Genomic DNA, 576,716 nt, shown 5'->3' on the forward strand with positions numbered 1-576,716 from the left:
GACTTTTTCTCCAATGTCCCAGGGCTTGCTCTCTAGGCAATACTTTTCTGTGTGGATGGGCACTTCCTCCCCTCTCTCCTCTGCCCATTTACAGACTTGCCTTGCCCTTGACAGCTCTTTAGCTCTTGGGGGAGGGGGACCATAAGAGGCTGTTGACATGGCCAAAAGAGGGATTTCACATTTCATCTAGGGACTTTATGTTCAAAGAAAGGGAAAGAGAAATAGAACACGACTCCCTGCTCCCCGTCCAAGCAAGGACAAATCAAGCAGGTATGAAATTACAACCATCAGACTCTCTCTGCCTCCAAGAGTCAGGTTTGCAAATGCAAGAGAGCAGACAGCATTTTTCTTGAGGAAGCTTTCTCTGGCCTCCCCCAGAACATTACCCTTTCCCTTCTCTGACCTCTGTGCATACATCTGCATTGTCACTTATTTCCAGGCTTGTCTGTCTTTAAGTGACAAAACACTTGGAGTGTGCGTCCTGGAACACACCTGCCTGGGTCCAAATCCCAGGTTTGCCACTTACTGACTCTGTGGCCCTGGGTAGTTCCCTCACTGGCACAGTGAGAATAGTGGAATCTACCTCACAGGTTTGTTGGAAAACATCCCGACATCATGATGCCTTCAAAACCCTCAATAAAATTTAGCTGCTATGATGACAGTGGTTTATAAGATAGGCTTTGTGATCTGACCTGCCTGGGTTCAAGTTCTTGAGTTGTGTTATGGTGTTCTGTAGATAACCTGTCTTCACCTCAGCCTTCCCGCTGTAACCACAGTCTTTTTCTCAGAGGGATTGTTGCGTGGCTGATACAGGGAACATGCCTTGCCCGTAACCCTCAGGGAAGACTCCTCACTGGAATGGGGGTTTTCAGGGCAGGGGCTTGTGCTGAGTCCTCATTCCAAGCTCTTAGCTTGGGGCTGGCCCATAGTAGGAGCTGTTGAGTCTGTGGACTCTAGCTTTCTTGATTAACTATCTCCGTGCCCTCTCCCAACACACACACCCACACAGACACCCACACACACTATATACACCATACAGGCTCACAAATATATACAACGTACATATACCATATACACAAATACCACACTCATATGTGAACCCCATGTATACCTTATACACAAACTACAATACACACACACACACACACACACACACACACACACACACATTTCCCCTCTCCCAAAACTGCTCTACTGAGCAGAAGGGAGCTCTGTCATTTTCAAGGATATGATTCAGCTTCTAGGGCCTGTTGCTACAAGCATGAGGTCCTTCATCAGCTGTGCCACCTCCCTGGAAAGGCATGCAGAGTGAGTTCCAAATTTGCATTTTGGCCTGAGGAAAAGGGTGTGGAGGTATTTTTCTCCCCTCTGGATTGTTAAATAACACATTTCACCCAGGCCAAGAGACCATTTCTCCAAACAGAGGTATAGGTGAGGCTGGTTATTCTTTCTGAAATTCCACACAGTTCTAATGAATGCCACATGTGTCACGGTTAACAGGCTTCTCCCTGAGTTGTCAGCACCACAGAAGATGATAGACCTTCATGCCACATTTCAAAGAGGCACAGAACACCAGGGCTGGAAGGCATCCTGGAGAGTATCTTTCTTATCCAGTGGTTCTCAGACTTTACTGGGTTTTAAGATCCTTTGGAGCTCATGCTGTTCATATGTATTACCGAGCTTCAACCCTCAGGGTTTATGATTCGGTAGGTCTAATGGTTAGAGAAGGGTCTGGAAGTTAAAATAAATAAACTAAGTGATTCTGATACAGATGGGTACACAGATGATACTCTGAGAAAGATTGGAATCTCTTTCCACAGATGGAGAAAACTTGGTCCCGGTCATCAAACAAATCACCCAAGCAGTTAGTGGCAAGTCTGGGAATGGACCTCAGGTCTATTTGCATCTAGTGCTTTTCAGTATTTGACTTGAGTCCTTTGGTTCTGTATTTATATCTTCAAGCACTTTAAGATAAGTCTGTGTGGAGAAAAGCATTGACTTTGTCTCAGAGGGAAACAAGGCTCCTCTGTGGCCTTAGTCTTATTCTCTCTAGGAGACCCGCTTTTCCCAGGGGAGTCCCTTTCCTGGCTATCAAGTCCACTGGTAAATTACATAACTCTTAACCAAGCTTGTCCAGACTCCCACTGCAGAGCATCACAAGGAGGGGGAAGTTAAGTCTTAGTTAAATTTGCCTGGCTTCTTCTGTTCAGAAGCCAAACTTACTCTCCAGAGAAATACTCTCCAAATCTTCAGAGACTTCTTGACTGTTTATGTCAGTTGTCAAAAAGTTAAATCCCACAGACCAACTCTGGCCCACCATCTGGTTTTGTAAATAAAGTTTTATAGGAAAACAGCTATGGACATTTGTTTACATATCATCTCTGGCTGCTTTTGTTCAGAATGGCAGAGTTGCAACAGAGACCAAATGGACTAAAAAACCTCACGTATTTTCCATCTGACTTTTTACAGAAAGACTTTATTGATTTTTGGTTACATTGTTACTTGGGGCACTCCCGGGGGCCATGAGATGCATAATGCCAATTAAACCTGAACATGCAAAACAACCTCCAGTAAGTGCAATGATATATTCTATAACATCCCTCTCCTCCTCATAGTGTTGCTTGTACTCATGATGAAATCACAGCAACCTAGACTATCTTGCTGAACAGTCCTGGTCATTTTGGAAGGTAATTCAATAGATGAATGAAATTTTTGTTAGGTGATGTGATTTTTTAAAATTTTTTTATATAAAAAAACTTTTTTTTTTCACTTCATATAATGTACTGAAGAGTCTGTCATATCAAAGTGTATCCTAGGTTAGGTTTGATAAGACATGATGTTGACTTTTATTTTTTATTAAGTGCTAGGCATCTCTTCCTTGCTTATCTTTTTCATTCTCATCCACCATTCAGTGAGTAGGTTTGCTTCATGTTTGCATGGATATGTCATTACCTTCTTTGATCCAGCATCTTTGTGAAAGCAGGTCCAGAAGGGCTGGATCCAGAGCAAAGGGATGCTCCTAGAAGCAGATTCTTTTTCCTTCCAATTTTTGTTGTTGCCTAGTGATAATTTGGAAGTGTCGAGAGAGATTCCAGAGACCTGAGAATTTGACACAAAATGTTTTGTGAGCCATTTTTGAGAAATGATCCTAGAGTTATATTTTTCATTGCACCTCTCAATTTCACATATGCTTGTGTATTCACACACCCTTTGGCCATTCAGATGATTTCTACTGTAAGGAGAGACTTATGTATAAACCCCTCATCAAAGAATTTTTATTGGGAGACAAGAACAAAGTAAAATAAAATACCATTATCATGATAGGAGTTCCTATAAGAGAGAGAATTTCAAACCTGCTTTTACAGAAAAGCTGGACTCATACTTAAGCCGGTAGGGATTGAAGTTAGAACACCTGACTTGAAATAATAATAATATCTATTTTATAGGATGTCTGTGTGGATTAAATAAGAACATTTATTTATAGTGTATGCATGGCAGTTGGTGCTCCATGAAGACTAATTGTTGTTATTATTATTATTGATGATGATGATGATGATGATGATCTTATCCCCAGCAGGGATTAAATTGGGTAGGGCATTAAAGCCATACTCTTACTCAGTACACATGGCAGAAGGAGAGTTTGGAAAGTAATGTTGGTTGCAGATGATGGGCCCTACTTAATGACATCTCCTTACTGATATTCTTTATCCTGTAACTTGAAATCCTTCTCCTCTGACTTTGGAATAAGAGTGACCTCCACTTTGGTTATTAGTATACCATTAAACTGCCACAGGTAGAGGCTTGGAAAGTCCTTGAGTGTCTCCTCTCTTCTTGCATGATTGAGTTTGCTTGAATATAGAATCCTACCAATTCCATGGAGCTGAGCCTAGATCAGCCTGCTGGAGGATGAAACATCAGGCAGGACTAAGTTGCCACAACTAAATTCACTTTGGACCAGCCCACCCCCAAGCATGACACAGAAGCTCAGTCAAGATGAGCAAAGTTGCCTACCTACCTCTCAGCTGACTACAAATGCATGAATAAGACCATCAAGGTCAGCCCAGATTAGCAAAACTTCCCAGATAACCTCTAAGTTCATAAGAAGTAATACATGGCTATCCTTTAAAGCTACTAAATTATGGACTTGCTTGTTACACAGCAATAAGTAACTGGTAGAGAATGTAGAATGTCCATTCAGTACTAGCAGATGATTAGTTCATGAAACCTTCTGGGGTCATCAGATTTTTTTCTTCCCTATACAAATGGAGGTGTTCTAGAAGCCCCAGAATGAAAGTCATGCAAATTAGCACATGTTTCCTTTGTCAAAATACCAACCCAATCCATAGGGATGGCTAATTAATAAATAATGTGATTGTTAATATGTTAGAATTGAGGATATATTCTGAAGTATTTATCACTGCTTACAGAAAAGAAGTCTCCTGGAAAGAGACACACCTAATTCAGGCTAAAAATAGCACAGCTGAATTTCTGGGAAAGAAGACAAGAGTTTGGAGGAAAAAAATATTCAGCCAGGAAAAAAAAAAAAGTGGTTTTCTTTATCTGTAGACATCTTGGGCTTCCTGAATGCCTGTGTCAGCTTGTTAGTGATAAGGAAGGCTGCATGAGGTACTATTATGGTTTAATGTAAAGCAAGAGACAGATTGATTTCTAAAGGGAGAGCAGAAAAGCAGAAAGAGAAACCATGGGTGAGGGGGATGGAATCACCCAGCTTTGATGCTGTGCTTTATAGGTGATTCAGTGCTTGCTTGCTGATAGGGTTGAAGAGCTCTGCACCCCAGCCAAATTTAAGCATTGGAAAATCAAAGCAATGAGGAATTGCTTCAAGGGTTCTTCACCTTCAGGCCTATAGCAGAATTGTGAGGTGCAGATTGTTCAAGTCGGTGAGCATCATGTGACAAAGAATCAGAGTTCGTTACCGAGAGCGTGCAAGTATATGCCATTCTTACAGTTACTCATACAATTCTGTTATTCATTATGAGCCCATAAGTGTGGTATAAAATTTTCATTCATACCTCCACTCATTGAAGATATTTATTAGGATAGATAATGTGCTATACCCTGGAAGTACAAAAATGAAAAAGAACATGGTCTATGTCTTATACAAATTCATAGGCTATGGGGAAAAGACAGGAAAAAAAAAAAGTGGCAATGACCATATTGAAAACCATCATGAAATGGATGCAAAGTACTGCTTTTTCCTCCATCAAGTTCTGAGTCTTTTGAGAGACACAGAGAGAAGCACATGGATAAGCAACATGTCATCTCTGATAGTGATACAGACTGGATTGAAGGAGATGATAGCAGATCCATCACCCAGAGGTCTCACTAATAATGTTTGAGGCCAGAATTAAACTTGGATTGATATGCACTCAGTTTTATGCCTACCTTCCTTCATTTTGTCTTTTCTTATCTGTATAATGGGAAGAGAAATTGCTGCTAGTTGATGATTGAGAGAATCTGGATATTCAAGGGTAAAAATAATGTTACTTTTAGATATGTCTTAATTGATTTTACTCTAGTAACTCTACCTCCCCACATCGTGTTTGCTAGTATAGCACAGGGAATGGGCAGGAAGAGTTGGGTTCTCTTAGAAAGGAAGAGGATCCTATGTAGGGAAGTATTCCCTCTCTTTGAGCCCAGAGGACTGAAAGGAAGTCAGAGATGAGAGAGGAAGACAGCCAGGTATAAAACTCTGCCTTCTACTCTGGAGGTGGAAGGAGATGTGCTGGGTAGATCTCAGGGACTATGTAGGGCAGAAGGCCCTGGTCCATGCCTCTGATGAGGACTCAAAGAGGTCACCAAAATGCAGAGCCACCACAAGCCAATAACTTGGATGTGGTTTGAAAGAATAGTCTGGGGGCACCTGGATGGCTCAGTTGGTTAAGCATCTGACTCTTGATTTCAGCTCAGGTCGTGATCTCATGGGTTGTGAGATTGAACCCACAACCCACATTGAGCTCCATGCTGAGTGAGGAGACTTCTTGAGGATTCTCTCCCTCTGTCCCTCCCTGCACTTGTGCTCCCTCTCCCTTTATCTCTCTCTCTCAAATAAATAAATAAATCTTATTTAAAAAGAGAGAGAGAGAGAGAGATATCTGGCATAAACAGGGTTTTATCAATTGCCTGAGATTCACTGGGTTCCAGGATAGCAGAAAGAATACTAATTTTAGAGGCATTGGGTCTGTAATGAGGCCAACAGAGGATACCCTTGAACAGAAGCCAAGGGATGGGGTCCTGGGCTAGGGCTGGAGGGAGGGAGTGTTTTAGACTCAAGATTCTGTAGTGTCATTGGGAACAGACACTGTAATGGGGCACAAGGAATGAAGGCATCTGACTCAACTGAGCTGAGAAAACTCTACAGAAGCTTTCACTGAATTATTCATGGATATTAGTTATTGTCAACATCCCTCATACCCAAGAATGAAGCAAAACCAAGGAAACCTGATAAAACACTGCCCACCACACACTCAAATATCAAACTGGGCATTACCTTCCACACAGTTCCATGGGGTCATGTCAGTCATTCTCCCATATAACCAGGAATGAGCAGGGGTGGAGGTGGAGACCAGGGAAAAGGATGATTATTTCAAGGAGATGGCCTTAAATACAACTGAATAATTTAACAACTGATTAGATTCATTTTCTAATTTGCATGGACCGCATTTAAAGATATTTGGCAAAATGGAAAAAAAAATAAAAATATTTGGCAAATTGGGGTTCATGTGAAGAAGAGTCAAGTAACAGTTTAGAAATAAGAGAGACACACAATCTTTGTTCATTGAAGTTTATTTCCATTATAGAACTTCAGTCTCTCTGGTGGTCCGTAATTCCTCTCTTATTTGCCTACGTCTCTACAATCTTGTGAGTAGGATGGTAAGTCCCGTTAAAAGTGAGTACATTGCATATTATTTGCTATGTAACTTGATGTCTGGTGAATAGTAGGTATTTGACAAATGTTATAAAAAATGAATATTTCCTTCTACTATTTAGTATATCCAAATTGTAATCGAGGTCCTAGCAAAGGTGTGAAAAGGTTGACATTTGGTTCGGGTTCATTTCACTCCTGTTCCATCCCTATCTCTCAGAATCTGTTCTTAACCTTTCTTCAACCAACTTTAAATTAGAAGAAATGATCAGAATCTAATTTAGACAAACAAGTGGCAGATAACAATGCATTATGTCCTGTCTCCTATAGACATTGGTCTATTAACTGATTCTAGTCCTTGGTCTTGGGATGGGCCAGTTTTCACCATGGGGGTGGGACTTAGTGGGACAGATGGAAGAGAGATGTTAGGTTGGGAGACTCTTCAAATTACCATCAATGACACTTGGTTGTTCCACTTAAGTGAATGTCCCTTCTTAAATAGTAAGCTTTGCCCATAAAACTAACTGGTAATACAGAGATTTTCATGGTACACAGACAACACTCTGCTTTAATCCCCAAAAGGGGAAAGAAAATCTAGTCTTGGAGTTTTAAATTTCCACCCCAAATGAGCTTTCTAGTATTTTTCTTTTCTTTTCTTTTCTTTTTTTTAAGTCCAATTTCTTAACTTCCTCCTTGTGAATGAAATATCACACAGGCATGGGTTTCTGAAGGTTATCTATAGCTTTGGCTAAAATGGCTATAATTGGAGAAATGAAATAGTGCTAACTGCAAAGCCTGAATAACATTATAACATTATGCAAAATGAAGGCACTTTAGAAGAATAAAGGAAAGATGACAATGCAAATCAGAGCCAGTGAAGGTCAGACGTTTTGCATAAAGTGCCTCACAATGTAATTCATGTGAACTTCGCCCGGGGAGAGAAAAGTGACTTATTAAAGCACAATGCTTTTTCAAAGAGCATTACCGTGAGGCTCTGGATCTGCTTACAAGTCCCACAGGCGGCCATGAGGATTGGGTGAGGAGCTGGGTATAGGCATAGCCAAGCTGAAATTATAGAACCTTTGTTCGGAAATAAAATATCTCAACCCTGTGATTGCACTCAAGCTGGCTTTCTTAACCCTCTGATGGCTGAACTAATGGGTGGTTACTTTGGAAACAGGACCAGAAAGGTATTTACAGTTATTTACAGGGTAACGTGTTTATTATCATCTTTTATTATCAGAACCATGTGAAGCAGGAGGTTTTAGTTTATTCTCTTTTCAATTCAGGCTACTGAGGCTCAGAAAGTTGAAGGCATTTTCTTGTAGGACTTGTAAATATTGGAGCGGACACATAAACTCTGTTAGACTCTGAGGTCTAAGGTGAATCCTTGTGTCATACAGCCTAGAAATACCTATTGTCTGTGCCTATGAGAAGATGGGTCCTTGCACTTGGAGTGAGGTCTTACACATGGTAGCAGGATTCTTCAGCTTGACTTGATAGCATCTTTAGTCCTCTCACATCTAATGCCTGTCTTTGTTTCTCCTTCCATACTAGGTTCCCTTGCTCTAGGACAGAGGTCCAGACTAATTCTGGACTTTAACTTCCCATCCTCTTTTCTGGCTCAGTAGAGAGGGTAGTACTTACACAGAGTGCCACTGAGAGGCTCCAGTGTGACACAGAACAGGAAGTGCTGTATAGAGCTAAAACCATAGACCAAGAGTCAGGCTTCCTGGATGGGTCCTCCAGTTCCACTATTTACTAACTATGTGACCTGGGGCAATTTTTCTTATCTCTAAAAATGGGGTAATATAAATATCTAGCTCAAAAAGTAGTATAAGGAAGAAAACCAACCAGCTATTTAAAGTTATTATAATGACTTGCATTGTAGTAGAGGTTCTACAGATGTCAACTCATATTTTACAAAAACTCTTAATACCCCACCAGCCCACTCAAGCCTAGGATAAATTTTCCACCATGACCCTACCTTTCTCTCAAAAAGTTTATATATGTGGTCAGTCTCACACAGACTAGCCTGATCATTAGAATCACCCAAAGTGCTGGGTAAATGTGCAGAGTCCCAGTGTCTTCTTAGACCAGCAATCTGAGCTGCACAGGAAAAATTAAGGACATTTTCAAAAATACACTTGTCAGGCCCTACCTAGGACCCACTCCAGAGCATCTAAACATCCAGGCTGGTGAGCTGTAGCAGGGTTTTAGCAAACATCCTCATCAGGCAGGGGTACCAAAGGCAAGTCCTCATAAACCAGGACCATTAGCCAGTAGAAAGTGGAACTCTTTTTGTATAATTTACACAGATCAATAATTCATAGTATACTACAGGAGAGGGCACTGGCTTTGGCAACACTATAAGTGCTGGAAGAATTCGATAGAAGGGGAAAAAGAAGGCACATATGTTACAGGGGAAAGAGAGAAACTCTTGGGCTCTAGATAGTCTTGAGCTCAAATCAGTGACTCTAATGAAGTTACTCTAGGGTGCCTGGTTGGCTCAGTCAGTGAAGCGTCTGCCTTCAGCCCAGGTCATGATCCCAGGCTCCTGGGATCCAGTCCTGCATCAGGCTCCCTGCCTAGTGGGGGGTCTTCTTCTGCATCTCCCTCTCTCTCTGCCCCTCCCTCTGCTCATGCTCTCTCTCTCATGCTTTCTCTCAAATAAATAAATAAAATCCTTTTAAAAAAGTAACTAAGATAGTTACTCTATTATGTGGTATGTTAACTATTTGTTAAGGTCGTTGTGAGAATTATCTATGGTATTAATGGCTGGCTTCTAGTAAACATTCAGTCAATGGTAGCTATCATCTCTGTGGGTTAACATCTTCAGAAATAGCTTTCTGGAGACCATTCAGAAGACTTAAGTCAAGCTGTAGAGAAAGAGAAGTTTTTATATTATAAAATATATATTTATAAGAGACCAATATTCTCTTATTTGCAAACCCAAATTTTCCTAACTAATACATATGGCTATTGCTTTCTTTTCCTTCTCTAAAAAAATGTGGCCTTCTTCATCCTCCTCATTTAATTATACTCACGGATCTCAGAGAAGAAAGACCCAGAAGAAGCCCTTTGTTTGTTATAGAGATGGGTAAGACAAGAAGACCTTGGTCCACCAGCGCATTTCTTCCAGGAAATATTTCTCAAAGGTTCCTATTAATAACATGCACTTCTTCTGAAGCTTTTAGGAAATGTCACCTAGAGTCCAGCCAAGTGGAAATGACAATTACCTGGTTGAGACTAATGATTCATCCAATTTCTGGAAACTGCACCAATGCCCCCCAGAAGAGAGCCAGTCTATTGTTTCAGTACAATGTGAAGCATTTCCAACAGTTTGTTCAGTGTCTCCGACCAGACTGTAATAGTCAAATTCCTGAAACCCAAATAAGCTTGGGCATTCTGAGGGGATTGGGGGTTAAGGATTGGGGCAGAAGATTCCTTTGCCACTTTAGATACGTGGGGATTGCTGCACATGGCTATTAGTGAAAATCTTACTTTTATCAAGTTTCAGGGACTATAAGGGTATGAATCATACCGAAATTTTATAGTCTCTTGAAACCACTGTGTGTGGTGTCATGCACTTCCCATTGTTGCTGCTCTAATATCAGAGGGCATTTTCTTGGATCCAGGGTCAGCAAGAGCAGTGCATGCTAATAGATGGAAGATGTGGGTATCCACCCAGCATGGTCTACAGGGCCCATAAAAATTGCTGGCCTAGAAGTTTTCTCCCATCCTGATGTTGCAGTACTAGAAATTTCTGCATTTCGTGGCTTTTCATTCTCTCTTAAAAACTTATGTTGCTAAGAGAGGATGACACATGACAGCTTAATAAGTAAGGTATAGGTCAAATTAATGTGACCTCTCCCAACTAGAGGACGCAGACAAACAAGGCAGGAAGTTCTAGCCATGTTGTTTCTTTACTTGTTTCATACACTTGCTCTGTATTTTTTTGCCCCTATCCCCTTGATCACATGTTCTGGATCTGCCTATATGATATTGACCATCAGTATTTAGCTCAAGAGGTGGCCCAAAAGTCCTTTCCTCCGGGAAGCTTCCAGCTTACTTGCTTAGAATAATGCTTCTCTCGCCACCTTCGTGCTCTATGACTCATGCAGTGCTCCCTTTGCTCCTACCTCATTCTTTTTTCACCATCCCTGCCCTTGTGGAGTTTAGAAAGGGAAATAGAGGTTAATCCATGTATCACACTATTCAATATAAAATTACCACTCTGTAAAGCATTATAATGAAGAGGTGCTTGGCTACAAGAGAATATTCTAAGGGAATTTGCTGGTCAGGTCAATGAGGGCTTCCCTGTAGAAGGAAGGAAGAAGGAATCAATCCCTTCTGATTGAGCTGTGATCAGAAGGGAGAAAAGGGCTGATCTAGGCATCTGCAGTTGACTCTGGGCACTCATGGGATTGTAGATTGTTAGAAGGATTACATGAGGCAATGGATGTCCTACGGGGGTTTCGAGCACTTGGTACGTGCTCAGTGAATGGTGCCCATTATGATTACTGGTACTGTGGATTTATTATTATGACTGTAAAGTGCTATCATATTCTCTAGTATGGCCTTTTAGCCTTTGGCAAAGTAGGTTAAAGTCACCTAGATATAAGGTCTGTCTATGACCTAATTATTTTGGGGGATCAGTTTTTATGCCGTGGTATGTAGGATGGAAAAACAAAAACAAAAACAAAAAGCAACTGTACTGATAAACTGCATGCCTGATGTTGGTATCATTTCTTTACCCTCCCTCCTAAGTCATGAATTTTTGGTTTCTGGTCACTATTATAAGTTGAAAAGTAGAAATCTTATTACAATGTTTATCAAAATTTTAAATGTGCATTATCATTTGACCCTGCAGTTTTCCTTCTAGAATCCAGTCTATGGAAATACATGTGTGCCTCAAAATATAAGTCCAAGATAGTTCATTGCAGAATTATTTATGACAAAAAATACTAGAAATAATGTAAATGTACAACAGTTAGAAAGTGGTTCTATACATCCATGTGCTATCAATGAAAGATAGTGTTTAAAAAAATGAGGCATATCTTTATGGACTGACATATCAAGAAGTCCAAGGCATAGCTGGAAGTGAAAATGAAATAAATCACATCTGGTGTGATTTCTTTCGTGAAAAACAAAGGTAAAAGCAAAAACGGTTTGTGATTCACAGAGATAATGAATACTATGATGGTCAAGAGTGCCTGTCCTGAAGTCAGAAGACATGGGTTGAAATCCCACTGCTACTGCTTTCTAACTGGGTGAGTTTGGGTGAGTTATTTAACCACCTTTGCATCAGCTTTTCCATTTGTAAAGTGGGGGTAAAGATAGTATATATCTTACAAATGGCTAACAGACGCATGAAAAAATATTCATTATCATTAACCATCAGGGAGATTCAAATCAAAACCACACTGAGATACAACTTACACCACTTAGAATGGCCAAAATTAACAAGACAAGAAACAAAAAGTGTTGGAGAGGATGTGGAGAAAGGGGAACTCTCTTACACTGTTGGTGGGAATGCAAGTTGGTGCAAACCAGTGTGGAGATTCCTCAAGAAATTAAAAACAGAGCTTCCTTATGACCCTGCAATTGCACTACTGGGTATTTACCACAACGATACAGATGTAGTGAAAAGAAGGGCCATCTGTACCCTAATGTTCATAGGAGCAATGGCGACAGTTGCCAAACTGTGGAAAGAACCAAGATGCTCTTCAACAGATGAATGGTTAAAGAAGATATGGTCCATATATATTATTTCTCCATCAGAAAGCATGAATACCCAACTTTTGTATTAATAGGGATGGTACTGGAAGAGATTATGCTAAGTGAAATAAGTCAAGCAGAGAGAGTCAATTATCATATGGTTTCACTTACTTGTGGAGCATAAGAAAAAACACAGAGGACTTGGGTGAAGGAAAGGAGAAGGTAGTTGGGGGAAGTCGGAGGGGGAGATGAACCATGAGAGACTGTGGACTCTGAGAAACAAACTGAGGGCTTTGGAGGGGAGAGGGGTGGGGGGTTGGGTAAGCCTGGTGGTAGGTATTAAGGAGGGCATGTATTGCATGGGGCACTGGGTGTCGTGCATAAACAATGAATCTTGGAACACTGAAAAGAAATAAAAAAACTAGTTTATACCTTAGAGGAATATTTTGAGGAGTAAATAATTTAATATGTACAAAGTGCTTAGAATATTGAATACTCCAAGGGCTTATATGTGATTACTATTACTATTATTAAACCTATATGTAAACACACAGAAAAAGGACCATAGAGAAATTGCAGATCTTTCAATAGTAAAAACAGGTAACACTATACATTTACCCTAAGTTCCTGCTTCATTTAACCAAGGATATGCAATGTAAGGGAGGCAAGCATGACCCCATGGAGCTCACGTTGTCATGACTTTCATGTCACTCTGGAGCCTTGGATCCTCATTGGATCCAAAGCCGAAGGTCACACATTTCTTCCAGGCAGGACTCCACTGTGTTGAGAAAGCAGTGTAGAGAATGCTCACTGTTGGTGAAAGACATACCTTACCAACCTGGGCATTTTGATGTAAGGAAGAGTTTGCAAACCTCAGGCTGTCCTGGATGACATGACCTGAACTCAGTTTTAGGGATGCCACGTGTTCCTACTGGGGAGAAAGCACAATGAGCACCTGGGTGTCTTTCCAAAAATAATGTACCTGCACCTCCATTTCCAAAATTCATGTACCTGCGCCTCTATTCTAACGAATCAGAAAGCATTTCCTCTTGTTCTGCACCTGTCCTCTCCCCTGTCCATGGCTGCACTTTTGTCATTTTTGTCCTAGATGATTTTGCCATTGAGTTTGCCCCAAGAACACAAGTCCATTTTCCTACTTACTTCCACTAAACTGCTGATGATGGGGCGATGACAGGGAGAAGGCAATCCACAGAGAGGGGCTTTCACTTGTTCGTCCTTATATTTCTTGACGGTCGGATGTTTTTGCAATGAGAAAATATCATGTATGAGTTACCTCTGTGTGCTTTTTACATAAAAGAAAGAAGTTCTTGCCTTCTTCCTCATAGCATTTATCTATGTGTTTGATAGTTGGGAGTGGGGAGTCAAACAGTATAACCAGAGGTCAATTTCCATAGCTCTTTTTCTAATTCTAAGGGAATAACTTTATTTAGTTTTTTTTTTTTAATTTTAGCATTCAAATGTTTACATACAGAAAAGTAAAGATTTCATTATAATGGATGATTATACCTTGATTTAACACTTCCTGATATTTTGCTGCATTTAGTTTATCCCTTTTTTCTTAACATTTGATTAGTGTTTTAAAGAAGTTTATATTTTAAAACAAATTACAGACATCATGGCATTTTATTTCCAAATATTTCAGAATGCAACTGCAAAAAAAGAAATTAGGCTATCATCTTACATAATAAGAATACAATTATTATCATACACCTAAAATTAACAGTAATTTCCTAGTGGCATATAATGCCCAGCCCAAATTCTAAATGTCTTCAATTATCTTTCATAGCTGATTTGTTCAGACCACACACTGCATTAGTACACTGGGGACTCTTTTGTGGCTTTCTGAAAGGCATCTGAAGGACATCAGAATTAGGAGGAAACATGGCAAGGGGCTTTGCTTTCCTTGGGTGATGAATTTGCCTGGCAGAGGCCAAGGCACGCAGCATTCTTGCTTAATGACCAAGAACCAGAACAGGAACAGGCCTGTGATTGCCTATCGATGTGAGTTTGGAATTGAGTGACCAGTATGGAAATCGCATGCAAATCTAAGCAAACCATACAGACTTCCCACAAAGGGGTTCGTGAGAATTACTACACTCATGAGGGAAGAGAATATGTTCTAAACTTTGTTGACTTGAGGCTTTGCTGGTTTATAGCAGTTTTAATTCCATTTTCCCTCTCCAGAGAAGGGTAAGTTCCCTGAGTTGTCACCTATCCACAGCATTCTGCATAAACACTGAGACTTGAATGATTTGTGTTGTGTTATTGGCACTAGGTATACTGCCTTTGATTGCTCCAGGGGCTCCAAGGATGTTCAAGTCCTAATTCTGCCAATAATCCCAAGTGACCTTTACTTCAGCTTTAAAAATCACTCATGTTCGCTGGGAAATGGGGGGGGGGCTTGACTAATGCTCTTGAAGTCGATTTCCAGTTCTGAAGTTCCAGGTAACCCTAAATTCTTCCTTTTTGACCGCCAATTTCTCTCTCAGTCATACATATTCCTTTCCTGTGTATTGCTAGGAAAAAGAAAATCTTGTTAATTGTATTAGCTGCCCTCTTATAATTTGATTGTGCATTTCATTTTTTGTTAGTTTATTTGTAAGGGAGAATATCAAGGGGGCATTTGGAGGTCTTCTTCAAAATTGGAGATTTGCTTTCTCTGCAGGATCTTAAACAAATGAATATTTTAAAAAACACAGTCTTAGGAGGGCTCTGTAACAGAACTTGCTACTCTGTGTTGGTAAAAGCATCAGAAAAACCAAAGACCCTCCAAGAGAGAGGATGTACAAGGGAACCCGGCTGCTAGGGATCACGTCTGAATTCCCTGCACAGCTTCCAGGTTCCAACAGTGCGAAGGGAAGGGAACAGTGAGAAGGGAATCGAGAAAACATTTCTCGAACACCTACCACGTCTCAGGCACCACACATGCACATCTTACCCAAACAGTTCACCACGGGATCCGAAGTATGTATCAACCTTATTTCCTATAAGTAAGGACATTTTCCACTTTCCAGATGAGAAAATGGAAGTTTAGAATGTTCTTTCAAATCATCTTCTCAAGGTGGAGCAGGAAGAAGTCAGGAGCTCCATGGCCAGACTCCCTGCCAAAGCCCTCAGTCTTTCTCCTTCTCCTTGCCAGTTCACCTTTCCTTCCTTTTTCATCTCTTAAGATGCCTAGCTGTAGACGTTGGCCAAGACTGAGCACTGGGAATGCCTATATGGCAGAGTAGTGCTCAAGAGACTGATTTGCAAGAGTATCTGTGGGTTTGCTTGTTTGTTCTGAGCTGCAATCTTCCTTGGGAATCAAGCCCTGTGTCATCTACTCTTAAAGTAACCAGTCTCTGAATTCAGTCCAGGTCATCTGCCCTATTTTTGCCCCGCTGGATGATTTTTCCCTCTTTTACCTGGGTTCCCCTCCCTTCCTTTTCCTCATCCTTATCATCTCCTGAGAGATCCGTCTCTGACTCTTCAGCCTAGGTTAAATCTCCCGGGAACACTCCCCGAGTTCTCTGGCCATTTGCTTTTTCAGCATGTATTTATATATATTTAGTTGCTATTTGTGGTGAAGCAGATTAACACAGAGCTTAAGTAAATGGGCTTTAGAACTGACCTGTCTGGGTCTATAACCTAGGATCGCCTATTTACTAGCTGTATATATGTTGGCCAGGCTTCCTAACCACAGTGTGCCTCGGTGTCCTCATCTATAGAATGGGCTAAGAATAGCACCCAGTATTCACTGCATAGCAGCGCTGGTTAAATCAGTTGCTCTATTTGAAGTTCTCAGAACAGTGCCTTGCACAGAGCAAGCACTCAGTCATTATGAGCTATATCCTTTTCTGTCTTACTTCCTCAATGGACAGTGGTTCTGTTGGGGGCAGATCCTATATCTGTCTCATTTGCTGTTGTATTCAGTATCTCCCCACATTGTGGATACTCATGAAATATTCATTGCCCGCTCCAGTTACTACCTTTCCTCATCACACACCTCGGCATCCTACGGAATGCTTGCCGTGGACTGGAAACTTCCCCGTAGATAATCTCTCATGCCTCTCGTCCATTAGTTACTATTGGCATAACAGTTCTACTGACAAGGAAAGTAAGGTTCAGGGAGTAAACTGCTCTGCCTTGGGAAACACAGCTATTGAATAATTGAGGTAGTATTGAAACACAGCTGTGGGGAGCCTCGGCCCTGTGCTCTTGCTCTTTTTTTGTCTCTGGGCTGCCTCTTTTTGCCATGGAGTGAACAATGAACCTTATGTAAACGCTATGTAAATAGGAGGTCTCGTTTCATGTAACCAAAGCCAAAGCCAAGTAAGCAGAAGTTGACCAAAGTGTCACAGTCACCTGATATTTTAATCATAACAATAAAAAGATATCTCCTTTTTTCCTAGATACCAAAATGAATGTTGATTCCCAAGTAGAGATGGAAAATCATTTAAGACCTCTCCCACAGAGGTCATAGCTTTCTGTAGAAAGAACTAAAGATCCACTTGCTAATGCTGATTTATAAGTAACCATGATGGTCATCTTGGGCCACTCTGAACTATAATAACTCCCAGTGTGGGATGGCTCAGCTAGAGGACCGGTGAACTGTGATGTTTGTCCTGAATTAAGGGCAATTTATGTGCTTCTCAAACTTTAACCTGGGGGCCTTATCACAAGGCTGGATTCTAATTGAGTGGGTCTGAGGAGGGGCCTGAGATTCTGCATTTGTAACAGGTTTCTAGCTGATGTCGATGTTGCTGGATCACAGATGATCCTTTGGAAAGTAGTGGTTTATGGGATTTCCCTGAGCTGCATTCTAGCCAAACACAGTGTTTCCAGTAAAGAATGGTCTTTGCAGAGGGGCATCTGGATGGCCCAGTCGATTAAGCATCTGCCTTCGGCTCAGGTCATGATTTCAGTGAAGGTCCTAGAATCTAGCTCCATGTAGGGCTTTCCTGCTCAGCAGGAAGTCTGCTTCTCCTTCTCCCTCTGCCCCTCCTCCCTGCTCATGTGCTCTCTCTCAAACAAATAAATAAAACCTTTAAAAAATAATTTTTGCAGGAACAGAAAGAGCAGGAGCCTTCTGGGGGAGCTAAGTGCATTCAAGTCCAGTTCTGCCACTTAATGGGAATGGGGTCATGGGCCAGATTCTTCTCTTGAGATGTGGGTGTCCTCGTGCATAAGTGAGTGTGGTGCATATTGGGAAGAAGCAGCGGTTCGATGTAAATTACCTGTAAGGTTCTGGCAGTTATAAGACTGCATGACTACCTGACTCCTTCTCATGCCTAAACTGAGGTTGAATTATTTTTTTTTTAAGAAGGGAGTTGCGGGGGGTACCTGGGTGGCTCAGTTAGGTCCAGCGTCCAACTCTTGATTTTTGGCTCAGGTCATGATCTCAGGGTGGTGAGATCAAGTCTGGTGTTGGGCTCGGCTCTCAGTGTGGAGTCAGCTTGTTTCTTTCCCTCTCGTTCTCCCCCGGCTCCCTTTCTCTCTCTCTCCTTCTCTCCCAAATAAATAAATGCAGTAAATAAAAGAAGGTGGTGGGGAAGGGCTCAGAATCTGGTGAGAGAGATCAGCAGTAGCCATGGGAGCTAGTAAGTATCCCCAGAGCCTGCTGTTCATGATACAACTCCATAGCCCTTTTCTGCTTCTCTGTGCTCTGCGTCCATCCCACCAGATGGCCAAGGACATTTTGTCACCATAATACACAGGCTTTGGTCCTAAAATTTCCTGGTCATGAAGACATCCTTCATGACCCTGACTTTTAGCTAGAGCAGAATAGACATGGAATTTTATAGCAGGAGTGAAGCCTGGATGCCACAGAGCCAAAAGACCTTATTTCAGAGAGGGGAAGAGACTTCTCTAAGAACACCCAGTCGATTGGAAAGTAGTTTGAGCTCAGAGCTCCTGTGGGCTCACTGCCAGCCCCATATTTTCTCTGCAGTATAAATGAATGCAGTGTGCAGGTTTTAGTAATATGCCTGGATGTCCTTAGGCAGCTGTCATAAAATAGCATTCCCATATGAGGTACACCACCTGTGTTTCCAAGTTGTTCCTGACATTCTTATTTTAATTTACTTAGCCCATCCTGTTTAAAAATAAGATTCCTAATACCTTTCTCTGGTATTCAGCAGTAGGTATTGTTGGCAGTAATTGAAAACACTGCACTGGAAAGTGGTCTTTCTCCTCCAATCATACATGGTGAGAATTATGCCTATTTCCTGGGGCCTGATGCTACCATTTTGCCCCAAGTACGCTGCACACTGATAAGTGCTTTCTGTTTGAGGGCCAGGAGAGATCAAGTAAAGTCAGAAAAGAAGACAAGAAACACAGGGGAGAAGACTGTGAAGTTGTTCTTGGAAAACTGAAATATGCCCTCACCACCTTCCATGTTTCCTGTCTCCCACGCCTTCTGTGGAATATGCCTTCTCTACTGTGTTCAGGTCTTTTAAAATGTGGCTCTCAACAGAAATGAAGGAAGGGATAAAGGAAGGAAGAAAAGCTTATCATCTCTCTGTTGGTTAATGTAAAACTTTGAGAACGCTCTGTATCATAGAGTATGATTGGTGTTCATTTCCTCCCAGGAAGTGATGTATTAAGAATACTATGAAGAGAGATGTACTTTCACAGGTAGACTCCACATCTCACATGTGGAATCATCACACTGACCACTGTCATTGTCTTCAGGCACATGATTCATCAACATATATTCAGAGATGATTTGGTATCAGGCACCATGGAGGTCGACGTATGAGCTACAGATACACATCATACATGGAACCATGGTTCCCATCATGGTGAATTGTCAGGTCCCTTCCTATGAGAAAGCTGCCAGAACTATAAAATGGCAGGTGTATCCTTGCCCTTGTCTTAAAATAGCCAACCATTTCTGCCTCCCATCCCTCCCACTGTTCTCAGTGCCAAGTCTTGAACATTATACTCCTTGTTCCCTGCATCCTGTCCCACACTGCTGTTCATCTTCCTACCTCCTTACTTTATAATTTTTTCTTCTGTTGGTTTCATCCTGTCATTCTGTCTTAGTCCTCAGGACCACTGTTCCAGCTCTGCTCATTTTCCTCTTCCTGGACTCACCAGGTCATATTCCCTCTCTGGCTATACTATTCCAGGTCATCTGGATAGGCTCTATAGTGAACATTGTCCCAAGAGCTCCAACATTATATAACTTCAAGGGTCTGTGCATTAGTTTACCTGTTTCTTCTGGGACAAATTACCACAGTCAGTAGCTTAAAACACAAGTCAAGTATCTTATAGTTTACAGATCAGAAGTCCAGACAAGATCAGGCATGTTTAGGGTGGTATGGCCATAGAGAGGAGATAAGAAGTCCAAAATGGACCTTACTGAGTTAAAATCCTGCTATCAACAGGATTATATTCCTTTTGTAGGCTTTAGGGGAGATCCTGTTTTTGTATTTTCTAGATTCTAGAGGCTGCCTAGAATCCTGGGCTCATGGCTCCTTCCTCCACCTTTTAAGCTGAACATGTCCAGTGGGTCTTTTTGATGCTATCCTACTGGTTCTGATCCTTCTTCCTTTTCTCCATTTAAGGACCTTACGATTACATAGGGCCACCCAGATATTACGGCATATTGTCCTAGTCATAAAATCAGCTGGTTTTAGCAAACTTTATTTCATCTGCAAAATTAATTTCCCCTTGCCAAATAATATTCCATATTCATGGGATTCAATTCATTCCCTGGACCTGGGAGAAGACTTTACTGAGGGATGGGCAAGAAATAGCTTGGGGTGGCTTTGGTCAGAGAAGATAAAAGAGGCCTTAGAAATATTCTCGCCACTGTCCCTTCATGCCTTGCTGTCACTTACTTCACAATTTTTCCAAGACTCACCCTATCTTGCTAAAAAAACACATTAATCACTCAAGACTACAACACAAATCCAATATGTAGTTATTGCCGTCAAAAAAATAAAGCAAACATGCATTAAATATTTAAATTACAACCTAAGGAACATCTATTATTCAATGCAAGTTATCAATGCAATAAATAATACTCATAAATAGTTTTAGATGTTTTAAAGACAACACTGTCAAGCAATGAACTGAGTACTTTCAATGCAGACTATCTTTTAATTTCTAAAATAGCTTGGGTATTATTGATACATTTTTCAGTAAGTCAATAGAGACTCAAAGAGGGTTGGTATATTGCAAAATGTCACATAGCTAGTATATGGAGAGGTGGGATTTGAAGCTGGGTTGGATTCCATGGCCCAGATAGGACCACTAGGCAACACTGCCACCTTAGGAGTTCAGAGGACAGACCCATCAGGGGAGGAGTGTAGTAGCTAAGAAATGCTTCTTGAAGGTGGTGATATGTGAACACACATTTAAAAGGTTGCTCAATGAGAATCCCCTTAAAATTCCTTTAAGACTATAGGGGAAATCAGAACTTATTTACACTCCAATTACCAAAACAGGTTCACCCCCAGGGCTTGCCTGTGCTATTAAGACAGTGTGCATTCACGACCCATGCTCCGTTTACTTCAACTTCCAATTCCCATCTTGGGGAGACAATTAAAAAAGTAATACTTGTTTTCTTTAGGCCTTAGATTAGCTCTTCCCTGTAGCCCCAGAGGGGACATTTCTCAGCACAGCCAGATGAGGGAGCTTGGGTGTGGCGAAAGGATGATTGGGAAACTGAGTGTGGGGGTGCTCCCAATGTGCTCTAGGGGCCATTTTAGGGAGCACAAGCCAACAGATGGAAATTACTCGTATCCCTTTAGAGACTGCAGACCGCACAAGTCATTCATTCATGAATGCATGCATCATCAAGCAAGTCATGACTCCTAAAAATCTAAGAATCCATAGGAGACAATACATAAAAATTATCCTTTATCAACAATTATCCTCTATCAACAATACAGACTCAGACATAGCAAATAAGTATTAAGTACAAAGTGTCAAGAGTCTGTCATCTATACATAACACAAGCATGTATGTGCCTGCCGTACTATATTCTAATGTGTTTGTGTACATTTTCTAACTTCTACGAGGGCGAGATCTCTTCAGATACAAGACTGTTAGAGCCACTTTTGCTTCTTCAGAGAGCAGCACATGCATTTCTACCCATAGGAAAGCCTAATGATGATAGTGTTGAGGCAGATGTAATGAATTATAATTTACCAAGGAAACTCTGAGGAGTTGGCCAAGCATAGTTGTTTTGTTTTGCACCAAGTCACTAATTCTGAGTCAGGAAAAGACATGTTTTTGCTCCTTAGATTGTTTTTTGGAAAGAACCTAGAACTCAGGGGTAGATTGGTTTTCAGACATCACAACTGTGCATGTGAAGCATGTGAACAACCTAAAACTTAAGACCCTCAGAGGCAGAGAGATCTAGTTCAGAAATTTGCTTCTGCCCCTTGTCCTTTCTGGGATATCATGGTTCATATGCTCAAATATATCCATGATGATGATAATTAACTTCATGTTCGTTGAATCTATAGAATGGCCAGACACTAGTTTAAGAGGATACATGTAGGAGATCATTTCCTTCTCACACCAACTCTCCAAGGTAGGAAATGATATTATTCTCATTTGTTAAGTGGACAACATGAGGCACAGAGAGGTTAAGTAATTTTCTCAGAGTAACCTAGCTAGGTATTGACAGGTTAGGACTCAATCAGATACACTAGCTACAGAGCCCATGCTTTATTATTATTAAAATTCCTGTGATATTTGTGACTTCTCCAGGGGGAAGTTACATGAGGAATTATGGTTTCAATAGAACTTGGTTTCTCAAACCTGAGTTTGGAACCAAAGGTGGCTCTCTCCCACTCTCTAAAATTATGAGCATTATTAAAGTAGAATACACATCATCTGCTTTAGAAGATTTTTTATTTTTTGTTTTTTAAAACCCATTGAGCAAGTGGCTGGTATTCCTGGGGACTGGACTCCCTGACTATACCTCTCTAAGCTTCTGTAAGTGGAGAAGTCTCCCTCTGCATGGTGTGAGATTGTTTGTGCTACAGTGGTTGGGACCAAGAGGAACAGTTGTTTGTTCAAAGGAGAACGAGAAGGTTTAGGCAATGGTTATACCCAGGTGGTCAGTCTACAGAAGATAAGACTCAGGGCCCATGGAGGTGGTCCTGAACCATGTGACAGATGGCGGTTTCAGCGAAGAACATCAAGCATCATGGTCAAGACCGTGAGGCATAATGTGCTATGGAGGTAGGGTGACCTGTGTCTCACACCTGACTTCATACTTCTGAACTACCTGTATCAGAGAAAATACTTGCAAAGCTTCACTTTCTTTGTTTGCACAATGAAAACAGTAATACAAATCCAAAATGCCTCATTTGTGTTTCTGAAATGCAAAAATATCTGAAAACAGGAAATATTTTCATAAGCCCATGGCAACTCACTTGACAGCTAAACTTGACCTGAACTGGCAGGAGCTTCTTATGGCTGTCTTTCTAATGTGTTTGACTAAAGCACAATATCCTGGGCCCTGCTGATGGTCAGATTAAATACAGCATATATACTCTATTACCATTCTAAAAATAATTAAGAGAGCGATGAATATAAAAATGCATCTTGCCCCAAAAGTTGTGGATAGAGGGTAGTGTGGGCGTACCAGCCACCTCATCAGGTTTCCATGTGGATAAAGAGGAAAAGGTTTATCAGTTACTAACATACCCCAAACCACCAAATGGTCTGTTTCCTAAATAGTCATTGCATTCTATGTATTAGGTACTTCAGTGAAGCAATTCTGTTGTTCTGTGCCATCAGTTTTAATCTCCTTATAAGAACGTCATAATGTAGTGTTTAACGTGCTTCAGTATTTTAGGGCACCTGGGTGGCTCAGTTGGTTAAGCATCCAAGTCTTGGTTTTGGCTCAGGTCATGATGTCGGGGTCCTGGGATGGAGCCTCATGTCAGCCTCCCTGCTGTAGAGCCTGCCTGTCCCTCTCCCTCTGTCCCTCCCCCAACTCCTGAGCAAGGGCTTTCTCTCTCTCAAATCAATAAATAAATAAAATCCTTAAAGGGCTTCTGTATCGCCTCCAGGATTTTTTTCAGGATGCCTTCCAAATGTTTTTGTTTTTTGTTTTCCTCGCTTTTGTGATTTTCAGGAGGTTTCAGCTGCTAGGTTTTTTTAGTTGGTGAAGCGAACTTGTATTCCTTACTCCAAAGACCCCTGAATGGTTTGCTGACTGAAGGACGAGCCCAACTCCAAGGTGTACAAAGCAACAAGGAATCATGTCACTACCTGCCAAGCCCTGTCCTGAACCGCCTTCAGCTGTTAAGGGGAACTCCAGGTTCAGAGATAAAATGCAAAAAATAGGCATCTTAGACTTTAAGAGGTGCAACGTTGCCTTACAAAGAGTGGAATTGATTCATTTCTTTAATTAATTATTTTTTTATTGTGTTATGTTAGTCACCATAAAATACATCATTAGTTTCTGATGCAGTGTTCCAAGATTCATTGTTTATGTCAACACCCTGTGCTCCATGCAATCCGTGCCCTCCTTAATACCCCTACTAGGCTCACTTATTCCCCCACTCCCTTCACCTCTAAAACCCTCAGACTGTGTCGTGGAGTCCACAGTCTGTCATGGTGGAATTAGATGGAGTTCAGGAAGGCCACTTTCAGAATGCCGTGAGAAAAACAACCAAACTTCCTTACAGATGGATTCCCTGAAAGACGGAACGGGCTACCTATGGTTTTATGAACCTCCGGCTCTCTGGCAGTGGGAAGGCGAGCCTGGACACACAGCTGTCAGGAGTACTGGGGCAGGGTTTCACATTCCTCAAAGTGGTTTGCATGCCGTGACCTCTGAGAATCCCCTGAGATTCTGTGAGCCTCAAGGAAGACAGAGAAAGCAGCAATGCAAGGCTCGGTGGAGAAGCCCAGGAGCTCCCCAGACCTCCTGGTTCTGCTTGGCTCCTGCATTGTTGTCCTGAGTGGCCAGATTGGAAGGCTGAGCTAAGTGCTCAGCAGTGATACATTTGGCTCTGCTTCTGTCCAAAGAGCAAAGTGGAGAAAAAAAAGAGTATGGAGTTCTGGAACCTCTTTCAAGTGTGATGAAGAAAATCATTTACATTTCACATGAAATTGTGGACCCACTTGACATTTGCAGAAACCATGAGGAAGCTTCTCTGTCTTTAAATTATCCACTGCTAATGCACAGTGACAATCTTTGGGGGAGGGGCTAAGCACAGCATGGCCCCTTTCCGTGTCCAAGCTGTGAATCAATAAGAGACACAAGGGAGTTGATGGACAGAGAACAGAATGCCAGTTTTCTTACTGACAAAGATGATGATAGAGATTCAGGCAATATTGGGCTTTCTAAAGTTGTTTCCTAGAATTAGGCTGGCTTTCCCATCGGCCACTGATGTGCTAGAAAAGTTGAGTTCTCTTTGGTATAGGAGAACATGGTTATTCTTCATGGTAGAGCGCACAACTTCCCTCAGCCAGCAGTTATGGAATGTCAAAGGGGAGAGAAAGATGAGCTCTGGACACCCCATGTTTTGTCCAGGACTTTCCAATTCAGTTGTTAGGGGGTCGCCATGGAGAGTAATAGGCAGGGGGGCAATTTTTTTTTCAGGGAGACCTGTGGAATGGGGAACGCGTATTCCCCATCTAATGAGCCTTTCCTTGTTTGAAGCCTTTTTTGAGAGAAAAGAATGTATATCCTTTACAGTTTTGGCAGCATTCCACACTCCTGCCTGGAATTTCATAGTTGCAAGTGTTCACATTAAAAAAAAAAAAAAAAAATGTAGCTAACCCTGACCTGATGTTTGGGACAAAAGAAGTGAAGTATTCTCTCAAAAGGAGAGCTCCATATAGTCCAATGCTGATGGGACGAGAAGCATCCCTCCAACCGTTTTCTTAGATGCCTCTGTGCAGAGCGAACCAGCTGCGTGAACTTGGCCAAGTCATGTCACCTCTGTGGGTCTCTTTTCCCTCAGGGGTTAACCCCGTGGGGAGTTGCATGGCTGCCTTAATCCTTTCCATCCCTCTCCCTCTCTCAAGCTCTGGTCTCCTATTTCCAATAACAATAATTACCGCAGAAAATATCATCTTGCCTTAGATTGTGATCTTCATGACTTCATCTGTGTGAACAAACATCAAGAAACAGCTGAAGCATAACACAGGATCTACGGCGATGTCAAGGGCCCTTCCTGAAAACTTCCAGTGGAGATAAACTTTCAAACAAGCAGCATTTGTGAGTCAGGAGGGAGGCGGGAGAAGGTGGCAGAGTATGAAGCAGGGTCTTTATTCAGGGTGTAAGCTCCCATTTCCTGGGACAGTGAGAACTTTGTCTTTTGGGAAAGGCTGTATGAAGTGTTTGCCTGTGTTGTCACTTGAGGACAGAGAAGAAGAATGACATGTGTGTGAGCTGCTTCCTTCCTAAATCCTTCAATCCAATCTCTTCAACCCAAGCTGGCAGGCTCTGTGGCTTCTCGCTGGGCTGCTGTGCTGGGCCAGGCCGGTGTGCAGGCGTGTGCACACACGCACCCTAGTGTGTCTACACACAGGGTTAGTCACGCAGTTTCCTACCACTGAGCTGAGCAAGGATGGGGTCCCCTGAAGGAAGGGTCAGTGTGTGACTTAACCCTCACAATGTACACTTCTCCTGAGTCACATTCTTGAGTCACCTGGGGGGACTGAATTGCTCCTGCCTTAAAGCTACCTGGACACTGCACACCTGTCTCCATTAGACTATTTTTCCTAGTGGGGCACTTATTTTGTCTCCTGTTGGCCCATCCCCACTAGACCGTGAGTTCTTTGAATGCAAGGACTGTAACAAAATCAGAGTTTGTTCCCTAGTTGCAAGCCTTACCATATAAGCAGCAGTCAGTGAGTGCTTTTTTAAATGAACTTAGGGTGAAGGAACATAGGAAGCACCATTGGGGCTTTTGCTTCTCTTACAGCCACCCCCCTTTTACTAAGAACAACCACTGCTCACTAGTCGGGGCGGGCCCCCGGCAGCATGTTTCTACTACCTGGGACTCCTCGCCAGGGCAACAGTAGAAGAGACCTTGGCCAGTCAGATTCCCTCCGGCAGGCTGAGAGGTAGGAGCGGCAGTTCTCAGGGTAGGAACCAAGCTGTAAGGCAGCTTGCTTCTGCCAGGTATCCAAAGACACAATGTAAGCTCTGCAAAAGATACAGAAATGAAGCCTGTTTTCATGAACAAAAGTAATGCTTGTTTACTGTACAAATTCAAGCAACGTATATGATTAGGATGTAGAAGTTCATCTTTAAGAATGGCTAAGAATTGGGGCTCCTGGGTGGCTCAGTCTTTTAAGCATCTGCCTCTTGATCTCAGTTTAGGTCATGATCTCAGGGTCGTGGGATTGAGTCCTATGTCTGGCACCGTGCTCAGCATGGAGTCTGCTTGAGATTCTCTCTCTCCCTCTGCCCCTCCCCCATGCAAGTGCTCTCTCTCAGAAAAAAAAAAAAAAAAAGGCTAAGAATATTTTGCCAAAGAAAAATAGTAAGGGGTGGCTGGTGCTACCAGATAAAAACAGTATTATTGGTAAACCAGTAGGAACTATCTATCTAGAGGCACTTATTCTAGGATTAAATGTACCATTTCAGCTCCATGCAGAAAAAAATACATATATTTATTTAACGGTGCAGGGACAGTTGATTTTGCATTTGGACGACAATGAAGTTAGCCTATCTTCAAAGGAGCATAAAAATAAATTCACATAATTATAAACATAAAAATAAAATAACAAAATCATTGTTAGAAACTAATATTGAAGACTATCTTCATTCTTTGAGGTGGAAGAGGCCAAGGAAACCCAGAGAGAGTTTATAAAGAAAAAAACAAAACAGAACAAAACTAGTAGCTTTGGTTATGTTTTAAACTAATATTACTAATTTCAAAAAAAAAAAAAAAAAAACTGTTAAGAGACTCCGTAAAGAAAGAAGGTAAATAACTGACTATAAGAAAGTATTTGCAACTCATATAAAACACAAAAGAATATCTCCAGGATACAAAGACCTTTTACAAACTAAGAATTAGAACACAAACGATCTAACAGAACAATAGATAAGAACACATTTTAAGACCTTTTATGGAGGTAAAATAGTTTTTTTGTTGTTGTTGTTGTGTAAAGCAATAACTAAACAAAAGCGTAACTTTTTCTGTGCCCCCAGATTACAGTTTACGATGTTCTGTTCTGCGGGGGATCAGCTCTTCTTAAATCTAAGTGGTGTGATTTTTAATACTGATTCACCTAACTCATTTTACGAGAAGGTGCGGAACGACCGCTTACATTCATTTTTTTTTTTTTTAAGATTTTTATTTATTTATTTGAGAGACAGAGTGAGAGAGAGAGAGAGAGAGCACGAGAGGGGAGAAGGTCAGAGGGAGAAGCGATGGAGCTGGGAGCCTGATGCGGGACTCGATCCTGGGACTCCAGAATCAAAATCAGATTGATTGACTCAATACAGTCAGGGAGGACATTCCTCAGGAGTCACAGAATGCTGGTTGCCATGACTCTCTGTCGATAACACGGCTACTACACCTGGCACTTGTGTTAATACACGGGAAGTCCCAGGAGCCCAGGAAAGGGCGCAGTTAAGCAGAACTTAAGTCAAAATTTCCCTTTGCCTTTTCCTCTTCTCTTTTACTCGGCTGCTTGAAAGCAGGAGCTGCGTCAGATGCATTTTTGTATCCCAGTATTTGTCACAGTGTAAGAAAGAAGGAAGGAAAGAAGGAAGAGACAGGAGGAAGAATGGAGGAAAGGAAAGTAGGGGAGGGAGGAAGGAAAGAAAGGCAGGAAAGGAACCCAAATCCTATCAAATTTGGCAGATTCCATCCCCGGTGCAGTTCCTCCTCCAGCCACATGATGGCGGCATGAGCCTTGCGACGCTCCGGGCGCTCCAGAGTCTGGCACATTAATTCCCCATATGTTAAAGCCCGGGGCGCCTGGGTGTGTTTGTGTTTGTGCCTTCCGAGTCAAAGCTACACCCAGCATCAGCACTCTCAGCTGAGCTGTAGTGAAGGTCGACAGGAAAATCATCAAGGATTTCACGGGTTTTCTTTCGAGAAAAATCCCAGAAGGAGTTTGAGAGGCAAAAGGACTTTGTAGTCGTTTTCAAATGGGGAGAATCTCCTTAAACACACAGCATCTGCTCGACTGGGTTTGCAATCTGTGTGCAGGCACTGCAGTTAATGAGCCACCGGCTTGCTGCTCCCAGGGCCAGGCTGGAGCCGTCAGCGGGTGGAATGATGGGAACGGCAATCGCCAGTTCTGCACCAACATGCCCCAGGATGGAAAGTGTGATTTGTGACACAGCATCTAGGGAATAATAATAAAAACGTAATTGCTCCGGGCGGTTTGCTCTTTCAGTTGCAAAGATGCTTCGCATCCTATGAGAAGAATTGGGGTTCTTAGCTTCTGTTTCCCTGGGACAACCAGAGGCACACCCAGCAACTGTCCTTCTGCCCCCAGTTACTGAGCTGTTTCTTTGAACCCTGGAGAAAGGTTGTCCCCAAACCAGGAAGAACCTGCTTCAGCTCCCATTTGAGGCAGCCTCCTGCCTGTTCAAGCAGGGCCACCCGTCCTGGATGTGGCTTTGAAGCCTGTTCGCCCCAGCCTCTGCTACTGGGACTGTGCTATGATGTTTGCCTGTTTCTTGCCTTTTGAATAAAAATAAATAAAAAAAGTCCTCATATGTGTCTTTGTAGTTTACACACATTTGTCATTTTGTCTGCATTACAGCCCAGAAACGAGGCAGAGGTCACTGACATGATCTTACAGTAAAGGACCCCAAGAATCTGGAAGATGACAATGATGTGTGTCCAGAATCCCCATCTCCCCAGCTCAATGATGACGAGCAAGGACTCTGAGGTGGGTAGCCCAGGTCTGAGAGCCTGTTTGGATCCTTTAGGTCACCTGATGTCTCTGAGGTCCGGCTTTCTCCACTGTAAGTTGAATAGAAAGATGCCAGCCTCCTGGGGCTTGGCGAGACCTGAATGAGGTCACGCATATCCACGTGCATACAGTACTGACTCCTACCGTACCTAGCTGAGGCTTGCATCATCTGTGGATGGCACTAAGCGGGCAAGCTGTATATCAGGCCCCTTTTTATACCGCTTCCCCTCCTTCCAGCCCCATATTCTGTGCACACAGTTCCATGCAGTTTCTATGGCTTTTATGGGGGGGGGTAGTCCTTTGGCTTGGAGTTTCTCTGACTCACTGTAGATCTTGCTCAGCTTTAAAGGGCTATAGGAGAGGTTCACACTTGAGGGAGCACTCCTGACCAAAGGGAGGATGGAACCGTTGGAGAAATCATCCATTTTTCATCCCTTCTGGCCAAGTCGATGGCTCAGAGATGTAGTTCAAGTGGGGGAGAGACTAAGCCATAATCACTTCCAGTGCTGACCAAACTGATAGCGTATTTTTGCATTCATGTTCTGGTTTCACTCACTGGTGCTTCCCTCATGTTCCCTGGGGTCCCCTCCCAGATAAACTACCTCACTGCAAACTCTGACTCAGGCTCTTCATTTGGGAACCCAAGCTAGGACGAGATGGGATAGAAGCCAGACCTCTGATCTCTCACTCCAACATCAGGATGCCTTCGATTAACACACGCATGCACACAGACACAGGTGCACACACATGTACACACGGACACTTGCTCCATTTCCATAGCAAGCAGGGGGAGCAAGGGGTACATTTGATGAGCTCTGGAGTGTTATCAGAGCATCTCATAGGTTATCAGGGCCCCCCCCACCAAAGGGCAGAAAGTGTTCCTGTGTGTTAATGAGCAGTAGTGTCCAACCCCAGATAGACTGACGATAGCAATCACCTTCCACCCGAGGCTGGCATTAGGTGGAGTCAGAAACTGTCTCCAAGCTGTGATTTAAAGGCACCATTAGGCTCTGCGATGCAAATATATTAGGTGGGTGGGGTGACATGTTCACCTCCGGCTCTCTGCCACACCAGGGTAAGCTGCAGCTTGCAGGAGAATGGCGGTTTTAGGTGAGGGCTACTGGCCCGCAACCACCTAAACTACCACTTATGGGTGGCCAGTTCTGAGTCAGCACCGTGCTAACATTTCCATGCACATCAGTGTTTTCTTAAATTCACCTGGAGTGACTTAAAGGGCCAGTGGGAGCCTATACTCTCCCTTCCGTCTTCGTTGGTCTGAAGGTGGGGCTTGGGCATCCAGAAATTTCAGCCCCCGAGGCAGCGGGGGAAGCAGTGAGTGTCGCAGAGCAGGTGGGACATATGGCCGGTTAGAAGCGGAATAACCAGGCACACACAAGCCTACCTGGCTCTGAAATGTACTTGCCAAATGTCTCTTCTACAAACCTTGACAGGAGGCTATGCCTGTTCTTCCAGGGGAGAATACCAGAGGGCCGAGAGCAGAACTAGAAAATCTGGTGCCGTTCATGCTGCCTCTTTAAAAACTCCTGATTTTTTTTTTTTAATAAAAAGATAAGATTTTGCATAATTTTCTATAAATTGATGCTCCAAGGAGACAGGCTGTTGTACCCTGCCCAGGTCATTCGCACTGTAACCATTGCAGGGAGATCGGATACTCTGGTTTGAACAACTCAGTCCGGATCTGTTTCCCAGCCCCCTACATGGAAAAGAGAAAACTGTCCGATAAGGGGATGGACACAGATGGGGAGAAGGAAGAATGGGGAGGAAGAGGGAGTAAAGCCTGAGACTCCTTCAAGGTCACCTCTGTTACTATTTCCCGTCATAGTGGGAAAGAAGAGTTCTTAGTTTTGAGGATGGAGTCATTAAAGAGCTCACAGAATGTCCCTTACCTTCCGTTTCCGAGGCCAACAAACATTTTCTGGAAAGGGTCTGACAGTAAATATTTTAGGCTTGTGGCCCATCTGGTCTCTGTCACAACTACTCAGCTCTGGTTGTAACATAAAAGCAGCCTTAGACACTGACAGAAGTGAATGGGCGTGGCTGACATCCAATAAAACATCATTTACAAAAACAGGCGGGTGGACGGATTTAGCCTGTAGGCAGTAGCCGACCTCTGCTCTATTTGCTTACTTACAAACACAAGCGAGACAATTAGCTTAACCCCTCCTATCCTCACTGGACTTATCTGTGAAATCTCAAAGTAAGGGCTGGGCTGGATGCTTCGAACAGCCACCTGCGCCTGCCCACACATGTGCGCATGCGCGCACCATGCCAGCCTTCGAAACCTGGATTGGCTTCCTGGGTGAAACCAGGAGGCTTAGGGCAGTTGGGTCTAATGCTGCCCATGTAATCAGTGTAAGGCCACAATTTGCTCCCAGGCCTTCTGGTAACTGAAACTGATGCTCTTCCAGGCTATGGCAATATTTCTAAGCGATTCTTTGCAAATACTGCTAGCCCAGAGATCTATGAAACTATGATTTAATTTACTTTCTCTAGGTGGCTCTTTGCCCAACATGCCTACAGTCCAGGAACGTACCAAACACGCCATTTTTTTTTTTTTAAAACAATGTACCTAAGGTTGAAATCTATTCAACTGAGCAAGTTGACTGGGCATCCTGTAAGCAAATGTCAGGAGACCCATTTCTAGGAGACTAGCCTCCCACCTCAAGAATATATTTGGAAATGCATCTGAAGAACCTCCTTATTCTGATCGTGCAGCTGTCTCTATTCTCACAGGGTCACATAAGCTCTCAGAGAGTCCAATCCCAATGACACCAGCATGCTGAAGTCAGTAAATGCACTCTCTGTGTGTCATTGCTCTAAATGGTCTCTCTGGAAATATCCAAGAGGCCGGAAATCACTGTGGTCCAGATGCCTGCTCATGCCATCACTCATTTTCCCCTCTATTTAAAATGTCACCCTAGCACATTTTTATGTGTCCAATGATCCTAGGTGCCCAAATGAAGAATAAAAAGAGCGGTCTTTGCATTTGCCCTCTAGGAGCTATGGTGCCAGGACTTATGTTAGATACTTAACTCTGTTACATATATGATGCCACTAAATTCTTCCAGCAGCCTTGTGATGTAGACATAATTGTCTTCATTGTGGACAAGACGTGTGCCGGAGCGGCCCCTCTTCCCCTTGGAAAACTGCGGGAGTTGGCTCAAATCTTCCCCCTTGCAGATGAGGAGAACGTTCAGCCCCCTCAAGATCACTGTGAAGTTATCAATGAGTGCAGCTTTCATGCTTACTCTATGATGACTGAAAAATATTTGCAAGTGAATGAAAAGAAAAGGGACAAGCCTCAGGTCATCTCCATGATGACCATAAACCAGTAGTCCTTAACTCTCTGGGATCATAGATTTGTTTTTAAATAGAGGGTTAAAATTTGGCATCTTTTTCCTTTAATAATGTGCAATTATCCATAGTTTGCACATTTCAGCGGCTCCATGAACAAAAACAAGTATCTGCTAAATGTAGGTTACTACGGTCGATGCTGGGCCATTGCTGATGAACCGTGGTCACTGGGAGCAGATGCTCTTAGAAACGTCTCTCTGCACCTCTCTGTGTCCCATCACCCTATGATTGCAGTGACACTGGACCCACTCCCCGCTGCAGCTCCTGTATTTCTCTGCCTGAGAGCTTTCTTTTACAGATAAATTTGCCATTCTCATGGCACCTGGAGCATTAGGAGATGAATGTTCTGGAAGAACAGCTCTCTAACAAAGATTGACAGGTGTATAAGTATCCCAGCTCCCCTCCCCTTCAGTGGGATCAACCCGAGGCACATGCTCTGCATTGTATCCTGGTTTGCTCGGTGGGACTAAGCTCGGTTGCCCACACTGATGGGTGTCTTCTCTTTCCCTGTGCTTCCACCAGTGCCTCCTTCCTTGTCAAATAAATCAGCTGCACTGGTATCCTTGTTTCAGGGGCTGTTTCTGGGAACTCTAACGAAGGCAGCCCATAACAGTTTTAAGTAAAATGATTTATCCCTTATGCTATATAAGGTGGGTTTTAATGGGTATTTGTTTTACAGATGGGGAAATCTGACACATGAACAGGCTTAATAACGAGCTCAAAGGTCTACAAAAGATTGATCTAAGCTCATCCTGGACCCAGGTCTCTTTATGCAGAGATTTGCCCTCTTTTTTTATGTATTTAGACAATAAAACTGCTGTATGCTAGGCATTAAGTAAGACATTGGGGATACAGAGGATCGTCAGATAAGGTCTCTTATGTGGAGTTCACATTTTAAGAAGTGGAGAGAGACGGGAAGCCCACATAATAATGAAATAATTATAAAAGTTTGGTGAGGAATATCAAGGAAATACATAGCATGGCATAATATTAAAAAAAGAGGTAGAAATTGGAGGAAAGGCCAACTTTCGAAAGAACTCAAGAGAAATCCTCACACTCCTAGGTTCTCCCTTAGTTCATTGTACTTCTGCTCTTACCTCCAGCAAATGCCAAATGCATGTAGGTATCAGCAAGAAAAAGGGCATAGTCTTTACTCTAAGGGGTTTACAGTCAGGTAGAAAAGACAGGGGATAAACAAGAAGCAAATGAGGAAAGATACCACTTAGTGATCACCACTTGTTGAAGACACAAGTGATAAGGGGGCACGCGTTGGCTTTTTTCAATAGGGATTCCCTTAAAGAATTAAGTCCAACTGCCCTAAGGCGTACTTTGGATGGAAGTAACTCACTTCTCTTCTAGGACTCAAGAATGGTACTGGTAATATGTAGTTCTTGAGAAAGTCTGGGGGACAAAGTGAAAATCAGTTGCTGGATTCTATGGTTCTGATGAGGAACCCCAGTTGAGAAAGTTATCATTTAAGCAGAGCTCTGGATATCAAGGAGAAGCAAGCTATTGAGGATCAGAGCTTGCAGGGTGTAGAAGGGCCACTGCCAAGCCTGAGAAGGCTGGAGAGACTAGAGCAGGTTGGATGAGATGGGAGGGTGAGGGAAGTGGGATTAGTGAGGTGGGAGAGGACCATAATGTGGGCAGTCTTGTGCATCAAAGAGCATATACTGTATTCAAAGGATGGGGAATAATTCATAGAAAGACAATAATCAAAGAAGGAAAACCAGATAAGATGTTATTGCAGTATCTGGCCAAGAGGGGGTAATGGCTTTAACCAAGATGGTGGTGGAGTCAACAGGACTTGCTAATGAATTAGATATTGGGAAAGGGATGAAAAATCATAGGGAATGTCTGGCTTTACGAATGGTTGATGAAAGATGGGCCATTTACTAGGATGGGGAAGATTAAGAAGGAACAGGTATCCAGGAATAAATTCAAGAATTCTATTTTGCCTATGTTACAATTGAGGTGCTTATTTAAATCCAAGTAGAAGTGTTAAGTTGATTACTGAGTATGTGCATCCTGAGTGTATAGAGAAAGATTTCAGAATCTTTGCCAGGTAGGACGTGGTCACCTAGAAATACACCTGTGGTCCTGTAGTACTTATTGCCTGGGTTGGAATTTTAGCTCTCTCAAGGTGATCCTGTGCTGGATGGTAAATCTGATCGGTGCCCGCTGTGGGGAGAGGATAGATGGAGAAGTTAAGGAAACTTAGGCAAGTTCCGGGATACTTCAATATTTGTAGGTTGAAGAAAGAGAAAGAGCCAACACAAGTGAGCACGAGAGAGTAATCACTGGAGTAGGAGGACCACCAGGAAATTGTGGTATCAGAAAGACAAAGGAAAATGCGTTTTATAGGAAGTAAGATGGTCAGCCATGTTAAATGTTGCTAGAAGGTAAAGCAAGCTATGGCCATCCAGAAGACTTCCTTGCTGGAAGTCATGATTCTAACAGATGAGATAGCCTCTCTCTAGGACACAAAACCACCTGCTCCTGGAGAGATCTAGTCTTTGGCATCACAAATGATTTAAGGACAATTGGCAGTGTGCTTGGAAAGACCACAGGATATTTTATCTAGCATGCTCAGAACAACTGAGACAAATTGAAATTTCTTGGGATGAAAGAACAATGTCTTGCCTATGACATTGTCTGTTATGAAGTTCAGCAAACATGGGAATTCATTTCAGAAAATTGGGATCCTCCAAGGGCTCTGGCTTACTTGTGACTGTTCTACTACTATTATTATTAATGTCTACTACCTACTGTTTGTATCACCTCATCTCTTCCAACTCCAAGCCAGTGCTATTTTCTAGCAGATCGTGCTGTTTCAGCAAAGCTCCCTGGCTGGTTACATAAAAAGCAATGTGGGAAAGAGTTAATTGGCAAACAGAGTGACTACATTTGCAACCCAAGAAGGCCTGCTGTGACTTGTTATCTGCTGAGCTAAGCAGCTCGCTGTACAAGTGATATTTGAGGCTCATTGCTGTTAATGCCAATGGGGGCACTTAACACCTCTCTGGAAATGATCTCAAGATTAATATCTTGCCATTTATTTCTTGTTATTTTTTCCCTCCTTGGAATGGAAGCCTTTTTCATCCTTTGCCTTCAGGAGCCAGAGCTGAGAGAAGGTCAGATGTGGCATGAACCTGGGGGGGGGGAGGGGATGACAACTTGACGGCTCCTTCCAGACTTCTCCTTGTGCAGCGTTGAGTCACGGAGTTGTAGCATTACTCAGCAAAATGGAGAGAGCATGGGTTTAAGAGAGCACCTGTTTTAAAATATTTAATAACTTAAAGATCTACTTACCTCAGTATTATTTTTTTCATATATTAAAGTAAAAGAAAAAAAAACATAATGAAATGTGTATTACAGGTTTATTATGACCAATCTTCTCAAATCTGGCTTCTGACTTCTCCACTTACTGAACTGGTGTCGCGCTGCTACCGTTTCAGTCATATATTCATTACAAGTGACCCACCTCCTTCCCTGAAACACACTCTTCTTTTCCGGTCTGTGATCTCACACATTCCTGTTTTTGTCCTTGTTTTCATACTACCCCTCCGGCTGCACCTGCTCAGTCTTCTGTGCTGGTTTCTCCTCCTCACTCTGATGTCAGAACTTGAAGATAGGTTTTCTTCTCTCTTCCCTTTATAATCTCTCTCTGGATAATAGCCATTATCATCTCATTAAACACCACGTATATGTTGACGACTCTGATCTCTCCAGATTAGGCACATCTTGTGAGATATAGTCTCGTTCGTCCACCTGCCTATGTGACAGCTCCGCTGAGATGCCTCCCGAACACCTTACACTCAACATGCCTGTGAATCTTGAGCTCCTTAAGAATCCATTGTATCCCCAACCTACCCCATCTCAGTAACTAGCACCATAACAACCCTGTGACTCCAGATAGAAGCCCAAGGAACAAAGTTAATGCCTCGCCCCTACTTTCCTTATAAAATACATATGCATCTCGTGGGAATTCTATATCCAACTATATTTTGAATTCTTCCACTCACCTTTATCTCCACTATTACCTGGGGGACGTATTTGCCATTTTTCCTTCCAGATCCATTCTCCATCCTTCTTTATTCCTCAACAGACTGGTCTGCATAAGCTACGTCAGTAAGATCCCTTGCTCTTGGGCTTCTGGCTGGATCCAGTTCATGGGCAGTAATAGCAGAAAATTGGAGGAAAAGAGTGAGTGAAGTTGGGGTATGTGTTCCATGGACTCCCTCCTTTCAGGATGGCCACAGGCTTGCAGGGATCTTTAGCACAAAGTCTCATTTCCAGTCAGGAGGCAACCCTCTGTCTCCATGAACTGGTTACCCTTCTCTCCATTCATGCCTTTGTGTCTTCTGGTATAGTAGTGGCACTCCTCTGTTCCTTGTCCCTGGGGAACTACAATGCCCACTACTGGCTTCCCTATACCTTATTTCCACCTTTATCCTGTATCGAGCTCCCAAACAATCCTTGTCTGAAAGAGCTTTCTGTTTCCTGGTGAAGCCTGAACGATAAGTCATTAAAGAACATAAAAGAAAACAAAAAACATACTCCTCATTGGTCTCCTACACTCATTGAAACCAGATCCATATAGTGTCTCTGCAACAGTATTGAGCATTTGTTTTAAAACCTATCATTTCACTCCTCTGCTGAAAAGCATTCAGGAGCTTCCTATTGTGTTTGCAATAAGCTCCTTATTACGGGATTAAATCCTTTTGTGAAACGGCCTCTGCCTACTTTTCCAAGCATGTCTTGCACTTTTCTATGACTTCTTTTCTCCTTTCAGGACGTGCAGATATATATTTTTTAAGTTATTTATTTAAGAGAGAGAGAGAGGATGAGCAGGAGGGAGAGGAAAAGAGAATCTGAGAATCTGAAGCAGATTCCACAATGAGCACAGAGCCTGATCCAGGGCTCAATCCCATAATCCTGAGATCATGACCTGATCTCAAACTAAGAGTCAGATGCTTAACTGACTGAGCTACCCAGGCACCCCATCCCTGCAGATATTATTAAGTCTCTAAAACACGAGAAGCTCTTCTCTGCCTCATGGATCTTACATGTGTGTTTGTTTCTGCCTGAAATGTTCTCTTCATGGAGAACACGAGTATTTGCCTCCTCATTGTTGAGTTCTAGCTTGGATGTTAGATCCTCAGAAATAGTCTTCCTGTCACTCACTGTAAGTGGTCCCTTCCTCATTAATCTCTGCTGTAGCTTTCTGTAGCTTTTCTTTCATGGCACTGAATTCACTCATAATTATTTATTATTTACATATTTAATGAATGAATCCCTGCTGGAGACATGAATTCGATGCCATGGCTCTTATTTTTTATCCCATTATGCACGTTGCTTGATATATACTAGGAATTCAACAAATACTCATTGAATTAAGGAATTAAGCAGCCAGAAGTACCTGACTCATAGCATGTGCTGCAATTATTGGGAAATACCGTTTACCAAGGATTTTCTGATACTTGATATTAGTTAATAATATTAGTAACATCGTCAAGTTTACACTTTCTTCATATGTCTGGTTATCATGGGTTGACCTCAACACATAATCCTTGGGATATGTAAGGTGACTGAACCAATTGATGTATATCATTAGGGATGTATATCAAAGGGGTGATAACTGTTCTAAACTCTAAAGGGACTATTTTCTAGACAGAATAAAGAGAATGAAGCAGGTTTACTCTTCTGGAAGTTTGGAAAATGGAAATTTATTGAGACTGGGATCAACTTGTCCTAATAAGTACTTTTTCTTTTCTTTTTCCTTTTTTCTTTTTCTTTTCTTTTCTTTCTTTTTTTTTTTTTTTTATGATTTGTTATTCGTGAAGTAAATTCCAAACAAAATGAACTAGAGACACACTTGGGTGAATTTACCATGATCTGAGCCTTCTCCACCTAGTGGTGTTTATCTGAATTACAGGCACAGTGGGGGGAAGAAATCAACCAGCCCGCAGGACCCCACTATTTCAACAAAGACAAATGATACACATAAATAAATCGAAATAGAGAAAATGGCTAATAGCATCACAAACAATTTTGACCCCTTTGGATGTTGAGAAAGTGGCAAATGCCTGCTATAGGCCTTAGATTAAAATAAGCACTTTCCCTCACAGAGGCATACATTTTCAATGCAGAAGGAAATCTCCGGTGGTGGTTGTCTACTGTGGATCCCTGGCTCACGGGGGCACTGATGAAGCATCAGTCCCACCATTTATAAATGAAGTAGCTTGAGGACTGTGGAAATTATGCCTTGCCCACCAGAACATCCGTTTTGCACCCTGTGCTGCAGGTTTAACAAGAGGAACAGGTCCGAGCAGGAGTCCTTTAAATTCCTGTTCTTAGTTTGGCTTCATAACCACTTTGTGAATTTGGTATTTTGATTAAAGTAAGACTCAGAGAGAGGAAGACATCGGCTTTCCTGGGGAAATAGGGCCTTTCTTTCCTTTACTTATGTGTGAGATAATGACAAAATAAGGGTTCAGATTTAGGGTATATTGACTCTAGGTCTTATCCCCTTTTCTGCTTTGCAATGCAAAACCAGTGGAAATGGCACAGGGTCTCTTTCCTTTCTGTTTTTGTTTTTATGCACCAATTTTCTTTTAACACCTGTCACCAAAGTGTGACACGTTTTGTTTTGTTTTGATTACTTCTTTTTAAAACATTTTTATTTGTAACTGAGGCATAGTCAACATACAATATTGTGTTAGTTTCAGGCACACAGCGTAGTGATTTGGCAGTTCTGTACATTACAAAATGCTCGTTTCCTCCCAGAGGCCAAAGGGTGGCGCCTTCCTCTGATGGTTGTCAGGGGCGGTCATGTGTTAGCACCTGCTTCAGTGTGGATCCACCTACAGGATCATGAAAGAGAATTTAGCCCAAAGGGCCTCGCTCCATAAAGGCACCGAGAAAAGAGACGCAGAGTGGAATGGGGCTTTCCCCCACCATCTTTATAATTACGTTTTATAGGCGATGTGATAGCAATGTATAATTACCGACAAATAATCATAGCTCTTGTTCCCAGAAAGCTGGCTACGAGGTTTGCATAAATAGGACCTATCTTTCAGTGCTGTGTGGTATGGAGGAGGGAGGGCAGGTCAGGGAGGGCATGGACTTGGGTTTAAAACACAGCTTCATCCCCTGCTAGCTTCACATCTTTGATCGTTACTTCTTCATCTCTCAAAGAAAGATAATAACATTGACCTCAATGTGCTTTGGAAGTTTAATTGATAGACCTGTACAGACAGTGCATAGCATAGTCCTTGAAATCAAATAGACACTTCAGAAACACTGGTTTCCTTGCCCTTCATCTGATCGTGAGTAGACCAGACCTCTCCGGAACACCTGCCGGTGGCGATGCAAATTAATCCCATTTTCACCTGAGTGCAGGTGTGCCTGTAGGAAATTGCTAAATGCTGTGATGCTGTCAGCTTGTCCAGGGAACCGCTGGTCAAGGAAGTGACATTTCAGCGGCGGTTTAAAGGAGGAGCTAGAAAGAACTAGGAGAAAAGAAAAGTGAAAAGTAATTTGGAGCAAATGTCTTGATACAGCTGTGGGACAGAACGGAGATCAGGTGTGAGGAGCCTAGAACCAGAGGGAGCCTGGGGCAGCAGAAGCCAAAAAGGCCAACAGAGACCAAGAACAGTCAGCAACTTGGAGGCCAGGCCTCCAAGGGGTTGTGGATTTTATTTCAAGAAGGAATAGAGGTCATTGCAGGTTTTAAACAGGAGAATGGCATGGTTTTCTGAGAGCTTGCTAGGTGCTGGGTATTATAATCCTCACAATTTTATGCACCGAGTACAATGGGGTAGAGTGAGGGCTAGGGAGATGAACTCATTCGCTTAAGAAAGCACATGGCCAGAGCCTGATTTACCTGAGGCTAACCTGCTCCTGAGCTTTCACCTTCATGGAGGTCCTGTAGTTCAGGTTACACCGCACACCCCATGTGGTAAATCTCTCTCATCTTCCCTCTGGCATGGTTCCATCCAGCCGGATTGCCTGTAATGCCATCCACAGCCCAGTGACTTCCCCACTGATGAATCCAGGGCACTCCACTTTGCTGGCAATGACCAGCCACTGGTCCACTTGGCATCTCCACCTGCACTTGTGAGAAAACGTGTACTCCCGACTCCCCTGCAAAGTTCCTCATCCTACAGTCCCTCAGGATCCAGTAACCGGAAGTTCCTTCTGCCCCCTGTCCAGGTTACAGAGCCGACTGTCACCTCCCGCTCCTGTCTCTCATATCCCTAATCCAATCTGTCGGCAACTTGCTCCTGCTCTACTGTCAGAACACATTCTCCTTCCTGATCTGAATACAGACCACCCCCATGTCCCACCTCACTATTATAAGAGTCTCCTCAGGATTCACCTGGTTTCCAGAGTGATCATCGTGAGTCACGAAGTCACAATTTGTTACTCATTTATTTAGAAACCCCCGGTGATTTTCTCTCTTACTGAGGGAAGGCCAAAGACCTCACCAGGACCCTCAAGACTACCTGTTTTGTTTTCTTGTTATTGCTCCTTTGTTTACCCTTTGTCTGTGGCTGCTGTCACGCCGCAAAAGCAGAACTGAATGCCTGCGACAGAGCCCTACGGCCCCCAGATCTAAAATATTTGCTGTTGGCCTTTTGCAGAAAGGGTTTCCTAGCCACACTCTGCGTAATTGGCACACTGTCCTCCAGATGTGCACACACACGTGAGCACATGCACAAGTCCACACACTTTTCTCACCTCATGTTCCAATACTTCCGCGCCCTTCCTACTCTCTTCTAGCTACTCCGGCTTTTGTGCAATTTCAGGAAATTTCTAAGCATTTCCCCCACCGCAAGGAGTTCTGCTTGCTGCTTGCCTTCCCCAGACCACCCTTCACTCATCTCAAATGCAAAACTCCCCACCTGCCCTGCAGGTCTCTGATTACAAATGTCTACCCAGGTCTTCTCAGATAAAAGAGCACTGTCCCCTCCCCCCCCCCCTTTTCTTCTTCCCTTGCTTCCTCATCTTTCCTCGTCTCCATTACCTCCCCTGGCAGTGTGGTTTTCTTTCTGTATTCTCTATCCCTCTACTAAAATATCAGCACTCTGAAAGGGGACACTTGAACTTCTTCACTGTTTTCATCATCTGTGACCTGAAAGGAGCCAGGCACATGACTGATGCTCAGTTATCCCTTTTGAATGGATCTGACAGTAGGCGGAGTAGAGTAGTAATCATAGCCTACGTTCTAGAATGTTCCTTGCATATCCACTGTGGGCTGGGCTGTTGCTGAGCACTTTCACATACACTGATTTCATGTTTACCCTCTCCACAATCTTGGTGAGAAGGGGCCCTTCTCTCTTGGGCTTTCCATAAAAAGATAAGGATATCCCTGAAACAACGCGCTATGGGAACTGTTGTGCACACTGGCAGGAAGGGGCTGTGTCTCCGGTGTGCTCACAAGTGACCATTCCTGAGGTCTGAGCCACTTTTTCCTCCAGGTGGCAGCTGGGAAAAGCGGTGTCTCTTTAAAATAACTCCCATCATTGAGATACTAACAATAAATCAGAGTTAGATGATTTTTCCTAAAAGGATTAAATCCAGGATCCTTCCCCAGAAATTTAGTTCCCGCCACAATGGGCATCCTGTTTACTGTGTTCTCGATAAGAGAGTCCTTACTGGACAATGTCAGAGTGGAGTTAAAGGCCAAAGAACATGTGGGTGTCGTGCTCGGAATTTTCCTGTGTGTTGAATACCATGTACGTGTGCTGTAAAAATATGCATACCACCACATTTACCATTCTGACCACTTGGGAGTATACACTTTAGCGGCATTAGTTCTTTCATAATGTGTAATCATCACCATTGTCCGTTTCTGGAACTTGTCCATCTTCCCAAGCTGAAACTCTGCCCCCAGTAAACCCTTGCTCCCCACTCCCCACTGCCCCCAGTCCCTGCAACCACTCTTCCACTTTCTGCCTCCAAATTTGACTCCTGGAGGAGCCTAATGTAAGTGGAATCATACAGTATATGTCCTTCGGTGGCTGGCTTATTTTCACTGTGTGTGACGCCTTCGAAGTTCATTCATGCTGTAACACATGACATTTCCTTCCTTTTCAAAAACGGAAAAATATTCTATTGTACATACGTAGCACCTCGTTTATCTGTTCCTACATTGACGGATGCTGGGTTGCTCCACGTTTCGGCTACTGTGAGTAAGGCTGCTTTGAAAATGGGTGTGCAAATATCTGTTTGGTCCCTGCTTTCAGATCTTTGGGGTAAATGTCCAGAAGTGGAATCCCAGAATTATATGTTAAGTCTATGTTTATTTATTTATTTTATTATTTTTTTGAGGAACTGCTATGATGCTTTATTAAATTTAAATTTTTCATTTTACTTAAATTTGTTTTATTTAAATGTAAGACTTTAATGACACTGTTAAGGAACTCCTGAATGTCTAGATTAACATTTTAAAATCTGGATCGAAAGACTGGTTTTGAGAAATGTTACGAAATAACAAAAAGGGCTGGTCTTCCAGCTGGGTCTCGTGTCACAACTTAGTCAGAGACACTGCAGACTGCCCTAAAGACCACTTCATAGGAAGGCACAGGTATTCTGTATTGTTTTTCCTGTGTTTTTGTCCTCTGAATGAGTCAGCTGAGGAAGCTGAGAGGCTGAGGGAGAACTGACAAGCTTTCTGTATTTTTTCCTTCCCGGTTCCCCTGACTCCACCGACTCTGTATCATCAGTGCCAAGCCAGTGAGCCAAGCACTCAGGCTCTTTCCTTACAACCCATCTGTGACCTCATGGACCTCCGGATGGGCATTAACTGACCTTGCCAGACCCAACTAGAGAGCTAGAATCATACAATAACGTCCACTCAGCACAGAGATTGACATTATTAGGCGTAGGAAGAACGCCAGCCCTTTGTGGTCAGAACGTCACCCTGGAAATAGGAATTAGAGGTGGGGCTGGGTCCTCCTCTATGCTCTGTTCCCAACTCAGTTAGCCTCCTCTTGGCCATCCTGATACCCTCACTCTTGGAGAGAATGAGTCCTCCTCTCACTTCTTTTTTTTTTTAATTGATAGGTCTCCCAAAGCAAATAACATATTACACAGAATGTAAAGAAATAGCACAAATGAGAATAAAGGTGCTCAAAGAAAACCGTTTTTCTACTCACAGTGCTTCAGACTCCAAAGGTGTGGGATCTTTCCTCATACCAACAACCAGTTCTCCACCAGTGCACACCAGTTGGGCCCCGTACCATTTAGTGCAGTCTGAAGCCATCCCCCTGGGGTTGACACTGACCCCGCTGTCAAGGTCATGGGCTCAATCCCACAGGGCTGCCCCCACTTCAGATGCCAGGCACAGTCTAGATTGTCATCTGTATGCTTGACCACCTGGGTATAACCGGGGGTTCCCACAGCCCCTTCCTCTGGTTGGTTACTTTGCTAAAATAGCCCGAAGGACTCAGAGAGGGTCCTTCACTTTCACTTGCGTGGACTGCTTTATTACAAGGGTCTGAAGGAACAGCCAGCTGAAGAGGTTCATGGGGCAAGGTCTGGAAGGGTCCTGAGAGCAGGGTTTCTGTCCCAGTGGTGTGTGGGTATGTCTCCCTCCTGGCACCCAGATACATTCATCAACCCTGCAGCTCTCTGTGGCCTCAGGGTTTTTATGGAGGCTTCCCCACTTGACATGATCCATCCTTAACTCGTTCTCTAACTCCCTCCCCTCCTCAGAGGTTGGAACCAAAGTGGCACTGAAAGTTCCAAACTTTTTTTCAAGGCTTGGTCTTTCTTGTGACAAGCCCCTATCCTATAACCATGCAGAAGCTCACCAAGAGTCATCTCATTAGAACAAAAAAGGCTTTTGTAGCCCAGGAACCTCCAAGGGATATAGGACCTCTTGTCTAAGACTCTCCCATCACCTGCATCACTCAGGATATTACACAGGTTATAGGATGTCTATGTTAGGAATGAGTGCAGAGACCAAATATATATATATATATATATATATTTATTAGGTCACAGGTGCTTTGTCTAAAAAAAGGATAGAGAGGAAGAAACTCATCTACTTAGTGCCACTCATCTATTTCACCTGCCTTCTCTCTCTCTCTCGAGACTTTTGAAGGTTCATTGTGGCACCCTAGTGCTCAGTGGAACCCACTTTGGAAACCACTGAAGTCAGTGACTCCGTATTGTTAACCAACTGTAATATGCAATGAATGGGGCTCTCCCAATATGGCGGCTCCTGTACCTGTGAACAGGATTTCTAAATGCATTTCACAAAAATACAGCTGTTCATCAGAAATCTAGAGGTAGATAATATATCAACAATGATTCCTGCCATCTGTTGGTGGTGAGCAATATGGATGAAATTTTATTCTGACTTCCTGCTAACTGTGTGTGACTGCCACAGTACCATGTGGTTGGTAAGCACGGGAGCCACAGTTCAAACCTAGGAAATGTGGCTCCCCTACTTTTCAAAAGTTGCACATTACAGCCTTTTTTAAAAAAAAAGTCAGAATAAGTAAGTGGAGAAGCTTCTGTGTACAGCAAACATTGAGAGCCAAGAGCTGTATCTGTTGTGCTGCCCACCTCCATTGTTCCAATACCACTGTGAGAGGGGTCTGTCCCTGGCTGAAGTCACCAACCCACTTCTTTGCAGGACCCAAGGCCCCTGGACGTAGTCCTGGGCCCTCAAAGACATCAGCAGAGCTCTTTAGCAAGTTCTAGCAATTAAAGTGATTCAGTTAAATGTTCAGAGCTACAAAACAATTCCTTTGGTCCAAGATTGGGTCTTTGGGATTGAATTTTCAATCAATTTCCACATCTCTTTTGCTCCTTCTTTTTGCCTTGTAAGGGGGGACTGTTCTTTTTAATTATGCAGATGCTTCCTCTTAGGTCTTATTTTCTTCCTCAGGGCTCCCTGCAGAGAATTTGCTACAGCTGATTGATAAGAAGATATTGATTCCAAGGGCAGAGTTCAGGAATATTCTTATAAATGGATCATGTTGTTAATAAAGGGTCACTGCAGAAGGGGCTTTGGGGTGCGGAAGTTGCTGAAATCAGAGCTCTCAGCGATGGTAGCAAGAGAGAGAAAATGGCCCCATGACCCATGCTGAAGAAGGGAAATTAAGAGAAGGAAAGCATGGGATCAAAATGACCATTTGTCAAATACCTCTGGCCTCTGAGCTCTGCTAATACTAACCTCGTGACCTTGGACAGGCTTTTCAACATCTCACACCCAAGCTTCTTCAGCTGTAAAGTGGTATCAGGTATAAGATATAAGGTATAAGGTATAACATCTTCACAGGATGTTGTCAGGATGAAACAAAACAATATATGTCAAGTGCTTGCCTGCCACAACATAGACACTAGGAATGTCTGTTGTTATAGCCATTATCCTGTTATTATCTGTGCTTTTCCTAACTTTCCCCAGTGATAGGTTATCAGCTGGAATTTTGGGCTTCAAAATCATAAAACAAAATTGACATAATTCTCACTTGTCAGGTGAGGAGATTTTGGCTTCTGTTTATGATTTTTATATGAAAATCAGACAAAAATAATGACTGTTGGGCAATAGAATGTGTAGAAAGGAAGGAAGGAAGGAAGAAAAAAAGGAAGGAAGGAAGGAAAGAAAGAAGCAAGCTGAGGGGCGGGACATGTAAATTTTGCAACTGTCCTCAGTTTAATGTTTGGCATTCTGTCCTCATCACTGACTGGGTAGGGCTTCACAGCCAACTGGCAATTTGCTGTATGAGAAAATGAAGATTTATAAAAAGCCAAATTGGACAAATGGTGAATAATTGATTTAGCTGACCTGACAATTCCCACTTGTACGTAACACAGAATGTTTTATTCTGGTTGTAATTTAGTTTTCTGGGCACCCTCCCTCCTTTGAGCAGTTCACAATAGAGGCCTAGCTGCCTTCTGACTCTGCCATACAGCAAAAAAATTTTAGATGATGATCTCTGTCCTCATGGCATCCTAGCATAATCTATAATAAGTATGGTTCATAATAGATACTCTTTGAAGAACGTGAGGATCTTTTATTTAGTTCTCTGATGTAGAATACAGTTTGGTTCCTACTTAATAAAACTTGAATATATTTGGCTGGATAAAAGAATTACTATGTTTACCCATCTTAAAATACAGTCTTTGGGAATAAAGTAAACCAAAATAGATAAAAGAAACATAAAACCAACAATATTGTATCATTGTCTAAAATCGCCTTGCTCGCATCTGGGTACAGTACATGCCATCTTAGAACACATTAACAAAGGGAGTGTTTATTTCCAATCTTGGCCTCCCAAGGGGATGCATATTCCTTGGGCATTCCCACATCAATGATTATGTGAGTTACAGATAGCTTAATGAACAAAATACAGAAGCATATGAGGATATTTAGAAGATCTCTCATAGCCCATGCTAAAATCATGCATCACTAGGATTGAAAGTGTATCTGAGAGATCATTTTGGTTAACCTCTTCATTATAGATTCTGTTTCATTCAATAAACATATAGTGAGCTCCTAGAAGGTGACATGAATTAGGCTCAGGTTATTAATAGGGGAATATGTTTTAGGGGGGAAACTAAAGAAATAAAAAAAGGGGGGTGCCATCAAGGCATTTATATGCTAGTGGAAAGGCTGTCTGGCTGTGTAGAAGGGCTGAGGCCAACACCGTGAGGTCAGTGTGAATAAGGTACTCTAGGAGCAGTTTGGGAGGAGAAAGCTACTTTGTGTTATCAGCCTGGCCAGCAGAAAACCATCCTTAAATATAAGCTCATTTTCATTTTACTCATTCATCAAAAATCTGTTGACCATCTTATCTCCACCAAAATCCTGTGCTGAGCATTTGGAGATGCTGAATACAATAAACATGATGCCTTCATGGACCCAAAGTCAAACAAAGATGGTTAGAAATTGAACAGGAAATCGCAGTGTCATGAGTTTTCTCCAATGTTGGCATGTTCCCCTGATTCTGATAAACCTGTGTTTCTTGGAATGCCTGTGGGAAGTGATAACCTGGCATGGTGACAGATTGCCCTGTTTTTAACCCCTCATTCTCACGTTGGAGAGGTGAGGTACGTGAATGAGATAGTGGTTAGCTTATCTTTATTAAAAAAAATAGATCTCCAATAAACATGAGTTGTCCTATTTTTTCTAGCCAAAACACTAATGAACTGAAAAACTCATCATGCGTTCTTGCTCATTTCTGAACTGTGAGTCAGGAATTTTCAGTGGGAGTGTTAGTTCTGCCAGGGATCAGATGTGCTTCTGTATCTGCAAGATCTGATTCCGTTATATTGAGCCTCATTTTCTTTTGACGGGACATGAGGAAGTCATGCTCGCTACACACCAGATCTGTGTGTTCTGACGGTTAGTGTAGAATGCTGTTTACTGACCACAGGAAGTCACTCACGACACTAGAAGGGTCTTTGGATATATGGTACAGTTAAGCTGAAATGCTTTGCGAAGATAATGGATGCTTCGGACACAGGCTTAGTGGTATTTTCTGTAAGTGCCACATGACTGCTCTTCTTTTCAAATTTATGATACAGCAGCTCCCCCAGATTGGGAACATAGAATTCATATTATAAATATGAACCACCAACAATTAAAAAGTGCATGTTTTCAATGCATTATATCCTGGAGTTTTTGTTTTTGTCTTTTTTTTTTTTTTAGATTATTTATTTGTTTATTTGACAGAGATCACAATCAGGCAGAGAGGCAGGCAGAGAGAGAGAGAGGAGGAAGCAGGCTCCCCTCTGAGCAGAGAGCCCAACGTGGGGCTCGTTCCCAGGACCCTGAGATCATGACCTGAGCCGAAGGCAGAGGCTTTAACCCACTGCGCCACCCAGGCACCCCTCCTGAAGTTATTTTTAAAAAACAATGAGAAACTGATTATGGCAATGTGCAGAGGCTCTGTGCATGAGTTTGCCATCTGTGGCTGTGACACTGGGGGATTTATTTGGCCTCTCTGCATTTCTGATTTTTTCTCCTAAAAATAGGGCTCCCGTTGAGCTACTTAACATAGAAAAGGTATGTGGATTACACATCTGAGTGTCTGCCACATGGTAAGTTCTCAGTGACTGTTAGTGTGGATTCCCCAGCTAAGAGTGGTGTCTCTGCTCTCGAGTGCCTTCACGACTGGACAGATTTCCACTCACGTGGGTGGAAAGTGGCGAAGCTGATATTTGAATTCTGTTAGGCATCAGAGACTGTACTCAAATTACTCTACTGTCTCACTGATCAGAATCAATGACTTTTATATATTAGGACTCTGATAATATAAACCTATTGGGGGGGGTGCCTGGGTGGCTCAGTGGGTTAAAGCCTCTGCCTTTGGCTCAGGTCATGATCCCAGGGTCCTGTATTAGAGCCCCGCATCAGGCTCTCTGCTCAGCAGGGAGCTTGCTTCGCTCTCTCTCTCTCTGCCTATTTCTCTGCCTGCTTGTGATCTCTGTCAAATAAATAAATAAAATCTTCAATATATATAGATATAGATGTAGATATAGCCCTATGGGATTCTCCTTCCTGCCAAACTTTTCACACCTATCTGTTGACTGTTCTGTTTACCCCATGAAAACTGGTATTTGTTGTTAATACAATTCTTCCCTCTTTGTCCTAGGACCAGAACTGTAATCCAATTAAGTTTTAGTTCTGATGAAACATTAGCACTCGGAGTTTGAGATATATTATTAGAGAGGATTATTTTTTGAATTTTTATCTTTTACATATTCAGTAGTATATGTGTGGCAGAGGTTTCTGATTTCTTTTTTTTCTTTTTTCTTTTTATTTTTACTTTATTTTTAATTAAATTAATTTATTTATTTTCAGAAAAACAGTATTCATTATTTTTTCACCACACCCAGTGCTCCATGCAATCCGTGCCCTCTATAATACCCACCACCTGGTACCCCAACCTCCCACCCCCCCCGCCACTTCAAACCCCTCAGATTGTTTTTCAGAGTCCATAGGCTCTCATGATTCACCTCCCCTTCCAATTTACCCCAACCCCCTTCTCCTCTCTAACACTCCTTGTCTTCCATGATATTTGTTATGCTCCACTTGAGGTTTCTGATTTCTTGCTTGTGTCATGGCTAGCCAGCTTTTTGATCTAGGGGAGCAAGATATTTGAAGCACACGATGGTGAAACATACTAATGATAGCAGCTGTTATTTTTAGCACACACTATGTGCCATGTACATTATATACTTTATTTCTAGTTTCATAATAATCTTGAAAGCTAGATATCATTTGATTGATTTAGAAATGGAGGCTCAGAGGACTTATATAACCTGCCCATCATAAAAAGCTTTAGAACCCAGATTGCAACCAAAATTAGCCCATCACCAAGCTCAGCAAATCACACTTCTACTTTGCCTCCCCAGAGTGGAAGGAAATGATGTTTACAGGAGGAATAGGAAGAGAAAGCCTGTTCTAACTGACCAAAAATGTGTGTATATGTGTGTGTGTGTACATGTGTAAAGTGATATTTTTTGTGTGTGAATCAAGATCTTGCACATACAAACAGGACAGAGGATCACAGGGGAAGCGATGGAAAATTGAATGGGAAGTCATCAGAGAGGGAGACAAAGTGTGAGAGACTCTTAACTTTAGGAAATAAGCTGAGGGTTGCTGGAGAGGAGATGGATGGAGGGAGTAGGGTAATTAGATGATGGGCATTAAGGAGGGCACATGAGGTGATGAGTACTGGGTGTTACATGCAACTGATAGATTATTGAACTCTGCATCTGAAACTAATGATGTACTATACATTGGCTAATTGAATTTAAATAAAAAAAGAAAAAAGATAATGCACACATTCTGAAGACCTTGCTACTTAAATGAACCTAGTAATTATACTTTTTGCAAAATAAAAAAAAAAAATCTTTGCATGGGAAATAACCATTTCATAACAATAGGTATGGGAAATCTTCATTTTGCTCTAACAGATTTGCTTAAATGAGCTAGGTATCCATGTTGTGCTTTTTCTCCTGACAACCATGACTGATTCTGATTTCACCCCCCATCAGGGGCAAATAAATACTGTTGCAGTATTTATTAATTTATTAATATTTATTATTAATTCATTATTATTAATTTTAATGCAACAGGTATAGCTGTTACACAAAGTAATGATAGCTTAGGTTCATGTAGAAGTTCAACATTCTTACCGGATCAACTTCACTATTACCCAGAGAAATAATCAACTTCCCATTGTCCTCATTGAATGACAGTGGTCATAGTTGAGAAAAGTAGGGTACAGAGTAGTTAAGAGCTTGCCAGATATAAAACGGTCAGGAAAAGCAGAAATTAGGACTTACACCTGATCTGTGGGTGCCCCAAATAATGTTCTTTCTTTTTTTTTTTAATATTTTTTTAAAATTTATTTGAGAGAGAGAGAGAGAGAGAGAGAACATGAACATGGGGTAGGAGCAGAGGGAGAGGGAGAAGCAGACCCCTCACTGAGCTGGAAGCCTGATGCGGGGCTCCATCCCAGGTGTCTGAGATCATGACCTAAGCCGAGGGAAGATACTTAACTGACTGAGCCATCCAGGTGCCCCAGAAGAATGTTATTTCATCAGTCTCACACTGTTATGCTAGAGTAGCCAGAAGAGAGGCATCCAGGAGTTTGGGGCAGCAATGACCAACAGAAGCAATCATTTAAATGGCAATAATTACCACAGGTTGGTGTTTCATTGATGTTATTAATTTTTAACTGAGTACTCACTTTGGTTACTTAAACACAAAATTTAAATTGCCAGTCATATCCCTAATTATCTATAATCAGATTTTTGCTGCGAACCTATTTATTTTACAAATAGTTTTGTTAAAAAATATTCCAGAAAGTGGGACACCTGGGTGGCTCAGTCATTAAACATCTGCCTTTGGCTCAGGTCATGATCCCAGGGTCCATATTGGGATCGAGCCCCATATTGGGCTCCCTGCTCAGCAGGGACCCTGCTTCTCCTTCTCCAGCTTCCCCATGCTTGTGTTCCCTCTCTCACTATCTCTCTCTGTCATAAATAAATAAATAAAATCTTTTAAAAAAATTCCAGAAAGTTTAGAAGTAAATATAACTTATGTAGAATTAATTGAGCATATAGTACATGCAATGCAGTTTCCATTCTAGAAGGATAAAGGTAAGGCTATGAAGTATTACACTAGAATAGTGGATGTTGTATAGTGGATGTTGTATGAGTATAGATGACTTACTCTAGAGGGTGGTGATAAATACAGCTTTGATATATGTGTCACATGAGAAAACTAAAACAATTCAGAAACAATTTCCTTTATTCAAAGGAAAACTATCCATGGATTGGGGAAGTACAGTGCCTTGCAAACAGTAGAGCACTATTCCCAAGGCATTTCAGGTAAGAATGAGCTTTATAATGTTAGGAGGGGCAACATGGACATGGGACATGGTTGGCTAAGGTATGAGGAATTTTGTTATAAATCTAGTAGCTCCTGTTTTCCAGGGTAAAGTAAGGAGCTAAAGCTGAGTTGGAGGGTTGTGATTGGTATCCATTTTCCTTGACAGGTGTTTCCCTTAAGTACAGACTAACTTATGTTTAAATTTGCAGCATGGGCAGCTTCTATTTTGTGGGTCTCGATATAAGAATTAACATTATCACAGGTGAGGATATTTAAGTTGGGTCTTGAAGGATTTTAAAAGTTCACCATAGGGGCACCTGGGTAGCTCAGGCCTCTGCCTTTGGCTCAGGTCATGATCCCAGGGTCCAGGGATCGAGCCCCACATCGGGCTCTTTGCTCAGCAGGGAGCCTGCTTCCTCCTCTCTCTCTGCCTGCCTCTCTGCCTACATGCGATCTCTGTCTGTCAAATAAATAAATAAATAAGAATTACTTATAAAGAAGTTCACCAGAAATATGCAGGGAGAATAGAATAGAATCCAGACTGAGGTAAGTATCATATGAACTATTAGTAAGCCATGAAAAGGCAGTTTTAAAAACAGCAAATGGAGAACAATTTAATGTGTCTGAAGATAGAATAGGAAATGTCTGTAGATAAAATTGAACAAAAAATGTGCGACTTGTGATGAGTCTAGTTTACCCTGGTGAAGAGTGTCGACTGTATCCTGTAAGCTGGGGGAAGTCATTGACTGTTTTCGAGAAGGGGAGTGACACGAGCAGATGTATGAGAACTATTTCATGGGCAGGGACGTGGGGAATACACACGTGGCACGGGAAGAGAGGAGACAGGCTCAGAGGCTGATGCCACAGGACTGGCAGGAGGTGGCGGTCCCGTAGGGCAGTGTCAATGGGGAAGGTGATGATGCCCCGAAAGGAGGAGGAACCAAAGTCTGTGGGAATGTTTCCCAGTAGCTTGTGAGGACCAGATCTTGAACTTCTACCCTACACTCTTCGTGCCTTCCTCAGAGGAAGAGCTGTGATAAGAATGTTTAGGCTTTCTTATTTGATTTAATTTATCTTCAAAATTTTTCAAAAGAAACTTGTCTTTGCTACAACAAATTAAGCAGTTTAAAACAGCTCATAATATTCCTTTAGCCCATTCCTTGTCCTTATAGGAAACCATTTTTTAAAAAGGATTTTATGTATTTGAGAGGAAGACAGAGAGAGCACAGGTAGGGGCGAGGGGCAGAGGGAGAGGGAGAAACAGCTCCCCGCTGAGCAGGGAGCCCCATAGGGCTCAATCCCAGGACTCTGGGATCATGAATGGATCTGAAGGCAGATGCTTAACCTACCCAACCACCCAGGTAACCGTCTAGGAAAGTAGTTTTAACGGCATGATGGGTATCTTTGCTTTCATTTTCTTTCTTTCTTTCTTTCAAGATTTTATTTATTTGAGAGAGAATGAGAAAGCAAAAGCAGTGGGGAGGGACAAAGTGAAAGCGAGAGATAGGCTCCCCACTGAGCAGGGAGCCAGAGGCTGGACTCAATCCCAGGACCCTGGGCTTATGACCTGAGCTGAAGGCAGATGCTTAAGGACTGAGCGACCCAGGTGCCCATCTTCGCCTTCATTTCAATATTAATGTAAAACATATAGACCTATGCTTTTTGTCCTTTTTATTGAAAGCATCAGATTCATTCATACATATTTCTTCGACTTGCTTAAACTCTCTACAAATGTCTCACTTTTACAATTCATCATGGACATCCCTTGAGGGTAATAGATCGCAATTTAACTCATTTTTTTTTTAAGTGGCTGGATAATATTCCTTGCTTGGATTTGCCACAATGTGCAGCCGTTTCCTTATTTAGACACATGCAGCTTGTGTCTTTTTTTGTCACTAGAACTTATTAAACAATTCTATTTGCACATCTTTTTGTTAATGTGTAAACAATAGCTGCAGAAATTAAAAAAATATCATTCTGTACCTGTTCACAACTAGAAAAGGACCTTACAAGTATCAACCAACAGGTGATTTACAAATGAGACATCGGAGGCACTGAAAAGTGCGGGAAAGAGCTCAGAGTCATATAAGCAGTTTGGCGGTGTCTCTGAAGCCAGAATCCAGTCCCCTGGCAGCAGCCTAGCCCCCTTTCCATAGGGCAGGTGCTTGTAGAGAATGAAGAAGTCGGCCCCCAAATGGTGGGGGACTTGTCATCGGAACATGGAATCCACATGGAGAAGGGATTTTCCTGGCCTAATTTTAATCATAGGACAGCCCTTCTTCTAACCAAAGCCTCCTGTGCCACAGGCCAAGGGCAGGGGTGAGAGAGAGCTCTGAACTCACCTCAGCCTGTCCCCGGAGGCAACCAAAGAATTCACCCTTCCTTCTGCTCTAAGGAAGTGTCCTTCCAGCAAAAGTGTGTGATTTCCTGGTTGGTGGACAGAGGGCAGCTGCTCTTGCCTTCCTGGAGCGGACCCCTTTGACCTCTGAAATGTCCTTGGAGGCCCTGTCTCACTTACCCCTTATGGGCACAGCCTCTAGGCTCCTGGGAATAGGCAGGAGAGAAAAACGCTTTGGTGTTCCTACCATGAAATGCTAACCAGAAGACAATCAGTGACCTCTTTCTCTAATGCTTTTCAGGCCTGTCCAATCTTCAGAATCACCCAGAGCTGATAATAGTGTATAGGTTACTGATCCCAAACACACAAATATACATGTACGTATATTTTTCCTTTGGAATTGCTGTGTGTATATATACACACACACCCCTATGTAGATAGATAGATAGATAGAAATATAGATAAAGATATGTATCTATATATATATGACAATTCCAGAGAAGAAAATATTTATTATGCATTATTTAAAGTCCATTATTTACATATCATATATGTATTCTATAGTAGTTTTTCTTCGGAGTCCCCAGGTATTGCGACGATTAGCACACTTTTGACCTGTGGCCCATGTCCAACATTGTTATTTTCTCAGTGAGAAAGTTGCGGTCTAGAAATGTTCTACAACTTGCCAGAAACCATTCAGCATGTCTGTGGCGGAGCCGGGACCACTCCCTGTCTCCTAGGTCAAAATTCTTTCACCAGATTTATAAATACAGATTCCTTTTAAAACCAAGAGAGATTTATCTTTGTCAACGTGCCACTGTGAGAGGATGTGGGGAGGGGGGAACAGACACCAGACAAGTATTCAGGTTTTCATGGTGTTGAACAGAAGCAGCGTTTCTGAATTGAGTGACGGGGGTGCAGGAAGGTGGGCGCCCAGAGTCCCGGTGATACGTGGGGGCCGCAGGTCTTGGCCAGCTTGTCCTATTACAAAGACTGGCGAATGGACAAAGCCGGTCTAATTCATCTCCCAAGCATGTGAAAGACATTTAGAGACTGAATGATTTTCAGTCCCCCTAGGTTTGGGAATTAAAGGTAAATACGGTACGGAAAATGCTCAGGCCTGGCTTTAAAGACTTGTGTGAAATGCTTCCCAAGGGGGGAAATGCAGGTCACTAAAAGGTTGCTTCTCACTAATGCCCTTGATTGGCTGTTGGTGCGCAACTCCCTCTGAAGTGACAATCAGTCCAAGTGACCACTGCCCTCTTGCTGCAATTATCAATGGTCCGGCAATTTCCCTCAATTTTTAATCAATTTGGTTTGTGAATAGCCCTTTTCTTTGTTTGAGACAAAAGAGGCAAGTGTTCAGTCAGGATGCCTGGCTTCTCCCGGGCAGCTCCTGTTTTCTTTAGGAAGCTTGTGGAGACCCCGTCCACTTTTAGGCGCGGCAGAAGACTGGCATCTCCTTTCAGTAGAGCAAGAGCCATTCCAGCACAGCTCAGTGTGACATGGTCTTGAGAGCCCTGGGTGCAGTAGAATGGGGGTGGGAGGAGATGGGCTGGGGGTGGGGAGAAGGGTAGCATGAACGTAGACTTACCGGTTGGGTCTGTTGGCATGCCGGTTAAAATGCAGGGCTTAGTTAAATTCGGATTGCAGATAAATGACAGATTCCGGTGGAGCATATTTGCACTGAGTGATTGTATGAAGTCCTCTCTTAACTGGGTGTCCTCTGTTGTCTGTCTACATCTGACAATGCTAGCAGGGAGAGAGAAAGAGAGGAAGGGAATGAGATGCGAGTCCATGAAGTCAAGAGTGTGAAGGGCAAGACGAGCGACAATGACCATCTGTCAAAGCACTTTCACTCATTCATGTATTTGTGTATTCAAAGATTCATTGATTGAGAAAAGATGTACTGAGTCTGCTATGCAGCCAGCGTTGTGATGGGGATATTAAGATAAATGAAGCAGATTAGTGTGACTGAAGATGTACAAGTCCAGGTCATGGTATACTATGATAAATACCACAAAACTTGGTACCACTGTGGTATCTGGTGTTTTTCCGTCCATCACATTGGAGAGGTCTGGCCAACAATGGCTGAGTTCCCAGCCCAATAAAGCTTGGGGATATACCAATCTTCCCCGATCAGGAATCTTTCCCTTTTCATTTTCTTCTCACCACATTCAAGTTGTTGCTCCAGGGAGTAGCCGCGTGGGTGAAGCATGAATAGCAAACACCTATATGTTTTATTTCTGAGACAAATGGTTTATCTGGAGAAGCTTAAACTGGGTATCTAAGTATAGAAATTGGGCCACAGCCATTAATATAGTTCACAGCTGTGTAAGAAAAAAAATTATATAAAGGAGGATGTGATATGTCTACTTCAAGTTCTTTCTAGATGAGAGGCCCTAAGGCATCTTATTAAAATTTATTTTTAAACTTGGTCCAGACTGTTTGCCTGCTATTCTATTTTCTGTGAAGGGTTGTAATGCCTTTTGTATGTGTTCCCTGCTGTCTGTGGTGTACACACACACACACACACCCTACATCATATGCACAAATACACTCTTTTAAAATCAGAGTTGGAATTATCAAAAAGTTAAAACCAATCTAATGAAGAATCAGTAAAAATTGGGGTTTAAAAGCATTTGCGCAGCACCTAGTAGCTGCTGATGGGAATGCGGAGATACACAAGAGACAGTTTACTGACCTTGTAAAGGGAATTCATAGAATGTTAATAGAAATGAGTTGTTCACCAAGGAGTCCTTGCTTCAAACGCTGGCCACGCCACAGCATCCTTTGTTGGAGTCTCCCCCGCACCCCCAAAGTGCAACCCATTCATGTCGGAAGTTTCACTAGTGCAGGGTATGAACCCAGCACCCTGGACAAGGTTGATTTGCTTGGAGTGGACACCCGACTCAAGGACTGTCAGTTGCCAGCATACTGTGGGTGGCATGGAAAGGCTGGACGATGATGGGCTTAATAGTGACCGCCTTCACAGTCAGATTTTCTCTCTCAGAGATGAGCAGACAGCAGAGGAGGAAAAAAGGGGTGTGTGGTAACATCCAGGTGAGGGGAGTCCGGGCTCAGAGGCTCCACAAGCAGCCCCATTCCAAGGGAGGCACAAGTGACCGCTGGCCGGTGTGCAGGTGCCCACGTGTGCACATTGTGCGTGTGAGAAGGATGCTTGTTGGGACCTAGCGAACCTTCCTGTTCTTGGAGGTGTTTCCATCTCTCTGAGGCCAAGATGTCTGACTATCGCTGTTCTTTCCAGAAGCAAGATTGTGGAATGCTCCTGTTCCCAGGAGACCTGGAGGAGCATCTCTGTATTTGTATGGCCATGAGTTTTATTACAGTACCCTGTTACCTGAAGTAATCCAAAGGAGGCATGTGCTCTTTCTAAGCAAAGGATTAACTCACAAACCCAGACTCAGCAACGGAACTATATGACAAGGCGGCATGGAAGGTATGCTTAACATAGAGGGAAAAGAAGCTGCAAACAGTGAAGAGGAGCTGGTTTCTGCTTGGGGAATTAGACACAGCATCTGAAATTGGCTCTAAAGGAGGGGCCAAGGGTTTTCTAACCTAGCCTGGGTACCTTCTAAGGAATTAAATAGAACCATGTGGTTGTATTAAAGCATTCCTCTGCCTACTGAGTTGAAATCAGTTGTCCATATGGCAACCCATCAACACACACACACACACACACACACACACACACATTTGACATTTACTGGTCTCACTATCTACATGATGAAGCACTTTCATGTCTTTCCATTCATTCCTTCTTACAGAGAAAAATTATGAAGGAAAGAAAAACCTAAGAAAACAAGCAACCAGTCATTAAGCTTATACCTTGCCTCCTACCAGATGCCTGTGTTACCTCTCAGGAAACTCACAAGAATTGGCTGATACAGTGCTCCTTTTTTAAAGGTAAGTTAACTGAATCAGAATGGGTAAGTGATTTGCTCTAATATCACGCAAATAGTGAGGATACAGGTTTCTTTCTAATTAAAATAATGTAAAAATAAAAACAAAAGCTTCAGGGTTGTCAGGTGGGACCTGTTCACAAATCTCTCCTTATACCCTGCACCAAAGTCCTCTGGTCACTTCTTCTCTTTATGTGGCTCAGGGTCTACCATGGCCACATTCAACCCAGTGTCAGACTTCTCTCTAGTGACCTAGGGTTTAAGGTATTTTTGACTCCCCTGACCTCATTTTAAAACTTACCTGCCCTTTGCCTCTTTCCTTAAGATTCTTGCTAAAAAATTGGTTGTGAAGTAAGCAAATCAAACACTGAGGTATTAAGGGATGATAATGGTCTAAATACAATTCCCTATTAAGACCGTAATTGCATTTTATCCTGGAGAAAGTCCTTGAGACCTCAGCATATCCTTAAGTGTGGAATCCACTTTATTAGCTCAGAGGATTTTTTTTTTTTAATAGGTCAGGCAGACCACTAGTTAAAACCCACAAAATGGTCCTGCTTACGAGTTCAGAAAATGCGACTCGTCTTCAGCTCTACTTCATAAATCCTGGAACCCCCAAATTTCAGACCCCCAAAGTATAATCAATTGATCAAGTTTTGTAACTCCCATCCCATGTTGAAGCTTCAAGGGCAACACCATTTTAAAAAAGATGGAAATTAATATTTGTGGATTTAAATTGAAGTGAAGCTACACTTGGATCCACTGCCGTCATAGGCTGCCTGACCAGTGTTTATTTTCTGAAGAACTATGGCTTTTTTGCAGCTGTTCCTGAGTGCTGTGTGTGCTGGCCTGGATCAGCTTGCAGGAACCGATTATTGAATTTTCAGAAATTTTGCAAGCTGGTTGACTTCACACTAAAAGCTTGTAATTGGCCATGATAAGAATATATTCACCATGGAAATTGGCGGGCATTATAAATCCAGGGTTGATGGATCGATTCATCTTTATTTATTTATTTATTTATTTATTTACTACGGAACCAGTTTTTAAATTGTTAATCATGTACCAACAGACCACCATCCCTCCTCCTTCCTTCCGTCTCTTCCCATTTTTCCTTCTCTCTTTCCCTACCTTCCTTCCGTTATTCCTTCCTCTCTCTCCCTGTCCTTGTTTTTTTTTTTTTCTTTTATTTTCTCTGTCTTCTAATATTTCTCATAGTACTAGGTGTTTTGACAGGCCCTTTACAAAAAAAAATCTAATTTCATCATCAAAACAATTTTATACTATTTTAACTCAATTAAAAACAATAAACAGAGGCTCAAAGAAATTTTGTAATGCCCAGAGGACACTACCGGTGAATAGAAGTGCAATCAAAACACAAATCTGTCTTGTTGGAAAGCTCCTATTCATTCCTGAAACCTACCCTAGCACACACACAAAACCAAAACAAGCAAACAGAAGGCTGGGTCATCAGTTTCTAAACAAGTGCTTTTTTTCCTGATCTTGAAAGATCTGTTACTGGATGACAGACTTGTTCTAATAGCTCCACTGGACTTTTGCCCCTAAAGTAGTGTATCAAATAAAGTTAATTATGAGAACTTGGGGTGGCAACCTGCCCCGAGTTTATCTGAGGGTAAAAGATTCAACTAGAAGGTTTCACCACCCATTGGAGAAGTCAAGATATCTTAGTAGGGCCGTCCACAAGAAAGTTTCCCTGTCCTTGTAGAGAAAACGAAGAATAGAGGTTACTAGATACTACCCCCATTTCCCTACGAACTCCTGTACAATTTTGAACTGGAGATACAATTTAGAAATGTCCAAGCTCTTCCCCACCCCTTTAATCCTGTATCTCTAGGGGTTACTTATTTCCCTCTCTGGGCATGGGTTTTACTAAAGGAAAAGCTCCATAACTCAGGTCTTGCAACATCAAATTCTGGTGAGTCCAGGATGGATGATTCAGAAACATCTGGATTTAATTTCCTTGTTAACAGACATGGGATTAGAAATTAAGGGAAAAGTTTTTGGCAAATGGCATTTGGGGGAGATTGTCAAGACCCAAACTAAACGCAAAGCCTTAAATAGAAACCGATGAATTCATTTGCTCATTCATTCAATACACATTTATTCAGCAGGCGCCTCTTGTGTGGCTGGCAATGTTTGATGCACTGGAAAACAGTAGTGAGCTGGGCAGGGCAAGACAGAAAATTGATTTGTAAATCTGGAAACAAACAGGATGCTTTCAGATGGACTTAAATGATGTGAAGAAAATAAAAAGGTCTTTAATAGTGTCCCTTCCCAAGTACGTTATGAATAGTTCCTTAATTTCTCCAGCAATGTTTTCTAGTTTTCAGTATTTCTGTCTTGTACATTTTTTGTCAGATATATACCTAAATATTTCCTATTTTTGATAGTATTTTCTTTTTAAAAAAATTAATTTTATTTTTTTCAGTGTTCTAAGGTTCATTGTTTATGCACCACACCCAGGGCTCCTTGTAATACGTGCCCTCCATAATACCCACCACCAGGGTCTCCCTACCCCCACCCACCTCTGCTCCAAAACCCTCAGTTTGTTTCTTCGAGTCCATAGTCTCTCCTGGTTTGTCTGACCCTCCAATTTCCCTCAGTTCATTTTTCCTCTCCTTCACCTAATGTCCTCCATGATAGTATTTTCAATGGCATTTCTTTGTAATTTCAATTTTAGATTGTTGTGGCATATAGAAATAAGATTTTTCATGTTGATCTTGAATCCTGGAACTTTGCTAATTAACTTATTAGTTATACTAGCATTTTGGCAGAGGGAGTAGATTCTATAGAATTTTTGATGTGCATAATCATGTCTTCTATGAGTAAAAACAGACTCATTTTTTTCCCTTTCCAATATAGATGTTTATTCCTTTTTGTGCCCAGTGTTGAATAGGAAAAGTGGAAGCAGATCTCACTGCCTTGGTCATGATTTTAGGGGGAAAGCATTCTGTTTTTCCTCATTAAGTATGATATTAACTCTAAGTTTTTTGGTGTATGTTCTTTATCAAATTGATAAACTTTCTTTCTCTTTCTAGCTTTAGGAAGTTTTTATTGGGAATAGATATTACATTTTGTCAAGTGTATTTTTCCGTATATATTTTGATGATCATATGGTTTTTCTTTTGCAGTTAGTTAACATCATCAGTTATGTTGATTAATTTTTATACACTAACTTTGAACTTTTAGGATGAATTCTGTCTGATCTTTATGTATGGCTGGACTGAACTTGATCTAATCTTATTGAGACTTTTTGCTTTTACCCTCTTGAGCAGTATTGGCCCTTAGTTTTCTATTATTATAATATTTTGGGGTCTGGTTTGGGAATCAAAGTGATGCTGGTCTTGTACAATAAGTTGGGAAGAGTAACTTCCTCTTCAATTGTCTTTGAAAGTTTGTGTGGTTGTTGTTTGCTTGTTGGTTTGTTTGTAGAATTCTCTAGTGAAGCTGACTGTGACTAGAGTTTTCTTTGTGGGAAATTTTTTAAACACAAGTTAAGTTCCTTTAATAGACATAGGGCTATCTAGGCTAACTATTTCTTCTTTTATTTAATTATTTTTATTAACATGTAATGTATTATTTTCCCCAGGTGTACAGGTCTGTGAATCGTCAGACTTACATATACTTCACAGCACTCACCATAGCTCATACCATTCCCAGTGCCCACAAACCAACCTACTCCATAGCTATTTCTTCTTGAGTGAGTTCCAGTATTTTCATGTTTCCAGGAACCTGTGCATATCTAAGTTGTCAAATTTATTGGCATATGAAGTTGTTTGTAATATTTTCTCATTATCTTTTTCACATATAAAGATATATAGTTATGTTGTATCTTTTATTCTTGACATGGGGTAATTTATATATATATATATCTTTACTCTTTCATTCATGTTAGCTTAGTGATCCATTAATTTTATGGTCCTTCTCAAAGAAGTGGCTTTTGGATTCATTAATTTTCTCTATTCTTTACCTATTTTCTTTTTTCTCTTCTTTAATTAATATATAACATATTATTTGCCCCAGAGGTACAGGTCTATGAATCATCAGGCTTACACATTTCACAGCACTCACCATAGCACACACCCTCCCCAGTGTCCATAACCCAACCACCCTCTCCCTACCCGCCTCCCCCCAGCAACGCTCAGTTTGTTTCCTGAGATTAAAAGTCTTATGGTTTTTCTCCCTCCTGATCCCATCTTGTTTCATTTTTTCCCCTCCTTATCCCCTATGACCCCTGGCCCTGCCTCTCAAATTCCTCATATCAGAGAGATCATATGATAACTGTCTTTCTCTGATTGACTTATTTCGCTTAGCATGATATTCTTTATCTATTTTCTATTTGACTGATTTAAGATGTGATTATTTTGTTTCTACTGCTTATTTTGTTGCATTTATTCTCTCCTTTTTCCAGTTTCTTAAGCTCAAGTTACTGATTTGAAACTTATTTTGTTTTCTAATATAGGCTTTTATTTCTGTAAATTTTCCTCTAAATACTGCCTTAGCAACATCTCATGTATTGAGGTGTATGTATGTGTGTGTGTGTATAATATATGTATATATATTATATATATATTATATATATGTATATGTATTATGTATATATATAAGTTTTTTAGTTCAAAAGGCTTTCTAATTTTTTTTTGAGCTTTCTTACTGACTCATATCTATGTAGAAATTTGTTTTTTAGTTCCCACATACATGAGAATTTTCTAAAAATCTTTTTAATGGTTGTTTTTTAACTTTTATTTTACTGTGGTTTAAGAACAGACTCTGTATGACATAAGCTTTTAAAGTTGTTGAAATTTATATGAAGACCAAAAATGTGGTCTATTCTTTGTTATTAGATAATAAAATGAAAAGTGACTAACTAAATATAAACTTAATTTAATTTCACCTACTTCCATGTTTGTTTTCTTAAAATTTTCCTCCTATGATGAGTGTCACAAAATATAGTATTAAACATGTATTGCTGCAAAATAAATTCAATGGTTTGAAATAGTTGTCACATATCAAAAAATCTAGTTAAAAACTTTCAAACATTATATACATTAGATAATGTTTGCTGAATTACACTATACTTTTAATAGTTATCTGTCTTTTTCTTATTCTTATTACTCTCTTAATGTCTATTAGAAACTAAGAAGGTTTACTTGGTTGATCCATAAGAGGGCACAATACATTAAATTGGTATATCAGCTTCAAGGTGACAGCCAAACTGTCTCGAACTCCCTACCTCAAATTACTTATAAAAAATCATATTTAGAATTGCTTCAGATTTTACACACTCAGGGATGAGTTTCAATGCAAATGAGATACATTAACAAGTGAAAAATAGTGGTGGGGGATTTACCATTCTAAGAAGAATCCTTTAACAGAGGGAAGGCTCTCCCATATCTCACATAGACTTTCTAGAAGTGATACTGACCCAATGATTTATTGGATACATTTCTTTTTTAAAAATTTAATTTAATTTTTTCATTGTTCCAAGATTCAGTGTTTATGCACCACACCCAGGGCTCCATGTAATTCATGCTCTCCTTAATACCCACCACCAGGCTCACCCAACACCCCACTCCTCTCCCCTCCAAAACCCTCAGTTTGTTTCTCAGAGTTCACAGTCTCTCATGGTTTGTGTCCCCCTCCAATTTCCCCCAACTTATGTCTTTTCTCCAACACCCAATGTCCTCCTTGTTATTCCTTATGCTCCACAAGTAAGTAAAACAATATTATAATTGACTATCTCTGCTTGACTTATTTCACTCAGCATAATCTCGTCCAGTCCCATCCATGTTGATACAAGTTGGGTATTCATCCTTTCTGATGGAGGCATAATACTCCATTATATATATATGGACCATATCTTCTTTATCCATTCATCTGCTGAAGAGCATCTTGGATATTTCCATAGTTTGGCAATTGTGGCCATTGCTGCTATGAACGCTGGGGTGCAGATGGCCCTTCTTTTCACTACATCTGTATCTTTGGGGTAAATACCCAGTAGTGTGATTGCAGAGTCACAGGTAGCTCTATTTTTAATTTCTTAAGGTATCTCCACACTGTTTTCCAAAGTAGCTGCACCAACTTGCATTCTCACCAATAGTGTAAGACGGTTCCCCTTTCTCCACATCCTCTCCAACACTTGTTGTTTACTGTTTTGTCAATTTTGGCCATTCTAACTGGTATGATGTGGTATCTCAATATGGTTTTGATTTGAATCTCCCTGATGGCTAATGATGATGAGTATTTTATCATGTGTCTCTTAGCCATTTGTATGTCTTCTCTGGAGAAATGTCTCTTCATGTCTTCTGCCCATTTTTGATGTGATTATCTGTTTTGTGTGTGTTGAGTTTAATTCCTTCAAAACTTTTTCTTGTGGTTGAGTTTCCATTTCAAAGCATTGTGATGTGAGAATATGCAGGGAATAATCTCAATCTTTTGGTATCAGTTGAGCCCTGATTTGTCACCAAATATGTGAGCTATTCTGGAGAAAGTTCCATGTGTGCTTGAGAAGAATGATTATTCTGTTGTTTTAGGGTGAAATGTTCTGTATATATCTATGAGGTCCATCTTGTCTAACGTGTCATTCAAAGCTGTTGTTTATTGATTTTCTGTTTGGATGATATGTCTATTATTGAGTGGCATATTAAGATCCCCTACTATTAATGTTTTCATATCAATATGACTCTTTATTTTGATTAACAGGTGGTTTAGGTAGTTGGATGGTCCCATATTGGAGGAATAAATAATTACAATTGTTAGATCTTCTTGATGGATAGACCCTTTAAGAATTATGTAGTGTCCTTCTTTATCTCTGACTATAGTCTTTAGTTTAAAATCTGATTTATCAGGGTGCCTGGGTGGCTCAGTGGGTTAAGCCTCTGTCTTCAGCTCAGGTCATGATCTCAGGATCTTGGGATTGAGCCCTGCATTGGGCTTGCTGCTCAGCAGGGATCCTTCTTCCTCCTCCCCCTTTGTCTGCCTCTCTACCTCTGTCTGTCTCTCTACCTTACTTGTGACTTTTCTCTCTGTCAAATAAATAAATAAAATCTTGAAAAAAATCTAATTTATCTGATATGAGAATGACTACCCCCCCCCCCTTTTTTGAGGCCTGTTGGCATGAAAAATACTTTTCCATCTCTTGACTTTCATTCTGGATGTATCCTTAGGTTCCAAATGTGTCTCTTGTAGACAGCATAGGGATGGGTCCTGTCATTTTATCCAATATGCAACCCTGTGCTGTTTTATGGGAGCACTTAGGCTGTTCATGTTGAGAGTGATAATTGAAAAATATGTTTTTATTGATATCATATTACCTGTGAAGTCCTTGTTTCTATAGATTGTCTCTGTAAATTTCGGTTCTATGTCACTCTTGGGTTCTTTCTTCTTTTATAGAACCCACCTTAATATTTCTTGTAGTGCCAGCTTGGAGGTCACATACTCTTTTAAACCTTGCTAGTCTTGGAAGCTCTTTATCTCTCCATCCATTTTGAATGTCAACCTTACTTGATAAAGTATTCTTGGCTGCATGTTCTTCTCATTTACTGCCCTGAATATGTTTTGCCAGCCCTTTCTGGCTTGCCAGGTTTCTGTGGACAGGTCTGAACCTTATTCTGATGGACATTCCTCTGACATAAGGGATCTCTTCCCCCTATCTGCCCCCAGAAGCTCTTGTCTAAAATTATGATTCATGAGTTTCACAATCAAGTGTCTTGAGGTCTTTCTAGATTCGTTGATCTTGGTGGGTATTCTTTCTGCCTCTAAGACATGAACGCTTGTTCCATTCCTCAGATTGGGAAAATTTTCATCCAGAATTTGTTCAACTATATCTTCTAGTCTTCTCTCTTTCTCCACCCCCTCAGGGATCCCAATAATTCTGACGTTGGCATGTTTCATGGTATCATTTATTTCCCTAATTCTGTTTTCATGGTCTAAGCTGTTTGTCCCATGCCTCCTCCTGATACTTTTTCTTTATCAGTTTGTCCTCTAGATCACTAATTCTATCTTCTGTTGTAGTTACCCTAGGTGTTATCATATTTAGATTAGATTGGATCTCATTGATAGCATTTTTAACTTCTGCCAGGTTGGCTCTCACTTCTGCCCTTAGAGATTTTTATGTTGTCACTAATGGTTTCCTCCAACCTAGCCATTGCCTAGGGTTCAATTTCTTATAAATACAAGGGATATTTAAACTCTAAGGATTTTTCCAAGATCTCACTTGAGATAACTGGTGTTATGGAACAAAATCCTACATTATAAATGTGTATAAATGTACAGTTGTACTAATGGCTTCTGGCTGTGTAGAATAGTTACTAGGCTTTTCAAGCTTGAAATCTATATAGTAGAATAAGCACCATAGATAATTTTTCTAGGAAGCATAGAACATAAAAGGAAATCCATTTTTATTTGTCAGGTTTCATGTAAAGCACTTTTCAGGTGTTATGTCTTTAATCCTCACTGTAATAATTTTGTGAAGTAAATATTTTTTCCCTCATTTTCAGGTGTGACAACTGAAGCACAAAATGTGTAAGTAGCTTGCCTAATTCCACACAGCTAGAAAATGGCACATCTAGAAAAGCTAGTTAAGAGTTACTGTATGTATCAGTCACTGTGTTCAAATATTAAAATATATTATTGTTTCCTCCTCACATCAACCCTTTGAGGTTGATTACAGCATTTTACAGATGAGGTTAATGAAAGTATGCAGAGCTCAGGCATATTACCCAACTTCACACAACTAGCAATGAGCAGTATTAGGATTCAAATCCAGGTTCATTTGGGTCTAAAGTTATTCTGACGTTCAGGATAATTAATTGTGCCAAGGAAGGGAAAGAGTCTCCCAGAGAAGTCTCATGAGAGAGCTCATATGAGGCTTAATCATGAGAGAAGCATAGGCATTATTCCCAGATTTGAAGACAGCTATTTGCAGGGGGAGAGAGTAAAGGCTGAGAAGGCTTACTGGAAAGTGGAATAAGAATGTTGGTTTCCAAGCTGGGCAGTTAGGTTTGAAGTTTCAATTCTCAGAAAAACTGGAGAGGCAACTAGTCCCTGGGGATTCAAACAAGAAGGTTAAATTATTGGATGGACATTTTGATCCAAGGAAACATTGAAGAAGCTGCCACACAGTGTCCTCCCAGATGGCCAAACAATTTCTCCAATGTGCCATCAGGTGAAGACATAGCTAAGTGTTTTCAGACCCTTTCTGTCAGAGTAAAGGGAGGTCCTACTGTTGGTTGGTCTGCATGACAGTTATGTTTCCAAACTGTGGCCTCAAATTGATGTGGCTTCTAAGCCTACATTAACCACTTGATGGCTAGATTGCCTTGGACAAATTCTTAAGCTCCCTGAGTCTAGTTTTCTTATCTGGACAATGAAAATAAATGAACACTTATTGCAGATTAGCCATAGGAGTTGGGGTCAAATAGGAAGTGGGGCAAGATATAACCTTGAGACTAGATGCTATTTTGTGACCTGTCCAATTCTAGGTATTTCTTTTATTTATTTATTTATTTTTCAGTGTCCCAAGATTCATTGTTTATGCACCACACCCAGTGCTCCATGCAATATGTTTCTTCCTTAATACCCACCGCTAGGCTTATCAAACCCCCACACTCCTCCCCTCCAAAACTCTCAGTTTGTTTCTCAGAGTCCACAGTCTCTCATGGTTTATTCCCCCTCTGATTTCCCCCAACTCACTTCTCTTCTGCAGCTCCCAGTGTCCTCCATGTTATTCCTTATGCTCCACAAGTAAGTGAAACCATGTGATAATTGACTCTCTCTGCTTGACTTATTTCACTCAGGATAATCTCCTCCAGTTTCTGATACTAAATCTGAAAAGCTAGAGTCAAAGATATTGTTATCAGAATATTGTCTAGCACCTCTCAAAAAAACTTACTATCCCAGCAGCTGTGTCTAAGATAGATGCTTTGTTTGTTTGCTCTCAGAAAGGAAAAAAGAAAAAAAAAAAAGAAAAGAAATCTAAACTTACTGAATACTTACTATCAGGATCAGGATATATGCTTTTACCTTAATATTAATTATAATTTTTAATCTTGCAAAACCACATTTTGCAAATATTTTGCATATCCTCTTGCATATGAGGGAAATAATACATAACATCTAAAAATAAAAAAAAAATGTAAACCTGACAAATTGAGCATTCAAGAAATGAACCTGGATCTGTCAAACTCTGAAATGTGTCCTCATCACCCTGGGCTGCCTTCTAAGCACAAAGATTTGTTCTGAAAATAGACTGACTTCCTGCCATTGCGCCTGCTCAAACAGACCCTTTCTCTTAACTTGGAAAGGTCCAAAGAGGACTGGTCTTCCAGGGAAGCTGGGCATTGTTCCTTAGCAATCTGTCCACTATTTTCTAACCTGCTATGTCCTGTCACTCCAACTTCCTTCCTCTTGATGATAACTGGGCAGAGTGAGCTGAAGACCTAATGTACACATCACTTGCCTTTTTGTCCCATTGATACAATGATCTTTGATAAAGGAGATTTATGGCATTCCTATACTTCCGAGGAAGCACACTCCAGATGTAGAGTGAGGTTTAGTTACTCCCTTTTAAAAAACAAAGCAAAACAAAACAAAAATAAATAAAACAAGGGCAGCCGAAGAGCTTCATCCACACCCTCTAGGGCAGACACTTAATGTCCTTCACGCTCCAGTGTAAGTGACTTCCCTTTTCCTTCCTTCTTATCGCTTTCCTTTAAAGTGTGCCTGGAAACATTGCAAAGGGGAAAGTATAAACAATGTCGGGGGTGGTGTTATATTTAAAGGAAATTTAGGCTTTGCATCCTGTCCTCCTCCTAAAAGAAATAAATAAATAAACTTGAAAGAAAGTCCTGTACATTTTATAGACTTGCCTGGTTGTGCTGGCTTATTTAAATTAGATAATCAGCATAGCCTTCAAATAATCTTGGAATGGGCTTTCTGATTTTCATGTTTGAAATGGAAGACACCAAATTCCAGCTTTCTGGACATATCCCTTGAACAACTTTTTTTTTTTTTTTTAATTTCAGTAATTTTCTCTGTAACTCTCCCCCAAAATGTAACATGCTAGGGTTGAGTTAGAATGACGTTCAGAGATGGAAGAAAAAGTAGTAGAAATAAAGTGAAAACCTATGAGTCAAATCTTCTTATACATGTTTTGTTTGACTTTAACAATATTTTATTTTATTTTTTATTATGTTATGTTAGTCATCATACAGTACACCATTAGTTTTGGGGGGTATTTTTAATTATTTTTTGTATTATAAAATAATTTTTTATTATTTTTTGTATTTTTTTAAATTATTAACATTTTATGTATTATTTGCCCCAGGGGTACAGGCCTGTGAATCATCAGGCTTACACATTTCACAACACTCACCATAGCACATACCCTCCCCAATGTCCATAACCCAACCACCCTACCCCTACCCTCCAACCCCCAACAACCCTCAGTTTTTTTAATGAGATTAAGAGTCTCTTATGGTTTTTCTCCCTCCTAATCCCACCTTGTTTCATTTTTTTCTTCCCTATCCACCATGACCCCCGCCCTGCCTCTCAAATGCTTCAAATCAAAGAGATCATATGATAATTGTCTTTCTCTGGTTTACTTATTTCGCTTAATATTAGAGGCAGCAGCAGGCTTCCTGCAGAGCAGGGAGCCTGATGTGGGACTCGATCTCAGGGTTCTGGGATCATGACCTAAGCTGAAGGCAGACACTTAATGACGGAGCCACCCTGGTGCCCCTTCTTATTGTTTTATTTATTGTTACTATTATTATTTTTTGGATCTTAATGTATGATGGTCTTTATTTACAAGTTTATTGACAAAAAAGAAGAGGGAAACATTTAAAACAGTTTAACACAGGGCATTACAGCTGATTCTGTCAGGTTAAATAATATTGCTTAGCATTAGTTCGATCCACATCATTACAAATGGCAAGATTTCATTTTTTGATGGCTGCATAGTATTCCATTGTGTGTGTGTGTGTGTGTGTGTGTGTGTGTGAGAGAGAGAGATCTTTATCCATTCATTTATTGATGGACATCTGGGTTCCTTCCATAGTTTGGCTATTGTGGACATAAACATTTGGGTGTACGTGCCCCTTCAAGAGATCACTACATTTGTATCTTTGGGGTAACTACCCAGTAGTGCAATTGGTGGGTCATAGGGTAGCTCTATTTTCAACTTTTTGAGGAACCTTCATACCATTTTCTAGAGTGACTGCACCAGCTTGCATTCCCATTGACAGTGTAGGTCCCCTTTCTCTGCATCCTTGCCAACATCTGTTGTTTCCTGACTTTTTAATTTTAGCCATTCTGACTGGTGTGAGGTGGTATCTCAATGTGGCTTTGATTTGTATTTCCCTGATGCTGAGTGATGTTGAGCACTTTTTCATGTGTCTGTTGGCCATCTGGATGTCTTCTTTATTGAAATGTCTATTCATGTCTTCTTCCCATTTCTTGATTGGATTATTTGTTCTTTGGGTGTTGAGTTTGATAAATTCTTATAGATTTTGGATACTAGCCCTTTTGTCATTTGCAAATATCTTCTTCCATTCTCTCAGTTGTCTTTGGTTTTGTTAACTGTTTCCTTTGCTGTGGAAAAGATTTTGATCTTGATGAAGTCCCAATAGTTCACTTTTGCCCCTGCGTCCCTTGCCTTTGGCAATATTTCTAGAAAGATGTTGCTGCGGCTGAGGTTAAAATGGTTGCTGCCTATGTTCCCCTCAAGGGTTTTGATGGATTCCTGTCTCACATTGAGGTCTTTCATCCATTTTGAGTCTATTTTTGTGTGTGGTGTAAAGAAGTGGTCCAGTTTCATTCTTCTGAATGTGGCTGTCCAATTTTCCCAACACCATTTGTGGAAGAGATTGTGTTTATCCCATTGGACATTCTTTCCTATTTTGACAACAGAGTTGAGGGTCCATTTCTGGGCTCTCTATCCTGTTCCATTGATCTATGTGTCTGTTTTTGTGCCAGTATCATACTGTCCTGATGCTGACAGCTTTGTAATAGAGCTTGAAGTATGCAATTGTGATGCTACCAACTTTGGTTTTCTTTTTCAACATTGCTCTGGGCCTTTTCTCATTCCATATAAATTTTAGGATTTTTTGTTCCATTTATTTGGGAAAAAAAGGATGGTCTTTTGATATGAATTGCATTAAATGTGTAGATTGCTTTAGGTAGTATAGACATCTTCACAATATTTGTTCTTCTGATCAATGAGCATGGAACATTTTTCCATTTCTTTGTGTCTTCCTCAATTTCTTTCCTGAGTACTTTACAGTTTTCTGAGTACAGATTCTTTGCCTCTTTGGTTAGGTTTATTCCTAGGTATCTTATGGTTTTGGGCTCAATTGTAAATGGGGTTGACTCCTTAGTTTCTCTTTCTTCTGTCTTACTGTTGTTGTATAGAAATGCAACTGATTTATGAGCATTGATTTTTATATCCTGACACTTTAATGAATTCCTGTATGAGTTCTAGCAGTTTTGGAGTGGAGTCTTTTGGGTTTTCCACATAAAGTAACATATCATCCACAAAGAGTGAGAGTATGACTTCTTCTGTGCTAATTCCGATGCCTTTTATTTCTTTTTGTTGTCTGATTGCTGCTAGGAATTCTAGCAATATGTTGACTAGCAGTGGTGATAGTGGACATCCCTGCCATGTTCCTGACCTTAGGGGAAAACTCTAAGTTTTCCCCATTGAGAATGATATTCACTGTGGGTTTTTCATAGGTAGCTTTGATGATATTGAGGTATGTATCCTCTATTCCCACACTGTGAAGAGTTTTGATCAAGGGAGAATGCTGTACTTTCTCAAATGCTTTTTCAGCATCTATTGAGAGTATCATATGGTGATACAAGAGTTCTTTCTTTTATTAATGTATTGTATCACATTGATTGATTTTGCGGATGTTGAACCAACCTTGCAGCCCAGGAATAAATCCCACTTGGTCGTGGTTAATAATCCTTTTAATGCATTGTTAGATCCTATTGGCTAACATTTGGATGAGAATTTTCACATCTGTGTTCATCAAGGATATTGGTCTATAATTCTTTTTGATGGGGTCTTTGTCTGGCATGGGGATCAAGGTATGCTGGCCTCATAAAAGGAATTTGGAAGTTTTCCTTCCATTTCTATTTTTTTGGAGCAGTTTTAGGAAAAAGGGTATTAATTCTTCTTTAAATGTTTGGTAGAATTCCCCTGGGAAGCCATCCAGCCCTGGGCTCTTATTTTTGGGGGAGATTTTTGAATACTGCTTCAGTGTCCTTACTGATTATGGGTCTGTTCAGGTTTTCTATTTCTTTTTGGTTCAATTTTGTTAGAGACATTTTATATGTCTCTAGGAATGCATCCATTTCCCCCAGAATGTCAAATTTGCTGGTGTATAGTTGCTCATAATATGTTCTTATAATTCTTTGTATTTTTTTGGTGCTGGTTGTGATCTCTTCTCTTTCATTCATGATTTTATTAATTTGGGTCCTTTCTCTTTTCTTTTTGAACTATCCACTTCTATGAATATCTTATCGATCCAAGTTTTTCCATCGGTTCTATTGTGTTTTCAGTTATAATCAAATCTAACTCCTGTCTAACTTCCATCTTCTTGCATTGGCTATATCACAAAACACACAATGCTAAACTAAAGTAATGATAGCTTTCCTGTGTCACTGTATGTGCTCTTGATAAATTTATTATGTCAAGTCTGGCCAGGCATTTATCAATCTTATTAATTTTTTGAACAAACCAGCTCCTAGTTTCATTGATTTGTTCTACTGTTCTTTGGTTTCTATTTCATTGATTTCTGGTCTGATCTTTATTATTTCTCCTCTCCTGCTGGATTTAGGCTTTCTTTGCTGTTCTTTCTCCAGCTACTTAGGTGTAAGGTTGGGTTGTGTACTCGAGACCTTTCTTGTTTCTTGAAAGAGGCTTTTATTGCTATATTCTTTCCTTTCAAGACTGCCTTTGCTGTGTCCCAAATATTTTAAACAGTTGTGCTTTCATTTTCATGATTTGTTTCATTTGTTTTCATGATTTCTTTTTAATTCTTCTTTAATTTCCTGACTGACCTATTCATTCTTTAGTAAGATGCTCTTTAGGCTCTATGTATTTGAGCTCTTTCCAACTTTCCTCTTGTGGTTGAGTTCTAGTTTCAAATGATTCTAGTTTCAAAGCACTGTGGCCTGAAAATATTCAGGGAATGATCACAGTCTTTTGGTACTGGTTGAGAAATCAATTTGTGACCCAGGATGTGATCTATTCTGGAGAATTTTCCACGTATACTAGAGACGAATTCTGTTGTTTTGGGATGGAATGTTCTAAATATATCTATGATGTCTGTCTGGTCCAGTGTGTTATTTAAAGTCTTTATTCCTTGTTGATCTTTTGCTTAGATGGGATCCATTTCAGTGAGGGTTGTTAAAGTCCCCTACTATTATTCTATTATTGTTGATGTGTTTCTTTGAGTTTGTTATTAATGGTTATGTAATTGGCTGCTCCCATGATAGGGGCATAGATATTAAAAATTGTTAGATCTTCTTGTTGGACAGACCCTTTAAGTATGATATAGTGTCCTTCCTCATCTCTTAATATAGTCTTTGGCTTAAAATCTAATTTAGCTGATGTAAGGATTGCCACCCCAGCTTTTCCATTACCATGGAAATTTTTTTCTACCCCCTCTTTAAATTTGGAGGTGTCTTTGGGTCTAAAATGAGTTTCTTGCAGACAGCATATCAATGGGTCTCTTTTGATTGTTGTTTGTTTTCTTTTTTTATCCATTCTGATACCCTGTGTCTTTTGATTAGAGCATTTAGCCCATTTACATTCAGGATAACTATTGAAAGACGTGAATTTAGTGTCATTGCATTGCCTATAATACAATTGAAGATAATCATCATTCTGAACTCTAGACCTGACATCTTACTAATGTCTGTATTGATTAGATCCCTAGCTATCAGTACTGCCTCTTTTTATTTATTTATTTATTTTGGTGAGTTTTTTTGCCTTGTCATTTTATCCAGAGAGGAATAGATGAATGAGGGAACAAAATACTAAAAGGGTAGCAATAACCCCAGAAAAATATACACTAACAAAATCAGAAGAGACCTGAAACTGTGGGGAGAAGAAAGTAGGAAAAAAAAAAAAAATATATATATATATATATATATAATCAGACTGGTGAATAGAACAGAGCCACACTATTGATTTTGGATGTATTCTGGTCTCTTAGAAGAAACTAACTCCCAAAATTTTAAAGAAAGAAAAAAAAATATATATACACACAAAAAAAATAAGGATAAACTTGATGAAGCGATGGGGTATGACTGTAAAGATGAAAATTTAAAAATATTCTAAAAAAGGAATTGATAAGATAAGAAGTTGGTTGAAAAAAAATAAGATGAAAGGATGTGATCAGGCTGGAGTTTAGAACAAAGCCATGAGCTAGGTTTAGGGTACATTTTGATCTATTAGAAGAAATTGTATCCCAAAATTTATAGAAAAAATAGCCCTGTATGTATACAAAAAATAAGATTAAATACAATGAAGGGATACAATATAACTATAACAATGAAAATATAAAAAGATTCTTAAAAAGGTATTGACACCATAAAGTAGCTCAAAAATGTTAAATTAGGAAAGAGGAACAATAAAAAAAAATAGAATGAGAAAAAAATAAATAAAAAAAATTAACTTTGAAAAGATTAAAAGACCATGGGAGAAAAGCTGTAAATTCTGTGTTGCTTTCCACTAGCTCTGGAGTACCACAGTTCTCACTGATGGTGAACTTGGTCTTGTCTGGATGTTCTTTCCATTCTTCTGGTGGAGGGGCCTGTTGCAGTTATTCTCAAATGTCTATGTCTGAGGCAGAATTGTACCACCCTTGCCAGGGGACAGGCTAATTAATCTGTGCAGTTTTCATCCTGGGAGCTTTTGTTCCCTGAACACTTTCCTGTACAGCTTTGGAGGACAGGAATGAAGATGGCAGCCTCCCAATCTCCATCTCGAGAAGCTGAGAGCTCAGGCCCTACTCCTCAATGAGCCTTCAGAAAAAATCATCAATCCCTCTCATCTCCCTGGTCTTCGGCTGCACTCTGAGCTCTCCAGGGCTGTGACTAAGCATTTCTATCTCTGGAGAATGTACCCATTTGGAGTCTTCAAACTCAGCAGATTCCTGCAGCACACTCCCATGCCAGTCATGCCAGAGGAGGAAGGAGGGTTCTCCCCAGATCTGCTGCTTGTTGGGTCCTGCCTGAAGAATAGTGGCCTGTTGGTGCCTGAGATCATGGTTTAAGGTACCCCGAGCTGAGAGTGCACTCCTCGGCTCCATCTCTGTAGCTGGCTTCCTCACTCTGATACCTGGGAACTCTGCCACCCTTAGACACCCCTGGTCTTTTTGTGACCCTGAGGATCCTGAGACCACACTGTCCCTGCAAGGGCTTCACCACTTAGCCTCTGGAGTGATGTCTTCCAGTAAGGTAGACTTCTAAAAGTTCCAATTTTGTGCTCCACTGTGTTATTGCTTGCTAGGAGCCAGCCCCTCCCACAGTGGTCTGTCTTCTCATTGTTTCATATTCACTTCTCTGCACATCCTACCTTCCAGAAAGTGGTCGATTTTCTGTACCTAGAATTGCTGCTCTTCTTATTTTCTATCTCTTTTTGAGTTTGGTGGTGTGCTGTACTCCTGGGGCATGATGATATTTCAGTCTCCTACTCCTCTGCCATCTTACTTCTTCCCATCATTAGTTTTTGATGTAGTGATCCATGATCATTCATTGTCTGTGTATAACACCTAGTGCTCCATGCAGTACATGCCCTCCTTAATACCCATCACCAGGCTAACACATCCCCTCACCTCCCTCCCCTTTAAAACCCTCAGTTTGTTTCCCAGAGCCCATAGTACACATGATTCAGCTTCTGCTCTGCTTTCCCTATCCCCTTCATTTTTCCCTTCCTTCTCCTAATGTCTTCCATGTTATTCTTTATGTTCTACAAATAAGTGAAACCATATGATAATTGTCTTTCTCTGCTTCACTTATTTCACTTAGTATAATCTCCTCCAGTTACATCCATGTTGATGCAAAAGTTGGATATTCATCCTTTCTGATGGCTGAGTAATATTCCATTGTATATATGGACCACGTCTTCTTTATGCATTTGTCTGTTGAAAGACATCTTGGCTCCTTCCACAGTTTGGCTATTGTGGACATTGCTGATATGAACATTGGGGTGCATGTGGCCCTTCTTTTCACTACATTTGTATCTTTGGGGTAAATACCCAATAATGCAATGCTGGGTCATAGGGTATCTCTATTTTTAAATTTAATGATATTTTAAAATATGTGAACTAAAATTTCATTAGTTACAAGTTTTATGTTTAAAACATCTAACTTTTGGGTTATTTGGAAAAATGAGAAGTAGAGCAACACAGAACTGGCAATCCCACCAGTAACAATTAGTTGAAATTTGGTAGCCACTTGCCCCTGGAGGACAGGTGTGTCTCTCTTGTTATCTGGTCTCATTCCTCCCTCTGTGTCCCCAGAATTGAGGCTAAGGGTCAGTTGTCCTTTATGCCATTATATTGCCTTTGAATTGCTGCTGGTATTCTTGAGAAAATAATTATTTTTTTCTACCTATGTATGTATCAAAAGTGGAATCAAAGAGTTGAACCAAGCTATTTGATAATTTCTTTATACCATTAGTTTATGTTACTTGCCTTGACCATTGGCATTTAACTTGGTTACCCTTGGTCTAGGCCAGTGCTTTAACTAGGAGACCAGGAAAGGAGACCAGGAGGCTGGGAGATATATGGGGACTTTACCAAGGTGAGGCACTGAATTAAGTAATACAAGGGGAACAGTTCACATCTTTGGCTTTAATCTTATGTGGTGATACTTGGAAGAGATGTTTTTGAGTCTTTGGTGACTTTTCTGAATCAACTGGCATTTCATGAATGGGGACCAGAAATGGGAGGGATACTGTGATATACAGTTATAGTCAAGAAGTGTCCTGAGTCCCATTTGAGTTTTGAATCTCTTGCCAGCCATCTATTAGTTGAAAACCCCATTTAATCTCTTCCAGTCCCGTCCATGTTGCTACAAAAGTTGGGTATTCATCTTTTCTGATGGAGGCATAATACCTCATAGTGTATATGGACCACATCTTCCCTATCCATTCGCCCATTGAAGGGGATCTTGGTTCTTTCCACAGTTTTGCAACCATGGTCATTCTTGCTATAAACATTGGGGTACAGATGGCCCTTCTTTTCACTACATCTGTATCTTTGGGGTAAATGTCCAGTAGTGCAATTGCAGGGTCATAGGGAAGCTCTATTTTTAATTTCTTGAGGAATCTCCACACTGTTTTCCAAAGTGGCTGCACCAACTTGCATTCCCACCAACAATGTAAGAGGATTCCCCTTTCTCTACATCCCCTCCAACACATGTTGTTTCCTGTCTTGCTAATTTTGGCCATTCTAACTGGTATAAGGTGGTATCTCAATGTGGTTTTAATTTGAATCTCCTTGATGGCTAGTGATGATGAACATTTTTTCAAGCGTCTGATAGCCATTTTTATGTCTTCATTAGAGAAGTGTCTGTTCATATCTTCTGCCCATTTTTAAAAATATGATTGTCTGTTTTGTGTGTGTTGAGTTTGAGGAGTTCTTTGTAGATCCTGGATATCAACCTTTTGTCTGTACTGTCATTTGCAAATATCTTCTCCCCTTCCGTGTGTTGCCTCTTTGTTTTGTTGACTATTTCCTTTGCTGTGCAGAAGCTTTTGATCTTGATGAAGTCTCAAAAGTTCATTTTCTCTTTTGTTTCCTTTGCCTTTGGAGACATATCTTGAAAGAAGTTGCTGTGGCTGATACCGAAGAGGTTACTGCCTATGTTCTCCTCTAGGATTCTGATGCATTCCTGTCTCACGTAGAGGTCTTTTATCCATTTTGAGTTTCTCTTTGTGTATGGTGTAAGAGAATGGTCGAGTTTCATTCTTCTACATATAGCTGTCTAGTTTTCCCAGCACCATTTATTGAAGAGACTGTCCTTTTCACTGTATTTTTTTTCCTGTTTTGTCAAAGATTATTTGCCCATAGGGTTGAGGGTCCATATCTGGGCTCCCTGCTCTGTCCCACTGGTCTATGTGTCTGTTTTTATGCCAGTACCATGCTGTCTTGGTGATCACAGCTTTGTAGTAAAGCTTGAAATCAGGTAACGTGATGCCCCCAGTTTTATTTTTGTTTTTCAGCATTTCGTTAGCAATTCGGGGTCTCTTCTGATCCCATACAAATTTTAGGATTATTTGCTCCAGCTCTTTGAAAAATACTGTTGGAATTTTGATTGGAATGGCATTAAAGTATAGATTGCTCTAGGCAGTATAGACATTTTGACAATGTTTATTCTTCCAATCCAAGAGCATGGAATGGTCTTCCATCTTTTTGTGTCTTCTTCAATTTCTTTCATGAGTATTCTGTAGTTCCTCAAATACAGATCCTTTATCTCTTTGGTTAGGTTTATTCCCAGGCATCTTATGGTTCTTGGTGCTATAGTAAATGGAATAGAAGAGATTATGCTGAGTGAAATAAGTCAAGCAGAGAGAGTCAATTATCATATGGTTTGACTTATTTGTGGAGCATAACAAATAACATGGAGGACAAGGGGAGATGGAGAGGAGAAGGGAGTTGAGGGAAATTGGAAGGGGAGGTGAAACATGAGAGACTATGGATTCTGCAAAAACAATGAATACTGTTATGCTGAAAAGAAATAAAAAATTAAAAAAATATAATTACTTGACTATACAACCTATTTTCATTTTACATATACACACACATACAAGTTTATTTTTAAATGTAGGATTTTAATATAAGCAGAAGTTTCCAGAATTGCAATTTCAGTGTAAATCAAGAGAGGCTATCTACTGGTTAAGACAACAGACCCTGGAACTAGACCATGAGGGTTTGAACAACTCTACTACTTGTCAGCTGTAGTAACCTCAAGAAATTAAACTAACCTCTCTGGGACTCATTTTTTGTATATACAAACCGGGGATACTAGTAGTTACTATGTTATTTGGATATCCTAAAGCTAGGTAAACCAATATATATAGAGGATTTGGAACAGTTTTTGGCATGTATTAATTGCTATAGACACATTATTACTGTTATTTTGTTCAGAATTTAGAGTTACTCACTGTTTCAGAAAATAGAGCTTGCCAATAAAACTTTCTCTAGTATACTGCTTGTGTAGGGTTATATTTTTGGTGACTTAACATTTATGAGTGAGTCTCTCATTACTTTGTAATGCCTTCTAAGGTTTTTCTATGGGATGATACATGTTCTTTCATTTTAAAATACTTTCCTGTTTTCCAATTTATAGTAGTTTTATAATATTATGTTGTACTTTAAAAATCATGTGTGAGACTATTATTCTATCTGTGAAATTTATTTCTGATAGCAAAGAAGCATTGCAAAAAACTTGCTCTGGGAAAAAGATATGAGTTTGATTACATTGAATATCATTGGTCAGGTGCTTTCTACTCATGGCCTGATGTCTAGGACTTTAAAGGGACCATTTTGATCAGTTCGCTGCCTGACTTTACAACATTTTGAGAAGACCAGCTTTAAGCACAAACAAAATAGGCATTGTATTATTATCTTTGAGTGACTGAATCACAGCTTTCTGTAAGGGTGTTGCCTATTATTGACCACTTCCAAGAGGGGAAGAAGCATGTCCTGGAGAAAACGAAAACTTAAGAAACATGTTTTAAGTATAGGAAGTAATCAATTTGTTAAATGCAACTGAAAGGTCAAGAAAAAAAGATAATTGTGAATTGACCATTGGATTTGGCAAAAGAGCATGTCAGCTCTTTCTTCCAGGTTTTAAAAACTCATCATTTTCACATGTACTAGAGTGAGACTTTAAACAGTCTATACAGAGCACTCAGGTTTCAATCTGAGAACTTGTGTCCTTCTATTTTGAATTTTTTTCTCTTATTATTTTATTATATTTTTCCTTCTATTTCATTTTCTCAAATCATTCTTTCTGGAATTTTTTCATTTGGATGTTGAGCTTCCTGGATTTCATTTCTTCTCTCTTTGTTTCTTTGTTTCTTTCTTTTAAATTTTGTTTTCTCTTCCATTACCCATCTTGGTGTGTTTGGTTCTACTTCTGGGAGATTGGCTCAACTTAGCTTTTTAAAGAGAAAAAAGGCAAGGTCAGCTAGCCAACATGGAGAAGAATGTAAGGGATCCATTTATATCATATACAAACTTTAAAACAATCTCTTCCAACCTTTATCTCAGATCTGGTGTGTTTTATAAGAGGTTGTGCATATATTTTGGCACTCTCTAGCAGGATTTCAAAAACTTTGAAGGAAGAAAACAATGCCTTGAGGGGAAGGAAAAGTGCCGGAGAGATCTACTTTTCTGTAGCCACAAGTTGAAGAAAACTTCAATCAATACTGTGCTAAATCTCAGAGGTTCCTGTTGCTCTTCCAGGAATTTGGAAGGCTGCAGGGCATGGTTCATTTCCCTGTGGGATACTCTTCTGCTGAAAAGAAACAGCCATGAAATGGTGTATCCTCAAATCATTAAGGCTTAGGAGTTGTCAGTACACCTCTTCCCTGTACATTCAGCTCTTCGACTCACGCTTTGTTTGTTTTTGTTTTTGTTTTTGTTTGGTTTGGTTTGGTTTGGTTTTGCTTTTACCTCATATAAAGACTTGTGATTCTGCAATGTTATTGTCTCTTGAAGTGTTGAAATGTTATGATGTGTGTCCATAATTTCACATAGCATCTTCCACCCTGTCCTAAGTATGCTGAGATATTTAAGAACACAAATCATGATCTCTGTCACTTTTACAAACTAGATAAACAAATGGGCAATGGAAAAAGCAAGACATAACAGACAAAATTGTACTCTAAATATAAGATGGCAACCTTGTTTTTTTGTGTATGCTAATGCAGTGGAATCTTGAGAGGCTACTTTGAGTATCATGAATTTATATTAAATTCATGTTGAATCATGTCTAGGTTTGACATGTTGTGCCACATTTGATTAGAGACATCAGCCTTCACAAAATGGAGGCATAGATTTTTTTTTCCTTCTGAGTTCTATCATTCTCTCAGTGCTTTAAGAATTTATAAAGAGAGACAGAGAAAGAGAAAGAGAGAGAAAGGAAGAAGAAGGGATAGGAGAAGGGAGAGACCAGTGATGAGTAGAAGCTGGATGTGTCAAAGAACATTTCTTAAGCTAGGTGTAAGATTTTGCTGTGAAGAGGTATTCCTGAATGACATCCCAGGGAAGGAGAACAGGAAGAAGGAGCAGATATATAACTGTTTAATGCCAAGATTTCATTAACATAACCATTAGTATCTAGGAATTCTGACCCCTGGCCCTAGCTCCATCAGTCATTAGCTGTGAGTCCTAACAGAAGTCATTCCTTCATTCTCAGTCCTTATTGGGACTTGTGTTCTTACACTTTTTGACCTAGAATTGTCATTCATAAAATGAGGAGAAGGTGACATGATGCATTGTGTGTTTCCCAAAAAGCATTCCATGAAATTTTATGTTCATGTGATATCAATGGATGTTTTCTGAAAAATGATTCTGTGATCAAGATAACTTAGGAAATACTGGCCAAACAAAACTAAACTGAATAATTTAGGACATTTTAGAGTCTTTAATATGTCAATAGCATAAACTTTATATTATATGCAAAAATATTCAATTTATTTGATCACAGAAACTTTATATAGAAAATCATGAGGAGCAGGTATTGATGAGTTATTGATCTTAATAATAATTTTCCTAACTCCTGGCTGCAGACAAGACACTGTGAAAAGATTCAAAAGGAGTAGGTAATATACAGATGGAGCATGTATGGTCTGTCATGCAAATTGGCTTTGAATCCCATGGCATAATTGTGTGACCTTGGAAAAGCTGACTTTTTAAAGTCTCAGTTTCCACATTATAGAACAGGGGCAGTGACTTCTGCTTTGTGATTATTGTTAGAATATATTCTAACAATATATTGTTAATAAATATTTAATCTTTTATTCTTTCCTTCCATATAATTTTGTACTTTAGTGAGGGGTAAATGACAGTAGGGCTGATTGCAAATGAGGCATGGGATGGGTCAACATTATGTTTTTGAATGGTTTGTGTAAAGGAATCAGAGGAGAGAACTCTTCTTTTCACCCCAAAACATTATTGAATCTGGAGGGACAAAAGGAAAATTTCTGCACCACAAGATGAACACGTGTTCATGAAATTATCACTTGTGTGGGATCACAAATCTTGTGTGAACATCTGGTTTCCTCTTTTGAAGTGGCAGTAAGATGAAAGCACTGGAAATCAGATTTTAGCTTGTGGTTTTGGAAGAACAGGTGTACCAGACCAACTTTTTATGAAATCTTGTTCTTTCTCACATCTCCTTCCATTTGAGCTTCCCTATCCATAAACCTCCTTCTTTGAAAGAACCTTTAAACTATACTTGGGGCAGGGATGCTAATATTAGATGGGGTGGGCAGCTGACCCATGACCAGCATATGTCTAATAATATATGAGGGTTTGATATCAAGCATGCTGGACAACTACTAAATACCAATCAAACTGGCTTCCTTTGTGGTTGGGGATAACACAAAGAAACTGCCCCCTAAGAAGAATAGGGGACATAGACCCAGAAAACACATGTCATCATTATGCCTTTTGCTTTTGGCTCCAGTGAGTTCCTGCTTCTTAAATATGGAAAGTGTAAGTAGTATATGGAGTTCACTATCCCTCTGTCTTGGTAGTCCCATCTTATCCTTTATGAAATTTTTCCTTGTAGATAAACTTGGGATGAAATTGAAATATCCCATTGCTCATTTTTCTTTTCGGCTTAGAATTTGACATTATTTTCTAACGTCCAAGATGAAAGGTGGTCCATAAGTTGATTCCCTAGGAATATTTACTTCAAAGTGACTGAAAGATGAAAATCAGCACCCATTTGTACAGATCCAGACGTGCCAAGCTTGGGTGGACTTTCTCTTCTTGCTTGTCAACAGCTTTGATGCTATGCCAGGTGAAGCTGTCTGCAGCCATTAGTACTTGGATGACATCAGACAAATATTACCTGGCAACATCAGCCCTGAATTCCTGTGGAAACTCAGGTTAATCTTGGAGGATCCTCTGAAAAATTCCTTTTGTATGTTTTGGGGGCTTTATTAAAAGTTGTTGCTCTACTATATATCTTTCAGATGAGGTCAATAGTTATACAATAATCCTTTCCTCTTTTGTAAAGCCACAGATCCTCCAAATAAGAACCAATGCCAGAGATTATACTTATCTGCAGAGTTTTGTTTTGTTTTTTCTATTTCTTTTGTTTTTGTTTTTGTTTTGGGAGGACCCTCCACATTTAAGTAGCTATAGAGCTGAAATGAAGAGGGCTGGGATGGATGAATCTCAGTTTTAATCCATGTTCTGCTACTAGCTATCTCTGTCACTTTGAGAAAATGTCAGCTCCTCTCTCAGCCTTCATTTTCTAAACTGGATAAAATTTGGATGACTAGAGTTAAGTCTTCTCTAGAAATCCTGGTGTCCAACTGCCTTCACTTTGCAATGGAAGAAATGGAGGCTTTGTGCTGCAAGATCCTGCTGGGGTCCAGGGATGCTCATGAGCAAGTCTTGCCACTCAGCATTCAGTTCCCATTCTTCCAGAAATGGCACTCTGGTTTCCTTCGGTAAAGCCCCTGCTTATTCATTCTCCACCCTTTTAAAATGGGCTAACTACACCCCAGCTCTGGGGGTGAACAGTTAATTTCACAGACTTAGTGATTTTGTACAGGTCGTAACTCAAGCCAGGCTCATCAGAGACAATGAAAGTCAATCAGAAATCTTGCATTGTGGATTGTTGAGAAAAGAGCCTTAGGGTTTCTGCTGGGGTGATTGAGAGTAAAGGTGGAGTTAATGAAAGCCATGTTTCAGTCATCAAAGAAAGCTCTGCTTGAAAACGGAGCCAAAAAATAAGTGAGAATGCATTATACAAGAAAAAGATTGAGTCCTGTGGATATATTTAAGATTGAGTCCTGTGGATATATTTAAGTCCATAAATTAAGCCATGTCTTAAGCTAGATGTTGGGACCAGACTGCCCAGAGTCACAACTCTACCATTGATAAGCAATGTGACCCCCTGGTAACACACTTGATCTCTGGATGTCACAACCACCTCATTTGTAAAATGAAAACAGTAATTGGAAACAATCTCATGAAGTCTTATTCAGAGAAATAAACAAGTGTGTGTGCCTGTGTGTGTGTGTGTGTGTGTGTGTGTGTGTGTAGAGCAGGGCTTGACACATAGTAAACATCATGTAACTATTTATTAATGTTAATATTGTTAGCTTTGTTTAGCTTTTATTGTTAGTTATTGTTAGGACTTTTCAGATACATAAGCCAGTAAATTCCATCTTTTTTGGTGGGGTGGTGTGAGCCAGTCTGATCTCTGACCAAATTGATTAGTCATCAAGTTAGTGGCCATTCTTAAAGGGTCTTCTGAGCCCCTTTTCAGATAAATTAATTCCTCATCACCACAACCATGCCATAAGTTACAAGGCATAAAATCAGAATATTGGACTGGACAGAGGACTAGTCTGTACATTCTCTGAGTTTATTGAATTCCATATCAAATGATGTTAAAGATTGGGTAGTCAATGCCAAGAATTGTTAATTCAGTTTGATTTTGTCAGGTGTAATAATGCTGTGTTACACAGAGAAATGTTCTTTTTTTTTTTTTTTTTTTTTTTAGAGAGATGCATGCTAGAGTAATGGGAGTTGGTGTTATAATGTGTATAATTTACTTTGAAATAATTCGACAAAAACCACAAAACAAGATGAAACAAATGTGACAAAATGCTGGCAACTGCCATCCAACTGAATGTGGATAATTGGGTGTTCATTATAAACTCCTCTCAACTTTTCTGCATGTTTGAAAAATCTTACAATATAAATTTTGATTACAATTGTTGGCTTAATTATATGTCTTCTCTCCTTGAATGTAGAAACTATAAGGGCAAAGAACATGCCTACCTTGTTTATTGTATCCCGGTGGCTGTAATATGGTATGTGCTCAATAAATGTGTAATTAAAGATGGACAGGTTAGACCTTGTCAGATGAGAAGGAGGACCAGGAGACCAGGTATAACTGAAGCTGTGGGTGCCTGACATATCCTATGATCACCAACCATCAGGGGCTGTCCTCTTAGGGACTGTCACCTGAGCACTCAGGCTCTGCTTGGGGCTGGCCAAAAGAGCTCAGAGGCTGACATTCCCCAAGAGTAACCTTGAACAAATGATTAACAGAAACTGGAGGATAAATATTTTAACTTCTTTGCCCCTCAAGTGGACTAACTCTGAGGCTTGTTTCACATTATCTCTCAGAAAACAAAATTTTGTCTCCTATTGGTTTGGGATTATTGAGAGGTAGATATTTTTCCTGGGGACATCCCATGATTTATGCATGTCTGATCAGGTCACCTGGTTACCTGGACATTGGGGAAATCTTGCGCTCAGCACCAACTCTGCTATTTCTAGAACTGAATTACTAAATTATTCCACTCTCAGCCTCCCCCTTCCTTTCTGCTTTCTCCATGGAGATATTTCTTGGTGCTGGTTTTTGAATCACCAGCCAAATATTCTTTTCCTCTCTGCATGGTGACTTTGCAGTGCAGTAAAGACATATGCTCTTCCCTGAGAGCCAAACCTAAATTCCATCCTGGCTTCTTCAAATGCCCTTGGATGAAAATAGACATTCCTTTCTCCTGCAATCTTGTGTATTCTTATTCATTAGATATGGTATGTTAAATCCATAATTGGAGCAGCTATGCCTATGAAGCTTCTAAATTATAACCAACTCAAAATAGAGCCCTTGCAAAATGAAACAAAAAGATGGAAAAAAAATAAAGTTGCCTTAGCTATTCATTGTCTGTGGAGTGTAATATAATCTGCTCAGTGTGACAATCAAGGACCTCAAAGACTCAAAACTCCAGAAGTAGTGGGAAGGATCAAACAGACCTAAATTTGATTTTTGACTCTGCTTCACCACCCTCCTGGGGGTTTTGAATCTGTGCCCTGCGTTTTGTTGTCTCTCCAAACAAACAACAGCACACACAATCGCTTCAGCTCTTACTTTCTTGGGCAACGGAGGAGCTCGTTTCTCGTAAGAGAACTGTATTGACGGGATGAGTGAGTCACATAATACATTCTTTATCTTATTTCATATTTCTGAAGGCTTCCCCTGAATTGCTGTTATAAATCTAGTCACCCAGGTGTGAAAATGCGGTCATTCTCAACTTCTCTTGCTTAAACGTTTCTCAAAGGTCTCCTTAAATCCTGTTGGTGCTGTCTCTCTGCAGGGCTCCCTCAGACACTCACTGTGGTTTCCATGCACACTTCCGCTATGAGGAGATCACTTTACCTACCTGTTTTTAATTTTAAAGGTTTTATTAGCTGGTCTTTTTGCTTCCAGCATACCTCCAGCCACCCAGGAGCCCCTACTCCAATCTCTTTTTTTTTTTTTTTTTTAAAGATTTTATTTATTTATTTGACAGAGAGAAATCACAAGTAGATGGAGAGACAGGCAGAGAGAGAGAGAGAGGGAAGCAGGCTCTCTGCCGAGCAGAGAGCCTGATGCGGGACCCGATCCCAGGACCCTGAGATCATGACCTGAGCCGAAGGCAGCGGCTTAAACCACTGAGCCACCCAGGCGCCCGCCTACTCCAATCTCTTACTTTGCTCCTAGTATGATTGTCCTAAGCATGGGTCTTATTAGGTCTGTCTCTGATTCTCAGATATTCAGTGGTCCCTGCACTGAAATCCACTTTGTCTCTAGCTAACTAGATTTAGCCTCATTTCTCTGGTCAGTACCTTGAGTCCTATATTCAAGTCTCATAAGTCTAGACTGTTCCCTCAATTTTCCTGCCACTGTGACTTTGCTCAAGCTGTTCCCACACCTGGATAGTCTTCTCAAATATACATCTCTCAAAGTTCTCTGTATCCTTCTGTTGTAGCTCAAATTTGATTCCATTTCCAAGGAGTCATGATTTTTCTTTTTCTGAATTTGTAATACTACTGCACCTAGCGTCTCTATAATAAAATTTACTATCCTATTTTGGAACGATTTTGTTTTCTGTTTTTCTCATTTGCTGGAGAGCTTCTAGAAGAGGACTACTGTTTTATTCATTTCAAAACCCTTAGGACTCTGTGTGTACAAAGCAGGGCTCAGGAAATGGAATCCCAGGAACGGCTGTGGGAGAGGGTGGGGCTTGGCTCTTGCATAGACAAATGAGAGTGAAGTAATACTGGCAATTTGGTTGCCAATCTCTCCTCTGAGAGGCAACAATGCCATTTTGATTTAAAGAAACAAAACTTCCAAGCATCTACTGCGGTAGGCAATTTCTGATTATCAGTTTCCATCATCCCTACCTCCTAGTGTTTGTGGCATGGGTAGCCCTTCCTGAGTGTGGACTGGATCTCAGGACTCTCTTCTAATGATAAAATATGGTGAAAGTGGGTGGATGTCAAGCGGCTGTGGTGTCCATGTTGCCAACACTCTCTTTTGCTCCCACTCTCTGTCCTCTTGCTTGCTTGTTGCCACACTGTATGAAGAGGCCCACGTGGCAAAGGATCGAGAGAGCCTTCTGACTATAACTTGCAAGCCACTGAGGCCTCACTCCAAAAGCCTGTGAAAAACCAAAAATTACTAAACAACCCTGTTAAGTGAGCTGAGAAGCAAATCCTTGCCTGGTGAGCCTTGAGATGACTGCAGCTTTTAAAAAAATAATTCATTTTTTATTTGGATATAGTTGATACAATGTCACATGCATTTCAGGTGTATGACAGTGATTCAACACATTTATACATTATGCTATGCTCACAAGTATAGCTACCATCTGCCACCCTTAATACTATGACAATATTATTGACTATATTCCTTATTATGTGCCTCTTATTCCCATGACTTATTTATTCTGTCACCTGTAGACTGTATCACCCATTCACCTCCACCCATCCCTCTACTCCTTCCTCTTTGGCAATCATCATTTTGTTTTCTGTATTTATAGGTCCGATTCTGCTTTTTGTGTGTTTATTCATTTGTTTGTGTTTTTTTGGTTTGTTTTTTAGATTCCACAAATGAGTGAAATCATGTGGTGTTTGTGTTTCTCAGTCTGACTTTTTTCACTTTGCATAATACCCTCTAGGTCCATCCATATTGTCTCAAATGGCGCGATCTCACTCTTTCTTACGGCCTCGTAATATTCCACTGCATAGATACACCGTTTCTTCCTCATTTATCTATTAATGAGCACTTAAACTGTTTCCATACCTTGGTTATTGTAAATAAGGCTGCAATAAACATAAGGAGCCCTATGTCTTTTCAAATTTGTTTTTATTTTCTTTAGGTAAATACCCAGTCATGGAATTATTGGATCATTTAGTATTTCTACTTTTAATTTTCTGAGGAACCTGTATACTGCTTTCCACAGAGGCTGCGCCAGTTTATATTCCCACCAACACTGTATGACTGTGCCTTTTTCTCCCACATTCTCAGCAACACTTGTTATTTCTTGTCTTTTTTATTTTAGCCATTCTGACTGTAGCCTTGTGAGAAACCAGATCAGAGCACCCAGCTGATCTGGCCCAGATTCTTGACCTACAGAACTGAAATAAGCAATGTGGTTGCTTGAAACCATTATGTTTTCAGGTAATTTATTATGCAGTACTAGATAACTAAAGACATCTACCTTTGGCAATTCTGACTACCGGGTTCAGGCTCTCAAGATGTAGTTTCCTTACTGACAGATTGCCCAAGGCATGTGTTTACATTGTCCTTCTACCCTTGCTAAGTGTTTTCTATTTCTGAGCTTTATATAAAGATTGTCAGTTTCTAAGAACATAGCTTATACATTTATCTGGACAGAGTTAGTATGAAATTATGTAAAACTAGAACTTTCATAGATAAGAAGTTAAAATAAATCTTAGTGAAAATATATCATTTAGGGATTGCCTACTGGTTGAGGCAAACATGTGATAGTAACTTTTTTTTTTTCATCTCTGCAAATAAGGAGAATGGCAGTCAAATTAAGATGATTGCACAAGGACACACATCCAGCAAGTGTTGAAATCAGATATCAAGCCCGGATGTATGCATTGTCAAAACCAAACTCTTTTTCTTAAACCAAAGTTCTCAATCATAGCTGTTCATGGTAATCACCTGAGGGATATTAAATAAGCTTTGGGAAATTCTGATTAATTCTTCTGGGTCACAGCCTGGACATTGGGTTTTTTAAAAGCTTCCCAGAGGACTCTAATATGTAGCCAAATTTTAAAACCACTAGACTATATCTCAGACCCTCCTGAAGGAATTTAGCCACACTCTGTGATTGCGCCCAGTTCCTGAATTTGAAATAAAGCCACTTGAATCCTTTCTGGAAAGAAAAAATATTCACCATGACAGAAGCTTCTGTGGGGGTACAAACCGTGGGAGAGAAACATTCCAGGTGAGGAAGAAAGAGAAGGAAGAGAAACTCTGACCTTGAGTTTACTGACTTTGAATGGAGGAGATTTTATTACAGACCAGGAAATGATCAGCAGTTCCCCCCATGCCTTATATAGCTGCATTGTATTTACTCATATTTCACTTGTCCTTGAGAAATGGACATTTCCTTTGCATGACTGTATATTGACCTAGAAGGGAACCTAGAATTCAATCGTTTATATACAAACACACTGAATCATAGAAAGGAACAGTGAGGGGCTGCCTGTGTGGCTCAGTGGGTTAAGCCTCTGCCTTGGGCTCAGGTCATGATCTCAGGGTCCTGGGATCAGGCTCTCGCATCTGGGCAGGGAGCCTGCCTCCTCCTCTCTCTCTCTCTCTCTGCTTGCCTCTCTGCCTACTTGTGATCTTTCTCTCTGTCAAATAAATAAAATATTAAAAAAAAAAAGACAGGGACAGTGATTTTCTAAAGGCCATATCACAAACTAATGGCAGAACTGGTTTAGTCTAAACATTTAGACTTCCTTTGCTCAAATATCTCCTTATCAGAGAGTCCTACACTGACCACTACATATAAAATAGCACTCATCCCCAGCATTCTCTATTACCTTTATTCTATTTTACTAGAGCTCTTACCATCAACCAAAATATATTTTGTTCACTTATTTCGGTCTCTTCTCTTTGCCCCACTAGAATGAAAACTACATAAAGGCAGAGACTTTGTCTTATTCTTTTGTTTACTTACCACTTTATCTCTAATGCCTGGTATTCTGAAGGTGGCCCTTAGTAAATATTAGCTAATTAAATGCAGAATGAATAGTCAAATTTTCAAAGATGAGCAATCTCGAGACCTCACCAATTTAACGTCAGGAAATACATTCAAATATAAGTTAGGTTAACCCTTAAAGAAGATAAAGAAAGTGACATTCAAACAAAAATGGGAAATTTAATCCGATAATTTCTAAAATCCCTTCCAAAAAAGAATCTGCAATGTAAAATATTACTTCTCCATACAAAGAACTCATGATTGTTAGACTTTTCATGGATTGTTGGAATATGTGCTTAATTCATTCAACATTTTCATTCATTCAAGACATATTTAGTGATCATCTGTTGTATGTGTGTTGGGTACAGCTGCTGCATGAATGATGCAGGGATAAAGGTGGTATCTTCAGCCTATCTCTCAACTCCTGACTGCCCATCTTATTTTAAAATCTCCCTACTTGAAAATGTTCTTTAAACATTTTTAGAGAGCCAAGTTCATCATAAATGGTAGCTTTGGGGAAATATAGTAGTACATCACTGAGATTATTTGATAGTTTATGGGGGTCTGACTTTCTTTGTAGAACCACTCATGAGAAAGGCAGCTGCATACAATGACTCCCCAAGGTTGTGCTCTTTCTAAAATGGCGTGAAAGTAGGTTATCCCAGACCTTCTATCTTTTTATTTCTTGCTGTTGGGTGACTTAGAGCTGTGATATAACCTAAAAATTCAATTAGTTGTTAAGGAATTAAAAGACCAGAAGAGGTTATGTCACTTGTCCTGAAGTAGTAAATTCTTCTTGGAATTATTTTGGTCTTCAATCATTCTCCATGAGACACTCCAAAAGAAGGACTAGAAATAAATATTTGTGTTTTAAACAGCCAAACCTGACCCTCTTTAGGTGCCCTCACTCCCAGGCATTTAACTCACACAACTTTCCCTAGATTTTATTTAAAAAAAAAAAAAAAAGTTTTCTCATGTGCCAAAAATACTGTATTGGACTTTGGAATATAATGAATGACATTGAAAAAATATCAGATTTAAAGATACGTAATTCACATATTATAAAATTTACCCCTGTAGCAGGTAAAATTAAATGTTTTTAGTGTTGTCACAGAATGTGCAACACTCACCACTATCTAATTTCAAAAACATTTATCATCCAGAGAAGAACTGTGGACCTTTTAGCAGTTTTTCTCCCATTGTCCCTTCCACTAATTACTGAAAAATGCAAATATACTTTCTACTTCTATGGATTTTTCTGTCTTGGACATTTCATACAAATGGAATCATACAACATGTGGCCTCTTGTCTGGCTTCTTTCATTTAAGCATAATTTTTCAAGGTTCATCATTTTTCTAACATGAGCAGGCATTTCACCTGTCTTTATAACCAGATAATACTCCATTGTTCAGTTATTACATATTTGTTTACACACTCATTAGCTGATGGATATTTGGGTTATTTCCACTTGTTAGCTCTTATAAATGAGGTTATGGTGAACAATAGTGTACATGTTTTTCTGTGGGAATATGTTTTTAATTCCCTTGAGTATACAGCTAGGAGTAGAAGTGCTGGGTCATAGAGTAAATTTTTTTTTTAGTTTTTGAGGAATTGCCAAATCCTCTTACAAAGCCTGCAACATTTTATATTTTCAACAGCAATGTATGAAGATTTCGAATTTTTGTATCCTCACCAACATTTATTAGTGTCTATCTGATGATAGGCTTCCTAATGGATGTGAAGTGACATCTCATTGTGGTTTTGATTTAATTTCTTCAGTAACTAATGATGCCAAGCATCTTTCCATATGCTTATAAACCATTTGCATATATTCTTTGGAGAAATGTCTGTTCAAAGACTTTGCTCATTTTTAATTGGATAATTTATATTTTTTATTATTGACTTATATGGTTTTTTATATATTCTGGATATTAAATCCCTTATCAGACATATAATTTGCAAACATTTTCTCCTATTCTTTGAGTTGTCTTTTCATTTTCTTGATGATATCTTTGGAAGTACAAAAACATTTAATTTTGGTGAAGTAAAATATGTATGTATATATACATATATTTTATTTCCTTTTTGTTCCATTCTTCTGATGTTATATCCATGAGACCATTGCCTAATCCACTGTAACAAACACTTCAGTGTTTATTATGAAATTTTTTTGTTTTTGTTTTTTAGTTTTAGCAGTTACATTAGGCCTATTATCTACTTTAATTTTTATATGTAGAGTAAGGTAAAGTTTCAACTTTATTCCTTTGTGTGTGGATATTCAGTTTTCCTTCCACCATTTGTTGAAAGGACTATTTCTTCTTTGAATTGTCTTGACCCTCTTGTTAAAACTCAATGGACTGTAGAAACAAGAGTTTGTTTCTGGACTCTCAATTCTATTCCATTAGTTTTACTGTCTATTTTTCTGCCAATATCAGACTGTTTTGTTTGCTCTAGCTTTGTAATAGGTTTGGAATAAAAAATACGAGCCCTTCAACATTTTCTTCTTTAATAGTGCTTTTCAGGACCTCTTGCAATTCCGTGTAAATTTTAGGATTAACAGTCAATTTCACCAATTAATGCAGTGAGGATTTTGATAGTGATTGTGTGGAATCTGTGGATCAACTTGGGGTGTACTACTACCACAGCAATATTCACTCTTCAACTCATAAACATGGGAAGTTGTTCCATTTACTTTTTTTGTCTTTCTTAATTACTTTCAGTGATTTTTTTTGGTGTTTTTTTAGGGGGCAAGTCTTGTATTTCTTTGAAAAATTTATTCTTCAGGAAGTATTTTTCTTTAGATGTATTGTAAATAGAATTTTTTACTTAGTTTAATTTTTAGATTGTTCATTGCTAGCATATAAAAATAAAATTGATTTTGTATATTAATCTTATATCCTGCAAGCTCATTGAACTCATGCATTAGTTCTAGCAATTTTTGTAGTTTCTTTAGGATTTTCTGCTTAAGACGTCATGACATTTGCAAATAGAAATTGTTTTATTTTTTATTTTTCAATATAGATGTCTTTTTTTTAAATAATATATAATCTGCCCTAATGGCCCTGCTTTGGACCTCCTTCACAATGTTAAATAGAGTAAATAGAGTAGCAAGAGTGGACAATCATTTTTTTTTTTTTTTCATTATCTTAGGGAGAGAGAATTCAGTCTTTCACTATTAAGAATGATGCTAGCTGCAGGTTTTTGATAGATGGCCCATATGACAATGAGATAGAAAGGCCCCTTGTTTTCCTAGTTTGTTGAGTGTTTTTGTCATGAAAAGATGCTTTTGTTTTGTTTTGTTTCGGGTTTTTTTTTTTTGGTCAAGTGATTTTTCTTGCCTATTAAAATGATCATTTTTTGTCCTTTATTTTATTAATATGGTACATTACATTGATTTTCTTACATTATAACAACTGTGCATTCCTGGAATAAATCCTACTTTGTCAAAGTGCACAATTCTGTTTACATGTTGCTAGCCTTAGTTTATTAGTACTTTGTTGAAGATTCTTACATCTGTGTTTATAATGAATATTGGTTAATGGTTTCGTTTCGTTTTTGTTATGGTGTCTTTATCTGGTTTTGGTGTCAGGATAAAACTTGTTTCATAATAAGTTGGAAAAAGTTCCTCCTCTTCTATTCTTTGGAAGAGTTTAGGGAAATTTGCTATTATTTCTTTTTTAAACATTTGGTAGAATATATCCATAAAGCCATGTGGTCATAAACTTTTTTCATGGGAAATTTTTTGATTCATAAATGAATTTCTTTTCTCTATGACATAATTTGTTATAGAGCTTTTTAGATTTTATATTTATTCTTGAATCCATCTTTATAGGCGTGTCTTTCCTGTAGTGCATCCCTTCTACTTAGTTCATCAAATCTGTTGGCATAATTTGTTTATGTTATTTCTGTGTATTTATATAAGTGTATTTATATAGTGTATTTATATAAGATCAGTGTGGTGGATCCTTTAATTTCTGATATTAGTAGTCAGAATCTTCTCTCCTTTTTTCTGGTCAATCTTGATAAAGCTTTGCCAATTTTGTTGATCTTTTCAAAGAACCAATTATTTTTGTTTTCTTTGTTGTTTTTTCTGTTTTCTGTTATTTATTCCCATTTTCATTATTTCTTTCCTTCTTCTAATTTAGGATTTAGTCTGCACTTTTTTCTAGTTTATTAAGGTGTATGTTTAGGATGCCTATTTGAAATGTTTTTTCTTCTTTCTTTTTCTTTGTTACTTCTTTTTCACTATAGGTGTTCAGAAATTTACATTTCCTGATAATTGCTTTTCTGGGTGTATTGCATAATTTTGGGTATCTTGTGTTTTAATTTTTCATTTATTCAAGTAGTTTATAATAGAACTCTATTTGAACCATTGGTTCAACAATAGGAATGTGTTATTTAATTTCTACATATTTTTGTACTTCCCCAATTCCTGTTATTGAGTTTTAATTTCATTCTATTATGTGTCAGAGAGCACACTTGGTATGGTTTCAGATCCATAAAAATACCAAATAAAAAATCCTGGAGTTGGAAAATATAATAACCCATATTAAAAATTCATGAGAGGAGGCCAACAGCAGATTTGAAATGGTCAAAAAAGAGTCCACAAACTTGACACAGGTCAATTGAGATTGTCAATCTGAGGAACAGAAAGAAAAAAAAAATTAAAGAATAAAAAGTAACAGAGTCTTAGAGACCTGTGGGACACAATCAGCTGTACTGATATACATGGTCCTACTGAACCTGATTTTCACCTGGACTAATTAACAGGTAGTGAGCAGCAGCTTCAGAAAAAGTGCAATTCCTCTTACTGCCATCCCTACAGCTCTCTATTCTTCTGTATCAAGTGATCTTCACCAATTTTATATTGCCTGCCTAGTTCCCATAGGGACTGAGTTTTCAATCTCTGAAAAAGAGCATCAGACATAAAGGGAAGGGCATTTTAGGAAGGAAAAATAGCAGAAGCAGAGAATATGAGGTAAGAAAATATATAGTTTGATGAGGGAGAATGAAGATGAATTTGGCTGAGGAGGGGCTCTCTGTGGGAAGGCACTCCAAATAGTCTGGAAAGACTATTTGGAGCTATACTGTGTAGAACAGAGATAGTAAGGCTTTTACATACTGATTTGTAAAATTTCATGCATTTCAGAGAACAGGAAAACCAATGATCCTATTTGATTTCCAAAGATACTCTGAAAAACAGGGATTGCAGTTATTATTCTACAGGTGTGGAAATTGAAGCTGAGAGTTACGTGGGCTATCAATATTTAAAGGAAAAGTGAACCAGAATCCACATCTACAGATTCTGTTCCATTGCTGATAAACAGAAAGCAAGCCATCCCAAAGAAGTCAGAATTGAGCCTGAACTTTTTCCTCTTCCCTGTACTAGTCTTAACACCTAAAATAATAACTAGCACTTGGGTGAAAGAAATGATTGAATCCTGCCAACTACAGTCTGCTTATTACCTGGCCAAATATCATTTTGGCTTCCATGGGGGCTGAGTGCACAAACAGCTCCTAGAAGACAGAAAGGTTTATCTAAGAGCCGTTGTTCAACTTCAGCTTTCTAGCTCCTTCCACAGGCTGAATCAACTCTTTCGTTGGGAATTTTCTGTTGCAAAAGTCACCAAGACTGGGCTCACTACAGGATTCTTTATAATGAGGAAAGCTGGCTTCCCTGTGAGATGGTGGTGAATAGGCTGGACAGTGGATAGGGATTGAGGGCCACAGTAACAGGCAGTTGTCACTTGAAAACAGACTGTTCCCAAGTCACTCCCAATAGCACTGTAAGATGTGACCACTATTTGCATCAAAAGGAAAATTAGTCCCAAACCTTATGCTCTCTGAGGAGGCATTCTTGGGACCTTATATCAATATATCAAAAGTTAGCTTTGTGAATGATTTATGGATGGTTAGATTTAGAATGTGGCGTTATAAAAGATTTCAGAATTTTTATTTATTTACTTTTTATGTATTTTTTATTTTTAAATTTTAATTTAATTTTTTTCAGTTTTCAGAAATTCATTGTTCATGAAACACACCCAGTGCTCCATGCAGTATGTGCCCTCTTTAATACCCACCACTAGGATTACCCGTCCCCCCATCCTCCTCCCCTCTAAAACCCTCAGTTCACTTCTGAGAGTCCACAGTCTCTCATGTTTCATCTCCCCCTCTGATTTCCTCCACTTCACTTGTCCTTTCCTTCTCTTAATGTCCTCCATGTTAGTCCTTATGCTCCACAAGTAAGTGAAACCATATGATAATTGACTTTCTCTGCTTGACTTATTTCACTCAGCAAAGATTTCAGAACTTTTAAAACCCAAAACATAAAAGTTATCCTATATTGTATTTTGTCCATGCATGAATTAATTGATATCTAATCTAGATTCAGGTCAGTTTATTATAAAGAGAACTAGACAGGGGACACAGAGGCCTGGGTCTTATATGTGTCCCAATCTAGTAAACCTTAGCCAGGCTCATAATATCTTCAAATCTCAGAATCCTTCCTTTATAAAAACAGAGATGAATAATTCCTAAGAGCCTTCTGAGTTTGTAGTTCATTTACTTGAGTTTAACAAAGTTCTCTGAGAAACTTCACATTCTGTGATTGATTTTGTTGTTATTGTTGTTCCTAATTCCAGTTGAAAGGAATGAGAACTTAGTTACATCTCTAACATATTTTTACAGTGATCTCAAATGGTTCCAACCAAATTAAATATTTGCTCTAGAAATATTTTGTATTTGCATAGCATCTTGCAATTTTAAAAAATAACATGGATTTTTAAAATTTATTTTGCTTTTTCACAGTAGAGAGACCAGATACGTGGTGGAGAGTTAAGGGAAGTATGCCCATTTTAGACATGAGGAAACATCCTCAAATTTCATTAATTTAATAAAATAATGTGACTAATTCATGGAAGAGTTGGAATCAGATACAAGGTCATCTGATGCATTGTCCAGGGCTTTTGAAATTATTATTAAGCAGCCACTTATGTGTCAATTGTTGTGCTGGGCACTGGATATCTCTTTAAGACATTTCCCAGCTTTCCATGAGCTTTCAATCTGGTAGGTCCGTAACCAGATAATTTAGATGACTGTGTGAAGGTAATAATGGACATGGAAAGTGAGTTGAGACAACACAGAACAAAGGAGAAAGAACAGTTCAACACAGGGAGCTCATGAAGGGTTCCTATAGGAGATGACATTGGACCAGTTTAAAAAAAACTGGTGAGTTAGTTAGGCATGAACTAGAAGTAGTTCTTTCATGGTTGAAGGAACAACATGAGCACAGGTACAAAGCAAGAAAGTGAGTAGAGAACCTAATGGAAGTGATTACCTTTCTAGAGAAAAGTGATCCATTTGCCTCAGTTCTTAGCTGCTTAAAGTTGTGTGCACCAGTTCTCTTAAAGTTGTGATGGCCTACCAGATCTCCTATTGTAGGAAACTAAAAATATGTCATAAACAAGATTTAGCTATTACTTATTACTTTCGAGGTAAGCCTCAAAAATTCATACATTATCCAATATTCCCAACAGCTTTATAAAATAGGTATACTTATCACAGATGGGAAAATTGAGGCACAAAGCAAATAGGTCGTATGCTAAAGTCATAGAGCTAGTGTGTGATCAAGCTAGAGTTCAAATCTAGACTGGACTTTTTTCTCAAATGTAGCTCTTGGTTGTGACAGAGTGTTAAATAGTAATAATCAAATAGAGAAAGAACGGAGGACACAGAATACCAGCAGGAGTGGTAGGGGTGTTGAATATAAAGGAACATGTATTCCATGAATACAGCTCATTAGCATCTGTGAAACCCCGTGTGGCATTGGCACCAATGTTCTCAACAAGGAAGAAGAGACCACCTGGCCATAGTTACTCTCCAAACCCTGTAGAAATAATGCAAAACTATTTTTTTGCGGGCTTGGATGAATGAGGTTTAGAATTTCACTAACTGCTGACTCCAGTGCATTCCATTTTAGGTTTCTTACATAGACTCCATGTTCTGAGTCCTACAAATTTTTCTCTTATTATTTAAAACTTAGATTTTGGAAAAGTTCCCAAATACTTGGCTATAGCTCATTTTCATGACTATTGTTTTTGCTATGGGCAAAAAAAAAGTCATCTACTTTGGAACTAAAAGACATCAACTTGATTCATTGTTCCTTTTGGATTATTTTCTGTCATCTTTCTTTAGCCTCTGGCTTCGAAGTGAGGAAAGCAGGGACCAGGGAATTTTGGAGGTGAAAGAAAATGTGTGAGGTCGTAATTCAGAATATCGTCCCACTAAATGTAAACATTAATATTTATAAAACACCAGAACAACCTAGAGTGATGTTATCACATGAGCTCCCTAAAGGCAGGTGTTACATCTGTCTTGCTCACTGCTGTGTATCACCAGTGCACACAACTGTGCTCGACACATGGTAGATACTTAAGAAACATCTGTTGGTTGAGCAAATAAATTAATGAATAGTTTTCAAATAATCTATTCCTCTCTGCATTCATATCATGGTTGACTCTACTAATATTCAGAAGTACCTAAAGTATATGTGATGTTTAAGTAAAAAGGATTTCAGCATAGGGACATAGACATAGGGACATAGATCTGACTTCAATCGTGGTTAAGTTTGCTTTTAAGAGAGAGAGTAGGTTGGAACAGTGATGTTCCAAAAGTCAAAGTAGAGACCCATTGGTGCAAATTACAAGCAGGTGGGTTTCAGTTGTTTAAAGGAAATATTCTGACAGAACCACCATAGAACCATCTGCCTTAGGGTCTTCTTAAAAACATGTGAACCATGAGAGACTATGGACTCTGAAAAACAATCTGAGGGTTTTGAAGGCGTGGGGGGTGGGAGGTTGGGGGAACCAGGTGGTGGGTATTGGAGAGGGCACGGATTGCATGGAGCGCTGAGTGTGGTGCAAAAACAATGAATACTGTTATGCTGAAAATAAAAAATAAATTCAAAAAAAAGGTTAAAAAAAAAACACGTTAACAGATCAGTTTAGATGAGGACTGAGCTTGTTAATCCTTTTCATTAGGTGGTTGCAATAGAGCAAAAGTCAAATGGGACTGAGTGTAAGAAAGAGTGTGAGGAATGGGGTAAAATTTAGGAGTTAGCTATGAAAGGGAGAAATAAATCCGGGATAGCTGGATAGCAGGAATGGGTTTAAGGGAGAGAGGTTTGTTTGTTTGTTTGTTTGTTTTGTTTTTTTAGTCCCCCCTTTTTTTGAAGGAAGAATAACTTGGTTGTATGCTCGAAGAAAGTATCCATCAGATAGGAAAACTTGATAATAGAATAGAGAGTGTTGCATTATTGGAGTGATAACCCTTGGGTAAGGGAGAGAGATGGTCTGTCTGCTGCACAAGGTGAGGGCTGGATTTAACCTGAGGCATGCATAGTTCATCTGAGTGACAGGGAAGGTAGGTGTCTGTCACTGAGTACAGATGCTGTTGGGTAAGTGGATAGAGTGTGGGAGGTGGTGGAAGTTCTCTATGCAATTTGTTATGCGTGATATTTGGCCTACGTGTTCTTTTCTCTCATTTACTTTGTGGTTTTCTTTTGGGACAGTGTCTTAAGGTGATTTGACCTTGTTTTTCTGGCAGTTTTTAGCTGCATGGCACTTGGTAAGCCCATTTAAAGGAATAAATTAATGACTAAAAGATACACCCACATTTTCCAAATATTAGTGTAATACTGGAAGTCCCTAGGAAATAGAGGTGGTGGGGCACAGTTGAAACCCAATCACAGCAGATTTAAGGAAAGAAGGAATGTGTGGCTGGTCTGGAAGGGCCAAGAAGTAAGCACCGACAAGGTGGGTGGGGCCGATTTTATGGAATGGGTCAGCATGTTTTATTAAGAGCCTCCCAGGACCCAGCCCTGTATTTGGTACTGTTGGGACTTGAAAAGAAGAAAGATGTGTGACGGGTCTTGAAGAGTTTCTAATATGGTTACTGAGCCCAGACCTTATTTGGAACCTGGTGATAGATAGCATGACTCCAACTCCTAGCCTTCCAGCATATTGGTTAATTGTGCATGCTCAAAAATTTAAAATGTCTGGATTTGAATCCAGGCTTTGTCAAATGGCCATTGGACAATCTCACATGAGTTATTTTCATCATACTTAACTTTCCTCATCTTTGAAAGGATAAAAACATTGTGCCACATTTTAAGGGGTTCTGAGGATTGAATGAGTGAATGTGTGTGAAACACTAGGCAGCATTTGACACATAGAAGTAAGTTGTATATATTAGACAGGATCATATTAAGAAGAAAGTGTGAGTATTCACGAGGCACATAGGATAGAGAAGGCACACTCTGAGAGTGCTACCTGTCCCCAGAGGACTCCTCCTAGAAGCCATTTCCTTCTTACCTTATAATCCCTAGGTACATTGAAATAAGGAAAGGGGCCTATTTATTAATCTGGAACAATCAAACTCTCCCACTTAAGAATTTGGCATTTCAGTGAGAGACACATAAATTGAGACTAGTAGTCACATTGTGGTCATCAGTTGGGCGAAAAGGCCTACAAACTGCTAACTAATGCTGACATCCTTGTGGTTCAGAGATTAAAGTATTTAATTTCTCATTTGAATCTGTGACAACTCTGTTATCTTTCCAATAAATCTTCATTTCACCTGAAGAGCAAAAGTGGTTCTCTGTGGCTTATAAACACATACATTTTTTAGATGTACAAATAGATTCCAGACTCAATGGATCTCCCTCAAGGAGGATTCTGTATCATGGAGGTTTTAGCTATTAAACAGGCCAGGTAATTCATTCATTTATTAAGCTGGCATTTAGTGAGCTCATTTTGTTTTATTATTAGTAAGTATTGGGATTATAAGGATGATTCATACAGAGCTTCTGCCTTCAAGGAGCTTGAGTTTTTCAGCCCAGAGATTTATGTGCTAGTTTCAGAAAAGAAGGGGACTGAGTTATTTTGAGGACTCTAGATAAAGTGACTGGGTGAAAAGGTAGTACCATTAAGTATTGTTGAATCTATACAAGAAATGTAGTCTTCAGACAAATGATTCAGTATCCTTAAAAAAAAAAAAAAGAAAAATATTTATTTACTTTTACTTGGGGGAGTGGACAGAAGGAGAGGGAGAGAGACTCTCAAGTAGACTGTGCTGAGCATGGAGTCCTGAGGGATTCAATCTCATGACCCTGAGATTATGACCTGAGCAGAAACCAAGAGTTGGATGCTCAACTGACTGTGTCACCCAGGAACCTCCAGTATCCTTTTAATGAGGGGTCAAACTTTTGCCTTTATACCTATCTGAGTACTTCCAAATGATTCCCTGGAAATCAATGAATCAAACAAACAAACAAAACACAAACACAAAATTGGACATGGAAATCTATGGGTCTGGTGAAAAAAAAATCATTAAAAACACATGCTATTCTATTTATTTTTTGAAGGGGGATAATATAATGCCCTTCCCATTTTCGTTCACCCAATTTTAAAGTTTTAGCATGGTATCATATTTCCAAGTACAAAGAATTTCTACATTCTGTCCACTCACATATATTTTTTAAAATTTTGGAATACTTATATCACAGTTGATTTTTTCAATTTTCTTTCTCACTACTCCTCTATAAATACTTTATACTCCAGGCATCATGCTGGCATCCCTTACATAATCCATATTCTCTTCCCTCTGTGTCTTTGTTCACACTGTTCTTCTCCTCATATCCAGAAACAGTTTCTTCTCATGATTTCATGCATAAATCATTCTTAGTTTTTGAAGTTCAACTAAAATATTGCTCACTCTGTGATGATTTTTTTTTATCATCTCTCAGCTAGAAATTCCTCTTCTAATTTTTCAAATGTTATCTGTTCTTCTTTTTACAAATTTTATTACTTGATGCCTCATGCTATAGTTATTGTCTTCAAAGTTTTCTGCCTTTCTAGAGTTGTTTGAGGGCCTGCAAATGGAATGTTCTCACCCTTGCCCCTTCGTAGGCCCTGCTCAAGACTTCAGGGGTCTTCTGTCACTGAGAACAAATACAGATTCTTGTAAGTGTTGGTATGTACAATGTAGATTTCTAGCTGACTTGATAGACAAAACACAAAGATGAATTTCTGATAAAGGTTGTGGTAAGATGAGCATTTGAAAGAGACAGTAGGAAGAAAGGACTAAAGAGAACAGAGCAGATCAGATGAGATAATCAGACAAAGACACCCCTGTGATTTAACCAACATTGGGAAAAAAGGACAAGGAAGAAGAACAGGCTGGGTTCCAGACTGGTGTTGTCCCAAGGACAGATTGTGTGATAGGCTGAATCCCCCAGGAAACAGTCTGATATGGAAATTAGCATGCACTTGTTTTCTTCTGGGGTGTTTTTGGAATCAACACACGTGGAAGAGAAGGGAAGGAAGTAGGATTCAGAAGTGGGAGATGTCATGCTGCAGCACAATCTCAATAGAATCCTTGGCTTACACTGTGGGGAATTTTGAAGATGAGATTGCCCTTCCGAGGTGTCCTGAGTTGGGGCAAAAGGGCCTTTATCCCCAGGCATCAAGCGGTCATAGATGGCAGGATTTCTGACAAGGTGACTCCTTTCAGAAGAGGTACTCTCAAAAAGGATTGACAGATAAGGACTGTCGGTCAGCAACACTTCCATCAGCTGGGGCAATTAAGTTTTTGACTGTGGAAGAGGAATCTTGGCAGTGCATTACTGTCTAACATGAGGTGTTTGTGTGTCTAGGGGCCATAGGAGTGAACTAGAAGACAAAATGATGAAGTTATAAGATTGGCTTTCAGCTTATGAGCTTGGATCTAAGTAGTCTCAGTATGGCTTCATTTCCATTAATCAATACACTGGTGACCAAGATTATAACTGTAGTGACCTCTATTCAATTATGAAAATGCAGCATTACTTGGTCTATTTCTGATGGGAGCAATGCCAGATAACCTAGTAATATGTGCCCAGTGCCTTACACATAGATTATTCAGCAAATAACTGTTGAATGAATGAAGGGCCAACTAATCCTACCAAATTATTAGAGAGCTGAAGATTCTGTTCTATTTTATGAGACTTTCCTCATTTCCTTTGAACTCACTCACATTATCTTCCCCATTTCAATCTTGGTTTATTCCAGGACTGTCCATCTTCGTGGTTTCAAGCTTGAGGTATTTCATTTTATTTATTTTCAGATTTGAAAGAGTTACCTCTTCTGTACATTTTTGGCATTGAAGGAACTTTGCTCCTTTGTTCTTTTTGTACCTGAGGGGTGTGTGTATGTGTGTTTGATCTTCAACATACCTTTCTCCTGGCCTGGAATGAAAGTTTCTCTTTTATAGCCATCCCATCCTCACCACCCAGGCACAGACATATCCTTGTGAAAATTCAAATAAAAGTACATAGAAAAGAGGGGCGGTTGCTTAGTAATGTCCTTTGGCTAGCTGCCTGGATCTTAAGTCTTTCCTGCTTGAGTCTAAGCCCTGGGTGGTCTGGGGCTTATTTCCTAGCTTTGGTAAAATCTAGACAGAACAGGAAAGTCATGGAGGCAAAAGATGGTAGATTAATACAAGGATGGAAACAGGTAGTCCTAGGGATTCTGTTCCAAGAAGAGTAAAAGCAGATGGATTACAAATTAATTAACCTTCTCTAATCCCCAATTTCCCCATCTATAAAGATAATAGCATCTAATTCATATATATTATTGGGATTAAGTGCAATAATGTGTACAAAACACTTAGCATAATAGACAGTATGTAGTCTTCAAAAATTGGCATTTTATTGTTTAATATTAACAATTATTATTACAATTTAAGAATGTATGCTAAAATAATATATTCAATAAAATAATAATTTCCTTAGAAAAAAAGATATAAAAAATATGGCAGCCAAAGGGGGCAATAACAAAGTGGATTTCCAGTAAGCAGAGAACAGATCTTTGTAGAATACTTATAAGGTAAAGAAATGGGACACTGCACTGCCCTGAACTCAGGATAACATCTTCCCCCAGTGATTTTGGGAGAACATTTCAACTTATAAAGGACCTATAGGATTATATTTAAAGTAATATCATGGGATAGATAGTTTTTACTTTCCACATATTCCACATGCCCCTCAGTATTCCTCAGCTTCCCTTGTAGTTCAGTTGTGAAACAAGCTGTAATCAGAAGTGATGTGTGTACTTAAGGACAGATTCATGGTCTTCCTTCCCTTGCTATAGTGACTGTGGAGAGTATGGGTTGAGATGAAGGAGCCACAAGATGGTGCCAGACTGAAATACCTGAGTTACCACATGGAAGATAGTTGCCCTAGGGAGATACTGAAGGTTCAGTGGGAACAATCTATTATGAAAACAGTAAATACATGCTTATGTGTTAAGCCACTGAGGTTGTGTGTTTGTTAAGGAAACACAATATAGCCTATCCTGACTACCATAAATGGCATGGGATTTCTAAGATTTCTGAGATTTCTCTCAGGTTTAGTGGTTTTTATTCTGACCATTCAGGTGAGTGGAGAATGTCAACACACTGTACACTGTACACACTGGATCCTGTGTGATGTCACTTTAGGACTTAGGACCCACTCTTTGTAAAGGACTTTTCATCACACAGGTGGCAATTAGAGATCACTTGTTAAATACATACACATTTGTATATATATGTGTGTGTATATATATGTATGTTTCTATATATACACACATATGTGTGTGTATATAAATACATACACACATATATGTGTATATATAATATAAATATTATATATAAAAATACATACACACATACATAAATACATACACATTTGTGTATATATGTATATACATATATATGAATAAATATTTCTATTGCTGCTTTTAACCCTTTATAATCTTATATACTCTAAAAAAAATAACTTAAAATGAGATTAATAAGCAATGGCCCAGTGCACTCATTAAAAAAAAAAAACAACTTAATGAGAGACAAAAGGGAGTGGGAGAAAAATTACTAAATTATGGTTCAGAAATATAGGGGTTTCAGGAAAACTCAGCTGGCTGAGCATCCCACTCTTAGTTTCAGCTCAGGTTGTGATCTCAAGGGACTGAGATGGAGCCACATGTCAGACTCCATGATCAGCATGGAGTCTGCTTATGGATTCTCTCCCTCTGTCTCTCCTTTTGCTCCTCTCACTCATGCTCACTATTTCTCGAATAAATAAATAAATCTTTAAAAAATTATGGTAAGGCAAAGATGTGGAATGATTTAATGACATACTTAAAACTGATAGAAAAAATTGTAGTTTGACATTTAAGTTCAAAAGATAAGTAGATATATATGCCAGTTTACTAAAACACAGTCATATATAGGTATTAGGGAGTTTCAGTTGATAGAAAAGTCAGTGTGAACCAACGGTGCACATTTTGTCAATAACAACCACAAAACACTCACACACACACACACACACACACAAATACATGCTCAAACTCTACATCTATGCAAACTTTAACTCAATTATGTTAGAGCTAAATAGCAATGAGATTGAGATTTAAAGTAGAATATCTCTTATTATCTGGATAAATTTAGAAAAGTTATTTAGTATCTCTAAAGCTCCATTCCCTCAATTGTAAAAAGACAATTACAGTAGTAGAATAGTGGTACCTATCTCCTGGGGTTTTTCTGAGGAGTAATCGATAATGATGCATGTAAAATGTATAACATAGTGCTTGCCATAGAGAAAACACTAATAAAAGTTATCCATCAACATAATTAAATCACCCCAAAGAAAGGCTCAGCCTTAATGTGATAGAAGGTTGTTTACCTTCCTGGCTGGCAAGACCATGTGTTTAGGATAATGTTAAGGTAATTTCTGTATTGATGTAGTATTTTGGACAGATTACTTTTCAATTGAAGATTATTTGGTAATATATTTCTTTGAGACTTACCTTTCATAGAGGGGTTTTCCTATAAACCTAAATTTACCCTGCCAAAGTCTGCAAATGGGCGTTAGTTTCTGTCTTTCTCCTCTTAGCCTCACAGAGGCATCACTTACTCACTTCTCAAAAGGGGCAAGCTGAAAGGGTAATTTTTCTACTGAAGATTAGGAAGGGACATAATGGGTTTCTGATCAGCATTTGGGATTTCCTCATATAAGTTCATAGTGCATAACATTTTTGGAAGGACGAAAAATGAATCTGTTTTCTAAATGCCCAGTTAGGCATAAAAAATTACCTATTGCACACGCTAATTGGAAGACTGACTTAAAATATATTTCTATCATTAAAATTAACACTAATCAAAAGAAAGTTGGAGCAACTCTATTAATTTCATATAAAATAGACTTCAAAACAAGAAATGTTACCAGGTTTAAAGGAAAATATTTCAAAATGGTAAAGTGGTCAACTCACCAAGAAAACATAATTGTTATGATATATGATATCATATATCATATGATAAATGATAGCTATATCTTTATTATTTAATAATGTACTTTATATCATATTTTATATAAATAGAGCTTGAAATACATTAAGCCAAAATAATAGAACTAAAAAACATAAAAAAAGGAAATATACTAATCCACAGTCGTATTTAGATATATGTGGATACTTATATCTCAATAATTGATAAAAAAGGTAGATGAGTAAATTAAATAGTATTAGGAAATTAACAGATGGTTCTGGAATGAATGAGTATGTATACCTTCACTCCTTACACAAAAATGAACTCCATAGAGATATTATGGACATAAATGTATAAGCAAGAACAAGAAATATTTTAGAAAAAACATAGGAGGAAACCTTTGTTACTTTGGATTAATAATGTATTTGTTGGAGCACCTGGGTAGCTCAGTTGGTTGAGCTTCTGACTCTTAGTTTCAGCTCAGGCTGTGTTCTCAAGGTCTTGAAATTGAGCCCTGTGTCTGGCTCTGCACTTAGCAGGGAGTTTGCTTAGGATTCTCCCTTTCCCTCTACCCCTCGCCCTCACCCCACCCTGCTCACTCTCTTAAAAAAAAATAGAGAGAGAGAGAGAGAGAGGGAGAGAGAATGTCTTTGTTAGATAAGACATAAAAAAAGTCTGACCATGAAATAATTTTTTTACATAATGTATTTTATAAAAGTTTCTAAAAATTATGCTCATTAAAGGATACCACTAAGTAAATGAATATCCAAGCCACAGATTGGAAAATATATTTGCAAAACATCATACAGACGGTAGATTTCCACAAGAGATGTATAAGGAGACCTTAACAAACCAATAACAAAAATACAAATGATCCACAAAAATGATCAAATGATCAAAACACAAATGCCCATAAAAATGATCAAAATTCTTTCATAGACATTTCTTAAAAGAAAATGTGCAAGAAGTCAGTAAATCCATGAAATGCAACAAATCGTTTGTTACCAATGACCTAGAAATAAAAATCACAATTAGAAACCATTTCATACTCACCATAGTGGCTAAGTTTAAAAAAGCTGACTGTACCAACTGATGGCCAGATTGTGGGGCAACTGGAAATAAGAACAGCACAATCATTATCTTGTGGCCATTTAACTCCCAGGTATTTATTTACTCAAGAAGAATTTAAAAAAATGTAGCTGCAAACATATCATATAAAATTGTTCATAGAAACCTGCTTTATTTATAATTTTAATCATTCCAATAGATATATAGAGGTATCTCTTTTAGTTTTCACTTCCATTTGCTTTATTACCAGTGCTGTTAAGCATTTTAACATTTGCTTATTTGCCATTTCTATGTCTTTACTTGCTGAACAGTCCATTCAAATATTTTGCCTTTTTATTAAACTGCTTTTCTTCTTCTTATTAAGTTACATGAAATATTTCTGTACTATATATCCATTTTCATAGATGTGCTCTGCAAATATTTTCTCCCATTCCATTTCTAGACTTTTCTTTTCCTAACAATATTTTTTAAAGAGCAAAATTTTTAACTTTGATGAATACAATTTATCAAATTATTTTATAGTTTGTGCCTTTTGTGTCTTATCTGAGAATTTTTTGCCTAATTCATTCATGAAGATTTTATCCAATATTTTCTTCAAAAGCCCCATAAATGTAGCTTTATAATCTATTTCAAATTAAATCTTGTATATGACGTGAGGTAAGATTTTGTTAAAATATTTGCATATAAATATCCAAATGTTGCAATATAATTTGTTGAAATATTATTTATTCCCTAATTTTATTAAGTTAGCATCTTTGTTGAAAATTTGGTTATGCATGTGTGGGTCTATTTCTTATCTTTCTATTCTGTTCCATTGATCTATATGCCTATTCTCATGTAAATATACATTGTTTGATTATTTCATCTTTATGATGAGCCTTAAAAAATAAGATAATATGAGTCCTCTAATCTTTTTTTTTTTCCAAAATTATTTTGGCTATTCTGAATAGTTTTATTTTCATATATAATTTAGGTTCAGTTTGTGCATTTCTATAGGAAATGTCTGCTAGGATGGAATTTCCCTGAATATATTGGCCAATTTGGGAAAAATTTATACCACAATATGGATATAAAATATTTTGTAAAATATTTTATTAAAAAATTTAACACTTTTTTCTGATATATTCCCTTTACATCATCCCATCGTACAGATCTGATTTCCAACTGGTATTGTTTTCCTTCAGATGGAACATTTTTTTTTAGTATTTTTATAGGGATAATCTATAGGAAATAAATTTTTTCATCTTCTGCCTTAACATGACTTTATTTCGCATTTATTTGGAGTCTCTTTTTGCTGGATATAGAATTTGGGGTTGATAGTTTTTTGCTTCTTTTTCTTTTCTTTCTTTCTTTTTTTTTCTTTATTTTTTCTCTTGTTTTGTTTTGTTTTGTTCCATTTAAGTCTTTTTTTTTTTTTAAGATTTTATTTATTAATTTGACAGAGAGAAATCACAAGTAGACAGAGAGGCAGCCAGAGAGAGAGAGAGAGGGAAGCAGGCTCCCTGCTGAGCAGAGAGCCCCATGCGGGACTCGATCCCAGGACCCTGAGATCATGACCTGAGCCGAAGGCAGCAGCTTAACCCACTGAGCCACCCAGGCGCCCCCCATTTAAGTCTTTTAACTTATGCCATTACTTCGTGGATTCTTATTTTTGCTAATAAGACATCAGCCATCAATCTTCTCTTTATGTACTAGTATATAATGTGTATCTTTCAGTCTCTTTAGCTATGTTTAAGACATTCCTTTTATCTTTTGTCTTTAGCAATTTGAATATGAAGTGTCCAGGTGTGGTTTCTTTATTTAAACCCTGGTTCAGGGACGGCTGGGTGGCTCAAATGGTTGGGTGTCTGCGTTCAGCTTGGGTCACAATCTCCAAGTCCTGGGATAGAGCCCCATGTCAGGCTCCCAGCTCAGTGGGGACTCTGCTTCTCCCTCTCCCTCTGCCTCTCCCCCTGGTTGTGCTCTTTCTGTCTCTGTCTCTCTCTCTCTCTCAAATGAATAAATTAAATCTTTAAAAAGTATAAAAAAAAATAAGTTCTGCTTTCAGATTTATCAAGTTACTTGGAAATGTGGGTGGATATATTTAAGGAGTTTTGGAGAATTGTTGTCCATAATCTCATCAAATATTTTTTTTTCCATCCTATTTTTGTCTCCCCTTGCCTTCTGCAACTCCAGTTACACATACGTTAGGCCCTTGGGCGTTTTGCCACAAGTGATGTCTTATCCTCTTAATTTTCCTCATTCTTTTGCTCTTTGAGTTTCAGTTTAGATAATTTTAATTAACCTGCATAGAGATTCATTGATTTTTTTTCCTCCACTAATACTGTCAGCAGATAACCCCATCAAATAAATTTTTCATCAGTGATATCAGAATTTTTATTTTCATTTTTGTAGTTTGCATTTTCCTGTTTTGATTCCCCACTTTTAAACCATGTTTCCAGCTTTCCACCAAATCCTTTAAAATATTTATTTTAAAGTCTTGATGTGATATATCCATCACCTGAGCCATCATTGGCACCACTTCTTTTTTGTCTCGACCTCACATTTACTTGATTCTTCATATATCTCCTAATTTTTACTGAATATTAGGTATTATGTGTCAACAACTGTAGAGACTGAAGTAAATGATACTTTTCCCAGGAAAAAATCACACATTCTTCTCTGAGGCTGCTAATATATAAGCTCAAGTCAGTCTACCTGTAGCTTGACTAGGTCTGGATATTAGATTTTATTTCGATCCAGAACACCACTCGCTTCCAGTGATCTGAGATCCAGATCAAGAAATCTTTAATTACTAGGGATCTGAGCACAAAGGACAGTCTGGAGATATATTTGTGGTTTATAGCCCATCCAGCAGCTTTCCAAACTATGGGAAATTATTATTTTATATATATTATATATATATATATATATATATAAAACATTATAATATATATATATATATATATATATATATATATATTCTGAGATATTTTTGGGTTTCTGGAGAGCTCTCTTTTCTTTTGAAGATGTTCTTGAATTTCTGCCCTTTGGGGGATTATTCTCTTCATGCTGTCTTGCTCAGCCTTCAGAGACCTGTTCATACCATGAGGCTTGAAAAGTTGCCTCAGAAAGAAATCTTTTAGTCTCCTGCTCCATCTCCAGTCTCAGCACCTCTGCCTTGCACTCCTCTCTTTGTTATTCATTGCCTCAAAATAAAAAATCCCATGGAGGGTTTTCTCAGTTCTCACCCTAATGTTGGAATTGTGGGTAGACTTATTCTGTGGCTGAGGTTCCTTGAAGTTACAGATCTTCACATCCCTCCCTGCCATTAAAACCTCATCAGACATTGAGCTTTTCCCCCTTTATCCACAGATTATAGGTTCTTCTTCCTCTTTCCAGACATCATAGATGAAAGCAACAAAAGCACTGCTCTCTTCTAGAAGGACTTGTTCCTATCTGGAATTTATTTCCTTTAGATTTATTGTCCTCATATTTCTGATGGGTTTTCTGATTGTAAGAACCATGATTCTGTAGTTTATCCAGATTGTTCTTACAGCTTTCAGTAAGAGTGAGGGATACTTACAACTTCTTATATCCTAACAGAAATCTTATAATTTTGTATTACCTCTATTGCTCCTTAATATCTTACCACCTGGATTAGAAGTCGGCAAATGAATGGTCTGCGGGCCAATCCAACTAGCTGTGTGTTTCTATAACCTATAAGCTAAGAATATAATTTATTCTTTATAATTTATTATTGCGGGCCAATCCAACTAGCTGTGTGTTTCTATAACCTATAAGCTAAGAATATAATTTATTCTTTATAATTTTAAAGAATTGGAGGTGGAGGAAGAGGAATTGCATCATAGATTATATATGGCTTACAGAGTCAAAAACACTGTCTGGCCCTTTATAGGAAAAGCTTATTGATCCCTGACCTTGACTGTGCTGATTTCTGTGCCATAGGATTGCTTTGTCTTCTGTATGAGGAAAAATAACATTCATTTTGTAGTATGGGTGAACACATGGAACAGAGGAAGCATTATAGAAGGGAGAAGATAGGGAACTTGGGGGTGAGGTGCAGGAAAATGGTGTAGGCCACATGTGCTGACTATGACACATCTCCCTTAGGGCTTCAATTCAAAGAGGCATGATTTTATGAAACAGTCTTTCTGACATTTTGGCTGGAGATACAGTACTGGCCTACCAATGTTGTCGTATTTTGGGGACATTTTATCTATAACATAAGGAATCTCGGTCTTTAAAAACCCTTTCTTAGTAACAATGGTGCTCCAAACAGAAATAACTCTGTGAATTCTGTCTGTGAAGATAAGTCACTGGCTCAGCATCCCACTTACATGACTTCATGTCTGGGTTGACCAAAAACACCCATTGTGATGTTTATACCATAGAGATGGGGTCCAGCCAGACACAATGCCCCTTTATCTAAAGCCATCCAAATCCTTTTTCCTGTCTTTATCTTTCCTTAGTTATCTCTACTCATGATAGCCAGGTGATGGCTGCTCAGAATAGAAACAGCAGAAACAGGGTCACTGTCACTGTGGTTAGGGGCACATTATTTCAGCAGGTTAAAGGGAGGTTTGAAATTTGTCATTCATGATTTATATTTGTTAAATGTCCACAATATTTTGGTACATTTAAGGAAGTGAAAAGAGCAGCTTTTGTCATATATATCACACCATCAGTCAATGCACTTTTAGTAGGCATCTATTACATGCTAGGACTGGTGGGGATGTTGCCTTCAAAATCCTCCAGTGTTCTTATTGCTATGAATATTCACGTACCTCTTTTTATACAAACTTTACCACAACCCTGTGAGACACTTATCATTATTACAATCATTATCATCATAATCATTGATTCTGCTTTATAGTTCAAGAAACTAGCAATAAGAGATTCAGTAATTGCCATGCATCATGCAGCTATATGTGTACAGCTGGTACTCAATCCAGATCATCATATTCTGGATCCTGGATTCTAGATTCTGGCTTCTCCATCACTGTTGTTTCTCAAACTTATAGCTTACTTTTGGGTTTAATTTTGATGAATTAAACAAATGGAATTATCACCATCACTTTTTATCAGCTGTTACTATACTGGTGCTCTTAGAAACAGACACATAGATCAATGGAACAGAATAGAGAGCCCAGAAATAGACCCTCAACTCTATGGTCAACTAATCTTCAACAAAGCAGGAAGGAATGTCTAATGGAAAAAAGACAGCCTCTTCAATAAATGGTGCTGGGAAAATTGAACAGTCACATGCAAAAATATGAAATTGGACCATTTCCTTACACCACACATGAAAATAGACTCAAAATGGATGAAGGACCTCAATGTGAGAAAGAAATCCATCGAAATCCTTGAGGAGAACATGAGCAGCAACCTCTTTGACCTCAGCCATAGCAACATCTTCCTAAGAACATTGCCAAAGGCAATAGAAGCAAGGGCAAAAATGAACTATTGGGATTTCATCAAGATCAAAAGCTTTTGCACAGCAAAGGAAACAGTTAACAAAACCAAGAGACAACTGACAGAATGGGAGAAGATATTTGCAAACAACATATCAGATAAAGGGCTAGTATCCAAAATCTATAAAGAGCTTAGCCAACTCAACACCCAAAGAACAAATATTCCAATCAAGAAATGGGCAGAGGACATGAACAGACATTTCTGCAAAGAAGACATCCAGATGGCCAACAGACACATGAAAAAATGCTCCACATCTCTCAGCATCAGGAAAATACAAATCAAAACTACAATGAGATACCACCTCACACCAGTCAGGATGGCTAAAATTAACAAGTCAGGAAATGACAGATGCTGGCAAGGATGCGGAGAAAGGGGAACCCTCCTACACTGTTGGTGGGAATGCAAGCTGGTGCAACCACTCTGGAAAACAGTGTGGAGGTTCCTCAAAAAACTGAAAATAGAGCTACCCTATGACTCAGCGATTGCATTACTGGGTATGTATCCTAAAGATACAAACATGGTGCTCCAAAGGGGCATGTGCACCTGAATGTTTATAGCAACAATGTCCACAATAGCCAAACTATGGAAGAACCTAGATGTCCATCAACAGATGAATGGATAAAGAAGATGTGGTATATGTATACAATGGAATACTATTCAGCCATCAAAAGAAATTAAATTTTGCCATTTGAAACAACGTGGATGGAACTAGAGGGTATTATTCTTAGCGAAATAAGTCAATCGGAGAAAGACAACTATCATATGATCTCCCTGATATGAGGAAGTGGAGATGCAACATGGGGTTTGGGGGGTAGGAAAAGAAAAAAATGAAAGAAGATGGGATCGGGAGGGAGACAAACCATAAAAGACTCAATCTCAAAAAACAGACTGAGGGTTGCTGGGGGTAGTGGGGATGGAAGAGGGTGGTGGGGATATGGACATTGGGGAGGGTATGTGCTATGATGAGTGCTGTGAAATGTGTAAACCTGGCGAGTCACAGACCTGTACTCCAGGGATAAAAATACATCATTTGTTTATTAAAAATTTTAAAAATTAAAAAAAAAAAAGAATAGCTGATTCTATATGGTTATAGGAGCCAGTTGGGAACAGCTTCAGACAGAGTTCTATCCTTAAGAGTTCCAATAATTTTGTTTTCAGTGTCAGTAGGTCTGAAGTCTTGGAGTTTAGAGTCCAAATCTATTCTTGAAATATTGCAGGAAGAAAATGTTCCATATAATTCCTATTATAATCTCTGATCTAAGAGATTACCACCTGGTAGCCCACAAACCAATGATGCAATTACTAGAATATGAGGGAATTCCTGAAGAGTAAGGATAAAAGTCTATCTAGACAACATCTCACAATACTTTATTCATTTGTGGATGAGGAGTCTGAATTTCAGAGTTAATAAGCAACAAGTGCAAACTCATTTACTTGCTCCTGATGAGACATGCACCCCTTTCTTTAACAGAGGGACCTCTGTTTCTGCATGTCATGTGCTGTGATTCAGTCTCGAGTGGATATGTACCACTGATGCTTGCTGAGAGGAAAGATAAGGCAAGCCCTTGCACAAGCTGTTCCCTCTGCCTGGGACATCTTTTCTAGCTATTATTCATTTGTCAAGATCAAGGTTAAATGTTACCCATTCTATGGAACCATCATCAAACACATTTTTCCCCCTCTTCTAGGCTCATACTCTATACCTTGCAAGTATGGACTGTTTTCATTCACTCCATCACAACCCTGGTTAATTTTGGTGGTAAATATTTACTTGTTTCTTCACTGAAATGAGAATCCTTTACAGATAGAAGCTGTGTTGATCTAATCTCTCTATCACCAACTCCAGTAGGTTCCTAATTAAAACAATGGGTTGAATTCTCCCCTTTACCATGTGAGTTTATTCTCATGACCCCTTAAGGGCAAAAAAAAAATTCCAACCTTCAACTATTTGCCCACAAAATGCCTTACTTATATGTGCAATCTAAAGTCCTGTGCAGTAAAATCATTGTGGTTGTTGTGGACATTTGGAGTTGAGGAGACACATCTTTATTGCTGTATTTCCTTTTGTATTGTCAAGGAGGATAAAATAAATCAATCATACTTTTAGACTTTGTTTTGTGAGGTTCTGAAAATGCAGTATACAACAGGCTTGTAAATTATGTCACCTCCAGAGCCCTAATGAGCTAACTAGTGGTGATTCTATCTTTGAGGCAATGTCTATAATCATCAGATGGTTCCTTGGCTTAAACCCCAAAGGTCCCTGAAGTATTTCCTTTGAGAATAGCAGTGGGAAATTTCCCTCACATACTACTACATGCTTCCAGGAAGTAAAGTGGTCATAACTTAGATGCAAATGAATACATTAGTCCCTCAATCACTGGGTGTCTTGATTTCTCTTTTCCAGAGTAGAGGGAAGCAAAGCTAACATCCTTGGCATTTGGACTTGCAGAGCTGGACTGATGACAGCAAAATGCCCCAGCCTCCAGGCTTTAAAGGAGCTGGCAGAGAAAATGGATGGCTTTCTGCAAAGCACTGGTAGATCATTGTAACTTGTGGAGAGAGGCTAGTGAGTCTGGCCTATAGTTTTCCATAGCAATGCCTATGAAAGTTGTCTAGTCTCCCTTGAAGTCAAAAGATGCCTTACAAGATTCCATGGGCTTAAAGTTTTGGTATGCTAGGGCCTCAAGGAGTCTTTAAAACCTTCAAGGCTTCTCTATACCCCTAGACTTTGAAATATTATTGATTTATCCCTCCCCTTTCACCATTACATGACCAATCATGTGCCAACTCTGCAGAACTACCTGAGGACATCATTTCAATATGTTCTTTCTTCTCTAGATCTCTTGTCACCCTCTCCCCTGTCTTCATTGCCCACACTTTGCACTGATTTCCTCTTTCCCTTTCTCTGGTCTGTGCCTGTTCAATCCATGCTCACATACCTCCTATTTGGTTATTTGCTTTCACAAACAACAGAATAATACTGAAGAAACAGGAAATTATTTTATAGTCATACATATATGATTCAGAAGGCCAGTTTTACCAACTACAAGTCCCCTGACCCCTAGGCTTCAGTGTTTCTATTTTTTAAGAGTGTATATGTTTCCTTTAGTAGGATTACTACAGATTGATATCTCGTATTTCTAGGAAATAATAGAATGTCTGGAATGAAGTGGATGTCCTGCTCCATTACCATGTGAATCTCTCATCAAGATTACAATGGTTCCCTATATTGGAGATATATATAGGTATACTGGATATGGATATATGTAGATATATCTCCAACATATATCACTCCCTATATGCTAACTACAGCGGCTTTTATATTGGTCCAAAGAATAAAATCCAGACCCTTAGCCTGCATTCAAGTGAAAAAATAGGAGATTCAGTCCATTGCTCTTTCTGTTGCTTTTCCACTGTGACCCTTCAGTACTGGATGCTCGAGCCAACTCACACAGTCCACTGTGTTTCAGGCTCTTCTTTATCTTTGGTTTAGTTCTTACTATTTTCTCCACCCAGAAAAACATTTTCTGAGTGTTGAAATCCTCTCCATCCTTGAAAGCCCCTTGCAAATTCTTTCTCCACCAACTTGGAATTAATGACTTCCATATCGAATGACAGCCATATATTAATAACTTTTCTCTGGCATTTGTCATTTTCCTCCTTGTATTTTGTGTATGTATATGCATCCACATATCCATTCTCTACTTTAGAGCAAGTAATAAGTCTTACTTATTTACCTACCTCAGAAGCAAGCATGGTCAATGGCAAAACATATGTACCCAATACATGTCTTTTAATTCAGTTCAATTGGGTTATAAGACCTTGAAAAACTGAGAGTGAGACTCTTGTCTTTTAATCTCGGAATTATCTATTTCTCCTTTTTTTAAATTAATGTATTTATTCGAGAGAGATTAAATGGGGGAAGATGCAGAGGGAGAGAGAGAGAGAGGGAGAGAGAGTGAGAACCTCAGGTAGACTCCGTACTGAGTGTAGAGCCCTATGTAGGACTCAGATCTCACAACCCTGAGATCATGACCTAAGCCAAAATCAAGAGTTGCATGCTTAACCAACTGAGCCACTCAGATGTCCCTGGAATTATTTATTTTTAATACCACCCAGCTTCTGCATTCTCTAAAAATATTGCAAGGGTCTCATGGACACCTGCAATTTAGGGTGAAGTCAGGATCCTCTTCTTCACTTCAGTGAAGGGCTCTGATGAATACTCCCATGGAGGGTCCAAATGCAAACTTTTCATTTCAATCTATTTTGTATCAGGGCAGAATTGTACTGTGGGTGCTGAGAAGTGACTACACATTCTTGATTGGTGCAATAGCAACTCAACAGACGTTTTTCTTCCTCTCATATTACCTTTATTTGTAGTCTGAGTTTGCCTGAGATATGTAATTGCCAAGGGTTGTAAAGCTGAAGTGTTGCAGGAACATGTGAAGTCTATCGTTTGAAGAAGGGAGTGAGGGTGGCAATGCCAACTCCTGCCATTTCTGGGGGCCAAACAAGATGAGGTGATCTTTCATTATAGTAGGAGAGAATTTGGCTAAAAGTAAGGAGGAACTGCTGGATAATGAATTTTTTATGCAAAACTAATCATAAAAATCTCTCTATTGTATCTAGAAAACTTCAGGTTACATTTAATCATCAATACCCAATACACTGCTGACATTATAAAGATATGGAAAATGGACCAGGCACACCTATTGGCCCTGCCCTTATATGTCAGAATAAAGATATAATTACATAATCAGATGTACAAAGCCATAATTTCCTTGTCTGCAAAATGGAGTTAGTAACAAAGTTACCTCTCCTATAGGAAAAGTAAAATTAGTCAAGCAACATGCTTAGTGTACTGTCAGGCATGTAGAAAACACTGAATAAATGATAATCAAGGAGGAAGAGGAAGATGATGATCATGATCAGGAATGGAAAAGATGGCTATAGATATAAACTTTTCCTCAGGGAGGAAGCTGGGGGTCTCCTGCAGGAAACATTTGTGTTAGAAGCAAATGGCCTGATTGAATCTGTCTCTGAGCTACAGGCCACATGATTGGGGGAAAATTACAGAATTTCTTTGGGTCTTTGTTTTCTTCCTCTTTAACTCTATGTATCTCTCCCAAAATTGTTATGAAAATTAAATGAAAGAGTCTATGAAAGTGTGTACCTAAGGTTTGGTAAAAAGTAGGCACTTCCATGTTGGAAATGGGTAAAGGATGGATATTTGAATTCCCTTTATCCATACCAATAAATAAATAAATAAATAAAATAATAATTAAAGCAGTCAACATAAACTCATTTGTTCCACTGGGAAGCCCAGAATGCAAGCCAGTCCTACATCTGGGCCAAGTCACCAGTCACTTCATGGTGCATTTTGAGAAATACCATGAAGGTCTTTTCATGTCATCCTAAAATTCCACTAATAGCAGCTTTCTGTATTTCATTGATCCTTTCTCCATGACCTTTTACATAAAATGCAAATTCTCTTATTAAGGGTTAACGTCAAATTCTTAATGTCTTAGAAAGAAAAGGAAAATTGCTTCAATGAGTATCTTTTTATGCTCTAAGCCCTAAAGAGGAATTACTTGTTGCTTTCAAAATAGACTATACACTGGTATTCTGGAGAAACTAGAAGAGGTGTGAACACTAAAAACAAGTAAGTTTTCAAAGCTGCAATCCTCCTTTCATTGAGTGAGTGAGCATCGATGGCTGTGAGTGAGGCAAAAGGTTTTGCACACTGAGGCTTCCTGGGCACGCCTAATAGCTACAGGCATAAACAACCCATTTAGTGCTTGCCGTTGCTGTTAACATAGCATTTTCTGTTAAATTAAGGAATCTAACGCAACAGAAATTTAAGTGTAGTTGTCTTCTATTTCAGATATTTTTAAGGGTACCGGGAAAGCAAGAATATGCCACTAATATTTCATAAAACTAACTATCCTGGGGGTCATTAATAAAATGTGCATGCACAGGGGTCTTCCTAACTATGCATGGCAGACAATGAAAGCCATTGAACTCACATGTTGAAGTTATCAGGGTGTCCTTGCACGTCTATTTACTGTCACAGCAGAATTCTTTCCTCCCTGCTCTTTATTCATGTGCAGTTGCCCACCCACAGCAAGCTATGGAGCCCCACATGCTTTATATTTCTGGCATTTGAGACAGGGCAATGCTGCTCATTTATTTGTTTTCTGCCTTTGAACAATTACTCCATTCACCTCCAAGTTGTTAACCATTCCTATCAAAGCCAGGGAGATGGGGTTAAGAGAACATGAAAAAGAAGTGAGAGGGCCAAAGCTGTGCGTAGATTTCAGCTTCTGTTCTCATCTTGGTCCCTAACTACTGGTTCCATTGACTTCAAGGAACCAGGCACAGGTGAAACAGAGTTGGTGCTTGCTGATGTTAACAAGAACTTGCCCTCCAAAGATAACAGGTAAGAACTGACGTTCTCACGAGCGTCTGGGTGGCTCAGTGGGTTAAGCCTCTGCCTTCCGCTCAGGTTATGATCTCAGGGCCCTGGCTGGTCGGGTTCTCTGCTCAGCAGGGAGCCTGCTTCCTCCTCTCTCTCTGCCCACCTCTCTGCCTACTTGTGATCTCTCTCTGTCAAGTAAATAGATAAAAATCTTTGGGAAAAAAAAAAAACCTGACCTTCTCAGAGTTCTCTCTTCTTGTAGGTGAAGTGTGCCAGCCAGGCCAGCTATACCTTAAGGATCATCTGGCATTCTACTCAAGCCACCATATCATGAATGGTCAGCTGCTTCCCCAAAATACTATGGTTTCCTTTCCCTTAACCCTAATTTAAATGTATATTGGTTGTTCATCCCCCACCCCCAAATCTCGTCCTAGGTAAGCTTCTTGAAGTCAAGAATTTTGTTTTATGAATTACACAGAAGTTTTATCTATCTACCTATCTAACTACCTATCTGTTACAGAAAGGAAAGAAGGATTAAAGGAAAGAAGAAAGGAATAGATTTTTGTGAAATTTGCATATTGTTAATCATTTAGTAGAAAATGTTCTTAGAAAAGTGAAGATGTGTTTGGATCTCTTGGGCCAGTTTACTAGAACACCTGAACACAGGTCTTGATGCCCTGTATTTGACCCAGATGGTCCAGATGATTCTAGACTTTGAGAAATGTGCTTCTCCAAAGGACTTTTTTTCTTTTAAAGTGCTTTGGATTGTATGTTAGCTTTTTATTACTGCTGCAACAGATTACCAAAATTATAGTTGTTTAAGACAACAAAAAATATTATATTATAATTTTGTATGTCAGAAGCCTAGTATTAAGGTGTGGGGAAGGCCATGTTCCTTCTAAGGAACCATGTTCCAAAGGTGAATCTGTTTCCTTGCCTCCGCAGCTATTATAGGATGTCTGCATTCCTTGGCCTGTTGCCCCCTCCTTTATTTTTAGAACCAGCAGGGTGGATTTTTCTCTCCTCTCTGACTTCCTGCCTCCCTTTCTTTAGGGATCCTTGTAATTAAATCAGGTCCACCTGGATAATTCTGGATTACCTTAAAATCCTTAACTTAGTCATATTTGCAAAATTCCTTTTACAAAGTAAGGTGACACAAACACAGATTCCAGGGATTAAGAATGAGGATACCTTTGGCAGGAGACATTTTTTTTTTTTTTTAAGATTTTATTTATTTATCAGAGAGAGAGAGGGGGAGAGAGCGAGCACAGGCAGACAGAATGGCAGGCAGAGGCAGAGGGAGAAGCAGGCTCCCTGCTGAGCAAGGAGCCCGATGTGGGACTCGATCCCAGGACGCTGGGATCATGACCTGAGCCGAAGGCAGCTGCTTAACCAACTGAGCCACCCAGGCGTCCCAGGAGACATTTTTTAATCCTTAAAGATGGGTAATTATCCTCCTTGTTTGTTAAGATGATAACATGATAAGGATGAAATGGACCATACAATGAGCAGGAATACTTTGTACATTGTATTTTATCTAGAGCATACCAATGATGACCAAGATCATCCCCTTCTTGCTATGTGGCCCTGTCTCCTTCCAATGGAGAGGATATTGATTCCTAAGACATTCTATTGAGTCTTCAGACATCACAAGAACAAAACATAATGGTCTCTCATAGTCTTCATTAAGCGGGCACTTTAAAGAGTAAGAAGATTTTTAAGATTGTGCATGGGACTTGAACTTTAAGATAGCATCTCTGGCCATAAGTAAAACACGGCTCAATGAATGTCCCAGGTTCTGACCAATTCCACCTAAAACTTAAAGAGAAGTTAGCAATGGAAATGGGCAGAGGAGTATAGTGAGAAGGATGGATAGGTCCCCAATACTAACATTATATCATAGTTACCAAATTCAAGTCCTTCTTATGTGACAGGTACTATACTATGAGGCTTAATAACATTATGTCTAATCCTCTGTATATCCATGAGATATTGAACATCTGCCACTGCACTCATATAGGGCTAGATGTATATACTTAGACAGTTAAGACTTATTGGATAAAGGTAGTGCTCTTACATCTGTTAAGACCCTATATCCAAATAAGGCAACACTTACAGGTGCTGGTGGTTAGACTTGAACACCTCTTTCTGGGGGAGTCTTCAGGGTTGGTTGAACAAAATGTACTGAATAAGACTCGTTCCCATGCAGCCAAGTTTAGGCATATGGTGATGAATGTGACACACATTTTAGATTTCAGTATGATTTGGGATTTTATATCCAAATACCACTAATTAGGTCCTAATCTAATTCCATGAAGAAGTGAAATTGTTAAGATGAATTCCCATGTTCTGGTTCAAGACCCAATGCTGTGAGCCTGTGTAAGTCATTCCCCAGAGATGGGAAAGTACTAAGATCATGGATATGAAAGTGCTACAAAACAAGATAAAGCTATACAAGAAATGGCCTTTTCCTTTAAAGGTTCCATTAATTAAACTCAATTCTAATTTTTAGCCTTCTTCACTGACTTGCTCTGTTACAGGAAGTCTTTTTCTACTCTAAGATGGGACAGGGCTGGACCTCAAATACATAGAACTTCCCAGACTGTCAACAAATAAATGAGAGTAATTGACTCCTGGTGAGCTTGCAGCTTAGCATGACCCAAGGATCTTTCCTTTTCCTGGAGGCCCAACACCTTTCCAGTCACTCCTTATTGGCAGTTCACCCTGTGAACTTGTGGTCTTGAGGATACTCTCCATGTGACTCCAGTTCATCTACACCTGTTTATGCTGTCACACACCACTCCCTCCCCCGATTCCTGCCTCTCACCTCTGCAGTGACAGCAAAGCAATGATGGCAAATGGCAGTGGACTGCCAGGTGATGGAGGTTTGTAATGATTCCGTCGATGTCCCTGGCGACTTTGCCTTCCCATCTAACTTTTCCTCTTCACACATACACAAACCATAACTTAGAAAATGGCTTTAATGGCCAATTAGAAGAAGCACTTGTATCAAATTAATTTAAAAAAAGAGAAGTGTTCCAGTCTATACATGATTTCTTAGAGTCTGATGATGTCAAAGTCTTTTGCCTATAGCAGAGGCCCAGGTTTTAGTGTCAGACCTTGGCCTTGGATGATGTGCATATTGTCTCCAAACCAACCTTAGCAATAGGATGTGACTTATTACAGAACTTTCCTCACAGTTTTTTTTTTTTTTTCCACAAAGATAGTGAATTTGCAGGCCCTCAGTAAATATTTGTTGAATGAATGATCAGGTGGGATTGAATGTGATGATGTAGATGAAACATTTCACACAGGACATGGTACAAAATAGATGTTCAATGCACAATGGCTATTACTGTCACCTATAGTATTGCTTCTGTCTAGGTGGTTATCCATACCTCTTCATTGTGCATTCTTGTCCTTTATTTATCATAAGAACTTTACAGAGTGATTAAGATCTTTGACTCCAAAACTGGAATCTCTGGATTTGAATTCCGGCTTAACCAGCTGTGTGACCTTGGGCTAGTTATTTATTCTTTTCTTCCATAGTTTCTTGCCTAGATGATAAATATAATAATGTGTATTTCACACAATTATAAGGATTAACTGAATTTATACTTGCATTATGCCAGAAATAGTGCCTAAAAAGGAATAAATACTTGGTGAAATTAGTTTCTATTTTAAAATTATTATTGGAGTCCATCTAGTTTGGTTCTTGGACTGTCCATACACAAGGAAGATTGCTCTAAAGGTATTCTCCTGGCACATAACCATTGGCTTCTCTACAAGTCTTTGTGTATTGTCCCCCTAGACAATGACTTACTCCAATAACATGGTCTTTCTTTCTCCATGTCTTCTCTAGTGCTCCTAGCATATTGCCATGACATCTTGCTTAGTGCTTTCTTGTTGACTTTGAAAAAGTTTGTGTTGTGGAATTGACATAAGATGGGATATTTTTAATTATGAAATTTTAAATCTCATGAGGCCTTAACTCTACTATTCCTCATTTTACAGGTGATAAAAATGGTCCACAGGGGATGGAACTTTCCCACAGATACCTGGTTAATTAGTAGCTGATTCTCAGAACCAGGTCTCTTGGCTTCTAGTGCAATATACCCCCTTTACCCATTAAACATACATTTAGAAAAAAAAAAGATTTATAACATATGCATTCTAAAAACTGTCTTAAAACATAGAAAAATGAGGATCTTAGCTAAAGATGTATCAGTGGTAGTTGTTGGAAGGTAAAAGCCAACTTCTTCTGAGCAATCACCCCATCAAATAAGAGATATGAATGGGTCTGGTGAGCTGAGATCACCCCCTGATTTTGTTCTCTGTCTGGTTCAGGTACAAAGAAAGGGAAGTTTGGCAATGAAAGGAGAATTTGCATTGTGAAAAGAAGCAGGGTGATATTATAGGATGCATATTGGACTCTGGCCATATTTCGCTTCTTCTACTCACTTCCCTTTGACCCTTGCCTGGTCACTTCCCCTCTTAGAGTCTCAGATTTTTTCATTTTTTTTTAAATAAAAGGGTTGGAGCTAGCTGCTTTCTGGTCCTCTTCCCATTCTACTTCTGTGAGTCTAGCTATGGATAAATGCTAAGTAGTTCGTCTGTGCGCAAGTGTTTCATTTATTATTAGCTCTTGCTCCAGCTAGGAGGTTCTGTATTGCCAAAATTCTTTTCATACAATGCATCTCTTTGAATGACACAGGGATAACTGTTAAACATGACTGTAATGTGAGAATATGCATTAAATTAGTGTAAAAACTGTATGCCTCACAATTTCCAGATGCCAGTGTCTCGTAATGTTGTCATTTTTCTTTTCTTCTGCTCAGATGTTCATACAAACGGAAGGCAAATGAGTGTAGGCACCATCCCCCAACAGCACATGCCTTTTGACTTACTTCTACCAGCTTGTTCCTGAGGGTTACATACTCTCTATGGGCTCACCAAAGGAAAGCTGCTTTTCAGACTCTTACAGCACTGCAGCAATGCCTCCCTTGTGCATTGCTTAAAATACTGGCTCCTATGTAACTTTGAACACTTGAAAACACAGACAGCTTGGTGGTAGGTACTATTTACCCAAATTAGAGGAATTAAACTCTGAACTGTTCAAGTTTCAAGCAATCAGTTCCAGTTGGTACACACGCAATTCCAACCTTAGGCATCTGAAAAGAAAATGTGATTTTGGCAGAAAGAGTTGCTAGTAGGAGCTTAAGTTCCAATCAACATAAAATGTACATAAGTGCCAAAGCTGAATATTGATCAAGAGGTTTTCTTTTGCCTACTTTAGATCAGCTGATATACTTAAAGCTTCTTTTATCAGATAAGAAAAAATATGCAAACAATTTAAAGAAAAGATTAAATCTATTTTTTATGGCATGAGGAAGTTATAAAGCCATAATAGGAAAGCTATAAATTATCCTATCTACAAAGTCATTGTCACTTTAATCTTTTTATTAAAAACGAGACCAAATTCTTTTGTAATGGACACTTGGGAAGGAAACGTGCTTTTCTTTCTGAAACTTTATGTAACTCGCTGAGCTACACAACATCAACAGACCTAGTTCATGTTGTACTCTACATATCCATCAAAGAGAATGGGATAGTGCCCTCTGGGGATGTTCAGTGGGCCATCTCTGACCAAATTCGAATGCGAGCATAGGGATAAAAGAATGAGAACTAATACAGAATATATACATATGTAGATATATATTTATTTTTTAAAGATTTAGTTTATTTTTTTTGAGAGAGAGAGCATGAGTGGAGGGAGGGGCAGAGAGAATCTCAAGCAGACTCCCCACTAAGCATGGAGTGGGACATGAAACTCAATCCCAGGACCTTGAGATCATGACCTGTGTTGAAATCCAGAGCCGGCTACTTAACTGATTGAGCCACCCAGGCATCCTGATATGTCATATATTTTTGTCATTATGAGAACCCAGTGGAATATTCAGATGAGGAAACTGAGACTCCAAGAAGTTAAGGAACTTGCTCTAGAAGGAAGGTGAGCGAACTTCAGTGACAAACAACCTCAGAAGCTCTGTATTTCTACACAATAAGGGATATTCCTCACATCATATTCTAATTGGAATAGGTGGCCTTCCAAGTAGAGATTCAGGGACCCAGGTTCCTTCTATCCAATGGCTCCAGTATTTTATGAGCTCAGCATCCTGCAGAAGATCCTCTGCATTAAGCCCTGTGGGAAAAGAGAGAGGAAGCCTTGAGAATCTTCTGGAAAATTTTGAGTAGGACCAGGTTGGTGGTGGTTGGCCTGTATCACTTTTATCTACACTCCATTGACTATAACTCACTCATATGGCCTCATCCCACTGCAGGTAAAACAGAAATGTAGTCTTTCTGTTTTTCCCAGGGTAAAAAGGAAATGGATTTGCTGACCACAGTGCTTTGTCTTTGCCACTTGCCAGCATGATTTGTAAGAACAGAGATCTCTTCTCTAGAGCTCCAAATTCTATGATCTTTTCACTATACTAAGCTGTGGGACATCTTCTGAATGATTTTTGACCCAAATTAGAAGAATAGGCAGAGGTACATACTAGTGCTTGAGGTCAAAAGGAGAGACGGAAAAGTCATCCAGATGTTTTAAAAATTCTTTATTTTTGCTTATATGGCACAAATTTGGGATATTTGACTGACTTCTCTAGATCTCATTCATATCTAGCTTAGATATTACCTAAGAGTTTCTTGAAGGTATTTGATCTGGCTGTATTTTTGATGCAAGATATAATCTTGGGAAGGCTCTTATACCTGCCAGCTTCCCCTTTTTCTTTAAGGCTTCATCTTTAAGAATGTAGCTACTTCCATTGTTTGAACTACACACACTACATGGTTGACCTCTCCACACATACTCTCATTATCTTTTTCTCACTGTCTCCTATCTAAAGGCCTAACACCCAGCTGCCTACTGACCACCTTGTCGGAATCCTACATGCTCCTATGGCCAACTTACATGACTTTGAGTACTTTTTTCCCCTCTCAAAACATATCTCTATCATCATCTTTCTAGTTAGAAAGATCGTTGAGTTATGATTGATCTGCATTGGTAGATCCAAGTTTTATGGAACTGAAGCTTTAAACATCTTTTAATACAGCATTATAAATGTTAATACAAACTAGATTCAAATGTAATTACTTAGAATGAGGAAAGCAATTAAAACAAGTTACAAATTAAAAATCTTGATAAATGCTATAACCCCACAATTTATTAAAATACCACATAATTTTATTTGTTAACTTCTTGTCACAACTCTGTAGTGTTTTTTTTTCCCTTACATTTTTGGCCTTATAAAAGGAAAAATAAAGATAACTTCATCTTATTTCTATCACTGTTGATAGCGATTGAGTTTTGTTATTAATATCTTATTGGACTCTTTTCAACTTCGCAACTCATTGATCATATTATATAAACTTGCAGAACTTTTTGTTGAATTTGAAAAACTTCTACCATAGGTTCTTTTTTGTTTGTTTTGTTTTTTGTTTTTTTGCAGAATTTATGTTTCCTTTTGAAGTAATTTATTATAAATGTCCTTGGAATTAGCAATACTTGTTAACTTTGGTAGAGACCCTGCCAGCTCCTTGGAAGGGGTCTGTACAAGTCAGGGGCCCTGAGTTTCCATTTTATTAACTTCATAGTAAATCTACACTTATTTACCTGTGTTCACCCTCACTGTCTTTTCCCACAAATAATCAATTGCCAAATTACTTTCAACACTTTCCTCATAGTGGATTTTTGTCTCCATTCCACCCACCTTCTAAAGACCATGTTACTTTAGACAGGAACAACTGCAAAATTTCACCTGAGGACTTTGGCTCCTCCTTTTCATTCTGAAAAATAGTTCCAAATTAATCATTTCCATTTTTTAAAAATCTTCTTGTCTGCCAAGTTAAGTTCAAAACCTTTTACCTGATTTTGCAGTCCATGTATAATCTGGTCCCAACTTGTCTTTCCAGTCTGATCTCCTGCGATTTCACTCTGGTCTAGAGATTTGGACTTCACCCAGAAAAGGTTAACTAACATGCCATCCACTCCATCTTGAACATGACTTCCCCTTATATTGGAGGAATAAAATGATCAGCACCTTATAAGTGCTTTGACAATCCAGAAAGAAGAAGGAGTTCAGATGTAGCTCAGTGACACCTGATTCCTTGTTCCTCCTTTGTTTTTTCTCCATGATCCTTAAGACCACAACAATATTCTAAGTATTTATACTTCTTTTCCATTTAGCATATCACAAGCTCCATGAAGGCAAAAGTGTTTGGTTTGCTTTGTTCATTGCTGTATCCCATGGCATGTAAGAATGCCTGGAATACAAAAACTTCTGGAAAATACTGAAATATTGGCCACATTTGCCTGTGAGATTTTGAGAAATAACTAATAGTACAAAGCCTGAGTTTCTTCATCTGTAAGCTAGCAATTATCATAGTAAACATTTCATACAATTATTGTGAAGATTTAGTGATTTAAAACCAACTAAGCTTTTAGCAAAGTGCCTGGCACACAGTAAGTGATCAATAAATATTATTTAATGCTTTATTTTAATTAGAACCTGCACATACGAGTGCTAAGAAAGCAACAACTTCAGATAGCAGAAAGAACTTGAGAATTTGAGTCCCCAAGGGGCATAACTACTTCTGGGGTTTTGAGGAACATCCTCTTGATCTTCTAAGCCTCAGTTTCATGAATCTGCACAACAGGAATAATGAGAATCATGGTGCCTCATAGTTATGATGGGATAACATGCGGTCTTAAAAAATATGCAGTTTAAACAGTGCCATTATTGGGACAGATATTAGAGTAGGAGGACTTTTTCTGGGCCCCTCACTGGCAGGCAGATTGCCTGCTACTACATATACAGTATAGAGAGGACATTGAGCATCCCCAGTGAAATGCTCTATGGAAGCTAAAGGTATAATTTTTTAATTATAAACTCAAAAAGTTTTTTATAGAATGACTTCTATGATTAACACTTCTAATTTTGGAGATAAAAAGAAATCTGAAGATAATTATTTGAACTAATTTTACCAGAGAGGAATTAAACTTTAAATTTGTTTTATTCCTAGCCAACTTTGCTCCTGGTATAATCCAAGGAGATATTTTTTTCCCTTCTCACCTACTTGTTTTTAAGGGGTGGGTAAAGAGTCTATTTTCCTCTCTGGGAAGGACACATGCCAGTGCCAGAAGGTGAATGAAGCCAGATTGACTAGAGGTTTCAGAACCTTTGAAACATCGCCAAGGCCAGATTCGAATTGGAATAGGAATTTCTCCAAGCTTCAATAAACAATTAAAATCCAAAATAGAAACTACCATTGTGATGCAAAGAGGAAAGCAAACACAATTAGCACAAAGCCATTCTGGAGGGAGAAACCTGAAGTATTAAAATGATCTCAGTGGCTCCTACATTGATTCCATGGGTAGGTATCATGCTTAGTCATGTAGCAGCCAATAGTTATGACCAGACCCCATGAAGAGGAGCTGATTTCAAATCCTAGCCAAAACCTTTTATTTTTGGTGGTGGTCTAGGGGTCATTGTGGTGGAGACAAAATCCTGCTATTACAGGTGAGGTATGACATCTCTGCAATTAGGACAAAAGATGAATTTTCTTCAGATAATAGAGGAAGAGAATCACAACATTTAGTAGGAGATTTGGTGTAATCATTATGGGCATGGGCTCTGGAGGTGAGCAATCTGGAATGAATCCTGGTACCACACTATAGGACCCATGTGATATTGACCAAGTTATTTAACTTCAGGCCTCCTTGTTTCTTCCTAAAGCATGAGGACAATAAATGCAATATCTCATGGAGCTATTATGAAGATGAAATGAAATAATCATGGAAGGCACTTAGAAATACAAGTCGGTATGTAAGTTCTTCACCTGAACTATCTCCTTAATCCTTGCAACAATTCTCTGAGGCCAGTTTTGCTATTCTCATTCTATGAATAAGGAAACTGAGGTTCCTAACTCAATTGCTAACAAGTCCAAGTCTTCAAGAGATTGCCATAATGAGATATATCTCTGCTGTTTTAGAGTGGGGATGAGACCCCTCAAAAGGGAGAAAAAGAACATTTGAAGCAGAATCATTTCTCCAAAATCACCTCATTGAACCATTGATTTTGGGTCTTCCCTCTCTGAAGAAAATTTAGGAGTTACTTCCCATTGGATTCCTATTTCCCACCTTCCCCTCACCCTCCACCAGGCCTCTATCACAACTGTGGCTCAAGACAGTTCTAGAACAACAAGAAATATTGTAAGGGAGTTCTTCTAAAAGGAAAGCTCACTTTATAAATGAAGCAAGTGGAACTAATGAAGCTGATTATTGAACAATTATGTTAAGAACATCACTTGAAAAAAAGTTTGTTGAACCATTTAAAAAAAAAAAAAAAGAACATCACTTGAGTTATTGGCTTATAGGCTTTCTGGTTTTTTGAAAGGCTAAATGTATTTCAAGAAGTTCATTGTTCCTAAGAAATTTCAGAAGGAGCTGGGAAGGAAGTGAGGAATCATGTAAACAAGGCTCCATGGTTGACAGATGAAGAAGCCAAGGCCTAGGGAAGGAAAGAGATTTCCTAAAGTTCACACAGCTACTTCAGTGACGCCATACAAGTTGGGTGCTTTCCACCTGGTTCACCATCTCCTTCCCTTTCACCAGACTGAACTCTTTGCAAATCCCCAGATATTTTCTCAAGACTCTTTGCTTTGACATATAACACATGCTAATCCTGGAACTCCAAATATATTGCTACACAATATATTGCTATATTGTGTTTTTTGTTTTGTTTTGTCTTTGGTTATCCCCTCCGATCCATAGTACTCAGATCAAACATCATCCCTTCCAGGGAAACTTAACCTCTTACATTCTCCCAGAGTAGCCTCTGTTTATCAAACCTATAATCTGGTTTAATTATGTCTGAGTATATGTCAGTCTTTCCTGGAGGCAAACGATCATGTCTACTTTATCATTTGATTACTTGTGTCAGGCTCTGTGACTGGCATCTAAGTGGAGGGTCAAATACTAGATGGAGGGATAGATAGGTGGTTGTGTAAATGGATAGATAGAAGCATAGATGCGTGGGCAAATATGGAAATTCTCTCTTGAATTTCCTCTGTAAGGCTCAGATAACATGAATCCTTTCATCCCATTATTGGCCCAGCATATGGTTCTGTGATATCACCTTGATTTAAAATCTCTGTTATTGGGAATTCCATATGATATATGCAGTACCTCAGCCTCACTTACATTTCAATTCTGAGCAAAGAAAGAAAAAATGCTTCTGGGTTCTTTGAATGACAGAATAGTAATAGACCACTGCATTTTTTACTTTTAAATTTATTGTAATTTTGGTTTTCTTTCTTATGTGCATCTTCTGTTTTGTAGTCTCATTAGCTCAGAAGGTCAAAGTTGAGATACCTGTCTTGACAGTCAAAATGTGGAACAATAAATCCATGAAAAAAGAGAGGCAGGATATTAATTGCATATTAAGTTTATAGGTCTTTGAGTCATTCATCCCTCTGACAGTGGTAATAGGAATCCTAAGTTCTATTTTATTTCCTTCATGGCAAAAATTATAGAAGGCGAGAGGAATTATACATGCTTCTACCCCATCTTATCAGCACTCAGACAAGGCCTGCAAATGTGCATTGTCACAGTCAGTTTCTAAAGGTGTCACCTTGGTATTTTTGCTGATTTAATTTAATTCAATGTGACACATTTATTGAGCATCTATTAAGTACTACACACTGTGCCTGGTGCTGGGGATAGAAAAATGTATAAGTAGATAGGGTCATTGTCAATAGAAATGAGAAGTAGAGATGTGCAGTACCAAGTAGATTCAGATACAGTTGCAGTTCACCTTTGGTACTAATTATTTATGTAACTTTGAACAAGTCAGTTTACCCCTGGAGGCTTCAGTTTCCTCACCTATAAACAGAGCCCATTTGAGCTTTTCTATTGGAAAAGTATCTGCTGAGTGGTGACACAGGAACTGGAAGTCTGGGTTGAGAGTCTGCACAATAGTCACAAATCCCCACTTTAAAAAAAAAATAAATATTTGCTTGACAGAGAGAGATCACAAGTAGGCAGAGAAGCAGGCAGAGAGAGAGGGGGGGGGGAAGCAGGCTACCTGCTGAGCAGACAGCCCAATGTGGGGCTTGATCCCAGGACCCTGAGATCATGACCTGAGCCAAAGGCAGAGGCTTAACCCACTGAGCCACCCAGGCACCCCACAAATCCCTGCTCTTGAATCAATGTGTATGTAGCAGATTGTTTCTTTGGAGTATCGTGGAAAGCAGCACCCTTCCTGTTATCACCTTTTCATGGGAGACTCTAAAAAAAATTCTCACTGTAAGTCTATGTCAAACACTTTTAACCCATTCTTTGAAAACATATTCAGGTGGGGAGGAGAGAAAAATCAGTTGCAACACATGAGGAGCTTGTGAAACCATCTCTCCTCTCTTGATGGATGCTTTCCGCAGTAAATTAGGACAATGTGGTCAATTTTAGGGAAGTTAAAAATACTAGGTATTTCCTTAGTATGCACTAAGTGAATCATTATAATGAATGGGTCTGTTTTTGAATTGTTTTAGACAATCACACTGGATACTCTTTACTATTCATTAATGATAATTAGAGTCTATAAATGAAACATTGCAAGAGTAGTACCTGCAGCTTACTTATTAAGAATTTACCTACGACACTAGTATATCTGATTATACTCTATGGGGTTTAAAGTTATAAATACAGTGCTTATGATTCTTATCCCATAGCTTTGCAGGAAGGTATTTTCTTCCTGCTTATTAAACAAAACAAAACAAAGCAACAACAACAACAAAACAAACAAAAAATCCCCAACAACCCTATAGTTCCTTATATACTTAGATTCCCTAACTATCATAAGAGAAGACTAACTAGGGCGCCTGGGTGGCTCAGTGGGTTAAAGCCTTTGCCTTCAGCTCAGGTCATGGTCCCAGGGTTCTGGGATCAAGCCCCACATCGGGCTCTCTGCTCAATGGGGAGCCTGCTTCCTCCCTCTCTCTCTCTGCCTATCTCCTCTGCCTACTTATAATCTGTCAAATAAATAAATAAAAATCTTAAAAAAAAAAAAAGAGAGAGAAGACTAACTAGAGAAATAAGGCATTTGGTGGACAGAGAGTGGGTTTCAGAATCAGGCCTGGTATGATTCCAGTTCAACAGATTAGGAACTGAGTGAATGGGTAAGTCATTTAACACTTCTGAGCCAGTTTTCTCACTGGCAAAATAAGGACAGTGCTAGTACCTATCTCACTGTGCTTTGGGGAGGATTAAATAAATGTTTTTGTGAAAGTGCCTTGAAGGGTAAAAAACATAGAATACAAACAAATTAGTAACAGTGGGAAGTTTACAAATGAGCTGATAATATTAAATTTATTAAAAATTCATAAATAGATTATTACATGTTCTTTTCTTTATTAAAAATATGGAGCCAACATTGACAATTGCACGTGTGCCCCACCAAGATTTGGGCTTAATGGGAAGTGATTTTGATTTTATTTTCTTCAGCTGGAGAACAAAGCATAAGGACAAAATCCCTTGCCTTGTCTCGGTCTTCCTTTTTAAAAACCAGAGAGGCTGAAGATACACTTTTGGTGCCAAGTAGTTTCTTCTTCAACTAAATCCTGAAATTTTCACCCAGGTGATACAACCCAACCCCTATTAGGCTTCTTCAGTTGATGTGTAAATGGTACAGCAGACAGTGCTCATCCAACTGTGGTCCACGGGTGATCACTCTAAATAGTCATTTGTTGCCCGTCCATGAGAGAAGCACAGAAATGAGAATAAGTGTTTAGAATCTTTATAGCAATTTGACAGAATAGTTTTGTTTTTGCTGAATCTAATAATACAGATTTTGAATTTATATTTTGATATCTTTTAATTTTAATTTTCTAATAATTCATTTTTATACTTTACAAAAGCATCAGACCATGACACATTATAAATTATTTTTAAAGGCAGAATCCTTCAGTCCAGACAACAAGGAGAGCCCTGCTATAAAACATCATAGAGGGGCGCCTGGGTGGCTAAGTGGGTTAAGCCGCTGCCTTCAGCTCAGGTCATGATCTCAGGGTCCTGGGATGGGGCCCCGCATCAGGCTTTCTGCTCAGCAGGGAGCCTGCTTCCCCCCCACCCCTCTCTGCCACTTCCTCTCTGTCTATTTGTGATCTATGTCAAATAAATAAATAAAAATCTTTAATAAAAAATAATAAAACATCATAGATGGGTTGTTACTGAAGCTTTGCACTATCTAACTTCTCAGATTATTTCTTTTCCTTCAAAATATTGCATATGGAACCCAAGTTAAAATTAGGTAAAGATCTTATGATATTTCAGATTTCTATTTCAACACAAATAGAGAATACCAATAGCGAACTGTAAGGATGACACCAGTCTGGGTGTCCTGGGGAATACCATCCCTTGTGAGGAAGCGGAGGAAATTCAAAGAAATTACAAGGTTGTAGGAGAGATAAGATATGCCCATCATTAGCTACCATAGGAAACAGAGGGTGGCAAGTGCCAAAAGTAAGATATGGATAAATTTATGGGAGAAGTCAGATATAAGAATTTACTTCCTGTTGGTAGAAGGAGAATAAAGAAAGAACAATGAAATGGGATAAACATAACCAGAGGCCACGGTCAGGAGGACTCCATCCTCTTTAAGAATAAATGATGTCAACACTAAACCTAGTATGTGTGATTATATGAAACATGTCACTGTACTGGTTACTTTTCATTTTAGATTATGAGTGTTGAGATGAATCACTTGGTTTAAATTTCTTCTTTCATAGACATAGAAAACAAAGTACAGACCAGGCAAGTGATTTGTCAAAAGTCAAATGAGAAATGCACACGAAGCCATCCAAAGATAAAATTGTACTGTATCTGCCTTATCAGTATTAAGTCCATGCCCACTGGACTGGAATAGGTTTTGTGAGGTTGATTGTAAGGATGATGTTTAAAAAAAGGTAAATATTGTGGGGATTTTGCAAGGCAGCATGATATGGTAGAAGGAACATGGAATTGTTTTCGAAATCTGATCCACAAAGTTGTGATTTTAGACACATTAGTCTGCCAATCGGAGCCCATTTCCTCATGTATGGAATAGGTATTATAACTAACATTGGCAAGAGAAATTAAAATACAAGATATATATTTAAGGACATAGTATAGGACCCAGAGTGAAGTAGACACTGAATGTACCTCATTCCCTTTACCAAGCTCACTACCAAGTTAGCAGTGCTGTCGGGTACAAAAAAGCATCCAAGTCTCTACCTTCCTGATTGAACACTCCTTCCATTGGTGCTGTGCTGCTTCTCTTTTCTGCTGAATTCCCCACTTTCCTGTGCTTGTGGCAGCATTGTAGCAACATATTCTAGAGTTGTGATAATAGCCATGGCCAGGCTGAGAGTTTAGGGAGCAGGACCACATACCTTTAGGAACTGGCTTATTTCTTACAAGCAAGATGCTTACGTGTCCAATTTTTTATCACCAGAAAATGAGGGTAGGGCTTCTTAGCATGAATTCCGTGTTTTACCCGGTTGACCCTCTGCCAATGAATCTAGTCACCCATGAGGCATAAAAATAGGACTTTTCCTAAAGCAAGAGAGCTGAAATGTCAGATGACTCTGGAAATTTAAAGTGGGTTTTTCAGCAATCCCAAAAGCATTGCAGTCATTGTATCCCTAATTTTGGTCCTAATTATAAAATTTGTCTGGGGAAGTTTTGTTTGTTACTTACATTGTAGTTACAACATGGGGACATTTTTCACAGGTGCTATGGCAGGAGTGACCTGAGAGAAACCTGGAAGCTTTAAAATACTTTTTGGGGAAAACAGAACATGGCTTACAGTACTGTGGAGGAAGCTTAGACTCTCTTCACAGTCAATATCCCAGGTCGAGGCGGGGGGGGGGGGGGGGGGGGGGGGGGGGGGGGTGGGCGGGGGTGATAAAGTAGGAAGAAGGAAGACTTACTGTTGTCACTGGCACATGATTTGCATTCCATGCATGAGAATTAACCTTTCACTCAGTCCTGACCCCAGGGCTCCTGTCTTTCAGTGAGCCACCTGCTTTTAGGAATGTGTGTTGATTAAGTGCCACAGCTGGTAACATTGTTGGGTTTTTCATGATGCTGTTTAATGTTCAAAGTCATCCTTTGAACCTTACATAGAACCCTTGTGGGTGAAACCTTGAGAAGGTTCGTTTATGTGACAGCTTCCTCTCATTCTCCTCACTATTGTTGGCAACACCATCTATTACCCTGGGAAGCCATTCCTACTCATGTAGGATATCCTGTTATTTGCCCAAATGCTGTCTTTATAATTTTGCACTACCACAAATAGAAGGGGAAGGAAATGGATATTTATTAAGAGCCTACTTAGCATCAGATCCTCAACATACATTATCTCATTTAGTCTTCATAACAATGGGATGAAGTAGAGATTTTTATTCTCATTTTACTTATAAAGGAATTAAGTGCAACTTGCCTAAGATCACACAGCCAGTAAATGACTGAGTCAGGAATAGCATCCATGTTTCAAACTCCAAAGTTGATCTTTCTACTCCATCATGCGGTTCCCTAAGGATAATTTGTTTTGTGTAGCTGCAAACATGAACAAATTGGGCTTCCCCTCATTTGATATATATTACATATACATAAGTAAGCACATATTTTTTTAAGGGATTTTTATTTATTTATTTGACAGAGATCACAAGTAAGCAGACAGGCAGGCAGAGAGAGAGAGAGAGAGAGGAGGAAGCAGGCTCCCTGCTGAGCAGAGGGCCCGATGTGGGACTTGATCCCAGGACCCTGAGATCATGACCTGAGCTGAAGACCACTGAGCCGCCCAGGCACCCAATAAGCACATATTTATATGTACTTAATATTGCTTAGGATTTGAAGATAAAACAGTGAAATAAACAGATGGAGATCTTGCCCATAAAGATACATATATTGACAAATAAATATATATATATATTCAGATATACAAATAGACAGGTATACTCCAGGGTAAAAAGTAATATAATGGGGAAAATTTGAGGTCACAGAAGACCACCCAGAAGAGACACTTAATTCAAGGTTAGGGAAAGTGTCAGGAAGAACTCGTGTCTTTGAAATTCTTGGGAACTGTAGGAGATAAATAAGATGGGTTTGGACAGAGAGATCAGTAAGTGCAAAGATCTAGAGATAAGAGAGAATGCTATGACTTCTTTCAAGACATGTCTCCAAAGGCAAAGGAAACAAAAGTGAAAATGAACTTTTGAAACTTCATCAAGATCAAAAGCTTCTGCACAGCAAAGGAAACAGTCAAGAAAATAAAGAGGTAACCTGTGGAATGGGAGAATGTATTTGCAAATATCTTCAAATTCAGACTAGGGGCTGATATCCAGGATCTAGAAAGAACTCCTCAAACTCAACACACACAAAACAGATAATCATGCCAAAAACAAAACAAAACAAAAAAACAGGCAGAAGACATGAACAGACACTTCTCCAAAGAAGATGTGCAAATGGCTAACAGACACATGAAAAAATGTTCATCATTGTTAGCCATCAGGGAGATTCAAATCAAATCAAAACCACATTGAGATACCACCTTACACTAGTTAGAATGGCCAGAATTAACAAGGCAAGAAACAACAAGTGTTGGAGAGGATGTGGAGAAAGGGGAACCCTCTTATACTATTGGTGGGAATGCAAGGTGGTGCAGCCACTTTGGAAAACAGTGTGGAGATTCCTCAAGAAATTAAAAATAGATCTACCCCATGACTCTGCAATTGCACTACTGGGTATTTACCCCAAAGATACTAATGTATTGAAAAGAAGGGCCATCTGCACCCCAATGTTCATAGCAGCAATGGCCACAGTCACCAAACTGTAGAAAGAGACAAGATGCCCTTCAGCAGATGAATGGATAAAGATATGTTCCTATATGTAATGGAGTATCATGCCTCCATCAGAAAGGATGAATACGCAACTTTTGTATCAACATGGATGGGACTGGAGGAGATTATGCCAAGTGAAATAAGTCAAGCAGAGAGAGTCAATTATATGGTTTCACTTACTTGTGGAGCATAAGGAATAACAAGGAGGACATTAGGAGTTGGAGAGGAGAAGTGAATTGGGGGAAATTGGAAGGGGAGACAAACCATGAGAGACTGTGGACTCTGAGAAACAAACTGAGGGTTTTGGAGGGGAGGGGGTGGGAGGCTGGTTGAGTCTGGTGGTGGGTATTAAGGAAGGCACATATTCCATGGAGCACTGGGTGTGGTGCATAACAATGAATCTTGGAACACTGAAAAAATTAAATTAAATATGAGAGAGAGAGAGAGAGAGAATGCTGTACTGGGAGAAGTGAGAGCTGTTCTATGTAAATTATATGGGAAGAATTGTTTACTAGCACCTCATGCCTCAGGCCACTCCTGGCCCTTGACATACCAGGTGCTGGGCATGCAAAAATGAATAAGCCATGGTGCTTCTCTCTGGAGAGTGTATGGTTAGAAATATTCAAGAGGCAGGGGATGCTAGAGCGAAAAGAGGAGCTAATTTATAAAGTTGGTAGGGGCTGGTGATGAAGTCAGAGAAGACTTCAGAAAGGCTCTGAGGACTGAAGAGAGTTTTGAAGATCAGAATCAAGTTCAAGCAGGGATCTAGTAGGTAAGGAAGGCAGAAAAGTGCATTCCAGAGGACATGGCATTTTCAGTGGGGGACTTGGATAAGATGCTTTTCTTAGAGATTTACAAAGAGTTCATTAGTCATTTCCCTTTCTTGATTTATTTGAATACATTCTTCAAGTGACAAGAGGATACAAATACCCAACTTTTGTAGCAACATGGACGGAACTGGAAGAGATTATGCTGAGTGAAATAAGTCAAGCAGAGAGAGTCAATTATCATATGGTTTCACTTATTTGTGGAGCATAACAAAAAGCATGGAGGACATGGGGAGTAGTTAGAGAGAAGGGGGTTGGGGTAAATTGGAAGGGGAGGTGAATCATGAGAGACCATGGACTCTGAAAAACAATCTGAGGGGTTTGAAGTGGCGGGGGGTGGAAGGTTGGGGTACCAGGTGGTGGGTATTATAGAGGGCACGGATTGCTTGGAGCACTGGGTGTGGTGAAAAAAATAATGATACTGTTATGCTGAAAATAAATAAATAAAAAAAAAAAGAGGATACAAGTTGACATCAGGGTGTTCTTACTAGAAGTTATAATTCTGGTCCATTGAGTGCTCCTTGTGGGCTAGAAATGTGTGCAAGAAGAAGCTTGAGGAAAATAAGGTTTTAAAATAAATAAGCTTTCTGGCTACACCAGCACTGGACTTGCAGTCAATTATCACAGGATTCTAGACTTTGTAAAAATCAAGGATTTTGTCTACTTATTTTTTTTTTCCTGTGTTCCCAAACCTAGCATGGTGTCTCACTCATCGGAGGTGTTCAAAATATTAACTGAACAAGTGGAAGAAATATTTTAATGATGCTGAGGTTGAGTTTTCTTATCTGGGAAACATGGCCTGACACTGTATGGCTAAACACATATCTGGACTCAGTTGGAATTTGAATTATGTGTCACCCACACACTCTGTGTTTCATTTTGGATACATGACCTCACTTCTAGTGAGCTTTGGGTGCTCATTTGGAAAGTGGAGTTGACATTATGTCCTCATACAGATGGTGAAGGTGAAATGAAATAGGTGTATTAAGTAACTTAGAATAGGGTGAGGCACAAAGAAATTTCTTAGTAAATAATACTAACATTATGACAATTGTTAAATTATTTTAAAAATGTAAAATCATGAGTATCATACTTATATAAAAATAAATCCATTTTAAATATTTCATTTAATTCATTAATTAGGGAATGAGTAAGGTGTTAAAACCCAGTTCAGGGGCACCTGGGTGGCTCAGTGGATTAAGCCACTGCCTTCGGCTCCAGTCGGGATCTCAGGGTCCTGGGATCGAGCCCCACATTGGGCTCTCTGCTCAGCAGGGAGCCTGCTCCCCCCTCTCTCTCTGCCTGCCTCTCTGCCTACTTGTGATCTCTCTCTCTGTCAAATAAATAAATAAAATCTTTAAAAACAAAACAAAACAAAACAAAAAACAGTTCAAGGGAGATTCCAAACTGCAGACATGTTTCTCCATCAGGAATGTTAAAATGAATGTGCAGATGGAGGAAATATTAGTCTCCTTTGGAGTGGGGGAGGAAAATCAGTTGAATTTCCACTGACAAAGTTTACATATGTATGGACAAGAATCCCTTTGCATTGCTACCAGTTATCCATAAGGTACAGACTTGTAGAATAGCTCCCATGGAAACAGAACTAGGTAACTTGCAATAATGTGTTTTAGATATTGCATAGGTTTTCCTGAGGTAGAAATTTTTTTAAGGATTTTAGTTATTTATTTAGAGAGAGCATGTGTGCATGCACACATGCAAGTAGGGGAAGGGTCAGAGACAGAGGGAGAGAGAGAATCTTTTTTTTTTTTTTTTTTTTTTTTTTGGAGAGAGAGAATCTTAAGCAGACTCCACGCTGAGTACAGAATCTGATGCAGAGATCAACCTCATGACACTGAGGCCATGACCTGAGCTGAAACCAAGAGTCCGACGCTTAATCAAATGAGTCACCCAGGCACCCTGAAATGTTTTTAATATTATTATTACTACTATTTGCCTGAGATTATTTTTTAAAGATTTTATTTATTTATTTATTTATCAGAGAGAGGGAGAGAGAGCACAAGCAAGGGGAGAGGTAGAGGCAGAGGCAGGATCCCCACTGAACAAGGAACCCAATGTGGGACCTGATCCCAGGACCCTAGGATCATGACCTGAACTGAAGGCAGACACTTAACCAACTGAGCCACCCAGGTATCCCTTACCTGAGACTATTAATGGCAGTTATATGAGGTCATAATACACATGATATGTAATGAGAAATGATTCTTTCTAATCTCTTCCAGGTTTTCATATTGTTCCTTTAAGTATTTTTAGAACATTATTCCTTTTTTCAGTATATATTTAGAAGTCATTGGTATATTTTATTTTCATATTAGTAATGGTTGAGTGTAAAAAATTAATCAATACAGAAAGGCATAAAAACAAAGTCAAATCATCAGTAATCCAGCACTCTAAGATAACCATTGTTAATATAAAAATATCTATAGCTAGGATAGGTAGATAGATAGATGATATATAAATGAAAAGATGACAGATATAGAGTGCCACTTGATCTTATGGAAGTTAAGAAATCTCTGAGTGCCTGATTTTCTTCAACCAGTCCCAACAGGCATTGCCTCTTCTCTGAGAATCTGAGAGGAGATGTTAAATTAGAGGAGGGGCTGGATAAACAATAAGGGACAAACTGTGAGCATGATCATATTCAATCCAATGAGTTGTCCCTAAGTTTGGATTGGTCTCCTTTGCACTATACGTCTTTCTCCTTCTTAGATATGTCCTTCTCCAGGCAGCTCAAAAGCTCATTGAGGAAGAGAACAACATCTGAGCCATCTCTCTCTTGTGACCATCAAAGTGCCTGACACTTGATAGATACTCAGTTAATGTTACCTGTATGGGTGATTGAATGAATAGTGAGTATAGTGAGATAGATTTCCGTTCATGCTTCTTCTGCTAATGAGCCTGATCAGAAGCTCCATAACTGACTAACTGAGGGATCTTTCTTTTTTGTACCTGCAGCTCTTGGAAGGATATCTACCACCAAGTGAATCCCTCAGAATAGGGGAAAAAAGTCAACTGAGACTTAACCATCTTCTGTACCACCTCAATCTTCCACTTCCATTCATTGGTGAAGTTTGATGTGTTTGACTACCCAGCACAATCAATTCTTTCTTGCCCTCCCCCACTCCTTCTTCCACTCCTGCTTGTCAGAGCCTTCTTACTTCTTTCTGAGTATATCAACAATCCCAAGGGTCTCCAGGTTTGCAATCTTCAATTCATTCTTTACCAATGGCAAGGTTGATTTTTGAAAACTCCAATCTGATTGTGTTTTTTAAATAATCCTTTGCCTACAGATGTAGTTCTTAAAGTTACATTACAGTCTCCTGGATAACTTGTCAAAACATGAATTGCTGTGAGTCTCAGTTTTTGTTTCATTAGGTCTGAAGTTGGGTCCAATAATTTGTATTTCTAAGTTCCTAGGTGATGTTGATCCTGCTGGTCTCAGGATACACTTTGAGAACCATTGGCTTGAAGTAATAAGCCAAATTCCTCAATGAAAATTTTACTGAGGATATTATAAGATTTATGCTATACTGAATATTATACTCTGCTTTGCTAGATTAATCTTCTATTACTTCTACCCTCTTTTCTCTCATCCCAGGCACATACAGCTTTTCTTTCAGCCACACCAAACCATACATCTCCATGTATACCCTGTCCTTTTCCAGTTCTGATTGAAATGTAATGTTCTTCTTCATTCACTTTAATTTGTTGAAATTCTACTTGTATCAAAGGCCCAATATAAACAACCAAAACTACTTCTTGAAATAATTACAGCCCATTTCTGAATTACCCCTTTCCTGAACACCCAGGGAGACTCAGAATCATAGGCTACTTTCTCTCTTTACATTTCATTCTGCCTCTTCCACAAAACCCTAAATTAGAGATACTTATTTGTTTCTCAGTGTACATAAATTAATTACAAGTTCCTGAAAGCTTTCTTTTCTTTCTTTGCTTCCTCCTTCCTTTCTTTTCTTTCCTTTTTTTTTTCTTCCTTCCTTGCTTTCTTCCTTCATTCCCTCCTTCCCCCTTTCTCTCTTTTTTCCCCTTTCTTTCATTTTCCTTTAAAATCAGGGGAGCTTAGCAAACAACTGAATGAATGATTTCCATTAAATATTTGTGGTATTTAGTTGAATTTATAGTTCACCTTAGTTTAAGGAATGAGCTATCAGATCAGCTCCTAATATTGTTCATTCCTGGACACATGGGCACTTGGGAAAAGATTAGGTAAATACTTGGGTCATCATTCATCTGCAAAAATAGATTTACAAGGGAATATTTTTTATTATAGGCAGACAGTCATAACCAGTGCTGGTTTTATAGGAGCAATACATATCAAAAAGAAATCATGAGAGCAAACTGGCTCCTTTATATCTGCAGTAGGGTAGGACAAAAGCATATACAACTACTACTACTAATAGTAATGTGTTCATATAAGAACACATTTCATTTTTCAGGTTCTGATATATGCCAGGCATTGTTATAAAAATAAAGTAGAAGCCATTTTATTTAAAACAATAAGTATTTTTCCAGCACAATAAAAAAAAAAAGTCATTTTGCAAAAACATTCCATAGTCATCAATTTTCTTAAGGGCTTCTCTGAATTCCTTGAGATTAAAATCAGTCACTTTTTAAATCTCCTATAGTGTCATGATCATATTAATTTTTCTCTTCTTCAATTGTTAACTTATCTGATCCAGATCTTTGTTTGCAAATGTCTTTGAATATGATTCAAGCAAGTCACTTTCCTTAACCTTTTGTCATATTCATAATTTCACCTGAAAATTGATTTTTACCACTCATCTGAAGTCTTCTTAGACAACTCATAAAAATAAAAAATATATATTTCCTCTCCTCTGTAATACTGCATTTTTTGACAATTTTTTTTTTATTTAAATTCAGTTACTTAACCTGTAATATTTATTACAGAGGTACAGGTCTGAGATTCATCAGTCTTACATAATACACAGTGTTCATTGCATCAGATGCCCTCTTTAATGTCCATAATCCAGGTACCCCATCCCTTTAGTTCCCTCCCCTCCAGCAACCTTAGTTTGTTTCCTATGAATAAGAGTCTCTTGTGGTTTGTGTCCCTCTCTGGTTTTGTCTTATTTTATTTTTTCCTATCTTTCCCTATGATCCTTTGTTTTGTTTCTTAAATTCCACATACCAGTGAGATCAAATGAGAATTGTCTTTCTCTGATTGACTTATTTCACTCAGCATAATGCCCTCTAGTTCCAACCATGTCATTGCAAATGGCAAGATTGCATTTTTTGATGGCAGCATAATAGATGATAGATAGATAGATAGATCTATATAGATATATCACATCTCCTTTATCCATTCATCTGTCAATGGACATCTGGGCTCATCTGGGCTTTTTTCATAGTTTGGTTATTATGAACATTGTGAACATTGCTGCTATAAACATTGGGGTGCAGATGCCCATTAGGATCACTACATTTGTATCTTTGGGGTAAATACCCAGCTGTGCATTTGCTGAATCTTAGGGTAGCTCTATTTTCAATTTTTTGAGGAACCTCCATACTGTTTTCTAGAGTGGCTGCACCAGCTTACATTCTCACCAACAGTGTAGGAGTGTTCCCCTTTCCCCACATCCTCACCAATTTCTGTTGTTTCCTGACTTGTTAATACCAGTCATTCTGACCAGTGTGAAGTGGTATTTCATTGTGGTTTTTATTTGTATTTCCCTGATGCCAAGTGACGTAGAGCATTTTTTCATGTGTCTGTTGGCCATTTGGATGTCTTCTTTGGAGAAATGTCTGTTCATGTCTTCTGCCCATTTCTTGACTGGATTATTCTTTGGGTGTTGAGTTTGATATGTTCTTTATAGATTTTGGATACTAGCCCTTAATCTGATATGTCATCTGCAAATATTTTCTCCCATTCTGTCAGTTGTCTTTTGGTTTTGTTGACTGTTTTCTTTGCTGTGCAAAAGCTTTTTATCTTGATTAAGTCCCAGTAGTTGATTTTTCCCCTTGCTTCCCTTGGCATTTGCTGATGTTTCTAGGAAGAAGTTGCTGCAGGTAAGGTCAAAGAGGTTACTGCCTGTGTTCTCCTCAAGGATTTTGATGGATACGTTCTCACATTTAGATCTTTCATCCATTTTGAGTCTTTTTTTTTTTTTTTTTTTTGGTATAGTGTCAGAAAATGGTCTAGTTTCATTCTTCTGCATGTGGCTGTCTAATTTTCCAAAATAAAAATATGTCTTAATAATTATCTTCAAACATACGGATCAGTCTTTCTTTTCCAAGCTTTTTGATGAAGGGTTAAGGCCTTGTATTCAGATATGAACCCAAAACATAAGACTTCTTTGTCATCTTTTGTTTATAAGTTATACCCATAATGCATTAATACATTCATTTATGACTTTTTTTTGTGCTTCAAGAGAGGGAAAGTGTGGGATATGAACTGCAATCTGAAGGTAAAATCATATTAGATTAAAATCCTCTAGATTTTTGTTTCCCCCAATCTTTTACAATGGTACTTATTGCACATACCTTGGTAGGCTTGCATTTGCTACTTTTCCAAAATATTAACTTAATTATAAGGAAATAAAACCCTTTTTCTTTACAAAATCATATTTGATATGTTTACATAGTACTGTATGAATCAAAAATTCCATTAGAATAAACAGGTTTGAGAGTCAGTACAGCTGATTCTTAGCACATGGAAAATTGAACTGCTAAGAACAAAAGTGTTCAGGATTACCTGAAATTGGCCTACTAGAAGCCAGCATCAAATAATCATGGAACTTGAGTAGAATGATTTGGAGAGAGAGAAGTGGTACTGGAAGTCAATTAAGAAGCCTGTGGAGGCTCCTGGATGGCTCAGTTGATTAAGTATCCAACTCTTGATCTCAGCTCAGGTCTCCATTTCAGGGTCATGAGTTCAAGCCGTGGGTTGGGCTCCATGCTGAGTGTGGAGCCTACTTAATAATAATAATAATAATATACAAAATAATATGAAAAGAACAGCTATTTTGATTTACTTATAAACCGCACAAAAGATCCTAGGAAGCTGATACTATCCTTTGAAAGGAATTCCATTTTCTCTCTTCCAGTGTTTCCAAGCAGTCCCATTAAATAAGGACATCTATCTTTTTGGAAATATTGGTATTTCTCTTCCACACCTATGCTGCTCCAAGGGATATAGAATGCATAACCTGACTGGCTTGTAGGAACTGGCTTGTAGAGATGAAAACATGGCACCAACCTCTCTTCTCCATTCTCTCTTTAGATTCAACCAGCTCCTAGAATGGACACATTCTCCTAGACTGGGCAGTGTGAGTCTTCTCCCAAGGTAAGAAAGGTCAACTGTTTACTCATGGCTTTGCCAGTCTTGAGTTCATTCACATGTGAGTGAAATAGATGGGGACCTATTTGGCTTGGAGCCTAAGCGAGGGTGTCTTCATCCTGGATTCATTAGCAACAAGTCACTACTTCATACAATTGCTCTGGAGAACTTGGAGGGAAGAGAGTGTATAAAAATCAAACTTATTATTCTTATTTTGCCCACCATTTTATCATAGCTTAGATATATAACTTTATTCTGAAAAATCCCAAAGAGATAGGTGCTGCTATCATCCTAGTTTTATAGATGAACTTGAAAATGGCAGAGGTGAGAGGCCTGGTTGAGTTTCTTGTAACTACTAAGTAGGGGGATTGATTTTTAATCTATTATTTGCTTATTCAACACTGGTATTAGACATTATGCATGCAGGTGATATATGAACAAAATAGTTATAATGCCTACTTACATGGAGTTTATAGCTTAGAGAGTAAGAAAAATGTTAAGTAATCACATAAATTATATAATTACAAGCTCTATTAATATCTTTAAGGTCCATTCTCTTAACCATTATACTGTCTTACTTTGACCTAGAGATTTGCTAGAACTGGGATTCACATTATTCTTTTGTCTTTTATTCTTCTTTGAAACATTCTGTCATTCCTTATTTGATTGCTTTATGATGACCAATTGATAGAGAAACTTCAAAAACCACCAACTTGGCAAGATCGTGATGGTGTTGGAAGCCTCTTTGCCATCACTAGTCCCTAGCCTACTACCTGTATTGACCTTTAACAGGGACAAAATGGGTCCTAACATCTAGATCAAGGATACAATCCCCCCAACCGAAAATATTAATTGTAGAAAGAAAACTTAGAGACAATCTAGCTAAGCCTCTTGATATTACAGAAGAGGAAGCCCCTAGAGCTCAAGTAGATTAAGAGATCTATCAGAAGGTTACCGAGGTTACATTTACAGGCTCCCGGTCCAGAGAACTGCTTGTTACACCTTTTAGAATGTTAGCTCAAATTGTGTACATATTGAAATTAGCTGAGATCAGATCTATATTCAAGAAGAGGTCATGGTAAAGCAGACTTCTGTGCTCTTTCATTGACAGAACAAGGTAAGGTGTGGGATTAAGGGGGTGGGGTGGACACTGGAATAATTTCCCTGGTATAGAACTCTCAAGTGAATACTATGATTGTTTCACCATCTCCTCTCCAGTTTTTGAAATATGCAGACTGACTGTGTAACTGGGGTAGTTATTAAATACACTTCTTCAGGTGCTTAGCCTCTTGATTTGTGATATAGGGGTAAGGATAACACATACTGTTATGGGATTTTAATTGTGTAATGTACATAAACAATTTAGCTCAGTGCCAGGCACATGTAACACATTCAATAGAGGGTAACTTTTGTGATTGTGCTGTTTTTGTTGCTCTTGTTCTCTTTTTACATTAGCATATAATGTTTCAAATAAATTATTAAAAATTGTAATGCTAGAATAGGAGAGTAGTGAAGGAGGAAATGGGACATATGTTTAAGCAAACAGCTTCTGATGTAATTCAATTTTATTCTACTTCCAACCTGGTTGAAAACCACTGATGTATAAGTTTGTTGTATTTTCTTACCTATTTTAGTGCCTCACCTGTGCTTTATGCAGAGTACATGTTTACGAGTCACTTTACACAACAGTTTCCATAATTTGGCAAATGAATCTAGATTAATTAGTAGAGGAGTGTTGTCTAGACTTCAAGTCTCTTCAGCTCTAATCTGCTTCTCCGTGCTAGACAGTGGGACCAACCAAAACACTGTCTTCATTTCAGTCCCCAACTAAAGCTTTTCAGTTTAGAACAAACTTTCCTTCCAGCCACATTAAGATGATCAGCTCCCCACCCCGACCCCCGCAACCCCACCTCATTTCCATTTCCCTGTTTCTGACTTCAGGCCCTGCTACTAGATGAAGGCAAAATGTTTTTCCTTGCAATTACTTTAGTGGAAAACTCACATGTTTGATATTGTAGCAGACAATGTTTCATTATGCTCTCATTTGAACAGAGAAATCGCTGTTCTTAAAGGCAGCCAAGATGCATTCTGAGAGGTAGAGTTACTGAGGTACAGCCCAGAAAGGGAGACCGGGAGGGAGGCTAGACTCCATTGAGAAAATGCACTGGCAAGTGTGGCTACACAGGAATGCTTCAGAAAGGGTTTTATGATCAGCATCAATAGATGTGTGTGTTTTATGAATAAGAATAAGTGTATTCATGTTCCTAAAGTGCTTCAACATCTCTGGCTGAAAGTTGCTCCTAATATTTACTCTCATGGCTCCCCTTGACATAATATACCATTTTACATGTAAGAAATGGTGCGTCAGAGTTTCCCCAGGCCCTCACACACCAGCGGGAAGTTGTATCTTAATTGTTTAAGGCTCTGAAACTGGTTTGTACTATTTCTGCAGCAAAGGAGCCTAAAACCAATGGTCAAAAAGTATTTCCAGATCCTTCCTGTCTAAAATATACTAATAGTTGTTGGGGGCGCCTGGGTGGCTCAGTGGGTTAAAGCCTCAATGCAGGGCTTTAAACCCAACAGTTAAAAAATAAAACAAAATGGGTGTCTGGGTGGCTCAGTGGGTTAAGCCGCTGCCTTCAGCTCAGGTCATGATCTCAAGGTCCTGGGATCGAGCCCAGCATCAGGCTCTCTGCTCAATGGGGAGCCTGCTTCCCTTCCTCTCTTTCTCTGCCTGCCTCTCTGCCTGCTTGTGATCTCTGTCTGTCAAATAAACAAATAAAATATTTTAAAAAATAAAAGAAAATATACAGACAGTTGCCAATTACAAAATAAATTAAATACATACAGTTTTTTTTGGGGGGGTAGGGAGTTCAAAGAGATAAACAGGCAAAAGAACCTTCCAGATGGAGGGGTCCAATGATGGAATGGCCTAAGACAAAAGGTACGTTTGTTAGAACATCAACTGTAGGCAACAAATGGTTGAAAACAAATTTGGAGACATAGGGATTTATTCAAAGTGCCTTTCTTATATGCAGGGTTAAATCCCAGTGGATCCAAAAGAATGGCTTGATGCACATTTCACACTTATATTATGTACATTTACAATTTGAATTTTCTTCCAGGTTTTTCTTTTATGAAACTGGGACATCTATTTCTATCCTCATCCTTACTCTGCAAATGGTTCCAATATATCTCAGAGCTTGAATTCGTTATGGCTAACATTAAAGATGACACAAATGAATGGAATGACCCTAATTGCATTATGTCATTTAATCTCCATGATGACACTGGCAAGAAGGCACTATTGGCTTTATTATTCCTACCGTATGGATGGAGATCCTGAGGCATGGGGATGTTAAATGACACGTGGTATCATAACATTTTTCCTTGTGATATTCCTAGATATGACTGTTACGTTTCCTTGTCCCCTAGTATTTCTTTCCAGAGCCCCGCTCCTCTCCTCTTGCCCATGTTTACTAAGTTATATTACTCTCTAGTCTCAGCTTCTACATATAGTAAAATACCCACCTTATATTGCTTCCTTCCAGGTTTTTTTTAAAACATAAACTACAAACCAATGTGATCTTCTACATTGAGATCAAATCATGAATTTTTAATATCAAAATTGTGGAGCATTATCATTCATTTCATGTGATATGTTTCAGCCTGGCTTGCCCATGTAATTTTGTTGGCCTGATGCAGTCCTCTAGCATGCTAACGATTTCTTCCAGCTCTGTGATCCTCTTGAATTTAAAACCATGAGTTAGCAAGGACCTAAAGGAATGAGACTCAGAGATTTTCCAGGAGACAGTGAGGTAATATATTTCCTAGTCCTTGAGCTGTAAGAGAATATTATGCCAAAGCGAGGTACTTGGGAGCACAGTTTTTCTAAAAAATGTAGACAAAATGAACACCACATCTCACACTTTTGCCAAAGTTGTTTGCCAACCTCTGAAAAACCCAAAATGCCTTCATTCTGGAGAGAGCCAGACTGCATTTCTGAGCAAAAATGCAGAATCCTTTGACTTCATATTCAGTGCTACCCATTTACCCTGTACACCAACAATTTTGCTACTTTTGGAGTAAGTAATTACTTCTTCATAGTCTCCAGCAGGTATGGATTTGAGACTTTTCTTATTCACATGCAGGACATTGTACTGGGTGGAGGAATACAGCAAGGACAAGGGCAGACCTTTTGCCTGCCTTCAAAGAAGTTACTCTCTGATGGAAGTTTAACAGAAAACCAGAATAACAGAGGTTCTAAGAGGCATTGTTTGGTCAGTGTTGTTAGAAGTTCTTCTCTTACCCCTTTCTCTGACTGCTTTTATTTACCTCCTTTGAAGTTATCTTGGAAAAAAGATCTTCTGAATTGTCTTTCCATGCAAAAGTATACTGTGAGCCTAAGAGGTAATTTTATTATCTTGGTTTAGATTCTATTTATACTAAAGTAAATGATGAGCTTGCCACATTTGAAGTTTGGAAAGTTGAGGGGTGAGAGGTAATTAACTAATTCTTTCAACCCTTGTCTCCCCTTTAATAAGGCAGATTTACCCATCTCAAAAGCAATTTCAGTTGTCAAAACATTGGCTTTCTTCATGGTTTCTGGATCTTGACAACCATCAAAATTTGGCAAGCAGCCCCTACCTGCCTGGCAGGAAGTTATATTTAGTAGTGTGTGAAACTTTATTTTCCAGTTTCAGACATATTCAGCCTCCGCTGTTGAGTTCCAACACTCACACTTCCAAATAAAGAGAGTTTCTGGAATTCTTCTATGGCTGGTAGATGCTTTGACCAAGGTTCTCACCAAATCCAGAATAACCTGACACCAGTTAGGCTCTCACTATAGTCTATTGTTGCATGGCCAAATTAAACAGGGCAGTTCTTTGTCATTACTTCTCTTGTTTGTCTAACTGATGTGCAAAGGGAGCCTCTGGCATTGAAAATCACACAATCAAACAAAAAAAGAAGAAGAAGAAGAAGAAGAAGCATTTTGAAGTGAGACTCAGCCTGTGTTTACTGATTTGTATCCCTATAACATGCAAAATGGTTCCTCGAAATTATATTTGAAAATCTGAGGTTGTCCTGGCTTTCAATCACATTCAATTCAACCATATTGCTAGATTTGGGTAAGAATCCAGAATTTGTCCCCAGCCTTTCTTTCCTAGTAGATGTGCTTTGTTGCTAAACATTCTTGAGTAGAGGTATGATGTAGCCTAGGATACTACAGTGCATGAGCTAAGCCCCAGGTCCTTCTTCTCCCCCAGTCCATTCCCTTTTCTTAACAGCTGTGTAACCTTAGAAAAAGTAATCCATGTTTTTGGTCCTTGGATTCCTCATTTGCAGTTTGAGGATAGTAAATTATCATCCACATCTGTCTCTAAAGGATGATTGAGGAATGAATAAGATTGTAGACGATTTTTCTAATAGATACAATTAATGCATACCTGAAGCAGAGAAGGTATTCAATGAAGGTTGAATAGTTGCATGGATAAATAGATGAACGAATGATTGCAATATATAATGGGAAACTTTTTTTTTAAAGATTTTATTTGTTCATTTGACAGACAGAGATCATAAGCAGGCATCGAGGCAGAGAGAGGGGAGGAAGCAGGCTCCCTACTGTGCAGAGAGCCCGATGCGGGGCTGGATCCCAGGACCCTGGGATCATGACCTGAGCCGAAGGCAGAGGCTTTAACCCACTGAGCCACCCAGGCGCCCCAATGGGAAACTTTTTATATGCTGTAAAGTAGGCCACATCAATAGTGCTCACTTACAGAAAGCTAAAGCCCTTGGCAAAGTTTTTTTTTTTTTTTTTTTTTTTAATATTCATCGTGATTTTACATGAAGGGCATTCTGTGGGTCTAAGAGGTAATTTTACTATCTTGATTTGTATTTTATTTATACTAAAGTAAATGGCTTTCCTGAGTGAAGCATTTTCTGGGACTAGACTTCTTGTTAGAACACACTTCAGCTAACCATGATCAAGTCAGCTAATGATGGTTTAATCCACTATTGAGTGGGATTTTGCCTGTTGCTCCAAAGTTATGACTAGAATGCAAATCTGAAAAAAAACATTAGGCACCCAAAATATCTATATAGAGCCACAAATAATCACAGACATGAAACTTCTTTGGGGGTTAGTTAAAAGGCACTTGTGCAGTTCTTTTTCCCACCACCACCTCAGGCCCTATAGGGGCCTGCCAATATCAATTTTTATATACCTGCCAACATCAATTTTTACACTAATATCAATTAGAGTAAAAAAGCCACTTTGAGTGAGGGGTAGAGGAGAAATTTATCAATCATGAGTTGTTGGGCTAGTAGAATGTACAGTAAAGCCTTCTTATACTTTTCTAAAGCCAAAAGAAAGAGTGAGTCCATGAGAACCCCTCACAGATATTCAATTTCTGCTTAGGCAGCTTGCTCAGCACTGCAGTCTACCACACATACAGGTTAGAAATGGAAGAGGGACCAGGGGACAAAGAAAGCATCCTCTGCTCTCCTCACCATTTAGTGGGGATATATGAATTCCCACAGGTCAAATAGAAACCAAGGTAGGAGTCCTTTGAGAACAGAAAAACAGCTAGGTTGGTGGGCTGGGGCCAGAGGCCCCCAGTAACAGAGGCCCACAGTATCAGAGACATTAGGGGAGCCTGAGGGATTTAAGGGATCAACTGGTGTGTCTCACTTTAGGCAACTGTCAAAGACCTCACAAGGCCTACAGAAGAGCTCACATGGGCCTGCAGAAAGTCATCATTGGGTCTCGCCTAAGATGAGATCATGAAGAACAGTAGGTGTTGAAAAGGGGCAGAGGCACCAACCATTATCTTTTTTCTCACTCTCCTCCAAGACCCAGTGAGGGCCCTCCAGTCTGAACTAAAGAAAGAAAAAAGAGAAAGCTGAAAATGGCTTTTAATCCTTTCAAATGAGAATTTAAATCTGTTAGAACTTCCTAATATAAGGTAAATTCTTCGCTATGTATAAACAAGGAAAGCTATGTCATGGGCTACCTCAGAAAGAATCCCTATACCTGGGAGCCTATAAATGCATGATGCAGAGCCAGCTTGTAGGGTATTGCAAATGTAAATGACTTGGATATCCCAGATGGTCAATGACAGATCCTTCTCTCCCCTGGTGCCGTCTTTTCAGTCATTCTGCCTAGACTACAAAGTGGTAGGAGCTTAGTCCTTACCCAGTTCACTGCCCATTTCTCCACAATACACCTGCTATATGTTCAGCCTGTCTCAGATTTAATATAATTCAAGGAGAATCAGGATGCCTGAATAGGACCTTCCCATACTGGAATCATCTGAGTTCTAGGGATCATCCTTATCCTTCCACGAAAACTGTCTCCCTTGTTTTTTGCACTTTTACATGCTTCTTTTGAACTCTACATACTGCTGGGCTAAACTGACTAAAAGCAACTATTGTCAGTGGCCTGCCTCAAATGGAGAAATCTAGAGGTATCAATGTAGAAATTATAAAATTGGAAAAGAATGTCAACAACCTTAAAATCATCAGACATTTTTCCTTGGGCTGACACTTTCCACAGGAATGTTAAAGTATTGTTTCTCCAGGTTGGAGGACCACAAATTTGAAGCTGTTGGGCTATGTCAAATCTTCTGGATGCAATTTTTTAAAAAGAAAAGTTGGCACATTTTCTCTGTAAAAAGTCAGATTATAAATATTTTGGGTTTGGTGGGCCATACAGTTTCTATTACAACTACTCAACTCTGTCATGTTAGTACAAAAGCAGCTATGAATAGAACATAAAGGAATTAGTAGAGCTGTGTTCTAATAAAACTTTATTTGCAAAAGCAGGTGGGAGTTAGGGTTTGACCCATAGGTTATAGTTTGCTGACCCCTTTACTAGAGAATCCTGCTGATGGAATGATGAAAGGAAATGTCTTTGAATTTTATCACTTTATTAAAAAAAATATGCTTGTTCTAGAAAACCATTGCAATGTTCTTCCAGCTTTTAATGTTGTTTTATATACTGTGAACCTACTATTTAAATAATTTTATACCCTGCTTCTATCCTTAACATGCCATTGTAAGCATTGAATGTAATTTTATACTCTTTACTGGCATCATTTTTAATAGCTATATAATATTTCAATGTGCCAATATAGAAGCTCCATAATCAACCACTCTTCCTTTCTCAACTATTTAGACTATTTCTCATTGCTTGCTATTTGAAAAAAAATACTACAAAAAACCATATTTATATATATTTCCCTTTGTATTTTAAGTTATTTCTATAGGTTAGACTTTAAGAAACGGAATTACTAGATGGACTTTGAATGCTTGAAGACTCTTATTACACACTGCTAAATGACTTTCTAAGGGCTCATTCCCATCTACATTCCCAGCAATAATGTATGACCACTTATTTTAATGAATCCTTAGCACACTAGAGCTTAGCATTAAAAAAAAAAAAAAAATCTGTGCTGCCTTATATAAAAAGTGGTACCATTGTTTTAATTTATATTTTTTGTTGGACATTTTTCTATGTTTATTATCCATTTATTATTTTCCTTTTTGTGACCTATGTATTCATGGCAAGACCATTTTCTAGCATGATGATTAATCTTAGGTACAAACCTGAAGAACAGAAGTTTTCTTAATAAGAGCCATGAATTACTGAATGCTTACTGTGTGCCAGACAATTACATATAATTGTGTTTATGTGTAATATTATTTAAACCACACAGTGACATTATACTAGGCTGTTATTTGAGCCTTTTAACATAGGCATATGAGTGGGCCATAAAACACAGTTCAGAGAATGAATTTAGTTTGTATTTCTCTGTTCACTCCTTAGTAACACTGCATTTACTAAGCATTGAGACCCTGGAATTTAGGCACTCAGATCCTGCAAAATTTTTTACATGTGTTATCTCAATTTCATCTTATAGTAACTCCATACTGTGGGTATTAGTCTTCTATTTGTTAATAAGGAGCCCAGGTTCTGGGACATGGAATACTTTTTCTCTGTCAGTGTGACTTCTAAGTAGTTTCGGTGGGAACTCAGGTGTTCCTATCTGAAAAGCCCATTATTAAATGAGGTGCTGCTATGAGCACCCTTCCTTTTCCCCCAGTTCCCTGGGGTTTCCTTTCCCTTCTTAGAATTTGTTTCTTATAACTTTGGGGATTCTGGAAGATCCCTCTCTGGGCTTCTTGAGCTTCTGCTTCTTAATGGTTCCTTTTTGCTCTCCCTTCTAGTTTTGCCACAAATATGCATCTCTCTCTCTCTCTCTCTCTCTTTCTTTCACACACACACACACACACACACACACACACACACACACACACACAAGTTCAGATGACAAACACTTTGTTCTGGAATGCATTCCAGGATAGGAGAGCCAGGGTCTCAAATGACAAGAACTTTCTATGTGGAATTTAGTTTTTAACTTTCTGATGTTTGAGTTCACAGAGGGAGTTCTAGATGTTTTAAACTTCTTCATTAAACACCACCTTCCTTTAGGTATGCAATATTCTTTCTTTCAATTTACATAAGTAATGTGGACCTAGATTTTAACTTTAGGGCTTTTTGTTAAAAGAAAAAAAAAATCTGTGTTGAATCATGTTAAAAAAAATGGTATCATTGTTTTAATTCACAGATCACATTACACAATTTTAATAAGGTTGGCTTTCTATTTTACATGTGTGAGGGACTTCATAGTCAAATTACTTTTTTCTCCATGCAAATTAGCTTCAAACAAATGCATTGCAGATCCCCACCCCTCTTATCCCCTTTCATGCTTTTATTTCCCTTTTGGCCAGAAAGGAACCACATATTTGAATATGACTTATTATGTAATTTTAAAATTTGGTTGTGGTTTGTACTTAGAAGAACTGCCTGACACTGGAAAGGTGCTCTTGTGCAGTTTACGTTTACCTACAAATTCAAAGAGGCTATTTCTTACTTCAACCTTGTCTCCTTTCAGAGTCTAAGTAATGTTGGACTCATGCCTATTTTGCATCTTAAATGGGGTGTTATGAAAGTAAATGATTTGGGCATCCCAGATAGCCAGTTGTAGGTCCTTCAGTTGATTCTCATCTCTCTCAAGATGCCATGTTTTCAATCATTTTGCCTAGACAACAAGGTTGAAAAAGCTCAGTACATACCAAGCCCATTGCCCATTTCTCCACACTCTGCCCTCTATATGTTTGTACAGTCTCAGATTTTGTATTATCCATGGGCAATGGAGATGCCTGAGCAAGACCATCACACACCTGCATAATCCAGGTCCTAGGGATCATCCTTCTATTTCAGGGACAGTTGTCCTCCTTGTAGTCCTTACTCTTACCTTCTTGTTTTGAACTCTACATACTGCTGGGCTCAATTGACTAACGGCGACTATTGTCAACGGCTTGTCTTAAATGGAGAAATCTAGAGCAATCTGGGTAGAAGTTGTAAAATTGGAATGGAATAACAAACACCTTAAAAATCACTATTTCATCATGTGACAAACACTCTCTAGTGGAGTGTTGAAATGTTTCTCTCTGTTGCATGCCATCAGTTGTCAAACTGTTAGGTTAACTTGTGGCCGATTCAGATAGAATGAGAGCACCATAAGCTTCTGCACTGGTAGGTCTATGACCCCACATCCACTTTCTCAGCCCAATTCTGGGCTCTCTAAGAAACCCTATACTGAGGGATGTTTTCCAGGATCAGGAATACTATTCTCAAGACATCTGCAGCATAATCCCTTTTACTAGGAATTGAGAGAGCCCCTCAGGCAGTAAGATACAAAGGCAGGGAGATTATCTAGTGCTCCCTCATTTTTGTTTGTTTGTTTTTACACTTGATCTTAGCCAAAAGGCCGAGAAGCGATTGTTTGTTTGTTTGTTTTTAGATTTTATTTATTTATTTGACAGAAAGAGAGAGAGAGAGAGCAAAAGAGGGAACACAAGTGGGGGTGGGGGGAGTGGGAGGTGGGAGAAGGAGAAGCAGGCTTCCTGCTGAGCAGGGAGCCCGAAGCGGGGCTTGATCCCAGGACCCTGGAATCATGACCTGAGGCAAAGGCAGATGCTTAACCCAGATACTTAACCTGAGCCACCCAGTACAAAATGAGTCCCTCATTTTTGTAATAACACTGTAAAAGGTACCCAGGATTTACTGCCAGTTCAGTGAGCCAGGAACAAGGACCATAGACCATATCAGATTTTAAATACTAGAATCAGCTGAACCTTTGAGGCAACTGTTGCTCGCCCATATAACTTTGCTTCTCAATTCCAATTCACTTACTATCCCTCTGTATAGACACAATTTTCCTGAGAAGCTTTGGAAAAGAGTAGAAATTTTACTAGACTTGGAATTGAACACCTCTGGGTGTGGGTCCTGTCCATGACTCTTACAAGTCTTATATACTTGGTTAAGTCTTATAATCTGTGTAAGCCTTGCTTTCCTCATGAGGATAATAACACGTCTCACAGAACATCTGTGAGATGTCAACAATGCCTAAACATTCAAAGCATAGAACATGGAACATAATAAATAGTAATAAAGTGAAGTTCTGCCTGCTTCTCTCTTCTCTCTCCTTTTTCTCCTTTCCTATTTTCTTTCTTTCTTTCTTTCTTTCTTTCTTTCTTTCTTTCTTTCTTTCTTTCTTTCTTTCCCCCTTTTCTTCCCTTTCAGTCCTCCTATCTTTTCAAAGTCTAGTTATTAGCAAAATTCACCCTTTACTTCTTTTTTCTTTTTTAAAAATTTTTATTGTGTTATGTTAGTCACCGTAAAATACATCATTAGTTTTTGATACAGTGTTCCAAGATTCATTGTTTATGTACAACACCCAGGGCTCCATGCCCTCCCTAATACCCACCGCCAGGCTCACCCATCCCCCTACCTCCCTCCTCTCTAAAACCCTCAGTTTATTTCTTGGAGTCTACAGTCTTTCATGGTTCATCTCCCCCTCCAACTTCTTCCCTTTCACTTTTCCTTGCTTCTCCTAATGTCCTTCCACCTGTTACTTCTAACCACAGCCTTGTTTTGGAAGGATAGCCTAAATCCTGGGGTATATAAAGTTGTATGTGCATTCTAGATGAGGGATGGATCAAATTGCAGAAGGGAAGGTAAATAGAAATGTCCTTTGAGATTATGAATCTGCAGTGACATCTCCATAGACCAAGGACAAGATTTAAATCTTGAGTTTGAGTCCCAGACTGATAACTGAATTCTCAGCAGGGCACTTATAGACATCCACCCCCTACCAGCTCCTACTCATTCTTATGACTCTGGCTTCTTCTAAACTATTAGTTCTCAGTACAAGGTCCCTGAATCAGCAACACCAGTATCACCTAGGAACCTCTTACAGATGCAGATTCTTGGTCCCTACTCCAGACCTACTAAATCAGAAACTCTGGGTGTGGGGTCCAGCTATCTGTATTTGAAATGCCTTCTGACTGATTTTGATGAACACCCAAGTGCAAGCACCACTGCCCTTCACCAACCTCAGCTCAGGATGTCACTCATGCTCCAGGATGGGAAAGGCAGCTGAAAACTTGACACCAGATTTCCAAAGCTTCTCAAACAGGTCTCATACCATCTGAGCCACAAGTTAGTTAACTAACTCCATTCCTCCAGGCTAGGACTCTGATAAGGGTAAAGGATGTTGATTCATCTGACATGAATCTGCAAATATTTCTCCAATAAGTGCTTTTGAAGTGTGTGAGTTAAATAAACATTTGCAATGAACCCAAACTTTTCTACTTGGCCTCTTTCATCAAGTTCCTATCAAAATCTCCTCTTGGATCGTGCTCAAAGGACAAGACAGGCTTAATAACTCCTGCTTCCTAGGTCATGGGATTCATGCACTACAAGAACCATCCTGCTTCATTTTTTCATATCTATCACACTTTCCCCAAAGCATTTAGGACTAACATTTCTTCTTAATAAAATGGATTTAGAAAGTTTTGGTGGTCACAACTTTCTTGTAATAGAGAAGACATTTTTTATTTGTACACCAAGAAGTCAAAACTGGAATTGGTTATTGTAACAGATACTGTTGATTTTCCTACTCCACATCCACAGAGCCCACCACTGAGTTCACCTGAAGCTGACAACTTCCCACTTGAAGCACTTTTCCGTTCATGCGCACAACAGTTCTGAATGCCAGGGGGCAACTCCCAAACGGTGAGAGAAAAGTATCAGTGAATAAGTATCCCAGCTGTGTGGTCCCTTGGCCAGACAATTCTGAGGTATACCTTATAGGATTACTGAGATGGTCTCTAGAAGAACTGGATGCCAGAGGCCCAGAGCGATAATGGCTCATTCAGACACTGTAGAGATTTTTGTCTGCTTTCTGTGTCACTTTCCCCATATTTCGGATAAAATTCCAAATACACTCACTGCACCCAAGTTTTGTTTCAAGATCTATTTTTAGAAACTTGTACAAAGAGAGTTGGGTAATGTGATCAAGGTCATACACATAGTTAAGGCAGATAAGGATTCATCTTTTTTCTACCGTATTGCAAAGAAGGTATATGATCCTGGTGTTGAGTTTAGTACCTAATTCTTTTCTTGTCAACATGCCCCTAGAGATGAACATGGTACAAATACAGATGAGGTGATTGAGACATATTTGGTAAATTGATAGCTGTTGAATTCTCACACTCCCCAAACCCATCAGCTTTTGTATAGCAGGTTACTTTTCACAGTGTGCTTTCTAGAAATCCTATCACTGTTGATTTTCTCAATAACTATATACCTATATAACATGGCCAGAGGCATAATGCCAGACATGTAACAATTCTTAATTTGTTGAATGAATGAGTAAATCATCGAGTACATTTTAGTTTAGGAAACAGGGGCCTAAAATTTCAAATCCCATCAAAGGTCACACCTGTTTAATAATCCAGGTGGGATTAAAACCTTCAGGTTTTACCTTGTACTTTTCCTATTCCATCTCTTAATGCCCTTTAAGGCCAAATATTTTTCCAATATTTTTTAATCACTAGAAGAAAAATTATATCACTTACAGAGCTATCTATTAAATTGGCACTATTCAAAGAAATTAATTGTCTGGAACAAATTTATACTGAAAAAACCTAATTTGGGGTTTTGGACAAATGAGGCTTTTTGGCAGCTGAATATGAAGAGTGTTAATGATTGGTACAGCAAATACTCTGGGTTGATCGAGACCAGAGAATGACTCCAAGCAAGAATCTTCTGAAGGGGGTGCCTGGGTGGCTCAGTTGGTTAAGCTACTGCCTTTGGCTCAGGTCATGATCCTGGAGTGCCAGGATCAAGTCCCACATCAGGCTCCCTGTTCCGTAGGGAGTCTGCTTCTCTCTCTGACCCTTCCCACTCTTGTGCTCTCTCTCTCATTCTCTCTGTCTCAAATAAATAAATAAAATATTAGTAAGGGAAAAAAAAAGAATCTTCTGGAGGTTATAATGATCTCCAAATTACACCGCTCTGAAATAATTTGATTGTCTTAGGGCACTACCTTTTTTTTTTTTTTTTAATCTATCAGTCAATACGTATGTTTTGGAGATGTTATGTCAGAACCCTAGACTAGGAGCTTCTCAGAAAATATGTGTGGTGGGTCTCTGCCATTACAGAGATGATAAATTCTTTGATATCTGATCCCCCCATCTTCCACCCCCTCCCCCAAACATGGACAATTATCCTAATGTAAGACACCATTGTCTTTCATGGATATAGTTGAAACAGCTTCTAACCTGATGCTTGTATTAGATTTTTGGTAAATCTTTCATTAAGTTATGGAATTTCTCTTTTGTAGGTAAGTTTGTCATGAATAGATATTGAACTGTATCAAATGATTATTCTGTATCCATTGAGACAATCATTAGATTTTCTTCTTTTATTAATGTGGCAAAACATTTATTTAATTTTACAGTGTTAAACCAACCTTCATTTACTTGGTGGGGGGAAACAAGTTGGTCATGAAATGTTCCCATTTTTCTATACTACTGGATTAGGTTGGCTGATATTTTGTTTAGGTTTCAAACCTATATTCATGAATCATTTAGCTTATAATTTTTCTTTATTCCTTTAGTTTTGTCAGGTTTTATAATTGAGATTATTTTAACCTCATAAAATAAGTTTGGGAGTATTCCCTTTCTTTTAATATTTGAAAGAGTTTAAGATTGGAATTATTTGTTCCTTGAATATTTGGGAAAACTTATCCAGATAACCATCTGACTCAGTATTTTCTTTGCAATGAGAATTTAAACTACTGGTTTGATTTTTTAAAATATTTATAGGAATAATAAAAAAAATCTGCTTCTTATTGAGTCATATTATATAAGCTTTGTAGGGATGCATGTATGGGGATTTTATCTATGTACATTTATAGGGATGTGTCTATTTTATCTATGCTTTATTATTCATTGATATAAAGGTGCTCTAAAGATCCTTGTTATCTTTTTAATCTCTTCCATAACTGTATTATATCTTCCAGTCCTTTAGGGCTGCTATAACAAAATGCCACAGACTGAGTATCTTATTATCAACAAAAATTTTTGCCTCTCACAATTCTGAAAGATATAAGTCTGAGGTTAGGATGTCAGCAAAATCAGGTGAGTGTTCTCTTCTGGGTTAAAGACTTCTCACTGCATCCTCACATGCTAGAAGGATCTCTCTAGGGTCTGTAAGAGATTTATAAAAACAGCAATCCCATTCATGAGAGCTTCATTCTCATGACCTGAGCATCTCTCAAATGCCTCAACTCCCAAGACCATTGCCTTGGGGGTTAAGATTTCAACATATGTATTTTGAGGGAACACATGCATCTAGATCATAGCAACCCCTTTGCATTTTTGACCAATTATGGTAGCAATAGAAATTTAACACAAGTGCATACCTGAAAGGAGTATTGTGTGTTTTAAATAGGTTCATTTGTGTAAACCATTAAGAATAATACCTATCAGGTTTAAGTGATAAATAAATTCTTACTGTTATGATTAGACTACTCCCTATATTTTTTCATTCAGTTGAACAAGATCTTATTTATTATTATAATTATTATGTTACAGTGCATATATAAAATGCATACATAATATATACATATGTGTAATATATTTGCATATATGATATATACTGATATTGTTCTTTTAAAATATGTTCTTGGATATTCTCATTTGTTCATCTCTCATCATTCTATGAAATGGAAATCACCACTGCAATTTTTATTAGAAACACTTCAAAATATATACATTCAATTCTTTATGTTGATAAAAATCGTAGCTTTTGTAGTAAAGAAAAATGTGATGTTGTTTTGGAATTGGCTAATTGGCTAATGGGCAGAGGATGAAAAATTTTTGAGAAGCACAATCAAAAATCTAGGTTTTCTTGATCACGTTATTAGTAGAAACATGGATGCTAATGATTCTGCTAGAGAGGACTGTGAAGGACATAAAAAAACCGGACAGAAAAAAAATATATATATATATGCATTGTCTTAGAGAATACCTAAATTGTCTTAAATAGACTGTTGGTAGAAATGTGGATATTGGAAGTGTTGTTGGTGAGGGCGCTGATGAAAATGTTAAATCAGAAAGAAGGCAGGGGAGCCAAGCAGAATGCTGAGCAGAATTGTGCCCTGAAGTAATGTAGAAAACAAAGCTTGTAAATAATTAATTTGGAAATTTAGCTGATGAAATTTCCAAGCAAAACATTGAAGTTCAGCTTGGTTTCATCTTGCTGCTCATAATAACATGAGACAGGGAAGAGACTGTGGGAAAACTGTTAAGCAAAATGTCTGCAGGACTCAATGATTTAGGAAATTCTCAGCATATCTACATTTTTTTAAAGCATGTCTACATACTTAAGAGACCTCATGGAATGAACTAGTAGGTAAAGGAGTAACAAAAAGAATACTAAATTGTTCTGTAAAATTGACATAAGGGTATTTCTCTGTGAGGCGTCCAAGTAGATGAGTTTGTTGAAGGGGCACAGAAGCATGAGAAATGCAGAAATTAAGAACAAATAGAAAAAGAGGAATTTAACTAGAGGGAAGATGTGGGCTGAGGAGAACTGGGAGCCAGCAACACATTCGGAATAGCTGGAAAAACCTAGGGACAGAGAAATTAAGGTGTCTAATAGTCAACATTAAGCTACTTGTTGTGATGCCCTGTGAAATGTTTCCTGTCCCTGTGTCTGTTGCCCTGAAATGTAGTCAAAGCTACTGGAAGGCAGTAGCATTTAAATTCTATAGAACCCAAAGGGAGATCACTAGAAAGAGATGAGAAACAGAACAAAAGAAAAAAAATAGTGAAACAAATGGGGTAATGATAACTAAAAGTGTGATTCATTATAATCTGATCACCCTCTGATGATCCAAGGGATAACTAGAGAAGGATTAGGATGGGGGAATACTTTATGTTTCCATATCTGTGGGATATCGAATCTTGGTAAATTTTATTTAAAGCACTAAAGGACTGAGTGATCTCAGGAACCTGAAATATTGGAGTTACTAAGACACCTGATATCCGGATCCACTAAGAAAATCACATCAGATATGAACATTCATATTATTTGTTTCATCATCAAGAAAATGAAAATAACAATGGTACTCATTTGGAATACTCCACTCCCATTTCTTTTTTTTTTCCCTTCATTTTTTTCTGTATTGGAAATTAACCTCATTTTCTCATTTCTGAACATAGTCTTTAATAATATCTTTCTGATGCTTTCTGCAAACCACATTTCTGCTTTACCAGCTGTCTTTTTTTTTTTACATCATTAGTTTCAGATGTAGTGTTCAATAATTCACCAGTTGCATATAACACCTAGTGTTCATCATATCATGTGCCCCCCTTAATGCCCATCATCCAATTACCCCATCCCACCCCCCATCTCCCTTCCAATAACCCTGTTTGTTTCCTATAGCTAAGAGTCTCTCATGGTTTTTCTCTTTCTATGATGACTTCCCATTCAGTTCTCCCTCTCTTCCCCTGTGATTCTCTGTGCTCTTTCTTTTTCTTTTTCTTTTTTAAAGATTTTATTTATTTATTTGACAGACAGAGATCACAAGTAGGCAGAGAGCCAGGCAGAGAGAGAAGGGGAAGCAGGTTCCCCGCTGAGCAGAGAGCTCGATGCAGGGCTTGATCCCAGGAGCCTGAGATAATGACCTGAGCTGAAGGCAGAAACTTAACCCACTGAGCCACCAGGTGCCCCTCTGGGCTATTTCTTATATTCCACATATAAGTGAAACCGTATGATAATTATATTTCTCTTATTGACTTATTTCACTAGCATAATACCTTCCAGTTACATCAATGTCAATGTAAACTATAAGTTTACTGATGGCTGAGTTTTATATATATATATATATACATATATGTATATATATATATATACATATACACACACATATATATAGACATATATAGATATAAATATCTATCTATATAATCGCCACATCTTTTTATCTCTTCATCTATTGATAGACATATCAGCTCTTTCACAATGGATAAAAGATCTAAATGTGAGAGAGAAATCCATCAAAATCCTAGAGGAGATCACAGGCAGCAACTTCTTTGACCTCAACCTTCTTGCTAGACACATCTCCAAAGACAAGGGAAACAAAAGCAAAAATGAACTATTGGGATTTCCTGAAGACAAAATACTTATACACAATGAAGAAAACAATTGAAAAAACTTAAAGACAACCTACAGAATGGGAAAAGAAAATTGCAAATGAAATATAAGATAAAGGGCTAGTATCCAAGATCTATAAAGAACATACCAAACTCAACCCCAAAAAACAAAAAGTCCACCAAGAAATGGGCAGAAGACACGAAGAGACATTTCTTCAAAGAAAACATCCAAATGGCCAGCAGACTAATGAAAAAATGCTCCACATAACTTGGCATCAGGGAAATACAAATCAAAACCACAATGAGATACCACCTCACACCAGTCAGAATGTCTAAAATTAACAAAACAGGGAACAACAAATGCTGGTGAGGTTGTGGAGAAAGGGAACCCTTTTACACTGTTAGTGGAAATGCAAGCTGGTACAGCCACTCTGGAAAGCAGTATGGAAGTTCCTCAAGAAGTTGACAATAGAGCTACCCTGTGACTCATGAATTGCAGTACTGGGTATTTACCCCAAAGATAAAAATGTGGTGATCCAAAGAGGCAACTGCACCCCAGTGTTTATAGTAGCAATGTCCACAATAGTCAAACTGTAGAAAGAGCCAAGATGTCCCATTTCTCCCTATTTTCTCCCATTTCTCCCATTTCTCACTATTCTTTGATGGAGGAGCATAATTGGAGGATTTGTTTTCCAGGTGGCAGCAATTTAGAGAGGATACAACATGGTACAAACAAGAGAGTCCCACAGGAACTCTGGCCTTTACATTTACTGTAATGAGTTCATTCTCCTCCAAGGTGACTAGAGGCTTGGCCTGGGATGGCCCATTCACAACCATATTCACAACCAGGAAATCCCAGCTGTCCCAACTGTCCATACTAGGTGTTCTCTACTTTCTGGGACAGCCAGATGAGTGCTTTTCTTACACCCAAACAAAGCTATTTTTGCCAGAATTGAACATGATTAGCAATTATGTGAACTTTACTTTGGTTATACAATATTTTCCTTAATGCTGAAAAAATTTTACTTTGCTCTGTGTAGTGAATTTTAGAGAGGGATAAAAATTAAATTCCTCTTCCAATATTTTGTTTCAGTAAGTTTCTCTTTGTCCCTGAAATATGAAACATTAAATAAGAAATAGCATTAGAGATATTTCTGTAAAGAAGACAACCATCATCTTACCATCTTAATGCTACTATCCTTGTTTATTTGTATCTTGATTTTTGCATTTAAAGGCATACCTCATTTTTTTAAAGATTTTATTCATTCATTTGACAGAGAGAGAGAGATCACAAGTAGGCAGAGAGGCAGGCAGAGAGAGGGGGAAGCAGGCTCACTGCTGAGCAGAGAGCCTGATGTGGGGCTCGATCCCAGGACCCTGAGATCATGACCTGAGCGGAAGGCAGAGGCTTAATCCACTGAGCCACCCAGGCACCCCAGGCATACCTCATTTTATTGCACTTTGCTTTATTGCACTTTGCAGATACTGCATTTTTCATAAATTAAGATTTGTAGCAACCTTACATCAAGCAAGCCTTTTGGTGCCATTTTTCCAACAACATTTGCTCACATTGTGTCCCTGTGTCACATTTTGGTAATTTTCATAATATTTCAAACTTGTTTCATTATTATTGTACTTATGATGATCTGTTTGATGTTACCATTGTAATTGTTGTAGGACACTGCAAACTGTACCCATACAAGATGGCAGCCTTAACTGATAAATGTGTGTGTTCTGACTGCTCTGTGGACTTGCTGGTCTTCATCTGCCTCCCTCTCCTCAGGCTTCACCAATCCCTGAGACACAAAAATACTGAAATTAGGCCAACTTGTAATGGCCTCTGTTGAAATGAAAGGAAGAGTTGCATGTCTCTAACTTTAAATTAAAATAATTAAGAAATAACTAAGCTCAGTGAGGAAGGTATGTCAAAAGCCAAGATAGGCCAAAACCTAGGCCTCTTGTGGCAAATAGTTAGTCAAGTTGTGAATGAAAAGGAAAAGATTTTGAAGGAAATTAAAAGTTCTACTCCAGTGAACACACAAATGATAAGAAAGCAAAATAGCCTATTGCTGATATGTAGGAAGTTATAGTGGTCTGGAGAGAAGATCCAAACCAGCCACAAGATTTCCTTAACTCAAAGCCTAATCCAGAGCAAAGCCCTAACTCTCTGAAGTTTCATGGAGGCTGAGAGAGGTGAGAAAGCTGCAAAACAGAAAGTCTGAAATGAGCAGAGTTTGCTTCACAAGATTTAAGGAAAGAAGCCATCTCCATAACATAAAAATGCAAGGAGAACCAGCAAATCCTGATGCAGAAGCTGTAGCAGGATATCCGATGACCTAGCTAAAATAATTAATGAAGGTGACTACAAAAATCAACAGATTTTTAGTGTAGGTGGAACACCCTTATACTAGAAGACTTCTAGGACTTTCACAACTAAAGAGAACTCAATGTCTGGCTTCAAATCTTCAAAGAAAAGGTTGACTCTTTTGTTAGGGGCTAACACAGCTGATAATTTTCAGTGAAAGGTAATACTCATACACCATTCCACAAATCCTAGGGCCTCTAAGAATTATGCTAAATCTACTCTGCTTCTGCTCTATAAGATGGAACAGCAAACACCGATGACAGCACATCTGTTTACAACATGATTTGCCAACTATTTTAAGCCCATTATTGAGATCCACCACTCAAAAGAGAAAAAAAAAATCCTTTCAAAATACTACTGCTCATTGGCAATGCACCTAGTAGCCCAAGAGCTCTGATGGAGATGTACTGTGGCATTAATTGTTGTTTTTATGCCTGCTTAATACAACATGCATTCTGTAGCCCACTGATGTAGGAGTCATTTCAACTTTCAAGTCTTATTATTGAAGAAGTACATTTTGTAAGGCTATAGCTGCTATATATAGTGATTCCTCTGATGGATATGAGCAAATAAATTGAAAACTTTCTGGAAAAAAATTCACCATTCTCAATACCATTAAGAACATACATGGTTCATGGGAAGAGGCCAAAATGTCAGCTTAATTAATAGGAGCTGGAAGGAAGTTAATTCCAACCTCAAGGGATGAGTTTAAGGGGTTCGTGACTTCAGTGGAGGAAGTAACTGCAGATAGGGTGAAAATAGCAAGAGAACTGGAATTAAAAGTGCAGCCTGACGATGTGACAAATGTTGCAATCTCATGATAAAAATTTAATGGATGAAGTTTTCTTCTTATGGATGAACAAAGGCAATGGTTTCTTCAGATAGAGTCTACTCCTGGTGAAGATGCTGTGAAGATTGTTGAAATCGCAACAAAGGATTTAGAATTGTATATCAACCTAGTTGATAAGGCAGCGGCAGGGTTTGAGAAGATTGAGTTCAGTTTTGAAAGTTCTCCTTTGGGTAAAATGCTATCAAACAGCATCATCACATGCTACAGAGAAAACATTCATGAAAGGAAGGGTCAGGTGATGCAGCAATGCCATTTTTCTTGTATTTTTAAAAATTGCCATAGCCACCCCACTCTTCAGCAATCATCACCCTGTTGGGTAAGTGACTATCAGCATCCAAGGAAGATCCTCCACCAGGAAAAAGATTACAACTCGATGAAATCTCAGTTGATATTTAGCCTTTATTAGCAATAAAGTACATTTAATTAAGGTCTGAATATTTTTTTTCTGTTTTTTAGATATAATGTTATTTCCCACTCAAAAGACAACAGTATAATGTACACATAAGTTTTATATGCACTGAGAAAACAGAAAATTGATTTGATTCCCTTTATTGCTGTATTTGATTTACTGCAGTGGTCTGGAACCTTGTAATATCTCTGAGGTATGCCTATATCACCCTCTGAAAGAAGCAAAACTGAAAAGGCTACATATTGTGTGATTCCAATGTACAAAATTCTGGAAAAGGTAAAACTATGAAGATAGCAAAAGACCAGTAGTTGCCAAGAGTTCAGGTGGGAAAGGAATGAACAGGCTGAACACAGAGTTTTTAGAGCAGTAAAAGTATGCTACACAATCCTTCAGTGATATATTTCATTACATATTTGTCAAAATGCATAGAATATGCAACACCAAGAGTGAATGCCAATGTAAACTATAGACTTTAGGTGGCAATAACATGTCAGTGTAGGTTCATGGATTTTAACAAATGCACTGCTGCACTGTGGGATGTTGATATTTGAGGAGGCTATGCACATGTGGGGACAGTGGGCATATGGGAACTCTCTATACTTTTATTTATTTATCTATTTATTTTAAATCTTCCAAGATTCATTGTTTATGCACCACACCCAGTGCTCCATGCAATACATGCTTTCCTTAATATGCACCACCAGGCTCACCCAACCCTCTCCCCTCCTCCACTCGAAAATCCTTGGTTTGTTTCTCAGAGTCAACAGTCTCTCATGGTTTGTCTCCCCCTCCAATTTCCCCCAACTCATGTCTCCTCTCCAACTCCCAGTGTCCTCCTTGTTATTCCTCATGCTCCACAAGTAAGTGAAACCATATGATAATTGACTCCCTCTGCTTGACTTATTTCACTGAGCATAATCTCCTCCAGTCCCATCCATGTTGATACAAAAGTTAGGTATTCATCCTTTCTGATGGAGACATAATATTCCATTTATATATAGACCATATCTTCTTTATCTATTTGTCTGTTGAAGGGCATCTTGACTCTTTCCACAGTTTGGCAAATGTGGCCATTGCTGCTATGAACATTGGGGTACAGATAGCTTTTCTTTTCACTACATCTGTATCTTTGGGGTAAATACCCATAGTGCAGTTGCAGGGTCATAGGGTAGCTCTATTTTTAATTTCTTAAGAAATATCTGCACTGTTTTCCAAAGCAGCTGCTCCAACTTGCATTCCCACAAACAGTGTAAGAGGGTTTCCCTTTCTAAATCTCTTCTACAACACTTGTTATTTACTGTCTTGTTAATTCTGGCCATTCTAACTGGTGTAAGGTGGTATCTCAATGTGGTTTTGATTTGAATCTCGCTGATTTTTAATGATGATGAACATTTTTTCATGTGTCTGTTAGCCATTTGTATGTCTCCTTTGAAGAATTGTCTGTCTTCTGCACATTTTTTGACATGATTATCTGTTTTGTGTGTGTTGAGTTTGAGGAGTTCTTTCTAGATCCTGGATATCAGCCCTTTGACTGTATTGTCATTTACGTATATCTTCTCCCATTTTTTGGGTTGCCTCTTTGTTTTGTTGACTATTTCCTTTGCTGTGCAAAAGCTTTTGATCTTGATGAAGTCCCAAAAATTCATTTTTGCTTTTGTTTCCTTTGCCTTTGGAGACATATCTTTTTTTTTTAATTTTTTATCTTTTATAAACATATATTTTTATCCCCAGGGGTACAGGTCTGTGAATCGCCAGGTTTACACACTTCACAGCACTCACCAAAGCACATACCCTCCCCAATGTCCATAACCCCACCCTCCTTCTCCCAACCCCTCTCCCCCCAGCAAACCTCAATTTGTTTTGTGAGATTAAGAGTCACTTATGGTTTGTCTCCCTCCCAATCCCATCTTGTTTCATTGATTCTTCTCCTACCCACCTAAGCCCTCATGTTGCATCACCACTTCCTCATATCAGGGAGATCATATGATAGATGTCTTTCTCCGCTTGATTTATTTCGCTAACCATGATACGCTCTAGTTCCATCCATGTTGTTGCAAATGGCAAGATTTCATTTCTTTTGATGGCTGCATAGTATTCCATTGTGTATATATACCACCTCTTCTTTATCCATTCATCTGTTGATGGACATCTAGGTTCTTTCCATAGTTTGGCTATTGTGGACATTGCTGCTATAAACATCCGGGTGCACGTGCCCCTTCGGATCACTACGTTTGTATCTTTAGGGTAAATACCCAGTAGTGAAATTGCTGGGTCATAGGGTAGTTCTATTTTCAACATTTTGAGGAACCTCCATGCTGTTTTCCAGAGAGGTTGCCCCAGCTTGCATTCCCACCAACAGTGTAGGAGGGTTCCCCTTTCTCCACATCCTCGCCAGCATTTGTCATTTCCTGACTTGTTGATTTTAGCCATTCTGACTGGTGTGAGGTGATATCTCATTGTGGTTTTGATTTGTATTTCCCTGATGCCGAGTGATATGGAGCACTTTTTCATGTGTCTGTTGGCCATCTGGATGTCTTCTTTGCAGAAATGTCTGATCATGTCCTCTGCCCATTTCTTGATTGGATTATTTGTTCTTTGGGTGTTGAGTTTGCTAAGTTCTTTATAGATTTTGGAAACTAGTCCTTTATCTGATATGTCGTTTGCAAATATCTTCTCCCATTCTGTCAGTTGTCTCTTGGTTTTGTTAACTGTTTCCTTTGCTGTGCAAAAGCTTTTGATCTTGATGAAATCCCAATCGTTCATTTTTGCCCTTGCTTCTCTTGCCTTTGGTGATGTTCCTAGGAAGATGTTGCTGTGGCTGAGGTCAAAGCGGTTGCTGCCTGTGTTCTCCTCAAGGATTTTGATGGATTCCTTTCGCACATTGAGGTCCTTCATCCATTTTGAGTCTATTTTTGTGTGTGGTGTAAGGAAATGGTCCAATTTCATTTTTCTGCATGTGGCTGTCCAATTTTCCCAACACCATTTATTGAAGAGGCTGTCTTTTTTCCATTGGACATGCTTTCCTGCTTTGTTGAAGATTAGTTGACCATAGAGTTGAGGGTCTATTTCTGGGCTCTCTATTCTGTTCCATTGATCTATGTGTCTGTTTTTGTGCCAGTACCATGCTGTCTTGATGATGACAGCTTTGTAATAGAGCTTGAAGTCCGGAATTGTGATGCCACCAACTTTGGCTTTCTTTCTCAATATCCCTTTGGCTATTTGAGGTCTTTTCTGGTTCCATATAAATTTTAGAATTATTTTTTTTATTTCTTTGAAAAAGATGGTTGGTACTTTGATAGGAATTGCATTAAATGTGTAGATTTCTTTAGGTAGCATAGACATTTTCACAATATTTATTCTTCTAATCCAGGAGCATAGAACATTTTTCCATTTTTTTGTGTCTTCCTCAATTTCTTTCATGAGTACTTTATAGTTTTCTGAGTATAGATTCTTAGCCTCTTTGGTTAGGTTTATTCCTAGGTATCTTATGGTTTGGGGTGCAATTGTAAATGGGATGGACTCCTTAATTTCTCTTTCTTCTGTCTTGTTGTTGGTTTAGAGAAATGCAACTGATTTCTGTGCATTGATTTTATATCGTGACACTTTACTGAATTCCTGTACAAGTTCTAGCAGTTTTGGAGTGGAGTCTTTTGGGTTTTCCACATATAGTATCATATCATCTGCAAAGAGTGATAGATTGACTTCTTCTTTGCCGATTTGGATGCCTTTAATTTCCTTTTGTTGTCTGATTGCTGAGGCTAGGACTTCTAGTACTATGTTGAATAGCAGTGGTGATAATGGACATCCCTGCCGTGTTCCTGACCTTAGCGGAAAAGCTTTCAGTTTTTCTCCATTGAGAATGATATTTGCGGTGGATTTTTCATAGATGGCTTTGATGATATTGAGGTATGTGCCCTCTATCCCTACACTTTGAAGAGTTTTGATCAGGAAGGGATGCTGTACTTTGTCAAATGCTTTTTCAGCATCAACTGAGAGAATCATATGGTTCTTGTTCTTACTTTTATTGATGTGTTGTATCACATTGACTGATTTGCAGATGTTGAACCAAACTTGCAGCCCTGGAATAAATCCCACTTGGTCGTGGTGAATAATCCTTTTAATATAGTGTTGAATCCTATTGGCTAGTATTTTGGTGAGAATTTTCGCATCTGTGTTCATCAAGGATATTGGTCTATAGCTCTCTTTTTTGATGGGATCATTGTCTGGTTTGGGGATCAAGGTGATGTTGGCCTCTTAAAATGAGTTTGGAAGTTTTCCTTCCATTTCTATTTTTTGGAAAAGTTTCAGGAGAATAGGAATTAGTTCTTCTTTAAATGTTTGGTAGAATTCCCCCGGGAAGCCGTCTGGCCCTGGGCTTTTGTTTGTTTGGAGATTTTTAATGACTGTTTCAATCTCCTTACTGGTTATGGGTCTGTTCAGGCTTTCTATTTCTTCCTGGTTCAGTTGTGGTAGTTTATATGTTTCTAGGAATGCATCCATTTCTTCCAGATTGTCAAATTTGTTGGCATAGAGTTGCTCATAGTATGTTCTTATAATAGTTTGTATTTCTTTGGTGTTAGTTGTGATCTCTCCTCTTTCATTTATGATTTTATTTATTTGGGTCCTTTCTCTTTTCTTTTTGATAAGTCGGGCCAGGGGTTTATCAATTTTATTAATTCTTTCAAAGAACCAGCTCCTAGTTTCGTTGATTTGTTCTATTGTTTTTTTGGTTTCTATTTCATTGATTCCTGCTCTGATCTTTATTAGTTCTCTTCTCCTGCTGGGCTTAGGGTTTCTTTCTTGTTCTTTCTCCAGCTCCTTTAGGTGTAAGGTTAGGTTGTGTACCTGAGACCTTTCTTGTTTCTTGAGAAAGGCTTGTACCGCTATATATTTTCCTCTCAGGACTGCCTTTGTTGTGTCTCACAGATTTTGAACCGTTGTATTTTCATTATCATTTGTTTGCATGATTTTTTTCAATTCTTCTTTAATTTCCCAGTTGACCCATTCATTCTTTAGAAGGATGCTGTTTAGTCTCCATGTATTTGGGTTCTTTCTAAACTTCCTTTTGTGGTTGAGTTCTAGCTTCAGAGTATTGTGGTCTGAAAATATGCAGGGAATGATCCCAATCTTTTGATACCGGTTGAGTCCTGATTTAGGACTAAGGATGTGATCTATTCTGGAGAATGTTCCATGTGCACTAGAGAAGAATGTGTATTCTGTTGCTTTGGGATGAAATGTTCTGAATATATCTGTGATGTCCATCTGGTCCAGTGTGTCGTTTAAGGCCTTTATTTCTTTCTTTCTTTCTTTTTTTTTTTTTAAGGCCTTTATTTCCTTGTTGGTCTTTTGCTTGGATGATCTGTCCATTTCTGTGAGGGGAGTGTTAAAGTCCCCTACTATTATTGTATTATTGTTAATGTGTTTCTTTGATTTTGTTATTAATTGATTTATATATTTGGCTGCTCCCACGTTGGGGGCATAGACATTTAAAATTGTTAGATCTTCTTGTTGGACAGACCCTTTGAGTATGATATAGTGTCGTTCCTCATCTCTTATTATAGTCTTTGGCTTAAAATCTAATTGATCTGATATAAGGATTGCCACTCCTGCTTTCTTCTGATGTCCATTAGCATGGTAAATTCTTTTCCACCCCCTCACTTTAAATCTGGAGGTGTCTTCAGCTTTAAATGAGTTTCTTGGAGGCAACATATAGATGGGTTTTGATTTTTTATCCATTCTGATACCCTGTGTCTTTTGATTGGGGCATTTAGCCCATTAACATTCAGGGTAACTATTGAGAGATATGAATTTAGTGCCATTGTATTACCTGTAAGTTGACTGTTACTGTATATTGTATCTGTTCCTTACTAATCTACCACTTGCAGGCTCTCTCTTTGCTTAGAGGACCCCTTTCAATATTTCCTGTAGAGGTGGTTTGGTGTTTGCAAATTCTTTCAGTTTTTGTTTGTCCTGGAAGCTTTTAATCTCTCCTTCTATTTTCAATGATAGCCTAGCTGGATATAGTATTCTTGGCTGCATGTTTTTCTCGATTTAGTGCTCTGAAAATATCATGCCAGCTCTTTCTGGCCTGCCAGTCTCTGTGGATAAGTCAGCTACCAATCTAATATTTTTACCATTGTATGTTACAGTCTTCTTTCCCAGGCTGCTTTCAGGATTTTCTCTTTGTCACTGAGACTTGTAAATTTTACTATTAGGTGACAGGGTGTGGGCCTATTCTTATTGATTTTGAGGGGTGTTCTCTGAACCTCCTGAATTTTGATGCTTGTTCCCTTTGCCATATTGGGGAAATTCTCCCCAATTATTCTCTCCAGTATACCTTCTGCTCCCCTCTCTCTTTCTTCTTCTTCTGGAATCCCAATTATTCTAATGTTGTTTCGTCTTATGGTATCACTTATCTCTCGAATTCTCCCCTTATGGTCCAGTAGCTGTTTGTCCTTCTTTTGCTCAGCTTCTTTATTCTCTGTCATTTGGTCTTCTATATCACTAATTCTTTCTTCTGCCTCATTTATCCTAGCAGTGAGAGCCTCCATTTTTAATTGCACCTCATTAATAGCTTTTTTTATTTCAACTTGGTTAGATTTTAGTTCTTTTATTTCTCCAGAAAGGGCTTTTATATCTCCCGAGAGGGTTTCTCTAATATCTTCCATGCCTTTCTCGAGCCCGGCTAGAACCTTGAGAATTGTCATTCTGAACTCTTGGTCTGACATATTACCAATGTCTGTATTGATTAGGTCCCTAGCCTTCGGTACTGCCTCTTGTTCTTTTTTTTTTTTGTGGTGAATTTTTCTGCCTTGTCATTTTGTCCAGATAAGATTATATGAAGAAGCAAGTAAAATATTAAAAGGGTGGCAATAACCCCAGGAAAATATGCTTTAACCAAATCAGAAGAGATCCCAAATTGTGAGGGGGGAGAAAGGGGATAAAAAGAGGTTCAAAAAGAAAGAAAGGAAAAAAAAAGAAAAAAAGAATTAAAAAAATATAAAAACGAAATATATATATATATTAGATAAACTAGTTCAAAACGTTAAATAAGAAAAGGGTAAAAGAAAAAAAATATTTATCAGAAGAAGAAAAAAGAATGAAAAAGAAAAAAGTTAAATTAACTGCAAGACTAAAAAATTTACAGGGAGAAAGCCATGAGTTCTGCTTTGCTTTCTCCTCCTCTGGAATTCTGCTGCTCTCCTTGGTATTGAAACCGCACTCCTTGGTAGGTGAACTTGGTCTTGGCTGGATTTCTTGTTGATCTTTTGGCGGAGGGGCCTGGTGTAGTGATTCTCACGTGTCTTTGCCCCAGGCAGAATTGCACCGCCCTTACCAGGGGCTGGGCTGAGTAATCCGCTCGGGTTTGCTTTCAGGAGCTTTTGTTCCCTGAGTGCTTTCCGTAGAGTTCTGGAGGACGGGAATACAAATGGTGGTTCCTGGTCTCCGGCCTGGAGGAGCCAAGAGCCCAGGGCCCCACTCCTCAGTGCGCCCTCAGAGAACAGCGCCTAGTTACTCCCGTCTGCCTGACCTCCGGCCGTGCTCCGAGCTCACCAAGCCTGCGACCGGTTCAAGGTCACCCCGAGCTGTGAGCTTACTGTCGGCTCTGTCTCTGTAGCCGGCTTTCCCCTTCCAATACCCACAAGCTCTGCGACACTCAGACACCCCGATCCTTCTGTGACCCTGTGGGACCTGAGGCCACGCTGATCCCGCGTGGGCTTCACCCCTGTTTAGCCTCTGGAGTGATGTCCCTCAGCAGAACAGACTTTTAAAAGTCCCAATGTTGTGCTCCGTTTCTCCACCGCTTGCCAGGAGCCAGCCCCTCCCCCCTGGGGTCTATCTTCCCGTCACTTTGGATTCACTTCTCTGCCAGTCCTACCTTTCAGAAAGTGTTTTTTTTTTTTTTTCTGTTTCCAGAATTGCTGTTCTTCTTCTCTTCGATCTGCTGATGGATTTGCAGGTGTTTGCAATCTTTAGATAAGTTATCTAGCTGATCTCCTGCTAGCTGAAGTAGTCTGCTAGTAGACTGCTACTTCTCCACCATCTTGACTCCTCCTCCCTGATCGCCTTTGGAGACATATCTTAAAAGAAGTTGCTGTGGCTGATATCGAAGAGGTTACTGCCTATGTTCTCCTTTAGGATTCCTACCTCACATTGAGGTCTTTTATCCATTTTGAGTTTATTTTTGTGTATGGTGTAAGAGAATGGTTGAGTTTTTTCTTCTATACATAGCTATCCAATTTTCCCAGCACCATTTATTGAAAAGACTGTCTTTTTTTCCACTGCATATTTTTTCCTGCTTTGTTGAAGATTATTTGACTGTAGAGTTGTGGGTCAATATCTGGGCTCCCTACTTTGTTCCACTGGTCCAAGTGTCTATTTTTGTGCCAGTACCATGCTGTCTTGGTGATCATAGCTTTGTAGTAAAGCTTGAAATCAGGTGACATGATGTCCCCAGTTTTGTATTTCTTTTTCAACATTTCCTTAGCAATTTGGGGTCTCTTTTGGTTCCATACAAATATTAGGATTGTTTGTTCCAGCTCTTTTAAAAATGCCAGTGGAATTTTAATCAGGATGGCATTGAAAGTATAGATTGCTCTAGGCAGTATAGACATTTTAACAGTGTTTATTCCTCCAATCCATGAACTCTCTATACTTTCTGTTTAAATTTTTTGTGACCAAATACTGTTCTAATACTAAAGCTTATTAATTAAAAAAATCTTATGTAATTAAAAAGCTTTGGGCCTCGCCTTTTACAAAAAGACAAAATATACAAAGAAACCAGGGATGTGTAAGTTTGAAAATAGATTGTGAGTTCTAGCCATTCAACTCTGAACTTAAGTATTTACTGATGGCTTTTAGAGGAGCTGATGTTATGGAAGGCATAGTTACACCTTTGAACTGCTTTTAAGGCAATGGTTCTCAAAGTGTGGCTGTGGACCATCAGAGCCAGCATCATCCAGGAACATCTTAGAAATGCATATTTTCAGGCCTTATTTCAGACCTACTAATCAGGTATTGGGATTGGGTCCAGCTATCAGCATGATGAAGCTCTCTAAGTGATTCTAATGCTTGCTGTGAGTAAGCTAAGAGTAAGAGTAAGAGCTCCTATCTATTTTTATTTGAAATTTATTATGTTCGGTTAGCCACTGTACTGTACATTAGTCCTTGATGCAGCATTCGATGATTCATTAGTGAAGTATAATATCCAGTGCTAATCATAGCATCTGCCCTCCTCAATACCCATCACCCTATCTTAAGATGTGAATGTGCTGCATTCAACCAGTTCTTATCTGAATTCTTCACAGGTATTTCCATCTATTAGGGTCTGTGGTTGCATAGAAGAAACTGTCTTAGTCTGTTTTAAGTTAAAGAAAAAGAAAGAAAGAAAGAAAGAAAGAAAGAAAAGTTTATACTAGAAGTTTTTCTGAGTAACTTCCAGAATCAAAGAGAGACACAACCAGACATTAGGAAGAGTAACCAAGGAAACAAATTTTTATAGGGAGCATTTTTAAATTGATTTTCTTTAAGCTGATTTCTGGACAAATCTGACTTGACTGAAATCCAGAGTACTAGAATGCAGTCTGCAAGTGGCAGAGAGAGGAGTGCGTGGCACTATAACCAACAGTCTCAGTAGGTCCCTTCCCAGTGGCTGCTCTAGTGAGATGGGTGGTAGAGCAGCAAAACACCCAATGTTGACTCTAGAAAGGCAGTATGACACAGTACAAAGTGTATGGGCTCTGGCACTGGATGTACCTGAATTTGAGTCCCAACTTTGTTGCTATTAACCTTACCACCTTGGAGAAACTACATAACCAGCTTAAGCATCAGTTACAAAATGAGTAGGGTTGACATGTGGTTTAGAGAAAATGTAGACAAAGCACCTGACACACAGTAGGTAGTAACTTTCATTGGGACACTAACACCAATCTTTGAATCACCAACTATTATTTATTTTACCTCCCACAGGTTTTGGGAGGGTTCCTTGGATGCCATGTATGTACTACCTAAATGTTACCCAATGGTGCCCTAGGGGTCAGAACAGGTTCCCAACATGCCCCACACTTCCAGAGATTAAATTCAGCTGTAGAGGATTTATCTGAAGGTGGGGGAAAGTAGCCTTTGAAATAAAGTCATTAGGGGCTGTCCTACTCATTGTATTCCAGCAAAGGGAATGAGTCACCATTTCCCTGCCAACATGTATGTGTAAATACAGACCAGAGTTAAGCAACTAGCTGTTCTTGCTTTATTCTCTGTGGCCCTAACCTGCTGTCATAGCAGCAGCTTTTGAAATGGAGAAAAATGCAATGATTGCATGACCTAATTCAGGCCTGGTGCTTCAAGCGGAAAACATGTGTGGGCCTCTCTCTTTCATACACACACTCAGAGCCTAGAGCAATCAGCAGGGATTTTGAAACAGGCCCTTGTGGAAATAAATCCAGGGTCCTACACCTACCTATTACATAACTAGAGGTTAAAGAAACAAAGCCCTGTGGCTGGGTGTGCCTGGGTATGCAAGCCAGAGACATACACACCAGATACCAGAGCCCTACCCTGTCCTTACTAAGCAGAAAAAGAAAGCCAGAAATGACCTTTATATCAGGGATGGCTAGAAAGCTATTTTCTGAAAAGGATCAAGTGGGAGAAGGGAAGAGAAGATAACATCTGTGAGCACCTATTAGATATTAGAAAGCAGGCTTGATGGCTTTGCTAAGTATATCTTGATCTTCACAACACTTCCCAGTTTTTGAGCTGAGCATGGTAAGGTCATAATTATCACATGATGGATGAAGAAACTGAAACCAGAAAAGTGAAATCAGCTTGCTAGGGAATGGCAGCAGCAGGCACACAAAAAATTATGTGTGGCCACCACCACATTCTAGCTCAACATCCTGCTGGAGTGGGAAAGAGACAGGGCCAGGCCCCCAGTGCTACTTGCCCCTATCCCAGTGAGGTGGGCTGTACCAATGAGATGAGGGGCGAATTGCCATTCACCTTTATTTGAGGCAGCCTCAGCCCAGTAGGGGTGTGACATCTTTCCAGAACAGAAGAAGTTATGTGCAATACCTAGTAGCCAAAAGTTGAAAAAGGTTATGCACTTTGATACAGAGATAAACTCTGGGGCTTCCCAACCTTACCTTCATCTTTGCATGGGATTCTCAGAGAGAAAAAAGACAACAGATTCACAAGGCAAAGGCATTCAATGCGTTGTCCAAGACACAATAAGCTTATTATTTTCATTTATTTTTCCATCTTGAAATGTGATGGTCATGAAAAGCTAATTTTGCTAATGACTTCTGAAGTCCAATCAGTGTCAATGTCTAATCAAGCCAAAAAATGGACTGCCCAAATTTTTAAAAATAATTCCTTCCTTCTTGTCTATATACATTGCTTTAGTCACTTAAATAAAATACATATTTATGGATGACCATTCTGTGTCAGACATTATGCTCATTGGAGACATGGCAAAACTAATTAAGAGAGACACCTGCCCTTAAGGACTCTCAGTCCAGGAGTGAAAAACAAGACCTGGGCAATGATACATGTACATGCAGGGCAGTGAAAGGCAGGGGTGACACCCACTAGACACAGGGAGAAGTAGAGAAGGACAATGTCTCAAGCAGAAGGACAACCATGAGCATAAGCAGAGAGGCATGAGGGAGTGTCATGATTTTGGGAAATAGAGAGTAATCCAAAAAGTTGGACTGAAAAGCTTGAGAAAGATATAAAAGGAGATGAAAGTGGAGAAATAGATAGATTAGGAAGGAGGTTAATGTTTTGCCCAAGATCACAAGGTTTTTCAGGTAGTAGGCATGGGACTCAAGGTTTTTGCTTCAAATTATAGAGATCTGTCAACTCTACCAAGGTAATCTGTTTATAAATATGCTCCCTGGCCTTCCGTGACTATTGAAACCTGATTTAAAAATGGAAGGATTTATTGTGTATCCTTGTGATAAGTCCATTTTAAATTGTACTTTTTTTTTTAAGATTTTATTTATTTATTTGACAGAGATCACAAGTAGGCAGAGAGGCAGGCAGAGAGAGAGGAGGAAGTGGGCTCCCCGCTGAGCAGAGAGCCCAATGCGGGGCTTGATCCCAGGACCCTGAGATCATGACCTGAGCCGAAGGCAGAGGCTTAACTCCCTGAGCCACCCAGGTGCCCCTAAATCATACTTTTTAACCCACTGAGCCACCCAGGCGCCCCTAAATCATACTTTTTGATGTTAGTATCTTTTATGATGATTCTTCTATGGGCAAATACAATCTCTATTGCTGATCAGTAATACAGATTACTGGATAACTGGATGGAATACTTGATAACCTCTTGATGTTTGGCTACAGTTAAAATAAGCACTTCCAAAGGTCCCAAGCCACTTGTCCATCTACTATTCATCTCTTCTTCTCCATGCATGTTGATTTTTACATGTATACTACTATTCAGCTCTTCCTTCCCTCTTTCTCTTTATCTTCCTATCTGGGCACTCTCCTAGAACACATAATTTTGGAGTCCCAGATCACCATAAAAGAAGCCCAGCTATCTGAATCCACCATGATACAGTGACCAGTAGACAGACAGCACAGGTAGAGAAAGATGCCCAGAGGGCCCCACTTTTGAGTCTTTCCAACCCAAGTATCAGACTAAAGAATCCTTTGAGATGCCCTTAGCTCCAGCTACCATCTGAAAACAACCTCCTAGTACACCCCAATTCTAGAAAGCCCAGTCATGCTGCTCCTGATTTCTTGACCCTCAGAAATGGAAAGATTATATATAATGTCTGTTACCTAAGATAGTATGTTTTGAGGTGACTTATTATGCAGCAGTAAGTGACACATTTCTAAAGGGTGTTTATGGAAGGATTGTAATGGAAAGGCCAAATGATACAGAATACCATTTTTGACAGTGCATGTCCCTCTGTATCTTTGATGGGATGTTCTTTCTCTTCTCTTTATCTACCCAAACTTGCCCATGTTTGAAGGTTCAGTTGAGATCTTAACTTCTCAAACTACTTCTGATCATCCTAATGTATAATGATCTCTATCTTCTTTGAGGTCAGACCAAGGGTTCACAGGCCTGCCTGAAAAGCAGAATCCCTGCTGAGTTTGTTAAAGAAATGCATGCATACGCCCTACCCTGGACCTACTGAATCATAATCAACAGGGTGGGAACCAAGCATCTTTACTGGTCTGACATCAGTTGGTAGATTGGTATAGAGCAGCTTTTGGAAACCGTTCATCTGGACCATGAATCTGGGCACAGGATTACTCACTGCCTTGTAATAGCCTCTCACTGCAATACTGTCTTTAAATTTTTTTAAGAGAACTACCCTGTTTCTTTGTTCATTCACTTAATGGAAATTAACTGGGTACTTGCTATTTTCTGGGCATTGTACTAGGTGATGGCGATATAGAGATGAGTAAGCACTAGGACCTATCTCAAAGAGATCTCAGGCATTACTGCCAGGCAAAAGACTGGGCAATGACTCAGAGAGGGAGGCAGTCAGAGGTGGAATGCAGTGGCATGTCAGCTGGTACTAATGATTCCTGAAGCTCTTGTAGGCACAGTCAACCCAGCAAACAGGTAGGACCAAGATGGCAAGGCTGCATATCATTTGTTCTCCTTCCTTCTACCATTCCTGTTCATACACACGTTATTTCCCCACTTCAAGGCTTTCTCTGATATTCAATAATCCAATTTTACCTATAGAGAACTGTCTTCAGGGAGGACCAAACAATGTATTCTCTGAGGTCTGTACCCTCCAAGGGATTGCTTTGCCTGTAGGAAAATCAACACTGTAACAAACCCTTTTTAAACCATATATTAAATACTTATTATATTCCAGGCTATTGTGCAAAAGCATTTTCTCCATTCTCTCCTCAGGCATCTCTTTGAGGTAATTATTTATATTTTACCCCTGTCTCCCCCATCATCTCTCTTACTGCTACAACTGCCTCTGTGTCTAACCTACTTGGTACTTCCAGTGATAGGCTCCCTGTCATCTATGTCTAGTCTGGCTCCAGTTAATATAGACATCTGCTACCTCAGAATATGTTTCCAACATTTCACTCAAACCTAGTACATTATTTTCCTACCTCTGCTATAAAAATATTACCACAGCTCAGTGACTTAAATGAACATAAATTTATTATCTTATAGTCCTTGAGGTTAGAAGTCCCAAATGAGTCTTTCTGGGCTAAAATCAAAATGAAATTCTTCCTGGAGACTCACAGGAAGAATCCATTCCCTTGCCTCTTAGAGAGCCTGGAAGCTGTCTGCATTCCTTAGCTCATGAGTTCTTCCTCTGGCTTCAAAGCCACTCTGACATCCTGCTTCCTTCTTGTAAGGATTGTTGAAGATTTCATTGAGCCCACATGAATAATCCAGGATAATCTTCCCATCCCAACATCCTTAATTTAACCTACTGTGCAAAGGCCCTTTTTCTATGTACGTTAAAATATTTACAGCTTTGATGGGAGTTAGGATGTGAACATTTTTGAGGTGGGGAAAATTATTCTGCCTGTCTTATCCACATATCCTGAGGAGTGGATTGCACCACTGGTTCTAAGTTATCTTCCTGTGCAACTTCCACTGGACATCTCTCATCCAAGGATTGGAGGAAAAGAAACTGAAGTCAGTGCCAGAACTGCTAGGTTTCCTTTCCAGAGCTGAACTGAATCTAAGAGTATAGAATACTCATCCATCCATTATAGAGTCTCATTATCTTTATCAATCATCTGATCCCACAAAGTCTACTCTCCCCTAAATTGAAGTTTTCCTTGGTCACTGACAAAGGAAGGCCCTCCTTCAGGTAATATTTCCTCCTCACTTTAACTTTGTGAGTTTCCTCTCCTGTCACCTATCCCTTATACCTACTGCATCTGGCAGAATGTACCTTTTTAGACCATATGGACCATCCACATTCTGCCTCTCCAGTTCATCTTTAGACATACCCTATTCACTATAATCCTCTAATTGAAAGATGTTTATTGACCCACATCCCACCTCAATTTTTTTTCTTTGTATTAGACTCTATACTTTATCTTTTCAACAACACTTCTGCCTTTCCTTTGCTTTGAACTTCAGTGTCATTCACCCTATCTATAGATGAATTTCTACAGAGTTTTTCAGCCTTGTCTCTACATTCTGGGAGTAATGAGAATAAATTACATAGCTGAGCAGATGGGCATTGTTATAAACTTAAGGTCACCAACAGCAACTGATACCTCAGCTCTACTCCCCAACCTAACAATTTTTCACCCATTGCCTCCTCTCCTTTACAAATTCAGGATCTTTCTCTTTTCATCGCATTTCAAAGCTCTGCCTGTTGTCTTCTTACTTCTCACAATGTTTCCCTCCTGCCGATTCTCAGAGCATTTGTCTGTACTTTTTTTGCGGCATCTGAATTTTTCTCCCTGGGAACGTATCATACAGAGTTCTTACCTTCTTCACAACTTCATGAGTCTTAAAAGTAGGTTTCACTACTTTTGGTCTTTACTCTTTTTATCCCCTAGACAGAGAACCCCAAATGCAAATTTTCTAAATGCATGAATGAATGCATAAACATAAAACATCAGTGCTTTCTTCAGTGACACCACCATGATAAGTTGAAAATTCACTCAGCTGGGCCTATGAAAGATAGTACTGTCCTTTAACAATATATTTTTTGCCAATAGGGAACTCAGAAAAATCTCCAGTCACTTATAGTGACAAGATTTCTTTCTCAAGCTTGCAAATTCCTATTGTAAAAATAAGCAAACAGAAACAGCAACTAAAAAAAATAATAATGATGAGATGTGTGTATATGTTGATAGACATAGAAATCTTTCAAAAACAAGCTCTTGACAAAACATTGAAATTTCATGTTTTTGCTAAAACAGTGTAATGATAGAGTCCCTAAATTATTTTCAGTCTCCACATTCCTGGTATTTTAACCTATCCTGGTGGAGCCAAAAGAGGAGTGGTGATAAAGTAGGTGGAGGGAACAGAGGAAAGATTTAAGGAGATGCTTCCAAGATAAATCACAGAAAATGGAACACCCCTTCCAGAAATGAGGCTCCATGCAGCTTTTGACAATGGTTCAAAGCTGTCACGCTTCTTTAATTCATAGATGCGTCAGCTGAGAAAGGTTTCAGTATTCCCACCGAAACCAGAACTACTTCAGATTTATGTGATCCACACCCTTGGAATCAAGGCACTAACATGTTCTGCTCCGGGCACTGAAAAGCTTAGCAGCTCCCTTTCAAAAAGGAAGGTTTCCTGTAAAACAAATGGAGCCAATCACAGGTGGAGCAGATCCAGGCTGTTATGGGAGCTCACGTGGCTCAGGTGAGATTGGCCTAAAAAAGATTTATATCTATGTTTCACCTCACTCCTCTTTCCACTGAGCTACTCCGCATGGGCTTTGTGAGCTTCAGTAGCTGGGCAGACCGTGCTGTGTGTTGGTGAGGCTTTCGCCATACACTCTGCCCTTGGGGTGCCCGGGTGGCTCAGTTGGTTAAGTGACTGCCTTCGGCTCAGATCATGATCCCGGAGTCCTGGGATTGAGTCCCACTTCAGGATCCCAGCACCATGGGAAGTCTGCTTCTCCCTCTGACCTCCCCTCTTCCTCTGACCTCCCCTCCCCTCTCATGAGAGCATGGTCTCATGCTCTCTCACTCTGTCTCTCTCTCTCTCTCAAACAAATAAATAAAATCTTAAAAAAACAAAAAACACTCAGCCCTTGCCTAATTTCCCCCGCTCAGTGTCAGGTATATGACTCAGCATCCCTGGGAATCCAGTGATGATGGGTAATTGTCCTTTAATGCCAAACTGATGAGTTCTTGAAGCACTTAACTATGGTTAACTAATTAAGCTACATATAAATAATCACCCGTTATGGCTAAAGACCAAGTGGAGGCTAAGGTCATCAGCAGAAAGGCAGAATCATTTGCTAAGGTTCAGCTTCTCCATTTATTGTCGAAGTTCATTGGGATTTTTTTTTTTTCGCATAAGAAGTTTTTATTTAATTAAAGTCACCACGAGCAAGTGAGAAATTAAGTGAATTTCTCTGTAAGAACAATTACTAAGCAGGGCATATGCCCCTTTGGGAGTCTTTAATAGATCTGTTTTTGGGGACAGGGCACAGGGTTCAAACTAGTCTGAGAAGTGCTCCTAAAATGGCTTGTTTCCCAATCTCCATTTGAAACAGTGAGCTCACTATCACTATTGGGATTCCATAATGATATTGTCAAGTTTTAGGGGGAAGAAAATAAGTGGATAACCACTGAAGTTGAAATGCTTGAATTTTAAATTTTGCACCTTACTGTGGGAATATAGGCCTATTTATTTAAACTTGATGTCAACCAGGTGCTCAACTATAGCTGCACAAGTGAATCATTGTTGGTGACTTAAAAAGTTCTGGAGCCAAAAAGTGTCATCCTGAATATTGTGTGTCATTAAGTCTTGGGGGAGTTTGTGTGTGTGTGTGAACATGTGTACAGCTATGTGTACGTTGTGTACACATACATATATATACAAACATATATCCCTATGTATGTATATGTATATTTAAAGTTAATATGGAATGGTCTTCCATCTTTTTGTGTCTTCTTCAACTTCTTTCATGAGTGTTCTATAGTTACTCGAGTACAGATCCTTTACGTTTTTGCTTAGGTTTATTCCCAGGTGTCTTATGACTCTTGGTGCTATAGTAAATGGAACTGATTCTCTAATTTCCCTTTCTGTATTTACATTGTTAGTGTATAAGAAAGCAGCTGATTTCAATACATTGATTTTATTTATACCCTGCCACATTACTGAATTGCTGAGTGAGTTCTAGTAGTTTTGGGGTGGAGTCTTTTGGGTTTTCCATCTCAAGTATCATGTCATCTAAGAGGAGAGAGAGTTTGACTTCTTCATTGCCAATTTGAATACCTTTTATTTCTCTTTTTGTCTGAATGCTGTTGCTAAGACTTCTAATACTATGTTGAACAAAAGTGGTGAAAGTGAGCATCCTTGTCGTGTTCCTGATCTCAAAGGGAAGGCTGTCAGCATTTTTTTCCATTGAGGATGATATTCGCTGTGGGTTTTTCATAGACAGTTTTTATGAAGTTCAGGATTGTTTCCTCTAACCCTATACTTTGAAGTGTTTTAATCAGGAACAGATGCTGGATTTTGTCAAATGCTTTTTCTGCATGATTTGAGAGGACTATGTGTTTCTTCTCTCTTCTCTTATTGATTTGTTCTAACACATTGATTAATTTGTGAATGTTGAACCACCCTTGCAACCGAGGGATAAATCCCACCTTGTCATGGTGGATAATATTTTTAATGTACTGTTGGATCCTATTAGCTAGGATCTTGTTGAGAATCTTAGCATCCATATTCATCAGGGATATTGATCAGAAATTCTCCTTTTTGATGGGAAGACCATTCCATGCTCATGGGTCAGAAGAATAAACATTGTTAAAATGTCTATATTGCCTAGAGAATCTATACTTTCAATGCCATTCCAATGAAAATTCCACTGCCATTTTTCAAAGAGCAGGAGCAAACAATCTTTTTTTTTTTTTTAAAGATTTTATTTATTTTATTTGACAGACAGAGATTACAAGTAGGCAGAGAGACAGGCACAGAGAGAGGAAGGGAAGCAGGCTCCCTGCTGAGCAGAGAGCCCAATGCGGGGCTTGATCCCAGGGCCCTGGGATCATAACCTGAGCCGAAGGCAGAGGCTTTAACCCACTGAGCCACCCAGGTGCCCCAGGAGCAAACAATCTTAAAATTGTATGGAATCAAAAGAGACCTCAAATTGCTACAAAATGTTGAAAAAGAAAAACAAAACTGGGGGCATCACTTTGCCTGATTTCAAGCTTTGCTACAAAGCTGTGATCACCAAGACAGCATGGTACTGACATAAAAACAGACACACAGACCAGTGGAACAGAGTAGAGAGCATATATATGGATCCTCAACTCTATGGTCAAATAATCTTCAACAAAGCAGGGAAAAAATATATACAGTGGAAAAAAGACTGTCTCTTCAATAAATGGTGCTGGGAAAATTGGACAGCTATGTGTAGAAGAATGAAACTCAGCCATTCTCTTACACCATACACAAAGATAAACTCAAAATGGATAAAAGACCTCAATGTGAGGCAGGAATCCGTCAGAATCCTAGAGGAGAACATAGGCAGTAACCTCTTTGACATCGGCCACAGCAACTTCTTTTAAGATATGTCTCCAAAGGCAAAGGAAACAACAAAAAAATGAATTTGGGGGACTTCACCAAGATCAAAAGCTTCTTCACAGCAAAGGAAACAGTCAACAAAACAAAGAGGCAACCCACGGAATGGGAGAAGATATTCGCAAATGACAATACATACAAAGGGCTGATATCCAAGATCTAGAAAGACTCCTCAAACTCAACACATACAAAACAGATAATCATGTCCAAAAATGGGCAGAACACATGATCAGACACTTCTCCAATGAAGACATACAAATGGCTACCAGACACATGGAAAAATGCTCATCATCATTACAAATCAGGGAAAGTCAAATCAAAATCATATTGAGATACCACATTATACCAGTTAGAATGGCCAAATTAATAAGACAGTAAACAATGTGTATTGGGGAGGATGTGGAGAAAGAGGAGCCCACTTACACTGTTGGTGTGAATGTAAGTTGGTGCAGCCACTTTGGAGAACAGTGGGGAGATTCCTTAAGAAATTAAAAACAGAGATTCCCTATGATCCTGCAATTGCACTACTGGGTATTTACCCTAAAGATACAGATGTAGTAAAAAGAAGCACCATCTCTACCCCAATGTTCATAGAAGCAATGGCCACAGTTGCCAAACTGTGGAAAGAACCAAGATGCCCTTCAATGGACAAGTGAATAAGGAATGGATAAGGAAGATGTGGTCCATATATTCTATGGAGTATTATGCCTCCATCAAAGGATGAATACCCAATTTTTTTATCAACATGGACGGGACTGGAAGAGATTATGCTGAGTGAAATAAGTCAAGGAGAGAGAGAGAGTCAATTACCATATGGTTTTGCTTATTTGTGGATGACATGGAGGACATGGGGAGATGGAGAGGAGAGGGAGTTGGGAGAAGTTGGAGGGGGAGACATACCATGAAAGACTGTGGACTCTGAAAAACAATCTGAGGTTTTGGGAGGGCGATTGGGTGATCCTGGTGGTGGGTATTATGGTGGTGGGTATTATGGCATGTATTTCATGGAGCACTGGGTGTGATGCATGAACAATGAATTCTGGAACACTGAAAAAAGATTTAAAAAATAAATAAAAAATAAAGTTAATATGGATGAATTGATGCATCAATATTTACTTGATCAATAATCAAAATAAAATTAGTGAGCTGAAATTGATTTTTCATTCAACAGATATTGAGTGCCCACTCAATACAAAGAACTGTGATGAATAAAACAGGGTCCTGCCCCAGAAGAATTTATGGTAACTTTCAACCACTGGGCAAGAAAAATATTCATCTTAGCAGGATTTTCTACATCTGGTACAGACATTGACTCATGGTAGAATTGCAATACCCATTCTTACATGAACAAGTGATCTTATGTCTTTCCTACCGTATGTGTGCATATACATATATATGTATATACATATATATATATATATATATAATTATATTAATATATATATTACTCTTTTCTCTTGAGGCAGCTTTTTTTAGGGTTTGTCAGTGTTCTTGTATGTTCTCTCAGTTACTGAACTTGCGCTGATCCCTCCCTCAGCAGGGATTTGATGCTCCCTGTCTCCCCTCTTCCCACCATTCTTAGCTTAGTTGACTTCTGTGCACCCTCCAAATATCACTGGAAAGACCACTTACCCATGGCAGCCTCCCTTGACATCTGTTACAGACCCTGTCTTCTGTATGAACAACTTAAATCCACCTCTTTGTTCATACTCTCTCATGAGACCATATTTCTTTCACTCAGGATTCTTTTATAAGCTTGAAATTCTATAGTCAGAAATGCACTTATTTCTTTTAAATTTTTTTTAACTTTATAATTTTTTATTATGTTAGTTTTTTCTTTAGTATGTCTCTTTAATACCTCACCAGATAGGAAGTACGAAGACAGGCACACATTGCCTCCAGTGTACCTCCAGAAGTTCATGCTTCCTGCATACAGTAAGTTCTCATGAAGTATTTGCATCCAAGAACTGTAGGAATGAATAAGTAAATGGTAGAGAGAGGTCCTCTTGTCAATACAAGAGTTGAGAGGTAACAAGTAGTCACAGGGATTTAATAGCAGAATTGTGTACTTCTTGCAAAAACAAACAAACAACAACAACAAAAAAAAAAACCAACAACAACAACAATAAAAAACCACCCAGGACTAAAGAAGTAAGAATAGTAGTAAGAGAACAACCATTCTCCTTGCTCCTTGCCCCAGAAAAATAAACAGAGTGCCATTTGTGTAGTATAAATGATGTTCCTTGAGCACTGTTTTACCAGCCATGCTGGTGCTGGTGAAAAGCTCAGGCGTGGCAGTCAAGCTCTGGGATTATTCTTCTCATTTTATCCCTTTGCTTTCACCATTTGACAAATGGAAGCATCTTAATCAATAAACTGGAAATGCAACCTCACACCATGCTTAGGAGAGCAGACTCAGGAAACAGACTGCCTCAGTTGAACTCCTAGCTGTACCTCAAATAAGTGGGATAATAGGAAAAGAGCTTCTGTTCTATACCTAGTTTTACTGATTTATGAAATGGGAAAACAGAGAAACAGCATACTGGAATTGTGCAGAGAATTAAATAATATAAAGTAAATAAGGGGCCTCACTCATATTGCAGCATACCTTAAATTCTCACAATTTTACTCGTGCTCAAATATTCTTAGCTGGATTGAGAATGAAAAGGGAAACACAGGAACTAGCCTTTGTAGAAAACCTACTATGTGTCAGGAATGGCCAGAGTACTTTGGATCAGGTTAATCCTCACTATAGTTCCAAGAGGTGGTTAAAAGTTAACTAGAAGGAGTTTATATACCTCACCAATCTCTACAATGAGGCCTTTTGGTATCTCGTTCTCCTGCTGTGGGATGTTGACTCTTCAAGGAAAAGAAATAGTGTATCTTGCTGGGACTACTTCTCAAAGAATTTATGGTTAAAGGAAATCCCTTACAATCCATTAAGACAATATTTGTACCCATGGTAAGTCTCTCCACTTTGAAAGCAATAGTCATTCAGAGTTCTCCATGCACAACCTCAAAGACTGTTGAACCTAAACCATTCATATAGAGAAGAGCATAAGACTTGGCATAACAAAGTCCTGGTGGCTTTGGGGCTTTAAATCAGATCCCTAACTGCTCTGAATTTTAATTTCTTCTTCTTCTTCTCCTCATTCTGTTCTTCCTCCTCCTCATTCATCTCCTTCTCTGACTCCCTCTTCCTCTTCTTCTTCCTCTTCTTCTTCCTCCTTTTTTCTTCCTTCTTTTTTTAAATGGGAAGGTTAAATTGGGGTTGTAACACCAGACTTACCTACCTCCTAGTGTTGTACTGAGAGTTAAATCAGTACCACTCAAAGCATGGTCTGTCCATGAGCTACCTTCTACCCTACAGGTGGCAGTCTCAGCCCAGACCTACTGACTTAGAATTTCTGGGGGTAGGGGTCCAGGGCTATCTTTTAACGATATTCTTCAAGGTGACTCCTCTACATATTAAAGCATTTTGTAAAGTGTAAAACATTATGGAAACTAGAAGTCCTGCCCAACTCTCCTTGACCCATATTCTGTCTCCTCTTCTCCTTACTCCTACTTTCCTCAATCCCTCTTTTCTATTTTTCATTCCCTTCCATCTACTTTACTTCTTCCTCCTGTCACTAAACTGAATATATTTTGTCTGTAGAAAGTCTGTACCCTTCTGATCTTCTGGGTTCTGTAAACACTAAGTGTTGACATCATGTTTGATAAATGGATGCATGGACAAATGAACAAATTGCATAGGGTATCCAGCAATATTAGTATTTTTTCTTTATATACACTAAATCTTACTCATATGCATAATGGTTTTCCTTCAACAAATCTCAAGTGCTTTCACGTGCACAACCTCATGCATCTTCACCTGCACATGATCTTACTGAAGCAGGCAGAGGTAGATGCTACCTCCCCACCCCTCCCTACCCTACCCCACCCTGCCCCTTTCCCAAACTGGCCAGATGCTGATACAGAAACTGAGAGTGTTTGGGTGCTTACTTCATAATATAGAGGAAGGAGGAAGAATCAGAATTAGAGACTAGTAGTTAGATGCCCCAACCCCTAACCCATTGCCCTCCATTCCCAGGATCCTTGGACATAGAGAGAACATAAGATGAATTCCAGCTCTTCTTTCTTCAGCAGTAGTGTCCAAGAAAGATATATGACATCTTTCTACCTGTATGCTTTGAGGCTTAAATTAGAGAGCATTTGTAAAATGCCTGGAGCATAGTAACTACTTGGTAAATATTACATCTCTTTTCCTGTGTTCTTTGGGCTGGGTCCTGCAAATGTTATCAGCAAAATGTACTTGGCTTCATTTAAAGTATCTTGATTGAGGGCAACAGAGTATAGTCCTGCCCTTTGATCTGCATTTCTTCAACAGCTGAGGTGAAGAACTTGTGAAGGCTGAAAATGAAAAATACAACCAGTGCAGGTTTCCCAATATGCATTCCTTGGACCACCTGAATCAGAATCCCTGAGTGTTTGCTAAAATGCAGATTCCTCTGTCCTACCTAAGAACTACCCAGATCCCCAGGGAGTGCATCTTAGAAATCTATATTTTTTGTAAGCATGCCAGGCAAACCTTATATCCACTCAAGTTTGAAAACCATTGCTTTAGTTAATCAAGTATCAGCCCTGACTGTACATTAGGAAGAATTGGTGAACTTTTAAAAATTAGTGAAGTCCAGATTCCTACCCAGAAAAGTTAAATAAGAGTATCAGGATGGGAGGGGGCATTGGGTGAGGGGTAGGGTGGATAGTGGACATGAAGGGGAGAACAGCACCAGACCAGACTTCTTTTGCCCTCTAATTAATCCATTAGTATTTAAATGTATCTGTTGTTGGGGGAGAAAGAAGATGAAGGCAAGAAATTATATAAATATACTTTTGGATTTTTTTCCCCTAAATAGCATAACCTGAGCTGTCAAAGGCATTTTGAAAAGATGTGCTTTCCTCTCTTTCTATGTAGGATTCACTGAATGCATAGACCAAAAGGAACTGAAGGTAAGGTTAAATTTCTTCCCTAAGCTGGCTTCTAACAAAGAGGCTGTCCTCATTTGACCAATGTGCACTGCTGCACAAGGAACACCTACCTAACATTTAAACAGTCTGCACTTTTAATTATTATACTAACATTTTGTCAACTGTCAAATGCTCAGAAATAATTTTATATCCTCCCATTTCTATGCAACACATTTATTGATATTCATGAAGTGAGTTCTTCCAGCAGTGTCTAGACTGAATGTCAATAGGGTCTGCTGAGGGAGATACTTTTCACAGAAGGAGGATATTAATAATGGAATCCAGAAATTATTTTTAATTTTGGTTTAATAAAGGATTAGATGGTACAAGACCACTGTGCCCTCTTAATAGTCTGAGACATAAATAAATGTAACCTGGCCAAGTCATTTTGAATATCAAAGATGAGAAATGATCAACTCTGCCTAATTCGCTTTCAGCTAATATCAGCTTCATATTTTCACAGGCCAGATTCTAGTCTTCTATGTTATATCAGAAAGTTTTATGCTTGCATTCTTTGCAAAAAGAAGGGTGAATTTGGGAAGGTAGACTCCCGCTTTTGTAGATATTCTTGACAATAACCTGCTTTTCCAAAAAAAAAAAAAGTACTTGGGCTTGTCCCTCAGAAAACCATCCAAGCTTCATAGTGGGAAAACAGGAGGGAATGTTACTACACATTTAGGGATCTTAACAAAACCATTACCATCATGGGACAAGTGGCAGATAATCTACTAAACCCTTCCCAAATTTTTCCATACTTAATCCCTCACCATCTCCTGGAGATACACACCCAATTATTACCCCTAATTTTATTGTTGGTTTGTGAAGACCTCTGTTTTAGAGCCCTGAATTAGTTGCACCATTTAGTATGCACATGGCACTGTTTTTATTACTTATCTATAAAGAATCCTTTTCATTTTGGAATAATTGATTTCTCCTTTTTTATTCCCAAATCCTATTCCCATTCCTCCACATCCCATAGGAAGCCATTCTATTGTAACTCTGTGTGTGTTTTGTGTGACTGCGTTCTTATATAATGTGTAATATATGAATAATAATCTTATAGCTTTTTCTTACTTTTTCAACTAGAGCTGTTTTTAAGCTCCTTTGATGTTGCTCTGTGTACCTCTAACCCAAAGTATGTATATCAGCCCAATGTTCCAAGATGAGGGAACTGAGGCTTAGGAAGTAAACTACATCACCTGGCACAACATCACATGGATGTTCAATTGTGGAGCTGGACTCCAGTCCATTTTACTCCCAAGACTGTATTCTTGGCCACTCTGCTTCCTTCGCTTCCCTTCACAAATTTATGTTTGTTTTTCACAGTGACCCTGTGAGGTTCAGAGAGGGTAAGTAGCTTGTCCAAGGCCACTCAGTTAGTTAATTGCAAAATTTAGATGACAACTTAGGTGTGTCTGACTCCTGAACCTGTGCACTTTTTTTTTTTTTTTTTTTTTTTTTTTGTCTAATGACTACTAATGTTAGAGTCTTCTGAGTTAGCTCACTCTTTAAGTTGCTTGCTCTGTTCTTGACTTTTGTTTTGTGGGCTGGAGGAGGGGTATACATTTCTTTATCAATGCAATGGAGAGAATGAGGCATCTTGTGAAGAGAGACCTACTGGATTGTCAGTTACAATCTTACCATGGCTGGTGCTAGTGATTAGTCCCATCTGAACCTATGGGGCCAAGCAAGGCTATGTGGGCAATCTCTCATCTCTGGGTGGATTTCTGCCAAGGTTTCATGCTGGAACAATGAGAGAACTATTGAGTTCTTTCTCCAAGGCTGACATGATCCAATAAGTCTGGTGACAGGAGGCTTTCCTTTTTCTAGTTGCCCTTGGACTCTTTATGGCTTTGCCTATTGGGATTATGTAAAGTTCCTTGTATGCATTGGCCAGTGTCCCTCAGCTGTATTGTCCTTGCTGGTAAGCACTCAAGCAGAGTGAAGGGAATTCTCAGTTCTCCTGAATATTTCTGAAGATCACAGATCTAGATCACTAGTCCTGGAGTCTGGCTTTGTGGACCAAGGTTCTTATATCTTACTTAAACTACAGGTATAAAACATGTATCTGTATGCTTTTACAACATTTGTCTTCAGCCATTTCATAGCAAGCTAACCATTTGAATGGGGTACTTTTCTTGCCATCAAACAAAGGGCAGAGAAGAACATTGACATTTTTGAAGTATGGAGCAGAGTTTTCTTATTCTGATACAAATACGAGGGGTTATCTTGTGTGGGGAAAAAATGTGATGAATTTTATAGTAAAAAAAAAAAAAAAAACTCAGACTCACTTCTTCTTTCCAGTGTGACTTTGGGCAATTTACTTAACCTCTGGTTTATTTCTTCAAACATGAACTGGAGGCAATGACAGTCATCTCACAATGCTAATATAAAATAATAGGAGAAAACATATATAAAATATCTGGCACATTATCAGGCATTCACCGAATGTTAGGTCACCATCAGAAAGAAGATATTGCAAATATTTTAGTACCTCAGCTCATTTTAAAGATTTTTCTAGCTGAAGTTAAATTATAGATTTTTTTTCCTTTGCCCTTTCAGTTCATTTTGGTAGAGGACAGCTTAGCTGGGCCTTGCAGCATTTCGGAAGGTCATTCTGTGCATGAATTTGTTTTGGCATTTATTTCTGCCTTCTTTATTTTATTTTATCCACTGCCAAGGGGGCATTTTGATTGGCACAGGGAGCCAAGTGAAACAAAACACTCCCTCGGAGGGACATACATGCAGGAGCTCTGTGAGAATCGCCTCCTTTCTGTCTGATGAAGGCTGACTTTCTTCCCCTTCACTGTGTTTCTGAGGGACTTTTGATGTTTTCCTGGCCCTGTCAGTTTCATTCCTTGCCTGCCTCATTCACCAACACCACAAGGCACTATCAGCTCAGACCCAGAAACATGATGCCAACGTTGTAGAATCCATTTAGACATGGTAACGTCTAGTCTGAGGCTTGCAGGAGACTACAGCTGAATTTATGTTAAAGCCTAAGGGAAGATAAAGGTTTCTCTGCCTGCCTGGTACTTGGTTTCATTACTCAGCCTCTTTCCTAGTGATAGGGATTTTGTTCATTGTCCCTTGAAAGTTATCAATCACCTGAGCTCACCTGTTTCCATTAGCTGTACTTTTTGATCAGTGACTCTAAAATGAATCATCTGAAAGTTTCTACTGCCTTACGCAGAGATCCTTCCAGGTAGTCCAGGGATGAAATGTGTTATTCATTAAGCTCTGTCCTTTCCCATACCCAAAGAAATTCAGGAGAGGCAGTAACTCTGCTTTAGAAAAGACTCTAAGAGGATCATATGTTCATAAGAAGCATGTGTTGTACTTTGCACTGAAGAATCCTCAGGAAGGAAACACATGTAATAAGCAGCAAGATAATTTAGAATTAGTTGGTGGGGGTTTGAAACCTTAGAGTTAGAGCAGTTTTCCTTCAGTGTATGGCTCCCCACTAACAATCCATATACCTGGGAGCTTGTTCCAAATACAGGCTCCTTCCCCTCCCCCTGCAAGAAGATTCTAATTTTGAATGTGGAGTCCTAGAATTTGAGGTGATCCTGATGGATGCTGATACTAGAGAATCACTGAAGCAGAGATCCCATATTCCTTCCTCAAGGACTATATATTAGGTTTCTTTGTAAAATGTAATTTAATCACAAATAAAGAAAAAAAAATAAAATGGTTGCTGTGCTAGAAAGAGGGATACACTTAGAAATTAGGCATATGTGGCTTTAATTTTTAGTTTCATATCTGGAATGGTCATTAGTATTGTTTCCCAAATGATTCTTGCTTTCCTCCTTCTGGGAAAAATGTTAGCATCATACTTCTTTGGCCTCTTGGAGTTAGGTGTGGCCAGGTGGGGCTTTGCCTGATGAAATGTGAGCAGTGGCATCTTTTTTTTTTTCTCTTTTTTAAGGATCTTATTTATTTGTCAGAAAGAGAGAGAGAGAAAGAGATAGCAAGCACACAAGCAGAGGGAATGGCTGCTCAGCAAGAAGCCCAATGCAGGACTCATTCTCAGAACCCTGGGATCATGACCTGAGCTGAAGGCAGCTGCTTAACCAACTGAGCCACCCAGGTGCCCCTGAACAGTGGTATCTGGCAACATTTGAGATGGGCCTGGTCTGTCAGCCTAGATCCCAGGGTGATGGTGGCAAGCGGAGAACTATTAATCAGCATGGGTTGTAAAGAATAAGTTAAGAAGAAATGCTCATTGTTTTAAGACTGCAATATTTGGGGTTTGCTTTTTACTGCAGCAGAACCTAGACTAACCTAACTTATAAATAGTAACTCACTCTATGACCTGAGCCAAGATAGTTAAGAGCCCTGAGCCTCATTAACACCACCATTAAACAAAAAGTGTAATATCCACAATTAAGAGTTGTTGAGAGGATTAAATAAAATTGTGTAGAAGAGCCTTGCCTAGTTGCTACCACATAGGCACTGAATATGTTTTCGTTTTATTCTTTGTCCCCATAATCTTTCTCACCAATGTGTGCATACTTTTGTTTATAAAAAAATAAACCTTCATAATATTTTTAAGTGTGGTACTAGTGATACCATAAATACCATAACTATTTTCTACAAATATAAGGTTTATATATAGTTAGGTTTTTGGAAGAACACTTAAGAAGATGTAAACATTTATTCTGTGCCATCAAGCAACTCCATGAATTAGAATTACAGAATCTTGAACTTAAGCCATACATTGAAGGTGGAAGGTAACTATGCCATACATCCAGATTGGAACACATAATGATGAATAAGACAAATAAGACAATCTCTCTGTCTTCAAGGAGCTAATGGTCTAGTTAAGGTGGCAGAAAACCATCATAACTGAGTAAACTTGCACAATAATAAAAGTGCTATAATACAAACATGCATAAAACAATGGGAACCAGAAAGGTGAATGATGAATGTATATAGGTAGCCAGTGATAATATTTATTCAAAGCCTTAAATGACCAGAAGATGTTATGCAAATGGGCATGCCAAGAAGAGGCATGAGTTATGAGGGTCTATAAAAGTATGAGGGTCCATGCTTTGAAGAATGGCAGATCATGGGGTTTAAGAGTTAGATAAATAAATAGCTATGAATTCATAGAAGATGGGGTATGCATGTAACTCAGGTCAGACTGTGAAGTTTGGAAACCTGGCTAAGATTCTGACCAGAAAAACGATAATCAAATCTGTGTTTGGAGGCCAGACATTAAGGAGACAAGGAGCGCATTTGATGGTTTCCTAAACTTGAGTATGACAGCTATCCTGGGAATAGAGACCAAAGTTAGATTTGATGATTAAGTCTGTGTAAAATCAAATTGATGATGGGACATGATAACATGTTTATAACTAAGTGTGACAAACAAAACGAAATTTTAAATTGTGGTTAAATTTTCTAACTGGAGCAAATAGATGAATGATGTTGACATAAGCCAAGAGAGAAGAGAAAGAGAAAGAAGAAAGAAAGAAAGAAAAAAGAAAGAAAGAAAGAAAGGGAGAGGGAGGAAGGAAGGGGGGGAGGGAGGGAGGGAGAAAAAAAACCTCTTAGTTTGGGGATAATATAAATCTAGTTTTGGCTTTTTTATAAGATTGCTATGTAAAAAATAAAAAGAATATGTAAAATATATAAGCAAGTTATGAACCATAAGAAAATGAATATTTGTGAGCTATCGACATAGAGAATGTTACTTCTAATATTGATGCCACCTGCATTCTTCTTTCCAAACCCATCCCACTATCCAGAAGAATCCTCCTCCTTTCTCTTCACAGTTCTACCACTTGTGGATATATTCTCATACGATAAGATGCTTAATTTTTATATAACATATAGCATTCTGTGATAATTCTTTCACTCTTATTGAGATTCATCCAAATTTATTTGTGTAAGTATTGTTTATTCCTCTTCCCTGATGTATAACAGTATATTGACTGACCATGCTACAATTTATCCCCACTTCTATTCATGCCTTTAGATTATTTCCATTTTTAAAATTGTAAACAATGCTGCTATATGTCCTTCTTTTGATCATTTTGATTTTGAGGAGTATATTCAGGCACTCTAAAGCTAAGGGAAACATCTGAGCTAGATATATGAATTGGAAATCTTTGAGGAATAGGTGGTATTAAAGGCCAATGGCTTGATCACTATGATTCAGTGTAATCATAGAGAAGTGGGACATGCTTGGGAATCAAAATCCTCACAACCACTAACAGCTAAGACCTAAAGATATGTGCATTAAATGTGTTACCTGAGAATAAGAGAGAAATCACTGGACGAGATATTGAGGTAAAGTATGGTCTACACTCACAAAAGCAGAGAACACTGCGGTGGATTTGTTTATTATAGCATCAGTATATAGTTGGAGACCGTTCATTCAAGAGTTGAAAGGAAAAACATTATGGACATTGGGGAGGGTATGTGTTTTGGTGAGTGCTGTGAAGTGTGTAAACCTGGTGATTCACAGACCTGTACCCCTGGGGATAAAAATATATGTTTATAAAAAATAAAAAATTATATTAAAAAAAAAAAAGAATGCAAGATGAGGAAGCAGTACCGGGAGAGTACATTAGTGATGAAATGAGCTCGTTGGTTAAAAGGGGCCAGAGTTGGATCAGGAGGCTGAGGATGGATGCACGTTCAAGGAAACGTTTTTGGAGACATGAACATATTTATGGATGCAGGGGAGAAGTTGGCTATTTAAGATTCATGGGAGTAATGGAAAACTTGGTAAAACTATGTCCTAAAACAACAACAGAGAAAATTTATGGCTTGCCCTTCACAGATACTCTTCTATTTTTTTTTTTTATTTAGTCTCTACAACAATCTTAAAAGAAGATATTTTATGATTTCCCCTTTTTTATTAATACTCAAGCTGCTTTGTTAAGAATAGATGGTAAAGAATCCAGAGGAGAAGAAAGAGACTTAGATAGCCTCGCACAAGTACAGTCTCAAGATGATGGTGAATTGAATGAGGGGCACGTGGTGATAAGAGATTGAATTTGGCATTACTTTTGAAGTAAAGATGATCAGATCATTAATAGTTCAAACTGGGCTGTAAAGGAGAGAAGTAAAAGACAGCTCCAAGCTTTTTGGGCTGACTAAATGGATGGATGGAATTGCTACCAAGATGGAGACTATGGTAAAGCAGTGTGGGGAGGAGGAAGAAATGTGAGATTTTTAATATGCTAAGGTTGAAATGCTTAGTAAATATCCAAATGGAGGTAGTAAGTGAGCAGCTAGATGGATATACAAATCCAGAGTTCCCATGAGCAGTCTAGGCTGGAGTTGTAAATGTGGAAGTCATCAGTGTTTAGATAATATTTATAGTCATGAGACCAGACAAGACCACCAAGGGACTAAGCCTTAGACAGAGAAGAGGTGATGTCTAAAAATTAAGCCCTGGGTAAGAAAAGATGAAGAGGAACCAGGAAAAAAATAGATTAAACTGGAGGAAGCATCCGGGTAGGAAGTGAACAAAAGGAGTGGTTCCTGTGAACAAAGTGAAGAAAACAAAGAGGAGGAGGAAATTGACTGTTTCAAAAGCTTAAGTTCAAATATGGAAAGGACTAAGAAATGAACATTGGATTTAGCAGCTGCAAATACAAAGTTGAATGAGAGTCTCAGTTTCTCCATTCTGATGGCTGATTTTACTTCCAAAATAGCAGAAAAACAGACTGCATTCAGCTCCATGGAAGCACTTTTTTTCTCATGTGAGTCAGAACTTGAGTTAGTCCATTAATCAGAACAGTTGTTGTTTGCTAATATTTTGATGTACATCCAGTGTTTTCTTTGTATAGAAATAACTTGCCTAAAAGCAAATATTTAAGTTTCTGTTTCCTTAAATTATGGGATAACTTGAAGACACCTAAAGCAATCTGAGTGCAGAATGTATCTAGATCTCCACAACCCTATCCAAATCTTCTATGGTTGCATACCCCACGCCTATTTCAACAGGGGGAAAAAAAAAAGGCAAATCACCCTTATCCAGTGATTCCAAAGGCTCTACTTAGTTTTCATCAAAATAATTCTTTTTTTTTCTATTCATACTTTATCAATTTTTAAAACAATAAATACAACATGAATATACAGATTTGGGAACCAATGCAGTTCTGTCTTGAGATGGAAGGGGTAAATGAGAAGTTGAAACTAGATATTTTCAGCAAGAGTGTTGAGTATGCCTTGGGTATCTGCCAGCATGTCCAATACCCAGAGAGAAGAACATTGTTAATTTCAAGAGAAGGAAAGTGGAATTTATTTATAAGATACTCTAAATTGTATTGACTTATAATTTATGCACTAACATTCTGGTTTATAAAAGGAAGAAAGAAAAATCAACAACAATAATCTTATCGTCATTGCCCTCACATTATTTCATGGAACTAAATCTTTTTACAGACACCAACACTTCACATTTCTTCCCTCCCATAGGAAGCCTCTCACCTGCCAGACATAAACCCTCAGGAACTTTGGCTAATGTGTTTTTCAGGTATCATTTGCAGATCATTAGATAGTTTCCAGTCTTCCTATCCCTAATTGTATACTTGAGGTGGAAGCTTCCGGAATGCAAGATCTATGCCAGTCTTTTTTCATAGTGGTCATAAAAACATGGTCTAACTGGTCTAACTTATGAATATGTATTTTATTATCTATGTTTATTATATAAAAAACTAACAAATGTCCACATGCATTTTGTGCTTCATAATAGACAAAAATGCTCCCATTCCCCTTATTCATTCATCTAACAAATAATAAGTGAGCAATCTCTGTGTGTCTAGCGTGATTCTCTATAGAGTTAGAGAAGTCAGAGAAGGCCTCTCTGAGATGGGGACATCTTTAAAAATATTTCATTTGTGTTTATCTAACAGAAAGAGGGCACCAGCAGGGGGATGAGCAGAGGGAAAGGGAGAAGCAGACTTCCCCCTGAGTAGGGAGCCCAACCTGAAATGGGGCTTGAGCCAGGGACCCTGGGATCATGACATGAACTGAAGGCAGATGCTTGACTGACTAAGCCACGGAGGTGCCCTGAGAAGGGGACATTTAAGCTGAGGTCTGAATGTGAGAAACAAGCATACTTGTAATAGAAAGAGGAAACACTCTTCATGTTCCATAATGGGAATGAATGGAGCATGCTGGAGACAGAGAAACAAAGTATATTGAGTGACAGGAGAGGGACAAGAATGAAGATGGGTGGGGGAAGGGGATGCAGGTCCATGTAAGGTCTGGTAAAATTTTGTATTTTGTTCTAAGGAAAGAGGGGAGTCCTTGGAGAATTTTAAAGAAGGAAATGATGTATTCTGATTTACATTTGAAAGTTCATCCTGGCGGCCAATAGAAGAATGATGGAAGTTGGAAGATTAGTTGGCAGGTTAATGTGGGTTAATCTCAGAGACATTATGTTAAACACACACACACACACGCACACACACACACATAAGTTTACATGCTGTGCTATACACTGTAGTTATACAATGCTGTACACATTGATTTGTGTGAAGTTTGGGCAGGAGAGGATGATCACTGAGACTGGAGTGGTAATAGTGGTGAGGGAAAGATCTTTAATGTGTAATCCTGATTGTCAACTGTTAAACAGAGAGGGAGGGGAGAGATTATTCTCCATGTTACACAGATAAGGAAAACGAGTCAGTAGAGTAAAATATCCGCCCGAAATCACAGAGTTAGTGGCAGTGGATGTAGGTCTCAAATTCAGATTACTCCTTTTATTAATTAAGAATGGTTCAGATATATACATTTATACAAGGACTTTGGCTCAGCAAAGAAGGGCGGGGGAGATGGCTGGTCACACAATAACATGGATCAATCTCACAGGCATTGCATTGAGTGGGGAAAGCCAGACACAAAGAGTGCATGCTATATGTAGTTCTACACTAACCAAACCAACCCTGTGGGCTTTGGTGACAGAGGTAAGAAAAAGGATGATCTTTGTGGATTCAGGGGGATTGACAGGAAAGAGCCAGAAGAGGACCATCTGGGAGGATGAAATGTTCTACACCTTGACCTGGGTATGGGCTACATGGGTACATATATTTGCCAAAACTCATTGAACTACATTGTTAAGGGGAAAAAAGTTCAGAGTACATAAGTAATCTCTTTAAGTATATAAAACCAAAACAATGACAATGCTGGGATGCAAATCCAAGTTTCCTAAAGTTAGGTCATATACTGCTGCCTTAAAACCACAGACTGTGGGTCTGAAGCTACTTGAGAATCCTGGCTTCTGAGCTTTAGTTGAGTGTCATGACACGCTAAGAACTAGACTAACCTTCTTTTGTTTGGAGCTAATAAGCCTTAAATTCATAGGTATGTCCCGCATGGGCAATATGAGTGATCTTCTAGAGAACCTATGCTGAATATTGGAGAATTTTATAGGATGACAGAATGATTTTTAGGTCCTGAACTGTGAGAAAAAAAATGTTCTTCTAAGAAAAGCTCTCAAGATCCAGAATGAAACAAAAAGCCAAGATAGCTTAAAATAATCCTTATAACAGAATTGGGTTAGCTTATCAGAACTTAAGAGTCCCTCTAATGACACCTTTGACAATGGTGTCCACATGATTGATGCCACTGAGCTGATAATGGGACACAATGCCCTTACCAGAATGGCATTTTGGCAAAATGCAATATCTTCTGACTAACAGTTCATTTTTTATAAGATTCTATTCACGGACTGCATAGTTACACAATCTCATTATTCTGCCATTAATCATTTGTAAGTCTGTCTATACTCTGTAATTTTTAAGGCCTGGATTCACATACATGAAAACACTGTGTTAACATTTGTATAGCATTTTAGTTTACAAAGCATTTGGGGCTTGAATCATGAGATAACTAGGAGAGTATAAGAGGTAGTGGCTCCTTTATCTTATGTATACCTCCCTTGGGTGAGCTGGAGTCATGGTGTAGAGACATGTCCTGAGAGGTCTCAGCTCCAGGGATACCTGAGCAATCTGAGAGGATGATGTTTGGAGGGTAGCATGATTTTGGCTTTCCTTGTGGCCTCGCTTATGCATGATAATGTCACATCTCACTTTAGAATACATTAGAGTTTCCTCAACACATGTATAAGCATCCTGGAGGCAGAATGCGTACTCTTACCTTGCCCTGAGGAACATTCCAGACCAGGAAGCTCCTGCTAACTTCAAAAATCGTTAGGAAGGTGGTAGCAGAACAGTATAAATGAATTGTTAGACAGAAAGCATCTAAGTTACCAGAAAAAGCACACAGGACAGAACCAGAAAAGTAGGTTTTATCCTGGTTTTTCTTGTATTCAGCAAGACAATTAATTTCATTACTTTGTATTAGTTTACTAAGATTGTCATACCAAAAATACCACAAAGTGGGCAGCTTAAACAACAGAAATGTATTTTCTCATATTCTGGAGGCCAGAAGATCAAAATCAAGGTGTCAGCAGATTTGGTTTTTCTTTTTTTTCAAAATTGTAACTTTTTTCCAGCTTGAGGCATGATTGACAAATAACAATTGTGTATATTTAAGGTGTAGAATGCAATGTTTTGATATATGTATACATTGTGAAATGATTACCACAATCAAATTAATTAACATTCCCAGCACCTCACCTAGTTACCATTTGTGTATGTGTGTGGTGAGAACACTTAATATCTACTCTCTTAGCGAATTTCATGTGTACAATACAATAATTAGCTCTAGTCACCATGCTATAAATTAGATCTCCAGAACTTGTTCATACTGCATAACTAAGCATCACCCTCAAAGCCAGACTTTTTTACAAACATCTCTACATTTCCCCATCCCCCAGCCCCTAGAAACCACCATTCTACTCTCTGCTTCTATGGAGTTAGACCTGTTTAGATTCCACAGATAAGTGAGATCATGCAGCATTTATTTTTTCTGGATCTGTATCTGGGTTATTTCACTTCACACAGTGACCTCTAGGTTCATCCAGGTTGTTGCAAGTGATAGAATTCCCTTGTTGTTTAAGGTTCTAATATTACATAGTATGCATATACACATTTTCTTCATCCATTCATCTCTCTATGGATATTTCGGTTGTTTCTGTATCTTGGCAACTGTGAATAATGCTGCAATAAACACGGAGTGCAAATATCTCTTTGAGATACTAATTTGATTTCTTTTGAAAAATACCTAGAAGTGGGATGACTGGATCACATTGTAGTTGTATTTTAAAATTTTTAGGAACTCCCAAACTGTTTTACATAATGGCTATACCAATTTACATTCCCACCAACGGTGTACAGATGTTTGTGATCTCTTGTCTTCTTACTAATAGCCGTCCTAACAGGTGTGAGGTGATATCTCATTGTGAAATGAAATGAACTAGTTCCATTTTCATATCCCTGATGATTAGTGATGTTGAGCACTTTTTCATATACCTTTAGCCATTTGGATGTCTTCTTCTGTGAAATCTGGATTTGAATTCTTTGCTCATTTTTAAAATCTGCTTATTTATTTTCCTGTTACTGAGTCAAGTTCCTTATATATTTTGGATATTAATTCTTTTCACAATTCATTGTTTACATATAACACCCAGTGCTGTATGGTGACTAAAATAAAATGAAATAAAATAAATTTAAATAAATTTAAATTTTAGCCTAAAAAATTAGTGGTGGGAAGTAAAAAACAAACAAACAAACAAAAAAAAAAAACCTTTCATATATATGGCATTCAAATATTTTCCACCATTCTTAGGTCATCTCTTCAGTCTTTTAATTGTTTCTTTCACTGTGTCAAAGCTTTTTAGTTTTATGCAATCCCACTCACCTATTTTTTGCTTTTGGAACCTATGCTTTTGGTGTCATATCCAAAAAAGTCTTGCCCAGACCAGTATGAAGAAGATTTTCCCCTATATTTTCTTCTAGTAGTTTTTAATTCTTTAGTACATTTTGAGTTAATTCTGTATATGGTATGAGGTAAGGATCCAATTTTATTCTTCTGTATTTATATATCCAGTTATCTCAACACTATTCATTGAAGAAACTGTCCTTTCCCTGTTGTGTGTTTGTGGCATCCTTGTTAGGGTTAAGTTGACTGTAAATGCATAGATTTATTTCAGGTCTGTATTCTGTTCTGTTGGTCTATTTATCTGTTTTTATGCCAGTAATATACTATTTTGATTACTATAACATTGAACTATTTTTTGAAATCAAGAAGTGTGATGCCTACAGCTTTGTTTGTCTTGCTGAGGATCACTTTTTTTGTTCGATATCTTTTGTATTTACATGAGTTTTAGAATAGTTTTTTTTTCTATTTCTGTGAAGATGCCACTAGAATTTTGATATGAGTTGCATGAGTCTGTGGGTAATTTGAGACATTTTAACATTAATTATTCCAATTCATGAACATAGAATATATTTCAGTTTATTCATCTTTTTCAATTTTTCATCAATGTTTTATAGTTCTCAGTGTACAGTTCTTTTACTTCCTTGTTCCAACTGTAAATGGGATTATTTTCTTAATTTCTTTTTCAGATAGTTTGTTGTTAGTCTGTAGAAACACAACTGATTTTTGTATGCTAATTTTGTATTCTCCAACTTTACTGAATTCATTTATTAGTTTTAACAGTTTTTAGCAGAGTTGTTAGAGTTTTCTATATATAGGATCATATCATCTGCAAATAAAGAGTTTTACTTCTTGCTTTCTAATCTGGATACATATTATTTATTTGTCTTGCCTAATTGCTGTGGCTGTGACTTCTAGTACTCTGTTGAACAATGGCAGGAGTGGGTATCCTTATCTTGTTCCTGACCACAGAGGAAAATCTTTCAGCATTTTACCATTGAGTATAATGTTAGCTGTGGGTTTGTCATATATGGACTCTCATACTGAAGTAAATTTCTTCCTTCCATACTTAATTTGTTGAAAGTTTTATCATGAAGAGGTGTTGAATTTTGTCATTTTTTTCTTTATCTGTTGGGATGATTTTACATAATTTTTAACTTTCATTCTGTTAATGTGGTATATCACATTTTTGATTTGCATATGTCAAACCATTCTCACATCCCAGGGATAAGTGCCACTTGATGATGGTGTATTATCTACTATCTACATTATTTAATGTATTGTTGAATTTTATTTGCTAGTATATTATTATTTATTTATTTTATTTATTTACATGTATATTCATTAGGGATATTGGCCCATAGTTTTCTTTATTTGTGGTGTCCTTATCTGGCTTTGGGATCCAGGAAATGCTAGCCTCATTAAATGAGTTTGGAAGTGTTTCCTTTTTGACATTTTGGAAGGAATTGATAAAGAATGACATTAATTCTTCTTTAAATTCTTGGTATAATTCAGAGTTCCTGGGTGGCTCAGTTGGTCAAACATCCAACTCTTGATTTTGGCTTAGGTCATGATTTCAGGGCCATGAGATCAGACCTCATGTTGGGCTCCACACTCAGTGGGAAGCCTGCTTGGGATTCTCTCCCTCTCCCTCCTCTTCTCCCTCTGCTGCTTCCCCCCACTCACACATTCTCTCTCTCTAAAATAAATAAATCTTAAAAATAAATAAATGTTTGATATGATTTAGCAGTGAAACCGTATAGTCTTGGTCGTTGCTTTATTAAGAGGTTTTTAATTAGTGATTCAATCTCCTTACTCATTATTGGTCTTTCAAGATTTTCTACTTCTTCATGATTCAATCTTGACAGGTTATATGTTACTAGAAATTAATCAATTTCTTCTAGGTTATCCACCTAGATCCCAAAGCTCCTGATAAGGCAGTTTTGTTTATGGTATGCTCAAATATCTGTTTCTGTGGGGGAATATGGGCTGAGAACATCCTAATTGGCCATCTTTTTGATGTTAGCAGTGTTAATTTCTTCTGTGGGCTCTTCAGGAAGGACTTGTTTCAGGCCTTTCTTTTTGACTTATAAATGGCCATCTTGTGTTTCCTCTCCTTGTCTATCTTCTATGCACATATACTTCAAGTTTTCCCTTTTTATAAGGATACCAGTGATATGGATTAGGTCTCACCAAAATGATTTCATTTTAACTTGATTACTTCTACAAGGACCCTATATCCAAATAAAGTTCCGTTCTTATGTAGGGGGCTTAGGACACTAACATTTCAATTTTGGGGGACAAAATTCAACCCATAGTATATTTTGATAAATTGTTCTGAAAAACATGTATATTTACCTTACATTTTTACTTAAAAGTTGAAAGTCAACATATGTAAAAACTGACTATTTAGTAAGTTTGACTATTAGTAAGCTAATATTAGTAAGTTTCTATTTCTGTATAAAAGCTGACTTTTATTTAGTAAGCTGACTATTTCTGTATAAAAGAAAGGCGGTAAAATAAATGAGAGATGATGGCATAGATAGACCTAATAATAAAAGCTTTTCACTGACAATGACCACATGCCTCACACAATCCTAAATACTTTAAGTCATTAATTTTTAAAATCTTCTGTTGATATAGATGGTAGCATTATCCTTCCTTTCAAGATGAGGAAAATGAAAGACAGCAAGTTTGGAAAGCTTTCTAAGAACACACAGCTTATAGGTAGAATGGCCAGAGGTCAGAGTCTACAGGCTTAATCCCACCTACTCAAAATAGTTGCTAGTCATAGAATCAGCTTAAAGTTTCCTGAATGGAGGTTGTTACAAAAATAAAAATATGTGTTAAAAAAGAAAAAATAGAAATGATTTCTATAAACAGATAAATGGAAAATTATTTGAATATGTGGACATATGGTAGGTAGATAGCAAAATTATAGGAGTGAAGTAGATGAAAATTCATGGGTGGAAAAAACTATTAAGTTTTCTTGTAGTAGAATTCTAATTAAAGCAATGAGATGTTTAAGAGCAAAGTTTCCTTCCTGAGTTCAAATTCTGACTACACCACTTACGAACTTCGTGACTTTGGTCACACTCCTTTTATACTACAGCTTCCTCATTAAAAAAAAAAAGAAAGAAAGAAAGAAAGAAAAAATGAGCCTAGTAAAAGTATTACTTTCTAAAGATTCTGTAGGAACCAAGCATCCTAATAGTTTTTAAAAACTTGGGGAAACAACAACAATAACAACAACAACAACAACTGTACAAAGTGAGCCAAAGACCCACAGACAGTAATTCAGAGCAGAAATGAAAAATTTGCACTTCGGGGTACCTAGGTGGCTCAGTCAGTTAAGTGTCTGCCTTCAGCTCAGGACATGATCTCAGAGTCCTGGAATCAAGCTCTACATTGAGCTCCCTGCTCAGAAGAAAGTTTCCTTCTCCCTCTCAATCTCCCTCTCCATTTCCTTCTCTGTGCTCTGTCTGTCTCCTACCTTCACTCTTTCTCAAATAAATAAATTTCTTTTAAAAAGAAAGAAAGATAGATAGATAGATAGATTTAAACAACAAAGGAATACTTCCCTATACCTAAGATCCCCTCTAAGCTTTATTAAAGGATAACTGGGAAATGATAGTTACATGGTAGACTCATGGTAGCAGCACCTTCAACCCACATTTAAATTGGGACCTTCCAAGAGAAGAGAAACTAAAATTATTTCAGGGCCTACTATGTGCAGGGCTTTTTGTATGCTAGATACATATGTATATGTTACGTCATTTCTCAGTGGTTCAGAGGACATAAACTATTAATGAATATTTTAGGGATAATTAAATTGAGATTTGCCTAGGTTTACACAGTTTTTGACTCGGAAGTTACCTCCAGGTTTATTTTACTCCAAAATCTATGTTACTTTCCACTAAGGCAAGTAAACTGGGCTGTAAGTCACATTTCCTTTTCTTTGTGTCTCTTCTTCAAATATCTAATAGTGACTACTGTCTCCCCCAAAGTACTTGAATTGATCCTACACATTTCCAGGAAATTAGGTTATAAGAAAATGAGTTAAAAAAAAAAGTTCTTTCTCCAGAGAGATGACATCTTACAGTTTCCTGACAGATTTTTTTCTTCCTCTCCTAATGAACTATCAATGTGTACTGCCCAGAGAAGCCTCTAACTGCAGGTTTCTGATTAATCTACTTTCTTTAAATACTGTTTGATCATGACAGAATGGTCCATGGGGACAGTTTTGCGATGAATGTTTTTGACAATGATAGGAACACAGAGCTAAACAGAGTATTAAGAAGCATTTACTGCAGTAGAGACATCTGGTCTGTTTTTGCAGCAGAATTAGCATAAAATTATTGTCTCATTATTATTATTACCATCTCAGAAATCATTAGAATCCATAAAGATATCTCTGACTACAGAGGAGGGGAGGGGACCCTGGTAGAGGGAAAGATTTCAGCCTCAAAGTTGAGTTTTGAAGAAAAAGTGTTTGTGCTGATCTATTGTTGATGAACTCCCTCTATTTGAAGACAGAGGCACAGTGTGGGAAAGGTGGAGGGAGGCAGGAAGGACTTGAAGCACCTTGGACTGAATCAGAGAAACCAGAGGTAAAAGGAAGACATAGTTTCATGCAATGGGCCATTCTATAGGGGTACCACATAGCCCCATGAATGAGAAAAGGGAATCCTAAAAAAACAACAATGTACCTAAAGGAGGAAAAGGCCTCCCAGAAGTCTGGGAAAATGCCAGGTGATACTGAATTTTAATTCTAACTTTATCCCTGCCAAATCCAGGGCGAGGCCCTTCTCCTCTCTGTTGGAGCTTCTGGGTCTCATTTGCGAACATGGGGTTTTGGTCAAGAGAGGCTCCCAGGCCTCAGCCACTTCTAACATTCCTGCTATTGTGGTTTTGGCAAGGAGAACTTCTAGGATCCAAATGAGCTTTTTGGTTTGGCTCTTTTAACTGACTTTCCTCAAAAACAGGCAATCCTTATTTTTCTTAGGTCTTTCAACATTTAAATCTAGTTCCATACTTGTGGATACATCCTAGCATTTATTTGATTGAACAAAAAAATAAAAAATAAAAACAGGATATACATCAAAAATTCTAACTTATGGGCCCAGATGTAAGTACTATGAGTACATTACTCAATCTTTCCCAGGCTCAGTTTACTCATCTGTAAAAGGGAACAATGGCATCTGTCTGCCTATAAAATAGTAGGAAAAGGGAAGATCATTAATATTCCTTTCAAGTGGGCACTGTTATGTGCTAAGGGGTTAATACTCATTGTCTTGTTTGATTTTTACAATAATCCACCCAGGTAAACATTGCCTCTCGAAATTTTCAAGTAGAGAAATCAAGAACTAGGAATAGCTTGCTAACACACAGCGAGGGTGGAGCTAAAACTCCCGGCCATAGGTGGATGATAGAACAGAGATATAACAGTGGGTGATGTAACAGTCCTTCATCAGGGATGGTCAGCAGAGTGAAATAAGTCAGTAGGGTTGGGAGCATTCTGCACATTTTGAATGTGCTCCTGATATACCATCTAGTGAGCATAAGAACCTGATCTCTGGGGTCCAATGGGCCTGCGTGCCTCTTCCATTTGCAAAAACCATCCTTGGACCGGGACTTAAATTCTCAATTAGCCTGTTTTTTAGTGTTAAAAATGGAGCACTTAATATTTTTTACCTCTTGGTTTTATTTGAAGGATTATGATAAGAGGAGTTTCTATTCTTGTAGCCTCCTCATTTCCATAGAGGGAGTTCTGTTAAAGTTTTTCTCCTGGCTTCCGTCTAACCCTCCATGCTTTCACTCTCAATAAGGCATGGCTTCTCTGATTGAATAAATATGGAAGAATAAATTAGACAACTTTTCCCCCAACACTGTCCTTCTCCTAAGCCACACTTAGGATATGGGATGCCCAGGTGTAACCACTGTGGGAAGGGCTCAATAGACCAGATGAGCCAGTGTTGGCAGGAATAAGTCGAGTGAGTCTAGGGGTGAAGTAGTGAGGGATCCCACCATGGCTGGAGGGCTAAAGCCATTTCCTCAAATCATCCTTATAGGTAATAAACTGACATTAAAACAAACAAACAGAAAAAAATATAAGGCTCCTTCTGTTTTTTTCTTGAGTTTTATTTCTCATTTGGTTCTGAACTGGGAGACAAGGGTGTATTTATTGCACGCTCCCTGAAACCTCAACAGATTAAATGAGTTAATATATGAAAAGCATCAATCATAGTGTCTGGAGCATTATCAGTATCAATAAATGTTAACTACTACTAGCAGGCTTGCCCAAGTAGATCCTTGGATTACAGGTACCAGAGGAATTCCTGAAAGGGCAGGAAGAGCATCCCAGGGATGGGTGGGTTGGAGGATGGGCCTCTCTGTGGAAACATGCTTTGCAAACTGTGTTGACTCTTTGTTATTTTTCTCAGAATAATGCTGGTAATTTGGTTACACATCAGAATCCAAAGCCATTCTGTCCACCAGATTGTATTCTGAAATTTAACTGTATTTTGGATCTATATGAGGCACAGTAACAGGTCTCTTCTTAATCTGACTGACTTGTCTATGGCTGTAATTATTTTAAGACTAGCACGGTTACCTTAGTAGATAGACCCTAGGCTGGAATCAATTTTGGAGCTACATGAAATAGAACTGAGTATTTCCTGGGGTAGGGTGTTTCTTTGATGCTTCTAAATGTGATGAGATGGAAGATTGAGGACCCCCCTTGTGTTTTATTCTGTTTCTTTATTCCCTGTTGTAAAGATGGTACTGCACAACGTTCATAGCTGCCCTATTTTCAGTGCTGACACAGGCTTATTTTGGTTGTCTGAGAAGTCCTAGACCACAAGCTGGCAGATCTCACTAGGATGAAGAGACAAGCAAAGGGGTATTTCACATAACCTCTAGTCGGGGTGGACCCAGGTTTTAGGGGGGTATAAGGCTTATACTTTTGCAGAACCCTTTTAAGATAAAGAATGCAAAATTGTGAATACAATATGAGAGGCCCTGAAACATATGCCTCATTAGCCCCACAAGGAACCTACCACTGCCCATAGCCAAGGACGTTGTGCAGGACCTGGTGACTGCATCCAATCATCCCTTTTATTACCTCTCCTGGGGCAGAAATGCTGGCCATGAAGCAACTTCCAATCAGAACGATCTTCTTTCATTTGACACACAAAGGGGGAGCTCCTTCTCCAATCTCTTACAAAAGCATTAAACAGCAGGTAAGCACAATTTCTATCTAAAGAGAGGTTTCATAGGACCTTTGAAAATGCTGTTTGTTCCCTTTCTTTGTTGTAAGATACATAGTGTATCTTTTTGGAATATAAAGTCAGTGTCTTAGAATATGTGATTCAGGATCAGCATTCTCAATTACCAATTGCCAAATTAAAAATAAAACAAACCCAGTATATTACTAAGTGAAAGAAACCCATCTGAAATGGCTGCATACTATATGATTCCAACAATATGATGTTCTGGAAGAAAAAGCAAAACTATGTAGACAGTAAAGTAATCAGTGGTTTCCAGGAGATAGGGAGGAGCAGGGAATGAATAGGTAGAGCCCAGAGGATTTTTAGGATAGTGAAACTACTCTGGATGATACTACTGTGATGGATATATGTCATTACGCATTTGTCAAAACCCATAAAATGTACAATACCAAGGGTGAGCCCTGATGTAAACCGTGGAGTTCAGATAATAATGATGTGTCTGTGTAGATTCTCTGATGATAACAAATGTGCCACGCAGGTGGGGGATGTTGATAATGGGGAGGCTGTGCATGTACAGGGACAGGGACACATGAGAACTTCGTACTTTATGTTAAATATTGCTGTGATCCTAAACATTTTCTAAAAAATAAATCTATTTAAAACAAAAACAAATTCAGACTTAGGTATGTAAAGACTTTTATTTGAAAGGATTATCACAAGAGGGAGAAAAGGACTATTGCAAAATGTAACAGTAGATCTTCAGGCACTTCACTCCTTTGGGCAAAAAAGGACTTTTTCCTTCATATGGAGTAGGGAACAAGACCAGAAAGAACCCCATGTGGAAGTAAGATGGACAGGTGGAGATTGTCTGACTGGAGAGTAGATCACAGAACATTTTTCTCTGAGGTAAGACTGTTCCTAGAAGAAGCCATGGAGGAGGGGCTGTCTGCTGCCGCAGACTGAGAATGCATCAAATTTCTGGAGCCTAAGGGGACCAAAACTTCATTATTGTCAGGTTAAAGGGCATTTTGTTTCAACTGTTGTGTGGGCACAAATATTTTAATCATTTGCAAAGGACTGAATGGTGTAAGGTCTTATAGGTGAGATAAACATGACACCAGGCAAGGTGGGCGCAAGGCAAGATTTATTAAAGGTACTCTCCAGCAAAGTTTCAGGGCTTGGGAGAAGGGGAGTCAGGAAAGTCATGCTGGGAGGAGGTGGGCACCCTCAGGCAAGGTTCCTCGACTCTGGAAAGGGGAGTGGGAAAAGTCCCACTGGGAGGGAGTGGGTGGGGTCTTTTATCGGGCCAAGGTAGGGCATGGGCTCACATCCATATATGGTAGGGTATTTGGTGATTGGAGGGTATGGGGTGGGATCCTGATACTTCTGTTTCCTATATAGGTATCTGGCTACCTATGGAGATGTGACTGGGCATACATCCTTTTGGCGGGAGAATCAAGGGTTAAGGAAAATGGGGGAGGAAGCTGGAAGACGGCGAGCCCTGGCGGCCATTTCTATTGTTCCTCCTGCACTCCCGGAGCTGCTGACCCAACAAATGTGAAGTGGAAATTGTATGTCTGGTCTTGTCATAGGCAAACAATGAGGACATTTGTGAACCTCATGTAACTCATCTGTGGAGGAGTGATTCTTTGCAGTAAGCCATTTCCCACAACCCCAAAACATGAGAAGTGAGAAGGTTTTTAGAGCAATGATTAAAAACCTTCTCACTTCTCATGTTTTGGGGTTGTGGGACAAAGTTCCAGGAGCACAAAGTTCAGGTAAAATTCAAGATGGTCACGATGTAGCTGTTTTCCATGAGAAGGAATAATTTCCACACATGGAAGTTAATGAGTCCTTACCCCATAATATAGGTGATTTTCTAAGGATCTTCTCTAATCGAATCCCTGTTCTTCTCACACTATGGGTGCCAAGGATGAGTTTCATCATCTATGAACTTTGGCTAATAATATTCAGTTTTCCTGCAAATTTTGAGGATGAAATGAGGTGATGCAGAGCTAAATATTAGTGAGTGGGTCCAAAATGTTATTTCACCTCTTTTCATTACTTCTGTTGACTGAGTAATTTCCTGGTGTGATCTAAAGCTGTCACCAGATAATGATCTGCCGCATAAACTGGTTGGTGGCTTCTCTCTGGTAGAAGGATTACTCCTGTTCATGGCAGCAACATGTTAGGTGTATTACTTGGTTCATATGAGCTGAAGCCCTTATGCTTGAAGTTCTCTGGATGTTTCACTTTCATCCTGGGTTAATCTCCATGACACAACAGGGAGAATCAAGAAGAGGGAGCTGGGTGCAAAAGCAAGAAATGAGGATGTCATGCCCTCATGTCAACTAAATGGAGAAGCATCTCCCAGAGGGACAACTCCATAGGCTACAAAGAATTGATGGAATAATCTCAAAGAGAATACAGATGCCAGCAAGACTGAGTCTGACAAATAGAAGAGCTGAAAACAGAAGAACTGTTTCTTTTAATTGCTGCTAGCACAGAAGATGCAGATATTTTGGGGTTTGATGCAGTTGTTTCATTTTGGAAAACATAGGTCTTTCCTGAAGTAAAATGGTTTCAGGGACTGACTTAAGACTTCTAACTTCTCCTGAAGTTACAACAATAGAAAAAAAAATGAACTGAAGTTCTAGAGGAAAGTTGAGTCTAGGAGGACTATTATCTATCAGTCATTCTTAACATGTAAGAAGTAATATATTCAAAATGTTTTGTTCTTAGTACCTAACATTGAGTTGAAATCAACCATTCTTGGGTAAAATTGTTCAAGGAAGTTTCAAAATTTCATTATAATAAATAGTTTTTACATTCAGCTTCCTCTATCCAAGACCCAAACAAGTTGGTTTGAGATATCTCTGCATTTCTATTCATGGAAATTTGAAGAGTATGTGAACATATATCCTAGTTTTCCTAACACAATCCCATTTAAGCTTATTGTTATTGTGCTCTGTCTGGTTTAGCATTCATCCCACAGCTCTCCTTTTCTGAGTTCAAGTATCATTATTAATATGCATCTCCACTGAAATGAGTCTGGTTAAATTTGGTAGTCATCTACTTTTCTTTTCCACCTCCACCATGGTCTCACATGAACATGTGTGAGGTATACACAGGCAGGGAACAGAACCCTACCTTTTGGTGACTTTTTCCAGACTCAACATGTCCAACACCTTACCAAGGTACAATCAGAGAACTTACTGGTGAAATAAATTGTGCTGGACAGCATTGGCCAGTGACAGAAGATTGCTTCTAGTTTCCTCTTGTGGAAAGAGAATATTCAGTGCCACTGACACTACTGGTCTCCCATTGCACGACCAGTAGTGCCAGATTCTGTCAGTATCTGTGAGTTTGCAAGATCTCATCTAAAGGTTCAGTGGGAAACATGGGGAATTACAGGTGCGGTGCATTTGAAATTGAGAGAGAAAGGGGCCAAGGAAAAGAGTAGCCTAAATGTTTTGCTACAGTGATTTTGCCATTTATTACAGGATCTAAATCTACAATTTATAAATTTTGTTGTTTGCTCACTTTTAAAATTTTTCAATAAAAACTTTTTTTTATCCTTTTTTTTTAAATTTTTTATTTTTTATAAACATATATTTTTATCCCCAGGGGTACAGGTCTGTGAATCACCAGGTTTACACACTTCACAGCACTCACCAAAACACATACCCTCCCCAATGTCCATAATCCCACCCCCTTCTCCCAAACCCCCTCCCCCCAGCAACCCTCAGTTTGTTTTGTGAGATTAAGAGTCACTTATGGTTTGTCTCCCTCCCAATCCCATCTTGTTTCATTGATTCTTCTCCTACCCACTTAAGCCCCCATGTTGCATCACCACTTCCTCATATCAGGGAGATCATAAAAACTTTTGACAGCAATGAGTTTTAAAAAAATGTGCTACTGAAAACTTGAAGATCAAGTTTACATTTCTCCAGGGAGATGCTGATAAACACATACCATACAACATGTTGGTTGATACCTACTTTCCATTAGAGCGATAGTGCTGATATCACAGAACATGTGAAAACCGACATTCAGATCTGTTGAAAAAATGTCAGCATCTACTTTGAAAGACAGAAGTTATTATCTGAAGTCTGTTTGTATAAGTTATGTTTATATTTCATTACAAAAAGCATGACTTTTCACTTAGGACAAATGGTTTTATTTTCTGTGCTAATATCACTTATCTTAAATTTCATGTTTTTCTTGTGCACATATGAAAGCAGAAATCATTGCTATATATGTAGTGGTTTCATTAACAGCATAGGAAGAACTAGTAATCTAGTAAGTGATGTCAGCTTTATATTGGTTTCATCACAAGACAGAAAATCCATTAAAATATTTCCAATAATTATCTGATTCTTTTATCTAGTTAATGGAATAGAAGTAAAGTATTTGGAAATGCATTCTGCCGAAAGAGATATTTTACATTATTGTGAATGCTATTGCAAAGCAAAAGAGTTCGACATTCAAGATACAATTATTTTGGGGGGTTTTGGTAATAATATGAATACCGATTTTGGTGGTTCATAATCTTATTGTTTAAACAATATACATAAGTAAGAGACCTATGGGGACTTATTTTTTATGTGCGATAATGGTATGATGGTTATATATATATATATATTTTTTTAAAGTTCCCTCTATCTTTTAAAATATACACTGAAATATTTATGAGTGAAATATTAAGATGTCTGATATTTGCTTCAAATAAATTAATGTTAGGATGAACACATACATGTGAATACAAAGGAAACAGGAGTGGCTATGAATTGATGGTGGTTGTAGGTAACTGATGCAAGTAGTATCACAGGAGCTTATTGAACTACTTTCTATATTTCTTTTTGAATGTTTGAAAGAAGAAGGGGAGAGAGTGAGACAGAAAGAGAGAGAGACTGAAAAAGTTTAAAAAGTTTTGTGATTAAGTATATGATGAATTAAAACACTCAGTACTGCAGTATTAAACCAGATTTTAGGAATGTTGGATCCTTGGGGGAAAACTTAAAAATCCTACCAAGTATTCCACCTTATTATCAGACCTTTTTGAAGAGAAGTCTGCTAAATTTGGTGACATTGTGATCAGAATCAGTATAAAATCTTTATCCCAAACGCAACATCAGTGTATTAAGACATTTGCAAAATGTATTTGGGGTAACTTGCATGTTGAAGGTCTTCTGTCATCATTGCCATTCACATGACGATCATCATCTTTCATCTTTAAGGACATTTGTCTTCCTTTGAACACCTCTAGCTTCTTTACCGGGAGAGGAGCAGGTTTATTCCTTTGCATATGAGTTGGGTAGGAAATGCTTTATAGCCAAATTCTGGAAATATTCCCAAGAATCGTTTTGATTTGTAGTTGTTTTGGTTGTTTCAGTTTTACCTATTCCAACTGTGTTTGGACTGAACCCAGTTCTACAAGAAAATATTAGGAGATATGATTATGGCAATTGTTATGGTTATAGAAGTAATTTTCTTTACAGAATATGTCTTTTGTCCAACTCATTATTTTAGTGGTCTCTAGAAAGTTATTTATTTTGTTTCACTTCTGAAACAGAATCTAGAAAAAAAATCATTAGCTGAGACTTTCAGAAACATCTGTACTTTCACACAACGCAGACATCACAACCCCCTACAGAATTATTTATAGGAATTCTTTAAAAGTATTCAGTGAATAATAAATGTATTTTAGCTTATCATCATATTGTTTTTCCTCTTTATTTTACCTCACTTTTATTATGACAAGGAGAAAAAAATGTTTCACACCTGTCATGTGTTATTGAGAAAGTTAAAAAATACTGCTAAATATCTCAAAGTGAAGTAAAATTTGTAAAATATTTGATCAAATATTGAATGACTTAAAAATCAGCCCTGGTAATTTTCAGGTTGTGAATACTGAAGTTTAAATGCTTATAGTAATGGTTTGTTTATAGTAATAAGGGCTTCATGCTATCCTTGCTGAAGACACAAAAAACATGTAGGTCAAATTTCAACATTAATGATAGTAGATACAGTTTCACATATCAAATAGTCTTCCTGATAATTTAGAGCTCTTTTTCATTGACTTCACATCATATATGATTATACCATTATTTTTTTATATACCTTAAAATACGGCTGATGAAGCGCTTGTGCCCTTCCAAGTTCTTATTTGCCTGTTCTTTGCATCATTAGTATAATCTTCAATCTCTGCAGGAATGTTTGAAAGATACTTCTCTGTTTTGATGTTTAATTAAAGTATTGCTAGATAATATGTCATCTAAATCAGCCTAACCAGGCATGTGTAAACTATATAACACTTCAGTATGCTGAGAATGACTGATTGAATCAGGATGCCTCTGGAAACCTCTTCAAACTGCGGGCATTTTCTTCTTCCTCAGAGAATCTTCTCTATTTTTTATGGCTGATGACTATCTCCCAGATGAACTGAGAACATCAGTGCCTATGTGTCATTAGATGTAAACAAAACTCAATTCATTTCTTTCTTTTCCTTTTAGGTAGCAATAACTAGAAATAGAATTTCTAAAATTTTCTTTAATACAAAGGATCATCTTTTATTGTTCCCGTTAGGGGTCACTGATTTAGATCGAAGGTTGGTAATTTTTTTTTTTTTTTCTGTAAAGGGTAGATAGTGAATATTTTAGGCTTCTTGGGTCATACAGACTCTTCTGCAATTCCTCAACTCTGTGTTATAGCACGAGGGCCATCCTAGATGTAAAAAGATGAGCTTGTCTGTGTACCAATAAAATTTTATTTTTAAGGAGAGGTACAGGCCACATTTGTTCCATGGGCCATGGTTAACTAACTATGATTGATTTAGAAAATTAATCATGGATCCAAATTTAGATTGAAAGTTCAAATCTGAGATTTGAAGAACTCTGACTTATAAGGAGGACTTACAGACTCTGTAATTTCTAAGGGGACAGAAGACAAGAGTTGAATGAGTCAGGTTTCAGAGACCTATAGTTTTTGGAAGCAGAATCAAATAACTATGATGCTACTATTTAAGAATTCTAACAAAATTCTGGATGCTGACAAGGACAAGTGTTAAGCCAGGATAACAGTGGCTGAAGTGCAGTGAAGGTAAGATATGATGAAGCTGAGAAGGTCTGGGAGTGGATGACATTATATTTGAAAACTTGGGGAAGAGATGTTGGAAGTGCCAGAGAGATTATTTAATCTTTTCTCCCTGATTTAACAGATATTTTAAAATTTAAACTTTCGGGGCACCTGGGTGGCTCAGTGGGTTAAAGCCTCTGCCTTTAGCTCAGGTCATGGTCTCAGGGTCCTGGGATCGAGCCCTGCATCAGGCTCTCTGCTCCTCAGTGAGCCTGCTTCCTCCTCTCTCCCTGCCCTGCCTCTCTGACTACTTGTAATCTCTATCTATCAAATAAATAAATAAAATCTTAAAAAAGAAAAAAGAATTCTTGGTCCCTCCTTTGGGGGGTTTATAATATAGAGGAGCAAATAGTGTACAGATAAATCGTGTATTAGTTATCTAAGGCTGTCATAACAAAATACTGGGAGCGGGTGGCTCAACCAATAGAACTTTAATTCTCCTGGTTCTGGAGGCAGGAAAGTCCAAGATCAAGGTGGTGGCAGTTCAGTTCCTGGAAAAGGTCCTCTTCCTGCCTTTCAGTCAGCTGCCTTTTCTCTATGTTCACACATGGTGGAGAAAAAGAGAAAGAGTCAGCTCTAATCTCTTCTCCTCTTGGTAGGACACTAGTCCCATCATAGGGTTCTCACCCTCATGACCTTATTTAAGCCTAACTATCTCCACAAAGCCCCACGTCTAAATTTCATTACATTGGAGGTTAGGGTTTCACTATAGGAATCAGGAGGGGAGGGCACAAACATACAGTCCGTAACAAACTGTTACATTAAAAAGTAAATAAAGGCGGGTGCCTGGGTGGCTCAGTGGGTTAAAGCCTCTGCCTTCAGCTCAGGTTATGGTCTCAGGGCCCTGGGATCGAGCCCCACATCAGGCTCTCTGCTCAACAGGGAGCCTGCTTCCCTTCCTCTCTCTCTGCCTGCTTCTCTGTCTACTTGTAATCTCTGTCAAATAAATAGATAAAATCTTTAAAAAAAATAAGAAGTAAATATAGAGAACAAAATATGCTAGCAAAAGGAATAAAAATGGTGACATGGCAGGGAGTCAAGCGTGAGAAATCACTCCCACCAGGAGAGAAGGGATGTCCTATCTGAGAAGGTGACATTTCATCCAACATTCGAAAGATGAGAAGGAGCCACATATTGCTCAGGAACAATATTCCAAGCAGAGAGAACAAGAACTATGGCAGTGAAGCAATAAAGAGCCTGGCATACTCCAGCATCTGCCAGAAGGCTGTGGAGGTAGCATCATGGGGTATGAGAGACGAAGTGGCATAAGGAAAGCCTGGTTTCCTCAAGTTTGTTGAGAATGAGTCTCCTCTGTAGTCCCAATCCAGTTTGCTCATTGTGTCTAAGGTGACAACTTTTTCTGTGATATTTCATTGCTCCCCCTCAGGAAGCCACACTCTCAAGCAAAACTGCCTGGATCTGAATAATAGCTTCTTGCCATGCACCAGCTGCATGCCCTAGGTAGGCTTCAGCTTCCTTGTCCGTAGAATAGGGATGGTGGTATTTACCTCACAGGGGGCTGGTGTGTGGAAAGCACTTACATCTGGACCTGTCACTCATGCTGGTACAGCATTAGCTTCTTTCAGATCTCACTTTGAAAGAGTTGCTGTTTTAATAATTTGTTAAGATTCTTTCCTATCAGGCTCACCATGAAGACTGCCCTTCACTGTTCCACTACCTCTCATCAGACTGTGACATCAAGAAGCAGCTTTGATCTACAGGCATTCACCCTTCTGCCAGGTTGTGGCGTCCATCTTGGCCTTCGTCCAAAAAGACTTCTTTTCATAAGAAGCACTAGAAGTCTCATCTTCAGTCACTTGGCCCCAGGGTAGGGGTATGGGGCTGAAGCCATAAAGCTCATGGTGGCTCCAGGGGAACCATTCTGAATGTGAACTTTTCCCTAAGGTTTTCACACACTGAACCCTGCAGACCCAGACCCTGAAAAAGCAAGTCAGCTCTCTATGTCTTGGAGCTCCTGTCTTTGACTCGCATCAGCTTTTCTGGGAATTGAGAATGTAAATGATGTTGCAGCCTTTCTGGCCTTGACCTTTGCATTCTAGTGAGACTAAACTGTTTTTACAAGCTTGCATCTCCATCCGAAATGCTCTCCCCTTCTCACCTCCTTCCTCCCTGTACCCTCACTGGCTCTACCGGTATGTCCTGTTCAGCCTTATTACATTTGCAAGATTAGTTCAGTTGGCCCCTCTTGGAGGATGCCACCCTGCTATCTTCCTGCTTCCTTTACCCCACCAGGTGTGTTAGGATTGCCCCTCTTTATACAAACCTATGTCAAGGCAGTTCTGCACATCCCTGGCTAAGTGTCTTTCTTTTCCACTAGAGTGTGTGCTTTGGAATCAGGAGCCTGGAGATTACAACTTACCAAACTTTAGATTTCCAGTGTCTGCCATAGCACCTGGAACATGGCGCTCAGTAAATGTTTCCTGAATAAATGAATGGTAGAGAAATAAGCTATCTCCTCTTGTTTCCTCTATATAGCATATACCACCCACCCTCAATTCCCGTACAACAATCTCCATACAACATCCTAGCCACTCAGCATCCCTTCTTCTTCAGGTTTCTCTCCCTGTAAGGTGATTTGCTCCATAGTTAGGCTTCTGTTTTTAGAACAATTCTTTGAGTTGGGGCACCTGGGTGACTCAGTTAGTTAAGTGTCTGTTACTTGATTTTAACTCAGGTCATGATTTGAGGGTTCTGAGATCAAGCCCCATGTCAGACTCCATGATGAGCCCCCACTCAAGTTTGCTTGAGATTCTCTCTCTTCCTCTCCCTCTGCCCCTCACCCTGTAGTCTCTCTCTCTAGGCAGGCAGGAAGGAAGGAAGGAGAGAGAGAAAGAGAGAGAAAAAAAGAAGGAAGGAAGGAAGTAGGAAATAAATAAATAAAGAAAGAAACAAAGAAAGAAAGAAAGGAAGGAAGGAAGGAAGGAAGGAAGGAAGGAAGGAAGGAAAGAAAGAAAGAAAGAAAGAAAAACTCTTTGAGTTTAAACTCCAAGCATCTTTTAGCTTTGGGCATTATCTATGCCATCTGGAGCAAAAACTTACGGACTCTTTTATAAGATAATTTTTCCCAGACTTCAGGTAATTATTTGTTCTTTTTCACTATTTACCTTAAGAAAACTATCCAGTTCCCTGTATATTTATTCATTCATTTAATTCATTAAATCACTCAGTAATTCATTCATTCATCTGACTATTTTGTCTCTTACTCAAATGATTATTCCACAAATATTCTGAGTTCCTGTGATATTGCAGGTTCTTTGGCAGAATGGAAAGTATGTTGAATAAAATAGCTACAAATCTCAATGCTCCATGCTTACAACTGGATGAGAGAGGCACATATCAAATGGGGTGATAAATACTTTGATTAAAGAAATACAAAGTGATACAAGAACACAGAATGGCACCTAGCCCAGAGTGGAGGAGGCAGAGAATGCTTTCTGGTGAGAATGGTGTATCTCAGATGAAGGTAAGTAGGACTCAGTAAGGGCCATAAAGGGGCAGGGCTCGTGTATCAAACAGGGGACTCAATGTATGTTGGGGGTAGGGTGCATGGTGGGCACAATGGTAAGTGAAGAGAATAATGGAGAGTTGCAATAGGTGACAACATAGCATGCACAGAGGGCTTTCATAAATGGTGTCAAAGACTTTAGATTTTATCTTAACTGAAATGAGTATCCACTAAATGTTTGAACTGGTCGAATTTTCATTACACAAAAATAACTTGTTCCCTCTAATGAGATGTTTTTCTTTTGATTTTTTTTACCACTCCCTTTAGGGTCTTTCCAAATATTGTCACAATTTCTGATGATGAATCTAAACTAAAAATGGATTTGGGAACTGAACCCAAATGTCCTTGTTAAGGAATTCAAGCATGTTTTCTAATGACGTGCTTTCTGACAGTACGGAAAGTATCTTAGGCTCTCACTCTGGTCCTGGAAAAAGAAGGCACCTGTTTCATGGAATGTCTAGCCTCTTCTTACTTGGCAGCTGTCCTTCCAAGCTACATGACATTAGCGATGTGGCAGATTGAAGAGGCTGATGATGCCATTTGGTTAAATCATGTGACTATTTCCATCAGCTTTATTTCTGCAATATCCTGTGCCCACAGAGGAGACATGAGGTGACTTTATAATTCTTAAGCTATATTAGGATACAGATACACCCCAGGACCTTAAAAGCAAGAATATGATTGAAATGTCAAATGGGGACTTGATGACCTACACTGTGCCCCTCAAAAACTAATCTCTGGCTACCACCTCTTTCCTCTGAGTGAGGTTTCTAAACAGAGATAACTGAAACCTCAGACTTTCAAAAAAGGAAGGTCACAACCCTCTGGTGACCAGGACCCATATGAATAGTATTACTGGGGAAGTAGAGATTTCTCTGAGTCAAAGTTATCAAAAGCATGAAGCTGCCCCATCCTAGGTGGTTCAGGACCATACACTGCATTTTCCTTGCATGATTAACCTGTCTTCTTACCCATGCATTTCCACCGCCCTTTCCTCTTCTGTACCACCGCCTTGCTGCACCACTGACCTCCTTCCCCTGAGTCCTAACCCCATGAAACTGTTTGCCTTTCCTTCATATTCTGATTTCTCTGCCCTCTGTATTTCCAGTCAAGTTGTTCTTTCTACTTAGATTCCTCTCCAACAAGAGTAGGAAAATGCTGTACTTCAGTGGAAAACTGCACATTGTTTAAAATCACACCCTTCTAGATTATATGCTCTGGTCTTTTTTTGTCTTTGAGCCTTTTACAGCTCTGTAAACTAATAATAATGCATGTAATTCTTGTCTATAGACATGTAAATTGTGTCCTGTGGAGGTTTAATCAACTTCCCCTCTCCTCTGGGGTAAAGGCCAGTTTACCTCCATTTGCCCATTTCCATATTCTTGATCAATAAATATGTCTTTGGGGGGGAATTCTCCCTTGAATTCATAACCCTTCATGGGTTTCCTCATTAAGGAATTAAATTAAAACCTTTAATACATATCCATATTTATGTTTGTAGGAGTGTCCTGATTTAATCTTGCTTGAGAATTAACTTTTAATTGGTGAAAAAAAAAGATAAAACAGGGGCACCTGGGTGGCTCAGTGGGTTAAGTTTCTGCCTTCCGCTCAGGACATGGTCTCCAAGGTCCTGGGATTGAGCCCCTCATCTGGCTCTCCGCTCAACGGGGAGTCTGCTCCCCCGCCACCCCGCCCCCGCCTGCCTCTCTGCCTACTTGTAATTTCTGTCTTTCAAATAAAAAATAAAATCTTAAAATATATATATATATAAAACAGTGAACAGTAAGTACTGACTTCCTGCTATAGTCCAGAGAGGGCTAGATGCCAGGCCATAGGATGGTGTTTTTCCTGACACCACCTTATTACAATCACTTGCATTGTAATAAAATGCAGGTTCCTGGGCACTCTAAGACAAGGGTTGGGAATTCATAGCTTAACAAGTCAGTGCTCAGGAGTGTTTAAGAACCAGGGTGATAAATGATAAAAAGTAAAAGGGAAGATTTTCCAATATTTTTAAAGCAACTTAGAGAGATAGACTAAGATAGAAATTAAAGATAAGGCTACTGATGAGAAGGGCACCTTGGTTGCTATTGGTTAAGCCTCTGCTTTTGGCTCAGGTCATGAGCCCGGTGCTCTAAGCAGGGCATTTTCTTCTCCCTCTCCCTCTGCCCTTCCCACCTGCCATACCCCTGGACACTTCTGATCTCTTTCTTGTGAGTCCCTGTTTCTTTCTCTTACAACTTCTCTGTCTCTCTCTCTCTCAAATAAAGAAATAAAATCTCCAAAACAAAACAAAACCTACTGATAAGAACTAAGACTAATATAAAAGTTGCACATGCAATTGGAACTCTGTGTGTAAAAAATCCCAAATGAACCGAAGCAAAATCTCCTATAAGAAATAATGGTAAGCAAAAGGGTTAGGAGAATATCACTCATATACCTCACCCCTTTGCCCAGGTAAGACATCTGGTATCTCCTGAGCCTAGCCTGGTATGAAAATTTACATTAGCAAATAAAGTTAATATTAGTCTATGTTTACTTTAAAGAGAAAATATGTAAGCCCTTAAATTTCTATTAGTTGGCTAATAACAACAAAAACTGCTTGAATGTCTACACTGAGGATACAGCAGTAAGACATCTCTTCTACTTTATTGCTGCTTCCTTAAATAGGAGCAATTAGGCCCAAGGTACAAAATAAAACACACCACCTATGAGACTGAATTGTTGGGAATGCCTTTAAGGCTGTACTTAATGTTATCATTTGACAAGCTTTACCCCCCAAATACTGTCCTGTTGAACAATGTGATCAGGTCACAGCTTGCAATGTCTTCCCAGATACAACGTCAGAAACCCACAATTCAAGACATTTCCATGTGGAAATTATGAGTAATGAAAACCGCAGATAGCAAGGAGTGCTAAGGAAGTACCTGGAAGATATCAGTAAATGGTATGTGATAGTATAAAATCAAGCTTGGAAGTGGATGCTAGGGAAAGGTCAGAAAAGAGAAAAGTTAGTAGGGAGAGGCTGGAGTAGGGTAGATTGCTGGAACTGAGGACATACTAAGTCATAAGGACAGTTTGCATGGATGTAACATCAGATTGCAAGGCTTTCCCTACAGAGAGGTCTTGTGTGTGTAAACCTAGACTTGAGCCTCAGCTGTTTGCTGCAGAAAACTGTCAGTTATCAAGAGCCTCTCCCATAGAGACAAAAGTCAAACCTTCTTTTACTGCTCATCACCTACCTGCAAGCCAGATGTCAGGCGCGATATCTCCTGTGGTAGACAGATAGCCCACTGTTAGATAGATCTTTCTCAGATAGCTGGATAGAGGGCTAAAGCTTCCCCCAAATACCAGATACTTCCAAACATCTGGATGTGTGGTGTCATGTACTCTCAACAGCTGGTTTGATAAAGCTGTTTTTACTTTCCACCTGGATGTAAGTTGTCAAGCCCTTCATCAACATCTGGGATTTCCCAAATCATCAAGGAAAGAAATGAGCAAACATTCCTGTCTGCAGTCAGAAGCCAGTTCTGAGCCCCACATGGCAACATGCCTGCATTTAATAGGAAATGGCTTAGCTGAGCTTACTGTGAATTGAGTCTACAGAGCTGGAAGGTTTCATCCTGCCTGTTCTACTCCCTCCCCTTGGGGGTTTTATCAAATTTCTCCATTAGCCATATAAGGACTTTTAAGTTGATATAGCCTGCTTGGTTGCTAAGAGGAGACTAGTAGCATGATTGTGGCATGCATTGCTGTAGACCAGGCTTTGCAAATGCTGATAACTGAAATTATTTTTAACACCAATTACACTGAATAATAGATTTTTCACTCATTCAGATGTCTGCTAGTGGATACATTTTACTTTCTCTGAAGGAACTGATTACATTCAAAGTTTTGTCTTCCTTCTTTCCTTTATGATGTCATTTTTTTTTCATGTTTCATTCTCTCCGTAACTGGGGTTTCCTCTTCCCAGATGTAGGCGCATCCCTGATAGCAGACCCAGAGACATCCTGTATCAGAGGTGAATTCATTACACTTTCTCTATATATCTTTGCACTTTCCTTTTAGGAGCAAACTAGTAAGCCCTTTCCTCTCATTCATGCAGAGTGACTTGCTATGTCTCTGAGCCTTTTTGCTTTCTGACTTGAAGAACCTCAGACTATGTATCCTCTACTCCAAGCACTTTCAACATTTTTGTTTTTTAATACAAAGGGAGTTATTTCTCAAGGAAAATTCATTACACCTTTTCCCTCTGTTTACCTTTATCTTCTTTCATATACATTTCCTCTTCTCATCTAGATTGAACAATCCTCAAGACCACAGATCTTAATTTGTATTTCTTTCCTCCCCTTTCCTCCCAGTGTCCATTTAACAGACTCAATGAATTTTAATGGGTTCATATCTTGGAAGAGGTGGACAAATGACCAGTGAGATATTTGAGCTGCAGAGGTTGTGACTATTTTGTTCTACTTTGTATCCTCAGAGATTAGAACATAGTCTTGCAAGTAGCCATGTGAATGAAAATAATATTGAATGGGTAAATAAATGTTAACTCGAAATTTCTTTAAAACTGCCTTCAGACAAATCTGGGTTTCTGTGCTGGGTAGAATCATGGCCCCCAAAGACACCTACACCTTAATCTCCACTGATAGGAGTGGTTTTGCTGATGGGGAAGGATCACAAGCTAAGGACTGCAAACAGCCTCAGAAGCAGCAAAAGGCAGGGTGACAGACCATTCACTATTGCTTCCATAAAGAAGGGAGCTAACTCCTTGATGTTAGCCCAGTGAGACCCCATTCTGGACTTCTGACATCCAGAACTATGAGATAATAAAACATTGTGTTGCTTTAAACCACTAAATTTGTGACAGCTTGTTATAGCCACAGTAGGAAGCAAATACAGATTATATTCTAGTTCAATTAGTATCTCTCCAGATTCTCTGGACCTCAGATTTCTTTTCTGTAACGTGTTGAGAGATAATCCTTGAATAGCACAACATGCATGTGTAGAGTACCTGTTTACTGCAGTGTTCCGCATTTGTTTAGGCTCCAAATGAATACGAGGATTAAATTAAAAAGTACGGATAGAGTGTTTAGTGATATTTCTGACAAAAACTATGTCTTTCAAAACGTAGGGGTTAGATCCTGAAAACCTACGACGTAGGTGAATTGGCAAAGAGTGCAGTAATTGAATTGCAGGAAGGTAAGGGAGGCAGGAAGAAGAATTGAGGTTGCTAAGAAATCCATAAAACCCTTATAAGTAAATATTTAATTTACTAATATACAATAAGATATAAATAAGACAATGCTAACATCTTACACATTTTAAATGTGCACCAGTAAAGCCTTCACTATCCATAGGCATTTAAAATTCCTTTTTACTAGAAACTCTTCAGGAAATAACTTCTTTTCTGTTTCAAATATGTCCTCAGCTTGACTGAGGTAATGTCTATACTAGTCGCGTGCTGGCTTGTTATTCCCTGGGGCTAGTCCTCCAATCTCTGTGCATTGGATCTAATAAAGCCAAGATTGCTAACTATCCCTAATAGTCCCGACACATACACACACTTCCTGGACTCCTGGGACTTGCCCCTAATAGCCCCTCTTACACCGAGTCCAATTCTAAAATTACTGCAATTCTAAAATTAGGTTCCATTTTTCCTCATCCTCATTGTCTTTCTTGAAAGCTTCCAAAAAAAAAAAAAAAAAAAAGTCTTTTTACTGCATTTCCTTTGCTTTATCTCTATTTGCGAGACTTACCCCCTCTTTTTGTATCTATAATAGGCGTTGCAAAATTTGTGTTTACTGGAACCAAAATTTTTGCTGCTGCCAAAAAATATACAGATGTAAATTCTTGTATAATTAAATTTTGCATGAGGGACATTCCCAGTCGGGAGGGGAATGCTATGCTCAGTAAACGACAGTTCCTTTCCTGTCATCCCCATGTCCCCAGGCCAGCCTTCCAGGTGCCTTGCTGCCAGCTCACTGCAGCTCCCCAGGCTGTGCTCTGGGGATTGAGAGATGATATTATCAAGTTTTAATTAAACTACCCCCTCACAAGGTGGACGAGTAACTTAAAAATCTTCCCATAAAGAAACTGAAAAATGGAGCACCTGGGTGGTTCAGTGGGTTAAGTGGCTGCCTTCACTCATGATCCCAGGGTCCTCGGATCAAGCCCCGAATCAGGTTCCCTGATGAGTGGAAAGCCAGCTTCTCCCTCTCCCTCTGCCTGCCGCTCTGCCTACTTGTGTTCTCTATCACTCTGTCAAATAAATAAATAAATAAAATCTTTAAAAAAAAAAAAAAGAAAGAAAGAAAGAAACTGAGAAACACCTGTAATGCAAGTACTGAACAACAACAAGAAAATAGCAAAGCTGGCATCTCCCATAATCTGGCTACAAGACTTTTATTATCTACATCTTGAAGGAAAATAATTAAATAAATAAAAGCAAGGATGATCTAATCAGACCTGACAGGAAACTATCCCCAAATGCTGACATTACCAAGAAGTCTATGTGAAATATGAATCACACCTACTAGCATTAACTAGGAACTTCACCTCAAGTGTATCTGTGCCTTGAGAGATTGGTGCAAAACAATACAAAGCTATCACAGTGAGCAAAGCTTTCACTTAGCAAGTACCAGGAATATGAGGACAAATGTTTACAGTTTTTCCCCCTCAGGAATGTTAAAAATGATGCATTATTCAATCTAGTATTTCTTGAAATTTCAGCAAATTTGATGATAATTTAGAAGCTTATGTTTAATTTTTTTTTCCTAAGAAAGAGAGAGAGATCAAAACTGGGAGAGGGGCAAATGGAGAGGAAGAATCCTCAAGAAACTCCTGGCTGGGGCGCCTGGGTGGCTCAGTGGGTTAAGCCGCTGCCTTTGGCTCAGGTCATGATCTCAGGGTCCTGGGATCGAGGCCCGCATCGGGCTCTCTGCTCAGCGGGGAGCCTGCTTCCCTCTCTCTCTCTGCCTGCCTCTCTGTCTACTTGTGATCTCTCTCTGTCAAGTAAATAAATAAAATCTTTAAAAAAAAAAAAAAGAAAGAAACTCCTGGCTGAGCACAGAACCCAATGCTGGGCTTGATCCCACCACCCTGAGATCATGGCCTAAGCTGAAACCAAAAGTTGGACACTGAACTGAGGCGCCACCCAGGCTCCCCTCTTAATTGATTTCTAAAAGGTAAAAAGTCATATATCACTGTGGCTATATCCTGGTACAGTGAAAGGCTGACAGTTGGAAAACAATATGGTAACAAGCCAAATGAATTCCTCTGTCAACAAATACTATGATGCTATAAATAGAGAACATTGCTAAATATTTAAAGAAATTGACATTCAAGCAGTTACACAACAGAATGTATGCTCTACGGTGGAATGAAAAGTACAAATGTTTCTAATATGTTTCTGTTTATAAGAATTTTCTAGATTCTCATTAAATATTAAAGCATATGAAAAAATCTTATATGTGATTCTGGAAAGCAAAGAGGCCCTCACACATGGTAGCCAACTTAATAAGCACAATGTTTTTCTGTAGAAATGTATAAATATAACCATTTTTGGAGATGCTGAATTCTAGGAAACAAACTGAGGGTTGCTGGAGGGGAGGCAGGGTGGGGGTTGGGATAACTGGGTGATGGTCATTAAAGAGGGCACTTGATGTATTTAGCACTGGGTGTTATATGCAACTGATGAATCACTAAATTCTACTTCTGAAACTAATTTTAAAAAAGAAAGAGAGACATATTTATAAGAAAAAGAACAAGAAGGAGAAGGAGGAAAAGGAGAAGGAAAGGAAAAAGAGGATGAAGAAGGGGGAGGAAGAAGAGGAAGAAAATGAAGAGGAGGAGAGAAAAAAAAAGGAAGAGAAGAAGTAGTAGTGGTGGTAGTTGTAAAGGGGAAAATACTGTTAAATTTGCAGATAGCACCACATTTAAAAGTTATTTTCTGCCTAAGTTATAGACAATCTATTGCATCAAAGTTGAAGTAGAAAGCTTAAAAAGTGCTATATATAATTCAATTAATATAGACAATATCTTTAAACTTTCCTAAGAAAAACTTTTTTCTGTATTTTCCATGAGAAAATACTTTTTTTTTTCTTTTTTCGCCACAGATTTTATTGTGGAAATGATCTCATGGCAAACTTTTTAAAAGGGCTGCACAACAATAATGAGACATACGCATTTCTCTTTTACAAAAAAGGCCAACGTTCCAAATTTGCTGACCTTCTCTGTAATGAGAAGTGACTGTCAGTAGCCAGCAGATGTATTTGTAAAAATAAACCCACTCAATCTGTCCCTGCAAGATAAAAGTGACATTTCACAATAAGAGAGCTGCTCACGAGAGAAAATTATGCTATCAAGAGCATTTTGAAAATATGCATTTGGAAATATTTACATCATTATGTGAGTTATTTATTTATTGGATAAAAAAAAAAAAAACGCCTAGCTGAGTTAACTCTAATTTATCTCTTACGACACAGATCAGGCATTATTCTACAGTTAGACAATTCTGATCACCCTGCCAGTTAGGTTGCCCTCTCTTTGGTCCCTCTCTTCTAACTTTTGTACACATACTATTATTTCACATAAAACACAGTACTAGATTATGTTATTTTTATGTCTATTTCCCTCATTAGATTGTGACCTTGTTGAGATTTGGAACAAAGCAATGTCTTACCAAGATGAGAAGCATCTCATAGACTAAAACACAAACATACAGTGACCAGACTGAAATAATTGGCCAACATAATAATAATACTAACAATAACAGTAATAGTAACCACAACAATGGCGAACACTTCACCTATTTCATGTTTACTATATATCAGGCATTGATCAAAACACTTTGTACATATTTTCTTATTTAATGTTCCCTTGGCCCTATGGGAATGAGCTGTTATTATCCTCAATGTTTAAGTGTGGGTGAAGGAAGTTGTCCCAAAGCATCTAGTCAGTTTTCTGAGATACAATCCAAGTCGTCTGTTCTCAGAGCCTAGGTTCTATGAAATGGGGAAATCAAACTTTGGCATCCAATTTCAAAAGGAGAATCACAAACTTACAGAGTATAGAGAACCAGTAATTATAGTAACAGAATGACCACTGCACATCAGGGACACTTGACATAATACAAATTATTCTCCCTTGACCAGATGGGAATTTATGTCCCATGACATTACAGATTCTGTCTTCTCAGTCTGTATTCTCAGTGCCACATGGTATTGGCTCATTAGACTATTTGTAGAGTACTCTTTATTCTATTATCATAGAATATATACATGCACGTATGAATGAATATCATGGGCCAGGGGCTTCATGTAGTTGGTTATCTCACATCACATCCAAACAAACCAACTGGTAATCCCAATGTACAGCCTAGGGGGAAGAAAGAAGAGGGGGATGGGGAGGGGAGGAGGAAGAGGAGAAAAAAGAAAGAAAGAAAGAAAGAAAGAAAGAGAGAGAGAGAGAAAGAAAGAAAGAAAGAAAGAAAGAAAGAGGAAAGGAAAGGAAAGGAAAGAAAAGAAAGAAAGGTCCCACCTTCTCCCAGTGCCAGACAACTAGGAAGCAACATGGCCCTCTTCCTCCTCTCAGTCTGCTCTGCCCATCCAGGTTGTTACCCTGGCCCTGCTCATCTCAGACAAGGAGGGGGCCTAGCTACCTGGACCACCTCTAGAACAGTGTGTCCAGAATGTTGAGAAGCCGAATAACCGTGTCACATGTGGAACAGCTAAGGGGCCTGGGAGCATCTGGTCTGGATCCAAGGAGACTTAGGGAGATGGAATCACAGTCTTAAAGTATTTTAAGTGGCATTAAGTGGAAAAGCAAGTCACCTGATGTAATGCATCTCCAGAAGGAGAATTCAGGAGTGCTGGGAGGAAGTGTGTGGAAGGCAGCTTTCAGTTAGCTAGAAGAAAGAACTTTCTAGTATTTACAGATGTATAATAGTGGGAAAGATCATCTCCTAAAATTTACACAAAGTTACAGGGGTGATTCCTACATGAAGGACTGGGTAGAATTTGCCCACTTTCTGTTTAGGTCATGCTAGGGCTGCAGGAGGGTACTTTACCAGTTATGAGATGGCACTATGAAGAATTACTCATAGGGTCCCTGGGTGGCTCAGTGGGTTAAACCTCTGCCTTCTGCTAAAGTCATGATCCCAGGGTCCTGGGATCAAGCCCCGCATCAGGCTCTTTGCTCAGCGGGGAGCCTGCTTCCCCACCCCCCTTGCCTGCCTCTCGGCCTACTTGTGATCTCTGTCTGTCAAATAAATGAATACAATCTTTAGAAAAAAAGACTTACTCATAGACATAATTAATAATAGCAGATTACTATTTTTTAAGCTTTTATTTATTTATTTGAGAGAGAGAAAGAGCACATAAGTGGGAGGAGGGCAGAGGGAAGGGGAAGTAGAATCTGCAGCAGGCTCAATGCTCAGGCTTGAGTCCAACCTGAGGCTCCATCTCACGACCCTGAAATCATGACCTGAGCCAAACTCAAGAGTCACACACTTAGCCAAGCCACCCAGTCACCCACAGATACCTATTTTTAATTTTTTGTTTCAAATCATCAGCATGTATGTCGTTTCCTCAACCATGAAATAGTGATAATACAAGTACCATCCCCATGGTTTTATGAGGGAGTAAATGGTATCTATAATGTCCTGAGAATGATGCTTGACACACATAGTAAGCAAATCGTTTTAAATACCATTTTATTTAGTACATAATAATAGTGCATACATGTGTACATACCATTACTTTCACTCCTCCTGTGTGCTGCACACAGTGTTTCACAGAGGCCTTACATATCCCTGATGTAGGCATTAAGGTCTTTATTTAACAGGTGAAAAAAAACGAGGTTGTACCCAGTACCCTTTGCTGCTATTGTTTATCTGTTCATTATCTCAAAACGAATCTGCTGAAGAATTGATGACAAAAGAGATTGGTAAACCTTCTAGGTGAGGAGTCTGATGTTGAGCAAACCAAGCACCCACTCAGTCCTGGAGGAAGCTGCCACCTTCCCTGCGTCCCCACCCTCTTGAGAACAAAGGCATGTGATTGTCCTGTGCCAGTGGGGACTTGGTGAGACACAGCATGGGGTGGTTCCTCCTTGCTGCTGTTGCACATATATGTGCATTAGGAGGAGGGGGCAGAGCCTGAAGGTTCTAGTGCAGCCCTCCAGGTAGCCAGGGACCTTTGCTCAGGGAAGGAAAGCAACTGCCAGCCTGAGTTCGACAGGATGGATGGAAAAGCAGGCCAGGGAATTCCCCAGACCTGCTTCCAGATCGCAGCTCCGACACGTAGGCAAGTCAGTTAACTTCTTTAAGCTTATTCCTTCCATTCGTAGAATGAGGGTGATAATGCTTGCCTGTCAAGGATGCAAAGGCACTGAAAGACTTAACGTGTAATTAAGCACCTGTTGCGATGTCTATCAGGGGAACAAGACAAAGTCAGCCCTCTTCCTGTTGTCCTCTGTTCTTTCCAGTTTTCCAACATCATGCAGTCCATCAACATTCACTCTGTCGCTGCCCTACCTCCAGTACCAAAGAGAAGAGAAACCCCCCACCTCAAGTTGTAATTTCAAACTTCAAACCAAAGCAAGCACTGTGAGAATCTTCAGAAACGTCCCCTAAAACAGAGGGTCTAGATGGCACTCTAAGATTTTCCACTGATGTCCAGAGCTAGGTGATATAACAGAGCCATCAAGGAAGACCAAGAAAGGATAAAACAAAACTGTGCTGGAAATTCCAGTGTGTTGGCTCCCCTCCTCCAGCTTGGAAACCAGGATGCCACCTTTCCCAGAGGGTAAGGCATGGTCAAGGGACATGGTCCTCCCATCAGGACTTGAGAATTTGAGCAACTCAAGTCACAGGACTAAAATACTCAAATCCTCAGGGATACCACAGACAAATTAACCACCTCATGACTCTGCCCAGCTCAGGTCTGAGGTGGAGGTTTTGAAAGTTCAGAGCCACCAGAAATTAATGAGCTCCTTCCACATGGGGTGGGGCCTTGGAAAACAGATGTCATGGACTCTCATTAAACTGTCAGACATTTTTCTAGCATTTCCCCTCCCATCACAGCTGATTTTCAAGTATACACACACATGTGCACGCACGCGCACACACACACACACACACACACACACACACCCCAAATATCTTGATAGGTTACTAGGAAAAGCAGAAAAATGTCTGACAGTTTAATGAGATTTGGGTGAAAGAAAACTCAGTATTTTAATGTTTTCTAGACAATAGAAACAATTCATCAAAGTTCCTGAGACTCATTCAGCTTGGCTATGTTACTTAAAACACTTTCATAAAATTTGAAGAATAAATACCATTATTGGACACTAAAGACATTCTTGTCTAATAGACCAGCCATTTTACCTCCGTTCACTCAGCTCAGCATTCATTCAGCTGGGTCTTTCCAGGATTGCCTACATATTGAGCAAGCCATGCCCTGTGGCTGGCAGGCCACCATGCAGATGCTGTTTTCTTCACACACAGGTCTGTCTTTCTTGGTATGTTCATATGACCAGCAGGCAGCCAACTAGGTTGTATTTGTAACATGTCCTATTCAAAGGTACCTGAAGAAGTGTGGATCAACTTACTGATGTGTGGTGTAGGGAAGAACTCTTGACAAGGACAGGGCTAAAGTAGAATGAGTTCCTAGTCAGGTACTGGACAAATCAATTTGCAGATGATTTTTAGAGGAAAGAAATGCATTGGATTATGTTAATGCATAATTTCTGAGGTATTGCGTATTGAGACGTTAGCATTCTGAGGGGAAGAAAGAAGGAAAATGTTCTGCAATGCAACGTGTTTTGAGCCCTGAGTCCAATGAGCCTGAGAGATGCAAAAGAGCAACTTGCAATGTGTGTATGGTGCATGTGTTTGAGAAACATCTTTCACATAGATTTGGGGGTGTGATACCATTAAAATATGAAATAGGCATTAAAATAATCTCTGCATTTCAGAGGAAATTGAAGATCAAAGGCTGAAGAATTATTCCAAATCAGTTGGCTCTTAAGTTTCAGAGCTAGAGTAGCTCATTGGACTCTGGATCCTGTGATCTTCCTGTTGACTTCTCCTAGAGCAATTATGAAGGCAAAACACCAATAGACATAATGACAAACTGGACGAGGGTAAACAGTGAGAGGGACCAAAGACACCCCCAAATTCTGAACAGGTTTAAAAGGGAGAATGATTAGAGCATTGATAGAAATAGGAGAGGCAGTAGAGGAACTTGCTTCATTTGGAAATCGTTAATGTTTTGGGTTAATTATATTTGAAGATGGCTGTTCCTTGAGAGAACAAAATCCAAAATACAATTATGAACTAGTAACAATCAGCATTTAATACTTTACAGACAACAATTAGGCTTTTAAAGAACAGCTATTTGCTTATTGTATGTTAACTCATTCAATGAACATAGCAGTTTTAAGAACAGAATTAAGAATTAAGGGAGAAACTGAGACAAAGAAGTTTATCTGTGGCCTGAAGCCATACAGCTAATTAATGGAAAAGCCAGGAATTGAACTCAGTGGTCTGACTTCAGAGTCTGCACTTTTAGCCATTGCACTCCGGTGGCAGGAGATTTGGAAGAAATCTATAGGAACACAGATTAGGGGTGCCCACCCCATTCCTGGGTAAGTCAGAGAAGGTTTTTCAGAAGTGGTGAAGCTTGAGTGGGAAAGTTAAACTGTTTTTCACATACTGATATATAATCTTGTTTGACCATTGAATTTTTTTTTCTCACAGAAAAATAAGATGAAAGGAAGATGAAAATTATCTTTGTAAAAGTGTGTGCCAGAGTTCAGGTCCCAGGAGATTCTCTTGGTAGCTGTGTTAATTTTGATCTGTTCATAGAACTGGCTTGGTTATTTTGGGCTTACAGACCAAATCGATACAACCAAGTAACACAACAACCCTGTGTGTTTGTTCTTTTCATCTTTCAAATTAGTTTTCTAACTGCACAAAAATTGCATTTAACAGAATAAAGCCATAGCAAAGCCACAAGCAAAGCTGTGGTTGTGTTTACAGATGTGATCTGGTCTAAAGAATATCCCAGTGTCACTTAATGTAATCCATACTCAGCCCAGAACTATGTACAGTAAAATTATTAATGATGTTTGCAGAGGATGATGTATTGGGGCATTGCTATAGAAATGTGAAACAGTGACTTACAATAGAGAGGTTTGGATTGAGGCAGAACTATATGGATGGAAGGTTCCTGAAGGCATGGTGGGAAACATCTTTTGAGTATGATGCTTGGACAGGGGGTTGATTTATTAGTATTGGAAGGGTACATGGGAGAAAGGAAGTAAGAGGTTATGAGAGAATGACCCTCCTGCAATGGTGGGTGGGAGAATTCTTGCAATGTGTATGTTAGAACTGCTGTGTAGTGAAGGTCTTGGATTTCCTGGGTCTGCTCTGTCCAAAATGATAGTCATTAGTCATATGTGGCTATTGAGAACATGAAAAGTGGCTAGTCTGAATTGAAATAAGCTGTAACTGTAAAATACAAACTGGATTTCAGCTTCATTCTGAAAAAAGTAATGCAAAATATTTCATTAATACTTTATATTTGATTGCATATTGAAATGGTAAAATTTTAATATGTCAATTTAAATAAAACACTTTATTAAAAATTTTTAAAATATTAAAATTAATTTTTACTTGTATCTTTTTACCTCTTTAATGTGCAACCAGAAGACTTAAAATTCATATGTGGCTCACTTTCTATTTCTCTCGGGCAGCACCATCTTGAGCCTTTTCATTGGTTTAGATACAACCCTGTTGTAATGGAGAAGTCTAGCATAGCAGTTGGTTTGAGAAAGTATGGGACTGACAGCCTAGGTGGGGAGGTCATTGGGACTCAAAGGATGTCTGGCAACACTGCTCCCTGACTGTAGAAAATCCATCTGGGGGAAAACAAGTTAGGAAAAGGTTTTGCATTCATGGGAGGAAAAGCATTTTGCGTCTAAGTTACAGCAGGGCAAAAGAGTCAATTGTTGGCCTCATGCAGGTCAGAGGTCTGAGAGGGAGCCAAGTATCAGTAATCTCTAAGAAATAGGTTGGTATTTTGGAGACCAAGACCTGGATGGTTTCCTTAATATGACACGTGCTCATTGAAAAGATATCTAGCTGGACACTGCTGTGCTTTCTGCCTTTAATTCTTTTATGTTCTTTCTTAGCAAATGTTTTTCTTAACTTTGTTGCACCTCATGTTTACCCTGGGAACACAGAGAAATTTTTTACAAACTTAGCCAGACTTTTAGAGAACATGGCATGACTCCAAGAAACAGACGTGCTGATATGTACTAGGGAATTTTGTAAATGTTTGGTAGGATAAGACTTCCATGACACCCGGAACCATGTCTTTGTTGTTTCCTGAACCCCTGGCACTAAACACAGTGTCCGGAACATAGTAGGTATCCAACAGTTGTTCAATGAATGAATTAATGACTCAAGAGTAAAGTGATACTCAAAAGAATGAAGTGACATCAGCTGCCTCTCCCTATATGAAGCTACTTGGCATAATTCTTGGAGATTTTGCCTTGGTATAATTCTGAGAGAAATCAAAGCACATGCTCAAGTGAGAACTGGACCTTCCACAAATAATGCTAGAAGTGAGTCTAATAAAACAGCAATTATACTCCCATCAATGGAGGAGTTCTCATGAGCCAGGACTAACAGCTTTACATGTATTATCCCATTATATCTACATCAAAGAATTAACTATGGTCTATGTAACGTTAAATCTCATTTTATAGGTGAGGCATCTGAGGTGTAAGGAAGTCAAAGAATTGGCTGAAATTTACAGAGTTAGTAAGGGTGGAGCTGGAATTTGAATTCAGACAGTCTGACTCCAGAGTCCATTCTCCTAATCATTATGCTATAATTGTATTTCAATTAAATGTCATCCATAAATGGAAGTACGAAACTCAATATTTCTTTTTGTGAAGGCTTTGCTATTTGTGTGGGTGAGCATGTGTATAAGCAACTATGAACATGAGTGCTATTACCAGGAGAAAGGACATGTCCTTGTCTCTTTTGATCCATTATAGTAAGCTATGAATATTTGATTGACTTCAGCAGCTGGACTGTCTTCTTCATAAACTTACCTGTTTGTTTAAATTACATTAAACATTAGCTACTTTTGGCACATTTGCATACATAATTGTTAAGCTGATCTTTCAAATTATCAAATTCTGTAACCAGAACTAATATTGCTGGCTCCAAATTATTGTTGTATTAATGTTATCGCTACTACTACACACATGTGGGCACCCACACACATACATGCATATATGAATGCACGCATCCTTAATCTCACAGAGCTTCCTCAGAACCAAATACCTTACATCTACAACCGGTCACCTAGAAACCTATCAATCCTACTCAAATATCAACAAAATAGAGACACCAGATTCTGCCTTTATCTTTCACTTTTGTTGTTGTCATCTTTATTACAGTGCTATATGTTTATTGAAGAAAGATGTGAAAACAACTGAAAGGTCAAACGAAAAGAACAGTTAAGTAAATTATAATTCCGTAAAATAGCACTGCACACTATTAAAATTGTAACCACGAAGAGGTTATTGATAAGTAAAAAAAGCCATGATTAAAAGTTAAGTGAAAAAAAGACACAATTATACTTGAATTACGATATCCGTTCTAGATAGCAGTTTGTGTAGAGGAAAGGATATATACCAAAGTAGTAACAGCATATTTATCTGGATGCATAATTAGAGGTCTCTTCTCTCTGCATGTATTTATACTTTGTAAGTTGTCTACCCTACACACACACACACACACACACAATCTATTTATATACATATGTGTATATATACATACACATACTCACACATGTGTTTATATACATATACATCTATATGTATACACACACACTCACGAATATAATTTTTATGATTACAAAACAGTGTGGATAGGGCTGTCTGTCTGCTTTAGATGGTGTGATCTGAAAAGGCCATTCTGAAAAACTGACATTTGAATTGAAATTACATGGAGGAAAATGTCCCAGTCATCAAAAGAACATTCCAGATAGAAAAAGAACAAACCCAAAGTCCTTGCTCAGCAAAGCCCGATATGTTGATGAGGTGACTGGACCACAGGGGCTGAGTGGGAAGGTGGCATGGGAGGAGGATGCTGAGGCTGGAGGGTCAGACCATGCATAGGTCAGGAGAGTCGCATGGATGAAGGGACATCTGAGAACAGACAGCGTTTTATGGACTTCTCCAAACATGAAGTGAATGGGATTTAGCATTAATTCCACCTATTCCAGGAGAAGTGTAACGATCATGCTTATGGTGGATATGCTTTCCAATGTGGACCCAGAGATAAATTCTAGCACATTGTAGCGATAATCCTATGGTAAGTGGTCCTCTGAGAAGCAAAAGAAAAATGTAGGAAGGACATGTACAGTTAAATTAAAGGATAGTTTCACACACACACACACACACACACACACACACTTAAGGAGTTGATAAAACTGCAAGAACTTAACCATGACATCTGCTTAGGTTCACAGGTTGCCTGTTATGCATTTGGGTTACACTGTAAAGTCAAAGCTAACAATCCAAGTTTGTTCTGGGTTCAGAAGCACAGTACTGAGATCCAAACCCCCCAAAGAAAGAAACACATCTTGGGATTTGACCCACCCTACAAAACTTTTAAGGGTAAATATTTTAAGTATAAACATTACGGTAATCAGATAAAATATATAGCTCAGGACGGCACCCTGGGTGGCAGAATGGGACATGGGACTTGGCTGTTTTGGCTGTGGGCAACATATAAAGGAGAACTGTGTCTAAGTCCTGAGAGATGAAGATGAGAAATTGAAGACTACAAAGTCCAAGGGAGTGAGTAGAGGAAACAGGAAGAAGGGTGTCCAAAGGCAAGACCAAGGTCAGAGAGTGGGGAAGATGGAGCTAGGCGGTCTGGGGAGTAGAGTGAGGAGAAGTCCCTGTAATAGGATCTGAGTGGTGGGGATTCATATATCACACAAATGGACAGAAAGTGGTCTGTGGTAGAGGCCCATGATGGAGCTGATTTGGAGAAGATGAGGATTAATAATACAGTAGAACTAAGTTCATAGTTCATTAATGGAGCAAAAGACGGGCTAAAGAGCTGACTCAGGTTGCCCTAGGTCCATATGCCCTCAAGGCTTTCATTCACTGTTTTGTGAGTAAACAGTTCTCAATAAATATTCTTTGATTTGAAATGATGCAAAGGTCATAGAAACAGAGTCAGAACTTCTCCAAGACTTCAAACTAGATTCCAAGAAGCCCAAAGGTACCTCAGAAGTCCCCCCAGGGAGTGAGGGGGATATAACAAGGCAGAGCCCTGAACCTCTCCCTGACCTAAACCAGACAGCTCTGCTCTTCTCTGAGTCACATGAAGAGATATCAGAAAAGATTTGGAAATGAGATTCAAAATGGAAACAGCATTTGAAAGCACTGAATTAAGAAAGGTAAGAATACATTCCCTTTCCCCTTCTTAGCCAATTGAAGCCAAGATATTTGGGAGCTAGCAAAATGCAAGACATGATTCCTGGGGAGATGCTCCAGATGTGGCCTAAAAACAGAAAACTGATGTCTTGGGGATGGACAATTACAGTTATACCTCCCAGCAGTAATTACCTTGACCACCAGCCAGTCAGTGTGGATCTCCCGGGGAGCCAGGGCCACCACGGGAAATGATGCTGCTATTGTGTAGCCAAAGGAATCCTCATCATTTTCTCCACTCTCTTCTGTTTCAATATGGGCTATCATAGACATATCCGACATTTGTGAAGTGAAATTCCTATCTGGCAGCTGCTCACAACAAACAAAGATTGACTAGTAGCTTCTGTGCCCCAGGAAGTTCTCTGGGAAGGACCTACATTTGGTTGAGTTTCTTTTCTTCTGCTCTGGGAATTTTCCCATAAGGATTTAGGAAGAAATGGAGAGGAACCATCTTACTTGATTGTTTTTAGGTGACTAAGGATGGGGAATGAGGGTGTCAGGCTTTTCGTGTAGTAGATAATATTCCCTGACTCTGGAATTACTTTTATTTTAAAATGACTTTAATTAAAAAATCACAATCAGTGGTTCCCTCTCAATGCATAATATTCTCATGAATGCTAAGAAAATGAAACAAATCCACAGTTAATATGTTGGCAAACTTCCATCACTTGTGTGTATTTTTTTTAAAAACACAATATAATAACAGTTCTGGACTTTTAATTTTTATTTTATATTTAAATGACAAAGAATTTGTCAAATGTGCATCATAGTTCTTTCCCATCTTCTTAGAAATATAAATTGCTGGGGGGGGGTGCTATAATTTTAGACCAGAAAACACATGCCAGATGTCTTATATGAAGCTGACCCGCCCTAGGATATATGCCTTAGTCATTAGGAGGTGTCCTAAATATTACCGCAAAGCCCTGGAATGATGGGTCTGAACCCTCACTTATACTTAACTGCTGGCATGTTGCTTTGTCTCCGTGTCTTGTGCTCCTACTTCCATTGATGTAAAGGAAGCACCAATTAGATAACACTCCATTATTAGGGAACCAAGCACAAGCCAGCTGAGGCAGGGGACCCGCCTTCTCGCAGAGAAACAATGTGAAGCCTGCTTGGCTGAGGGTCCCTGGCCTCACTCACACTTTGCTTTTGATATTCTCCAGCACACACTATAAACATGTCTAAGGCTGTCCTGTTCAGTTTGTTTATTCAAAGTATATTGTCCAGCATAGACAAAAGGGAAATCTAGCAGGACTCTGCAGATGACAGCAGAGAGAGAGAGAGAGAGAGAGAGAGAGAGAGAGAGAGAAGCAAAAAAGGAAAAGGGAAAAAAAAGGCAAAGTGGGGAAAACAGGAAACAGACCAGTGAGAAGAGTCAAAATGCTGAGATTCAGGAAGCAGGGCTTCTAAATGCTCTAATCTCCACTGGGCAGCTGGTGTGCGTAGTGGTTTGTACAATTCCAGGGTTCTCTGTGCACCCCAGTACCACTGTTAAATAGGGCTCATCTTCATTAACAAGAGAAATGAATACTCTTTACTTACTTTTCTTCCACATGACCAACTCCTTTTCTTCCTTAGAAGTCTTCATGCCACCTCTTATTCCCAAATTCCCTAGGTAAAGTAGCATATGCCCAGCTCCATCACTCATCACCCACATTACGTCCTGCATAGGTCTGATTTATTTTGTTACAGTTTGTTGTTTTATTGTCATTGTTGTTTATGGCCTCTCTCCTCAAGGCTGCAAAGCCCAGGGAAGTGGGAATATTCTTCTCTTATCACTACCCTATCACTCAGTATTTAGACATGCCGCACCTGTGAATAGATATCCAAAAAATATTTATTAATTGAGTAAATAGCTAAATCAATGAATGAGTCTACCAGATGGTATAGAATGCATGTGAAAGGAATGGGAATATAGTAAGGTGTCCATTGTCACTGAAGAAATATCTGTATTTTAGAACTTTTACACATATGCTACTAAGCAGGAAGCTAAAGTCATGGCAAGTGATATCTGCCTAAATATACCTAAATAAAATACACATAAATAAAATAAAATATGCAGAAAGTCAGAAATCTCAGGGATTATATTTCAAAGAACTTCCACTATATTGATTCCCTGGAAAGGTTTTTAATATTACATTATTTTGAATTTCAAGGAATTGGAACCTTCTCATCACTTGTAACATCATTTCTAACATACCCACTGCCATTTTCTACTGATAAATCAAGCGCCATGTTGCATTTCCTGGTTGGGCTAAAAAGAAGCTTTTCTCTATCCCTTTATGGATATACTATTAACAAAGAGCTAATTATTCTCATGGAGTAACATACTTCTTCCAATTTACCAATTAGGAGATAGCCATTTGTAATAGTTGGAAAAGAGGAAATGGTACATGGGCTAAGAGAAAATTTGGAAAGGGAATGTGATTGGAGAAATAATTTTGAAAGGTGAAATGAAGGAGGAAAGAAACAAAGGAAAAGAAAAATTAGAAGTTGGAGGTGAAGTCATTCTAGACCCTCTTCAATAACCTCTGCACCTTGAAGCTGTGGACATAGGACTTGACAAAGGATCCCATGCCACATGCTTAACAGATCCTTCTGGTCATTCAGGGTAATGCGACTCAGGTTTCACCCAGAGGCAGTTATATCTGGGGCCCTTTGATCCCCTCTGTCCTCATCTGAAAATTGGGAATAATAAAGTCTTAAGAGGGCAATTATGAGATGAAGTAAGATCACACAAAGGAATGTACTATGTCTAGCTCAGTTCATATCATATCAGAACCTTCCTCCAGTTTCTCCCCAGCTTACCCAGACTCACAGCCATAGAAAAAGTCAGGCAGCAATTCCTCTTCTGCACAAAAACAAACTCTGTTGACTCCAATATTTGGGCTTGGACTAGAAATCCAAAATCTCTTTTTATTCATTCCCTACAATCGCAATCCTTTTTTTTTTATATGACTGATTATACTTTTCCAACTTTATTAGACCCATCGTGAATATAATTTCCTCTTGATTATTATGGCCCTTAAAAATTGTCAGGTTGTGAGGTGCTTGGGTGGCTCAGTTGGCTCAGCATCTGACTCTTGATTTCTCAGATCATGATCTCAAGTTTGTGAATTGAGCCCCACATCAGGCTCCATGCTGAGTGTACAGTCTGCTTAAGATTCTGTCCCTCTGTCTCTCCTTTTCTCCTTGCTCTCTCTCCCTTTCTCTGTGGGGAAAAAAAAATGTCAGGTTGTAATTTTAGTTATTTAGTTATTCTATTCCTCAAGTAATATAATAAAGTAAGCTGAACCTATATTGAGCTATGTAAGTATGTATGAATATGTGTATGTGTATATGTGTGTGTACAGTTTTTATTCTAAACCCTTCCTGCCAGCTTGTTTCCTTGCCAAGAACCCCTAATCCTGTCTATTGGGGTACTGGGGGTGGTGTGGAATCCACGTAATTGAAGAGTCCAGTGTTCCAAAGATTCTAATTATGTGAGACAGAGTAGTGGAGCATGCATTACTGATGAAGAGTATTTGGGCTGGTTTCCCAAACTCAGATGCCAGGGAGTTTCCTGACAATAAAAGCAAGCCCTCAAGGATTAGATACATAAGGGAAGATGCTTCTGGGCTTTGATGGATGGTGTATGTAGGACAACACTATATTGATATTGCCAAACATTCGACTCTTAGGCCACATTAATAAAGTTCTTGAGTCCAGAATAGGACAGGTGTTAATCCCAAGGCATTTGGCGGTGGTCACACCACTCTCTTCAGATGCCACCTCTTAAAAGAAAGTGGGGGAAAGGATGGTTTTCTAGGATGGTCAGGATTTTCACATTTAATCCTTGAGAAATAATAAAGGAAACTGGGAGTGCTTCTTATGACTGTAAAAGAACTGAATGAAGGATATGTAGGCATTAACTTCACAGACATTTCGAAGGAAGAGGGACTAGCTTTCCCTGACTATTAACAAAAGCAACACAAACTCCAGTGTGCAGAGGCCCCAGAGAGAAAGTAGAAAGGGCAGAATCTTAGAGTGCCTAAGATCTGTGGTTGAACCTCAGTGTCGCATCTGTAACTCTGGAGCCACTGCGATCATTCTATTCCTTGAACATGCCAGGCTCACTCTGGCCACAGGGCCTTTGCACTGGTTTGGCATTGGCTAGCCTCTCTGCCTGGTATGTTCTTCTTTCATTAAATTATTTAGGTCTCAGCTCAATGTCATCTCTTTACAGAGGTTTACAACTGAAGCTAAAGTATTCATTTACCCATTTCCTCATACTCTTTATCTCAAGATTTTATTTAGTATTTATCACTCTCTTTAATTTTCTCCTTCATTTGTTCACACATTTTTATCCTCTCTACTTAATGTAAGCTCCACCATAATAGAACTCTTAGTCACCATTATTTTCAGTACTTAGAACTGTGTTGATTCAAATAAGTTCCCCTGAATGTAACTTTTAAGCAAAATAATGATCCTGGCACTCAGTACAAATGATGTTTAAGCAGATAATTCATTCCCTAGTTAAATATAAAATATTCTACTTCTAATGCATTTGATCTAAGTAATCCCAACCTTTTCTCTCCCACTCAAGAAACCATCATGATAAAATGCATGACTCTATCGATGCATTTGGAGCCTACCTCCTCTGTGATTACAGCTGATTGGGTTGTGAGTGTTTATCTGACCCAAGACTGTCTAGTTAGATAACTTCCCAGGAATTGTTGCAACTGGAATGCATAAAAGATATGTAGACTGCCTATGATGGTAGGAGAAATGGCATATGAAGCTCAGAATTTTTTTGACACCCCTACTCCCTACCGTGTTGGAAGCCAACCTGGTAAAGAAGGGCATGAAGCTGGCCCTCAGAGAGAAACAGAGACATAGATGAAAATTTCAAATCACAAGTCCATTAGACCCTGAGGCCATGTCACCCTGCCTAGCCTGTGGTTATGTGAGATTTCCCCAGGATTCTCCCCATAAGTGTCCTCTTTTGCCTGCATTGGCTCAAATAGTTTGTAACATTAATCATAAAGATAGTGCTGGTCAAAATGGAAATCAACTGAGTGAGTGATATGGAAATAACCTGATGTGTGGACACATGGTAGGTACTCAGAAGTACTCAATGACTTCTTCAATAAGTGAAAAAAATAGTACTTCTGATATATAAATGAGACACAGAATCTATACTCAGAAAACTATAAAGTACTCATGAAAGAAATTGAGGAAGACACAAAGAAATGGAAAAATGTTCCATGCTCCTGGATTGGAAGTATAAATAAGACATAATAATTCAGTTAAGAGCTGCATCTGCCCCATGCAATTTTGTCTCATAAATTATATTCTCTCTAAATGGCAAGTAAACCATATGACCTCTGAAATAGAGATGGGGGCCCAGCTTGAAACAAGACCCAATATTACATGGGCATTGGGCAAAACTGAAGGCTCACAGAATGTATTTGGAGGAGATATTTGGCAGCCAAAGAGGCAAATTGGCATTTTCTAAAATGTGAACAACAGTGGAGAGGCCTGAGGCTAACGTTTCAGGGTTTCCTTGGGGTCTCAGCAGTTCTGGATCTGAGAGTGTGTTGTATATCCAAGTAGTTCTTGAGGAAACCACAGGCAGACCCTGACATGGGAGAGCATATCCTGAAGGAGCATGAGCCAGAGCGTTTGAAATGGAATGTACAGCAACATCCCACCCAATCGCAAGGGATGCCACCCCACACGCAGAGGTTAAGAAAGCTGCCGAGATTGAGACACTGCATCCAATCGGGCCCCTCCCGGTAGAAGTCAGTGGAGACAGAACTGCATTTTGGGGAGCAACCTCATGCAATCAATTGGTAAGAGAACAAACTGAGCTGAGACGCCAGATTTCCCCTCCTGGGTGACATCATTAGGAGGCACATAACTCAATCTTGCAACACTTATTCAAGGGAGAAAAGCTACATATGGTGGAGACCTTCATAGGAAAGTGAAAGGGCCCAAGGGTTTAGTAAAACCAGCTGTTTCCACTTCTGAAAATAAAATAACAAAATTTAAAATGATATAAAGTTCAAAGTTTAACAAATTCATCTGAAGCCATTTGCAGACTCTGGATATTGTGGGGTCTTTCTGGTGGAGATGGTGTTCTTGGTGTAGTGTTGCTAATATCTAGGCCAATGGTATTTTGAGATAGCACAATATGGTTGGAAGTGAACTGGACTTGGATGTTTGAATCTGTATTTAAGTGCTGGTTCTGCCCCTCTTCACTTGGGTGAACCTGTAGAAGATCCGACATCTCTCTGAACATCATGGGAAAAATAGGGAACTAATTACACATTCTATTACCGTCCAACAACAGAGAGATTGCTACTAGAAGAACGTGATTATAGGAACTGCAACACTCTGGAAAATGACTGTCAGCATAGGATCCTGAGCTCACTGATGGCAAGATGAGCCTTAGAGCAAAGGGAGAACAGCAGGAGAAAGTAGAAGTTTCTTGAAGAGTCAGGAAAACAGGAAGTGGTAGAAGTACATTAGCAGCCAAGGTGTGGTCATTTGTTTTGCAATGGATGGGAAGGAAGTGTTAACAGTTTGAGATTAAAAAAAAAAAAATATTTGGACATTTTCTGGAAGGAGGAAGACAAAGATAGTAGCTAATAGAGATAGGGCAGGATGAGGACTTGATCATGGGAGAAAGGAAGGGAAAGGAAGAGGAAAGAAGAGAAGGATTGTTAACTACCTACTCCATGGTAGCCTCTATATCCAAAGTTCCATGCTTTCCCTTGACTCAAATGATCTTCCATTATTTTCTCTGGCTCAGTCCTATTCAACCTGAAAGAACTACTTTAAGTGTCTGTCTCTATGTCCTGGGAAGCCATTGCTGTTCCTCTGGACTTTCTTATGGCATAGTGCTAATTATGCTGAAATGGAACTAACTCTCCCTCTGCCTTTCTCAACAGATGCTAAAAGGGAAGCAAGTAAAGATAGAGAAGGCTGTGTGATCATGAGGCACCTTACCATACTTTTAAAGTCATGCCCCTTTCTCCTTGTCCTGCTCTCCCCTCTTCCCCACCAATGCAAGTCCTGGTTTACATTTCTATTTGCCTTGACCCCTTTTTTCATGTCCCTTGATTGTCCTTAATCCTAAGTCCAACATTGCAATACCTGACTAGTATATTTCACAGGCAGGCCAACTAACATCCCCGTGGGAGCCCATCTTGCTTAGATCGTCACTGGCAGATTTACTTCCAGCGTGATTGTTGCAAGAATTTGTTTAACAGAATGAATGATCAACCCTGAGTAAAAGGATTATGAAAAACTTAATAGCATTGTAGCAATGTGGTTGTTAATGAAATACAGTTGGCTGCTCCCGCCATTTGGCACCAACCGACCCAACACTGTCAACATCACAATACGATATTTGTTCCCAATTATTTTACAGCAACAACTGAAATACAATATGGTATTAATCATATTTATTATAAGTATCAATTTGAGAAATTTCTGACATGCCAGAAGATGAATAGGTTTATTATGAAAAGCAATTCTGCTTGGTGCATGCTGACTGCTGCAGTGTAATAAACAGCCTCTGTAGGACTTTTTTTTTCTTTTTTTTTTAAGAAATAAAGCAAGGGGGCGCCTGGGTGGCTCAGTGGGTTAAGCCGCTGCTTTCGGCTCAGGTCATGATCTCAGGGTCCTGGGATCAAGTCCCACATCAGGCTCTCTGCTCAGCAGGGAGCCTGCTTCCCCCTCTCTCTCTCTACCTGCCTCTCCATCTATTTGTGATCTCTCTCTGTCAAATAAATAAATAAAATCTTAAAAAAAAAAAAGAAATAAAGCAAGAAAGACGTACTGGAAAAAAAAAAAGTGAAGCATCAAGACCCTTCAAATGCCTGGTGTTTCTAGGGGCCAAACACAACCTTGTTCCTTTAGGGTTTCAGCAAGTAAAAACTAAGCCAGGGGAATATTCCAGACCCTCAGAAAGGAAAGCAAGGATGGATTCATGATTGGGACCAAAACGGAAAGAATCCTGAAGGGAGGCAAATGACATCTTCTGAAAACGCATTACCCTCTAACCTACTGCTCCTCTTTCAACGCTACCCTAAGCAAGTGTACTCCTTTAGGGAATTTAATATGCTATCAGCTCTGTCCAGAAAACAATATTACAGTGGTCATTTCTTCACTTCTTTCAGAAACTTCTTTTCAAATATCTCCTTCTCAGGAAGGTCTTCCTGAGAGCCCCACTTGAAAAAAAATACTCTCCCCTAAATTCTCTAGTCTTTTATTTGTAATAACTGTGTGACTAGATCTGTATTTTACTTCCTGTAATCTTCTGCACTTCCACTGGATTGTAAACCACATGAGAACTGAGCATTCATCTTGTTCACTGCCTTGCATAGGCATGCCTGGCATATAGCAAAAATATTTGTGGTATAAATGAATGTACAAACAAATGGATGAATGGATGATAGATGGATGGATGGATGGATAGATGGATGGACGAATTAGTCCCCAATGTCTTTATGAACTAAACTTGGATAATTTCATCTCTTTAAAATATTTCTTCATTTCCTGTTTGTCCCTGGATTCTTATATTCTGGCTCCTAATTAGTTCCTCCACATTAGACCTTTTTCAACAGCTCCCAAACACATTGTTCTGAGTCCCTTCCTTCTGTTCTCACTATTGCCACTAAGGTATCTTCAAGAAAAAAAAAATGTGTTCTCCTCTTGCTTCACCGATGTAGTTAAATCTTCCATGAATTTCCTATTATGTTAAGGATGGAGCTCAAAATCCTTAGCATGACATACAAAACACTTCACGATCTGGTTCTTACATGTGTTTCCAGCTTCAGCTCCTGCACATCTCCTCCTTTCCAGGTACATTTTCCATCCAGCAGGTATGCCTCCTATGTAGGTGTTCTCCCAAATATACCACTTTTTAGTTCCATTAAATCAGAGAAATTCCTCCTCTGATCCCTCTTTTGTGTTTCTTCCTTTCACACCTTTTCACATCCACATCCTTAATTTCATCATGTGACTGAAGCAGAAAGAGAGAAAAAGCATGGAGCTCACAAAAATATGTTGAAGAATCCAGGGTTGTATAGAATTTACTGCACAAGAATAGAATCTGTCAAGTCAGGCAAGCAAACAAGGAGAACTATTTTCAAGAAGACCCAGTGCAACTCACTGGAGAAGTAATAAAGAGTTATATATTGGGGGGCTTTTAAACAAATCATGATCAAAATTCATCTGTAATCTCTAGGATATTGTCATAAGCAGATATAAACGTTTCTTGACAGGAAAGGGGTTCTGTCAGTCTAGCCTTGGAATACTAGTGAGCTGTCACTGAGTAAGAACTTCGGGGTAGAAGAAGATACATGTGAATGCCTCTCAAGTCTGAGGCAGGATGTGGAGGTGAGAATTTATATTCTGGAAAGAAGGAGAGCTGTCAGAAATAGTGGTGCTGACCTCACAGAAGAAGTAATAACATCCCCATTTACTTACATGATTCAAATCACATTCACTTACGGGAAGATTGTCATCCATGATGGTGCTGTCAAATTCCTCCCAAATGACTCTTCCATTTTACTGAAGTATTTGTCACAATATACAACATTTCTTCATTCATTTGTGTGTTTCTCCAGCTAGAGCAAAGGGTTCCATGCTTCACTCATCCTATATTACTAGTGCCTACATGTCATCAATCCTAGAGTGGATATTGTATAGATTTATACTGAGGATTGAAGAATAAGTGAAAGTAAGCTTACCAAGCATAACTGAGAGCAACTGTTGTAGACATAAGGTATTTGTATACTTTATTGTCTGCAGAATGGTTATAACCGTAGAAATGAATAACATAGGGAGAAGTGAGGAGGCCTTTGGAATGTTGGAAAGATAACTTCATGTGAGTAACTACAACAAAATCTAATGCTAGTGGCACTGATGTTGACCCATAGAGGAGAAACTATAGTGCTTCACACAATGCCTAGCACACAGTAAGCAATCAACCAATCAATCAATCTGTCAAAAGTTGGGATAGAAATTGGCACAAACATTGAAATCAATATGTCTTAAGACTTCTAAGGCAACTCTGTTAGCCATTCAACTTTTCTTTTTTATTTTTTTAAATTTTTTAATTTATTTTCTGCATAACAGTATTCATTGTTTTTGCACCACACCCAGTGCTCCATGCAATGCGTGCCCTCTCTAATACCCACCACCTTGTTCCCCCAACCTCCCACCCACCCCCGCCCCTTCAAACCCTCAGATTGTTTTTCAGAGTCCATAGTCTCTCATGGTTCACCTGCCCTTCCAATTTCCCCCAACTCCCTTCTCCTCTCCACCTCCCCTTGTCCTCCATGCTATTTGTTATGCTCCACAAATAAGTGAAACCATATGATAATTGACTCTCTCTGCTTGACTTATTTCACTCAGCATAATCTCTTCCAGTCCCATCCATGGTGATACAAAAGTTGGGTATTCATCCTTTCTGATGGAGGCATAATACTCCATAGTGTATATGGACCACATCTTCCTTATCCATTTGTTTGTTGAAGGGCATCTTGCTTCTTTCCACAGTTTGGGGACCGTGGCCATTGCTGCTATAAACATTGGGGTACAGATGGCCCTTCTTTTCACAATATCTGTATCTTTGGGTAAATACCCAGTAGTGCAATTGCAGGGTCATAGGGAAGCTCTATTTTTAATTTCTTGAGGAATCTCCACACTATTCTCCAAAGTGGCTGCACCAACTTGCATTCCCACCAACAGTGTAAGAGGGTTCCTCTTTCTCCACATCCCCTCCAACACATGTTGTTTCCTGTTTTGTTAATTTTGGCCATTCTAACTGGTGTAAGGTGGTATCTCAATGTGGTTTTAATTTGAATCTCCCTGATGGCTAGTGATGATGAACATTATTTCATGTGTCTGGTAGCCATTTGTATGTCTTCATTGGAGAAGTGTCTGTTCATATCTTCTGCCCATTTTTTGGCATGATTATCTGTTTTGTGTGTGTTGAGTTTGAGAAGTTCTTTATAGATCCTGGATATCAACCTTTTGTCTGTACTGTCATTTGCAAATATCTTCTCCCATTCCGTGGGTTATAAATATCTATGCCCCCAATATGGGAGCAGCTTATCACATAAGAAAACTGTTAATCAAGATAAAGAGTCATATTGATATGAATACATTAAAATAGGAGATCTTAACACACCTCTCTCAGAAATAGACAGATCATCGAAGCAGATAATCAATAAAGAAACAAGAGCATTGAATGACACATTGGACCAGATGGACCTCATAGATATATACAGAACATTCCACCCTAAAGCAACAGAATACTCATTTTTCTCAAGAGCACATGAAACCTTCTCAAGAATAGACCACATACTGGGTCACAAATCAGGACTCAACCGATACCAAAAGACTGAGATTATTCCCTGCATATTCTCAGATCACAGTGCTTTGAAACTGGAGCTCAATCAAAAGGAAAAGTTCGGAAGGAACTCAAACACCTGGGAGCTAAAGACCACCTTGCTTAAGAATGCTTGGATCAACCAGGAGATCAAAGAAGAACTGAAACGATTCATGGAAACCAATGAGAATGAAGACACTTCGGTCCAAAACCTATGGGATACAGCAAAGGCGGTCCTAAGGGGGAAATACATAGCCATCCAAGCCTCCCTCAAAAAAAACTGAAAAATCCAAAACCCACCAGCTGTCTCTACACCTTAAAGAACTGGAGAATCAACAACAAATCAAACCAACTCCAAACATAAGAAGGGAAATAATCAAGATTAGAGCTGAGATCAATGAGGTAGAAACCAGAGATGCAGTAGAACGTATCAATGAAACTAGAAGCTGGTTTTTTGAAAGAATCAATAAGATAGATAAATCATTGGCCACACTAATCCAAAAGAAAAGAGAGAAAGCCCAAATTCATAAAATTATGAAAGAAAAGGGAGAGATCACAACTAACACCAAAGAAGTAGAAACAATCATCAGAAGATATTATCAACAGTTATATGCTAATAAGCTAAGCAACCTAGATGAAATGGATGCATTCCTGGAAAACTATAAACTCCCAAAATTGAACCAGGAAGAAACTGACAACTTGAATAGACCGATATCTAGTAACGAGATTGAAGCAGTGATCAAAAACATCCCAAAAAACAAGAGACCAGGACCTGACGGATTCTCTGGGGAATTCTACCAAACTTTAAAAGAAATAACACCTATTCTCCTGAAGCTGTTTCGAAAAATTGAAGCAGAAGGAAAACTTCCAGACTCTTTCTATGAATCCAGCATTACCCTGATCCTCAAACCAGGCAAAGACCCTACCAAAAAGGAGAATTTCAGACCAATATGACTGATAAATATGGATGCTAAAATTCTCAACAAGATCCTAGCAAACAGGATCCAACAGCACATTAGAAAGATTATCCACCATGACCAGGTGGGATTCATCCCTGGGCTACAAGGATGGTTCAACATTCACAAATTAATCAATGTGATAGGTCAAATTAATAAGAGAAGAAAGAAGAACAACATGGTCCTCTCAATTAACACAGAAAAAGCATTTGACAAAATCCAGCATCCATTCCTGATTAAAACACTTCAAAGTATAGGGATAGAAGGAACATTCCTGAACTTCATAAAATCTATCTATGAGAGACCCACAGCAAATATCATCCTCAATGGGAAAAAGCTTGCAGCCTTCCCATTGAGATCAGGAAGATGACAAGGATGCCCACTCTCACCACTCTTGTTCAACATAGTATTAGAAGTCCTAGCAACAGCAATCAAACAACAAAGAGAAATAAAAGGTATCCAAATTGGCAATGAAGAAGTCAAACTCTCTCTCTTCGCAGATGACATGATTCTTTATATGGAAAACCCAAAAGACTCCACCTACTAGACTCAAACTACTAGAACTCATACAGCAATTCAGCAACGTGGCAGGATACAAAGTCAATGTGCAGAAATCAGTGGCTTTTCTATACACTAACAATGAAAATACAGAAAGGGAAATTAGGGAAACAATTCCATTTACTATAGCACCAAGAACCATAAGATACCTGGGAATAAACCTAACCAAAGAGGTAAAGGATCTATACTTGAGGAACTATAGAACACTCATGAAAGAAATTGAAAAAGACACAAAAAGATGGAAGACCATTCCATGCTCTTGGATCGGAAGAATAAACATTGTCAAAATGTCTATACTGCCTAGAGCAATCTATACTTTTAATGCCATTCTGATCAAAATTGCACCAGCATTTTTCAAAGAGCTGGAGCAAATAATCCTAAAATTTGTATGGAATCAGAAGAGATTCCAAATCCTAAGGAAATGTTGAAAAACAAAAATAAAACTGGAGGCATCACGTTGCCTGATTTCAAGCTTTACTACAAAGCTATGATCACCAAGACAGCATGGTACTGGCATAAAAACAGACACCAGTGGAACAGAGAGCCCAGATATGGACCCTCAACTCTATGGTCAAATAATCTTCGACAAAACAGGAAAAAATATACAGTGGAAAAAAGACAGTCTCTTCAATAAATGGTGCTGGGAAAACTGGACAGCTATATGTAGAAGAATGAAACTCAACATTCTCTTATACCGTACACAAATATAAACTCAAAATACATAAAAGACCTCAATGTGAGACAGGAATCCATCAGAATTCTAGAGAACATAGGCAGTAACCTCTTCAATATCAGCCAAAGCAACTTCTTTCAAGATATGTCTCCAAAGGCAAAGGAAACAAAAGCAAAAATGAACTTTTGAGACTTCATCAAAATCAAAAGCTTCTGCCCAGCAAAGGAAACAGTAAAAAAAATCAACTTTTCTCTTTTTGTAATATTTTTATTTTATTTATTTGACAGAGATCACAAGGAGGCAGAGAGGCAGGCAGAGAGAGAGGAAGGGAAGCAGGCTCCCTGCTGAGCAGAGAGCCTGATGCAGGGCTTGATCCCAGGACCCTGGGATCATGACCTGAGCCGAAGGCAGAGGTTTTAACCCACTGAGCCACCCAGGTGCCCCTCAACTTTTCTTTTTTAAGGTAAGTTTTTATGAAGACCATTGATAGAAATAAACAACCATAATATATTTTTATTTTGCCTTAGTTATCTTACTCATGGCCCCAGATGGTTGTCTCATAGGTGGGTGTGGCTAAGGAAGGACAGTTTCTAGTAGCACAATTCATCTCTGATGCCTCTGCAATGATTATTCTAATTCCCTCTTCAATTTCCAAAAGGTTTATAGAAAATCACAGGTCGACATTATTTCTTCCCTTGAACTATTTTGTTGGATAGAATTTATTTTGCATGGAATTGTTTAAGATGACTTTTTGACTATAGCTTTTGTCTTATGGGATTTTTTACAACCTGATTTTTTTGCTGATACAAAAAGCTTTTGATCTTTAAAAGGGCAGGGCTATATTTCCCTTCAAACGCTCTTAAATCACTAGAGAGAATTAGTTTTTAGTAACAGTGAGGAAAGGACATTTCACTCCTGGAACATAAGGAATAGGAGACTTGATAACCAGATACTGGAAACCTATTGAAGTTTTTTTATTCAATTATCCCCACAACTGGCATAAAATAAAATAGCCTGGGGGGGGGTGCTGAAAATAAAACAATGAAAGTGATAACTAAGCATAATATTTTGTCCAAAAGAGTCCACAAATATCCACATGTCATCTTTTTCAATTTTATTCCTGAAGTGAATAGGAAATAAACCATTGAAGGATTTGAGATGTAGCTTAAGACATGGGTGTGGCCATTATAATTAAGGCAAAGAAACATAAAGTCACACTGGAATCATTGTTAATAGCGTAGGGTAGAGAAAGTTGTAATAAGCTGGAAGGACTATTATCCTTCAATCTTCATTAATAAACAGGAAGTGGCAATTTCACAGCAAATTCCAAAACTCCTTGCTCTGATCAAAAGTCAATTCAATATGGGGGATTCCTGTAGGAAAGAGTAAAATAAGGAATAAATGTAAGCTTTGTTCTTTTGTTACATTGTTATTGCAAGAAGAGGAAAAGAGGCTGAAAAAACACTACAAGAGAACAAAAATGTATGCAAAATTTTGGAGTAAGCTTGCAGGATGCACAGGAAATTGGAGCTTGGAACTTCCTGTTCCATCAAGACAGGCAATCTACTCTCTTTTATCTCACTTCTCCAATAAATAAATAAATAGATAGATAGATAGATAGATAGATACATGAATAGATAAATAAATAAATAAAATGGAATTTTAGGTCCCAGCAAGGGAAATTTTAGCTGGAATTGATGGTACTATCAGAGTATAAGTTACTCTCAAAGAAAGTAAGTAGGAAGCTTTCTAAGAGGACGGGTTATTTCCAAAAGAACTGGAAATTGGATTGTATTTTAGATCTGTTTGGTGCTAGCACTGATACTGTTTTCATTGCTGGCCACAAAAACTTTACTCTCAGTTCCTTTAGTGTCTTGGTTCTTACCTGCTGTGGTTGTAGAAGGCACAAATGTACCTTTAAAAGAGATTAGGGTGAGAAGTGTCTTCTATATCCCCACAATCAGAAAGAAAAGACAGGCAATAGCAAACTGGTAGTGGGCTCACACCCAAATCAAAATCTAACCAGCCTGCACACAACTCACTCCTGGTTCTACATTTGAAGATGGGAGTGTAAGGACCGAATATCAACATGAACACCCAATAGAATCAAAAGAGTATTGATCTGAGGGTCAACGGACCTTGGTTTCCTTCTCAGTTGTGCCACAAGTTGAAGTCAATATTTTTTCCATGTTTCAATGTCATAATCTAAAATGAAAAGAAAAACAAAACAAAACAAAACAAAAACAAACAAACAAACAAACAAAAAAACCAAACAAACAAAAAACGGGGGAGTTAGACTAGTCAGGATATGGCAAACTGTGGCTTGCCAGCCAAATCTGGCCCACCAGCTGTTTTTATAAAGTTTTATTGAAACACAGCAAAAAGCACAAAGTTTTATTGAAACACAACACAAAGTTTTATTGAAATCCCTATTTATTTACATCTTATCTATAGCTACTTCTGTGCTGCAGTGGCAGAACTCAGTAGTTGCAACAGAGGCCAAGTGTTCCAAAAGCCAAATTATTTGCTTCTGAACCTTTACAGACAGTTTGCTGAGTTAGTGCCAGAGAAATCTAGGGTCTCAATTGATCCTCTAGAACACTGGGCATCATAGTTTCCACCTGTGATCACATATTGTAAAATGCATTCTCCTAATCTAGAACTCAACACATGGATTTATAGGCAAAGCTATCTGTGTCAATTCTCAAATGCAAAATCCATTCACCTAAAAATACAGCAATTATTCATGCTTTCTATCATGTCTGGGTTTGTTATAAAGGGGTGGGGGTTGGGGGCAGAAAATTCCCTGAGTCTATTTTAAGTCCGTTTCACTTTCATTATGAGACCACTGAGGCTTTTCTTGAGCAAGAGAGAGTGTGAAATAGAATAAGGCATCCAAATCAATAGATTAAATTTATTGAAAGGATGAGTAATTGGAGTAATGTTACAGAATATCAAGCAGATTATTTAGATAGCACATGAGTTTCCAGTTTGAGCAGGTCAATTTGCAGGCCATCAGAATGTACACAGAGAAATAGGAAGGTTGATCCAAAAGCCTTCTGCATTAGAATGTAGTAATTTGTTCTCTTTAGCTATTTAATCTCTTCCTCATGTTCAGGGAAAGAAAGGAAGTGGTGATGAGAGAGGGGCGTAATGAGATCATGCTGTAATTGCTTATACAGATAACAATAACAGAGACCTTTTCACACCTGCTTATATCCCAGATTGTATTTACAGCCCTTTTCCCCATACAGATTTCAGATCATGAATAGAGGGGTAAATCAGGAAAGTCCCAGAGTGGATCTAGGGAAGTGGTTGCCAAGTTAATCTATAGATCTTCAGTGGAGCCTCGGCCCCAGACTTACTGAATCATGGTCTCTGGGGATGGGGCCCATGCAGTTCTATCTTCAGTGGGGTGCATCCAGGATTTGCTGTGCAGGTAGGGTTGGGGTATGCCTGTGGAGTCCCAGCAACCCACTTTTGCATACTGAGAATGAAGTGACTTCCTGAAGATCACAGAGTGCACAAAACCACCCCTGACTCCTGGTCTATCTCTCTCAGGAAAGTACCAGGTCCCTGCATTGCAGGATTCAAGTGTGATGTGATTTACTCTGACCAGCCACAGAGGCTTCCATGCTCTTCTTCAGCCACGCACACTCCTGCCTCGGGCATGTGGAAATTTTTGTCTCCACTTTCTGGATTGTTGCTCCCTAATATCTACACAAATCACTTCCCTACTTTATTGACCTTACCAGAGAAGCCTTCTTTAGCTTTACTTTTATTTATTTCATGGCACTTACATTTACCTGGCATTTCATATACTTACATGGTTGTTTATTGTCTGTTTCCCACTCGATTCAATTAAAAGCTCTGTATCAAAAGAGAACAGCTGCATATTTCTACTTCTGTATCCCCCTCACCTATATGTGGCACATCACAGACTCTCAATAAACATTTGTAAATGAATGAATGAGTAAGCAGTTCTTCTAAATATTGTCACTTGGACTGTCAGATGTAAGAATTGTAAATAAAGGAAAGGGGCTTTGAAATCAAACAGATTTGGTTTGAATCCTTCATGCATGACCTTGAGCGACTGAGTCTTGCTGAGTCCCAGTTTCCTGTGCCTAAAGTTCAGGGCCAACTTGGGACGACTACTGTGAGAATTCATGAAGCAAGCCTAATAACAGCTCCCTAGGGAGTAAGTTTGCAGAATGCCCAGGTTAGAATTTCCCACTGGGAATTCCAAGGAGCTGAGTGGTTGATGGGATTCCCCAACGGGACTGCAGAGGAGCTAGAGGATGCTTTCCTTTCTTAATCCTGAATGAGTCGGGGCCTGGGGAGGTGGGGTGTTGTGTAACTCTCAGTTGGTGCCCTTTTGAACCACATTTCATCCAGATGTTGTGAAACAGGGAGCACAAGGGAGCCTCTTCTGGCCAGCACACATCAGGCTGTGGGCTAAGCAGGGTGTACTGAGAGGAGAGAGCGAGATTCGGCAGCTTTGTGAGGTCTCTTCCAGGCTTTTGCTCTCATGGGGCATCTGGGAATGGGCAAGTCAACCCCATGGACCTCCTAGTCCAAATCACCAAGAAGTTCTCACTAGCTAATGTAGAACATCAAAGTCTTTCATCCAGTCTCTCCAGGTGAGATTTTAGGTGTGTGGTGTCCAGGAGAGAGGAGGGAAGGAAGAGAAGACCACTGGCAATCATGCCGAAAACCTATGTTCTAGATAATTGACTAGTCACATTCATAGTCTAGCACAATTTTATATAATTCTGTTAATCTATAAGTAGGATTACTGGCTTCACTTTCCAGATGAGGAAATAAAGCTCAGCAAAGTATACTTATTTACAGTATTTCATTGTTGTTCAGTACATGAGCCTTTCCCTAAGACTTGATTCTTTTCTTTACTACTTCCATAACCTTAGGAGCCATTCTTTGACTCATGCATTTGTGTTGTAGTTTGTAAAAAAAATAAAAATGATAATAATAATAAAATAATAACAATAATATCTATTCATAGAACTGTTATTAAATAAAATACAGTTAAGAGTAAAACACTTCTCCCCATGCATTGCCCATAATATGTGCTCAATATATACTTGCCAATATTATTAATTTTAACCTAAGTAACCCCATCAGGGACAGAGCTGAGATTCTGACACAAGTTCATCTGACCCTGAGCTGCTTCTCTTCTTAATCCCAGTTATTTGGGACACAGCATGAACCTTACAGTCCAAGAAACTCATATTCTTGAAGAGCCTGAGCTGCATGGCTTCTCTAGCCCCTTTCCAAACATCAGATTCAGTAATACCAGTGGAAGAGTTGAGTGTCCAGTTCTGAGAGTTCTCAAGAAAAGGAAGTCTGGAATCTTCCCTGGAATCATATCCCTTTATGGCACCTCCTTTCTCTTCAGGATGCTGAGGACCTTTGGCCTCCATGGACTTCATCCTCCTGTACAATTGGTTCTCCTCACAATTAGTTCCTGGCACGGTTATCAAAGAGAACTCTCTCCAAGGACGCGGAACAGGATGAAAAACACATCGTATATTGTAAACTCAAAGTGCAATCAGGAGAGGCTCAGCAAAGGAGGAAGCTTATGTTGTGGGAATTGAGGGCTAACAGTGAAAGACAACCCACCTCCTGCCTCTCCAAGTGATTTGTAGGAAGGACCATGTGCCTGCTTACACCCCAAACAGGCCCATGGCAAAACAGTGCTTAAGGAATGGAATCTCTGAAGATTTCACCTAAACTTAAGATCATTTTCCTGTCTTATTTCAAATCATAGCATGGAAGCAGACTATTTCCTCACATCCAGAAAGTATCAGGCTTATCCATTCAAATCCTTAGGGCACATGTGGTTTGCCCTCATCTTCTGACAGCATGGATGAGGAGAAGGAGCCAAAAGACACAGCATCTCTCTTCCAATGAAAACTTAGCTTCAAAGAACAAAGTGACCACTGTTGAGAAGGTGAAGTCACAGCCTTGGCAAACCTTTGAAGCTGGAGGAGAAGATGTAAATTAAGTACAGACAAGTGGGGTATAAAAATAAAATCCTTGAAGGAAAAGCAAAATTCATCTGCAATGGGTGTGAATGTAAAGGAAGCTGGCCAAGGCAAGGAGGAGATAAACAGGATTGCATGATGTAATCACACTATGAAAAGGCAAATTAGATGAGAAATATAAGGAAAATATATAGAAGCTGCAAATTGTCTATTTTATCTGAGGACTTGTAAGAATCAAAGTGGAAGCAATGCCAATTTTCTCAATATTCAATTCATTATAAATGTGCCTGGGGGACAGGAAACATGGTTTTATTTGCTATTTCTACAGTAGTGTTACTCTGGTGTATGACAGGGCCATGGGGTTCTGTAATCCCGTATAAGGCTCAATGCCAAGTGTCATTATGAGTTCCTGGTAGGTTTTTTTTTTCTTTTCTTTTCTTTTTCCTCGTGTCTCCTATTAGTTATTGTGTCTCCTATTAAATACCTCATTTATATATTTACTCATTCAATAAACTGATTCTGTGCCTGAAATATACAAGCACTGTACTTCATAAGGAGTAAATGAACATGAACATGACATTATCCATACTCTTAAAGGCTCATGGACCCAAAAAAAAGACAAATTTAAGTCATCAGTTAGAGGTCAGTGTAGTTGGTTTCTGATAGAAAGAAGCAAATGGTTTCAAAGACAGACAGGGTACAGTGACTCTACAAAATTCATGGCTCTCCATAGCTACCTAGAACATCATTGTGTGACCTTATTTGTAAATAAGTTCCTTGCAGATGTAATTAGTATAGGTGAGATCATTTGGGGTTAGGGTGGGCACTAAACTCAATAACTAGTGCATTTATAAGAAGAGAAGAGCCCATGAAGACACCCAGAGAATAAGGCTATGTGACTATGGAGTCAGAGGTTGGAGTGATGCACTGATAATCCAAGAAATGCCAAGAATTGCTTAAGCCACCAGAAACTAGGAAGAGCCTTTAGAGGGAGTAGGACCCTAAGAACACCTTAACTTCAGACATCTAGCTTCCAAAATTTTGAGAGAGAGAAAAAAAAAATGATGTTTCAAATAACCCACTTTGGCTTTTTGCCATGGCAGCCCTAAGAAACTAATATATAGGGGGAAGTCATTAAAGTCATAGTGGCGATAAATACAATCTTTTTTGGTGGTGGTATCATGTAGTTTGTAAGGTAGGTTTTGTTCTGGGGAAATACCTCCTTTGTTCTTGGATATATGAACCCATATCTGAACTGGACCTTTCAGATACTCCCTTCTTGCTGTCTGAATCTTTATGCTCATGGAAGCTTCCAGAAGAAACTGTCAGTGTTTGCTTCCTTCATTCCAGAACCTGCCTGGGTTCTTGCATTTCCTGAAGCCTAATTCTTTGGCATGTCATTCCTCATTTGCTTTAGTTAACCAAAAGTGGTTATTGCTGGTTGCCACCAAGAAGTTTGATACAGGGCCCATGATTTTCTGTTTATTCTTTTACAGAGAATACAATCATCTTCTCTGTTTAATTTCATTGGTGTTTGTTTTTGTTTTTGTTTTCCTATTCTTTTTTTGTTCTGCTGCTAGAAAGTTTGTGCTGTATTTTTGGCTTCTTCAGGTCATGATGGAAGATTCTATGGTACACATTTTATAAACATGCTCTGTCCCTGGCTAGAATAATACTTTAATTCATGCCAGTCTTTTCATTTGGAATCTCCTTTCCTTTAAACAACTTCACATATCAAAAAATAGCCTTTTTTTTTCCAGACCTAAGATATGCCTTGAAGAATGAGTAGAAGAAATTAAGTCACTGGAGTTTAGCTAAAGTTGGCTTTCAATGAGGCACCATCAGTGTATGTGGCCTACATTTGGACCAGTCACTGAAGCTTCCTAAACCATAGGTTCCCATAGTCAAATCTATCCTTGGATCATTGTTGGAGTCAAGGAGGTGCACATGTAAAGCTCTCAGCCCAGTGCCTTGCCAATAGGGGTGCTAAAAATGTCTTTCTTCTTTGCTTCTTTTTTCGAATCCTGACCCTTCAAAAGCCCTTTTCAGAGCCTATCCTTCTTTCTTTTCACCTGCAACTGTAGCTACAGGCAATTGAGAATAATACAAGGATAAATGACAATAGATGTCTCTTCAGCCCCCCTCCCCTTTAGCTTGCTGGGGTCTCCTGGCCGGATGACAGCCAGATCAAAGATCCTCTCCTCCAACCTCACACATACAAGAAAAGAAGTCATTTTTACTCAGAAAGTTTTCGTCAGTTCAGCAAATTCTCAAAGCATGTTTTGCATTTTGAGTTTAAGTGCTCTTTTTTCCTTATTAATTTATTTATTTTGGTTTTGGTTTTATTTATTTATTTGCGAGAGAGACAGAGAGAGAGAGAGAGAGCATGAACAGGGTGAGGGGCAGAAGGAGAAGCAGACTCCCTGCTGAGCAGGGAGCCCCCTGCAGAGCTCGATCCCAGCACTCCAGGACCATAGCCTGAGCCTAAGGCAGATATTTAACTGACTAAGCCATCCAACCACCCCTAAGTCACTCCTGTTTCTTTCTCTAAAGTATATAAATTTGTTTAATGGGGAAAAATAATACTTTGATGACTAAATGTGCATGTATAGCTTTCCGAACATGCATAAGCATTTTACTTGGACCTGCAAGAAATTCTTAGTTTCATTTGGTTGACTTCAGGATTCATTTTGATAGCTTTTCAAACCTGCTTAATCTTGTAAAGTGATTGATCTTGTTATCCCTTCAAAAGCACACTTTATTGATTGCACATCTCTTTATTGCACATGAGAAAAACTGACTTTCATGCACATAACCTGATGTTTCATTGACATCTTTCTTTCTAAATGACTATAACAGAGTTATCAGCACTTGCTTGGGCTAGGTTATTAAAACAGCTGGATCCTTTTTTCCAGTATTTCTTATCTTATAGGAAGGTTACTTCATCACTATCTTTTGCAAATATCTAGGAATAAATCATCTGTACTGTCAATGTACTGGTCCACTGACTAGGTTAGAAGCTTGTTCTTGGTATTCTTCCATCAGGGCTCACCTCACACCTCACACTACCTCTAGGGGAGCTATTATCACATTGTCCTATGACAAGGATGACCATATAAAATTTCATCATTCAAACCAGGACACTCTTGAGAGGGCAAGGGGGCACAGTTAATAATTGAGCCAAGATAATGGAAATAAACAAGACTGTTCTAAAAAGAACTAGGTCACTCTAATTTTAACCATCAGTTCACTTGCCTGTTTCCTCCCCTAGACATCCAACTCCCACCATATTTTGTTTATTCTCTGCTCTAATCCCAGCACTTACCATGGTACCTGACACAGAAAAGGTTCTCTACTTCAATCATGGTCTTGTGTCATGGCAAGAGCATAAATAAAATGATCTCCTTCAATCCTATAATCTTTTAGTCATAACTAATTTATAATATAAGTTAGTATTACCAGTTCAGCAATCATTCCATTTTTTTTTCTTTAGTCTGGTTACTCTTGTTTGTCAAGACATCTGAACCCGATTGCATTAGGGGGCCTTTGTGTTCCTATACCATCGTGTATTGATATTTTTGCATTGGCCATGCTGTATTATAATTGTTCATTTGTAGTAGGTGTTAACCCTTGAGGCTATGGGTTTTCTGGGTTCTCCTTCATCTCTATACTAGCATTTAGCACAGAGCTTCTCAGAGAATAGGGCAATAACACATGCTAATTGAATGAATTGATGGATAGATTCATGAGTGGAAAAATGAAATATCCAGATTGAAAATGAGAAAATCCCATCTGCCAACTTGCTTTTTTGTTTGCTTGATATTAATTATTTAGATACTTGGCAAAATACAGATAGCTAGCATCAGGGACCTACAGATTAATATCAACTTATAGGCAATTCTAGACATTAGTAAGATAGAAAAGTATTCTAGTATATTGTAAAAGACAAAATCGGACACCAGCATCACCAATGGTATGATGTATTTAAAGGTGAGCATAAGGCTAATGTTCATGGAAAAATCACTCTATGATATTTGTTGCTGGATAACAGTTTTATTCAATCTCATGGCAGAATAAAGAGAGTGATTAAGAACTGTAAAAATACAATTCATGAGAAAAGGTTAGAGGAATTGGAATTATTTAGCCAAGAGAAAAAAGTACATGTAGTCATTCAGTGAAACCTCATTATCCAATATCAATTTACTCAAACGAGGGCATAATTTAAACTGACAGCTATGTTTCCAATGAACAAATGACCTTACTATTCTTTAAGAAAGAAAAAAAATGATAATCAGAAACCATTTAACTCAAATATCATTTTTTTTCCTTTCTGACCTCTTCTGTTTTAGATTATCAAAGATTTATTTCATATGAAAACTTTTGAGCCCATTGGAAGGCACTGGAGATAGCTGTATTTCTGGGCCTTAATTTCCTATTCTCTAGAATGAGGGTGTCTGTTTATTCATTTCATAAATGTTTATAAGAGACCTATTTCATACCAGGCTCTGTGCTAGGTACTAGGAATACAGAAATTATAGCAGGCAGACTGTATTATTTCATGAGATTTTCATTGAATTTCTTGTCCTACCAAGCTTAAAGATGCCTAGAAATGCATTAGAAAGCCATACCCCTAGGTTAAGATATCTCCAAAGTGTACATATGCAGGTGTTGGGAGAAGAGAGACAGCAAATTAAGCTATTATCTGATTCTTTTCGTCTAGTTACTTTTCAGGTGGACACTTGTCTAAAAAGAATAAAATACTGAATAATTGAGTGTTTTAAAATTTTATTTATTTATTTATTTGTTTGAGGTGGCAAGGAGGGGGTGGGGAGGGGGCAGAGGGAGAGGGAGAGAGAGTCCCAAGGAGACTCCATGCTAAGCATGGAGCCCAACGTGGAGGTTGACCTCATGACCTTGAGATCATGATCTGAGCTGAAACCAAGAGTCAGTTGCTTAACAACTGAGCCACCCAAATGCCCTAATAATTGTTTTGAAAGATTAAAAAGGAAGAATATTTTAAAAATTGAGGACCGAAAAACATTAGAACCAGGAACTACCTAATGGTTAGCTGAGAAATAAGAAGTTCATAGAGATCAACTGTCATGCTCAAGTTAGCACGTAAATTAGTAGTAAAATTCGGGCTACAATTATAGTCTCCTAGTTGTCTTGGAGCTCTGCTATCAAGTCTCTCTCTCACCCATATTAGTTAGTAATTGCATCCATTTACTATGAGCAACTATGGTTACTAATAACAGAGCCCAATATAATGGCATAAACACATAAAGATTTATCCACTCACATAACATCCAGAGATGGGCAGCCCATAGCTCTATCAGGGACCCAGACTCCTTCTGTCACTCTACTTTATCCTTTCTGGTATGTAACTACAATCTTCATGGTCACAAGAAGGCATCTAGGACTCCAGCTATCACATAGTCTTTAACTAGGTACACTGCTGCCTGACATTTATTCAATTTTCTATCACTTAGAGAAAGAAAATGAATATTGGGTAGGAAATATGTAATGTGTACTACACCGTTGTTAGGAGACAAATTTCCATAGATCTCTTGTACTTTTACACGCGTTGTAAGCAAAGGCACTCCCTCCTTTGTTCTGGACTGTTTTTTCAAGGATAGCTGTATAGCAAACAGCTTTGGAAACAGGAGATAGTGTCTTCCTTCAGAGCAGAAGGTAAGTTTGTACACAATACAGTATAGTAGAGTTAAAGTCTTTCTGGGGCAAGTACTAAGCATTCTTACTGCTGATTATAAAAGATCCAAGTTCCCTACATTCAGTATTCCTCCCCTGTTAATACTGCTTATGATATGTGCAAGCATCACATGGTTTTGTTGGTGGCACACTCTGGGAATTAAGGCTCAGGGAATTGGGTTAAGAAAATGATATTACTCTAATTACTCTGGTCACTATAATTGCTATAAGTAATCAACTGTCCTCTGTCTCTGCCCAGGAGTCTTCTATCTTCTGCCAGTATCCATGGAACTGTCCGGCTAACATGTTGGCTTGAAGTAGAGTAAAATCTCAGGCCCTTCGCTCTTCTTGATAATCATCCACAACTTGCTTTGTATGATGTAATATCTGAAGGTGCTAACTCCCAGGTGTCTAGAAGAGGGTAGGTGACCAACACATATTTAAATAAATAAAAGAATGAATTAGTGAGAGGCGCCCCCAAAGGACATTTTAATACATCAGGTCATTTGATATGAAGTCCTGGTATTGCCACTTTGAAGCCTTAGGGTCTTCAGCAAGTCACTTCCTCCTTCTCCTGAGCTCTGTAAACCCTGGTCTGCATTTACTCCCAACACTTGCTCAACCTTCATTTACCCCCTAACCTACTACTGTTTGGCTCTGGGCCTTACCAATTTACAGAACTTCTCTTCCAGGGCCATTATGACCTACTAACTGTTCTAGCCAACTGACCCTTTTCACTCCTTATCTTATTCCTTGTTGCTCTGATGACATTTAACTCCTTAAAAATGGTTTGTTCTCTTGTCCTCTGTGAAAGCTTTCTCTCCTGGTTTCTCTTAAGCTCCCAGGAAATATTTTTTCTATATCCTTGTGCTTTCTTCACCCTTAAATGTTAGCATGGAGAATGAAGACTCTCTCTCATTATTTTTATTATTATTGTTATTTTTATAAAAACCATCTCTAATAACCACTTGTGTGCTGATAACTTCCCATTCTCTATCTCTAGATTGCTTTCCTAAGCACCAGTTTGCCTAAGCACTGTATTTTTAACTCCACATTCATTATCTCTACTTAGATGTCCCATTAGAACTTGGGGAGCCTGCTTCTCCCTCTGCCACTCTCCTTGCTTGTGCTCTTTCTCTCTCTTTCTCTGACAAATAAATAAATAAAATCTCTTTAAAAATATTTAAAAAAAGGAAAGAACTTCAAATGAGAACACATTCAAAACTAACTTATTTATTTTCACCCTTTGTCAAACCTGGTGGGCCTAGAATCCCTCTCTTGGTGAATAGTATCACCATCCATGAGATTTTTTTTCACATCAAAACCCTTAGCAACCCTATGGTCAGCGTTTCCATCTTGGTTCTCATAAGACTCTCATAAATCTCTCTCAGAACCCTTGTCTTCCTTTTCCACAGCATCTGCATTAATTGAGGCCCTCACTATCCCCACCTTTGGCTCCACCTTCAAGCTGTGTCTCCAAAATCTTCCCCATGAGATCTTAATTCCCAACTAGCCATCAGAATGAACCCACAGAACAAAAATCTCATAATGCTGTTGCCCTAATTAAAATCCTTTGTTGGCTTTTCTCCCTCAGAACAAGAGAAAGCACAAAAGGTTTAGTATGACATACGAGCCCTCTGTAATCTGTCTATGGCCTGCCTCTCCAGCTTCACCTACCATTCTCTACATCTCATTGACTTTGCCCCAGACAAAGCAGACCACTCACATTTTCCAGCATGTGCCCTGGTAATTCACACCTCTGCACCTCCAGATAGACTGAGTCTTTTGCCTATTATTCAACCTGACCTACAAATCCAACCCAGGGAATCTTATGTCTTCCAAAAACTAGCTCAACTTGCTCTAGCCCTGGGAAGCTTACCTGAAACTATCAGACACTTACCCTTAAAAGTAGTTGATCCTCCATGCTTTGTGCTTCTCTCTACCTTAAGAAATCTTTTAATATCAATTATCAGGCCACTCTGTTTCTAACTGTTTATGGTCCTGAGCCTACCAATAAAAAGTATCTTATTTATCTTTATATGTACAATAGAGAGCATAGGTCCATGCACACAAAAGAGGTTCAGTGGAAGTATTTTAAGTGTTAATAAAACTGGGAAGTTTGAGTAATACCAGCAAAGAGTCTATCACTGAAGGAGAGTAAAGGAAGAAAGGACAAATTTACCTTCTTTCAGAGTTTGCCTCAAATAAACCCTAGAATGTTCTTGGGCAATCTTCACCCTCCTGGGCCCCGCAATAAGAAATCAAGTTCACCAAGAAGGAATGAGCTGGGAATTGCACATACAAGCACAGTGTCCCTCCTGGTCAGTCCCAAGATAAGCCACTGGGGAAAGGGGCAGCTACAAGGCAATGGTTTGTCTTGAACAGCACGCATAAAGAACAATTTGTGCATGTTGGGACACTTCCCAGTTCAGAAGCATGATCTGGCTTAGATGAGGCCACATGTGAAGAGTAGGAGAAAGAGCAGTGGGCAGGATCAGGGGCCAGAGGGCTCGGATGGAAGAGTCATTCCAAAACCTGCTCCTGGGTCCTCAGGTGGCTTCTTCACCTCTCTGAGCCTTGGTTTCCCCATAAGTAAAATGGGAATAATAATTATACCTAGTACATGGGTTTGTTATGAGGATTAAAAAAGAAAGGTAATTTGCAGTTTTATAACTTGCAATGTTCATTTGCAATGAAACCAAAGAATTTTTGACAAAACACTTCAAAAATTTTTTTCCATTTAACTGTACGTTTTACTAATTAATATCCTTTGTCTCATTTTGACACTGTCAAATTTACATGCACTTGTCTTTTGATCTGTAAACAGTTGTTACTGCAAATAAATATTGCACTTGAACTTGAAGATGATTTTTCAATTATAGATCTAAATTACCAAAATTTTTAAAAAGACCAAAATATAACCACTGATGACTCATTTCTAGGAAGTTGTCACCATTTTATTTTATTTATTTTTTAAGGATTTTTAAAAATATGTTTATATTCTTTACTAGTTATAAAGCTGCAATTTCTAAAGGGATTGTTTAAGCCCTTTTATCATGATGAAAACCTGTAAGGAAAGTGATTAATGGGCTATTCACGAGATTTTACTACTGTTAACTACTGTTAACTAAAAAGGCTGTGAAAATCTCAGAAGAATGATATGCTATACTTTTGAGTATTTACACTTTGCAATAATTGATCATTTATGTTATAATTTTTTTTTCTCTTAATAAATCAATGTAGAATTTGGAGGGGGGGAAGAAAATAAGATATGGAATGCTTTTAAAGTGCCCAGAACAGAATGAATGCTCAATAAATCTGCTTTGTTAACCACTACAATAGCTAAGACAGTATTATTAATAACCAACCGTCTCTAAGCATCATGTCCTTCCTTCACTTCTAAAATGAAGTCTATTTCACTCGCTGAGTTGTGCGAGGAGTAAATTAGCAATACACATCAAAACACTTCCTAAATTTAAAACATTATTCAATCGAGGAACTATTATTGATACTATTATTATGACAAATTAAGGGTCGAAAGCTAGCCAGGGGAGGCCAAAATATTTGTGTGGGTTTAGTTCAGGACAAAAGAGCAGTACCTTATGTATGAGTAGCCTGAGAAAAATACACACTGGAAAAATGTTATTTATTTAGTGTATTCTATGGGGCCTTTGTTCTTTGTATTAATGTATTCACTCATTCACTGATTTCTCCCAACAATGTATTTTTCAATTGGTATTACTGTCCTTGTTTAGACTAACAGATACGCAGAATATTGATGTGACATACAAAATGATCTAATAGACTCAACCTTGTTCCAGTGGTTCTGTAAGAAGTGCTAAAACTGTGATGAAAATGCTATTTATTTGGTTTGAGCACCTCTCCCCTCTTGCAAAATGTGGTAGGATTCCTTTAATCTACATTCTTTTTTTTTATTAATTTATTTCTTTTCAGCATAACAGTATTCATTATTTTTTCACCACACCCAGTGCTCCATGCAATCCATGCCCTCTATAATACCCACCACCTGGTACCCCAACCTCCCACCCCCCCACAAACAAAAGAGGCAATCATATCAAAAAATGGGCAGAAGATATGAACAGACACTTCTCCAATGAAGACAGAATGGCTATCAGACACATGAAAAATGTTCATCATCACTAGCCCTCAGGGAGATTCAAATTAAAACCACATTGAGATATCACCTTACACCAGTTAGAATGGCCAAAATTAGCAAGACAGGAAACAACATGTGTTGGAAGGGTTGTGGAGAAAGGGGAACCCTCTTTAATCTACATTCTAATGCAAATATTAATTTTGAATGACCAAACATACCATGTGTAATGAAAAGCATAAGTAGTTACAGTAATATTAAATAATTACTGTAGCATTTATTGCCCCCCCAAATTACATGGAGGACAACCCACATCATGATGTACTCTAACTGCTGATAATTTCAGGCCTTCTCTCATTAGGATTGATGGCACACTTACTTAGGTGGTTACCACTATAGGATATGCCCCTGTCTTCACTCCACTTCAATGTCTCTACTCCTTCTTTATGCACATCCTATAATGTCCCCTCATATCTTTCATGCTGCACAAAATTTGTACCTTGGATTGTCGACACTCACAGTTTCCATCCTGTATTTAGCAGTTTGACACTAACTGCAATGAACTCAGCCTTTTTGTGACCAGGTTTCTCAGAGTTTATAATATAGGTGCAGTCTTCACCAATTTTATTGCAAATATCCAGCTGCCTGGTTGATATTTCCACTTGCATGTTTCATAGGCAACTTAAATTTCACAAGTCTGAATGTCAACTCATTTTATTCCCAAGTCAGATTCTCCTACTAAGTCTTTTTTTTTTTTTTAAAGATTTTATTTATTTGTCAAAGAGATAGAGAGAGCACAGGCAGACAGAGGCAGGGGGAGAAGCAGGCTCCCTGCGGAGCAAGAAGCCAGAAGTGGGACTTGATCCCAGGATGCTGAGATCATGACCTGAGCAGAAGGCAGTCGCTTAACCGACTGAGCCACCAGGCATCCCTCTCCTACTAAGTCTTATAATAGCAGATAAAAATCTCATTTCCAGGGTTGTCTGTGGGGCTCAGTTGGTTAAGCTTCTGCCTTCAGCTCAGGTCATGATCTCGGGGTTCTAGGATTGAGCCCAGGTAGGACTCTCTGCTCAGCGGGGAGTCTGCTTCTCCCTCTCCCTCTGTGTGCTCTCTCTTTTCTCTCTCTCTCTCTCTCTCTCTCTCACTCTTGCTCTCACTCTCTCTCAAATAAATAAATAAAATCTTTAAAAAAAAATCTCATACCCAGGGCAGCATAGACTCCAAAGCCAGACTGTTCAACTCCTGGCTCCAGTAGTAATTTGCTGTGTGACTTGTGGTATATGGTTAATCCCTCGGTGCCTCATTTTTCCTACCTGATATTATTTATGAGTTAACTCATAGAGCTTTTATAAGGATTAAATAAACTACCGTGTGTAAAACACGTGTAACATTCCCTGGTAGGGCATCTGGGTGGCTCAGTTGGTCAAGCATCCAACTCTTAGTTTCAGCTCAGGTGGTGATCTCGTGGGTCAGAACAACCCTCACCCCCACCTCTCATGAAGCCCCATGCTCAGCGGGGAGACTGTTTGAAGCTTCTCTTCCTCTTCCCCTCCCCCCACTCACAAGAACTCTGTCTCTCTAAAATCAATCAATCAATCCCTGGTACATTGCAATTATATATATAAGTAGCAATTTACCAAGTGAAACTAACCTGGAAGTCCCCCCTGTACTCCCACACCCAGTCAATCATTCAATAACTCATTCTCCCGACTGTATCCACATCAGCAACCTTTTATTACCTTCGCTTACATCCCATCATCTTTCATCTGAGCTAATATAACAGAGTCTTAAGTAGTCTACCCATGTTCATCCTTATCCATATGGCAGTGAATATATATTCACTCCTTGTTTTAGAGCTGGCATTGCACTAGAGAATGGGAAGTAATGGAAGATCAGATAGACATGATCTCCTCCTTCTGGTTTTGCCTTTTCTAATCCAGAGCAATCTGAAAATATTGTCATGCTTTAGTCCCCATTGTCTTCCTGTCAAAGTCAAACCTTCCAGCATGCCATTAACCGGCCCTATTTACCACTCCATTCTGTCAACTCCCCAATCCTTGCTTGAACCTCAGCTGCAAGGAGGTACCATGTTCCTTGCACCTGCCATTTGCTTGAGTCATACCCTTTCCCATAGCTAATTTCTATGGGCTGTTTTGTTTTCAGGAGGAAGTTTTTCCTGATCCCAGATCTGTGTTTCCATAATACATGGAACTGACTCTTACATGACACAAAACTAAGTAGCTTGTAAATTCTTGTTTATTCATCTCTCATGAACACTTTAGATGTATTTGTTAAGGAACCCTTAGCTGATTTAACAAATAAATTGAAACTTCAGAGGTTTATAGTCTTACTTATAATGAAAGCATATTTTCTGCTCATGTTAGCATGTGGATGCAGGTGCTAACTGTCAGCAGTTAGCTTTCCACATGTGATTCAGGGAATCATGGTCCCCAAGTCCTCCAGGGGAGGGTGTTGAGCCAGCAAATGAGGAGAGAGAGAGAGAGAGATTGGTGAAGGCCCTTTGCTCCATAGGCAGTTTGCCCTAGAAGTGACACCTATCCCTCCCATTCATTTCATTGGCAAGAATTCACTCTAAGGCTGAGAAAAGTAGGCTCTTTGAGGACAGCCCCTTTCCAGGAACAATTTTCATCTCCAGAGGGGAAACATACATTTCTGATGGATAGCCAGTCATCTCCACGATAGTTGGTAAGTTCCATGAAGCCAGACAGTGTCTTGTTTGTGTTATTGTTTATTTTCTCTGCCTAAAATAATGTATAACACAGAGAGTGTTCACAATAAATGTGTGTGAAATGAGCTGATGTTTTAATTCTCTGGATCTAGCTTGCCCTATTTCTAATTACATAGGTATCTGGAGATTGCCTAGACCTCAAATAAATTTTATAATGAGCTGTTAACTTTTTAAGCCTAAAAACAGCATCTTTCAAGTCCTGTGGCATGGCAGTGTCCCTCTCCCTCCCTGCTGTAAGCACCTGTGGATCACTCCAGGCTATAACAGAAGAGGAGACATCATGTTCCCTTCTGGTCGGTGGCTAGGAGGGTGCTTCTCCATTGGGAAAAATACCGGATTCACTATTTCCTGGGAGTCACCACCAAAGATCTTTCCCACAGACTGCAGGTATCTGGAGTGGAAGGAAGAGGTAACTCACTGATTAGTTCTTTCATTGCAGTTATGGGAGGATTTCATTAGAACTTGAAGGGACTGCAAAAGGATCTGGCCTGTGGATGGCAAATCCTGGTCATTTATGATACTGACCCCTTAATAGACCTACAACAAGCATTACTGGTCGTCCAATCCTCCCCTACCAAGCCTGTCTATGGCTTCAGAATGATTTGTTCCACTCTATATTTTTATTTTTTTTTAAAGATTTTATTTATTTATTTGACAGAGAGAGATCACAAGTAGGCAGAGAGGCAGGCAGAGAGAGAGAGAGTGGGAAGCAGGTTCCCTGCTCAGCAGAGAGCCCAATGCAAGGCTGATCCCAGGATCCTGAGATCATGACCTGAGACGAAGGCAGAGCCTCAACCCACTGAGACACCCAGGCGCCCCTCCACATTCTTGTTTTGAAAGCATAAAGAAATTAAAGGAAAGAGAGTTGAAGTAATTCTATAAAGATCATACAGGAATTTGGTAGCAGAGCTAAAACCAGAATTTAAGGATCCTGATCCTCAGTCAGAGAATTTTTTTTTAATCCCTATCACTTAGAAACAGAATATTTATTTTATTTTAAACATTTATTTATTCATAATAAATATTTATATTTATAGAATATTATATAATATATAAATATATAAATATCTGTAATATAATAATTTAATAATAAATAAAGGGAGGCAGAGGGAGACAGAGAAACACACTCTCTGCTGATTAGGGAGCCCGATGTGGGGGCTCAATCCCATGACCCTGTGATCATGACCCAAGCCGAATGAAGATAGATGCTCAACTGACTAAACCACCCAGGTGCCCAGAAACAGAACATTTAAAGCAAAAAGAGCCACTCCAGAAGACTTAAAGCAGGTTGGGTGAGTGAATGTAGCCATCTGCATAAGGACAAATTTCATGTCTCATAATTTGGTTGAGGGCATGTTCTGGCATTTAGGAAGGTTAAATTTTGGGTTAACAGCATGTTCATTCATTTCTAAGTGCCACCAGATTGTTGTGGAATCTGGTTAAGATCCTGGGCCCCCAAAACAGGCAGGTAGGTATTTCAGAGTCTATTGAGACATTGAGTGGCTGAGTGGTACCTTGTCCCAAGCTTCAGTTATCTCCTCTGCAAAACAGAGAATAGGGATTTTGAGGTAAGATTAGACAACTCAAAGTGTCAAACACAGCTTGTGATGGGAGTTATTGCCTTTATGCCCAACTTCGGGTTCCTACACATGATTAGAAAAAAAGATGTTTTAGCAGGTTGGACTGGTGAAGATCTTCAAGATCTCCAGCAACTTAATTCTAATCCTGGATTTTTTGCTGTCAACTGTTTTGATCTTGTGTGAGTCACTTTGCTCTCTGGCCCTCACCTTTCTCACCTATAAAGTGGAAAGATTGTAAAAAGCTCTCAATAGCCCCTTTCGTCTTGAACCCTTATGATTTTATGTCCTCTCACTATCTGAGTTCCTCAGGATTATGTTTCCTAAGCTGTTTTTCTCAGTTGAACATTATGAGGGCTACTTCCCAGGTTTATTTTGGGTGCAATGGCCAGTCACCCTTGCACTTGGCATTTGAGATGAATCTCCATGAGCAAAGCATGCTCCAAGAATGACTTCAGCTGCTGGCCCAGCAAAGCCATTGGATGCTGCCAACAGGACTGGAGAACTCTTCCAGCTATGAGGCAACTGTTTTGTTACAATTCATGGACATGGGGATAAGGGGCAGCTCCCTGGGACATATCCTGGTGCCCATCCCAAAGAGGTCATCCTAGGTAAAATAACCCTGAAGACAAAAATTGTTTGAAATATATGGCAGAACTGTAGCCTCCAACTCGAGGCAAATCACAACCAGCAGCAGGGTGAAGAAGTAGCAAAATGTTGTTGGGTATGTCATAGAGAGTAAATACTTTTCCCATTCCTTCCTAGATCACAAGTCACTTTGTGCCAAGTATGGTTGCTGAGTGCCAGATGTACAGGGATGACAAAGATTCGAAAATGTAGTCCGTTTTTAAGGAGACCAAAGTTTACAAGGGCAGGTATACGAGTAACTAAGTAACTAAGACAATTTTATTACTAAAATACACAGTCACCTACAGATTGAAATTATGATTTTAGCAAAAGGACTTGGAGTCTACTTCAGATTGTAGGTGCGAACAATAAATTGGCCAGAACCTCTTAAAAGAACAAAATTCAAGTCACATTCACCTCACCAGTGATGATTCCCCCTTGAAGGCAGAAACAGGAGGTGAAGGTTTGAATATATTGACAAAAAAAGAGTGACGAGACCTAGGAGAGAGAGCATCACAAAGGAGATAAGGAATTGGATTGTGTCTGAGTTGGTAGTGTGGAAGATGCTAGAAACAGTCCTCACTCAGGTGCTCTGAGACTAGTCTCTGATCCTAGACTGACAGACCTAATTGCTAGACCTGTATTACTTTTGGCTCTAATCTAGTAGATGTTTCCTGCCTAAACTGTAGCTCCTTGAAGCATTCTGTATCTACCTTTGTATTTTATTTTATTTTATTTTATTTTTTTCTGGACCTACCTATGGCATAGTTTTAAAAACAAGGGAAGCTTCTTACCTCATCTTAAGTCAGCCAAGCTATGCTGGGGTAGCAATAAACACTAATATCTCAGGGACTTAATACAAGTTTCCCACATACATCACAACCCAGTGGGAGTTGGATTCCTCCCCTCTACCATCCTGAAACTCTGCACCTAGAACTTATATCCCTCTACATTGCCTTTGAAAGGAAGAGAGAGCTGGAAGGTCAGGTTTAAGAGGACATCACTGGAGTGGCTTACATCACTTCCATGTACATTCATTCCCCAAAATTCAATCATAGGACTTCAACCTATTTGCAACAGATATTGGAAAGTGTCTTCCTACATTCCCAAGGACAGAGAATAGTGTGGGGAGCACATGACACTTGGTCCTTCATACTCCTCTGTAATATATGCTTCCCCAAACATTTCTTTAATCGTTTATTACAAAGTCCCAAAACTTTCATGTTTTCTGCTGATGAAATGTGAATATATGTGTTCTGTTCTGAGTTGAAACAATTAAGGAGTACCACAGCATCCCTGGGTATTGTTTTGCCACCGCCCCAATCTTCACTGCCTTATTCATTAGAGCAACAGGAAAGACCATGTCCAATTCAGTCAAAGTTCCTCTGAAAGATACCACGTTATCATAATGTCTGTAGCAGCCATTGGAGCTGTGGACTTCCCTGTAACTGGATTTTGGGCATAACCTGGCAAGGCCAGTTTCTGTTTATCCACCAGAATCCCTATGCCATAGAGAGTACATAGAGACCAAGCCAGCAAGACCACATTCCATCTAAAAAGCACTTAAAGTCACCTGGAGACCCCAAAATTCATATCAAGGAAAACAAGGGAAATTTGGACAGGTCTGAACTATTGATTCTCCAACTTCTATACAGGTGAGAGGGAAATGGAGCTCCTGATTTTATTCATTTTTTATGTAGAATGGGGTATATTCATTTTATCACAAACCTAATAAGGAAAAAAAAACCTCATTTATAGTAATATGCCCCATTGCCCCATTAAAGGTAATGTAGCATAGGAAGAAGTTTTCATGGAAGCAACAATATGTAAAATTGAAACTTTAAAAAAGAATAAGATATTTCCAAGTTGTTTTAGGAAAGGGGGATGGGAGAAAGAACAATCCAAGCAAAGGTACATCTTCTACCATGGAATTATGAAAACATGTATTTCTTACCCTCAGGAATAATCTGGAGGTCAAAAGCTAAACTACCCCAACAGAATCTGTTAACCTTCACATTGTCTTATTGGAGCTTCAGACTCACTCTCCAATTCACAATGCACCCTTACAAAGTGGCCATCAGTGATCTGAAGGAAAAGGCAGAGCAGAGCAGCTGGGGACACTGACCATAGGCTGATTTGACCTCAAGGTGTGAAGGTGGTCTTGTGTTGAGTCACTAGGGCAACCTCATGCTAGAGCAGCCACAAAGAGAGAGAAGGAAAGGAGCACCTCTTTTGGTATGACATGGTGGACAGAGTGTCTTCTCCAATTACCAAAGAAAGAAAAGAAATTTGGGTGGTGATTGAGAACAAACATGAAGAAGAACAAGAAAATGATACCTGCCCTTCACATGTCTTTCAGAATCAAATTTTGTTTATGCTTCTTTCAAGTAACATGAGGTAAAGGCACCATCTTTCAATGAACACTCACAACTTCATGGTTTAATCCTCAACAACAACTCTCGAAGTGGGCACCGACCTAAGATAAGGAAACTGGGGACATAAAGCATGTTTGTGCATCATCTCATTTGTCTGAGGCAAAACCAGGATCACACCCAAGATGACCTGAGGCCAAAGCCAAAGCTGTGTTCACCAAGTGGCTAAAATGAGCTATGTTATACTCAGAGAGCCTGCCAAAGTCTGGGAATGAAAATGGATCTCACTGGCAGGTTTTCTTTTGCTTTAAAAGGAAGGTATGGGAGAAGAACAATTAAGGTGTCAGGGGATAAATCTAAATTCAGGAATTCCTTTTCCAACAGGAAAGGACCATGGAGCATCCTTCAGATTTTTTCTCTAGAACATATTCTAATAAACTTTCTTGCTACTTGGCTCCTAATCTTGTTTTAATTTCTGGGTACAGTGGCTTTTCATTCTGAGTGCATTACAACATTCAGTGCTCATGTCACCCATTTGCCCCAGCAGAGTGTCTTGAGGACTTAAACCTCCAATGAAGTAGAGGAAAGGTTAGTACTAATCTCCTTTGATAACAAAAGAATTTGTTTACCATATATTGAACAGGAAATTTCATTTCACTCATATGGTAGCTTACTTGCTCCTCTGCAGAATGGAACAGGACATAGTATTTCATTACCAGCTAATTTGTTCTGTAAATGAGTGAACACCTTCTGAATTTACTTTAAACTAAGATTTATTGTGAGTCACTATGCAACAGACACTGTGTAATATGAGGAAATATAAAAATGAATAAAACATAGTCATTGCTCTCAAGGCTTCACAGTTCAGTTGGGTAAAGTCAGTAAGTAAGGGAATAGCAATGGAAGTTCAAAAGATCATTGAGTTCACTTTACAGTTCATTGAGGACTGTAAGTCCTAAATTGCCTGATTGCCAAAGTAATAGGGTCTTTCTTAGGTATGGCTGTTTCCCACCCATTGAGTGTGACTGTTTGGTGGCTATAGAGAAATGCCTTGTGTTAGCTCTACTACTGGCTACTGTTTTGTTTTGTTTTGTTTTGTTTTGGATAACAGAATGCCATAGAACCATTGACAATAATAACAGAATTTTGGGGGTACTTGTTAGAAGCCAGGTGTTAGAACTGTGTCTAATAATGAGTGAACACTCAATGAATGTCATTATTATTTTTTAAAAGATTTTATTTATTTATTTGTTTGTTTGTTTGTTTGTTTGACAGGCAGAGGTCACAAGTAGGCAGAGAGGCAGGCAGCGAGAGAAAAAGGGAAGCAGGCTCCCCGCTGAGCAGAGAGCCCGATGCGGGACTCCATCCCAGGACCCTGGGGTCATGACCTGAGCTAAAGGCAGAGGCTTTAATCCACTGAGCCACCCAGGTGCCCCGAATGTCATTATTATTATAGAACTTTAGTTATTACCCAATTTTCAGGTAGAGAAACTGAGCCCAGAAGGTTAATTTATTTGCCCAGAATTACATGAGAAAATCTGTGGTTCCATTTGGCTTTTCTTATGCTTGTTTTTAAGCTTTACTAGGGTTGATCTTGGGATAGTTTAACACCCCTTTAAGTGATCTGCCTGACATCTGTAGCAAAATCCCCGTGTTTTCAACAAGGTCTCTCAACTCTGGCAGGCATGAACTCAACCAATTCCCCACCTCTACATGAGCGCTGGCAGTTTTTCAACTGAGGGTTGCCTGACCACTCTTCTTTCCAATAAGTTAGTTTGCTCAGTCTCATGGAGTTTCTTTCAACACCTATAGAAATTCCTACTTATTTCCAACGTTGGTGGCATCACAATCCCGGACTTCAAGCTCTATTACAAAGCTGTCATCATCAAGACAGCATGGTACTGGCACAAAAACAGACCCATAGATCAATGGAACAGAATAGAGAGCCCAGAAATAGACTCTCAACTCTATGGTCAACTAATCTTCAACAAAGCAGGAAAGAATATCCAATGGAAAAAAAAAAAAAGGAAAAAAGACAGCCTCTTCAATAAATGGTGCTGGGAAAATTGGACAGCCACATGCAGAAAAATGAAATTGGACCATTTCCTTACACCACACACGAAAATAGACTCAAAATGGATGAAGGACCTCAATGTGCGAAAGGAATCCATCAAAATCCTTGAGGAGAACACAGGCAGCAACCTCTTTGACCTCAGCCACAGCAACATCTTCCTAGGAACAACGCCAAAGGCAAGGGAAGCAAGGGCAAAAATGAACTATTGGGATTTCATCAAGATCAAAAGCTTTTGCACAGCAAAGGAAACAGTTAACAAAATCAAAAGACAACCGACAGAATGGGAGAAGATATTTGCAAATGACATATCAGATAAAGGACTAGTGTCCAGAATCTATAAATAACTTAGCAAACTCAACACCCAAAGAACAAATAATCCAATCAAGAAATGGGCAGAGGACATGAGCAGACATTTCTGCAAAGAAGACATCCAGATGGCCAACAGGCACATGAAAAAGTGCTCCATATCACTTGGAATCAGGGAAATACAAATCAAAACCACAATGCAATATCACCTCACACCAGTCAGAATGGCTAAAATCAACAAGTCAGGAAATGACAGATGCTGGCGAGGATGCGGAGAAAGGGGAACCCTCCTACACTGTTGGTGGGAATGCAAGCTGGTGCAACCTCTCTGGAAAACAGCATGGAGGTTCCTCAAAATGTTGAAAATAGAACTGCCCTATGACCCAGCAATTGCACTATTGGGTATTTACCCTAAAGATACAAACGTAGTGATCCAAAGGGGCACGTGTACTCGAATGTTTATAGCAGCAATGTCCACAATAGCCAAACTATGGAAAGAACCTAGATGTCCATCAACAGATGAATGGATCAAGAAGATGTGGTATATATACACAATGGAATACTATGCAGCCATCAAAAGAAATGAAATCTTGCCATTTGCGACAACATGGATGGAACTAGAGCGTATCATGCTTAGCGAAATAAGTCAAGCAGAGAAAGACAACTATCATATGATCTCCCTGATATGAGGAAGTGGTGATGCAACATGGGGGCTTAAGTGGGTACGAGAAGAATAAATGAAAGAAGATGGGATTGGGAGGGAGACAAACCATAAGTGACTCTTAATCTCACAAAACAAACTGAGGGTTGCTGGGGGGAGGGGGGTTGGGAGAAGGGGGTGGTATTATGGACATTGGGGAGGGTATGTGTTTTGGTGAGTGCTGTGAAGTGTGTAAACCTGGTGATTCACAGACCTGTACCCCTGGGGATAAAAATATATGTTTATAAAAAATAAAAAATTATATTAAAAAAAAAAGAAATTCCTACTTATGGGGCTTAAGACTCTGTGCAGATTTCTGGAGCACTTCATATTTTCCAGTACATCCCCCCAGCAAATCCTAGCTACATCTACTTCTCCCCCAAATGATCTCTTCCTTCTTAACTCAGGAGACCGTCATGCTGTTTCAGAACCTGCCCATTGCCCACAGTTTATACATCATCTTTAGAGGAAAATGTAGGATGATTGTAGGGCTAACCTCATCTCTGTCCCCTATTTTGGGGATCACAGTCCTGCACTGCCTGTTATCCAGCATTTGGAAATTGCTGTTTTAAATATTGCCTACCATTTTTAGGGGCACCTGGGTGGCGCAGTCAGTTAAGCATCTGACTCTTGGTTTTGGCTCAGGTCATAATCTCAAGATCATGAGATGTAGCCCCATGTCAGGCTACCTGACCAGCATGGAGTCTGCTTAAGACCCTGTCTGTCTCACCCTCTGACCCTCACCCCGTACCTGTTCTCTCTCTGTCTTGTTCTCTAAAACAAACAAGCAAGCAAACAAAAATTTAATGTCATTTTTGAGTGGTTTGTGATAGGAAAGTAAATCTGAAGATTACTTCCTCATGGCTGGCAGCCATGATCTCCTGTCACACAAAAATTCTCATAGTGCTTGGAATGAAAAAAAAAGCACATTTTAATGAAACATGCACAATCTAGTCCCATTATGGAAAAATATAAATATATGTTAGGAAAAGATATGAAAATATATACATGAAATGTTAATAACAGTTTCTAGATGAATAAGAATATAGACATTTTACTTTTTCTTCTTTCAGTCTCTGATTGTAAACATATATCACTGAAGTAACATAAAAAGCAGAGCTTTAGGGAAAAATTAAATGATAAAATATACAGCACTCCAAAGAAAAATTATAACTAATATATGCCATCTGTATTCATCATTAGAGTTGAGTGGTGCCAATCAGAAGCAAGGATATCTTAGTAGAAAACTTAATGGCACAATGTATGCATCCAAGAATTAGCTACTACTCTTAAATTATTTCAAATTTTTCTTTTTCTCAGACTTAAAAAAAATTGACACGAAGTATTCCTTAATTGTTCACAACAGCTTCCTAAAATTTCTGTAATTGCTTCTCTTACCCAGTTTCTGTGGGAAGTTCCTATTGATACATTTGTTCCTCCAAGCTTAAAAAAAAAAAGAAAAAAGAAAAGAAAAAAAAAAGGTGTCATTCATTTGTTTAAAATTTAGTCTTATTTCTTCTCTCCCACTCTTCCTGTTCTACCTTGAGAAGAAAAGAAGTTGAAATTTGCCATTTTACATCAGGCTCTTTTGTATACTATCTTATTTGATCCTCAGAATACCCTGCAAAGTGTTTTTAATTTCTGTGTGATAGGTATAGAAAATAAAATTCTCAAGAGGCAAATGGACTTCTCCCAAACTGTAAAACTAGTAAGCAGTGGATCTTGGACTGAGCTATGGACTCCAGATGCACTTTTCAATTTACTGAGAGACTATTATATAGGGATTAGGTAGAATTTTACCTTTCCCAGCCCTTACACCAGAGTTTTATAGCTAGGTAGTTCCTTCACACACACACACACACACACACACACACACACACACACGGCTCTGTCCTCCTCAAATCCTGTGTCTGGGTACAACACTGCATGACATACATACTGTAATAGAGAGATTATCTTGGTCCCTGAACAAATCCTATATTCAGATTTGTGAGCCCATTTTTATTTTGGTCATTATCTCCCCTTTGCTTCCATAGAATTTGGTTCATCAATGTATATCATCTTTTATTTAAAAACGTTTACTTAGTAAGTGATATGCTTGAGATCCTGGGTATATAGTTATAAGTAATACTCAATTTCTACCCTCAGGGTACTCAGAATCTGATGTGAAGATACTTACATATAGCGTAGAATAAACGATGTTAGAAGTAGGCATGGAATCTATGGCTGCACAGAGAAAGGACACCGTATCTCATCTGGAGAGGTGATCTGATCAGAAATGCTTCTTGGAGGAGATGCTCTTGTGACTGGGTAAATTCTTCAAGGATAAACAAGGTTAGGCTGGTGGATAAGATAAGGAAGAGCGTTTAGGTATTGAGAATATCATGTGAAAGTGCTTTTAAGCAGGAAAAACACAAGGTATGTGAAAACTCATGGGCATTTTAATCTGGCTGAAGAAAAGTAAGATGGTAGAAGGTGAGAAGGAGCATGGAAAATTTGGTATCATTTAGATTTTAAACAGGATGGTGTGCAATAGTGAAAAGATTAGACCTTATAGACTGGGTTCTTGAAGATTTTGAGGAAACAAATGATGTGATCAGATTTCCTCTTGGCAAAATTGTGTAGTTCGTCATGAATGGACGAACTATTCACAGGTACCAGGGATTCAGACTTCAATATATCTTTTGAGGGGGGCATGATTCAACCTACAATAGAAGAAATAACTTGTAAAGTTGTTGTAAAATTGAAAGTATAAGATTCCATGGAAAGGGCTAGGAGATAAGCACTGAGAAATGTCTTCAGGAAAATCAGTTTCAATGGCTTGTGTTACCAAGTGTGGCACCAAGAAAACTATGACACCATGCCTCTTTGATGAAGCTCAGTCTAATGAGGAAGTCAAAAATCCTTGAGAGAAAGGCAGCTTTCTGAAAGAGGTGATAACTGAACTAGGTTTGAAAAGATGAGCATAAAAGGCTATTCAAAGTGGAGAGGAAAACAATTTTCATTCTGGAGGAATAGGGTGGGCCAAGACACAAAGAATAGAAAAAGTGTATTTATGAAGAATTGTAAAGTACAGTGGACCCTTAACGTGGGTTTGAATTGTGTGGGTCCACTTATAATGGGATTTTTTTCAGTACACATAGTGTAGTAATGTAAATATATTTTCTCTTCCTTATGATCTTAATAAGTTTTTTCTCTAGTTTACTTTATTGTAAGAATACAATAAATAATACATTTAATATATATGGGTACATACGTACAGACATATATGAGATATGTATTAATTGACTACCTTATCATTAAGACCTCTGGTCAAGAGTAGGCTATTTGTAGGTAAGTTTTGGAGGAGTCAAAGTTATACGCAGTTGTATGTACAGGATTTGCATCTCCTAACTCCTCCCTCATTAAGAGACCACTCTCAGTAAAAATGAAAATTAGAGAGTAAAGTGGGTAAAGATCAGAAGATAGAATAGAGAACAATTTATCTGGAGAAAGTGTGAGCTACCAGGATTCAAATGCAGTACTTTTGAAGTCTCTCTTCCCAATATGCCTCTTTTCCACATTTCTTTTTCCTCCTTCCCCACTTTAAGAACTTGCTTTGTGGGCGTTTCATTGAGTTCAGCTTTCACTTGCTGTAAATGCATGGACTGGCATATACCCCAGAACAGGCCAGCCAATGGATATGCAAGGTCAGAAAATGACTTTCTGTCAACATCCATCCACACTCCGAGTCCCCTACCCCCTCAACATTAACTAGAAAATAAGGATGCCTGCCCAGCTGTCCCGCTTGATGTCAGATAAATTATCTTTTATTAAGGATCTGTAATTGTTCTTCACTGAGCTGTGACCTAAATTTAGTAGTGCTGAGGAGTGAGTCCCAGCCAACAGGATTTCCCCGAGAATGTGATGAAGTTCCTGTATCAATTCAATTCATTAACTAGAAAGAGAGAATAAGCAGCCAGGTTTTTTATTTTTTCCCCCTCATTCTTCAGTGAATCATTTGTTTAGTTTGACCAGACTTTTTCTAGGATCTAGTTTGAGACTCTGTCAGGAAAAAGAGACGACAAAGCTTATTCAAATTCTTCCTGAGGCATTAACTCTGAAGCAGAAACCAGATTACATTAAATGGATCTGACTTTCCTGCTATTAAAGACTGTGCATTTACTCATTGGATATTTTCACCCTGAGAGGAAGAAATACCCTCAAACTCTGCAGGGTGAGCTGGGGTAAAATGAAGGAATCAACCTAACTTACCAGAAGGAAAGAGAAGAGGAGAAAGGAGAAAAAAAAAGCAAATAAAAAATTAAAAAATACATTCCTGGAAAAGACCCCCAGTGAAAATTTGTGCGCTGTAATAAAGCTTATGAAAAGGAAGGGAACGAATGCTTAATACTTTAAAAATACCTCTTAATCATGACAACCTAGCTGAAGCCCAGAGAGGTAGACTGATTTACCTAAGGACACACAGTTTCCAAAGAACTGAGCTGACATTTAAAGTCATCTTTTGACTCCAAATCTAGTGTTCATTCCCCAACACTAAGTCTTGGCTTCTGCCAGGGTGGACTGCTGACCAGGGATTGTCAAGAAGGCCTTGGCACTTCGCAGACCTATGCTTACACATATGGAAAGCGAAAAGCCCTCACTTTGAACATCTTCCCTCATTTTTGACAATAATCCCCCAGAAGAATCATCGATGACTGTTTCTTCTATTGCTCTGGCTGGAGCCACTGGATTACTGATATTTTCCTGTCTAATCATTCTATGCACTCTTACATGAGAAATACAAGAACATGTAAAAAGAGAGGACAGTCTACAACACACCCTCAAAAAGTTTAATCTTCAGCTAGGAGGCTAAGAGATATGTACATTTTAGTACTAATTTACACTGACATTATTGTCACTGATACTACCTCAGTTGGGTTTCATAGCAAATTTGTGAGGCAGGTTGAGCAGATAACATTACCTAAATTTATAGATGAGTAAACTCAGTTTTCAAAGGTTAAGACATAGGCCTGTGGTCACTAAGATGGCAAGTGGAAAGATCTACTCTAAAGTCCAGTGAGCTTGGCATCTAGTCTAGTGTTTTTCCAAGTCCACTGCAATGACTGTCAAGGTTGCTTTAAGATTATGAAAATCCTGTGTCAAATTATAACTCATGTTGGGACTTGAGAATCTAAAAATGGGACTATTTGGGTAGAGGCATCACAGGATCTTTAAAGAAGAGCCTACCTCTATGAGTCAGATCTGGGGTCTCATCCCTCATTTTGGACTACTATAAAAAAGTACCATAGACTCCATGGCTTAAAAAACAGAAATGTACTTATCATAGATCTGGAGGCTGGAAAGCCCAAGGTCAGAGTGCTGGCTGATTTGGTTGCTGATGAGGACACTTCTTGGTTTGCAGATGGCCACCTTCCTGTTATGTGCTCACATGGCAAAGAGACCACCTCTCTCTTGTCTCTTCTTATAAGGGCACTAATCCCATTCATGTGAGCTCCACCCTCATGACCTAATCACCTCTCAAAGACTCTACCTCCAAACATCATCATATTGGGGATAGGGTTTCAACATACGAGTTTGGGTGGGGAGGAAACATTCAGTCCATAACTCATTCCATCTTTGAACTTACATTGCTGGACAATATTAAACAACTCCTTTAATTCACTTTGGCCTCAATTTTCAAATATATAGAATGGAAGTTTCAGCTGGAGAGAATATAAAGTCTATATTGCCTACTCTACTTTCAGAACTTCCCATTTTCCTCAACTTGAAAATACAGGCAATTAACTCAAACATAACACATTTTTGGTTCAGCACTATATAATCAAAAAAAAAAAAAATGGTCCACCTACTCCAGAGACAGTTTGCTGCTTGCTCTCACACACTATTTCAATTTGTAATTATGACCACTTGAGTATTCATTAAAAAACAATGTAGTACAGTGATTGTGAGCATGGACTCCAGGACCAAACAGTCGGGATTAAAATCTGATGTTAACTAAGTGAATAACCTTATGTAAGTCCCTTTCTTAACTCTATACCTCTGTTTCCCTATCTCTAAAATAGTACTTACCCCTTTTAGTGGCTATGAATATCAAATGATTTGACATGTATAAAACACTTAAAATAATTTCTGACATATAGGAAGAGCTATGTAAATATTTGTGCTTATTAGAGTGCTCATCCCAGGAAGGACATCTCCTACAAAATATCTTTCCCCAGAGAGCAACTTAATCACACTTATACTATAGTTCACTTTCGCATCCCATTATTGCAAGTTCTTTCTGGTTAGCATAGCCTGAGGTTATTCTGTTTATCCTGACCTTGGAAAAGACAAAGCAGCTTAAAACGTGTCCCCAGGGAGCTAACAGTTTAGCTGGGAATGACCACCCTGTTTCCCCCAAATTCCAGCCAGTCTTCTCTATTTACAGCTGCACTGAAGAGCTTCCTTCCTGGCTTGTGTCTCCTAAAAGGAGAAAACTATTGCAAGGTCTCTAAGAGGAAGGAAAGGGGGCCTTTTAAATTAGCTTTCTCTTTTGAATGACGCCATCACAGACCTGATTCATTTCCATGAATTGAAGGGGGGAAAAAAAGTGGAGTGAGTTGTGAGCTCTCTGTGAAAGAATGAGTGAAAACTGTCAAGACAGGACAGATTAGAGGAAAGCTGGAATTGGAGAAAACAGCTATGTGAACTTGGCCGTCCACCACAACCCACATTCAGGCCAGGAGATGATGTCAAAATCTAAATTTAAAATGGAGGCGGCAAAATGTCTGTTTCCATGATTGGAAACAAGAGACCAAAAGAGTGTTGGAAATGCTGGTCTGATCCTTGGTATTCTAGAATGTACCAACTGGTATATCTGGAATTTTTAATGTAAGGGCTTCCTGTTTGCAGACCTATTTCTTTTTCTGATATTCCACAGGAAGATTTTCCACTTTCAGACCATTTCATGTAGTGTGAGTGTGTGCATGTGTGTGTGTGTGTCTGCGCACGCGCGTGTGCATGCGCATGCGTATAGATACACTCACATGAAATTACGCAAACCTGAGACAGCCTACTGAATGCACACCATGGCCTCCAGAATACCTTTGCACTGACCAGGACAAGCCAGTCTGTCTCTGCGAAAACTGAAGATGAGCAAGGATCCATAGTCAGGAGGGATCATCATTTCCCTCGTAATTTCCATGTGCCAGGCCCAGTTTTGATGCATTTAGTATTTTACCTGTCTATCCTCATACTAGTCCTGTGAAGTAGGTGTCATTAAGTAGAAGTAGGGACAGTCCCAAGTAAGTCTATGCATTTACCATGACCACCTAGCTACTGAATAGGATATAAGTTAGGTCTTACTTCTTTAAAGCTATGCTCTTTTCTTTCCCATGTTACAACAATAAAATATGATCAAGATGTTTTTTCCTATACACTACAAGAAAGTACTTCAACTTTCCATCCAGTGTCTTACCTACATTCAAGGTAGGTCTTTCTCTCTCTTTTCCTAACTATGCTCCATAATGTACCCAGAATATTCTCTCCCTAAGGTATATTTGCCTCTAAATCTTTGCTTAAAGGCCTTTCAAAAGTTCCCTGTAGCCCATAAAATAAATAGAAAATTCCTTAAATTGACTCTTCTCAACCTGTTGCCAATCTGCCTCTTTAAGCTCATCTTCTCCCTAAAATGTAGTCAGTATAATAGACTCACAAGATATTGATTCTTCCCCTAAAACACTCATGGCCTTGAGTTTGTTTACTTCTATAAAGTTTCTACTGACTTCTCATAATCTAATGCAAAAAGTCTGTCTTCGGTGAAGGTTTCACTGACCTACCATTGTCCATCCCATTCCCCTAGCCAGGTACCATCATTTCCACTTCTGTGAAGCTACAGCAATGAGTGGGAATGTAAAGTGGTACAGCTACTGTGGAAATCAGTATAGAATTTTCTCAAAAAGCTAAAAATAGAAATACCATACAATCCAATAATTCCACTATTGGATATTTTACACAAAGAAAATGAAGACACTGATTCAAAAAAATATATGTGCCCTTATGTTTATTGCAGCACCATTTATAATAGCCAAGATTTGGAAATCTGAAAGCAACCCAAGTTTCCATTTATAGATGAATGGATATAGAAGATGTGGTGTGTGTGTGTGTGTGTGTGTGTGCGTGTGTGTGTGTGTGTAATGGAATAATGCTATATAGGGAGAAATTACATTATATATATATACTAGTATAATGGAATATTAGCTATAAAAAAATGAAATCTTGCCATTTGCATCACATGGGTAGACCTAGAATATATAATGCTAAGTGAAATAAGTTAGAGAAAAACAAATGCCATATGATTTCACTCATATGTGGAATTTAGGAAACAAAACAAATGAACAATCAAAGGAAAAAACAAACAAACAGAAACCAAATTCTTACCTATAGAGAACAAACTGGTGGTTCCAGAGGGGAGGTTGGTGGGAGAGTGGGGAAGATAGATAAAGGGGATTGAGTGTACACATATTGATGAACACTGAAAATGTATAGAATTACTGAATCATTATATTGTACACTTGAAATAAATATAGCACTCTATGTTAATTATACTTTTAAAAAAAAGTCTTTTAGTTGATGAACTCCATTATGTGTAGAACACTCTGTCCTCATCACCAATGCCTAGTCCAGGGTCTGACTCATGGTATCAATAAACCTATTTGATATGTATTTGTAAAAAGGATGAAGGAAGGAAAGGTAAGAGGAAGGAAGGGACAGACAGAGGCGGGGGGAAAGATACGATTCTGTTTTCATAAGCAGACAAAATTTAAATAGTAATCACTGCTCTGCAGTGAAAAGTCTTCTGTTTCTTTATTCAAATTGACTCCTGGCTTCATCTCCACCACTATAAATATAAATGTATAATATATATCATGCAGTGTATGTAGGTATGCATGGGCTTCAAAATACAAATACCCTGGCTCTACCCCCAGAAATTCTGATTCAGGGGCTCTGAGGTGTGGCCTCAGAATTTGTATGTTTTACAAGCTCCCAGCTGATCCAATGTTGTAGGTTTGAGAACTAAATTTGAAATGTATCTCTGCATAACAGTTTCAAAATGTTTTTGTAGAATGCTAAACCCTTACGATTGACTGAAGGGTGCCCCACCCCCAAAATCCCTATGTTGAACCCTAACCTCAATGTGATTGTTTTTGGAGATAGAGCTGTTAGCAGGTAATTAAGGTTAAATGAATTCATATGGTATGGTCCTTATTCCAATAAGATTAGTGGCCTTCTAAGAAGAGAAATGGGTGTCCTCCACCCCGGTCTCCATGCACATGCTCTGTGAGCACACAGTGAAAAGGTATCCATCTGCGAGCTGGGAAAGAAGACCTCACCAGAACCAGACATTGATGACACTCTAATTTCAGACTTCCAGCCTCAGCAAATTGTGAGAAAATAAATGCCTGTTGTATAAACCACCCAGTCTATGGTATTTTGTTATCAGCCCAATGAAACTAAGATGACTCTGAGCCCCCTGACTTTTTATAATATTCACAAATGCATACAAATTGTCTCATGCACATAGCTGCATCTCTTTAAATAACATACCATAAAGGATACCTGATCTAAGCTGGAAAGAAAGAATGGAGAAAAGTGGTATTTTTAGAAGACTACAATTCAAACTCTATGTCTAAAGTCACTAAGATATGTAACTTTGAACATGGACAGGAGAGCATTTCAAGCTGAGGGGGTACTGTGCACAATCCTGAATGAGAAATGTCATAGGATATGCAGGGGATGAGCCATTTTACTTGGCTGGAGATGAGGAGGGAAATTGTATGTAAGGAAGAACATTCTTAGTTGAAAACAACAGAACATTTGGAACAAACTAGTTGAAGTAGCAAAGGGAATGCACTGGCTCACATCACCAAAATATCTAGAGACACAGCAGATTTCCAGTTAGAGTCAGTCCAGTTGTTCTAGCCCTTCTGGAATGGAAGCCCCAGGCAGCCAGAAGTTTTCTATTTTAATGGCTGTCCTCCCGATACCTGGCATACTGCCTGCATGAGGGTAGGAACTGAATAAATTCAAGGGAGCAAAATAAGTAAGTGCCCTCAAAGACGTGGTTTCTTTCAGTGTCACTCTTTGCTCATGGTTTCTACTTTCTTAGTCTGACTTGCTTCACAGGCACAAAAATGGCTGCTATTAACTTCTGTAACCTAACTGCGTCCTTTTTCACACCTGGGAGAGACAATCTGGTTCTTCTCTAAACCAGTTTCTTCTTCTTTCCAAGCACACAGGTAGTCTGCATTTCCCAGGTTCTCTAAAACTAGGCATGGCCATGCAGCAGAGTTCTGGACAGTGAATGAGATGTGAGCAGCTGTGATATTCACCACTTGCCCTCATGGGCTCCCAGACACACCCACTGCACTCTTTCTCAGACCTCCTCTTGATGTCAGTGAAACTATCTAATTTATGTAGAACAACTTTCACTTCTCCCAATACACAACATTCTCTCTCTCTCTCTCTCTCTTTAATATTTAATTTATTTTTTTTCAGTGTTCCAAGACTCATTGTTTATGTACCACACCCAGTGCTCCATGGAATATGTGCCCTCCTTAATACCCACCACTAGGCTTACCCATCCTCCCACCCCTCTCCCCTCCAAAACCCTCAGTTTGTCTCTCAGAGTCCACAGTCTCTCATGGTTCGTCTCCCCCCTCCAATTTCCCCCCAATTCACTTTTCATTTCCTTCTCCTAATGTCCTCTATATTATTCCTTGTGCTCCACAAGTAAGTAAAACCTGTGATAATTGACTTCCTCTACTTGACTTATTTCACTCAGCATAATCTCCTCCAATCCCATCCATGTTGAATCTAAAGCTGGGTATTCATCCTTTCTGATGGCTGATTAATATTCTATTGTATATATGAACCACATCTTCTTTATCCATTCGTCTGTTGATGGGCATCTTGGCTCTTTCTACAGTTTGGCTATTGTGGACAAAGAGGCAGCCCATGGAATGGGAGAAGATATTTGCAAATGACACTACAGATAAAGGGCTAATACCTATAAGAAACTTCTCAAACTCAACACCCAAAAAACAAATAATCAAGTCAAAAAATGGGCAGAAGGCATGGACAGACACTTCTCCAAAGAAGACATAACAATAGCTAACAGACACTTGAAAAAAATGTTATTATCATTAGCCACCAGGAAAATTCAAATGAAAAGTGCATGGATGTACCACCTTACACCTGTGAGAATAGCAAAAACTGACAAGGCAAGAAACAAGAAATGATGGAGAGGTTGCGGAGAAAAGGAAACCCTCTTACGCTGTTGGTGGGAATGCAAGTTGGTACAGCCACATTGGAAAACAGTGTGGAGGTTCCTCAAAAAATTAAAAATGGAGATACCCTATGGCCCAGCAATTGCACTACTGGGTATTTACCCCAAAATTACACACGTAGTGAAAAGAAGGGCCGCATGGACCCCAGTGTTCATTGTTTGTCTTTAAATGTTGGTTAAATATACTATAGAGGCTTTCAATCTTCAATTCAGTTAACAGGTGGCTTTATCCTGGTTAATGTTAACTCAGTTCTGGCATCAGGGGAACCAACTCAAATGGGAGCAGGTGGCCTCCCTATATGTTATTTGCTTTGCTGTCTATTTGAGTTATTGCTTATTTTTTTTGTTTATTCCCCCAAATCCTGCCCCAACTCTGCTTAGAATACCTCTGTTTCCATCTGGGTCAACAGGTGTCACTGTTGAGTAGGACAAATATGCCCCCACACCCCATCTTTTGGGTGCTAAATGTCCTCGTTGCTTACAGGGCCCACTCTCTGTTCAGTCTTGATATAACCAAATAATATTAACTCCATGGTCACTGTGCAAGTTGCCTGAACAGATCTCTGAGAGCACTGGTATTTTTTCTTCCTTAAAGGCCTAGATACTAAATGTAATGATAGATCCAATTATACCCATTAAAGGTGGCAAATAGGAGGAAGAAACTACAAACATTTCTATTTGTAAGAGAGAGCATTGTTCAATGGGAGATATCTCGTCAGTAAAGGAGGAAGTCTGAGATTTAACTGCTTGCACTGTCCCTAACTAGTTACCACTAGTGTAACTGGTTCAAGCCAGAGGTACCATGACAGCATATTGGAATAGGAGAGGGGAAACACTGCAAATTATCTAAAATATCAGATTACTAGTTTAGGCCACAGATTGTTGAGAAACCTCCAGAATTATTCAGGCAGAATTTGAGAGGGGAATGTACCCACAGAAAACAGGTGGAAGTAGAGCAAAAGAAACAAGGAAATTGTTATCATTTTCCTATCCTCAGACTGACATGGCCTGGGAGACATGTGGAATTGGATAAAATGAAATGGAATGGAGTCGGAAGGAAATGGGATAGAACAGGATGAGGGCTTATTTGCAGTAGAAAATCATGGAATTTGATGGTAAATGCAGTAAAGAATAAGTTAAAATGAGACCAGGTGCTTTTCCAATCAGGGCCCAGCAGGATGGCTCCTGCAAAGAAGGGTGGCAGAAAGGCGGCCATTCTGCCCTCAACAAGGCGGCAACCAGAGAATGCACCATCAGCATTCACCAGCACAACCGCGGGGTGGGTTTCAAGAAGTGTGCCACTCAGGGGGCGTCTGGCTGGCTCAGTGGGTTAATCTTCTATCTTTAGCTCGGGTCATGATCTCAGGGTCCTGGGATCGAGCCCAGCATTGGGCTCTCTGCTCAGCGGGGAACCTGCTTCCCCCCTCTTCTCTGCTTGCCTCTCTGCCTACTTGCGCTCTCTCTCTGTCAAATAAATAAATTAAATATTTAAAAAAAAAAAAAGAAGTATGCCTGTCAGGCACTCAGACTTTGAGATTTGTCATGAAGGAGATGGGAACTCCACATGTGCGTGCTGACACCAGTTTAAGAAAAGCCCTCTCGGCCAAAAGATGAAGAATGGTCCTTATTGTGTCTTTATGTTGTTGCCTAGAAATATAATGAGGATGAAAATCCACCAAGCAAGCTCTACACATTGGTTACCTATATACCTGTCACCACTTTCAAAAACTGACTGAGCAGGGACGCCTGGGTGGCTCAGTGGGTTAAGCAGCTGCCTTCGGCTCAGGTCATGATCCCAGGATCCTGGGATCGAGTCCCACATTGGGCTCCTTGCTCAGCAGAGACCCTGCTTCTCCCTCTGCCTCTGCCTGCCTCTTTGTCTGTGCTCGCTCGCTCTCTCTCCCTCTGTCTCTGACAAATAAATAAATAAAATCTTTAAAAAAAAAATTGACCGAGCATTAATGTGGATGAGAATGAAGCATTTATTGTTAAGTAAAGGCATACAACTGCCACATAAATACATAGATAGATGATGATAGATATATAGATAGATGATCGATCGATTGATAGATGGTAGATAGATGAAATGAGATAAGGCAAAATGGATTATGGAATGGAATGGAATCAAAAGGAATATGAGGAATAAATAAATAAAATATAAAAGGGTGTGGAATGACTAGGTGTGAAATATACTATAGAATGAAGTGAAATGGGTTAGAACAGACTGGGATATAAAGCATACTGTTATGTCAAAATTTGGAAATGGGATACAGGATACAACACAATGGGGTGGACTTTTCATCAAATGGTTCTGAAATATAGATAAGCAGTTTGTTTAATTGGCATGAAAATATTTAACAGACTCAAGAAATTGCCATCATAATTCTAGTCCAGATGATTAGAAACTTAAGGACCTAAAAGATTTGTGTCTTTTCTTGAATTATTCTGCAAATGGTTACCTACCTTATTGGTGACCATCAGCACACAACTGGCACTCTGTATTAACAAAAATCAACAGTGCTGGCACTTTTGTTAAACCCTTTGTATGTGTTACTTATTTTAATCTTCACGTCAGTCAAATACAATAAGTCCTATTTTGACCTCCATTTATAGATAGGGAAATGGAGGCACCAGAAGTTTAACCTACTTTCCTAAGATTACACAGCTAGAAAGTAGTGGAATCAGAATTCAAACGCCAAGGTGGTTAGGTTAGAGCTCCTGTGCACTGACCCAGTACACAAACCTCTTTTCACCATGTCAGGGACTCATAACCTATGACACTGCATGTAAAAATATTAGGATTTGTATAAACTGTGTTCTAGCCACTAAATGCCACCTGCAAAAAGACTGGAAAACTTGGCAGAGGCACTGCTCTGATATAAACATGATGAAATAGGTCATAGTCACAAAGGCACTTAGCTCTGCTGCTGTATTCAACACATCCAGAACCACGTTGTATTCAACACATCCAGAACCACGTTGTATTCAACACATCCAGAACCACGTTGTATTCAACACATCCAGAACCATGTTGTATTCAACACATCCAGAACCACGTTGTATTCAACACATCCAGAACCACTTTGTCCCTTACCCCCTTTAAACCAGGTCTCACTAGGGGTTTCCTCACCTATTAACCATTCCCAATTCTAGCACTCATTTGCTCACCATTCCCTAGGGGCCACTATAGACAACTTGATCATTCATTTTTCATTTAACATTTGAGCAACTATTCTATTGTTTAGAAATATATATGTTTTTTTTAAAAAGTGGATTCACTTCTTCTAGAAATATTCTCAACAAAGAAAGGTGACCGTGCAACTAGAAATTCAGATAACTAGCCCTAACCCCCCTATACACACCCACTTAGATGCTAGAATGCTCATTCTGAAGAACATCTAGTGAGAATGCTTTTGCTTGGTATTTACTGCTTGTGAGAGGCTGTGTCATCTACTGATTGAGAGGGGCTGCCAGAGCTCAAACCCTGGCTCTTACTGCTACTTGTTTTTTGCCCTTGTGTGAGCTATTAACCCTCTCTGTGCCTCCATTTCCTCCTTTGTGCATTGGAGATCAGAGGATAGTTTGAAATATAAAGTAAGTTAATATACTTGGTGCACTTAGAACACGGATTATCACAAATGAAGGACTTCATAATATCTGCTATCATTATTACTGGATAGGCTTTGTGTCATGTATTTCCTAGGCATTATCTTTTTAAATCCTTATAACCATCCTGTGTAATGGGTGTTATAATTTTTGCCGTTTTACAGGTGTGAAAACTGAGGTTCCAGGAAATTAGGTAATTTACCCAAAGCCACATAATAGCAAGTAGTACAAATGAGTTTCAAATCCAAGTTAGTCCAACTCAGAAGCCAGTGTTCTTAACCATTATACAATGCAATACTGCCTCCTTTTCAAGCTGTTAGGAGGTCACCAGAGCATAGACAAGGACACCAGCACTTGGACAGGAAAGAAGAGTTTTAAGCAGTCCTGGAAGGGGGGGGGGTGGAGAGGAGTGCATGTGTAGAAAGTGGTGAACTTCATGCAGAAAAATTTTAAAACCACTGGGGCATCAAAGAAATGTGTCATCTCTTCCTGGAAATAGTTCATGGCTTCCTGAGGGCTCCACCCAAAAGACCACATTTAACCTCCTCTTGTATTTAATCTATACCAGCTGGTTGCCCCCTACCTTTCTCCTACCACACTCTAATTTAGTCCTTTCTGATCTACCAAATATAGTCATGCCAACATAGAAACTGGGTTACTTAGGAAGACCCTAGACTTTGGTGCCTCCAGTAGGACCCCGCTTCAGGGTTTATCTGGTCCAAGCCATCATCTTCTCACTTATCTCTTGTCCAAGGCATCATCTTCTCACCTATCTCTTGTCCAAGCCATCATCTTCTCACCTATCTCTGTGATCATTTCCTAACTAGTCTCCCTCTGCAATCCATTCTCAACCTGCAGTCAAAGTGAGATTTGCAAAGCTCTAATATGATCATCTCACTACATTGTATAACACCTGCTTTCAATACTCTTAGATATTATCCAAAGTCCTTAATAAGAAGCATCTTGTGCAAAGTCCCTGTGATAAGAGGGAATGTAGGTATTAGAATAGCAGAGGATGAAAAGGGGAATGATGGAAGTGAAATAGATAAGTTATGGTGTTCGGAATCTTTCAACTACAGCATTAAGCTCAGCTTATAATGTTACCCTTCATTTTGAGATTATTTGATTCATGAAATCCACATTCATCCTGTGGTTCAGACTCAAAGCCATGGAGTCATCTTTGAGTTTGCCCTTCTTCTCATACTCCAGGTCTGATCACTCAGTAAATTTTGATAGCTCTACCTTCAAAATACTTTCACCAACACCCCTACCAACACTCTGGTCTAAACAACCCTCTTCTCACTTAGGAGTCATCACAAGGGTTAGACCAGATGACTCTCTTCTCGAAAACTTCTGGTGCATTCTCATCTCACTCAGAAAAACCCAAGTTCTCACGAAGGCATGACAGGGCTCTATACAAAACTGCTCACCACTCCCTGTTTCTACATTCTGCCTGACCTCACTCCACCACTTGCCCTTTCTCTTCCTGACCACTGCCCTCCTTCCTGACCCTCAAGCACTTCAAACACACCCCTGCCTTTGGGTCTCCATTTTTGCTGTCCTTTCTCAGAGCATGCTTCCTCCAAATATTTGTATGACTTGCTTCCTAGCTTCAGTCAGGTCTTAGCTCCAGTGTCACTTTCTCAGAAAGCATACCTGATCATCCTATGTAAAAAAGAACTATTCATTGCTTGTTTCTCCAGTCTCCTATTTTAATTTTCCCTGTATCACTTGCTTCCAACTGGCGTGTTATTATTTTGTGTCTGTTCCTCTCCTCCCCACCTTACCCCAAGTACAAAGTAAGCTATATGAGAGCAAAGATTATACCTGCTCATTCTCTACTGTATCCCTCATTCTAAGAACAATCCCTGCCATGTAGCTGGTGCTTAACAAATAGCTCATGTTGATAAATGAATGTCTGTCTTTGCCAAGAAGCTCTGACTCCACAAGACTAGGATTCACCATTGTGTTCACAATGCATAGCAGAGTCTCTCTCATAAACAATACTCAGTAAGCATTGTTGGATTAAAAAGTGAATGGAATAGGGAATGAATGAATGATTACAGTAGTTCACTGACCATGAGATGAGAATCACAAAAAGTATGGGAAAAGGGTTTGGAAATATAAAGCAGAATATCTGCCTGGTTAATCATCACCTAAGAAGGCCATCTAGGAAGAGCAAGTCAATATCTCAATTTCAAAGTCCCCAAATTAGATTCTAGACAGGAGAATGGGACAGGGCTGAAGGATCAATCTGGACTTCAGAAGTGAAGTATGCAAATGGGACACGTACTGATCTCAGGATGTTGGAGTCTTTGGACATTCTCCAGCCACTAATGATGGTTAACTTTAGAAACAGGCAGGAGGGAGTGCTTAGTGCAGTATCAAGTGGCCCCATGCAGCTGGAGAAGCTAAGCAGTACAGAGTGTGAGATAGACACTCTGGGGGGTGTTTTATTAGGTGGGGGACAGTTCCAAGTTGGTTTTTGCTTTGCTCAGGAGGGCATCACTTGGATGTTCTGGGGGATTTTTATTCCATGTGGAGCCTCGTAGTCTGGCCTGAATGTGAGCCCAAGTCTGCTATAGAGGGACCAAATTCCAGGAAGTTTTATTACCATGCAGGCACAACTGCAGTGACACATTTTGCTGACCCACCTGAAATGCAAATAAGAGCCTGCTTTGCTTCAGCTGTTGCCTTACCTCCAGCCTTGCAAGAAGCTGATCAATAATAATTTTAGTTAAGACATTAGGTTCCAAGGGGTGAATCTAAAAAGATGTCTTGATATAAAGAGGAAAAGTAAATGGAGGGTGGAGGGCATGTCATTCAAGTTTCAGAGAACATAAACAGTGAGATGTCTATGTTATGAGTCCAAGAGGCAGTGTGATGGGGAGGCAGGGAATGGAGTGGGGCACTCTGGTCCAAGCCCCAGCCCCAGTACCTACAGATTATGGACTTTGAGATGATCTGAACTTCTTTTATTCAAAAAATACTGTTTCCTGCATTTCTTTTAAACTTAATTACAAGATTATAAACAAGAATATTTGCATAGTGGTTTATGAAATACTTGTCACATGCATTTGTTGATTTAATCTTTTTGTTAATCCTGTACAGTGAGAACTGTTATTATGGTTCTCGTTTTACAGATGGGAAAAGTGAACAATTGAAAGTGCAGGAACCTGCCCCAGGTCCCACACCTGTTGGAGGTGTCTGTGGTATTGTGGTGAACCAATCACTCACACTTCCTCCCTTCAGGGTTCTCTACTGTGGGAACCATGATCCTGGGATCATCGTCTAAACAAAAAGTAAATCAACACTTTATAAATAACAGATACATTCTCAGTATCTCTCAATGTGGAACTCTCTGGTAGGGAGTTGGAAAACCAGGAATGCCTGAATCCTACCCCATTTTCCAAGCAACCCTCTACGTGGCTATCAAGGAAGATAGATACACAAGGACCCAGGAAAAAACTTAAAGGGACTTAGGTCATCCTGAGTTAGTGTAATGTTCTGAACTCTTAGTGAGGTAAGTGGAGTTATAGGACCCAACTAATAGACTGAAGGGGCTCTGCAACCCTTTTCATTCCATTCAATTTTACTCCCAAATTTTACCATTAAATTACAGAAGATAGATATAAAAGAGTAGAGAGGGAGCACAAGAAAGTACCTCTAGAGGGGTTTTTCCTGAGGAACAGAAAGGTGAGAGAAGAGAGGCTCACACTCAGGTGGGTAACCTTCCATCAATGGCTGCTCCCATTCAGTGATCAGCCTGGGCACACCCTAGGGCCAGGCCTAAGGTGAGACAAACATGGTCCCATGAGTACAGAATGGAAGGAGGCACAAACTCTCAAATGCCTGCAAGTGCAGGGTGGGCATCTGAGACTCTGTGCTTCCAGAAATGCTGCACTGTCCAAGTAACTTGGACTTGTGGTGAGACTAGGGTGAGACTTGTCTCACCCTAGTCCTGCCACTCAGAATCCTGAAGTCAAACCAGGTAGACCAGTAAGCTCTCCTGTTATGGAGCAACTAGGTGAGAAGAGGGGTGGGAACCTATGTCTCCCCACAGTGCTAAAGATGGATCTTCTCATTGCCTTTCATTGACTGATCCTCTAGAATTTCAGCACTTTACCAAGTTTAACATGAATGTCAATTACCTGGGGATCTGGTTAAACCATATTCTGATTCAGCCATTCAGGGACAGGGCCTAAGATTCTGAATTTCCAACAAGCTCCCCCAATAAAATGTATATAGCAGATAGATGAACATATGAATACATTATTAATATCTAGTTAGTATATAGTGTATATAGATAAACATATTATTTAACATATAAACACATTATTGAAAAAAACAGAGAAATGGAACTACCAAGCCACAAGGTGATGGTTTGACTTTGGAGCAGTGTTTTTTTAGCCAGGGTTAGAGGGAGGAATGATGAGGTAAAATCCCTACTAATGAGGTTTGGGAAGAACCGATCGTGAAAAAATTTTCAACTCAAGGGCTTGGATGTTTAAGATAAAACCCTATTCCTGGGGCACCTGGGTGGCTCAGTGGGTTAAAGCCTCTGCTTTCGGCTCAGGTCATGATCCCAGGGTCCTGGGATCGAGCCCCACATCAGGTTCACTGCTCAGCAGGTGAAAGGAGCCTATAGTGCAGACAGCATTCCACTATTTAGGGTTCACACCAGGCACACGGGGAGCTGACCACGGGCAGGAGCTTCATGTATATTTCACTTGCTCCATCTACAAGAACATGAACTCCATGAAGACAAGGACGTGTGTCTGTTTCATCTACTCTTGGATACTGAACAATAAGAGCAGTGCCTGTAACAGAAGACGCACTCGATAAATATTTATTGCACAAATTAATACTAGTGAGAGAATTAGCGCAAAAACAAATGAATGTAAAATGGGTTAGATGGACTAGGGCTTCTAATTCTGAATCAGGAATTGACTGATATGGGTGCCCTGCTATGGTCCTGGACTCGGAAGAGATCATCTGCTAATTGAGGAAACATGGCAGAAATAAAAGAAGGAATAAGTAATGATACAAAGATTAAATAGCAGATTAACAGTTTCAGAAAATTGTAAGCATTTTCAGCATCTCAAATCTGGTCCTTTAATTGGGGAATGAAACTAGAAGATGAAGGGGCATGTATTCCATGGAGCACTGGGTGTGGTTGCATAAACAATGAATTCTGGAACACTGAAAAGAAAGAAAAGAGAAGAGAAGAGAAGAAGAAAGAAAAGAAAAGGGAAAAGCAGAGAAGAAGAAAAGAAGACAAGAGAAAAGAAAAGAAAGGAAAAGAGAAGAGAAGAAAAGAAAATGAAGGGACAGAGTTCTGTGGAGTAGCCCACAACAGAATTTTGAGAGGCCAGATTTGATGTGGCTTTTAAAACTTTCATGGGTCTTTGGGATCGTTTCCAAAGAGTCGAAGTCATGAAGATCAAAACCACAAATGTTCATTGTCTGATAAAGCTGTCTGTCTCAGCTTACTGCTTGCATGTAAATACTATGAAAAAGGCTGTCTTAAAAGGGATATGGCTGGACCAGGTTAGCTGGACAGATTCCTGGGGTTCACAGGTCACTTAAACAGAAAGTTATTTGAAGGAGCAAGGGAACTCAAAATAGAAATAAAGACATCAGTAGCAGCATCTCCCTGAAGCCAATTCTCCTTACTTTGGGTTGTATTGGCTTCCAAAATTACCTGGAGGGTTGCTTAGCTTTGCTCCATGTGGATAACTTGGGATAAGTGGATGGGTCTCCAATGTCTTTGTGCCAAATTTGTAAAGGACAGCGTATGATTAGTTCTCATAGGCAGCAATTAGCATGATGTGGTTTGATAGTTCAAAATTCTCATCAGTCGCCTCAGAAGTAGTGCAAAAAGCCCATGCTCAGCACAGAGACAGGACTTTCTGGCCCATCCAGCTTCACTGTTGCAATTTGCTGTTGCCCCTTTCAATGTCTCTTGGCCTGGGTGCTTTCAAGTAGGGAAAGGGAGTTTCATTAAGATTCCTTTCCTCAGAAGATTTCAGCACATAGAGATATACAAGGCATTGTCAGTTCCTCTTTATGAACAACAAGATGCATTTAAAATAATTTCTAAGATGCTTCTTAGTAAAGTCATTATGCCAAAGATGATCTGTCAAAAGCTTGAAATGATATTAAAGTAAATCTTATCGATAGAAGAGAATCACTGTGCATAGCTTTCAAGTCATGCATAGCTAATGGCTACATCATTATGATATTGAAGAGCGTTTCTTTTTTATTATTAAGAGAAATTGTCATGAAGACTCACTATGCCCAGAATTAACACTGAGCTATGTCCCTGTCCTCTGTACTTTTCCTATGTGGAAGAAGTGAAGGATAACTTATCAGTAGGTAAAACTGATAGAAGTAATTTCATTAGCAACCTGTGGGAAAGCAGCTATATTAATAACTCCTTAATAAGAATATATTGTATGGAGCACTGGCTGTGGTACATAAACAATGAATCTTGCAACACTGAAAAAAATTAAATTGAAAAAAAAAGGAAATACTCATTGCTAGAAAGTTTGAGAATCCATGTGAGTGAATTTTATTTTTTTAAGATTTTATTTATTTATTTGACAGAGAAAGAGAGATCACAAGTAGGCAGAGAGGCAAGTGGGGTGGAGGTGGGAAGCAGGCTCCCTGCTGAGTAGAGATCCTGTTGTGGGGCTCTATCCCAGGACCCTGAGATCGAGACCCAAGCCGAAGGTAGAAGCTTAATCCTCTGAACCACCCAGGCACCCCCATGTGAGTGAATTTTAATATTAAGTTCATCTGAAATTCCATCATAGTACTGAGTCTCTTAGAGGTACTAACAGCAAAATAGGCTGTAGAACACAGAAATGAACAATGCACGGTTATGCTGTGATGAGCCATTAATAAGGGATAGTGAGGAAGGTATGGACTTTTGCCTTCAATTTTAATTTCTCAAAAAGCACTCATACGTGTAGACATGGAGAATTTCACACACATATGCAGCAATTCATGCACACTCCTCTATACAATCTTTATAATTATTGGAACGAAAATTAACTATACCACTTCAGTCATGCTATTAAGGTTTACATTCTGAATTTTAAATGATAGTAATGAAAGGTATATTACCTTTCCAAATAAACGTGAATGAATAAATGTGTGAATGAACAATTATGATTCAAAGATAGTGATCACGAGTGAGGCCCTTATTGCCACCTGGTGGCAGCATACCCTAATTGAAGAATTAGTTGTTGGCTTGACATCGAGACGTCTGAATGTACAAAGAGACAGAAATCACATCACATGAGCTAATATTGCACAGGTAAAATATTAGATGGTCACAAACCCCTGTAATTTAAATACAATGTTTGTATTTTTATTTTCTATCTCAAGTGAAGAGAAAAACAACTCCCTGCTCTTTGGTACAACGCTGGTTTCCCCTAGGCTCTAATGAAGAGTGTTCATTCATTTAAGGAGCTACAAAGCCATTTTACCCAGCAGGTGGTCCAGGCCTATTTAGTCACCATATTGACCAAAAAGTTTTAATTATATCATTTCTATGGTGTAGTAGAAATAACATTGGCTATAGATCTAATCTAACAGTGAGTTCTAAGAAAAAGTAGTACTATATGTAACCCTCAAAGAATCTCTACGGATTCATGCACATACTCATTCACAAAAGATTATTTTATTAAACTAATCCCAATGGCTCGGCCATAATTCAGACAAATCGCATCCTTATCTCTGGAGATCGAAACAGACATTGATACTTTTGTTAAAACTTCCCAGGGGTTTCAATGTGCAGCCCGTGTTGAGAACCACTGAACTGGAGTAAAAACAAGGTTGAAACATGGACCAACGAAAGATGATGTTCCTGTTTGAAATTAAAGAAATCTGCAATAAACCTGAATATAAAATTCAAGTGTATATGAAAAATATGCAGACAAAGCACAAATGCCATTGGCACCCACCATCCAAAGTCCTTCAGAAACTCTGAAGAATAATGGAAAGTAAACATGTTTTAATTGACAACTTCCTGCACAGATGATTTCTGTATACATTTCATTTAATCTTCACCCATATGGAAGGTAGACTTTATTATCCCCGTGCCCCTTACAGTTTTATAACTGAAGCAAACATAAATTTACTAGCATACATAAATTTACATTACAAATTGCATAACCTTATGCAATTTGTAAACAGCATAGCGTGGATTTAAAGTTAAGATGGTCTAACCCCAAATCCCATGGATATTTCCATGAGAATTTGTTGAGTTCACATTGTTTAAGAAGCAGACTAGCCATCAGACTTCCCAGGTTCTTCTTTGTTACACTGACTTGTTCTTGAGCCTTACAGACCAATGGGGCTGAAGCTTTAACAGGTTTTGAGACAGAGACTCCGCTCAGTGAGTCATCTGACTTTCCCTGTGTCTCCTCTCCCTATTTACCAGCCAACATAGTCAAAGGAACTCCAGTTCAAGTGCAAAACAAAGCAGTGGCTGCCGGCTGATCAGTAGATGAATCAAAGACAGATTTTAGTGGAAATTTAGTAGAAAGAATGACTTTTTCAGCCATAAATAGAACACCCCAGTGGTTTTATACTATGAGAAAGTCCGATGTCTCACCTCCCACCTCCTCTGTTTTTGGATGGTGCGCAATCCTCTGAACTTGCCCAGACTTCTGGGTTATTTCACTTTATCCTACTGGGTATCCCGATGATCTAGTAAGTCTCCTGATGATCTAGTAAGTCAAACAGTAAAACAAGACTTTCTGAGCTTCCACCATGGCTGCCCCTCTACACCCCCTGCCACGATGGGTTTACAGTCAGGTAAAAGAAAAAAGCAATGCACATGTGTAAATCTAATCACGTCACTTCCCTGTTTAAAAATCCATCTAATGACTGGGATGCCTGGGTAGCTCAGTGGGTTAAGCTGCCTTCGGCTCACGTCATGATCTCAGGGTCCTGGGATCGAGCCCCACATGGGGTGGGAGTGTCTCTGCTCAGCAGGGAGCCTGCTTCCCCCCTTCTCTTTCTCTGTCTGCCTCTCTGCCTACCTGTGAGCTTCTCTCTCTCTCTGTCAAATAAATAAATAAAATTAAAAAAAAAATAAAATCTATTTAATGACCTTCCTTTGCATTTAAGATAAAAATGGAGGTTTGACAGGTTCTGACAAAGTTTGGTTGATTTGAACCTTGTCTATTTCTCCAAAATCTTCTGTCTTCCTTCCTCTTTCCATTCCCTAAAAGTATGTTCTTCATTCAGCAGACTTTTGCTACACCTCTTTCTCTGTCCAGAATTCAGTCCCAGTCCCCAAATAGAAAGTGGGTTATTAGTAACTTATTGCCATATAACAAACTCAGTGTCTTAACATGATGGCCATTTCACTAGCTCTTGATTCAGCAATATCTGCTAGAGTTGTTTTTGTAAGCTCTAGATATTTGGCCTCTGGACCCAGATGAATGATCTAAAACAGAGCTGCTCACAGTTGGAGCAAGGGGCTAGCTGGTAAGGCTCAGAGAATTCAGCAGGGGCTGCTCTTCCCCAGGGACCTCTCATCCTCTGGTAAGCTAGACCAGACTTCTTCAGTTGGCACTCTCAAAGCTGTGTTCCAAGGGAGCAAAAGCAGAAGTGTTTACTTGGACATTCTGCTGGATGCTCAAGTCAAATACTAACCCAGTTTCTGTGGATAAGGAAACCAATCCTACCTCTTGATGGGGGCAGCCGACCATATTTGATCTGCCATACTTGGTTAACTACTGCTGGCACTTCCTTTAGGTGGCAGTCTTCATTTTTCTACAAGAAAGCATGACTCTGAATCACTTCAGATCCTCTGTTATCTGCTTGCAAATTGCCTGCCACCTTTCCTTGTAGCATTTATTTTTTCATAAGTGAATACTTATTTGTGAGATCATTTGATTAAACCTGGCTTCCCTCCTCCATAGTGACTTCTGTGATGGCAGGGAAATGGTCTATACCTTCAGTATGCTCCAAAAAGCCAGGCCCAAAGTCCCCATCCAGTAAGCATTTGGAGACTAAACACAGCATGTGAAAGCCAGTTGGGAGTAAAGTAGATTAGAAGGTAGATTACCATTTCTGAGGCAGGAGGAATTCATTGGGCTACACAAACTCTCATCAGGTTTTCACATCAGGAAGCTGAGTGTTCACATCATGGATGCCAATCAACGGCCCTGAAAACAATAGGAGATCAGTGATTTAATTTTTAGTGAAAAACTAACATGCCTTTCATCCTCATATATTTTTAGTGCATGAAAAGTCACAGGTAAACAGGTGATTATTAATTCCTGTATTCACTAATATCAGCATATTTTACAATACTGCCCTAAATGATCGTGTGTCATTTATGTATGAATAAGGATGGGGAGATGGTGAAGATTGGCCTCAGGCCAACCACTGAGAGAGTCTCTCTAACCCTCAGGTATCTCTCTCTCTCTCTCTCTTTTTTTTTTCTTTTTCTCAGCAGGTGGGGAGAATTTCCCAGGGCTAATCTACTATCTTGTCAAAAATACCCTTGATTTGTCAGTTAAACCCCTGATATTTTTAGTGGTGGAAAAATCTGTCAGAATGACCAAAAAGGCTCACATTGACAGAGTAGAAGAAACAAAACCACGTGGGTAGACTGAAATGAAACAGTCATTAGTAGTAAGTTTGAGGTTGATTGCTCTTCAAAAAAAGAAACAAACCCGTTTCTTCTGTTTTTCCAGTGCTGTCAGTCTTCAGGGGCCCCTTTGTACTCTCTGAGAATCAGAAATATGCCTACCCATTTTTGGTTTCCTGCCATTGTATTTAAAATACAGATTTTACGTATTTGGGGTAATCACCGGGGTAACCTCTTCAGTGAAATTGACCTAAGTTGAGAATAGTGTACTTTCAGAAACCCAGTGTTCCATGGGTTACAAATGATTGACCCTCATGCTCTTCCCACCAGGGCAGATGGCATCTTTTGTAAATCCTGAAGCATGAGCCTCTATTTTTTTCTCCTTTCACACTACTCTCTTTTTCTCTTTTTAAGTTCCCCTAACTCAAAATATATCCAAAAGGACTTCCCCAAAAGCACTGTGACAGAAAGTGTTTTCAAAAAGCACAAGAGAGTTGGGTTTTTGCTTTGTTTTTTAGTTTTTGTTTAAATTCCAGTTAGTTAACATACTGTGTGAAAGAGCACGAGAGAGTTATAGCAAAGAGAAATAGTTTTCACTAAAGGTTTAAAATATATCCGTGCAACAAGATTTCACAATTTTAGCATTATTAGAATCAGCTATTATATTAATTAGTTTAAGCTAGACTGTGATTACAAACAGATCCAAATTTGTAAGCACTTAGCACAACAAAAATTTTTCATTATATCAGTATGGAACAATCCATTGAGGTGGCAAATGAAGTGTGTGTTGAAATTTGTGGAGTGGGATGTGCTTCTGCTTCACAGTCACTCAGGAATCCAAGCTGGTAGTAAGCCGTCATCCTGAATATGCAGCTTCTGAAGTCAACCTGGGGTTGCCATCTCAGTCAGCCAGAAGAGGACAGGGAGTAAAGAAGAATGCGTGGGGGGACCCTTTTTATATTCTTCCTCATTCTGTTGGCCAAAGCTCAATCTCATAGCCATAGCAAACAGAGAGAGAAGCTGGGTGAGGCCACCACTCTTGATGAAGAAGAAAGAGGAAGACAGTAAACAGTATCTAAAGACACCAATACACAAAAGATTAAAGCTCTCAGTAAGAGAACACTGTTCTTCAGTTTTAGTTTCCGTAACGTCTCAAAGTGACCTGATGTCACCTATTGGATCAGAATTCACATTATCCTTTAAAATATGGTATTTTCCCAGTCTTCCTATCTCTCAGTTCTCCATTTCTTTGATCTGTACTGTGCACTGTGGTCAGGGTCCCTTTTCTAATCCATAAATATAATTGTCTTCTTACTTTTATTCCCCAATAGCTTCCAGTTCTTCCCTGGATGAAGTGATATGATCATGGTGGGCAGGCTCTGTCTTAATGCAGCCCTGTAGGGTGTATGGTATAGAGGTTGGGAACACGAGTTCTGCAACGAGACTGCCTGGGTTTGACTTTTTCTGTGCCACCTACTGGCTATGAAACCTTGAGCAAAATTTAATGTCTCTCAGAGTTTCTGTCCTTACCTCTAAAATGGGGGAAACACTCATATTCAACTCATTGAGTCACTGTGAAGTTTAATTGATTTCATAGATTTAAATAACATTTGGAATAATGCTTGCCTTGGGCATTACTGCATAAACTTATCTTGCATGATTTTATCCAGTGAACATCCCAGTTTAGCTGTATCCAGCATCAGGAATGGCACCGTCATCACAGACATAACAATCACTAATATAGTGCTTCCTATGTTCCAAGAGCTGTGAGATAATACATTTCTGTTGTTTATAAGCTAAAGTTTGAGGCAATTGGTTATAAAGTAATAGAAAAGATAATGAAAGGTCATGTCTAACTTATTGAACCTCTACATGCCTAAATTTCTTGCAGCCTCTGAATCTTTATTTATAAAATAGAGATAATACTCATTTCATGAAACTCTTGTCAGAATTACATTAAATTATTACCTTTGATTCAATCACATGTTAGAAGACATAGGAAACTGTTTGACTTTTAAAGTATTTAACATAAAGTTAACATTTACATCTTCCTTCTCCTGGAATAAATCACTCCAGGCCTCTCCTCACTGCCAGCTTGGGTTTCTTGCACTCAATATGGGTATTTTAATAGATTCTACACATAAGTATCAGCCCCTATAGATGTGTCCATTGGAGGACTTTGGGGAAAAATGATTTTTTTTTTTAACTAACACTAAGCATTCCTGAACAGCTTTCAAAGGACTCTGTCTCCAACTCTCAGAATCTCTCCCAGAATTTGTAATGTCTTTTTTCTGAGAAACCATTTCAAACTACAGTAAATGCGGGACAAATATATAAGGACTTGGGACACTGGTAATGAAAGCAATGCAACAAAATTTGCGAACTCAGGAAATATGTAAATGTGAAACAGTGAGGGACTTCACCTGCTGTGAAATGCTTCAGGGAGTAGAGGAGGGCTGCAATTTACTAAAGAGAATGTGTTGACAGCACTATCTGTTGTGGTCTTCTGCAGACCAGGCTTGTACAGTCATGAAAGACTGGAGGCTGGTGGGCCTTTAATTTCTGTACTGGTAGCCTAAATAATGAACATCGTGAGGGCTTGGTGGGTTCATAATTATCTGTGCTACAGCAAATCTTTTGGGGCTTTCCCTGATTTGTCCTTCCTCAGAAGGTGTGAATAGAGTGGGGAAGAAGAAAATGAAACCTGAAAAGGAAACAATGCTTCTCCTTCCTGGAGGGCAATTCATTTGGGGGAAGTAGTTTTAATACTTGCAAGGAATCAAGAGGGTTCTTATGTTCTCTGCCTTTTTTCTAGTGTCTTCTCTGAAGCTCCTATCAGAAGTATGCTTCTCAGGGAAACCCACAACAATAGTAATCTTTATAGGTAAAATGTATGGAACAAAGACGTGTCAGTGGTCAATTCAATTCTCAAACAGTGTATATATGTCCCTCCTGCACCCATGACCTACATTGCACAGACAAGGATACAGAAGCACAGGATAGTTACTAACTTGACCACAGTCATACAGCAAACAGAAGAAATCCACAGGATTCTAACTTGGGCATTCAGATTCTTGGGCCAGCCTTGCTAATATTAACCAAGAGTATCAATAACACTTAATTAACAAAAAGAAAAATACTCTAAACATTTCATACTCTTTATAGTAGACAGTATGTGTTCACCTGTATAGTCTTGTTCTGAGATGAGTCCTAATCATTCCCATTTCAGAGCTGCAGAAGCTAAGTCTACAAGAGCTGAAGGGTCTTGATCACTGAGTGAGTGTCAGAACCAGGAACCCCATATTTACCATACAATCTTCACCACAAATAGCCTGTGGTAGCAAGGGAGTTGCTTTACTTCCCTAAACCTCTTTAAACCAATTTCTTATAAAATGGGAATAATAAGAGTTTTCCCCTGATGAGCATATTGAAGCATCAAACAAGGTTAGATATATAAAATGGTAAGCACAATTCATGGTGCACATCAGGTCTGTGATAAATATTTGTTATTATCATTAGTAAAATCATCTCCATTATTAGCAGACTTCATTTTCATACATTATTGGAAATAATAGTGGATAATTCCTCCACAGAATTTCATCCTTTCAATTATATACTCCTTACTCTTATGACTACTTAGAAGAAATTCTTCTTCTTTTTTTTTTAATTTTATTTTTTTCAGTGTTCCAGCATTTGTTGCTTATGCAGCACACCCAGTGCTCCATGCAATATGTGCCCTCCTTAATGCCCACCACCAGGCTCACCCAATCCCCCACCCCACTCCTTTCCAAAACCCTCAGTTTGTTTCTCAGAGGCCACAGTCCCCCCATGGTTCATCTCCCTCTCTGATTTCCTTCATCTCACTTCTCTCCATCTCCTAATATGCTCCGTGTTATTTCTTATGCTCTACAAGTAAGTGAAACCATATGATAATTGGCTCTCTCTGCTCGACTTATTTCACTCAGCATAATCTCCTCCAGTCCCATCCATGCTGATACAAAAGTTGGGTATTCATCCTTTCTGATGGAGGTGTAATATTCCATTGTATATATGGACCATCTCTTCTTTATCTATTTATGTGTTGAAGGGCATCTTGGCTCTTTCCACAGTCTGGTGATGAACAGACATTTCTCCAAAGACATACAAATGGCAAACAGACACATGAAAAAATGTTCATCATCATTAGCTATCAGGGAAATTCAAATCAAAACCATATTGAGATACCACCTTTCACCAGTTAGAATGGCCAGAATTAACAAGACAGGAAACAAGTGTTGGAGAGGATGTGGAGAAAGGGAAACCCTATTACACTGTTGGTGGGAATGCAAGTTGGTGCAGCCACTTTGGAAAACAGTGTGGAGATTCCTTAAGAAATTAAAAATAGAGCTTCCCTATGACTCTGGGTATTTACCCCAAAGATACAGATGTAGTGAAAAGAAAGGCCATATGCACCCCAGTGTTCATAGCAGCAATAACTATAATTGCCAACCTGTAGAAAGAAGAAATTCTTCTAAGTTAGACTTTGAACAAAGAAAAACTCTTTTCTAACAGGAGGCTGGTGAAGTAAAAAGAGAAAATTTTACTTTATAAGCATTTTTACTTTCTGCTGGAGGTGGACACTAAATGATTTGTGTGTGCATTTGTCTATGCAGCTCTCAAAATTAAAATTCCTTAGAGGGAGCCATTGAAAACCAATCATTCAAAAAGCTTAAAAAATGATATCTTGAAGAGCTCGTTGATCGTAATCCATCAAGGTTAGCAATGATTCAACTGTGATTCTTTATTCAGATTCATCTCTCCCACAATATTAAATGCCATAAAGCTTTGAAGCATTGTACCCCAATGAATGAAGACACTGAGAAGAAAGTAAGGTGAGCAAGTGGGAGGCAAACCCACAGATGAGCCCACCCTAGCTACTCTTTAACAAGAAAAAAGAAGAAGAAGAAGGAGAAAAAGAAAGAAGAAGAAGAAAGAAGAAAAGAAAAGGAAAAGAAACCTCTTGGGAAAGAGTGATCTCTTAACCTTGACAATTTCTGCACTAGGTGGTGGACTGATAGGATGCCATCTCAAACAGCTGGAAATTTGGGCGAAGTTTACAATTAGGTTTTCTAAATATTTGAAAAATATTTCCAGCAACATCCCTCATCCAGCCCTGAGTCTAATCCTGCAGTTGGAGGAGTATAATGTTCCCATGTTTACAGAGGAGAGAACTGAGTCACAGAGAGGTTATTTACTCCAGATCAACAAGTCAGTAAGACCAAGAACTAGAAATGTCATTGTCTTACCAAATCTCCTGCTCTTCAATTATTGTTAGTATCTATAGAATGTTTAAGGTTGGGGATGCTTGGGTGGCTCAGTTGGTTAAGTGGCTGCCTTCAGCTCAGGTCATGATCCCAGCGTACTGGGATCGAGTCCAACGTTGGGCTCTGTGCTCGGCAGGGAGCTTGCTTCTCCCTCTGCTTCTGCCTTCCATTCTGTCTGCCTGTGCTCTCTCTCTCTCTAACAAATAAATAAAATCTTAAAAAAAAAAGTCTTTAAAAAAAGAATGTTTAAGGTTAATAACAGCTCAATAATAATAAATAAATGTCTGATAAAATCTAAGACTTCAGAGTTAGGATCATCTATTTATAAAATAAATTAAATGCCAGTCATTTAATAATATTTATTGAGCACATCCTATAAACTAACATTAGGCCAGGGGTAGATATGAAATATAAGGTCCTGTGTCCATTCACAGGGTTGAAACATACAGTGGGGTTAGATAAATATAAGCCAGATTATAAACAAAATAATAGTGTTTGGAAATAGGTCTAACTTTTCTCTAGAAAAGAGACCAACTTTCCCTAAGCTGTAAGGTGTCTTATTAGTTCTTCCAGGTCTTAATAACTGGTTTTAAATTCAGTTTAAAAACTGAAGTGAAAAGGAGTGGGGAGACATTCTATGGAAACACAATATCCATCTTTTATTAGAGATTCACAATGCTCCGCAGCCCAGCCCAAGTTCCTGGAGTCACACCAAAATGTGAAAAACCTGTTTTCCTTTATTGGGTCAGCATCTCCTAAACATTTAATCATGAAATAAGTTTACTTAGAAAACTCCCATGAAGAAATAGTGTTGTAGAACACAGTGATTCTTAAACTTGAGAATACATGGAAATCACGTAGGGCAAGTTGTTAAAATACAATTCCTTGGCTCTACCCCCGAGAAATTCTGATTCAGGGGCTCTAAGGTGTGGCCTCAGAATTTGTATGTTCTATAAGCTCCCAGCTGATCCAATGTTGTAGGTTTGAGAACTAAATTTGAGATGTATCTCTGCATAACAGTTTCAAAATGTTTTTGTAGAATGCTAAACCCTTACAGTTGACTGAAGGGTGCCCCACCCCCAAAATCCCTATGTTGAACCCTAACCCCAATGTGATTGTATTTGGAGATAAAGCTTTTAGCAGATAATTAAAGTTAAATAAAGTCATAAGTTAGGGTCCTTATTCCAATAAGATTAGTTGCCTTATAAGAAGAAAAAGGGGTGTCCTCCACCCCCGTCTCCATGCACATGCTCTGTGAGCACACAGTGAAAAGGTATCCATCTGCGAGCTGGGAAAGAAGACCTCACCAGAACCAACATTGCTAACACTCTAATTTCAGACTTCCACCCTCAAGCAAACTGTGAGAAAATAAATGCCTGTTGTATAAGGCATCCAGTCTATGGTATTTTGTTATCAGCACAAGGAAACTAAAATGACTCTGAGCCCCCTGACTTTTTATAATAGTCACAAATGCATACAAATAGTCTCATGCACATAGCTGCATCTCTTTAAATAACATACTAGAAAGGATACCTGATCTAAGCTGGAAAAAAAGAATGAAGAGAAGAGGTATTTTTAAAAGACTATAATTCAAACTCTATGTCTAAAGTCACTAAGATATGTGACTTTAAGCATGGACAGGAGGGCATTTCAAGCTGAGGGGGTACTGTGCACAATCCTGAATGAGAAATGTCATAGGATATGCAGGGGATGAGCCATTTTGCTTGGCTGGAGATGAGGAGGGAAATTGTATGTAAGGAAGAACATTCTTAGTTGAAAACAACAGAACATTTGGAACAAACTAGTTGAAGTAGCAAAGGGAATGCATTGGCTCACATCACCAAAATATCTAGAGACACGGCAGATTTCCAGTTAGAGTTAGTCCAGTTGTTCTAGCCCTTCTGGAATGGAAGCCCCAGGCAGCCAGAAGTTTTCTATTTTAACGGCTGTCCTCCCGATACCTGGCATACTGCCTGCATGAGGGTAGGAACTGAATAAATTCAAGGGAGCAAAATAAGTAAGTGCCCTCAAAGACGTGGTTTCTTTCAGTGTCACTCTTTGCTCATGGTTTCTACTTTCTTAGTCTGACTTGCTTCACAGGCACAAAAATGGCTGCTATTAACTTCTGTAACCTAACTGCGTCCTTTTTCACACCTGGGAGAGACAATCTGGTTCTTCTCTAAACCAGTTTCTTCTTCTTTCCAAGCACACAGGTAGTCTGCATTTCCCAGGTTCTCTAAAACTAGGCATGGCCATGCAGCAGACTTCTGGACAGTGAATGAGATGTGAGCAGCTGTGATATTCACCACTTGCCCTCATGGGTTCCCAGACACACCCACTGCACTCTTTCTCAGACCTCCTCTTGATGCCAGTGAAAGCTATTGCAGTTGGTAGATCTGTCATGTTTAAGGCCTTCTCCTTTTGGGTTTTGATGTTGCATTTGCTTAACTTGTTCTTACAGCAGCTTACCTTACCTTACCTAATTAAAAAGCAAATAGAAATAGAGAAAAATAAGCCATTTTGAGTTTTCTTATTAGAAACACTGAGATTCACTCTCTTTAAACTGACTTCATGTGACCATCCCTGAAACAGACATTATTTGATGGGAAGGGAATACGCTGATTGACTAAGCCAAAGTCCCAGGGTCCAAACTTGGAATTGAGTTTTGGCATCAGTTTCCTTAGAACCACAGAGACACCCAAGTGGAAATCAGACTCTGTTGACAAAGAGGAAGTAGAATTCAGAAAACAACTACCAATGCCCTTGATAAGCCAACAAGTTCCAAGTTAGAAAGGATTTTCCATTAAGGAATTTGTATGTTGTTTGGTAGCCAATTGGAGGCCATTAAAATATTTTAATAAAAGGAATAACACTGTCAGATTTTTTTCAATTACAAAATACTTTAGCATAGAGAAAATTATAGAGAACAATATAAGTAAGTATCATACACTCACTATCCTACTTAATCAAATGTCATACTTTGCCATGTTTGAATCAGATTTATTTAAATTAAGAAAACATCATTGATCTGGTTTAAACATACTGTGTGCTCTGCTTCTAACACATTTCCCTCTCCTCAAGGGTAACCATTTTCTGACTTTGATAGTTGTTATTCTCATGCATGATTTAATATTACTGCTGATTTTCTATATACACATAAATGGTTATAGAATTTTTTGTTTTTCAATTTTATATAAATGGTATCAAATGATTAAATTTTTTTATCACTTGCTTTTTTTTTAAATCAGTCTTTTTTTAAGATTGCAAAGCAGATCTTTCTATCATTCATTTTGACTGTAGTATTATTTTTCATTGTACAAATATGGCATAGTTTATTTATACACTTCCCTACTGGTGAACCTTTACATTTTTTCTATATTTTTGCCATTATACATCATGCACATGTTCTGAACATTCATATGTATTTCTTCTTGTGCACATATGTGAGAGTTTCTTTAATGTATTCTGGGTTATATTGCTGGGGAAAGGCTATGGAAGTGTTTGGTTTCCCTAGATGTTAAACCAATTGATACACGCATGGTCAGTGTGAGTTCCTGTTGCCCTTCATTCACCAGATTTACATTTACATAGAATATGAATGACTATGGGTTAGGCTGACTGATTAGAAAATCATTGCCATCATGGAACACTACATTGAGAACTAATGATGTGCTGTATGGTGACTAACATAATATAATACAATAAAAAAGAAAGAGAGAAAGAAAGAAAGAAAAAGAAAGAAAGAAAGAAAGAAAGAAAGAGAAAGAAAGAAAGAAAATCATTGCCAAAGCCAATGTGAGAGATCCTGAGGGTCTGTGGTACATAGACATAACAGAGACAAGACAAGAAAGGCAAGAGGTTAACATGTTTAGTAACAAAACTCATAGGATTTGGTAACGGTTTATGGAGACATGAGAAAGGGGATGGAACCAAGACTCTTCAGTTTCTAACTTGAACATGAGGAGGAAGCTTATATATAGGTAAGCTGATGATGAATGCCTTTTTTTTTTAAGATTTTATTTATTTGACAGACAGATTGCAAGTAGGCAGAGAGGCAGGCAGAGAGAGAGATGGAAGCAGGCTCCCCTCTGAGCAGAGAGCCCGATGTGGGGCTCAATCCCAGGACCCTGAGATCATGACCTGAGCCGAAGGCAGAGGCTTAACCCACTGAGCCACTCAGGTGCCCCGATGAATGCCTTTAGAACATGTTGCCTTTGGAGGAATGGGAGGAAACCAAAAAGCATGATCTATCAGGCACTTGGATATTTAGGTCTGGGGACTGAGACTAGAACAAAATAGTACACACACACACACACACACACACAACTGTAGAGTTGTCAAACTAAGTGAAATTCAAAGAGTTGAGCTAGGGAAAGTCTGTAGAATCAGAAGACAAGTGAGGTGAGAAGATATCCCTGGGAAACATTAGTATTTAAAGGAGAATAGAAGAAATAGAAGGTGGTGGTGGCAACAAACTAAAGGAGGAACCAATGTGTGTGATATCATGGCAGCCAGAGGAATAGAGTTTTAAGGAGTAAGTGGTCAACCACATTAAATGCTTCAAAGAAACCAAGAAGGTGAAAACTGAAAATTAAATATTGTTGCAATCAGGCCATTGAACCCATATCTAAGATAGTTTCAGTGGAGTAGCATAGGAGTAAATGTTTGCAATTGTTTAAGGAATTAAAAGGAAGAAGAAGAGCAAAAGCAGATAGCTAGTTTTTACAAGCTATGTTCTCTGCAGTCCAAATGAGATAGATTGCAAGATGTTTATTTTTAAAATTTACATTGCAATAAATTAATTTAATTGGAATAAACATTGGAAGATTTTTTTAATTTAAACTCAATTTAATTTAAACTCAATTGAAAGATGTTTTTGGAAATCAACACATGTGAAAGGGAACAATGAACCTAGAAAACTTAAGAGTCCATGTGTTTAATCACTATGTTATAGTCTTTCTATTCTTAGGGGCAAAAAAATTCCATCTCATGCCTGAAAGTCGGATTCATCTAATCCTTCTGTACTATGTGGTCACTATTTTCATCTTTATAGCCCTACTTTGGAAACTGAAATAAAGATTTAGGAGACCATAGGACATAAAATAAAATGTTCTATTTCTCCCTCACCTTTGCTGTCTTTGATTTTCCCTATTACTTGTAGAACAAATGCTCAGAAAACTAAGGGTTAAACAAGGGCTTGAAAATGAAGCCCTATGATAATGCACTGTGAATCCCCATAATAGAAGAAGCAATGGCATTGACATAAGAGCTCCACTGTTAGGGAATAGGTGATTGAGCTCATTAAGCCCGATCACAAGTGACATAGCAATGATCATGGCATCCTTTCTCTATGATGGCATTTCCCTGAAGATTCAGGGAGACCCCACTGTATTAAGATCTTTAGCACAGCTCCTGACATATGACAGGCTCACTATGTGACAGCTCTGGATACCTCTGCCTAACAGTGTTTCTGGGGGAACAAAGGCAGCTGGTAGATCCCTGGATACTCACTGGGAAGAGCTTGGATGAAGCTGTCAAGGATGGGGATCTGGCAAAGATATCTTCCACCCGAAACAGTCTTAACTTTCAGTCAACTTTCTTAGGAGTTAAGAAGTGAAAGTTGAACTTGACTATCAAGGAACATACCAGTTGTTAACTGGGCCCCAGGAGGAAGTCAGCAAGCTCCACCACATCTAACAACACCTACTGTTGACAGCCCTTCCCCCAGGTCAGGCAGCTCTACACCTAGCTCTTCCGTGTTCCAACTGGTGGAGGATGAATGGACACCAAGAACAAGTTATTTCACTTCCTTTTCAGAGGAGGGAATGAAGGAATCAGCATGTACTGGGCATCTATTCTGTGCTGTTTGCCTTATAGAACTTGTGCAGTATTACTGTCCCCAATAGACAGATGAGAACACTAAAGCTCAATGGCTTGTTCAAGACACACATCTGGTTATTAAGGAGCCAGTATTCAGAGTCATGCCAACCTGATACCCAAGTTCCTATTATTTCTATAACTACATCAATCTCTAGACAGTCTAGGTTTAAAAGCATGGATCCCATGTGAAAGGAGACTGGCTCTTGGAACTTAACCTTCTTAGCAAGCTTCCATCGTCACTTGCTTTGCCTTCATCCTCTACTTCAGCACTTATTGTTGGGCCCTTCTCTAGGAGTTTGCAATCTAGGAGGAGAAATGAACATGTGAGGAAAGAATTTAAATGTCATATAGTAAATGCAAAGCCAGAAGAATGCATTGGTGACTGTGGAGAACAGAGGACGAGGGGTAGGAGGAAACTCCTTGCGGAGAAAACTCAGAGTCCTAAAGTGTACATGAGAACTGGAAAGAAAAAGAAAGGGGTAAGAAAATCCCAAAAAGAGGTAAGAGCATGAATAATGGTAAAGAGGCATAAAACAGCCTGGACATTTTAGTCTTTGGGCAAATCACAAACAAGCTTACACAGGCTTAATTCCAAGGACAGCTTAAGATACAGATAGGAAAGCTTATATGGGATATTTTAAGATCTTTGTAGAATATTTAAGAACTGGGGTAGATGTTTTATTAAGCACTCCTCTCTTAGTGACAGAACCCACACCAAGTCAAACCTAATAAAATGTACTCACATCACACATTAACACATTTATTCAACAAGTATTTATTGAGAGCCTACAATGTGCCAAGCACTCTCTTAGTCATCTAGTATCCCAGCATTGAAAAAAAAAATCACAAAAAACAGCACTCTACTTGGAACGACCTTCCGGTGTGAGCAGACAATAAAGGAAACAAGTATATTATATATTATCCCAGAAGATGTTGCATGGAAGGAAGTCAGAAGACCCAATGGAGGGAGTACAATATTAATAGAGTGTTCATAAAGATCTCACTGGAAAAGTCATGTTTGACCAAACACTTGAAGGATATGACAGAGTTGGTCAAACTAAACTGAGGGAAGAACATTCCAGAAAGGGGTCCAAAACTGATTGTTACAAGGGTAACAACCAGTACAAAGGCCCTGAGGCAGATTTATGCTTGGCATATGTAGAGTGACGACGAGGCCAGTATGACTTAAGGGCTTCTTAAGTGAGTGGGGATTTAATTTTTCACTAAGAAAAAAGAGAAGCCATGGGTGGTGGAAGAGGGAACGGGGAACTTTGAGGAGAGGATGATATCATTTAACTCAGGTTTAAATGGGATCATTTCAAGGCAAAAGTGGGAACAGGAAGGGAAGGCACTGTTGAAGAATCCTGAAAAGAGGTGTGCAGGCTTGGACCAGGGAGTGAGCTGCAGAGGTGAAGTGGCCAAGCTCTGAGTATAAGAAAGGGTGGGCAGGAAAGAATAGTGTCAAGGACGAATCAATACTGACCTGAAAAACTGGAAAGAAGACAGTAGAGTTCCGTCTGCAGCTTCATTTTGCCTTTAAAAATATTTGAAAGAATTATACTTTGAGTTTTATTCATAATTTTTTTTCTGTATGCTCTTGTGATCTAAACTGTTTTAATATCAACAAAATTGAGTTGAGTTGAATTTACCTTGATATTATATATGATAGAAATTCTATTAACATCTATTAATTTTTTATTCTTCTTTTTTTTTCTTCTGTGATTAGAACACTATTTATTTTTTGGTTCTCAGCCACCAAAAAGCGTCTAGTGCTAATCATTGTTCTTATAAAGGATGATGCATTAAACATACCTGCTAGCCCTCTTAGAGTCAGCAGTCAAGAGCAGAAAAACATAATAAAAACAAATGTATGTATTTTTAACTAATATGACTTGGATTCTAAGCCTCATATAAATTACTTTTCATAACACCCTTATGAGATATGTACTAATAGTGCCTCTATTTTTAAGATGAGGAAACTGGAGAACACAGAGATTGAGTGAACACTCCCAAGGTCAAAAAAATATGGGTTCCTTAAGCTGGGATTTGAGTTCTGGAAACTGAGTTCCCGAGGTCACTGGGTACTCTTAACAAGTTCAGTGGTTTACAGTCAAGAGTGATACAATATCAGGAACTATTTGGAAATGGAGAGTGGGGGTCTTAGCCCATTCTAATGACTGGAGCACTACCATTCTCTGTGAGAGGTAGAGAGGGTAAACGTCTTTTGGCCAGTAGAACCATTATGCCACGAGGAACTGTCTTTCCTGGAAAGACATTAGTGCTCCCCTCCTTTAGAAATACCAAAATCTCAGCCATTTATTCGCTTGTATTAACCATTTCTACCTTGCCAGGCAAATATTCAGTGACAAAGAAGGCACTGGTGAGTTTTGTGAACCCTGCCCTGTCTCCCTCTGCTTTCCGTATTTGCCTGCTTTCTGTATTTGCCTCATCACTGCCTGAGCTGGCTGTCAGAGTCAAATCTCGTGACATTGGTTTTGGGGGATAGGCAAACTTTTCGGGCTATCCTGAAATTCTAGTTATCAGCTATTGGTCAGTATAGGCAGAACATTGATTTGGATTTGATATTTCCATTTTGATTTCTCTTACAATAATACATATTCTACTTGTAAAATTAATTAATATAACATCATTGGGAAAATTATGAATGAACATGGGGCATTAAGTCAAAGAAGGAGAGGTAGAAATATCTAGGGTGGCTTGAAAACTTGCTTTGAGACAGGCAATCTCATAAACTCTGAAAAGGGATGGCCACACAACCAGTAAAGGACAGAGTCTGGATCTAGTGTCAGAGGTGAGTCTACAGCGCACCCTTTGACAATACACCAGGTTTCCTTTCAGTACTAGGAGTCAGAAAAACTGGCTTCTATCCTAATTCTGCATTACCTGGCTAAGTGATCCTAATTGGGGCATATAACTTCTCTTGAGCCTTGATATCAATATCTAAAAAAAAAAAAAAAAACTAGAACACTAACGCCTCTCATTTATCTTACAATTGTTGATTTTATAAGCTTTTGCAGGGTAAATGGTTATTCTATTTTAAGGAAACAAATTTTGTCCTTATGATGTTGCCGGATTTATTGCTCTTAACTCCTATAATTACTTCTCTTTGTTGAAGAGATTTGCTAGGCCAGACATGAGGGGTATGTAGCTTTGACATTTTGGCTAGGTCTAGCACACAGAATCTACTAACAGTTCCCCTAAGTATCTGAGCCCACCGGGCTATGTGTCATACCATGCTAATTGCAGATAGACAGGGATGAAAGTTGACTTTCATGATTTGGTACCAGAGTTTGAGAGAGAGCAGGTTCGTTAGAATCAAACTGGCCTGGGTTTATATCCCAACTCAGCCGTTCTCTGGGTATGTCGTCGCCACCAAGCCTGAATTTAAATGTCATTTTCTCAGAGAGGCCTCACGGGGTCTCCCAAGTTAGCTTCATCCAGAACACTGGTTTTGCCCCATGATAAAACTCATATTTAGCAGTATATAGTCGGCATTTAATAAATACTTGAGAATGAATGTTGAATGAGTGTCAAGTAAAAAGTCATGTTTTGACTCCATTCCTATGAACTAGGCAAGAGGAAACTTTCTTTCCCACAAAAAAGAAAGTAAAAATGCTTCATCTACAGCCAGAGTAAACATGGTTACAATGTTAAATAGTGTAGTTATAGTCTGAAATGAGCTAGTTTGAAAGCAAATCTCAGATTCAAGTGAGGCTTTCTCTAGTTTAGAACCTGGCATTAGAGGGAACCATGAGGAAGCTAATGTTTAACCAAGGGTCTGTAATCAGCCACATGCTGTGTGTAACAGGGTGATGCACATAAGATACTTGTTTAAAAATATGAAAGTGTGAATTTCCAAAGAGAAAAGCAAGGTTTGCTCTAACTGTTCACACACCGTAGTGGGCCTCCTTGCCTTCTTCTGAGTGGGAACTTTTGAGGCCACTACTGTTAGAAGGAAAAAGTGTGTGATGCTTATCTGTGTTCAGAACTAGAAAATGCCCTCTTCCGCTCCCTAGGTTGGCCCTGTTGTTGTTCAGGTGCTGCCTGTGAACAGACACCCACAGAAGACGGAAAAGATGAATCCGCAGATTGCTGTGTACACATGCTCTTCTAGGTGAGTGGCAAACCAGTGTTCGCAGTGTTGGTTCGACCAAGAAGTAACTACCCCATTTCGGGATGACCACACCTTTCTCAAAAGTGGCATGGGCAGGGCCGGGAGGAGCAGCATCAGGGAGGTACGAAGAGGACAGCTGAGTTCCTGTCCAGTATTAAGAGTCTGAAGATCCAGATTTTTGCCCAAGATCTATTGCTCGCTAGGATCCTCTATCAACCTGTTCTCTCTCCTGCAAAATGGGTGACTGAACATCCACACTTTTGTGTATTCATTTTTTTCATTCACTGAATATGCCTACAGCAAACACGTGTAATTTATATCAGAGACTATGCAAGACACTTGAATACACAGATCTGATTACTACAAACTGCTACAGTGAAGGAGTCAACCAACATCTAGTGAAGGAGAAAATTATGAAAGCAAACAATGAATTTAACAAAACTTGAAAAATTTGTATTGAGATACAGGAAGAGTGTTATGAGATCACAGAGGAAAAAGAGAATGTCTCATTCTGTCCAGGGGAGGGGAAGTTCTCAGTGAAGTGAAGATATTTGAATGTGTCTTAAAATATGTGTTAGAATGTGTCATATTAGCAGGTAGAGAAATGTGTTCAAGGCAGAGAATGTCCTAAACCAGTGAGTCACAGAATGGCACAATGCCTAGCCTAGAGTAGCCACATTATTTATCTTATGAATGAATAAATGTATGAAAGAACGAATGAGCATTTGGAGAAGCATAAAAAATGAATTGTTGAGGTGCCTGGGTGGCTCAGTTGTTTGAGTGTCCAACTCTCGATTTTGACTCAGGTCATGATTTCAGGGTCATGAGATCCAGCCCTGCATCAGGCTCAGTGCCCAGTGAGGAGTCTGCTTGGGACTCTTTCTCCCTCCCTTTCTGCCCCTGCCCTCTCTCTTTCTCTCTCTATCTCTTTCTCAAATAAGTAAATAAATCCTTTTTTTTTTTAAATACTTGTTCCTGGATGGACTGTACAAGATTTAGAGAAAATAGCAGAGTAGAGCAGAAATGTTTGAAATATGAGAAAGTTTGAGATAAACTTAAATATCCAAATAAATAGTTTTGACAGTATTGTGTTTTTTCCCTAACCTAATTTTTTCTAGCAATTGACTCAAACTCTTGTTTAAATCCCAAAGTGCTCTTTACACCTTTGAATATCCCCCATGTTTGAATTATGAACAATGATTTAGTTGGAGAAATTGATTGACACAACTGTAACTAATCAAGTAACAATTTCATAGTAAAGGGCTACAATTTTTAATTATAGGTTTGTTTATTAGTTGTTCCTTACTACTTATTAAATATACATTTATTAATAACCCATTAATTATTTTTTAAAATGTGTGTTAAGCACTTATTTACTCCCCAGGCATTGGGTTAGGACCTGGGCATTTAGTGATGAAAAGGCAATCATGCTTTCTGAATTGATGGATTTAGTTTATAGTCTGGTGGGTAGAGAAATGATATACAGATAAGAGTTCAAATCAGTAAATCAAATAGAGGTAAGTATTGGGAAAGAAAAGAACAGTGTGCTAGAAAAGAGAATTATGGAAATTGATGACTGAATCTAAACTAATTGATTATACAGTATGGTAAACATTACCTCCCTTGGTAGCAGATGCTACTTATTGACTATGTATTGGCCGTTGCCTTTTTTCATTGCTGAAGCATTCCTGTTTATTCTGAAGTGACAGTACTCACAGCTCTAGTGGAATCACCGTGGCTGATCTATGTTTTCCATAGTAAACCCACTCTTCTTTTCCAGATACTCACTTTACAAGGGTGACCTGCCGTATAGTTCCTGCCACTGATACGTAGAAAAAGTCTTCAGAGGAGCTTCTAAGAAAGATTCCACATCTTTAAAAAAAAAAAAAAAAGAAAAGAGAAAACCTGCTCTTTCACTTTGTTTCTTCATTGAAATCTTGGTAGGAAGTTGTCATGTTTAGAACTGCAGGAACCACAATGGTCTTAAGATGATCAAAAACCAACAGTCCGAGGATAAGTAGAAAACCTTTGGTCCTCAATGGTGTGTTTTTCCTGCATTAAACTTAAAATTAAATATATCCAGATATGCAGTTATACTGGAAAATTAGATAGCTTTTTGAATCTAAGAATACAAGTGTTTTATTATTTGCAGCTGAAAGCCACGAAGTTGTAGGCTCAAAAACACAGGATTGTATCTATTTTTTTAATGGCTTTCCCAGTATCTTCCAAAGCACTTGGCACATAACTTAATAAACATCTGCTTAATGAGTGAATAAAGGATGGAAGGGATTAATGAAAATTGCATAGGCAGTAAAGGGTTATAGGAAAATCAATTTTGAGGTAGTTTAACCTCAACCAATCAGGTCTTCACAAGATTAGATTGAGGAGTTACATAGTTACATTGGATACAACCCTACCAGAATAATTAACTCAGTCCTGAGTGATAGGGGTTTGTTAATACAAGCACAAGATCTGCCTCACCAAAATTGTTCCGGAGGCAGTATTTCTCTTGGTTTAATTATAGGGTCAGAGAAATTAGGTTTTGTCCCCTCAACTTCTATAAAATCACACTATATTTTCCTCACCTTCAAATTATAGAACTATTATGTCTCTCTTCCTATTAACACTTATGGTTAATATTATACAAGTCTTGGCTAGTGCAATAAGGCAAGAAAAATAAATAAAAAACACACAGACTAAAAAGGAGGAAGAAAAACTGTCTTATTCAGAGATAATATAATTGTGTAGAAAGCAAATTCAAAAGAATGTACAAACTATCAGACGTAATGATGGAGCAAAGTCATTGCCCATAGCAAAGTCATTGGCCATAGAGTTTTTATTCAAAAGTTGATTATAATTCTATGCACTAAGAATAGAAAATTGGAGACAATGTGAAAAATAGTAACATTTTCAATAGCATCCAAAAATATCAAATTATTAGGACTAACTCTAATTAAATTTTCCAAGATCTCCAGACTGAAAATTGAAAATCAATGCTGAGAGAAAATAAAGAAGACTTAACTACGTGGAGAGACTTACTGGGTTTATGGTTTGGAAGACTTAGTATTTCTAAGATATACATCTTCTCCAAAGTTATCTACGGATTCACTCCAATCCTGGTTAAAATCTCTGAATCTTTTTTTTTTTTTTTTAATATGCAAGCTGTTCTAAAGTTTATACAGAATTGCAAAGAACTTAAAACAGCCAAAAAATTTTGCAGAAGGAAATTGGAAGACTTAACTGTCAGGTTTTGAGAAATTTTAGAAAGCGACAATTACTAACAGAGTGTGTACTGGTGCAAGAATAGACAGACTAATGAACAGAAGAGCATTCACACAAGCATAGTTACTTATTTATGACCAAAGTGCCAAGACAATTCAGAGTAGAGAAAATGATGTCCTAAGTAAACTGTTGGGTAAGTAGGTGTTAAAAAACAAACCTTGACTATACCTAATTACCCCCCAAATTAATCATAGATGTGATTAACACAAAATGTGAAGGCAAAACTTCTAGGAAAAGAAAAAAGGTATGTTCATACTTTGGGGTACTAGAGATTTTTTAAACAGAACACAGGAAAGTGAAAAGGCAAGCCACAGTCTGAGATAAAGTTTTTATAATACTGTACCCTCTTATACCTGATGGAGGACTCAACCTAGAATACATTAAGAACCCTTAGAAATTAACAACAAAAGGACAAATACTCACTTTAAACATGAGAAAAAATAATTGTACAGGCATTTTACAATGATCATTTATCAGGAAAGTGTAAATCGAAACTACAGTGAGTTGCCACCCCATATTTATCAGAATCCCTTTAATTTTAAAAAGACAAACAATACCAAGTATTAGTAAGTTTGGGAAGTAACTGGAACTCTGTATATTGCTAGTTTAGAGTGTGAATAAACTAAACTACTTTTAAGAAACTATTGGAACTATCTACTAGAGGAAAATATTTGCCTACACTATAAGCCAGAAACCCTATTCTTAGATGTATACACAAGAGAAATGAAATATACTAAAAGGCATGCACAAAAATATTCATAACCACCTTGATTCATAATAACTGAAAACTGGAAAAAAATCAAACACCCATTACATGAAAATGAATCAATACATTATAATCTAATCATACAATGGAACATTACTCCGCAATAAAACCCAACTGCTGATAGATGCAAGAACATGGATTAAATTCACAACAGTTAGGCAGAGTGAAAGATGTCAGACACAAAAGAATATATACAATGTGATTACATTTATGTCAAGTTCAAGGACAGCGAGACCAGCTCTCTAGTGATAGAAGTCAGAATAGTGGTTATATCAGGAGATATAGTAGAGAAGAAACACAAGGCAATCTTTTAAAGTAATGGAAAGGGGACTCAAATGGAGCACTTGTGTGGCTCAGTGGGTTAAAGCTTCTGCCTTCAGCTCAGGTCATGATCTCAGGGTCCTGGATCGAGTCCTGTATCGGGCTTTTTGGTTGGCAGGGAGCCTGCTTCCCCCCCCCTCCCCAGCCTGCCTCTCTGCCTACTTGTGATTTTTCTCTCTGTCAAATAAAAATAAATAAATAAATAAATAAACAAATAAATAAAAATAAAGTGATGGAGGAGCACCTGGGTAGCCCAGTCAGTGGAGCATCCAACTCTTGATCTCAGTTCAGGTCTTAATCTCAGGGTCGTGGGTTTGAGCCCCACATTGGGGTCCGTGCTGGATCTGGAACCTACTTAAAAAACAAGTAAAATAAAGTGATGTTAATATTTTCTGCTTTGATAAGAGTGGTGATTACAAAGGTGTGTACGGGTAAGCATATATTTAAGCAATTAGTAAGCTGAATGCTTAAGATTTGAGCATTTTATGCACCTTATTCATGTATTTTATACTTCAATTTAAAATGTAAAAAATTTGTAAGTTATTATATGTCACATTTCCTAAAACTGCCTCCCCCTTTCTCTCTCTCAATCTCTCTTTCAGTCTTGCTCTCTCCCCCACCCTGCCTCCCTCCTCCTATCCCTCCCTTTCATGGAAGGTAAGTCAAACCTCAGAGAAGTAAAGAAAATCCACATGGACAAATTTGGGTTAAGTAGGCTATTTTAACAGTCAAAATGAAGATCGCAAAATCAAGTTGTACTTCAATTGCCTGCCTTGGTTATCTGTAACAAAGGCTCACTGGATAATTGCCCCAAATCCCACTTCATTTTATGTTATGTACTTTACTGTTTTCTGGTTTGAATACTAAGGAGGAGTTTCCAGCAGAAGACAAAAATAGCTTCCCAGTAGTAGTGGCCTTCACTCACCACGTTCAGGGGATACCAGAAAGATCATGGCGTCGGTCCAGTTCACTCACAGGGAGCGGCGTGGACTCCAGGCTGATCACGTAGCCCTCTGGGTCTCTCTGAACCCTCGCTTGAAACATGAAGGAGCTAGACCATGTGTTCTTAGATATCGTGTTTTGTTCTAATGAAATATAGTCTCTATTCTTCCATGTAACTAATATTTACTCAGTGTCTGCTGTAAACGAGGTGTGTCGTATGAGGGATTCCAATATAGGAGTCTAGTTCTACCTTATTCAATCATCGTTATGACTTTACTTTGTATATAAAAGGAAAAAAAAAAAAGAAAACAATATCAGTCATTTGATGCAAGGATTATCTCCCCACAACCTACCAGTAGGGTGGGATGAGACCTGAGGGTTCAACAGGCAATGGTAGCCATGATATCCGGCTTCTTTTAGAGGAGAAAATAGCCCCAAAGGCACTGGACTGGTAGGTTTCTTCAGTGTTCAGTTGAGTATTTTGGGTCTTTCTACTTCCTTCCTCTCACAGAGAGTACAAAGGCAACACCAAAACAGTGTGTGTGCTAGCCTGCATGTGCACATGGACATAGGCACACACGTGTGTGTAAGGGTATTTACATGTATACTGAATGTGCATAGGTATGTATTTTATTTTGTAAACATGTATGTTCATGTACGTATGTGTTTCCTAGTGGTTGCATGTAATCATGTAGATATGTGTGATCTGTGTTTATATGTGTGAGTATGTGTGTAGGAGTGTGCGGGGGTGTACAAAAAAGCTGCCCCAGGCTTTATTTTATTCTAAAAGCTGAGTAATAACATTAAAAACATGAGTCAGAAAGGTGAAGGGTTAAGTGTTTACTGAATACAAAATTCATTCAGAAAACTGTGCTTTGTAACTGGTAAAAGGAAGTATTGACCCGTTTCTCGTAAAGTTACAATAGCCAGACTTGGAAAGGAAACCCCTCCTAGCTTGGAATTTTAGAGCGTTTCCTAGAGTTTGAGAGGTGTCCAATAAATGACCAGGCATTTAAACAAGAAGGGGATGGAGTTGGGAAACCTGGTGTTTAGAGCATGAACTCATTTTCCTTTCCATCCACTACCCCTTTCTCCATCTTTCGTAAATAATTTTGAGAGGAAACTAATGGATTCATACCTAATATATTCTCCCTTATCTTTTGCCTTTGTTTTGTTTTGTTTTTCCATGCCCTATCTTCTAGTGTTCTCGTGGGGGCCAGGGCATCGTACAGGAGAAACCCATAGCCCTGAATTCCAGCTCCTGTTCCTTTCACTAAACAATCTCAGTTTCCTCATCTGTCAAGTGGGTATAATAATGGTACCAAAAGTGGTGGTTGTGCAGTACATGAACATAAGCTTATAGCTTATAGTCTTTAAATTCTGTGGAAATAAGGAACATTCCTGGTTCGTTCATCTTTGTCTATCTTGTATTTAGTACAGTGCTTGGCACATGATACCTCCCTTAAAATATTTGCTAAATGATTGGATATATAAAAAGGTGACAATTCTTTAAATACACCATGAAGTGTTGTTATAAAGTAATTGGTGGTAGTGGGGAAAGAGAGGTACTAGGAGGGGACGTCTTTAATTTGTATTCTATGGGTAAATCAAGAGAAGGGGGAAAGCAGGAAGGAGATTGTGTGTGTGGGAGACAGAGGCTGGAGGCAGCAAGACAGACTGAGCCAGCTCAGGCTCACAGAGGTGGATCTCCTTTACTGCCTGCCCTCCCTGGCTGCAAGCCTTCCCTCAATCTGTACCTCCAGATCTCTCACAAACACAAATCCCTTAATTGACCAACAGGGGGTGCTCCTCTAATGGACTTGGCACTGAAGTTGATTGCTGTGATCTGACCAGCCCATCAGGTGGGGAAAATAGAGACTTCTTGCAAATCAGGCATATCCAGGTTCATATTCCTACTCCAGTATATGCATAGTCAGATGCTAGTACTAATAGGATTTATTTATACAGGAAAAAAGTACAATATCAGACACTTAGAATTTTGTTGAAATAAAATACACAGCAGAACATAGAACTAATGATTGAATACCACAGTGTTCCAGTGAGCCTTACCACAGGACAGAAGACTGGTGGCAATCCAGGTGAGTACCCAAAATATTCAGCATTTTTCAAGATGATTTAGCTAAATTTAGCAGAGTAAGCTGCACACATCCTCTTTCCCACCCCAAGCCCTACACTTTGGATTCCAACAGTCATTCACTATCTTACTTGAACTATTTGCCATTATTTACTGTACAGTTTTCTCCTTGTTTAGGCATCCATTTACAATTTCCTTAACTGACCGCATTTCATAAGCCTCACATATGCTTTCCCCAGTAAGTAGTTGTCAGGCTTGTTTAGGAGCTCAAGGCTCAGGGATACACGGGACAGAATCTTTTTGCTTCTGAAGCTTACCAATACAGTGACTGCTTTATTGTAACTGACAAGCTGCACCAAGTTCTTCCTCTGTTGTAAACACCAAGCAGAGGCTTTGAGGCCCGTTGTCTCATTTAGTTCCCACCACAGCTCTATGTGGTAGGTACTCTCATTAGACCTGTTTTCAAGATGAGGAACTAGGGGTAAAATGGTTCCATAACTTGTTTAGAACAGTCACGTTCCTGATGAGAGATTCAAATTCAGTCTGACTCTCGAATTGCAAGTCACTTCTGTACTAGAAGAGAAATGAATGAAGTGGCCCAGGTCCATATAATGGCTACATCAGTTCAGGGAGAATTTCCTGGTCCAGGATCATTCCATCTGGGTCTTGAAAATAAATGGAAGCATGCAGTTAAGGAAGAGAAGTGAAGGCATTCTAGGAGGAAGAGAGAATTTACTAAACATCTCAGAATTATAAAATTTCCTATTATATTCTGTATTGCGATGCCAAGGTCATTGGTGCAAGTCTTTCTCCTCCCAGTGGAGTTGAGTGGTGGTGAAGGGACATGGGTGGCAATGGAGGTTAACAGAGTCTAAACTTTCTCAGTGAAACTTGAATGACCACCTTCTCAATGCCAAAGGAAAACTCAGTCTTGGTGCATGCTTTGGATTTGAGAGCTGGGTTATTTAGAGCTGAAAAAGTGAGTAAGTTGGATGATTGTGCTAATTACTTGTATCAGATCAGTGCTTCAAGGTCATAAGGCAAATTTTGTTGTGTGGCTCAGGTGTGACCTCAGCAACTGTGCTTAAAGTCAGTGCAACCTGTTTTCCGCAAGAGGAACAGATCTTCAGTGCTTAAGATGGAACACAGGATAAGGATGTGTAAATTCCTGGGCAGTAATTAAAGGGCGGAAGGAAGATAGGTAGCCTTTTCCAACTGTCCACATTTAGCCAGAAATGTGATACCTTGTGGAATGGGATGGAAGATACGGTCTTCCTGTTCCCATTGCCACGGGATCTTGGGAAACAAATCCTAGGCATACAGAGCTATGGATGGGAAGTCTCCCAGCAAACATATTTATTTGGAGGAAGACACTTTACGCAATCCAACAAGAGGGATATTTAAGATATATTATCTTTTCCTTTTCTCCATGCAGGTTATCTAGTTGTCAACTTTCTCATTGGCTACATTCTGTACTTACAAAGGAATAATCTTCACATGACAATTTGGGGATTTTTGTTGGTTGGTTTGTCTGTTTCATTTTTTTAAAGTAGACAGCCTGATGATTTGATATCCATAGCCATTGTAAAATGATTACCAAGATGAAGATAATTAACACACCCATCACTTCACAGAGTTTACATAGGTACCTCCTTTTTCTTTGGTGAGAATGCCTAAGACTCACTCTCACCAACTTTCAAGCGTACATATTATTAACTACAGTCACCATACTGTTTGGTAGATCCTCAGAACGTATTCTTCTTAGAACTAAAAATGCTCGCCCTTTGTCCCACATCACCCACATGACATTTTGAAAAAAGTCTCTGCCCACGAGGCATGGTACATGAACTAGGCTGGGAAATTGTGGCAACAATGAAAGATATGTGGGTGTCCTCACCTCTGCTGTCTCAAAATGTCCAGCTCTCAGGTTGAATGTTTTCCCCCATGAAAACCCCATTAAAAACAGAAACCAGAACTATGAACTAAAAGAAAAATATCTATTTGAATTTTTCTTCCGGTGAACTGCCTTTTTAGCTATTTTAGTACATTTTCTTGGGTGGCTGAAGCATAGCAAACAGAATTGTGTTCCTTTCCCACAGACATCATATTTCTTCGAACAATACATGGAATGACACGCATTGCAGGGCATTTAACCTACAATGTCAAAGCCACTGGAGGGAACATGGATTGGGGAGAGGGAAGAAGCAAGGGGTACCATTCCACTTGGTGTTCTGTTTCTCAGAGGTCACCAGGTAGCATCACATGATATGTGAGAGTTTCCTGGAAGAGAGTCTTTTCTCCCTATACTGACTGCCATCTCTACATCCCACTAATCCTGGATGTCAAGTGAGCAAGATCACCGGTGCTGAAGGCTGAGCAAATACTATGGCTACATCATATGCAGCTACATCAAATGCAGAGTTGAGAGCCAGACAGAAGGTCAAGAATCTATCTGAGTCAGCCCTTTGATGAATAACAGGTGACAGGTTATAATGCTGGTTTTGAAGACCAGGCAACTGGGGCCCAGAGGTGTTTAGGCATCCTCTTCTCCTCCAAAAGGCAGTCCCTGTGGGAAATGATTCTCTCCATTATCACACAAACCTCCTCAATGTAAAATCAGCATTGTAGCCAAATCTATAGCTATGGAAAACATGAGATTTTCCCTCTGCACACACACCTTTGAAGAATGTCCTACAAATGTGGAACAGGTCATCCCCCCTGGGCATTCGCTGTGGGACTTCCTAATACTCAGAGCAACGTAAGCAAAACTGCCTCACTTTGCATAGCTGAATTCGGAACTGAGGAAGATCATATCGAATGTTCTGTTCTTTTTGGTAGCCAGATATTTTTAAATACTCTTTTTTTTTTTTACATGTTATAAAAATAATACATGCCTATTATAAAAATAAAAGATAAATATAACAGAGCTTCTTCAAAAACACAATGCTGTAATTATAAAAATCACTATTAACATTTCAGCATCCAGCAAGAGTCAGCAAACTCTCTAAGAACCAGAAGATAAATATTGAGGCATTGAGGAGTGATGGTCTTTATCACAACAACTCAATTCTGCCATCATAGCACAGAAACAGCTATAGACAATACATGCAGAATGAGTGTCTGGGTTTGGGTTATTTACAAAAACAGGGAGCAGAATAGATTTGGGGCCAAATAGATTTGGCCCATGGGACATAGTTTCCCAACACGTGACATATAAATTTGGACATTTTCTATGCATACCACATCATGGATACAACTGTGCATCCTGCTGTTTTCACTTGATGTTATTATAACAATACTTTCTCAGGTTATTGAACATCCTTATTGAAGATGCACTAACCTGTTGTACATTAATCCTTTTATGAATAAACTAAAATTTGCATGACAGTAGATACCTAGATGTTTTACAGTTTTCTGCTGGTTTTATACACCTTGATAAACATCCATGTGTATATTAGATTTTTGTCTGGCTTTCAGGTTGTTTCCGTAGGACAGATTCCTGGGAGTGGAATTTTTTAAATACTCTTAAAAAATATTGTCAATTTTTTTTAATCTCAAAAGGCTTCAAAAATTTACTCCCAGAACTGTGTGAAATTGTTCAGTTCTCCACAACCATACCAACACTGAATATTACCATTTTGTAAATCATAGTTAATTTTCTAAAAGCCAGAATATTAAGTGAAGAACTGTACAAATATGGTACTCGGATCACTAGCCTTTCTCATCCTTTACTCACGTAGATGACTCTACCAGAAGGAAATGCTGAGATCAGGGGCCCCCCTCTTCCTCCCTTCCTGCACTCTCTAAATCTACCCCCCTCTTCTGCTCCAGGCAGAGGGGAGGGCAGAGAATGGAACCTATTATCTTTCTGAATGTTCCTTCCCTCTTCCTGCCCATCTCACATCTGGACTGAATACAAATCCCCTGGTTTCCTGTTTCCCCACGAAAGGTCCCAAATGTCAATTCCAAATTAACTCTTTTTGTGCTTTTTTTGGTTTTCTATCTCAACTCCAAACTTTATCTTTACCAATATTTTCTTATTGTCTCAAAATGGGTTGTAATGAGTTCTGCCTTTTTTAGATTCCCCCATTCAGCCACTCTTGATTAGTTGCCTTCCCTGAGGCAGACAGTTCACGTGAACATGTGAAGAGGCATTGCAGGCAATATAGAGTAGTGAGGTCTGTGGTGAAGGCTGGCAAATTCAAAATCTTTCAACAACATACCAGCCCAAGAAGTTTCCAGTGTATTGATTGGATCAAGCTCACTTGGTGTTATACTTGCAACCCTGGGTCTACCTAATAAGCTTCTTCTACCCAAATATCTTCTGCATTTTTTCTCAGATACTGGTTAGGGTCAGGTACATTAGCCTAGAATTTTATATGAAACTGATTATGACCAAGGAAAAGCCATTTAACCTCTATAAGCCTCTATTTCTTCATCTGTGAAGCAGGAATAATAACACTTTTCTTAATAATATCTTGATAATAATGGCTAGTTTGAGTAGTAAATATGATTCCGCATTCTTATAACTCTGTTGCTCCATTCTCTTTTATCCGCACTGCCACTGACTTACAGTTGTCAAAACAATTGCTCTTTAAGTCTTAGAGTGTCTTTACATTTCCAGCCAGGCATAAAGGCCTTCACAACATGCCCTTGCCCCACCGTCCTTGGCTTCTTGACTCCCCCATCTGTTTTGGGAACCCATACCCCTACCGAACTCAACTATTCCCATGCACATTTTAGCATAGCGAGTCTTTGACTAATCAGGATCTTTTATTTATTTATTTTTTCTTCTTAAATGTCCTTTCCTTGAAAACATTCTTAATTAAGAAAAGCTCAAATATCGCCTGTGTGATATCACCTCTCTCTCTCATATACGATATCCCGCCACACCAGGCCCATAGTCCTTTACATATGGTGGCACTGGAGCACTTCAGTCTCCTAACAAATATTTATTGACCACCTAGTATGTGTCAGAACTGCTCTAGGCACTGGGAATACAGCTGGGACCGAGATATACCTTTGTTCTTCTCACACCACTTACAATAGCTTCTGCATTTTGATTATTACATTATTTAGAAGTCAAGGGCCTCCCTCCCAGCCTGGGACCTCCATGAGGAAGAGGGTGATGTTCCATTTGTCAGACACAGCGTAGGTGCTAAGGGGATGTTTATGGAATGACTGAATGTTTTGTTGCCAACAGGAAGCAGTGACCTTCTTGAGAACAGGACAGTGTCTGATTCACCTTTGTATCCCCCACAAGCAGCCCGCACAGAACCTGGCACCATAAATCTTGAGTAAATGAATGCAGGAGGAAATGAACAACTGACACCATATTGCCTCCTGACCCCCTTTCCTTAACTCTTACCAAAGAAAACAAAACCCAGCAAAATATAAGGAGGAAAACTATCTCCCAAACTAATGCTTTATTTTATTTCCAGGAATATGTGAGCTCTCTAAGTTATAAAAGTCTATATGCTGTACCCATGATCCTTTGGTGATGGCTAATTTTTATGTTATCTCTTGGCTAAGGAAGCTGGGGTGAGGGAGGGATCACTTCTGAGCCTTTTCCATAAGATGGAGAAAATAAAGCATACATAAGTGTGCTGAGGTATAATGAAATAAAATACTTGAAAGTACCTATCTCCTAGCACAAAGTAGGTATTTAAGACGTGTTCTTTTTTTTTTCTCTCAACTGTTCTAATAATCTAGTGTGACAATAAATTTAAGCTTGCTTTCATGAAAAGTCCCTCTTATTTTTCTTCCAGTCAAACGCATAGGTCCTTTGTTCAAGAGAGTCATGTATATCTGCTGACCCTCGGAGAATTCTGAATTTTCTCAGTGCACAGGGTGGTGTTGTGATAGGATGGCAGCTCATTGTGTTAACTGGCTAAATGTTAAGTATATTTTGCTCTCAGTGTTCCTGGCTTGAATTCACTCATTTATTTAACACATATCTATGAAGGACTGGCCATGTGCCAGGCACTGTACTAGGCATTATGCACAGCAGAAATCGAAGCCCTGCGCTCATGGAGCTGCTTAGAGAATCAAACAACAAATGCATACAATTTCTCTGTAAAAAGAGGATGAGTGTGACAGAGGGAAATAGAGGGGAAGAGGAATGAATATGCTGGAGAAAGCTGGGTCAGGGAGGTGGAGGTGGGGAGAGATTGAATCTCTGCTCGACAACCCGCAGGATGAGTAACGGTAACCCTGGGCAGGACAAACTCCCTAAATGTGAGGTCCTGGGCCGAATGAAAATGTAGACCTGCTCTTCAAAACATCAAGTCAGGGGCAGGAAAGCATAAGGCCAGATGTGGGTCCTAATAAGTGCCAACACTCTCCTGGTATGGCTGCACAGGTCCCAAGCCTGTGAGCCAGCCCTGACTTTGGGCAATCTAGCAGACTTTATTCTGCTTTGTTTTTTAAATAGGAAGAGACTAAGAAATACTGACACTTTTTAAATTTTTTTTTTTTTTAAGATTTCATTTATTTATTTGACAGAGAGAGATCACAAGCAGGCAGAGAGGCAGGCAGAGAGAGAGGAGGAAGCAGGCTCCCTGCTGAGCAGAGAGCCTGATGTGGGGCTCGATCCCAGGTCCCTGAGATCATGACCTGGGCCGAAGGCAGCGGCCCAACCACTGAGCCACCCAGGCGCCCCAAATACTGACACTTTTGATAAAGGACATTGGATCTAAAGCTTTTTGCCCCCAAAACACCTTGGATCGTGTTCTTTTTCTAGTTTTCAGGGACTCCTGGGAAGGTTAAGCTTGCTGAAGTTCTAAGAACCTTCTGGAATGTTATATAAGAGTGTGTATAAGTGCATATGCATATTTGGTGTGTGTAATGTGTGTATGCGTTGGATGGTATATATGTGATTTCATACACATGTATGTGCACATATGGTATATTTGGGGTGTGTGATGTGTGTATGTGGGGGTATGCATGTGATTGTATGTGCATGCATGTGCATGTGTGGTATATGTGGGGTGTGTGCTATGTATGGGATGTGTGTGTGTGTGTGTGTATGTGAAATTACATGTGCATGGATGTGCATGAGTGGTGTACTTATGAGTGTTTTTCCACTAAGAAGAAGGCCCATAGTCTTCATCATATTTTCAAAAAGGCGCATGACCACTTTTTTTTTTAAGATTTTATTTATTTATTTGACAGAGATCACAAGTAGGCAGAGAGGCAGGCAGAGAGAGAGGGGGAAGTAGGCTCTCTGCCTGATGCGGGGCTTGATCCCAAGACTCTGGGATCATGACCTGAGCTGAAGGCAGAGACTTTAACCCACTGAGCCACCCAGGAGCCCCAAGCTCATGACCACTTTTAAAGGGTTAGGAATCATTTACCTAAAGAAATTGAATCAGAAATTTCACTGACCCATAGGGAAGCAATACTGTTAATTCCTACCATATGTGACTCCTACTGTATGACATGTTCATATTTCATCTCATCTGAGCCAAGACAAACCAGTAGACTAGACAGAGCAGGAATCCAAGAGCAGTTTTTCTCCCTGATCTAAAATATATGTTCCTAAACATCCTGGCCATTGGAGGGCATCGCTGTTTACCCCTTTGGTCTCAGCTGTTCTCCTGAAAGCAGCAAATCAAGGGGCAGAACTACAGTTTGACCTTAAACTATTCAACTCCACTTAATTACCCATTGTCGTGGAAGCACATAAATACAGGATGTCCCCTCACTCTGCCATTCTGCTTTGCATCATTATCAAAAAGACAAATGTAATTCATGTCCAATTACTCACTCACCACAAGGTCAGAATATTTATTTTTATCTTACTTGTGATGTTTAGGATTAGTGATATCAGTATTTATTCATGGCTAACCTAAATCAAACATCCTGTTGATATCTATAAAGGGCCATATAGTTATTGTCACAGGTATGCTGAGTCACACAGCTCATACAAAGTTTATGAGTTGACAGGGAAAAGGCTATGGGGAGGGGAGATAAGTGTGCAAGTGTCTTGCGAAATACCCACATTGTTTATTTATATTGCCCATTTATTGAACTTGATAGATGCTTGGGAAACCGAAGCTAATTAGAAACAAAATAGTGAGGATTGTTTTAAACTGTTATTATTGATTTTAAAGTTGATGGTGGCGGTGACTTTTTGGTTAAAGCTATCAAATACTCGCTTTAGAAACTGTTTTCTCTTTCTACTGGTATGGGGCCTTGACCAGCTAGAGGAAGACAAGGAAAGAAGTAGAAGAGATAGGGAAATTCAGGGGGTTCATGTGACTAAGATTAATTTGTTCAGAGATCCAGAGTAGCAATAACTGCTGTCTTTCCGAGACTCCTGCAGTCACTAACTGAGATTAATTTAAAGAGGCTGTATTGAAAGGAAGGACCCAAACATTTAGAAAGAGCAGGATTCGATGGACCTGATTCCTTTTCCCATTCAGATTAGTCCAGTCAAATATAGTTCATTGTCTTTACTTTATAGTTTATTGTCATCAAAACATATCAGCTAATTTCCTGAACTTCTCATCAATTCTCTGTCTTTGCAGACCTCACTCTTGTAGGTTGTGCCTGCTAGTCTTTCTTTCCTTGCTCTATTAATCCATCTATATTAATGGAGTACTTACACACACATATAGTTTTTCTTAACCCATTCTATTGTTTCTCGTGGTGTCCTTAGATAAGCAGTCTAGGAATCAGGCTTCCAGATGAACTTTTGCTAGGAGTAAGCAGCTATGAGACTTGGACAAGTGTTTTATTGCTGAGCCTCAGTACCCGCCATGTATGAAAGAAAGATGTGAAATCACATAATTTCTTTGGTATCTTCCTAGTCCCTCACTCTGTATTTCTATACTTTTCTATCTAGTTTCTGCCGAGCACATGGTCATTAGTAATGGGACAGTTTGACTCTTGACTTAATGGGACAAACCAAGGTAGGGGATTTGTGAACAACTTTAGAATCTCTAGTGAACAGCAAATGAAATATGAGTCATTGATGTGATAAAGTCTCCAAAAAGATAAATGTGATGTTTGAATACATGGAAATATGTTGGGTTTTATAATATGAAATTTCCATGATGGTAGATTTAAAAATGGTTGAATAAAGGTAATTTCATAAGGGTCATAGTCTGTGGAGTGAGATAGAAGCAAGAAACACCTGCTTTGCTGTGTTCTGTTCTGCTCAGCTCATATTCGATGCCACACCAAACCAAACCAAACCAAACCAAACAAACAAACAAACAAAAAACAGTAAAAGACCAGAAGAGAGACACATTCAGGAGATGCAGACAATGTTGGAAGGGGATTAAAAGGATGTCTTTGTGATGGAGAAAAAGAGGGGGATTTTTAGAGATGTTGGTAGCCTTCTAGTATTGGAAAGTTATACAAAAAATAAAAGATTTCTGAATATATACAGAAATCTTTATATATATATATATATATGAAAAACTAAGATAGTGACTAGAAAGTTTAAGAAGACTCAGATTCATGTAAGGAGGCATTTTTGGGGCAGAGCTACCCAGAATTTGAAGGTGCCATCTCAGCTGGTTTTCAAGGTGCCCTCACTGGAGTCCTGTAAGTCCAAGCTAACCACAGCTGCTCCAGAAGCACAGGACTGTGGGTATCATCCAAGGGCATCCGTCTGGGGTAGGTTTGCCTTCCAAGCAACATTTGGAAATGTCAAGAGATATCTTTGGTTGCCCCAAGTCTGGGTGGGGTAAGATGGTACTACTGGCATCTGGTGGGTAGAAGCCAGCGATTTGCTAAACATCCTATAATGCACAGGACAGCCCTCCAACAGCAAAGAATTATCTGGTCCAAAGTGTGCCTAGGTTGAAAAACCCTAGTCAATAGAATTTGATAAAGATGTTTCATTCCTAACATCCCCAGAGCTGGGAAAAAAGAGAGAAAGAGAAGAAAGAGAGAAAGAGAGAAAGAGAGAAAGAAAGAAAGGAAGGAAGGAAGGAAGGAAGGAAGGAAGGAAGGAAGAGAAAGGAAGGAAGGAAGGAAGGAAGGAAGGAAGGAAGAGAAACAGAAAGATCTATAAGAAAAATGGTTGTAGGGGCTCCTGGATGGCTCAGTCATTAAACAGCTGACTTCAGCTCACTCATGATCCCAGGATCCTGGGATCGAGCCCCGCATTGGGCTCCCTGCTCAGCGGGAAGCCTGCTTCTCCCTCCCCCACTCCCCCTGCTTCTGTTGCCTCTCTCACTGTGTCTCTCTCTGTCAAATAAATAAATAAAATCTTTTTAAAAAGATGGTTGTATAAGCAATTGTTTTAAATGGCATTTTAAAAAGAATGGTAATGACATGCAGAGGAACAATTACGAAAACACACCTACGCTGGAAATACAATTTCAAAATATTGCTTTGAGAGTGATTATCTCTGATTAGTGGAATTTTTCATACTTTGATTTTCTTTTGTTTGTTTGATTATTTTTCTTTGTTTTCCCAGTAGTTATAAAATACAGGTACTGCTTTTAAATTTAAAGGAAAGAAAAAAATCTAGTTGAATTCTGAAAGCCTATTATGCCCCTGAGGATCTAATGGCACATGGTAATAAGAACGGTAATGGTAACTTCACTTTAGTTGGCAAGCATATGTTGAGATAGGCTAGCTCATTCACTCCCTGTCAGAATGTAAATTGTTATAACCCCTTTGGAAGACAATTTGGCAATATTACTACAGAGCCTTAAAAATATTCATAGCCTGTGACCCAGCCATTCTACTTCTGGGAAGCTAGCCTAAGGAAATAATCAAAAATAGGCACAAAGATTTATGCACAAAGATGTTCATTTAAGCATGATTTATAATAGTCTAAAATTCAATTTATAATGGCTACAAATTGAAAACAGCCTAAATGAATAGAAGTAGGCGAATTATTAACCAAATTATAATAAATCCATTTGTTGTAAAACATAGCCATTGAAAATAATGTTTACAATGACAGTTTGATGATGTGGGAAAATAATTACAATACACAGCTAACTTTAAAATAATAAGAATCTAAAATACATTAAAAAGATAACCCCCAAAATATGAGTATACAAAGGAACAAAAATGTTTGAAAGGGAATATGTTAATATATTAAGAAAGGGTAAACATTTTTAAACTGTAGGATATGAGTGGCTTTTATTTTCTTCTTTATATTATTTCTGTGTCATTTCCAAATTGTATACTATGAAAAATCTAACTGTTATAATCAGATAAAAACACTGGTAAGGTTTATCAGATGCCATGCTCTGAGTCCATTGCCATTGTGCATTTAAAGACTATCATCTCATTTAACATTATAACTACGGTGGGTATATCATGACCATTTCATAGATGAGAAAACTGGTATTAATCCTCTTCATCTTCCATGTCCCATCTTAGATATTGTTTCCTCTAAGAAGCCTTCCTTGACCTTCCAAATCTAGTTAATTTTTTTCCCCCAAGTTTCTCATTGTCTTTCTGGGGTTTTTTGTTGTTGTTGCTGTTGGTGGTGGTGGTGGTTTTTATTTTTTTTGTTTGTTTGGTTGGTTGGTTGGTTAGTTGGATTTTTGTATAGGCGGTGCCTAGCAAGTATACAAAACAAAGTATTTGTCGACTGAATGACTAGACAAATTAATAACTCACCAACACTGGTGAGCAGTAGGGTTGGCCAGTTTAGGCTCACTTCAAAGTTGATATCGTCACCAAATGCTCCAGATGGATTGTGGAGAAAAACAAAAGTTCATTTCTCAGCACCTTTCTCAAGGTTCAGAACTTGCTGTTGAAACAGAATGGAGCCTGTACTGGAAGTTATACATTTATCCATTTCTAAAGGCCTGAGGGCCTTCAAAGAGCAGCATGAATTTTTTTCTGTGAATCGTGAGCAATTTCACAATGCTTAACATGGTAGCTGGTAATGATTATTGCTCCTGTTCCCCTTTGAAATTTCATGTTTGTTTACTTAACAGGGCATTACTAATCTAGAGGAAGCAAGTGGGTGAAGAACCACATTTGCAAAGAGGACAAGAGATTAATGAAAAGAAGTGGAGGTATGTGTAGGTGATAGTGTTTCTATAAGGCTCTGTTCAACCAGGATGATTTAAGGGCAAACCTTGGCTGGCTGGTCATAATAAGAGCCAGATTATGGAGGGGATTTACGTGGCAATTACCATGGTCCTTGCTAGTGGGTTACAATGTTTTAGGGCTCCCTAGATACTTAAGATTAATGTCTGAATCAGTAATGTTATTGTTGCAAGATCTCAGTATGATGGGGAGCCATTTGAGACAGGAATTTTTATCCCTTATCAGAACATAAAATATCTCATATTCTGCAAGAATACCAATGCCTATGGCCTGTAGCTGCCCTCAAAATGGGTTAAGCATCACATTGATTGGGTTTTTTTCCTTGGCAGCTAAAAATACATAAATCAGTCTAGAGCTACTTTTGCTCATCCAGGTAATATGATTAAAGTGGGAATTAGACATGTTCAGTCATTCAGAGATGAGAGACTAAAATCACCAACCTGAGTAAGGCAAATGATTATAGAGAATTTACTATGTAAATGGTAGATCAGGACTGCAATTAAGGACTTTTCCATGTACCCCAAAGAGAGCAGATCCACAGCATTCTCTGCAAACTCACTATGCTTCTATCTTAATGTATTTATTGCCAATGGGATCTTAAACCCAAAGGAGTTTAGGGAATAGATGTGTTAAGTGCTAAGTATACACCTGACCAAGATTAATCTATTGAATCAACAATTCCCAGGGATCACACTGTAAGACCACTAAGAGAGCTAATTGATTTCTCAATTAGTGTGTTTCTTCAAAGTTTAATATCTGTTAAAGGGGGAAGTTACAATGGAGAAGGGGAAAAGTGTGAGAAGCTCCCCCTTAAGAAAGTGGTCAAAACAAGTGATACTTACTAATAAATCAGTTTGAGATCCAAATCATCCATCCAATGGGATTAATGATTTAACTTCTTGTTCCCAGAATCCCACAGGTTAAATCCTAACACTATCTCAGCAGAAATGAGGTGAAGACATAAGCATGGAGAATATTGTTGCCTCATTGCTTCCAAATAATCAAATAGAATATTGAGAAATTCCCCTGAGGGTATGCATGAGACTGGGATACCAGGGTCAAAAGATTACATTTGGCCAGTAACTTGTAAATATCTGAATCTCACCATTGTCTGTGACCATTCCTTCCCATTATATCTTTGAGAGCAAGGAAAGTAATAAATATTACTAGCTGGATTGTTAGTCCCAACCCTCAATGTGAAACTCCAATAAAACAGACAAGACTACATGGAAAATTCCTTTTGTTCCTGGACAAAGTAAAAGAAAATTAAGTTAATATAATTAAATTAAAGTGGACCAAAACCCAACTCCTCTATTTTTCAGATTTTGGACTTCTCCATTTTTAAAGTCCATATCCACAACTACCCAGAAAGATTCTAATCCAATCCCTAGGGTTCCACTTCTTTAAAACCTCTTAATTAGTATCCTGAAACTGAATGCCCAGATTAGTCTTCTTCCCCATCTTTGTGCATGTGTAAGGAGGGGTAACTTGGAGGAGCAGACAAACAAAAGAGAGGTTTTGAACGTCTGCTAGAAGGCAATATCACAAATCCAGAAGGACAAGACAAAGGCCAAGATATAAATGACCTGATGTCAGCCACTTTCCTTCACTCTCATTTATTTATTAATTCACCCATTAAATAAACATTTGCTGAGCCACCCTGGTGGTGATGAGGCAGGCATACATCAGAAGTGAGCAGATGACAAGCCTAGAAGCCCCATGGGAAAGATATGAAGATCATTATCTAACCTCAGAGCAAAAGGAAGAACACTGAAGACTTATGGATGCCCAAACTTTTTCACTTTCTGCAACTGCAAGAACTGAGAACAAGAGACACTATTACTGCCTAAATCTTCTTAAGAGATGAATCTAGTGTCTGCAGGAACTTGGGATATTTGGTATTTTACACACACACACACACACTACCCCCACATCTACCAATTACATATGGAATCAGACAATCTTATTTTCAAATCCCAGATTTTCTCATATGATTTTGGGCAACTTGATTACCCTTTCTGGGCAACTAATACCTCCAGGGCTGCTGTGAAGACTACATGGAAACTGTAGAAAATGTGTCTAATACCAGGCCTGGTGTGTATGGATAACATCTATTAACTATTCTTCCTTCCCACCCCGAACATTATACCTTCTGTGAAAGCAGAACCCATCCATTATTTGTTCTCTACAATAGACCTAACATTGTGAAAGGAACAAAGGGAAGGAGTGAGAAAAGGAAAGGGAAGGAAGGAGGAAGGCTGGAATGGAGGGAGGAAGGGGGAGAGAAAAGAAAGAGGGAAGGAGAGAAAGAAGGAAAGAGAGAAAGAAAGAGAGAGAAAGGAAAGGGAAAGGAAAAGAAAAGAGAGGAGAAGAGAGGAAAGGAAGGAAAGGGAGAAAGGAAGAAAGAAAAATGTAAGAAATCATGGTACAATGAAGAAGCTGAGTTTACAGGTAAACTTGATGTACTCTTCTTCAACACAAGGGCAGGTCTACTATACTTAGTTCCAGCCCTATCCTCATGAATGAAAACAGTCAACACTTATTCAGTGATGCATTGAAGACCATCATGTGAAACAAAATACAAATAGCAAATGGAAATACCATGTATGATTAACCACCATTATAAAACACTACCTTATTTGCATATCCATAAGCCCCCATTTTTCTGGCCAGACAAAGCAGAACTTTTGGGAATTGTCTAGGCCTCTCCTATGTCTCAGAACAATAATTACAAAAGCCACAACTTATTGGTCACTTGCTACATATCAGGTGCTTTTATTATATTTTCAAATGAATAAATGCCCGAACATTCATACAGCAACCCTAGAAATCAGAGGATGAAGAAATGCTTCAGTGTTTCCCTCATCTTTCAAATGACCAGTCTAAAAGTTTTAAATATATATTCAAGTCACTAAGGCACATAAAAATCAAAAAAGCTTTAGATCCAAAGACTGAATACACAGAAGATGAAAGAATTTGGTAATTGCGGAGGGCCCACTGTGTGCCAGTGGTTGCATATATCCTAGCGTTTCAATGCCATAAACCTCACTGCAAAGAATTTACTCATTTACAGAGTTAGAGAGTGGATCTGGAGATGGTAAGCCCCTTGCTCAAAGACCTGAAGCTACCGAAAAGAAGAATTCATGATAGAACCCACATATCTCTAGTTTCCATGTACACGGCATATATCTTTCCAATTTTGAAGTATGTGAACTTAGTACCTATTCAAAATAATTAGTGTCAAAATTAACAATTTTATTTATTTATTTACTTACTTACTTATTTAAAAGAGAGAAAGAGCATAGTGTGGAGGGGCAGAAGGAGAGAGAGAATCTCGAGTAGACTCCTGTCAGAGCACAGAGCCTGAGGCAAGACTCGATCTCACGACCCTGACATCATGACCTGAACTAAAACCAAGAATAGGCTGCTTAACAAACTGAGCTACACAGACAACCCCCAAATTAATTTTAAAGTGGATTAACATGAGAATTAAGTAATAAAAAGAAATTTCATTATTTCTGAATTTAAATCCATATGATCGTCAAGTTTAAGAAATGTTGACAAAACAGAAAATGTTCTCAAAGAAAATCATGTATTGAATTTTTTTCCTTCTGCTCATTTGAGTTAAACTCGGTAAATACATGTTGAGCAATGCCTATTTGTCACTGGGAAATTATGCAACCTTTCAAAATGTTGCTAAGATTATAGGTAAGAACAAATTACAGGTGAAAAAAGTTAATTATAATTCAGTTTATCTTATTTTGCTTAAAGGTTGAAATGATACTTGGAAATTCTTTTCTGAAATAAGGCATGGAAAATAAACAAACCTAAATAAAAAGTCTACAAGTAAAGTATTAAAATGCTAACTTTCTTCAACATTAGAAAGTATCATTCATAAAAGTAACTTTTTTTCACGTAGCATTTTTCTCAGATAAAGGTAGAAATCAAAATTTTCCCTTTACTTGGAGGAATCCCATTTACAAATTGAATTGATTACACTATAAATGTTAACAATATCAGTGTGCATCTTCTATGTCTTTTTTTATTGTTGTTAATAATCACAGTTGTGACACTGAACAAATACTGTGCACCTGACACTATGTTAAATATTTTTCAGATATTGTTATTTATTCCTTTGAACTCCCTGGAAAGTAGATAATAATTAGACCCATTTTAGGGATGAAAAAAAATGAGGCTCAGAGAGGACAGTCCTCTAACTAGAAAGAGGTTCTGGCATTGGAACACATTTGACAAAGGCTGCTCTCTCAATTATTACATTTCCCTGCCTCCAAAGGATAAATATAGGTCACAGATGCTCAGGGAAGGCAAGTGTTCTCCTCTTTCTAACTCTTTCTAGCACTTAAACTTGGTAGCAGCTTTGGCTTAAAAATGACCCTCATGGATAGGGATCCACATTCCTAACATGGGTTCATTCAAAAGCACCCAGATTTCACAAGAGGAAATGATGAGGCATTTTTCTGAGGTGTTGAAATTGTTCCCTTTGTCATTCACCAATGGTAAAAAAAAAAAAATAATAATGCTCTGAAAATTCCTCAAAGGTAAAAGGTAACGTTTCTTCTCCTGAAGTCCTGATATGGTCCCAAAAGGAAATAGATGCTTGCATAATTCAGGCCCCAGTTATTCTTCTTTCATTCTTATTAACTGCAAATCTTTGCCACATTTTTCTTTACTAATTAGTTAAATGCTTAAGCTCCTGAGTCACTGGGCCATTTACTGGTTATAGCTTGTTCTAGTTCTTCCACCCTCAAATGGAACTTGCGAGGAATTAGGCGCTCCAAAGATCCCACATTCATGTAGCAAAAACAGCCAACAATGCAATCAGTCACCGCCAAGAGGGATGGGCAAGCATGAGCATTTAGACCTACTAATGCTGAGTCAAGGCCTTTAGATGCTCTGCCAAACGGAAGAAGATAGAATTCTGTTTATTCATTTTTAAGTTATTCATTCTTTCCTCCAAAGGTCCGGATCTCACACTGGTCCTCTTGTCCCTGTTACATTCAGGAGCACAGTTGTATTTATCCTGCTGCTTAAGAATGCAATTGAGCTTCTCTCTAACAGTGATGGAGCCAGACATGAGGTTAGATTTCCTGCAGGAGTGGCTAATGGAGGCTCTGAGATACCAGAAGTTTGTCAAACTGTATCATCAGAAAATGTCAACCATGCACTCTTTGGTGCATGATCTGACTTTAGTTATAAGCTTATATAGGAGGTGGGGAGATTGCCTCCTGTAGAAAAATCCTGTATTTAGCATAGATTATTTCAATCCACACAACTCAGTGCCATGCAGGGCTCCCAGTATGTGCTCCATTAATAACTGTCATACAAGCCACGGGAAAAAAAAGCTATGAGTAGCATTCCCTAGCTGTCTCTTTTGACACAAACTCCTTAGTATAAAAACATGACCTTGTACTCACTGATTGGCTCCAAAACATTTTTCCAAAGCTTGCCTCCCCATTTACTCTTCAATAATGTAGCTACCAGAATGCTCACCATTCCTCAGAGGTTGTATTCTCCATGGCTCTCTCACATTCTCCATCTTTCCTTTGCTGCCATTATCTTCCTAAAAAACCAAATCTGATTATGTTGTGTATACACACATACATGCATGCACACACCCCACATTAATCTAAATCTCCACTTTCCCGTGTAGAATGCAGTCCAAGCCCGTTAACATGGTGTATAAGACCCTTCTCAATCCAACTGCAACCTGCTCCTCTGGCCTCATCTCCACTCTCCTCTTCATCTTTTCCCTTTCCTGATAAGGGAATCTCACATTGGTGGGAATGCAAGCTGGTGCAGCCACTCTGGAAAACAGCATGGAGGTTCCTCAAAATGTTGATCTCACTTTCCTCACTATTTCTGAAAACTCTCAAGCCAGGGTACCTGGGTGGCTCAGTCAGTTAAGCATATGCCTTTGGCTGAGGTCATGATCCCAGAGTTCCCGGGATCGAGTCCCACATCGAGCTCCCTGCTCAGTGGAAAGTCTGCTTCTCCCTCTGCCTCTCACCCCGCTCTTGTGCTTTCCCTCTACCTCTCTCTCAAATAAATAAATAAAATCTTTAGAAAATAATAAAAAAAATAAAAGATGCCAAGCCCAAACTCAGTATTTTTGTGCACTTCTGCTTCTCCATGTGATGTGGATTCCATCTCTACCTACCAAGCAGACTCTTTCTTACCCTACATGAGCTCGTTTAAATATCCTGCTCTGAGAAGCCCATTGCAATGGCCTCAAATGGAGTTAGTGACACCCTGTGAGCAAGCCAAGAAAATGCTGCTTTGTTCATGTGCTTTCTGGCCACATGGTAATAGCTCATCTGCCTACCTCACCATGAGACTGTATTTCTAGAAGGCAGAGATCATTTTCTAATTATTTCTGATTCCTCAGTGCCTAGCACAATGCATATCACCTAAGAGTTGCTTAGTACATATTTGTAGCTTAAATAACAAGTACCCTGGTTACTTGGCATTTGGTAGGCAATGTTGGCAGTCCTAGAAAGGCTTTTTGTGATCAGCTAGTCAGACTACCCTGTGTTATCTGTCACAAGCTCCATCATCAACTTTGAGAATGTCCTTCTCTCCCTCTGAATATCCTGGTCTAGCAAAGACAGTGAAGTCCCAGGGAGCATAAAACAAGAGACGTTAGCTTCAGGATTCACTGGCACCTCCCATTTCCTCAGGACAGTAGAAGATGTTAATGGTATACTAATAGGAGCTGAAGTGATCATCTGGTTTCCTGCATGTGGTAGATCTAAGAAAAACTAAAGATTGAGAACTAACTCCGTAAAGCAAAATTATAGAATACTGTGGCTGAAGGACCCCAATATCAACTATTGTAATGTAGAAAGAAGATAGCTAAGACCCAGTGAGGGAAAGAAATAGGAACGTGAATATACTAACATGACAGTCATAGAGGATGGCAGAAACCTTTCCTAGGAAAAGAAAGGGGGTATCTGTTCAAGGTGATAGTTGTTCTCTGTTTGCCCAGGAAACACTAAGCCACCCTGCTCCACTGTGCACCTCAGATCCCCTTGTAGGGCAGAGTAGATCTGGAAAGCAGTCATGGACCTTGGCGGCTTTCACTATGCTTGTAGAACATTGACATTTTTGTTAGAGGTGACTAAGAGAGAATATTTGCCTTGGTTGGAAATTAGTCAGATGGCATTTCCTTGGGCTTTGCTTTCATTTCTCAGTGAAAGGTTGAAATGCATGAAGCATTTGGTTTTCCTGTCATATTATTTCATTGATGATCTATAGTTATTGCATAGTTTCCAAAAGCCTAGGGCAAGAATAGTTGATAACGGAGGATATTCTGAACACCAGAAGATGCCAGGCAGGCACTGGCTGGGGTGCCTCAGGAGAGCTCATTACCAAGTCCTGGATCTTGATTTTCTCACTTATAAAATGAAGAGTTTTGACCAGGTGTACTCTGGTTCCCATTCCTAGGCCAAGAGTCTTTAAGACTTCCAAAGCCACTCATGAGTGCATTCACTGTTGTTTCTTTCTTGCCCTGTGACTGGCCTTGAGAAGGGAATCATAACAAGGCAGACTTCATTACTGCCATCACAGACCTTCCTGTCTAGCAGAGAGCACAGACAACAAACTGTCAGAGAACATATGTTAAAAGTTATTACCAATCATTATGAACACAGTGAAACAAATAATGGGGTATTGGATTACATGATACAGGGAATTACATGATGGAAGGGGATCCTCAGTGTAGATCGAGGGTCAGGACCATCTTCCTTAGGAGGGGAATTCTAATCTGAAACTTAATGCCAACAATCTAAAAATCATAAGGCTCGACCATTCCAGACAGAAGAAATAGAATGTACAAGAGGCTGAGGTCAAGAAAAGGATAGTTTGTTAGAGGAGATGAGTGTGCCCAGAATACAGTGAGTAAGGAGAGAGGAAGGGGTATTCAAGATGAAGTGAGAAAGAAGGTACAAAAGGTCAAGGTTTCAGTATCACTTCTAAGGGTGTTCATTAATTAAGCAAAAAGTTAACGTAATTTGATTTTCCATTGTTCTGATGGCTATTTGGAGAATAACTGAATTGGGGCCAGCACAGAAGCAGGCAGATAATTTAGGAGGCTATGGAAGTAGACCTGGTAAGAGGTAATGGTGGTCAGGTTGAGGTAGAAAGGTATATGTGTTTGATTAATATTTTGGAAAAGGCATTGGTAGGACCTCTTGATGGATTAGTATTTTGGTAATCATTTAGGGGCATCACTGAGTTAGGGGCTGGGTAGGATGAATATACAATAGTCCAACCTTAGGAACTCACAGTTCACGTAATTGTCACAGAGTGTGGGTCAGCAAAAGTTACAAAAACAATGTTATGTTCTTTTGTTTTCACGACACAGAGGACAGAGGCATTCATGATAGAAGAGGAAGGAGGAGAGGTTTGACAAAGGAGTAGGGATGTGAGCTGGGCTATAGAAGTCAGGCTCTGGTTTAACAAGCAGAGAAGGGAGAGAAATCACTCAGAGAAGTGAAAGCAGAACCAGGATGGGGTGAAGACACGTGCTGTGACTCAAGGACTGTGAGCAGTTTAATCTGAATAAGACCAGGGTCAAAGCACAGAGTATTAGAAAGACAAGGTAGAAAACATGAGCTGATGTCAGATTTGGAAGGGTCTGAAGCCATCTGGAGGGTCTTCACTCATTAAGGATTTCAGAATGACATTATTAATTCTAAAATAGGAATGATAATTCTGGGGATGAGATCTATTTAGGAGTAAGATGAGCCTAATCACCGAGTTTACAAGTTACTCTAAAACCCCCAAATCTGTTAAGCAGGTGTGAGTGGGAAGCCAGCACATGACTCCTTTCTCCAGGTCTGTGCTCTGCTCTGAATCAATGAAACAAGGAAATGAAAAGGAATCATTAATACCAGACACTTTCATAGTGCATTTACCTTGTGTAGGCACTGTTCAGAATACTTTCTGTATATTAACTCATTAAATCCTTACAACTTTAGTTGGACAGGTGACAGAGTAGGGTTTTGAACTTCAGCTGTTTGAAGCCATTGCCTATGTACATCCATAATGTCTTCCTGTTTCTGGGAGAATGTAAGATGAAAATATTACCTTTATATATAAAGCATCACTTTGGGAAATCGGCTATATCAGTCATATGGGCTTCCTCATCTAAAGCCCAGAAGCAGACAGAGGTACCCACAAGGCATGGACAGCATTATAATATCCCAGGCTTCAGCCAGAACCATTGTTTAAGTTTCCCTGCATGTCCAAGAACAGTGGAAAATGCGTGTGCTCTGTGAGCAGGCCAGTTCTGGGCAGGAGAGGAGGGTAATGAAGGAACCAGGTTTCCTGTGCCTGGGCTTTCTTTGCAAACTCACAAGTCATATCAAGCACTCCTGCTCCAAGGAGAAATGACAGATTGGGAGACAGAGGTCAGCAATATCAGTGTGTTGGAATTTCTTCACCATATATGGGAACATTAACACAAAGGAGGGTATCCTTCCCAACATCTGATATCAAGGAAGGTTGGTTCTATTTAGAGGGATGTCACAGATATAATAGTGATATCACAGAGTATAATATGCTTAGCACTAAAATTATGTTGGAGGAAAATCAGCATTATGATGTGCTGTTCTGTCAAAGGACAACTGTTTATTTGCTTACCACACATCCAGCATTGTATTTAGAATCAGTAAGTATCCATGATATTTTATGCTATCAAAGTACAACTTTCCCCATTTCACTGGCTACTCGATAATTCCCAATAAACAAATTTATTTCACCTAGAGATAATTTGACTTCTGTTGTAGGATGTTTATCAAAAAATCAAGACATCAATGGAAATAAGAACAAGTCAGACCATAGAAGCCATAGGCTTATAAAATGTTACAATCAACCCATTCCAAAGATGACTTCCCCATACCTTGATATTGTATATGCCAGCTTTCATACAATTAGTGGTTAAAATCCTTTGTAGCTGAGGAGATAAATCTACTATTCCTTTAGTAAAGCGTGGAGATCTGCAAACTAGAATGAATTTTACACAATGAGCTAGAACTAAGCGTGCTAACATAGCTTGAAACACTCTAAGATGGTTCTCAAATTTATTTAAAATTAAGAAAAGAAAATTAGATAATGTCGGATGGCTGACAGTTGATAACATTAAAGTGACACAATACTAGCATATCATTACACAATCATTTGTGATAAACAAAAAGGAAAGCTCCTAGATGAGAGAATTATAAACAATGGCAAATCACTAGAGACACCCTTGTCTGTGGCTTTCCTTATTGAAGAAAGAAGAATCAAACATCAGTGAAGCCTCCTTTCAGGTGTAAAAAAATAGCAATAAGGAATAGCTCAGGGTCGCATGCTTTCTTGAATCTTTGCTGTTACTTGAGGTGCAAGATCACTGTAAGAAGCTGATGTGTTGGAGGAGTCAGGGAAGCATTTTAGCTCAATGCAAAATGGTGAGCAGGGAGAACCCAGTGAGTTATGAGTCTGGGGTGACTCTTCTACCACATGATAATCTCATGTGATCCTGAACAAGTCATTTAAGCTTGGTATATGTCAGTTTCCTCATCTGTAAGCTGAGAGAAGTTGGTCCAAGTCAGCTGAGTTCCTTGTAGTTTGAACATACTAGCACCTTATGTGCAGCTTCTAGAAGCTGAACTCACACCTCTGTCTACTCCCTGTGTCACATGACTTTTTAAAAAAAGCACCTGTGGTTTGATGATACAAATTATCATTCACTGCTCTTATAGCCACAGCAGGTATTAGTATGATAAACGGCCACTGACACTAGTTATTAATATAATGAAGTTTCTCTGACACTCACACACCCGGGCTATTAGATTGTTATCTTAATGATCCCTCAGTGTGGAGGAAAGGACAGAAAACACATCCATTTCCCATCTAGAATGTTACAGAACCACACTCCATATAATTCAGTATAATTAAAACAACAAATTAATATACCTAGAACTGGCCAGTGTCAATTTCCTCCACCTACAGGAAAAGTCAGATATGTGTGTTTTTATAATCTGTCATATTATTTTCAATGTCATCTATTCAACTAAATATTTGATAAATTGAATGGATTAAGATGGAAATATCCAATGCAAATCATCTAAAATAGTTTCTTTCACCTTTGGGGTTGAAATTCCAATCTGCTAGTGCCTTTTATGAAGATCAGGAAGTTACAAAGAAAGATGGCAGAGAGGTAATCTTACACATCCACAGTAAAGAATCAAAGGAAATTAAATAACATACAAAGAAAAATAAATCTCTGGTGTCATAAATCTTACCACTTGGACTTGAAGACTGGGTGACCCTGGGATACAGCTAAAAATAGGTCTTTAATCCTTATTAATATTTATTCCAAAGAGATTAGAAGCACAGAGGCCACCCAAATTGGAAAGATTCAGTTCTTATACAAGCAGTCCTCAAGCACGTAACATTTGACGCAAAGGAATTAACAAATATTCCTTGTGCTCTTGCAGCTGAGGGAAGTGGGACAAGGAGGGGTATTAAGGAGGGGGAAGAAGTATGGATTTTCTTTTCTACAATAGAGGGCATCTATTTTTAGTATGAACTACACATTAGAATTACTTTTTGACAAAAAAAAAGGATTGAAAAAAAGCTTGTAAGACCTCAAACTCCAGCAACCAGATTATAAGGAAGCAAGATGAAATCTATTGGACATCCCTGACTCATAATGATGATACCTACCCTGTTGGTCTGTTCTGCGATTGACTGAAATAAGCCATAAAAAGTTCCTAGCATGGTGTCTGGCACCTAAACCACACAGAGTTCTCATTTCAAGTGGTGTGTTCCATTAGTTTTAACCAATTGTCTTATAAATTTGGTTCATAGTAAAATTTCAGACAGCCTGGTTTGCAGAAGTCAATGAGAAGGGTGGGTATATTAATATGTATGCTCTCAGTTCCAGCTTGCTTAGAGAGCAGAGCTTTTGCACAGTGAGATTTAGAGACGGTGTAGTCTAGCTCAGGCCTCCTGGCCCTGTCTGTGCAGTAAAATCACATGGGCATCTTAAAAAGATATTAATGCCAGGACCTCACCACCCATCAGTGGAATCTGAATCTGTGGGGAGTAGGCTTCCCAGAGTACGAAAAATTTCCAGGTTATTCTAGGTACAATCAAGTTTGAGAACCATAGGCACAAGGAACAAGAGCTGCCTGAGTTGAATCTCAGTTCTACTTTGACAAAGTTTCCATGCCTCATTTTACTAAGTTATAAAATAAGTGTAATAGAGATTAACAGTGATGCCTACCTTAAAGGGTTAAACAAATTAATTTATTTAAAGCCCATATAAAAGTTATAATTTACAATGATAATGCATGCCTCTTGTCTCTGTCTGCGTGGGTGGAAGGTATAAGACTATTACGAACAAGATCCAAGATCTGGCATCTAAGAATTAACCCTTGTAGAAGTCTATCATGGAGTCTGTTTCTACCCATGATGCTACATCTTATACAAGCATAATTTCAGGCATGGTAATATGACAGCTGAGGTTGTGCCCATAAGCACTTACTATTTTTCAGCCACTAAGGTGAAAGGCAAAGAGGTATAATAGGAAACAGATCCCAATATGAATTGTTGCTATATCATTTACTGATTTGAGCAAATTATTTTACCCTTCTCCATCCTGCTCCTCTGCCTGTCACTGGGAATGATGCTAATGTGTACCACCTAAGGATTATTTCAAAGAATGAAGGAGATAATCAATATGATCTATTTGGTACAGCATCTGGCACTGAATATGGGCTTAATAGGTGTTGTTTCCTCAACACAACCTGAGCACTGGTGTGGTACAGGAATTACTGAAACACCTGTCACAATATTCACAGTCTACTTGAGAAGATAGGATACAGAGACATACATAATACTATTATGTTTAAAATCTGTGTATCAGAGACAGACAATGATAAAGAGCTAACATCTATTTATAGGAAGTTCCTCATATCTGTGTGCTCAGTTTCTTGATAGGGTACATCTGGGGAACTTCAGGTTTTTCTGTGCATGGTTGGTCACTGTTTTGATTTTTGGTTTGGGGTGTTTGGTTGGCTTCACTTGTAAAAGCTTTAAAGGCAGACATGATTTGGCAGACATCTAGAGTAGCAGGTGTGTCTGGCTTTTGAAGTCTTTGAGAACACAGTGTACTTGAGGACTTGGGTGATGTCTTTCTATATAGGTTGTATTCTCTAAGAGCAATGCAGTTCATGAACATTGAACAATGTCAGTCCAAATTACATAATGGGTCATTCCTCAGTAAGCAGTGTGAATTGGTGTGGGAAAAGCATAGCACATTCCTTATGAATCACATTCAACTCCACTTGATGAGGGGCAAAAGTGATTGGGGAGTTAAGAGAGAAATCTAAAATAGATCCTGTAATCTATTTAAAACTTGGAAGAAGTCTGAACTGAATGGTTCTGACATAAACTGGTGATGGGAATTGGAAGTTGATCATGATTGTCCTTTGGAAATAAAAATGATGACCCAGGATTTAGGAGACATGGGTTGACTTCCCGTTTACATTCCTAACTAGATGTTTAATTTCTTTAAACATCGTTGATAATTTAAGTAACACTGTAATTTACAAGGGATATTTCCACTGCGATCTCATTTGATCCCTACATCACTCCATGTAATATTACTATCCCATTTTAAAGATACATAAGGCAAAGTTCAGAGTTTGCAAGTAAGAAAGGTTTCGATCCCACCTCATCCAACAGTAGCACTGTCTGAGCAACCCTGCCATGTCTCATCTCTAAAGACTATACTCTTCCCACAAAATATGAGCCATTATCAGTATTAGGCAAGTCACTTTACCTACCTACTGGTGCCTCAATTTCTTCATCTCTTGGCATTGCTTACCTCACAGTGATAATACAATAAAATCTGAGTTAATAAGGGAAAGGAGCTTTGAAAGCATAAAGTCCTGTATATGCCTATCATGATATTTCAGGAAATGTGGTAGTGGAACTGGACAAGGAATGTGTATAAGTGAGCCCACCACACCCACTGAAGTCTACAAGCCAGGCACTCTCTAAGTTTTAATTATTTTTTGGTCAACATTCTGCATTTCTTAAAGCCTCCTGGAATATTTTACTTTCTCTTGCCAATTTTTTTTAATCCCACTTGGGCTGAGTCCAAACTTGAAAAATTTCAGCTGCAAGTGGATTTTTTATTCAATTTTCATAAAGTTCAGAATATAAAGTACTCTTTCACAGAGAATGAAAACAAAGTTTACGGTGGAAATCATGTCGTAGACAGGCCACAAGGCTCTTTGCTCCCCAGCCAATCCTCCAGATCTGGGAGAATGGAGGATGGGGTCTGGCCTCAGAGACTAGCCTTATAGTTATATATATCATTATATATATATAGTATACTATATATATATATATATATATATATAATGTGTGTGTATGTATGTATGTGTATATGTATATATGTATACGTATATACACATATATGTGTGTATGTATGTGTGTGTGTGTGTGTATATACATACATGTATGTATATATATACATCCACGACCCACCTCACTTTACATAGCTACCCATACTAAGGATATTGTGATATTGTGAATGTCCTAGGCTCATAGCGTGCTTACAACACTCTTTCGAGCTTAGTTCCATGTGACCATCTAGTTCGAGAGGATAATTTGTCCAAACATCCAAAGGAAACACGGCTACTTATCAAAATTGCTCTAAAAGAAAACCTGCCTAACTGGACCAATAATCCTGAAATCCAGAGCTGGTTGTTAACAAGCTGGAGCAGTGGGCCCCATGCTGATGGTATTCAGCTCCATCTGTTTGACTTTATTTAAACACAGCCATGAACTCTGTCAGCCACTTCTTTCCTTTAATACTTCATGAATTTGAAACAAGTGAGTCAAAAGCCACAGTGATGAACGCAGAGTGGCCATTACCAAGCATATTGAAATGAATGCTTCTCTTTCTGCTGCCCACTCCCTCCCAGATTATGCTCCAAATGGACTGTTAAACCAATAGATGTTCAGATGTGCTACAGTCTCAGTTGCCTCTTTGAGTTTGGCCCTGAGAGCCCCCTCCTTGAATTCTTGTCCTCACCAACCCATCGTCACCTTTACCCTCTTTATGATTCAGAATGTAGGTCAGTTTCTTCCTCCTCCAGGAAGTTCATGATTCCTTGAGACTGTATCCAGGGGTTCCTGATGCATTCCATGTTTGCTTGCATTTATTTCCCTATTTTTTTTTTTTTTGCCTGTATTCCCCTGCATTCCATCAGCTGTAAACTATTCAAACATTCCGGTGCAATATTTTCTACAAGGATTGGATAAAGAATGACATTCAGACAAACCGTTCAGCGTCTTCAAGGTGGAAGAAGCTGCTAATTGTGGAGTGCTTCAGTATGCCAGTCACTTCTTGATACTTCAGGGGTCTTATCATTTCATTCAAAATATACCATGAAACTGGTAGGGTTACCAGTATCTCATTTTATAAGTAAAAACAAAACAAAACAGGACAAAACAAAAATATCTGCTGTTCCAAGAGGCTATGTGGTTTAGAGGGATTGTGCCAAGATCACACCAAGAATAAACTATTCAAAATGGGATACCAGGTCTGTCTAACTCTAAATCCCAAGCCAGTTCTCCATCATCACACTGCTTCTCTTACTTCTTCTTCTTCTTTTTTTTTTTAGTTTTTACTGTGTTATGTTAGTCAACATAAAATACATCATTTGTTTTTGATGCAGTGTTCCAAGATTCACTGTTTATGTACAACTTCGGAAAACAGTGTGGAGATTTCTCAAAAAATTTAAAAATAGAGCTATCCTATGACCCTGCGATTGCACTACTAAGCATTTACCTCAAAGATACAGATGGAGTGGAATTAAGGACCATATGCTTCCCTTACTTCTAAGGTGTAGCCCTAGTTTTGTGTTTTCAGATTTATTTTTTGGGTTCAAATCAAGCTAACTGCCAAATGCACTTTTAAACTTCTCTGAACAGATTTCTGTGGATGCCATAGAATGTCACCCAGAACCAAGGCACTCATTTTCCCAGGTGCAAGGGATGTTGGTTGCTGATAGGAATTTCCATCTTTAAAGGTAGCTACTTGGCCCTTTTGATGAATATTTTTATACCCTCTCTCTGAAGTCAGTCCTGTCCATACCCGGTTGACGCGAAAGAAGGTATAAAGGCAAGACCTTGCTTGCTTCAATTCTGGAAATATCTGCAGCACCATTCCCACTCCAAGACTCCCTTGGGATGGGCTGGGTCTTCCACTGAATGTACACTGCAGTTCAGTTTCTTCTTCTGCCATCCTGCTTCCCTCAGCTCCTACAGATGGTGTTCCCGTGGACACTACTCAGTAAGCTTCCTGCACACAAATCTCCATCCCAGAGTGTTTCTCAGGAAACTCAAGCACAGATAAGATAATAGGAAGTCCCTGACTACAAATTTTTAATGTAGTAAGAATTTTCAAGCAATATTTTAGCAGTGGTTTAAGGATGGGAGGTACAGTTCAGAGGTGATGTCTGTCTGAGTGTACTTTCTAGCTCAGGAAGTGCCATAGATCATGAACTTGGAAAAGCACTCTACACACTGCTTTGGGGTTAATGTTCAACCCCTGAGCATCATCACTCCATGGTGTCACTCTGTGATTTGGTCCAGGCCATGTCAATTTCCTAAGCCTTTGTTTTGCTGGGGTCTCTACTACCACATCTTCTCAACAGTGCCCTACAGTTAGAGAGGAGTAGTGAGTACCAGCAGCCTGCAAAGTCAAATCTGTACCTACACCAAGATTGCAGACCTAATAACAATCTCTGCTTTAAGCAAAATGAAGACAGCATTCCTCATGGAGCAAACCATTGTTATGCCTTCCAGGCAAGGTTTCAAGTAGATATATTTTTGACCTTGACTATACTCAGATAAAAGTGGTAAATGATAGAACTGGGAACCCCAAATCATGTCATATTCCACTTAGCCAATATACATCCCTTATTAGTTCTGACTGACACTTATCATTTCAAACATTTTACTTCATTATCATGACTTTAGTGAGATTATATTGAAAAAATATGAACAATGTATGCTTAGAAATGGCAGAGACTTTCGCCCTGGAGAAGAGAAGGCTCAGGGTAAAGATATGATGATTGCTGCTACCTTTAAAGACTTCCTGCACTATGCCAGACAAATAAATACCTATGTCATTAGATTATCAATCTTAAAATAAAAAGGTTGTTTTCAATTTTGCAATTTTTTTTCTTCAAAGGCTACCAAATTCCTTGGCCATTTTATTAGTAAGAAATCATATTGCTAACCAAATTACAAGCTTTATCTCTCAAGAGCTTTGCATAATAGGCTGAGCCTCATTCTTTCCATTTTATGGATGGTAAAAATAAGGCTTACAGTGTTTAAATACCTTACCCTAGACCACACAACTGGCAAATGCCCGAGACAAGGTCTGTCAGAATCCAAAACACTTCCTTTGAATCCCTACACGCACCCATACTGCATATAAAGCATAACTCTCTTGATCTCTCTGATTGGATGGCATTTGGAAGCGAGAGGGGTATGTCCCTGTTGAATAGTCCCAGGACAAATGAGAACAAATTACAACGCAGACGGAGATTTCAGTTAAGCGTGTCAGGCATGGTCCAATTCAAACTGAGCAAAGTCAAAAGTCCAGGGACAATCAGACCTAGGTCGTTATGGATGCTCACACAATGTAAGCAGGAATATGCTTTCTTTTGTTGGCTTCATTCTCAGAGTTGAACAGAGATGGTCACAAAAATATCTAAGCTTACAACCTATTAGTCGGGCAACCAGGCAGAAAGAATATCTGCCCTTTCAAATTTGTTCTAGAAAAATTCCAGGAGTTGGTCTGAATAAGCTGGCTTCCATTATGTATCCATTTTTGAAACAGTGGCATCTCATACTGATGCTTTACAGTTACTAGCCAGGACTGGGTAATGTGTTGACTCTGGAGCTAGGTGGTGAGCTGTGGAAAGCTAACATCAACTCCTTCTAAATTATATGGACTGACACAAGGGAAGGGAACATTTTCTCAAGGAAGGGTTAACAAGAGAAGAGGGATGGGAGATCCAGGGAAGGTAAAAGTGGCAGACAACTTTCGCAGTGAGGAGTAGACTTTTACAGCTTGAGGCATACTTTGCTGGAGCCCTACCTATATATCCTCAGCTCTTATGATGTCCGTGCACAACAACTAAACCAACTGCCAGTACCATTCTCCTTTGCTAAAAGGCTAAAGATTATTCTGCAATTCTAGCCTATCCCTTGCATGGCAATTAACTCCTCTCAGTAGTAGATAAAAGCAGTAATTGTGTAATCTGGTGGATAAATACCCCAGCTACCTCATCCCTCCAGTTAGATAACTCTGAGATTCCTAGAGTTTCTGGATTAAGCCCCAGGAATCTAAAGCAGTAATTTATTTAAAAACATACCCTATATTCATTTCCCTTTCAGTTCCAAATGTCAGTTCTCCTTGTCCCTGCTGTATGTACATACAGGGATAAACTCCCAAATGAAATAAGTGCCCCTGAATCCTTGTAAGTCAAAATTAATAAAATAGGCTATTTTATGAAGTAGTGAAATTTTCAGCAGCACAAGTCTTTGGTCATGATTGTAGAAGGCATTTAGAAAGATTCAGAAATAAAATGGGTGACTGAACTGGAGGGCCAACATTTAAACCTAGCTGTCCCTTGTAATGCTAAGTTGAATCAATTATTTATTTGATTTGTGACACCTTCACCCTTACAAAAAAGAGACCTTATGTTATGCTTTGGATTCTGCAATTTATGAATGAGATAACATATAAAGTTCTCTGGGGAGGATTTTTTTCTAAAGTTTGTTGGAAAGTATGACATTCAACCTCTTCTTTGTTGTACCCTATTCTTATAAAATAACCTTCCTTGTTCATTCTGCTCTCCGTCCACTTAGGAAGAGCTCAAGGTTACAAGAATATGTTATTTTCTTGGCCATGATTAGTTTTTTTTTTTTTCAGTAACCATTTTTATACATTTATTGTCAAGTTAGTAAAATGCCAGATAAAACTAAGGGTTGTTGTATATATATACTATATAGAATATAGTATTTAAATTTTACACAATACTTTATAGATAAGAAATACAAGTATTAGTTTGATTTTACTTTAATTTTCCATCAACTGGATCCTGAATAATATTGTGTACTTATCTTTCTCTTCCTCATTTTAAAAATTTATTTATTTTTTTAATTTATTTTTTATTTTCAGCATAACAGTATTCATTATTTTTGCACCACACTCAATTCTCCATGCAATCCGTGCCCTCTATAATACCCACCACCAGGTACCCTGACCTCCCACCCCCTGCCCCTTCAGATTGTTTTTCAGAGTCCATAATCTCTCATGGTTCACCTCCCCTTCCAATTTCCCCCAACTCCCTTCTCCTCTCTATCTCCCCATGTCCTCCATGCTATTTGTTATGCTCCACAAATAAGTGAAACCATATGATAATTGACTCTCTCTGCTTGATTTATTTCATTCAGCATAATCTCTTCCAGTCCCATCCATGTTGCTACAAAAGTTGGGTATTCTTCCTTTCTGATGGAGGCATAATACTCCATAGTGTATATGGACCACATCTTCTTATCCATTCGTCTGTTGAAAGACATCTTGGTTTTTTCCACAGTTTGGCGACCATAGCCATTGCTGCTATAAACATTGGGGTACAGACGACTAGTATTAAGTTTTGGTACCCACCATCTTCCAGACAGAGAGTCTTCATGAAGAAACCCACAAAACACAGGGCATGCACTTTTGTCATAAAGAAAGAGGTGAGAAGTTGTCATCATCTATATTTCTTTGTGTCTGTTAGGACATGTACCCAGTATACACAAGTTTAAAGGAAGTGACTTCTCTCAAAATAAATGTATCAATCAAAAAAAAAAAAAAAGGAAAGGAAAGGAAAAGAAAAGAAAAGAATTATTTCACCTTCTTGATGGGTGAAAGAACACTTGTTATGGAATTTATTCTCAAGCAATGTCTTTATTTCTTCATTGGTCTTTTTCTCCAGCTCACTCATGAAAATACTAATAAAAGACAAAAATTTGTTGAGTGCTAACTATGTGTTGGGCACTATGAAAAGTACATAATGTAAATTATAACACTGGGTCCCCCAAATTAATACATAAATACATATAGTATCAACAATTTAAGTTCACACAACAAGGGATAGGTCCTTCTGACTCAAGTGGAATATTAGAAATTACTGTATAACAAACCATTTCAAAAGGCAATGCTTAAAACAATAAGCATTCATAATGCTTACAAGTCTATAAATTAGCTGGGCCATTTTTCTGGTCTCAGCTAGGCTCACACATGGATATGTGGTCGGCCATAGATTGGGTATACATCTCTGCTGATCTTATTTGGACTCACTCACATGTCCAGGGTCAATTGGCTAGTTTAGGATTTTCACAGCTGAGACAACTGGGCTGTCCTCCAGCTAGTCCCATCCTCCAAGAGGCCAGAACAGGTTTGCTTTATATGCACACATGTTATTAACTTACTTCCTTATGGGGTGCCCAGAGCCAGCCCCATACTCTGAATGCTAACTCACAAGTGGGAGGTCTAGTGGTCCTATCAACTACCTCAACCTATGTACTCTGTTTGTATTAATACAGCCCAAGATTGGCTTTGGTTTGTGTTTTCCTCCTCTACCTCCTCTTCCTTTTAAAATTGTGACTTCTTTTTTTCTTTATTGTTCTATAATTTTTGTACTGAACATTGTTTATGTCTATAAAATTTTTGTAATGGTTTTGCATTAAATTGAATTTGGTCTCTCATCCAAACTAAAAGATCTGAAAGTGACTCTCATTTCTATGTTCATGAGATTTGGTTTGAAACCAAGTCTTTCTCCCTTTGTCATTTCCTCTGAGTTCAGCCCTAACTGTCCAGTCCATTGCAAGGCTGTGGACACTGGTGATGTGATTTAGTCTGTCCATTCAACATGTGGTGGTCGTTTATAGAGATACTCTTCAGTACAAGGTTTTGTACTTGCTGCTTGGGACATGGAAATGGATAAAACCTAGCATTGGTCTCTGAAGAGCTTGTAGGCTTCTGGGGGAGGTTGTAATTTCAGTCTCTTTCAGGTAACCTTAGATTCCCTTTAGGTGCATGTATTTCTTTGGGGGTTTCCTCAATACTCTTCTTCTGTGTCCCAAAGGACACTTGCACAGAGAAAGAATGCTGGGTAGTCTTGCATTGTCAGGGGAGGACTGTCTGGTTCCCACCCTGTCTTCCTCTGCAGGTTGCTTCAGTGGATGCTCTTCTTCAGTCCCCAGCCATCAGGCTGGCAACCTCTGCTTTTAGCAGATGCAGCCATGGCCTTCTGTCTTGAGGTCCAGGGCTGTGGGGGTTGGTGGCAATAATTATACACATGGCTTTCTCTGCATGGGGCAATGGAGTATAAGAGGCATAATCCCACCCTCTGTCATCCAACTACTTTTGCACCACAGTGGATGGTAGCTTCATGCTGATTATAGGGTTTCTCTGAAGGGTTTGCAGACTTCCAAGACTTTGCACAATAATGCAGGTAACTAAGTTCTGACGTCAAATTCTCCAAATCTCAGCTTTCAATATCCTCCAATGTGATTTTCACACCAAAGACAAAGCTGTAACTCAGATAGTATTGCTATGCCCTTTTGTTTGCCATTTTTTTCTGTGCCTAAGCCTATCCACCACCAGAGGGGCCATTTCCTTCCTGATTGTGAGAGCTTCCCTGCATCTGATCTACTTTCCCATGACACTCTATAATTTGCTCCAAGAGCAGCCTTCAACATTTGCCTCAATGGAAGTCATAAGACCTTATTTAGATTGTTTTTTGTCTGTTAACGAAGCCAGCTCTCTGCATATCGAAAGCATTTGCTTTCACACCACAGTGTCTTTTTTTTTTTTAATTTTCTTTTCAGTGTACCAGAATTCATTGTTTATGTACCACACCCAGTGCTCCATGCAATATGTGCCCTCCATAACACACATCATCAGGCTCACCCAACCTCCCACCCACCACCCCTTCAAAACCATTGGATTGTTTTTCAGAGTCCACAGTCTCTCATGGTTCATCTCCTCCTCCCATTTTCCCCAACTTCCTTCTCCTCTCCATTGTCCCATGTCCTCCATGTTATTTCTTATGCTCCACAAATAATATCATATCACAAATATGATAATTGACTCTCTCTTCTTGACTTATTTCACTCAGCATAATCTCTTCCAGTCCTGTCCACGTTGCTACAAAAGTTGGGTATTCATCCTTTCTGATGGAGGCATAATACCCCATAGTATATATGGACCTCATCTTCCTTATCCATTCATCCATTGAAGGGCATCTTGGTTCTTTCCACAGTTTGGCAACCATGGCCATTGCTGCTATGAACATTGGGGTACAGATGGCCCTTTTTTTTCACTACATTTGTGTCTTTGGGGTAAATACCCAGTAGTGCAATTGCAGGTTCATAGGGAAGCTCTATCTTTAATTTCTTAAGGAATCTCCACACTGTTTTCTAAAGTGACCGTACCAACTTGCATTCCCACCAACAGTGTAAGAGGGTTTCCCTTTCTCTCTAACATACATTAGTTACTGTCCTGTTAATTTTGGCCATTCTAACTGGTGTAAGGTGGTATCTCAATGTGGTTTTGATTGGAATCTCCCTGATGGCTAGTGATGATGAGCATTTTTTCATGTGTTTGTTAGCCATTTATGCCTTCATTGGAGAAGTGTCTGTTCATGTCTTGTGCCCACTTTTGAACACAACTATCTGTTTTCTGAGTGTTAAGTTTGAGGAGTTCTTTATAGATCCTGGATATCAGCCTTTTGTCTGTACTGTCATTTGTGAATATCTTCTCCCATTCCATGGATTGCCTCTTTGTTTTGTTGACTGTTTCCTTTGCTGTGCAGAAGCTTTTGATCACACACGTGTGTGTGTGTGTGTGTATTCTTTAAAACAATATTCTGGAACTTGTAGCAACAAAGTTCCAGGGTTCAGACTGGTTCTATTCTCACATGAAGAAAATAAAAAGTCATTGATCATAGAGCAGCAAAGGGAAAAGGGACAAGGATCCCAGGAGCTATGTGTGCATGGTACATGAGGGTTTGTGATATTGTTCTCTCCACAATATGTATGTTTGAAATTTTCACAATAAGATATTTTTTAAATCAAGTATAATTAACAGACAGTGTTAGTACAGTATAGTTATTCAACAATTCTGTACATGATTCAGTGCTCATTACAATAAGTGCACTTTAAGTCCCCTTCAACTATTTCACCCATCCCCTCACCCACCTCCACTCTGGCAACCACCAGTCTGTTCTTTGTAATTTTAAGGGTCTGTTTTCTTGTCTTTTTTTGTTTGTTTGTTTGTTCATTTTTTTCAGACTGGTTCTATTCTCACATGAAGAAAATAAAAAGTCATTGATCATAGAGCAGCAAAGGGAAAAGGGACAAGGATCCCAGGAGCTATGTGTGCATGGTACATGAGGGTTTAAATTCCACATATGTGTGAGATCAAATGGTATTTATCCATGAAACTTTTAAAAACTTAATTTCCATTAAACTTATGAAGTGATTTGTTGTGCCAAGGAATAAACAAAGAATCCAGGAAGCAGAGTAGTGACAATGACATGACATTCATGTAGTTTCCAACAGGCTTAATGAGATTTCTCCATTTTTTTCTTCTCTGTATCATCTAAATTCTAGTAAGAGAAGGGTGGTTTATCAAGCACAATCCAGTCTGAGAGGGAGAGAAGGGGTGGGGGGAGCAGGAGAAGAAAAGAAGAAAAAGAAAACCAAAACTGGACTGGTGACCAGCAGCTAGAAGCTACAATCCACGTCTTAAAAAGACTGAATATTCTGAGAAAAGAAAAAATGACACAAACTCCTCCTCCAAATAATAGATAATGGTGCCTTGAACAACAGTGATAGTGCTAACACTATCTGATAGTCTCAGAACACTGAAAAAAATGAAATAAAGTTAAATAAAAAAGAGTGGTAGTGCTAGAGATGGTGAGAAGTAGATGGGTTCTGGACATATTCTGAAGACAGAACCAACAGAATTTGATAGTAGATTATACATGGAGAATGAACAAAAGAAAGAAGTTAGGAGGTTTTGTCTGAAGGAGAGATCAAGGTAGAGAAGATTGCAGAGGTACCTGTTGGGGTTGGAAGAAATTAGGAGTTTCTTTTGGTAAAACTTTTAGACACTCATGTGCAGATGTCAAACTAGTAGTTGAATATAATTTTGTAGCATTTTCAGAGGAGACCTAGATCTGATATTACTTTGGCAATGAATATAGCTAAAGAAAGGTGGTATTCAAGAACTGATTCCTGGGGCATGCTGAGGGTTTCATGGTCAGGGAGTAAGAAGCAAAATGCAGAGGAGATGGAGATGGAAGCAGTGGAAATATGAGAACAGTATCCTGGAGGAAATGAGAAAACCTTTTGAATCCAGAGGAAGTAGTCAGTTGGCCAAATATTAATAGGTTAAGTAAGGTCAGGAACGAGATTTGTAACAGGCAGGTCTTTGGTGACATTAGCAAGAGACATTTGTATGAAGTAGTAGGGATATGAACCTGAATGAGTGGTTCATAAGAGAACAGAAGGAAGATGTAAGGACAATGAGAACAACCATTTCTCTTGAAGAACTTTGTTAAAAAGGGGAGTGGGAAATGTAGCATTAACTGGGAAGAAATGTGGCATGCAGAGGAGTTTTGAAGATGGGAGGAATTATACACTAACTTCATTTGCTAATAAAAACATTTGTGGAGGAGAGATAAAGGATGCTTGCTGGGATGACATCCTTGAGTAGGGCAAGAGGGAATAGCTCTGGTGAAAAAGTGCAGCAACTGTCCCTTGGACATAAACATAGACTTTCATTCACACTAACTGGGAGTAAGTATATAGTGCAGGTACATAAAAATAGATCTGGTGGGGGTGCTGAGGGGGATAAAATTGTCTCCTCCTTTTAGCTATATTCCCAGTTAAACAGGTGAAGATATCAAGAGATTATAGGTCACTGTGCAGTCCAAACTTTTTGGAGTCATCATGTTGGAATAGACAATTCAGTAAAACAGAACGTGGCAGGGGAGAGTGGAATACTTGAAACAGATTACAGATTTCATGGTTATTTTAATTCCAAGATCTGGGGAGGATAAAGAGGCAGTGAAAGAAATAAGAAATCAGAGTCCTAGAAGCATTATCCTCACTGGTATTGGGATTACCAGTATATGATAGGAATAGTAATTGAGATTATAAGGATGAGTTAGAGTTGCAAACAGTGAAGAATAAGGGGGATGGGGCAGGCATGGCTCATGGGTCCAAAGATGCTTGTAATAAGGAGGGGCAATAGATGGTATAGAGAGATGACATAAACTTTAAGGTGGCATTTCAGAGAGGAAGGAGAGAGAAGTCTGTATGCTGTAATGAGGAAACAGGAAAACATCTATCCTGCCTTCAGGTTAAGGGTACAGGGAGGCCAAATATTACAAATTTAAAGGGCTTTATGGGGAGACAGGATTCCGAGGAGTATCTGTGTTTCTGTTAGAGTAAAAAAAGTGTAACAGAATTTACAAAGGAGATAAGGATATAAGAGGTATTGCTGACGACTGAACTGGAATTGCCGCAAGCACAGTGGGAGAGTCTGGGAATTAGGAAGAAAGTGAAGAGGGGACAGATCAGATTGTATACCAAACTGTGCTGGGGAATTATTTGAGGGAGAAAGAATGACCTGAGTACCTTGGGTTGCTTAAGTGTCTGATGCAGATGAAGACCAAGGCACTATGGTCCCCAAGGCATTGGTGATGAGGCTCTGAATATTGGGGGAGGCAGGGTTCAGGGTCTTCCCCACAGCACCAGAGTGCTAGGGCAGTCCTTTCTCTCTCCTCCCAGTTGTGGTATGGAAAGCAGGGGAGACATGCTATTGACTAGAAGAATGAAGCCTTAGCCCCCTTTCCACTCTTGCTGATGGTTTTGCTTTGTTCATTCATGAATTAAACAAATATTTATTTGGGGCTACTAAACCTGAATAATAGATGGCAAAATACAACAGTGGGAAAAGCCAGTTTCTTCTTTCATGGAGGCTTCAGAGTGCTAAGGAAAACTCCTTTCACTCAATCAACAAATATTTGTAGAGTAACATTATCAGACTTGGGTTTTTCTCTTTAAGATGTATTTCTGCACTGTGGAAAATGGATTCATTTAGGACAAGGGTGAGACAAAGATACCAGGTAAGGTGTCAGTGTTATGGTCCAAATAAAAAGCAAGAGTCCTTAGAGGAAAGTTATAGAGCTAGAGAACAGTACATGGATCTTAATTATACCTGCAAGACATATAAACCACAGGACTACATGGCAATGGGTAGGGGTTAAGAGAAATGGTAAAGTCAAAGACAATTCCTACATATTTGACTTAAGCAACCAGGTGAAAAAGGATGTCAGACACTAAGATTGGAAACACTGGGGAAGACCAGTTTTAGGGCATGATAATAATGTGTTAATTTGAGATATTCAAATGGAGTTAGGTGCTTACCAATAATATTAAGACCTAATATTTTTCACATATTCTATATGCCAGGATCTTTGCTATGTGCTTAACAGTTACTAACCATTGAGTCCCAGAACACTATAATAAGGATGGTATTAATTCCCCACCTCCTATGCCCATTTCATAAAGGAAGAAACTGAGGGTCCAGGTGATTTGATAACTCCCCCTTCCCCAAGGTCATACTAGCTGTAAATCCATCCCCAAATCTATGCCTTACCCACTATTCTACACACTATCTCCAGGTTTTGCTTAAATATCTGAATCTGAATTTCTGACACCTTCAGAAATAGGGTTTGGCAAGAAATAAAAGCTTGGGCCATAGTTGGAGACAATGTGACATAAGGGGAAAAAAAATCTACACTTAGAAGAGAAGAATTATCAAGACTGTGAGAAACTGGGGAAAATTGGAGTGGTTCCAGGATGTTAAAAACTGAAAAATGTTTGCTTTTAAAGGGGATCCTTTTCATGGGCTGCTGTCACAAGGTACCACAAACTTGGTAGCTTAAAACAACAGAAATGTATTTTCTCACTATTTGGGAGACCAGAAACTTGAGATCAAGGGTCATCAGGAGGTTCTGAAGGAAGAATCTATTCTATGCCTCTCTCAGAGATTCCGGTGGTGGCCAGCAATCCTTTGTGTTCTTTGGCTTGTAGATGTATCAGTCCAGCCTCAGTCTTCATATGACATTTCCCCCCATGTCTGGTCTCTCTGTCTTCAAATCTCCCTCTCCTTGTAAGGATACCAGTAGTTGACCCCAGGGCCTGCCCTATTCCTGTATGACCTCAACTTAATCACATCCTCAAAGATCCTATTTCCAAACGAGGTCCCATTCACAGGTTCTAGGTAGACATGAACTTTAGGGGGACACTTCAACCCACTGCAGAAAGCAAAGATGACATTATAATAAAACCAGCTTTTTATTACACCTTGATTAAATATTGATAACTTCTACCTTTTTATTTCTTTGAAAAGCTAACAATTAACGTATTGTTTTTGATTTTTTATTATATTCAGTAAGCCACTGTATAGTACATACATATAATACATATAGTATATAGTACATACTGTATGGTATGTCATATAGTGCTTCAGTAAGCCACATATAGTACATTTTTGATGCAGTGTTCAATTATTCATTAGTTATGTATAACACACAGTGCTCATCATAACACATGCCTTCCTTCCTTAACACATGTCACCCTGTTACAGCCTTCCCTCTGAAACTCTCAGTTTGTTTCCTGGGGTCCATAGTCTCTCATGGCTCATCTCCCTCTCTGGGTTCTTCCCCCTTAGATTTCCCTCCCTTCCCCTATAGTCCTCCATGCTATTGCTTTCTTACATTCTTCATATGAGTGAAACCATATGATTATTGTCTTTCTCTGCTTGATTTACTTCACTTAGCATAATCCCCTCCAGGTCCAACCATGTCAAACCAAATGGTGGGTATTCATCTTTTCTGATGGATAAAGAAGAAGTGGTACATACATACAATGGAATATTATTAAACCTTCTAATTTTTTAGATCACTTAATTTGAATTCATCATCAAAATCCCAGTTTCTTCCTCAGAGGGAATATTTTTGATCACGTAGTCAGTAGTTCTGTTATGCCAGATAATCACATCTCTCTTCTCTCTAAGTCAATGGTTATCAAAGTTATTAAAATGGACACTGATTTCAATTCCCAGTTTCTGATTTCGTAGTCCAAGGGCATCACCCAAAATTTGCCTTTTTAACAAGTTGCCAGGTAATGTTGATGTTGGTACTGCTAGTTGGGAGCCACATTTTGAAAATCCAGAAGATCTGCTTTCTCCAATTCTATTCTTAGGGAAACGTATATACAGTCACATCAATTATTTATCTCTCTGTTTCCTATGTGTAGTTAAGGTACATGAAAAACCTAACTGATGCAGGACTGATGCTTATACTGAGGTTATTACCACCATAATTGTAATAATTCTTCATATCCTACTATGAGTCAAAAAGTGCCTTCCCATCTTTCATGCAATGCAACTTTTGCACCAGCATTAAGTCACATGTTGTTACCCCACTTCACTGAGGATAGCTTACATTCGGAAGGCGCTCTACTTGGAAGGACATCATGACCAGGGGGCAGTAGAACCTGTGTTGCAAATTCCAGCCTTTTCATTCTAGTGTCAGTGCATGTCTCAGCTACTCAGCAGCTGTTTTATAGCTGTAGAACCTGAATTTGATGAAAAAGATTGAGTAGGGTTCTTGGAAAATCACTATAAATGGAGGCAACCGACAGGTTTATTTTGCTTTGCATTTTTGCCACTGGCTACAACATCAAGATGGTGGTTTTCCCTTGTTCTCTTCCTCTTACTCTAATCAAGGGCTTATCAGTCTAGTTCATCAGAGTGCTTTGTTCTTTGTTCTTTATGTTTGTCCAAACAGAAGTTTTGTACCTGCTAAGGCACATTTCCTAACACCAATTCTCTAAAGTTCATTGGTCCCTGGCTCTTCCTTCCGAGGAACAAGGGCAGGTAAATAAGATGTGAGCTGTGCTCTGTCCATGTTGCTTCAATCTTTCTCCTCTCTAATGCTCTCTCTGCTCAGCATTCCTGGCAAGAGGCAAAGCTGGGACTTGAACCTGTACAGGCTATCTCCAGAACCTGTGCTCTGACCATTTCACATACTGTCTTGCTCATAGCCCTCAACAGCTCTTCGTTTTCTATCAGAATCTTGCTGAATTCCTGAACCTGACACCAAAGGTGCTCAATCAACTCCTCCCACAGGTTTTTATCTTCAGTATGTGCAGGCAAGGCCAGCTCTTCCAGGCAGAGAAGTTTCTATTTACCTCCCACACCGGTCATGCTCACTGATGGCTCATGCTCTCACACAGGTGACATGCATCAGATTAACAAGCCTGGGAGCCAGATGACTCCAGATATGACTTCTCACTTCTTCATTGACCTTGTAAACTTGAAGAAGTCATTGACTTCTCTCAGCCACCATTGCTCTATCTGTAAAAAGGGTACAGTAATTCTGATCTTGCAGGATTGTTGTGAGAATTATATGGAAAATGTGTGTATCTGGTAGTGTTCAATCATTGCTTGTGGTTCTTAACCATTTGTATCATTCCACTGCCTCCTCCTAAGGTATTCCATTTACCGCTTTCCGCCCAAATGTTCTTAAATGCTCACCTCTCTTTCTCCTCACATGAAAACATTCTGATGAGTTACGCTAGAGTCTCCATAATATTTTTAGTTCTCTTGGAGTCTTGGTGCACTGCACGGCAAGTGTACTCGTAGTGGCAATCCGCAGGTTTGAGGTCTCTTTCACATAGTATGTGACTGTACAGACTCTAATTCATTATTCAATGAAAATAATAACCACCCTTTAAATTTTGGCCCTTTAAATTTTCCAGTCACTGCAATAAATACCACCACCTGTGGGGGAGGCATTACTGTAATTTTCATTTACAGGAGGGTCAGTAAGATTACACAGAATCCTAGTATCTCTATGTTGGAAGGAATCCTAAAATCTATATCTATTCCATTTCACTGGACTGATACTCTGATAGCTGGATTCCCCACCTCCAACTCAGCTGGAGTTCTACTATAATGGGCCCTCAGCCTCTTGGAGATATATATACACATCTGGAGATATAGATATCAGATTATGATAGATATGATATATGTATCAGATTATATGATAATCTATATATGATATATATTCAATATATGATATAATATATACAGATTATAGATATAATATGTATAATATATAATCTATATATGATAATATATAGATTTGATATATTTTGTCACTGGCTACAGCATATAAATGTTGTATAAATATAAATACATATGTATAAATATAAATACATATAATTACAGCATATAAATATAAAATATAAATAACTAAAATATGAATATATATTATATATGAAATATAATATATTTCATATCATACAATTATATTATATATAAATATATATATTATATATAATATACATATAACTGCATATAAAATTATATATTATATTATATTATATATAAAATATATATCATATAATCTTATATATTATATATGATATATGATTTTATATATATATGTGTGTGTGTGTGTATCAGATTACTCACCTCCCTAATGACAGTGCAACTAACTGTCTTAGTTACTTTTGATTCTCATCAGTACCTAACCCTTCAACCTGGCATAAAAAGCTTAAATACCGTGGCTCCTTTCTTCTCTTCCTTCCAGCAATTCCTAACAAACCCTGCCTCATAGGCGCTAGAAAAATAAAGTTGAACCGAGTAACTTTGAAGACCCAGTTGACTTCATTAAGATATTCATGAATCAGGCAACATCTCATCTAACAAGTAGAAAAGTGCTTTGAGGAGTTGTACAAAATCCAAGGTTTTTATAGGAAAGAGGATGGTGCAAAGCATAATTAAGAAAAAGAAAAGAAAAGTGAAGAGAAAATAAAAGGTTGTTTCAGGCAAGATCCCCTGCTTTTAGGGCAGAGGGTCTTACACAGATTACCACATCTTCCTTTGGGATATGAAGAGAGCCCATGTGACAAATTAACTGATTAGTATCAATCAGAAAATTCCTGACTGATCCGTTAAAACTGCATTTCTGGGGCAGGTTGAAAGTGCAGTTAGGTCAGGCATTAAGCCCTGGTTTGGTGATATGACCTAGCATAAGTGGCTCCCTCTTGGGCCTGTGGCTTTCGTTTTAACATGTCATATGGTTTCTTTCTAGGTAATTTTGTTCAGATACCTTCCCATCTCTTGCCTCCCTGCTTCTTAACTGGGCAACCTTTTACACTTCTACAACTAAGTCCAGAAGGGCTACCTCCTCAGGAAGTCTTCCCTCTTTATCCACTGAGGCTGGGTGAAGAGCTTACAGGCTGAGCTGTCACGCTGCGTCACACTGTGGCATAATACTCAGTTTATGTACATCTGTGTCTCTCCATTACAGTTAGAGCCCCTTGAGGACACGATTTGGGCTTTTCTTACTGTCATATCTGCAAGGATCTACCCAATCCCTGGCATGCACCACACTTGTATTTATTGAATGAGTGAATGTCTTTATGAATTAGCACAATAATGCCTAACACAACAGCAGCCATCCCCTGAATCACTACTTGCTGACTTAGTCTTAGTTCTAGAAATACCGTGGTTCTGGAGCTTTTGGTGAACCCCCCAATAGTAAGGACTTGGCTCAAACTTGGCTGTGTGAGAGTGTTTTGAGGCTGTTTTTGGAAGGCCCTGGTTTTCTGTGGATCTAAATGAAAGCAACATGTAAAGCTTTCTTGCTTCCACTCATAAACGTGAGCACTTATGTACAGAGGGACAATTGCCACCAGGGTTTAGATGAACAAGGTGTCGGCAAACCTTACCACTACGTTATCACCCAGATATGACTGTGAAGTTGCCACGAGTCCAGGTATTTTGCCAGGAAGTTTCCCTTAATTTATATGGCTTTCCAGTAAGGTATAAAGAATCACCCAGGCTCATCACTTCCAGACATGGCCCTTCCCATTCATCCTTTGGAACATTCCCAAGATGCACTTTAGCTCATTCTTCTTGTGTGCCCCACTACCCCCAGAAAGCATCATTTCTGTGGATCTCCAGTAAAGTCACACTGTGCAACCCATCAAACAGGATCTCCCAAGCTTCCAGCCAGGCTCACTAAGTGTAAAAGCTTTGCTGGACTTGGAGCCATCTTCCCCAAGTTCTCATTGGTGAGCTTGATGTCATTCTCTAGTGTTTTGGATGAGGAAAATAGCACTTCATTTATTTCCATTTTTATTGACATCACTGTGACAATCGTGCTCCATGACAAGGCTCTATGACACAGTCAGCAAAAGACTACTTCTAACACAGTGGCCAGTGTTAGTTACACAGCAGGGGAAAGAAGAAAAAAGAGAGAGAGAGAAATAGAAACTTCAAAAATTGTTTATTTGAGAAAGAAATCTGGTGGGGAGGGCACCTGGTGGCTTAGTTGGTTAAATGCCTGACTCATGGTTTTAGCTCAGGTCATGATCTCAGGGTCCTGGATCAAGCCTTTCTGTTGGTGGATTACTTGAGTTCCATGCTCAGTGTATAGTCTCCTTCCCCTCACCCCATTCCTACTTATTCTCTCTCTCTCTCTCAAATAAATAAATAAATATTTAAATAAAATAAATAAAACTTTTTAAATTTTTTTTTTATGTTTTATTTATTTAAAAAATTTTTTTTTCATTTTTTTTTTGTTTCAGCATATCAGTATCATTATTTTTTCACCACACCCAGTGCTCCATGCAATTCGTGCCCACCACCTGGTACCCTGACCTCCCACCCCCCTCAGATTCAAACCCCTCAGATTGTTTTTCAGAGTCCATAGTCTCATGATTCACCTCCCCTTTCAATTTATCCCAACCCCCTTCTCTCTAACTCCCCATGTCCTCCATGCTTTTTGTTATGCTCCACAAATAAGTGAAACCATATGATAATTGACTCTCTCTGCTTGACTTATTTCACTCAGCATAAATCTCTTCCAGTCCCATCCATGTTGCTACAAAAGTTGGGTATTCATCCTTTCTGATGGAGGCATAATACTCCATAGTGTATATAGACCACATCTTCCTTATCCATTCATCCGTTGAAGGGCATCTTGGTTCTTTCCACAGTTTGGCGACCGTGGCCATTGCTGCTATAAACATTGGGGTACAGATGGCCCTTCTTTTCACTACATCTGTATCTTTGGGGTAAATGCCCAGGAGTGCAATTGCAGGGTCATAGGGAAGTTCTATTTTTAATTTCTTGAGGAATCTCCACACTGTTCTCCAAAGAGGCTGCACCAACTTGCATTCCCACCAACAGTGTAAGAGGGTTCCCTTTCTCCACATCCTCTCCAACACATGTTGTTTCCCGTCTTGCTAATTTTGGCCATTCTAACTGGTGTAAGATGATATCTCAATGTAGTTTTAATTTGAGTCTCCCTGATGGCTAGTGATGATGAACATTTTTTCATGTGTCTGATAGCTATTTGCATGTCTTTATTGGAGAAGTGTCTGTCTATATCTTCTGCCCATTTTTTGATATGATTGTCTTTAAAAATTATCTGGAAAAATAGACTAAGTAGGATGATGATAATTCACTGACAAACAGGTGCATGGGAATAAAACCAGCAAAAGTTCAAGGTGCCTGCCCTCCCAGCACATATAGGCTGGCAGAGCACTGGACCTGCCCAGCCTTGAGCTCTGGAGACCTCTAGACACAGCCGGGCCACAGGAATGGCATGCATAAGATTTCAATATGAGGCAGGAATCCATCAGAATCATAGAGGAGAACAAAGACAGTAACCTCTTTGACATAGGCCACAGCAACTTACTTCAAGATTGGTCTCCAAAAGCAAAGGAAACAAAAGTGAAATGAATTTTGAGGACTTCATTAAGATCAAAAGCTTCTGCACAGCAAAAGAAACAGTCAACAAAACAAAGAGGCAACCCATGGAATGGGAGAAGATATTCACAAATGACATTTCAAACAAAGGACTGATATCCAGGATCTATAAAGAACTCCTCAAACTCAACACACACGAAACAGATAATCATGTCCAAAAGTGGGCAGAAGACATGAACAGACACTTCTCCAATGAAGGCATACATATGGCTATCAGACACATGAAAAAATGCTCATCATCACTAGCCATCAGGGAGATTCCAATCAAAACCACATTAATATACCACCTTACACCAGTTAGAATGGCCAAAATTAACAGGACAGTAAATAATGTATGTTGGAGAGGATGTGGAGAAATAGGAACCCTCTTACACGTGGGTGGGAATGCAAGCTGGTACGGCCACTTTGGAAAACAGTGTGGAGATTCCTTAAGAAATTAAAAATAGAGCTTCCCTATGAACCTCCAATTGCACTACTTGGTTTATACACCAAAGATACAAATGTAGTGAAAAGAAGGGCCATCTTTACTCCAAAGTTCATAGTAGCAACGGCCATGGTTACCAAACTGTGGAAAGAACCAAGATGCCCTTTGACAGATGAATGGATAAGGAAGATGAGGTCCATATATACTATGGAGTATTATGCCTCCATCAGAAAGGATGAACACCGAACTTCTGTATCAACATGGACGGGATGGGAGGAGATTATGCTGAGTGAAATAAGTCAAGCAGAGACAGTCAATTATCATATGGTTTCACTTACTTGTGGAACATAAGGAATAACATGGAGGAGGGAGTTGGAGAGATGTGAGTTGGGGGAAATTGTAGGGGGAGATGAACCATGAGAGACTATGGACTCTGAAACACAAGGGGTGGTGGGTGGGAAGTTGGGTGAGCCTGGTGGTGGGTATTATGGAAGTCATATATTGCATGGAGCACTGGGTGTGGTACATAAACAATTAATTCTGCAATACTGAAAATAAATTTAAAAATAAATAAAAATTTTAAAGAATAAAAAGAATTTAAAAAAAAAAGACTTTTCATCACAAGAAATTATCTCTCTTGTTGCTTTTGCCCCAGGGATCCCATTTTCTGAAGGAATTTGATCCAAAAATAAATGATGATAGTTTTCAATTAGTACTTAACTAATTTCCCTCTTTTTTATGGTTTGGAGAACTACAAATTACTAATCAAAACTTCTGATAGACAGAAATCAGACAGTAATTCCAACTTGAAGCACAGGTTGTTTAATATTTTAGTCCATTTATTAAGTATTACTAAAAATCAATGTGAATATCTTATAGGTGTTTTTAAGTATTGAGAAATGCACATGGCCTCCCCTCCCCAGCTCTGTGTTACCTTTGTTGGTCACTCAGGTGTGGTGTGAGTGAAGAATGACTGAATGAGGGGCTGGGGCTTACTGTGAAGAATGGAGGGGCTCTGAGGGTGGGTGGGTTGCAGTCTCCTGGTGGTGTAAGCAAGCTGTGGTGAGGATGGTTGGGATTCACTGTAGAGTGCACAGTGTACAGAGGAAAGATTGGGGGTTCCTATGGGTGTCAAGGGGCTATGGAGGTGAGGATTTGGAATCTGAAGAACTTGAGGGTTGTTACTGTAGAGTGTGAAAAGGCTGTGGTGGGTAAACCTTGGAGTTCACTAGAAAGTGTCAAGTATTTGAGACAGGATGGGGTTTAACCTGGACTGTGAGGTGTTTGAGGAGGGAAGGTTGGGGCTTACGTAGAAGGTGACATGGCTATAGGGAGGAATGATGGCTACTTAATATCTAATATAGAGAGGTTTGTGGAGGGGGGGATTGGGCTTAACGTGGGAGTGGAATGGGGGGGAAGTGTGGTGTGGGGGGGAAGGAACGACCCTTTCCATGGAGTATGACATGGTAACAGGTGCAAAAGTGCTGTGGGAAAAGCCGAGGCTTACTGTTTAGTGTGAAATACACATGGGGAGGGAGGAACGGTGCTTAACACAGAGTGAAGCAGTTGCCAGAGTAGGAGGGTGGATGCATACCATGGAGCTTCAGGTAGTTTTGTGGCGGGCACATTGAATTCACTCTGGAACTTCAAGGGCTTGTGGGGAGGGAGGGTTGGGGTTCACTGAGATGTGTGAAGTGGTGGTTAGAAGGAGGGCTGTCTTTTCTTGGAATATCAAGTGTTGTAGGAGGATTACTGTTGATTTACTATAAAGTGTGAAGTGGTTGCAGCAGAGATTTGGTACTCAACATGGAAAAGTGGTTGGGTTGTGGACAGGAAGGATTAGGGCTTCCCATGAAAGATGAAGTGGTTAGTGGAGTGTAAAATCATGGTTTGTTGTAGTGTATGAAGTGTCCATAAGCAGGGACAAGTTTTGCTTCATATGGAGTGTGAGCTGGTTGTGGCAGGAAGGATTGCCATCTACTGTATATGAAGAGATGGGGGTGGGGAGCTTATGATAGGATGTGAAGTCATTGTGTCAGCGGGAGGATGATGGCTTTCTCTGGAGTAGAACATGGTCTTCTGTTTTATCTCCAGCCTGCCCTTTGTGTTCTGCCTCTCCACAAACTATCTCCCCAACTTGACTAGTTGTGTCCCTTCTTGGGAGGAAACCTCAGAATCAAGAGAAAATTCTACCACCCGTACATCCCTCCATTCCTCCTCTTATGCAGCTGGTATTATTGAGGACTTACCATGTGCCTTGCCCAGTCCCAAGAGCAGTGCATGCAAACAGTATGAAGAAGACACAAGTTCTCTTCCCTCATGGGGCACTCAGTCTGAGAGCAAATAGGAGGCTTGAGCAGAAAGCAGGTCACTGGGTCATACATGAGCTCTGGACTCCATGGAGAGTATAAATTGCACTCTCAGGTTTCTATCTCAGATATCCACTTCAGTTATTCAAGATGAAATGGTGCCTGGTACTTAAGACAGACATGCTCTCCTGAATAATGAAGGTGAATCTGGCAGCAGCTATTTCTTTAGGGATTTTGGACAGAACATGGGAGGTGTCATAGATCCAGAGGCCCCTAATACTGGTGATCCCTGGGTCCTCTGGGACAAGGACATTAGTGAGCAGCATGGAATAATGTGGTTAAGAGCACAGACTCTGAAGTTAGCTGGACATGGCCTCTCATCTCAGTTTTATGATTGTGTTGTTTAGCCCAGGTGAACATCCTCTCCATGTTTTGGTGGTTCTCTTACAGTGTGTCTCCTTTTCAACGTGTAATTCATGTTTCTTGTTTGTTGGACCAATAGCAGCATGGTCTCCTTTAATCTAATGGGCATTTTGAGGAGAGTGAGATAGATTCATGGAGAAGGAGACAGGATTCAGGGAGTCCATTCTGCTGGCACAGATTGATACAGAAGCAGCCTGGTTCAGGAATCCTCAGTTGGGGAGGCATATTCTAGTTCACAATGCAATGGTCATGACAGGGAAGCCTCTCTCTGGGTGGGTTGGTTTCTTGGTGTGGCTCTGAGACTCTTCCCTGGAGGTTTAGCCCACAGTCTGTTACTTCAAGCTCTTAACCAGTTGTGGGACCCAGTGACATCTTTTAATGGATGTCTTCCTTTTAAAAAAAAAAAGCTAGATTTAATCATGTTGTCTGCAGTTAAGAAACATGGCCAGTACAACTAATTCACTTGAAATCTTTGAGCAAATCCGCCTACGCAGATCCCTTGGCCTACAGGGGCAAAACAGCCTAATCATTAAGGACAGAGGTTCGGGAGCAAGACCACCTGGATTTGAGTCCTGGCTCTGAGACTTACGTGAACTTGAAAAGTTGCTTCACCTCCTTGTGTTTCTGTTTCTTCTTCTACGGACTAAGAATAATGCTGTCTTTCTCATGGGGTTGTTGTGACAATTAAACAGGCTAATTCATATAGGCACTTAGAAAAGCACATGTGACATATAAAACACTGAGAATAGATTAATTATCATTATCACCCTCTCTAAGCCCTTATTTTCCTCTTTTATAAAGTTGAAGCAACATATAACAATTAGGTGTTTAATGATTTACTTGATAAATCATAGCTTGTTTGCTTTCCTCCTTTCTTCTTTCCTTCCTTCTTCCCTCTCTACCTCTCTGCCTTCCTTCCTTTCATTTGTCTTCTTCTCTTCCATTCTTCCTTCCTCCTAACCTCCCTCCCTCCTTCCCTCCATTCCAGAACTGAAGAAGGGAAGAAATGACTCTTGACCAGAACCTGAAGACCCCCTAACACAGTTATCAACTTATTAATAATTGACCTGTTACCAATTTTTAATTGCTTCTTCTCTTTTGGGCCATCTACAATTACAACCACACCCCCCAAAATAATGCATTACCCAGGGAGAGCCAGAGACTGAGAGGGAGTTTAATAACTATGAGTTGATTAGTTTAAGTCTGCTCTAAGGAGTCAAGCAGCTAATATTCATTTAAGCTCCCACTGGGCAAAGAACTTTCAGCACAATTTTTGTTGTTATTCTTTTTCCTTATTTTTTTAATTGCTAGGCTTTTAAGTGTACTTCATATGCCTTTCTTTTCTTTTCTTTTTTTTTTTTCAATGTTCATAGTTTGTGGGGTTTTTTTTCCATTTTATACTGTGAATAATACCTTGTAATTAGATAGGAGCTGTTTTTCTTTATTCTCAATAAATATGTTCCCCACTAAGGAAGGTAAAGTTATTAGAACATGAACTTCCTTAGGCAATTATCATTACCACTCCAAAATACCTATAATTTTGGGGAAAACAGTAAAGAGACTTTAGATCAACAGTATAACTGACACTTGACCTACCTTTCTTTTCCCCATGTAAATTGCATACTCTATATGACTTGTATTTGTTTTCATTGCAAGGCAATGGAAAACCTCACTCAACTTGGTTTGAGAACCAAGAGGACATGATAGATGGGCTCATCTATAGCTTGAAGTGGCCCATTTTCTTTAGTGTTAGTTCCATTCTAAGACAGGTAGAAGCTAGGGGCTACAGCCTATGTTCTCTTAGGTTTATATCCCGCAGAGAAGGTAAAGCTTCTCTTCCTTCAAAATTCCTACAAAAGGCTCAGGCCTGATTATCAATGGACTAAATCACATCACACAGCCATATTTGGAAATCACTGGAACTAGGATAATACCATGTTTTGATATTCAAAATCTGAATCACAGGTTCACCCAGAGCAGGTATAGGCAGTGAGGAGGGATAATGCCACAATAGAAAATCAGGAAATGGTTACCAAAATAAGAGAAAAAGGATCCTGGACAACCCAAAAAAACAATCATCTGATGTGGTCATCTCCACATTATGTTTGGACCATCAGTTGAAGAACTGAGGTCTTTCCATTAAGCCCAATGTACATGTTGCTCTTACTGATGTACATGGTTGTTAGGTCAATGGGGTTAGAATCCTGAGATTTCAAAGTCCTACTCTGGATCGGTGATTTTCAGCTAGGAAGGACACCTCACACAGGGTGGGGCAAAGGGAGAAGGCAACAGAATATTGTTGGCAAAAGCTTTTGAAGTCATTTGAAAAAAATATATATACTTAATTATAGACTTAATGACAAGTACATGCCTGTCAAATAAGAATCAAAGCCTTATTGTTATAATAGAAACCACACAGGGAAAGGAAGATAACATTATCTTAGCCAACGGCAACGGGCTAAAAAAAATACTTTGCGTATCTGCACTAACCAGTATATCATCAACAAGAGCAGCTCCTCTTGATAATATACTGGTTAGTGCAGCTATGCCCTGAGAGGAGTATATGCCATGAGAGGAAGATACTAAAATTTCAATGGCATGAGATTACTATGTAAAAAGTACTCTCACTTTTATTGAGATATAACATTTTGGATTTGCTAAAATGTCACCTGTCAACTCTGACCACCAAATTTAAGTTTGCATCCTGCCAACTGCTCTTCACAATTATTCCTCCACAGCCTTCACCATGGGGTGTGCTTTCTTTTTTCACCTGTTAATTGTGTTCCATGAGTATAAACAGTGTGTCTGTTTTGTTTTCACATTATATTTGGTCTCATAGGTTCAGGGAAGAGCATTATTTTAGTCAGGATCGGACAGTTTCTGCTGTGGTGTGGTAACAGATGAATCTCCAAATCTCAGTGACTTAGAAAACCAAAGGTTATTTCTAATTCATGAAAAAGCCATTTCAGTATGGATGAATTTTCTTCATCTTATAACCATGCCATTTGGAACGCAGGTCCCTCCAGGTCACCAAGGAAGAGAATGAGAGGGAGAGAGGAACATTTCAACTGATTAAACTCCTAAGCGATACATTACTTCCACTCAAATCCATTGACTAGAAAAAGTCACACGGCCCCAATCTAACCATAAGGGGGGCTGGGAAATGTAGGTGACAGTAGATGTGTGGAGAATGTCTACTGGCTTGACCACAATTATCCCCAACTTTTCTGGTTTCCATGAGGAAAATTTTACCCTAGGCCCGAAGGCCTCTGTCCACTCTCTGTCTTACCCTTCACTGGGAGAGGAAGGGACTTTGCTACTAAGTTCATATGGGAGAAGGAACTAAGCTCACTGTAAGAGTCCCTCCCTTTCTTTAACTCTCTGGAGGTGTATCTGACTACAGAAAGAATGTATTCTGCTCTGCTCCTCCACCCTGCAAATTTTGTAGAAGAAGGATACCTGCCAACACCCACAGAAATGGGAAACCCTGTGACAGTTCAGCAGTGCTTGAGAATGGGTGTACAAATTAGTTGCCTTCTGCTGGGTTGGTGGTAGAAAAGCTTTTACTCTGTTCCTTATAGCTTTCTGCCCTCAGTAGTATTTGTCTATAATAGTGGTGATATGTGAATCTCCCTATCTAACTTCAGTATCTTCCTCTCAGACTGAAAATAAGAGACATCTTGATGGATCCTGCAGCCCAGTGCCAGCTTGTTCAGTCCTAATGAATTCGATGAATGAATGAAACTGGAGGACACCTAAAATATTATCTACACTAACCTACCCTTAGCAGACATCCAGAAAGGTGATTTGACTACTCAGAGTCCCTTATCTCGACAGCTGATTGGCAAATCTCATTTCATCTTATATGCTGCTGATACCAAGCACAAATAGAATATAAAGCAATATTTTTTACATGGCTCTTTCTCCCCATAATTTCAGAGACCTTCCACAACCACAAGAAGGAGAAAAACTAAAAAAAAAAAAAAAAAAAGGTGGGGGGCACCTGGGTGGCTCAGTGGGTTAAAGCCTCTGCCTTCGGCTCAGGTCATGATCCCAGGGTCCTGGGATCGAGCCCCGCATCGGGCTCTCTGCTCAGCAGGGAGCCTGCTTCCTCCTCTCTCTCTCTCTCTGCCTGCCTCTCTGCCTACTTGTGATCTCGGTCTGTCAAATAAATAAATAAAATCTTTTAAAAAATAAAAAAGTTAAACTCCTCCGAGTATATTTCATACTGTTCTTTTCCAGAAGGTGGGGGGGAGGGCAATTCTTTTCCTCTCCCCACTCCTGCCACCAAAACTATTGAATACTTTTGGGTGAATCATTTCCAATCTAAACCGATAATCCTTACAGCAACCTTTTCTTCCTCAACCATAAAAACGCGGTAGCTTGTTAATCATACAACTATTTAACCCAGACCCTCCCTGGTCCTACAACTGAGCTCTGAGTCTATTACTTATAATCTACCCACCCACACATATTGAAATGAGATTATTTTTCCCACAGAAAAGAACCTGCAGTTACACAAGTTCCAGTTCTGTTCCAGAAAGTGATAAAAAGGAGAAGGAAAAGGTCCGAGTTGTTTGATAGACTTCTGAGGAAGGCAGCGAAAGGATGAAAGATTACCCTCCCAGGTACATAATGTGAAATAGTGTTCCTGCAAACATTCAGAGAGCTCCCACCCTCCACCTGGGCATGCCTCCCTAGCCCTTTGATCTGGAAGCCATCACAAATTACTGATAGTTAAAGGGATGGTCCCAATGAATGCACTTATCTCCACTCAAAAATTAATAGCAGCCGGGGAGGAAGACTATCCAGGAAAAGAACACCATGGCACAACAAGAGCCCAGACTGAGGAATGCTTAGGATGGCAGAATGAGAAAAGTCTTTGGGGTCATGTAGACATAGATTTTGGTCTCAAACTTATCACTTAGTCGCTGTGAGAGTCAAAAACACAACTGCTAATGGGGTCTATGTACTAAGAACAATATTAGGCACTACAGTTGCAACTGTCTAAGAACTCAACAGAGGCCTCACCTGCTCAGAGCTAGACCCTCTCCTTGAAAACAAGGTGATAAATTTATCTAATTGTTATTTATAAAGTACAGAGACCATACAGGGACCATGGGTGGCTCATGGTCAGCATGCAGTCAATAGAAATGATAATTTTTGTTTACTCTTTGGGAAGGGCCAGTTGCCAGGTGTCCTGGGGAGTGGGAGTCATTCATCCTAGGGCCAAACACCCAGCTGCAAGTCTAGAGACATTTCCTGATAAAGAAAGTTTGGAGTTTGAGTTTCAACTCTGACCATCCCAGAAACCAGAGTATGTCCTGTATTACAAGGACATACTACTTGGGACACTGGGAGAGGATTGAGAGGGACGGGACCGCTGGGCTAAGAACCTGGAAGTAGAAGCCAGAGATGAATTTGCTGGGAGACTGCTGGAGATTTGGAACTTAGATATGCTTTGACTTTCTATCATCCCTTCTTAGAGAGGCAATATAAACATTGTAAATCAGTCTATCCTGCAAAGATGAGGTTTCAGAGGCAAAAAGGCAAGCCTGGTGCTCTCTGGGACTGTTTTCCTGATCTCTCTCACTGTTGGCAGCAAATTCCAGATCCCTTGGGCACTATGGCCTTATGCATGACCTCCTTGTGTTGCTGAAAAATCCATTATTGAAATGTCTCTCTCCTCCTGAACAGCAGGCAACTCCTACAGTACTGGGACTGTGTTGTATTGGTGTTCATACTAAGTGCCTTACACACTGACATACAGAGATATTTATACACATGAGCACACTTTAAAAAAATTAGAATAATACTATATAAGCTGTTTGGTACCCTCCTTTTCTTTTTTTCTCTTGAAATTTAAATTTGTTTCCTTAACTTTTTAGTGGTTGGTTGTAAGTACCTCATTGTATAGACATATATAGACATAAGATAATGAAATTAAGCATTCTACTATTGACAGATATTTATAATTTATCCTGTTCTTGTTACTTTCTCTTATAAACTATCCATAGGGTTGTCATCACTGACTACTTCCTAACAACAGAATCCTAGAAGTTGTCATCACACTGTCTTGAGTATAGTGACACAATAAGTAATAAAGAACAAAAGCTCTGGGGCTGAACCACATTGATATCTGTATGACTTTGGGTAAAATATTCAACTTCTCTGAGCCTCAGCTTCCTTACCTCAAACCATAGCTGATAATAATAACTAACTAATAGGGTCGGTACAACCAATAAATAAATTAATATACTTAAAGCAAACAGAACACTACTTGTAACATAGCCATTGTTCTGTGAATGTTTGCTATTATTATTTATATTTAAATTGCTGCATCTGACAAGACTGGGAGATCATTGAGGGTCCTTTTCAAACCTCCACAACTTGGCACTGAGAGGAAGTTTTGTGCATATTTGCTGAATAAATATGAAATGCAGATGTGGAAATCAACTATTGACCTGGCTATTACCCAGTATTCCACAACAGGCAGATCATTAGTTTGGATTAAATCTCTATCCCCCAAAATATATTGAAACTTACCAGCCCTTTGTACCTTAGTTTGGCATGAGCTTATTGGATATTTTCTAGACAATGATTGACAAAAGGAAGGAGAAAAACACATAAAGGAATCCAAGCACCCTAGAGAAAGACCAGAGCAGACATCATAAGAGAATCAAAAGGTAGAGGAATGCGAGTGACCAACCTGAAGACAAATGTCAATAGTGCCCAATTTTGTCCTGGGTTGGCTCTGTACCTATACAATTATATTAGAGTCAGGCTACTAGTCACATAACTGTGGCTGATTATTCCCCCTTCTATCAACAGATTAAACTTGGAATGAGGAAGCAAACAGGAAAGGAAACTGATGGTTACTGAGTGCCTACCGTACAACAAAGACTTTTAAATAATGACTGTATTTGAATATTACAAACACTGCAGGAGGTCTGTATGATTATGTCCTTCCTACAGATGAGAAAACTGAGACATAGTCATGCATAGTCAAAGACCTAAGAAACACGGAGCAATGATTTAAACCCTGACCTCTTTGCCTCCCTGTTCTATCCCTTCCTAGATTAAGCAGGGCCCAAATAGACTTCACTCCTAAGGAACTGAAGTATTGCAAGCCTGGGATTCTGGCTTCTGACACTGGTCAGGAGAGGATAGTACATTAACTTTAGATCTGATCCATGAAACTGCCAAGAAAACAAGCACAGTCATTAGCCTTTGTTTCTGCTTAGGTACCATGGTCGGAGATGGGAAGGAGCAAATGTGTTGAAACAGGTAGCAATAAGCCCGCCCCCTCTACAAGTGGGAACTTGCATCATCAGAGAACTGATGCTATTGAATGTTCTGTAATTAAGGGGAAAGCAGCACAGCTGAATATCTGAGAAAGTATTCCAAATTTTGCATAAATTTCCTTTCAATCACCAGTTTCCATCCTGGTTGTGAAAAGAGGGGAAAAAAAGAAAAAAAAAAGAACAGAATTCTGTTCTTAGTGTTCATTTTTTACTATCATACTGTGATCTTACTCGGAAAGGGCTAAAATGATTCAATGTAGTCCCTATAAGAGTTTGGCATTTTCTGAAGAAAGTACAGATATATTTGGAATATATGCACTGCTTAGGCATATGAATCATTTATATTCTAGAGTCAAATCTGAGATATATATTCAATCTTGCTTCCAAGGATTTTTTAAAACAAATCTTCCATTATTGCCTTATGTGTTATCATCTTTTAGTGGGAAAATAAACTGCGGACTAGAATTTATTTTCCCACCTATACAAGGGGTTAAGTAACTATACAAGGGGATTAAGTAACTCATCTAAGTATAGAAAAATGAGATACATTAAGAAAAAAGGAAAGGAAAAAAAAAACATTGCCACAACACAGGGATTGTCTCTAGCATATCCCTGGGTGATGACCATCCAAATCCCACTTCAGTACATCCGAAGAAGAAATGATGTGCTTCCTCTCAATGGGATCCCATTTTTCAAAGCAAAGATTCCACATGATCAATGAAGATACTCAGCAGTTATTGAGCAGGCCTGGAAAATGTTGTAATCTAACTGCAAGGCCATGTTAATACCAGGTGGTTTACTGTAGGTGGAACTGGTGGTTTACTGAAGTACTAAGTACTGCAGTAACAGTTATGTATGCGGCTGTTTCAAAAGCTGAGTCAAGATTTCACCCATCCTTATGTTCAATTTTAACCTTTTTATAGGGCTTCTATTTACGACCTTGATGTATTGAATATTTACTGAATGATGAACACTGATGAAGCACTTTCAAAGCTTTGCTCATTTATCCCTTCAGTCACTCCAGTGAAGGATTACTATCACTATTTTATAGATGAGAAAATTGAGGGTTAATAATTTGTCCCAGTGAGGGAAGCCATTCGTGAGTGGTAAGTGCTGCCCTCAGAATTACTAGAGGGATCTCTAGAAACAGTAATTCTAGCATGTGGAAGGCAACCCATTGGAAGAGAGGACTTCTGAAATGGGCACTGAGGATGAACAGAGAGGACAGCATTCCATACAAAGAGAACACCATGAGGGAAAGGTCTAGGACAGTGAATCTGTGAGACTTCTTACAGGTAACACCCTGACTCCCTGACTAGGCTCCCTTTACTGTACCATTATGTCTGGTGTATAATTATTAATTACCTTATTTGTGGCTCAGATGCTTGACTTCACAGTGCTTGACCCTGGACATGGGTCTCCCAGCTCTCAAGTATAAGATTTGTTCTTCAACCCTGCTTGATGTCATAATGACAGGGATGGCTCCAGAATCCTGGAGCAGGCAGGGAGGGAGCTCATTTCAAGAGCCAGACTTGGATGCACAGAAGGCTCAGAACTCCTAATCCCTTTGTTAGTTGAAGATTTTCTTTTCCTTCAGTGATACCTCTAACAAATTTTGACTAAAGGGAACAACTGACTTCACTCACCAAATGGCAATCAGTTATAAGTACCAACCCTCAGGGAATCACTCCTCTTTTAAAAAGAAAAATCTCCTTTAAATAATTACACATTGGCCTCTGAGTTAATGCAAATTATGGGATACACAGAAACCAGGGTTTCTGCCAAGAACATATGAGACATTATTTGTAATACTCAATGCTTTCTCCTTTGAGTTATTAATCCATCCTGAGCTTTAATGAGATCAGCTGTGGATCTAGAACATTCTGGAGAGTTTGACACTGAGCCAAATGAGAGGAAAGTAAAATCAGAGAAATTGTACAGCTGGGAAGGTCTTACGAATGGCTTTTTTTTCTAGAGTTTTCAAACTTGTTTTTAACAATGGAAACCCATTTTCAGACTATCTTAACTGGACCGTGAGGTAGGAGTCTACTGCTCCTGTTATTCCTGTTTTGTCTCTTTCTTGATAAAATATACCTAAATTTTCTTTCAGAAAATACCCTGACTCCATTTATACTGTGGGGATTGGCCCTGAGCCAGTCTATTGGGGCTGCCATTAACATTTGCAACCTGAGGCCAGTGCTGGCCAGGAAGCAGATCTGAGAAATACGAAGAAATGAGCCCCTAAAGTAAACATAATTAACCTGTGGAACAAGGTGTACCTGAAGCCAGTTGCCCCTGGACTTCTTAGTTATGTAAATAAATAAATTATCCTTTGTGCTTAAACAAGTTTGAGTAGGATTCTGTTACTTGAAAGTGAAGACAAGGTAAAAGACTCCTAAACTCAACAATATAGAAAAGATAAAGCCTTACTCCTCTGTTGAAGTATGGTTAGGAAAACTGGAGCAAAATTCACTGTGTACTCCCAGAATTTCCATAAAGCTCTGTCAAAGGACTCTACTCTCCAGTCCAAACCTCTTTACAGATGGACAAACCAAGTTCAAAGAAGAATACTAAAAATAATGACAGCACATTCGAAGAAATTAAAACACGGTGCAAGCTTTTTTTCTTTTTTAAAACAAGCTTCAGAAAATTAGGCAGAATGAGTAGTTACTGCTTAAATATTACAAAAGTTTTATTTGGGGAAATCAAAATAATAGAGTATACAAAATAACAGTAAGAAAGTCACTAATGATTATACCACAATAACTCATATAATATAATCATGTTTCACAAAGTCCATAGAAATCATGTTTGCTACCCTGATCATGCTTTTTATAAGCTTGTCAGATAAATTTCTATTATGTTCTGATAAAAAATGCACTTTCCTTTTGGGATCTGGCTTTATATTATGCCATTCATCTTTCCTTTTAGCAGGTGGCACACAGCTTCACAGTGTTCTCTTGAAGACCATCACCATTACAAGATATATCCTTCTGATGAACTAAAAGAAATACAACATTCAGATCAAAATTTGGTAGCACAATATGAAAGGCCCTTGGTAGACCACTGTCCCATAGTAGACTGGCAAAATATCACAGTCTATAAAGGTCAGAAGAGCTGGTAAAGTTCACAAGTCAGAGAGAGAAGAATATGACCATGAATTTATAATTAATGACTCATTGCCTCTTTCATTTAAATGAAGTTACCTACATAGAGGAGCTAATTCCACAAGCCACACTGACTTTCTCTTTTCAGTGAGTGAAAAAAACAATCTAGTGGTTAGATAAACAGATTCTAGACCAAAACTTGAAAGAACATCATTTCCTTCTGTCTCTTATCTAAAGATGAATCATTGCATGACCCCTTTCTGAAGTCTAAGAACCATTTTATAGAAATGGTACATGATTAAGTTTGGAACTCAACTCATTAAAAAAACCTTTTATCCTTCTGTTTGATGGAATGGAAATAGTACTAGCTAGAAATACCTCATACTTTCTGGTTAAAAAGAATTTATTTTTGGTCATCAGTATGAACCTTGTTGTATAAATTTTTTTGTTTCTTGCTCACTCATCTAATATATTTAAGTAAAGGAGAATTTTTTAAACTTCATTTGTGGGACTCCTGTGTGGCTCATGGGCTAAACCTCTGCCTTCAGCCCAGGTCATGATCCCAGAGTACTGGGTTGGAGGGAATACTGCTCAATAGGAAGGCTTCTTCTTCTGCCTGCCACTCACTCTGTTTGTGGTCACTGTATCTCTCTCTCTCTTCCTTTGACAAATAACTAAATAAAATATTTTTAAAAATAAATAAAAACTTCATTTACTGTTAGTGAAATTTGCTGAAGTATTTGAGAAACCCTCAAGGGACTGGGAGTTGATATATTAAAATATGACTCATTCACGAAAATCCAAGGAAATTATCTTTTCCCCCATACACAGAAAGACTAATTTTGCTACTCAAACCTCTTCATCTTGTTTGGGCTATCTTAGGTCAGTGAAATTATTAATAACTTGTTAGTAGAGCCAATGAGTTACTAGAAATGCCGGTTGGGTAGGTATCAGTAAAATTTGAGACTATGCAATTTTTCTGAGACCAGAGAGACATTGAAGGATCTAACATACCATGACAATATGCTACAGGATTATTTGCCTGAATTCTAAACTGCTTCTGCCATTTACTAATTATGTGAACTTGAACAAATTACTCATCTCTCCTCAAATGACTTTCTCGGTTTTCTCATCTGTAAAATGGAGAGACATATGGTACTTAATAGGGTTTTTGTAAAGATTAGATGAATTAATATATATTTAAGACTCTTAAGATGATTTCTGGTATATGATAAGCACTCAATGTGCTTTATTGGCTACTGCAACTGATGAAAGTCAGCAGTTTGTGCCATGAATAGCTTCACCTTGAGAAAGATTGAGATTAAAAACTAGATCTCACCAGCCAGATAAATGTCCTGTTCGTATTTCAGGTCAGTCTGGATATTCACTGGTTGTGGTAAATGGAATCCTAAGATTTGCCCAAGGTTCCTGCTCCATTATGTGCAGTCCCTTTATAATCTCCTGCCTCTAGGTGCAAGCAGAATCATGTATACCATGGGATACCACCACTCTTGTGATTAAGTAACTAATCAGTTGACTTGGAGTTAACCAAAAAAGAAGGTTATCCAGGAGGCCTGACATAATCAGAAAGCTCTTACAAAGGACTGGGTTCTTCCAGAAATTAAAAAGGGCTGAAGTGTGGGGAGTTCTGTGGAAGATTCCATATGACAAGGAACTGAAAAACTGGAAACAATCCCTGGACAGCAGAAGAATGGGGGTCTTGGTCTTATATCACAAGGAACTCAATTCTGATAATACCCATACAAGCCTGAGTGAGTCCCTTGCTCCAGGGGAGATCACAGCCCCAGCTGGTACCTGGATTTCATTTTTGTGATACAGCCACCAGAGAATGTGGTTGAACTCTAGCCTGAATTCTTAGCTACAAAACTGTGATATAATAAATTGATGTCATTTTAAGCTAAGACATTAGTGGTAAATTGTTATATAACAATAGCAAAATAATACACTGCAAATGATTTAAAGTTGTACCTCATCTGCTTGGCTCATGTAAGGCTAGAAGTCTAGACAATAAAAGTATACAGTCACCACCTTGCTTCTCACCTGTTCTTGTGAAAGAAGCACAACTCAGGGAATCATGTGGCACCAGCGGGTAGCTCTGGTGCAGGTAGATTGCTGTCATCCCCCAAATGCCTCTAGTTCCCTCAGTAAAGTCCCCCAGAAGACCCTTACTCTGCAAAGCATCTCCTTTAGGCTTCTATTTAACAGAAATGTAAAAATAAAGATTCCTAATCACTTAATCTGACTTTGGTCTCCCAGAAATACCCTTAGCATCACCACTTACTTCCTTCATAATGTACATCTATGATTATCTTGTTTGTTATCTTCCTGGCCTATATGGTGTACTCTATGATTGGAAAATAAGCAACATGTAAATCAGACCTCTATCTTGCTCATATCTCCAGAGCCTGGACAAATGGCTGCCACCTAAGGAATGCTTGCTACATGAGAGTATTAGAGAGAAATATGGACAGTGCCCTGAGAGCAAACACATAATGCTGTTACACATTCATATGCCAGGCATTTGTGCACAATTTTATTAAAAGGCTTTTGTAAAACATCATTCATATTCTTGTTTTAGGACTGTTGATACTGTTTTTATGAGATCCTGGAGGACAGAGATTATATCTTCTTACCTTTGTGTTCTTAGTTCTAAATATAGTGGTCAGTGCATGGTAGGTGCTTAATAAATGTTTGTAGAATATAGTGGAATTGATAACTAAGTTATGAAAATCAAACTATCCTCAGCATGGCCAGACAAATATAGATATAGATATATAAATACATAGACATTGATTTGACTAACTGTAATTTTTTTTTTAATTTTATGAGCTATAGCAATTCTCCACTTCTTTCTTAACACCTAAGGCTTTTACAAAAGTCTTCTTCCTGTATTCACCTACTTTTTCCACATTATCTCCCACATGCACTAGTTCCTCCAAAACTTGACTAAATGACCTTGCCATCTGAAGCTCAGTCAGCCCAAGAGTACAGACCAGCTCCAATGACAGGTCGTAGCACTTCAACAGCATCAGCCTATCCATTATGTATGATTTTACAATAGGTGCTCTTCCATGCCATGAGCTGGTTCTGACAATGCAGCCTTCTCATCCGATTTTCTGATGCCCCTATAGATATCTGCATGCAGCTATGGCTGTTTTTCCCTATCTCCCCAATACTGTACTTTTCCTCTAGGTGAACTCTCTGTCCCTCTACATGTAGAAAAAACTACACATAATACTTATTACCTGCCAGGCTTGAGTGTCTCCTACTCTTGAACTACTTTTCTTAAAAGACTTTCCAGGTATCCCATTTTCCAGGAGAACTATAGATGAACTGCAACACTGAAAATGGAGTGTTAGTCTCTCCCTCTGGTCCCAGAGCCCCCTGCACTTATCTCTCCCACCGTACTTAGCACACAGCTGTCTAATGACTAGTTTTTATGTCTGTCTCCTTTCTTGAGTAAGCTCCTTGAGAAAGTGTTTTATTTCCATATACTGAGTCCCTATCATACGGCCTGCTACATAGTCGGTTCTTAAGAAATGAAGTTTGAACTAAGAAATAAACATACCACGAATGAAGGTACTATAGGCAGAACAATGCCCTACCCCCAAAATGTCTACATCTTAAATTCCAGGACCTGGATGTTAAAAAAGACTTTTCAGATGCCATTAAGGACTTTGAGATGAAGAGACGATTCTGAATTATCCAGACGCACCCATCACAATCACAATAAACACCCTTCTAATAGGGAGATAATAGGGTCAGATTCAGGGAGGAGACACAGCAACAGACTCAGAGGTTGGAGTGATGGAACTGCTGACATTGAAAAGGAAGATTCATGAAGCCAAGGAGTTTAGGCAGCTGCTAAAAGCTGGAAAAGGCAAGGAAGCGGATTCTTCTGAAGATCCTGCAGAAGGAACAGTTACTCTGATACATTGATTTTAGCCCAGTGAAACCCATTTTGGAAGTCCAAAACCCAGAATTATCAGATAATAAATTTTTTTGCTATTGTTTCGGCCACAAAATTGGTGGTAATCTCTTACAGCAGCAGAAAGAAACTAAGAAATGAGTGCACAGGGAGAGAACTAGCTTACAAATCTCCTCTTTCTAAAAATCTGCTTGCATTGCTTTCTGTCTGTTAGTCAATGGTGTTAAGTCCTGCCAACAATAGGAACCATGATTTTTATCTGTGGTAAAGCTCTCCCATCATCTCCTTGGCTTCCTCCTCAACTTTGTGCTGAATGTGATGTGGTTGAGTGGAAGCAACATGGGCTTCAGGAGCAGATAAACATGAATTCAGTCCTAGTTCCATTACTTTTCAACAGCATGCATTAGGACAAGTACCTCCACGCCTCTGATTCTATTTCTCCATCTCATTTTCAGCATTGTTATAAGAGTTAGACAACAAACAAAGAAATCATAACAAAAAAGTGGATTATTTATGGTAAGCAAGGCAGCCTTCTGATGAGGTGGGTGAAGTATTCACACTAGAGTGTTTCTTCTCTGGACATCCACGGGATTGTGTGATGGAGGTGTGGATAGCTAAGTTCCTTCTTCACCTTACAGGAGCAGAAGACTTGGTGCCAATGGGCCGAATCATGGAAGGAACAAAGAAGTTTGGATGGGACAGGAAAGGTCAGGGGATGGCAGAAGGCAGCAAGGTCAGTAGTGTGAACTATCCCAGAACTTCCAAATCACCAGAAAAAAGTTATAGTACATTTTTTTTGAAAATGGAAACACACAAAGGCTAATTCATAGAATTTCTCTGACTTAGGGCAAAACAGAGAGAAGTCTCAGGTGGAGGGTGTTCATGAAAGAGTAAGCCCTGGAGCATTAGCAAAAAGTGAAGGGAAAACTTTGGACATCCATGAACCATGAGGATGAGAACTGAGCCACACCTACCCAGCTTTCCCACAACACAGGATAGGAGTGACTGGCAAGTTACACACAATCAGCCAGGATTTCAGTGCTGGGGGGTGATCAGTACAATTTCTCCTCCCATTTGGAACACTTGACTTCCCAGTTTGTTTACATAGAAACATAGGAAACAGCTGATCTGAACCAACAAGAAAACAGTGGGGTCGGCAGGTGGTCATAGCAGTCAAGAGATCCATTTCCCCCTCCAGCCCAGGATTTATCCCCTTTTTTCTCAATCTCCTCTCTGCCCTCTGGGCCACAGCTGTCTGCCGGGGAAGACTTAGCACAAAAGAGCAGGTGGCTTCACAGGCTTCTCATTTAGGTAATGAGTTAGAACCTTTACTTAGGCCAAGCCCAAGGATGCTTCCAGCTGCTACACACTGGATGCTGACAGACAGAAAGTGTGTGTGTGTGTGTGTGTGTGTGTGTGTGTGTGTGTGTGTGTGTGTTTGGGTTGACAGGAGGCTGGAACATCTTCATAATAATCAACACATTCATAGCTGTTTCCTTTCCCTGCTCCTCCTGCCTTTCTTTTTGTAAACCATAAGTTTCTTGAATCACTTGATTCCTTTATGGGGTGATGAAAAGAAATCAAACCTAACTTTAGGTAATAAACTACCTCTTCAAGCAATCAACTTTATGCACAATTTTCAAGGAACTCCTCATTGCCTCTTCTGAACTGCTATAGGAAAAGACTGGAAAGAGATAGACAAAGACCAACAATATAGGGTGAGGCCCCTGGACCCCTCTTAAGCTCTGGGTAAATGAATTGCATTCAGGGGACAAAGACAACTTTGGCAACTTAAGGCAGGAAATGTGGTCATTACCAACTCAGAGCAGGGTGTGCAAACACAGCCTCGATGTTTATATATCTTTTTCCAGGTTGTGGACATTAAATGCGAAGGGAAGAAAGTGCAAGAAGGAAATCCTCTCCTTTTGACAAGACCAAACTTCACATGCTTGACCTGTATCTTTCGACTCAAGGAGCAAGTGTCACCTCCTTTGTGTTGGGCATCAGAGGGAGAGTTCACAAGCCAGCATTGCCACCACTAATGCCAGTCATTCAACAGTCATTTATGGAACACTGATTATAGGACAGTCACTATACTGGATGCCAGGGTTATAACAGATGAACAAGAAGTGCATGTCCTTTCCTTCCCCCCGAGAGCTCTTGGTCACTGTTGTGGTTCACTTTTTCACACTCACCATCACTACCACCTTTCTTCTCATCACTTAAGGCAATCCTGGACATCTAATTGTGCTTACAAAGCATGTAGGGATAAACAAACATGAACATAAAAATAAAAATAGAATCTTAAAAAAATAAAAGAGTGGAAAATAATCACCTGGTGATTTCATTAAAATGCAGATTTCCAGGTGTATTTGCATATTTTGATTTAGAAAATCTAGAAACAGGTCCCAGGACTCAACATCTTCAAAACAATCTAGAAGATTCTGATGCAGGCATTTCATGGCTCACATTTTGCAAATACAATCTTCTGTTAAACTATCTTGTGTATTTTTGTCACATTCATTGTGTTTTGAATGTCACAACAACCCAAGAAAGTAAATGGGATAGGAATTATTATCTCCAATTTACGGATGAGGAAAAGAAATGCATAAGAATGCCTATTCAACCTGATTTAATATAACTGGCATCTAATTTGTTCAAGCTCTGCACTAGAAATTATAGAGGATGAGACACTCAGTGGATTTGCATTAGGAGGGTGCAGAAGACAAGCACACAAATATGCCAGGTGCCTTCCATGCTGTTCTATCTGGAATCTACTTTAACACTTATCAATATATACATGCACATAAATGTATTATGATAACTTTATTCTGTACCCTGAAGGTGGTAAGTTCACTCATTTACTAATTGGTTCATTCATTTTACCCAATATTTATTGGGCAGTTATTATATGTCTGACATTATTCTCGGTATTAGGGATACAGTAATAAATAAAATACACAAAAACTTCTGCTTTCATGAATTAACATTCTAGTGGGGGGAAACAGGAACTAGGAAACCACATTGCCCTTCATATCTGAAAAGATCTACCCAGCCCAGTGAGCTATAGGGCTGTTTGGTGCCTATTTGATGATGAGTATTTATACAAGTGGCAGAGACTAGCTTTTGTCAAAATACTCCTTCCAGAAGTAAGTTGGGAAGCAGGTGCAGGAACTTCACCTACTAATTGTCATAAACCATTGTTTATCAAAATAACCTGACATGCCAATTTGTAACCTATCATCTCATTTAACCTTTTCCAGTAATATTGGGGTATACATACTATCTCCATTTTACAGATGAGACATTCGAATCTTAACAGGGTGAAATAATTTCCTGATGTTCAGTGATTACGTACTGAGTAGCAGAGACAGGATTTAAACAGGTTTGTGGCCATATACTGTACAATTTCCACTCCTCTATACTGCTCTAAGATCTTGGAGCAACTCTTAACACTTCCCAGTGACCCTGGGTTTCAGTTGGTCATTCTCTCTCATACCAGCAACATTCACCTCATCTTTGTGCTGCCTTCTGGAGAGCCAGTTTAAGGTTCTCTTACCAAAGAATTTGGGCTCATTTTGATTGTTGATGATCATGCTCACTTCTTAGCTTGTATTAAATCTTGTCTCGCAGATAACTTTTCTTGAGATTAAGGAGTGCTTTCCCTACACTTTTTAAATATCCTACTGCATCTAATTTAATACAATGCATGTGTAGTCTTTGTTCCTTTGGTAGGTAAATTTTAATTGCACCACTTAGAACATGGTGCCTGGCACATAATAAATACTCACTGAATATTATTGGCTTTTATAGATAGAATATTCGCAAGATTCTGCATAATACAATGGATGTTGCTACCAATTTAGATAATCAAAAACGGAAAGCAAGAATTTCATTTTTAAGATTCTTTGATTATAAACAGCTACTAAGTTACCTATTCTTTTAATATAAGGCTTAGAATTCTTGGAACAAGAAGTTCATTTTCAATATATAATGTTATGTATCTGAAAATCTGAGTCAGCAATGAGGTTATCTGAGGTCCAACTGTAGAAATATTTGTAGAGGGAGGTTCTGGATAAAGTAGGCAGGAGTAAAAAGGAATACAGAATGTGGGAAAGGGAAGTATGTGTGGGGCCAAGTCTTTATATGGCAGGGTTTTCTCTTTTATATTTTCACAGGTTAGAGGAAGAAATAGTGAATGAATCATATATTAAGCTAAAAGGGGCTACTTAAGCAACCCTCTACTTTGGAACACAAAACACATTTCACATCTTGTCACTTCTCAACATTAATGCACTCAATTAATACATTTATTTGATGGCACTGAAACAGATTTAGCAAGTATTGGTTAATTATGTATAAACGTGATAGAATCATACCATTTAATATATGCACCTGTGTCTGTATAGATATACAGATCTTGTTTTTCAAGTCCAATACTAACATAAACAGTTCAACAGGGAATTTAATTAATTTATGAATTTCTTCACATTAATGTCTTATAGTGCGAAACAAGTTGTCACATTTATGTATATGCATTTGAAAAGAATAAAATTATCTGAGATTTGTACTTTTGCTGATATGGGAAATAAGTTTATTTTGTGAGCAAGTATGTACAATATAATCAAGGAAAAAAACTGTCTGAACTTCATGTAGATTCATGGATCAAAAATATTATGCCAGTAATAACATAAGAAAGAGTGTGTGTGTGATACACACTCATGTATGTACACACACATAGATACATGTGTGTTGAATTCCTATTAACAGTGATTTCATGATGAAAGCATTTCTGACTACATTTGCTTATGTCTCTGAGCCTCAGATTTTTCTTCTCTAAACTTAAGGATAGTCATAATACTTCCTATTTCTAGGAGATGTCAGAATTAAATGATACAGCATACATGAAAATGTCTAGTTCATGGGGGACATGTAATAAAGGTTATTTACCCTATCTTTTTTCTTGCCTCTATTACTACTTATCATGAAGCTGACCTTATGCTATCTCTTTAGAGAAGCCATAAGTAGACAAAAGCATACCTGCTCTCAAGGACAATTTTGTTAGGGAACCCAATTATTAATAAATGGATTAGAAAACTTCAAAAGAGTGGGTATAATCAAGCATTCACTTACGTGCTTCATATTCTTGTATATAAAGTAGAAGATAAGGATTTTGAAAAGGGCTGGTTGAGGTTTCCCCAAGGTTTATGCCTCTAGACTGTGACCAGCAAGAATTAGAGACAAGATCTTGAACAAGCCAGAAAAATCAGAATCCAGGTCATTGCTACACTGCAGAGGTGCCCTGAATGCCAGAAGTCCACAAGGAACAATGATGGGCAGCAGGGAGACAGAAGGAAGTACTAAGCACATACTGGAGCCAGGCTGTAAGAGCCAGAAGCGAGGAACCAGAAAAGAATACCAACAGGAGACAAATCTTCCATCTGAACCCAAGCTTTAGGACCCACTCCAGTTCTGAAGCTCACAGAGGCTCACCACCCCCAGGTGCCAAGTGCAAGATAGGTAAGGACCCCATGCATTCTTCAATAACATGGACAGCAATGTCCTGAACGAGTGGAGCAAGCACTGAACTAGAAGTTAAGTGGCCCAGTGTCCAGCCCCCCTTGTACTTAAGAGCTCTGTAATATTGGGCAAATAAATTCCTTCAATGCCCTCACTTATAAAGTGTTGATGTTTGCTCTGTCTTTCTCAAAGGTCATGCGAGACCCAAAGGAAATAAATATGAAGTAGCATAGGTTGGTGGCCAAGGAGACAGACTGCCTGGATTCAAATCCCAGACCCACCACTTAAGCAGAATACTATCTTAGCAAGTATAGCTATTTTCCTAGTTCTCATCTGGAAAATGGAATAATAAGAAGCCTTTCTGATAGAGCTGCTCTGACTATTAAATGTTACCAGTAACATGTGAAGTGCTTATAAAAAGCCAGACACATAGTCAACAATAAAAGCAAAGTGAACTATAATTATTAATGAGAACCTGGTTTGTGAATAGGTGATGCGGGAAGCACAGCGAATTTGGCTTTAACATCAGACAGACTTAATCTCTGATTCAAACTCCACCAGTTTGAGCGGACGATTCGAAGGAAATCAATTAACTCTTCATAAATATTGATTTTTAAAATTTGCACACCAGGCATGATAGTTGACTGTTCAAAGTATTCTTACAAAGATTTTGAAATAGCCTACGTCAAACAAATGGAATATAGTATATTTTCAATGAATGGTAATTATTACATGTATATAGAGGATGATAGACATATGTAGAAAGTATTGTTATCAGAATTGATATTACCATCAATTTCTTTCCTAATCAAGAAGTAACTTCCCCAGATGCTAAGACAGAGACATTCTTGAATTGTGAGCAATGTGGACCAGTGCACTTGGGAAAACTGAGAACCTCATTTTAAGCAAACATGAATACTTCTTCTATAGAAAATCTGATCAGAACAGACTGATTCACACAATTCAACCACTCCCAGTGGCTTGCATTTGTTGTGACATTTTTCCCAGCCCTCTCTCCTCTGTGGTCCCATGTGTTGGTGACACCAATGAGGGGAACATGAAATGTCCTGGAAGAAATGCCACAGGTAGCCTGAGGACATGAGCTCTGTGTTTTGTGGGCCTCAGACCTCAACAACGCTGCCACTGTCCTTCCCAGAAAGGCTGGAAAGTGGAACAAGGGCCAGCTGGACCCAGCTGCCACAAAGCAGACCAAAGGGTTGCAAATGGGCCAGGAGGAAGGCTGGAAGATGGGCTGTTGAGAATGTGACTGGCGGTGTGCTCTCACAGTGCCCTTCAAAGTGCTGGACTCATTCCAGCTCCAAGTTTGCCAAATACCCCAAGGAGCAAGAAACACACTTCTAAATCCCAGTAGGAAGTCCTGGCTTAGAGAGCCCATAAAGAAGAAAGCAGGCCCAGCAATAATTAATTGTCAAGTACTTTATACCTTGACCCCATTTGATTCTCACAACACCTATGCCAAGTTCATAGATAGCCTGTTCCATTATAAACCTTCAACAAATGTTAGCTATTATTATTATTATTATTATTATTATTATTGTCATCTTTAATTTTATTTCAAATGAAGAGAATGAGGCTCATGTCAGTGAACTCACTTGCCTATGATACTACAGTCATTAGTGACAAAGCTAGGACCCATACCTAATTGTCTACCTCCGAAGCATATGCATTTTGGTATCAAGGCCTGCAGCCAATATTGCTTATTAAACACCTTCTCTGCACCCTAGGCCATAGTAGGTACGATAGCAAAGAGATAGGAAATATCCACCTCCCAAAAATTCTCCTGTAGTGTTTTTCAAACTATGAACCTAGGCTCTCAGCGGTTCATAAAACCAGTTTGAGGTCATCACAAATACACTTCTAATGATATTAAATAAAATTTAAATAAAGGATACATCTTACATAATTCAACCAAGTATTTAATGATACTGTTGTTATAATCATATATTAAAGCATATGTGTGCTATACTAGATCAAAATGTATCTTCAAAATATACAAAATATATCTTCTAAAGATCTCGTCACAAGTGATTGAAAGCCATCAATCTAGTAGGCACGCAAGAAGCAGACAAAGAGGTTTATGTGGTACAATTTCCTGCTTTCTAACTCTTCTCATTAGTCTCTTGGGGATTGTATAGTACCCTTGCAGTACTCCAAAGCAAAGAAAAGATCATAATGGCCCACACCAAGATAAGGGAAGCATAGGCTAGGACTTCATAGGTGGAACTTCTGATATCTACTGTGAACATCTCCATTATACGGAGTCCAATAACATGATATAAAGTGAATTTTGAATCAAGCTAAGGTAAACCTAGTTATTTCCATTCAACATTTGACTAACATGATTTGAACCCCTCTGGGTACCAGTCATTGTGTTAGCACTAAAATGGGGAAGGATTCCAAAAACAGATAGAGCTCAGAGTTCCTTCCACAACCATGAACTGAATACCTTCGATGTACTAAGACCTGAGCCAGGAGCTAGAAAGACAGACCCAGGTCAACCTATGTTGGAGCCTAAGGCAAAATGAATTTTAATGTAATTTTTAATAGCTAATTTTTTTTGGAACAGTAGGATAGTTAAAACATCAACTCACAAAATTATTTTAAGCATTTTATTTATACCCTAAACTGAATTTATTAAAATCTTACTTCCCTCATTTTATTTTCTTTTTTCTTCCCTCATTTTTTTTAAAGATTTTATTTATTTGACAGAGATCACAAGTAGGCAGAGAGGCAGGCAGAGAGAGAGAGAGAGAGAGGAATAAGCAGGCTCCCTGCTAAGCAGCAGAGAGTCCGATGCGGGGCTCGATCCCAGGACCCCAGGATCATGACCTCTGCCAAAGGCAGAGGCTTTAACCCACTGAGCCATCCAGGCACCCTTCCCTTATTTTTATTAGAAAAAAAACTTATCAATAACCTTTCAAAATCAATTTCTTTCTTATCTCACTTTCACTTGGAGAGATTTCCATGTTTGACAATTTCTCTTGACCAAACAATGACCTTAATTAATTCTTAATTAACTTCAAGGTACTTGTTCTGTCTTTATTTACAATTTTGGTATTGTGTTCACCATGGAATGCTTGCATTAACTTTTGTTTTTTTAAGTAGTGCATTAAAATATTATTTATCTTTTTTTTTTTAATTGTGTTCTGTTATCCAGCATATAACATTGATTTTTCCCCCTTCCACCAAATTCTGCACTCAGAGTAGTGCCTCACTCAGTTTACCTGACACTAGCGATACATAAATGAAACAGGATGGAGCCTTTATTTTTCAGCTTTTATAATCCGAAGGAAAACTCAAGCAAGTAGACACATACAAGCTAATACTTCCTGAGCATTATTGTTCTAATTACTTTACATGTATTAATCATTTAATCCTTCCAGCAATCCCATGAAACAGATATTACTTACCATAAAAAAAAAAAGGAAATTTAGGTACAGGGCAGTTAAGAAATTATTCTGAGGTCACTCAGGGCTAAGAGATAGAGCCTAACTTTGAATCCAGTGAGCCTGGCTCCAAAGCCTAAGCTGTTAACCACTGAGTAGTCGCTAGGTCAAGGCAGGTGATTGTGGCTTTCAACTTAAAGAATCACCTGCTCATCTGGAGAAACAAAAGTAAACATGATGTCAATGTAGGGCTTTAAACCTAACAGTTAAAAAATAAAATAAAATGGGCGCCTGGGTGGGTTAAGCCTTTGCCTTCAGCTCGGGTCATGATCCCAGGGTCCTGGGATCAAGTCCCGTGTCAGCCTCTTTGCTCACAGGGAGCCTGCTTTCTCCCTTCTCTCTCTGCATGCTTCTCTGTCTACTTGTGATCTCTGTCTGTCAAATAAATAAATAAAATCTTTAAGAAAATAAAATAAAACAATTAATAATATTTTGAAAGCACTAGGTAATCGACCCCCAGATAATTTTATTTCCTTCTCTCAAAAGAATGATCTTTGTTCCCTGAGCCATATGCTTCTCATTCCCAAGGTAGCTAATAGCAACCCTCTACAGATGCGAAATTAATCAGACAATTTCCTTAGGGTGGCAATATGGTATTGAATCGGCTCTTCCTCCACAGCAGGTAGCCACACCGAATGAACACATGGTACTCATGTTTCTTGCATATTTCATCTTATCGATTCATTCAACAAATATTTATTAAGCACTTATTTTGGGTCAGTTTCAGAATTCACAGTCTCATTTTTAAAGAAAATATAAACTGTCTTTAAACCATCTATCCAGAAGCCTATTTTACTCTGAATTTCTCTGAAGGGATCTCTGAGGAAGAAGCAGAACTAATGCATGAAGCAATATCCTCAAATATAAAACTGTATAACTCTCATCTGTATTATGGTTTATAGGTTACAAAGTGCTTTCATATGCATTATTTCATTTGTTGTTCATCCTCTGGAATGTCTCAGGAAATAAGTAAAATTAAAATAACATGAATTTAGAATACTCTAATTAAAAAAACCTAAAATGGTAAGTAAGCATTAACAATAGATAAACTTTAATTTTTACTCCACTAAGGAAGAGAATTTGGAAAAATAGGTCATATATACTACTTTCCCTGACTAAGAAAGGAAGATAAAATGCTTGAGCCCTGCCAAATACCACTTGTGTGATGTCAGGTTAATTCATTAGGTTCTATGTTTCAGTTTCCTTACCAATAAAGTGAGTGTTCAATCACATGCCAGTTCATCTCAGAGAGTGATTGTGGGGATTGATAATACATCCATCAAGGAAAGAGAGATGTAAGAGTAAAGATCTTTACATTTCTACAGGCGTAGCACAGTTCCTGCTATGCGGAATGCATCCAACATGTGCATGGATGGATGGGTGGGTGGACGGACAAATAAAGAACTAACTGAGCTGGATTCTTCTGTCATTGGGGCCCTTTCAATGAATTTGTACAACCCTCTCATCACATGAAACTAGTTGTGAGTACAAGCCCATTGATGGTATTTTCCCAGGGCCTTTGCACTTGCTGTAACTATTCCTGGTATGCTTGTCTACCAATTCTTTACCTTTGTTTCTACTGCCATTTGGATCCCATTCCAATTGTATTCTCAAAAGGATCATTCCTGATTAACCCCTAATATTGCCTTCTCAGTCCTATTTTATCAGCCACCCTGCTGTACTATCTTTAGAGCTCTTTGTACCCCGAATATTCTTACAGATCTTTGTTGACTTGTATGTATGTTATCTCTTTGTCCCCTTGAATATAAGCTCCAGTAAGGTAGTGAATTATTGTCTCTTACTCACTGTTGAACCCTCAGTTCATAATATGCTGCTGGCACGCAAAAGCATATAATAAGTGACTGTTGGATGAACAAATGAATTAGCCTAGACTACCCTTCCAAGTATCATTCTAACCTAATTATCTTTTTAAAAATTTTCTGGTTATTGGTTCATCTGGTTTTATTCTATTGTTCCCAACATTTTCTTCAGGTCTGTCTCTCTATTTTAGAAACTTTCTTATCAAACTTAATCAATGTGAATCTACTATTCGCTAATTTTCAGAACTCTACAAATAAGAGAATTTCTCTTCTCCTTACCTGTCCCATTAAAGTGTTACTGGTCAGGATTATTGTTATGTTTCCTGTTAAGAGAGGAACTAGAAATAGATGGATGGACGGATGGATGGATGGACAGATAGGATAGACAGATAAATGAATTATGAATTTAAAAATGTTTAATAAGTTTTATGGTCATTTTCAGCAGTTAGTATTTGTTACATTCTTTTGTTCTCTCTATAAAGATTTCTCCCACGGATAGAAGATTACTGTTATCCCAGGACCCCAACACTGCTCTTTTACAAAGAGTATGCACAATTGTGTCTTCAATCACCATTTTAGTCATCTGTAGTATACATACAAGCTGAATCTCCCTGTGTGAATTCAGAAACAATTGACTGATTAAAACAAAAGATTCAAACCTGAATCTGAAAACCAGAACATCAACATTATAACTAAACAACCTGGATTGGAGGAGGTGACGTAGAGATATTATGGCAATGGGCTTTATTCCAGTTACCTGCTGCTACATAACAACCATCCCAACATCAGTAATGTAAATGAACAGCAATCATTTATTTTCCTCATGAACCTCCAACTTGGACAGGGCTTAGTGGGGTCAACTTGCCTCTGCTCCATGTGGCGTAAGCTGAGGTGACTTTTCTAAGGCTAGAGGATCCATTTTCATTATGACTGACTCACACAACTGGCAGGTTGGTCCTAGATATTGACTGAGAGCTCAGCTGAAGCTGTCAACTAGGGGTCTTGAATCCTCTCACTATGGGCCTTTCCTTGGGCTATTTGAACTTCCTTACAACCTAGGGCTGGGTTCCAAGAGAATAAGAAGTACAAGAAGTTCTGGCCAATATAAAAGGCATCCACCACAGATGTTTGTCCTTGTAGAACTTAGGGAATGAACAGACTGACTAGAGAGGAGGAGGGTTCTGACTCCTATAACCCAATCAGACCCACTGAAACACAAGGAAATTTTTGCTAGGGTTTCTAGGACAGAGAAGAATACTCTCTACTGTGGGACTTGATAGTGTGAGGATGTGAGGCTTACAGCAGCTTCAGATACTTTATCAGCATTAGGAGAAATAACCAAGAAATAAAGCCCCCCCCCCCCCCAGGAATCAGAGACAAAGATGATCCTACTAGTATTATTCAACTGAATCAAACTATACCCGAAGCTGACTCCACTCTTGGATTTTACTTACATGTCCCAACAAATTCCCTATTATTTACAAGACACTGAGTTGGGGCTTGATAATGATATGTAAATTCTGTCTTGGAAATTCTCTTCTATCTGGTCCCTCTGTTTCCAGTTACTCTTGTAACGCCTGATTCAGATCTGGGTAAATTTCCCCCCAGGCTTCTCCAGTTGCCTCCCCTTTAGTGAGCTTATCCCAGTGACTCCCAGACCCAGTGCATTTCTTATACTCTCCATTCAACACCTTCCCTAACCAATACCCACATCTTTTCTGACCTGTTCACATCCTTTTATTAATTCCCTATTTCCCACTCTATTAAGGATAAGTGTTTTACTCTTACCTTCTATACCTTCCATTCTACCTTCTCAGCTTAAATCCCATGTACCTTATAATTCATATAAATTGTATAACTCATTCTCTGAAAAAAAAAATGCTCCTCTTCTTCCTTATTTCTTGATTTTGTTCTTATCATTTCTTCTGTAATACAGATAGCCACCAATTCTTTGATACTCCTTCCATTAAGAGAGGAAGTCTGCCTTGAACATGGACCAGCCTTAGTTACTTCAATGACCAATAAAATGCACCAGAAATGCATTTCTGGGAAATAAATGTTTGGTATTTTCAAGGCAAGGCGATAAGGAACCTTGCAGCTTGTGTGTGGGCTCCTTAGATATATGCTCTCAGAGTCCTTTTCCTTAGAATGCTGTCTCTCAAATCCCAGCCACCATGCTGTCAGGAAGCATCAGCCAACCTTGCAGAGTAGATGCCAGTAGAAATAAATGCCCAGCTGGCCTTCCACTGTTCCAGCCATCCCTGCCAAGATACCAGATGTTTGAGTGAAGCTATATTGGACCTGCTAGAATAGCCCATTCATAAGCTGATACCACCGAGTGACCTCAGTTGGTGCTGCTTGGAGCAAAAGTGTACAGCTAAGGTCTCTTAAATTCCAGATGGATCCAATAGGTATATCAAATGGCTACATTTCAAGCCAGTAAGTTTTGGAGGTAATATGAACATAGCAATAAAACCAGAGTACAGCCAAGGTCACCAAAGAAATAACCATGAGAAAAATCCCTCCTGAGAGTTGAAAAAGTTTATGGACAAGAAGTTTTCATTGAAACTAAGTGATACTAGAGAGTTTTAAGGAATATTTGAAGCATGTGATCTCCTTATTTAGCTTGTGATCAATGAATGTATGAAGCTGGCAAAAGAACATCATTGTAATAGAACATTATATGAAAGGCAATAAAATGAGGAAACAGTGTTACTGTGTTAGAAGTGCAGGAATGACTGTGAATGATAATGCCATGAAAAGAGAAACCATCTGCCTACAAAGGATCCCACACCTAACAGCTTGTTTCACAAAATGTAAAAGACAATCAGTATAGTTTATTCTCTGTGATAAATATTTTTAAATTACTTTTCATAAAAAAGATGATTTTTCTCTCTCAGATGCTCCTAAAAAAGAATGAAAAGGCTATTATCTGTTCTTCTAAGTTTTTCTCTTTAACCAAACTCTTCCTGCTGCTTATAATTTGCAATTGATTACAGTTTTACACCTCAAAATAGAGGATAATGTTATGATATTTGAAAGGGGCCTAGGTTGCATTATCTATTTCCCTTACCATTATAAATGACCAACCAAAAGAAGAAAAAGAAGAAGAAGGAAGAAGAAGAGGAGGAAAAGGAAGGTCATTCAAAGTGGAAATACTTGCTTACAAATAGTACTGCATAATTTTCTGCAGTTTTTCAAACTCTTGTTGAGAAAATAAACCTTGAATGACTTGAGCTTAAACTTTGAACGACTTGATCATTCCCCATCGTTTTCAGTGCAACACTGCAGAAGTAAAACATGGAAGGCACAAAAGCAATTTCTAGCATAAAGACTGAGTACTAAACAAAAAACTCTAAACATGCTTTGAATACTATTGTAGAAATAAGCTACCATGATCTAAAAACACACACACATACCTAAATACATACATACCCATCTCAATATTTATCATTGTTGAAATCTTTTCTTCAATTGATCTAAAAGTCTGCATTCATTCATTCATTCATTCATTCTTACACATATTCATTAAACAAATGTTGATTGTGTACTCACACCAAACCCTGTACTAGATACTGAGAACACCATGATGAATAAGATAGACATTTACCCAATTCTAGATCTTCAAATCTGAGGGGTAGACCTAAATTAAACCTAAATTAGACCTAAATAATTAAGCAAATTTTGGTCATAATTTTTGTCTTTTTTGGGTGTGATTTATAAGAAAAAAAAAATTTCACCCAAACTATTTATACATTATAGATAGATAGATAGATATAGAGAGAGATAGCATCCAGTATAGCATAGGGTATTAAAAGAAGAGCACCAGAACCCAGAACTAGATGATCAAAGAAGGCTTCTTCCTTGGGCAGAACTACAGATTTCTCTTTGTACCATGTAGTCTGGCTTCCTAACAGCAATTCCAGTTCATTTCTCCTTTTTCCCCTTCTGCCTTCACTGAGAGGCTACAAAGGCTACATCTTCAGTCTGGGTCTCCCATGAAGCTAGGGATGGTTATAAGACTCAATTCTATCCAAAAAGACATTAAGGGTCCTTTGCTAAAGTCCTATGATAAATATTTTCTCTACTTTGTTAAAAGTAAGTAGGCACCAGAGGGGAGATCTCCTCTACTTTGGCCTTCCCTTGTTTGATTACTTTGAATTCAGTTGCTGCAGGAGATCACCATTTTGCAGCTATGAACAAAAATGAAGGAGAATTACATCAGTGGTGGCCTAAAGCCCTGATATTCTTGAACCACTGAGCCAACCATGGACATCTTGCCATGTACAATTATGTCTTAGTTTTTCTAGATTGGCTGTTGTGTTACTTAGAGCTGAAAACATTCCTAGCTTCCAGCTTTCTAGGAAAAAAAGTGATGGTAAACTGATCCTCCTGAATTGTGAAAATATCTACCATATGCTTTAAGCAAAGCCAGCATCTTATTATACCTGCCATACAGCATGTACTTCTCCGTATTGTATATTGTCATTTTCTGAGTTCCTTTAATAAGCTACTGTCCTCCAGGGCAGGAATCAGGGCATAGTATTCTTGGTAACTCCAGGCCCTCATGGACTGCCAGGCTATCCTCTACTGTAAGTTAGTAACCGCACAGTAAATAAGTAAATTAAATGAAGGTAGTAGAGATGGCACCACTGTTAGTAGTAGTTGTAGATGCGGTGCTGGGGCAGCCACAAAGAGATTTTGGTGGAAGTGTTCCTGGCAGTGGGGGTGGTGATTCTTTTGGCAGCGGGGGGAAGGGTGGGCTGTCAGAGGATGGGTTAGGTAATGGTGGTGACAGCCCTGCTAGCAATTGTTGGTAATACAGATGGTAGTACTGTAGAGCACGGATCAGAGGGAGGGGTGCTAAGTTATCAGGTAGTGATATCTTGATAATGAGGGAAAACTTGGTGATAACCCTGATTTTCAGTCTATGCCACAGTTTGGGGGAGGAAACCGTAGACTTTCGTTCTCCAACAGAGGGCATAGACCTGATGAATTAGACAGCAGAGGCCATTAAAAGAAATTTTGTCAACCTCAGGAAAGATGGCCTCTGGAGGGTCCTTCTAGCTGGTTGCCCAAATGCTTCTTTTTGCCCCAGGACTTATGTTTTTTAAGGAATTGAGCAACAAATATAAAAGAGAGATAAACAGTCACACCCAAAGTGACTTCCAGCTCCTCATTGTCTCATGCAAAGAAAAGAAATTCAAGGAAGAGGGTTCCTTCCAAAGAAAACATCCTGGCACCCAGGCAGCCTGCTCCTAGATCTCCAGTAGCCAGCAAGCTGACTCACATTTGTGGGGCTCCCTGGAGCCAGTGAATTCTAATGAGGACATTCCAGGCAGTCAAGTTACTGGGGCCTGAGGGGGTGGGGAAGTGGAGGCTGCCCACACAGGTCACTTTCTAGAAAGCAGGTTCTGAGAATGGCTCTCTGTGCTCTGAGAATGAGATCTCCCTCTTCCAACAGGATATATTCTGCCCATAATACACATAGGCTGAGGGAATTACAATGCCCTGGGTTTAGTTGGAAGCTTATTGTACTTTTAAGTTCAGAAAAATTAGGTAGTCATCAAGCTTATTTACTCTGCACTGTATTTAAACCACCTCCCTCCCGCCTTTGTTCTGTAAATAACTATTCCCAAATCCAGACTGCTTATCGAACAACAAGCCAATGATTCCGTTAATAATTATAAACCCGAACAATTTAGCACACACCCACATACAAAGGAAGCAGATATCACTTGCCTGAAATATTACAATCATACAAAAAAGCAAATTGGGCTATGTGAACCCAAGAGTCATGTCAGGAGCCCTTGGAGAAGGGGTAGGAGAGGGAGGATTTTTGGTTTTTGAATGAAACCTCACCTAAGTAGTCCCAGTTGATTCTTTCCCACACAAGTTCAAGCCTCTATATCACTGAGGTATTAGATCCGTTCACTTCTTTGTGCTTTGCTCCAAGAATTAGTGGGTCATGTTTTGAGCACAAATTCTTAACATAGGTGCTACCGGGGAACAAAGTAAAACAAAAAGCCTCATTCTCTTATTCATCCTTCGAAAGGAAACTCATGGCGGAAACATTTGTATAACATTCCATTTATATAACAGGAGAGCTAATCAGCTGAAGGAAAGAACGTGCAGCTGAGGAAGGGGGAACCTGTGCGGTTTCTTTTCACAGGGCTGCACCCCTCCCAGCCTAATCAGTTCCTAATGATGAGGGAGCAGGAGGCTGGCGCCCACCAAACCTCACCTAGGTTCTAGAACTTCATCACTAATGCCCTATCATAGATCCCAGGCCAGCAAGGAAATGTGAGGGCCCTCACAGGAGGCAGTGAGGTGGAGGGGAAAACAGCAAGAGGGCCAGCTGAAGTCATTCAGCAGGGAGTAGGAAATGGCTCTGCAGAAAGTTTGCAAAGCATGCACTCCCGAGTTGGGCAGCCTGGGGTCAAATCCTGCCCACTCTTGCGTGGAGCCCCTTACTTGGCTCCTCACTGCCAAGACTATGTGGCCTGGGGCAGGTTGCTGAATGTCTCTGTGAAAAGGGGTTTAAAAACCTACCTTCTGTGCAATTTATGTGAAACTGTGTCTGGTACAGAAACCAAATTCAGTAAAGCCCCTGAGGTCCAGTTCGGGCTTCTCCTCTTGGATCGTCATTGTGCTTCCAGTTTCAAACTCCTCACCTTTCTCTGGACCTCATCTATTCAGCTTTGATGGAAAAAATACAGGAATGTTCTGAAATGGGAAGTCACTGGGCACCAGCCATCGTTCAGTCATGAACCCTCAGTATTAAGGAAGCATCACTTGCTTTGTGGTCATATAAGAGAAAGGAATACAAATAAAGGTCCTTTGAACTTCCTATAGCCTTGGAAGTATCTTGGAAATGTTGAAAAAGACCTTTAATTACCGTCTTCAAGTCACTTTATCAATGCCTAATTTTTCCTGACCCTTTTCAAAGCAGATGATACATTAGACAAGACTCTGGATGCAGGCAGGTTTTTTTTTTTTGTTTGTTTGTTTTAAGATTTATTTATTTATTTTAGACAGAATGGGAGGAGGGGCAGAATCTTCAAGCAGACTCCCTGCTAAGTGCAGAGCCCCATGTGGGGCTCAATCTCATGAACCTGAGATCATGACCTCAGCCAAAACCAAGGGTTGGATGCTTGACCCACTGGGCCACCCAAGTGGCTGCACAGGTGGGGTTTTAATTGCAGATGTTCCACTATGTTCCCTGGGCAACTCACTCTTTCCCTTCAGCAGGCTTGCCACCATTAATGTCAATCTGTTAGTCCTTGCTCTTTTCAAAGAACCAGCGTTTGCTCCTCTTTATCTTTTCTACGGTACTGTTTTCCCACATCATGAATTTCAAGTATTGTCTGTGTCAGTACACGTGTTCTCCCTCATGATTTATTTACTTTATGGTTCTTCTTCTAGATTCTTCATTGATATCATTCATTTATTTTCAATAGTAAAATAATTAGCAGTTTAGGTTATCTGTATCTCTCTAACTGTAGATTAACATCCAATAGGTTTTGATAAGAAGAAATTTTCTTTTTATGATTCCTAGATAGGATTTAATTTTTATTTTTATTTATTCTTTGCTCCCATGCTTATCCTGGAGAGGATTCTATACTTTCCTAGTGGTAAAACTTAAAAAAAAAAATTGATTTGCTTTGTTATTCTCTTTGTTGTGCATATGAATTTTTGATCCTTGATTCCTAGGTTTACTAAATTACGGTCAGAGAATGGCAACTTTGAAAATCTCTATTGAGGGAATTTTTTAAGGTATTTTTAAATTGTGACTAAAAGCAGGTTAGTTTTTTATTTTTAATTGATACTTTGATGTAAGAGAACGATTAATAACCTCTACTATTTGTGGGATCCTTTCATATATTAAACCAAACCCATGTGAATCATTCAAATTGTTTCTATATTTCTGGAATTTTTGTCAAATTTTGTCAAATTTTTGTTAAATTTTTCTGTCACATCATAAAATAAGCAGCTTATCTGCTTATATTTCCAGGACGTTTTTTTTCTGTTTGAGACAAAAAGGTGTATGACATCTTTGATTTCTCACCTCACTATTTCACAATAAGGCTCTGCTTTAATGCTTTGGACTTTGAATTCATCTTTACCTGACTGACCCTGTCTCGGAGCCTCACTTTACTTATCCATAAAATGGGACTAATGATGCCTACCTTGCAGCCTTGTTGTAAAAATATAAAATGAGAGAAACACTGTGAAGGGCCTGGGAGGTGGTTAACATAAAGCACACATTGACCCATTTTAACTCTCTTCCCTGTAAGTTCTCTGTCTCACAGTTGGAAGAAGAAAATCTTAGAAATGGAAAAAGGTCACTTGATTTCCACTAGGAACCTTTTAGAGACCAGGTCATTAGGATTCTTCTTTGCCAGTAACCCCTGGGCTATGGGTTTGAAAGAAGAGTATAATATCATTCTAGACAGAAGGATGGAAAACTGGTGTTCTGAGCCAGCACGGAAGGGATTCTGTGAAATAATATGGTCATTGTTCTCCACAGTCTTGTTCTAATAGGTCAAGGATGCACTGGTGTATCTGGGGTAGCTATGGATCCTGGGATTTCCCCTTTACCACAAAAGAGATGACGTAGATGTGAAATTCCAGGCCGCTTGCCAATCTTTTGCAATCCATGCTTCCTTTCTTCTCTCCACTGATTTCTTCAGATTCTACCTCCACAGCCCACCTGGCTTAGAGCATCGATGCTTTTCCAAGCCCCTCCCCACCCCTTAAACTTCCCAGCAACTCTGACTGTACCCAGGAAGGTGGACTCACTGTTCTGGAAAATGAACTAAAACCATACACAATGCTTATCAATATCCAAGAAATTCCTTTGAGTTGCTTACCCAACACATGAACCTCAGAGTTTTAAATGATACACCCTTGCTCATTAAATATACACTGGGCTGCTTGTTCTCTCTCCTTTTCTTCTCCCGTAAGTGTCTGACAAAGTGTTTTCTTTCCCCTGCAACTTTAAATACCTCTCCACAGTGACGTCTTTTGAGAAAGAATACATTGCTTAGTACAATAGGCATAACATTTGTTAAATAGTTCAGTCTGCACCTGTGTATAGCACCACCCTGCATTTTCACAAAAAGCCTGAGAGAAGATGATCCTGGGCACTTTTCTGAAAATGAAATGGAAGCTCAGAAGATTAACCTACCACAGAGTTCTCACCTGGCAGGTCTAGGAGTCTAACTCTTTTCTGTTAGGTTTTCTTTTTTTCCATGCCACCCTCCCATGAAGCTCCCTTGAATGTTAGGAGGGCCACAAAGTGAATGAGGTGTGTTTTGCCTGAGTTTCCTCTAGTTTAAGTTGGTCAAGGAGTCACATCTCCAGCAGTATGAGACTGGAGGGAATCCCCTACATCCTCTAACCCCTTTAAGAAAGCTGCTGATGGATTTGGGAAATTTGATGAAGGGAAATCACTAGAATGGAGTTGGGAGGTTCGGTGGGAGGGCAAGGGAGCTCTCAAGCCCAACCACTCTTGGCCAACTGCAAACCCAGCAGGAAGAGATGGATCTTGCTTGTGGAGACTACTGTGCTATCCCAGCGTGAGGGAAATGCCTTAACTCCTCACCTGGCAACATCCCAGCCCATGAGGGACAGTCACACTTCAGCCAATGAGAAGCCATTATGCTTCCAACTCCCAGTTGACTCCAATGGACCCTCTGTTTATAATGGCTCCCAATTCCTTCCTTTTTCTCTATGAAAGGACATTCTTCTCCTTTGTTCAGGGGATCCAAGTATGATTCTGACACAGCTTTCTTTTTCTGGACTGCAAATCTCTGCTATTCCCAGACAAACTCATCTTTTGCTTATGAAACAACTGGCAATTTTTTGTTTGTTTCTTTGTTTTTTGTTTTTTTTATGGTTTTTTTGAGGTTAATAGTCCCAAATGCTCATCTGGCCCAGAAGGACATTTTGTGCTACTTTGTTTGGTGTAAGGATTGACAGTCGTCGGAGGTAGGGTGCTATGTTTCAGATTCCTATTTTGTAGCAAACTGGTAGGAAGAAATGGGGTAGGAAGTCTCCAAAGATAGCGCTATGTTTTCCTTCCCATCCTAAATGCACACTTCACTCACCCATCAAAATATATAATCCATGTCCTGTTCACTTAAACCTGGGTGGCTTAGAGTAGAAATAGTGCTGAACCAGTTCCAGGCCTAATCTTAAAGAAGACAGGCAGCTTCTCCTTTCACTCTTGAAGCCAGCAACCGTATAAAAAAATTAGATTATGTTGAGACTACCATGCTTTGAGAAAACCCAAACTATCTACATGGAGAGCTGCACAGAAGAGAGGAAGGCCCTGTACATATGAATGAAGCTTTCTCAGATTTTCCAGTCCAGCCTGGGCACCAGCTGAATACAGCCAAATGAGTGACCTTGCTGATAGCATGTAGGGCAGAAGAACCAACCAGCTGATCCCAGGCAATCTGCAGAATCTTAAGGAGTATGAAATCACTTCTGTTTAATTTATTCAGTTTGGGGATGTTTTATTATCCAACAATGGACAGTCAGATGGATGTTTACTTCAAGAACAAAGGGAAAACTTCCAGTCTCCCATAATAATTCATGAACGGCCAGGTTTTTGCAACTTGTATGAGAATCACCTAGAAACCTCCCTTTACTAGAGATGCTCAGACCTAATATAGATTTCATGTTGTAAATATCAGGTGTGTATATCTCCATGTTTTTCCATTCCCCAAATATCCATAATGTGCAGTCACTGTAATAAACCACAAAATCAAAGATTCATTTACTTTCAGAAGTTCTTTCAAAATACGAATTCCTTCTGGGAGTGTTAGATCAATCAGATGGTCTCAGGATTATATTCCTAACTAGATTGTTTTCCTAAATCCTGGCTAGGATTAGCAAATATTGAGTATAGTGGAACTAAAGATGGAACATGCACACAACCCAGCAAGAAGCTGTTGATTGAGGTCTCCAAAACTGTCATCTGAGCAGTCTAGGGCCTGCTTGAGTCTGGTGGGTGCCCAGAAACCAGAAGACAGGCACAGAGAAAGCAGCAGAAAATTCACAATACTGAGTACCCCTATTCTGAGGCAATGTCCTTAAAAATCACCTCAGGGGTTACCTTTGGAACTTGTTATTTAGGAGCCTGAGAGATGATTATGGATGTTACTACAAGGGACAGATATTAACACCTGTGTTCATGCCTAATCCCCCAAGAGGCCAGAATATAGACTTTCCTGATTACTTTTATCTTAATTATATAAATAAAATGTGTCTAAAAAGTCAGTCCCTCAAGACTCAAGGTTCAATACCGAAAGCAGAGCTGAAGGGAGAAGGTCAGTGTGGTGAGGGGGATAAATAATAGGGGAAGCCCCTGAGTCTTTCTTCTTTCTTTCTCTGTCACTTCATGTTTCCCCCAAACCACCCCATCATCTCCCCACAAAGTATCCCAGGCTGATGGCTTCTCCCTGAGGAATTGTGAGTCAGCTTCTCTGAATGTTTTTCATTTTCACTCTTCTTTGGTCCCACTCATTCTGTACCAAGACACACCTGGGGGTTTCATGCCCCTGAAAGAAAGGAAGTGAAAGGGCATGCATTTCCTACAAAGCTCAGCCTTCCTTTCTTGCTGTGAAGAGAAAATAAATCTATAATTCCTGAAACTTCTTTACTTCCTGTGTTGCTGAGTCAGTAAGAAGAGATGTCACGTGAGCTCAGCACCTACTACATACTAATTGACTTACCTATATTGTCATACTGAATCCTCATGTCCTGTAAGTCTTCTTTCTTGAGATAGATTTTATGATCTCATTTTACAGGTTAAGACACTGAGGCAAAGAATTCTGAATAACTTAGGAAGTAATGGAGATAGGTTTGGAGCCCTACTTAGACTGACCTAAATCCTATTTTTCTAGTCTACAAAGTACACTTTAAAAAAAAAAATATATATATATATATATATATATATATATATATATATTTTAATCCATTATTTCAAGATGTGGAATGAAGATTTTTCATCAGATCATTTTTGGCACTATACAATCCAACCCAATGACCTGCTCTTCCAAGTGTGGTTCATGGTCTAGCAGCATCAGCCTCACTTGGGAGTAGGTATTATTCAAGAGCGGTTCTTTGATGGGCCTCATGACATGACCTCAGAGCTGTTAGAAATGCAACATCTCAGCTGGCCCCCCACCCCCAATCTACTGAATTAGTATCTGCATTTTAACATGATCCACAGGTAACTTAGTATGCACATTAAAGTTTGAGAAGCACTGACCTGAATTAAAGTGTTCTAATTATATATTGTGTATTAGAACCTCAATTCTAAACATAATGCTATTCAAATACTTGAATTCCTAGAACCATCAAATCTCACAACAGGAAGACCTTGCAACCCACCAAGGCCAAATAGGTCATCTCAGGCATCCCAGTAAATTAGTGGCTGAGTCAAACCTAAAGTAACTCCTTACCATATGCCCAGTTCCTGTCATTTAGTCAACTGTCACATATGAAGCTCATGTCTGTGTCAGTGATCTTGCTATGTGCTGAGAAGTCAGAGACAGTAAGAACAATCTATGTCCTCAAAGAACTCATGGTCCATTGGGTGAGACAGATAGACACCTGGATGGGTATCAAACAATATGGCAGTAGAGTAACACAGAAAAGTACAAAGTCTTATAAGACCACCATGCAGAGATACTTGGGGCCCTCCAGAATGCCTGGAGGAAGTGCCACCTTTCCAAACCTATGGACTATACTACTTCATGAGTAATTAACTTATCATTCTATCCCCTTCACCATTCCCCCTGGAATAGGGCCTTTATGCCCTCAAATCTTAACGCTTTCCTTCAAGATTTTTCCTTTCTGCCCTCCATACTCCACAAATTCTCCTTTCTCTATACATCCACAACTCTTACTTACCAGCAGTTTCCAGACCTGACTACGTATTCAAATCATCTGAGGAGGTTTTTTTAAAAAATGCCCCAGAACAGCCCCCCAGTCTACAGAGATGATGTTAGGGTATTCACATGTTTTATGACATCCTATATAATGCCAATATATAGCAAGGGTCATGGAGACAGCATGTTTCACACTAGTCACTTGACACTTAACCCTGGTACCTTGCATTACAGAGAGATGCAGTGTTTTACAAAATGCTTACATACCAACCATCTCCTTTAGTCCCCATATCAGATGTACCCCCTGTAAAATGACAAGTGAAACATGGTTATCCCATTTCACAGATAGGAAAACTGAGTCATAGTTAAAGTAGCATGCCCAAGTTGCACAGATTGTGGACCTACACTTTCTGACTTGTCCTATGTTGTTTGAAAACAGATATATACAAGAGCACCTGGGTGGTGAAACATCTGTCTTCTTCAGCTCAGGTTATGATCCCACAGTCATGGGATGGAGCCCCACGTCAGGCTCCCAGTTCAGCTGGGAGCCTTCTTCTTTGTCTTCTTCTGCCCCTCCCCCTTCTTGTGCATACTCTTTCTCTCCGTCAAATAAAAAGATAAAAATCTTTAAAAAAAAAATAGATATACCTATGTAGTTAGGAAGAAGGAAAGGCCATGCCTTTCTTCCAATGTCCCCCCCGCCACACCCACCCTAGAGCTACCACATGGAAGTTCCTCTGGACAGAGCTAACGGGTCTATTCCAACCATCCATCAGACACATGCATCCCTTCAAGGGTTCACAGGTCTCCCTGAGAAAGAGGAACTAGAAATCAGTGTAAATCAGATGCCGTATGACCAGACACACTTGAGAGAACTCTGTGAGAAAAGGGAAGGATGCAAATAGCCTGGGGTATTGGAACTTTCCTCAAAATCAATCAGGAGTCACATTTTGATTATATGGGCAGATAACAGGACCATGAGGACTGAAATGTTCTAGAGTTTCATTTCGTTCCGCCCAGCGGCCACCTGCAATTCTGGCTTACCAGTGCTCATGTGAATGAACCCCTTCTTCCCTGGCTTTGCTTAAAAAGCAAACACGGAAACATTGGTTAAGCTACCTCTCTCTCTCTCTTTCTGAAGCGGCCCAAGAAGTAGGACGGACTAAAAGAGGCCTTAGCAAACACGAACTTGGGAAAGAAGGGGTTTGGAGTGGGGAATGGGCAAAAAACCATAGTCCTTTTATTTTATTTTTTTTTTCCCTTTTCTGTGTTGTTGTTACTTAAATGGCTTCACTAGGCTTCCTACATGATCTGCTTTACAAAAACACTCATGTTCTTGGGAATGTGTTCTACGCATATTTCATTGCTCCTTTCCCAGGAAGAATTTCCCAGGCAAAATTGCTCTCAGAAAAGAGCAAGACAGAAGGAATGGCAAGGGACAGGCTGCAGAGGCGGAAGGAGACCCCAAGAAGGGCACGCAGGCCAGCTGACGTCACAGGTCCGCAGGTCAGCGTTTCTGCTGCAACCGTATGGAAAGCATGTTTGAAACCAGCAGAAAACAAATGTCCAAGCATCTCAGGCTGTGGCTTTCCTGGGTCACAGGGAGTCTTGCTGTCATTTCTCCAGCGCACTCCGTCTGCGGCCCTAATGTGCTAATGCCAGAAGGCGCTGGTCTTCATTTTCACAAATAAGCAAACCCTCATAGGCCTTTGGAATCTGATTATATTTGGAACGAAACTCCTCAATATAAGGCCCTTATCTGACACCATGGGACCAACCCCCATCTCCTAAACTAATTTTGGCGACTGGAGAAGGGCTAGCTTCCAGGGCAGTGCCCAGGCCTGTAAACTGGGGCTCCACAAATATCCTGGGTTCTATTTGTTGCTTGAGGGGGTGGGGGCAGGAGAGGGGACAAGTGTCTTTCTCTTGGTAACACAAATCATTGCTTAACTTTTACCTGGAAAAACTCTCGTCTCCTTGTGTATCATTTTTTCGCTAACAGGACAAAGTCCTAGTCTCAGAGAAAAGTTTAATCCCCATGTCCCCCTTCTGTGTCACTAACTGGTGGAGAGGTTATTTTCTGTTTTAGAAAACTGACCCATCCCCAGCTTGATTTTTTTTTTTTTTAAAGTTAAGGAATGAGCTCCCTTCCATTCATTCTCCAGAAATTGATTTTTTTTAAAGATTTTATTTATTTATTTAACAAAGAGAGAGAGAGAGAGAGCACATGAGCAGAGGGGAGGGGCAGAGGGAGAGGGAGAGAGAGAAGCAGGCTCCCTATCAAGCAAGGAGACCTGAGAACCTGACCTGAGCCAAAGACAGATGTTTAATTGACTGAGGCACCCAGGCACCCCCAGAAATTGATTTTCTAATGTGACTACATCCAAAAAGTAACTTGGCCAAAAGGTCAGATGTCTTTCTTTCTCTTACAAAGCTGTCAGCCTAATGGGTAGGAAGATGTTAATAAATACTCACAATGTAAGTAACCCTAAGTGCCTTGGAAAAGGGGGTTGTGATGCCCTAACTCTGGTTCACAGCCTAGCCTGGGGCTTCAAGAAGGGCTTCTCTGAGGAAATGATGTTGCATATGAGACATCTCGGGTAACAATGGGCTAGTGAAGAGAAGCCCGGAGGACAGTGTTCTAGGTAGTCAGAATGACCACTGTGAGTGCCCTGAAAAGGGGCCTGCGGCTGCCCCCTTATGCCCTGCCCAGCAGTAGCATGAATGCAAAGTGAACCACGGAGGGCATGTGATGGGAACATGGAGCAGCCACAACTGCATCTGAAGGGGAGAAGCACCAAGGTCAAGAGAGGTGACTGGGGAAGGAGGTGAACTAAGATGACCCGTTGTGGAGCTTGATGCCCAAGGGATGGGGAGGGCAGAGAGGAGGAACCACCTCTGGGAGAGATGGACCCTGTGGGGCATGCTGGGACATGGACGGTTTGGCATTTCCTGCTGGCATTCAAGGGCAAATCTGGAAACAGATTCCTGTTAAGAGGCTATAGAAGAAACACAACCTCAGCCTCCCCTAGGTTTAAAAGCATACCTTTATTTTTTTTTTAAGATTTTATTTATTTATTTGACAGAAAGAATCAGCAAGAGAGGGAACACAAGCAGGGGGAGTGGGAGGGAGAGAATTAGGCTTTCTGCTGAGCAGGGAACCTGATGCAGGGCTTCATCCCAAGACCCTGGGATCATGATCCCAGCCAAAGGCAGACCTTAACGACTGAGAGCCACCCAGGTGCCCCTAAAAGCATAGCTTTAAAAAAAGGAACTCGAATTTCTTTTTCTTTGAGCTTTCTTGAGCCCATGTTTTACCTGTATTATTATGGACCAAGTTCTTTTTCACTTTTCCTTTCCATGGGTCCCCTGTGCCCTCCTGATGATGGCTGAGCCCAAGGGTGACAATGCCTTCTATTCCCTGTAGGTTGCAGATGAATTGCAAAGTAGTGGTGAGCAGAAGAATCTGGGGTTTGAGGCACCACACAACGTGCGAAGGCTCGTCCAGAAAGAACAGCAAATGGTGAGATCCTGCTTGTATTGGGCAGCTGAAAACTTTTGTAGAAAATCCAAGGTGTTCAGGTGCCTGGTCCTCACAAATTCCACAGTCATAAAACCAACAGTAAGTCATCTTCCCTTGAAATATTCCTCCCCATCCTCGGGTCCCTTCTGTTGACAAGAATACCAGGAATTGTTCTGGATTTCTGAAGGGACCTTTCTAAAGATAAGATACAATCAAACCATTTCCCTACTCAGTATTCTGCAAGAGACACTCATGGCCAGAAAGAAGCTCCCCTCCCCAGCTAAGATGTTCAGGATCTGGCCCCTGCCTCCTTGCCCATTCTCATCTTCTAAAAAAAAAAAAAAAAAATCAAACTTACTTTCCTCCCTTTCTCTCTTGGAGCATTTCTGCTTTTACCATGCAATATGATTTGCGTCCCCAAACATGGCAAGCTTTTTCACCCCTAAACACCGCATATGCTCTTTCCCATGCCCATCCCACCACCTCTCCCACAGAGGCCACTCTTTGCCTGGAGAAGTCCTGCTTATCCTTAGGTCAGGATGTTACCTTCCTCAGATTCCTCTAGTCACCCTTAGGGACTCTCTTCCAGGACTAGGGCATAGCTCATTAAAACAATGTTGTGCAGTAATGGAATCAGGAGAAGATCCAGGTGTTATGGGACATGAAGCCTTATGCACATCTAGGGGGTTCTCTTTAAGGGAAAGCACAGAAAATATGTATTACAAAGTTGGACACAACTTATTTAGGTTAAAATATCTTCCCATTGCAAATTTTACAAGAACATATGGACCATGTGAGCCTCTTACTAGGACTGTGGGGCACAGGAAATTATCACTGCTCCCAAGAAAGGGGTACGTTAGAAATTTTCCTCTCATCATAAAGACTCAAAAATCTCAGCCATTTACTGTTAGCTTGTGGCCCAGCAGCTGTTCAAGGAGGGTGTCACTTTCTGGGTTATAATAACCAGTTTCCTATACATAGCTATTGGAAAACTTTTTCTATGAAGAACAAGACGGTGAACATTTTCTGCTTTGCAGGCCATGTGGTCTCCATTACAAGTCTTATTGTATGCAAAAACAGCCATAGACAATATGTGAATAGGCATGGCTATGTTTTAATAAAACTTTATTCACAAAAGCAAGGGACAGTGGGCCGGATTTGGCCCATGGGCTGCAGTTTGCTGACTCTTGCTCCAAACCACAGACTGGAGATTCAGGAAAAAGCATGGGATGTATATTAACTCAGTGTTATTCTATTTTGGAGAGAAATACATCACATGAAACCAACTTGTGGACCTCTCCTTCTATGCTAGTTGAGTTCTTGCAGTTCAGAAACACAGTAAGTCTGTCAACAACTATTCCTTAAGAGTCTGCTAAGCACCAGACCCTGTGCTCACCCTAGAGAATCAGTGAGAACAAGATCAGTGGGACATCTTTCTGTCCAGTCTGTGAACAGGTATGTGTTCATCGTTCATCATGTGCCAGGCTCTGTGTGAGGGCCACGGAATTCATTACTGAGCAAGATTGATGGTGCATCCATCCCTCCATCAGCCCATTCATCCACCTATCTACTCAACAAGCAGCTAATGAATTTCTCCTAGTACAAGACAAGTTGGCAGAACTCTGTGTAATTTATCAGTAACCAAGCCACGGCTCCTGCCTCCAAGTTGCTTACCGTCTAGGGAGGAGATAAGCCATGTACATTAATATCCAGGGTCTGAGGTACAGAGAGAAATGTGCTACATGAAAAGTACAGATGGAGGGCTGTGGGTGCTCAGAGCTAAGCAGGATTACTTCCAGCTGGAAGAGATCAGGAAGGCTGACAAGATGACATCCAGTTTCCTGTTAACCCTTTAACGTGACATATGAGCCTGTGCAAAGATTACAAGCAGATTCTGAGAAGACAATACTCTTTTGTACATATTACCACCCCTCAGGTTGCACTGGGACAAGCCTTGCACACACACTGTGGATTCAGAGTTCCAGGGAATGGCCCTTCTCCCCTCTCACACAAACAACCCTACCTCTCAGTTTGTCTGCTTGTAAGGAATTTCCATATTTTTAGGCCCTTGAGTTGTGCACCAGAGGGAGTTGTTATTATCCAAAAAAATAATAATAATAATTCTTGCACCTCTATAGTGTTGTTGTATCTACTTTGCAGATGGGGAAGTTGAGGTCAAAGGGGATTAATTAGCTTACTAAGCAACAAAGAAGAGGGAGAAGCAAGCCCAGAACCCATGTCTTTTGAGTCTCAGATGGCTCTCTCTTTGACAAGCTGTTTAGTTGTTAGTTTCCAGATAAATAAGCTAGAGTTCATCTTGACTCCTTCTTTGCTCTTCTTCCATCCAGACCAGCTCCCTGCTTGGCACTTCTTTCTCCAATATATTTCTTGGAGACATGGCTTTGCTTTACCCACTCAGCCACCACACTAGGCTTCATTCACTGGGTCAGCCAACTTTTATCCCCTGCCCCCAGGGAGCTCACAGTCTATTATTTAGGCTTTTAAATTGGCCTTCCCACCTCCTTCCTGCTCCTTTCCAATTTATCAACCAGACAGCATAAATATGCCCCTCCTTAGTTTGACTTAAGACATATTCACTGATTATCTCCCTTCTACCAGACTGTTCTAGGTCCTAAGGAAGGAAAATTACAAATTTATAGATCTCATTGTTTACAAAGCATTTTAGTTAAGTCACAAGCATTTGGGGACAAATAGCAAATCTCACTTGAACAAGCTGCAGTCAATCTGAACAAAAGAAACGTTCCAGAAGCAAGAAGAAAGAAAAGATGGTTTTTTGAAAGAGAATATTGACTCATCAATGAAGAAGGTTTGTGTGGCATTCATCACCCCAGACATTGCAACATCCTCCAGCCAACAACAGGAGAGGAAAGGGAGAAAAAGGATCTCGTTCCCAATTCCAGAGTGAGGACAGAGACAGGATAGCTGCAGGAGGACTCAAGACCTAAATGGATAGGGGCTGCCCTGTCTGAGCTCAGGACTTTAAAGCCCTTGATCATCCTCTGTATTCAGAGGCTGCTCCCCAAAGATGGTGGGTTGTGATAATTAAACTGCTTTTTCGAATGGGAGCAATTCCAAGAAGGCAAGTTGACCTTTGGGAGAATTTCTAGTAGAAATCATTTCATGATCAGAAATATCTATAAATACGTGTGTCCTGAATGAGCAATGTCTGTTGTGATTTTCTCCCTAACGAGTCCATTTGTCCTAAGAGAACAGTTTGGCAGAGAGTGGCATTGAGGGAAGACAAGTGGCTAGTGAGGTGAGAAGCTCCACTGGGAAAGGACCTTAGGGTGCTGGAATTTAGAGGTTGGGAAGAAACAGAGAGCATAGACAGAAGGCATTGCAGAAGAGGAGAGTATACACAATATGATTTTAGGTCACAGAGCTGATTTTTGGTAGAAAGTATGTTGAGAAAAATAGAAATCAATGTTACCAAGTTTGAACTTTATCTTCCTAAAAACAGTGCTTCTGTGGGCAGAGTTCGTATGCAGGAGTAATGAATCATAGCGACGCCCGCTGTGTCACCCCTTGGGAAAATATCTCTGCCTACACTGAGGTTTCCACAGATTCTCTTTTGACATTCAGAGAAAAAAGAAGAGGAGAGGGAAATACCCTTCCCCTCCATTATTCTCTCAGGCCAAAAACCCACTTTGGAGACCACAGTGGATGACAAACACATTCATGCAAATTCTGTGCTTACTTTCGTGCTCTGTTTCTTCACCAACTATGCAACTAAGCAAAATGGAACAAGAAATAGTGTCTTGGGAGAAATAAAATTGCTGGATTAGATACAAGCCACCTTTACATAAAGAAAAAAAAGTGAAACTGTGGCACTGCTGAAAAGAGTCTCGGAAGTTATTGTAGGATTTTGTGTGAGACTGAGAGCTGGTTAAGGGGAAGATGCCTGACTTTGAATATCTTTGGTAATCAGTAAGATCTAGAATTAAAGGGAAAAATCTAGGGCAGCACGGGAGCTGGTAAAATGCAGCTCTGGGCCAGCAACCTGTTTTTGTTTTGTTTTGTTTTATTTTGTTTGCTGGCCATTAAATTCAGATTGGTTTTTGTATTTTTAAAGGGTTACATTTTCAGTAGTTATGTAAGTACCTACCTAATAGCCTCAATTTTGCCTGTTGGGCCACAGAATCAAAAATATTTGCTATCTGGGCCTTTCAGTGTTTGCCAACCCCTGGTGTATTGGGTAAGTATATATAAGCTTCAGGGTCAAAGAGATCTGGATTTGAATTCTACTCAGACATGTCATTTCGTTCATTTGACCCATACTTATCAAATATTTATTCTTTTTCTTTCTTGCCTCCCAAGAGGCCATCCACTCCTGATTTCCTTCTTCGTAGCTCATGACTTCCTCACTATCTCCTAATCTTCCTGGCCTCTTAACACTGGGTCCAGGACTCAGACCTTCCCTTTCTCGTCCGTCTTCACCACACATTTGGAGTCATCTCTTCCCCATTGCATTAACTATGTACTGATGACTTCCAAGCTTAATATTTCTAGTCCCCAAACTCCACAGCCATAAATGTAAGTGTCTTCTTTATATCTCCCTTTGACATTTAGTGAATATCTCAGACTTAACCACATGCAAAACTGAGCTCCAGACCTTCATCCCCAAACCTGTTCTTCCTACAATTTTCCTCCTCTTAGTACATGGTTACTCCATTCTCCTAGTTATGTCACATGAGGCAAATCACTTAACCCTTCCGAATTTCAGTTTATTTATAAAGTGAACATCGCACCCATCTCAAACCCAGTGTGAAGATCAAATGGGATAATATGATGTAAGTGCTTCTCAGGATACCTGCCACAGTTAGCACTCCAGTAACAGTGATTTAAGCATAACTTTGCAATTCTCTCATCCTAGTCTCTTAGTTCTATCTTTTCTTTCTTACTTTTTTAGAACTCAATTATCTTATCCCCAGATTATGACAAAAGTTTTTTAATGGGTAGTCTTGTCTTTTTTTTTTTTTTTAAGATTTTATTTATTTATTTATTTGACAGACAGAGATCACAAGTAGGCAGAGAGGCAGGCAGAAAGAGGGGGGGAAGCAGGCTCCCCGCCAAGCAGAGAGCCCGATGCAGGGCTCATTCCCAGCAGCCTGACTTCATGACCAGAGCCTAAGGCAGAGGCTTTAACCCACTGAGCCACCCAGACACCCTTAAGATAGCCTTGTCTTAATAGTAAAGTAGTCATCATAGATAATATAATTATCTCCATTTAAAGATAAAGAAAATGTAAATCATCCAAGTATGACTTAGGTCCCACAGCTTAGCAAGCACCAAAGTAGCATTTAAACCCAAGCCAAGCAAAAAGCCAGTGCTCTTTATTCTCTAGTATTTAATAGGCTCATCCTCTGGAAGGCAGCATTTATCCTGCTTACTGCCAGGTGAAGAGCAGAACCTAGGAGGTATGGTATGATAATCAAAGAGGGCAACTGAAGCATGGAAAACAAGAGAAGGCATTCTTAAAGTGGGTTGATATGTCACAACCCTCTGGATTTTTATGCAGATTCCCGAGCCTTGCCCTAGAGCAACTCTATGAAAAATTCCGTGGACAGGACTCAGGAATGTACACTTTTTAAAATATTTTGTTTATGTATTTGAGAAAGAGGGAAAGAGCAGGGGACGGAGCAGAGGGAGATGGACAAGCAGACTTGCTTTTGAGCTGAGAGCCCAAAGCAGGGCTCGATCCCAGGGCCCTGAGATCATAACCTCAGCTGAAGTCAGACTCTAAACCTGCTGAGTCACCCAGGTGCCCCTGGAAAACATATATTTAAAAAAGGCTCCAAAGGCAGTTTTGAACAGTCAGATTTGAGTTACCCTTGCTCTAGAACTCTGGCAGATTTCATAATATTTAGAGCCAGTAAGTATGATCTCGTAACCTAAAACTCCAAAGGGGCAGTCAGAATTCAGACACTCCAGTACATAAAGGGGCAAATATCATGAAAAAAGAATTCATAAAAGAGGAAAAAAAGGAGCTAATAGAAATATTTTAAGATATCAGACCTATCATAGTTGAATGAGTGTCAACTTTTAAGAATGAATGGTGTGCCTTTTTTTGTACCTATCAAATTAGTTAGCTTTTTTTTTAAAAGATTTTATTTATTTATTTGACAGAGAGAGATCACAAGTAGGCAGAGAGGCAGGCAGAGAGAGAGGAGGAAGCAGGCTCCCTGCTGAGCAGAGAGCCCGATGCGGGACTCGATCCCAGGACCCTGAGATCATGACCTGAGCTGAAGGCAGCGGCTTAACCCACTGAGCCACCCAGGCGCCCTAGTTACCTTTTTTTAATGCAAGTGAGGATGTGATGAGATGAACATTTTTCTAAGCTAATGGGAAAATAAATATTGGCATTACTACTTTAAAAGGCAATACAGTAGCATTATCAAATTGCTGGAAGTCATCTTTAATTCAGAAATTCTTCTCATATGAATGTATATCCAATGAAATAATCCAAAAAGAATGTAAGATATATTTTACATATAAAATATATTTATAACAGTCTCATTTGCAAAAGCAAAATAAATGAAAATAAGCCCAAATGTTCAACAATAGAAAAAATGAATTATTCAGCATCATTCTATTATCACACAGTTATCAAATCTTTCAGAATATCATATATTATTTTATTTTACTCAAATATAAAAATATATAGGCCAGAAAAGAAGTTGAATGTCCTTAAACAGTGTTAACAACAGAGTCTGTGAGTAGGACATCATATTATTCTCTCCATCTCATTAGGCTAAAGCAAAAATTACACTAATTCCAAAACTCAGATTATTCTGCTCTTCTTCTTAGAAGGCTTACCCAGGTTTCTACACTAGGAAAACATTTTTATTTTAAGAACTAATGTAGCTTCTTTGTCTCTTACCCGAGTTGTGCCCCATTTGCCCATTTTATTTACTAGCATAGATTACTTTTACCTTAGCACTTACTTGCTATTCAGAAATTCTTTGTTGGTGCCATTACGGCTCCTAGTAGACTATGAGATGTTTGAGAGTAAGATTTGGGAATCCCAGATGCCCAAAAGGGCTTATTAATGGACTCTATGGATGACAGAGAAAGCCCAAAGTGAAACTCACATTGAGTGTCTGTGATTCCATCAAAAAGAATGTTGTCAAAGACTTTTGGTTTCTGCTTAGGGTATGAAAAGTGGGAGAGTGTGGCATTACCATGGGGTCTGCAAACACAATGCCAGACAATCTGCAAATTCACAAAATTTTTTGAATCAATCTGAGTACTGAGGTCATAGGACAAACAACTTACCCTAAATCAAAAGAAAGATACATGCCTTCAAGAAACACCAAGTTCGAACACTTACCTAAGGTAGATGCCACGAAGAGCCATAAAGTCTATTCATAAGAATTCAACTAAAATTTTTAATACATTAATAAAAGCCACACAGGGGTAACATAAGATTATAGAACCCCTGGCCATGGGAATTTCCACCCACTCACTGGCTTTTCTCAACAGACAACAGACCTCAGTGGGTACTCAGAAGAATGACTGGAGGCAAGGTGTGAAACCTAAGGGACTCTCCCTCATGACATAGGTCTCAGAGAGTGGGCCTGCAGCCACCGTGGGAAAGGCAAGAGCCCTACCTGGATCCTTCTACACTTCCTACTCAAGAAAAGCATTAAGTTTATAGGTAAGGAGCAACAAATAATGCTGGTCCTGGACAGTAGTGAAAACCCACCATAACTGGGAAAAGAAAGCAGACAAAAAGTATTAAAGTATTAAAGGATGGCTTGAAGACCATACCCAGATTTTGTAAGTAGGAGAATAGCTTCCCAGCTTTTAAAGTTAGAGAACCATTATTCAATTAATCCATGTAGAGAAGCATAAAATGCACAACAGATGAAAAGAGAGCAAGTATGGACAAAAACCCTATTGATGTATCCTCAAACTTTACAGGGAGCCTAAGGTACCACTAGGAGATATCTAGGGCTTCACTACACATGCTTTTGAATTACCAGATGATGGGGTCTGACTATGATGTGACCACTAATACTTTTTTTTAAATTTAAATTTAATTTAATTAACATATACTGTATTCTTAGTTTCAGAGGTAGAATTTAGTGATTCATCAGTTGTATACAATACCCAGTGCTCATCACATCACATGCCCTCCTTAGTACCCACCACCCAATTGCCCCATTCCCCAACAACCTTCCCTCCAGTAACCCTCAGTTTGTTTCCTAGAGTTAAGACTTTCTCATGTATTGTCTCCCTCTCTGATTTCTTCCCATTCAGTTTTCCCTCCCTTCCCCTATGATACTCTACTCTTTTTTTTATATTCCATACATGAGTGAAACTATATAATTGCCTTTTTCTGATTGACTTATTTCACTCAACATAACATCCTCCATTTCCATCCATATTGATGTAAATAGTAAGATTTCATCCTTTTTATGGCTGAGTAATATTCCATTGTAACACAGATGTCCATTGACAGATGAATGGATAAAGAAGACTGTAAGCTTTGCAAATTCTAGAGAGGGATTTGGCCACAGACAGGCTTACTCCAGAGCACACCCTGACTTATAGAACAAGAACTACGGAAGTTTTAAGGGTGAAGGCCATGGCAGCTGAACTGCTGAATTCTACAACTGGCACTAATGATGTACTATATGTTAACTAACTGAATTTAATTTTAAAAAAAAGGAAAAGAAGAAAAAAACCTTAAAATCTTGGGCAAAGTCCATAACTGTTTTGTTTGTTTGTTTGTTTGTTTGATTGATTTTTTTAAGATTTTATTTCTCATTTGACAGAGAAAGGCACAGTGAGAGAGGGAACACAAGCAGGAGGTGTGGGAGAGAGAGAAGCAGACTTCCGCCCAAGCAGGGAATCTGATGTGGTGCTCAATCCCAGGGTCCTGGGATCATGACCTGAGCCAAAGGCAAACACTTAATGACTGAGCCACCCAGAAGCCCCCCCCCCCCCTTTTTTTTTTTTTTTTTTTTTTGCTTTTAAAAGCAATCTCTATACCCAACATGGGGCTCAAACTCACAACCCTGAAATCAAGAGTTGCATGCCCTACCAACTGAGCCAGCTGGGCACCCCAGGGCAGGTTCTATAACTTTTCAAGTTTCAGACTCTCTGTATCTTTATCTGGAAAATGGGGATACTAATAGCAAATAGCATCTACCACAAAAGTTTTTTTTTCAATAATGAAGAAAGGAGTGAATGTATATGAAGCATTTAGAACAGTATCTGACCCATAGTAAACAAGTAATAAATGCTAGCTATTATTTTTCCTAGACATCAGCGGGTTTTGGGAATGCAAACAGCAAGAGCTTTGGACCTATGTTCACTTGATGGTACTTCACATTGAGCACTGCCAGTTAGTAGCTCTGTAATCATAGGCAACTTACAGCAAGCTTTTCACTTTTGTTGTCTTTATTATGTATTCCACTTTCATTGATTAAATTACTACCATGTGTTAGGCATTCTTCCTGTTTCTTTTTGTACAAAATTGGTATGGAGGATTAACAATTACAAAACTAAAGGATGTAAATAAATCATTTAGTAAATCCAAGGATGCCAAAGAAATAAATATTTCCTAATTTCTCTCTGGATCCAAGGTCTGAAAGTGCCCTTTCAGAATATTTTCTGTGTGTTTATATCTAACTTTATAACAACCTGGGACCTAAGTAACACCAGTAAGTACTTGCTATAAAAGTGTAGTGGTCATACAAATTGTGATAATAGCCCAAAGAGGGAATTGTGATGTTCTCTGTGGGGCCCAATAAGTTGTGGGAACATCCATTCATAGCAAATCAGAAATAGGACTCTTTGATATATATTGTTGTTCTTTACATCTCAAAACTTAGCACCATATCAGCATTTTTCCATCTATTACATTTATTACCATCCATTCATTTGGTTATGTACCCACTAACAGGAAAGTCAAAGCAGGCTTTAAAAAAAAAATGATAAGGGAGAACAACTATAAATTGAAAAGAATTCTGTTTTGTTTATTCTCTTTTCTGTGAACTGGAGAAAAATCATAGTGATTAATATAGCCAAGGACCACTCAAAGAGACGTTTCAAATAAGGTGTTCTATAAGAATGGAGTTTTAGAATCACTGTTGGATGCATATAAATCAAGCAATTTCTAGGATTCAGTTGGCAACAATGAGTGTTTCTCATTTGTGAAATCACAGGGTTGAAGCCAAAAAAAAAAAAAAAAAAAAAGATTATGCTTTCTGTAGCCATCAGCCCCCCACCCCCACCACACACACACACACACACACACACACACACACACACACACACACACACTTTTAAAGTAACTATTTCTTATGCTTTAGGTCTCTTGTTCTCCAGGCAATCTACTTGCTCAGTCCCCACTACCTGATCCTTTTTTATTATTTAATCCCTTGAAAGGCTTGAAATGCAAACCTCCATTTCTCATGAAGTTCTTCTACTTTCAAGCCTTATGGAAAAAAAAATGCACCTTATACAATATTACCTTGAATTATTTGGGATATCTTATTATATTTCTTTTTTTTTTCTTATTATATTTCTTATCCTAATTCGTTTATGTGTGCAAATCATTGAGGGTTTTTTTTTCTTTTTTTTTAATTTATTTTTTATTTTCAGCATAACAGTATTCATTATTTTTGCAATATTTTAATAGGGCAATAATCTTTAAGAGGCATATTAAGGGACCAGGCGTTCCCCAGAAGTCCCATGTGCTCCCTCTCCTATGTGGCAATTTAAAACATGCTATTCTTTCTACTTGTCATGTCCTATCTTACCTCAACTGGCTGGTGAACCTCTCCCATCCCTCACAACTTGGTTCAAGTATCAGATCACTTGTGTTTTTGTTTTTTGTTTTTTGTTTTTTCTTCTTCACATCTTTTGATGACCTCTCTGGATGTTTTGTCTGTGACCTCTGTGATGGGCAGAGTAACAAGCCTCCCAGGATAGTCCCATCTTAAACCCAAGAACCTATGAATATGTTAACTTACATGACACAAGGCAGTTTCAGAGGTGATGAAATGATGAATCTTGAGATGGGGAGGGTATCCTCTATTATCCAAGTGAGCTAAAGGCAATCCCTAAGCTTTGTAAAGGACAGAGAAAGGGAAGAGAGAGTCAAAGATGATGGGATCAGTTAGAATAAGGCAGTGAAGATGGAGGAAGGGATCACACCAGAGGCCAATGACTGTAGGCAGCTTTTAGAAGCTAGAAAAGCCAAAGAAACACATTCTCGCCTAGAGCCTCCAGAGGAACACAGCGCTGCCAGCCCCTTGGTTTTAGCCTTGTGAGAGTCATTACAGATTTCTGATCTCAAGAACTACACATAATAAATTTGTGCTGTCTTAAGCCAAGTTTGTGATAATTTGTTATAGCACCATTAGAAAACTAACACAGCTTCCAAGAAACCAATTGTCTTGGGGAATGAAGACTTCCATGTGAGGATTTTTCCTCTTGCTCTATTGTCAATTTTCCTATAACTATTAGTTCTATAAGCCTTAGTAAATTAATGATGGTTAACAAATTAAATGCATGGATGATTCACTGAACATTTCTTGCAAGCATTTAATTAAAAATAAGATGGTGCTCTAGACAGAGCTACTGATTTAGGTCAGAAGCCAGAGTTAGTTTTAGCTCTTCCACCCAGATGAAAGTAAATTACTTCACTTCTCTGAATTTCAGCTACCTTACCTGAGAAAATAAACCCAAGATACATACATATTTTTTGACCCCCATGCTAACTTTCAGCCATACAATTATGTGACCATATGCCAGGAAATTTTTGGAAGACGTGCCTGAACTGGGTCGGGGGTTGGACTGATGACCTTACAGGTCTCATCCAGCTCAAAGATTCTATGACACAGACACAGCAGGACACATCTTGTGTAGAAAGTAACTCTAAGACAACTGATTTTTCAGAGCCTCCTGCAAGGAGGGGAAGTCCTCTGAGAGCAAACAAAGGCACCAGTAGCTTTGGGTCAAACCCTGCTTCTGATTCAGGCCAAAGGCAACTTGAATACCACAAAGAACATCAAAGGACAGAATCTGGCCCTGGAACAAGAAGACGGATGGAGGGGAAGTCATGATCTGCAGTAAAACAAATAAATAACCTTTAAAATCACATCTGCAGACGGTCTAACGTTTTTAAATGCTTTCCAATAAGCTTCTCTGGTAGTTTGCCACAAAGCCTGTCCAAGAGGATTTACAACAGATGGAGGCAGGGAATTGCAACCCAGCCCTGATGCTGCTACTAACCATCTGGGTGACCTTGGGCACATCATTTCACCCCTGTGGCCTATACGTTTCTCATTTCAAAGACAGGGGACAGAATTAAATGACTTCTGACCTCCATTTTAGCTTCAGAATCTTACCACCTCAGCTCAAGCACTGATCATGGATTCTCAAAAGCATAGTGATTAGTTTTATGCTAAAAAGCAAACATTTACAGGATTCTGCAAAAGAACCCAAATTTAAATTTTAAAACCAAGCCTTGGGAGAAGGAAGGGTAAGGAAGGAAGAAAGAGGAAAACAGGAAGTGTTACAAAAGCTGATATGTTTTCTCCTTAAACCATTTCCTCATTGTTTCCCCCTGTTGATACATCTTCTCAAAAACATCCATAACCAAGGTCCTTGTAAATGATCCCACTCTAGCTAAAGATGTACAAGTCAGGCTTAGATCTGTTGCTGTCTTTCTGTGCTTAGGCAGAGCTGCAGGCATGAAACCCAAACTTTAAGATAATGTTTAGGACAGTTAATTTTTGTCCTCAGCTTTCCAGTATAGAGACCCAGTAAGATGGAACATTGAGCTATTTCCCAGATTCCCCATTTTAGGGCAGGTCTTGAAATAGTTTATGATGTAACTGTTTCCATTGTATTTTTTTTTTTCAGACCCCTTCCTATATAAGCCAAAGTTGTGAGAACAAGAACTTTTAGTTTTTTTGAGGAAAAACCCAAAAGAAAATCAACAAGGAGGAAGGGTTCACATTTACCAGAAGTTAAAAGGGGTTCTGAGTTTGAACTTCAACAAGTTTAAAATTTTACCAAGATCTATCTTCCACCTGCTCCCCAGTCACTATAGAAATACAGGGATAACTATGTCCATGAGATTCTTTTGAGTTTCTAGACCCTGGCATGTATTTGCCAGGGAAGAATGGAAGAGAATCATAAAGACAATAAAGTGTACTCAAAGAGCTAACTATAAATAATTCCATCTATTCGCAGAATATATTAAAGCAGTGTTTTCCAGAGTATGGTATACACATACGGCAGTATACAATATAAAAACAATTTAAAGCAAGACATGTATGTGATACATGATACATTGACTATTCTTACCACTTGCTCATGGGAATCCCTATTCTTAGAGTCCCATCCCAAGAAGAGAGTCTGTGAAACTTAATGTAATGAAGACACATATTCTATCACCTCAGTGATCTGCCCACTTCCAGATGGGTCCCCTTGCTTACCTGCTGCAGTGTCACTCTGGCAACTCCCATCCCTCAAGTCCTATTCAACATCCCTCACCACCTTTCATCAGCATCCTTTCCCTTAACTTTCTCAATAATCTTGTGTCCCCAACCAACCTTATGTTTCCTCAAGTACCCCCAGTCCCTCAACCCTGATCCTTATATGACCTCTTTAAACCAAACCTTTCTCTAACTCCCCACTCTTCTTTCTCAGTCCCAGCCTCTCCCTACCAATAGAGCCATTACCCTACCAGTACCTCCTCTTACCATTCATTTTAAGTCACTGACACCACAGGTCTCTCCTTCTCCCTACCTCAATCCTCCCTTTCAGGTTAGGTTTCTCTTTCAGGAGATAAACCCAATGCCTCAGGTCTTCCTCTTTTTTACTCATTCTATCTGCCTATTTTTTGACCCAACACCCTGGAAAACTCATGCCCAAGCCTGAGACTCACACTTGTCTGCTCTTCCCTAGCATACACATTGAACAACTCTCACTTTCTGAGCTGAGGTTCTTCCCAGATTTCCCTGTCTTTATTTCCCTTCCATTAATTCCCCTTTATAGATAAATTAATTTATATTTTTAAAGTAAGTTTTCTTAAAGAAAAAATGCTAGATATTAAGTAATAATGCACAATAATATAGGTATGTCTCAAGGTTTGATGATTATAAATGAATGACAGACTGACAAAGACTACTGTAGAATTTCAGAATATTTTCTCACATTTTTTTTTTCATTTGTCCTTGTGACATCCAGTAACAGCAGGGAGGATACGAGCAATTAACCCACTGTTGAGATGAGGAAACAAAGATGGAGAATGGTTGGAAAAATTACCCAAGGTCAACAACAAGTAGCTAGTAGATCCAGGAGTAAAATGAAAGCCCACTGACTTCAGGTTCCCTGCTCTTTACACTTCCTGATGGTGACACTCTTCCCTTACATATACACTTAAATATGAATCCTTCTTAATTCAAGATGCACAATGGAGACCTTAGGAGAGGGTATTTGCCAGGAGTAAAATGAAGAAGAATTTTAAAAAATTTATCTCAGGTACTTTGAATGTATGTCAAATTAAGAAAAAGTATGATCTATAGCCAAGGAAAAGACAACAAATCACTGGAATATAAATAAGGTTCCCTTACAGAAAGTGGCAGAAATATGGAACAGAAATATAACTCGAGGAAAATTATGTAAGACTCCTGCATTTTCAAATATCAGATGTTTGAAAAGAGAAGTTGCTAAAAGATGGGTAATACAGATTGTGAGTGGAGTCAGTTTCCAGGAATATCATGGTCACACATAGGGCTCCAATACATACTGAGACAGCAAGGTGGTGGGGAGAAGGGAATGGGGTGAGCCAGGCATTGAATGAGCTTTAACCACTGCCTCAGCAGTAGATTTGGACCCAAAGAGAATGGGCATATACAGATGGCCTTGGACAAAACTTGGCGTTAAGCCTGAACTTTATGGAATGTCTTCTTGCATCATGATGAAGAGTACAGGTGATGTAAGCAGAACTGACTCAGGCTTAAATCTCAGCACTCCCACCTGCTTTCCAGGTGTATTAGTGATGTGTCTAACATCCTTGTGTCTCCTTTCTTCATCTTTAAAAAGGTGGCAAGCACAGTACCTGTTTTCTAGAACTGGTGCAAGAACAGGGTGAGACAATTCTTCTAAGAATATTACAACAGAAAAAGTCCAGTTACTTGCAACAGAGGAATAAAACAATAATCTAAAAAGGATAAATAATTAGAATGAAATTGGGCTTAAGAAAACATTCAAGACTGCAAGTCGATGGATAATAAAACCCTCAAACACCCAGGCAAATATGGCTTCAACCTAGAATACCACAACCCTCTAAATTATCAGTCAAGTGTATGAGGAGATAAAGATATTTTTAGTCATTCAAGGTCCCAAAATATTGCCTACCAAACAGCTTTCCTCAGAAAGCTGTTGGAACCCATACTCCGTCAAAGTAAGGGAATCAGACAGGGAAAAGATCCAGGAAACAGGAGATCAAACTTAGCAGAAAAAAAGGAGGTAATTCCAAGATGTTGCTAAAGACAAGCTCCAAGGTCACTGTGGTGCACCCAGTGTGGAGAGCAACAAAATGAGACAGAAATAAGAAAAAAAGGACTACAGGAGGATGCTTTCAAGGGAGAAAAAAACAAAACAAAACAAAACAACAAAAAAAAAAAACGACAGATTACTGACAATAATATGCAGAGTTTTGCCACCTGGAAAAGAGTTTGTAGATGCATTTGTGACAGTTACATGGAATAAATGAAAAAAGTAGGGCAATTTTTTTATCTCCCGAAACACATACCAAAATGGAAAAAAGAAAGTGAAAACATTATAAAACACACTATGTGGCTCAGCAATGAGGAATATATCATATATACAAATCTAAACACTGAATATTGATATACAGAACCAGGGAGAGGAGAAGTGTTTAGGATTGTGGTATGGAAGAGACCTAATTCCTTATCTTCCAAATAGGAAGACAAAGACACATATCCAAAAATGTAAAACCAAGCAATTATAATATGAACATGGTATAAGAAAATGAGATAAAGAGTAGAAAAACTGGTCAGATCATTCTAAAAATAGTGGCCTGTGAGTTTTATAATAAACTTTATAATACTATATGAATTTTTAAATTCTATACATGCATTGTTTAAATTTTTTAAAGAAAATGAAAAATAGCAACCAGAGTTTCTGGCATAGAGATAATAGTCCCTAAATATTAGCTATTATTGCTGTTAACATTTTTCAGGAGATAAGTCCCAGTATTAGCTGGGTATTGTCAGGCGAACTGGTAATCCAGAATCTAGTATTTGCCCAGCTTTAGTGGTAAACTCTCAGAAGACAGAGACCATGTCTCTCATCCTTTATGGTTTATCACTGTTCCCTACCCTGCTTCAATATAGCAGAGAGCTGGTACAAATAGATAATCAAAATATAGTCATGGAATGAATGAACAAAAGGAGGAATGAATGAGAAATATAATATTCAGTTGCTAACATAGGGTTCACTCAGTCTACAGGTACAGAAAATAAAGTTGGATACATTTAAAGTGTTGATTCTGACTAGATCTTAATTCACTCATTTATGGACCAAGCACAAGAGTCAATGACAATTTTAATTCTCTTAGTTGACATTAATTTTAATGAGCATTGTAGTTCATGTATTATGTCTCAACAACTTGTCTTCATTACCTACCCAACCCTTACAATCTTGAATTTCCAAGAAGTTCTTTTATAGAGACCTGGATTGGGGCAGTGACAAAGAAAGGTGGGCAGGAAGAAACATATAAAGTATTCAAAACTACCTAAAAAGAAAAATGAAAACAATTTCACCTCTCAGAAATATGATAAACAGGGCCTGTAACATTTCCCAGGAACAACCTCCAAGGGAAAAGGACACTAGGGCATTCTCAATCCACCATGTGCTGTACCATGCCACGTCACAGGCTGACAAATATGACATCCCGGAGCTCTCGGTGCCTGCAGAAGTCATAAAGACACCAGGTGGGAGTTTTGGCACCAACTAGCTTTCTAAAGCATGCATCTTATAAAAATGAGGGTTTAATTCATATGTTAGATACTTTCTGTCTTCCTTTTGAGATCTACTCTCCACACATTTTTCAACGCGCTAACCTGGCCAATAAGGATGCAAACTCTTCACCATCTGGCTTCTGGTTGTGAGATGCAAGAGGTCAGGGACAGAGGAAGTATGCTCAGGCTACTGATTCCCAGCCTGCACCCCACACACCCACTTCTCTCTGCTCCATTGGCTCTATTCCTTTACTGAAGCAGACTTCTCTATTGAAATCTTCTTTCTGGATGCAGGTAATTTCTCCTTCCCCTTGCTCTTCAGACACAAAGGTCTTGTCAGCTTATTGTTGTTGTCAACCCTTGAGATACTGCATTTTTTCCTGTTCATTTCTCCAAAGCTTTGCATGGAGTCACTTTATAAAACTCTCCCTCTACTCACCCAGGGTAAGTTTGGTGTCTGTCTCCTGCATTACTAATATACACTTGATTTGTATAATGATTACATAGTCAACAAAAGCTACCACGACTTACCAGATTGGGGGATTGTCAATAAATGCAACTTTTCATGAACCCCTATTCCTCTGCTGGGGGAGCAGGAGGGCGGGGGGAGACTTGCTTGAATTAGGACTTATCACATTCTGCCAATCCATAATGAAGTCCTTCCATGTACCAGAAAGACCAAAGTTGTGGAAAGGTAAATGGAGTTAAGGTCAATGATGTTAGTCTCTGGAGGGCAAATGCTGGAGAAAATAAGCTAGCAAGAGAAGAATAATAATAAGCAAGTGGGATGTATTCGGGAGAGATGCAATTGCTGGAGATAACAAAGACTAGAACATGAGCATGTGAGTAGGTGGCTGAGGTGGGGCAGAGGAATAAATAGTTGGGGCTAAGCCTGCCAAAGTCTGAATGAGCACAGTCATAGATGACCCAACTTCAAGGATGCTGAATTTGCTAAGGATGTTATAAAGTAGAAAGGAGGAGAGGAATAGGTAAGCCACATATTCAAGTCATCAATGAATTAATAACAATAAAAAATAGCAGACATTATTATGTCACTTATACTGTGCCAAACATCATTTTCAGAGTATTCTCCAACTACTTTATCCCCATTTTAAAGATAAGAAACCAAGTCCCAAGGACATTAACTCACGTGCTCCGAGTCTCACAAATAAAAAATGGACAGTGCTTGGATCCTACCCAGGCAATCTGATTCCAAAGTCTATGTCTCTAACCACAGATTTCCTCTTCTGATCTAAAAAACAAAAGTAAAATGATAAAATATATAATTAAGGCTAACACTTTGGATGCACTTCCTCTGTATTTCTGTACCTCTGTACTCTTCAGCCCGGTACTTTAGGATACTTTTGATATGCTTCAAAGCAGCTGGGATTTTTGAAGTAGGAAAACACACCATGTGTAAAAGGAATAATCACATCACCTTCAGGCCCTAAGTTATGGGGTATGAACATGAAAACTGCCACCATTGGAAGCCTTTCAGAGGAAGCTGCTTCGCCAGGGGTCAAAAGACTTTGCTTAGTTCAAGGAGGCGATAGGACCTTTCAGAAAGAAAGTTTGGAGCATAGGGGATATATTCATGGCTCACTGTGAATTCCAGGAAACCATGGGTGTTTCAGAGAGCAGGAAGAGGTAGGGATAGAGTCAGATTTGAGAAGCCTAGAGGCGTGTCCATTGATAAAGTATTAGCTGTGAGCCTTGACTTCTGATTGTGTCTAAGAAGGAAAGGATGAAAGGTGAGAGTCCTAGAGGTCTGGGAGCATCTGAGAGTGATAGAAATCCTAAGTGGAGGAAGAGCTTTTTAGATGCAAGGAGGCAAGACCCTCAGGGCAAGTGATCTGGTCCACAAATGTGTCTTATTGGTGTGTATAGCCCTAGTGTCTGGCACCCATCATGGTTTACAGAACAGAGCTGGTACCTATATTCCTTACAAGGGAAGACAAGGGGCAGCATTGTTTGGCCCTACCTATATCTCTTACTTCATCGTGAACTATTATCCTCCATGTTTATCTAACTCTAACCACACTGGGCTCCATTGTATTCTCCAAACACACCACGCTCCTTTCCACCTTGACGTTTGCATATTTACTATCTCACATCTTCCTGGACCCCTTCACCCCACAGTCAACCAGTTCCTCACATGCCTGGCTCTTTCTTATCACTCACGTAACTGGTCAGATGTCACCCCTTCATTGACACCTTGCTTGACCCCCAACTTTGACATCTTACCCCAGTCTCAATCCCATCCTCCTACTGTATCCCCTTCATAGCGTGTATCACTTATTGCTTATTGCTTATTGCATGGTACTTAGTTTTTGTATATTTTCTTTCTCTCTGCACTAGAATGCCCATGAAGGCAGAAGAATAATCTGTCTGCCTTGTCTTTATGCCCTAGCACTTAAAGTAAGTTAATATTCATTGAAAAAAAAAAGACAAAAAAGTTTGTTTAAACACTTTCAAAATTTGATTAAGATTTTTATCAGAAAAGCCCTCATAATTCATGAAGCACTCTAAAGCTCAGCAATCAGGACTTGGCTCAGTATCCCCAAGCCAGCTCATCATTCTTCATCTGCAACTAAGTGTGTGGGTTTAGTGGCCGAAACTGAATGGCTCATAAGGGGAGTAAGCAAATATTTGGCAGGTCCATTTGCCAGAGTCATTGCCACTGATTAAAAAACAATTAATTATGGGAATTAAGGGGCGAGTATGGCCTGCATGTCCCAGGGCCACCTTTTTCTGAATGACTCGTGTGGCCCCAGGCAAGTCAGGACATAAAAATAAAAATAATCCATGTGCTCTGAAGCCATAGCTAGGCTTTGACAATAAAACTGATGAGATTGCAGGTCAGAGATAAGGTGACCTGAATGGAGAAGATTTGAAAAAGCATGCCTTTGAACTTCAAAATGAACAGAGGGAGAAACAGATTCTTAGAATTAAAAGAAAAAATAATAAAGAAAGAAAGAAAGAAAGAAAGAAAGAAAGAAAGAAAGAAAGAAAGAAAGAAAGAAAGAAAGAAAAAGAAACCAGCATTGGGTTATTGAAAGATAAGATTTACTGCACTGGGAAAACCAAGGAGAACCCTTGCAAATTGCTGTCATGGGATGAAGCAATTGCGATAAGCCCTTTCCAGCTCCTAATAGAGGGTAGTAGTTTGAAAGCAAAGGGGCCTTTGTGTCTTCCATTTAGTTCATTTGTTTTTTTTGTTGTTGTTGTTGTTTGTTTGTTTAATTTTCTGGTCAATTTGACCTTTGAGTCTTACTCTAGTGATTTCTGACCTAGTTGTGGCATGGAAGCCTGAAGTTCTCTAAAATAAAACTCACTTGATTACAGTGCTTAGCCACTATGAAATTCCTTCACTTTTCCCTTACTTTTAAAAACATTTTCCCACCTCAGCTAAACCAAACTAGTCTTTTCAATTCCTGACTACAAATAATAGCTTGTATTGTTTTAGTACCTTCCAAGGCTAGGAAGTGAGTTTAGCAATCATCCAGTTAGTTCTTGGCTCTGAGGAAAGTCAGCCCCATACTAATGAGAAAACTAAATCAAGAGCACAGCTAGAGACAGGCAGAGGGCAGGGAATCCCAAGTGTGGGTCAGGAGAACCTGAGCTTGAGTCCACCTCCACTATGTGCTAGCTGTGTGACAGTCACCATAGCTTCTATACCTACAACAAACAAGACTATTTGTCTGACTGAAATAGTCCTCGTGTATAATATTGTGAGAATTCCATAATTTCCACAGGTCTATCATGTACAAATGCTGTACTGGGACCTGAAGATTTAGTACAGATACAACACAAAATAGACAAATGGATTTCACCCTCTCTCCACAAGTTCATAGCTATGATTATCTTATTATCCTAGAACTCAGATACTCTAAGCAGGGGTTTTAGGGAGGAAACAAAGAACAATTTCTCCTACCCACAGCTAAGGCTATGAAGACCCTACACTAAGAGGAGCAGTAGACATATGTCTAGGTCCATGGTTTAGGGCCTGCTGAAAAGAAAAGGCTTCTTAGCTCTCCTTGCTCCATACTTTAAAGTTCTAGGTACAGACAGTTCTTTCCATACCTTGGTATGCAATATTCTGGAACACTGTCTCCTACTCAGTAGAAGTTATCAAGTACCTTCCCAACCTTTTCCATGCCATGGCACACACAGAAAATGCAGCCTTTTAGCACCCTATGGCCTAACACAGGGGTTGGCAACTTTTTCTGTAAAATGCTAGAGAGTAAATATGTTTGGATATGTGGGCCTTCTGGGCTTTGCTGGGACTACTCAACTCTACCAGCATCCCTTGATAACAGCCTCAGGCAACATGGAAATGGATAGGCATGGCCATGTTCCAATAAAACCTGATTCATAAAAACAGATCCTGGATGGATTTGGCTCACTGACCATAGTTTGCCAGCCCTTGGCCTAACACAAAGTAAAAATGTCAATAAATACTATTTATTAGTCATTCATTAAGCCAAAAAAATATTTGCTGAGTACTATTTGTCAGGCCCCTTCCTGGGTGCCAAGGCAAAAGGCATATGTAAAAGGACATGGTTCTTACCCTCACTGAGCTTACAGTCTACTGTCTGACTAAGTAGGTACAAAGCAATATTAAAGAAACAAATGTGGTTTTGAGCTAAGGAAAAACCATCTCAGCTCTTCTGACATCAAAGCTTAAGTTTTAATATTGTTTATAAGCTACTTTGGGGTAAAAAAAAAATCTCTGTTACTATTAATTCTTATTACCAGGCACAGTTCTGGGCACACATTAATCACTTCACTGAAAACATACTGTTGTTTATTTTACATTAGGGGTTTTGGGTCCTCATGGAGACTCTTGCATATCTCTGCCTTCTCCAATCTCTATAAATTTTCTCTCTACAGATGTAGTAAGAATTGGTAGGCTAATTGACATGACTAATTTTGTCTTTGGGCTCAAGGTCATGGATGATATTAAAGCAACTTGTTCAAAAATTCCAAATCTCAAATGACCTCCAGAAAATTTGTGGATGAAAAGGAAAATCATCCAAAAGACTCATCCTAACCTAGGTGCCCCCCAAAGAAGTGCACCCTGGACAAGGTCTTGCAGGGAGTTTATTTTGAATAAGTGATCCCAAGGAACAGAAGAGGGATTGTGAAGGATGAAATAGGGAATGGAGAAAAGCTTGGCCAGGTGCACTGTCCAGGAGATCACCACATGGACAACTGGGGCTTATCCCCCTAGGATCATATGAGGAACCTTATAAAATACACCACATAATGGCTGCCTAAGAGTCAAATGAGAGGTATATTTATCTACCTGCTCCTATTGCCTGTTGATCAAAGGTTGTCCCAGGAGTTGCTACCCCTCCTATTCTCAAGGCTGCATATACTTAGAATGTCTGAGCAGGTTCCTTTAGGTACCTCACATTGGCCATGTCATAGAAACACCAGGGAGAACACAAGAGTTAGAGAATGCAGCTGAGGCCAGATGCTGTTAGATTTGGCCTGCATGGTAGCTGGTTCTGCAGCAGTGGGTAGAATAGAAAAGGTAGACCAAGAGGATATCAGGTGGGCAAAAGAGATGTCAAGTCCAGCCAGGTACTTATATTAAGCCAAAATATAGCAGGTGCACAGAAGAAAAGTGGGTTCTAGACACAGTGGATATCCAGTCATTTGTCTAGTATAACCAGTTCTTACCTCTAACCTCCCTCTTCTGACGCAGATACTGGCAATCATTCACTTTTGGTAGCACTTGCATAGCATTTTTATGAACATTTGACTCTGTCAGAAATCTTGTGTTGTAACTAAAGACTAAGTCATCATTCTTCTCTTTTCTCAGATAAGGAAACCAAGCTTAAATAAGAGAATAAATCATCTAAGGAATCACTATCCAACGGAACTCTCAAGAGTGACGCCAATGTGTTCATCGCTCAGTGCAGTAACCATTAGCCACAGGTAGCCCATGAACACTTGAAATACAGCTCCTAGGACCAAATAATTGAATTTTAAATTTTATTTCATTTTAACTAATTCCAATTTAAATTTACATGACTTCACATGGATGGTGCAACCATATTGAAAAAAGCTGCCACAGACACGAAAACATGTATTTTTTACATTAAATTTGAAATATTTTTCACTGGAAGTTCAGTGAAAGAAATCTGTTGACTTCCCTCATATTTCATTTTTGTATACATATGTAGTGCTAAGTTAAAACTATTTCACATGCACTCTTGCTATCACCTGGTTGTTTTCCAGTGCTAACTGTGATGTATAAAGGAAGGACTCACTCAGAAATAGCACTGAATAACTAACGCGGGCTGAAGCACCCAGAATCTTCACAGGAACAGAACAAAGAACAGCTTCTCCCCTCCCTCTACCCACCTTGCTTCTTGCTTTCAGTTTGCACTTGGACAAGACCATTTTGTGCTTCTGTGCATAGAGGGGAAAAACCAGAAAACAAAAAACAAAAACAAACAAAAAAACCCTTTAAGCCTAAAATTACAGTAGTGCCTTGGGGAACAATGCACCTAAGATCCATTTGTACAAGGCAAGATGCCTAATTTGGGGGCGCCTGGGTGGCTCAGTGGGTTAAGCTGCTGCCTTCGGCTCAGGTCATGATCTCAAGGTCCTGGGATCGAGTCCCGCATCGGGCTCTCTGCTCAGCAGGGAGCCTGCTTCCTCCTTTCTCTCTCTCTGCCTGCCTCTCTGCCTACTTGTGATCTCTGTCTGTCAAATAAATAAATAAAATCTTTAAAAAAAAAATGCCTAATTTGGGGATGTCTCTGCCTAATAAATAACAGATTTGACCACATCAAACCTTCAGAGTTTTAATTCCATGACTTTTTACTTCATATCTTACCACTTCTTATTTCAAGTATGATAAGTATGTCAAATCCAAGTACATTCAATAAATGATTCAAGAGCTACTAAGTTACAGTACAATTGTGCTTAAATATTTATGTGTTGTTTGGAGGGAAAGAGGCATTTTAAATCTAAGACAGTCACACATCATCCTCCCTCAATTGTTAGAACGAGGCACCTCTCCTTCATGTATTTTTCAGAAAACAAGCTATGCTCACCTTTAAAGACTACAGTTTCTAAAATCCTATCCACTTTTGCTGGAAATATTTCTGAAACACTTTGCTCCTTCTTCTGCAGAATACAAACATTATACTCTTTCATCCATTCACTTATTCTTTCATTCTTTCAACAAATATAAAATAAACATCTCCCTCAGGCCATGCACTGGGAAAGGTTCTGGCTCTGAAGAACACCCAGCAAATAAGTCATTCTGCCCTCAAGGAACTCCACAGTCTTGATCCCCCAGCCCCCCATCCTGCTATTATTACACAGAACAGGATGAATATAAGGCAAATGTGGGATACAATGACACATTCTGGAGCAGGGCTTTCCCACGGAAATCCAACAGGAGCAGTTTAGGTGATTTTAAATTTCTCAGAAGCCATGTTTAAAAAAAAAACAAAAACAAATGGAAACAGCTGCAATTAATTTTAATAATGTATCTTAACCTAATATATCCTGAAGTTATTTCAATTATATTAAATATTTAAAAACTGTTCATGATGTATTTTTCATTCTTTTTCATAATCTTCAAAGTCCCATGTATATTTCACATGTATAGCACATCTCAATTCGGATCAGCCACATTTCAGATGCTTAATAGCCACATGTGGCCAGTGGCTTCTGCACCGGATGTCAAAATGCTCAAGCTCATAAAGTATGAATGATTAATTTGCCCCTTCATTAAATGGAAGTAGGCATTTAAATATTTTAACTCCATATGTCTGCTTGTCCTAGTTTCTGACTTTGCCTTCTTACTCTCAGCCAGCCTGTTTTCCTCTCTTTTCATTATAAATCTGCTATCTCTACCAAAGGCAGTGTCTCCTGTTACTCATTTATTCTTATAATCTGATACAATCAAATTTCCTAAAATTGATAATAAGATAACCCTCTCTAAAACAGGGCTCTGTTTCTTAGAACCCTGAGTAAGGTTTAAGGAGACATTTTGTGACCAAAGCATCTGAGTAGTAATATATGACATTTCTAACACAGATTTGACTTCCTAAGATGAATTTCACTTCTCTCTTCCAGCCTTCTTTTGGATCATTGGTTCCCAAAATGTGGTCCTTGGACCAGTAACACCAGAATCACCAGGGGAGTTGTTTAAAAGGTGATGTCTTCTTCCCCCATTCCAGACCTACTAAATCAGAAACTCTGGAGATGAGTCTAACAATCTTTGTTTTAACAAGTCCTCTGGGTGATTCTGGCACCTGTTAACATTTGAGAACCATTTTTCTAGAAAAAGCAGACTGTTGAACACATGGACTTGACATGGATAAGTATTCCTTCGTTTCTGTTAAATTCAGTGTTCTAATTAATTGGAGAAGTATTAAAGAACATTTTTTTTTCTTTAAAACCTGGTACTGGGGCACCTGGGTGGCTCAGTGGGTTAATCCTCTGCCTTCGGCTCGGGTCATGGTCTCAGGGTCCTGGGATGGAACCCCGCATCCGGCTCTCTGCTCTGTGAGAGGCCTGCTTCCTCCTCTCTCTTTGCCTTCCTCTGCCTACTTGTGACCTCTCTCTGTCAAACAAATAAATAAAATCTTAAAAACAAAAAACAAACAGAAAAAAAAAAGCAAAAAAAACCCTGGTACTAAAAGTTGTGTTGGTAAATATTTGTATTAACTTCCCATTGTTGCTGTTATAAATTTCTTTAAATATATGCACACAACACAATTTTTTTAAACTCTTTGATTCTGTTTTATATTCTTTTTTTCATCATAAATGTACTCTTTAATCCCATCACCTATTTCCCATCATCTCCCTCCTGGTAACCATCCCCTCCAGGACACCTGTCCTCTGGTAACCATCTCTTTTTTTTTTTTAGCCTTTGCTCATCTGTGCTCTTTCTTAAATTCTACGTACGAGTGACATCATATGGTATTTGTCTTTCTCTGACTGGCTTAATTCACTTACTTTATAGTCTCTATCTCCGTCCATGTCATTGCAAAATGCAAGATTGCATTCTTTTTTATGGTTGAATTATATTCCATAGTATAGTTATACCACATCTTCTTCATCCATTCATTTATCCATGGACACTTGGCCTGTTTCCATAGTTTGGCTATTGTAAATAATGCTTCGATCAACATAGGAGTGCATGTACCTCTTTGAATTAGTGTTTTCTGTATTTTTCAAACATATAAGAAGTTGTGAGAATTCCTAAATTGTAGGGTAGTTCTGTTTTTAATTTTTTGAGGAGCCTCGATACAGTTTCCCACAGTGGTTGCACTAATTTGCATTCCACCAACAATGCAAAAAGTTTCCTTTTTCTCCACATCCTTGCCAACATTTGTTGTTTCTTATGTTATTGATTTTAGTCATGCTGACAGATGTGAGGTGATATCTCATTATAGTTTTGATTTGCATTTCCCCAATGATGAGTGATGTCGAGCATTTTCTTGTGTCTTTTGGCTATCTGTTTGTCCTCTTTGGAGAAATGTCTGGTCATGTTTTCTGCCCATTTTTTAATTGGACTGTTTGTTTTGGGGGTACTGAGTTTTATCAGTCCCTTATATATTTTGGATACTAACCCTTTATCACATATGTCATTTGAAAATATATTTTCCTTTTCACTGGGTTGTCTTTTAGTTTTGTTGATTGTTTCTTTTGCTGGGCAGAAACTTTTTACTTTGATGTAGTCCCAATAGTTTATTTTTGCTTTTATTTCCCTTGCCTCTGGAGATATATCTAGAAAAATGCTGTTATAGTTAATGTCAGAGAGATTACTGCCTGTACTCCCTTCAAGGACTTTTATGGCTTCAGGTCCCACATGAAGGTCTCTTATCCATTTTGAGTTTAGTTTTGTGTATGTTTAAAGAAGGTGGTCCAGTTTCATTCCTTTGCATGTGGCTGTCCAGTTTTCCCAACACCATTTGTTGAAGACACAGTCTTTTTCCCATTGTATATTCATTTCTCCTTTGTCAAAGATTAATTGACCATATTATTGTGGGTTTATTTCTGGAATTGTGATACCTCCAGTTTTGTTTTTTCTTTATCAAAATTGCTTTGGCTGTTTGAGTTCTTTTGTGGTTCCATGCAAATTTTAGGCTTATTTGTTCTAGTTCTGTGAAAAATGCTGTTGGCATTTTGATAGGGATTGCATTAAACCTGTAGATTGCTTTGGGTAGTATGGACATTTTAACAATAAATATTCTTCGAATCCATGAATATGGAACATCTTTGCATTTCTTTGCATCATCTTGAATTTCTTTCATCAGTGTTTTATTGTTTTCAGAGTACAGGTTTTTTGCCTCTGTTTAGGTTCATTCTTAGATATTCTATTGTTTCTGGTGCAATTATAAATGGGATTGTTTTCCTAATTTCACTTCTGCTGCTTCATTATTAGTGTATAGGAATACAACAGGTTTCTGTACATTGATTTTTGTGTTCTGCTACTTTCCCGAAATCATTTGTCAGTTCTAGCGAATTTTTGGTGAACTCTTTTCTATATATTGTATCATGTCATCTGCAAATAGGGAGAATTTTACTTCTTCCTTATCAATTTGGATGCCTTTTATTTCTTTTTGTTTAATTGCTGGGGCTACAACTTCCAGTAGTGTGTTGAATAAAGTGGTGAGAGTGGACATCATTGTCTTGTTCCTGAAAGGCTGTCAATTTTTTGCCATGGTATGATATTGGTTTGGGCTTTTCACATAAAGCCTTTACTATGTTGAGGTATATTCCCTTTAGACCTACTTTGCAGAGGTAGGGTTTTTTTGCAAAAACTTTTTTTTTTCCTTTTAATCATGAATGGATGTTGTACTTTGTAAAATACTTTTTCTGCATCTATTGAAATGATCGTATGGTTTTATCCTTTCTCTTGTTGATGTGATACATCAGGTTGATTGTTTTGTGAGTATTAAACCACTCTTGCTTCCCAGGAATAAATCCCACCCTATCATGGTGAATGACTTTTTAATATATTGTTGGATTTAGTTTGCTAATTTTTTTGAGGATTTTTGCATCTATATTCATGAGAAATATTGGTCTGTAGTTCTCTTTTTTGTTGTTGTGTTTTTATCTGGTTTTGGTATCAGGGTGATACTGGCCTTGTAGAATGAGTTTGGAAGTTTTCCTTCCTCTGGCATTTTTTGGAATAATTTGAGAAGAGTGGATATTAACTCTACTTTAAATGTTTAGTAGAATTTGTCTATGATGACATCTGGTCCTGGAATTTTTTTTTTTTTTTTGTGAGTTTTTTTTTTCTTTAATTGATCAATTTCATTGCTGATGATTGGTCTGTTCAAATTTTCTATTTCTTCCTGCTTTAGTCTTGGTAGGTTATATGCTTCTAGGAATTTATGCATTCTCTTAGGTTGTTTAATTTGCTGGCATAAAGGTTTTCATAATATTTTGTTACAGTTGTTTGTATTTCTGTGCTGTTGGTTGCTGTTTTTCCTCTTTCATTAGTAATTTTATTTGGGTCCTCTCTCTTTTGTTTTTCATAAGTCTTGCTGGAGGTATACCAATTTTGTTGTTGTTTTCAAAGAACCAGTTCCTGGTTTAATTAATCTGTTCTTTTGGGGTTTTTTAAAGTTTCTATTTTATTAATTCTACTCTAATCTTTTAATTTCCTTCCTTTTGCTGGGTATGGGGTTTTTTGTTGTTGTTCTTCTTTTTCTAGCTCCTTTAGGTGTAAGGTTTTGTTTTTTATTTGAGAATTTTCTTGCTTCTTGAAATAAGTTCTCTATTGCTAGAAACTTCCCTCTAGAACCACTTTCCCTGCATCCCAGAGATTATGGAAAATTGTGTTTTTATTATCATTTGTCTGCATGTAATTTTCAATTTTTGGTTGACCCAGTCATTGCTTAATAGCATGTTATTTAACCTGTTTGTATTTGTGCGTTCTCTCTCCCCACCCCTCTCATTCTCTCTCTCTCTCTCTCTCTCTCTCTCTGTGTGTGTGTGTGTGCGTGTGTGTGTGTGTGTGGTTGATTTCTAGTTTCATTGTTTTGTGATCAGAAAAGATGCATTATGACTTTGATTTTTTTGAATTTGTTGAGACTTGCTTTGTGGCCTAATATGTGGTCTGTTGTGGAAAATGTTCTGTGTGCACTTGAAAAGGATGCGTATCCTGCTGTTTTAGCATGGAATGTTCTGAATACATCTGTTAAATCCATGTGCTCCAGTGTGCTACCTTCTTGATTTTACAAATTTATTTTCTTACAGTTTGGGGAGTCAGAAATACCAAGCGGGTCTCATTAGTCTAAAATTAAAGTGACAGCAGGGCTGTGCCTTTCCTGGAGACTAAAGAAATCTGTTTCCTTGCCTTTCTAGCTTCTAGAGGCCAACCACATTCCTTGTCTTATGGCCCCACGTCTTCAAAGTCAGAAACATCAAGTCCAATTTTGTCAGGTCACATCTCTATGTGGCTCCTTATTAAGCCTCCCTCCCTCTTTCTCTGTAAAGTGCCCTTGTGATTCCATTAGCTCCCTCTGCCAGAATAATCAAAAATAATCTCCCCGTTGCACATTCAACTGATTGGCAACATTAATTCCTTTTACGGTGTTAATTCCCCTTTTACACTGAACCTAACATATTCATAGGTTCTAGGGATTAGGACGTGGACATCTTTGGGAGCTGTTAATCTGCCTATCACACCATATGATTCATGAACTACCTTGACACACCTTAATAAAAGAATTTTTAAAGTTATTTACCCTCTGCACATTCTTAGGTTCACATCCTTGATTTTTCATTAGACTTGCAAAGGAAGTAATTGCTTGCACTTTGTGAATCTCAGTATTTGTATCACTCTTAAGAGTACTTAAATGAATTTAAATGTTATGGTGATTTGATATAGCTATCATCCATTTAATTTTTTTTTCAGTATATGTATAGCTTTTTTCTTGACAGTTGAAATTATTTATCATTTCTATTTTCCTTGAAAGCATGTTCTTATTTTCTTCCCCCAGAGTCAGGGAATGTTATATTAATACAATATATTTTCATGTTTTAGAGTCTTTCATTGATAATCTCAAGGTACATGTCTATAACAAAATTAGATAGACAGATAGATAGTTGGATATGTGCATCTGTGTGTATATTCTGTTCCCTGGGATCTTTACGCTTTATGAGTTTAAATTTTTTCTTCCATATTGAGTTGTTAATGTTATTAAATGTTATTAATATAAGCAAGCAATAGAGTTAAAATATTAAAATATTATACATTTCATAAATATTTTTAAACTAAAAAGTAAATTTTTTTGAAAAGATTTTGTTGTTGTTGTTATAGATAAGGGGAGAGAGAGAGCAAATTACGATATCTTGATTCTCTTCAAACTTTCCAACAACAAAGTTTCAAATAATCCCCCTGTGTTTCCACACCTCAGGACAACCTTTCATGGTATAATTTTGGGCAGTGAGAGACAAGCCTTTATTTGGTAAAGTAGGAGTGGTTCAACAGAGAAAGTAATCCCTAAGAATCATCCAGATGCCCATCCAGAGCAGGTCTTCTTTCAGGATACAAGAAATGCAGCAGATACAATTATAAATGCATTATGCAATTTTTCTTCTCTGCTTGGAATCACACAAAATAGGATATATCAATGTTCCAATGTTTGTAAGGCACAAATCTTTAGTCCTACAAATAGTATATCTCCTTGTGAGTAAGGTCATATGTTTTATGTATCCCAATATTCAAAAATAAACAGTAAAACCCAGTCAACTCTGGTTAAAGAAAGACTAAGTTAGTTGCCAATACCCTCTAATGAAAATGATATGGGGAAATTATTGTCATCATGAAGGGAAATCAAAATGTAGGCAGGCTCCCAAAATGTAAGGAAAAAAGTACCATAAAGATGTATTTAAAAATTAATTAAAATATTTCTCTTAGATTTTTCTAACATTTATTATGTTTGTTACATTTGTTGTGATTTCTTTTCCTATTCTAAGTAAATACTCATTCTCACAACTCAGTCCATACTCACGATGTTTTTTAGAAAGGAACCTCTAGATGAAATTTTTAACTTAAAATACAACTCAGTAAATGTTTGTTAAACCAAATTGAATGGAATTCATTCAATTGAGTAAAAGACAATATTAATCGATTCCTGGTGTATGCCAAGCACCCTGTTTATACTCTTTGGAAACAATATTTCATTCATTTCTCACAAAACAAGCAACTAAATTAAAATATGCAAAACATTATAAGCATGTATTACTGTCCACATTCCACTGCCAGAGAAAGGTTCAGCATAATGTTCACAGCTAGTCATTCCCACAGTTAGTAAAATAACAATACAGGATTAGATCTCAGGATTTTTTTTTTCTTAACAATAAGTAGAGCTACCACCAAGTCATTAATTCATCTATTCAATGGATTAGGTCATGATAAGGGCAACAAAGAGCAAAGCAGGGCCAGAAAGTTTAACACGGTGACCATGGCAGTGATGAAGAGAAACATGTACAATTCTACATGAGGTAGTGAGGAAAGGCCTCATCAACAACGCAATCCTTGAACAGAGACTCAAGTGATATGAGGACTTACTTTTGCAAATGTCAAAGGAATGAGCATTGCAGGCAGCGGGAGTAGCAAATGCAAAGGTTCTGAGGTGTTCTGGGAGTATTCGATGAGTGTAAAGAAGGACTGCAGGTGGGAACAGGTACCCCTGAACCTAGGCATGCTGTCCAGCGCCCATAGCCTTTGCAAACTTCTACAGGAGCCTCAGCTTCTACTCTGGGGGATTTCAAAGGCTCAGGAGGATGCAAAGTAGTGACTTGATCAAATTCACATTCTCCGAGCTGTCTCTCTCTGCTGGATAGAAAGTAGGTTAAAACGGGCAGAGATAGGAAACCAGTGTGGAGGCACCTGAAGTCATCCAGGTGAGGTTACAGACACAACAGCAGTGGTGGTGAGAAATGGTCCAGTTGTGGACATATTCTACAGACAGAGCCACAGGATGTGCTGGTAGTATCTGTGAGGTGTGAGAAGTCAGGATTATTTCAGGATTTACTGGGGGAGGTAGGGATGCAAAGTGGCTGAGCAAGTGAAAGACTGAAGTTTCCATTTATCTTAAGGCAGTTATTGTTCTGGATTCTTTATACAATATATCTATAATCTCCATGTCAACTCAACCCTACAGGCAAAATTGCAGAACCAAGAGTTGAAACAAGATCTTTCCTGTCCCAAGGCCCTACCTTGGGATATCACACTCAGTAGCAGCTTCATAACCTTGGCTAATAACAGTTTATTTTCTTAAAGGATGTGCCAGGCACAGTGCTAAACCCTCTTGCATCGGTTTCCCATTTAATCTTCAAAACAATTCCATTGGGAATGGGTTATTCATCCATATTTCATTTTCACACAAGGAGACTGAGGCCTCATCATGCTCTGCAGAAGCATCAGTGCCAGCTGGGCAGTACCCTCTCCCCTCCTCTTCCAAACTGTCTATATCTGATTATCTCAACTTTTCCTTTTTGTTACTCCACACCCAGGGTTAATAACCGCTTCCTGCAGTTATTCACTGGTATTTGTTTCTTCTTGCCTTTGCAATTCTCTCACATTTATTTAACCAATTCACTATATTAAATTCCATCTGTTAAAATAACTAGAGTGGTTTCTATTTTTCTACCAAGAAAGTGAATCCATGTTTACTTCCACAAATGTGTCATGCCTTTCCCAGGGAGCAAGCACTGTGCTAGGCACTACAGACATACTGATGAAAAAGAGAGAGTTCCTGACCCCAGGGATCCCAAGGAGCTAGACAAACACATGCCAACCTCAGTCTCTGTAAACAAGTAAAAACCATATTACAAGTTACAATGCAAGTAGTACTGTCAACAAAATGTAAAGGAAATAGGGGGGACAGAGACTGGTTCCACCTGGAAGAATCTTGCCAGCTGACAACAGCGCTGCTCCTTGAAAGAAGAATAGGATTTAATGGGAATAAGAGGACAAGGGCACACAGAGGCAAAGGAAACATCAAGAGCCCAAAAGAGTGCTTAGAATGACAGAAAAAGGCAAAGAGCTCAGCAAAGTAGGGACTGCACCAGGTGTGTGCTGATAGGACTGTGCAGGCTTGAGGCAGAAAGGGGGAGGGAGTCATTGAACTCTTATTCTTCTAAAGTTAATCAGAAGTAATCAAAAGAATTTGGTCAGAGAATGACATGGTCAGATTTGCCTTCCTGAAGACTACTCACTCTCACCCCCAAAGGAGAACAGAAGTTGAGCTGTGAATGGAACTTCAGTGATAGATAATGAGGGTTAGAGTAGGGCAATGAAGGAGTGTGTGGAGGAAGGGTAGATCTGAATAGAATCATATATGTAAAACTGTTTTGAAACATAACAATCCCAACAGAAAATCAGTGTTACTTGCATTTTTCCTCCATCTGCCTAACAATAGCCCCATGCCAGGTAGGCAGGCATCCTAGGCAACTTCATATTCTTGCGTATTCTTCTCTATTTCTCCTAGAATATTGGGGGACATTCCTACAGGAGAGTTTTCAAATTCTATCTTGTTTGGTCTCTTTTCTTACAATTTTATTGTCATACACTGAGACATGAATCTTGGCAAATCAAGGCAGAGAATAAGTAAATAAAAATTTCTTTGCACTTCCCCTTTCAGACCTATGAATGTAGACATAACACCTACTATACACCATTGTTAAAAAGGTGAAATGAGAAAGTTTTTAGTGTAGCCTTGACCATGAAAGATGCCTATTAAATATGAGCGCTCTCCTTTCCTTGAGGAGGCAAAATGTTGGGTGATGCATGTGGCCCTTTTAAAACATTTTCAATAAGATGTGACAGATTTGAGATATGGGAACATATAGCCAAGTTTAAAGTATCTCACAGACACATGAACATCCCCCAACCTGTTCCAAAGCTGCTCATTTTGTTTATAAAGGGCACCTGAACATCCCCCAACCTGTTCCAAAGCCGGGTGTGATGATTCCAGTCTTCTAGTCTTCAGGATTGTCTCAGGCTGCACTGCAAAGTCATAAAGCTTTATGTGATGTTAATGTACAGTAGTCCATGATCTTGGGCAAGTTCTTAATCTCTCTTAAGTCTCCATATACTTGCTTTAAAAATCATAATACCTCTCTGTTTAGGCTCTACTGAAGATTATGTAAAATGAAAAACATGGATTGCGTAGATCATGCTAAGTGCTCAATTAAGGTTAACCATTAACTTTAAGCTCAATAATTAGTCCTATTGTTATTGCTTGTATTTTACATTACCCTACCTCCTGTGATCTTCCCAGTTTAGAAGGGAAGGCATTATTGTCTCCATCTTACAGCTAAGAAAATGGAGGCTCAGAAATGATTCATGACTTCCACAATTTAAAAGGTGATGGAGGGACACCAGGGTGGCTCAGTCAGTTAAATGTTTGACTCTTGATTTCACGTAAAGTCATGATATCAGGGTCATGGAATCAAGCTTGGCATTGGGCTCCACACTCAGCAGGGAGTCTAGGATTTTCTCTTTCCCTCTTCCACTGTCTGCCCCCTGCTCACGTGTTCTCTCTCTCTCTTTCAAATAATAAATAAATCTTTAAAAAAAAAGATGAAAAAGCAGATGAATGTTTAAGCTTTTAAAAAATTTAAAAAACAAATGATATAGATTGGTGAGATATTTTGCATGTAAAGGTTTTAGAGTCACCTAAAGTTATAGGGTGAATCTGGGAAATAACTTCAGTTCCAGTCCACACCAAATTTGAATTTTTACACAGATTAGACTAATATGGAATGCCCATCACCTAGCATAACACCAATTCTTTATTAAGGAATAATTGATACACAAAAACTGTACATATTTAGTGTTTATAATTTGATGAATTTGAATATATGCAGACACCCATGATACCATCACCACGATCAGGGTAATAGACATATCCCATACCTCCCACTTTCCTGATGTCCCTTTGTTGTCGCTGTTTATGTGTGCATGTTTTGTTTTCTTGTGGCGAGAGTACTAAACTTGAGATCTACTCCCTGAACAAATTTTAACATAGGCAGTATGGTCTTGTTAACTATAGACATTATGCTGTATAGCAGATCTCTAGACCTTGTCCATTTAGCAGAACTGAAACATTATATTCATTGAATAATATCTCTCCATCTCCACCTTTCCTCAGGCTATGGAAACACTATCACATTCTCTGGTTCCATAAATTCGACTGCTATATATCCTTCCTATAAGTGGAATCATGCAGTGTTTGTCCTCCTGTGGCTGGCTTATTTCATGTAGCATATTGTCTTCCAGGTTCATCCATGTCATCCCAAATAGAGAATTTACTTTTACTTTAAAGCTGAATAATATTCCTTTGTATGTAGACACCATATTTTCTTTATCTACCCTTCTGTCAGGGACACTTGGGTTGTTTCCTTATCTTGGTTATTATGAATAATGCTGCAACGAATATGGGAATGCAGATATAAATGAAAGCTTCAATGCAAAAGGAAAAGCGATGTGTAAATGTGGAGTCACACTTGGGAGACACAATAACCCATTTTAGACTAAGAAGAAAATCATATTCATGTCAGCTTACTCCTGCCTAGAGCTGTCTGTTTTTCTCTGAAAGGAAAAGCACTGAGTACCACCAAGATTGCTTCACCTTGGGGGCTTTGGAGTCAAAATAGATCTAGGCTCAAATCCCAACTTTTAGCATTGTTAACATATTAAATCTTTGTCATCTTAACGAATGCATACCACTTAAGCTTAAAAAGAGGTAAGTAACCTAACTGCTCCAGTCCTTGACTAAAGGCTACATGAAATTCTAAGTCAATTTAAAAAAAAAAATACTCATCAAAGAATTTGAGACATTTTCCTGTTGATACCAAGATAAGTTTTAAGGAGGTGCAGTAGGATTCATGTTATTTATCAAGAGAGATTATAACTGGAGGGAAAATGTCTTTTCTGACCAAGAAGGGACTAGAACATTTTGTGTCTATCTTATTCAGTCATGTCATCCAAATCTATCAGCCCACCACATTTTTCTCTCAAAAAAAAAAAAAAAAAAAAAAAAAAAAAAAATTCAACCTATTCCATGCAAAATAGGTTCTAATATGAGCTACCTTGTCACATCAAGGAGATACTTTAAGTATTATATAAACTTCCATTTCTGCAAATTTTCACAGGGATTCTCATGTTACCTACTTCTTGGAGATTTAAAAGATTTGCATTGCCTTCATTCATCCTCAAAACTCAGCATGATTTGTTCAAAATTTTACTAGTCAGCAATGAAATAAAAAAAATGGTACATCATGCACAATGATAAACTACCCCATGTGGTTTGGATAAATTAAATACTTTAAGCTTTCAGTCTCCCTAATGATTTGGAAATGAAACAGCTGTGATTTATGACTCTAGCTGATAGGCTAGATCTGAAGTTTACACTTTGAAAAATGCCATATTTAAATTCCCCTATAAATAAAAAATCATATTGCTCTAAAAATCTAGCCTAAGATATGTATGTAATAAATTAGAGATCCTCATGTTGGGTGGGGAAATCTCCAGGACTGATGGCTTTCTTCCTTGAAAAAATGCAGAGTGAGCCATATCCGGATCTGTGTGTATCTGCTAACACTGAATCAACGGTTATTGTTCCTTTCTGTCCATTTATTTGACCATCTTAATGATGACTGCCAGCCTGTGTCAGTTCAGTTGTAAGGATAATCTCACTGGTTTTTAAACCTAGATCAACTATTTTGAATCAGATGGTTTCCAATGTCTTAATACAAATGTCATTCTGGGTTCTTTGTGGTTTTTTGTTTGTTTGCTTAAGTGGTAAGACTGTTCTTGCCCTCTGCTTTGAGGCAGCTTCCAGAAGCTGATAAGAAAAACAAAGAAATAGGGGGAAAGGTACTTGGAGAGGAGTCCATTGAGTCTGGGTCCAGTGTGACCTCTGCCTCTCCTTACCTTGTGATCTGACACTTATTCTTTGCCCCCTCTGGAATCTTTACATTGAAAGGATGGTGCATTTCATGACTAACTCCCCTTTTTTCACTGACAATTATAGTGCAACATTTAGACTGGAGCAACAATAACTTCAAAACCTTCGACAAGCTGCTTATTCTCTCTGCCTTCCAATTTTCCCTAGAATAAAATGGAGATAATTACCCCCACTACACATAGTTTTCAGGGAGATTAGAGAAGATAACATATAAACAGTACCACAATTCCTGGCACATGGTTAACACACATTCAAAAGTACTTGTCATTATTATTTTTATAATTATCATTACCAATATTTCATTATACTGTAAGGCAATCAATCACCTGCCATTAAGGGAGAAAAAAATGAACAAGCTTCAGGAAAGTAGCAACACCAAAGCAAGAGCTATCTCTCATGTTGGTTTCCAAAGCCTAATACCAAAGCCAGCTTGCAGCAAAAGGAAGAAAGAAGTATAATGAGTCTTCATGACCCTCATCGCTCACCGGAGACTACCTAGAGCCCTCAGATCTGGACCCAGATTCTATCTCTAGATTTTGGAATTGGGTATATCAGGTACTGAGCTCCGAACTGAGCTCATGTGGTGAGCATGCATGGGGTGAAGTGGTAATAATCCCTACCTTATATAGTAGTCATGAGCGTTAAGTAAAACTGTGGCTGGAACGCACTCAACTTCCTACCCAGCCCACAGAAAGTGCTCAAACAATCAAATTTGTTACTCTTATTCTGAGCATTACCATTATTGACCTGCTGGCCTGTTTCCTGGCTCCCACTAAACCTAAAGCCGCTCCCCTCCCAGTATCTTCAGATCTCCCCTGGAGTCCCATCACTTCTGTTCAACAGGCCCCTGTTCACTGGCCCGCCTTCCGTTTTCTCTGCTTCGTTTTTACAGAAATCCTCAGCTTGCTGAGAAGGGTGCTCGTCTCATTTATGATTCATGAGGCATGGAGTATACAGATGGCATTATATAAATGTTTAATAATCACCATATGGTTTCCCTAGGAATTCTGTCACTCCTGGATGAATCCAGACTGAAGGCTCCTTCAGTATGTGAAATAGATGAACAGGCAGACCTCCATTCTCCCCACCCCTCCCCTGCCATGGGTGCTCCATAAAACAAAACTGGTGCATACCAGCCTGGGAAGTATTAGGAGAACACAAAATTTAGGATTACAAATAAATAAAGGCCTCCCATACTGACTATTATCCTTCTCTGTCAAAGGCAGCTTCATTGCTCCTGTTATCTTGATGCCTATTTTAATTATTCCATTACAGGGCATGGTTTTGAGTTGGTGGGGTAACCATGAGGCGTTCAATTGGGTCCACTTCTACCATGATCTCGTTTCTTCTCTCTGTTTTCTTAAAGGGCCTCCCGACAGCCCTTTATTTGTGAGGTTCTGCACTTGCGGATGGAGTTGCATATGGAATGAAGGAGATGGCACATTTGACAAATGGGAATCATGATTGTCTGGCCTCCTGACAGGTGTTGATGTGTTCTCCTGACCTGTAAATGTTGCAGCTGACTGATTACAGTAATTGATTGAGAAAACATTTGTCAATAGCTTTCTAATGAAAGAGAGAGGTGAGGAGGAGAAATTGCTGGAGCTCCTAGAAACTGGATTTCACTTAACAGAAGGAGCGCTGAACCATGTTATAATCACTGAATTCTATATCCCCATCTATAAAATGGAAATTCCATTCTTCTGGATAACATCTGTGGAGTACCTACTATGTGCAAGGTTAGAGGTCAAAAGCTAGCAATTTGTAAGCAGAATGTGGTCTTCACATTTGCTCTACGTGTCCTACTTAGTTGATCTGCACCATCCTTTTGTTACAACTGGAAGCAGTTGGCCAATATTTAAAATCAGGATATTTTACACTAAGATATAGCTTTCTGGCATCTCTTGGAAAAAAACAGTATTTGGCAGCACTGGGACAGTATTTCTGCAAGACAATGTCTTTCTCGACTTGGGTAGCCACTGCCTCTTAGAAACAGACTATGTGCCCCCAAGTTTGACTTTGGTCCTACTACTCTGAGATTTCATCTGTTAGTGTTAGCTTTCTCTGTCCTTGTAGGATTTCCAGTTTGAGATCCTTGGTTTAGATTCTTGAGATGCAAATGAAAAAAAAAAAGATATGATTCTGGGCCCTGGCCTTAATACTCTCAGTAGTATAATTGTTCACTGCAGTAAATACTAAATTTCTAGCCAAGAAGGAAAATTAGGCATTCTAGCTCATTAAAGATTCTAAACAGTAAAGTCACCCCATATCTCTCATGATGGCTACCATATGCAGGAAAACATTTTACAAATCTTTGCAACACCATCTCCTGTGGTGGCTGGGATTGTAGTTGCAGAACTAGACATGGAAGCAGCACACGTGGGCACAATTTACAGTCGTGTCACCAGATTGCTTGTGACCTCAAGTGGGTCGTTCACTTCCCTAGGAATCCTATTCTTCTAGAAGCAACAGGGTAAGGGACTGGAAAGCATGCTATAAACACTAATGCTCTATACCAGGAACAGTAAACTATGACAACCTGTTTTTGTACATAAAGTTTACAGCCTCATGCATTCCTTTATGTATTATCTATGGTTGTTTTCATATTATGACAGCTGAGCTGAGTGGCTAGAACAGATCATGTAGTCCTTAAAGACTAAAATATTTATAAGCTTCCCCTTAAGAAAGGACTGCACAGCTCTGCTCCCTATAGAAATTAGGTACAGTAATAATAATAATACACATTATTATTGAATATGATTTCCTCTGTCTTGAGAAAGCCTTTCAGTATTTGCAGAGCCATGAGTCATTAGTATAACCCTTCCTTTTCATCAGATTCCAGGTGTGCTGAGATGCGTTACTAAGCTTTCTTCTTGGTAGAGCTGCTTTTTCTTTTGTTGGAGAAAACCTCTCCCACAATTGGGCTGTGGAGTGTGCACAGCCTTGAACAAAACTTGTCCTTATCCCCACTTCTCTTCCTGGAATGACTTTCAGGAAGGTGAAGCCTCACTGCTCCCTTGGTCACCAGGGAGTCAGAGACAAGAGAGGCCATTTGAAAGAGTTAAGAACTGTGACTTGCTTGGAACACTTCCACAGAATAACACCAAGTGATGGGTTGCAAAAAGCAAGAGGCAACTTTGCACCATGGTTAAGGGTTCAAACATTAGCAGAGGACTAATCGCTAATCAATTACAATCATTTTTTCAGTGACTTTCTAGTTGCATGACATTGAGCAAGTGTTTAACTTTGTTGCGCCTCATTTTCCTCATCTGTAAAACAGGAGAAATGGTAAGAATCACCTCACACAGTTTTGTGAGAATTTACTGGAGCCAGGAATCACAAGACAGGGAACAGAGTATACAATGCAGATGCCTGTGTGCACGTACATTGGTCAGGTCTGGTGGGATGCAGCCAGCGCCCTAACTTCAGAATATGAACTCCAGAGCAGTATTTTTTAAAGTATGATATTAGGGACACCTGGTTCAGAAACGCCTAAATTTCATTATTAATGCAGATTCCAAAGGCCTCACCCAGGACTTCCTAAAACAAAATTATATTTGGGGGGGAAAGTGTCAGACTCTACTGTAACAAGATCCCTAGATGATTTTGATGAACCCCCAAGTTTGAGAATTGCTACCCTAAGGACAGCAGCCTCCCCTTTCTGCATATTGTGGCACACACAAATTCTGAAGAAGGGAATCTGTGTCCATCACAATGCGTGACAAGCCGGATGAGAGCCAGTGGCATGAATTATGAATCTCCTCTTGTCAGAGAAAACCCTTGAGGCAGGAAAGACCTACTCTGGCTTTTAATGCAGTTGAGATAAACAGGGTAACCCAAAGAGTTCCTCCTCTGGACAGCTGCTTCATGAGACAGCTCTCAGAATCACTTCCTGCTCCCATGCCCAAACCCACACTTCAGCTAATTTAGTCCAGATGGATTCCCACCCACTGTTCATTACACATGGGCGTTCTAGTGGGTGTTCCCAGTACAGCTTTAGTTCCTCTCTTATGGGTCCTCTTTTAATGGATGAGGACACATGTGTAATGAGAACACTGAACATGCAGAACTCATAGGATTTAGTCATGAAATTAGTTTGGGGGGTTTTGTGTGTGTTTTTCGTCTTTTTTTTTTAAACCCCCAACTGTCCTCTTAAACTCACTCAGTAGGGATAATAAGCCTTACTCTGCTACTGAGGAAAAATTCAGATCATCCCATGGTGAGATCATTATTATAAATCCCAAATGGACAGTCTCCATTCAGAAATTAAAATATCCAGCCCAATACAGTAATCAAAATTATTATCCATAAGAAGACTCCCCTTCCACCTGGTCCACCCCAAAAGCTAAAGCCTATGACAGTCAGGTAGCCTTCCTCAGAGAAGAGTTCCTTCTCACTTTCTTGTTTGCCCGTTTCCCTCCTGGATGGCGGTTATTTTTTATCTTTGCTGCCTTTCAGATGAGGGTGGAAAAGGGAAGAAAGAGAGGTAAGAGGAGTCAGAAAGTCCTTACTTAGCCAGTACTATTGTAAAATAGCTCTGCTGTCTGTGGACCCAATAGACAAGTCTTATGAACTCTATACTTTTCAGAAGGCCAGCCCCAAATTGAGCTAAAAGCCTTAGCTGAGCCCACCAACTGTAACCTCAGTTCTATGGAACCTAGATCCATCCAAGTATATGGATCGTGCTCTACACTTGCTCTCACTCCACGAACATACACTGTGGTAGCCCCATGAGTAGGTGGCAAAGAGCTTGAGGCCAACTCTCTCTCCTGTGAGCCCACGTCTGATCCAGGGGACACTGAGACATCTTTTGTTTCTCTCAAATTGACTGTGTTCAGGGAAGTGGAGTCAATTCTCCTTCATGCTGGAGTCCTATGGAGGGAGTCAGTTTTCAATTCACAGCCTCTAGGTACACACTACAGGCTCCATGAATGGTCTCAGGGAAGCCCCATCACATTTGGTTTGAAGTGAGGAACAGACACCCACCACCTTTGAGAGGGACTCAAAGCCTTTCAATGGCTCTCCAGAGAAATCTCCCTCACAAACTCCCCTCTCTCTATTTGCTCCTGGTCATTCTAAAGTCCACTTGGGGGAGGTGGGGACCTTTTAAAAAAAACTGGTTCTCTTGGGCGCCTGGGTGGCTCAGTGGGTTAAGCCGCTGCCTTCGGCTCAGGTCATGATCTCAGGGTCCTGGGATCGAGTCCCGCATTGGGCTCTCTGCTCAGCAGGGAGCCTGCTTCCTCCTCTCTCTCTGCTTGCCTCTCTGCCTACCTGTGATCTCTCTCTGTCAAATAAATAAATAAAATATTTAAAAAAAAAAAAAAACTGGTTCTCAGATATCCTCTTTGAAAGTCCTTTGTGTTGATGTCTGATGTCTGCTAAATCTTAACCTCAACAGTCTAAACTTCCTAGTCTTCAGTTGTGTCTAATGCCTGTTGAATGTCATTTTTAAGATAATTTTTGAGAGAAGCATTTCCCAGAATTAAGCATGTAAAAGCCTAAAACTCTTTTAAACAAATATCAGATCATACCAAATACTGGAACTAGCTTGGGCTAGAAGCCTGGGTTCAGCCTCAGCAATATTCTAGAAAGATGTCATCACCTGCAGACGATCGAGTCACACTGTTATTTCCAGAAAGCCAGCCCCATAGTGTGTGAAATGATGCTGCATCCCCCCAAGCTTGTCATTTACCATCCTGCAGTGACTGTTTACTGCTATTCCTCCCATTGGACTAAGGATTCCTGAGAACACACCTCTATCTTATTCTTCTATCTCTACATCTTCAAATACTAGCTAACATTCATCATCCTGAAGGCACCATATAAAGATTAATTGAATGGAATACAAATATGTTTCCCTTTCCAATCCCACCTTTGACCAGCCCCCTCAGCCACATTGAGGCAGAAATGACTGATGCCTGATAGCAGCTAAAGCACTGCATTTTTCTAGATAGGTATGTGAATATATCAAAGCATTGAAGACAAGGTATAGTGTCGATACTGGAATTTGAAGAGTTAGTTTTTCTTGTCCTCTAAAGTCACACCATGAGTGGTATACCAACAAAGAAGCATCCCTACCCCTGTGACATTTTACTGCATATGTGGTCCAGGTGTATCCCGATACACCCCTAGAATACAATATATATTACATGACCTGGCCAGAGATCACTTGAGGCACAGATTTCTTGTTGCTTGTTGCTTTTTCTTATTTTTCAATACGTGCCTCCTTTGTGCTACTTTGCATAAGTTGCTGGGCTTTGAGGAAGCAAGTCAAAGCAAGTGGGATAAGGGGAAGCTCTTCCTGTGACAGTCAACTACGGACTGGAGAGGTGTTTTAAGAAGCTCAAGAAAGTAGCATCTACACTTTTTGATGCAGCTTCTCTTCTCCTGAGAGTGAAATTGCTTTATTGCACTCTTCACTGAGTCCTCCACTTGATCTGTGCTCTCACAGCATTTTGCTCATCCCTCAAGCAAAGCATTTATCATGCTCTGTTATGGATAATTCACGAATGTCTGACCCCTCAAGACTCAGAGATCCTTTGGGGAAAGAACTTTGGTTTATTTATCTCAGAAAGCTGAGTACTTAAAACACATACTTTTGTTAAATGGGTGGATGTTAATGATTGTTAGATGAATGGAAGGATAGAAGGATGGATGGAGGAAAGGATGGATTTATTTCTTGCATATTTACTATGTGTAAGTTAGAGTCACACAGTGTCTGTCTCCCCTCAAAGCCAGGCAATGATAATGAAGGGTCTGGAAATAATACTATTCTTTGCCAACAGCTACAATAATATCTCACAATGGCATAATGTTTTGAAATGTGTATGTGTTCAGATAATTTTTATATTGAATTCCCTTTGACATTAAGGTGCAAACTACATATGAGAATATGTATCCATATGATGAAGCATTTTTTTTTTACTTTTTGACAAATTAAATTTTTAATTTAAAAATTTTTTTAAGTGAATCGACGGAATAGATTTTGATTATTGTAAATATCTACTTTTGATTTTGTTTTTACTGCCAGGCAACCAGTTGTCCTTAGATAACCACACTCATTGTTCTTGAGGAAACCATGTCCCCATCAGTCTTAGCCCATGTGTCTTAGGTGAAGCACCACATCAGTTAAGCCAATCATGTTTCCTTTTCCTGGTCCTATGGAGAGATTCAAGGCTGGGTATGCAATCCAATCGGAGCCAATGGGTTATCACCAGTCTTTAGCTTAAACTTCTGGGAGACGTTAGCTCATTTGCTTAATTTAAAACTGAAAGAATATAAAATCTGGCTGCTCAGCAGCCATCTGGCTATGGTGAGGGGGCAATATTTGAGAATAATTTTACTGGGAGAACATGTAAGAAAGAGAATGTCTGGGTCATAATTTTTTGAGTCTTTGGATAAAACTATATATATTTTTTAAGATTTTATTTATTTCACAGAGAGATCACAGAGAGACAGAGAGGCAGGCAGAGAGAGAGAGGGAAGCAGGCTCCCTGCTGAGCAGAGAACCCGATGTGGGACTCGATCCCAGGACCCCGAGATCATGACCTGAGCCGAAGGCAGCGGCTTAACCCACTGAGCCACCCAGGCACCCCTGGATAAAACTATATTTTAAGTCAACTCTACTCCCAGACCATATATAATTTTTTCAAGTGTAAAATAAGTCACCCGACCTATTTAGTTTAAGGGGTGGGAGGTAGGGGAGGAAGGTGTGTATACCCATATATAAATGATTCACTTGTCCTAATGGATTCCTTGATGTTTTCAGAAAATTGATCCTAATAGGCTCAGATTTTTACAACCACTGTTATGTAAGTGGGTAAGACTAGCTATAATATTTTGAGGAGGCTGTGCATAGACTAATCCTCTACAAACAATAATGTGCACCTACTCATCTAGGCATTGTGCCAGACCCTTAAAAGACAAATATCATATCCCTTTCCTCAAGGAGCTTTCACATTTAATAGGGGTTAGATTTATAAACAACTAACTATGATATATGTGAACAAACTATTTGGGAAAATACTGTGTTAAGAGCTTAAATGAAGAAAGAATTGCTTTTGATTTGCAAAAATGTTCTTCCTAATTTATAGTTATAAAATGAGTCAGAAGGGTAAGTGAATAGATGAGTAAGAAGGTGAGTCTTTTCCTATCCTAGCTGTATATTAGAATCATTTGGGGGCTTTTAAATAAATTGAATTAAATAAATCAAATGCTGGAAACCGCCCCTCCACACACACACACACACTCCAGAGCAATTAAAATAGACTCTCTGGGAGGAGGTCCCAGAACTGGTATATTTTAGAAGCTCCAGAAATGATTCTGATGTGCAGCCAGGATTACCAATCAATTTTCCATAGGAGTGATGCTCAGTCTTCTTGTATATCCATCACCATGAGGAGCTTATAAAAAAGTCCAAATGCTAGGGTTCCACTCTCAGACATTCTGATTCAATTGGTCTATGGTGGGATTCTGTCGTCAGTCAATTTAAAAGCTTTCTGATGATTCTAATGTGAAGCCAAGGTTGAATACCATTCATCTGTAGGGAACTCACCATTTTGGAAGTGGCCACTAAGAACTAAGCTTCACGTTAGGAACATTTATATATCTGATTTCCTTTCGTCTTTAGAAACATCTTTCAAACTTTCAACTTAAATAAGAGCCCCATTTTACAGATAAGGAAATAAACATTCTGAAAGCAAAATAACTTGCCCCATGTGACCTCAATAAGGGAGGGAACTGAAATTCAAACCCATGGAGCCCAGATTCTTTTTACCACAGCATTCACATAGTCATTGACTCACTTATTGTCACTTCAACATTCTTTCAATAAATGTTCAGGGAAAGTATGTGACTTAGTCCTGCAACACACAAAGTGTCAGTGGACCTCCCAAAGAACATAACCATGTGGACGTATGTGCTGTGGACGTACGTGTGAAGGACAAATCACTGTGGAATAAACTAGCCTAGTTATGATGAAGTTCTAGAACCTAGGTGAGGTTTGGTGGGCTGAGGTCCGGAGCCGATGACCAAGAAAGAATTCTTGAGACATCTTTGGTGCAAAATGGTGGTTTATTAAAGCACGGGGACAGGGCCCGTGGGCAGGCAGAGATGCGGCCGCCCCGGGTTGTGAGGGGTGGTTGGTTATATACGCAGGAGTTGGGTAGGTGAGGACAAAGGGTTATTGGGGCAAAGAATACTACCAGGATATTGAAGGCTTAGTTACTATTAAGTAAAGACAATTGAGAGTCTCCTGGTGGAATGTTACATTCCTGCCATCAAACATCCTTGTTAATGAGATTTAGGTTTAGAATAAATCTAACTTTATTTGCTTTTCCTTCTACCTCCGCCTCCTTCCGTTTTTATGGAGGGGAGGATGACATTAGGCTTGAGAAACTGAGTTCTGTGTCTTTGGAATTTGGGCTATTGATAAGGTAACTTCTTTGTTTGTAAATCTCAAGGATATTTGCAAACCAGGGGAGACTCCTGTCTTGTAGGATTGTGATCTCAGCAAGTTAACTATTTATCATTTTATGGCAGTCAGGGGTGCCTGAGGAATGCTACACCTATGGAGGGGAGCGGATGAAGGGGGGGGGGTGCAAGGCGCCAGCTTTTGCTTTGTCCTCAGCCAGCCTCCTGCTCCCTCATCATTCCCCCCTGAACAATTTTGACCCTTAAATCTTTAAGGTGGTTGAAGGTGGAAGGTCTCATCTTCTGTAGCTTCTTCGTGCTGAATAGGGGCGTAGAGCTGTCCCTACCTGCTCGGGTCAATATTGGTCAGGGTAGGAACATATAAGGGAGTTACGAAAGGTGGAGGCAGCTGAATCCAGCGCTGACAGTGGGGAGGCGTCCTCGCGTGCGACAAGGATCGTCTGCCGTGGTGTAGTCATTGTAGCAATGGAGTCTCGGCACCAAGTAGAGAAACATGGAACAAAGCAACATATTAAGGTTAATAAGGCGATAAGAATAAGAAGCCCGAAAAGGAGATTCGGCCATAGCCCTCCTTCAAACCAGGAACTTAACCATTCGCTGAGAGAGAGGGGAGGATCTTGTAGGGCCTTAATCTGGGTATTCATATCTTTTATTAGTCCTGTGACATTCTTGTGATAGTCTGGAATGTACACACAACATTCTGTCTTGATAATTGCACATGTGCCACCCTGTGCTGCTGTCAGGACATCTAAGGCCATCCTATTCTGTAGGACTGCCTGGCGTATTTGTGACACTTCAGTATTAAGTAGGGAGATGCTGTTCAGTGAGTCATTGAGTGCCTTTGTAGTATATTTATTAAGGGCTTCTACATGCCACATGACATCTTCTAGTCCCGCAGATGGAACAAAGATGGATGCTAAGTGATCATACCATTTAAAAACAGATCGTGTCCACCTTTGTTTCAAGTTGGGGAGATTAGCTGGAGTTGTAATGTTTTTAGTAATGCGCCCATGGATCCAGGCAAATCCTAAAGTACAGCGACCTATCCACCCTGGAGGAAGCCAGGGCCACAGGTTGGTTCCACATATCCAGTGGGTTCCGTTTGGAGCTGGCCATCTGATGCCAGGTCACCTTGCCCAGTCAGTAGCAAACCAGTCAGTAGCCTGGAGTACTATTACTTGGGAACACATTTCTAGTGAGCCATCCTAGACATCGTGTGTTATTTGCCCAAGTACCACTCGTATGATTCCTTTGTTCCCAGCATAAAGCTGCCTTTTGAGTGAGCTGTCCAATGGGTGTGGGTATGAAACACATATATGTATCCTAGATTTGATATACACCATCCTTAGTATAGCGATAAGGAGGGTTTTGGAACTTAGGCCCATATTTGATTGGGGACTTATGGCTTGATAGCAATCCCCTTTCCTTCCAAATAGCTCCATGGGCATGTAGTACCAGGAAAGCATATTTGGAGTCAGTATAAATGTTAATTCTTAGACTTTGGCAATTGCAAAGTGCTAGTGAGCACTATGGCACACCTAGCTTATCTTATTCTTTTTTGCTCTATAGAGAAAGAAGTACAGTGGTCAGGTTCAGGCATACAGGTAACTAGGTTTAAAGTTTGACAAGTTTTAAGTATTATTTCTGGCTTATCTGTTAGTGTAGCCCAGTATTTAATAAGTGGGCCTCCATCATCCATTGGTGGTCTTTGACTTCTAAGACAAATCTGGACCTGATGTGACATCATTACAGTCAAGGACTGTCCCATAGTGAGCTTTGAGGCTCTTTTATAGGAGGGCTGTTCCATGCTTAGCTAAAGCATCTGTTTGCAATTGCACCTCAACAGAGGTGGCCTCTAGGATAAATATAACTAAGGGATGAAACCAATAAGAAGACCTTTGAGTGGTCCAGCCTTAACAATATCCTGATTACAGAGGATCATTGGCAAGTGAGAGAAAACTTGTCAAGAGATAAGGGGAGTCCCCCATGGATCATTCAATCCACTCATAAAGAAAGTGGGGTCATCCATTATCTCCACAAGTGCATAGTTAATCCTATGGAGTACGATAGGTTGGCTTTTAGGCAATTTCATTATTCCAGTTGTTTAATCATGTGCCGTGGGGTCTGCTAATATCCCCACAAAACAGTAAGATCGACTAAAGAAGCTATTGTGCAACTTCTCTGAAGTTTACCTCAAATTGTTTAGCTTAGGTAAACAAACATTTAAAGACAATCAAATCTAGAATTTAATATCCATAAAGGTGTGTTACCAAAACATAATTTTTCTCTCTAAAGTAACCCTCATTTCCAGTGATAGCCAAATCAGGACTAATTCACTTGTGACACAGGTCCAGTTTTAACAAACTTGGCCCATTATTTACATAAGCTCAGCAAGAACAGTGAGTGTGATCAAATAGATCTTTTAGAATCTGCTTTGCTGGGACTTTGTATAAGGAATCTCTAGGTTGAACTTTTAGTAGCCTCTCCGGGCCAGAAGCCAAGCCCTGTACTTGCCATGAGGCATGCCTGCAATACCTTTGGGCGAATTCCTCTTCCCAAGACTGCACCTACCAAGGAGTGACATTCTTTACTCACCTGGTGAGGCTGCTGGGAACTCTGTAAGCAAGGCATCAGGCCAACAGTCCCAAGGGGCTTTATGGCTCCAGGTTTCATAAAGTCAACCTTAGTTCCTTTAAACTGTCTGGTCATATCTGAGTCTTTTCAAATATGACATCCCAGTCAAAGCCTTGGTAAAATAACCCGTGTTTCCAATTCTTTCCTGTTACAAGGAGAACAGATTCTTATTGAACTTATGCAAATGACTGATTGCCATGGAAGAAAGAACACTTACTGAGACCTTTTGGTTTCAGAGGGTTTAGATAAAGAGAAAAGGTGAATGCTTTGAGCACTTTTACAAATGAGCACTTTTACATCTCTATAAGTTACAGATAACTAGGAGGGAGTATCCCTAGTCTATAAGAGCAAACAGTAGAGAGAACCAGCAATGTTTAAAGTAAGACAAAACATTAACAGACACAACACTATAATCTTTTAGTTCATTTAGTCCCATGTTACTAATTCTGGTGAATGCGGCTTTAGTCAGTTCTGGAAATTCTTACCCATTTCAGTTTTAGGATTTTCAAGCATATCAAATATCTGTATTTGTCCTGAAAGTCCTTTATAGGAATATCCTTGAAGATAAAACTCATTTTACAAGAGAATTAAAACAATTATAAATTACAAAAACTCAGAATGGATATGGTTAGAGCTAAAGAGACATGGGAGTTTACAATTTAGCTGCAAGGAAATCAGGTTATTTCTGTGATACATAACATTTCCATAATTACAGTATCAAGCAATGATCTCTCAAAACATTAAAACTTTAAGAAGTGCATAGAATCTCTAGAATAGTTATAGTATTTTCCCAAATGTAATCCAAGGTTTATCATTGGTTCAGTAGTACTTCATGAGCAACTTCACATACCAAGGAAAAGCCTGAGTTAAAGAGATTTACAATTTAAATTTTGTCAACATTTGCTAAGATCTTAGAAAGTTTTGAAGCACATGCCTAAATATAATTAGGGATGTTAAACACCTGATAAAACATAGAAACTCGTTTTTCTGGGCAGGCAAAGAGAAAACCATTTACATTTTCTTAACAGATCAATTGATCTAAGAAAACATTGTCCTTTTGAACAGAGAATTTCAGTCTTGTACCAATGTACCTTTAAAACCCATTCATTTCAATCTTAATCCATTCTTGACCATAGCTAAAATTCCTTTTCTGAAGATTTCCCTTCACAAACCTTCTACAACTTTCCTTTGCATTCAGGTTTTGTCCCAAGCCATTTCCTTCTAAACAACTATCTCATTTAGGACAAAATTACCTTCCTTTACCTTAAACAAAATGTATTCCCATTCCTTAAATCTTTCTTACATATCTCCTACTTTCCTACATACAGAGTTTCCCTTTATTTCCATCAGTCTTAGTTACACTAAGCAGAACTTCGTATTCTTAGAAACACCTTTAGTTATTAACCAATTGTGAACTGTTACAACAGAATTCTTCAGGTGGCAATTTATGAATCAGTTAAGTGGCAAACAAGTTTACCAACAGATTTAAATACTCTTAGTTTCTTTGCAGTAAGAAGTCAAAAGCACAAACCTACATTCAGTAATTAACGACTTAGCATTTTATCCTGTTTGGTTAAGACCTAGGTGTCCACAATTTAATTCCATTTGTCATCCAAGCAAAACTTTAAAACTTTCAGGTTACCAAAGACTTTGAAAGCTACTTCAGCAATTACCCATTAGAACTTTGAGACAGACAATTAACCATCAGTTTAGTCATTTCTTTGCTAACAAATTTTAATAACACAAGCTTATTTAACCTTCAGTAAACTTTGATAGAATAAAGCTTCACATTTACTGCTGTTAACTTCAAAGATGCATCTATCTTAATTAAACCAACAAACTTAACTTAGTTCCAATACTGATTTACGTTCCACCTGGGCCCACTCCACTTTGAATGTTTACCTGAGACATGCGTGGGAAGATCTGGAGTGGGGAGTGTTAGGTCCAGGGGTGCTTTTCTTGCTCCTTTACAGTGGAGAGAGAAGGAGCCGTGGTGCATGATCTAGAAGCTAGTCATGCAGGCTGCACGCGCGTTGGTACAGAAACACGTAAGGGGGAAACAGAAGAAACAAAGTGCTGCCAGGAGGCAGAGAAAAGATTCCCAGTTTTAGAGCTCATAAGCCCCAACAGAGGAGCAGACGCCATGCTTTCCCACCAGCAAGGGGGGAGGGGTTAGGCAGTCCAAGTCAGGCCAGAGAACACAGGGAAACTTCCCCGAAACAAAGAGAGTTTCGGCAGCTGCTTGGGAATATTCCTTATGGTCTCTGTCTCGAGTTAGACCAACCCCAGTTGGCTCCAGTTATAGCCATTAACACGGGAAGTGAGTGAGGGAGAAGCCCCCACATCTATTAGGAGTAACAGAGAGAAATAAAGCCAGAATCCCCTTTGCTAGGGATAGCCCAGCAACCTGGGTTTACTAGAAGAAGGCTTATTTACGTAATTACCATCCAATATGTCAGGAGAACGTTTACTAGCTGACTCATTTGGGCAAACACATTCCGCAAAAGCCCCTTAGTCTGGGGTCCTGGTATAGAGCAATAAAGGCCTAGGTATGAGCAGTGAAGGTATCCTAGGTCCATTTGCCCTGTTTCCTGCAGAGATCTAATAGATCCCACTGAGGCCATGCAGTGTTACAGGAGCTCAGTCCTTTCCTAAGTTTTGCAATCCAAATTATTTCCAGTGGGTTAAAAGGCACCCCAAGGTAGAGTCCTTGGGAACTGAGGAAGCCTACTGAGGCCATGCTTCCAGAAAAGTAAAGAAGGTCCATTACCAAATCCCCCCTGACTCCTGGGTAGCGTCCCACGCAGGATATGTCAGAGGTTCTTGTGTGTCAAAAGCGACCAGAGGCGTCCCTCAAGATATCGCTATTGATCACCATCCTGCCTTCCCTGGGAAGACATTCCTGCCATAAAAGGCCCTGGAGGGGTGCCGGCATCCCTCCACTTCCCCATCGCATCCTAGGCTACTGATGGGTGCCTGGTGAATGGACTAAAATGCTTGTGCCATGCCATCGTATGTCCTGAAGACTGCATACTGTTTTGCCATATTAACCCATGGAAGTGCTAGAGAAGTTTTGGCAAGGGGAAATTACTCAATTTCACAGCTTTAGGCGGTTTGCAGAAGACACTGACGAGAAACAGTAAAGACTGAAATCCATCATGGTCTAAGCGACATTCCAACACATGTGGTCCGTACAGCCAACTTCCCTAGGAAACGGTCCCCGGTTGCGTTTTAATTCAATCGGGTACTGGTTTCGGCCGGCTCCCAGTGGAGGTCCCGCGGCCAGAAGTGGCTAGACCGGGCATGTGGAGGGGATCACATTAGATCATTCAGGAGGAAACCTCACACGGGAGTCTTAAGATTGGCAGCCGTCCTGGTGACTTAGGTGGCTGTCCCATGCCCAAGAGAGACAACTTTCTATAAGAACAGGAATAAAGTGAGGCCATCAAGTTTCTGGGTCTTATTGCCATTCCGGCCAGGGTACTAGCTTACAGCCAAAAGGCAGACGCTCTCCTCCCCATAGAGTAGCCACGGGCTAGAGGATTACAGCCTGAGCAATTGACATGCAAGTGTTCCAATAAGACCATACTCCTTGAAAAAGCCCCTGAAATCAGAGTAAACGGAAAGAAAGTACTCACCAATTTTGCACCGAAGCTCAGAGTCCAAATGTAAAGACTCACAGCCCCACGTTCGGGCGCCATATGATGAAGTTCTAGAACCTAGGTGAGGTTTGGTGGGCTGAGGTCCGGAGCCAATGACCAAGAAAGAATTCTTGAGACATCTTTGGTGCAAAATGGTGGTTTATTAAAGCACGGGGACAGGGCCCGTGGGCAGGCAGAGATGCGGCCGCCCCGGGTTGTGAGGGGTGGTGAGGGGTGGTTGGTTATATACGCAGGAGTTGGGTAGGTGAGGACAAAGGGTTATTGGGGCAAAGAATACTACCAGGATATTGAAGGCTTAGTTACTATTAAGTAAAGACAATTGAGAGTCTCCTGGTGGAATGTTACATTCCTGCCATCAAACATCCTTGTTAATGAGATTTAGGTTTAGAATAAATCTAACTTTATTTGCTTTTCCTTCTACCTCCGCCTCCTTCCGTTTTTATGGAGGGGAGGATGACATTAGGCTTGAGAAACTGAGTTCTGTGTCTTTGGAATTTGGGCTATTGATAAGGTAACTTCTTTGTTTGTAAATCTCAAGGATATTTGCAAACCAGGGGAGACTCCTGTCTTGTAGGATTGTGATCTCAGCAAGTTAACTATTTATCATTTTATGGCAGTCAGGGGTGCCTGAGGAATGCTACACCTATGGAGGGGAGCGGATGAAGGGGGGGGGGGTGCAAGGCGCCAGCTTTTGCTTTGTCCTCAGCCAGCCTCCTGCTCCCTCATCAGTTATAAGCCATCACCATTACCTTAAGCTGCAAATACAGTGGTTGATTACCCAGACCTCCTTGTTCTGGACACAACATGGTTCCTGTGACTCTCATTCAAAAGGCAAGCTACCATGCAACTGCATGGCATCCCACTTTAGTTCAATGATGGGGGCAGAGGGGCAGGTAGGGTATCCTGTTAGGGAAAGAGTGCCTGGGAGAGACAGAAGGGCAAAAGCAGTATTGGTGTGAGAAGTATGATTTGCCTCCTAGCCACAAGGAAAGGAATGTCTTTGTTTTGCTCAGTCCCCAAAACAACTTGCCCTTTGTGATTAAACCTGCCAGCAGTTCCTGCCTGAAGACTGGAGGAGCCTACTGTCTGGGCAGACAAAGGGAGGTTCCAGTGCCTTAGGCAGGGCAGTCAATGAAGAGGAAGAGAACAGCCACCTTTCCTCCTCTCACCTTGATGGCCCATTACAGGTGCTTCCTTGCTACTTTCATTTCAGAGATGCATGCCATCCCACCATCTGGGCTCACAGTGTTGCAATTCAGAAATCCTACCCATGTTCATCTTGTTGTCCACCTACCAGATCCTCTGCTCAGCTTGGAGCAGTTTGGTTCCAGCCTACATTTTCAGCTTCACCACTTGCTACTACCTACAGCTAACGACGCTGCGATGTAGTCACAGCAGGCCATTTACCTCTAGGCTTTCTCTCACTCAGTCCTCTCTGCCTGGAATTCTCATGTCATTTCCTTCTCTTGGAAAACTCCTACACAGTTGTCATCTCTGCTAAGAAAATTTTCCATTACTGAGGAATAAAATCACTTTTTTTTTTTTACAAGAAGAATTCTCTATCTACTTTTATACTTCTACTGCTATTACATTCACCTCAGGGGCTCAAGGTTAAATCATCTTTACATACCTATTTCTAGTGTCTCCTCCAGGATATCTTCCTGGTGTCCTCCCTTTTTATTTTGAGCCCAAGACCAGTATAGGTGCCCTCCTTCATGCTTCTATAATGGTACCCCAGTAACTCTCAAATGTTAGTATGCATCAAAACAATCTAAAAGACTTGTTAAAATTCAGCTTTTGGGTCCCCATCCCCAAAGTTACTGGTTTATAGGTCTATGTATGAGACCCAAGACTTTGCATTCTGTTATATTCCCAGTGATGCTGATATTGCTGGCCCAGAGATCACACTTTGAGAACTGCTGGCCTATACTTACCTCAAACATAATTTTTCCACTGTACTTATAACATGTATTGTAAATTACTTGTTTGTCATTCCATCTTTTACTTAATCAGTCAATAAGGCAATATCAGATCATGAAAAGCATTGCAAAGAAAATAAATCATTGTAAATTAGTGCCCCCAAACTTAGCTTAAGACAGTAAACATTTATTATCTCATAGTTTCTGTAACTCTGGAATCTGGAAATGGCTTAGCTAGATGATTCCAGCTCAAGATCTCCCTCATGAAGTTGCAGTCAAGCTGTGGGCTGGGGCTGCAGCCTTATCTACAAGATCAACTGGGGAAGGATCCTGTTTTGAGCTCACACACATGGTTGTTAGCAGGTCTCAGTTCCTCGCTGGTTGTTGCCAGAAACTTCAGTTCCTCTCCATGTGAACTTTCATAGGAGGCATCAATATCCTCAAGACATGACAGCAGGCTTTCTCCAGAGCAAATGATCCAAAAGATACATCACACACCCAAGATGGAAACCACGGTCATTTACAACCAATATTAGAGGAGACACACCATCACTTTTGCTGTGTGCAGTGGGTCACACAGACCAACCTTAGTTCAATAAATGATGAGACTACACAAAGATGTGAGTACTGGAAGCCAGGTTTGATGGGTGCTGGCTACTGTATAAGATAGTGATAGGGAAGGGAAGTGGATCTATTTAGGTAGAGTGTCTAGGGAAGAACTTTCTGAGGGGATGCTATGAAAACTGAGACCTAAATGGAGAGAAACTAACAGCTATGTAGACTTAGGGCTCTGCTTTTCCAGATAGAGGAAAGTGAGTTTAGTGTATTTGGAGATAGTAAGCTAGTATAGCTTTAGCAGAACTAGCAAGGGATCAGAGGAGTACCTAACATTATTAGCATTAACATCAGTAATATTTTAAAAAGAATACCTACTGTACCCAGGATCGTATACAATGAAAAAGGAAAAAAATAAAAAGCTTATTGCTAACTTCAAGAAACTGACCTTCCAGTTGAGAACACTCCATTTTTTCAATTAGTAGAATAAGAAAGAAAGTTTAGATAATTCCGTATCAATACATTCCCATTATCACACCCACCATTTCTTCTTATATGACTTCCAATTATGTTTAATCAACCTAGGAGCAAGGGTTTGAGGGGAAAAATACCAATTAATTGAGTGACGCTAAGGCCATGCTTTACATTCATCCAATTTAATGAGCCATGACCTTTCCAGTGTTGGAGGGTGTACAACCTCGAATCAAGACAAAGCTGGAAGAGACCATGGACATCATTCCATTCTTTCCCCTTCAACTCCAACTTGATTTTTAAAGAAGAAGCTGAAACTAGTCAGCTATAGAAACCAGTCCGAGGGCTCACAGCTTGTTCAGCAGTCCTCCATCCACTAATTGGATTAGTGAACTAAATGAGCACCCTTCACATGTAAGGTGTTCAGAGTAGCAGCAGAGTGACTAAAAGCCAGTTTCGGGATTTCTGGGTCAACATGATTTCCATAGCCAGAGGTGATGCAGAGGTTGTCTTACCTGTAGGAGGGAACAGAGAAATAGAAGAGCTACTTCTCAGCCTCTATGTCTTCCTCTCCCAACCAAAGCAGTGATGTTTTCCTCTACGATATATGTAGGATTTCATAAATAATTTCATGCTATAAAAGCTTGAAAACCACTTCACAGCACCATCCTTTCTTTCCTGACTATAACTCAAGAGGTCAGAAAACTCCATCCCTTGGGTCAAATCCAGCACTGCCTGTCAGCCAAGAGTGGTTTTTACATTTTCAGATGGTAAAAGTAAATGAATAAATAAATAAATAAAATTAAAAAGAAAAAGAAAAATAATATTTGGTCACACATGAAAAATCAAATGAAATTCAAATCTCAGTGCCCATCAATAAACTTAGAACACAGCCACACCCATTAATTTAAGAATTGTCTGTGCTACAGTAGAAGAACTGACTGGCTGTGACAGACCATATGCCCACAAGCCTAAAATATTTATAATCTGGCCCTTTAGAGAAGTGTCTGCTGACCCCTGGTATAACCACATGTCCCATTTATGTCTTCATCCTTCGTACACACCTTCCTTCGTTCTCTTTGTCTTCATCTCAACAAAACTTTATTATAGGTTTATATTCAGAACACAGTTAACTGGGATCCTAGGTCTGCATTCTGATGTTAGTGTATTTTGGCTTGTGACTTGGGAATGTTTAATACTACGATGTCAGTTTCCCAATCCAAACCACCCATTCTCCTCTCCACTCTTCTAATAACATCCTGTGGTCAGTGCAGCAAAAGAAACTTGACTGAATCGTCCACTGCTCCCAATGGAAGCACATGCTAAGTGATACCCGTTGCTCTTGTCCTGTCCCTTTGAGACATCAAAGTCTGAACGAGCAAATCTAAAGTACATAGACAACTCCACTGCCTACAATGGCCTGAACTCCTAAGTAGCTTACTAGATGTGCAAGAAAAGGAAGAGGAAGCTGTTCCTTTTCTCCTTGATGCACATGTGGGTAGTAAGAAGCATTCTTCAATACGAGTAACCTGGACTGATACATAGGTGAATAGATTTTCTATTAGATAGAGAGTATTAGATAGGAGTATTAGATAATAAGATAATATCTCAAAGGTGCTTGCTCTCACTGCTAACCAAAGATGTGCAAAGTAAGACTGCATTAAGGTATCTCTTTTATGCCCACTCAAATAATTTTAAAGAAAATTAGAAATTACAAAGCCCAATCAATTATACAGGAATTATAAGAAAAAAGGAGCCAAATAGGCTGGATGAATCACTTTAGAGACCAAATCAGTAAAAATAAATTAAGAGGCAATATAGTGATGCCTTTTAACAAAGGAATCCTGGAAACTCAATCTAAGACACAAATTTTAAAAAAAAGAAAAACTTAAACAAAGAAATTCATTGCAGTATACTTACAGTTTGTTATTTAGAGTAAAAAAAAAATCCAAATTCTAAATGTTTGATAAGACATTATGATTAATTAAATTACAGTAAGCTAACCCAATGGAAGTATCCTGCAGTCATCAAAATGACCATGTTGCAACATTAAAAAAAAATCATCCCTTTAAAAATAATGTTAAAGTAGAAAAATAGGACAGACCATTTTATTCATGTTGCAATTAATGTAAAAATATGCATCCTTCTGACTAAAAATTGGGAAATGAAGTTTCTTACAGTTCTTTTTGGTCAGGCATGAAGAGAATGTGGGTGAATGTTTGTTTTAATTTCCATGAAAGTTGCTGTAATAAAGTCCTTTATTTTACTTTTTAGCTCACATTTTCATAAAAGAACACAAGAGAAAAGAAGAGTAAGGACTGGTCTTCATAATTACTTTTAGGAGCAATGAGCAGGAACATTTTATTTGAGGAAGGCCAGCTCACAACCTCCCAGGGGTCCCTCACGAGTTCATGATGCAGAAATGGGATCAGGCTGGGAAACATGCTGAGCTCTTCCCATGAGCTCTAGTATCATGGCATCAGCAGAGATGGATGCCCCTGATGGGAAGGAAGCAGCATTGGGGACCACTTGAGAAAGTGACTCAGCAGGGCCAGATGGTATTTATTCAAGAGTTCATTTATTTGGATCAACTAACATATGAAATAGCAGGGACTCTGACAAGGGCATGTGATACATCATTTCCTTGAAGATAAGGAACTGCAAACACAGTATCTGTCCTCCAAAGAGCCTGGGGAAGGCAGAGTGAGGCTCAGAGATGGGCAAATCCTGAGCAGAGGCCTGTTTGCATAGAATGACAGAGACAGATAGAAATTTGTCCTTTGTTATGGGTTAATTGTGTCCTCCCTACCAAAAGAAAAGGATATGCTGCAGTCCTAAGTCCTAAGACCTCTGAATGTGATCTTATTTGAAAATAGATACTGGCTAAGTTGAGGTGAGGCCATACAAGAGTAGGGTGGGCCCTACTTCAATATGCCTGGTCCCTTCTAAGAAGAGGAGCGCCCACATAGAGCCACATAGAGAGAATGCCCTGTGACAAAAAAGGACAGAGATTGGAGAGGTACAGATGTAAGAGAAAGAATGCCAAAGTTGTCAGCCATCACCAGGAGCTAGGAAGAATTAAGGAAGGATTCTCCCATGGGTTTCAGAAAGAGCATGGCTCTGCTGACACCTTGTTTAGGGACTTCGAGCTTCCAGAACTGTGAATAAGGGCATTTCTGCTGTAGTTTATAGCTGTCTTGATTTGTGGAACTTTCTTACAACAGCCCTAGCCGGGAAACTTACACACCTTGAAAATACCCATGGCCAGATTTGAGCCAGTTACTTTCCTTTGGGTATCTTTTGGATTGTTGCAGCAGATCATAGCTTGGGTCTTCTTGATACAGAAACCAAGCAGTAATAACCTGGCAACTGGAGATGCAGCTTAAGCCCAAAGTGGGGTAAACAGAGCAGAAATGTGGGCTATGCACTAGGAACCCTCTCCCACAGCAGGATGCAAGTATTAATCAGCAGAGAGAGAAGGATGAAATGACAGGATGGCTAGAGGCAGAAAAATATGGTGCCTAGACACTGACACACAGTGCATGGTAAACATAGTGGTTAAGCACATGGATTCAAGGTTCTAATCCCAGCTACATCACTTAACTAGCTGTGATACTATGATAATTTACCTAACCTCCCTGAGCCTCAGTAGCCTTACCTGTAAAATGGAACTAATAGTAGTTCCTATCCTACAAAGTGTTCAGAATTATACCCAGCACGTAGTAGGTATGTCATAAATATTCCTTGCAAGCTTCCTTGTATACTATCACACTTAATCTTTCACCTACTATGTGATGGATATTTTGTTAGGTTTAATAATAGATAAACTGAGGTTTAAAAAATTAACGTAACCAACGTCATAGACAAAATAAAACAGTGTGGCAATTGGAGATCCAACTGAGGCAAGAGGGGGCATTAGAGGACAAGGCAGGAATGTGAGATGTGACTCAGGGACTTTCCAGTAAGCCCCACCAGGAGCCAGGTCACCTGGTTCCGTGCTGATTCTACCTCCACTCTTTGGAGGTGCTGGTGTCCTAGGTTCTGGACAGTTAATCTGTCAGCAATTTGCTGCACAACCTTCAGGAAGTTGCTTGCATTTCTTAATCTATAGCAGGGTTTCTCAACTTCAGCATTACTGCCATTTCAGTCCAGATAATTGTTTATGTGGGAAGTTGTCCTGTGCACCATAGAATGTTTAGTAGCATTCCAGGCCTCTACACACTAGACACCAGTAGCACCCTCACCAGTCATGATAACCACAAGTGTCTCTAGACATTACCAAATGTTCCTTGGGAAGCAAAACTGTCCCCTGTCCCCAGCTGAGAATTATTGACTTACAAGATAGGATTAAAGTACTTGTGAAACTGTTGCATTAAGCCATCATGAGAGCAAATTTGCTGAGTATGTTTTTTTAATCTTTAAAAAGAAACAGTGTATTTGTTAATATACAGTAGTGTAAGATGAACTTGATATTATTTATTAGTGATCATTTGTCAAGTGCAAAGAAAAAAAAAGTCATAAAACAGGTCTTCCCTTCAAAGAAATCACACCCCAGTAGGGAAGGAAGGAAGGGTGCAAAGACCAAAAGGCATCACTGAGGTCCAGAAGCCTAAAAAGTAATCATCCTCGGTTTGAGTCGCTAAGAAGACTTTACAAAGGAGATAGCATATGGGCCATTTATTGAAGGGTGGGGATGGAATGTCCTGCATGGAAATGGATTTGTACAAACTCAGTACACAGTAGAAGCCAAGTGAGGGAAGACAGGAGCTGGGCTGATTCAGATCTCCAAAAATAATGTGTTTTTCTCTCCACCTAGAAGGCTTTTCCTGCTTTGATTGATGAACCAGATCTGTCTCCTCCTATGGGACTCAGCTCAGATACCACCTTCTCTGGGACTTCTCTGGACTTCCATTTTGGTAAGATGCTCCTTCTCCTTGTTCCTTTTTACCTCTAGTAGCCCCCATCGGTGTCTCTCATGTGGCTGCTATTGGCATTTGGGGCGGACCAGTTCTTTATTGAAGAATCCAACCCACGCATTGCAGGAAACTTAGCATCTCAGATTTCCACTCCCTAAATATCCTAAATGTGCTCCCCAATCATTGTGACAACCAAAAATCTCCACAGCATTTTCCCAAACCTCTGAATGGGTAATATTGTTCCTGGTTAAAACCTACATCATAATATTTACATTTTGCCTGGAACTTTGTGTCTGCGTCCTCCTGTTGATCCTTAGGGATAGGGACTGCTGATCTGAAATCATATCTGCAATGGAAAGACCTTGCCTAGTACCTAGTTTGCAATTGGCCCTTGGTAAATATTTGCTGATCTAATTAAAGCAGAAGGTTCGTCTAGGGAAAAAACTGGAAACTCAGAATTGAAAAATAAATTGGGGCCAGGCAGTAAGGGACTTCACATATGCTGAGGAACATGGATTGTATTATATTAGGTGAAAACATATGAAATTTCCATTTTGTAAGTCAAAAATAATCAGTTATTGGCAATTTCATATAGATCATCCTAGTATAAGGCAGTATTATTATTTCCTTAACTTGCTCTTGAAATTGATATGCCTTTTTTTAGCTTAAATATCTAACTTTGTCTCATCTTAAACACAAATATTCAGGAAATAATGGGTTATATGTACTGACTTTTTCCTTTAGTAAAACATTAAAATGGTTTTGCTTCGTAACAACCAACAGTCATGTATGTACCATCTAAAAGTATATCCTGTGCCACAAGTAGATACAGACCCTGCTGTCAGAAACTGCTCTAATGGGTGACTGGGTGGTTCAGTCGTTAGTCATTAAGCATCTGCCTTCTACTGGGGTCATGATCCCAGGGCCCTGGGATCTGGCATCCCATATGGAGCCCTGCATGGGGCTCCCTACTGGGGGGCAGCCTCCTTCTCCCTCTCCCACTCTCCCTGTTTGTGTTCCCTCTCTCACTATCTCTCCCTCTCTGGCAAATAAATACATAAAATCTTGAAGAAGAAGAAGGAGGAGGAGGAGGAGGAGAAGGGCAAGAGAAGGAAAGAAAGAAAGAAAGTAGAAAGAAAGAAAGAAAGGCTGTTCTAATGGGATGTATTCTTGCAGTTTGGGGAGTAAGGGCAGTTGGGGAGGGTATGTGCTATGGTGAGTGCTGTGAATTGTGTAAGACTGATGATTCACAGACCTGTACCCCTGCAACAAATAATACATTATATGTTAATTTAGAAAAAGAAGAAGAAGACAAGGACAATGGGGTAGGACCTGGGGCTGGAGACTGGCTGGGGGGCAGAGACTGGGCCCTGGTGGGTGGAGACTGGGGCTGGGTGGGCAGAGACTAGGCTTAGGTGGGCAGAGGAGGTGGGTGGCAGAGACTGGGGCTGGGGGTGGGCCTGGGGTGGAGATTGGGGCTGGGAGGTGGTCTTTAAAGGCAGTTAAGGAAAAGGAGAGGAAGAAACCTGGAAAACAAGAAAAAACAGAGGAAAACAAAGGAATAAGAGGTAGAGGAGGAAAGTAGGATCAAGGTAAGAAAAGAGAGGAAGAACGAGGAGGAAGAAAACAAGCTTGTGGAGGAGGAAATGACAGCTATGGGACCAGATTTGTTCCTCACTCTGGTTCCCAGGTTCCACTCCGATGCTGCAGTACAATCAGCTTAGCGCCTGATTATCATGGCTGACATAGCAAAGCGCCTGCCTATTTTTAGATGAAATTAATCATTTTCTTGTGTTATTTTTGGTTCAGATAATGGCTCTAGTACACAGCAGCTTCTTCATTAGCTGCCAGCAAGCATGTAAACAAGGTTGAATCTCCGCTTGGCAGGTTCTATATTCAGCTCTGCCATCAGGAAGCCAAATTTCTTGAGAAAGCTGGGTCTCCCGCACCCTGTGTAGAGCCGCAGGGAGAGGCTTAACTGTGCCAGTGGATGGACCCAGAGGAGTTGGAATGCCTGTGACCCCAGTGTTTGCTCTGTTCAATTGCTCTTCCAGTCAGGCACCATGTAAGTGGGCACTGCTGACATTTAGACTGGCTCATTCTTTGTTGTGGGGCACTGTCCACGCATCAGAGGACGGTTAGCCACAACCCTGGTCTGTACCCACCTCATCATGACAATGAAAAATGTCTCCAGATGTGGCAAGAGGTCCCCGGGGTGGGGAGATCGTCCCCAGTTGAGAACCACTGGTTTAAATCAATAAATCAAGAAATTAAAACCACAGGGGAGCCTGGGTGGCTCAGTGGGTTAAAGCCTCTGCCTTCAGCTCAGGTCATGATCCCAGGGTCCTGGGATCGAGCCCCGAGTCACGCTCTCTGCTCAGCGGGGAACCTGCTTTCCCCTCTCTCTCTGCCTGCTTCTCTGCCTACTTGTGATCTGTCTGTCAAATAAATAAATAAAAAATCTTTAAAAAAAAAAAAAGAATTAAAACCATAATAGTGTACCTCAAATTAGTATTAGGGGCACAGGCTTCCGATCACTTTATCGCCCAAACTAGAACTTCCAGGCTGCCTTATTTGGTGAAAGAGCAGAATGCTTTTACTTCTTCGTCCTTGCCTCCAGGTTGTTGGTGATGACCCATGAGAAAGAGCTGCTTTGCCAGACTTTCCACTGGTGGCCACTGCAGCTACCTAGACCCTGGCCTCAGAGCATGCTACTGCTTTTCACCTGCATCATCCCAAGTAGACACCAAGCCCTCCTCGTTAACTCTGCATAGCAGATCACAGAAGCAAATGGAACTTGTCACTTAATGACACTAGCAGGGAACTACAATAACAGGATAACCCACAAGTCCTGCTTTGACCCTCCCTGACCAATGCTGACCTTGTGCTCCTTCTCTCTTAATGTCTCTTCATGGGACCTGAGCCAGCATGTTCTGCCTCCTGGAATCACTCTCATTGGGTCCATTTCATTGAAACTTGACCAAACTGTGTCCCCCCCCTTGTACTCAAGGTTCACAAAGGAAGAGACTTCCTCTAAGTCCAGACTGACACTCACTTCCCAAGTCCTCACCCCTCACCACTTCAGGAGCCACCTACTCCCAGGATGGCTGGCAGTGGGAACACACACCAATCTCTGCTGTGATCGTGGAGTGCAATCTGATGTTGGCTCCTCAGAAAAATAATCTCTCAACAGGTTGACATCAGAACCTCTCTCGAGTCTGGGTATGCTGGACATAATTAGTCCAGAACAAGTCCATTTTCCTCAGTTTTCCCTCCTCAAGATTAAACTGAATCACTGGAAGGCAACTCCATAAGTCAGTGATCCAAATTCAGCATGACAAGATGTCCTGCAAACCTAGAAGAAGCATGGGGCCCAGACTACAGTGGTGAAGGAGGCATTCATGACAGAAGTGTAGCATAAGCAGCATCATGAAAGGTGACAGGATGTTAACCAGATAAAGTTGGTGGGGGATGGGGCCCAAGGAGAAGCAGGAACTGATTTCCGAAGCAAAAGTACACCATCGTGGGGACCAGCCCCGTGTATTAAGAAGGAGACAATACAGATTTTCAAGGGGGTACAGAACAAGGCAGATAGTGGTGAGAAGGCAGAATAGGACCAGGTCAGATTCTGATGTAAGAAGAAGAGAAGGAAACTGGATCTGATGACTGGGTTCTGGAAGACAGTCCTATGGCTCAGGACTGGACTGCTCTGCTGTGGCCTCTCAGTAGCTGGCAACTCCTCAGACATACTAATGAGGGAACAGAAGGCTGGCTGAGGACAAAACAAAAGCTGACACACTGCAATCTTTCCCCACCCCCACTCCTGGGTGGGACAAATGTGGCATTCTTTAGAAATCTGCCAACTATCTAAATAATACCTGGCTAGAGGGAAAAACCTTGACAATGGCAAGGCCTCTGGTATTCCGTATCCTGTAGGTCTACTTTAGCATAAGAAAGTTTTATTGAAACCTCTCTTTCCTTACCTCCCCAACCCCGTGGTACTTAACCCGCTAACCCTCACAACGCTGGGACAGCAGATCTTTGTGCCCATGGGTCCTGTCCCCGTGCTTCAATAAACTATCATTTTGCACCAAAGTAGTCTTCAGCATTCTTTCTTGGTCTTCAGCTCTGGACCCCAACCCCACTGAACCTCACCTAGATTCTAAACTTCATCAATACCAGCCACAGTCCCCTTCAAAGAGGGGCACCAACTTTAGTTTCCTATTACAAAAATACCCATCATTTTCCCAACTATAAGGTGGAAGAGGAGGAAAAACTTTTTTGCTTACATATGTTAGGCTAGAGTAAATGAGAGCTTACTATCAGAAACAAGATAGAGAGCTGGCCAGCACTTCCCTGTGCCTCAGAGAGTTTGTTCCCTTGGATCTCCTCTTAAAGGACCCTGGGTGTGGTTGGAAGACCCATGCTGATCCTGACCTAGAGACACAGACCCACACACATACACACATAGATCAAGTCAGGGAATGTCTGCTCTCCCAGACAAGTTTGGACAGCCAGCTCCCACCCTCTCTTTCCAGGCCTGAACATGAGGATGGAATCAAGGGGAGAGCTCTGATCATCCCCTCTGACAGTTGTCAGGTGTCAGTGCTATTGTCTTCTCTTAGCTGCGGCCTTCTGGTGGGTGGGAGCTTTCAGGCAAATCTCCTAACCCCAATCCAAATGTCAGATGCTGGTAACAGCCTTAAAGAGAGCCCCAAATGAAGGTTATCCCAATAAGCTCCTAAGGAAGATCAGTGACTCTCACATATTCAAGGCTTACACCACAATGCATGTCTGATGAAAGCAAACCACCCCAGAAGGAAGACTGGGAATAAGTGTTACCCTACAGGCTTATTCCCTCTGTGTGAACAAATACCAACTCAGGTACCTGAGCCAGGGAGAGATTGTAAAAGCAGAAAGTCTTTAAAATCTAAGAGGTGTATTTAAATTTACACCCAGATGTGAGGCCAGGAAGGCCAGTTACCTTTCATCCATGTTCCGGCTCTCTTTACCCAAAGTTGGCCAGGGCATGGTGTTGATAAGAATGCCAGGACAGGGTAAAGTCTCCCCGGAGGGGAAGCCAGAAGAGCAGTGATGACTGCCACAGGAACAGGAGGGGTGACTGTCCCTGTATGTGCCCAGGAATGGGTTGTTAGTCGAGATTCTTTTAATTTCAAGCAACAGACACCGAACTTGAATTCGTTTAAGTACAAAGACGAGAAGTTTTTGGTTCCTACAAAACACAGAATGTAGGGAGATAGGCTTCCACCGTACAATGAGTTTCAGCCAGCACCAAAATTCTCTCTTGTCTCACCTCTCCACACTGCTGCTTCTATCAATGTGCTGACCTCATCCCCTTTCACGGAGACGGGCTTTTTTTAAGCAGTGGAGAGCAGGGCCAGAAGCTGACTCAGAACTGCATTCTTGGGTAAAGAAAGAACAGATTTCCCTCATCCACTTCCTATTTAAAATAACCACAGGGAAAGAAGCTGATTGGCCTGGCTAGTTTTTGTGCTCATTCCTGGTCCAGTCATAAAGGTCCCGAGTAAGGGGCATTATAATTGGCCCAGGCTTGATTATGTGCGCACCTTGAGTGCCAGAAAGTTGATTTGTGTGTGTATAGGCACCTATTTGCACCAGGACACACACGTGTATGAGTAAGTGTTTGGAAGGCAAAGGGGAAAAAAAAATCAACATCTTCCACTATAGATACGCTCAATTTAAAGTCCTTTGAATCTAAGAGAAAATTTTGGAACTTGAAAAATAAGAATCTATTTTCTAAACCTCCTTTTGAAAGCAACTTCTGTTCTTTCCTTTTGATTTCTATATCATTTCATCTGTAACCCCGTTATACTCTTTATCTCCTTGGTAACTTATTTAAGCTTCCATACAAAGCCATGAGTGCACAGAGATCAGATCAGATAAGAACAGCTAATTCTGTTCATCAACAAAATTTTACCTTGCTTGTTCCTGTTCCTGAGTACTTTGTGTTCCTGCCTATTAACATATATAAACAGGTACTGCTCTTATCTAAGCCAGTCCCAAGACTTATGTTTTGAATCCCATCTACCCTGAATCTACTCAAAGATTTTGAATTTGAAATGATCTCACCTGTCTCTTATATCAAGCATTTCTCCTTCTTGGATCATTCCAATCAACATAAAAATATACCATACTTAATTCCATCTTAAAAAAAAAAAAAAAAACTCCCTTCACCCCCTGGCTCCCTCCAACAACTGCCCCATTTTTTCTCCTTATAGATAAACTTATTAAAAGTAAACTCTTGGGATGCCTGGGTGGCTCAGTTGGTTAAGCAGCTGCCTTCGGCTCAGGTCATGATCTCAGCGTCCTGGGATCGAGTCCCACATCGGGCTCCTTGCTCCGTGGGAAGCCTGCTTCTCCCTCTGCCTCTGCCTGCCATTCTGTCTGCCTGTGCTCACTCTCTCTCCCTCTCTGACAAATAAATAAATAAAATCTTAAAAAAAAAAAAAGAGTAAACTCTCTTTCCTATCTCTAATTCTTCACCCTCCCTTCTCTCTTTAACTTACTTTTATCAGGATTTTGGCTCCACCACCCCACTGAAACTACTCTTGTCAAGTTTGAAACATCCTCCATTTGCCCAATCCAATAAGATAATTCTGTCTTCATCTTACTAACTTCTGACCATCATTTGACATTTACTTGTGTACACCTCCTTTCCTAAATGCTTTTTTCACTTGGCTTTGTGACAACACATTTTACTGAGTTTGTTCTTCCCTACCAGGCTGTTCCTTCTGAATCTCCTTTGCTGAGTTTTCCTCTTGCTCACAACTTTTAAATAAATCAATATTCTTGACTCTGTTGTCACTCTACACTCTCTGGGGAACCACAACTAGAGCTTTAAATAAAATCCATATGCTGACTATTTTAGTTCAGAAATCCCTTGATCTCCCTCCTTGTGTTTTCAATGGCCTGTTCAGTGTCTTCATTAACATGCCTAATGATTTTGGACTAACTAGGGCCAAAACAGAACTTGCCCACCCCAACTTCACACTCCTCTCCAGTCTACCCATCTTGTTTAATGATGTCACAATTCATCCAGTTGCTCATTCTCTAATTAGAGGAAGTATCCTTTATTCTTCTCTTTTCCTAACACTTCACATCTAACCCATCAGCAGTTCTGTTGATTATACCTCCAAGATACATTCTGAATAGGATCTTCTCTCACTATGCTCACTACTACCAAGCTAGTAGTTACCATCGCATCCCACTTGGACCACTGCAAGAGCCTCCTAATGGTCTCCCTACTTCTACTCTTCACTCTTCCCCCTCAACAGCTCTTTGTCCACATAGCAGCAAGAGTGATCTATGGAAAATACATTCAGATTATACTTCTTCCCTGCTTAAAATCCTGCAAGAGCTCCCCAGTATATTTTAAATTCAATTCAATATCCCCAGCATGGCCCATGTGATCTTGCTTCCTTCTCCATCTTTTCTCCTCACCCTATTCCAGTGTTCCAATCACACTGGTCTTTTTGCTGTCCCTCCTCTATAACAATCCAATTCACATTTCAGGGCCTTTACTATGTTTTCTTTTTTTAAAAAAATTCTCGCCTAACCCCAGTTCTTCACACATCTGTCTCCTTGTCATTTAAATCTCCATTCAAATGTCACTTTCTTAGGGAACATCTTCTCTAACCAGCAGCATACAACAGTCACACTTACCTAGTACCTCAGAAAGTCTTTATCTCATAGTAATATTTTATTTCCTTTATAGTACTCTTCTAAATTACACCATTTGTTTATTTAGTTATCTCTTTCTTTTCCATCTTCTCCCACTGGAGTGTAAGCCAATACCATTACTGTCATATTTCCTTGATTACAACTCATTTCTTTGCTTTTATCAGCTCCTCAATCAAAATCTGGCAGTAATAAATTCTAAATAAATATGTGATGAATGAGAAAAATAAATATGTGTCTTCCACTGTCTTTTTCACAGTAGTGTTCAATAAGTGTTAGATGAATGGTTGGATAGATCGAGTGATGGGAAGAAGAATGGTTGGATGAAGGGCTGGATGGATGGAGGAACAGATGAATGTATAAAATCAACAAATTCAATATCTCCCTATTACTGGCAAATATAGACTAGCAACTAAGTTCTTTTTTTTTTTCAGTTATCTTTTGCTGAATAGCAAACTAGCCCAACACTTAGTGGCTTAAAACAATAGTTGATTATCTCTTACCATTTGGAAAGTTGATTGAGTGGCTCTTCTGGTCCACCTGGTATTAGCTAGGGTGCTACGGTAGCTGCATCATCTGAGGACTATACTGGACAAAAACATCCAAGATGACCCATTTATCTGGCTAGTGGTTAATGCTGCCTGTTGGCTGAGAGTTCAGCCAGAACACTTACATTTGTCATCTCTATGTCACTTGGGTTTCTCCTAGCATGGCAGCTGGGTTTGGAGACATCCCAGGAGTAAGTGTTACAAGAGATTCAGGCAGAAGCTCTAAGGCTTTTTCTGACCTAAACTTGCAAGTCCCAGAATATAATTTCTGCCATATTCTATTAGTTAAATAATCACTAATGTCATCCTAGATTTAAGCTTCAACCTCTGAAGTGAGGAGCAGAATTGAGAGCAGCCATCTTGGAGATTATCTACTATACCCATAAAGAGGCAGCAGGATTCTGCAGGGAAACCACAGTTACTAAATCCTGATCCTTCTCTGCTCTTTATGAAAACTACTTCTAGTATTTGCACCTATGTGTGTTATTTTAGGTGGATATTATATTCCAGTCATAAATGAGCAAAGAAAAAAAACTTATAAGTCATGACTTCATAACTCATTGGTTGCTTATTCATTATCTGAAAACTCTTCAGAATTCATTGCCTTTTCTTTGTTCCAAAAATTTTTATATATTGTTCCAAAAATACAATCTTGTTTCACTTTCTTTAAATTCTTCTGTAAATTCTAGCCAACGTTCTCTGTTTTTTCCATCTCTATGTTCCTGTCACCTGTTCCCTTTTCCCACCACTACATCTCTTCATGAGCTCAGATAAGCTTGTACAGGAAGAAAAAAAAAGTCATTTCTAAAATAAAAGCTAGAAAACAGGATCTGAACAATGAAATGCAGTTATAGATCAAAGCAGAGAATTAAGAGTTGAATTACTAATTCAACAATTGGGTTCTATTCAGTTAGGAGGCCACCATCTTTGTTTCCATTGTTTCTTGTTAGCTATATATAAGAATCAAATGTGCAGCTAAAACAAACCAAAAAGAAAATAAAAATCCCAAGCTTTACCCAGACTTATGAATCAGAGGCATAAGGGGTAAGGCCAAACAACTATATTATTAAAAAAACCCACAGGTGACTTCAATATTCTGTCAGCATGAATTAACTTTCTTGGGTTTCAAGATACAACATTGAAAGTAAAACCTAACTATTTTATAATTATAGTTTATCTTATTAACACACACTTATTATTTTCCTATTAAAGAAGGGACAGGAAATATCAGCTAAGTTTCCCAGTATGATTTTATGTCCCAATTTCTGGCTGAACCTGTTTGCACATTTGTAAGGAAACTTAATAAGAAGATAGCTTTCAATATGCAAAGATTCACTTTTCAGGCATCTTTTCAACATTGATTCTATTCTGCAAAAGACATTGACCTCACAAGAAACAGTTACAGCCAGGTTCTCACTGTGCTGAATTTCCTCAAGTGCATCCTGTAAGTGGGCCACAGCTGCAGCCAGCAGATTTTGCACTTCTCTTGTTCCTGCTGAGGATAAAATGTGCTGAGGCCAATAACCTGGTGAATAATTCATTTTCCTGAAGAACAATTTGTAAGCCTCAGAATTGCTTTTGCCAAAATAAACAGCAAATTTAAAAGATAGTAATACTCTCTGCATGTATATAACTTCCTATAATTTTCTAATTATTCTCCCAACAATGAGGATGATGACCATAGCTAGTATTTGTTAAGAACTTACAATGTGCTGGGTTTTGTGCTAAGTGCTTCCACATACATCATCTCATTTAATTTTCATAACTTTCTGAGGTGAATATTGTCATTTTCATCCCTCTCTACCAAAGGAAGAAACAGGCTTAAAAAGTTAAGTACCTTTCTCAGAACCACACAGAATTTGAATCCACATCACCGTCAAAATGCTAGACTGCCTCCCACATCCATATGTTCCTTTATCTCTGTCAATCTGTCGCTCTACTGTTGATAAGTAGGCTAGTAGAGGTAGAGGTAGAGAGAGGTTCACCTGATAATCACAAAATCCTGGATGATAAACAGAATCAAGTATCACCGTCCCCAGTTCTCAAGGAGAACATTTAAGTTGTGGAGTTAAAACAACCTGCTCCCACATTAGGGAAGCAAAGTCAGCTTTCTGACTGGAGTCCTGTGGTCTTCCCATAGCCTTGAGGCAACTCCAACAGAGCCAAAGGGACTTTTCTAAATCTGGCCTTGCACTGTGAAGGAGGGGGTGCTGGAGGGATGGGATTCAGCAATATACTGAGCCCTATGATGACATTTTCAGCCAAGAAGAATGTTTTATCAAATCCCCATCAGCCCAAGACTAGATCATACCAAGATTTTGCAATATGAACATAATGTTCTCTACCGTCCAGGACCTAATCCTTTTCCATCGGGGAACACATTTGCAAACAATGGCTCCTAACTGATGAGGAACAGGATCCAACTCTTACTCCACACACTGGGACCTTTACACCAGATTGGAGGCAACAGCCCTGAGGTTAAAGGGCTGCTCCATGTCTAACCACTGTAGCTTTTGCTTGAAGGAAGGTTTCCCAAATGAACCCCCAAAGAAACCGAAAATGGCATGAATGTACATCCTGTTACTCAACACTCTCTGGGTTTCATAACGTGAAGTCAGGAAGAAAAGGTGCCAACATTCCTGAATGTTATAATCATTAAGAAGCAAACTCTAATGTTCCCACACTTGAAAGTTAAAGAGATGGGATTATTCACTCTCCTCCTCACTTATGGAATCACTGCAAAACCATATGGGCTGAATTAGGCATCCAACACAAATGCTCCTTACCATTCCCTCTGGGGGGCCTTGGGGCTCATCCCAGGCAATTGGCTTTAAAGGGAAGGATATCCTATTTGGAAACATAATCATGAGCCCTGATATTAATAAGCACTTTCTGACTTCAAAGCATTTTAATAACCATTGCTCTAATTAAATCTCACAACCTCCCAAAGAAGAGGCAAGCTTCGTCATTTCCACCCTACGAATGGAGAAACTGAGGCAGAGCCCTATGGAATACAAAACCATGGTCTTCCTGATAGTAGAACTCCTGGGGTTACTTAATGAGTTTTATGCTAAATTAAAATGTTGAACTGAGGAACACCTGGGTGGCTCAGTCAGTTGGGTAGCTGCCTTTAGTTCAGGTCATGATCCTAGGATCCTGGGATTGAGTCCTGCATTGAGCTCCTTGCTCAGCAGGGAGCCTGCTTCTCTCTCTGCCTCTGCCTGCCACTCTGTCTGCTTGTACTCTCTCTCTCTCTCTTTCTCTCTGACAAATAAATAAATAAAATCTTGAAAAAAAATGTAAGGGGCACCTGGGTGGCTAAGTGGGTTAAGCTTCTGCCTTCAGCTCAGGTCACGATCTCAGGGTCCAGGGATCAAATCCTGCATCAGGCTCTCTGCTCATCAGGGAGCCTGCTTCCTCTCTCTCTCTCTCTGTGCCTGTCTCTCTGCCTGCTTTTGATCTCTCTCTGTCAAATAAATAAATAAAATCTTAAAAAAAAAAAGTTAAACTCAGTTTTTGTTGTTTTTTTGTGTGTATTTTTTGTTTTGTTTTGTTTTCTGTTACCATTTGGTGAGAACAAAACAAAGGCATTTAAGACTGTGTGTTAGGATAGTGAAAAGCATTAAGACAACCAGTTGTATAGTGCTGGCCTAGGGATTTAACTTCTCTAAGTTTTAACTTCTCTAAGCTTTTCCTCATCTCAAAAATTGAAATAATAATAGAGGCTACCATATTGCCCTGTTGTTTGGATTAAATAATATAATGCATGTTAAAGTTGGTGGCACACAATTGAATACTCTAAACTTTAGCAGTACCTGTAAAGCCAGCTCCTTCTCCTAAGTCACCATTGAATCATTTTTTGGTTCACAAGTATTTATCAATGGCCAATTGAGTGTCAAAGACTGCTGTCCAGAAAGGATACAGCGGCGAACAAAACAGACAAGATAATTTCCTACATATGGAATGTATCTTATTTCTTATTATAAATTAATTCACACCAAGCTTAGTCATAGTCCACTGTTGATTTTGGTTTGATCTTACTATTTACACAGCTAAAATATCTTTGATTATTCTCACAACTGGACCACCATAGTCCTTGTGCTGGCTGTGGTAGCTTTGATTGAGTTCTACTACTACACGCAAGAGGATTTGAGGGCAGTGGTCTGATCTTGGCATTTTAACTGAAGTTGCCAAACAAAGTATTGTAATTTCAACACCTACTTATTTTTGTTTCAGTCCATGCAGTTGTGGAAATCTGTTTTAGGTTTCTTTACACAGACACTATGTGGGGCACTGTGCTGGGAGGGAAGCATGGGAGGGAGGTCCAAGTAATGTTTCAAGACCAATTGCAGCCATACAAAAATGGTGTTTTGAAAAGAAGCAGCATCAGTAAATATGGCATTCTTTGGGAAGGTACAGAAATAATAAATATGAAGGTTCTATTCCATGCAATTCTTTTTTGAGGGTCTAAATGGTCTTAGAACATACAACTCCTCTATGCCTTTCTAATTACATTTTTATAGAAATGTGTAAGCATATGAGCACGCGCGTGCGCACACACACACACACGCATGCATTTTTTAAACAAACAAGTTATCTTTCAAGTAATAACTAGAGGAGATATTTATTGAGTTTTATTCAAGGTCAGAAATGCTGATGGATGCCCTAAAATATATTAGTACATTTAATCTTCCTGAGATTTCTAAAATGTAAGTATAATTACTTTTCTCAGTTTAGAGGATGAAACTAAATGTTTAGAGACATAAAAGCTCACATAATGTCTTATAAGTGGCAGAACTGGAATCCATTGTGGCTCCCTATATTCGAAAGTTCACTATACTGGGAAGAATGAAAGAGGGGCAAGGAAGGAAGGGAAATAGAATGTGAGAGAGGGGAGGACAGGAGAGAGGAAACAGAATCATCTAGGAAATGCTAAGCCACGGTGAAAATAAAGTCTACAACTCACAGCCACATTTTAAACCCAAGAGTTGAGTGTTGAGACCCACCGTGAGGAGATAGGGAGGAACCATGTGGGACAAGATGTGGTGGGAGAAGAAAGAAGTGGTGGAGGAGAAGATAGAACTGTGGCCCAACCTCCCAAGCCCTTGTTCTTACGAAACTGGCAATAGCCACCATGACTTTGTGTTAAATGCTTCCCATATTTCCATTATTTAGTTACCACATTTTGAATCATCAGGACAAGCTTTTGAGGAAGTTGATTTTTATTCCCATTTTACTGGGGCCATCATAGTTAAATAATTTCTCAACAACCTTTCTCCCAAGTGACAGAACAAGGATGTTACCCAAAGCCCAGATTATTTCTACTACAGTATGGCCTTCCTGGTCCCTGACTGCTTGAGGATTGAGGCCAGGTGTTAAAGGACCAATGATGGGGAGGGATGGTGAGCCATAACAGAGAGTTCTGAGAAAGCATTGCAGCAGCAAAAGGGAAAGGAGGAGAAACTCCATGCCTGGAAACCTGACATGTTCTGGAAGGGGCTCAGCTCAGAGTACGGTATCATGAGGACTGTCAACAGGAATCAGAGATGCATATCCAAGGGAAGAATCTAATTTCAATTCCAGGACATTTCAGGAAACAGAGTGTAAGGCAACAATTATTTGCTAAATAGAAAATTAAAGGCATAAATAAAGTCAAAGCTTAAACCACTGAGGCAAAAATCACACAGGCTCCAATTTCCTTCTGCTGCTTGTAGCTGCCAATTTGAAAAGAAGAGATCATGGGGATAGTGAAAATATAAGATCAATGGACCATGGTTGATAAATGGTGATGTCTCTTAGCCCACACAGTGCCCTTACCCCCATGTCAGCCCTTCCCCAACCACTGCCAAACGCAAGCAAGTTGGAGGAAGTAAGATTGTGAGAAAGAGGTCCCTGTTTATCTTCATAGGAACTCTGCTTTCCTATGAATGAATTCCAGCACCGAGCATGTTCCGGTAAAAAGAGCTTTATTTCCCTAGACTCCTTGTACTTCCACTTATGCCAAAATATATTTCTTACGTGTTTTAACCTTAAACACACACACACACACACAGACACACACACACACACACACCACACACACTGTCTCTTGGTCTTTTTAAAATACTGAGTTTGCCCCTTTTCTAGAATTCCTGACAAGGCATCCTGTTTGATAGGTAATGAGTGACACGTGACAGGCATAAGTTGGTCTAAATCTTTGTTTCCCATTGGTCCATATGTAAGACACTGGGTCAAAGGTCAAATGCTCTAGTCATATTTTACAAACCACTGTTTAATGAGATTAAACACTACTTATGACTTTCACTCCCCTTTATCCTCTGTATTCACTCATCTCCTTTGACTTCTTCCCTATAAGTACCTCCCAAATCTTTCTCCTCCTCATAATATCCACTGCCTAGACCACTGACCACCTCTACTCTACTCTCCATACAGCTACAAGAATGTTTCTAATGGTTTGTAATACATATATCTGATTATATTTTATCCTTGTCTAAAATGTACAGTGGATTCCCCATTACCCACAGGATAAAAACCATTATCATTGGTCATATATACCCAAATCTTCACAGACCTCCTCTACCATTGATGCCACTCATTAATCTCTTCACTCATTCATTTAAAACCAGGCATCATTCTGGATACATGGGAAGTACCTATGAATGTTTGTTTACTGACACTAACTCAATTATCTCCCCACAAAAGAGCCACTTTGCCATTCCCAGTTGTTCTGAGGAGTGGGCAAGGTGAGTGGCTACCAACACAACAATATTCGGGTGTTCTTTCCCATGACAAAACTTTACACCAACGAGCACACTCTGCCCTGGGATCTAGGGTAACCCCATTCCATGTTTAATTGTTAGCATACATCATCTTTTTAATCCCCTCCAGCCCCATTTCTTTTCTCATCCAATATGATGTCATCCTTATGAGCATAGACTCTGAGCCATGGTAGCTGTCTTTATTCACCAGTTTCACTGCTGTACTCGGATAACCTAGCACTGTTCCTATTCTTCCTTCATAAAACAGGGATTCTCATAATCCTACCTCACCAGGCAGGCAAAGGATTAAGGAAGGTAATGTATGAGGAGTTTTTGGAAAAATTACTGGCTCACAAGAAAGGCTAGCTAGGTGGTTATTATTGCCTTCAATTCACACATAGGTTACTTTCTATACCAAGATTTTCATAGCCCTCAAGCTCATCTTCCCCATCCAGGTCTTCTTGCCATTCTTCTGCCCTGAATTCCCTTCTCTTTTGTCTATTCATTCTTCAAGATGGAGTTCCAATCTTGTCCATGAAGACACATTGACCACCCCTCATCCAAACAAGCTTGATCCCTTTCCATTTGTCTCACATTGAAGCATTTTCATGTTTTGATGGCAGGTTTACCAGTTCTGATTTACTACCCACCCTACCTATTAAATCCAGAGCACCACAACCCCAAAGACAGTCTATGCATCTAGTGCAGCCTCACTGAAGCACTTCCCTATGTCAGGCATTGTAGCAACTCTTAGGGTCCCACATAGCTCAAACATAATCCCTGCCTTCAGGACACAGACCAAAATTGATAATAATCTTAAAATCTATGGAAGGAATAAGTGCAGTCATATATTGACACTTTTTTTTTTACAGATTTATTTATTTATTTATTTATTTTGACAGACAAAAATCACAAGTAGGCAGAGAGGCAGGCAGAGAGAGAGGGGGAAGCAGGCTCCCCGCCAAGCAGAGAGCCCAATATGGGGCTCGATCCCAGGACCCTGGGACCATGACCTGAGCTGAAGGGAGAGGCTCTAACCCACTAAGCCACCCAGGTGCCATATATGGTCACTCTGAAGGAGATCCTGCCCCTAGAAGAGTTCTTAGCAGCTATTAAGAAATTGGTCAAGAAAGCAAAGAGGAGAAAATAAACTTTATTGAAGGAACATTATTGCTGATGCTTTCAACAGAGCATTTCCCAAAGAATGGCCAGTATGCCATGGGAGGCAATTTTCCACAACATTTAAAGGACTATTTTATAACTGCAACTTTAGCATGTGTTAGTACTAAATTTCAAGCCTGTCAACCCCATCTTTTCACAAATTCATCGTTTTGTTTAGAGTGAGTGGAGTGCAAACAAATTACAAGTGAATGAAATTGAGGGACTCAGATTTCAGGGCTCACCTGAAGGGGATTCTAAGGAAGGAATGTTTTGTGACACTACCAAGGAAGTAACTAAAATACAAGATTGCAAAACCCAAAGGCAGAACTGGCCCTCAGCCTAACTGACCAGTACTATCCAATACATCTACCCCACACTGAGCAGGGGAAAGGGCCTGTTCATCTCTTTTGCTTTACAGATTTTTAAAGTCTCACTTATAAAATCTCATCTATAAATCCTAGATGAACAGATTGAGGCCCAGAGAAGTGAAATGAGTCATTAATATCTCGTTGTTTAAAACTAAACATAACTGCAGAAAAGGCAGCCAGACCAATAGCACTTATTAAATAAACTCTGTCATCCCACCACAGAACTCATGTCAGAAAATAGCTTCTGTTCATCTCCATGAGAGACCATGGACTCTGAGGAACTAACTGAGGGTTTTGGAGGAGAGAGGGTTAGAGGTATGGGTGAGCCTGGTGGTGGGTATTATGGAGGGCACATATTGCATAGAGCTCTGGGTGTGATGCATAAAGAATGAATTCTGGAACTCTGAAAATAAATTTTTAAAAATAAATGAAAAATTAAAAAAAAAAAAGAAAAGAGCTTATGTGGGTGATTCTTTCCCAGTCTAAATTTCAAGCCCCCAAAGAATCTCATTTGGACCCAGCATTTCCATATAAAAAATAGGAGGAGAAATGGTGCAATACCTCATTAATATCTTTCTTGGCAAGGCATATATTTAAAATATATGTACCAAGTTATAGTTATGTTGGAATAACACCTCATTTTATACAGTACCTGAGACTTTGCTACCTGTGGGGTGTTTGCCCTGGGAAACCAGCAGCTTCCAAGAAGAAAAATGTTCAACCTGCTTGTTATCTTACAAATAAATGACTTTGTTCTCTCTTTTTTTCTCAGGCTTATTTCCCCTTGTGTTGTGCCAGATTTTCTGTACCCTATTATTGTAGGATATTGTCCTGACATGCAATAACACAACATAGTATAGTTCAGCGATATTGACACAACCCAAGTGCCATAATCATGGCAAAAACATATGCATAAGAAGAGCAAATTGAAGACTTCCAATATTGATTCAGGTAACAGAGCAGCTTGAGGCCAGGCAGTGATGTATTTAACTAACTATCAGCACACTAGACTCCTGACCATCTCTAGGAATGAAGCTGAGCATTATAACTGAAGAGGGAACAGGAGTTACTGGGTACCCAAAAGGGTCCCTTGACAACATACTCAGGTAGTGTTAGGTGGATGATTCATTCACTTGTGGCTCAAGTTGATTGTTCGTACTTGGAAAGTCTCACCACTGGTCACTGCCAAAGCCACTAGTTGAAAGACAGGCAGTTGGCTTAATTCAAAGCTTACTAGTTGCTTGACTAAATCATACCATGTGTTTGCAACATCTCTCTCCCCGTACCCCAGGATGTAAACTGTCTTATGTATTAGATACAGTTTTATTTGGGACTGGCTAGGAAAACTTTTCTGGCTCTGATCCATCAGCTCATTGGTTAATTCCTATTCTCAATTCTGAAAAAAAGTCTTCAGGGATGTCATCCTTGACCAACCAATCTAAGTCATAAGTCTCTGTTTTAAGTTCTCATTAACACTGTATTGCTTTCTTTCAAAATCAGCACTTATTAGAAGTGTAAGAGTACATTGATTTGTGAGACTATTTGAATTATGTCTGTTGTTATTATTCTGTAAATACCCTCCTGCTGTCTGCTTTTGCTTCTGTCCAGTCACTGACTATCGTGCCTAACATATAATTGACCTTCAATGAATAGTTGTTAAGTTTATGAGTGAATGAATGAATGAGTGAGTGAGTGAAAAAGGTGCCTGCAACAAAGGTATTATAATGAGATAGTATCAGTAATCTGAGCTCAAAATAAATGTGTTCTTCTGTTCCTGGACACATTGTTGAATTGCACTTACCAGGCTCCCTTGCAATTAAGGTGTGGTCATGTGACTTTTGGGCCAGTGAAACATGCCTTCTAGGTCTAACCTACAAAAATCCCTAAGATCTTCCCCTTATGGCTAGCTTGGATGGAGTTCATCATAGCAACCTTGGAAGCAAGTGGTGAGGATAACAGAGCTCTGTGAGACTGTCTTCCAATAACTACATGAAGCAGAGCCAGCCTGACAACATATTCATATATTTCCAGAACTATTGTATCAAACACTAAATAAACTTCTAATAAGTGTAAGCCATCATATTCATGGAGTCTATTTGTTATGGCTGTTAGTGTTACTTGAACTAACACACTTCTTCCCAGTGATTCTTCACTAGGGAAAATTTTGGAGCCCATATTACAATTTTGTGGAAAATGGGGTAGTTGGAAAAAATCTCCCCAAGCAACTAAGATACTCCCACCTCCATGTCCCCCCATTATAATCTTTGTCCTACATACTTTCCATGGCTTTCCATGAAAGCTGGAATTTAAAGATGTACTTGACTAGATGAGAGCCATTGCAGATGTAAAGAACACACACATTCACCCATGTATATAACATAGGAGGCAGATTCAACAAAAATCATGGCTCATCATCAGTAGTACCAGATGATGTGTTATGATCCATTTCTTTTCAAAGCAATCAAAATTTCATCAGCAATCATTATCAAACCAGTCCCTATGGAGGAGAGAGAGATATAAAACACATGGTTGGTGCCCTTGAACAGCACAGCTCAGTGAAAGATCTCAGAATTGTGGTATAAAAGACTTGGCTTGCAAGTGACTCACTAGGAGTGAGACATTGGCAAAATTATTTCACCTTTGCTTTTCTTCATTTGTTACCAAAAGTTTAAATTTGCGATTCAAAATTGCTATAAGGTTATGTGATTCAATGCATGTAAAAGGTTTTGTATGGCAGAGACATAAGTATACCATGAATTATGACCAAGTCTTTCACACTGTATGGCAGAATGAGATACAAAGTGTAGTGGAAACCAAGCCTGTGGAGGTTGGTGAGTCAAGGGGAGGGACAAGGAAACCTTAGAGTAGGAAATGATACTTGATCGCAGGGCAAATGTGGGATTCAAATGGTAGAGGCTAGAGCTATTTAGAGGTGATCAAGTAGGGTTTCCTAGGTGCTCTGGGTCTTGAACTGAATGCCGAGAAATAAATACAAAGACATAGAGAAGGAAAGCTAGTATGAGACTATCAAATCATCATCAAACATTTCTTGAACACCAGTGAACTTATTAGGTACTCTAAAGTTTGCAAAGCCGGTGCGGACAAGAGGTACTATAACACAATGAAGTGGAAGCCATCTCGAACTGGAAGTTAAGAGACAACGTTCTCTAATAAACTACATATTTGACCTTGGAAAAAAATCTCCTCGTTTGGGAAATGAAGACATTGGCAAGATGATTGCAGATTTCCTTTCTTGATCTTAACCCGTGATTCCACTTCCGCATTGGTCCTTCAAGTTTTAACCAACTGCATCTCTCAATATAGCCTGCAGAGGGCACTGGACTAGGAATCGGAACACCTAATTTCTCTTCCCAGCTCCACCCCTGACCAATTATGTGACCCCAGTCACATTGCTTAACTTCTCCCTATCTCAGGTCCCCATCCATAAAACAGAGGGACGAGCAAACTCTCCACCTACCACTAAGGGGTGTAGCCGGAGTTAATACCCTCATCGTCCTTTGAGCTGAGCAGATGAAAGGCACTGAAAAAAGTACAAAGAATTTTTATGTGCTATTGACTTTATTTTATTTTCTGTGGGGGAGGGAGTCTGCCCCAGCTGGAAAGCTGCTTTCTCTGAATCAAAGGGCAGGAACCCAGCAAGTTTCTCAGGATCAGGGCCTTAGACTGAGCTGTGTACACTCACCGTCCCAGCCAATCCTCCAGCTCAGTTTCCTTTAACCTGGTGCTCCAGGCAATAACTGTGCAACTCTGCAGTTTAACAATGTGTTCTTTGTCCCACAACTGTTCTCATTTCGCAACTGCCCAGGTAATATGTTTGAGCCTGTAGGAAGAGTCAAACAGTTAATGAGGGAAGGGTTTGGCATGCCCTACATAGGTTCTAGCAGCAAGTCTCAACAAGAAGGCATTCTCTCTTTCCTGCTTTCCGACCTACCCCCAGAATGTACAAGTGTCACTACCAGGAATGAGCCTTCTTTCCCAGCAGGCTGTAATACCAGTTTGGCTTTTATCAATACATTGGTGAGGTGTGTTTTGTTTATGGTTTTATGCTGTCTATTTTCCCAGGGATATTATGTTTTGTACAGAGCTCTGGAGTTTGCGTCAGCTTTTAAAGCTACCAGCTCTTTTTCAGGTCTTATTGAGCCTTTAATATGGTATGAATAGGGGAGCTATTAGGGGAAAGAGCCATAATCGCCCCCAAGGAAAACATCCATCACTGGTCTTTATGTAGTCCCTGAACCCCTAAAAGGTGTCATCTCTCTGGACCGTATTTGTGGTGAGAGTATTCTCTGGGAATGCCAAGAAGCCAGTGCATTCAATGGTACTTAGAAAGGCATTTTCTAACCATTACAAATTGCCTTGTCAGTGTCTCAATTTCGTCTACATGATGAGTCCCAATTAAATTTGCTGGGGTTTGAACCTTTGTCCCCAGATGTGGCTCTGACAGAGATTGCTGACATAAATAATGTGGGCTCCCAGCCCTTGCCAGGCTCCAGGCTCAGCTGGGACAGCTATGGCTTTTTAAATGTCATTCCCAAGATATCCTGGGGGTGTTCAGCTTCCTTCTTTCTAATCTGGGAAGGAAACTGTGGGCAACATCAGCCCAAATGACACTAATGTGTCTTGACAGAGCATTCCCGCCGGACAGGTGAGCTACCTGCCGACGCCTCCAGCAGAGAAAGCAGCCAATGTCCACAACGAAGGTTACACCAAACTGAGGGCGTTTCATGCACAAGTCTTGAATCTCATGTCTCTGAATAAGTTTCTTTTAACACTACACTACACACACACACACACACACCTGAAAAAGTTATCAGGGTTTTCTCTATTTAACTATAGTATTCCAGGAAACGGTCCAGGTAGCAAAATCTTTTCCCAGTGGCTTCCTGGTTCCTCATTCCTAACTTGCTCTCCTGCTGTCGACTTGAGCCAACAACAGAGGTGTTCTCTCTCTGGAAGCTGTTGGCTCTCTCTGGAAGCTGTTGGCTCATTATGGCCAAGGCAGATTTTAACTGGCTCTGGGTGGGTTTTATTCTGAGGGCTGGCTGGTAAAAGCCACAGCAAAGTTTCCGACAGGGCATTCATGTCCCGTGTGCATAGTTCCACCTCAACTCTGGCTTGAACCTAACTGACAGCCCTACCCACTTACTCAGAAGTGCTTTTACTGCAAGGGACATAAAGTAGTGAAAGAAGAGGTATTCAAAGCCACAGAGCTAGACTGGCATCTGCATCTGGGATTGTCTTGCGGGATAACCTGTAATACATTTTTTCATCTGAGTCTCAGTCCCCTTACCCGTGACCCAAGCTACTGGGTGAGCTTTCTCACACCTCCCGCTGCTGCTCCTGCAAGTTCACACTTTCTCTCCATCTCAAGTGACTCAGACAAGGACCAGAGTGGCTCCTAGGCTAACCTTCTTTCAAAGGCTGTCTACAAGTAACTGATGGAGTGAAAGAAAACTTCTATGGAACAGTTGCAAAAAAAAAAAAAAAGAATAAAGAAAAAAAGGAAAGAAAGAAAAAAGAAGAAATTTAAAAAAAAAACATTTTCACTGTATTTCTAGTAGAAATTTAGTCAAGGAGAAGAGCATTCACTTTGACTCCATAAACTACCGTTAATGCCAAAATCTAGGAAGCAAATGTTTGCCAAACATTGTCTCATTGTCAAGGCACATTCAGATATATGATGTTATTTGAAATACTGGCTCTATTATTAGTAGGACTGAAGAGGGTCCCCAAACTGAAACTGAAACTCAAGGTGGTTAAATAATAGTCCAAAGTTCACATAGGTCTACATGGTGGGTCAAGAAACAAGGGCACCTCATATGAATACGAATCCAGGGTCCTTTCACATCTTTGCCACTGCAGCTCTTACCTCATTGGCCTATGGGCATTCACGATGCCCTTTCATTACTAAAAGTTAAGAGGAATACATAGAATGTTAGCTGTTAACATAAAGCAAATAAACAAAAATTATAAGACTATAGTCTACCTAGCACAAGAAGGATGCCATTACAGATGTAAAGCCCTTTGCAAATAGACACCATCTGAATTGTTAGTCTCTCTTTCTCACTTCTTCTTTCCCACTCTCCCATATCGCCCGTCTTCCTCCAATGGACTTCACTCTCTGACCACAGAGGACTGGTCATTTCCCAAAGATTCCATGCTCCTTGGCTCCTTTGACTTCTCACAGCCTGAACCTACTGGTCCTATAATGCCTATCACCCCTCCCACCTTAGCCATCAGCATACCGTGTCCAAAGGAATGGGGGCAGTCCCAGTCCCTTTGGCAAATCTGGGGTGGGGAGGCGGTGAAGGAAGCCAAAGCTTTTGAACCAGACAAATGCAGCTTTAATAAGAACTCTTAATCCTAGCTGTACGTCTCTGCTTTCATTCTCTGAGATCAGGGGGAAATTGTATTGTTCCTCCAGCAATGTTGTGAAGATTATACAAGACAAATATAATGCAAAAAAAAAAACACAGTATTTGCTACCCAGTAGACACTCCAGAAATACTACTTTCCCCTCCTTCCTGCTTCCCCTGTATTGCAGAGAATTATACGTGTCCATCAACTATAGTGCACAGTATTGCAATAATTGGTGTCTTTCTCACTCACAACTTGTACGTTCTTCAGGGACATAGATGGCCACATTGATCTCTGTTCCCTAGCGCTCAGACTGGCATGCATCAGGCATTCGATATACAGTGAAGAAAGGAGGGCTGTAAGAGCAGGAAATTGTAAAGAAAATGTTTTTCTTTCTTTGCCTAAGAGAAAAGTACATTATCTTTGATGTCTCCACCTCCTTAAACCAGCCTTGTCTAAATTTTCTGAACTTCAGATGACTTAACATGCTAGTTCTGAACCGGATGGTTCAAGCTAGCATGGACCTCTCCACCAAGAATTCCCCTTCTGCATTCCACACACACCTGTGCTTGCGCACAAAGTTGAAAGGTAAACATTTGATAGACTCCATCCCTCCTGCACCTGGAAACCCAGCACACGTATGGCTAAACAGTTCTCCAGTTTGGCCAGGAATCCGCACATTATAAAACTGACCTGAAAAGAGGCATGAGTCAGAGGGAGCAGAAATCAAACCACAGGTCTAAGGGAAGCAAGAAACAAAGATCCAGTTCTTGGCCTCCCTCTTTCTTTTGTCTTTATTTTGTGAAAATCTACATTTCCTTGAGGTACTTTGAAGTTGAGTGACTGCAAAGTCACAGACTATTTAACCTCTCTTCACATCAGTTTTCTCATCAATTAAATGAGAGAATAATGCTTCCACAAAGGAAGGGTATTTTTTGGAAATATCCTCACACTACAAAATCTCTACTTGGATCTGTTTTCCCCTGTGCAGACCTCACCTTGAGTTACATCTGCTTTACTTGCAGAAAAACTCTGAGAGCATTTCATGAGTAACGATAGGCAAACAGGTCAATATTGACCCCTGTAGAGTCCCATGGACAGGATGGTGGCTAGTGGCTGTATCTGTTTTAACATTTCTTAACCGATGATGATACCACTTATGTTCTGCTCACTATCCTGAGTTAAGGATGTCACAGAATAAAGATGAACCCACCTTTTGGTGACTGACTTTTGGAATTATTTCTAGGACAAGCAGCATTCCAGGGAAAAGAAACTCGAAGGTCATGGTGTGAAATACAGGAAATTGTTACAAGCTTTGGAACACCAGTGATTGAAAGGCTGTGTGGGATGATTGGTTCTGATTAGAAGGATACTTGGTGACATTACAGGGGATGAATTACAGAAAGGGACACCAGTGGCAGAGTCATTTAAAGGCTTTTGTACTGAAATGAATGAGAGACTGTCGAGTCCTTATTTAGTCCATTGACAGTAGGAAGACAAAGGACACTGAATAAAGTACACTTCGAAAGTGAAAGCCACTTGGTGAGGGGGGACCCAATTTTACAAATGAAGATAGAGGAGAAAGAGAAAGGAAAAAAAAAGTTTATATTAACACGATTAAATATCTTTAAAGCCCTCATTTCCTAAGAACCCAGAATAAACTTAGCCATCTGTGACAAGAGCTTTAGAAATAGTATTTTATAAGTAAGATTTCCCTCTTAAGATAATTGGTTTTATCACTTAAATCACCTCCCCAAAACTGAATTAAGTGGTGAAGGTGATTCAGTTCCTAAATACAAGGATTAGATTGACCACACCAGGCCTCAGACTCATTTCTATGATTCATGATGTAAGAGCTTTGGCCACCTTATATGGTTGGAAATGGTAGCGCTCCACTGCATAGACGTCTAGTCTATCCTGGCTCACCAAAGTTTTATCCCGAGGCCAAGTTTCAAAATTCTGACCCATCAAGGATAGATACTTTATGGAGTTTTCATCCAACCCATCCATTGGGTCATCTGGAGATGACCTAAGTAGGCCATCTCCAAATATGTAGGCTTATGGCATGTCCTTGATAAGCCACTACTCTACTTTTTAGTATAATGGAAAGAGTTGTGCTATGTTTGAAAAGTTCAAGAATTCTATGAAAACTGGGATTGGAAGCCTTAGTGGATAGAAAAAAAAAAGAGAGAGAGAGAGAGAGAATATATTCCCCAGAATTCTCCATGAATTCAACAGAATTCTTTTAGGTGATAAAAATAAGGAGAAGGAAGTCATCGTCAGGTGTTTTTGGGAAACAAATCTTTGTAAAGTTGTTCAGGTTACTGTATCAGTCAGAGCTCCAGCAGGAAACAGAGGACACACTCAAATTAGGATTATTTGAAGAAAATTTTTAAAAGTCAAGCAGAGGGAGTCAATTATCATATGGTTTCACTTACTTGTGGAGCATAAGGAATAACAAGGGGGGCATTAGGAGAAGGAAAGAAAAAGTGGAATTAGGAGAAATTGGAGGGGAAGACAAGCCATGAGAGACTGTAGACTCTAAGAAACAAACTGAGGGTTTTGGAGGGGAGTGCGTGGGGGGTTAGGTGAGCCTGGTGGTGGGTACTAAGGAGGGCACGTATTGCATGAAACACTGGGTGTGGTGCATAAACAATGAATCTTGGAACATTGAAAAAGCAAAATAAATTTTTTAAATGTATGAAAAGAATAAAATAAAAGACACTATTTGCAAAGATGTGAACAGGGTATCAAGAAACCCTAAGGAATATCACAGTACTCTAGTTAGTTATTGCCTTAATACCCCAAGGTCAGATGGATCAAGGGCAGATAATATTCATTGGAACCAAGAGCCAGAGAGGGCTTCATGGAATCAGGAGCTGAGGGCTTTGGTAAAGATGAGCCTGCAGGGAGGAAGCCAGAGGAATAACCATGCCAATTCCACTCTCCAACCACCATCCAGACACAAGAAACATGGGAACCTATTAGTTTAGTCTACTTAAGTCAGTCTCACGGGAAGGAACTCGGGGTGGGGGGTGAGGAGGAGATGGCATCTGGAAAGCTGAATGGAAGATGCAAAGTTCGCCTGTTTTCTAAGTGGCCTCACGTTCTTTAACATGATAGGACATTGGGTTGCTCCCAGAGCTACCCCTGCTGTCGCAGTTCCCAAACTGATAGACAGCAGGTGCATTTATTGAGCATGCCAAAGAAAGGGTTTTGAAGAAACACTAGAGGGAACAGCGGATTTGGATATTTGGTTTATCATACTAATGACTGGCAAAGTCCACTGTGACTTATGAAGAATTTTGCAGTAATTCCTCTTCCTATAAATATCTGTAGTTTGAGGCAGAACTGGTTATATTTTCTCATTTTCCAGTCGAGGAAACAAAGAAATCTCTCTGTTCATTCTGGTTACATAGCTCCGTGAAACACTTGTCTCTGGATTCCACCCTGGACTGCCACCCCAAGAATGCCAGTGGTCTAGGTCCACCTCTTAATTTTCCTTGGAAGGAATTGATTTGAAAATAGGATGATCTTTGCTACAGAGTGAATGCCTGCATCTCCCCCTACAAAATTCATATGTTGAAACCTAACCCCCAATGTGATGATATTAGGAAACGGGGCTTTTGGGAGGTGATGAGTAATGAGAGCAGAGCACTTATCAATGGAATTAGTACCTTTATAAAGGAGAGCCCAGGGACCTACCTTGCCCCTTATGCCTTGTGAAGACACAGTAGAAGACAACCCTCTATGAACCAGGAAGTGATCCTCACAGACACTGAATCTGTCCCCACCTTGATCTTGGACTTCCGGGCCTCTAGAACTCTGAGAGATAAATTTCTATTGTTTATAGGTCACCCTATCCATAATCTGTTATAGTACCCCCAAGGGCTAAGATAATCTCTCTGAAAAACTGTTTACAGAAAGCTCCTCAGCTTTACCTGAGGTTGAAGATACTTCAGTTCAGTAAGACTCTAGACTCTCACTCACCAAGCCCATTCATGAACAAGCATTTTCAAAACCCTTCCCTGTGTGAGATAACTATGCTAGCAACCCCATGAAATAAGGTGGAGATAAGAGTGGTAGAGTTTTGGTCGAAGTGAACACAGTTATCAGGGAAAATCTTGTTTTGTCCTGTGGGCATTTACAGTCTAGGGGGACCCACCCCCGAGGTTCATCAACAGGATAATGGAAAACAGATAGCGATGTATCCATACAATGGGTTACTCTACAGCAACAAAAGGGAATTGCTGATCCATGCTAATATGTGGGTAAGTCTCAAAAATAAATCAAGTGAAAGAAACCAGACACAAAGAAGCACACATGGTATACTCCAATTTATATGAAGTTCAAGATGGGGCAAATTAATCTATACTGACCGAAATCAGAATATCAGTTCTCTCTTGTGTGGAAACTAGGAAGGAGTTGTAAAGAAATATCTGGGAAGATGGACACACTCTTATTTCTTGACCTAAGTTGTGGTTACACAGGCCTATACAAGTGCAAAAAAAAAAAAAAATCATCAGATGGTACCCTAAGATTGGCAAAAAGTATGTTTATAAATGATACCCACGTTTAAAAAATCAAATAGTAACTGTTACAGTGCAATGCGGGTAGTCATTATGATGCTGCCCGTCCAGCAGTTTTCTCTTCCTCATGCATACCAGAGGACTTTCACACACAGGTTTTGGGAAACCAAACTACATTGTCGTAAAGAGCATGAGCCCTGCTGAATGGCAGATCTAGGTTTACAGGCCAGCTCTACCACTTCCTGATGTGTGACTTTGACCGAGTCACATAAGCTTTCTGATCCTGAACTTTCCCGTCTGTAAAACCAAGCCCCATGGGGGGGAATTCAACCAGAAAATTAACAAAAGAACTTAGATTTCCTAGCACATTGTTAATGCTCAATAATATAGGTCACTATGACTGCCACTATTGTTGCTCAGCTGTTCTCCACTCCACTTCACCTGTAGAGAGAGAGAGACTAGAAGAGAGGAGGGTGGACAGAGGGAATGAGTAATGTCTATGAAGTCTCTTTCTCTTTTTTCCCTCCTAGCAGTCTCTGGTAGGCAAGTCTGAGGCTGATTGCTGCAGAGCACTTAGCTGACCGGACTTGATGGGATGACGGCCAGGCTGCCTGTCTGGCCTGCAGGCCCTCATAATATGCAGGGCTATGGTTGTGCCCCTGCATGCACCTAACCCAGAGAAAGTGTGGGGCTCTAGTGGGCTGATTAATGGCTCCCTCACCCGTAGCTCTCACAAGTCTGACCTGAATTCTTCACAGAGCCAGGTGCCTAAAGGCAAGAGGTGAGGCCTGCACATGTCTACCAGCCAGCTGCTTCCATAATAGAATATTGATCTCCACCAGGAGGGTGGCAAGCCCCACACCAGGCATTGGATGTTAAAGGCAAGACCTCTGTAGATGGCAAATCCATCAGCCATCAATTTGACATTAGCAAGCAATTACAGTGCAGTCCTGTTTTACCTCCACTTCGGGATATCAGGATGATTGTTTTAAGAGGAGAAAGAAAGGGAAAAAACAAAAATAAAAACAAAAAAACAGGGAAATAAAAAGCCTTATCAGTACACATTGCTCCTCTAGAATTCTTTTGGATGAGGGTGAGGCTAGATGCTACAGCAGAATGAGCACTGGACTTGAAGTCAGGAAAATTAGTGAGTCTATAACTAGAAACCACTGCCCATCAATGTCCTTCTCTGAGTCTTCTTGCCTTGGTTCTCAATCCTGGCTGCCTATGGGAGTTACCCGGTGAGCTTTTAAAACTCCTAGTACCAAGACTGCTCCAGAACAAGTATATCATAAACTCCAGGGAAGAGGCCCAGATACCATCAATCTTTAAGGCTCTCTGGACTTTTGATGTGCAGGTGAAAACTCTGAGGACATTCAAAGTGAGGTGGCTGACATCAGTGATCTTTAAGGCAGTGATTTCCAACCTTGCACACCCATGCAGGTCACCTGGAATCTTGTTCCAATGCAGATTCTGACTCAGTTGCTGTGACTTAGTACATCTAAGGCTCTGCATTTTTAATGAGCAACCAGGTGATACAGTTGTAGCTAGTCTTGGGACAATATTTTGAGTAATAAGACTCTAAGGTACTTCTTCTTGCAAACATTTGAAAAGTCTATAGCAGCATTATCCCATAGAACTCTCTGCAATGAATTAAATGCCTCCATTTGTGATGTCCCATGGTAATAGTAGCCACATGTAATTATTGAGCCCTTGAAATGTGGCTAGTGCAACTGAGGAACTCAATTTTTAGTTTCATTTAATTTTAATTAAATTTAAATAGCCACATATATCTAGCTGGTGCCATGAGACTAGAGTTTTAAAGCATGAAACATATGACAGGGTTAAGAAAGGATGTTTGTATCGTACATCCATGGGTAGGATCACATGTACTGCCATTCAGGAATAGATCCCAACTGATGGCAAAATGCTCTTCTCCTGGCTCAAATTAAACACAAAGTCTAAATTGATATGAATAGAATGTGTTGATGCTAGGTATAGCACAGAATGGAAGTGTCAGGAGATACAGCTGAAGAGGTGATCACTGTACTGGGCCTCCTAAAACAGACTGAGGAGTTTGGGCTTTAGCTCAAGGACAAAAACAAAAGTAGGACCAAGTTTTCGTGGCAGTCCAAAAGATGGAATTCTTGATATCACCCAGAACTTGCAGGGAAGGAAACTAGAGGAGGTAACATTTGGCATGTGCCAAAGAAAAAGGCAAAAAAGAGAAGGTGAAGAGCATTAAGTGTGTGGCAGAGAACAAGGAAAGTGAGACTTTAAGAAGCTTAGGGATGCATAACCTCAATACAGGGCAGAAAAGACATAATGCAATGGTGACTTTGCATCCTCTTATTTCAAAGGATAACACGCATTATTATTGAAAAAATTTGGGGGTTTTGTTTGTTTTTCATTTTTTGTTTTTTGTTTTGCTTTTTGGGTTGTTTTGTTTTGTTTTGTTTGAGGAGTGGTTCCAAACAGGATACAGTTATGGAGGTTGCACACTGCTCAACTCTAGGAACAGCTGTTAGCATAACTAAATGTAAGTGACATCCCCTGGAGTTGTATGATGTACATACTCTCCCCCATTTCTTTTTTTTTTTTTTTTTTTTTTTTTTTTTTCTATTAATGTGCTTTGGCTTCTAGTCAAGAAAATCCCCTGAGAATGGGAACTTCAGACAGGAGACATCTAAACAATGAGCCCTAATCCCTATAGCTTCAGTTTCCCAATCACCAAGTGGGATGAAGAATTACAGGTCTCTCACATGCCAGGTACTGTTCGGAGGCTTTAAATGTGACATCTTGTATTTCTAACAGCAGTGCTGTTTCTAACAACAGCAGTGTGAAAGAAAGCATTCCTGCATTTTTCCTCTTAGGAAATGGAGCTGAAACATTAAGATAGTGAAGGTAGAATCTGTTAGAGCCAGTTTAGTCACCTAATCTGGTCTAAGTCTTAGATCCATGCTCTGTCCACTACTTGATTACTCCCTATCAGTGTTAAGGGGAATCCATGAGTCAGTTTCAATATTTTACAACTCTACTGGAAATCACTTACTTGCTTGTGATTAGGACACATACATTCAAACATCACAGGGCTTTGATGTGGCTAAAATTGTATCAACTTACTGTGGCAACACTAGTATCTCACACTGATTAGAAACTTTCCTTGGCAACAGTATCTGCCTTAGATTCATTAGAAACTGAAACTAACTGCTTTAAAATTTTCATTTATTTGGCATCTTACCAAAATACAACTACCTGGGGGCAGAGTAATAAAAATGGAACCTTGGTGGTACACCTACAACATCCTGCCTACAATCACAATTATGTATGCACATCTCTATATCACCCAGTGGCTTTACCTATCACACACATGGTAGTTATGGCCAAGTCTCTTTCTGTTTCCTTTTTAACACTTCATAGCACCTAATTCTTACATACAGCTACCTGTGGGATTCTTTGGCCTCACTGTCCCATGGACCCTTTGGCCTTACTGTGCCCAACACCATACATATTTTCTCTTCTCACCTTCTTGTTTTTCCTCTTCGTGTGTCCTTTCTCACTGAATAGGACCACCACCAACATGGTCACCTAAGGCAAGAACCTGGGAGTAACCAGCTCTGACCCTCCCTCCCATTTACCTAGTCACCCCTAAATTTATCTGTTAAGATTAAGATCAGCTGCCTGTAAGAGAAAACCTAAACAAGAAACAAATAAGAATGATTACTTAAATAATCAGCTGTTTACCTCTTCCATAAAAGAGGTAGGACGTCTGACCCCCATAGGCAGGCATAATAGTCATCAGGGATCCAAAACCTCTCATTCTGCTCACCATATTAGCTGCAACTTCCAACCTAACATCACCTCACAACTCAAGAGAGCTCCTAGAGCACAACTATCATGCCCATGGTATAGGGTAGCAGAAGGAAAGGGCCATAGGGTAGAGTGAGAAGGGGAATTTCTAACAAATTTAATTACCTTAATCAGTCTTCCTCCAAATTTCACATTGCACTCCTGTTGATATTGCTTACCCATACCCTAGAGTTCTGAGAGACTAGTAAATATAGTCTTTTAGCTGGATGCCTGCTGTCCCATAACAATGAGATTATGCTACTAAGTCAGAGAGGGGGAACAGATGTGGGGACACAAATAGCTGTTTCTGCCATTCCAAGTATTACAGCTTCTAATCATTTTAGATTTAACATACCTGCCTGCTTCTCTACCTCACACCACCATTGTTCTAGTTGAGGCCCAACCCCAGAGGAACAACAAATTAAATGACAACTGGAAAAATTCACAGAGAGCAAGACAAACAATCTTTATCCAAGTTAGACTGGCTTTTTCCAATTTACCTTCATCCCCGACCCCCCCCCCCAAAAAAAAGCTTAGTTCAGAGGAAACAATGATGTAAGAAGGACTAATGTTTCTACCTGCCCCTCAGTTTAATAGCAAGAGATTCCACATGCCAGACAGGAAAGAGGGCGAGGAAGGAAAATGTGCATTATGTTAAATAATTGATGTTAATACCAACAACCAAGACAAACAATGGTGATAAATGACATAGAGAGAACCAAGGAAATTGTTCAGCTGTGATATCGTGATTTCAAGCAGCTTGACTCTGTAATCATCCAACATAGTTTCAACAGGAATTTCATCAGCGTCGACGCCCCTAAGCTGCCAGTCTTCAGGGTTTACTACAAGTGTGTGTCTTAGTAACATGAGCTGGCTTTCCATCCATCATCCAGTTCAAAAGGGCTGTCTCTCTGTCGTTATCTGGAGACAAAAATGAAACGTTATAGTGGGTTTTGTTCTTCTCCTCTACCTCTACATTCCCATAGAACTCTCTTTAACCTTTTTGTCCCCCTATCTAGCCCTGCCTGTGCCTGGCCTGTAGTATCCCCTGATATTATTATTGTACTAAACTAAACACAACCCTTGATTCCATGCATTATTAATTCTTATTTGTATTATGTAGTCAAATGAGCAGTCAGCAGGTCAAAGAATTCAACTCACCTGAGTCCACACTGCCCTTGTTCTAATATAGTCAACAAAGCAGAGAGCATTGTGTCGGCTTCCCAGGGTCAAGTCTAGGTACCATGAGGCTTAGGCCAACCAACTCACCTCCTATTTCTTTATCTGCTAAATGGGAATAAGAATATAGGTCTCACACTCTTTTTTTTTTTTTTGAGGAATAAATTGAAATAATCTATGTAAATTGGCAAGCACATTTTACAATTCTTAGAAAAGGGTAGTACACCTACCCTTGCCCCCAAATACACATAATTTTTCCAGATGGTATTTAAAATATTTTAGACCTTAAATGAAGCTAACTATAACATGATGAGAGTAATAACTACTGTTTATTGTGTTAAGTTACACACATCATCAGACTTAAACTTCACAACAAAGTTGAACGAGAGCATATCACTCTTTTAGAAAAGGGAGCTCAGGGTTGTCGAGGCCACAAGTGGAAGCATCTAGAACTAACCCTGTGTTTCTCTTACTAGAAACATTCGAGAGTGGCCAATAAGTTTGAGAATTTAGGCAAGACTGGGGAACATTTAAGTTCCCTTTCCAACTTGTATCCCAATTCTGGAATCTAATTTTTGTCACAAGAAACTATATTTCAGGTAAGGATTACTTAGTGCCAGGCCTTCTCATTGAGTTCTTTCTTCTCCTAGACAGGCCTCCTCTGCTGCAACCATGTTATGCCAGATCATCGGTCAGGCCAAGAAGCATCCGCGCTTGGTTCTCATCTTCATATTTATTGGGGCAGGTAGTACTGGAGCAGAGCGGTTCTTGCACCTGGTGTTGTTCATCCAGATGTCAGTTGGGATAGAAAGAATAACCCAGAAACCTGGAACAAACGGAGTCTCAATCACCAATCAAGTTCTACTCAGTGAATGTAGATTACAGCAAACTGAAGAAAGAAGGTCCAGACTTCTAAATGAAATGTTTCACTCTAAAGCTGCTTAGAATGAAGGTCTTACAGAAGTCATCTGCACAATTTATCACTTATGCAGGAAATATTTCCCCCCTAAATGCACAAAATCATGGTGGCGTATTGTGTTGGGGTTTACACTGAATAATAAATATCTAAAATTTGAGGGAAAAAAAAAAGAAACTATATTCCACAGTGTAGAGGTTAATGGCTCCCATGCAGATGCTAGAAGTATGGCATGGTAGAAACAGAATGGGCTTGGGAAACACTGTGTGTGTGTGTGTGTGTGTGTGTGTGTGTGTGTGTGTGTGTGTGATTTTCATATCCTGACTTAAATTTACATTTGAGAAGTGGGGAAAGAGAGAGTTGTAATAGAACAGAAGTGCGTCCATTTTTTGAACACTTACTTTGTGCCAGACATGGTACTAACATCTTTATCTCTATAACCTGCAAACCTACCAGAAAACCTGTGAAGTTGACTTAATATGATCTTCATTTTATGGTTGAGAAACAAGGTTTAGAGACATTGAACATATATCCACGGTTCAAAGACTGGTTTGTTAACACCAGAGCCTCCCCTCCTTTTTTGACAATATCTATGGGGAATTGAAATAAAATATTTGAGTGGCAGATTACAAAACATGGCCTACCTAACCCATTTTGGTGGTTTTAAAATATGTCCACCAATTCAATTATATTCCTCGCTTCAAATGGTGAAGGCTAGTTTCCCACCTTGAGCGTGGGCTATATCCGTAAGTCATTTCACACTGGGGGAAGATAGCTAACACGGTGTGATCGCACTGAAGCAGCCTTATGGAGATGTCCATGTGGTGAGAAATTGAGACTTTCTACCAACAACTGGCAAGGAACTGTGACCTTTCCCAATTGTTATGTGAGTGAGCTATCAAGAATCAAGCCAGGAAGTTTAAAACTACTCTTCTCTGTGGTTATCCATGATAGAAATGATAGAACCATTTCCCCTCAATCTACAGGAAATCATAATTGGAGAGAAAAACCCACCATCCTATAGCATAAAATACAAGTAGAGATGTCTTCCATGAAGAATCTGGCCATGTGTCACAGTGGAAACAGAGTGGACTCAGAGATCATGCAGTTCCATCTACCACCAGCACAATGCACACATGATATAACTCCTCTAAATATTGCCATTCTCATCTACAAAGTGGGGATAATAACTCCCAATTTACAAGGTGACCATAATGATTTTAAAAGATCATTTGTTGAGAACTTTATTCTTCAACAAACACTGAAAAATGTTTTGGGCACTATGTTCATTACTGATGTGGATAAGACACATAGAGCCATACCCTCAAGGAGTTTTCAGAGGAAAATAAACAATCAAATAGTTACATTTCTAAAGCATGGCAAGCTTTATGGCACATGTTTGGTACTCAAAATATATTTGTTTTCTCCTCCCTTTGATCTTCTACTAAAGTCCCACTTAGTGGTAGTGTTGTTGGTGGTGGTAGTGGCGGTAGGTTTTCTTCAAGATATCTCATTTATTATGAGACAGTACCTCTTTGAACACTAAAAGCATGGCCACAGTCTCCTTATAATTCCTGGTAGACTCTACAAAAATTGGAGAATTATCTATTCTCTATGATCCATATACTTTATTTTTAAAAGAACATAATATTTATCTTCTAATTCACTAATAAGATTTGACATTAGAGTCATCATTGAAAAAGACTATTAGGAATTAAAAAGAATAATTAGGAATTAGCTTCTCCCCATAATAATGGGCCTACCCACTATACTTGATCCAAGGAGGTACCCATAGTCACTCTAGACCTTTCCAAAAGGACATGAAAGGGAGACTAAAAAATATTTCCTTACAAATTTGCTATGAAGTCACATCACGAAAAACTGACCCTCATTTTCCAATTGATGACTCAAATGGCAATAAAATCCTCAAGCTATTCAAAGCCCAGTGGGGATTAGTCAGTAGGAGTACTGGTGGCCATCAGGGGACATGCTCAAAACTTCAGGCTCTGCAGATGCTCTGTAAGTCAAAAGGCCATCATAATCTCCTAATGGCTTGGCTTTCTGTTATTTGTCCATCGGTGACACTTTCATAGCAAACAGTGGTGCCACGGCCCGGAGATCACAGTGGATGTCAGGAAACCTGCAATCTATGAACTAATGGGACAGGCTTTGGTGAGTCATGTCTCCTCTTGTGGAATTTCAGTTTTCCCAGACACAAAGTAAAGGCAATGGATTCCACAAGACTTTTTTCCTGGATCTAAAGTAATATGATAATTGCCCCTTTTCAACAATGATTGCTACCACTTTGAGCATTCTTCCTTATACACTGCTTTGGACCACTTTTTACATTGTTTTCCTAATCTTTAAACAAACCCAGAGATAAGTGGCTTTATGATGCTCACTTTATAGACGCAAAAGGTTTATTGAGTAACCTCTCTAAAGTAAAAGGCTGGTCTGGAGTTTGGACTCAGCTATGTTCTGCTCTAACCTAAGTGATTCTGGATTGCAGATTGACCAAAGGACAAGTTATTCTAGAAATTCTCAAAGAAAAGGCTGGTGCCATATATCATATGAGGAAAAACAGAAAAGGTAACAATATTTAGTCAAAGGCATATTCTATTGTGATTTTTTTCACCTCTCATTTATCCCTGAGGAATCCCAAGGAAGAACGTTGATATCTATGGACTCCATTTGAAAATTTTAGTAATTCTTCAAATTAAACGTGTGCCAATTAAAATAAACAGGACATATTTAGCCTAAAAATATCAAGCATACTTTGGGGTCCAGAGCACCTTGTTAACTCCTTGACTAGCTCCAGTATAAACCCAAGGTGAGGATCCCCATTGAACCTTAGAGATTTTACTTTTTCTACAGAAATTGCTGAATGCCCATTATGTGTCCAGTAGTATTTGTGCCTCTATGCATGCATATTTTATTCTGTCTCCATATCTAACCAGTGGGTTAGGTACAATGAACCCCATTTTGCTGCTGAAGAAAATAAGTCTCAGAAAAAAGAAAGAGATTTCTCAAGGGCATACTGCAAGGAAAAGGCAGTTAAGGAATGAACCCGAGACCCCTAGATTTCCTCATCACATCCAGCCTGCCTCAGGAGCATGCTAATCTCCCATAGCTTACTTGGAAAGGCCTACTCCTCTCTCATTCAAGAACAGGCAGCTGTATCTAACAAACACAGAAGCAGACATAAAACAGAAGTAATGAAACCTGGGCAGGAAATAAGCAGAGTATTTTAGACATGGCTGTTGTCTGGAGTGGGGAACAGGAAAAGTTCCTGATAATGTGAGCCTGACAATAACAACGAGTAGCTGGAACTAGGAAGGACGAATCTTCCCCAAAGCTGGGTATTTTCTCAAGTCCTGTCTAGGATCAAAAACAAATCACAAAGAAGTGAAGACACCGAATTCGAGGTAATGTCAAAGTTAAATTCATGTTCAAAAATCTCCTAGCTTTAGGAAGACTATCAACTTTTCTGGGACAGTAAAACAATGCACATAATGCAAAGAGTGGCATGAACCCCTATGTTTATAGCAACATTATTTAAAATAGCCAGATTATGGAAGCACCCCTTGTGTCCACCGATAGATGAATGGATAAGGAAGTTGTGATACATATACACAATGGAATATTATTCGGCCATAAAAAGAATGAAATCTTGCCATTTGCAATGACATGAATGGAGCTAGAGAGTATAGTGCTAAGTGAAATAAATCAGTCAAAGACAATACCATGTGATTTCACTCATATATGGAATTTATGAGTGAGAGGAGGAAGAGAGAGGAGGAAGCCAAGAAACAGGCTCTTTACTACAGACAACAAACTGATGGTTATCAGAAGGCAGATGGGTAGGAGGATGGGGGAAATGGGTGGTAGGGATTAAGGAGTACACTTGTTGTGATGACCACTGGGTCATTTATGGAATTGTTGAATCACTGTATTGCACATGTGAAACTATTACACTGTATATTAACATTAGAATTAAAATAAAAATTAAAAAAAGAAAAATCAACAATAATTTTTTATCAGTGAAAAAAATTAAGAAAAGAATGATCAGTGGACAATGGTTCAGCAGCAGATGGCACAGAGAAATAAGAGCAATATTTTATTTGGGGCTTATTATATATAATATTTTAACTGCCCTTTAACTGCAGGCAGACTCTATAAGGTAGGTGATTAGGATTCCCAACGTGTGAATAGGGAAACTGTGCTGGAAATCCTTCATTTGCACCTCCAGATCTTTTCTCTACCCTTCTACACCTGGCCCATACTCTAGGAGACTGACATTTATTGACTACATCAATGAGCTCCTTGCCTTCTGGCTTCCAGTTGGGTTGGTCAATGGGAGCCATCAGTGGGAAGATTGGAAGGTAGAAGAATGACATCTGGCTCATCATTGCTCCAAGTCCTTTCCTGCTGGAACTTGGATGGGCAGCAATCTTCCATTGGAAGTTATAGCTCTCTCCAGGCAATTCTTTCCTACAGCTATAACTACTTGCCAGACCCTGGTAAATGCTTCCTCTCCTCCCCCTCAATCCCAGGCTCAGAGTGTAAATGACTCTCTGCTGTCACCAGCTCTGAGATGCTTCACTATCCCTTATGAGTGTCTCTTAGCTCTGTCTGCATCTTTGTAAACAGCTTTGTCTTTGAACTTCCTCAATTGTAGCTTTTAAGTGTACATGCTGATTACTTTGGGAGGGATGCAGACTGATATGGAATCCAACACAGAAGAGTTAAGTGGTTGTCACAAAGTCACACAAATGGGGTGTTAGTTAAAGCAATGTCAGTTGCTATATCAAATCTTAAATCTCAGTGATTTCAATCAAGACACATAAATTTTTCACTCAAGTCGAGCATAGGGGTTCCTGAGTGGCAGGTGGCTGTCCTCCAAATGGTGATTCAGGAACCTGGCTCCTTCAACCTCACTGGCTCCACTATCCTCACAAGTGATTTCCAAGTTCTCTCCTGATCATCGGCATCAAAATGGAAGACAGAAAGAGTATGGGGGTTCAATCACAAAACCTTGTGTGTCAGGCCTGGCGGTGCCAAGCATCTCTACCACTCGTTTTTCATTGGCCCAAACTCAGTACGTGGCTCTCCAATTGTGAGAGACCCAGAGAAAATGTGTTTACAAGGATAAAGGAAAGTGTTGGCTACCTCCGGGAGTGAGTATGAAAGCACATTCAAATTCAGAGCTGTCCCATTCAGTACCCAAGACCTCTAGTTCATGGTCTACACTGTGTATTTAATGTGTGCATGACATAACAAGATTTAACTATGTGAGTTCAGGGGCAAAAGAGAGAAGGAGAAGGCAAGAACAATTTGAGTAATGTGGTAGGATCAGCCCATGATCTCACAATTGGTGTATCTGCTCTGGAAAGAATGTAAGATGGAAAATATGATCTGCTGTTGACTCAGTTTACCTCAAGGACTACTTTTCTCTAATATAAACACCTCATTGCACATGATTCTGTGATTCTAGCACTTAAGGACACATTTTCTGACCCCTCAGCTCCTATTTAGCAAAGGCATGCACATACATACATGTACATTTCATCATAAATACTATTGTAACAGGATTATATAAACAAAAATATGCATTCTATGACTTACAGTCCCTTTTAGAAATCTCAAGAGTAATTTTTATTATATACTCTGTTTGCCTTATCCACTGAATTTAGAGCCTGTCCCCATGAATCCTGAATCTCCACTCTACCCAAACTGTAGATCTCTCTCTCCACTCACACCTCTGTGAATTTCTCTCCACTGTATGTGAGTTTTAGAGTGTTAGTACACACCCTCTGGGAATACAGACAGTGGAACTTTTCACATTGCTATGTAAATCTGCAGATTCACTACTCAGTAAGCATTGACCTGTTGACTTCACCTTTTTTCCACCTTGTAGGCATTCCCAGTGATCCAGGAATTTGGAGAAAGATGTCTCATGAAGGTAACTTCTACCTAAATGAATAATTTGGAGCGCTCATTTGAAAATGGACTTACAAATGTTATTTAGAGATTTAAAAATAATGGATCTGAGTCCTGCCTCAGCAAGTAAAAAAATCACAGACTTTCAGCTTGCTGCTCATCTCCGTGGTACCTCTGTATTGCCCAGATGAAAGAAGTATATGATGGGAAACAGAATTTCAAGCACTTTCAGATTATCACAGTTAAAAATCTATTGATCTCATCATTCACAAAATGTGATCCACTCTGCCACAACAGTAAAGAAATCCCGTTCCCTGACCTCCAAGACTGTACACAGGGTAGACAGACAATGCACACATTATCTAACAGAAACAAGATAATTACTGACGGCAGTAACTGGTGAGAAGGAAATCAAATTCACGGAGTATGTTGGAAAGTGTCCTGAGAAGGGAGAGGGGTGAGCTGCTTTATTTCTCTTTATTTAAATTCAGTTAGCCAACATATAGTACATCATTGGTTCCAGACATAGAGTTCAGTAATTCATCAGTTGTATATAAAAGCCATCACACCAAGTGCCCATCACCAAGTTACCCCATCCCACTACCCAACTCCCTTCCAGCAACCTTCAGTTTGTTTCCTGGAGTTAAGAGTCATGGTTTTTCTCCTTCTCTGATGACTTCCCATTCCATTTTCCCTCCCTTCCCTTATGATCCTTTCTACTGTTTCTTGCATTCCATATATGAGCAAAACAATAAAGTAATTATCTTTCACTGATTGGCTTATTTTGCTCAGCATAATGCCTTCCACTTCCATCCACAATGATGTAAATAGTAAGTATTCATACTTTCTGATGGCTGAGTAATATTCCATTGTATATAAGGACCACATCTCTTTTTCCACTCATCTGTCAATAGGCATCTAGGCTCTTTCCACAATTGGGCTATTGTGGACATTGCTACTATGAACACGGGGGTGCAGGTGCCCCTTTGGACCATTACATTCATATCTTAGGGGTAAATCCCTAGTAGGACAATTGCTGGGTCATAGGGTAGCTCTGTTTTTTAGTTCTTGAGGAACCTAGAATCGTGGTCGGAGAAGGCTCCTGATGATAAGGACTGCCAGGTTAGGTGTGGAAGACCAGTATTCCAGACACAAAGATCAACCATGGTAATGGCCATGAGATCAGGATGGTTTGGGGGAACTGGGAGAATTGCCCTCGCCTGTCGGCTGCAGTGGAGAGACAGACGTGAGGTAGAAAGGTGTCTTTGTCATTCATAGTTTCTGCCACTCATTTTTGTCCTTGACTTTGATTTCTTTATTTTCCCCTATTTCATGCCTGTCATCTCCTGGTCTGGAAGGTGTGACATCTTATCCTTTATTGAATCCTGCCTTGTCCCCGACGGGACCTAGCATGGAGTGAAAAATCCATAATATTCCCTGATACATCACCTGGCTAGGATTTCAGCAAGGTATTCAACAAACCCTTTGGAATCTCAGGAATTAAAAAAAAAAAATCTACCCCAAACCCACCACACTTCTGCACCCCTGTGGCCATTTACTATCTCATTCAAGAACATCTTCATTTACTGTTGGACACATATTTGCATATTCCTACCTGAACTTTTACTTAAAGATCCTTCTCAAAAGAAGTCTATGAGCCAAAAAAAAAAAATTAAAAAAAAAAGAAGTCTATGAGCTCCATGAAATTACATACAAATTGTGCATATGTATGTATTCTTCTCTTCTGGGGAGATAGTCTGTACCTTTCCTCAATGATTATACACATCTGAAGTATTCCTTTTTTTTAAGATTTTTTTATTTATTTGCCAGAGAGAGAGAGAGAGAGAGTACACACAAGCAGGCAGAGAGGCAGGCAGAGGCAGCGAGAGAAGCAGGCTCCCTGCCAAGCAAGGAGCCCGATGTGGAACTCGATCCCAGGACCTTGGAATCATGACCTGAGCCGAAGGCAGTGGCTTAACCAACTGAGCCACCCAGGCGTCCCCATCTGAAGTATTCTTAAACAAAGCTTCTCTCCCAAATCCCATGAGTTCCACGAGTCTTTCCTGCCTAACACAAGGCATTCCCAAACTGACCTCCAGTGCCCTATGCATTCCATACCATATATTTGGGTAATTCTACTATGCTTATTGTCATAAAAACTAGAACTTATCAAAAAATTGATAACAACTTTGTTTTCATTGTTAGTACTTTAAAAGAGCTAGGACTCTTTTCTTTTGCTGCTTATATGAAGTTTAAGTAGTCCACTCAAAGTAACTACTATCCACATATATGCATACCCAGCATACACATATTATACACGCACACCACATATGCACACATACATTCACACAAGGACACACACAATTTTGGCCAAGACAAATAGTAGAAGAAATTTCCAGCAATCTCTGAACCAAAAGAAAAAAAAAGGAATAATCCAGGCGATGCCGTTTTAATTGCAGCAAAGTGTGTGGGCACTGGAGTCAAATTGCCTGCAGTTGAATCTTGGCACTTTTACTGGCTAGTTGTGTGACTCTGGGCAAATTAATTCATCATGCCTCAATTTCCTTATTTGCTAAATTTGTCATTAGTCTCCTTAACCTGTAGGACTGTTGAGTGAGAGCCACACTCTCAAGAAGATTTACTGTACTCTGAGTTCTTTATTTTATACCTTATAGTGTATTGGCTCATCTTTTGTTGAATTTGATGTCTAATCACCTGTTCTGCATGGTTTAGAGAATAAAGCATGGTTCCTTGTCTAAGTAGATGGCCATCTGCCTCTAGAGCAGAGGCTCTGAATCCCACCTCCATTCCCCATTAGACATGGAATTACAGGGATGAGCTGACCCAAAGTTCTCCTTTTACCATGAAGACAAATAAAGCCCCGAAGAGTCAAGTGTCTTGCCCAAGGTCACAGAATAGGTTAATGATAAAGTTAAGATGAGAACTCAAAGCTTCCAGTACCCATCCCAGTTACATACTGAGTGCATAATAATGCTTGGGGCCCTGTGGGTGTACAGATGATTGAAGCACAGTCCCTGCCCACAAATATTTCAGTGTAACAGATTTTATTAAACCCTACAGGTGGCCAATTGCAATGTTCCCTAACCTTTTTGAGCTTGAGTCTGAGAGGGCAGGGAAATGCATGGTGCCTTCCTATCTTGGACTTTTGGGGAGTTGATTCCTGGCCACTCAGTATTCACAATCTGAAGAGCTTCTAAGCCTTAACCTGTGCCAGTTCACAGCAGAAACATGCATTCAAAGCTGATCTATGTCAGCCTCACATGGAAGATGAGGGTGCTTCTGAGGAGGAAAATTCTTACAGTAAGAGAGATCAGACCAATGATTTAACCCTAAAGGAAAGAGATTATGTATTTAGCAAGAGGTTTGGAGCTGGGGGCTCCAAGCCTGGCTCAATAGCTTTGTAACTTCAAACCATTCAACAAATGTCTCCCACCTTCTTTCTCCATTTCCCTTTCATGGTCTCAAAGTGACTATCCCATCTTTAGGTGTTATAGTTTCACATAACTACATTCAAAGGCAAGTAGCAGGAGGCAGCCAAGGCATGGGAGATGAGAAGGAGAGAGAAAAGAGAGAGAGAGAGAGTGCCTCCATGCATCTCTCCTTTTATAAAGAAGGAGATATATGTCCCGACTATTCAGAACACTTGCCCTTAATATTTCATTACAAAGAACTGGGGCACATGGCTGCCCAGCTGCAAATAAGCTGAGAGGCCATGAATCTGACTCTGTTCTTGCAGCCCATATAGCTAGAGGCAGGTATGGGGAAACCATCCTTGGGGTGGGTATTGGTAGCTAGTCAAAAAACATCTGCCACGCCCAAAGTGTTTAAGTTTGTTCAACGGGCAACTTATCTTCGCTGGGAATGCTAAATAGCTCTACTTGCCTAGTCAACATCCAGGAGGTTGCAAATCTCGGCTCCTCTGACACAAGGACACTTCCCAAAACCAAGTTGAAAGGGGGAAGCAAGAGGTGGGTCGGATGTCAGGGACACCTGCCATTCTATCACACATCACCCTTTTTCAGACCTCCACCTCCACACCTGGGGCCTCAGTGGGCGATAATAATGGAACTCTGTGATTCACTAAGCCATGGAATTCTGCCATGTATGAGGGCTCAGAAGTCTACCACCCACTGATGCTGAAATTCTACTTCAAGGAGATCTCCCTTTCGGCCATCAGCCAGGCCCTCAGAATCTTGGCATCCCCAGCACTACAGTCCACAGCACTTTATTTCTGAGAACTTGAGAGTAGGAAGAGAATTTCAAACCCCAAATTAAGAATGGCCAACTTGACACATCAATCTAGTGAATTCCGAGTAAATTGTCAGTTGCCAAACGGCCTCTCAGGATGGCTGTAATTAAAAACCTAAATTCTCAAAGCCAACTTTGGGTCCACCCATCAGTGACTATGTCCCCTCCTCCCTTGGGGAATATTCTGAGTCTGTGCTGTGCTGGGCAGCTTTTCTTCCCCTAAATGAGTAATAACTCCTGCAAGGGGCGCGTCGGAGATGTCCTGACAGGAGCTCCTGGCTTCCTGCCAGAGGAACCTCTCACTATTTTCCTCACCCCCTCTCTTCCCTTTTCCTCCTAAAGGGAAAATCTGAGGGTAGTTGTTCAGTTTAGTCACCCAGGGTGAGCCGCTTTGACTTGTTGGCAGTAAATACTGCTCCCTCACGGCACGACTGACGTACAAACGTGTTGTTTCAACATTCCCCTCTGAAGCTTTCCTCCAGAAACCTCAAGGCAGTAGAGCATGTTTTGGTGTTCCTCTCCACTTGGACAGAACATTCTGGGGCAGCGAAAGTTGGTGACCCTGGAGTCATTCAAATAGAGTTAGACCTTCCACTTTCCAGCTCTGGGTGTTGGCCAAGCTCTTCAAGGAGCTCTCCATTCTCTGCGAAATGGGCATAATGATGCCTCCTTTAGCAAATCGTCCAGAAGATTAAAAAAAAAAATCAGGTAAAGGACTGACACCTCTAATGATCCCTGGGACACAGTAAGGTATTTTCAAAGACAGCACACATAGAAATGTGTGTGGGGCACATATGTGTGCATGTCTGTGCACACACATGCCTGTTCACTCATTCATTCACATGTCCATTGTCAAGTATCTCCTGCCTTCTAAATACCCAGACTTCGTGTAGGTATAAATACTGAACAAAACTGATCAAGTTCCATCTCCTATGTTGTAGAGTGGGGATAGAAGATGAACAAATAAACATATTTGATGACAGAGGTCCATATGAGCTATGAAGGAAAATAGGTGTGGTGAGGGATAGGCATGCTAGAGGGGCCACAGTGCTAATTTAGAGAAACTGATCACAGTAAGTCTTTTTAAGAAGGGGGCATTTGAAGGCACCTCAAGGAAAGGAGGGAGGAAACCATCCAGATGTATGGGGAGGAGTCTTCCAGACAGAGGGGGTAGCTGATAACTGATGCTGAGCGAAGGGAGCTACCTGGCTGCCTTCCTGTCCTCAGGCCAAAGCATCTGACAGATGCTCAGAGAGCTCCTTGAGGGTAGCTCACATTGGACTTTTTAGGCCAGTTCAAAGGATTTGAGTTTTCTTCTTAGGAAGATGGGAAGCCACGGGTGATGTGTGGGCAGAGGCTTGTCATGCTCTGAATTAGGTATTTGAGGAAGAGATTGGGAAACCAAGGGCAGAAGCCAGGGGACAAAGTAAGCAACAATGGCAGCTCAGGAATGATGGTTGCTTGCACTAGAGCAGCAGTAAAAGAAGTCTTGAGAGGGAGGCATTGATTAATGATAACTGCTTAAGTTAGAGCTGACAGACGTGCTGTTGGAACAGGTGTGACTCTATGCAAGAGAGAAGCCAAGGGTAACTCCTACAATGAAGTTCTCCTTCCTTGAGATTAGAAAGATGACAGGAGGAGTCTGGGGAGAAATCAAGAGTTCATTTAGCCAGTCTGTCTGTAATGGAAACTCTCTCTGTGCTAGAGATCATGCTAAGCCTGGAACGCCAGAATGATGGGACAAAACAGGTTTTGCACACATGAAACTCAGGTTGCAAAAGGAGACGTTTACTGAGTCCTCACCAGGAATTAGTTATCATGCTAAGTATTCTTCATTTAATGACCCTTACTCTCTGGTGGGGGAGATGGCCATTAAACAAATAATTACTGCACTATTTATTTAATTATGAGTGGAAAATTACGGGGCATCTCCCTGGATATAATCTGGGAGAACTTCTCCCCAGGTTTCTTAGGAAGAGTTATAATGGATGAAAGTAGAGGGGAGATATTTTCGAGGGTCTGGCCATCATGGAATGACTTCCTGTCATACTCAGATTTGAGACCACCCATTATTCTGCAGACACATTAACTATCTACTTACCCTGGGAGAGCAGAGGACCTCCTCTCCCTGAACCCAGGCATTACCTGCTCAGTTCCACTCTCACACACTTGTTTGGGCCATTTTCCCAGAGGATAGACCATCCTTTCTCCTCTCTGCTCCCCTATCCCAATGGAACCAATCTAACAGGAAACATCTTGATGCCAGACAGTAATAAACTCTCCCTCTGACTACCACACCTCTGTAAGAACATTATTCTCAGTATGGGCTGTTTACTTCTCCAACTGCATTTGCTTGTATTCTATTCAGCATCCAATCATGCATTGTATAATTCTGAAATGTATGTTATTGGTGCTTGTTGCTGAATTAATGCTTATTAGCACAGATTTTTCCAGCAAAACTCCTTGAAGAGAAGGACAGTGCCTTGTTCTGGCCTCCAACAAGACACATCACAATGCAAGTCACTCAGAGTTGAGGTCATTCGAGAAACTGTGAACTGAACACCTTGATATTGAAAGAAGGATGTTTAGAAAGAAAGTCACCTTATGAATTCTCAGAGTTCAGCCTGATTCAGGCTAAACAATGTGTCCATGAGATCTAGAAGCTTATCAGAAAATCAGATTATTAATATCCAAAGGGAAAAAGAAATAGATCAAAATATTCAAGTTGGCCTGGTCTGAGTTGGTGTGATTCCTTCCTCGAAGCCAAGTCACAGAAGAGCAAAGTCATGATTGGAAACTATTTTATCTTCTTTTATTTCTATGAGAAGTCATTTCTGCAGCAACCAGAAAATAACTGAGCTCCTTACAACACAGTATAGTTTCTGTAAGAGGAATCGTGGCACAATAAATTACCATTTATAACTAACGGAGTTATTTCTCCAACCTGGGTAACCCTTTGATATTTTCCATGTATTTAATTGAGCCCAGATCTCTGCCTAGCTGGAATTGTTATACCATCCACTAGAGCTTATCAGATTAGCCTCTTTAGGCTGAAAGATGCTCTAAGTGATGCTGAGCAGACAGTGGGGCTCCTGTCGCCCTGGGCATAGCCCAAGGGGGCTAATTTAGGTTTCTCTTTTCTTCTAGGTATATTTTAGGAGAAAATCTACCACAGTGTTGATTTCTGACTCAAAAAGGAAAAAAATATTGAGGACCTGAGTGTTCTAGAAACCATCTTTATCTAGAGATAACTATGTTTCAGACAGTTTCAGAAACTAGTGGAAATACCTTATTATCAGCATCATCAAGAAACATTAGAAGCATTTAGAAACCATGATGCTTTCAAATATGGCCACAAGAAAGCAAAGATTCAACTTAAAAAGTATGCATGGAGCACCTAGGCTGTTCATAGTGGATCACTGTTGATTTGGCTCACGTTTTTAATGTGTTAACACCTGTGCTCTTGCCATGACCCCATGCACTATGTGCTTCAAGCGACGGATGAAGAAACCAACGTTCAGTGAGGTTGGGTGAGTTGCCTACTGTCAGCAAGATCTAAAGGACAGAGCCATCAAAGTTGGAGCCTCCACAGCCCCCTCAGCACTGTTCTGCATCACGCGGTAAAAAATGCCACTCGGAGATCTGGGTCTAGCTAAGCTGGTGTGGTTTCCAAACTGGCTGTGCTTTCAAATCACCTGAAAACCTGTCAGACACAGATTTCCAAGCCTCACCTCAGATGCTCTGATTGCATGGGTGTGTCTCCAGCCCCAGAGGTATGTATTTTGCATCTAACTTAGACCAGCCCCAGAGCGTGTCAGATTGCTGTGGATATTCCAGGTGTGTGCATTCATACAAAGTACCGTGAGATAACAGGTATGAAGTACTCTCCTTCTTGGTTCTATTCATTGCAAATTTGGTCCAATTCAAGATAGTAGCACTTTGGGTGTTTAGCATAAGCCTTCCCCATTTGATAAGTAATCCATGAAGTTGGTGATGAGGTAGAGCCATGAAAAGCTCATTGATTCTTCGTGCACCCGGCATGGACCTACGGACCTCACCTCTCTGAGATTCACTGTCTGCATCAGTAAAATTAGGACTTAGAGTAACCACCCTCTAGGGGTATGATGAGATTCGAATGAAACCATGTAGTAATATTAATAGCCAACATTTATCACATCTCAAGGTCTAGAGCACAGACTTGTCTATAGCCAGACACACCGGATTTGTCCTCAAACACCCTCTCACTGGCTGTCAATGAAGGGGAGATACTTACATCTCTGTGCCATACTGTCATTATCTGTAAAATAGGAAATAATATTACTAGCACCAACACAGAGGCTTTGGGAGAACCAAATGAATTAACCTATACGATGTTTAATTCAGACCCTAACTTAATATCAATAAGGACTTAATAAATGTTAACTAGTAGGTATGCAGGGCATAAACATTCTCATTTAATATTTGCCAGCACTTTGAGATAGTGACTGTTCGTCTCTCCATGTTACAAATGACAAAACTGAATCCTAGTACCTCAATCCAGACCTTGGAAAAGCTATGCAAGCTTGCCTCCCAAGACAGCCCAACTCTTGTTGTAATAGTAACTCTTAACGCACTCACAGTCCTACCTCTCCTCTTGGCTGTAGGCTTCTGAAAGGGTGGAAACAAGTCACATTGTACCCCCTGCCATTTGGGCAGAATCCAGAAAGAGCTAGAAAGATAGGGAGGAGGAATAACTCCTGCATTTGGGCAGACATTTTTGAATTTTTGGAAACCCAAAAGAGCGCTTGAGCAGTCCTGGGGCTGCCCATGCGCATTTCCTTGACTACGCTTTTCTTCTGCAGTCAGAGCTTAACTATGTTTCCACAGAACTCTGGTAAGCAGTATTTTGCTGCGGTTTACACTCTGCTGCTAAAGCCTAGTAATAAACGCTACTGTCTCTGACAGCAAGATCTTAATCCACATGAGTGGGTCTCCAGTGCCAGAATGGTGACAAATTGGTACATCTGTGAGGGTTTTCATAGGCATGAAACATGTTCTATGCAGGAGGGAACTTTCAGCTTTTTTAGAGTCCAACCTGCTGCCGGGAAAGCAGACCTCCAGGAGATCTCAAGATGGTCCCCTGGTCAGCCAAACACTTGTACTTGTCTTTGGCTTTATGTTTCCAGGCTGCAGAATCTCAGGGAGGGTTGTTTCTCATGCTGCTTTTTCAAACCATAGCACCTTTGTTGGCTCCATCTAAAACTGGCCCTCCCACCGGCTACTTTTTAGATCCTGATGTCCCCAGTTCAGAGAGATTTCCTGGAAACAGACCCAGCCCTTCCAGTAAACGTATATAACAGAGCGGTGATTGCAGAGAGTGGGGCCTGGTGGAAACAAAACCCAGACATGTAAAATTTGACACCTGAGCCGACATGAGTGCCCATGCTCCCTCCCAATTCCCACTCCCTGCTTCACTCCCACCTTCAGTGTAGCCATAATTTTATTTGGGGGAAAACCACAACCAGCACTTAATACCAGGAGCCAAATTCCCTGGCAGCAACCATGCTTTTTAAAAGGAGAGATGAAAAAAATTGTCAAGACCTATGGGGATTTCTAACACATTAGGAGGGCCCCCAAAGACTGTGTTACACCAAGCATAATATTTTATTTTTCTTTAAGAGCTTTCTTAATTGGTTCCACGCAAAAGGCTTGCAGGTAATGAGTTTTAAATAAATAATAATTATGTTCCACCATCCTGTCTGGCCAAAAAAACGTAAATGTCTTTTGCACGGAGTTAGGTAAGTGTGGGGATAGGAAAGAGGTCTGTGTGACAAATGTGGACCTCCCTGCAAAGGCGGGACCTTGATTCTCGGGCCCAGACATAATCAACTCTGACTTACACACTAGGCTCTTTTTTGTACAATTTTGTGCCAAACATAGTGCTAGGCCCGGGTGAGATGAAGACGATGGCCTGCATATCTGGATGCTGAGAATCATTAAAACATGAAATCTACGTGGGCTTCAACCCATCCGAAACAATGTAGTCCCAAGGGAGAAGTGTTCCAGGCCCTCAGACTTTCCACACACATACGCATCTCTGGTCTGAAATGCCCTCCCTCTCTTCCTACAAGAGGGATGATCCTGAGAGCTCTTTACCAGTTTTTGGATTCCTTTCCTTGTAGGCACATGGTAACGCTGGACCTCTTCATCCCCTTGACCATAGAATTGCAAACATGGAACTTGATTTGGTCAATGAAATATAAGTGAGTGCAATGCTTGTCCCTTTAATACGCAGCTAGGAAAACCAGTGTTTACTCCTATCTTGCTCTCTCTCTTCCTCTTGCCACTTTCTGGAAGGTCAAGCTCCATCAGCCTGGGTTCTGGAGTACAGAGACACAAAGTGAAGCCTCAACTGACCAAGGACAAACACAGCATGTGAAAGAAATAAATCTTTTTTTTTTCATTTTTTTTAAATTTTTTATTTTTTATAAACATATATTTTTATCCCCAGGGGTACAGGTCTGTGAATCACCAGGTTTACACACTTCACAGCACTCACCAAAGCACATACCCTCCCCAATGTCCGTAATCCCACCCCCTTCTCCCAGCCCCCCTCCCCCCAGCAACCCTCAGTTTGTTTTGTGAGATTAAGAGTCACTTATGGTTTGTCTCCCTCCCAATCCCATCTTCTTTCATTTATTCTTCTCCTACCCACTTAAGCCCCCATGTTGCATCACCACTTCCTCATATCAGGGAGATCATATGATAGTTGTCTTTCTCTGCTTGACTTATTTCACTCAGCATGATACACTCTAGTTCCATCCATGTTGTCGCAAATGGCAAGATTTCATTTCTTTTGATGGCTGCATAGTATTCCATTGTGTATATATACCACATCTTCTTGATCCATTCATCTGTTGATGGACATCTAGGTTCTTTCCACAGTTTGGCTATTGTGGACATTGCTGCTATAAACATTCGGGTGCACATGCCCCTTTGGATCACTACGTTTGTATCTTTAGGGTAAATACCCAGTAGTGCAATTGCTGGGTCATAGGGCAGTTCTATTTTCAACATTTTGAGGAACCTCCATGCTGTTTTCCAGAGTGGCTGCACCAGCTTGCATTCCCACCAACAGTGTAGGAGGGTTCCCCTTTCTCCTTATCCTCGCCAGCATCTGTCATTTCCTGACTTGTTTATTTTAGCCATTCAACATAGTACTAGAGGTCCTAGCCTCAGCAATCAGACAACAAAAGGAAATTAAAGGCATCCAAATCGGCAAAGAAGAAGTCAAATTATCACTCTTCGCAGATGATATGATACTATATGTGGAAAACCCAAAAGACTCCACTCCAAAACTGCTAGAACTTATACAGGAATTCAGTAAAGTGTCAGGATATAAAATCAATGCACAGAAATCAGTTGCATTTCTCTACACCAACAGCAAGACAGAAGGAAGAGAAATTAAGGAGTCATTCCCATTTACAATTGCACCCAAAACCATAAGATACCTAGGAATAAATCTTAATCTATAGTTAATATACCTTAAATCTTCCAGGATCTAGAGTTATTTATTACGCAGCACAGCCTAGGTGCTCCCTCTACCATCTCCATGCACCTGGCTAATTCCAGTCATCCTTTAGATCTTCGCTTTATGCTTAGTCTGTGGAAGAACACTTGACTGGCCACCTCATGTCCTGGTTTTATCTAGTACTAATAAGCTATTTCCCATAGTTTCCAAAGCACCCCAGCATAAGAGTTAGCACATTATCACTTTAGCAAGATTGTTGTTCATTTATCCACAGCCCCCAGAAATGCTACTAACTCCTACAGAAGAGGCTATACCTGATACACCATTTGATCCCCAGGATCTAGTATGATAAGAGGTACTTATATTCACATGTTCATATATAACTATGTCCATACTACTTGCTGAATTCATTCTCTAACTACTTCTGTCAAGTCACCATGATAATACTTCTTAATTAATGCTTATCAGAAGCTCTAACACACACACATTCATGCGTATACAAAGTATATGCAAGAGTAATGGGTTTATGCAATAGTAATGCAATTATGCAATAGTAATGATTTCAGAACAAGAAAAGAATGGTGGCTGACCTTAAGAAAAGCATCCACTACTCCTGGTCTTCATTTTATTTATAAATTTTGCTTCTGGAAAAGAAGATCATGGGCTTTGGAGTCAAAAGAGCCTGTGTTCAAATCCTTGTTCTGCCACTTCTCAGGTGTACACCTTGATTGCTTCATGCTTTTGCTCCCTTACCTACAGAAGAGGAAATTATACCTACCTCTTATAGCTATTCACATAGGTCAAACAAGATAATGTGTATGATGTGTGACGTGTGTATCATCTGGAACAGGGGAGACAATCAATGAAAGATAGGGATTAATAACATTGTTAACATGATGATAATTATCTGTTTAGAGATTTCACTCTTTTGTTGCTAGATGAGAGGTCCCTGAGGGCATGGAGCTGGTCTTACTTATCTGTGTTCTCAGTTTCTAGGCAGTGATGTTAAATGAATAGATAAATGAATGATATGAGACTTGGAGGAAAAATAAATGTATTTGTCCTCGATACCCTTGATTTTTCCAAGACTACAATGGAATGAATAAATAAGATTTATACTCTTCAGGCATGACTCATGAGGTATTTATTTCCTACTATAGTCATTTACCTATTTATAAAAGGGTTCAATGTGCAATGCTTAATAACCGAAGCTGTGATTATGACTGGTGAAATTAGAAATACAAATGAAGAGATATCACAATGAGCATATCATCCTGCATGCAGTAAGTACTCTGTAAGCATAAGTCAAATTAAACTAGATTAGACTGCATAAAGATAATTGGGATTGAATTGAATTGAGCTGAATTGAATTATAATAATTTCATAAATCTGATAGAATGAGGCTTTTTTTTTTAAAGGAGAGGCTTTATCTGTTTTGTTTTCTCCTATTTCCTTAGTGCCTAGAACAGAGTAGGGACCTAATGAACATTAGTGAATAATTAAATAAATAGTTTGCCAGATAATAGCCACCATATCAACATGACAGTCCAGATGCCCTGTGGAAATCAAGGGATTCCGAAAGCCTCCCAAGAAAATGATGGATTCTGTTTAATGCTTGTGCATTGATGAACATGAAAAGAAAGTCAAGAGCAAATGAAGAAATAAGGACAGTCTACTGTTCCATGATCATTGACTTCTTTGTAACAGTTAGAAAGCTGATGAGTTCTTCAAGCTATATAATTGCATATAACAAATAGTTTTACTCCTTTGAAAAGTATAAAACTCCAGATTGCACAACATCTAAATGCTTTGCCAAAGGAAAAAATTAAACTCCCAGGGAATCCCAACACCTGTCACCTTGATGAGTTCTGCAGGGCCTGCTTACCTTGTATGTCCTTTCAAGAGTCTCCAGGTGGGAAGTAGCATTGCTGCTCTATGCTTCACGTCATTGAACACCAATGCCAATGGCCGGTCAGTGGCTGGGATTGGTAAGGCACTCCCAAAGAAAAGAGGAAATTGCGGATTCTCACTTCAACCAAGACAGGCAGTCTCTAACAAAACTACACTGTTGGGGAGAGCTTAAAAACAATTTCATTTCCATCCCAGATATGAACCCCAACACCATCATGGATGAATTATGGACTCACAGAATTTTAGGCTCAAAGGGAGCATCAGGCATAATCTAACCAAGGTCCTTCATTGTGGGGATATGGGAGATAAGGCTCAGCATCGTAAAGAAATGGGCTCAAGACCACGTATCTAGTAAACAGCATCAGAGACAGGCCTCATATCTCTCAACCATCAAGGCAGTGGGATATCCAGGTCTTTCCTGCCTGAGAGCCTCATAACCACCCTCAAAGTTGTCCTTAAAAAGAGGGCAAATATCTGGGCAACTTGATGATGAGTTATTTTAGTGGAGGAGAAACAAATGCTCATAAAATGGAAAACGCAGACTTAAGTGATGTTAACATTTGATCCAGAGAAATTCCTTCGTTGTGGCTGCACTATGAGAAATTACCTCCCTAATATAGGCATTGGGAACATAATTTGGACCAAAACACAATTCTGTGAATAGATGTAAGACAGAATCAAGTATCAGAAAAACTGTAAAGTTAGAATGTGACATCTCTGGTGTCCCAAATCAGGATCGCCTTTTATCTACCTGCTCATATTTATCTCTTTTGGCTCTGTCTTGATCAGATCCTGGTCTCCGACTCCTCATTCATACTAAAGTATAAGTGATTGACAGAAAAGTGGCCACTTAGATAGGCATTCAGTGTCAAAGAGACAAAACTGTGATTTTTTTATTGGAAGTATAGGTAACATACTGTGTTATATTAATTTCAGGTGATTCAACAATTCTATACATTTCTCCGTGCTCATCAAGATAACTGTACTCTTAATTCCTTTTATCTATTTCACCCATCCTTCAATCCAACTTTCCTCTGGCAACCACCAGTTTTTCCCCTTATATTTAAGAGTTTGTTTGTTTGGGTTTTTGTTGTTGTTGTTGTTTTGTTTTGTTTTGTTTTTTGTCTCTTTGTTCATTTGCCTTGTTTTTACATATGAGAGAAATCATGGCATTTTTCTTTCTCTGAATGATGTACTTTACTTAGTATAATAGTCTCTAGTCCACCCATGTTGTTTTAAATGGCAAGATTTCAGCTTTTTTATGGCTGAGTAATATCTGTGTGTGTGTGTGTGCGCGCGCGCGCGCTGCACATATATGCATGCATATCTCACATCATTTTTAAAATATTTTATTTATTTATTTGACAGACAGAGATCACAAGTAGACAGAGGCAGGCAGAGAGAGAGAGGAGAAAGCAGGCTTCCTGCTGAGCCGAGAGCCCGATGCAGGGCTCAATCCCAGGACCCTGAGATCATGACCCGAGCTGAAGGCAGAGGCTTTAACCCACTGAGCCACCCAGGTTTCCCTCACATCTTTTTTTATCCATTCATCTATGGATGGAAAATTGGGTTTCTTTTATATCTTGGTTACTATAAATAATGCTGCAATAAACATGGGGTGCATATATCTTTCCAAACTGGTGTGCTCATTTTTGGGGGGTAAAGGAATTACTGGGTCAAACAGCAATTCTATTTTTTGAGGAGCCTGTATATTGTTTTCTAGTGAGCTACACCAATATGCATTCCCACCAACAACACACAAATGTTCACTTTTCTCTATATTTTCGCCAACACTTTTAATTTCTCTTGTTTTTTTATTTTAGCCATTCTACCAGGTGTAAAGTGGTAGCTTATTGTGGTTTTCATTTCTCAGATAATTAGTAATGTTCAACATATTTTCATGTGTCTGAGGGGCCTCCGCATGTGTCTTCTTTGGAAAAAGATCTTTTCATGTCCCCTGCCCACTTTTTAAGATTTTATTTATTTACTTATTTATTTGAGAAAAAGAGAGAGAGAGGGAGAGAGAGAGAGTGCAAGCACAGCTGGAAGAGCAGCAGAGGAAGACAGAGAAGCAGGCTCCCTGCAGGACTCTATCTCAGGACCCTGGGACATGATCTGAGCTTAAGGCAGATGTTTAACTACCTGAGCCACCCAGGTGCCCTCCGACCCTGCCCATCTTTTAATTGGAATATTCAGTTTTTAGGTGTTGAGTTGTGTAAATTCTTCATGTATTTTGGATATTAAACCACTAATCCATGAGTCCATTTTAGTCCATTTTGAGTTTGTGTGAATGGTGTAAGTGGTCTAGTTTCATTTTTTGCATGTAGCTGTCCAGTTTTCCTGGCATGCTTTGTTAAAGAAACTGTCTTAGCCCATTGTATATTCTTGCCTCTTATGTTGTAAACTAATTGACCATATAAGTATGGGTTTATTCCTAGACTCTCTATTCTGTCCCATTGATTTATGTGTCTATTTTTGTGCCAGTACCATACTGTTTTGATTACTACAGCTTTGCAGCATATCTTGAAATGTGGGATGTCAATACCTCCAACTTTGTTCTTCTTTTTCAAAATTGCCTTGGCTACTCAGGGTCTTTTGTAGTTCCATAAAAATTTGAGGATTATTTGTTTGAGCTCTGTGAAATAAAGGTTGTTGGTATTTTGATAGGGATTACATGAAATCTGTAGGTGGTTTTGGGTAGTATGGACATTTAATAAGATCAGTTCTCTTAAAGCTGTGAATATTGACCTATCACACTGAGGACAACACGGCCAGAGAGAGTCAGAGATAACAGGACAACATGGAGTCAGAGATAAAAAAGACCCCCCCCCAAACAATTATCCAACCCAAACTATCAGTAGTGCTGAGGTTGAGCAACTCCCTCTCTGGATTTTGGCAAATTCCATAAACTCCCAGCATAAATCATCAGGTGAGCAACTGACAGTAATCTGCCATCTCCATAGTTTTGCCTCTCAGCCTTTCTCCAGAAAGGAAGCATACAACCCCTGCCTACTAAACTCACCTGCGCCATTAGTATGACAGCTTCTCGCGTTTGCACAGTGCCTACTGTGACAGCTACATGCTTTCATTAACTGTCTCTCATCCTCAAGATAATCCTGGGGTGGAGGCACTATTATTACTCATATTCCACAGACCAGGAAACCAGAGAGGAAAGTAATCCAGCAAGATCATTCAGAGAGAGAGGCTGAGTCAGAATTCCCACCCAGATCTGCCCCAACTCCAGAAACCAAGTTCTACCCCCTACTTCACACTGTAGACAAGAGTGCTGGCTCCAAGAGTTGGAAATTTTAAAGAAATATTCAGGGGCAGAGCAATAGTACAAGTGCCACCCAAGGCTATATGTGAAGACTCTGAGTCCTTAGGTCACATTTCAGGACCTAAACATTTCTACCTAGGCTAGGCTAGGTGTGGTAGGTAGAATAATGTCTCCTCCAAAGTGGAGGAAACATTGACGTCTTAAATCCCAAACTTCTGAATCTGTTACTTTAGATGGTAAAGGAGACTTTACAGGTGTGATTAAGGACCTTGGAGAGATGTATCCCGATTAACCAGGAATGCTCAATATAATCACTATATAAATTATAAGTGTCCTTATAAGAAGGACCCAGGAAGGTCAGAGTTAAAGATGTGATGACAGATTCAAAGGTCATAGGCATGTTGGTCAGGAGCCAAGAGATGCAGGTGGCCTCTGGAAGCTCTCAAAGACAAGGAAACAAATTCTGTCTTAGATCCTCCATGGAGAATGCAATCTTGCAGACACTTTGATTTTAGCACAGTGAAACTGATTTCTGACATCAGACCTCTAGACTATAGAGGTAGTAAATTTGTGTTGTTTTAAGCTAACAGGTTTGTGGTAATTTGTTATGGTAGCAATAGGAGAGAAATAGACTAGGGATGCCATGTGAATACCATTCACCCAGTTAATTTTGAATTTTAGAAAAATAGCAAGTTATTTATGTAGTATAAACATGTCCCATGCAGTATTTGTTTGTCCTGTACCTTTATTTGCTAAATCTGGGAACTCTGATCCACTCTGATCCTCCCTCCCACCTGATCTCTGAGTCCCCACTATCTTCCTTCTTACCCATCTGCTCAGTCACCATAATATTGTTATAACTGCCACTCCAGGGTTAGTCTATGACTCAACAGAGTGAAATTATTAAGACCTCAGACAAATAGCTCTGAGGCAAAGTTATTATTCTATATCATTGCCTATCAATTATTTATAGTTTATAATGCAGTACCATTTGTAATGGGTAATGTGTTTTCCTATTGTGTTGTAATATCATCCAACTCATCAGAACAACCATGGGGGAGATGGATTGGACTGGTGAAAACAGCAGTGCCTTTTTTTTTTTTAAACCATCTGCATGCATTTTTGAACCTGAGAATCATGGCTATTTTAGATAAAAGAAAATTATCCTTTGAATTCAAAGGGAAAGATAGAATCCATCTTTTCTGACAAATTGATTTCCTAAGAAACAGAATAAGAACTAGGATAAGGCAAATATGGTGCCTTGGGCACAAAGTTTAAGGAGGCCCTTACTTCTAGATGACAATCCTGCACTTGCACAACCTTGAGGATAAGTGCTTTTTAAAATATGACATCCTATGAGACTCCCCTCCCTCTCTCTACCCTGTCTCTGCTAAGACATCTCTCTTGGAGACATCAATAGAAGCCAGAACTGGTCTGACTTCTTCACACGGCCTATGGGAAACTGAGGCCCAGAAAGATGTAGATAATCCAAGATCCACTAAACTGAGTGACTACAGTGGGCCTTGCTACTCCTGGATTTTCTTCACCTGTCCCTTACTGGTCTACAGCTAGAAGGTGAAATCTTTACCTCACTTTTTTTCCCAAAGATTTTACTTACTTATTTCACAGAGAGAGAAAGAGGGAGAGAGAGACACACCAAGAGAGGGAACACAAGCAGGGGGAGTGGGAGAGGGAGAACCAGAGGGAGGAGCCCGAGGCGGGACTTTATCCCAGGACACTGGGATCATGACCTGAGCCAAAGGCAGATGCTTAACAACTGAGCCACCCAGGTACCCCATCTGTACCTCATGTCTAGCTTCAGGAACAAGCCCTATCCTGACTGAATTCAGCAAATCAGCATAATTCCATATGTCTGGCCTCAGTGATCAGGCACTTAACTTGGGCCTAAGCCAATCAACAGATGGTGTGTCCTCAGTCACATTGGTTAGTGACAGCTCCAGCATGCATGCCTGGGGCAGAGTGAAACCCATGCCACCCATGGATAGAGAAAAAGATGTCTCTTTCTTGATGGCATGGAATATAAATGAAAAAGCTGGAACTATTGCAGCCACTTTATTACCATGAGGAAAACCAGCATGAGAATAAAGCTGTCATGTAGGGAAGAGAATGGTGAGAGAATTATAGAAAGAAGCCAGCATCTTTATCAAATGTTACCTGAAGGATCAGTTACCTCTGGACTGCTCTGCTATGTGCACAAATGAATTCTGATTGGTATTTAATCCACTTTGAGTTAGAATATTCTGTTAATTTCAAGAGTTTTTTAAATGGACAATACTTTGGAAAAACCAAACTCTATAGCAGCACTGTCCAAAAGAACTTTCTGCAATGATAGAAAAGAAATATTCTATATTGGTCTCAACTACATGACCACTGAACACTTGAAATATGGCTAATGTGACTGAGAACCTGGATTTTAAATTTTATTCATTTTAATTAATTTACATTTAAATAGCCACATGTGACTAGTAGCTATCATAAGGAACAGCACAGCTCTAGAAACTTTCTTTCCTTCATTTCAGTTGTTGCCTCCTCCAGAAAGCCTCTCCTGATCCTTCCTTTCCTCAAGAGCTGAGTTAGGCTCATGTCTTCTGTGATTCCACACCAACTGGGCATGCCTTTGTCATTGCAATTACCTATCTTAGAATAATAATTTCTTACTGTGCTTACTTTCCTCCTGCATTTGAGACTGCAAGCGCAAGTCTATTCCTATATGGTAATACCAAGCAGAGGCATAAGAATTATAACTGTAACTGTTGTAACTGTTGTTGTATTCTAACTATGGAATTGCATGAGTTCATTTGCAATTCAGTTATGTATCAGACAGTGAAAGGCCTTGTAACTTGTAAGACTTTAAGGCAACATAAAAGTGTTTGCTATCTTTGTTACTGTTAGCATTCCTGCTTTTAAAAGTTGGTCCACCCTTCCATAAGCCGAATACCAGTAGCTGCTCTTGACTGACTTTAGAAACCCTAGTTTGCTCCACCGTGTGATGATATCTGACTGCTGATTTCATGCCCACTCTCTTCTTACCCCACTATTTCCCTGACTTTCTAACTCACCAGGTGTTCTATTTCCTTAATCCTCTAGCTCAGACCTCTTGGTCTGCCATCTGCAAACCAAGGGTAATGGGGGAGGTGATGAGTAGATATAACGAAATTGGACTTTGGGCCATTGTGACTGCCAGGTTGTAGATGTGGATCTGGTGAGCTGAAAAGCCTTTTTCTTGAGATATGCATCATCATCCTGTGCCATTAAAACTGGGAGAGTCATCCATTCATTTACTCCTCCAGCCAAAGTCTACTGAGTTTCTAAAAAGTGTCATGCATATTACTAGCCACTGGGTTCTATCACTGAAAAAGAGAAAATTGATGTCTTACTGAAGCTCACATTCTAACTGGGGAGACAGGCAAAAATAATTACACACTAAATGTATAATATATATGTAGATATAAATAGGTGCAGTGAAGAAGAGTAATACAGCAAGGTATAGAAATAGAGAATGATAGAGGCTTTAATCTAAATTTCAATTTCAGTGGAGATTTGAATGGAATGAGAAAGTAAGTCTCAAAAATATCAAGGGAGAAGGCTTCCCAGGCAGAGGAAGCAGTTAGTGCAAAGGTCCTGAGGTAGTCACATATTTGGTGTATTCAAGGAATCAGAAGAAAGCCAGTATGGCTGAGACAAAAGGGAAAAGGTGACTAGACAGAGATGTCCAAGTAGTGGCAAAAGCCAGACCATGTGGGGTCTTGGTGGTCATAGTGGGCTGCATAGTCTCCCCCCGCCCCAATTCATGTCCACTTAAGAACCTATGAAAGTGACATTATTTGAAATAGGATATTTTCAGATATAATCAAGTCCAGACAAAGTCATACTGGGCTGGGGAGGGCTGCTAAATCTAATATGACTGGTGTCATTATAAGAAAAGGGAAATATGAACACAGAGATGCAGGGGGGAAGGTCATATGAAGCCAATATGAGATTGGAGTGATACACCTACAAGCCAAGGAATATTAAGGATAGCCAGAAGCCTCCCAAAGCTAGGAAAAGCTTATGTTAGAGCTCTCAAAGAGAGCATGACACTTGATTTCAGACTTCTACCTTCTAGAATTGAGAATGAATTTTTGTTGCTTGAAGCTGTCCAGTTTATGATACTTTGTTAATGAAGCCCTAGAAAACTCACACAGTGGCCTTGGGGTTTTATTTTAGACATCCAGGGAGGTCATTAGTAGAGCTATAAGCAGGGACAAGTTGGTTGCTGTATGGGAATGGGCTTCAGCATTTCAGAGAGAAATCAACCAGATTAGTTAGACAGATTATTACAGTGGTCCAGGAAAAAAAAATAACAATAGTGACCACAAAATCCAGGGTGGTGGAAGATGAGATGGTGGAACATTATTAGATTTTTTAAAATTTATTTTCAGCATAACAGTATTCATTGTTTTTGCACCATACCCAGTGCTCCATGCAATCCATGCCCTCTACAATACCCACCATCTGGTTCCCCCAACCTCTCACCCCCCACCCCTTCAAACCCCTCAGATTGGTTTTCAGAGTCCATAGTCTCTCATGGTTCACCTTCCCTTCCTATTTACCCCAACTCACTTTTCTCTAACTCCCTTTGTCCTCCATGCTATTTGTTATGCTCCACAAATAAGTGAAACCATATGATAATTGACTCTCTCTGCTTGACTTATTTCACTCAGCATAATCTCTTCCAGTCCCGTCCATGTTGCTACAAAAGTTGGGTATTCATCCTTTCTGATGGAGGCATAATACTCCATAGTGTATATAGACCACATCTTCCTTATCCATTCATCCGTTGAAGGTCATCTTGGTTCTTCCCACAGTTTGGCAGCCATGGCCATTGCTATAAACATTGGGGTACAGATGGTCTTCTTTTCATGGCCATTGCTATAAACATTGGGGTACAGATGGCCCTTCTTTTCACTACATCTGTATCTTTGGGGTCATAAGGAAGCTCTATTTTTAATTTCTTGAGGAATCTCCACACTGTTCTCCAAAGTGGCTGTACCAACTTGCATTCCCACCAACAGTGTAAGAGGGAAGGGTTCCCCTTTCTCCACACCCCCTCCAACACATGTTGTTTCCTGTCTTGCTAATTTTGGCCATTCTAACTGGTGTAAGGTGGTATCTCAATGTGGTTTTAATTTGAATCTCCCTGATGGCTAGTGATGATGAACATCTTTTCATGTGTCTGATAGCCATTTGTATATCTTCATTGGAGAAGTGTCTGTTCATATCTTCTGCTCATATTTTGATATGATTATCTGTTTTGTGTGTGTTGAGTTTCAGGAGTGCTTTATAGATCCTGGATATCAACCTTTTGTCTGTACTGTCATTTGCAAATATCTTCTCCCATTCCATTGGTTGCCTCTTTGTTTTCTTGACTGTTTCCTTTGCTGTGCAGAAGCTTTTGATTTTGATGAGGTCCCAAAAGTTCATTTTCACTTTTGTTTCCTTTGCCTTTGGAGACATATCTTGAAAGAAGTTGCTGTGGCTGGTATCAAAGAGATTACTGCCTATGTTCTCCTCTAGGATTCTGATGGATTCCGTCTCACTTGAGGTCTTTTATCCATTTTGAGTCTATCTTTGTGTACGGTGTAAGAGAATGGTTGAGTTTCATTCTTCTACATATAGCTGTCCAGTTATCCCAGCACCATTTTTTGAAGAGACTGTCTTTTTTCCACTGTATATTTTTTCTTGTTTTGTTGAAGATTATTTGACCATAGAGTTGGGAGTCCATATCGGGGCTCTCTACTCTGTTCCACCGGTCTATGTGTCTGTTTTTATGCCAGTACCATGCTGTCTTGGTGATCACAGCTTTGTAGTAAAGCTTGAAATCAGGTAACATGATGCCCCCAGTTTTATTTTTGTTTTTCAACATTTCCTTAGTGATTCGGGGTCTCTTCTGATTCCATACAAATTTTTGGATTATTTGCTCCAGCTCTTTGAAAAATACCGGTGGAATTTTGATCGGAATGGCATTAAAAGTATAGATTGCTCTAGGCAGTATAGACATTTTAACAATGTTTATTCTTCCGATCCAAGAACATGGAATGGTCTTCCATCTTTTTGTGTCCTCTTCAATTTCTTTCATGAGTGTTCTGTAGTTCCTCGAGTACAGATCCTTTACCTCTTTTGTTAGGTTTATTCCCAGGTATCTGATGGTTCTTCGTGCTATAGTAAATGGAATTGATTCTCTAATTTCCCTTTCTGTATTTTCATTGTTAGTGTATAAGAAAGCCACTGATTTTTATACATTGACTTTGTATCCTGTCACGTTACTGAATTGCTGTATGAGTTCTAGTAGTTTGGGGGTGGAGTCTTTTGGGTTTTCCATATAAAGAATCAGGGACATTATTAGATTTGGTGTGAAATATATAAGAATCATTTGTTTTGCTTTGTCCGTTCACGTTTTGATTCATTTGAGCTCTGCCCAAATATCCCCGCCATTGTCAGATAACCTTTAAACCTTGGCAATAAATATCCTCTTGGTTCTCTCTAAGGAATAACATGTCCTCACCCTCTGGAAGTTCCCTATCCTTTCTATTGGAATAAAATTTCCTCCTAGCTAAGCCCATTGCTGAAGCTTGAATCAGACAAACATTAGGATATTCCTGTCACTTCCTCTCTCTCTTGATCTGTTTCACCTGTGAAAAGATTCTGCATGATCATCTTTAGTGCCCCTTCCAATGTAACATCTTATAGTTGTAGTCTAAGGTTTGGTGGACTAAAAAGACAAGGAAGAGAATAAGGAGGAGGAGGAAAAGGAGGATGCAGAAGAGAAAGAGGGGAAGCAGCTGCAGTAACGTATATATGAGGGCAAGATAAAAACTCTTCCTCACAATAAATACTAGTTGATGAGGCTTTAGAAATTGGTCAAATGAAGGAATACCAGATGTAAGCCCACAGGTTAGTCCTTGACCCAGAGCAACATCTCCCTTCCCCATCCCTTCAGATTCCCATTCCTCTGAGCTTCTTTGAAAAGGCTGGCAGACCCTCTCGAGCAGGGCAGGGTCAGGAGCCTACTGATACTCTTTTCCTGGCTGATCTAAGCATCATCTAGTGCTGGGATCTCATGGAGAGGATCTGTGTCCTAGTCTGTTTCTGCCTACACTGCTCAAGGGAAGTAGCCTCAAGTGTTCCCCAGGCTTCAGTTGGACATCATGTATCTTATGTTGGCCCAAGGCACCGTGCCTTGAACTGATGTCCTTACTCCCAGGGCCAGGTTGAGTGTCAGTGACCCAAATCCCATTACTAGCTTTCTGTTTCTCTCATTACCATGAGTTTTTCTTGTTTTCTGGCATTCAGGAAAATCTCTTTTCCATTTTCAAGAGAAGCAACTTTGCTTCACACCCGAGACTTTGTCAAGCATTGATTTTTATTATTGGTGCCAATTATTTATTGTATTGCATTTTAGTAGTATTTAAAAAAAAAACACCTTAATGTATGCAGCTTGAATTGAGAGATATTTCTGACTTAAAAAGGTAGGTAGATAATTACACAAGAATCAAAATTTCAAAGATTCTTAACGAGTGAGAGGAATCTATTTCAAGATGAGCTTATATTCTAGAATGAATACAATGTATTTCAGAAAGACTTGATGCAGAAAAGATCATAAATGAGCAAACTGACCCAGAAGCAAGATGCAGGAAACAACTTCACCCTAGTCTTTCAGGTTGGGATCTAGGAATAGGGACACAGGTGCATAGCAGACTACCCTGAGGTCACCAGCCTGGCTGCTCATTAGGACAGGGGAGATTCTCAATGAAGATGGAGGAGAAAGAGGAAATTACTTCTGAATGTGCCTCAGGACAGGGCAGTGCACACAGTAATGACAGAGACAAAAAGCTTCTGCAAACCTCCCACAGATTATCCTATGTGAACCTCCCCACTGCCCACCAAGGTGAAGGTAGCAGCCTCTTCAGAGTTGAGAAAACAGGTTAAATGACCAGACCCAGACACCAGTATCAGAACTGATGAGAGCCGCATTGTCTTATCTTTCCCATCCAAGCTTGTCTAATTCTCTTTCAATAATAAAATCCTGCTTTATTGGAAGCATTCCAAGTTCAAAGTCGCCTATAGTCCATTTGTAACCATAATAAGAATATCATTTTCTATAAGTGGAGACCGTTTCATACCAGACACACACTTCTACTCTTACTTTTCCATTTGATTCTTCCAGCAAACCTATGGGGTTAAATATTCACCCCCCCTATTTTTTTTTCTTTAAGATTTTATTCATTTATTTGAGAGAGACAAAGAGACAAAGCAGGGTCAAGGGGCAGAGGAAAAGAGAGACTCTGAAGCAGACTCTGCTGAAGGAGGAGCGTGATGTGGGACTTAATCCTGTGACCCCAAGATCATGATCTGAGTCAAAACCAAGAGTTGGCTGATTACCTGACAGAGCCACCTATGTGCCCCTATCCCCTCTCTATGAATAAAGAAATTGAGGCTTACATTCCAAGCACCATGTCAGGTAACCCAGCACACACATCTCTAGTGCTGCTCTGGGGTCAAACAAACTTAAACTCAAGTCTGAAATCTGTCAATTCCCAAAGTTGTGACCTCATTTATTTACTGTGTGTCTCTCTCCTCATCATAAGGAAGACCCCATGAGAAGAGGGACCTACCTTCTCTGATATGTCCACAGCTGACTCCCAGCTCCTTGAACAGGGCCTGGAACATAGTACCCTTTCAATAAATGAATGAATGAATGAATGAAAAACAAAAAAGCTCCAAAATGTGATTTATTAAAGCTCTTGACCAATGGGCAAGCACCTGTTCTCATGATTAATCCCATCTGCCTGCTTGAGACACCTACATTTTGAAGGCTCCCAAGGTTGTTTGTTTCCTTCACAGATCACCCTTTATTTCCCTACTTGAGCTTCCTGCAGATTTCAGCTGAATTTCAGGGTGGCAAAAACCCACATCCTCTTCCTTCTGGTTTCCCCTCTCTCTTTTCCCCCTTCGAAACCTACCAACCAGTTTCAACATATCTCCCATTTTAAGCAAAGAGTATTTAAAAGATTGTAAAGTTTATTGAACTCTTACAACACCACGTTTGTATTTGTTAAGTGCCCGTGATTCAAAAACAGATTAGTCTCTGCTGAAATTCATGTGGTTTTACAAATTAGGGAGAAAGTTCTAGGCTCAGAGTATATTGCCAAGTTATAAAAACTTGTTACACACCTTTTGCAAAGCTATGTTTTCTTCCTTGCTACTATCATTTAGTCTGTAGCTTGAAGCAAAGGAGTGTACTATATCTCCATATTCCCACTAAAAATTATTTTAAAAAATTATCCTTGTTTTTATCCCTTTTAAAATCTTTTACCCTTTTTTAAGAGCACCTCCAAGGGGTTGGGGGAAACTTGAGGAATTTGTGTTCATTCTTGAATGTCAATTATAAATGAAGCCATATACCAGTTAAATAGCAAAATATCTGCAACATCTCTAGCAAATCACAAAGACCATCAACAGGGGTCGGCAAAGCAAAATCTTCCCTCTGCCGTTCTTAAGATTTGTGCCTATAACAAAATACACATAATACAGTCAAGAATATTTAACATGTAGTATTTATGTTAACATAAAATTGGATCTGGTCAAAATGCCCCCCCCAAAAAAAACTTTTGTTTAAGCACATTACAGTATACTTACATGATAGAATACTATGAATCCAATAAAAACGTTATTCTCAAAAACTTAAGGAAAGTGATCCTGATACCTTTGGGAATGGGATTCATTCAAACTAGAGCATAAAAACTGAGGCTCATTGTTATGCACGGACTTGTTCGAAGATGAAGTTTGTCTTCTCTGCTTCTCTCCTTTCTATCCCCAGTCCCCGGAGCCTCCATATAGTACAAGGCACAGAAGGATTTGACTCTGCTCTCATTTGGTTAAATGGTCATGGTTAGAGTTGGAAACCCAGATGCCCAGGGACAATTTCCTGCTGAAGGTATGTTCCTGTGGCCCCTGCCCAGGGAGGCGCATAGTACCCTGAGAACAGCATAGAACAGCTTGGGAATGAGGTAAACCTGGATTCAAATCTCAGTTCTACTGCTTATTGACTGTGTAACCTTAAACTCCTTTTTGTTTGTCTACTTCTCCATCAATAATCTAGGGTTAATTAAACCCATCCTGCCTAGCTGATATGCACAGTAATGGAGAAATGAGATTATTTCTTAAAACACCCAGCAGAACTCTGAGAAGTAAGAAGTGCTAGATAATGTTATCTGCTTGCATCACTATGGATAGTGCCTGTCCCCCACATCTCTCCTGTGCTTACCCCAATGCTCCCAAAGCACTAGTAGTGGGGGGAGGCCAGGGAAACTGACTGAAATAATTACTTTCTCATGGAGGAACTTACCCACCCAGTTCCTTACTTAGCCCTGGATTTATCTTTCCTTCTATGCATAGAGAGATAAAAGAAAAAGGAAGACTCCTGAAAATGAACTCTATTAATATATTTATCATTTTCTGAATTTAGAGATTTTTTAAAGTAAGTTGTCCAGTGTCATATTATGCCGGTTCTCACAACAAGAGCTCCTCATCCCAGGAAGAATTCCAAAGCACCGGTATGTTTTAGGATAAAACTTCTGTCAAACAATCATGGAATAATAATAAGCAGACTGATAGGATCTTAATGAAGGAGTAAGAACCCTTACTTGCTTTTACGTATAGTGACTCACCGTGATTCTATAAAGAAGGTATCATGGCCATCCTCATTTTGCATAGGAGGAAATTGAGGCACAGAAAAGCTAAGTAACCCAGTGAAGGCTATCCATCCACCCACTATCAGGGTCGATATTAGCTTAGATAACCTCCAGTAGAGCAGAGTCAGGCAACTACAAACAGGTCTGTGAGCCAAATCAAACCTTCCAGATTTTGTATGGCTCACAAGTTAAAAATATTTTTTAACAGATTTAAATGAATATATGTTAAACAGTGATATAAATCTTTATGTACAGCTCTTAGCATTGCCTCTTGGCCCTCAAAACCTAAAATGTGTACTACTTGGCCCTTGTTAGAAAGAATTTGACTTCCCTGCTCTACAGTGTCTTAGGCATTGTGAAATAGGCCCTCGCTAATGTTGAAGTCTTCACATGTAGTCGCAAACACAGTCTGTAACCCACAGTAATGAGATCTTTACTATAAGGACACCACTGTCATCAAACACTTTCACCATTGCACTAGGTTCTAAGGAACACATGTGGGGTAATGTGTGTTATGATGTGCACAGGTACAGTCCCCCAGGCAGGGCCATGAATGTCCTGAGTGCTCATATGGTCCAACAACTGAGACAGTTGCTAAGGTAAATATAAGAGTAGGAGACACCATCTTCACCTTGAAGATTTGCTATCACAGTTTCCTGGAGTGCTGCATCAAGAGCTCTCCAAGACTGTAGATGGCCCAAGTCCTCAACAAAAAATACTCCTCAGTAGATTATAAAGACCACTAAACAAAGTAAGACAGACACGTAATCCCTGTGTAACTCTGGGGAAATTTTCACTTAACTCCGTGCCTCCTTTTCTTCCTTTGCTCAATGGTCTGGTGATACTACCAATATCCCATAGGGTCATCATGGGGTTTCACAGGGAAAATACATGTATAGTTAGGACCTCACCTCACTTGTGCTACAATAAGTGGTTAAATTAGTATTATTATGATTACCCTAGAATTTTTTAATGTTGGAACAAAGGAAGCTCCCTACAGTTGGGCTTCAACAAGTTCATGGACATCCAAACTTGCATGCCAATTTTGTACTTAAGATGCATTTTTTGGAGAGTTTCCTTATTTCAGATTCTCTAAAGGATCTGGGACTCAAAAATGTTAAGAACGAGAGCTCAAAGCGATACCAACTGTGGCAAGTTCCTGAAGTATCTCAATAAAAAGGCATGTGCAACCCAAGGGTTCCCAGAGCACCACAGGAACACCTCATCTGGTTCTGCTCTGTCCTCCTCACTCTCCACACACACACACACATCTTATTCCTACTTTCAATAATTCAGAGAAGGAGAAAGAGGCAAAAGTTGAAAGCTACATCCTGAGGTCACTGCTCTCATGGTACCTCCTCAAAGAAGCTTTCTCCAACCAGCCTTCCTTCCTCAATACCCACTCATCATCACTTTACCCCTGTAGATTTATTCTAGTGCTCATTTCAGACTTACCTGAATGTATTCTATTTATATATTTACTTGCTAATTCTCTCTGTATACCACCTGAATGCAGGTTCTATGAGGATAGAACCTCGTAGAAGTTGGTCTTGGTCTGTCTTGCTCATGGTTGAATCCTCAACATTTGATTCAATAAATATATAGTCAACAAAAAAAGAGACACAGAGGTCCTCAGAACATTTCAATTGAGCTTGAACATAAATATTTAAAATGCAAATAGGGGTTCTTGATTGTACTAGGGCTGCCAAGCACCCTCCTTGACCAAGGTTGCCTAAATTCAGCTGAAGCATGCATCAGGATGCATAGGATGCATATTTTGCAGGGAAACAGGAAGAGTGAGGGTATGCCCATTGTTCAACTACTTGTGAGTACCAAGTGTGTAACATCCAGGATGTTTTGACACCTGGGCTTCCTATATCTGGCTGCTGCTACATTTGGGCCAGTATACACCTCAGTGATAGAGTGACTATACTTTTTGAACCAAACTCTGGTCTAATAAAAAGACAGAATATCTTTTTTTGTTGTTTCCATTTTTTTCATTTATTTATTTTCAGCATAACAGTGTCATTATAAAAGACAGAATATCTAAATTGAGCTTGTTCTTTTCCAAAACAACAACAACAAAAACTTGGATTTTAATTTCTCATTCATTCAACAAATATATATTGAGCACTACTATGCACTAGGCACTGGGAACTGAGCTGTGAACAAAACAAACAAAACCTTACACTTGTGATGTTTATATTCAAGTAATGGGCTTCTGAGAACTCCTCCTGCCTCAGTTCTATTCACTATAGCCTCTCATACCTAGTTTACTCAAGTTTCCCCAAAATACTTTCAGCATAAGGTAACACACACATACATACACACACCACATGATGCACCAAACATATCACGATCTACAGCAGTGGTTCTCAACCAGGTGAGATTTTTCTGCCCAGGGGACACTTGGTAGTGTCCAGAGACATTTTTGTTGTCACAACAGGGAGCAGTGCTACTGGCATCTAGTGGGTGGAAGCCAGGAATGCTGTTAAACAGTCTGCAGTGGACAGGACAGCTCTTCACAATGATGGATCATCTGTTCCCAAATTTCAAGACTACTGAAATTGAGAAACCCTGGTTCATATTCTAGGTCTAATAGCAGAACCAAACAGCAGTTACATCTTTCCCAGATTTTCCTTAATATTATCCAGCATTGAAAACTATAGTCACATTGGAGTTTCCCATAATTGAGAAGTTTTCCATGTCCTTCCCACTGTCCCTTGCAATGCTCAACCTTAGCCCTACCAATCACATGCTCCTGTGAGAATTTCACTGAGAAGTCATCAAGATGAAAAAGGAGATGCTGGGTGGAAGTTGTTTTTTTAGCTAGAGAAGGCAGTCATGGCTGGCTTTGAGAAATAGCAGAAGTGAGATATCTGACATCCTGGGTCCAGAGTATGAGTTGTGGTGTCTGTCCTCAATGGCAGTGATGATGCACTGCTGGTGCATTCTTATGATAATAGTTTAGATGTGGTCCTTGTCCATAGAGCTGCCAAGTTTGACTCTTTAGTGTCTCAGAGATCCAAAGAACTAGCTCATATACTTTAATAAGTTCTTCTCCCACCCAAGTCCACTAAAATGGTTCTGTTGTCTGTTTGCACCATCTGATAATACTGAGCAGGAAAATGTTCATGGCCAATCTGTGATATGAAAGGGATGTATTTATATTCACTTGGACCTCTCCTGGCTCATACCAATCATTTTATTTTGAGGTGAAGAGCACCTTGGCTGCTAACATCGTAAAACACCTTATTGTGCATTGTATGGGGGGAAATACCACAGAAATTTAATAACTTCATCAACAACAAAGAAGAAACCTTGTTCTCAGGACTATAAAGTAGCTGATGTCTCCATCCACCAGGAAACTTTCCTGGCTATAAATACAACCTACATGCTTATGTCTCTATTTTGCAAGCACACCCGCACAAAAAGGAATCATAAGCCATCTATGCGACCTTTCATATCAAATTAAAAGGAAGGGAGGGGAAGAGAATGAGAGAGTGAGTGGGGGAAAAAAGAAGAAGAAGAAGAAAAAAAAAACTTCCATAAAGATTTCAAGGCCAGACTGCCTTTGAGCTTCCTTGAAGGTTAGTGCAAGTGGGTTGTAACATCCAGCTTGCAGAGGCTCTGCCCTACCACAGGGAAGGAGGAGAGCCAACCCATGGAAGATGCACCACTTTCATCTTGTCTTTGCTATGTTGGGGAAACACAGACACATCAACCTCCTCTGCTCACCAGTTCACCTTTTGCCAGGAGAGAGTGGGAGTAGCATTCTGCTCACTGTCCATGAAGAACTAGAAAAATCACAGAGGCTGTGGATCTGCAGTTAGTCAGAGCAACAATGCAATTGCCCAGGAAATAAGAGCTAAAGTCAAGCTCATGCTCAAAACAATGGTAAGCATTTCTTATGTCTTCCATGTTTCTAGTACCTTCCTTACATTATCTCTAATCTCCATGGCAATCCTATAAAGTAGAGTAGCACCATTTGATAGGTGAGGAAGCTGGGGCTCAGAGACGATACAGGATTTGCCTAAGATCCCAGAGCAAAGTCATAGTAGAATCTGTATGAACTCAAAGCCAGTTCTTTTTATCATGTCAGGATTCATTTGTACTCCTCTCTAACTTCATCCTCCAAGCCATTTCCTTGTCCACTGCAATGTGAAATAACAACACCAACTTTCCGATAGAAGGATTTAGACAGCCTACATTTCTCAATCATCCCAGCAGCAACTATAATGCTTTAAATACAGTGGAAGACTAGTAAGGGCTTGCTTGTCAACGAAGATCAGTTTTCTTGTCCTGTCCCTTGCACCAAATGAAAAACCAAGTGAACGTGTACTTGGCAAACTCACTTCACCCTCTTAGGTCTTCATATGCTCAAATACAAACACACACACACACACACACACACACACACACACTGTATATATACACTATATACACACAGTGTATGTAGTATATATAATTATAGTTATAACACAAGTGTAAAAAAGTCTTGAAGGACCCTTTTAAATAGTTTATTTAAGGTTTATTTGCCTGATAAAATGCTTTTTGCTAATGTTGTTGATAAACTCCCCAAACACACACTCAAAGAAACACACATGTGACTACATGTAAGCTTTACCAAATAACTTTAACCATTATCTCATTCTATAAAATCTCCTTGTGGAGAATCGGTACCAATATTCTGTCTGTAGAGAACTACTCATCATCTTATTAAAACCTTATTTAATATATATATTGTCGATTCATTAATATTGTATCCACAGCCAAGAGCAGGATAACTCGTGCCTGAATAAAGCTTATCTACACATGTATTTTCTCAAGAATACACATCACAGCCCTCTTATACTCAGGAACTCTAGACAGCCCTTCAGCACTACACTTGTGGACCATTTTAAACTACTAACTCACCAACAATGAGCATAAAAATGTGAAAAACTTAGCACTAAATAGACTGCAGAAAGGATACTTGTTTACAGTGTGGGAGCTAAAACAAGAAGGCAGACAGTCTCTCTGTTCAGCCTCAGCTGGGAATATACGTGTTGAGTGACTCAAAGTTTTGCCACCCTATGCTCTTGTTCATCAATGTTCATCAATGACTGAGAGCGCAGCCAGTCTCAACTGAGGGGGTCACAAGTCAATCTTAGCAAGTAGGCAAGTTTATAAAAACAGAATCCACAGTAACAAAGACCACTATACTGTCATGTACTACATCACCTAATTCTTTTTTTTAAATTAATTTATTTATTTGACACAGAGAGAGAGATCACAAGTAGGCAGAGAGGCAGGCAGAGAGAGAGGAGGAAGCAGGCTCCCCGCTGAGCAGAGATCCCAATGCGGGGCTCAATCTCAGGACCCTGGGATCATGACCTGAGCTGAAGGCAAAGGCTTTAACCCACTGAGCCACCCAGGTGCCCCTACATCATCTAATTCTTATAACAATCCCATAAGGTGAGTATTTTATTGCCATTTTATAGAAAATAAAAATTGATATTTGAAAAGTATAATAACCTGCCCAAAGACATAACTAATTAGTGAAAATGCCATGGGGTCAACCCCATTCTGAGCCATGCTGTTGCTCTTGCTGGGTCACCATATTGCCTCCCAGGAGGGGAAGCCTATGTGATACCAATTCTCAACCTCTCTGCCTGTATTTCAAGGCCCTGCACAATCGGATTGCTCATGGCCCCTCCTACCCTCTATTCCTCCTATACTCCCTAACAACCTCCTTTTCAGTGAGGAATCTCTCCTGCCTGTGTTCTGCCACCATTTTCAGTTCTACTTCCACACCTACCTACTATGCTCTTCTGACAGGCATCTGGTCCACTTGCTTAAGGCTGCTGAGGAAATGGAAGATTAAACCAGTCCAGCCTCATTGTTTTTGGATCAGATCCAGAGATGATCACTGATTTGCCCAATGCTAGTGAGAGTCAGAGTCAGGACTTGAACCCTGATGTCCTGACCATGGGGCAATTATCTCTGGGATTGCTTCACTTTTCCTCCCACCCCAAAAACAATTACCTCCAACGTCAGAGAGCAGTGAGGTAGGGGAGGAGCAGAAGCAGAGGCAAAGTCAGGCAACATCACTCAAGGACGCTTTCAAATTATTTCAAAGGCTGTTAGGAAAGACAGGGCTAAGAACTGTGTCTTCAGGTCAAAAAATCTCCTGTTTAAAAAGAAAAAAAAATCCAAGAAGTCTTTGGATAGTAATATCATAAAGCATCTGGGCTTTGAATTTATACAGCACTTTTCATCTCTAAAGCTCACATCTCCTTCCAGACATTATCTCATTCCTTCTTCCCAGAACACCAGCAGAAAATGGCTGCAAGTATCCTACCCATTTTGCTGACAGAAAAATTAAACCTCAAGCGCTGTAAGAGATTTTCTCAGAGCTAGACCAAGTAAGAATCTCATTCTGTAGAACCAGAGCTAAAGCTCAGAATCAGAACCAAAACTTAGTCCTTTTGAATCTCATTCAAGGCACAAAAACAAGTGTCTAGAAACAAGACAGAGGATGAGTATTTGCTAAAAACTTGCTATATGAGAAGTATCTCATGCAAATAATGACATTGATACTTGGAATCCAATCTGGGGAATAGGAAATGTTATTCTCATTCTACATATAGCAAAACTGAGTCTAAGAAAGTTTAAGTAAGAGGGTGTTCAACATGGAATTTAGTAATCTGATCATAGCTCTCCATGACCCCAAAGTCAGCACAACTTCTTTTTTTAAAATTTAATTTGATTTTTTCAGAGTTCCAAGATTCATTGTTTATGTACCAGTGCTCCATGCAATATGCGCCCTCCTTAACACCCACCACCAGGCTCAACCATCCCCCCACCCCTCTCCCTTCTAAAACTCTCAGTTTGTTTCTCAGAGTCCACAGTCTCTCGTGGTTCATCTCCCTACCCAATTTCCCCCAATTCACTTTCCCTTTCTTTCTCCTAATGTCCTCCGTGTTATTCCTTAAACTCCACAAGTAAGTAAAATCACAGGATAATTGACTTTCTCTGCTTGACTTATTTCACTCAGCATAATCTCCTCCAGTTTTGTCCATGTTGATACAAAAGTTGAATATTCATCTTTTCTGATGAAGGCATAATATTCCATTGTATGTATGGACCATATCTTCTTTATCCATTTGTCTTTTGAAGGGAATCTTGGCTCTTTCCACAGTTTGGCCAGCATCACTTCTGGAGATGCACAATGCCTGGTATTTGCAAAGTGTCGTGCTAGGCTCAGTGGATATACAATGAATCATGAGATGGACATCTAGCAAGGACTTATTACATGTCAGGCATTAGAAACCCAAATGTAACTAGGACACACTATCCAGGACTTTACACTCTATGAAGAGAGAAGAGAAACATGCAAAGAATTATTCAGCAAACTTTTTTTTTTAATTTTAAATTTAATTTTATTTTTTCAGTGTTCCAAAATCCATTGTTAATGCACCACATCCAGTGCCCCATGCAATACATGCCCTCCACAATACCCAGTCTCACCCAGCCCTCCACCCTCCTCCCCTCCAAAACCCTCAGTTTGTTTCTCAGAGTCCACAGTCTCTCATGGGTTGTTTCCCCCTCCAATTTCCCCCAATTCACTTCTCCTCTCCATCTCTCAATATCCTCTGTGTTATCCTCCTTATGCTCCACAAGTAAGTGAAACCCTATGATACTTGACTCTCTCTGCTTGACTTATTTCACTCAGCGTAATCTCTTCCAGTCCCATCCATGTTGATACAAAAGTTGGGTATTCTTCCTTTCTGATGGAGGCATAATACTCCATTGTATATATTGACCATATCTTCTTTATCCATTCATCCATTGAAGCGCATCTTGGTTCTTTCCACAGTTTGGCAATTGTGGCCATTGCTTCTATGAACACTGGGGTACATATGGCCCTTCTTTTCACTACATCTATATCTTTGGGGTAAATACCCAGTAGTGCAATTGCAGGGTCATAAGGTATCTCTATTTTTAATTTCTTAAGGAATCTCCACACTGTTTTCCAAAGTGGCTGTACCAACTTGCATTCCCACCAATAGTGTAAAAGGGTTCCCCTTTCTCCACAACCTCTCCAACGCATGTTGTTTACTGTCTTGTTGATTTTGGCCATTCTAACTGGTGTAAGGTGGTATCTCAATGTGGTTTTAATTTGAGTCTCCCTGATGGCTAATGATGATGAACATTTTTCCATGTGGCTGTTAGCCACTTGTATGTCTTCTTTGGAGAAGTGTCTGCTCATGTCTTCTGCCATTTTTTGACATGTTATGTTTTGTGTGTATTGAGTTTAAGGAGCTCTTTCTAGATATTGGATATCAGCCCTTTATCTGTAATGTCATTTGCGAGTATCTTCTGCCATTTCATAGGTTGCCTCAAGTGCTTCCTGTGAGCCAGTCATTGTGCTTGATGCTAGGGATTCATCAGGGAGAAAAACACACTTCTTACCTTCACATAGCTGGCCACAAATAATTGCCAGAATAATCCAAGGAACCCTGTGTATTTGGGAGGTCACAAAAGAGAGAGGAAGGCTTTGATTCAATGTTTGTTTTAATCTCAAAGCCATGCAGATTTAATGTCCTAATTTATAACCTATCAAGGTTCATTTTAAGGTTACTATGTATTTTGTTATAAATCCAATAGGTAAGTTCCCTGCCTTTCTTTCACTGATGTTTTCAGAAGAGTTGAGACTTCAGGATGTTGTTCATGTTGACTCTGGAGCATAAAAAATATCTCTTAGGACATAAACTATACCACTGGATGCATAAGCTGATTTAAAGTGCCTAGCCCATACTTCAGTTTCCTCAAAAGACAGTTTTGAATATCTTCAGTGTCTGTTACATGCTAAGCACTGTTCTAAGTGCAAGAGGAAAAAAGAAATGGTTAGCAGATAAGACAAACTCAAATGACTTCTATCCAGTGAGGTAAGAGATGTATGTACCCAAAGTCTCCACTGGGGGCAAAGGGGAGAAAAAGAGTAACACCCAGCCCACACTGATAAGCTCCAGGTGCCCTTCATATTTGTACACTATAAGCACACAATAGATGTTTTTGGCTGATGGAGTCACATCAGTTTTGCCATAAGCTTGCACAATATTTGTTCCTTGAAAGTACATAATTACAGCTGACATTGGCAGCTCCATGTGAGGACACAAGCATGGGGATCTATTCTCTGGACCCTAATGTCTGACTAATCATTTCTCTGCCATGCATCCTTCTCCCTAGCCCCACATCCCGGACCTGCCCTTCAGTAGCACCTACAGGAGTGGTCGGTCTCTCATTCCCCAAGCAAAGAGAGATTCTCACACTGATCACAGTATGAATTTCTCAGGTCTTGACATTTCTGGGGGTTAATCCTTTTACTTTCTGGGTTGAACTGACAACTGCCCAAGACGTATTTCCTCATGCCCCCCAGAAGATGGATTTTTCTTTGCTGCCACAGCCCAAGCAATTTAAAACACAGCAGATGAATCATCAACTTCTACCTATATCTAAATGCTTTAGTTTTCATGCTTTGGTTATAAGCTGTCCCAGAAACCTTGGTCTCCCTGCTGTTTTTTCTCTCATGTATGTTCAAATTCAACTATAATTACCTGAAAACTTACTATGGGTTTCTTCTGCTACTCATTTACATCTCCTGAGAGCCCTGAGAGATAGATTATTGTTGTCAGTTTACAGATGGGGTCCCCAAGGCTTAAAGAAAATAAGCTACTGTCCCAGTTACTAATCAGTAATGAACCCCAAATTCCAACCAATGTCTCCAAATTGCACTGGTGGTGTTCTTGTCTCTCAATAACACTGCCCAAACTTTAGGATGACTGGGAAGATGGATAGATGGATGGATGGATGGACAGGTAGATGATAGATAGATGATAGATAGATAGATAGATAGAAAGATACAGAGATACAGAGATACAGAAATACAGAGATACATTTTTTTTTTCATTCCAGGGTCCACCCCGAAACTACTGATTCAGAATGTCTAGAGATTCTTAGGCAACTAGCCCAGCTGTTTCTGCCACTGGAATTTATGAGCTACTGCAGGACACCACATGCAGTTTCCTCTGGAGCAAATTCTTCCTTTTAAGTACACAGAATGGGCAGTGACATGAAGAGTGCACAGAGTGTCTTTTCCTAACACTTTCTCTTCCCCTCATCTCCATAAGTATCCCTTGCAAAAGCAGTCACTACAGAGAATGCCAGAACACTGCCAATCATACAGTTTATTGAGCAAACATTCATCTATTCAGGGGTATGCTGGACCCTGCTTTAAATGATGAGGCCACTAGAGAAAAGTGTTCAGTGCTGCCTTCATGTAGGAAAAATAATGATGATGGTCTATAGTTAAGGAACCATAACTGGGGAAATGTAAAAAGTGCTGTGGGAGAAGAGGGCCGTTGGCAAACAGAAAACTTTGGGGAATTTCTGTCTGTGTTCTTTGGAATGTGGCAAGCAGCAGAGAAAGAGATCCTGAGAGGAAAGAAACTCAAGAAAAGGACAGAGATTTTACAAAATTCTTTGCATTGACTTTTCTTCATGCCACTTCCCCTGGCACAAGTCCTAACTGGATGGAAGAGATTTCACAAAGGTGATAATAAATAAAGACATGTTTATTCTGTTTTTACACATGGAATTTTGAGTGATTTGCTGTTCACCTCTTCCCTTTTCCATCCAAAGTCATTTTGAATCTCAAATTCAGCCTTAGGTGAACTGGCTGACTTTTCCTCCAACGTCATAGTTATCCCACTACAAAGAATGGGACTGATGCCAGTAAACCTACCACTTCTTCTCAGAGATCTAGGGTGAATTCCTGAGGAGGGGAAATGTTAGGGCGGGCACCTCACGGAAGGAGCCCATCCGTCCTGTTGGTCACAGTTAGGACCTGAAGGACTATCACATTGAAGTTTGTCTCTTCACTCTCAGCCTCCTTCTTCTCCCATTCAAGAGCTCATTGCCTCTTCCCAGCCTCCAGCTAAGTGGCTGGTGCACTCTCCTTCACTCTTGTCTATAGGGATAACTCTGCATCCAGAAACATCTTTTCACCTCACCATCTGAATCTGTAGTTAACCTTGCCTCCTCCCAGAAACCCTCCACCATCTCCACTTTTATTTTTCTTTCTTTTTTTTTTTTTTTTGCTTTTTCACTTACTTTATTTCTTTTTTTTTTTTAATTTTTTATTTTTTATAAACATATATTTTTATCCCCAGGGGTACAGGTCTGTGAATCACCAGGTTTACACACTTCACAGCACTCACCAAAGCACATACCCTCCCCAATGTCCATAATCCCACCCCCTTCTCCCAAACCCCCTCCCCCCGGCAACCCTCAGTTTGTTTTGTGAGATTAAGAGTCACTTATGGTTTGTCTCCCTCCCAATCCCATCTTGTTTCATTTATTCTTCTCCTACCCACTTAAGCCTCCATGTTGCATCACCACTTCCTCATATCAGGGAGATCATATGATAGTTGTCTTTCTCTGCTTGACTTATTTCGCTAAGCATGATACGCTCTAGTTCCATCCATGTTGTCCACTTTTATTTTTCTAAAAGGGTCATCTCATTCCCTTCCAGCCCTCCTGCCACCAGAGGCATCCTTCTGAAACACGAATCTCCCTGTTTACCATCTTCCATCTGCTCCTTTTCCTGGCATGTTATGTCAACCTCAAATCCAAAGGACATTTGGGCTGTGCACATCCCTGCCATTCCCTTTGGGTTGCCTGCGAAAGACCATGGTTGTTTGAAAGTTCTCTGTGCTGTTTGTCATGCCATTGTCTCTGCCTCCAGTGGCATGTTACCCATCAACACCATGGGACCCAAGGCTCCATGACTGAGTCTTATTCTAGCTATGTCTATATCATCCAACTCTACATCTAGAAAATTAGCAGGTATTCAAGAATATATATGAAATAAGTGAGTGAGCAAGTGAGAGAGCAAGAGAGGAGGAAGAAATGTTTGATGAGCCAGTGCTCATGATGAAGCCACTCTCAGATGTCCAAGGACAGTGTCACTGTCTTTTCTCTGTGCCCCTAGAACATGTCACCCTTACCACTGTGTCACCCTTACCACTCCTATGGCACTGGGCACCAGCTTCCCCTGTTGGGCACAGGTTTTGCCATATTCAGTGGCACATAACTGAATAATAATCAAATAATAACAACTTAATTTTAGGGACTCATTTGATCATATATTTTCCTCATACCCTTACCTCTTTCTACAGCCTTGCTGGACTTCCCATTTTTCACTTTATCCTTCTTGTCTTCAGACTATTTCAGACCTCCTTCCTTTACCCCTCTATTACTGGATGACATGCCTTCCCCTGAGCATTTTCCCCTGCTTGCTTAAATCCTCTACTCCTCACAACTAATAGATACTATCCCCCTGACCCTCCCCACCCTACAGAAACATTCCTCTTGTGACTCTCAGGTCACTTCCAGGTCTCTTTAATAATGATAATGATAATCATCAACGCTACCACTTTTTTGAGTACCAGAGTGAATCACAGGTGCTCTATATAGCACATAAATATCCACATTTCTGTAATCTTCCACACACCACTCATGAAGATGAGAAACTGAGGCACAACTAAGTCAAATACCTTCCTGAGAGTCAGGCAGCTGATCAATGACAGGGCGTTTAAACCTGGCCAATATCCATTCCTTCATTCATCCATTCATTTCTTCATTGAACAGATAGCTACTGAGTGCCTGTGCAGTATTATTTCCAGACTCGGACACACCTGGAGTGGCAAATAGAACCAGTTCTGCTGTTTAGACAAAGTGAAGGGAGACAAAGGCGGGGAGCCAGAAAGAACTACAGACTAACTGACTTAAAATTAAGCAAGGTAGGTAGGCAAAGGGGAAGAGCCTGGAGATGAGTTTCCGTTTCTGTCGAGAGCCCTGAAAGGAGAGCAGGGAGTAGCTTCCCTCCTCCAGGGCTCCTGGTTGAATGAACTCCCTGCATGAGGAAAAAACGTTGAGACTTGTTTTATTGGTATTTACAGAAGTAGGTTTTAAAGGATCAGCGACTTGCAGATTCCACTCGGATGCGTCACACCCATCTTGTATTCATCACACCAAAAAGAGCAGGAAAGGGGAAAGTACGGGCTTTGAAAGCCTGCGTATTTTAAAAGGGACAGCCTGCGATTCCGTGAATGATTTTTGCAGCAAGAAGGCAACTGCCTTCTTGTGCCCTGGACCGATGTTCAATCTCTCTCCCATCTTCCAGACAGTGAGGTGCTTGTCAGTTTGCCCTTTCAGACTCTACTCAATCAGGGTTGGTGCTTAGCAAAGATCACCTGAGCAAGATGATCAGATGAGCAAGTCATGCAGACTCTCAGAGCTTCAACTTCTTACTCTGGGAAATGGAACTAATAGCATCATCATCAGATTGTTCAGGAAATTAAATAAGGTAATACCCTGGGCAACACTTTGTAAATTTGTCCAGTTATATATGTTAAAATGATTATTGAAAGACGGTATGACAAGAATTAAATGCTTCAATGAACTGCTATTGGAAGTTGAAGCTAGTGGTTTTTACCAGGATGTTGCTGGCTTATGGGAAGCATGTTCTTTTTCAGTATGACTAGGGTGACCAGCAAACACATTTTCCATAAGTTTTGATATTGGAAGAAGAGATACTTGGAGTGTGAATTAAAGAGAAAAGATTCCAACTTGCCATTGCCAACAGCAATATGGGTTGTTTGACAGTGAGTGAATTCTTTCACTTCTACCAGCATTTATTGAACTCTTACTGTATACATGACATTCTGAAGCATACTGACAGGAACAGAGAGCAAAGGTCATGAAGATTCACTTCATCTCCCATGATATTCAGCCTACTTTCTTCCCTACAACTGGTTTCTTCATGTGCCCAACAAGAGGCTAGGAAAAGCTATTTCAGACTTTCTACCATGACCTTTTGTAATTCTATAATGCTTGAATGCTAGGGTTTAAAGAGTAATTGTGATTATCATCTTCTTGATTCTTCTGGGATAAAGCTATTTGCTAGGAATCACCAATTGATGTCAGCTCCAAACAATGGCTTGCATGTATTTCACAAAGCACTCTCTAATACATTTGCTTGCTGGATCCTCACTCCAACCCTGAAGTGGATTATTCTTAGACATCTTTACAAAGAAATACCTGGGTCTTAAAAGGACTAGATTATTTTTTTAAAAATTAAAGAATAAAAATAAAAGGACTGAATTATTTGTCCAGGTCACTGAGAAAGAAATTAGTTGGTTAGGGCATAAAACCAGATTTTCTATTTCTCTCTTACTTGCTTGCTTGCTTGCTTTCCTTTATTTTGTTTTTGTTTTTGTTTTAATTCCACATAAGAAATATGTAATGCCTCACAAATTTTTTGTCATCCTTGAGTAGAGGCCATGCTAATTTACTCTGCATCATTTCAATTTTTAGTATATGTGCTGCCAGAGAAGCCAACACCAGATTTTCTATTCCTAAACAAGACTTTTTCCATCCCCTTTTCTCTGCAAGAGCTTGTCTGACCAGGTGATTGAGAAACATGGGATTAAGGAAGCTGAATTTAGCCAGAGGCCTATGAGACCCTTCCAAAAACCTGCTGTCCCCCCTCAAGCACTTGAGAGCCCAGAGTGGGTTAAGTCTTCCCTGGCTCAGTCCCAACAGACATTAAATTCACCTGTGCTTGCTCTGAAATAAATCAGTGTCCTTTTCTGCTGCTGCTGTTGTCTGGAAATAATGCAAATGCAATGGGCCTGCACTGACATTGTGCTTCCCTGGAAGGATACACATAATAAATTGTCCCTTAATACTGTTAAAGAGACATTTTCCTCTTACTCAGGAGCTTTTGAGGTTAGTATGTGCAACTCACCCAGTGAGAAGGAAGACAGGGTGCCTTGTCACTGGGCCCAGTTCTTCAGATGACCTCTCCGTGCTCTTTGGCTTACTGCATTGCTAAGTTCAAGGATGCATTTCCCAGCCCCCAAGTCAAGTCATAGGACTTGCTGGTAACCTAGACTGGTTTCCTTGTTTGTGATTTGAATTTATTTTATTGTATTGTATGCATTTAAGTGTTTGCTTATTTGGATGCCTGAAAGCTGAGGGAAACTGGAGCTCCTGGTCCATGCCATTCATCTTTTGGAAGAATGCCAAAGCTGTTTCCGCAGAGGACAGAAGGCATTGGTCTCCCCTGCAGGAAGCTACTGCTGCTCCTTAATTGTTTGCTAGAGGAAGAATCAAGGGTAAAATTTAAAGTAAATGGCTGGCCGGGTTGCACTAATTCATCAAAGCGTGTTTCAAGTCAGCAGTCAGAGCATGCATCAGCCCCTGGCACCACCACCTTCTATGAAAGTGGAAAACCCAGCAGACCTCCCAGCAGATGAAATCATTAGGAGGCATTCAGCAATGCTTGAAAAGCAGAGAGAGGAGGCAGGGATTTCTATGCATGCTCCACTTTGCCACATGGGGAAACACCAGTTGTCTGTGACCTAGTTATCTGGGAGAGATACCCACAAAACTGTTCACTGCACGGGAACCCCAACCTCCTATGCACCCTGTGTGCTCAGAAAACAATGAGAGCTTCCTCCTTTGATTCTATTCCTTTTGCTTAGAGTTTTTTTAGTTGCAGTAAAGACCAATCCACTTAAGGCAGCTTAAGAAAAGGATAATTTTATTGGGATAGACTATGGACAGAAAATAAAACCTAGGTTCATTAGAAATTGGAAGTAGGAACTGACAACTTCTCTGAACACCTGTCAGCATTTCACTCTCTCTTCTCTCTCTTTCTCTCTCTTTCTATATATATAGTCCCTTGTCTGTGCAATGATTCTTTCTTCTGCTTCTCTATGAAGTCTCCTTGCTTTTAAGCATGCAGTCATTGATTCATTCAGTAAATATCGAATCCTACCATGTGGCTGGCATTGTTCAGGATTCTGGGGATATAGCAATGAACAAAATAGACAAAAACCCATGCCCTTGTGCAATATGCACTGTGGTGGGGAGACAGACTCTAACTGATGTAAATAAGTACAATGTGTGAGACAGTAGAAACAATCAGGACAGGAAGTGAAATGTTGGGACACCAGTTATAATCTTGCCTATGATGGTCATAAAACTCCCCACTGGGAAAGCTGTTTTTAAGTAAGGACCTTAAGAAAGAAAAATAGCCCTACAATGACAGACAGAGCATGCTGGGCAGATGGTACAACAGGTACAAAGGACCCATGGTGCTTCAAGGAGTGACAAGAGGTCAGTGGGGTGGGGAGTAAAGGGCTACTGAGAAATGAAGTCTGTATTCCGGGAAGACGAATCACAGATGGGGGTTTTGGCTTTTGCTCTGAGTGAGATGGGAAGATCCAGAAAGCCTACCGCAAGCTGAGTAACCACATTGCCTACCCCATTCCAGTGGTTGTTTCTTGCTGTTACCTTATTATTGAATCGAAATATCTTTATCTCCAAAAAAGATAATCCAAGGGACATAGATCCATGCCAAGTCTGCTTTTGCATTCATCCTGAGTTCTCAGGGTTTACCCACATATCAGTCCAGCTAGCTAGGCTAAAGCCCTACCTAGGGATAACCAGTGACAGCCAGTGTCTGTATATGAGGGTGCCATTTCTATTTCTTTTTTTAAAATTTTTTCAATTTATTTATTTTCAGAAAAACAGTATTCATTATTTTTTCACCACACCCAGTGCTCTATGCAATCTGTGCCCTCTATAATACCCACCACCTGGTACCCCGACCTCCCACCCCCTGCCACTTCAAACCCCTCAGATTGTTTTTCAGAGTCCATAGTCTCTCATGATTCACCTCCCCTTCCAATTTACCCCAACTCCCTTCTCCTCTCTAATACCCCTTGTCCTCCATGATATTTGTTATGCTCCACAAATAAGTGAAACCATATGATAATTGACTCTCTCTGCTTGATTTATTTCACTCAGCATAATCTCTTCCAGTCCCATCCATGTTGCTACAAAAGTTCGGTATTCATCCTTTCTGATGGAGGCATAATACTCCATAGTGTATATGGACCACATCTTCCTTATCCATTCGTCCATTGAAGGGCATCTTGGTTCTTTCCATAGTTTGGCAACCATGGCCATTGCTGCTATAAACATTGGGGTACAGATGACCCTTCTTTTCAAGACATCTGTATCTTTGGGGTAAATGCCCAGGAGTGCAGTTGCAGGGTCATAGGGAAGTTCTATTTTTAATTTCTTGAGGAATTTCCTATTTCTCTCAAGAATGCAGAGCAGTGGGGCCAGCTAGTCAACTTCAGGGATGTGGAGACCCAGGTATATTTCCTATTCAATCTTTCTTTCTCCCTTCTCCCTCTCTTCAATCTCCTCAAAATACATGAGGAACATTGGAGGGCCTCACAGAATCTTGGCTGAGAGATTGTGTTGGCAAGTGTTATTAAGAATATCAGCACCTTAGGAAATAGAGATCCTTTTTAAAAATTTTGATTCCCAGAAAGATTTTCACATCAGATCTTCAACAAAGACAAAATAAAAATATGTATGGTCTCAGCAATTTCCTAATCCAAAGAGTCCTCAGATGTGGCAGAAAGATCCACAAGAGTTGTCATGAGCATTTGTGAGGGGGTGCCAGTCAGGTTACTATTAATAGACATCATACTCAAGTTGGACATGTTTTTGAATAAATTAGAATGAATTAAATATTAACCTCAAAGTATCATCATTCTCACTGCTAACAACCAATGTGACTTCTGAGTCAGAGAGAAAGAAGGGAGCTATAGCTGGAATACCAGAGCCACACATAACCCTAGACATGTCCCCCACACAAACATCTTCCCTTTCGTGACTCTTGATGGAAAAATAGTATGAGAACAACTTCCATGGGGAGGAAGACTGGTGCAGAAGGGTACTGATCTGTGGGACAATTGCCATTTCTTTCTCAAGTGACTGCCACGAGGACAGGCATGTTCTAGAACTTTCTTCTCCCCAACTCTAAGAGCACTGAACGCATGGAATGGCCAAATAGATGATGATCTTTTTGTAAGAACAACTCCAGAATGGTTTACTGTGTCATTCTCGTAATTATATGCAAGAAAGTTACCATCTGTAGCTCAGCCATGGCTCTTCACATGGAAGAGGAAATGACTAAATATATATTTACATAGCTCTCATGAATATGCATTTTGTAAATGCACAAATATGTACAATTACTTGATAGACTGTTTTGGTTCCAATCTTTCGAATATTTAATACAACCATAAATGTTTAATTCATATTTACTGGGTTGATTGAACAGTTTCAAAATTATGCCAAGTCTTGCTAGAAATGAGATTGAATGTCTCTAGCATATTTGTGCAGCAGGATTTGGCCATCAGAGGCCACAATGACTGGGTAAGTGATGGTTTTCTTGTAAAGAATATTGAATAAAGCTGTTCATGAAAATCGACTTGGTTGTAGCTGGGAGGAATGGCACTGCATTTACATCCTATAGTAGCCTACAGAGCCCTTCATCATTTGGCCTCCCCACCACACCTTTACAGCTCTTTCCACTCTGTCCCTCATCACTCATCCACAAACAACTGATGTTCCACCTTAAGTCCTCTACGCTAGCCGTGTCCTGTGCCCATAATGCTGTCCACACAGACATCAAGACTGTAAGGGCTCACCGAAGTTTATTATGACCAACTCCTTTAAAATAATAGGGCCCAACAGGGTCCTTCTGTTCCTTGATTTTTCCCCCATTGTACTCACCTCTCACATCAAACATCATTTACTAACGTGCGATGTTTAAGATTAATGTTCTGTCTCTCTCTCCCCTCACTAGAATGTAAACAGCATAAGAGGAGATATCTGTTTTATGCACTGAAGGACCACCCTCCCCCAAATTCCAGAATGGAGCTGGCACTTCAGGCAACTACAGTGGAGAGAGTAAAAAAATGGAAACCAAGAGTTTTGGGTTCAAATCTAGCACGGGAATGAAGCAAGGCCAGAACAGAGGAACCGCAGGGATCTCTCCTGGGTACAGGTGAAGCCTAACTTGTCAAATCTCCACAAAGTTGGGTCACACATTGTTTAGAGAATCACCTTTGGGGTAGCACCCATATGGAAAGGCTTTGTAGTACTACTAGATGCATGCGAAACAGGGATGTCAGCATCACCTTCAGAGAGAAATCTGAAAATTCAATGACATAGGGTAAGTAAAAACATACCTACCTACAAGGGAAGGGAAGGAAAGGAAGTAAAACAGGAGTAAGCGTCTCATTAAGTAGGGGATTATTTTCTTAGGGTAATGCTTACCCAAAAACTGTTTTCATTCAGCCAAATGCCAGGAGAGGCTATAAGACACAGGTCATCACTGCAGTGCAGACACAAAACACTCCAAAATGTACCCACTGTAGCAGATCCATTTTGCAATCAAAGTATTAGGGGAGGTCACACCTCCCTGGGCTGAAGTATTGCACATACCCAAAAGCAACAAATATGGAAAGGTATCCCTGCAACTAGAGAAAAAGAGGGGACAAAGACACTAGATCCTACAGTGTGTATTTTTTTGTGTGGTTTGTGACAGATTCAACCACATTTATGATATAGAATTTATCTAGCATACCAGCCCAAACCAAAATCAAGGGATCATTAAAATGTAAACTAGAAAGGGATATGCAGTTGAATGGGACAAGAAGACAATGTGAGAATAACAGAGAAACAGAGGACAATAACGATAAAAAGGCGGGGCTCATCCTAAAACCAGGATAGAGACACCTCCCTAATTCTCCTGTCTACGGATGTCACCAATATTCTGGCAAAGAAAATTGGTGGTAATTACCAAAACCACACACTTTAGTTACAAATGAATAGTATTTATAGCTTGTCATACATGTGTGGGAATGTTTAAGGAGATGTTTAGTGAACTGTAAATAGCGTGGGTTCAGTTCTGCCCAGTTAATCCTATATGCCGTAATTATAAAGCTTCAAGTAAATATAAACCCTTCAATTATCAAGAAGAGATATCTGAACCAAAGAGAACGAACTGACAGTAGCAGTCAAACTCCCGTTGCCCACAAGGGTGTGGAGAAAGAAGTACTCCCAGACCCTCTTAGGGTATTATAAACTGGTTTCAAGAAAGTACGTATCTGGGAACTAATTTTGTAATCATTTTCCAAAGGCTATAAAAATGTTTATAATATTTATCCCCCACTCCTCTCTATCCACCCTTGCAACAACATCTGGGAATAGAGTCCACAGAAATAATACAAAGTCCCCAGAGAAATGAAGTGATTTGCTCACAGGTGTTTGTGACCACACTGTTTTGGATAGTAAGAAATGAAAAAGAACACAAACATTCAATTGTTCTATATATGGTTAAGTACATGATGATGTTTTTGTTTTTATTACCCTGAGTTTATGGAGGTAGTTTTATGAGTTCTGAAAAATGTATACAGTTGTGTAATTAACACCACTATCCAGATACAGAACACTCCCATCACCCCTAAAATTTCCCTCGAGTAGCCAGTTCCACCCCAGGAAATCCGCTGCTAAGATTTTTGTCCCCTATGGTTTGGCTTTCTCCAGATCATTACATGAATGGAATCACAGAGTACATAAACTTCTGCACGCCTTCCTTCATTCAGCATAACCCATTAGAGATTCATCCAAGCTGGTGCTGGATGGAATTTTAATATGGATGCATCGATATTTGTTTATTCATTCACTATCCCCTTCACTTTTTAAAACTTTCTATTTTGAAATAATTACAGACTCATGATCTATAATTATTAACTCTCCAAATTAGAGATTTGAGATAGGGCAAAGAGGTATTGTGTACCATTCACCCAGATTTCCCTAATGGTTATGCCTCATATTATGTAATTATGTCAAACTCTAGCAAAACCAGGAAATGGCCAGAAGTACATTATGTGTATGCAGTTCTACACTTTCTTATCACATGCCTAGAATCCTGTAAGCACCGTTGCAGTCACAGAACTCTTCACTCACTATGGAGATCTCCCTTATATTCCCCCCTCCTACTCATGTGACTCTATTTTCTTTTTAAAGATTTTATTTTGGGGAATGCAGGTTAGTGCAGCCTCTTTGAAAAACAGTGTGGAGATTCCTCAAGAAATTGAAAATGGAACTTCCCTATGACCCTGCAATTGCACTCCTGGGTATTTACCCCAAAGATACAGATGTCGTGAAAAGAAGGGTCATCTGTACCCCAATGTTTATAACAGCAATGGCCACGGTCGCCAAACTATGGAAAGAACCAAGATGCCCTTCAATGGACGAATGGATAAGAAAGATGTGGCCCATATACACTATGGAGTATTATGCCTCCATCAGAAAGGATGAATACCCAACTTTTGTAGCAACATGGACGGGACTGGAAGAGATTATGCTGAGTGAAATAAGTCAAGCAGAGAGAGTCAATTATCATATGGTTTCACTTATTTGTGGAGCATAACAAATAACATGGAGGACAAGGGGTGTTAGAGAGGAGAGGGAGTTGGGGGAAATTGGAAGGGGAGGTGAATCATGAGAGACTATGGACTCTGAAAAACAATCTGAGGGTTTTGAAGTGGTGGGGGAGTGGGAGGTTGGGGTACCAGGTGGTGGGTATTAGAGAGGTCACGGATTGCATGGAGCACTGGGTGTGGTGAAAAAATAATGAATACTGTTATGCTGAAAATAAATAAATTTAATTAAAAAAATAAATTCACAGTTCAAAAACAAACAACAACAACAAAAAGATTTTATTTATTCATTTGACAGACAGAGATCACAAGTAGGCAGAGAGGCAGGCAGAGAGAGAGAAAGGGAAGCAGGCACCCTGCTGAGCAGAGAGCCCAACACAGGGCTCAATCCCAGGACCCTGAGATCTTGACCTGAGCAGAAGGCAGAGGCTTTAACACTGAGCCACCCAGGAGCCCCTTTTACTCCTTTTAACCCTCTGCTGTCAATAAAACAGTAGCTTTAAACACTCTCTACTTTGATAGCCTTCAAGAACCACATCAGACAGTGTTCTCATTTTGGCTTCAATATTAAACATAACTGAGATCTCTCAGGGGGAGAAAGAAAGCCCATCGTGTTAACACACGTTCTTGCCTCTACCATTTACTTTCTGTGGAGTGGCATTCCTTTAGAGAATTTGCTTTGCTAATGACAAATTCTCTCAGTTGTCTTTCACCTTAGCGTATCTTTATTTCCCTTCTGGTCTGCAGGAATATGTACTCAGGGTATAGCATCCTGGGTTAAGAGTTCCTGTCCTTCAGTGCTTAGACACAAGATGCCACTTCCTTCTGACCATGGAGATGGTTTCTGATGAGAAATGTTTTGTCGTTCACATCATTTCCCCCTAGAAATAACTGTCAGATCTCTCTCGTTGACTTCAAGAGTCTCTGTTTCCAGAAGTGTTTTTTTTTTTAAATAAATATTTTTTTAAAGATTTTATTTATTTATTTATTTGTTTATTTATTTGAGAGAGAGAGAGAGAGAGAGAGAACACAAAGTGGGGGCAAAGGGAGCGGGAGAAGGAGAAGCAGACTCCCCAGTGAGCAGGAAGCCTGACGCAGGACTCTATCCCAGAACCTGAGATTGTGACCCAAGCCGAAACCAGACACCCAAATGACTGAGCCAACCAGGGACCCCAGCTTCCAGAAGTTTTATTATGATACATCTTGGGATAGGTGTCTTTGTGTTCATCCTGTTCAAGTTGACTCGGCCTCGTGAATCCATAGGTTTATCTTTTATCTAATCTGGGAAATTTAGCCATCATTTCTTCAGATACTTTCTCAGTTCCCCCTCCTCTCTCCTCTCTTTCTGAGATGCCAATGTTATGGATGTCAGATCTTTTACTTTAGTCCCACACATCCCTTGAGTCTCAGCTTTTCTTTTTTCTTTTAATTCTATTTTCTTTCTGTTTAGACTAGGTAATTTCTGTTGTTCTATCTTAAGGTTTTACTATTTAGTTTGCCAATCCCTTCATTTTACTGTTGAGTTCTTTGGGGTTTCTTTTGTTTTTGTTTTCGTTTTTGTTTTGGTTTGGTTTGGTTGTGGCTTTTTGTTTTTTGTTTTTGAGATACTTTATTTTTCTGTTCTAACATTTCCATTTGATTATTCTTTATATATGTAATTTCTACACCGACACTTTCCGGTTTTTATTTTACGTTTTTAATCATGTTTTCATTGTTCGTGAAAGCACTTTCATGACTGCTTTAAAATTCTTGCCAGATAATTCTAACATCTTAGTCATCTAGGTATTGATATCTCATGACTGTTTTTTTCTCATCCAATAATTTCCTGGTTCTTTGAAGTGATTTTCTTTTCTTACTGAATCCTGGATATTTTGGGTTATAAGACTCCTTGTCTTATTTAAATCTTCTGCTTTAGCAGGCTTCTTCTGATACCAAGCCAGAGGGAAAAGGGAGATACCACTTCATCTGCTGGATGGAAGTCGAAGTCCAGGTCTACCCCCTTGTCCTCTATTGACACCCAGGTAGAGGGAAGGAGACTTCCTTCCTTCCGGGTGGACATGACACCTCAGCCTCTGACCACTCTGGCAGGCAATGAGCAGTACAAGGTGTGTGGGGTTGCTCAACATTGCCCAACAACTGTAGAAGTGCCAGGTCCCTACTTAGCCTTCTCTGACACCACCCCACCTAGGTAAGGGTGTAGTCACAACCTCCCACACAACCTTGGTTAATAAGATGGCATGAGGTTACTCTTTTCTTGTGGTATTTGGTAACCAGTGTTTAAAAGTTTTCTTTCTTTCTAGGCTATCCTTTCTTAGAGAAAGCAATCTGTGCTTGGGGACTTTCTATCTGATTACACTGGCATTCCAGTATGAGGTTCTCCAGCACCCAGTCTAGGAGACACAAGGCAAAAAAGAAAATCCAGAGAACTGATTGCCATGACATTCCCTGAGTCTTGAGGTTCTTAACCCACTCTGCCTACTTTTCTCTACCTCCCAGAACCCCCTTACATTTGGTTGATGTGTAAGTCCAGAGTTTTAAGCCATATTTATCTAGAGATATAGGAAAAAGTACTTATCCATTTCTTTTCTAAAGGTTTTATTATTACAAGACTATGTTGGAGTACAAAAATAAAGATATAGCAATAAGTAAAAACAAAAGATTATCAAATCTTCTGTCTAATGTGGTTACTGACAATTTTTTTTTTTTAAGATAACAAGTGTGCAAGAAAAAAGACTGGAAGGAAATATACCAAATGCTAATGGCCACTGGGTTAATAAAACAGAAAAAAGGGCAAAGCTTTTCTCTTCTACTTTCCAGTGTTCTGTATGATAGCAATCTTACATTAAAGAGAGGCACCTGGGTGGCGCAGTCAGTCAAGCATCTGCCTTCAACTCAGATCATGATCCCAGGGTCTTGGGATCAAGTCCTGCATCAGGCTCCCTGCTCAGCGAGAAGTCGTCTCCTACCTCTTACTCATGCTCTTTCTCTCTCTCTTTCAAAAAGTCAATAAAATATTTTTTTGAAATATTACATTAGACATACACATCAAAGGAATGGTTGGTTCAGTCAGATATGTAAAGAAAAGACTGTGAGAAATGGGACCTGCAAAGAGCCCCATTCCAGGGTGGCTAAGTTACACATCCATAAAACTGCACTGCAAACCTTACTACTTATGAAATATATAAAGGAGAGGAAGGTTGTTGCTTTATGTTCAGCAAATCTAGCAGATATTTGAATGAGTAGAGTAATGTGATGGGTGGACAACAGTTTTATGGAATCAACAGAGAAAGAAGTGATGTTTTCTATCGAAGCACGTATTCTCTGGCACAAGCCCACAATAAATTGAAATCCACACCAACAGTTGGCTCAAAATTAATCAACTACAAATATGCTCCACATATAAGCATTCTCGTGGACAGAACCACAAGGCGTGCTCTGCATTGTTCCTAACAGCTCTTTAGAAGTCACCAGATGCAGCTCTAGCTAAAATAACCCAGTGAGGAACAAGTTAATTACATAGTTACCAGCAAAATCACACACATTTTTTGCAGTAATAATGTGGTAAATAAATACACGCTCACTCCATGGGAAATGGTGGCAATTATCAGGAGCACATGTTCACACCATCATATTGCTTACTGATAATTGTACGATTAACCCATGGCAGCATGCTAAAATGGATATTTATGCTTCTCTGAGCTTCGCATGCTATGTGGGATGCATGCAAAAAGCACAGATGGGGAGTTTCAAGGGTGAACCTCAAGCGTGTGAGCATTTTTTGTAGTCACATCTTAGTCCCATCCCTCCCCAGAAGGGGGCTTCTGGGTTTTATGTGTGTTTGGGTTTTTGTTTTTTTTTTAATAATGCATAAGTCTATTTTTAGGCAATTTCTTCACATACAATTAATGCTCATAAATTCTTTGTTAAGTAAATTAATAAAAGGTAATAAAAGATTTGTGTGACGTGAGTAATCCGAAAGGAACAAATAAAGAAGAATGCCTCATGTTTACGTTGGGGATTCAGAAAGAAGCGTTGGGTTTGAAATCAAAATTTCCTAAACCAAACACCAGGTCTTCTGATACCTAATTAAGGAATTTCAAACAAATTACTTCCAGCCTTTGAATTTCAGTTTTCTCAGCTATAAAAAGGGAAGTTAAGAGATTTGTTACATGGCTCAAATGAGATAATGTATCTGCAAACACTTGTAAACCAAATAAAAAGTATATGCATAGGAAATAGTCTTGCTAAGATGCTACTATTTCAAGAGTAGCAAATCCAGACCTTCCTTCAAAGAAGTATATACTATCTAAGGACCCCTCACTGGTGGCAAGAGAGAGAGGGGGAGAGGGTCAGCACAATTATTAGTCAGGAGGGAAAGGGGTAGCATAACAGAATTTCATAACGGTGATCAACAGAGTGAGTGATCCATACAAAAAAAAAAAAATTTGGACATACTAGGTCCATTCCAGAATCAAGCCTATGACAGCAAAAGTTCCGAAAAGTACAAAAGCCATAAGAGTTTTGTGACTTCTACACTTCTAGGACATAAACATCAGCTCAAATAATCTATTTTTCTCACTTCAACAGAACCATGTGGGAGAAACAATATACTTTCTAAGTAATGAGGGTAGAGGATTTGTTTTAAAACACAGAAATTTATTTCTTACAAACCAATAATTCCCATATGTCTCTAAACTTGTGCTTCATGCCATCAAGAAAAACACACTGATACTGAGGTTAATTGCAGTCAGAGAAAATCACCACATCCAGAAGAGTTTTTGTAAGTCAGAAAGAACTCAACAACTAAGTTTTTCTTATTTATTGCAATTTACCAACACAACAGAACCTTTTATTCAATATGAATGGGTCCCAAAGTTGGCTAGTTAATTGAAAAAAAATTGTTAAAATGGGTACACATCTTTTGCATGTTTTATTTTCATTGAAAATACATAAGTGTTCATTTAGTCACCAACTTTTTAATGTAAGGTCAACGGTTTTTTATTTATGGGTCAGGGATTGGAGACCAAATCATGTGTCTTCTGTAAACATACCCATTACACATGGTCTACAAGCCCTGATCTTTCCTTGGAGTGGAGAGACATCAAACACTTGGGGAGAAATAGTACAGATCCCTTGTAGATTCCTATGAATGTTTTCCGCCATAATTTATAGGTGTCTCAATCATGCCTAACTCAGCAACTATTTTGTGAAAATTTTGCCTTTATCAAGTCTTTCCAGAGTATTTAGTTTCAATTTCAAAGACATATCAATTCTTATTTTGTACTCATATATCATCAGTTTATATAATAATGAAATGACATAATTACAAGTAGTTTAGCTGATATAAGCAAATTTTTTTCATTTTATTTTATTTTATTTTATTTCTTTTCAGTGTTCCAGCATTCATTATTGATGCACCACACCCAGTAGGTACTCCTTGCAGGATGTGCCCTCCATAATACCCACCAGCAGACTCACCCAACTGATATAAACAAAGTTATGCATAAACTCAACTCAAGTGCTGAATCAGTCTTGGGTCTCCACTTTGCCTTCTCTTACAAGAACAGAGGTACAGAACAAGAAGAGACCATTTCTTAAACTATAGTAAACTAAACTGAATTTTTTTTTTCAGTTCTTTCCATTTCCACCACCTGTACAAATATATGTTCTGTTTCTGTGTATTTATTGCCACCATTAAGGATGGATTCTCTCTCTTCATCTCCCTTATGAAGTAAGTAACTTTATCATCTTTCTGTGACAGCTGTGGGATGTGCATCGACTTGCTGTAATAAGACACATTTTCCAACTAGTCACTATTTTTAAAGTAAATTTTCATTTTAGGATAGTTCTATATTTACAGAAAAATCACAACGGTAGCCCAGAGCTCTCATATACCCCACACAAGCTTTCCCCTCATTAACCATTGCTGGCTTTTTAAGGAAACTTGAAACATTTTATTTGGAACCAAAGACTCTCCCACTTTAAAGAAGTCATCAAAATGTGCAGCACTTTTTGATATGTTATTTCGCCTTTTTTGTATGCCACATCACAGCAACCAAAGGTGTGTTCACATTTATTGCTCTGATTGCCCAGCACTGTTTCCGTCTACAAAGGAATAAACACCTGACTTCCATTATGAGGAACCACCACACCCCCACTCACAGCTTCTGTCATTCAGGTGGGATGATTCTAGGGGTGGACAGGTGACCAGGTTTGCCTAAGCAGAGCACCCCTCCCTGTGGCCACAACAACCAAGGCACTGTTAGGGCAGATTATAGCCACCTTGTGGGAGCAGCCTCACTGAAAATATGGCCTAAGAGAAAAGCAGAAAGAGAGGGAGAGAGAGGGTAAAAGAGTGATCCAAAGACATAATTCTCCAGTCACTGGGACTATCTCCGTTTTTACCTATGGTTCTGCTATAATAATTAAGGGAAATATTCTTTCACCCTCAAAAGTAGTGAATAATATAGTCAAGCTAATGAGAGACCTGGATTTACCTATTCATGAAGTCAGCTGCCTCCCTAGTTCCATGAACCAAGAAATAGTTTTAGGAAGGAGAGAAAAAAGACTGCCTTAAAATCATTTGATAAACAGAGTGCCACTTGCCCTGTACCTCGCCACACAGCCATGACTGAAACCAAAAAGTCTAGATGAGGGGCGCCTGGGTGGCTCAGTCATTAAGCATCTGGCTTTGGCTCAGGTCATAATGCCAGGGCCCTGGGACTGAGACCGACATCAGGAAGCCTGCTCATCCGGAAGCCTGTTTTCCTTCTCTCTCTCTCTCTGTCAAATAGATAAATAAAATCTTTCCCAAAAATTATTTTTAAAAAATGTCTAGTTGACCATTTAAAGTCCATCC

General features: G+C 39.6%; 1 long non-coding RNA gene, 1 other non-coding gene and 1 pseudogene across 2 annotated transcripts; 2 read left to right on the plus strand and 1 right to left on the minus strand.

Moving 5' to 3' along the window:
• Positions 1–138,616: 138,616 nt before the first annotated feature.
• On the plus strand, positions 138,617–398,825 carry LOC123391470. Its single transcript, XR_006606181.1, has 6 exons — positions 138,617–138,797; positions 146,132–146,194; positions 322,451–322,548; positions 341,876–341,956; positions 394,166–394,260; positions 395,399–398,825. It is a non-coding gene; the product is annotated as an uncharacterized LOC123391470 (long non-coding RNA).
• A 115,681-nt stretch (positions 398,826–514,506) lies between these two features.
• Positions 514,507–514,765, plus strand: LOC123391491 (annotated as a pseudogene).
• Positions 514,766–562,767: 48,002 nt separating this feature from the next.
• On the minus strand, positions 562,768–562,877 carry LOC123391515. The gene has a single exon (XR_006606225.1). It is a non-coding gene; the product is annotated as a U6 spliceosomal RNA (small nuclear RNA).
• Between the last annotated feature and the right edge of the window lie 13,839 nt (positions 562,878–576,716).

This window comes from Mustela putorius, unplaced genomic scaffold (genome assembly GCF_011764305.1).
Source record: "Mustela putorius furo isolate JIRA1106 unplaced genomic scaffold, ASM1176430v1.1 tig00000228_pilon_pilon_pilon, whole genome shotgun sequence".
In the NCBI taxonomy this organism is placed as follows: Eukaryota; Metazoa; Chordata; class Mammalia; order Carnivora; family Mustelidae; genus Mustela; species Mustela putorius.